The 576,716-nt window shown below is 34.1% G+C and overlaps 10 protein-coding genes and 1 long non-coding RNA gene across 43 annotated transcripts in view; 8 read left to right on the top strand and 3 right to left on the bottom strand.

Moving 5' to 3' along the window:
* LOC116427605 (uncharacterized) overlaps window positions 1-32,204 on the top strand; it is a 133,812-nt gene extending 101,608 nt beyond the window's left edge. For 5 of the 6 annotated variants that reach the window (XM_031978135.2, XM_031978140.2, XM_031978136.2 and 2 more), the window contains exons 5-6: window positions 5,657-5,791; window positions 12,002-32,204. In XM_031978135.2, coding sequence (XP_031833995.1) covers window positions 5,657-5,791; window positions 12,002-12,200 — 334 coding nt within the window. In that variant the 3' untranslated portion in view covers window positions 12,201-32,204. The remainder of the gene's footprint in view (window positions 1-5,656; window positions 5,792-12,001) is intronic. The other variant, XM_076373345.1, reaches the window with a different exon arrangement.
* A 2,790-nt stretch (window positions 32,205-34,994) lies between these two features.
* Window positions 34,995-44,649, top strand: Liprin-beta (liprin-beta 1). Of its 5 annotated transcripts, none has more exons than XM_031978225.2 (12): window positions 34,995-35,386; window positions 35,923-36,061; window positions 36,680-36,837; window positions 38,980-39,152; window positions 39,985-40,219; window positions 40,567-40,728; window positions 41,178-41,309; window positions 41,511-41,592; window positions 42,276-42,574; window positions 42,678-42,854; window positions 43,190-43,561; window positions 44,084-44,649. In XM_031978225.2, the coding sequence occupies exons 2-12, from the start codon at window positions 35,932-35,934 to the stop codon at window positions 44,240-44,242; spliced, it is 2,079 nt and encodes a 692-aa protein (XP_031834085.1). In that variant the 5' UTR covers window positions 34,995-35,386; window positions 35,923-35,931; the 3' UTR covers window positions 44,243-44,649. The 5 variants fall into 5 exon arrangements, with proteins under 5 accessions (XP_031834085.1, XP_031834084.1, XP_031834088.1 ...); XM_031978224.2 differs by having other exon boundaries at window positions 41,511-41,685; XM_031978226.2 differs by lacking the exons at window positions 34,995-35,386; window positions 35,923-36,061; window positions 36,680-36,837 and adding exons at window positions 38,102-38,304; window positions 39,787-39,911 and having other exon boundaries at window positions 41,511-41,685.
* On the bottom strand, window positions 40,722-42,359 carry LOC116427645 (uncharacterized). The gene is made up of 3 exons (XR_004235132.2): window positions 42,236-42,359; window positions 41,015-41,940; window positions 40,722-40,934 (listed from the first exon to the last, which is right to left on the bottom strand). It is a non-coding gene; the product is annotated as an uncharacterized LOC116427645 (long non-coding RNA).
* A 486-nt stretch (window positions 44,650-45,135) lies between the features above and the next one.
* LOC116427609 (uncharacterized) lies at window positions 45,136-52,317 on the top strand. Of its 3 annotated transcripts, none has more exons than XM_031978145.2 (8): window positions 45,136-45,686; window positions 45,848-45,865; window positions 45,964-46,196; window positions 46,304-46,535; window positions 46,628-46,896; window positions 46,972-47,307; window positions 47,637-47,863; window positions 48,072-52,317. In XM_031978145.2, the coding sequence occupies exons 3-8, from the start codon at window positions 46,021-46,023 to the stop codon at window positions 48,314-48,316; spliced, it is 1,485 nt and encodes a 494-aa protein (XP_031834005.1). In that variant the 5' UTR covers window positions 45,136-45,686; window positions 45,848-45,865; window positions 45,964-46,020; the 3' UTR covers window positions 48,317-52,317. The 3 variants fall into 3 exon arrangements, with proteins under 3 accessions (XP_031834005.1, XP_076225687.1, XP_076225680.1); XM_076369572.1 differs by having other exon boundaries at window positions 45,797-45,865; XM_076369565.1 differs by lacking the exon at window positions 45,848-45,865 and having other exon boundaries at window positions 45,139-45,686.
* Window positions 52,318-54,520: 2,203 nt separating this feature from the next.
* LOC116427655 (uncharacterized) lies at window positions 54,521-66,967 on the top strand. 7 transcript variants are annotated; one of them, XM_031978238.2, is made up of 8 exons: window positions 54,521-54,740; window positions 54,896-55,306; window positions 55,380-55,590; window positions 58,332-58,534; window positions 59,827-60,008; window positions 62,076-62,210; window positions 63,121-63,279; window positions 63,703-66,967. In XM_031978238.2, exons 4-8 carry the CDS (start codon window positions 58,525-58,527, stop codon window positions 65,527-65,529), a joined length of 2,313 nt encoding a protein of 770 aa, XP_031834098.1. In that variant the 5' UTR covers window positions 54,521-54,740; window positions 54,896-55,306; window positions 55,380-55,590; window positions 58,332-58,524; the 3' UTR covers window positions 65,530-66,967. The 7 variants fall into 7 exon arrangements, with proteins under 7 accessions (XP_031834098.1, XP_031834099.1, XP_031834102.1 ...); XM_031978239.2 differs by having other exon boundaries at window positions 54,521-54,812; XM_031978242.2 differs by lacking the exon at window positions 58,332-58,534 and having other exon boundaries at window positions 54,522-55,306.
* Window positions 66,968-69,857: 2,890 nt separating this feature from the next.
* Mapmodulin (acidic leucine-rich nuclear phosphoprotein 32 mapmodulin) lies at window positions 69,858-81,642 on the top strand. The gene is made up of 8 exons (XM_031978251.2): window positions 69,858-70,131; window positions 75,708-75,851; window positions 76,013-76,132; window positions 76,214-76,326; window positions 76,409-76,539; window positions 76,952-77,028; window positions 78,005-78,095; window positions 78,514-81,642. Exons 1-8 carry the CDS (start codon window positions 70,084-70,086, stop codon window positions 78,573-78,575), a joined length of 786 nt encoding a protein of 261 aa, XP_031834111.1. The 5' UTR covers window positions 69,858-70,083; the 3' UTR covers window positions 78,576-81,642.
* Window positions 81,643-82,196: 554 nt separating this feature from the next.
* On the top strand, window positions 82,197-150,052 carry Amph (amphiphysin). 6 transcript variants are annotated; one of them, XM_031978249.2, is made up of 10 exons: window positions 134,449-134,524; window positions 134,888-135,051; window positions 135,852-135,987; window positions 139,776-139,966; window positions 141,564-141,836; window positions 142,862-142,980; window positions 144,953-144,996; window positions 145,181-145,390; window positions 146,702-146,844; window positions 147,297-150,052. In XM_031978249.2, exons 4-10 carry the CDS (start codon window positions 139,802-139,804, stop codon window positions 147,375-147,377), a joined length of 1,035 nt encoding a protein of 344 aa, XP_031834109.2. In that variant the 5' UTR covers window positions 134,449-134,524; window positions 134,888-135,051; window positions 135,852-135,987; window positions 139,776-139,801; the 3' UTR covers window positions 147,378-150,052. The 6 variants fall into 6 exon arrangements, with proteins under 6 accessions (XP_076225716.1, XP_031834107.2, XP_031834108.1 ...); XM_031978247.2 differs by lacking the exons at window positions 134,449-134,524; window positions 134,888-135,051 and adding an exon at window positions 82,208-82,446; XM_076369601.1 differs by lacking the exons at window positions 134,449-134,524; window positions 134,888-135,051; window positions 135,852-135,987 and adding an exon at window positions 82,197-82,446.
* A 1,990-nt stretch (window positions 150,053-152,042) lies between these two features.
* Galphaq (G protein alpha q subunit) lies at window positions 152,043-206,911 on the top strand. 7 transcript variants are annotated; one of them, XM_031978303.2, is made up of 9 exons: window positions 154,110-156,113; window positions 190,548-190,732; window positions 193,114-193,268; window positions 194,328-194,456; window positions 197,050-197,178; window positions 198,526-198,655; window positions 198,745-198,898; window positions 201,277-201,384; window positions 202,020-202,278. In XM_031978303.2, exons 1-9 carry the CDS (start codon window positions 155,996-155,998, stop codon window positions 202,100-202,102), a joined length of 1,191 nt encoding a protein of 396 aa, XP_031834163.1. In that variant the 5' UTR covers window positions 154,110-155,995; the 3' UTR covers window positions 202,103-202,278. The 7 variants fall into 7 exon arrangements, with proteins under 7 accessions (XP_031834161.1, XP_031834163.1, XP_031834162.1 ...); XM_031978302.2 differs by lacking the exon at window positions 202,020-202,278 and adding an exon at window positions 204,314-206,911 and having other exon boundaries at window positions 154,112-156,113; XM_031978301.2 differs by lacking the exons at window positions 154,110-156,113; window positions 194,328-194,456; window positions 202,020-202,278 and adding exons at window positions 152,043-152,145; window positions 204,314-206,911.
* A 1,452-nt stretch (window positions 206,912-208,363) lies between these two features.
* LOC116427626 (uridine phosphorylase 1) lies at window positions 208,364-231,593 on the top strand. Of its 3 annotated transcripts, none has more exons than XM_031978178.2 (6): window positions 208,364-208,607; window positions 223,431-223,554; window positions 225,740-225,901; window positions 227,001-227,186; window positions 227,547-227,879; window positions 228,498-231,593. In XM_031978178.2, exons 1-6 carry the CDS (start codon window positions 208,573-208,575, stop codon window positions 228,678-228,680), a joined length of 1,023 nt encoding a protein of 340 aa, XP_031834038.1. In that variant the 5' UTR covers window positions 208,364-208,572; the 3' UTR covers window positions 228,681-231,593. The 3 variants fall into 3 exon arrangements, with proteins under 3 accessions (XP_031834038.1, XP_031834037.1, XP_031834039.1); XM_031978177.2 differs by lacking the exon at window positions 208,364-208,607 and adding an exon at window positions 216,269-216,589; XM_031978179.2 differs by lacking the exon at window positions 208,364-208,607 and adding an exon at window positions 216,625-216,739.
* Window positions 231,594-235,289: 3,696 nt separating this feature from the next.
* On the bottom strand, window positions 235,290-236,513 carry LOC116427652 (uncharacterized protein C9orf85 homolog). The gene is made up of 2 exons (XM_031978235.2): window positions 235,649-236,513; window positions 235,290-235,580 (listed from the first exon to the last, which is right to left on the bottom strand). Exons 1-2 carry the CDS (start codon window positions 236,079-236,081, stop codon window positions 235,357-235,359), a joined length of 657 nt encoding a protein of 218 aa, XP_031834095.1. The 5' UTR covers window positions 236,082-236,513; the 3' UTR covers window positions 235,290-235,356.
* Window positions 236,514-279,298: 42,785 nt separating this feature from the next.
* Window positions 279,299-529,370, bottom strand: LOC116427618 (opioid-binding protein/cell adhesion molecule homolog). Of its 3 annotated transcripts, XM_076366481.1 has the most exons (7): window positions 529,008-529,370; window positions 382,885-383,054; window positions 374,040-374,250; window positions 371,077-371,188; window positions 368,015-368,193; window positions 359,928-359,992; window positions 279,299-291,943 (listed from the first exon to the last, which is right to left on the bottom strand). In XM_076366481.1, the coding sequence occupies exons 1-7, from the start codon at window positions 529,075-529,077 to the stop codon at window positions 291,773-291,775; spliced, it is 978 nt and encodes a 325-aa protein (XP_076222596.1). In that variant the 5' UTR covers window positions 529,078-529,370; the 3' UTR covers window positions 279,299-291,772. The 3 variants fall into 3 exon arrangements, with proteins under 3 accessions (XP_076222596.1, XP_076222597.1, XP_076222600.1); XM_076366482.1 differs by lacking the exon at window positions 359,928-359,992 and having other exon boundaries at window positions 368,011-368,193; XM_076366485.1 differs by lacking the exon at window positions 359,928-359,992.
* Between the last annotated feature and the right edge of the window lie 47,346 nt (window positions 529,371-576,716).

Raw genomic sequence — 576,716 nt, 5'->3', positions numbered from 1 at the left:
AAATATTTTGCACAAGTAACTAAATAACAGTGCACCTTAAGAACGATCATATTAAGCCATTAATTTCCAATTCTAACCGGATTTTTACTTATGAAATAATAAGTGACATTATACAAACACTCAAAATATTTTGCACAAGTAACTAAATAACAGTGCACCTTAAGAACAATCATACTAAATCATTAATTTCCAATTCTAACGCGATTTGTACTTATGAAATAATGAGTGACATTATACAAACACTGAAAATTTCCAGAGTTGTCAACGTGCTAAAGAATACATCAGGGAAAAGAATCCCGATGCAAATAAGTTAATATAAACTGGCCCAAGGGACGGTAATACAATTTGCTAGTTGTAACCAGTCACTTGACGAACTGATAGAGCTTCCGTTCCCGGTACTGCATGTAAAGGTGAAATCCGTTACGAGGTAACCCGCCAGGGATTAAGCCTAAAGGGGTCGCGCGGACCCGTTAACTGCAGCGTTGCGTCTTGGGGTTTATGATACGTCAACCGCTATTGAGCTTGGAAACCAGGATTCCGGGAAGTTCGCGTGTTTCCCAAAACCGTGTGACAATAAGCCAACTTCTGAAGCTGTAATTTTGAAATTAATTCATCAGTGACTGGAAGCACCGTTTGTCCGCGTTAAGCGTAGACGCGACACGTTCCGTTACCACGAACCTAGATTTTCAAGTGCCTCGAAACATTTAGAACAAATCTTAACAGCATTTGTTTTGAAATGAAGAATATAGGGTTATCAGATTTTTATCAATGCCTTTTCGACACGTAAGTTACAAGTGAAAATGAATCGTTCCATTTTTTAAATATTTTCTAACTTTAGTGCCATAATACTTAATGTCGCCGGATTCTTAGAATGAAGAATATAGAGTATCACATTTTTATTAATATAAATTAATTCATTAATATTAGGAATATATCCAATTTTACCGAAAAATTGCGTCCAATCCATTTCTCTATTAATTTTCTCTACCTCTCATTTCACGCCGTTAATTTCTGACTCGAATATTTCCAATTTTACCCCCAAAACTGAAAAATGTCAATCCTTTTTCGCCATTAACCTTCTCTACCTTTTATTTCACGTTGTTAATCGTCGAATTGAGTATTTCCAAGTTTTACTACTAGAACTCTTAAAATGGCGCTCAACCCTTTCTCTATTAATTTTCTCTGCCTTTTATTTCACGTCGTTAATCTCTAAATTGAATAGTTCCTGTTTCACTGCCGAAACTCTTAAAACGGCCCCCGAAACCTTTCCACTTCATTAATCACATCTAGCCTTTGTTTCTCGTTGTTAATCACCCCGCCAAGTGAAACGCTGTTATGCGTCTATTGTATAACGAGAATGGCTTCTAGACTTCCGATTGAATCGGGATCGCCTCCTAATCGTCTAATTGCAGGCATTCGCCGGACGTCGAGATTCATTAATCCCCGCGGCTCGCTCGAGCGTGACTCTTATCCGGTTTGCCAGCAAGCGGGGACGATTCTTTCGCAATTAAAAGTTCTGTTAACAAGTCGGCATCGATACGGCATTAAAACCCACGAGGAGAACGCGTAGGTTTAACAAGTTTGCCGGAACTTCTCCACGCGGAAACTACGGGCAATTCGGCGAGAGAAAATGCATTAGCAACAGAGGGGAAGCCGGTTTGTCGGCTACAACTTCGACATTCTGCTGTGCCACCTCATTTTGAATAATTCATAAGTCGGCATCTCGAAATGCTCGGTTTCGCTTGGATATACAAGGGGTCTCGATGGAAGCGGTACGGGTGAATATCAAAAAATGCTAGATAGTACGCTGATCAGCGTAGGTTGGCACATTAGGGTTCACTGGTAGCAATCTACCGTTCCAAAAACGCGGTGAATGGAGTAATTTTTGCTTGTACTATGTCATAATTCCTGGGTCTGGGTGAAATATTTGAAATAGAAAATATTTTATGTACTTTTATTTACTATTTCATTTACTGTTGTATTTACTTATTAACTTTTATTTACTAATTTCATTTACTATTTCACTCTCTTCTATTTACTCATTCTATTTACTATTTTCTTTACTTTTATTCGCTAGATTTTGAAATACGCGTGTAACCTTAGCACCAAGAATACAATATATTTGTCTAATGTATTGTTTTAATAATACACAGTAAATACTACAAATTTTGTGTAACACTGCTTCAAACGGTACTGAAAATAGAAATCAATGTCTTTCAATTGCGATTATTGAAAGAAATGTTTTCAGTGGCACTCTGTGCAAGCTGTACGTTTGTTCGTTTCATTAAATAGAATTCAGATATTCAGATGCACGAGATCTGACAGAACACCCTGTATATCGATAACTATCCACCTCGCCCAAGTATTTTCCCTTCCATCGAGTCCAGACGGGAATCGCTATAGAAGTTCCTACCTGCTCTGGAGAGGGTATTGATCCGAGCCTTCCATGGTATCCTGCTCGATGCATGTGAAGCTGCTTTTTATAATTTCTATTTCACAATTTAACAATGAAACTTGACTAACACTTGATCATGTGTTTCTGTCGTGATCAATGGAATGAAAGGTGTGGTGACATACGCACAGGCTGTGCCATCTAATAATAACAATTCGCATCATTCATATCAACATTGTAAGGAAAACTGAATGAAAATAAGATTGCATAATTCCAAAACAAGATATATAATCAATCAAACGATACTCCAATGGATTAGAATTGTTATTTTTGATGATCTTCAATCCATTAAAAAATGTTATCTTTTATAAGAAGATTGTGGTATACTTTCCTTCGATACAAGTTTGTCGTAAATGATTTTAGATTGTAATCTAAATTTATGAGAAGAAGCCATTGATAATAAAATGATTAACACTAGAACTACGTAACAGTCAAAATAACTGGTTCAGATCTTTTTGTTCAGCGATCAGTAATACCTTCAAAGCATTGAATATTCGAAATAATTTTGAAAATAAATAGTATCACTTGAGTACTATAATGAACGTTTGAAGAAACTGAGAATAATCTATTGTTGCAATTTTTATAGGGATTACATACTAATCATATTAACCCTAATCGTACCACGTGTTTTTATAACGAATCGCCACGATGTGACTCTCAGTCACTTATGAGAATAAAAGGAATGATTAAAATGTTATTGTTTTTGTTTATAGGACCCAAATTTTAAAAGCCCCAAGAAACTTTTGGAAATGCAATATGAAATGATCAAAAAACTTAAGTGAAAAGTTCAAATGTGACAAAGTCACATCGTGGTTCGATTAGGGTTAAATGCTCGGTAATTCTAGTGTAAAGCTAGATTTGTAATCGATTGAATACAGAAGTAGCAAATTAATTAACACGTTGACCTTACCGCCACGGTGGTCACCGATGACCGGAGATTCCAAATTGCTAAAGAACAATTGCAATAAAAAGATTGATGTTAGATAATGATATTTAGTAACGTAAGTAGCTAGATAATAGTGTAATATAATTACTGCGATACCAAATCATTAACCAGTTAACTGTATTTGACGAGTATACACATCATCGTATACATGATACTAATTCTTTCAGCGATGAATTCTTTATTTTTTCACATAAACATGTAATTCTTCTTTGTTTCGCTTTGATCTTTCATTAAAAATATACTCTACTTGCATTCGTTCTGCGTTCGCCGAGTACACGCTCCTTTTTTTTATTTTATTAAAATAAATTCCACAGTTAACTGGTTAATAATTATTTTCAATACAATTTACCTTTGTTATTAAAGAATAAGTATTACTATACAAAACGCTAGAAATTTTCGTGGCAGTCAACGTGTTAAACCTAATAGCTTCCAAGTAAACATCTATCTTCGGCAGGTTACTGTTCGTGTTGCTAGTGAGCTGGCTCGCGCGCATCACTATCTTGGGATCACGGTAGTTCAGAAAAATGTTTAATTGTTAATTCTCGACTGGGATTCGGTTACCCTTAATTTTCATTTTAAACGGCGTGCAATACCGCGCCCTAAAACCCATTTGTAGTCGAACACCCTACAATTGAATGCTGCAAATACCTCTTGCCTATATAAAACGTATCACGTGTCAAGAAGAATGCGCTAGCGGAGCAGCAGAACTTTCTCTTCTTAAATAGAGTTTCGGTATTTACTGTATTCCGTTGTGCGCCATTTTCAATCAACCGGCAATTAACTCCTCGAGAAAAATTGTACGAAGCTGAACACGAATGGCCGTGCAAAGAATTTTACTTAATTGCTGCCGAGAAACCACTCGAATCAACGAAATGTGATGGCTGTAAAATTCAATATGGAATTCTTTCTTATCACGCCGTGACCTTTTCAGATTGCGGACTAGAACTTGGCTGTGCGCCCACTATACAGACACTTGAACCGAACAGGACATAGTTTGTGTTTTGAATAAGGGAAGTGTTCTTAAGAGACTGAAATCGAGCGTGGAGCAGATTCCATATTCAGTTCGCTATTTTCTCCTGCCTTCTATTTTCAATTTACTGCCTATTAGTATTCATGATATTTGCATTTCCAATTGTTAAATAAGAGTTATCATTTAAATAAGTATTTATAATTAATAATTTCATTTGAATAAGTATTTATAATTATTAATTTCATTTGAATAAATATTTATAATTATTAATTTCATTTAAGGAAGTATTAATTATTATTGTCATTTAAATAAGTATTTATAATTAATACTTTCATTTGAATAAGTATTTATAATTATTAATTTCATGTAGATAAGTATTTATAATTATTAATGTCATTTAAATAAGTATTTATAATTATTAATTTCATGTAAATAAGTATTTATAATTATTAATTTCATTTGAATAATTATTTTAAATTCAATAATTCTTTTGTGCTATTTCAGTTAATATTTATATTTAAGGGAAGGAATACACTGTGTTTGTTATAATCTGTATTCAGTGACGTTTCGGAAACTAAACTGTTTTGAAGATTTCTCAAGTATTCTTAGTTACCAATGTTCAATGAAAGAAATAATTACAAACAGTTGCAAATGAATGAATGGAAACATCAAAATACTCTATAAAACAAAGAATAATACGTGTCGTTTTACAAGGTACTACCAATAGAAGTTACATTTTTTTAAAACACAAACGAAGTTCCAGATGTTAACCCTTAGCACTCCAGATGGTTTTGTGATCTATCACCAACTCCAATCAATTTTCAATATCCCTAACGAAAATGAACAATGTTGTAACATTTCTTAGATCTTTTATTCCCCTTCTCTGTAGGCTTCAATATTGTATCAGTCATAGTATTAAATATTTTAATGAATCTTTCAGAAACTTTAAGATTATTAGAATCTTTTACACATCCACATTTTGTACTAAGGGTTAAAATACATTAAACAGAATTATATAATGGAGCTGTAAAATTGGACCACCAAAATACTAAACAATGTTGCAACAATTTTCCACTCAGAAACCGTTTCATCTTTCAGACATTCAAACAGCAGGTTTCAAATGTTCAATAACAATCCCACTGGGAAAACAAAACATTAAAGGTTCGCAGAATTTCGTCGTTTCAATTCAAATTAATTGTGACACTCGTGTCGCAGGGAAGTTGTTTTCCATGCTGTTCGTTTCCCGTTACATGAATTTCTATGACGTGAACAAATCGATCTGTTTCAGTAGCGGGATGGTGCAAAGCGTCGGTGCTAATTTATCTCCGGACCAAACGTTTGGATCGATTCGCTCGCTATCAGTGACGAGAGAAGTCGCCAGCTTTCCTCTATCAAGAACGCCTACGCCGCCCCCGCAACACAGGTTGGTAATTTTTCTTCATTCGTTATGGCCCCTGCACGCGTCGAGACATGTTTCGATGCACGCGTCGGCTCCTTGGTTTCATGAAACCTTCGTCAACGTCGGTTTACCAGGCAGAACGCCGATTTTTCTCAGTTCGTCGTACAACCCGAGTTGCTCCTCGTGCTGATTCGTCAATGCCACACTGCACACTCTACCGTCTACAGTTGTTTAACCCTTTGCACTCGGAAGTTTCTCAGTAGAAGTATTTTAAGACAATGTGTTAATGTAACGTTTTAGATATGTATGACACAAATCCAAACTAATATGACAAAATCGAATTCCTTATTCTTTGTCGCAAGTTACAAATTTCGGTTTGATTGATGTCTAAAAATATAAAATTATATTCATCGACACTCCCGTTTCTAGTAGCTGAAATTTAGCCGGCGTTCAATGTGTTAAGATTTTCTAACGAGATAAAGACGATATTTCGTGAAACTCGGAGAGAAATCACACGTGTATTAGGGAACAATGCTATTTTATTTCAATATTTCACAGATTGATGCGTTATACGAAGTGTAATATTAAATATCAAAGTTTAGAGTTTGTTTCAGACTTTATAGTATGAAATCTGGTGAGTGAGTTACCTCTCGAGCGCAAAGGTTTAACATTAGAAGTACCAGATGGATCAAATCGACCCGTGGTTTCTTGTTTTACTAATACTTACTATATAGTAATTATTGAAATTATGTATTAGTAATTATTGGAAAGGTGGATACTTCTTTGAGAAGTTACTAAAGAATTGTAAGTCAATTGAAGTCTCAATAAACCTACTCTTGCACTCGAAAGAATAAAACTAAACAATGCGAACTTTTCTCCGCGTGTCGCTTCTTGTACGACGAGTTTTGCAACGTTGGATATAGAATACAGCGATTTACTTTTGAAAGTACTAACCTATTTCATTTGTTTAAAAGAAAGTAGACTTCGCACTGCCTGCCGTAAGTGGAGTGCAGAATTTTATGCAAAACAAAGTATTTCTTTGATAGTTTTTTCATAGATTGCGGTTGAATCAAAGATTACCCTTTCTGATAGCGTTGACGTTGAAATGGAAAGGAAATTGAATTTAAAACTGTATCTCGTGCTTTATTTACACGTTTCACATTCGTGTTTTGCGCAGAACGGCCCTCTTAAATCTACCATGTTTAATTATTCTTTTATTCGTTCAGATATAAAAAGTTTTTTATATTTCGAAGAGGAAAGTAAACCATTAAAGTGAAAGTCATCTAAAGATCATCAAGGATTTTATTGATAATAAATGAGATCAAAATCTCGAGATCATTCCAAGAATGTACTATACCGTGACCTTCGAATGATTTTCATCTGAAAATCTCGAAATTACATATTATTAGAAAATTCAAAAGTTCCAAATTGCACGAAATGCTTACTATATAAAAAAAATGAATAAAACATCCACAGTATATCTGTAAAATTTATTAACAAGTATAACACTTATATAATAATTCTATTTTCCCAGTGCTATCTATAAAACTGGTTTGCAAGAACTATGTTCAACCATAATTCTATTTGTTTCATATCTTCGATATTTGTTAGGCAAATCTGTTATCTGGAATTCTGTTTTCCCAGTGCTGTCTATAAATTCTGTTAAAAGGAAATATTTCTATAATTCTATTATCTAATTATGATCCTACAAATTGAAGTTTGCATAAATATCAGCAGGCTATTATTTTAATGCGTGTTCCAAAATGTTGATCAACAAATAAATGAATAATGAAGGATAACCCTGTGTACATACACGAACGCAAAAAGAAAACTCGCGATGCGGCCTTAAGAATTTGTAAGTCTCCTTTAATGAATTCGCTCGAACGAAGAAAAATGTGTTGACCCGAGTCGGATAAGAGAGATGCGCCGCTTTCCCGCTGTGGTTTAATAAGGCGCTCATTTAATACTGGTCGTATATTATGTTACTGCTGGATAACGACTCTTATCTCTTCGCGGTGCTCGTCTTCTGCTTCCCTCGATTCGTTTCGCAGCAGCTGAAAAATTAATATTTTTTCCATTAATCTTTCGGAATAATTTGCGAAGTGTCCATTAACCCTTTGCACTCGGAAGTATTTCGTTAGAAATACTTAGCACTTTCTATCTAGACGGAGATGATATTTTTGAAATTAATTCAAAGAGAAATCAAGTAAATTGAGAAACAAAGCTCTTTTATTCCAATAACTCATGCACCGATGCTTTGTACACGGTTCAATATTAAATATCAAATTTTGTAATTTTACTTCATCAAGGTGGTGACTGAGAGTCACCCTCGAGTGCAAAGGGGTAATTGTTGGATAAAATTGTCTGTAAGGTAAAAGACACGGTGTAGAGGAGATTTAAATATTTGCCAGTCGAAGTATTATTTACTTTTATTTTAGCATATTCTAAGGATTGCTCGTATTTAGGTCACACTTCTGAAAAGGAACATTTGTACCTTATTTCAAACGATATGTAAAACTGAGCAAATCGTAGTTTTCTCTTAGTTTTCGAAATATATATCATAATAGATATTTTTAACTATGACGATTCACCGATGACACTTTTTATTTTCATTTTTCTTAATGTACCAGTAGTACTTATTTTCTCATGTGCATTAGTTTTTACTTTATATTACTTAACAGCCATAAGTGCACTTATTCCAAACAATTTTTGGCATTTAAACATAATTTACTATGATCAGTTAATGGTCTTATGACACAGGAAATAAAAATGAAGCTGACTATTAATGCCACGTAAAACATGATTATTTAAAACAGTCTTCTATCAACTACAATGAAATATATTATCTAACACGTATCGTATGGGTTGTTCAATATCACAATTACTTAATATTTTATAAATAGTCGAATCTAATTTTTTGGCGTAAGAACAGGTTCTCGCACTTCAAATACTCGCCATTTCCATGATAATGAAAATTTCAAAAAACACGCTACATTTTGGGTAATATATTTCTACTTATAAATCCACAAAAATTCTTGTCTTCGAATGTTTCAGTTATTTGCGATCGAGTCGAGCAACAATGGATGTTTTACGAAGCTAGCGAATAACTGCGCCATTTTGTAACACTGTGGCTTAGGAAAAATATCGCACTTATACCCAGAGGAAAAATCATAAGTTCCCACTTGATGGTTATTAATAAGAAAATTTTTGAGACGCCTCTATGTTGTCTTCCCTTAAATAATTTCTATCGAACCTTGCGATTTCTTTTACAGTGCTACTGTCGAAACCATGATGGAGTGTCTCGTTTTCGATATACCACGGCGCAGCCGTGATAATGCTGTGTAGGATAGTAATCGAATTTTCGATTCCCGGCCGAAAATCTAATAAGCGGGCCGATGTCGCTCCATAAACGTTGTTCGTCCATGTTTTATGCTGCGCGTTTATCTTGCCGCATATCGCGTCGCGCTCGAAGCATCCGCGGGACCATGAATATTGATCAAAGCGAACGCGTATCACGGAATATCGATCGAGATACGGCTTCGTTAATATTTTTCAGAATGCTCGATGCTAATGCGCCGAATGTAAAAACGGAATCTGCCTTTTGTCGCATACTAAACGAACGAGACACGGAAAAGGAAACGACGGATAGTTTATTCATTGGCCGCGTGATGGAACATGTAAATTCGCAATTACCTGCAGCTGAGTTCTTTCAGACTGACCTGTTTCTCGCTAAAATTTCACGCCCAAACGAGTATTTCAATTCGGTTCCATTGTCCGCGCGACTGATACAGGAATATTTTCGAAAAGACAATCACCTCTTTTTATATTTGTAAGAAGAATATAATATATATGATAATTATTAAGTAATAATAAAATTGTATTGGAATATTATATAATTATATTATTATATAATAATTATATATATTATAGTTTATTTTTGTTACAATAAAACATAAATATAGGTGGTTGTCTTTTCAAAAATATTCCCGTATCAGTCGCGCGGACAATGGAAACGAACTAAAATACTCGTTATATTTTAGTTAATATTTATTATATTATTATTATGTGATATAATAATATTATATACTAATAATAAACAGTAATATAATACAATGATAAAATTATTCAATAAAAATAGCGTAATTAAGAAATAATGTTGAGACTAAAGTGTCCAGTACCTTAGCAAACAGAAAACGGAAAAACTATAGTTTTATCGCGAAAAACAGTTTTATCGTAATCACACATATCTTTTTAATTAGTACCGGAGCTTTTCTATTCGCCTTCCGGCTATACCACGCGTGGTAATCAATGACAGTGTGGTAGACATGCGACGCAGTGTCAGAGTATGAGTTCGGTAATACTGTTACCGCAATTAATTTTCTTGCAACGTAATTGGTGTTGGTCTCGCTAATTTCCGGCGGTGCATGAGCATCGAGATTGAAATTAATTCTGAAAAAAGCATGCTAATCAGACTATCAGCTTCCATAAGCAACGGTTTAATTAGCAAGTACTGTTAATAACTATTTTCAATTAATTTATAATCCTGTAATCTATTTAGATAAGACATTAATAATTTAGTTCAATCATTAGAATTTATATGTATGTTAATTTACGTGTTTATGCAAGCTGTAAAGACAAATATTTAATAAATTAAAGCTATAAACAGTTAGACGAATATTCTGAAATCAAATTTCATACAAATCTCTAAAATTAATTATAAAAATGATACATTTTCCTTAAGTGTCTACTCCTAGAACTACGAGTCTAAAAATATACGTAGGAACGTCAGTGCTCTTTGTTTGTTTTGATCGTTAGCACTGATTCTTCGATGTTTAAACTCTTCGTTAGTTGAATAGTTACGTTTCCATCGCGATGAATTTCAAAATAGGACAACCGTCCTCCTTTGGGCTTCATTGTGTGCGCAGGTTTAATTATGACAGAATAGCTACCTCCCGGTTAGACCGTTTACAGAGCACATAAGCTTCAATATTTATGACAGAATTTCCCATCGATTAGCTTCATTGTTTATCCAGTCTTCCATCAATTTTGGCGGAATGCCCAATGGCATGTGACAATATACATAATTCAGCATTTTTGTGGGGCACGTCTTGTTCACTTTCACAGAAAAGTCAATGAGAAAAAATGAAGGACGCGTTGACACGTTCATTACCATCCGAATTCTAGCGTCGACGTTCACAAGTCACACGATATTGCACGACAGGCTAACTTCCTAATTTCCATGAGTCATTCGTTCAGCGGTGAACGCGTCAGAGAATTTAACGAAACGCGTCAATTGATTAACCCTTTTCGGCCGAAGATTCTTTGAAATGTGCAAAAGCTTCAGCGGATGAAGTTAAATTATATATCGATTGCTTAACTCTTTAGCTACTGGCGTATATTCACAGAGGTGTGTGTCTAAACGCAAAACAGAAAAAAAAAGTTGTACGCAGTTGTATGTAGTTTGCTACGTGAAATCCTTTGGCATTCGACGTGAACCGTTTGCACCGGAAGGCGACTCTCAGTCGCCATTTGATCTGACGCGGTAAAACTATAAAATCTGATATTTAATGTTAAATTTTCTATAATGCCTTGATACGTGTAATATTGGAATTCCTCGATATACTTGTGATTTCCCTTCGAGTTAGTTTCAAGGAATATAGTCTTCGCCTGGTCGAAAAATGTGAAACATTTCTAGTGAAAAACTTCCGAGTGCAAAAGGTTAATTTAACCCCTTGACCTGCAATATCGTGTCGAACTCGTGACGAAAATTTTCAACTGAATTCGACAAATTTGAGTGTTATTGATTCGTTTTAAATATAAAGTAAATGTTATTCTATTAGCAATCGTTAACCTTTGGAGTCGAGTTAGACATAAACATCAAAATTGATTTCCTTCTTAACCAGTTAACTGTGGAATTTAGTTGGAAAAACCTCTCGTTCTGCGCGCAATAAAATAAAAAACTGGAGCGTGTATTCATCGAACGCAGGACGAATGCGCGTAGAGTATATTTTAATGAAAGATCAAAGCGAAACAAAGAAGAATTACATGTTTATGTGAAAAACTAAAGAATTCATCGGTGAAAAAATTAGTATAATGTGAAGCTTTACGGTGACGTGTATACTCGTGAAACACAGTTAACTGGTTAATTTATTACGATGAAATATATCAAGCTTCATACGAAACAATACATATTGTAAAGGGGAGAAGGTTATAATCTGATACTCTGAATTTCAGACCCACCGCGTTAGCGAACTCGGACGACCTAGCAAACGTGGGCAGCCCATTGAGAGAAGCGTCCCCTAGACCGGAAGTGCGTGTGGTCGCGCCATCGCATCGACCTCCGTCGGCCCTGGCGGCGGGCAACGTGATGACCAACGGATCGGCGAATCGTAAATCGGTTAGCATACTGCTTCCCGAGCACTCGAGCGGATGACCCCAACAGCAGCACGGATTTGTGCACCGTTGCGACAAGGAACCCCCATCAATTTAGGATCGACGAGAAACGAGACGGCGAGAGGGAACGAGGGAAGGCATCGATTGCTTGACGAAAACGCCGAACACGAAGAATTTTTGTCGGGCAATCGGTCCTCCAGTTTCTAGGGGAATCAGTCATGGCGAGAGCTCGCCAAGAGAATACATAGCTCATAAGGAACCCGCGCACGGGTCTGGCCCGCGTTTCAGTGAACGATAACTGCATGCGATTCCGCCGACCAGACCTGGGGTCAGGTGATATCACAGCCAGTGACTGCAGGATCCAAATTAAACGGAGTAGAGAGGCCAACAGTCTGTTAACTCATTACTGACAGGGAATTCAATTATCGACTTCGCTTCGCGACACCCAAATTAGCGTGTAATCCACGATAAGGACGATTTGTTAAGTAAATTGCCTTAGGTCATCATTGGCTAGTCCACGTCGTCTTATAGAATGATTGTTAACTTTGATTTTGACCGATGATTATGTTCCTCGTCATCGAGCGAAGAAGCTGGAGGGAGAGAAAGGGAATTCTGGATGCCGCAAGGTTCACGTTCAGAATCTTGTCGGAGACATCCGCGAGGAGGGCGTATCCTTTTATGGGGAAACGTTTCACGGTGAAACTATTTGATTTACGATGTGCCGAGGTATCTGTAGTTGTTGCCCCTGTGTCGAACAATATTCTCGAATTCATTTGTCATGAGAGTTTGTAGTTTTGTAAAAATTGAGGGAGAATAAAGGCAGCACCTGTTGGACTCATACGAACGTACGCTTATAAAAGACATTTTTTTAAAGGCTTCTACGGTAACGGATTCTAAAAACCGGTGTCCACTCATGGCCACTTTTATTTTATCATGCATGGCAGATTGTTTTCACCCGCGTCCCATTGATAAAAGACGAACGACTGTATATAAATCGAGATTTTTACATTGTATTTAGCGTTTCGCGTTTAAGATTTATTTAAGATTTATTTAATATCTTCGGATTCGAGTGAAGAGTCTTATTGTTCCGCGTCTATGTGATCGGTTTATAGATTCAACTAATCATATTCGACAACTCTTAATCTTAACGTCTTGTATTTATATTGGAAATTTAAGATTCGAATCGTTCAATCTAAAATTTCAATTCCAATTGAGAGAACCGCTCTAAAAGACATGCTCCTTTCGAGTATTAAGTCGCCATGAGAGGCCACATCTCGTTTACGTGTGATTGATGTATATATGTAATAAGTGATGTATATAATTGATCAGAATTTCAAGATCACTTCTCTTAGGTTGATAGGGAAATATATAACCATTTTGAAACGTGATTGCCACGGACGAAGTATCCTTGTTTCTTCAGTTATATATTTACCACGGGAATAACTGATGGGTATCCAATGTTTTCATCATTGTAATACGTATTGTAAAATACACGAATGATTATGAACTCCGGGGAACGAGAGCATAAATTATGAATTTATGTTGGTTAGCTACTTACGTGAAAGAAATTGGTTTCGTACGTTACTAGGAGAGTGCTACAGTAGACAAAACATAAAATTCTTCCGGGTTTAGATCTTTCTCTCATCGGTAAACAGTGAATTCAGATTGTTCGATGCCATTGGCAGACACACACACACACGTACACACGCATATACTGTTCGCATGATGAAAATCCTCGTTGCGATGAATGATTTACGTTCGCCGGATGCTGAAGCTTAAATTGTTTTCGCGTCGATCAAAGATAAGCGTCTGCGAGCTTTCGAGCTGATTTCCGTGCCTCCTGTTTTAAGAAGCCGGGCCACGCTTCATCCTGGGCCGATATTAATAGCTGGCCCAGATTCGCGCGAAAATCTGTCGACGCTTGAAAAACGCGAGTCTCGAGAACAAGACTGTGAATATCGACGATTGGACTTGAATGGAGAACCGCGGCGAACCGACACGTTAATGGTGGAAACACATTTTTGTCCCGTTGACTGGTGTGTTTACCATTATACTGCGGATGCTGATATATTTGTAGAACACGCGAAGCACACGAGATAAGATGGACTACGGATTCTGTTCATTTTTAATAGCATTTTTTTTTTACTTTTGCCGATAAAAGAAGGAATCGTTCGTTCGATTCTTGCTTTTGCGGGACAATCTATTTCGTTAAATAGAGATGTACACGCGACATGCATTTTACATGTAATTTAATGTAATTTTAATTTGCATCTCTGGAGATGTTCCTTGCATGTTCATGCGAACGATATTGTTTTCATCTTAACATAATCAGGACAGCGTGGTATAGTTAGGGAGAGCTTGTTTCATTATTGTTGGAACGTTAAAAGTGAAAGAGGCATCCATTGATAGATTGTAATGTTATTTAATTACTAAACGAAAGAGGAGTTATTAATGGAGAAGAAAAGGTTTTTGTACTAATCGAATTCTGGTTTGTGATATTTTATAAAAATTCACCGTCGTTCTGGATATGTTAAGCTCCGAATTGTTCTATGCTTTTCAACGATGTATCGCTATTTTACATTGCGACGTTGTTTATTGTTTTGCAACAAATAGTACAAGCATCCCTTCCTTTGTTGTATGCGTATACTTAATTTTAATCCAGCAGGAAAGACATGTTTCTTCAGCAACGACTGAGAAGCCTACAAATGGAAGATGGTGTTAATTTTTATTACCGTTATTAAATTATTACGTAACGAGAGAAATTGTATGATTCTAATGTTTCATTGTTCATTAACAACTTCGTCTCTTCATATGGAGTATGTTCATTTTCTTTTCACTTGTTTACTAATTAAGAAAGACGGACCTATGGTAGAGTCAGTGATCGTTAAATTACTACGACTAGTGATCACGTGAAAATTTGGTTGATTCACACACCTCAGTAGTATCTTACTGTATCTTATTCTTATTTAGTAACAGGAATAATCATTTTATTCGACAACGTACGTGCATCAGACATTTTTATCGCATTATTTAGAATATATTTTGTATGCTTAGATTTGGAGTTACAGTTTCTTCAATTGTATTTTTACTTATATAATCATCTAAGAAAACATGAACAATAAAATAGATGACTTGCAGATTCATGGTGATCCATGCGTAACTTTTTGTTTCGTGTCATCTTTGAGTTGTTTAAAAGTATAACAATTTCGTTAGTAACTTCTCGTTGTAAATAACATTTTCATTGTTACCAGGCACACTGCTAAAAATTTTAACATAAATCATTGAACATTCGTTTTATACGACTTAGATAAGATAAGTTACTTGTCGCTATCGAGAAACAATACCACAAAATACCTCTACAGGGACGTTCGGGAAATAAGAAATATTACAATCATTCCTAAATTCAAGAAACTATATACGAAGCTACAATACGCGAGGAAACTCGTTACTCGAAACCAATATTTACGTATATTATAGACAGTAATACGATCCCCTATAAATAAGTATACATTTGATAAACTGTTGTTACAATTTTCACACGTTCACTAGTTCTAGTAGCAAAGTGCATCATCGAGAATCAAACTGAACAACAAACGAAAGCCGTACAAGGATGAGGTCATTCAGTTTTATAATTCACATTTACCATTAGAAACATATTCAACATTAAATAAGACAAACAATATCAACGAAATGTTAACACTTCACCTACGAAAAGCTTGTTAATATATTCCCCGTTTATATTCCATTAAAGCAAAGCCTCTTTAAAGAAGAACGTCGTCATATTGGCAAACTTTCGTGCCTAAAATCCTAATTATTTAAACAAAAAATAAATACAGTTTTCTTTCTGGTATTTAAAAATTCAATAGCTAAAAGTTCTCGTTCACAAACACTTACAAATATTCCTTTAAGTAACAAACAAAGAAAATTATTCCATTAAGTTATACAAAATTCATTGCTTCCTTTTTGTAACCGCGATTGACTCAGAAAAAAATCGATAAAGAGATTCTGATCTCTTAATCATTGGTTCTCAAAGGAACATTTAAAAAACGATCTAATAGGTAAAGTGTTAAGCAAACGATTCAATCTTCCCAGTTAATTCTCTCATTGACTCGACTATAGACGTTCACCAGACCGTCGAACACAGCGGGCAAGCGAAGCAGGTTTCTCCATTCAATTCAAGCGATTCCAAATGGTATCACCGAATTATCATGTACCGTGTACCGTCGGCGAGTACCCCGAAGCTCGTCGAATGTTCCACACCAGAATCTTAGACACGACAATCAATCCACTCCGAATAATCATTCGAACGGGTGAAAAAAGCTCCTTACTCAGCCGTGGAAGATCCGACGCGAGATTCGACGACCGATCGAAGAACGCTCGATCGATGGGGGAACAGAACGGGACGATGAAAACGAACGAACTATGCCTGTGCATTCACGAGAAAAAAAAACATCGACTGCTATTTGATTATATGTGTACATTTATAAATCTCATTCCATTGTTATCGCCCCGCGCCGATCGAGTTGCGCGGGGCGCAATCGTAAGTTTCTTAGAATAGTCTTGAACTGTGTACGGCGACGGCGAAGATACGGGATTATTTCACGCATTGAAATTGGTACAATAATGTTCTAACGTCTAAGGATCATAGTTCAATTAACGAAGACTTACGCGGAGAATCATTCTTAGGGAATATGTATATCGAAACCGCGGGGGCGGCGAACCACGCATTTCCGGCTGCCCGTTCCGCGAGCGTCGCTCCCGTACAGGGTGTTCCGAATGTGAATGTAACCGATCGGCGGGTTTTTATAAAAGTCGACGCGTCAGTTCGTTCGCTCGAACGGACTCGAATCGAACGTTTGGAAATCAATGACTGCTCTCTTTCGTCGTGATCTATTCATTTGGAACACCCTGTACGAATCACGCATTGAACACCGGACGAACTTCGAAATAGACGGAAGCATTTCTCGAGAAAACGAACGATTTTCTTCTTCTTCGTCTTCTTCTTCTTCTTTTTGTTTTGTTTCTCTTTTCGGTTTCTTCGTTCATCGTTTTAGGCAACTTAACGAATTCCAAAAACTCTCTGATTAAGACCTAGCTGACGATCTTCGCCCACGATACTTAGTACGTGGTCCGTGTTCGGGAATCAAGGGGATCGGTGATGAAAATAAAGACTCTCAGGAGATTCGTTTGTGAATCGGTGTTCCATGAAATAGTGCTCGATCGATGTACGATTACGAAGACTCGAAATTAGATCCACGCCGATTATCGTGGGCGCTAATTACACGTAGCCATTAAGGATTCTAGACGTAAGGTAAACACGTATAATGCTCAGAGTTCATTGCCTGCTCGGTGACCCGCGTAACGTTCGAGCATGTTTCTTTCCTTTTGTTTCTCTGTCTTTTTCTTTCTTTTTTTTTTGTTTTTCGTATGTAATCGAGTCGACTTAATTTATTCTCATTCGTTGATCGAACAGGTATAGTGACTTTCTAGAAACCTTTCTTCAGATGGCCTGTTAACGTAGCTAAGTTTTTCGGGTAGCGTTGTCAGTGGTGCACTTTTGTAATTGCGATTCATTTGTGTAACTCGATGACAAGCGATCTTGTAATGTATACGGGATTCCGTGGGTGAGCTCAATAATGGTTATCTTGTCGTTTAATAATTATTATCATACGATTTGATTATTATATAATTATTATATAACTATTATATAATCATTATGTAACTATTGTATAATTATTATATAATTATTATATAATCATTATATAACTATTATATGATTATTATATACTTATTACGATATAATTATAATTATCGACAAACCATGTAAACAACGTATTATCCTAGTGGTCTATCAATAGGTAGCTAACTCTAACCGATGCGCCACATTTGTTACTGCAATCCACATGCGACTCGGAATATAATTTCAATTGAAGGCATTTCATTAATAACCATGTTGAAACTGGTCAATCATCCCCTATGTTGGAACGAATAAAAATTTCTATAGACACTCTGTCATAATTAATCGTAATTTGTAAGTTCTATTATGAATTAACTCGTGAACAAGCTTAACGCTTTCTGGGAAATTCGTCGGATTCATTGAATTTTGATATTGCATTATTACGAATAATAATTTCATCATTCAACCCACGACGAAACTTAGTTGCATTCCCTGCGAATCGTTGGAGCGACTCTTCGATGATAATTAAACGAATAGGTACATTTATTGAATTATAACGAATCAGTGCATTTGAAATTGTTGGTGAGTGATTATTAATTAGATTTGAAAGCATCGATCGGGATCAATGCTGTAGACACGAGATATTTACTCGAGAACTCTCAGTTTCGCGATTGAATTTCATGAAGTCACTATATTTGTTTTATTAGGGAAAAGCGAGGAAAGTTTCCTTCGGGTAAATGTAACATACATAGCGTGTATATAATGTTTTTACTATTTAAATCGAGAAACAGTTCCTTTTAGCGAACGACTCACAGCTACGATTTTCCATTTCCCAATCGACATTCGAAATGTTCCGTTTAAATGTTTGCCTGCTGCCGATTGCATCATGCGACAACAGGTTTTCAGTGTTTCCGCGGTTGTTCCTTTAACGCGCGAGCCTTGAAGTTATTTAGCGGATAAGTTTTCTCATGATTTAAGTAAGACTCGACCATAAGAACGTATTTTTCGAAGGTAAACGAACAGGCATGCGGAATTTTAAGTAAGACTCTAGTCCTGTATATACGTAGCTAGACGAAACGTCGAACGACAAAACGATCATCGGAACTGTTATCGCGAGATAGTCTTGTGCTACCGGCGTAAAACGTTTGTGGTTCGCGATATAAAATATTCTGATTACGTTGATCTACGATAATAAGTATCATTCACATTGAAGCTGTTACATTAATTGCGTTTATTTAAGAACGTAAGGCCGACTAAGTTTTTTCTTTTTTCTAGAATTTTATAGCATTAATAAATCATCAAAATGCCTAAGCATCGATTACGAAATCGCTGTTTTTTCATTGGAGTTGGTGTTTCTTTTTTTAATTCAATTGTCGCAGTTAATTTTGCCTAGTGTAATACGCATACAAAGTAATTAGATAATCAGTAATTGAAATCAATTCAGAGGCAATAATTGATTGAACATCGTTGAATACTTTAAACATTCTGTTAATAATATTTCTTCGATTTTGTATACGGAAATTAATATGAATAGAGACAGATTGCTATTGTTAATTGTATTTATTTATCAATTGTTTCTGAACCACTATATACATATATATATATAAATTTCATTTTAATACAATATTAATTTTTATGCAGCGTGATGCTGGTAAACGTTAAATATTAAAGCATAAGCTTTCGAAGCAATTACGAAACTTTTTATAATTACTTTTTAATGGTTTTATTATAGTTGTATCCGTCAAATTTTGTTGTGCTCTGAATACTTCGATTAATCTCAGGTCCAGTGGTGATTCGTTATTTCGAATGGTTAAACATGCGACGAAAAAGAACACTGGATGCTTCGGCGTAATTTCACCCTTTGCCCTGCGTCTCCACTGCAGAGACATGCGGTTAATCCCGAATAACGAGAATCCTTTTCTTTCCTTTAAAATGAAGCAAATTGACGTACGAAATGAACCCTTTGCACTCGAGAGGCGATTCGCAGTCGCCATTTAATTTGATATAGCAAAATTAAGTGAATTCTAAATCAACAATTACATCTCCCGTTAGTCACGTATTATATTTTATTTTAGTAACGGTCTCCTCGGTTATATTTTCTTCAATACAATAAATTTAAACGAAATATTAGAAAAATGAAACTGCAACGAGTCTTTGAGTTCCTAAATATAACGTCGTATATTATAATTTCTAATAACAATATCTATAGGATTCATTTCATTTTCATCGTGCAAAATATAAGATTACAGCCGTCAAAAATACGTGATGCGTATCGTATTAATCTAGTTCAATTCAGTGTTTCCATGGTTTCAACACGCTTTCTTAGAAATACGCGTTGACGCGACATTCCGCGTAGCCAAAGGGTTAACCTCCTATAATATCGAGTCAGACTCGTGATGAATATTTCCAACCGAATTCGACGAAACTAAATATTACTCATTTTTCATATAAATGAGATGTTATTCAGCTCTTATCAATCCTTAACCTTTAGAATACATTTATATACAGAATAAACAACGAATTCTCTTTTTTCGCTAAATTATTAATGATAATGTAGATTTATTAGGCAGAGTTGCGAAATCATATGACAAAGGGTTAATATTTATGATGTAATTCTTTTTAAAAAAATGGCCTGCAGTTGAGGATTGATTCTATTCAAAAGTATTCGGAGTGCAAAGGGTTAACTACGTGGAATTCGAGAAGGGGTGAGAATTGCGTATACTTTGCAGTGTAAAGAGATTTTCAAAATGGCCTCGAGGCGGCACGTGTCGCTGAGACGTGCAATGTCATCCGATTGCTCGTCAAGAATGTCACTCGACGTTTCAGGGCGCAACAATTCTATTGAATGTTTCCTTATGTACCGTATCTTAACGGAATTAACTAAGCAGTAAAATATTCGTGTAAGTTGATTTGTACTGTATTTTATTTCGTTGTTTCGCGACCTACCGATATCTATCGATCGATCACGTACACGTTCCTTTTTAACGATCCTGCGTGCAAAAGAGCTGTGCGAGGTGAAATTCAATTTCCATCGAATCGAACGACGAAAACGTGAGACAGTAGATAGGAGAGATAATTCGGAAAACGGAATCTCGTGTCGCGACGTGATAAGATCTTTATATCTGTGAAAAGTTCAATAAATATCGTGAACACCCATGATTTTCTTTCTTCTGTTTATTTCGGCGTGTCGAGAGCATAGATTTTAAGGGAATTGTAAGGAAGTATACTGTAATATTTAATAATGCAAATAGTCGATGGTCGATCCAACAGTTATGATTCTTTTTATATAAACGAGGATTATTTATTTCGATATATCTCGATGATGGACAAAAAGGAAACACTTTGAATAGAAAATCTTACTGTCCTTTATTCTCCTTCCTTACCTTCGAAACATTCTTAGCCGCCGCCATCTTGACAACCAAATTATTATTCCGCTTAGCAACCAGGCATTTCGAAGTTACTTTACAATGGTTTTCTGTAAATACTAGAAATATAATAAACAATATTTATTTATAACTTTTCCCGTCTGTTATTTTTTATTTTGCAATTCGTTATCTAACATACATATGTATTTTTCACAATTTTACGTATCGCATAATTCATCGTTTAATCGTTGTTTTTGATTGATGGTATAAAAGAAAATCAATTTTCTGATTCTTAAAGTGCCTATTTAATTAATCGCAGTGACGTGTTGAAAATAATCGGAATAATTCACGTTCGTTCAGATTTATGGTTAATTTTCATCATCGAACGCAATATCTTAATGCTTAACGCTGGAACATTTAAATATTACATAAATCATCGATTAATGGCGTGTTAGATCGGATCGTCAACCACAAACGTATTATTTTAAACAAATACCGATTTCTGATATATCCGACAATATATTTACATTAATCGTAAACGGTCTAGTAAGCATACTTGTATGTAGTTCATTCAACAGCGATTAATCGCACCCCGTTAGAAATAAAGATCAAAAAAATTGAAAAAAAAGAGACGAATCTACGAAACGGCGCGAGAGCGTGAATGACTCCAAGGTGAAAGATCATTGGTCATCGACCTTATTATGCTTTCTCTTCATTATTCAATATCAATGATAAAGAATGAGGGAGGCTGATAACGGAGATGGTCAAAACTTTTATTCATCTGGAAGAAATTCTTTATAAAGTCAAACAATCTTTCGTTTCAAAAATTAAGAGAAAATATTAAAAACATAGTTAAGAAATTACAAGAAAAATACAATTAATTGGTTTTTCATTCGAAAGTATAGAAAACAAAGTGATTAACGTTTACATGAATTTTATTTCAAGATGATGGCTTTACCTATAAAATCGACACAATTGGAGAATTCAGTTTATTTATTATAACGTACGAATTTATTGTAAATCTTGATTTTTTGACATTGATTGTACTTATAAATATTTCTACAATCGTAATTAATAATGTTCCCAATGAATTTCTTTCGTTTTATCCGAAAAATTTTGCCCATCTCCGGTCGATAGTGTGTGCGGCAGGAGTACACACCCGTATACTCGTAAACGTGTGCCAAAAGACGTGTCGAATACTTCTTTAGTGATACGCGAAGCTCATGAAACGTTTTCGGTCTACGGTACGCTTCGAGTGGTCCGACCGTGAAGATCAAATCGAGATCGTAGCGTATTTGTCCGCTGGAAACGATGAAGCCACTGCTAACTGTTCAGAATGGGAACCGAACGTGCGTGTAAATTTTACGGATGACTGACGGCGAAGCGACCTTTTAACCCTTTGCACACGACAATTCGTTCACTAGAAATGTTCGTTATCTGATAAAATATCGACGACATGTAATCATAGCATGTTTGATCAAATATAAAAGAGAATCGCGCGTAAATTAACACTAGGACAACCAAAAGTTTAACACGATTAATATCCTTATAAAAATTGTAACAATAAATTCTCTCTGGTTTCTTTGTATATTAATTATAATATTGAAATGAAACTATTTTCCGAATCACTTCGGATATTCAACAGTTTTAAGATGTCGATGATTGCGATAGAAAAAAACTGAGACCCGCCATCTTGTCGCGGTCGTTCTAGTGTTACGGAACAGAAGGATTTTAGTACTTTAATATTAATATTAAATATTAGATTAATATTGAAGTTATTAATATTTCACGTATTAACAGATTATATTTGAAAAATGTGCTAGTACCATCAAGTAAATAAATGTTGCTTTCATTAACATTTTACGTTGAAAGTAAAAGTTGGTTTTTTTACGTATAATTGGCAGTATTTCTATTCGCAATTAAAGATCCCGAAAACATATCGAATAATACACAAACGAGTTGATTGTAATTGGTACGGGAATGAACAAAATGGCGCGTAACGTATTCATACGTTATAGGAAATTTAATGTTGAACACTGTTTAATTCCACTGTATTAAACGGAATGGCGATCTAAAGTTCATTTTCGGGTGCAAAGGGTTATCGGGGTCGATCGTTTTCCTACGTAGAAAAATGACGACTGAACCTTCGTAAATTTAAAACACGTGTGTATTTACGCAGCTAATTGTAACGCTTTGCGGTGAACTCGAAGCTTTTTAGCTCGAAGCTTTCCATCACGATGCAACAATATTCGCTTCCAGTTCATTCTTTAATTGTATCGTTTCTGGTAGCACTGAGTGTATTTGTCGACTCGAGCACTTAATCATTTTCAGTGTATATAGTTCCATTAACCCCTTGCCTTATAATGCCGTGTGTATAATCGTAGTAAAGTTTTCGAGCAGAGTTTAAAGAAGTATATATTATTCGATTCTTTTGAATAAAAATAAAGTATTATTCTTGTGTTATATAAATATAGACATACAGTCAACAACAAAAGTATTCGAACGGGACGGTAAGAAATAAACGATCGTTAACAAAATTCTGTGTATTGCCATTTATCGAGACAAAGTTGCATTTATTGTATATACACGCGATAAGTGTATGTACAATTTTAAAATATACTTAGCAATATGCAAATAAACGTTCGAACGCTTTTGTTGCTGACTGTAGGTTCTCTAAAATTTTTCTCTTTTTCTCGATGAATTATTAATGATAAAGGAGTTGATAAAGAAATCATAGTGCAAAGGGTTAATCGACTTTCTCGACTTCATCTACGATCGAACACAAAATTATTCATAATTTATCATACAGTTAGCGAGATTTCAATTCGCATGATCTCGCTGAGACCGCGATTCGAAGGGAAAAGACTTTTTTTAGCCCCTTGCCGTAGGATTGATTTCGACTCTAATGATCCTGTTTACGCAATTTAATTCTGCAATTTTTGAGGACGTAACTATTATAAACTAAACTGAAGGAATATTATTTCCACGAAATTTATTTATGAAAATGAGCAAATTATTTCGGTTACGATACAGTAGGTTGATAGAATAATTTACAAAGTCAAGACTTTGGGACTCATCATTTCGGCGATGTAATTTACGTTTTTCTCAGCTGACGGTGAAATTCTTAAAATTATTGAAATTATAAATAAAAAAAATTAATTTTATTATTATTATACATATGGCAACTTTTTCTCTTTATCAAAGCAATTTAACAAGCTATATATTTTATCATATTCGTGTCAGACTCGTGATGAAGATTTCAAACAGAATTTAATAAACTTATTCTTCTGTTATCAATTATTACTCTTCAGAGCAGACATAGACGTAAAATAAGCATCAAAATTCTGTCTTTTCCTAATAAATTATTAATAATACAGTATTCGTATCGATAGCTAAGAAATAATACCCAGAATGTTTCTCTTTCTTTCAATAAATTACAAAAAACGACGAAGCACTTAGTTCTCTCGATAATAGCGAAGAAGTAAATCGTAGTGCAAGGGGTTAAATGTGATTCTCTTCTCTTCGACAAATGCATCGTGTCCGATGCACGAACACAACGTTCACGTTTTTCAACCATTTTATCATCGCGAAATCGTCCGAGCGACTGGACACGTTCGCGACGAGCGTCACTCGCACTCGTGGCGACCACGAATCTCGTTTTTCACGTGAAAAAGGACAAGTCTTTGTCATATAAAGTTTCGAAAGTAGGAACGCTCGAGATAACTCTGAAAACATCGAAACTCTTTGTTAAGTTTGTTCCTGAAATATTTCACGATCGCGTGACACGTTAGATTAAGCAAATCGTGAATCGATGGTAGCGAACGTGTTAACATCAGCATCGTCTGCGATACAGACCGATCAAATAAATGAAAAAAAAAGAGAAACACGTGCTTGGATATATGAGCCTACGATTGATGAGTGGCCTAAGTCCAGAGTCTATAGGATGTACTTGAAAATTGATAGACAATTAATGTTGACTAATAAATAAAATCATTAATAGGAGAGAGAAATATGTATTCGCGCACGCGACTCTGTAAATTATGTAGTCCAAGAATGTTTAAATTAAACGATTAAATAAATATCCACCGTCTGAGCGTCGGTCGTGGACCTGTTACGTTTGGAGAGGAAGTGTTATCGTGAAGCGACAACCTCCACGCAATACCTGAAGCGATATGGCGAACCGGTGTAACCCATCGACCATAACTATCGATAAAAAGAATTGCGTGTACCACGAACTGTTTATGATCAAATGTAATTAGACTGCGGAACTTCGTGCATTCATAGCCCGCGAGACTTCTCGAGAAACTATACGATTTTATATGTTACTTTACCTTTTAATTTCATTGTGACCGTTTCACGAAGGAAGTCGAGTTTCTTTCGATTCAACACTAGAACTACCGAACACTGACATTGACTTTTTGAAATTTCTCTATAGAAACTCAAAGAGTGCATCTATTGGGACTTTGATTCATAATTCAGTTTGCGTATTACCAAATCAATTTCTTTGGTAACTCCCAGAAAAATATGTGCTGTGTTTTTAATAATCGCGGGAAGAAGAAATCGGTGGGTAACGCGTTCGGTTCTAGTGTTAATATTGATGGCTACTAACGTTTCCGTTAGAACGTGTATTTGTATAAATTTCCGCAGTCTAAACGTGATGTATCGCTAGGTTTCGTCGTGATCGGGAAGATCAGAATAATCGCACTAGTGGATCATTATACTATCTAACACTAGAACTATCGAATTGGACTTTTTGTAATTTTTCTATAGAAAATGGGAAATAGAAAAATGGAAATCCCGATAGTGTATCTATTGGTATCTCGGTTGATTTACAATTTAGTTTACGTGTCGGTGAATCAATTTCTCTTAATGAATTTCATTTCTCGGTGAAGCATTGCGTTGTCTATTCGATAGTTGTGAAAGCAGAAATCGGGAATGGAGCATTTTACGGTAGTTCTAGTGTTAAGCATTTCCCTAAAAGGAAAACATATAATAACACGTATAATTATCTGAAAATTTCAATGAATATCCGTGTCTCCCGGATCAATGCAAAAGGACTGAAAGTCGCTTGTCGATTAAACAGGCTCATATTTGATTTAAACGAAACGAACTTAATTACAGCCGGAGGCCCTCGAGAAATCGGTGCGTTCCTTTCTTCCGAAGTCGATGAAACAATCAAGCGTGTCCCCTTTAACCCCTTCTCCTATAATATCGTGTCAGACTTATGATCAAGATTTTCAACTGAATTCGACAAATCTAAGCGTTGTTCGTTTGTCTTCTACATAAATGAAATATTACTTTAGAGTAAACGTATTTTTTCTCTACTAAATTATTAACGATCGAAGAGTTTTATCAATTCGTGGAAGAGATCATAGGGTAAGGGGTTAAGAAAACTCAATTTTTTCCCCAGCGCGAACGTTTCCGTTCGTTTCTGCATTTTTTGTTTCTAGGAGACGAAATGAACCGTTTATTTCGAAAGTGACTTAAGTCCACTTAGAAAAGATTAAAGATCTATTAAAGAATAAAAGGATTATGTAGAATTGTAACTGTTACAACGATTAACTTGATTTTTTTTCGAAAAATGGACTTAAGCCACTTTCAAAATAAACTGCTCGAATAATTGTAATAGAAATCTGTAGGAACGTTAGTCGGGATTTAAGAGTTACGATTTAAGTAAGTTTTATCGCTTATAGATTCGAAGGGGAGGATAGATTAAAAACCGGCCGAATCATCGATCGACACCAGTTTCGAAATCCTCGTGTATCGATCCGCCATATTCTATCAGCCGCGTCCATCTTGTATCAGCACGCGAGGTTAGAGCTTCATCCGCACTACTGAAATATTCGCGGTTCGAATTTGTTCCTCAAATTGAATCAAATCGAATAAATCTGCGAATTATTATCCATTTAACATAATGATAATTTTGATAATTTTCCATTTGAGTATCTCCATTTCATTCGAATAAAATTTAATCAAATTAAAATATCCAATTCCGCTGTTTTCGTTGAACTGAATTTCATTGTTTTCCACTTTTCCGATCTCATTATTAATGTAGATTAAAGGTTCGATTTCGTTTCGTGTAAATATCGAACAAAACTGTTTTTCTAAATTTTAACACTAGAACCGTCGCAGGTTTAACATGACTGATATGTAATAAAATGATTGAAAAAATTGTAATAATAAATTTATTTCCATTTCTTTGGATACTCTTTATAGCATCCAAGTGGAACTATTTATTTCCACTACAATGATTCGTATATTATTAATTTGTCCTAAGATATCGAAATAAGAAAACGAAAATCAGTGATTTTGACTGGCAGTTTTAGTGTTGGATCATTTTTAAATAACTTCTCAATTTACAATTAACCCGTTGACCTACAATATCGTGTCAGACTCGCGATGAAAATTTCTAACTGAATTCGAGAAATCCAAGTGTTATTTATTCTCTTTAAATATAAATTGAATATCACTTGTCTATTTTCAATCGTTAACCCTCGAAGTAAACAAACATAGAAGAAGAATCGGAATTCTTTGATCTCCTAATGAATTATTAATGATAAAGCAGTTGTATCGATCATAGTCGAGAAACAGATCAACAACGAGTTAAAAAATGTTCAATCGAATCTAGAACAAAGGATGATCAAACCGTGAGGTAGTGCGAATGAAGCTGAATTAAGCGTGTCTCGTTCATACATCGGTTTTACAGCTGACGATAAAAGAAACGATTAAACGATACATTGAGGTTACGTGTACACGTAACATATGTATTCAAATGCCCATTCTAATTTACATATACACAAATAAACAAACAAACAACCAAACAAACACACACACACACACACACACACACACACACACACATATATGTATGTACATATACGTAATGTATGTATATACGTATACATAAATATAAATATGTGGTAGATGTATACTTTATATATAACGTGAATGGAAATCGTCCCCGTATTCCTCATGCAATATACACGATTATACAGGGTAAACCTGAAATAAACACTACCACTGAATTATTCCTCGAAACGCAATAGTCGAGTAGAAATTGCTTGAATATACAGAATGTTTTGCAATTAGTCACTTCAAAACGAGAAATGTGCGATTCTACATGAAATAGTAAGTCGATAAGAATAAAGTTTCCTTACTTAGAACCTCATTTTCGAAAGAAACCGAGTTTGAACGTGTTCTGCCGACACGCGCGCTCAATAAATTCTCAAGCTGGATTTTCTCGAGAATGAAGCGGAAAAGGAAATTTCTACATTTTTTACTTGCATTTCCGCGTAGAATTAGGTCTATTACTTGCATCTCCGATTACAAGACACTCTATATATTATATGATTCGAAAGTAAATCGTTTAACGCGTTGAACGCCGCACGATTTCACGTGGCGAAATGTAGAAAATGAAAACAATGTAATATCAAATTATTTCATTGAATCGTTTTATTATTATTGCACGTTTATCTTGCGTTATTTTTAATATGAAAATATTTGCAAATAATGATCGTTTAATTGACTGAAATTATAAATAATTCAAAGATGAAGAACCGATAGATTGACCATCTTAAAGACTGCTCTATTTTCTGAACTCTAATATATTTCACATGAAACTTCATAATTCTCGGTTGAACTATTTCCAATTAGTATCCATTATAGAAATTACGTACCTAAAAGTCTCTAATGACACTCGTTCCATGAAAAACATCGTCATCTTAGATATTGATTTTATACTTTCTACAACTCTCTAGTTTTCCTTTATTATGGACCGATGAATAATTCAGTGTTAGTGATCGGTACTCCACCCTGCATACTTCCGCGTCTGTTTGGATTTTTCTTATTTTTCATTGGCGGCAATATGATTTCATCTTCTAAACAGGACACGTGACAAATGTGTTACTTGATTCGAACAAATAAATTATTAAATTAAATAGTAACTCGCGTGTTATGAAAAGAAACGAAAATATCGGACATTGCTGGGACATACGTTTCCCTTGTTCGCTTTACTTGCTTCGCGTAATTCCGGTTATTAATGAATTAATCAGTTCGTGATTGTTATTGAAAAGAATCAATTTCTCGGAATTCTTCTGTATATTCTTTTGGAACAGACTGCTTCCGCTTGGATCGGAAACACGACGAAACGATCCCGATATAAATTGCCATACATTCGATCGCGATAGAAGCGTATCGATCAGTAATCGCGCGTTTAAATGTTTCTTATATTTACAGTTTTCCACCGTTCCTTTTTATAACATTTAGATCGGGTAGTACGTAATGAACGGCCTATTTTTCGATAGCACGTAGCTAGCAATTGAACTGACTATTGATGCGGGAGACTTTTCAGACTGCGAGTTTCGGTTGTGAACGCGGAATGACACTATTTTACGAGACTTAGCCGTTAGTTGGACGTTTTTCTTCGGAACAATTATTTTACCCCGAAATCAAATAGATTTGCAAATTATTTGACTTAACGATAATTTCGATAATTCCCCATTTGAATGTCTCCATTTCATTCGAATAAAATATTAGACAGTCTTTGAGAAAATGATAAAGTTACTTGCTGAAAAACCTAAAATGAAAATACGGGAAATATAAATGAAAAACTATTCGAGGAATTATTTGTAAAAGCGTTTATTCAAATATAAATTACACGATAAGATGTAAAATTCTTTTATTTGACAGACGAGTAATGAAAGAATTCGGAGAAACGTTTGTTCCTTTGAATAAGTGAATGCAAAATTCTTTGGAACGTTGTTGAACGTAGCTTTGAAAGCATAAATTTTAAACATAATTGTTTGTATAATTTTTCGAATATTTTATTCGAATAATGCCCGTGTCTTATCGTAAATAATACGAAATATCGTGTACGTTATAATTAATGACTTTCCTCCCTCAACTGATGGGAATTGAAAGAAGTCACGTGAGCCACACGCCGCCATATTGCTACAAGGGACAATTAAATAGTAGACAGCGCAACCAACCAATGATTATTCTATTGAATACAAAAGAAAATGTCAACCAAACACGTGATTGAGAAAAGTTCTCTAAATCCACACGTTTTACATTGTATTGTTTGAATTCTTTCAAGAATTCCCACTTGCCAGACCGATTGACATACAAAATGGAAGCCGTTGATGATCGACCCTTGCACGGCGATGCCTAGGTTTATTTTCATCCAGATTCTCGAATGATTTCGTTTAATTCTTCATCTTATAGCTCTTATTCAATATCCTTTAAATATATCTTTAACACTACTTGTGATATAGAAATGCTTTAATGAATGTAAATATTTTATGCAGATTTTTTACTGGTATACACAACGAATAAGTTTTTGTTACTGTACTTTCTAGTCGATCACGAAAGAATGCATACCTTACTTTCAACACTAGAACTACCAGATCTGATTTCTGCTTTCATGATTATTGAAAGAACATTTTCTTGATAAATTATTAGGCTTTTCCTATCAATTATTAACCCTCGGCGCTCGGAAGTATTTCGTTAGAAATACTTAACATTTTTCTAACTAAACAAAGACAATATTTGTTTAAATTAACTGAAAAAGTAAAGAAACAAAGCTATTTTCGCCCAACATTTCACACACCGATGCATTGTACGCAGTGTAATTAAATATCAAATTTTATAGTTTTACTGCATCAAATCAAGTGACTGAGAGTCACCGCTCGAGTGCAAAGGGTTAAAGTTAGCTAATTAGGTAACACCGAAACTAAAATATAATCCCATTGAAATCTTAACAAATCCATTCTTATACTTTATATAAAAAAATTATCAATTTAACCGCCGGGTAGTTCTAATGTTAAAATGTACATCAGATTTGAACAGAAATATTCTTAGCGAAAAGTAATGAGCTTTTTAAGAAACGGTCCTTATATCGGGCAACTTTAAGAATTTGAATGTTCCCAGGCATCGTCGTCTAAAAGAAATCATCAAAAATCTGCGAGGGTTAATGAACGAAAACTTGTCGAATCAATCGAGGTGTGCAATTAGCGTTACAGTTTAATCAACGAGATAAAGATAACGATAGGAAACGTCTTAAAAAAGTTTCTCCTCACCTCTTTACGTTTCTAACGAGTGACCTATTTTGATCGTTAACCTTACAACTGATTACCGGTTAAGTAGCATTATCAGCGTTGTTGTTATTTACATTATTTCGCTGTTCCATTATTACCGTCATTGCCGCGCGATCGAATTTAAACAAGGGAATAGTGTTGCTGTATACTTGGCATCTGTGTTGAAAATACCTACTAAAAGTATAATATTAATTGTAATCACTATATATGGCTAACACTCCAATTCCGCAAGAAATATTACCAATCCTCTCGCCCACGATGCATCGTATTTAATAAGACGACGTTCCGGTCTCAGGCAAAGTTGGGTAAAACGAGAGTAGATTACAACGTTCGACAATGGTAATCGCCGGACGATCGAATCTTTCGTTTTATGATTACAGATTTAAATTGAATCGTTTGTTGCTTCAACGTCTGATCACCTTTTATAATGAATTTACACGGTCGCTTATCCAACTTTGATCTGCAGTTGCCTGGACGTACTGTTTGATATGTATTTTCGTTTGCGTAAGGATTATTTAAGTTATCCGATACTCTATAATTTCGTATGCTTTCGAGAGTTCTCCATGATACGATAGGTTGACGAAGAATTTCATGATTTTTGTGTCCGATGAACGATATTTGTTAACTGTCCCCTCTTTCCTGCTCCTGTTTCAAATTTCAATGCAAATTAATGAGAGACGAGATTGGGAAAGATAATGAAAGGGTGAAAGCGAGAAAGAGAGAGCAAAAGAATGTGAGGGAAATAGAAATGACAGCTTTTGACCCTTGTGAGACTCATTATGTGTTACGCGCACCAATGTAAAAACAATGAAAACGATTGATGAAGCGTACTGTATTCATCCTCCACGAACACCTATTTATTTGTACATTATTTTACCGAATAAACGTGCATCTTTTGCATCCTTCAATCGTGGATTTCATTCGTTTACAGTTTGTCCCAAGGTTCTCCTAACTTTTCTATTCGTTAATTATATTTATTATTATAAATTATTTATATTTATTATATATTTATTATATATTTATTATTATAAATTACTTATATTTATTATTTACTATTAAGTCATTAATAAATATAATTATCGTGTGACGCTTCAAATTTCCTTTGAAAAACGACAAATTTTTTTAAAATTTATTGTAGAGTCAAATATAGGCATCTTAATATCATGTATACTGCGTTTATTTAATTTTATTTAATTGTAAAAGTGTGGGTCGTATACGCCTGACACGGCCTGAACGAAACCTCTTAACACGTTGTCTGCCACGAGAATTCCGAACGTTTTGTGTAACAATACATATTCTTTCATAATAAAGGCAAATGGTATTAGAAATAATTATTAATGACTTGGTATCACAGTACACTACTGTTTGTGTTACTAAGTATTTTTTATTCGACATCAGTTTTCTTATTGTAATTGTATTTAAGCAATTTTGAAGCTCCGGTCACCGGTGACCACCGTGGCAGTAAACGTGTTAACACTAGAACTACTGATCATTTAAACTGAATTTCACAAATTTCTGCGTAGAAACCAGAAACGTGCGTTTATTGAGATCTCAGTTGAGCTGCGTTTCAGTTTTGCTGTTGCTGAATTAGTTAATAATTCTTCGTTGAAGGCAGAGGTACTTCTTTAACACAGTATTCGGTTGTGCCTAATAAGTTTAATTAACACGTTGAACGTCGCACGATTTCATAGAGCAAAATACACGGAATGGAAAAAATGCAATATTAAATCATTTGACTGAATTGGATTATTATCATTGCACGTTCATCAAACTGAATGTCACCGCAATGGGTATCGTTATTTATAATATAGAAATGTTTGCGAACAATTGAATGAATTATAGTAATTCGATTTGCTTGGGGGTCACCGGTGACCCCCATGGCATTCAACGTGTTAATTAACACTAGCAGCGTTTGTTTACATTGTTATTAATCTCTTAGCTCAAGGATATCTGAGTCGATGCCTGCGGGCATTATAGTTACGCTCTCCTCAAGGAAAATTAACCTTTGTGCTGTTAAGACAATCCCACGCTTGGTAAAGGTCACCGACGTCAGTCGCGATATCTCCTTGACCTCGCCATCAGAAACAATGCCTCGTTCAACCGTTTTCGCAACGATAAGGTTGCTCCACCTCCTTGATAAATATGCAAACTTTGCTGCCTAACAGTTTGACCATTTTGCCACGGATGGCACCACAGTCACTCAACTATGGAGTTTTTATTCAATACATTTATTTACAATGTTCACTAAATTATAATCTTGAAATATTTTTATCGACCGACTTCTATGACGGCTTCTAACTGACTATTTACAAAAAGAATATCACGGATATTAGCAAAAGAACAGTCACTCCGCTGTAGAGTGTTTTTTTATTTAATATATTTATTTACATTGTTCAATAGATTATAATGTTGAAATATTTTTATGGACAAAATTCTATAACAGTTTGTTTCTAACCGTCTATTTTCAAAAATATCATGGATATTAACAGAAGAACTTTTAAAATGTATAGTTGAACAATTTCTAATAACAAATAGAAATTGACGTTACCGACACATTGGCTAAATAAACTCACACATCGGTAACATTTCACTACCAGTTTGAGCATTTTGCCACGGATGTCGCTACCAGTGAAAAACACAGATTTTCGGAAATATATAATCCTTGTCACAATATGCATTACATAGCATGCACAGAACGGCAATAATTATTTGTTGTATGGGAAAAATTAAATACTATATTGAAATGAAAAAAGTAATTTCTTGAGCTTAAAGCTAACTTAAAAGAGAGTTATTTCTATCTTAAATTATACATGGAGACATCACGTATGCCGAAGAATTTTAGTATGTATTAAATTGTTCATTTTTTTATAAAAACTAGATCATTGAAATCTGTTTATTTTTTATGTCCTGGTAATCGTTTATTTGATTTTACTACATTGTTTCCATAATTACATGTGAACGATATTGAAATTGTTCTCCTTTCTGTTCGAATGTATTTAAATTTCCGTCAATCGTTGTTCTAAGTTACTGCATTATTTTACTGCTGAAACGTCGCGTTGAGATGTTCAATTTAATGAATAAAGAATTTTTGATATCAGCAACACTGAATAACGTATCAAATCAATGTAAATCCAGAGCCTAGTATTCTTTGGACAGCTTCTGCATTACTGATACCATTTGTAATAGTGACATTCGCATCTTTGTATTTAATGTCTACGGTGTAGATTTAAATTCGTCATAGATTTAATTACCGTCGAAAAAATTTGTTAAGATATTTCTGTGATTCACTACTTGTACCTTTTATATTATTCCATTTATGCAATTTTAAAATATAACTTCCACAATTTATGCATATTAAGGAATATTATGGGAAACAATATTTTTAAGATAAACTTTTCATAGACAACGTTTAAATTATTTAATAGACTTTTAAACTGGTATGACAATATATGATTTTATGATTTTATGCATTCTCAATCATGCCAGAAAACATAATATAGATAGGAACTATAAGAAGGTTATTTTTTGCAACATTTCCTTAAAGGCAAAAGTATTTAAGAAGAGCGAAAACATCCTAGATTTTTTCTGATTTATAGAAGGAAAATATCGCATTAAAGTTTTACATTTTTAAAAACAAAACAAAACATTTTTAAAGACTCAGTTTTTGACATATCTATAGTGGTGTCATCTTTTTGAAAGGGTCACGAGGTTTTGTTGTGTTTTGCTCCAATGTTATGTTAAACAGACAATACATTCATACACTAAATGTATATTTTGTTGAATAAAGATACAGAAACACTGGTTTTACGGAGAAAAATATGGTATATAACAGATTTCAATGAATTTGTTTATCTTTCTTTAAAAAATCCTATTGTTTATGTATGGATAAAGACAAAGAAATGCACGCAGACTTATTATATTAAATAAGAATAAAAACTATCATGGCGGTAATCTATTGGGCGTTGTTCTTAACACCTGTTGCTTATTCTTGGACTGCCGTTCTATGGTTTGAATACGTATTTAACTTTAAATTTAAAGAAATTCAAAAGGAGTGATCTATAAATTTCCGTCTGAATTATGATGTTACGAGGTAAACGTATAAAAAATTATTCTATGCAAATTTTCACTTACATTTCTATTAATTGTTAAACACATTATATATGTACACTTTCAGAATAGAATAAGGTTCATTTAATCAAATATATTTAATTGTTAATTCAGAATCAAGTTAATTCTTTTTTATTTTATTATTTATTACATATAAATTTGATGGATTGATTATATACTTTCTTCTTAAAATACTTTGACATTGTATTCTGTCTTCGAATGTTTTGTTTTCTTGTTTTCGTAGTTTTATCGTACAGTTGAAAATATTAAACACTTGTGACTTTTTCTGAAAATTGTTTTTACTCTAAAATTAGATTCTAGCGTACAAAAATAGTTTTAAAAGTAAATACTTTTAGGTTATATATGTATATATATATATATATACATGTATAAATATATATGTCTCATTTTTATAAATTCATTAAGAAATTTAATCATCTAAAGTCTTGAATGATTTTATAATCTATTCAAATTCACATATTACGTGTATTGTTAAACATTAAGAACTTGTATATTCAGATTATAGCAATGGGTAAAAGTGAAGAAAGGGGTGATATTACAATACGTGCAGGGGAATCAAATTTTATTCCAAAGACATCAAGCGAGGCCAGTAAAATGTTAGAAGCTGCTTTATTACAAATGGACGATATTATTTCTGGTAAGTTCTTCTTTTTATTTTACTTTGCCATTAACAGAAATATTATATACATTAAACAATAAATGTTATCATAAATTTCCAGTTTAATAGCTTCATAGAGCATAAAAGATGTTATATACCGACATGTCTGATCTGTTTACATTCTATAATCATAATTCTATAATATTATAAAATATTTTCATCCTTTCATACTTTATTAGTAGACTATAGTTTTTGTACAAATGTTTATTTTTGTAGGTTGTTTTATAAAGACCAAAATAAGGAAAAAATTTTTACAAATTTTCAAATATTATGAATTCAGAAAGATCTACAGTTTATTTACTAGTAATTATATAGTTTTGTATGTGCAGGTTTATTCTAGAGTAAAAATATAACAAGACATAATACTTACAATTTTATCTTCCTGAGTTCATATATGCTGATACAGCATTATTTAAAGAACCTTATAGAAAAGAATGACCTTAAAAAATTTATTTCCATAAATTGTTTTATAGAAAATAATAGAATATTAAGAAATATTCACATTGCATTAAAAATATTCTGATATTTTCAAGCATTATACTAAAATTATATACAGGCACTTACACATTAAATTATTGATAACATTTCTATAAACAGGTGCTTGTATAGAAAGTAATAACGAGGGGACTGCAGAGTGGAAAGATTCTGTGAAGGAAGCTACAAGAAACCTTGTAGCTGCAATTAAGAGTACTCCAAGCCTTTCTTCTACACCTGATGCAGCGACTGTTGAAATTTTATTAAAGTGGATGCAACCGGTAATTTCTTTTAAATATTTATGTATATACTTTAGTATATATTATTTCTAAATTTGTGCAATGCTTATTTTAAGTTTACATTATTAGTGAGTCAAAAGAAGACATGCTAAATCAATAAATATGCCAGAGGTTGAGTGAATGAAGAAGACAGATTTAGTTTCAGTAATACAATTTATTACTGATTTACAATTTACATGTTCACAAGTGTTCAATGCACCTTGTAATGTGTTTGACTTACTTATTCTACTTTCTAAATTACTATTTAAAAGATTACCTACTCATTTAGTCAGTTTTATAAGTATTCTGTTTGCATAAAGTTTCTTCTTCTTCTTATTCACTGATCTAGAGTAAATAATGGAGGTATAAAGTATTTGCACAAACAACATTACAACAAGTTACACATAAATCTGAATTATAATATCACATTAAACCTCTTTTTGAAATACAGATAATGTATAAATAATGTTCTAATTTACCACCTAATTGACGATCAAGTGTATCAATATGTTACTAATTGACCGCAAGAATAACACTTTAAATCATATATATTTTTGCAAAAGTATCATATTGGAATACTGAATTTAGTATTGTGAATTCTCAAAAACTATTCTTTTCATACTAATAACTCAAAGTAACAAAAACCAACGATGACAACAATTTGTGCCTTGTTGTAGTAAATAAATAATAATAAATATGATATTCGTAATTTATAGAACAAATAATGCAAAACATTTTAGAGTTGATAAAGAATATGGAAATGATATTTATCAGCCTGATTCCATATTAAATTTCAAGTATCTAACAACAAAACACATTGGATAAACATACTAATTTTTAAATGTATATAAATATATATTTATCTTAAAATATGCAGATAATAACAAATATGATTAAGAAAAACAATTACTTACTAACATATATACTTTTGGAATAAATAAATGCAAATTTAATATTTAATGTAGAAAGTTAATGTATAATAACATATTTACATTTATTTCATTTAATTATTTTCCGAAACTCTTCATGAACGAGACGAAATTTTTTTTAATTTTCTTTGAACTTGTTTATAAAATTGTTTCCGTTCATTTTTAACGTAATCTATATTCAAAGTTATTATTTATCTCGTTTAAGTTAATTTGTTACAAAGACACCGATTAGATACGATTTAGAAGTGCAGTACGATATAGGTAACTCTCCCCTTTATGCTCTCTAAATCGCATCACGTGACTACTCTCATCTTGAGAAATTTTAAGACGGTAATTTTAGTTTCTCACAGAACCGCGTTGTGAACGTTTTATTTGAGATTCCTCACGACTGATCTTTTTCATACAAGAAAATTATTTATTTTTGAATGATTTCAAATAAACTAAATAAACATGAATTATGCCTGTGAATGAAGAAAATTTATCAACAATTTCGAAGATATAAGGTCGATCATGGAAGAAAAAGAAAAAGGACATGCAAGAGGTTCTATTAATAATTGTTTCCGTTTCTAGAAAAATCAGTTCACCAGAAATGAATTACTTTTCTTGGAATAATGCTCGAGATAAAGACTATTAGTTATAACTATATATATATCGATTTTAAAAAATAATCCTAGATCGACAATGTTTTTATAGCGCCCTTAACATTATAAAATCGCGTACACCATAAAGTGTACGGATTCTGAATATGTTAAGTTTTATTTAACATTGTTAAAAAAATTTTTATATTTTTTGTTTATTTCCTCTTTAAAAAACTAAACATAAATTACAAATTTTATACAATATTTACATAAAAATGTGTTTTTGACTTTTGTACTTTTTTGTAGATTAATTTTTACATCCATTATAATTATTAATAATAAAAAAAATATTAAATATTTTAAATATATTGTGTAGAAGACAATTTTGGCAATGAATATTACTTTTTAAATACAATTTGTCTTCATCATTTAAAAATACTAAAAATTTTTTTAATAAAATTTTTTTAACAAATATATTAAAATTAATATTTTGATATTGTCAAATACTGTAGAAAAATATCTTGCTTATGCACATTAGCATTTTTTTTATTAATAAATATTGCTATCAATTTTCCATTTGCACATGAATAATATGCTAGACATAAATTTTAAAAAATTAGTTGACAAAATTCGTTTAGGTTCAGATTCATCAGAAACTATATCAAGAACAAAACATTGGGATGATAGATGTATACCTTCAGAAGATTATGATTCTTCAGGGACATCAAATTCTGATCAAGAAGAAGATGAATTTGCAAATGTTGATTGTTTTGAACATCAAATATATGAATCTGACAGCTGTTTTTGCCAGGTAGTAACCAAAATTTTAAAAATCACAATATGGAATTACATTATTGAGATCATGAAAAAATTGAAAATTGAACTATTTGTTCAACTTTCAAAAGAAAGATGTTAAAAGCATTTTCATCATTTTATTTATTGATAAAAATCATAAAAATCACCTTATGAAAACCATTTTATTACTAAATAAAAATGTTCAGGCTTTATTTTGATTTAGTCAAATGCCTTAGTTTATTAGAGGAAGTAAGAAAAGTATTGTTATGAAGTTACATAATATGAAATATCGGATTTTTCTTATTCATAAATATTTGTGCTCCTGTTATTGTTATTTCTTTGTTTTTTATATAACCTCTTAAATAGTTTCATTATCAAAGATTTTGACAGAAGTTTATTCAATCAAATAGAACATATTTTGATTGATTAAACATCTTTTATATATTAACTCCAACTATATGTTACTCAAAATATTTATATTGAATAAATTATAAGTCTTTTTTTATGATCAACAATAAAGAATATATTTAATTTTTATACTTCTTTAAAAAATAGTTGAAATTGCAATGTATATAGTCACTACATTGAAATATGAATTGTTGATAACATTATGTGAATAATGTATAAGAGAATTAAATTTTGTTTCTTAGAATTGTCCATTAGGTTATACTAAAATGATTGGTCTTAGAGGAAGTGTGCCCAATCTCTGTTCGCCTACAAGTTTAACTCACATGGGGACTTTTTCACCTTTTTGTTCTGCAGTTTATAATATGAGGTTTTTTTATCCTTTGTTCTTTTTCTGTTCTTTTTATATTCAATATTATTGATATTCTCATATAATCGAATAGCCTATGTGCAAAGAAACATAGTTGTCAAGAAAATACTAAAGAGCACAAAGGAAATCGAAGCAATCAATCTTTCGAGCCAGGAAGCAAACGACGACTCCGAAACAGATTAGATTGCGAACAAAGAATTAGATCGCAAACAGATCTTTTTTTAAGAAGGAAAGAATCTTCTAACTGTTGTTCACTACAGTACTTTCAAATTTCTCGAAAGTGGGAGGAATGTCTAGCAAAAACTGAGGTATACACACATTCATAACGTGTCAGATTTGATAGTGTACATAACAAAAATACTTTATAAAACAGTATGATTTACTTTTAAATGTTACAATGAGAAAATGGTAATGTGACTTAAAAATATTAAATTAATATTATTATACAATTATACTAAATATTAAATATTAAAAGTATGGAATTCAGGAATATATATCTATAATGAAATTTATAATGCATAAAGTGATTAACATTATTTAATATAAATTACATTTTAAGTTTTGCATTATTTGAGGTAAACAGTTGTGACAATTAGGGTATAGTATAATACATTATTTTCATAGCATTTATTTGGTATTAATTTAAATATCATAGGAGCGTTTAAGGAAATTAGAAGATGAACGTGGAGCTTTACGCATGGAAGTATCAGTTTTATCAGAACAGGTGGAAGCACAATCCAATAAAATTCAAGAATTGGAAAGTATGCTTAGAGAAAAGAAAGATTCTCTTAGAAGAATGGAGGAGGCATTACAGAAAGTAATTCTATTCACTTATTTTTATTATTATGGTACTTTTTAAATATGAATTAGACTTGTCTTTTATAATATTAATTCTTTGATATTCTTAGTGCTGTTTGTTGCATTTTTGTTTTATCTGAAGTTTAAGTGAAGAAAATAAATTTTAGATATTCTTTTTACTCTTTCCTTCAATAAAACGAACACAACATATCTATGTACCACAGCCTGAAAAACACATTATTACATCGTCAAATGAATTAGCTTAGAAACATAAGAAACATGTATTGTTTACAAAACAAGAATACCTCGCCATTCTCGAACATTGAATTTATCTAAAGAGAACGCTGTATTGAAATTTTGGTAATTGTTTAATAATCAAAATGTTATTTATTTTTCTGTTGAATAAGCTACATTTTAATGTATTCTGTTTCCATTTTTATTTCATTTAAATCATTTTTATTTTTAAAGGAAATGCTTTCAAGAAGTGCTCTGGAGACACAAAAATTGGAATTGCTAAGTTCTATATCAGAAATGAAGCTCAGACAAGCAAGCTTAGAACACGAAAATCTTGCGCTTCGCAGTACAAGCCCTGTTTTAAATGTAAGTTCTATCAATGATTACTCAACATTTTCTTCAGCACAATGCAGTTATTTCATGCATGCAATTGTATTAAGTTGCTTCAATATTATATTTATTACTTAAAATTGAAGAAGCAATATTCCTTCATAATAATTTCTTAAAATGCTGTTCTTAATAGTCACTGTAATGAATTTGGAAAGAAACATTAATTATATATTGCAGGGAGAGAAATTTGGAAGGCATACCAGCCAATATAGTAGTCTCCCTAGGCCCATGAGTTCTTCAAAGAAAGGCGTAGTGTTCGGTAAGGTTCCCAGTTTAACTTCTGGAGCACACACAACGGTACCATTGGCCATTAGAGGAGCCTCCGCGAGATGCCTGTCTGCGCCTACTCTAGGTTGCGATTGATTTTCCTCTAGGCATGCATTATCAAATGCTTATCAAAAATGCAATTATTTATTAGTTTTTTTTTACGTGACAGGCAGTCGTGGCCAATAACTTAATACCGATTTGGCGCTAGTAATTCATCAATTGATAAAATTTATTTCATAAGCCTGTTTTATTTTTAATGCATGGAAAATTTTTACTTATTCCTTCCGTAGAAAATAATCTGTATTTTACTCACGTATTACAGTGTTAAATAATATAATCACTGAAAATGATGAGTGATATTGAAACAAACTTAGAATTGTCATTAACGTTATTTTTCTTTAATACTATACTTTGTTAACCCTCGGAAGCTGAATGATTACAACAACATCATTTTCAAACATACTACAGAATTCATTGATAACCTTATTACAAATGATCTAGAATAAATGACTAACAACTTAACTTGTGATTCAGAATTTAAAAAGATAGATGATGATTTTAAAGGTTTGGATCAAAATGGACCCAGAAACTACCATCCGAGGATTAACATTATTATGATATGAAAATGATCTTACCATAATCTTCTTCAGTTATCTCTTTTTATGTTCACTTTAGCTGAAGAAGACAAGAATGTTATTATCGAAAGCTCGAATTGTCGAGTACAAGCAATTACCCAGAAACCTTTAGCAGAACTATCAATGGAAGAAATTGGAGAGTGGCTTGCAAATTTAGGACTGGAATGTTATACAAGTGAATTAAGACGATGGGGAGCAACTGGTTTAAAATTACTCGAATGTTCCCCGCAACAAATGGACAAGGAATTGGAAATTAAAAATGTTCTTCATAAGAAGAAAATACTGTATGCAATAGAGTCAGAAAAATCTGATGGAGCTGATTTCCTTGGATCAGATAAGGTAACTATAAGTGAAACTTGATTACATGACTAACTTATTTGTTATTGTTAATTTAAGCAGTTATTATAAATTATAAACTTTACAAATATTTATTATATTATAGATGGATAATGCTGCAGTTCTGCGATGGCTTGACGATATAGGTTTACCACAACATAAGGAGGCATTTCACAATGGTAAAGTTGATGGTAGAATGTTACATAGACTGACTACTGAAGATTTATTAAATCTTGGAGTAAATGCACAATTACATGCTGCAAGCCTAAGACGCGGAATTCAGGTACTTTTTATGTTGTAATATTTAAAACGAGCGAAAATGAAACAATATGTTCCACATATGTTCTTCAGTAGATCGATAGTCCGCCATTTTGTTTCAAGATAATTTTTTTTATTACGTACCTAAAAAATATAAATTCACATTCAAACTTTGCAAAATATAAAAAATCTATCCTCACTAATCAATATATTTAAGCCAGCTTAAATTAACTCAACTATTTAAAAAAAATTGACAACTTATGGATATCCCTAATAGTAATAATAATTAATACATAACAACATATAACATTACTACTATTAAAATCTGTTAGCACCTTAATAATTTATGTATTTTCGAAGGTCCTACGGGAATTAAATTTTGATTTCGACAATCTTGAAAGAAGATCTACAAATGGGAATGGGGCAGATGGCGGTAATGTTCATCTTTGGACAAATCATCGAGTTATGGAATGGCTTAGAGTAGTTGATTTAGCAGAATATGCTCCTAATATGAGGGGATCTGGAGTACATGGAGGTTTAATGGTGTACGAAGGAAGATTTACGTCTGAATTATTGGCTACATTACTTAGTATTTCCGCGGGGAAAACTCTTCTTCGTAGACATTTGACTACACATTTCAATCAAATTCTTGGCAGAGAAGTTGTACAAAGGAAAAGAGAAATTGAAAGTACTCTGGGATTCGTACCGTTAACGCTTACTGCTCGTTTGAAGGTATAACAAGTTTTACATTCACAGTGACTATTAGATAATTGCAACATCGGGGACTTCTTCATAATGGCAACATCGTCATTCCCACCATATCCCCCCCAGATTCCTTTTAACACCCCATAGCGCTCGACAACCGACCGCCATTGAAGGCTGTAACATGATCCGACTATTGTCGAACTCGACCATTTCAACGTCTCTTTCTTTTCTATTCGCAGTTCTTTTCTATATCCGAAAGTTCACCAGAAAAACATAACAAATATAATGGTAAAAGTTGCATTCATCTAAAGTTAAAAATAAGAAAATTTGATTTTTGAATTCAGGGTCTAAAGCTCATCACATGCCTTTAATGTCAAAATCTTAATGCCATGCTAAAATCTTCATTTCATAAGATAGATTTGATTCTACCTTTTCATAATTGCAACCTTCCGGTCCCGTTGAGTATATTGCAATTATCTAATGTTTACTATAATCATTTTAATAAAACGGTTTTATAGTTAACATGATTTTTATTAATGTGTAATTCAGATACCAAAAAAATCTCAATTCACGTTAAAACGTAAAAAAAGCAAAAATGAAGTAGACTATGGAAATTTGGTCTGTCCATTGGAAGCATCGCCACCAGGTACTCCATCGACACCTGTTTCAACTCCAAGCAGCCCGAACTTGAATTCACCTATATTCTAATGAGAATCAGAAATTCATAATCTCGTAAGTTTTATTCTACTATTTGAGATCAATTCTTTTTATTATTTTACGTTCTGTTTTAATTAAGTAATTTATTAAATACCCTCTTCCACTTCATTTTCCTTGTTTTTAAAACTTATGATGAGATTATGATTATTAAAAGAAGGAAGTCAATTCGTTAAATTTTTAATTAAAGTGCAAGTGATACTTTATTTGTGCATTGTTACTATTTACACCATTATGAGTTTACAGGGGTTTTTTAGGGCAAGGACATTTTTCCTATTGGATTAAGTTCTGGTAATAATTTCTGTAAACTGCATTAATATTTCTTGTAAACCATTAATATTTATACATTTGTAATGATTTCTTACACAAGATAATGTTACAATAAACGGACTTGTCATAAATTTATTGTTAAGTTACTCATTAATCACATATTTAATTAATGTTTTATTTATTAGATAAATACGCTTATAGTAAGTAGTTTACACTTCCATTGACTGTTTAATTCATACAAATTTTTAATATTTCTTTCATTTTGAAATGATCATACTTGTCCATTTTCTAATGTAAAATGAATATTTAGTATTTTATATTTTGTCATCAACTATCTCCAATGAATAAGCAAACTTTTAAAAATATGTGACAAATTTGGATTAATATTTTTTTTTAATTTAAAGTTATTTAAATATTCATATTCCTTGTATATTTTAAATTTGATTAAAAATTACGATATTACGTGAAAATTTATATTGATCATACATAAAATTAATATTTTTGTTAATTTACTTTTATGCTTGACAAATTATGTTTTTAAAAAATCTATCGTTAAATACTTTTAAATTCACTAAAAAACAAGCATTTGTTTGCTCAAAAGACATTTATGGATGAATGTATTTCCTAAAGAGGACCGTATTTTTCTATCACAAGATATATTAAAAAAATCGACCAGCAATACCGATTTGATAAGTCGAAAATTAGCGTGAAGTCGAATATCGTAAGATCGATAATTTCGATTAATCGATCGTGCTCTAGAAGAGAGTGAAGAGCAGCGTGTAGTGGTTCACATAAGGGTATCTTACATTTTTGTGTGAAAACAAATTAAAATAATATAAAACTTGAGATGGCTTGTTTTGCATAATTTGAACAAGAAGGCAAAACAGGAACCTCTCAGCCTCCTTTTCCTTGTAGAACAATGTCGAGCATACGGTGATAAATTCAACCAAATCGGCGGAAAACTACGTCACCAGTGACGGATTCCCCTGAAACTGGGACAAAGTGCAGTGTACTCTGGCATTGCGCTTTACCGGAATTTCTCTCACTCCATGTCCTAGTGGTTTCCCCTCTTCTCTCTCTTTCTCTCTCCTGCTTTCTGTCCCCCCCTCACTCTCGTAGAATTAGCCAATCGTCTCGTCATCCTCGAGCCTTCGATCGAAACTGACAGGTAAACATCGAAATTTTTCAGGAAGTTAATAAAATTATTTATTTTACTTTTACTATTTATGGTATTTTCCTATTTTATTAATTATTTATTCTTTTATTAAATGTTAATAGCAATATTTAATTAATGTAAATTGCATATTGGATTTCTATAACTATTTTCAGTATTACACATGTATAAACGTAAGTTTATAAACAAAAATATTAACATTATAAGGAAGAAAAATTCATATAAATGAAAATAATGTTACATTTTAAAATATATTTTTACTATACTATAGGTAATTAACAACGAATGGTGCAAGGTCAATTGCATAGTGTCTGGAGGGCTCGATACCATGTCAGATGGGGTTGATGGTGGTGGCGGGGAAAATGAGGTAGATTCCCATTCCTGTTCGCATGCCGACGTTGGAGAATCCTCAACTCCAAAAGAAGAAGAAACTTTGGATCCTGACAGCGAGGCTGCTTTGAACACCAATTATGATAGCAGCGATGGTGCAGTTCCTGCTTTTAGGTCTGTCAACTTTATGTACTTAATTTTTGTATTTAGAAACATGTAATAAACGTTGAGATAATCAAAGTCTTAAATAGCGTATCAAAGGATCCATAACGTGTGGACAGGTGTGAAAGGTGTGAAAACTATGAAACTATAAATAAGACAGCATTCTGCGCTCACCAGGACCAGTGTTTGGCCAGTGCTGAAACAGGAGAAAGTGTAGAGAATATTGAAACTGTTGAAAATGATGGAGATGGAGAGGAAACTCATTCCGGAATTCGTTCTCACAGAAAAATGTTTGAATGTGATGTTTGCAATATGAAATTTTCTAATGGGGCTAATATGAGGCGGCACAAGGTATAAACTATCTTGTATTCTGAATTATAAGATTTATAAATTTGATTATTTTAAAAGTTAGGTTTAAATTATGATTGGAAATGCAATTTTAGATGAGGCATACTGGTGTAAAGCCATATGAATGTCGCGTGTGCCAGAAGAGATTTTTTCGTAAGGATCATTTGGCAGAACATTTTACAACTCACTCTAAAACCTTACCATATCATTGTCCAATTTGTAACCGAGGTTTCCAAAGACAAATTGCGATGAGGGCCCATTTTCAAAACGAACATGTTGGCCAACATGATATGGTTAAATCTTGTCCCTTATGCAACTACCGTGCAGCAACTATGAAATGCCTTAGGTTACACTTTTTTAACAGGTTAATATTAAATTTAATACAAAGAGTATCATATTATAAATGCTATAACGTATGTATTTGTATTAACTATTTTAGGCATGGAATAGATCTGGATAATCCAGGACCAAACAGTTCCAGTTCTTTAATGAATAGTTGTGCTCCAGGAGAAGCTATGCCTTCTGCTCCTCTTTCAGACAGTGGAGATAGTACTGGAAATAGATCTGCAGACAATGCAACTCCGCCAATGCATTTTCTAACACCTCACATAGAAATATCAATACCTTACCCTGAACAAGCAGCAAATCAACGAAATCCAAGTCCTGCTCCCCTTAATGGAGATAGTCCAAATAGTCCTCAGAGTGCAGACAGTAACAGTAATGCTCCAAGTAGTAGTCATCATCAATTACCTATTAACAGTAGTGGTATTCACAGGTATAGAATATTCTTATAATTAATAAATGGCCTAGTGCGCACAAACGGTTTTTCAACTACGCGACGATATGATTACAATACTTATAACCGACAAGTCATAACTAACTGAATTTGCATGAAAGAAACATTCTGTTATTTTCTAATGAAGATACTTCTTCTATTTTCATTATTAATATTTTGATAATAATGAAATGCGCGATTGCCACAATAAAACTTTGAAAATATAAATATTTTGCAGAAATATGTTATATTTAAAGTAGCAGAAAAATGTGTGCGTGCTAGGCCTTAATTTGTTTCGAATTTAATTTTAATTTATTTCATAAATAAAGGAATCTTGGGGGAAGTGAAGAGGCAATCACCCCTTCAATTTCACTTATTCCTATTAAGCAAGAACCAAACAGCAATGGAACAGAGGAAAATGGAGCAACATCTAGTAATCTTCCATTACCATCCCTGATAAAAGTTTCACCATTGAAATCTCTTCTTCGAGATGATTTACGACGTAAGCTTTCATCTGGTTCTGGAAATAATAATAACAACAATAACAACAACAATGGTAAATTTCAATACTTTTCGATACAAACTTTGATACAACATTTACAAGCAATTTGTTCTGTTAAAAGTTACACTACATGTTTTTTGTTTTAATTTTTATATACAAACAATACGATTCATGTGATTAAATTGTATTTTAAATAATTATTATTTTGTGTGAGTGATCTAGAAAAAAGTATATATACATAAAAATACTAATTTTATAATAGGTAATAATAGTACGAACTCAAATCCCCATTCAAGAGGAGAACCTCCAAGTTCGACGAGGCCCGATCAACGAAGCAGTGGACTTCAATGCGCTCACTGTAGAATTACTTTCCCTGATCAAACATTGTACTTTCTTCATAAGGGTTGTCATAGCGAAAGCAATCCTTGGAAGTGCAATATTTGTGGTGAACAGTGTTGTAACTTATATCAATTTAATTCGCATTTACTAAGCAAAAGTCATCAGTAGTTATAAAAGAGTAACATTTTTTCTTAAGGACCTAGAACCTCGATTATATGAAAATTTATTAAATAGTGTAAAAAATTGTTATTGGAGAAAATTGAAGGACAGACAAAAGGTTATGAAAGTTATAAAAAGGTATTTTTTGGATCTTCTAAATGAAGCAGCTTTTTGTTTAACAATCTAAACTGGGGTTTTTTTATTTTAGTATGTATATTAATGCATAATCTCCAATTTATATAAAAAAAAACGAGATAGTCGAGGTTTCAGGAATGATTTTGGAATCTGGGAAAAGTCGTGCCTTTATCAAGATACCTTTGCCAACACTCACTCGTCCGAATCGTACTACTTTATGGTAATACGAACGATCCGTCCATGGGGCTTTACCAAAACATATTCCAGAAATTTTGTCGGTAGTTTTAAATCTAGTTATGTATATTTAGATAGAAAAAAATATTGAGTATACCAATAAGCCCCTTTTTTTCTATCTAAATTCTTTTTACGCACTGTCGTTTTGCTTGTTTTTTTTTTTATAATCTTGTTTGTTAACCTATACAAATTCCATATATTGTCATGTGTTTCGTCTATTCCTATTGTATTAAGGATAGTCTTGTTCAGTAAAAAATGTACAGTATCATTTTTACGAAATAAGATTATAATTATAATAACTCGTGATGAATTTGATTATTCATATATTAAATTAGAATATGAATAATTATAAAAAATTTATTTAAAAATTCATTTCATTCACTGATTCATTATTACGGTGCGAAAAAGGAACCGAGTCGCGTGTATTATTGCATATATATAAAAATATACAAGTAGGAAAGAGAGACGATAGCTGAAATATTGTCAGCTCAAGAAATATTTTATATAGAGATATTTGTACAGAGAACTCTTAAAATACAAAAAATATGAAAATATGTATCTCAAAATATCATATTTCACGGATGTATGTGAAAAATTATGTAATTATTTAGACAACATTTGTTTTACTTTCCTATTCAAAGTTCAATGAAACAAATTCTTAGGAATTGAAAAATAAAATTTACATGTAATCGAAATGTAATTTAAAATGAAGTGAAATTACTATTAGATTCAGTACAAATTCAAAGAAAAATGTTGTAAAAGTAAACGAAAAAGCTGTCAATAATTTGGAGATATAAAATAATTTTAAATTATCCCAGATTCTGGTACATATTTTTATGTGTGTATTTATATATGTGTATACAGGGTGTAAAGCTAATGTGTTACTGTCAAATATCTATAACTAAATGAAATTTGAAAATTTTATTATTGTTATAACTGTTCAAATATTCGAAGGGTGCATTCATTGATCAAATTAGTTTTTTTTTTGTGAAGCTTTTAATATCACATCTGATAATTACTATGATAAATATAGAATCGATATATTCTTTTTAAAATACTATGTGCTACAGCATTTTAAAAAAAGCAATATTCAAATAATGCGTCTTACTAGGGGATAGAACCATCGCATCCTATTATAGTTGTACCAAATCTTTAAAATTTGTTCTGATCCGCTGCGTTAAATGTTATTAATTTTAAATTAAATTATTAACCACTGTCTTTTCATTAATATGGCGGCATCAAGCAAACATATTAATAATCAATGTACTTCAAAAGATGGCTACAACCATAGGTGTACAAAAACGTATGGTATTGTTTGAAATAATAAACCTGAATTATGTATAATGTTAATGACTGGTCTTAAGAAAAACTAATTTTATCAATTTATATGCACTTACATATTAAAAAAACCTCCAGTAATCAGATCTTTCGAACGTTCATATAGTTTTAAAAACATTTGACTTTAGCTCATTTAGTTTTACATTTTTCAGGGTACCCAATTTAAATATATAAACCTGCGTACTAATTTTATAATATACTTTCAAATATAGTATACACAAAAAACATATTTAAATATTAAGTAACTTTGTGACATTTAAAGTAATATATATACATATGTATAATACGTGAGGATATAGAATTAAATTGGGCACTCCACATATTCTAAAAAATTTATCTAACAAGATACGCACGAATATTATAATCTATGGTTGTAGTTATTTAAAACTCATTCCGTATACTGCGTAATATTTAGTACAGTTACTGCTATTTTATTATTAATATTATCATTATTGTATTATTTATCGGTATGTAAGTTATTTATTCTTACTTTGCATTCCAATATATGAACTCTTTAAACATGTCCAAAGCTTGACGATGCTTTTTGTTTTGAAAATGTTTTTATCTTTATATATTGTATTCATTTAGTCTAATATATTGTTATTTTTGTACATTTTAAAACTATGGGATATCTTGAAAAAAGTATTTATATATATTTATATTATTAATTAATATTTTAATTAATTAAAATCAAAATTAAAGAAAATATAAAACTTACTACTTTGAAATAAAAAGTAAATAAGTTTTAACATTGCAATATAAATTTTATTTAACAAAGAAATAGTTCTTATGGTCTGACATTACTATTGAAAATCAGATTATTTATTAAATTTACAAGAGTTATTTAAATTAGCATCGTCAACATCTATATGAGAAACCAGCGTTCATTATATTATTGCTTGTATGTTTATACATGGATACAGCAAAGCATACGTTCGTCATTAAATTTTTTTGTTTTTAAAAATGGAATGGTAAAAAGTTGTAAAACATTTATTTGGCCTTAAAGAAATTCATATTTTATTTACCATAAACTTTATTCCTATTAAAATAAGGGGGAAATAAAAATAAACACCATTGTGTCATATACACAACAAATTTTTCGTTTAATTTTTTAAAAATTAATTTTTGTTAAGAGACTATACGTATCAGGCATTTACAGAAAAAATAATTGATGGCACATTGAATTCACTTCTTATGTCAGACACGTTTGAAGTTATATTATGTGTATATGTATGCAATTTGATAGTCAAGTAGCACTAGACCAATCTCATATTTCATTTATTTTTAAATACTGCTCTAGCTTTAATAAGTTATTAATTGGCAAATAATCTAAGTTTTATGTATATAAATAATTTATTTCAAAATCGAAATCTTATCAAAATGGATTTGGTTTTTTCAACCAGTATTTTTAACACAAAATTAATTAGATAGTATACAAGTTAATTATTTAACTTCTAAAATATTACTCCAATGTTTTTCGGCTTAATTTTTTTAATATTGTTGTTGTTAAAGATAATATAAAAAATATATAAGAAAGATATATAACTTGGTATTTATATTTGATAATTTGTTTTAAAATATATAATTTTATGGTACCAAATTATAAGATAAGATAAATATATTAATAATAAAAAATATTTTACTTTATTATTTGAATATAAAATGACTTCATACATCTGAAATATTCATATAAAAATATGTAATTTATACATATTTCATAACATGTACAACATTCTTGAATGGTGATAATTTACAAGAAAACAATGGAAAAATTCATATTGATATGTGCCACATTTGATCTAATCTATAAACTATAGTCATTTTTATATTCTATTTCAAAGTTAAAAATTACTGGTGTACAAAGTGGCTATAAATAGAGAAGTGTGTTAAAGAGGAAACATGTTCATATGAATTTTTACCATTGTTTTTGTATCTAGTTAACATCCAAAGTATATTCTACTTATATCAAATTCTGAAAATCTATTTAAAAATTTTATGATGGATAGATAAAGGTATATAGGGAAATTATTTACAATAAAATAAATTTTAGTCCAAATAAAATATTTCAAAATATGATTTGAATTATTCATCACTTTAAACGAATTGCAAATTATTTTTGCTCAATTTAAGATTAATTTGTGTATACTAATTGTTTTAATTTGATTTCATCACTATGTAGCACACACATATTTATAAGTTACATTCTAATTTTCTAGTAAAACATATTTAAATTTTAACACTAATTGTAAAAGTGGGTTAATAAATACACTGGGGTACAAGATAATGTGCAACAATAAACAAAATGCGTCCTAGATGTCAGGTAACACCCCTTATAGGATCACTGAATTATTCATGCTCTATTTTAATAAAAACATTACATTGTTCAAAAAATAGTATACATCCATTTAAAAAATGATGAATAACATATATCTTTCCAAAAACAGTAGAAAACTTCTGATTCACAGATATTATGTGTGATTAAGTATAATTAAACCTTTAAAACCGCAACAATGTCTTGTTAGATGAAAGGAAATTACTGAAATTTAAAGTAAAAACTTCAAAAGACATTACGTACATATATTTTTTAGACTCTTCTATGATGATATAGTGTTTTTAGAGTATGAAGACATTTATTATTATTCTTCATAATTTTTTATTAATTTTTCATACATTATCACTGACATGAAGATTGCAAGATCTTCAGGTCAGCATCTTACTTGAGACTTCAAACAGTAAATTCTGTCATCTAAATTTCAAAACTACGCCATTATAGAATCAGATATTCATTATTCTACAAGATATTCATGATTGAAGTTTCAATACTGCTCTAAATACATTTAAGTTTGAAGTAGGTCATAAGCATTTCTATAGAGTGAAGTACCGAACCAAGGATTAGGGTTCAGCTTTCCCTCTATATTTCATAAGCCAAAATTTACAGTAAATGTTAAATAAACTTTATTATGAATATATTTTCAAATGGCAGTAAGTATACTCGGGGTAAATGTAATGATATATTAAAAAAGGAAAATTAATTTATATTGAAAATAATTTATATCTAGAAACACGTTTTTCAATATATTTTAATGTACAAGTAATACAAGTACAATTCTTATATTTATGTAAATAAATTTCAAGTTTTAATGGTAAATCAAGACATTTTCATAAAGATAAGATATGAAGAAAGTGGAAAATGAAATTTAAAGTACATAGAATGTCGAAATCTATCACTGTCGAAGTTTCGACTGAATCGATGATCTGATATATAAATTACAAATACACGCAGTATTAAATATACTTTGAAAATTCAATGGGCACTGTTATTTCTATCAAAAACTATCATGATTTACTGTCGTATTTGAAAATGTTGTAATATCCTTTATTAAAAGCATGTGCAGAAGTATGCTATCCTAGAAAAACGTCTTCGTATACGAAATTTTGTACCTAGAGGTCTGTAGAAAATGTGTTCAAAGAATCACAGCTACTAAGTTCCAAATGAAAGTAGTATTTACTGATGTTTGTCTAGTACGTAAGATAATGACATTAAATTGTACTTAATTTTCAAATTTTTTATGTAATTTTTTTCAGATGTTTTATAATGTTACATTAATTTCAATAACGATGTAAATGCCTCGAGGACGGAACAATTATATCTTATATAATAAGTATTATTCTAAATAAGATTTTTCAACCGTTTCATTAGTTTTGCACCTTTCATTGTTCACGCAGTGCTGCACAATGCATTAGACGATCCTCCGAATAATGTACGAATACAATTCATTGAAAATCAAATAAAAATTTGTACATTACCGATTGAAAATGTTATTTAATCGGGTAATGTGCATAAATTAAGAAACAATTTATGGATAGGAAACGGTTTAAAAATCTATTTGTTTAGGCAAAATGGACCAGAAGCATGAAACAGCACGCTTTAAAACTGTGATCATGTTTACACAAAATGTAGGATTAGAGTTATAATAAAACGTAAAGAAATTTTGACTATCAGAAATTAAAGCTGTTTTATCTCGTTCTTAAAAATAATAGTGATTCACTGATATGTTTAATAAAACGGTAAACAAAATGTTCAATAAAATCAATGGAACATTTTAGAAATACCCATGTCACCTTTTGATAATGTTCCAGCCTATAAAATGTTACAATATTCTAATTCTATTTATTCACTTAGATCTGCCGACATAGAAATATATTTAAAGATACATTCAATAAAATAAAAATTAAAATATATTGTTATTATACACATATGATTCTTATTATTCTATAAATCAGTGACTTCTAATCTGTACAATGCAACGTCATAAGGTATATAACATTTCAAATTTTCAAATGAAATAAAAGTTTCTCTTGTATAATCTTCCATCACATACTATCTAATTATTAAACTATAAATTATTTATCGTTCAATAATTGCTAGACAAAGACATTTTCCTATAAATGTAAACTAATTTGATCGACCTGTTAGATATTAATAAATAATTATAATGATGGCCATTAACTTTCATGTACTTTTGTCTAAAATAATTGACTGAGAGTGTCTACAATTCTTTGAACCATCATATAGTATCTCAGTAATATCAGAGTATACAAAGTGTTAATAATCATTAACTGCTACTTTAATTACTCTTCACAGAAAAGATCTAGTAGTGTAAAATCGGACGAACGTGCAAGTCATGTATCATTTTGGCGTTGGAATCAATTTGCCTTCAGTAATGTCTGTAACGTGATCATTTCATTTTTATACGTATTTTCAAACATTTCTAAATGTTGCATACCTAATATAAATGTACATAACAAGTAGTAAAAAGGAGAAACATGGTTTTAAAAACTTTATATTTTATTAATAAAAGTATCATTATATATTTACAGGGTCAACGTCGTTTTCCAAAATTTCAATAATTCTATAATAAAAATTTATTACATAATATGCTTTTTTCTTGTGTACATTCATATCAAGCACGTAAAGAATGCTCGCAGAAAAAACGAATTACTGAGACAGCTCGAAGAATCTCGACGTTGCTAGAATTGGGCATCGAATATCGTGACATAAGAATGAGTTCTTATTTTCGTTGGTGGCATGATTTTTACCGTTGCACGGCCCTGTTTGATACAAAATGGACCAATAGGCGATGTTCCACGTAACTGCGCCGTTTTTATTCAGCTACAAGTGTTGCATCAGCCCTCTAGTGGCGCGTGGAAAAAGCGTTATTTGTACATCTGAATTGTTTGAAACTATTGTGTTATTACTATATTCTAAAGTTTACACAGTTCTAGGCTAAGGTAAAATATCTATATCATAATCTAAGATGGCTAAATTCTGAATTTCGTTTACATCCTGTTTTTTGCATTTCAGTGTATTGGTAAGCAAATGTTGTGTAAAGTTGTCGACCTCACGGACCGACGCTCCCAGTGGTGTTTGATGAAATTCGATAAAAGATGTATAAGCTTGCAATATTATTATCTATCGTCAGTCATAAATGATCATATACATTTAAGCAAGGGCTTCAGTGATTTTTTTCAAACCACGCTTGACAGGGGAAGATCGATATTTTAATCATAATTCGGTATGTATTTTTTCAATATTAATAAATTAGCAATTGAAAGATTTGCTAAGTGCAAAAGTTCTGTTAATTTAGAATAATGAAATATAGTAACTGCTTTTAATATCTTTGCACGATCTTCATTCAGTTTTATATGTAATTTTATATTTAGTTTTATGTAATTTTCTATTGTTCTCTTGTATTTATATTCTTTTGACAAAAAAAGTATACGTTATTTTTGAGAAAGTATTATTTTAACTTTGATACTTCAGTGAAGTTATATCTTAACTTAAAAATAATGAAATGGACAGTGCTGAGTTTTGCATTTCATATATAATATGACTATTAAAATGAAGCTAATAGAAGTCAATAAATTAGTATAGATAATATATAATTACTTCTGTTGAAAGAGAACAAAAGTCAAATGAAAGGTGTAATAGAAATATCTTAGATATTAAATAATGTTATGTAAATACTATGATTTATACAATATTCATAACATTAACAGTTACTCAAATAAGAAAATGATTCCTTGGGATAACAAATACTAATTCAGATCTATAATTGCAGGAAAATATGTATTTGTTCTTACTATTTCATATTATTATTTGAACATAAAGGTCACCTCTGATTTTTTTAATGGAACACTAAATACGTCCCAAACTTTCTTAAAATTATTACATGCTATACAAAAACATATTATATAAAATAATTATGTTTATATAACTCTTGTTATACGTGAGACATTAACATGAGATGGATTTCATATTTTGATCAGAATGTGAGGAAATAAGAAACAAAGTGAGGAAATAAAAATGTTCACTTTAACGCTTGCAACTTCTGTTTGAAATATTCTTTATAATAGTATTACTTATTATTAACATCTAATATAATAATTTTTAATCTATTATAAAAGGTAATGTTTGTAAAATAGTCTATTTTTTCGTAGCATACATTGAAAGGATATTGTGACTATTGAATATTTTAATTTTTGTAGTTTTATGCCCATAATAGTACTACAAATAGTAACAGATGTTTATTTCAATCGTGTTAATGTGTAAAGCAATACATAAACGTTAAACTATGGCAATGGTTTATTGATACAATATATAATTTTGAAATTATTTTAAAAGTATATATGTGTGTGTATAATTTCTGGTTATTTATTTTTCCATGGTATTATTTATCACGTAAAACTTCAGGAAATTGCTTTTATGAATAAATTTTACTGAAATTTTTAAACTCTTTAATAAAGTATACAATATTAATTTTTATTTTTCCTTCTCTTCAATTTGATATGTCCATGGCAACCATATTTTTAAAAAAATTATATATGTATAAAAATTAATTCACATTCTGAACAATGTACAACACTATAGATAGAGGGAAAACAATGTTGTTTCTTTGTAAATGTTAAAATGATATTTAGATCATTTACCTATACCTTATAAACATTTTATAATTGCTTTTTTCACCACAAAGTTTCTTATATTTTGAACGTAATTTCAGTTAATTATATTGGAAGTATAAAAAATGTGATACCATAACATTTCTGAAAAAAAAACCTTTTTTAAGAATTTCTTTTTCATCTGCAACATCGATTGACTTTAAATATATATTATTACCAAATTATGTTAAAAATGATATACTATCATTTAAGCGGAATACAAGTAATTTGAAAATGACTCTGGACTTTCCATGTATGAAAACGCGAGTTATGTCGAAAAATTTGTTTCCAAAATGCATTTTTTTATATGAAAATATATCTATGAATATTTATTTAAATACTAATATATTTATAACCGTTAACGTCATTTCATATGCCATAATTAGCTGTCGCTAACATAAATTTACATCTTTCCACAAGTTATAGCTAGTTACCAATGACGTATTACGTCATTCTGTTACGCTTGTCGTAGAACAATCTAAAAAAAATATTATATAACTTAAAACTATTCAACCTTTATTTTGTGTCTTTTTTTCCATTTTCAGTGAACCATTTCAAATATGTTCAATAATAAAATTCGACCGTTACATGTTAACGAAAAATTCGTTTTAAATCGCAGTGCTTCATCAACTAAGATCAATAGCGCAGCTGAATTATAACAGCTTCGTATGCGTACAACCTGTGTTCGATTTCCGATTATGGTTAAAAATTTTTTCCTAAAATTTATAATTTTTATAGAAAAAGTAATAGTTGGCAATAATTCACTTTGCATTAAAATCTTTAATATTCTGAATTACTATTATATATTTTTCATCGCATATATTACATATATTATTAAACCAAAAGTTTTCACTAGTATTTGATTTATGAAAATTATACTATTAATTTCATTAGAGTTGTTTTTTTGTACTGTGGAGCATTATATTTCCAAGGAAAAATTAAATCACATAAAAAAGCAACCATAGCAAAAATAAAATTATTTCTCATTTACGCGGCTGTGATCATTCAACGTATTATCAGTCCAAAACATGAACTTCATTTTGAAGTGCCTCGTAAATGGACGAGTGCCTGCACTTACGTCTCTATGTGATTTAGAAACTAGCTGACCGGTAATACTTTCGACAAAAATTTCGTTAAAAGCGATGCGTAATATATCATGTGATCCACTTGTTACACTGCGACACAGTGTTTTCGACTCCGTGACTATAAGTGGGGATAGCCCAAACTGTTCAGGAGTACTGTTAGTCGTACTTAGTCGTACGTTGAACAGACAATACAGTATTCCCTCTTTAATGTCGCGTTTTGTCGCTCCCCATAGCGTCTCGTCGCTATCATCGTCATTCAATGAGCCAAACCAGCAGTGATCTCCTCTTCTTTGCCGGCAAAACAGAAGCAAGTCGCCAGCAAATGAAAACGATCGCGGTACAGCATCCATTGCTTTGTAATGTCTCGTTTTGGCATCAAGTGGCGGGGCCGAATGAGGGGCATACTATATTCTACATCTTTTCAATATGAAACTAGGTAGTGCCAATCATTTTACTAATTTCTCGTATATATCTTCCCTTACAGTATAGTTCTGTAGTTTATTCTTGAGAGTGTTTTCATCGAACTTATTTTGAAAACTGATACGAAATTACAAGTGCGATCGAAACAGAATAAATTTTCATTTTTCATCTGATTCTGTGCATAACATTTTCTATGTTCGTGAATATGAATAAGAAGAAAGAGTACTTTGTTTTTCCTACTTTGGACGATACAATATTTCTACTCGTTTCTCTGTTAACACGTTAAATGTCGCGCGATTTCATAGAGCAAAATACACAAACTGGAAAAAATGTAATATTGAATCATTCGATTGAATTGCATTATTATTATCGCACGTTAATGTAGCTGGATGTCACCGCATTAGATAGCATTATTTATAATATAGAAATGTTTTCAAATAATCATCATTTAATCGAGCGAACTATAGTAATCCGATTTGGTCGGGGATCACCGGTGACCCCCATGGCATTCAACGTGTTAATTTTACGATGAAGTAAAGATGTACAGTCGACAAACAAAAGTATTGAAAATAGTTATACTGTAACTAGTAATTAGCCCGATTCCAGGCATCACGAGATTAATTTGAAAGATGTAAGAATCGAGTTTCATTTTTCAAATAGAATATAATTATAATAATATATTTTTCATAGTTCATTTGTTAGTGCGTTTGAATAAGTTTAACAACTTATAAAACATACACTTGATTTTAAGTAGTTTTTAAGATATGGCGCGTACAAATTTACAAAAAGAAAAAGATGGAACAAAACCTGCCCGAATAGAAAATATCGATAACGATCCTTAAGCGCTTCTTTCTCATTACAGATGCTATATGAGAACTCAATCTAAGTTACCATCGATATTCGAACAAGTTTTGTTCTGGAACCAAAAAAATGTAATAAATGAATTATCGATCATTGCCGAAATTTATTGTTAATTTTGATTAACAATATTAGTATTGAAATAAAAAACGGAGAGGTTGCTAAGAATGATATCATTAAACATGGAATTCAATGAAAGTTGTTCCTACAGTAATCCTCTTTACAACTCTTTTGTTTCATTGATAAAATCGAATATCAATGTTTTAACGAAATATCAAATGATTCATTACTTTGAACGGTATCAAACGGGTATTAATACTCGTATAGATGTATTAAATTGATATCGATTATTCTTGATATTAATACGATATCATTCCGATTACTAACAGTAAGAATGAACAAAAATGTCTAACATATTTTTAATTATTGTTTTCTTTTTATTTTTAATAGGCATAATGGTGGAGAGTTTTAACCCTTGTGTCCTGCAATGGGTCGGGCATGGAGAATACGTTACACAAAAATTTAGTGAACTGTTGGCACGTCAAACACTTGTTGATGTTACGCTCGTCTGTGAAGAACAAAAGCTTCGTGTTCACAAACTGGTCTTAGCGTCAAATAGTACATACTTCGAGGTATGTTCAGTATGTTTATTTTATTAGTTTATGAACATAAATCTATGAATATAACAGTTAAAATAAAGCATAATAATATTGAAGAATATTTATATAATAACTGGCGAGTTCGTTTTTTTAAATAATATTTTTTTAAATAATTTATATTCATATTATATTTTGCATTAATATCAAACATGTCACTTGAAATATTAGTATTAAACTGGAATATTAAAAGGAAATATACATTTTTATTGTAGCGCATACATGAGAGAATATTGTTAAAAATATTAACGCTGATGTTTTCATTTTATTTAAAATCGAATTCATTGTATACACTATACTCAAGTGTAACAAAAAATGGCTTACAACATTGTATCGAATCTATTTTCTTTTTGCGATAATAACATCTTAAACTTGTGAAACCTATACTGAAAGTCACATAGTTTTATATTTTACAGGTTTATTACTGAACAGAGATAAAACAAAGATGTCTTAATATGTTTGCTTGCGCCTACTAGACTTTAACTGTTATAGAGCTTGACAAAATCAAGATGTTTATAGAAATGAGCTTAGCTCGCACGCCAACTACAGCATAACCTAAAACTGCGTATAATAAAGCAGCTTCAAATGAGCTAGTAGCCGACTTCCGTTTGAAATGTACGTAGTTTACAACAAGGTCCTTTTAAGCTATGACCTGACTGTAAACCATCATGGAAAAATACAGTACATGTCTCTTGTAATCAGCTAATCTACTACTGTTTAGAACAAAAATCTCAATCTAATACTTTATCTGTTATCTATAATACACACAGGACTCCCCTAAACGGTTGATATATCGGGGACAAGAGTCCGCTTGAATGCGTTTGTTCTGCTATTAAATTTTCTCAACCATATCCTTAACTTTAAAATGTTATTATTGCAGAATAGAAGCAAACCGAGTATGGTATGATAATGAGCTATAAGATATATATTTAGAAGATGGATTCTTCAATAGAAAATTCATGATTCATAAAGGTCACATAATTGTAATTCATTATGTTAAATAAGTCTTACTTGCTTATTTCCAATTTATTTCATACATTATTAAGTCCACTAATTTTTCATTAATGTTTGTGTAAAATATACAAATATTTAGTACTTATAAATAAAAATGAGGAATCTCGTGAGCGGTTTTTTAACTTTTAAGCTGCCGTGAGACACAAAAAATTAAATAAAATGGTTTTTATTTTGATTTATTGAATATAATAGTATGATTTAAGAGAAATCTTAGAACAATCTATATAGTGTTCGACTACACGTGATTGTCTTAAAAAGTAATTCTATATGTTCAAATAAGATGAAAATAAAAAATAATCAAATATCCTTTTGAACTTTTTTTTTAATTATTAATGATTAAACATTTCTTTGAACTATAATGATCCAATACTGGTGCGCTTGAGGTAGGTCTGTACGAACGCGGATGATGCGAAAGGCTACAGTTGCGATGTGGAATTCTATATAACATCTTTTTATCTTATACATGGATCTTTGTATGACATAAAAAATAAATTGTTAAATTAAGCTACTGCCTTAATAATTTGTAATAATTCATGATTGTTTATAATAATTTTAATCTCTTCTTGGCATGTAGAATTACCTTATAAAAGGATCATCACTTATAATTGAACACTTTGTGTATATATTTATTGTTTGTTCAACTTAAGTTTAATGTAAAACACAACGAAGTTGCGTGACTTTTTTTGTAAATATGAGCAACGCTAAGGTATTTGTGAAAGAAGGAAATACTTACAATTTATAATATTGATCACTGTTGTTTTGTTTTGTTTTTAAATAATGACTAATTTATTAAAAAAGATAAAAAATGTTTAGTTTAGATTTGTTGTAAGCAGATATGCTCTTGTCTGGGGTAAAATAAACCAATAAGAGATTACTTGTCTTACGAGGTATACCGTGATTGATATTGTGTTTTATTCTAATCTTAAATTAAACAGATAATATGTATTTGTAAAAGTATTTTTATTACATAATGCATAATAAATTTATAAATAGAAGATATCTAATACTTATGGGAAAACAATTCTACAGGTCGTACACAATTTACATACAGTAAAGAAAGCCTTAAATATTGGATTTTCGTTATTTATGTGCAAGCATTTGAAGATACCATGTTTGATGGACATTCTTTTCACAGCTTACGAAGAACATGTATGCTGTGTAAAGGTATTAGAAAAATAATTTCTATGCACTCAAAATATTAAAATAAAGACATAAAAATGTAAATACTTCTTTTGAAGTAGTATAAAATGTTATTACTTATTAAAATTATGAAAAATAATAAAAGTAATAAAAGTATTGAGAAGCATACGCATAAATAAGTACATCCAAATTCACTCCTACTTGTAACTGCTACTATTATATTATATTTGATCATACAATCATTGCTATATATTTATTTGTAAAACCATTACAAGTATTTTCTGCACATAGTAATAATTTTCCTAATATTATATATGTACACGCAATATATATACACTTGCTGAAGATAGTTTACATACACCTGGCAAAAATTTCTTAATGAACTGTTGTAATGTTACAATATATGTGTAAACATTTAACTCTTACTAATTATAATCTGTAGAAAGATATAAAATTAAATAGATCAAACAGTTTTTATACATATATAACATTTATTACTCATTAATTAAGTGATTTGATTCTTATTTTATTTTTAATAACTACTTCAATTATTAAGTCAATTATTAAATCTTATCGTTCATTCTTCAAACTAGTTTTTTTATTGCCTGTTAATCAATTAAATAGCACCTTGTTAACATGAAATTTCTCAATGGTTTCGTGCTTTTAATGCTATGTTTTCATGTTTTTAGCTTTGAAACTGGAATATGTTAGTAAATTGTAATTTATAACAAAAGGAAGTCTTACAAATTTATTACAACATTATAATAATTTTATTGAAAAATTCTAAACAGATATATGAAAACTGCTTCAACCAGAGTATATTATGCAATAAACTGTAGAAGTAGTCCTAATGAAATTAGTATTTAAGGAAATTTCTAAGTAACGATAAAATTTATCTACTATTGTTTGTCCGTTTTATTTTTGGATGCAACAGGAGATTCTACAACAAGATTTGGGTCAGGAACAAATAATATTTCTAAAAGATCTTAATTTTGAAATCCTGAAGGCCATGGTTAAATTCATGTACTGTGGAGAAACTACAATTCCTCATCAATTGTTGTCGCCGTTATTAAATGCCGCAAAAACTTTTAAGGTTGGTATTACAATTAATAAGATTTGATGTAGTTATTAAATTATTTATTTATGTATATTTAATATGTCATATGCATTACAAAAGTATTCCCATTTAATTATAGTCTGTAATTGTATTCGTTTACAGCTGCTCAGAACCATAAAATTTAATAACTGTGTACATTGATATATTTGAGAGATTATCCTCTATCTTGTCAAACAAATTAAAACCATAAATATCACTGTAACTGTAATAAATATTGTATTGTATTCAACATATTCAATATATTATCCAAAATGATAAATATTCATTTTGATTATAATAAATAAATAAAACTTTATTCCTACTTACTATTGCTAACAGTCCTTTAAATGTTTAAATATATACATTTATGCTTTTTGTATCAAAATATTAATAACAGTGTATTTGTTTATGCACATATAGGTTGAGGAATTGACATCTGTGATTGATGCAATGATGACTTCTTGTATTGAAAATATTAAAGATAATGGAAATATTGAAAAGAAAGATACGAAATCAATGTTTAAAAATAATAAATGCAATAACATAGATTGCATGCGTGTAAAGAGTGATGAACTTGTTAAAGACGAATGTTTTTCAATTTGTAATAAAAGCAATAATGATACTCACTCTAGGGAAAATAGATCCTTGGAAAATAATGCTATCGCTGATGTTTCCGGGCATGAGATAGAACATATGTTGTATGAAGATTCACAAGACCTTCATACCAATACAGAACAAACTAACACATCGTTTGCAATATCAGACTGTGTTTCCTCAATGAAAAACCAAAATTTAAGCTCCTTGATGAATTGTAAAATAAAAGAAGTATCAAAAGGGTATTCTGAAAATAGTATAATAAATAGTGATGTATTATGTTCAAGTACTACATTAAAACCTATATTATATGAACAATGCTGTGATCTCTCAGATATTGAGGAATGCGAAGAAAACTCTACGTCACTGTCGCAAACTTGCCTTCAAGAAATTGAAAAAGATTTTGCACAATATACCTTTGAAGGTAGCGATGTTCCTAATAAAATAGGAAAATGCATAAAAGTATATACTCATAAGAGACGTAAGTCTATAGATGAAATAAAAACAAAACTTTCAGATGTGAATAATGTAATACAAAATCCCCCATCTACTGACTGTATAGATTTATTAGATGAACCGTCCACTAATGATATACCAGTTACTCTTTTAACCTCATTAGACATGGAAAGTGCTGAGTATATTATAAGTTTAAGTACTGAAAATATTCAGTCTATAGTGGGAGCTAGATTAAATGAGCAGCATAAATTAAATATATGTAAAAAAAGATTTCAACATATTGTTGGATACAGTGATCGAAAAGATAATATAAATAAAAAGGAATTAAATACAGATGACTCCACGAATTCTAGTTGTATAAAACCAATCTTACGGAGAAGTTTACGATTAAACCAGCAGGACATAGACGAAACTGCGAATAATAATGAAATCCCTAAGGAACATCATGGAAGAGAAAAACATTTAAAAAAATCTAATTCTCCAAATAAGCTGGAATTATCCGCGAAACGGAAACGTAAAGTAAAAGATGCAGACTGTAAGATTTCAGAACAAGGTAATAGCAATATTATCCATTCAAATAAGAAAACATTTAACAATTCTCGTAAAAACACATCAAAATTAATTGAAAAGAAAAACCATAAGCCACAATGTGTAACGACTAATAAAGAAAAAGAGGAGCAATCAGTTAAAGTAACAAATAGATTGAAGTGTGACATAACAGAAACAACAGAAATGGATTCTATTTTCACATTGCCGAAGTCAAATACGATGGAACATATTAATCGAGCATTGTGGGGAGACATGTCAGACTTTTCGGAGAATTGTGAAAGTAGATTGGATTTAGACGAATATACACCAAATACAGAAATTCCATTTGCTGTAGGCCTGTTGCCTTTGCGTACTGCTCTTGAAAAAATGCAAGCAACGCCAGATTATCAACCTCGTAAAACTCGTTCATCAGTTGCCCCGATAAAACATGAAGCTAATTGCCTTAAACGGAAAAATTGTACATATTCGGATAAAGTTACTTCCTCTAAAAGACAGAATACCTACATTAGTGATCCGAAGGAAAATGCGAAAACAGTTTGCCATATCGAAATTAGAGCAGCTCCGTCACAGTACATACGAAATCGGAAAAAGTATTTTACAACAGATGTTGCTACGTTAGAGCCATCCGCTATTATGAATAAACAGTGACAAACGTTAAGTTTTGTACAAACAGAAATTTTTATTTAAGCTTAACACATTTACAGTCCACTGTCCCATGTGTGAGTCACGGGGACCTGATTAAAGAGTATATTTACATTTAGTCTCGAACTGTAAATGTATTAACTTAAGAGGTCAAATACTTATTGGATTTTTTTATTTTTAGAAACGCATATTTTTAATACAAAAATATTTGTACATACAGAGTAACATAAATGAGAATAGTGTAAAATGTAGTTTATGCCTACTTATAAGGGAAGTTATCGAATTTAGAAATTATAAAAATTATGAAGCTTCATGTGTAAATAGAGTAAGTCAAGTCTAATATGTTGCAATTTTTGTTCGTGCTGAATTTCACTTTGAAGGGCGAAACCATCCCTTGAAGAAAATAAAATTTTTCTAAATACCCCCACCATCAACCCGAAAAATTTTATTTTGCAATTTTATAGACGTGAAAGAATAATGTATTTTTTTTTAACTTTATTATCTCTTATCGTTCTCAACATAATCCACGGGAAAGAAAAATTTCCATTTTTTTCAAGGGGTGGTTTCAGTCCTTCAGAGTGAGATTTGGTATGAAAAAAATTGCAACGTATTAGGCTTGACTTATTCTACGTATACACAAATTTTCATAACTTTTTTAATTTCCAGATTCAATAACTTTCCATGTTAGATGAAATTATATAATTGACCTCTTGATTTTTGAATGCATTATCATATCTTTTTAACTCTGGGCATAATTTTGTTTTATGTGAAATACATTGTGTATATATTACAGAGTACAAAAAAGATGAATGTTAGTTTCTTTATTAAGGTGAAAAGTACTAATATGAAATAATTATAAAGTAAAAATAATGTTTCTTACAATTTTTATATCTAAAACTTGAAATCATTTTAATGCTTTGAAAAAGCAACAAAATAAGTTAAATACAAATCAAGTGAAACTTATTTCTGTAATATCATTATTTTTTGACAGAAGTGTTTGAAAGTTTTATACATGTATGCATAATTTATCTATACGTATTAAATTATGTACACAATGATTTATTTGTAAAGTAAGTTTATTTTTTATTTAAAGATATTGTAAATAAATATTAAAAATTGTTATTTTTGTTACACTATAGTACAAACGTAAATCAACTTTTGAAATAGTTTATGAGAAAATATATACATCTCATTTACTGAAGTATAAGTGCTCTAATATTCTATGTTGCAATTTGTTACTGGATGACATTAAGAGGTCTTATATTTGATTTATTTATCACTTTCAGTCAACTGTGTATAATACTATGTTTTAGGTATAAAAAATAATTATGAAAGAACATAAATGTAATTAAAAGTCAATGTAATAATACATACTGTAATAGCATTAATTGTGAAACTATAAGTTTCTAACTATGCATAATATAAGAAATTTGAACTTGCAAAATATTTTCTGTATATTCACTTCTAGTATTTTTTTAAAGGAAGCAGTTACTGCTCAATATAATATAAGTGGATTGTTTATTATAATAATATTAGAATATTTTCTATATATATTTATGTATACATATACATTTTAAATATACACGTATATATATTTTTCTTCCATAATAAATACCTTTAACGAACTATTTCAGTCTTATGTCTCTTACAATCTCGCATCTGTTCCTCCTTAATATAATTATCCGCAAACATTGTAGAAAAAAATAAGAAATTAATTAAAATTAAGAATATTTAAAAAAGAAGGAATGCGTAATTGTTTGAAACTATTACATTTTCTACTTTTACTAAGTGTTCCGATAATATACAATATCGCATGCACGTGCATGGCGTGAAAAGGATAGTAAAGAATTATAATCTGTGCAGACTTATATATTTTAAATGCTCTTGACACTGCGCAGAGGACAAAGACAGACTAAAGAAAGACAACCATGTTTATTTATATCTAGTAATTTGATTGGCTGTGTAATCTATACTACGATAGCTATGTGTACAATCGATATGAGCAAATTACGATTCTCATTAACGTGTTTCTACATTTCCTAATGTAGTAAAATAAATGAACACATTGACACGTTCGGCCATTACGTTTGACAATAGCGTGTGTTCATAAACGAAGCTTAATGAAATGTGTTTTAACGAGATGTTTTTTTTATTTATATAGACATTCACTGTCATACTAATATATTTTTATAATTTAATTCATAAAATTCAAAATTATTTCACTAATTCTTCAATTAATTTATAAAAAGCTTTTGCATAAAATACACAAATTATTTAATTGAAAGATATTTGTACTGTTTAAAATCTATAAACATGCATGTGCTTGAACTCCATGCAATGTAGAAATTTATAATTAAAATTATCATTATATTAAATTATTTGTCAAGCATTTAAATTTGTTCGAATATCGTTCATCGAAATAAATGAAATCGATTTACGCATCCTTGACAAGCATTACTATTGCGTGAGCCATAAGTCCCATTAAACTTATTTAGTCGCGTTCTATTGTACATAATGGTATAGGTGTACAGGTAAATCGAAATGGACCAAATCTTGCCTACTTATCACAAAACTTGGTATTGGGAGGCTGTATCGTTGAGCAGGACATTCGGTGGCTTCATATTAGGTAGGCGTGTAGAAGTCGATGAGAGGTCCTCATGGGACAAGACCAGTTAGCCAGGTGAGTCTATGCTCAGTGTTTAGCGCTTAGAGGAAGACAAACTCGATGAAGCCGACGCAGCGCACCTATAGTGCAATCAATGAACGTATATTGATCTCAACCCTTCACGAATTCTATACCTGCAGGGGCGGATCACTTAAGCACAAAACGTAGACATCACAACTTAACACAAACATTATATTTAATAATTATTATAGTAACAGTATATTTATATATTTACATCTGAGCAACTACGTTTAAATATTATATAAATATTGTAATGATAAATCTTTTGTACAGTGAAATTTAAACAAAATTATTTTTTTATATAAATCACGCATCAGATACTTGAAATAATTATTCAGAAACTTTTTGTGACATTATACCCGATAAATGTTATAATAATAAATTTGTTTGAACTTATAATCAACCGTATTATGCTTCAATACACACTATAGCTAATGTTTGTTTATAAAATATAGCTTTAAGTATTTTTCTGTGAACGTCATATTTACTTAATGATATTTTAATTCATATTTCATATAATATGAATTCTAAGAATTATATTGTAATAGATTTTTTAACGTTATTTAACAGAAATGCAGATAAGACCACAATACTTAATCGATTTGATAATTAATTTTTTATATAAAAGGGTAGTATCATATCAGTTCTTATGCATCAGAATATTAATAAAACAATATTATATCAAAAGAATTATATAAAATATATAAACATATGAATTATACATGAACTTTTCTACTTTAAGTTTTTATTTTCATTATCCAGATAAAAAATGTAAATATTTATTACATTAATAAATTTGTGTTTGTAATTAAATTAAATTAGATTAAATTAAATTAAATTTAATTTAATTATACAAAATGCACATACAATTATGCCAAGAAAATTGTACAGAAAAAAAAACTAAAATAGATATCATATTTATTTTGTCTTTCCGTTTTCTTTTATTTCAAATAAACAGGATTATAGTAACTTTATCATAGCAACTACATACGTTACTAACATCATAAAATAAAATTACATATATCGATAAAATACTAGTAACAAAATACCATATAAAACTAAACAATATAATTTTCAATCACGTTATCAGTAGAACAATCAGATACTACGTCATCGATACTTTCGTCTCGATACCTCACGTTTACAAATCGTTAATATCACCGAACATCGGGGTAAGGACCATCGCCGTACCCTCGTACGCGATCAAAGTATCCGTCTGTGAAATCACATTGAATTTTCTTCCTCGATGTTACGTAAAATAAAGTATTCACAAGAATTCTTTATCTTACACGAGCGCCGGAAGCTTGAAAATAGTTGCGGCAACGGGTGCGAACTATCAAATCCTTCCGTCGCCGGACACCGTCGGAACGAGTGCCTGAGCATCCGTTCCTCTTCGATTATCTAAAGCCGCGATTATCACGGCTGCCATTTTAACACGAGCACAGAGCATTATTAATCCAACAAAGATGTAACTTTTACGGTGTTACCGAATAGAAATGAATTTAGGCGCGCAAAAATAGTATTCGCCGGGCCGCCTCGAGATGTCCCGTCGATCGATGCCGCGAGCAAACCGGAGTACAGGATTGGTCGCTTCGAAAGTAGTTGCGGACATGTGTTTCGTTTCCCGCCTTGTGGGTTGTTGTTGTGTGGGGGCCCCGCCAGTCCGGTGAGTCGAGTGTAGAGAGCATAGGACCTAGGCCAGAATCGAACCGCCGTTGGGTTGGCTCCTCGGTACGGTGGTGGCTCTGTCCGACTGGTGACCGACCGTGGTCCGTCCGTCATATTCCCGGTTTGAAAGCAAGGTTGCGACTAGTTGTTGCGACGCAGGAAGGTGCAGTGGTCTGTGTACGGAGTTATAAACGGGTCTGCCGGCCATGGAGAAGCGGATAGAGCTGGAAAAACGGGGAAGAAACCCCGGCGAAGTAAGCCGAATAAACCCCACTTATTTTATTCAATCGCTTTCCTCTTGATACAAGAGCAAATATCCGCGGATTCTGTGTTGCGTGCTTGCTCCTTTTATCGTGTGCAGTTTTTGAGAGCTGGTGCTGGCTGAATCGTGTGTGTGTTCCCTCGCACGATACCACCGACACCACGCACTCGCTTTGCAGCACGCCACTGGCTTCTCGAGGACGCACGAAAACTCGGATTTCTTGACGGTGACCGCGTGGCTCGGGGACGATTTATCGGGCAAGACGTGTGTTCTCGATGCCGACACAAGATCCCACCGACCGCTACGAAAGTAACAGGCATGGCGTGGTTCCCTCGAGTTTTCACTGCTTTCTATCTTACGCCACTTGTGCTCACCTTGCTTCCCCCTTTTCCACGCGATTTCTGTCGTACGGATTCTTTTCGTTCTTATTTCTTTCTTTTTCGTTTTTTTCCCCTTCCTCCTTTTTTCCGTTTTTCTCGAACATTTTGGCGGAAAGTTTAAAGAAAGTGTTCGCTGCGAAACAGGGGGACAAACGGTGCCCGATTGGCTGACCGAATTCGACGAACAGCCGATTAACCAATCCGTTGATCAAGTTTTCCAAAGTTTTTCAACATACGAGTTTTCCTGCCGATTTAACGAGCCTTTCTTATCGCGCCGTTTATATGTTTGTTGCATTCCAAGAAACCGCTGTAAAAATCCACACGGTTGTCACGATTCTGTTAACCCGCGGGCCCGTTTCAATTTTTACGCCATGGAAAATGCATGGTATTACGCGATACGGATTATACGTCTCGCAGCGTAATACAAAAGCAGAATCAGCGTGGTTGGCATAGAAAGTAAAACATGTTTAATCAATGGAGACATTGCTCTCTTGCAATGGCGATTTCTTTTTTTGCTGGAGCCTAAGAAATAATGTTCGTATAAATATTAAAAATTTTCAATGGGATTTATTGAAACTTTTACGCTCGGTAATCAAATAATCAACAGACCATCGCCTGGTTCGATAATAATTTTTTCTTTTGTCGCCAGATTTATCAAAGTAATTCTTTTTCTTTCAAATAATTTTTATCGATTTCGTTCTTGTTGTATTCTCAAAAAGGTACGCTTTATTGTGCTTACTCAATAACGGAATAACGTTGCACACGCGTAACGAAGAAACTTTTCCTTCCAGCTTGTGTAACAGATATATTTTGATATTTACAGAATCATATTTATAGAAATTTTCCACGTTAATTATCGTTTGTACGCTTGGTATATTCGTCGCGAAGCAATGGGGAGCCTTGTAAATATGATTGTGCTTCTCATTTCAAATACCGTATTATACGGAAGTGTGATCAAATTATAGCATAGCATGGCGTGGCTGTGCCTACGAATCCCTCCTTTTTTCTTCTTTTTCCCCCCTTTTTTTTTAAATCGTCGTGCATCGTTCTTATTAATAAGAACAACCTGAAATAAAAAATCAATCGGAAAATTAGATTGTTTATGTTACGTTACGGTAATATTTTCCTTGTAATATTACAATGAAATGTAAAAACGTGTTGACAAGATGGTGTCCCCTACGAACGAATTTTGAAACATATGCATCCACTGACAAGTCACGGTTGCTTACATACAAAGTATTATGTCAGAGCTTAACAGTCCTTTGACCGCGATTTTCGATGCTCCAAGAACCTCAATCCATCAAGGTCAAATGGAGCCTAGAATATGATGAATGTACGAAATAATTTAATCGAAACGTCACTATTTGCATGTTTCGTTTCCATATCATCATACACGTCATATTTTTGATTTCTCGTTCATTTCTTTAATTAAAGCTATAATTGATTAATGCGTGCTATTGCCGTCTCTCGATTGAAAATAAAGTTTTATTAATCGAATTTTGCTTGAAACGTGCAAAAATTAATTATTTCTTGATGTCCAAGCTCAAAGAAATTATAACCTGCGCATTAATCAAGGATAAATATTTTTTACGTCGTTTTTAAAATATATACATACATATATATATGTATATATATATATATATGCATATGTATATACATATAAATAATTATAATACTGAATGACTACAAAATTATCGTAAAAACAGTGGTCGATTCGGAAAATTGTGTTATGTTTCGTGAATTTTGTGTGTTTTTCGTTGCATGTAATACAAGTATATGTTGTGAATTGGTAATCAGCGGGAAGAGAGCCAGTGCGTGATGTGCTACGAGATGCGTGTGGCAAGTGGACGTCGCCATTGTTTTCCAGCACACGCGAGAACAGTTTTATCGATGATTTAGATTTTTGCACAATTCTTTTGAATGTGGTGTATTTGAGAATCATTTCTATGGTTTGCAAGTTTACAAACGACGGTGATTAAGTTGTAGATAAAATCTGTTGTGAATTTCATCTACACCGTGTTTCATGGCGTGTTACTGATCACTGCGCAGCCATCTTGGACGAGTCCACTCTTTCACCAATTGACACGCGTACGTTTCGGGGTAACGAGGAACCTGAAAAAATTATTTTCCACGTGGTTGCATCGTGCAATAAACTTCGTCATCTTAATTGGCCAACACTCAACACCATTATCTTGATTTTTTTTAGTTTGTCAAGATGAAACGTAGTTGCGTGGGCGGTTGCGACGCGTTAACCACCAGCGTTGCGATGCAGTCCATCCGGCAGTGCTGTAACTATTATTTTGAAAGCCTTAGGTTGAAATGTAGCAGTTTTATTTATTAACATTTTTCAACGAAACAAAACAATGTTTAGTTGCAATGTTTATTTTTTTTATGTTAAGCAAGAAGGAAATATCGTGTTCATAAATTTTATTTGCTTTGGAAGATTTTTAAATATTCAAAAGAAATATTTTATTTTAATTGTATATAAAGTACAAATAAGATTCCAAGAAATAATTGAAAAAACTGAAAAATTCAATGTGCGAATAAACGGTTGCGTATACCATAAAATGTGGCGAAGAAAGATCGATTTCCTATTATTAAATCAAATCTGATAGTAATACACATTATGGAAAACCCAGTACAAAATTGTTAGAATATTGTGTCATAATGGTAAAAAGAAATTTTCATAGCTTAATTAATAAAAGAAAGATACTTTTCAATTATGTTATGCTACGTCACAGGCACTCATTGTTAATTACTAAATTGATTTAATAATAAATAATTATTTTCCAATATTATTATTAGATAAATTAAATTTAATCGTAGTATTTTTTTCAGTGCAATTATACAGTGCTAATACTTCTTTTTTGTGGTTCAGTTAAACTATTACTTCCGTAATAGTTACGGGATAAAAACAAGTGATTTATTATATAATATTATTAATGTAATATTGAAATTCGATGGAATTTTGCCCTTTATTCATCTTTTGGGTATCGTGCAATTATCATTTATCTGCTCCTACGAGCCATGACACTTGTACACACATTTACTATGATCAGTGCACTGCACGCTACACAATCAGTCGGCTTGTTGGAATGTCGGGTAGTGAATCTAAGGCCCTATGTCCACGAAGCGTAACTTCATAGATACGAACGGGTACTGACATCAATGATTGAACGTCGACGCCTGCATTTCTATTTATGAATTGTATGTGCAGAAGATTTCTATTAATTATAAAAATATCGAGCATCAAAGGTTCTGTGTCATTATACTTACTATAATAGAAAAAGAAAGTTACGATTGTATTTGCATACGTTAATGACAAATTGTTGTGGATACAATAATTAATTATTTAAAATTGACATTCATTGTAAGTTTTAAGCAATGTACGACGTGGATAAAAAGTTATAGTTACAAATGAAAACATACCGTTACGAATACGTATGAAAATATATATTTTAAAGAATGCATTTTTTTAAACCATTATCTTAGTTCTCTAGTAATTCGGAACAGGCGTGGTACGCACTTGTTAGCGATCAGTAACATTGTAACGTTAGGCGTTACGACAAAAGTATAAACTCTGTCTCTTCGTGGACGAGTACACATTGTATTGCACTGTCTGCTGCACATAAGCACACAGTAAACCATGTTTCGTCGAGTGCACGTCAATAAAACCATGTTGCGTGGACATAAGGTCTCAGATAAGAACACGCAAAGCTCTGCGTGAAAACAGTTCCATCATTGCTGAAGTTTGCTGCGCGACAGTTACTACATTGATCCCCCATAAATTTGCCAATAAAATAAATTAAATTATGTTTTTTTTTTCGATTATTGATTGATGTGTGTGTGTATATATATATTTTTTAGATAAGTAATGATGCAACGGTCATTCGAACGTACACGCGAAAATGTATTCCGTTAACATCAAGACTGGAGACTATCGGATTCACTTGTGTCACGTGTCTCAGTCAGTATTTATCTCTTGCCAGCTTTCTTGAGGTCACTAAACAAGACGCGTCGTCTCCCCTTTGTCCCGGTCACCCCCTCGTGCTTCTTTCCCCTGTTCTTCTGTCGCCTATCTCCATTCCCCATTCACTTTTCTCTTGCTCCGATCAATAAAATAGACCATCTCCCTCAAAAGCTTATTGCCTGTTTCAATTTCAGTGATTATTGCTAAATTTTTGCTTATACTATTGATTCGTAATTGCACAGCTGCTTCCTAAAATATTACTCGATATAAGGGTAACACATAACCTAGACCTACCGTGACTTCCCTACATAATGTTGTTCCTCGCAACTGATTAAATATGAATTTTATAAAATTTTAGACAGTCGTATGCGAACAAACTTTTTAACTAATATTTATGATATTTTTTCGTACATATATTTTTAGAAAGGTTCACTTGTCTTCAAGCAAATGTTAAGATACATGTAAATTACGATAAGGATAATAAATATATGAGAGTATAATATTATGTAAATTATTTAATTATTACGTTCTGTAGAAGAATATACGTAGAGATTTTTTGAAGTCTTAAAATATGGAAAGTAAGTGGTGCTAAAGCAATGAGCATTGAGCACTAAGTGATGTATTTATTTTATTTAATAGACTTTTATTGTAACTATACTTTCACATACTTATTATTATCATCTATAAATTACACATAACTTTTTACAATAAAATAATTAACCATGGAACATGCAATGAAGGAGAAATGAAAATAAATTAAAATTTATTTATAGTGGCATTGTAAAATTTGATAAATTCTCACAGAGTATTACTTTGTTCTATTATTTTAAGTGTATTATATAGATATTAATTTATTATACTAATGATACTGAAACTCAGAGTGAAGATATTTAAATGACTCTAGATGTTCATACTAGAGTAAGCAATGTGTAGTTGACTATGGACATTGTAAGACAATATACTTCATTACACAATACTTACGTAATAATGTATTAAACTTAAATTATTATAATTTTATATGTTATAATTAAGAAGTAGACTATATGTGACAGACAGTAATGTCCTTTTCTACTTTTGTGGAAGGAATGTTATAAATAATATCATTTATTAATTTAGAAGAGTTAATTTTTAGGTTCATAAATATGTCCAACTAATGTCCAAGTTGTGTGTTTTATGATGATAGTGTTAATTCCTTACTCTCTTTTTTTTTGTTTTCAGATCAAAGACCTTGTCCTTGACAACTGTCGAAGTACATACATTGCGGGTTTAACAGATGAATTTGTTGCTTTAGAAGCTTTAAGTCTCATCAATGTGGGTCTTACCAGTTTAAAGGGCTTTCCAAGATTGTCGAGCCTCAGAAGAGTATGTAAAAATATCAATGAGTTAGACGTTAATATAAAAAATACATTACACAGTAGAATTTATATATTTAATTGATTAATTCAATAAAGATTTATTTTTAAATAATGCTAAGAAGTGAAAAATAATTGTATGTAAATAATATTTATCTTTGTTTCATACAGCTGGAACTCAGTGACAACAGAATTTCTGGTGGTTTAAATCTTCTGCAATCAAGTCCAAAATTAACCTATCTTAATATTAGTGGCAACAAGATCAAAGATCTTGATACACTTCAACCTTTAGTGAGTACTAATGCTTATAATTTATTCTCAAGTATTTTATGTACTTTATAAGAATATTAATACTTGTTTCCTCATTTGTAGAAAGAGTTTAAGAATTTGAAGTATCTTGATCTCTTCAACAATGAAGTGACAAACTTGGATAATTATAGAGAGAAAGTCTTTAGTCTTATTCCTAGTCTTAAATACCTTGATGGGTATGTATATGTTACTATAATGGAAAAAAAGAATCTCATCGACATTTTTTTAATTATATAATGGTTTTGTTTGGTATAACAGATTTGACATACATGAATGTGAAGTTGATGACAGTGAAGAAGAGAATGATGAAGTAAATGGAAATGAAGACGGTGATGGAGATGCCAACGAAGAGGGCGATGGTGACGCCAACGAAGAAGACAGTGAAGAAGGTTAATCAAAATTAAAAATATGCAAGATGTTTGATTAAACTTTAAATACCTGAATATTCTCATAAATGTTTAAGATATAATTTGAATCGTTGTTGATATACAACTATTTAAGTATTTAATTTTGAACATACAAGGTTACTTGAAGATTACTTCAAGGTTAAACTTTCTAAAGAATAAAAGTAAATAACATATTCTTCAATGAAAAAAAATTTTGAGGACCTTGAAAACTTTAATCGAAAAGTTTGAAAATCTTTATATTTTATTCCTCTTTAACTGTTAAAATTATGTTGTAAATATTTTTCCATATTATTAAACTAAGGGAGATACTAAGGTGTACAAATTCCACCTTTTGTTTATGCAACATATAAATAGATGTTGCTTAAAATTTGTAATTATAAATGTGGAACTTCAGTTTCAGATGAAGAGGATGATGAAGATTTTGAGGAAGGTGGTGTAGCTTTAGCGGCTGTATACAACAGTACTTTGGATGTAAGTCATTCTGTGTTATATTCTTATTCATAAAACGATAACTTTTTTAAGTAAATTATCGAAATATTATGTGAAATATGATGTAATTATTATATGTGAATTATTATATTATGTGAAATATTTACTTTATCTAAAGGATGAATCTACTTTATTTGAACTGTTTGAGTACTATGGGTCATTATAATAATGCTGTCAAAAAGTTGTTTTACACTTATGAAAGTAGTTATAGTTCCAACTAGTAGATAGTATTTAATTGCTTTGAAGATTATGTAAAAGTTACAATTCAATAAACTCTTTCAAACAATAAATAGTTCATCCTTATAGGTAGATGCTGTGAAACTTCTTAATATAGAGTATCAGCAGGGCAATCACAATGTGGTAACACGCGAACAATTAACGGTTGATATTATGATATTTTGAAGTTCTTAACATTGTTTTAAATATGGACATTTATTTCGTTTTATATAAATAGAAAATTAATGGATTAATTTTTGCAAATATTACCTCAAAGGTACATAATTCTGCAATTCAAGCTTTTGTCATTATAGTTTCCATGATATACTATGGAATCCATTTTTTTACCTCAAATTTGAGGGTTTTAGCACGGCTTTAGCATGGACGATTAACGGTACTAGAATACTTGCCTAATATAAATTAAAAAAACAAGAAAAAAATTACTTATTCTATACTCTTATATACAAACTTACAAAGTTTAAAAGAAAATCGAAACTTTTGATTTACCGCAAGTCCCTTATAAATTAACTGGCCTGCTGATTATTTTTTTCCCAGTTTCATATGATCTGAATGCAATCGTTTAATATGGCTGTCGATGCGCTCTACAATTTTGCTATATTATACACAAATAGTACACACAGTTTTTTTATAATTTTTGGTTCCAAAAAATAAAAATAATAGAACGATACAGTGATTCATCCATAATTGTGATTAATATAATTATAAATTTCACGTAACGTAGGACGATAGCGATGAAGATGATTTCTTATGCGATGAAGAAGAAGAAGAGGACGACGATGATGGTGAAGATGACGAACCAGAAGAGGAAGAAGGTAAATATTTCATATATTAATTTGTTTGTAATTCAATCTGCTTGTATGGATGACAATTCATGACCTAACCATTACTATTATAGAAAAAATGAAATTTCAATAATTGAGTTCATGAACGCCTCGAAGTATTTAAATTTGCAAGTTGTTTCTTTACAACAAATGAAAACTAATATTTAAAATTGCGTTTATATACATTAACACGTACATACTGAATCAGGCTTTATTATAATGGTGGCTGTCTTATAAAAATAAATAGGTAGAAAGTATATATATATTTTTTTGAACAAACAAGAAGTTGTAAAATAATGACCTTACGTTACATTGACTTATATTGCCTGTATAATGTTCGAATTATTATATTTTTTCTGCATAAATAGCCGCGATTAGTTATTTTAATTATATGTTTCTTATTGCGTAGAATCATCTCCAGCGCGAGGCAAGAAGAGAAAACATGAAGATGGGGGAGATTCAGGGAACTAGAAGCATAAAAACAGATTTCTGATATTGTTGAATGAGTGTAAAATTCATATAAATAACAATAACTGAGATGCCGAGTGAACCACCTGGGAATCAAACTAATTGACCGACCAATGACAGACTACAGTTAGTTGTGAGAATTAATCAGTAAATCATTGACTGACAAATTGTCTGTAGAACAACAAACCATTGCAGAGGGAAGGGGTATGGATGAAAGCGAAGAAAAAATGGATAATGATGGCATAAAAAAATAGGGCTGCATTCCAGCTGGACACAGTACGTTTTAGTTATACTAACAATATTTTATATAGAGTATATAGTTAAAATATTAGTGGTGTTGCATAGTGGACGAGAAAGATCAGATATTGATGGATGTGCAGAGGCAGCAGTGGAGTTTTACACTTGAAGGAGCATATTTGTCTGTTAGCTCCAGTCGGCCAAAGGCTGGTCACGCTGGAATGCAGTCATCGTTAATCAGTAATAAGGTTACATAAGTTACATTTTAAATACATTATTATTGTACTATGAGTAAGTCTAGAGTACACGAGGAACAACTTTTGTACAGGTTTACACCATACATTGAGGTGCATTACGCCTCTGTGATTTTTGGGACAGAAAATAAAGAGATAAATATATGTTGCTCATACGTTTGAGCTTATATACCTATGAAAGATGTATTAATATAGGGAATTTACATCATAAGAACGAAGACATACAAAATTATCCGTGTACATTTCGTTTCTTAGAGTAATAGCGATGAAAATATATAATTGATATCGATTAAAAAGGATCATTTTAGCGCATAAAGAATATCGCAGTATTTTTCAGGTATATGTTGTTTTTGATATAAGTTAAAATAGTCTCTGAGGTGTCAAGATAAAATGTAATATCTTGAAAGATAATTGTCAAGTAACGTGATGACACAATTGACATTCTATTGTAGTATGATGATTTGTATTCTTTTAATTAAATTTTATGTTCCAGATGTCTATGCGAATTCGTCATGAGCCCAACGATACATGGCTGTTAACGTTATTGTTATACACTATACTCTGATATAACATAAATTCATTTAATTAGTGATGTTATTATAATATTTTCGTCTTTTCAAATTGTACACACTTAGATTATAACGATTCAGTGCTTTTATATCACTAAATCCTACAATTTTTTACAGTAACAATAGAGAATTACTCGTAGAATCATTTCGTTTGAACAGTACAAATCTAAGTGTTTGGAATGAAATATTAAGAAGGAAAAATCAAAATTTCAAGTCACTGTAAATCCAGAATTACCTTTAATTTCTGTCTCTGAAGTTACCATAGCGCTAACACATCTCGTGATGATTAAAGTGCGGAATTAATTGGTAATGATCATTAATATTATTAATTAATATTAAATTACGATTATAATTTTTAAAAAGAAAATGAATATTTACACTTGTACTTTCGCACTTTTTAATCATATTTAAAAAAAATGAAAAGTCAGAAACGCAAAATTTAGATTATAGCGAAAAGATAAAATCTCGAGAAATAGGCGCAAAAAAATAAAAAGGTGGATTAGACGATGTAGTTAATGGTGAGACTGTGACAAGTGGATTACTGGACGGACTACCAATTAACTACGTGATCGTGAGAGTGGATGGGAGTGAAATAGCGAGTGAGAGTGCAAGAGAGGATCGGTTTTATAAGAAAAAAAAATTATGGTAGAATCGAGGATCTGGCGCCTCTTTGTCGCCAGTTTGGTTATGGCCTTATCCAATTTTTCCAAAACTAAAGCAAATTTATATTAGGTACAATGAGTATATGACGTGTACAGGTCAAAATCTGTAAATTTCCAATCTGCAATTCGTAATTGCGGTTCGCGCGGATTTCATATTAAAAGTTAAATTATACATAATTAAAGAATTAAATTATAATTAAACAAATTATAAATAATTAAAAATTAAATTATAAATAATTGAACATTCTGCGCGACCCGCGACCCGCGATACACACACTTTTGTCAATTGCAATTTTGGATAGACCATTTACGTAATCTATCATCTTCTATTATCAGATATATCACATCTGTGTATTGTCTTTCTCTTCCGTTGTTAAAATGGATTTTTATCATAACGTTTGTTTATTTCGAGCAATCCTCATCACAAAATAAGAAAAAATAATTTATTAATAAAACCATCTACAAATCAAAAATTGTGTGTCTCATAACTATTATTGATTTATCTTTCCCTTCTTTATTCGTTTCTGTACTATTAATTGTTTACCAATAATTGCTAGAGTTTTCTTACTATTTCTTGAAATTTCTTTTTCCTTCGCTTGTAACCAAATTATTCTGACGCAAAGAAAAATTAGATAATGTGTACTAAGGGCTTAATCTATCTATTACAAAATATTTGTTTATAACGGATATTTTATACAATTACCAGGTAGCGTACCGACTTGAAACCTGTTTGCCGTGGCCGCAATTCTAAAGTGTCTGCAAACCAAGCAAACTCAATTGAAAAAGAAAACAACATAAATTTGAATAATCTGTGTATAAAATGTATTTAAATTTTTCCATTAAAATATTTAGAATTTGATATTGGCTGTAGGATGTAAATAGGCAAATTCATTTACAGTTCTCTATATTTATTTTGTTTTCTAATACATTTTGATGAATTCTGTGTTATTAATGAGAAAAAAAATTTTCTAAATTGTAAAGCACTCAATTCTAGCCATGAAAAGCTACAAGATATTCGATCTATTCTTATATTTCATCAGTGGCAATACGTTGCGTTATGCTCGACGTTACCGACCGTTATTTAGGATTGTTAATGAAAATAGAATATTCTGTATACTTCATTCATATTACATGCGTTTCCTATTATATGGCAGAAATGTATACATACATAATCATTTGATACAATGAAATTAGCATATACGACCTTTAAAAATAATTTACTTATAAAAAAGAATTTAAATATCATTATCACAGGACATTAACCCTTCTACAATCATTTCGTTTAAGTAATTAATTAGTATCTGTATTTTTTATTGTTATTTTAATTAATAAATGTTCGATTCTATAACATGTTTGTAATCTTAATGAACACTATCAATAATATTTTCGCCGCAGGTAACTACACAATCATATTCTTTAAAAGAAATTGGACTTTAGTACTCTGCGGCGTACTTCCTGACCCAGGTTCAAATCCCACCAAACCAAATCATTTTTTCATACATATGAAATATAATTTCCATAAATATTATTATTCCTCTAAAAACACATGATAAAAAATGCATGTATATATTTATAATCGCAATATATTTTACAATTACTCTTTTTTTATTCACAATATAACCGCCTGTGATCCCTTGAAGAGGCAGCTTATAAAATCCAACGCGGTAACTCCGACTTTTACAAAATAATAATAAAAAGGTGACGAATAAATTCGAACTATCAGCGCAACAGTCTATTCTCTACGGTGCTAAGATGAGTGGTCCTTATTCCGCGCGTCTGTTCTAATCACCATCGCACAGCTAAATAGTTCCATCCATATTCGTTGTAATGGCGCAATACTGTTAACGCTATAACTTACGTAAGCGTGGATAGTGCTGCCGCCTCGCGTTAACTGTTACAAACTCGCCAAGCCATCCTGAGAATGCGAGTTAGCGTTCAGTCTTTAGCGTTTCTTCGCGCTTCCACCCGTGTGTCTTTGCCGTGGTTCAGTGCGGAGAAAAATCGGCCGGGGTTTCAGTTGAATTAAGTGTTTTTTTCGCAGATAAGTTTCAGTGTTGTCGCTTTCTCCATCGACCCAACGAAAATGGCTGAAAGTAAGGGTGCGTTGATCGCGAAAACCGTGCAAAAACACGCAGGCAGAGCGAAGGAGAAGGTAAGCAGCAAGCATGTACATAGTACGCTCGTAACAGGTTTCCTCGAGGAGCGTGCCAGTGAATTCTATGTTTCGTACGTGGTTGCATTTTTACAATTTACCACCGTACACCAAATACATTTCTTTCTGACATTATAATATACAAATTTCTACGTAAACCTTCCCTCCAAACTTTGATCGTCTTCGTAGGCTAGGTTCGTTTGTGCTCTTTGACCGTTCTGTTTATCCGAGTGTTCGCATTTGACGTTCCGTACGTTTAAGACGTCTTTTCACTGACTTCCCGAACGTGCCGGTACCAAACGCATTCTAGTTGTATTCGCGTAAAAAACGGCTTATATAATCGGTAAATATGTACCAGTTGTGTAGCAGAGTTTCATTTTAAATGACAATTATGCAACTCTTGGGCTTGATTCAGCGTAACGATGCATATATTGCAGGTGCGCCGTCCACGCCAGAAACAAATAATGCACTACCTAAATACAATAGTTTCTGAACCGGGTGGATTGTCACGTGACTCTGGACTTTTTTCCTGCGTTGCGCCGAGTCTCTTCCGATTTCCTTGAAATAAATCGAACAATGGTTCTTTTATTCAAATCTTTTACAATTCTCGATATTATCATTGTGAAAAGATAAAATCGCTGGTATTTTACAATATTTTTTAAATCGATAAACAAATTTCCAGGATAATCATGTTAATTGTAACGTCTTATTATAAGCGTACCCGAGTATTTCCGAAAGGATATTTGAATATCGAATATTAAATCGAATGTTACATAACGCGCGCAGGTCGTAATTGAATTTTATTGATTCTATTTTTCAATGTATATTGAATCACTTTGCGCGTACCCGCGGTGACTCGAATGGGAATTGTAGTCCTTCGGATTCGTGTGTATTATGTAACCGGTATCGTATACTGACTATTCCGCTGTTATGCTTCAGTTTCCAAGAGGGAAAAGAAGGACGTACATGTATATGTACACATACATTATTAACTACGTTCCATTGAGAAACTGTGATATATTACGATCTGACTGTTGCATGTATTTTCATTTTTATTTACCCGATGTCACGTTTACAGTTCGGGTACCAGTGCAGCACATGTATCATTGTATAATGAGAATGTTTTCAAAAATGTTCATTAACATGTTGAACGCCATGGGGGTCACCGGTGACCCGCAAATCGAATTACTATAATTCACTCAATCAAACGATGATTTTCATTTAATACTATTTATATTAATATTCATATTAATATTTATATTATATATTATATTATTAATATTTATATTGTATACTATATTATTAATATTTATATTATATACTATATTATATTATTAACACGTTGAACGCCGCACGATTTCATAGAACAAAATACACAAAATAGGAAAAATACAATATTAAATCATTTGATTAAATCGCGTAATTATTATTGCGCGCTGAGCTTGCTCAATATCACCGCGTTCGGAAGCATTGTTTATAATACAGAAATGTTGTCAAATAATCGTCGTTTAATTGAAATGAACTGTAGTAATTCGATTTGGTTGAGGGTCACCGGTGACCCCCATGGCATTCAACGTGTTAATATTTATATTATATATTATATTATTAACATTTATGTTATATACTATATTATTAATGTTTATATTAAAAGTATTTTTCTCTATGAAATCCTGCGGCTTTCAATGTATTAAGCGGAATGCTTACCGTAGTATGGTGTAATGTCAACCCACACGATGACAAGCTGATGTATACAAATACAGAAACCTGCGATTATATCGCGAAACAATGTACAAATCGTACGTTTTCACTTGTGAAATATTTTAATTTTAAATTTCGCGCACCGGTTTTCCTTATTACTAATTCCTTTTACATCGTCTAGACGGATGTTTGCCTCGATTCACGAAGAACGTAGTCCTTCCTCTTTTCTTTTCATTGATACATTTACTACTAGGTAATCAACAAATTTACTGGTTAGTTTATTTACATATTACGTAGCCCAGATTTTGTCACAGTGATTTAACCCTTTGCACTCGAAAGGTGACTTCCACCACTTGGTTTGATACAGCAAAACTATGAAGTTGAATGTTTAGTACTTTGAATTAAACTTTGCATTGTTATGTGAAATATTTAAATAAAATAGCTTTGTTGTCAACGTGTTAGTCTAACATTTTTGTACGTTAGGGAACAGCTGCAGGCTAGTAGTAAACATATTAACGCATTGGCGGTTGCTGGCGTAAATCTACGTCACTTTGAAGTACACAGTTGATTACCGATGACGTAGTTTCGCGTAATTTGCGATGACTAAATTTTATTTGAATTTTAAGCAAGAAACGCAGTTTTTTTTAATCGTTTGTTTTGACTTGTTCTGGCGATGAAAAGTCGTACCCAAAATCAACTTACATGTTATCTAGACTGTTACGTCATTTTTGTTCAGTGTATTACTGATACTAATAATGTTTCCTTCTTTTTATTCACACGTTGACTGCCACCAGAATTTCTAGTGTTTTGAATAGCAATACTTATTCTTTAATAACAAAGGCAAATGATATTGAAAATAATTATTAACACTAGAACTACCGTACCAGTCGAAGTGACTGGTTTCGATTGTTTTGTTTCGCAATTATTGGTATCTTAAAAGCATTGAATATCTGAAACGATCTTGAAAACAAATAGCTTCACTTGAATACTGTAATGGATGTTTGAAGAAACCAAAAATAATTTGTTACAATTTTTATAGAGATTATATATCAATCGTTTTAAATCCGCGGTATTTCTAGTGTTAATGATTTAGTATTACAGTAGTCATATTACGCGATTATCTAGCTACTTATGTTACTAAATATTTTTATTTACAATCAAGTTTTTTATTGTAATTGTTCTTCAGCAATTTGGCCAAATATCGTCAAAACATAGACGGCTGTAGCCGTCGTTCGTGGCAATACGTTAAAGCAATATTTTTTATTTTTATTCTCATTTCAATAACGTTCTAATCGTCCCGTAGCGTTCGAGGATAGACACTTGAAAAATTTCGCGCAGCATCCGCCTAAGAATCTAAATCGTCGGCTGCTAAAGTGCTGATGAAATGTAACACTTCAACGCGATGACTACTGAATCAGCGCGCGACAAATTCTCATCCAGCCTAAACAAGTTCCTCTCTGAAACTGAAAAGTCATATTTTTGATTTTTCATGATTGAAATTTAATTGAAAACATAATTTATAATTTGAATTCCATATAGAATAATTTCATTGGAAACTCATAAAAATTTGATTCGAAATATTTAGCTTGCAATTTAAATTCATTATTTGAAATTATCAAACATTAATTATCTTTCACAATTTTTGCAAGAAAATATTTTTAAGTAACACATGGTCAAGAATATTATACGTTGCAAAGTACCGAAAACGTAAAGAAACAATATCAATATATATAAAAATGACCAAAAACTTGAATACAACTTAATGTTTTATTTGAAAAGTCAATACGATTAAAGAATTGCCATTTTTCCGTAAAAAATAGTTATTCACTTTTCTCCTAGATGTTATGTTTGTATATATACACCGTATATACGTCGCAGAATTCGAAGATTTGCATAGAATCACAAAACAGGCTTTACCGGTCCTATAAAGTTTGACCTCTTTGCATCTCATAGATCCAACGAAATTCGGCATGCCCGATGCGTCGTCAGGATATAATTAATTATTGAAATTATTCAGAAAATCGTGTCACTCGAGTCAAAGTGACACGGCAGTCAAGGTGTTAATCCGAATTGTTTATCCGTTGCTTTCAATGGCACGGAAAAAGCAATTGCCCGGTAATAGGTAACGTGTTCGCGAATGAGGACATTCGTCTTATTGCCCGTGACTGAAGTTCCATGCAACTAGTATTGAGATAATATGTGTACCACAGTTGCCGTGTCGAAATGGATCCGATTGTTCACTATTATCCGGGTATCAATTCGACAGGCCAGTCTCTGGAAGATAGATTGCGTCCCAGTAAAATTAAGATGTTTATACAATAAGAACAGAATTCTATAAAACATACAATACGCCCCAATAAAATTAGATTTGATGTACTGTAACAAATACATTAACTATCTTTTTTTATTTGCAGAAACAAGATATTTATAAAATGGGAGCAGAGTTCTATAAAACATACAGTACGTCCCAGTAAAATTAGATTTTATGTACTGTAACAAATAAATGAACTATTTTTTCTTATTTGTAAAAATAAGATATTCATAAAATAAGAACAGAATTCTATAAAACATACAATACGTTCCAGTAAAATTAGATTTGATGTACTATGACAAATAAATTAACTGCCTTTTCTTATTTGCAAAAATAAGATATTTATAAAATAGGAGCAGAATTCTATAAAACATACAATACGTCCCAGTAAAATTAGATTTGATGTACTATGACAAATAAATTAACTGCCTTTTCTTATTTGCAAAAATAAGATATTTATAAAATAGGAGCAGAATTCTATAAAACATACAATACGTCCCAGTAAAATTAGATTTGATGTACTATGACAAATAAATTAACTGCCTTTTCTTATTTGTAAAAATAAGATATTCATAATGTAAGAACAGAATTGTATAATACAATAAAATAGACGTAGTACATTTCCCTAAAAATCGCTGTTACAGAAATGTTCTATCGGAGAAATAACTTTCCAATGAGTCACTTTCGTCGCTATTAGCTCGTATTACACGCGACGTGTTGGGCAACAAATATTTAATTTTGCATGTTATGTACGTGTTTCGTATTACACGTTACGTATCACGTTTGTAATTTTCTTTTCACGTGAGCTTATGTAGTAAATAAATACATGTCTATATATTCAGAACACATGTATTATGAAAGTAAACGTAACACCGCCGCCGCGTTCTTGTCACTTACATTTTTATGTATTTTCCTTTGAACTTACCATTCCGTTACTTTTTTTACGGTCCTCAGGGTTTCGTGGAAACTTGGTCAATCTTTGTTTTTCATGCACTTTCTAAAACTGTTCTTTTGTTGCTTGATGGAACTGTTGACTGTTTCTCCTGGTCTCTTGCATTTTTCCTCATTTTCAGAATTCTCCTCGCTTTCGCCGCAGTTCCTTTGAGTATCTTGCTTCTGTTTTCAATTCCAGAATTTCTGTTCTCTCAGTTTCGTCTGATGATTCGCCTCGTGACGTGCTTCTGTTTTTACTCGCTTTTCGGTTTTTATTATGCACCGCATCTGAGATACCACACGTAATGTCCTACGACTATTTTTAGAGATTATCAAAAGATTTAATACATTATTGAATTCAGGATCTAATACTAACCCCTTCCCATAGAATTTTCCTTGCGTCTAAACCGAATTAGTTTTACTATGAATGACTCTCAAGAAACACGAAGAAATGTTTCACTTATTGTAAGTACATATGAACTTTCAAGCTAAAATACTGAAACAACAAAACAATCTTTCGCTACTACGGAATAGTTAAATTGATTTCTTGAAATTCCTCTATAGAAATTTCAAGAGTGTATCTGTGGAGACTTTAACTGATTTATAATTCAATTTGCGTGTTGCTAAATCTCTTTAATAATTACTCAGAGAAACGTCTGTTATTTTTGTAATAATTGCAAAGGAAAGACGTAAGTAGTTTTAGTGTTAAATTAATCTGGAAATCTTCGTCAAGAGTCTCACTCATTATTAGGGCAAGGGGTTAGGATAAGGATAACTACATCCTTTACATTTTACAAATTTCAATAGCTCAGAAAGCCTTTATATCTATCATTGATATCACTATCAAATACACGTGATCCTTAGTTGCTGCAACCAAAGCAATAGAATCTAAGATAAGGGTAGTCACTTCAGTTTTCTACCAAATCATCACCATAGGACACCTACTTACAGAACCTACATACTTCCTATTCATACCCTATTATCTTTAAAACTAGAACTACCAAGCACTTAAACTGACTTTCCAAAGTTTCTTTACAAAACTTATAGCTGTATTTATTAAGATTTCAATTGGATTTAATTTCAGTGTATTACTAAATCAGCTTCTTTAACGATTTCTCAGATTAGCATTTGTATCTTCTCAGTAATTGTATAAAAAGAAATCAGGAATGGGTTATTCTGATCCATCTGGTAGTTCTTGGTACAAACTACTTGAAATGGAAAAAATATAATATTAAATCATTTGATTGAATTGCATTGTTATTATTGCAGGTTCATCTAGCTGAATGTCACCACATTAGTTAGCATTATTTATAATATAGAAATGTTTTCAAATAATTATGGTTTAATTGAGCGAACTATAGTAATTCGATTTGGTTGGGGGTCATCGGTGACCCCCACGGCATTCAATGTGTCAGTTCCAGCTCACCTTGGGGGTTGCTTCATCCCTTAAGTCAGCTAAGCGATCTCAGCTGATAAAAGATTATTTTTAGCTGCCCTATGTGCCTGCGAAACTTCATCCAAATGGAAGATAGACGATTGAGTAACGTTTCCCGCCAGTTAATATGACTCGTAAGAGTCTCGCGTTCAGACACGGCGAACAGAGAAGCGAGCCGAACGTAAAGGAAGAAAAACGTAAAACGGAGAATCGCCGAGGCTGGCTTAGGTCCAGGGTAGCCGGTTAACTTGGTACGAACACGGGAATGGCGCACTTTAAATACAGAAACCGTTTTCCTTTTTTCCTATTTTCTTTTTGTTCCTCCGACCGAGTTCTTCCTGTTTCATTTTTCCGCCGCGCTGTTACCGTCTTCTTGCTGCTTGTAAATTCGGACGCGACGCTGCTGACAGCGTTCCCTTCTTGCGTCATTTACCGGGACACCGCAACGTCTCGCTCAACGATTGGCGATCGTTTGTTTCGCTTTTAGCAAAAGCTCAGTATGTTCTAGAATCGTGTGAGTTAGTTTCGTTCAGTGTACTTCCCATTAACCCCCTTCAAGAAAGCCGAAATATCTATGCGGGCTTCGTAAATACCTGGTGGGCCGATATTTCGACAGAAATTGAATCGCACGACATTTTCTTTTTTTAGTATCTTCGATGTACTACAATTTGTCCAGAATGGACGTTTGGTACATTCAACGCGGAAAATAAATTTCTTTCGGGCAGAACAGATTAGATGTATTTTACAATAAAATAGAACAGTGTGAACTCGCCTTGAATTCTTTCATGGTCAATTTCATTCGTCTGTGTATATGATGAACTTTTTACTATGATTGCCATTGCGTTTGATGTAATTATTATGAGTAATTATAAAAGTACGAAAGTAGTACTCAGAAGTTCGGTACTTATTGTAATATTCCCAGTTCGTATAAGTTCGCTGTCGTTCATTTCTGGTAGTTTTAGAGTATTGTTACTTCTATCGTATTACTTTGACCGTTCTTCGTTCCAAGAAGCACTAATTTTTGTTTATCGTTTCCTCCCTTTATTCATAGCGGCAACCTAATCACCTGACCCAGGCCTTCAGCAGTTTTATTCATGGGATCATGGGATTTTCCCATTTGAAATTGTTTCATTGACCGTGAGGGCCATAATACTAGCCTTGTTTGGTAGTTAGCGAGTCTGTATGCAAATGTAGACATTTTTATAGCGTTTTGTGAGAAGCAAATTGTCTAAAAATTTATCACTTCTGACGAGAATCCATCAACCTTGACCGATCACAGCATTCACCGACGACACTGACCGACATATACGTTCCTGGAATCGAGTTTCCTTTAATTATATAAATCTTTAATTCTAGGATGACCGATGGTCGCTTCAACCCCTAATAGAATTTTTATCGTATAGATTTCAAGGAGTTTCACATGAAATTTTGATATTTATGTTACTGTTATATACCAGGTGACTCGTAGCACTCGTTAATCTTTAATCAGTTAACTGTGTTTGTCGAGTATACACGTCATTGTAAAGCTTGACATGATACTAATTCTTTCAGCGATGAATTCTTTATTTTTTCTCATAAACATGTAATTCTTCTTTATTTCGCTTTGATCTTTCATTAAAATATACTCTACGCGCGTTCGTCCTGCGTTCGACGAGAACACGCTCCATTTTTTGATTTTATTGCGCGCAGAACGAGAGGTTTTTCCAACTAAATTCCACAGTTGGTAAGAGATTATTCATTTGCTTTCATTTTTCGAAAGCTAAGTATTCCTACAGTAATAGTAATTCTACAGTAGTCATCGAAATAACTACTTCTAGTCATTTATTATTGCAATTACCACCTTTATAATTTCTTCGCTGGGCGAATATTTTTTCTCACTATTTCAATTCAACTTTTATATGTATCGATAGTACTCGAGCAAATACTAGGCGATACAAATTTTTACTTTATTCCAGTCTATAGTTGAATAATCTATGAAAATGTGAATTTACTTAATCCTCAGTCAAATTATGATGCAACATAACGAACTTAGATTTGATACTTAACATACTGAAGCTATTAACCCTCTGCAATCGAAAGGTGATTCACTCACCATTTGATTTCATACGGTAAAACTATAAAATTTGATATTTAATATTATACTTTGCATAATGCATAAATTTGAGAAATATTGAAATAAAATAGCTTCGAGTTAGTTCCACAAAATATCGTTTTCACTCATCAGAAAATGTTCAAATATTTCTAGTGAAGAACTTCCGAGTGCAAAGGGTTAAATTAAAGGACATACTGGGCAGGGCGTGTGTTAAATCTTCAGGTTCCTTCTAAGGTTACATTATTCAATTCCGAATCTGATTACGTAGAATCCGGATTGATCGTTCGTACATAGTTACAAGGAATATTATCTTCGTCTTATACTTGACTTGTCCTATCTTCAAAATAAGTAAAATGTATACACTGAAGCAACAGCAGCAAAAACTCCATATTAACCCTTTGAACTCTGTAGGCTCCAATATTGCACTAGTTATAATATTAAATATTTTAATGAATCTTAAAGAAACTACCCTAAAATTATTCGATTTTCCACAGATCCGAATTTTATACTAACAAGGAAAATAAAAGATCGAAGAAACGTTATAGTATTTCTAATTTTCGCTAGGAATACTATAAAAATTAGTTGCAGTTGCTGATGGATTACAAAACAACCTGGAGTGCTAAGGGTTAAACGGAACGATGCAAGTGTTAAATGAAATGAGGGAAAAAGATGAAGAAAAACCAAGGACAGGTGCAATATAATAGGGTACAAGAATCTAGGTGTAACAACCTGTATAAGGACATTCTAAGTTATGGGTGGTCGTAATTCTCGGCCAAGAATGTTAGTGAAAATAGCGTGCAAGTTAATTGCGCGCGCGCGATATGGAAGTTTAGAGAGTTACAATGGTCACAACGGGTGAAAGATGGTAAAAGAACGCGTGACAGATTTGTAATTACCGCGAGGGGAGTATGAAGCATCGGCTGAAGAACTGTTGCGGAATGGACGGAGAAGATTGTGCTCCAGTAGAAGTGCCAGAAAAAAAAGGGAGAAAGGAAAAGTGGTTAAACGGTCGAGGGCTGCAGATACCGGGCTAAGGTAAAATAACGAGGAAAGATGAGCCTGAGAACTAGGCTGACGAGGGAAACGGATGTTTTCACTTTGGAAGCGTCTTCGCGTTTCCTTCGAACGATTATCTAATTAACACTAGATTTATGAATGCTTATTGTAGATTTCATTGTGTTCGTATAAATGGAAATTGGAGTTTAGAAACCAGAGAATTGGGATATGTATCAGCATAGTGGGATCAATCAAGATTAATTTGAACTTTTTCTAAATAGCGTTTAGAAAATTTCATGTCCGATAATTAGACCGGTTCTGTAAATCTAGTTAAAAACAGATTTCTGACGGACCGCTTAGGATTATCCGATTATTGTAACAAACGTAGGTTCAATCATTTGGCACTAAAAGGTGTGTCTTCGCTTTGAGAATGTTTTGATATCGACTTCGTAACCAAAATGGAAATTCCGATGAATTAGTTAGTGTAGTTATAAATTAGCAATCCGCGGATTTTTATGCGTTTGTAGTTTATATTTCTATATTCTGTAGAAAGTTTGAAATTGCACTGATTGCACAGTGCATAAAGATATGTAAAATATACAAAGTGCAGCATTGTTTAAAATTGTTTGCTGGGGAAAGTTTTCTATCTGTTCTAATTATATTTGAAGATTAAATTTGAAGATTTGCAATCTATGAATCAGAGGCACTATATAGATTTGATCGTTCAGCACGTAAACTTGTGAATGTGTGAATACAGATTTTAGAATGTTTCGAAGTGCGACACGTTCTGAAACAATTGGCCGGATGAGCCAGTGTGACTGGCCGAAACGTTCTGAATTTACACGAAAATATGCGGTCATAACTGGCATTCTGATTGAAATCTCTAGGAATAGATGCCACGCTGCCCTCACATAATTGTGCGTAATGAGAAGATGCAAAAATATTCATGCCAGCTGAACTGGCATTCCAAGTTGTCGGAAAGAACGTGCAATGCCAACACCGCTGGCATTCCGAGTACAAAGGGTTAATTAAATGTTCCGTTGGCCTGTATGTATATATATGTATTAGAACAAAGAGTTATTTGTAAATTCGAATTTAATTAAAATCCTTTATCCGAGTAATTTCGCTTGAATACAATGGTCGATGGTTCTGCAGTTTCCTCGACGGGATCGAAAATAGTGAAACTTTTACCTACTGTTTCAACTTCTAATCTTTCTTCAATCACTTCGGAATCCCCTCGCCTTTTATCCATTTGTGCCATCTGTTATAACTCAATGTTTCAATCTTATCCCATCTATGCTTCAATTGCATAATTTCCTACCTCCTCTCTATGTCCTTGCAGCCAGGCCCTTCTCTCTCTTCCTCCTTATCATCCATATCTTCACCTCTTCCCATTCATATCAATTAAGAATCATTTGTACTTGATCTCTTCGGGTAATGTTTCAGACACTTAATTTACTACACAATGATTCATTGAAAATCTTCATCTACTTATTTGTACTTATTAAAGATAAATACAATCGGCTTAACGTTCGATGTATTAAGCTTCAAGAAAAATTGATCGATCATTTCCTGCCGCACACAATTTCTTCGCAATCTTTCTCGAAAGGACAACACTTTCGCAAAGAAAGATCAGTCGCCATTTGAATTGATACATCAACATTATAAAGTTTAACACCAGAACTACCGTACCAGTCAAAATGTCTGCTTTCAGTCTTTCTGTTTCGTACTTATTGATATCTTCAAAGCATTGAATATTAGAAATGATTTTGAAGATAAATAGTTTCACTCGAATGCTATAACGAATATCTGAAGAAACCGAAAATAATCTATTACTACAATATTCATAGCGATTAGATTTCAATCGTATCAAATGCTCGGTAGTTCTAGTGTTAAAAAGATCATGAATATTTCATTATGAAACGATGAATACACCTACATAGCGAAACACTTTCGTGCAAAAGATTAATCTTCGTCCAGCTGCGTTATAATGCGATCTTAAATATATTACGACGGCCACGAAGTTTTGATGGTACAACGTAGAACAGCAGCGGTTCTTGAAGCTGGCACGAAAACAGAGCGACTAGGTAGTCCTAGCCGCTGAGTTAGGTACTCCGTGATAAATCAGTCTTCAGGTCAGGGATCGATGAAGGCGTGAACGGTAAGAGGCCACTGAGATACTCCAGCCAGAGATGTTCAATCTAGCTAGGTAGCTAGCAGCATCACTCGAGGTTGAGATGAGGCACCGTTGATAGCGAGGGATGTGACCCTTTAATCTGGCAGCCACGTAGCAGTAACCTGTTGCAGCCAGTGAACCAGTAAGAGGGATGCATTCAACCGACGACCCATGAAGGAATGATACTGTTGCCCCTGACAGATGGAGCCAATCTTTCCCAATCGGCTTTCTCTTGGTCGCTTGTCTCAAATAAAATTGAAACGATTATCGAACGGATAACCATCGAGATTCCAACACGATTTCAGATATCTGGGATTCTGGGAGAGACTTCAGGCGTGGAACTGAATTAAGGATCTTTTGGGGATGCAAACTTAGTATTATTTCTGACTTTGTTTAACGCATGTGTTCTATATTCCTTGATTTTCTGTGTTTAGAAGTTTGTGATTGTTAGTCGTATTCTTTGGGACACTCTGTAAGACGCTTTAACCCTTCGAACTCTGTAGGCTTCAATATTGCAATAGGGATAATATTAGATATTTTAATGAATCTGAAAGAAACTACCCTAAAATTATTAGATTCTCCACACATTCAAATTTTGCACTGAGAAGGAAAATAAAAGATCGAAGAAACGTTATAGTATTTCTAATTTTCGCTAGGAATACTATAAAAATTAGTTGCAGTTGCAGATAGATTACAAAATCATCTGGAGTGCTAAGGGTTAGAACTCTATGTCTGATTCTCTGTAACTTTTTAGAATTCTTTAACTCTCTGGGACTCAATGTGTCTTTGGGACTTTCTGCAAGTCTATGATTATGATTAAAATTTTCTATGACTTCTAAAGACTGCAGGGTTTCTCATATAGCAGATACAAAGCTCTTCGTTGCAAAATAGACAAACGTGCATCTTCTGCCTGAATGCGTTGCAAGCAATGATTGACATCATTTTAAAGCGATTTTTTTCAAAATGAAAGCTTGTTTTTCCTTCGTTCGACGGGAGGTATGAGTTTAGGATTTCTGATCTTTGCAACGCATAGGTCCGTGTCTGCATGAAGATATTCAGTGAAATTCAGCGGCGGGTGGATTTGGACGGATGCCCGAGTTTACTCGGACGCTTCGTCAGCGTTGCTCGACGCATTCGCTCGAAGTGGAATCAGATTGGGACTCGGGAAGCGTTATCTGCTCGAATCTGCCTGATTTTATTTGGAGCTGTATAAACGAATATTCGTTCCATCATAATGGCGTGGGAAATCGCGTCGAAGATTTCAATTGAAATCATTAACAATCGCGACATAGGAATGTATTGCCAAACAAGTAAACGCGAAACATCTGAAATAAGTATTTTATATTAATGCTATATTAATTTTATGTTAATTTCTAAATGCGATACAAAGTTTGGATATTTTTACAATATTTTTGATAGTCTTCAAATTTCAATTGTTTCGGTATTAACTCTTAAAATGCTGAGTGGGGTCCTACAGAGAGCTCAGAAATTATCCTTAATAATTTTGAAATAATTTTTTGTAATTTTTCATATTTTATGTATTTTCTTGTTTTTCATCAAGTATTGTCGATGATTTGTCTATTCTAAAAACATTACCGTTATTTTGTTTTTAGAATAGACAAATCATCCACAATACTTGATGAAAAAAGAGAAAATACATAAAATATGAAAAATTACAAAAGATTACTTACAAAATTATTAAGGAAAAATACTTTCTGGGCTCCCTATAGGACCCCACTCAGCATTTTAAGGGTTAAAAGACGACCTGTTTCGTGAAACTCTTTTGCATATTCTTTATTAACCCCTTCTCTTACAATATCGAACCAGGCTTGCGATGAGAATTTCCAACCGAATTCGATAAATCTAAATGTCGCTCATCTGTTCTTCGGATAAACGAAATATTGCTTGTCTATTATCAATCTCTAATCTTCAGAGTAAATGTAGACACAGAATAAACATCAAATTCTCTTCTTCCCACGCTAAATTATTGCCGACGAAGCATACGAGCACAATTGTGAAACGAATCACAGAGCAAGGGGTTAATATAGAAATGACCATTTCGTGGAAGCGAATCTCGATTTTCGGAAGCCATCCAAGTGACAAATACAAATGATCGTTTCGAGGAAACGAATTTCGATTTTCAGAAGCTGGCCAAGTGACGTGATCTTTCGAAGGTTCGAGTTCATTGATCATGGATCAGTGTTTACCAGTGTCTAGAAAGAAATCCGTATCTTTCTTGATTTTCACGAGTTTGTTTTTACGGGGGGAAAGACGCAAGATAATCCGAGAGACGCGTAGATATTTAGTAAGTGTGCGATAATACCTTAAATGCATTGTAGAGACTGCTTTGTTCGTCTAACCAGGAGGGCTCGGGTCTCCCACGCCAATTGCAATGAACTTACGCATCGTGATGGATGTGTGAAAATCATCAGCGCTATTTTAGCTGCATCTATAGCTCTGTGTCGTACATTTCTGAGGGAAGGAGGTTCAAAGTTCAGGAAAGCAATCCGTAGTAACCGGACAGTGTATTGAATCTCGTTAGGGACGCGGTAAATTCGAGCTGCCTTTAATGAATGATTGACAATGAAATATTTAGTTGCTCTTCGATTAAAAATGAAATGTTTGTATTAAAACGTTGGAAAGACCAAAAATACGTAAAGGTATTTGAAGTTGATGTTTCAACGATTTTATATTGTTTCTAGTTCTAGTTGGAATTGACGATTTGTTTGTTTTAAAAAGAAATTTATCTAGAATATAAATAACTTCGTCGAATATATCAGTTATTAGCGGTAGTATTTTTAAAAATTAAATTGAGTAGTAATATTTTTAACATTATCAACATATTAGCAACGACGTATAGACGATAAATTAAACGAAATTTCATGCCTGTAGTTTTATGTGTTAAAGTGTAATACAAATTTATGAGACAAGTAGAAATACTGCAAATAATGGGCGTTAAGTTTTCACCGTATCTTGTATCTTTTGTGTAAATTACACTAGAAAAGAACATTTGTACTGCAGGAAAAATCTTACTGGTCATCTTATTGACGTTCATTAGCGTTAAGTTATGCTGTGACTTTAAATATTCAGACATATGCGCGAGAAGAACAGACGTTTAGTTTTAAAATTTCGAACAAATCGTCGACTTATCGCGCGTTTGATAAATGAAACAATGTTATCAGGCGTATGGATTACTTTTTAATGCGTCACCCGTGTTTTCATACATCACATCCGAACTGTCTGGAAACTGATGGGAATATCTTCCTTAACAGTCATTACATTATTTCATAAAAAAATTGTTTTGCACACGCGAGGATTGTGTATTCTACACGAAAGATTGCAGAAAACAAATCAGTAGAGAAGTATTTAAAACAGTAAAAAGCGCGATAAATTTATATTCCATGCACCGTACACAATACCTTAATCAATAGAATAACAATTAAACCATATCTCTTCTGACAGAAACTTATTAAAATAACTTTTCCAATACTCATTACATATATTTATTCTTGTAAATCTTTTTTTTTGCTAGATATCAATATTTATGATGTAAGAGTTTTTTTTTTAAATGGGCCATCTTTCCTTCATTTACTCAAGAACAATTGTATTATCATAGATCGCAAAGTGGTCTATATTTTCAATTATTCTTAATAGTATACTGAATCTCACAGAGATCTATTTAACTACTCCTCTCACATTTCTTTTTGCTAGATATCAGTAATATTTACAATGGAATACTTCTTTTAAAGAAATAGGCCATCTCTCCTCGACTTATCCTAGAAAAATTCTATTACCATGGGGCCCAAAAAGAGGCCCCGGACAGGGGCCATCGGCCCCCGTTTTTTCGGTTGTGCGCGCGTTTGTAGGTGTGGTCAAGCGCTCAGCTGACTGGGATTTAAACTAGACTTGCGTGCAAGCCTGAGTCATTCGGGCCCATGACCCCCCACCACTAGGGCCCGCTGATTTTCTCCCACCACGATTACCAAGATGTCGGTCCTGCGAGCCCTGCGAGCCCTGGTTGGTCCTGATAACCTGCTCCGCTTGGACGGTGGAGAGGTCACTTGGCTCGTTTCGAACGTCTTGATCGTTTTCACTTGTGCACAGCCTTCGCTGCCACGTGGCTAGGCGTGGCGCTGCAAGAGTTCTACTTTATCTCTATTTTCGAATGCGATGTAAAGCCCACTTTTGTGCGTAAATTGTGCAGTTACACGTAACGCAACGATCTTTAATACTAGATCCATTGCACTTGATAAAATAACGGGTTTCAGTTTTCTTACTGCGTAGCTATTGATATCTTGAAAGTGTTACATGTTCGAATTGACTTGAGAAATAGTTTCACTTGAATACCGTAACGAATATGCGGAGGAATGGAAAAAAATTGAATGTTAGAATTTTTATAGGAAGTACATTAATCGTGTTGAATGTCTCATTTGTTCTAGTGTTAATAGTTACATTATTTATTCTAGCATTATTGTTAATAGTTATATTGTTACAATTTAATTATTAACTATTACGTAAGGAAAATTTATAATTGTAGTTCCAAATTTTTGCGCGTTCGACTAACTGATAAACCTTTAGTAGATGACATTGCATAATTGATTTTTATGAAAATATTCATTCGTACATTCATGAACCAACAAAAATATATTGACATTGTGAATTTTCTGAAACATCATTTGCTTAATATATTTAAATATTCACACTTTAACCTCTTGCCCTATAACAACGTGCCAGACAAAGAGAATTTAACAAGCATAAATATTACTCAATCCTTTTGAATTCAAATGAAACATTATTCCTCTGTTATGAATAATTACACTTTAGAGCAAACATAGACATACGATATTTTTTCACTAAATTATTATTGGCAATGTAATCGCACCGATCATAGTCGACAAGTAAATCAGAGGGCATTCAGTATTTTTTAATGTATATATTCGGTATTTTTTCATTTGTACATATGATACTTTTAAACCGATCGAAATGCAGCCTCTGTAATACGTCTGCTGAAGGAAAAATGAACTTACGTCACTTTCGTAATGAACACTTTAAACAACCGCCGACTGTTGAACAGTTGTGTATGCGACTGACAAGTGGATGTTGGATTAAGGCGACTATGAACCTTAGAAATATTAATAACCGCAAGTTCCTCGGTCTCTTCCGGTCGCATGAAAAAAGGAAAAAAAAGGAACAGAGAGACTGCCGTTGAGAGTTACGCGGAACGGTAATGTCGCGCACGGGAAGCACTAGTAAATGAAGAGCAAAGGTTATATAACCGACGGCTTCCTCCTCGCGAAGTAACTTTTCTGATAAATGCGTTGTTGCATCTTGCGGTTTGACGGGCAAAAAATCCTTCAAGGAATTGCATATTTTGTCGCAGGAGAAATTTTCTTTTGAAAATTGCTACCAGCGTTTAACGAGGAACCTTAAAAAATCCAAAGGAATTTGAGGAACATCTATCTGCTCGCTTGATCTTGAACGATTGATGCCAGCGAGATTTTTTAAAAACGAAAACAAGCATACGACGCTTCGTGTTTCTGATTTATAATTTAAACAAATTTCTTACATGTTAATTTTTGAAAATTAGAACGGAGACAAACATGAGCGTTCTATTAATAGTTGAATTGATTTCCAAATGAAATTAAAATCGTATGAAAATTCCTCGAGTGTTCTATAGTACTGAATTTTACAAAATATTCTATAATTTACGCGCTCATTTCTATACATTAATTAGCCAAATAGAATAATTTATTCGATTTATAATTTATATCAGTATTATTTACTATATCATTCTAATTTTATATCAAGATCTATATCTCCGCACATTAATTACAGCAATACAATAATTCGTTACATTTACAATTTATATTATTATCAATTTATCATTTTAATTTTATATCACGATCTACATACTTACCCATCTCTGCACATTAATTATCCAAATACAATAATTCATTACATTTACAATATATGTTGTTATTAATTCATCGTTATAATTTTATATCACGATCGACGTACTCATTTCCACGCATTAATTAATCGAATACAATAAAAAGCAGACAGAAATCGACGACAATGGAGCATGTCTCATTCCGTCACACGATGCAACTGGGTTAAGGGTAATCGCGGAGAGCAAGGCGTCCGAATATGTAACAGACGATCGAATTATTAAACATCCGGTGACCGCGGTGGTGCACTACAGAACAGCCCGGCGGCCTGAATGCAGTTAGATGACATGCAACTCGCTTCGGTTGGTAGGCTACCGGAAGAACAGGATTCTGAGGTACCGGTCCTTCGGTCCTTTTGCCTTGTTCGCCCGCGCTTTATAACGGGAGTCTCTTTGCGCTCCGCTCGGGAAAAGGATTCCCGAACGGCGTTCGTTCCATGGTGACACCCGTTGCATACAAAGCGCACACGGCCCGGCCGGAAGGCCGCGAAAAGAGAAAACTCGCGAACGGGACGGAAGGGAGGGAACAGCGAGCGCGAAAGGGGGGATTAGAAATGTGAGTTCGACACGAAACGAAAATCGAAGAAATTATTGTCGTCCGTTGTTCGACTATAACATGAATAATTTGCAATTTCTACATTGAAAATGAAGCTTTAGTATTTTTTTTTTGTAATTTTTACGTTGAAGTTGATGCTTTGGTATTGTTTTTGTAATTTTTGCGTTGAAATTGAACCTCTGATTTTCTTGTCATTTCTGGATTAAAATTAAGATTTTAGTTGTTTTTTGCAATGTTTGCGTTAAAATTGAAGCTCTGGTTTCTTTGTATGACGATACCTAATCAATTTATAACACTTTGATACGATATATTGTACTGATGATACACGCAAATGATTTTAGCTTGGACAAGAGAAAAATGAATTGTGGAATTAGAATCTTTGAGGACACTGATGTTAACAGGATTCCGTTTGTTTAAATCACGCGAAGTATCTGAATATATTATATACTTACTGGTATGTGCCTTTTTTCACTGTATTAATAGATGGTAAACACGAACATATACATTATTCAGAAACTGACTGTCAAGGATTTATATCTTAATTTAGTTTATTGGACGCTGCGATGTGTTTCTATTATGCAACGGTGTGTCTTAATTGAAGTTGACATCTAATGAAGAATTGGCGTAGCTAGATGGCAGTCAAGTTGAAATGTGAACTGATTAAAATACTGGAACAACTTTACATCTAATCTAAAACACAATCAATAATTGTGCAGTGAATTTTATGACCTAAATGATTCGCATCACCAACAGACGATTCAGAAAAACGCTACTAATTATGTAAAACAGATTAATTACTGTAGTTGGCACATCCACGCGAAACAATCTCATGTCCACAAAGGACAATAAAACAATTGTATTGGCATCCCTGCTGACAAAACGTACACACAGCACCCTTCAGTCGTTTTTACCCCTTTACAAGAGGAATTGTCTAGCTAGGATTGTACTTGGCATCCACTAATGAGCAAGTCACGTGAGCTTCCAGTTAGAAATACAATGCGAAGGTACCCCAAAGGAGATAAAATAACTCTAATATTAACGTGGAGAAAAGGGTTACAGAGATAAGAATCAAAGGATGGTTAAAATGCATTACAAATCACAGCTTCCTATTGTCTATTCTTATCTCAGTTAGCTGTTCGCAAAAGAGTTGAATTGAACAAGAACTACCGAATTTCTTTGAAATCACTTTCGATGATCAGATCTAGCGTTGTCCTCATAATTAGCTACGGAAATGAAAACAAGCGACAGGTACTGAAAATTTGTAACACCGTAATTTTATATTGAACCGATGGTAATCGATTGAGAGTTTTAAATCTGCAATCGAAGAAAATGTGTGTCTTCTCTCCAAAATTTTGCTGTAAGAAAAGTTAACAGCTAAGAAATTTATAGGTCGTTGAAAGCTTATAAATATCTAATACGCCACCGGGCAGAAAGAAGAATTTTCTCTTGTACACTGTCATTTTCAGAATTTCAAAGGAACGGTTCGCTACCCGCTTGACAATTAGCACAGAATTTCTCGTTTATAAATCAACCTGTGTTATTATCCACACCGACTTTAATTAAATACATTTTCATCGGGGAAATACATGTATCATTAGAAAGTGTAGATCTTTTATCTACTTTTTTTTCTTTTTTAACGAAATTGCAGAATCTTATGACAATCTTGTAAAAATTTGAGGGCTTGAATACTTTCACCCTGCGTATCCTTTCTCTCGCGGCGACTAAGGAATTGCGAGTTAGAAACTACGATAACTTTCGATGATCTTTCACTGAAAATTTAAAAGCCTGAAGAATTTAAAAGGAGATTGGTATCGATAGCTTTAAAGTGAATAAAATATATAACATACTGTAATTTGTTGCATCAAACTGTGGCTCAAAGAAATGTTGAAATAAATAGACTATATGAATCATTTATTTTGAAAGTGGCTTAAGTCCACTTAAAGATTATAAAACTATTAAAGAATATAAAGATTGCATAGAATTGTAACTATAATAATGGTTAAATTGATTTCTTTGAAAAAAGGACTTAAGCTTTCAAAATAAACGGCTAATTCATTACATTGAATTCCATATATAATTCACTGCATCAAACATGAAATAATTTGAATATATATAACAATGGTCAAATAATTAAAATATATACTACACAATCCATTACGTCGAACTGTGCAACCCAAAATTTTCGAAACATGTACCCTTAATGATCTAAGTCATTTCAAATATCGAAATCCCATTTTCTTCTAAGCCACACACATTACACAATCCTAACAAATTCCCATTTTCCGAGACTAAGTATTTCCTGAAATATTCCGTTACATACTATACAAAAATATTTGTTCAATCTATCCAAGCAGAGACCTTTAAATTTATCTCGAAACTAAAAATATATGACTTAGTCCAGTTTCAAAATGAGTGGCACGTATGATACATAATCTACTCTATGAAAGCGAGTGGCTCGCAGATGTTCCGGACTAAATAAAATATATAATATACAGTATTCTCGATCGAATCGAGCGACACACAGAAGTTTGCACAATACGATGGTCCATAACAGGGGGCTAAGGTAAATTGGAAAGCGGGGATATGAATGATAGCTGTTTAGAGGAGAACAAGCGGTACGTGTTTAGCGATAGAAACGTAGAAACTCGGTGCACGCACCGAGTGGTTCTTTCAACTGGGTTACGACCCAGTTCCTGCTATTCTCAGCGAAACGACCAGACACTTCATTCGTCGCCAGAAAAAAGGTGAATGTCGGCTGTGCTGTACCTGTTATTCATCGTTGAAATCGATTAACCTGTTCCGTACCTTCAATTGTGCTCTAGCGTTAATCGATCGCATCCGACATCTTTGAATTATTGGCCACGCTTCGACCTGTTAAGTGTGGTATTCAGTTGAAAAGATCTATCGTTTCGCGCGCAATGAAATCAAAAAATGAACCGTATACTCGTCGAATGCAGGCCAAATGCAGTTATAATATAATTAAACGAAAAACTAAAGCGAATCGCATGTTTGTCTAAAAAATTGAATAATCCATCTTTGAAGAAGTTAGTATTCAGAGTTTTAAGATGACGCGTATACTCGTCGAACGCAGTTAATTGGTTAATACTAGAACTACCGAGCGTTTAATGTGATTAACCCATTCACTGAGTTTGACGAGTATACACGTCGCCTTAAAACTACGCTCGCCTTTTTGTTAATGAATTTATTTGCTTTTAACTGTATTAAATACACCGTTACACGATTTAATGAGAATTCCAATGGAAGTGCAGTAGGAATTTGAAAATTTGTGTATATAGATGCGTGATATTAGACATGGAAATTACAGAAGAAAAAAAACAGTAATTTAAAACGAGTTTGTCACTGATTAAATCGAAAGATAAATTTCTGCAGCTAATATACTAATTATTTCAACGATGAATTCTTAATTTTTTCAGATGAACATGTAATTTTTCTTCATTTGGTTTGGTTTCGTTTTGTCATTTTATTGATAAAACGAGAGACTTTTTAAGTTAAATTCCACAGTTAACAGGTTAAGGGATTTCCCGTTCTCATCTTAACACCTGGCGTGTAGCAAATTCATCTGTATTAATGCATGACGTTTTTTGTTACAGGTGAGTTGGAGAAACTGCGTTTTCTGTACGCGAGAACAGCACATAAGTATTCCAACCATTCAATCCCATCTTGTCTTAATTATCCACGTAAATATTTGAGCGCCATACATTTCGGCCATTTAAAAAATCATCTAAAAACGATCAGCCTGCTCAAACATCGGATTTTACAGTTCCACTGCTAACCCAACGGTTCAAATCTTCACAAACCAAAAGCACTAAAATCCGATTACGTTTTCTCTTAATTAACACTAGAACCACCGCTCAAAATGACTCGGTTCTTAGTTAATTCATATCTTCAAAGCGTTGGGTATCCAAAATGATTTCGAAAATAAACAGGTCCATTCGAATGCTATAATGAATATACGAAGAAATGAAAACGAAAAACGATCGTTACAGTTTTTCATGAGAACCACATACTAATCGTATTAAACGCTCGGTTGTTCTAGCGTTAATCGTCGAATGAAAGAAACATTGAAAATCACAGTGCCGTAACTCGCGTAATGCATGTCCTCCAGAAAAACGAAAGTTACACGCCAGTTGCCACGGAATACTCAAACAAATCTGTGCTCTGGCTAACGTACGGCACTCAGAAACCGATTCAACTATGAAACACGAATTTCGAAAGCCTTCCAGCCGGAACACTATGATTTTGAACGGCTCATAGACTCCTAATAATGAAACGCAAACGCCATTGTACCGGCGGCGTACACCGGCTGTCCCCGTTAAACCAAATCGAACCGATTAATCGTGTGCACGGCTTATTGCGTGTATCGCTGCTCCGCGATTGGCCATGTCGCAACACGCTCCGCGGTCGCATGCTCCACCTTTACTTCTTTCCCGTTTCGGTCTAATGGCGAACCGGCCGCGATCAGGTGGCCCGTGCTTCGGAGAACGTTTCAAAATTGAGACCGGCGCACGCTGTCTCTTGTGTTTGATATTATCGTTTCGTTTGCGGTCTGCTGCGAACGTTGGGTCGTATGCAGAAAAAGTATTTGTTTCTTTTTTTTGTTAGGGATTTCGTGGTGTTTATTACGCTATTTTTGTAATGAAATTCTTGATAGCGTCAACACGTTCGCGAACGGTAAAAAGTTTTAATGAGCCGCGAAAATAAAAATACAAATACCGTACTCCGAGGGTTAACACGTTGAATGCCGCACGATTTCATGGTAGAAAATACTTGAAATGGAAAAAGTGTAATATTAAATCATTTGATTGAATCGCATTGTTATTATTGCAGGTTCATCTAGCTGAATGTCGCCACATTAGTTGGCATTATTTATAACACAGAAATGTTTTCAAATAATCATGGTTTAATTCAGTGAACTATAGTAATTCGACTTGGTTGGGGGTCACCGGTGACCCCCATGGCATTCAACGTGTTGTGCATAATAATTTCAGGAAAAGGTTATATAGAATTAAATTCGTGAGAATGCGGCTTGTAAATTTCAATGTTATAGCATTCATCTCGTTTTGTGTCACAAAATAAAAAGAAAGCCTAAAACATGTTTACTTTCAGTAATAAAATGATTCTCACAAAGTGATTTTTATGATTTCCATCAGTAAATGAAATGGTGAAAATGCTTTAACAAGTTTATTTTGAAAGTTGAGTAAATATTGGGTCATCCTACAAATAATAGTTCTGTATATTTCTTTCATTTAATTTATATTTCTATATGTGTCTTTTATTATATTTATTTAAGAGAGTGTATCATTAAGTTTCGATGATATGCTAGAAAGATGAGATCACTATGAGAGCCAGCTGAGTCACAAAGTATTGAAAAATGAGATATTCGCTAATTATGATTTTGTCAGTATCTAATTAGAATTTTTAATTATATTATACGTAAAATGTTTGCACTGTACCATCACACAAAACTTTTTCTACATTTCAAAATGACATTATAGCAATAACGTATATTATATAATAAATTACAGTAAAAAGTACCTGCCTTTAACGTTTCCAAACCGAAATTCTTTCTTAAATGCTTGCAGATTGGTCTTTGCGATGTCTTATCTATCTTATCTCATTTCGTCCAGCGTGATAGGTTCTCCGCGGGCTAAACTAGTTATAATAAACCCTTTTAAAATTGCTGTCACGACTTGGCGACAGTAATCGCCCAGCAACTGCAACGAAGGTCAACGCAATTATCCGTTTATCCGCTGGACAGATTATCTCCGCAAATATATCTGCTTCATAGTAATGAAACTGGATACCTAGCGTACCCTCTTTCTTTTCAATGATTCCAACGCACGACTAGACCGCGAGCATCGACGCAGATGAAGATTCTCGGGGATTATTTTACCTTAACGAAATTTACCGAGATTTCTATATTTTTTTAAGTATGATAGAATCCTTGCTATAGTAAGAACATCTTTGTTACATTAGAATATAGAAATTATATTTAGTAAAATAGTAGAATCATCTTTGTTACATTAAAATATAAAAATTATATTTAGTAAAATAGTAGAAACATCTTTGTTAGATTAAAATATAGAAATTATATTTAGTAAAATAGTAAAAACATCTTTGTTATATTAAAATAGAAAAATTATAATTATAGGATAAATATTTGGGATTTTCGAGCATCAATCATTTTAGATCATATCTGTATCGATGTGACAGGATCAAAATGAAAAATATTCTTTAACGTACACTGATTATTATTGTATATTATTAATGGCTATCCTATTTCCGTTTTTATTTTTCCTTCAAATATATTCATGAATGTTATTTTGCTCAAATGTATAATAAAATTTGTTATCGTGTGTTCGTGTAATCTCGATTACGTTTTGCCATGACTTCGTTTCTTAATCTCTTTATTACAGCTTATTTAATTAGCCGGAGTGATGCAATTAACCTTCGCGCAATGGAATGATTTAAATTTCGCTGAAGTACATTGGCGTTTTCATTATCGCGTTCATTTACGTGCAATGAAATATATGTCTCGGTTTAATATACTTTCTCGTACGAAGTAAAACAGAAAAATCGATTAAACTATCGTTTCCTGGTCAGTGTTGTACTCGTTAACCGTTTTTCATTGGAAGAATAGAATTCGAAATATTGAAATAATAAAATAAATCGCTGAATAACGATAAAATAATGTTAATAAAAATCCAAATAAGAAAATAAAGAATAGAATTGAAAATATTTCGTGTTACAATTTTTATAAATATACAATTTAGATTCTCTTCTACAATATTCGTTCGAGTACATACCAAAAATACCTTTTAACAAATTCAAAGCACTATTTTATCTTTGCTATATTTATTCAAATGTATATGATACTTCAGTTTCTTCAAAATACCAACAAATAAATGCTAAGAACCAATGAGTCGCTGTAACATTAAAACTACCGAGCGATCGAGTTACTTTTCCCTAATTTTCTATAGAAACAATTATTCTCTGAGGAATTACTGAAGAAATCGTTTTCATAATAGACAAACAGAATAAAATTACTCGAAATCTCAGTAGTTGCACCTTCAGAGAATAATTTATGATTTCAATATTTGAAAAAGAAGAAATCAGGAATAGGTAATTTTGATTCGTCTGATAATTCTCGTGTTAATGATAAAATCTTCAAAAATTCAAAAAGAACAGCTCATTTCAGAGAACAAAAGTATACTTCACTCAAGAAGAATGTTCTTTTCACCTATTTTACTCGGATATGTACACTAATTTTGTTTATCAATCATTCCATACAGAGTGATACATTTCAAAATGATCTGGTACGCCTATAAGACGTCATTCAGAATTTTAGAACAAAATCATATACGTACATGGCACATTTTTCCGCGTAGTATTATAATTCACCGCGTTAAAACAGCAACTTTGTCACATTTCCGTGCTCTCCGTCCCGAGAGGATAACCACCGCGGTAAACAATCGGCTTATTTTTGTAAAGGCACGAGGAAATTTACGGTCGAGTCGTAAAACCGGGTAAGCAGCAGTCTTACACGCGCAGGAACAGAAGTTGCGGGTAAAACTTTTTTGCGCAACGTAGAGGAAGACAACAGTCGTGTTTCGTGCGGGTAACAGAATAGGGGATAGCGCAATAAGCTGCAAACACATAATATTAGTGAATGACAACGCGGAGTCATTAATACTATGCGTTTGTAGTTTATTGCGCAACGGGCGTCTAGCAAGTGAAGATATTACCGTTACATCTAATATCAGGACAGATGTACCTTATGCACACGTTATACAGGGTGCAACGGTACAACCGGAAAGTGTGTTACTGTGATATCAAAACATAAGATCTTTTGTTCGTCTCAAGTTCTCTTTTGTTTCTTTTCGTTTCGAGAGAGAGCCTCCTTTTTTGAGGTAATTAGTTTAATTCATTCACGCGGAATGAGTCGAATGTATGTGTATGTTTGGATTTTATCGTGGTGTATTAACCCTTTGAACTTTGTAGATTCCAATATTGCACCAGTTATAATAACAAATATTTTAATGAATCTTAAAGAAACTACCCTAAAATTATTCGATTCCACACGTTCGAATTTTGTACTAAGAAGGACAATAAAAGATCGAAGAAATGTTATAGCATTTCTAATTTTCGCTAGGAATACTATAAAACTTAGTTGCAGTTACTGATAGATTACAAAACAATCCGGAGTGCTAAGGGTTAACCCTTTGCGGTCGAATGCTGGTGTTTGCGGTTTTTTCTTTTAGTATTCGAGACTTCGGTGCTTAATTCACGTTTTTATGTGAAGATATTTAAAGCTCGTTCGTAATGAGTTAATGGAGAATTGTCGACCGGTAAGGGTTGATAAATATTGAAATAAGAAATCTTTAGTGAATTCTCTTTAATAAATATTCAAATAATCAATCTGACGGAACTATCTAGACAGATTCTAAGTGTTTTTTGGAATATTTCGACACTGCGTCGCTTAAGAGCATGTTTTCTTATAAAATGTACGAAATGACCGTCGCGCGAATGGGTTAATGAACGTGTCCGATTCTGGAAGTTAAAATGTGAATTAAGATATGTATTCTTTTTTGATGAATGATCAAATCTACATTATCTGCGATGCGCTGCGATGCACTTCATGACTCAGGGTTTTCGGGCATTTTCTGAGAGGCTACCTTCGAACCTTGAGTCACAATGAACAGGGTTCATCTCTAAGGATTGGTCATCCTCGGCCTTTTCCTTCCATTCTTTACTATATAAGCACATTCAATTTTAAGAAACCAGGCATTTCAGTGCCGAAAATCTGTTAACTTCGCTACTTCGTCAATTTTGTACACCGTCTTCTAGTAATAGCAATCTACGTACGCAACTCTTTGCACCCGAGAATATTTTTCTCCCCGAATATTCATTATTTCCATTATTTTTATAATGCTAAAACTCTAATGAAATTATATTTCAAAATATAATTTATTTTCTATATTATATTTCAAAATATGGCAGTTATATCTTAACCTTTTGCACTCGGAGGTATTTCGTCAGTACTTCACATTTTCTAGCTAAACAAGGGCGATATTCTTTTTAAACGAACTCAAAGAAGTCACAAGTAAATTGAAAAACAAAGCTTTTCCCATTTCACATACTGATGCATTACACCCTTCGCGGACGAAGATTCTTCGAATCATACAAAACCTTCAACAGATGAAGCTAAATTATATATCAATTGCTTAAGTAATAGAAAAAAAGAAAACTACGTACTGATCTCTTGCTGTTCGACTAATTAGATTATTTAACCACGACTCAGTCTTCCAATTCTGAACATTTCATCTCACCGAAATGCCGACATCCGCCAGCAAAAGGTTAAACATCAAATTTTATAGTTTCACCGCATCGAATCAAGTGGTAATCGAGAGTCACCTCTCGAGTGCAAAGGGTCAAAATCTAATTTATTTTATATACTACATTTCCAAATATGGCGACCTTGCGCATGACCTTTGTCCATTAATCTACGACCGCTGTTTCTCTTCGTTTGTTTCCGCTTCAATGAAAAAGTGCCCGATCCTGGGTCTACGTGTACGAGTTTACGTATTGCTAGATCTTATCTGCTTAGATATTACCCCCGTTCAAAGTTACATCGAAATGGACATATAAAACGATCGTGGGTCTGCCTTATTAATACTATGCGCGCGTCGGTACGAGCACGACAGCCATAACACGACACGATTACGATTTTTACAGCTGTTGAAACACAGGATTACAGAAATCCGTGCGCTATAAATATTTATTAACGTATACACGCCTACTGTGCGAACAATTGTGAGTCACGTCGCTGTTATACCATCATTCATTACGAACTGTGACATTGCATAATATTCATTACACCATTCAATCGGAACGTAATCGACTTTTTCGTACGAGCGATCGAAAGCACGAGTTTCGTGTGATCGGACTTCTTTAATTCCTTAGATGCGAATGACGAGTATACTCGTCGCGAAGATATGACAATAGTTTTGTAAAATGAGTGTAATATTGATTTTTTAAAAAAGCCAATGTTCTTATAATTTACTTCAATTCTACAGCAGCTGCTCATATTGTACACAGTCTGTCCAAGGTCTGGTGCGACTAGTACTGAAAAAAAGTACAATTATTGGGTCCTTTTATATTTTTTTATTCAAAGTATACTCCGTCTGAATCAATACAACGCTGGAAGCGGCTTAAAAATTTTTGAACACAGTCATTATATCCCTTTTTCGGAATTTGCCTTCAAAACGGCAGTTGAAGCTCTTTGTATGTCCTGAATAGCGCCGTAACGGTTTCCTTTCAGTGCAAACTTTAGTTTTGGCAATTGCCAAAAGTCGCTCGGAGGTAAATCAGGCGAATATGGGGGATGTTCGAGCACTGCGATACCTTCTCTGGCCAAAAAATCGCGTAAAATCTCGGATTCGTGCGGTGGTTCATTATCGTGCAGAAGGGACCAAGTCCCTTGCTTTCGGTATTGAGGCCGAACTCGACGAATCCTGTTCCATAAGCGACGTAAAACATGGGCATAATGTTCTGCGTTTACCATTTGACCTTCAGGTATGAACCCCTCGTGGAAAATTCCTTGCGAATCGAAGGAAACGGTGAGCAATGTCTTGATACGGCTCTTCTGAATGCGCACTTTTTAACACTAGCTTTACGAAACGCGTCACTTTGACGCGTATAGAATTTGATAAACATTATTTACTAAATGTTTACGTCGATTTTGATCGATGCAATTACAAGAATATGTATTGCAAATGTCTATTTTAGAACCCCTAATTTCTAAGATTTAAACGAATGAATATTCATTTTGCCACGAACAACAGAATAAACTGTACAATAAACGTCCGTAAACCTAGTGTTAACCATCTGAAAACTTTGGCATGATTTATGCAATCACTACCGTACACGTCTTTCATCGTTCCGTACGTTTCGCTTGCTGTTTTGCATAACTTAACCCTTAGCACTCCGAGTTGTTTTGCAAATCAGCAACTGCAACTAATTTTTATAGCATTCCTAGCGAAAATGAGAAATGTAATAATATTTCTTCGTTCTTTTATTTTCCTTCTCAATGCAAAATTAGGATGTGTGGAGAATCGAATAATTTTGGTGTAGTTTCATTAAAATTCATTAAAATATTTAACTCTTTGCACTCGAGGGCTCCGGAGCGGAACCATTTAAAATTTGTCTTCAAACTCGAGGGCTCTGCTATGGAGACAATGCAAATAATTTTCAGTTCATAACATAAGGACGAAGACAAATCGTAAAAACTATTGTGTATAGGATATTCCGCTCTTGGTGACAAAAGACGGTCGCGGCTCGAAAAAACAATGACATACAACAATGACTTTTCTCTTTATGGGCATATCATTTACTTATATGTGAATATGATCTTTCCACTGAAATTGCTTCGATTTGCTGTTAATATGAATGAAAAAAAATCTTGACTAAAACTGGTGCAATATTGGAGCCTACAGAGTTCAAAAGGTTAAAGCGAAATTTAATGTTGGCCTTTGCTCCATATAGTTTTTTCAACGTGCGCTACGAAGCCTTGTCGAATATAACCTCAATAACAAATGACGCAGAGGTGCTATCAGATTGAAGTTGTACGTGGACTTCGTTGACATGTCAAACTTCGCAATGCATTTATTCATTACGAGATGGTGTTACAGAAAAAAAATGTAAAGGCTCTGTCGCACCAGGGTATGGACAGACTGTGTACATCCGACGAGTACAATCGTCATCGCCGTGAACATCAGTGTGTAAAACATTTAATTTCTTTCTGGTATAAATGTTTTACGAGTGTAAATGTATTTGCCTGTGCATACACACGGTGAGCCATCTAAAACAAGCCGGCCGAATAACTCGCCCGGTTTTGGCGATAGAACAAAAATGCATCAGACCAGAAAATGCATCAATCTTGCCCGGCACCAAGGGATTTTATTGCGATACTATTAATTCTTTTGTAATTGGAGACATGGAAGAAATGTTAATACCAATTTCACCCTTTTCAAACCTAGTATGCTGTTCTTTTTTATAATATTTAACTTGTACGGATTTTTAATAATTCATTTATTTATAAACAGGATACACTGTTAACATTAGGATAGTGAAAGTAATTTTCTTCGCGTAAAAATTACAATTTTATAACCTATATCGCAGCATACACGAACAAATGAATTTATTTAACAATATTTCACATAGGTATTTTTATGAGTTTAACACTAGAACTACCAGATGAGTCAAAATGACCTATTCCTAAATTCTTCTTTTACAATTATCGAGAAAACAATAGATCTCTAAGAAATTTCTAAAGAAATTGTTTTAGTAATACGCAAACTAAGTGTTGAGTGATCGAAGTCTCGATAGATGCGCTCTTGGGGTTTCTATAGGAAAATTTTGAAAAGTCAACTAACTTTTGTCAATTGTCGAATAAAATATTTGAAATAAATGATAGTGATGCGTCTGATAGTTCCAGTGTTAATAATAGCATAAACAAGCGAACAGCAGCTGATATAGCTAAGATATTTAGTTAATAGTGTTATACAGATAATGCAAATCAATATATTGATGCATCACGAGCACACCTAAACGCATCGAAGTTGCGCTTGACCACGGCGTCATTAGCTCCGGGAGCACCGATTTTATAAACGTCATTCTTTTCAGAAAATTTCTGGTACCTCACGCTGACAGCTATTAATTTAAAAATATCTATATCTTTATTCAATAGACGGTAAAATGTTTACCTAGTATTTCGTAACCAGGCAGTCAGGTTTAGTGTAGACATTCAAATAAACAATATTTTAAAAATATTGAAAATTTCAGTAGTGTCATTATATTCGATATAAATATACCATCATCAATGACCGAAGGAAATTCATGGAATCTCTGAACCATTTTGATCGATGTAACGGTAACCGTTACTGTATTTACACATTTTCAAATTTTTTAATTTATTTATGCCATGTAATTATTATATATACCGTGACTCTTAAAACTACGTACAAAATTTAATGCGTAACTTCTCCTCGGTATCTGACACAATGGAAATTCCATCACGAATTAAAATGGCCATCCGTCATCGCAGAGCAAATAGTCATAATTTAAGGTGCGCCAATGATGAACGTTTATTCACTTACAATCATTGAATATATATTTTAAATAATTTATCTTCTGATGCAAACCTGCTGGATTCCTCCTTCTGGGAATCGTGTAAAGTATTTCTTATACTTTGTATTTCGAAAGGAGAGGCATGAGGTCACTAGCTGTGACCAGTTTGCGGCGTTGCCGCGTGATCTTTATGCAATTTCCCGTTTTCGTAGGTTATTTTATGAAAATTGAAACATCGACAGAATAGAAGTAACATCAATTACAAAGTATTCAGTAGAAAAGGTTCTAACTGCAAACATCAAATTCTTTATCAAGAGGAAACTTATTAACATTACGTTGAACGTTGTTACAGTGATGTCATCAGTCAATATTATCAGTATCACGGATGACTGCTGTTATCGATGACTACTTACGAAAGGAAAATCACACTTGAATTACGTTCCATTAATATTAATTGCATCGTTAATATACAAATAGTGCATAAGAATACAATTAATATTTGAAAATAACCAAATCAGTAATTTCCTGCGTTTCGTCGAGTCTTGATCCAATCATATGCCCATTATTTCAACACCGTTACTTTTATTCAATCATCCTTAATTCAATCACGTTCCCGTTTCATTAAGGATGCTTTTTAACTTGAGAAATAACAAGGATATCATTCCCAGTGCACGTGTAACGAATTTTTTCCGTTAAAGTTTCAAGTTCCAAGGGTTAACAGTGTCAACGCGTGTAACGAAGTGAACCGACGCGTTTGCATACACGTTCTTCCAGAATTTCGATCCTAAATAAGTACATCTCGTAGAGCGATGTCGTCAATAAGGTCCCAGTGATTCCACACTACCTAATACGGAGGCTACCTAATCGTCTATCAATTAGCATACGCGTGGGTGTGTACACGTGGAGGAAACTGTGCGGGCACGCAGACGTGTATCACTACCGATGAACGCGACTTTTATGAATTCGAAATTCAGGTTCTTATGATAATTATAATACCATCGTATAAACACAAGTTGAAGCTAGATCATTCAACGTTATACCATTAACCGTTGCCCGACAGTACGGACCATTAAAGGCTAGCCGAAAATCTCATTTCTTCACGATTTCTCCATTATCTTTCATTTTAATTTCAAAATGACATGATTTGGCTAAGGTGTCATTTGTATATTAGAGAGAGACTATAATAAGTATCTCAGAATTTTTTCAAAATTTTACACAATTTAGTACTGTATAATCAAGCTTGACCATAAAATGTCCGTCACGTTAAAAATAATATTACGTTTTAGAATATTTTTAAATCAGAATTTCTTTAATTTTAATAATGATTAATTAGAGTTCTGAATAGCTTTTAGTATTTTATATATTAATAGATAATGGACTTAGTTTCTTGTACAAATTAATAGAGTGTATTTGTTAAGATTCTGATTGACTTATTTTTAGAATACACGATAATTAATTAATTTATTTTTTAAATCTCAGGAAAACGTCTACCTCTTAATAATTGCGAAAGAAGAAACTTGGAACGGGTTATTTTCATCTGTTTCTCAGTTCTAATGTTATTTATACGTAATATCCGTAAAAATCCGTGAGGAGTGCCAACTTGGAAGTTGATTGACATAATTCCGGGTGTCGTGGAAAAAGTGATCGAAATGGCACGGAATAACCTTTACGAGGCCGTCCATTATCGATTTGTTCCATTTATATTAATATCAATAGATATTGACTGTGACATGTTATTATTTCTTTTCTAAAATAATTTATCATACAATTTATCATATCATTTATGATACAACTCGAAACAAGGTGAACTTCCACGAAGAAATAAATCACGCATGTAGAATAATATTGTTTCCATATAGTCTTATTTTCAAATGAGTTACAAATAATTTGAATTAAATTTTTTTAATTCAATTCTAAAAAAATACCTTTTTTTAAATTGATTTGATTGCTCAGTAGTATCAATCTTAATGATTATCAATTATTCAAATTTTCCTATAATTTAATCCCACTCCTTTCGAAAAATAGTTTACACACTACTTCTCCGTATAGGTAAAGTAAATCTATTTAAATTACTATTATTATTATATTGTCTTTAGTTGAGTTAAAAATTGCAAGTACGTAATTACACGAAGTTGCTTAAGGCTGACATTTAAAAGTTGCTTTAAAGTCGAATGCAGGCGTCGTGGAGAAATCTTCGGTCGTTTAAATTCTGCACAGAGAGCGGTTTTCTAATCGTTGTCACCGGTTGTGTTAATGTTATTAGTGTGATTCCCTGTGATCGTATTGTTAGCGTGTTGTTGTTAACCCATTGACCGCGACGTGCTCTAATAAAAAACCATCGGTATTATGCGACGCGACATTCGTATGACGGCCATTGAAGCTGGCCGAGCGGCGTCATTATACTCATTGTCTGAAACGAGTTTGTATTGTGTTTTATCGAATCGAAAGAGGATATCTGTATCTCGCTTAAACTATCATTAGCTCGTTTTTTTTTAAATGTAACTTAAAAAAAGGGTTCATATTGTACAATTGTGTGATCGGTTATTATACACAATACATATCAATACGTAATGAATACGATTTTAAATGAAATTTTTCTTTTCAATCAAACCTACTAGATGTATGTATACTGGGTGTTTTGTAAATCTCCATGCAAATTTTGTTAATATTGTACTAGACTGCGGATCTTTATGCAAACTCAAATTTTCAAGGACGTAAGTAGAAGAGCAGAATTACAATGGAAAATGGTTTCCCCTAACAAGTGTCATAGAAAGCATTAAACTTTAGATATTTTATATAGTTTTTTGTTATATGCGTTCTGTGGAATTTTGCGCTTCTGAGTTTCCCATAAATGCTTAAGAATCCGCAGTCTAGTTAATACGTTCAACATGCGACGAAAAGTTTATTCACGATTTATTATACAGTTTATTTTTCAACATACTTTAAACGGATGAGAAGTTGAATGAGGTGTTTGAGAATCTGTATTAACACGTTAAATGCCGCACGATTTCATAGAGGAAAATTAAATCATTCGATTGAATTGCATTATTATTATTGCACGTCCATCTAGCTGAACGTCACCGTATTAGGTAGCATTATTTACAATATACAAATTTTTCCAAATAATCATAGTTTAACCACTTGCGCTGGAAAGACGTGCCACGCACGTCGAGACGTTTCTATCCCAAAATTCTCAATGATGTCTTTCACACATTGATAATCTCGTTGCATTACACCTATTAGATTACTTCGAAATGTATCACTCTATACAGAATGATTAACAAACAAAATTAGTGTACATATCAGTGTAAAATAGGTAAAAACAACATTCATCGCAGGAGACTGCCAAATTTCTGAATTCAATTCCAGCGCAAGTGGTTAACTGAGTGAACTGTAGTAATGCGACTTGGTTGGGGGCCACCGGTGACCCCCATGGCATTCAACGTGTTAATACAAACTTTATATTAACACAAGAACTGAAATTCGTCGGAATCGTGACAAAATTTCGTCCATTTAAATCCTTCAAATTTAATACAACGCAGATATCATACTTCTATAAGAAAGCAGCAAACATTTCGAGATACAAACATAAACGCTGCATTTCCAAGTTCCATATTTCCATCATAATTCCACAGCAAATCCATTGATTACCATTTCAAGCTACCATTTCTCAATGCACGGCAATTTTAGCTGTAAGACACACTGACAAAACCTATGGGACACTCCGTATGCATACACCTTTCGTCGCTAAACGGTAACTGTCTGGATATACAGGGTGTCCATATCATCATTGACCAACGCTTCTCTCATTAAAATACAAACAGAGATGTAAGAACATCGTCAAACAACTCTATATTCTACCCAAGACGATATTACAACATAAATCACATATATCTAATATTTTTCAGACTATAATTTAAAAAATCCTATATATCTTTCCTATGATACGAATTCAATAGTAGAAACGAATTCATTCATTTACGACACAGCTTCGAAGCAAAAAGGCATGGAAAATGGAGAAAACGATTCGATGATCTCGTAACAATTGCTCTTCCGTGGCTTTGGTCGCCGTGGTTGATCGGGAAACCTGTTTCGGAGTTGCGCTATCCATATGAAAGCAAATTAACGTGGAAGAGTGAAGAGAGTCATTGCATATGCAGGTCAGCTTTTAGCGTAAATGGGTTTATGCTGTGTTCCTGCTTTGCTGGAAGATATGTGAAGTGGCTAACGGGATACGCGTTGAACACCGTCACATTCTGCCCCCCCTCCTCCTCGTCTCTTTCTCCCTACCCCTGTAATGGCTAACAACGGAAGCCTAATACACGGTGTTCGGGAAAAAAGATTTCGAACTTTTTTCTTTTCTTTTTTGGTTCTGTTGCTTGACCTTAGAATCTGGAACGTTCTCTGAATACATTCGAACTGATCTTGATTCGTGATACTCGTACGTGATACTGGAGTGAAATGATGGGTGGCTGTAAGAATACGATTAATTGATAATTAATTCTACAATACAATGTCTTTGCAGTCCTATATTAGACTCGACAGTGAATTTTATTGCAGCGTTTGTTTGCTTTAACAAATTATAAAGTATGATTGAACTAAGTAACGTCGATGTAAGCGAGTAAGAAATTAAAATTCTTTGAACCCCAAAGGGTTCATTGTATTCTGATTTGAAGGTAATTAGTCGTTGTTGATACAACACAACAAAACTATGAAGTTGAATATTTAGTATTTCAAATTAAACTTTATATCGCTACGTGAAACATTCAAATAAAGTAGCTTTGTTGCTTAATTTATCTATGAATTATCGTTAAATAGGTTTCAAACAATGTCGTCTACGTCTCATCGGAAATGTTGAATGTTTCCAGTGTAGATCTTTCGAGAGCAAAGATAATAAATTATCAAGATTCCAATTTATCAAGCAATCAATTCCATAGACTTATTTTAGAAAATATCGTATCATAAAAATACCGCGAAATGAACAGGAATAATAATTAGTCGCGTTAAAATAGTGATTAATTCGGACGTCCTCGACGTTTACACGTGAACGTTTACAGAGGATTTGCGGTCGCCAAAACTTGTATCGTTTATCTTATCGCGGTCGATGCGCGCGGAAATGCGCGGAACGCCGCGAGTCCCGGTTCACGGAAGGAAAATCTGAAAAATCACTTTGCGTTTGAGTCTCCTAATGGGAATACGGACTTAACGAAAGTGAGGTCCCTCCACGTGTTGTGCGTCTGCCCACTCGACGCGAAGAGAGACGGACTGAGGAGACCGCCAGGATGGAATGTTGGCACAAGGATCGGACATCAACCTCAAGCAGACATCACGTTTTACACGAGCGGCCAATCGGTCGCCCATTTGTGGACTATAGTCCGTGATCGCGCGATTCACCAAATTTTATATCGCTGAACCCCTTGCCTCACGATTTACTTCGTCTCGAACGTTTCTGCTTGCGTTATTTCACGCTAGAACCGCTGTACCAATCAAAATCCATTGGTTCGTTTTGTAATTATTGATACCTTCCAAGCATTGAATGTTCGAAATGATTTTGCAATAGTTCTGCTTGAATACTGTAGTGAATGTCTGAGGAAATTGAAAATAATCTATTACAATTTTTATTAAATGCTTGATGGACACAACTGTTACGAGAGAAATTTGAAACATTGAAGCTTCATTTAACTTTGTTTATAAAAATAAGGAAATTGTTTTGGTTACGATACGGCAGATTTATAAAGTAATTCATAAAATTAGGACAAGGGGTTAACTCTTCGTGGACAAGTCCTGTAGTTTCTTCGATGATCGCTCTTGTTAGAGCTACTTTGTAGCAGTCTCGATAATTTACTATAAAAACAAGGAATTTTATGATTATTCTACGTCTATAATATCGATAATGTCTTGTATAACTGATATTAAGACTAAAGCGATTCGAAAAATGTGAATATTCCTCGGTTCGTATGAATTCAAGAAAAACATTATAGAGATTGAACTTGTAAGATACAATAGTATAATTTGGTTTCGTGGATTAAAAGAAAATTTTAAAAATGACTCTATAATTATAGCATCACCTTTCTCTACTTTCGTTTTGTATAATTAACCCCTTACCCTATGATTTCTTTTACAATCACGCTCGCTAGGATAACATTGACATTAAAAATTTACCGTAAAACAAAAAGATTTCAAATCATCCATATCCAACTACTTCAGAATATAACAACTAATAACAGAAAAGTAGTATTTAATTTGAATAGAAAATAATTGAGTGACATTTAATTTTTCCAAGTTCCGATTGAGAACTTCCACGCGAGTCTGACTCGATATTGTATGGCAAGGAGTTACCGATTTGCCCAATGAGCGAGTAAAGTGTTTCAAGTTCGTGCGGCGTGCTTTCTCAAAGATGGCGTCGGGCTGCCCACAGAGTCGAATAGTTTTCTAGGCGGTAACGCGGAACGATAAAGGGCGTGGAAAATATTTGGGAAACGCGAAGAATGGAGCGACCGTGCCGTCTCCTTTCCCGATGGAGTCGTTGCAGCAGAGCTCTCTCGGGCGCCTTTCGTTTCTCACTTCGGCCAGGCATCTCGGACTCGGCTGATCGGGCTAACGGAACCGTACCAAGACGTTTTGCCCATCTTTCTTTCGTCGAACCGGCCGTGGCCGATCGCCGGGGCCACAAGTATGCCGAAACAGCTGACCGACACCGGCGATCAGCCTCTTCATCCGACACGCATAACAAATATCTACAGTTGAGAGATGATTCGATATCTAGAGGATCGACACTGGGGCAAGAAATCTATAGTTTTGATTGGTTACTTGTAAGCTTACTGGTGAATAGTAGATTAGTGATGGAAAATATATATTAGGAATTAGGAAATTAAATTGGTAATTCAAATGGTTCTAACTTCATTAGCTATTAAGTGATCTAGTACTGTAGGGAGATGACTTGATGTTTAGCGGATAGCCACAAAATAGTGTCCTAATAGTATCCTAATTTAGAGTCCTATAGTTTTGATTGATTAATTGTAACCGTACTGACGAACAGTAGAATAGCGATCGAAACATTAGGAGTTAGGAAATTAAATCAATAATTCAAATAGAAACTGATTGATCAACCAAATTCCTCAATCTAGCCATCGAGTGATCTAGCAGTAGGGAGATGACTTGATGTTTAGTAGATAGACAGAGGCAAGAAGTCTGTAGTTTTGATTGGTTACTTTGACTGGTAACCGTATTAGGATTTAGGAAATTAAATTTTGTAGAACATTGGCTGAGACAAAATGGAAACTGATTGATCAACCTAGCCATCAAGTGATCTAGCAGTACTGTAGGGAGATGACTTGATATTTAGCGGATAGCCACAGGGACAGAAGTGTCCTAATTTACAGTTCTATAGTTTTCATTAGTTACTTGCAACCGTACTGACGAATAGTAGACTAGCAATAGAAAATATTAGGGATTGAAAAGTAAACTCAAAAGGTAATGGGATGCGACAAAATGGAAACTGATTGATCAACCGAACTCCTCAGCCTAGTCATCAAGTGATCTCCCTACAGTAAGTATATTTCCAGGTAGAGGGTGCTGCCCGACCGTTGAACCGGTGAAATCGTGAATTTACCCTTTGCACTCGAGAGGTGACTGAGTCAGTACTCGGTTTGATGCGGTAACACTATAATATTTGATATTTCATATTGGACCTTGTATAATGCATCGATATGTAAAATACTCGAATGAAATAGTTTTGTTCTTTAATTCACGTGTGATTTCTCTTCTAGTTAGTTTTAAGAAATATTGTTTCTGTCTCGTTAGAAAGTGTTAAATATTTCGAACGGATTACTTCCGAGTTTGTAGCGCGAGAAATTGATAGGAATTATGGTTTTCCGTTCCTTTGCTGAATAGAAGTCAATATACAAATTACTACAAATCTCATTATAATAATCTAGGATTATAAACATCAGAATTACCGAACAATTGTATGACTGATTTATTAATCATTTCTTATAAAAGGTGTTACAGTACACAATTGAATAAATACGAAAAATCGAAAAGTGAGACTCAGTGAAACAGAAAACCTAAAATGCAACATTTCGATCAGTTTGATAAATAGTTCTAGTTAGACACTTATGGAAAAGAAAATATCCTCTTCCTGAATACAATACTCTACAAAATTTCTAGCACAGAAAGATCAATCATTTAATCTAACAATGTATCGTGGCACATACAACAAAACCTCAATTCATCGTTGCGCAAAACAATTTTCATATTCATCCTACTGAACATCGAAAACTACGTTTCACGCGGAATTACCGAATTCACCAAAAGTCCACGAGTAAACGACCATCACAGCGCAACCAACTCACTTAGCAATAATTAATGTAATCACTGTAATCATTTGATCCATTCATGAATGTAAAACAGACTTGAAAATCGTCGAACGCCTCGAGAATCGTTTAAATCTTAAGGAACATATCAAAAGTCGGTTGTTTTGCAGTAAACCACCCTGTATAGCAGGCTCGCGTTATAAATAGTAAAGCCCGTGTCTCCTGCAATAAGTTGGAAAAAGAAAACACGGAAGATGATCCAATGTTTTTTTCTGTTTCCGTTCTGGCTCCGAATCAAGACGGCGACTTACGTAAACTTTTTTCCTGCCGTCCGGCCGATATTTTCCGTTCCCACTTTCCTGCCGCGATGGACCGCGGTGAAACCGTAACAATGTGGTCAGACGGTGGTAACTCTCGGCTCGAGCGAGCTTATGGTTTCCAAAATAGATGGTCTCGCTCGAATTTATTAATAGTCTAGCGGACGTCGCGAATCTTCCGTTGCAACGCTATTATTGAGCCAAGATGGCCCCATTTCGCCGTTTCGCAGTTTCCTATGTGTGTACGGGGAAAATCGTTCTCCTCGCGCAAAACGAAGATCGTTCGATCGCGCGAAAACATTTCTAGAATTTCTTCTTCTTCGTTGTTCACTCATCGCCGCATACTTTCAGTTTTAAAATCGTGCCCGAACGCGGTTCCTTTTTTTAATTGTTTGTTTTAACTTGCTCAAAAATCGTACAGAAAATCGACTTACATGTTGTCTGTTACGTCAATTACTAATATTTCTTTTTTTATTAATGAAAGTATGCAGGACAATGGGTTAATCCTTTGAGGACGGATGTTATCATACTGGTGACATCAAAGTTTCATGTGTAGAATACAACATTGCAAATGAATCATTGAATTATTTAAATAACCAAAGCTCGGTGCGTTTCCTTTTCCTCTAACGGTCACGAGGTCAATCTATTATTTAATTCCGTCCGGAAAAGGTGAAGTGTTCAATTTGTTAACTGTTTAGTCTGTTAACTAATTAATGAAGTGTATACTCGTCTAACGCAAGCCAAACGCAATTAATATATTCTAACAAAAAGCTAAAGCAAAACGAAGAAAACTTACGTGTTTATCGGAAAAATAGATAATTTATCGTTGAATGAATTACTGTCATTTTGATTTTAATATGATTTTGATATGCGTGTACTAGTCGAAGTTAACTGGTTAAGGTTTTGTTGAAAGTCCCGTTGATATCATCTTAAAATGGGAAACTAATAATACAAGATTCTTATTGTTACGAGAAATATCTGAAAAATTTTTGTAGTCGATCAATCATGTCTGAATGTCTACTCAATTCTGTTCGAAATCACCACCGCAAAGATTACACGATTTTATGCAAAGAGTTAAAACAGTTTTTTCGAACTGAAATTTGGAAGCTTGAAGAATTAAAATTTGAAGGAATGTCTCTAATGTGAATTTCACCGTTTTGAAATTTGGAAGCTTGAAGAATTAAAATTTGAAGGAATGTCTCTAATGTGAATTTCAACGTTTTGAAATTTGGAAGCTCGAAGAATTGAAAATTGAAGGAATGTCTCTAATGTGAATTTCAACGTTTTGAAATTTGGAAGCTTGAAGAATTAAAATTTGAAGGAATGTCTCTAATGTGAATTTCAACGTTTTGAAATTTGGAAGCTCGAAGAATTGAAAATTGAAGGAATGTCTCTAATGTGAATTTCAACGTTTTGAAATTTGCAAGCTTGAAGAATTAAAATTTGAAGGAATGTCTCTAATGTGAATTTCACCGTTTTGAAATTTGGAAGCTCGAAGAATTTATATTTGAAGGAATGTCTCTAATGTGAATTTCAACGTTTTGAAATTTGGAAGCTCGAAGAATTGAAAATTGAAGGAATGTCTCTAATGTGAATTTCAACGTTTTGAAATTTGGAAGCTCGAAGAATTGAAAATTGAAGGAATGTCTCTAATGTGAATTTCAACGTAATTTCGGCTGCTTGATCGCAGCGTGCCATCAGCTATGCGGCCACACCGCTTCGGTGCGTCGGTTCATTTATAAATAGTTTAACTGCCACCTATTTTCTTGAAATGATTTCGCGGCAGTCATCTGAATTCTTATCTGTCATCATATTTTTTAATTGGCCGTTTGTCATACTTTTAATTAGCACAAAGAATCGACGGAGAAAAAGAGATTTGCTTCAATGATGATTTCTTGTATTCCTCCGTGGAAGTTCAAATTTTGATGAACTTCTACCGGTGACATTTGCATATTTGAACCGAATAAATTCCTCTAGACGTTTTTTGTTCGTTTATTGCCAACAAAAATGTTCGAAGAGCTCGGTCGCCGTTAGGCAATCTTCACGGTGCCAACAATAATATTGGTATTTACATATCCGCGTAAAAAGCACGGTTAAAGTGTAATTTCACGCAATAAAGTTTCATCCAGTTTTATGTTCGACATGTCACTGCAAGGTTCGCATACGTTCAACATCTAATAATAGACGCACCTTTATGCGAAATGAAATTTTTTCGTAATTTGCTAAGACTATGTAAATGGCAGTTTCACATTCTGTGTCAATGGTTTTAATGTGTTAACACCGAAATGAAGAAGAATATTGATATTATTGATTTAACTGTTTATATTTTATTATCCTTCGAATCTCTGTTCTGCATGAATATCTGGACATCTATAGTTCCATGACTAAAATTAATTTTTCTAGTTTCTTAGTTCTAACTTAGAAGAACATAGTGCTCTTTCCGCTTACATAAAATCTGAATTTTGTAATGAGAAATTTGAAATGAGACGCCTGAAAAATTGTGAGCTTGTAGAATCATATGAACTGTTTATTTTGAATGTGGTTCAGGTTAACATTATATTATTTTGTACGGTAAAAAAATAAAGGCAGGAACTTATGGGCTAATATTTCATTTCATTTCAATATTACGACCTAATATTTCAATCAGGACATTTATTGTATAGTTTGTTCCACTGTTTTCAGAAAAATTGATATTCGTTTAGATTTCAGAAATTAGAGGTTTAAACGTAGACAATTAAGATTCATATTAGGATACCTGCATTAATCAAAATCGACACAAACATTTAGCAACTAATATTTATAAAATTGACTCCATAAATCTAGTGTTAATCCTTTGTGGACTGAAATGCTCTTGGCTTCTCACTTTGAGGTTCACATCGACATTATTTCATTCAATTACAACTTAATACGACGTTCTGATTGTTTATTCAAGAATGCTTGGGGATCACTGAAATGGCACCTTTAACCAGTAAACTGTGTTTGACGAGTATACACGTCATCTTAAAGCTTGAAACGATACTAATTCTTTCAACAATGAATTCTTTATTTTTTTCAGATAAACATGTAATTCCTCTTTGTTTTGCTTTGGTCTTTCATTAAAATATACTCCGGTTTTCAAACTAAATTCCACAGTTAACAGGTTAAATGGTATAATTGTGACGCTACAAATAAGTATAGAAGAAATTGTTAAGATAAGTAGACTTTGGAATAATAATAGGACTGCTAAGGGTTAACAAAATATTATTTCGTACGATAGAAAAATAAACGGCAGGAACTTATGGGACGACCTAACACTTATCAAATATTTCAGACGAACCCTTTCCTGAAAAGTCCATTTTTTGACCATTCAAGTACAAATAGCCACGTAACAGATAAGCGTTGGCTGGATACCTACGCGGCACCATCAAGCCGCACAATAAGGCGTAACATTACGAAAGGATGAACGCTGACGAAACAATAACCATCGACCGCCGAGAAATTTCTCAGTGTTAATGTTACACGTTTGATTTCAATCTTCCCCTCCGACGCTTACTTTCCACTGCCGCCGAAGAGGATCGCTTAAATCAGGATCTTAAAACACGCGATAAATCTCCGGCTTTTATTGTACGGGGTTCCGCAAGAATGTCGTCCAAGAAGTAGCCTGAATTTTTCTTCACGCTTTAGCGACTTCTAGGTATCACTAATCTAAATCGACTTGGCACACGATCTCGCGAGTTACTTGTTTGCCAGCCACGCATTTGTTCCTCGTAATTACGCGAGGTGTTCGGTAATTAATCGTACAAGGGAATTTCGTGAACATTTCACAGCTTTTTTCCGTGTTATTCAATTTTTATTTGTTACTTGTTGTTCGAGCTGAAGGATGCCCACCTGTTTTAATCCTTGGCAGGTAAACACATTCTTCGAATTCTTTTACTGTGCAATCGACTTCGCAGAAGTTTTAAGTATTTGAGAATTTAGGGATTTTTTTTAATATAATTGTTCATTTTATGGGAAATGTTTCGTTTAAATACTGTGTGATGTGCTTGTGAAAAAAGGGTCAACGGAAGAGAATTATTTTGTTGCATCACCGATCGAAGAAGACAAATATTGGAATTCTACTAACAACGTTTTAAAATTTATTTATTAATTTTATTATTTAATTTTTTACTATTTTTATATTTAATCATTAAATGTATTGAAATATATTTACTTATTTGTAAGTTTCTTAATATTTCCTGGATTCTTTAAAATTTATACAATTATATTTCGAATTAATTAACAATAACACTTTAATTGTAGAATCAATGATATGTGACTGACAAAATTCTCCAGATTCAGGAATTAATTTGTATGATATATTAATCTATGAGATGCGAGACAATTAAGGAAATAATTATCCCGATTAAACCGTACGCCTTTATGCATTTATGGCGCATGAAAATCCGTATAAATGTATAAAACACAAACTCGATTGCAATTTATTACAGCCACATTTCACCTACCAATCACCGAAGTTATTAATGAAGAGATCGAAATGTTTCCCTAATGTTCACGACCATAAATTCCCCTATAAAAATGCGAATTTGCATAGTTTCGCAATATAATTATGATAAATCTGATCCTTTCGGTTTCTATTCCATGAAATAAATTGCTTCGATTTTATGGGATCTTTATGGATGCTGGTTCACCAGTTAACGCGTTAAGGTTACGACCGAGCCACCAAACTATTACTTGAATCGTTCCGTTCAAAGTGTAATAACTTCGTCGATTCTTCGAATTTCTGCATCGAACTTATTTTATAACATTCTTGGAACACCTGTGTGTAAGAATATATTTTTAAAATATCGAGAAACAGTCGAATATCTTTTAACTTCGGAGAGATGAAGTGTTCACATTTGGAAGACTAAGTCGCAGAGAAATGATATAATTATTCTGAGAGCAAAAGACCAGCTCGTAGTTTCCTTTCTTCCTATTAATTAAGTAATTGATATTTAATTTAACTTCATTTATTGAAGACTTTGTATATTTCAAAGTATCTTCGTCCGCAAAGGGTTAACAATATTTCCATCAGAGATACCAAAAACTTTTTGACTTTCCATTTCCAATGACGATTATAAAATTGACTATAGAAAATATCAAAAATTCAATTGAGTAAGGATAATTAAACTGAGAAAGTAATTTTACATTCAAATTTCAAATGTGTCTTTCGACACCTTCGGTAGAGTGTTAATCATTCATGGAGTGAATAGATTTCTGATCTTATCTTTCAATGTAAAATCATTGAATATCTTATCAGATGTTTGCAATTGCCGGGGATAATTAACTTTAAGGTATTTTAGTGCATAGGAGGCCTTTGAGAAAGGTATGATTAAAGACACCTGCCTTCCAGGACCAGATTCGATCACTCTGATACGATCTTACGAACCCACGACCCATACAACTCTTTGTTCCGCGATTGGACGTCATCGGTAGACCTACTTGTCAGATCACGTGTTACACTTCGATACCTCGGCATAGAAAAATCTCACGCGGGATTATTATTCTTAATCTGATTGCTCGGTTGTATGTTTAATAGGTACGTTTACTTTCTTCGTGCTTTCCATTATTTCCTTGACTTTCATTTCCATTGTCTTTAGCTATAACTTCTGCTATCTGAATCGTCGTTAATTGCGGTGCCGTGGGTTGTAACTCGCGGGATTCTTCTTTAGTATTGAACTAATTTCAATACGAAATTCAATAAAAAAATTAGGAAAAGAATAAAAGTTGTTGTGTGGATTTTAATAGATTCTATTGGAGACTGTCATTTATTTTATTTACGCGTGTGATTGGATAATAAATGGTGAAACTGAATTGTATTATATTACAATCTTATGTTACATTCACCAATATTAAGAATTAATAACAATTAATATTATTAATAATTAACAATCTTTTCCCAGAAAAATCTTTTCCTTCTCGAGAATTCGGAAATAGTAGAACCACTATTATCCTAAACAACTGATGCATAAACAAAACTTGTAAAGAATATGAATATGCTTACAATTCGTCTCTTTTTCCAATAAATGGTTAACTTTAGTGTAACTTTGAAGTCACACATCAATAGAATGGGTTATTAGACATTAAATGATTAACCAACTTAAACTTTTATACACGCAGGCGTTGACGTTCAACGTCATTGTAACTTCAAAGTTACAAAATATATTCGTTGTAATAAAACTATTAAAACTGTTGAATACATTTTCAATTTGTGCGCATACATTGATACTTATTAATTTCATACTGCGCAAATTTTGTTATAATCACGAAACAAAATTCGGCCCATAGAGGGTTAATCGGTTAATACTAGAACCACCGAGCCCTTAAATTGACTTTTCAGAATTTCTTTACAAAAACTACAAATGTGAATTTATTAAGGTTTGAATTGGTTTAACCCTTTGCACTCGAAGTTTTTTTTCATTCGTAGTACCAGCAACTCGAAGCAATTTCAGTGGAAAAATCATATTCGCATATAAGTAAATGATATGCGCATTAAAAGAGAAGTCATTGTTGTATGTTATTCTTTTTTTAACCCTTTGCACTCGAAAGTTTTCCACTGGAAATATTCAACATTTCCCGACGAGATATAGACGACATTGTTTGAAACTGATTTAACGGTAATTCACAGATAAATTAAGCAACAAAGCTATTTTATTTAAATATTTCACACAGCAATACAAAGTTTCATTTAAAATACTAAATATTCAACTTCATAGTGTTGCTGTATCAAATCAAGTGGTGACTCTCAGTCACCTCTCGAGTGCAAAGGGTTAAATTTCGGCTTAGGTATTACTTAATCAGCTTCTTTAGTAGTTCCTCAAAAAGCTATTCGTATCGTTTCAGTCATCGCAAAAGAGAACGTCAAGAAATGGGTCATTTCGACCCATCTGGTAGTTCTAGTGTTAAGTGTTTAGTTCCTCACTTTGAGGTCCACGTCGACGTTAGTTCATTCAATTGCAGCTTAATATGACGCTCTATTTATTTATGCAAGAATATTTGGGAGTCATCGAAACGTTACCTTCAAATGGTACAATTGTGATACTACAAATAAATATAGAAAAAACTGTTAAAACAGGTAGAGGTTGCAATAAAATAGAATCTCCAGTCTGACTTGACATAGGACTACTAAGAGTTAACCCTTTACGGACGAATGTCGACATTTCGATCAGATGAAATTTTCATATTTCGAATACTAAGTTGCAAACGAATGATTTAATTACTTGAATAGCAAGTGATCAGTGTATAGTTCCCTTTTTCATTATCGTTTAAGCATTCGATGTATAATTCAGCTTCATACGTTGCATGCTTTGTGTACTTTAAAAAGTCCCCGTAAAGGGTTAATCGACAAGAAGCCGCGAAAGGTTTCTGCTTGGCCAGGCCCACTTGTTTATCACGTCCCATTGTCCCGCGGCCGGGCAGCTTCGTAAAAAGCTCTGTTGCACGAAGCTCTGCATGGGATCATAAAACCGAGGACTCTGATCCGCAAGACCGCGTTGGAAATCGCCCATACGTTGATTACGTAAGCTCCTTACCGACTCTATTTGCGGAATGGTCGTCCGTCTGAAGGTGAGAGGTGCGCCGACCTTCTCTAGGCAATGTCCCACTGTACCGTTCCTCCGCCGAAGAAGTTGATCTCTTTAACCCGGTAAGCAAAGAGGACGAGTTAACTCGTCGTTCGCACTTGACTCCGTCCCGTCCCCTGCATTCGTCCTATTTTTATCCGCAACGCGAAATATTCCGGTTACGCGTCTCCGTTGCTGTAATACAGCCGGCGGCCATATTGGAAAAACGAAGGAACGAGAGGAGAACGGAAAACGAATGCTAGGAGAGATCAGCTAACGCTAGAACTACCGAGCATTGAAACCGTCTTGTTCAAATTTCTTTACAAAAGTTGTATATGTGAATTTCTTAACACTTAGGTGAACGCTTAACCCTTTCCAGAGGCGCCCCTGGACCACCAAATGATTTCACACAGCAAAACTGTGAACTTCGATGTTTAATATGAAACTTCGTATAATGCATCAATGTACGAAATATTGAAAGAAAATAGCTCTCTTCGACACATGTGAGATTTCTTAATTCAATCTGAGAAAATGTCATCTGTATCTCATTAGAAAATATTGAATATTTCCGGTGAAAAACTTTTGGAGTGCAAAGGGTTAAAAAGAACTATAACTACACTCCGTTATCTTCGATTGGACTCATTCGATTAATTCGATTAGAAACTGTGTTTTATAGAAATAAGAACCGTATCTGACGAATTGCAAATGATCATACTGCGAGACTTACGATGTAACAAAAGAAAAGATAAACGGAATATTTTCTACTAAATTATTAACGATAAAGTACTTTCGTCGAGTACAATTCTAAAATAAACAGTAGGACAAGGGGTTAAGCGCCACGAAAATCTTGGTCGTTTTTTTGTAGAGTTATTCTTTCGTAACAAAGACACGTAGGGACAATTATTAATCATTTGGCGTTGCAATCCTTGCAGTGCACTATTATCAACTTCGTTACGTTATTAAACATCTTCATTCGACATCGGTTATCTTGCATGTTACGATTGTTTTCAAGTAACTCAGACGCGTCAGTCATCGGTGACTGACAAGGCGCTTAACGTGTTAACAGATCATTCTAACGAAACGAAGTATTTTGTTGAATATATTTGATTTAATTGCTATAACTGGGTAATTATTTAATCAATTATATCGAGAGAAATAAAGATTTTGAAATAGATAGTCGTTTTAACTTAGAGAGACGCAAACGAGATATTAAACGAAAATATGTTAGCAATTGTAAAATTGAATAACGGATGTTCTGAAGTTTGGCACGTTTTGTATGTTTCTAACACATTTGTCTTATTAGTTAATTTAATTAATTGATTGTTTGTTAAGTTATTAACACATGAAATGCTCGTTTCTTGTGCGTTTGAAATAAATGAGTTGTTTGAAGATTTACTTGTATAGAAGAAAAACGTTAAACAAATTTCTGTTATTAGTTAATTTAATTAATTGATTGTTTGTTAAGTTGTTAACACATGAAATTCTATAGAAGAATTTAATAGTTAAAAAGATATACAGTGTGATTTGAATATTTTGTCACTCTTTGATTTACAGATATAGTTACAAATGTTTGTTATATCTTCGTTATTAAAATTTCTTTGATATTTGAGGTTTGATTAAATTGAGAAAGCGGAAGTATAAACGATATTAAGAGTTAATGTTGAAATATTAACGTTGAAAGTACTCTGGTATGCTTCAGTAACCGATGCATGTTATCGGACAATTATATTTATGGTTCACAAATGGACCATCTCAGTAATTTCTGTATTTCTTGTGTTTTCACTTCTTATAACAGCTTCTCCGCTGACGTTCCAGAAAAAATTCACTAAGATAAATTACTTTAAGTGCAATCTTCGAGTAGAAAGTATTAAGTGACTTTCTCGTATTGTATCTTTCAAGAAATCCTTGTCACCCTTAAATCTTAGATTCAAGCAACTTTCGAATTTCCTTCGTGTGACGCCAACGAGCTTGCGTTACTCGAGGATTAACGTTCTAAGTTGGGTAACTCTAATATTGACTAAACGGTAAAAATGTTCAGTCGCGAGACAAACAAACCGCCAGACGGACTTAAGTTAAGTTTTCCACGACTGGACTGCGGACTTTCCTGTAAACACCAGTTTTCATGGGTTCTTTTAAAACTGATTGAAGCAAGCAAACAATCGAACCGAGTAGTAAATTTATTTGACAGAGTAAAAAATTCTGTATGGTAAAAACGAAGTAGATACGTCATTACCATTTTTTACCATGAGTATTAGATTATTCCGTCGTTTCTTGTGAATCTTTTCAATGGAAAACCACAGAACTTTTACGAAAATGGTATTACAGAAATTAAAGGATAATCAGTTAAAAATAGCATAAAATAATTGAAAATAACTGAAAGCTAATAGTGTAAAATTATTAAAAACAGCATATAAAAATTAATTATTTCCTATTTTATACAACAACAGTATATATGTCGATAATTTAAAAAAAGAAGCATTATAATTTTTTCCAGAAATTAGCATAACAGACGATGTTACTTATAGAATGTCGTAACCGTTTCGTTGCAAATGCAATAAATACAGATCTGCAGTCTGCTAGTGATAAATCTGTTGCTCTATATCTGATCGAGCTAGTTCATGCGGATGAACCGGAAAAACACGTCGTGCATTTCCTCCTATTTGCAGGATGGATCACCTTATATATTTCTGTATCCCCCGCCACTTGTCGCGCGATTTGAATGGAATGTGCACACACAGTACACGCGGTGAAAGTATAATTTGATAACTTTATCACACTGAAGGCTCTAAACACATTGAAAATCAACGGAACAACCTGCCAGCTTTCTTTCTCCACGATTGCATCGATCCTTTGTATCTAAGAAACATTTTATCATGATCATTATTCACATTGCGCCGATGCACTGTTCAAACTTCAACACTAAAACCGAGCAATTAAAACGACTTATTTCCAACTATTTCGAAAATTTTGAATAAAATTTGATATTCGATAAATAATATTAACTGAAAATGCCAGTTTATCGGTTCGTAGAATCAGGTGAAGCTCATTTATTTCTTTTCTTTCTAATTATTCATTTTTATTCTCGTTATTACTCGCTTAGAACTGGGAAAATGTGACGACTATTTAATGTTTGTTTTTGTAAAAATAGGAAAGCGTAATTCAGCTTCTGAATTGGAACGAAAGAAGCGCCATCGCGCCGCTTGGCACCTCAAACGGTTAACACACTGTTGACCGGTAATTTTACACAGAAGCTATCATAAAGTGAAACAATCTAAATATACTTTATTTATACATAATGAATTGAAATGAAACTTTAGACGTATCTTTTATATAACTTTTACTATCTTGCTTTTGCAATATTCTATATTGCTCTGCATCTAAAAAATTGAAATAGCTAATGCAAGTACAACGAGTTAACTCGTGACCGGTCAACAATATGTTAATTCTACAAATTAGGAAATCTCTCGAGACTTAATGAGTCTCCTAGTCTTGTATCTGCACAAATACAAAAATTTAATTGAAAATCTTTCGCCGAAATACCTTCATAATTTAAATACTTGCGTAACAATAATTCTGAAATGAATTAGTTTTAATTTGTTCGATAGTTTCAGTGTTAAAATCCGTTTTTATTCTGATACGAGGGAACTGCATTCCTCAGGATTTGTTAGATGCAAACGTCACTGTGGTAAATAGTAACTTTCAACTTTCTATCTCGTAAAATACAATTACTTCGGGGTTGTTAGATCTTTATGAATGTTTGATAGTCGATATACTAAAAGCAGAAGTTAAGACAAATTTCGGATTATTCGTTTATCGTCAATAAGAATCGTGTCGTTTACGTTTTATAGTGTTCTATAAGGTTTTCTATTGGCCAATTTAGAACTTGAAATTGCTGTGATTTGAAACAATTTTATCCACTTTTTGCCACGTTGAAAAGCGATGATACTTTCTGAAAAGGAATTTAATTGTCAATTTTAAACTTCCTTATACATTTGATGAACTTCATGAGTTAAACATTTTGCTCATATAACATTTTGCTTACTATAAGATTATATTATGGAAGTATTTTATAAAATTAAATAATAAAATAACTTGATATAATTTAAACTTCCTTATACATTTGAGAAGTTTCATGAGTTAAACGTTTTGCATCATTTACTATAAGATTATATTACGAAAGTATTTTATCATTCTTATAAGAATGCAAGAATTCAACTTTCGTTTAAAGTTCCAAGTAAAAAGTGTTTACTGCAGACTAGAAAGTGAAGTGTCTGAAGACAGAGAGTTGATGGTTACGCATAAGACATCGCAGAACCGTTTTACAATCCATTTTTTTCCACCAGTGATGCGAAACGTACATTAACTGTTTAGAGTTGGCACATCTCGTGACGTAACCGTAATTATATCCTCAGGTATAACGAAGCTGTCGGAGACCGCTGAATGTGTTTGCTCGTGCACGAGTCAAGAGAAAATGGCGGCTTCTTATCAATCGAGTATAAACATTGGTCGGAAGATACTGCTTCACAATACCGTTGTAGCTTCCATTGTGAATATTCATGTGCTCATTTATTTTTTTGTAATTACACTTGACTTTATTTCTATTCTTACCAAAATAGAAAATTTGATATTTGATAAATATCAATTAAACGAAATATTTAGTTTCGAAATAAATAGTTTCCATTGTGAATATTCACGTGCTCATTTGTTTGTTTTTAATTACGCTTGAATTTATTTCTATCCTTAGCAAAATAGAAAATTTGATATTTGATAAATATCATATGATAAATAATATTTATCAAATAATTTATTTATTTAATTAATTACAGTTTGATAATACAAATCAATTAAACGAAATGAACATTCTTTTTTGCTTGAGGTGATGGTAAATTTTGTTGTTTATGTTGTATGGATATCATAATGAACTTTTTCTTATCTATAGCATAGAAAACGAAGTTACGTTGAATATATTTTTCCATAAATTAATAATAAAAATTGTGAATTTGCGTAAATACCCGGATTTCAGTAATAATAGTTCAGGCAAATAAAGTGTGACATAATGTACCTAGCGTAAAGATATCTGATTCTGTGAGGCAACAATGTAGGGTACGTATTAATTATGGAACGAAAAGTGCACAGTGTAATGACTATAAATAACGGTAAATTACGGTGTCTGGATTCCGAGTAATCGATTAATTGTATATTGAAAGTTAAATACACGCAAGTGTTCAGCTTTTTTATCGGTGGCATTAGACAAGTAGACATTAGCTTAGTGCCGATTCATGTAATCAAGTGAAAATTTCGTTTCAGTTTATTGCATTAGGATGTCAACGATTTCCATTGTAAAAAGAAAATTAACACTTCTAATTATGTAGGTAGAATTTAGAGAACATGTTTCAACGAATATTTTGCTACAAATAAACAGTGTAGTGCGTATTTTCATTTTAAACGAAACTCGATAATTGAGAGGATACGTTTACTTATCGTTCATTAGTTGATTACACTGTTAACGTTGATTAAACGTCAATTAAAAGACTATGTTTAACAAGGAACATTTACAAATCAGATGTAATGAACTGTAACAAGGCCGTCGTTGATTTTTTGAAATCTGTATGCACGTCGAAATTCAAAATCACCAACTAAATTTCTACACTTTGAAAAATTAATTTGTAGTATAATAGCCCAATGAATGGTAAAATAAGTTAATAAGGCAACATTGATTCTTTTCCTAATTAATTGAAGCGATTTGGTGTAAAATAAAATCAACTAAATTATCTACACTTTAAAAAATTAATTTTACACATAACATATTCCTCTGTGAGTAGAAAATAGGTTAATGAAGCAACATTGATTATTTTCGTGATTAAGGAAAGCCACCTGATGTAAAATTCATTTTCTCGTTACAGTTTCTCCAAAATCTGGGCAAAGTAGATAGAACAGCGGACGATATATTTGACGAGCACCTGCAGAACTTTATAAGGCAACAGAATGCTGCCAACAGACTCCAGAAAGAGTTCAATAATTACATCAGGTGTGTTAGAGGTGAGTGGATCCGAGAGAAACTGAATTATAGGTTGATCGTGTTATCCAGTAAATGTCCAACGGAAATCGTGTTTCGAGAAATTCGAACATTTCCTTATTCATACTTATTTCCTGTAGAATAACAATGCTAAACGACGTAAACGAAGTTGTTCGTGGAAATTTTTCATCGTTTTAATGGAAAATATAAGATTTTTCAAATTCATTTAAACTCTTTAAAAGATAAAATACAGTAAAATGAAGATTTCAATGAAATACAATAAAACCTAACATGCAAAATGATTCTGAACACTGGAACTACCGAGAATTCAATACGATTAATATGTGATCCCTATGAAAATCGTAACAATAAATTATTTTCAGTTTCTTCAGACATTCATTGCGGTATTCAAATGGAACTATTTATTTTCAAGATCATTTCAAATATTCAATGCCTTTAAGACATCAATAATTTCGAAATAGACGAATCGAAACCAGTCATTTTGACTGGTACGGTAATTCTAGTGTTAACACGTTAAGCGCCACGAAAATCTTAAGCGCTTTCCTGTAGAGTTTTTTCTTTTGCAACAAAGAAACGCAGGAACAATTATTAATTATTTGCCGCTACAATGTTTGCATTACACTATTATCAACTTAGTTACGTTATTAAACATCTTCATTCGACATCAGTTATCTTGCATGTTACGATTGTTTTCAAGTAACTCAGAAGCGTCAGTCCCAAATGACTTAACGTGTTAACGGAAAATATCGTTCAAAAATTCATTTAAACTCCTTAAAAGATAAAATGCAGTAAAATGAAGGTTTGAAATACAATGAAACTTAGCATGCGAAATGATTCTTAACAAATTGAATGCCGCATGATTTCATAGAGCAAAATACACGAAATGGAAAAATATAATATTAAATCATTTGACTGAATTGGATTATTATCTTTGCACATTCATAAAACTGAATGTCACTGCAATGGGTAGCATCATTTATAATACAGAAATTTTTGGGAGTAATCATCGTTTAATTGAGTGAATTATAGTACTTCGATTTGATATTATTTTTGATATGGCATTCAACGTGTTAATCGTCTTTCTTGTGTTTAAAATTTTGAATTTACGTAAACACTCGCGGTTCGTTATTTTGAATGCGGCAAGTTTGTTTGTTCCGTTGGTTAGTGTTTTGTTCTTGTGTCAATGTTTTGTGCAATCAACAATGCACAACTGGTCTATAATATTACGCTGTGTCTCGTTCTTCGTTGTTCACCAGCGAGTTTACTATCCCTATTGATTACATTCAGCCTGCTCGATTGCCGCGAGTAATTTCACTCATATCCTTTTTTCGTATCATGATATCTGCCTTATGCAATAACCATATACAGGGTGGGACACAAAATTCCCTGGCGATGAAAACTTTCCGAATGTATTCGTAATATTACGAAATATCTGTAAGCACAATCGAAATTCTTTGAATAACCAACATTTTCAACTGCGTTTTTTCTTTGGTCTTTTTTAAGAAAATTGTTTTAAAAATCTCGACAGAGTTTAACCTTCGCATTTGGAAGCTTTCCGTTAGAAACATCCGACAGTTTCTGGTAAGACAAAGACGACATTGTTTGAAACTAATTTAACTCTAATTTATCAACAACTGCAACTAGTTTTTATAGTATCCATAGCGAAAATGATAAATGCTATAACATTTGTTAGATCTTTTATTTTCCTTAGTGCAAAATTTGGATGTGTGAAAAATCTTATAATTGTAGGGTAGTTTCTGTAAGATTCATTAAAATATCTAATATTATTCCTGGTGCAATATTGGAGCCTACAGAGTTCAAAGGGTTAACTCTCTGTGGACGAAGATTTTTTGAAACGTACAAAACCTTCAGCAGATCAAGCTAAGTTATATATCAATTCGTTAATTAATAGAGACAAAAGGAAACTACACGCTGATCTCTTGCTGTTTGAGTAATTAAATCATTCGTTCGCAGCTTAGTCTTCCAAACACAGACGTTTCATACGTAAATTAAGTAACAAAGCTATTTTATGGAAATATTTCACATAACGATGCATTATACAAAACTTAATATTATATACAACACTTTGTAATTTTGTTATATCGCAAAGGGTTAATAGTTTGTTAAATGAATATATATATGTTCTTTAGTGTAGAAGCTGTATTACTTGATTGTGGAACTTGAAATATTTCAATTCTATTATTTATTTAACTTCGAACGCTACCTTTCAAGAAGTAGCAAGTTGTTCTTCGAATGTATACATATCGATTTATTGTCGTTAATCGTACCATGTCTAGCTTGTTATGTAAGTTTAACATTGACTATCAAGATATGTTTTTACTCCTGCTTCGGTGTACTTTAGCGGCAACACGTGTGATTGATCGGTGATCTTGACTTCGGTTAGTCCTGTGTTATAAATCATTGAATGCTTTTTGAGTACTGTAAATATTAAGATTCGCCATACAAATTTTAAATACATTATTCTTGTTTAATATTTCTTCATCGGCAACTGGTCGTTATAAACTGTACAACATAAATATATTTTCAGTTTTTCAGACAATTAATAAATTAAATAATCATTATCAAATAATCAAATGAATTACACATTAAAGAAATATTGTACACTTTACTAGTTATCAACAAAATTTAGCAAATAATTGAAAAGACTATTTTAATAGACAATCGCAGTATTCACAACTTTATTCAAAGGCAGAATCATGGTTTAGAAAATTCTAGAAACATATACACATCTATAAATATCTTTCCTTTAGAAAGCTCTTTCTTTTAGACAATGGTCAATAAAAAGTTACTCAATAGAGTAGTCATTGGACTCACCTGCGTGAATAATTAATTAGAAATACCTATTGAATTTTATGAGAGAAGCTTTTATGGGATTACAAACTTAGAAACTGGCATAGAACTTAGAAGCTTATATGAAATGAATCACGCCGGAGAATGGTAAATGTAAATGGCAGCATTACAATTTAAAATCACCGCAGGAATAACAAGATAGAAAAAGCGTGTGTCGCACAGGTGCTCTTTGCACCAAGAACATTATTGTTTATTGAACGCTCGTAATATATGCACGTACATGCAATATACGATTGTACCAGTAAGATTGTATCTCAGTTAAACTGAACGTAACACTAGAACTATCGGATGGGTCAAAATGACCCATTCCTATCCTACATTAGGATAGCGAAAGTAATTTTCTCCGCGTGTTTTGTAAAAATGACAATTTTATAACTTATATTGCAGCCTACATACGAACAAATGAATTTATTTAACAATATTTCACAAAAGTATTTTTATGGGTTAACGCTAAAATTACCAGATGGGTCAGAATGACCCATTCATAAATTCTTCTTTTACAATTATAAGAAATTTCTAAAGAACTTGTTTTAGTAATGCGCAAACTAAGTTTTAAGTGATCGAAGTCTCGATAGATGCGCTCTTGGGGTTTCTATAGAAAAATTTTGAAAAGTGAACTTGACTGCTTTGTAGTTCTAGTGTTAATTTAAAGATACTACTGATCTCAAAAGCAAACTGAAGGATAAACATTAAATAACAATGAAATATTAACAAATTAAATGCAGACAATTGAATGGATTAATTAATACAATACAGTTTTCACGTTAGCTAAGTATCAACTTTAAATCATTGAATCATCTGAGATTTTAATTCAAATATGTATGTTTGATTCCATTATACACAGCAGTAACTGTATTAATCATATGAATTAATCATTTAATTCTGGTAATTACTTATAACACGACATTCTTTGTTACAGCGGTACAAGCAGCTTCAAAGACCCTGATGGATTCGCTAAACGAGATCTACGAAAGTCAGTGGACTGGCCATGATCTGTTGTACGTGCAAGCTCAGAATCTGGACATGCTGTGGCAAGACTTTACTCATAAGCTTGCGGATCAAGTTCTCGTGCCTCTCAACACATATCAAAGTCAATTCCCCGAAATGAGGGTACAACACGCATTACATTCGTATAAGAATTATTGTTTAATTACTTGCCCTATCATTTCTTTCTGAACTGTGAACGATCTGGCTACTTTGTTCTTAATAATTTACTGAAAATAAGAGAAAATTCTAGTCTTGTTCTATGGCAGTGTGTGCTCTAAGGTATAATCGTTGATAACAGAGAAATGGAATGTAATTTGCATTCAAACAAGTTGAATAATATTTATGTTTGTTAAATTCTATTTGAAACCTTCATCTTAATTACTTGGATATTTCTCATAAAGAAATGTTGAGTACATGATAATTTATTTCAAGTTTTTCTTCGTCGTTCGATGAATTCGAACGTTTCGAATAAATAAGAATAATCATTTTCATATCGTTATTGAAAACTTCAGGCTTGGAATAAAATTAAATGTACAGTCGATGTTGTCCATGTTTTAACGTATTGTAAATCTAAGAGTATGTGATAAGCAGAGTTCATTTACCAGTAGTAGTAATAATTATTATTATGTCGAACAATAAATTGAACAATAATAAATATTATAGGATCTCGTTAAAATAGTGTTTTATCGTTTTATATTAAAATATTGCGTTATGTATGCGATCAACGCATTCGATGATTATTATCATTAGAAAGTAACGTATTACTGAATCCAGTAACATGCAATTAGAAGAATGATATTTTACATGTGAACTTTCCAAACTTTTAATTCACCACTGTTTTTAAAATTTCGGCAACTGGTTATTTCGCAATAAATGATAAAAGTGAAAAATAGCAAATATCGCGCAACCGTCACGTCGAAAGTCAGTATCGACACTCTTGTGCTACTGAGTTTGAACTGCTGAGTATGAATGTTATTGGACCGTCAAGAATATCTATTGACCTAACATCTAGAGATTTCGATGAAAGTTTTGAAAGAATTTTTACAGAGATATTTGATACATATTTTTTTAATTACATTGGTCATTAGGCATATTGAAGGGATGGGAATAACCTTGAAAGTTAGGGGTGAGTAACACATTTGGTCGAATATCTTAAAAATTAGTAGACCTATAAGCAAGGACCAATTCTTGAGGAGTATAGTACTGTGACTACTTCAAGTAGAATGTTCAATAAAATAATAAAATATAACTTCAATAAATAAATGATCAATATCTGATCAGATAAATTAACAAAAAAGGTATTCTTTAATGTATCATTTAATCAAATGAAGTTTTCTAGAATTTGTCCACACTAAATCACTTATTAAAAAAATGCTCAATTTTCCTATTTACATATAAGATTGCTCTAGTTTCAGTAGCTTCCAAGATATTCGACAAAATACATTTATCACCTCAACTTTGAAAACTGTTATCATTCCATTGACATGACTGCAAGTAAATTAAAAAATTAGAATGTACGTAATACATTTAAAAAAAAACAAATTTCTATTCAATTTTCTACAAAATAAACGGTTACCACTTTGATACATTTCCTTGTAAGTGTAACATCCTTTATAATTTGAATTCAGTTTTGAAACAGTCCCACATTTCATCTAATAACATAGTATTATAATTCATAATTAAATGATGAAGCCATTAATTATAGTGTCAATACTTTCAGAAAAAGATCGACAAGCGTGGACGGAAGCTCGTAGACTACGACAGCCAGAGACATAATTTTCAATCGTTGCAATGTAATCCAAGGAAGCGAGACGAACTTAAAGTTACACGAGGAAAGGAATTACTGGAGGAAGCTAAGCGTACATACGAGCAACTGAACTCAGAACTTCATGACGAGCTGCCCGCCTTATACGACTCTCGCGTTCTTTTCCTCGTTACCAATTTGCAGACCTTATTCGCTGCCGAGCAAGTCTTTCATACTGAGAGTGCCAAGGTACACGCCAAGGTCTCTTTTAATTTAATTAATTTCAAGAAAATTGACAGCTGTAATATTTGTTCCACTTATTATGTTAACGTAATTTATGTTAATAAGATATTAAAGTAATGCATTGAAGTACTGTAATATAAAATATTAAAGTGCTGTATTAAAGTACTATAATATCAAATATTAAAGTACTATATTAAAGTGCTGCAATATAAGATATTAAAGTGCTATATTAAAGTACTGTAATATCAAATATTAAAGAAGCTTAATCGACAATGGAATGGCCTGACGAATCAAAATAAAATATTCCAGTTCTTTCATTTTGCAATTACCAAAACTATACCAGCATGTATTGCAAATTGTAATCCTTTTTAGTATGTAATTAGAAATTCAGGTTGTACTAAGCAATACTAAATATCAAGAATGTGATAAGATCAACTTAATTCACAACAAAGAATTTTTATTTCTGGTTGTATACTAAGCTAGAATCGTTGTTAAAAATATATATTATATTTGTATATTATGTATGTAATATTTTTTATATCTTAAGAGTATTTAATGCATAAAATTGTTATATTTATCGAAGAAAAACGATTCGTGCAATGACTCCACGTGGTTCGTTCATTTGCGACGAATACAGTTGAATCGAAATGACCCTGCATCCGCTGGGCGAGGGTTAATATGCTCGACAGGGACTAGTAACCAGATCTCGTTGTGCCAAACCATTCACTGTGATTACTCTGATTCAATACCCTCGTTCTCAAATTTTCAAAGTATCACATACCAACAATTATAATAGACAAATATTCTTATTAATATTTTAACATACCAATGTATGTAGTAATTGTATATAAGTTAATAAGAAAAATATATACTTTTTTAATAAGAAGTCATATTAAAATATGCACAAAACCACTCGACGTATTTCCTTATACAAAAATAATTTTATTAATACCTGGATCATAATGTTTTTTCCCTACATCTATAAGGCACTAGAATATTCCTTTCTTTAAATAAATATTTTTATATTTCAGGTATATTCTGAATTGGAGGCAATCGTCGATAAATTGGCCAACGAAAGTCAGAGGGGATCATACACATTGAAGAAAAATACAGAGCCACAGTCACCAAAATCACCTAATGCTAATTCTTCGTAAGTAATTAATTCACGTAAGGGTTTTCGATAGTGGCGATAATTTAGAAATACTGTGAATATTGCTCATGAAAAGAATGCCACGAATTCTTGGAAATGTTAATACTCGAATAGAAACATTATTGACCTATCAACTTCAGATTAGAGCAAAACATAATAATAAAGTCACATGACTTTTTTAGGAACGTAACACGAGGCTATAGAGTACACTGGGATAAAGGGGGCCCTAAAAAATTTGTAATCATGATTGTTTTTTATTTAAGAAAGGATAAACAACGGGTATGTAGCACGTTCGCTTATAAAAATGGAAATTACTAAAGGAGTTTTCTGGTCTAGAGTGTAAAAATATACCAATGTTTTCAATGTCTATATTATGAGGAATATGCTATCAGCACGATTTTATATAATTTTAAAAATTGTAAAAGCTATGGAAGTTTAGAGGATTTAGATGCACTTACATAACATTTTGATCTAATAATTATTATAATGTAGCTCTATTTATGAGTATATCTATTAACAGTTAATTGTATTTCATTATTTGTGATCTGAAATTTATGTATTTGCATTTTGAAAATTGTTACTCAAGTATATATACAAAGCTGTTAGATATAAAATATTTTTACATTTTACAAAAAAGTCACGTAACGGCTGAGAAGTGTTTATGTACGCAAGAAAGGTTACAAAACAAAGTTTCAAGGATAATCTGTATACGATAGAAGCCGGTACTATAGCTACAGAGAAGGAAAACCACCGCTAAATAATAAAATGCTAAAAATCTTTAAACCAATTCATGAACCTGATGAATTGTTGAAACTATGGCTTGGCACATTCATACAAAATAATAATGAATTCTTAAACTCATTGATATGGATCCTTTCATGAAAACATTCACATTATGGAAGAGAACCAGTTAATATTGCAAAACATTCAATAGTGATATTCAATGCGGGATTTATTTTAATAATGAGAACAATACAAATGATGGAAATAAAGAATGTTACTAATAAAACTGCAAAAATGTAAAAAAAAAGATTTGTGCTCTTAATGTGAAAAGTTAGGATAAATAACATCAAAATCTGAATATTTGTTTTAAAATTGTTTAAAAAATTGTAAACAGATTTTCTCCAAAACAGAGTTTTTCAATTTACTCCTATACTTTCCTCAGAAACTACTGCCATGATTGGGTCATTCTTCTGAATACATATTTTATGCATTTATTACATATTTATTTTGTTGAATTATCACTACATTTTTAACGACAAGAAACTCCATAGCTATTACAATTATTTGTGTGATATTGAAAACACATAAAAACGTAGAGTTTATTAAATTCTATTAAAAGAATCCCAAATATTATTCGAAAAATTGCGTTTAGACCAGAAGATCGCTTCAAGGATTTTTATTCAGGCTTTTTACATTTCATTGAATTGTTTATATAAGACTTTTTAATCAAAATAGACCAATAAGAGAAGCATCATGTGATTAAGTGTGCCACCTTTGTTATTGTGTTTTGCTTTAATTTTCAGTTGAACTTTCTCATAGATCATTCCACACTAAATTGATAGTATTGTACATGGTTAATGTGAGAGCTTCTGTTTAGATTGAAATGTGTTCTAGTCCATGTGAAAATGAAACGTATTTTACAGTTTGCTAATCACAAAATCTTTTAGAGCAGATTCTAGAAGGTAAATGTGATGTACTTCTTACACAAAGTGTTCTGCTGTCTCTTGTGGCACTACTTATTACAAATTCTTTCAAAATGAGTGATCAACCATGACATAACAAAATATATTCAAATTCTTACGTCATTTTACACTAAGAAACTCACATACCATTTATAGATTTGCTTAAAAACAAGATAAAGAATCAATTCCATATTCATTTTTATGTTTGTAAAATGTTAAGAATGGGAAGCTCTTTAATCAAGTTTGGAGCTAGTAACTATACTTTAAATGGCATTTCTCTATTGCAGTTTAATAATCAACACGCAGCCAGCTCAAAACAATATTTCTCCAGGTAAATATATTCATCACACATACATCCTTTCTATGTTGTCTTGAATTTGAATTGTTTGAATCATATGTGTATTGATATGTTGTTTTGCATGCGTGTAACGTAGCCCAGCCACATAAAAAGTCATTGAACACATAATCATGTGGCTAAATGTTTAGTTTTGAGTGAGCTTTCTTGCGTGTTACAGCTGTGGACGACTCAGCTCCGGCAGCAAGAAACACCTCACCAACTACTCAATTAAATGGCAATGCTAACAGCAATGCTAACAGCAATGCTAACAGCAATGCAAACAGCAATGCTAATAGCAATGATAATTCCCTGAATAATCAGGATGCATCTCCGCAAAGTACAGCCACTATCTCCAAACGAGTCAAAGTATTGTACGATATACCATTTGGTAAGTATCGTGTAGCGATAATGACGTTATACAGTTGCCAGTGTTTTTCAAATTATAATCCTTCAAAAGGAGTAACAAACACACTGTATTATGAAACAGACAAAAGCAAAATAATGTAAGTTTGCTTATAGTATGCAATACAGAATTATTATATTTTGTTACATTAATTTTTAGAAGATTTGCAACACTATATGTATGTTTTACTTTTATTTTTGTGGATTTTTAAAACGTAAAGAAATTGCCGTAAAAAAGGTTGCCATTTTACATAAAGAATAATAATTTAACTCCGCTTTAATAGTTCGTGAAAAATTTATCTTTCATGGACGGTCTGCTTAATGTTGAAAATCGTGAAACATTGGATGATGTCATTGATATCTTTAGAAGGCATACATCAATAATATTATGATTCAAGACTCTTTTGTTGAAATATTTTTATATGTTTCGTCATATGTGTATTTGATGTATTTACATGTGAAGTTTGACATTGAACTAATTGTTACTAAATCTAAGCAGTGATGAGATTAATTTGGAGACTAGTTTTATTTGTGTGATCCATATAGAATACACATTTCATATATTAAATAGTAATTTTAATGAAATTTTTACTTATGTAACAAGAAACTAAAGATGAAGATAAAGTAATAATAAATGAGTGACAAATACACAAAAATCAATAAATAAAATACTGTTTTATTTTACTGAAAAGGAAACTAGTTCTCGAATTATATCTTAAACTGTATTAATAATAAATAGTTTTGATATAAAGGCATAAAAGTTTGAAGTCTGCTGATAGTAAAACATATATGTTCCAAGTCAGTTGGGATGAACTCTCGTTCATTACACAATTTGGAATATACTATTTAATCTTACAGTTTCTTGAAACTAATATGTTAAATCAATTTTCAACTTTTTGGTAGGGTCTGTTTTTGATATGAATCTTCTATTGTTATGTTACATTATCATCCAAAAATATTTAATAATAATATTATGTATTATTTTTTCTTCTTTAAGCTATGAATATCATAATTGATTAAATATTTTGGAGTGCAATGTATATCTGGTAAAAATATGTGAATGTTGCCTGCCCATTTATGCATGGTCTTGTTGAAACAATGGATAAAGAAATTTAATAATTCTGACTTTCTATTATATATCAGAATCATCAAAGTAAACAAAATTTATTGATCTATTTTGGACAATAATTATTGAAAGTCAGAGTTTAAACAAAATGACATCACAGGTCCATGACTAATGAGGCGGATTCAATTATTTTAGAGGTGGAATATGAAAATGGTACCAATTTCTCTGTAGGGGCAACGACTGACAACTTACCGCCTGGCGTTTTGTATAGAGTCAAGGCTACTTACAAGTATAGACGCGATGATGCGGACGAATTGTCGTTCGATGTTGGTGATATCATTCGTGTGGTAGAGTATGATGATCCAGAAGAACAGGTTCGTATTTTCTTACTTAAACTATTTTTAGACATGCAGTGGTACCAAAGAAAGTTTAATATAGTTGTGTATATTTATTTCCTAAACATTAAGTAAAAGAAGCTCAATATGGACGTGTTCATGAGTTCTTTCTTTAACTTGAATATTAACAAATTTTATTGATCAACAATTTTCATACATTATTTATATTATTTTTATATTTTGAAAGCATCAAAATATAAGTTCAAATGTAAAATATGATAGAATTAGTGTCTTTATAAATCTAATAATTTGTCTAGACATAAATATTAAATATAGCTGCAAATATGCAATAAATATGCATCTTTATTTAACTTTTATTATTTAACTATATTCACAGTGAAAATATTTATGAAATCCATGTTTTTATGATCATAGTAATGATGATAATAATTTCAAACCAAAAAAACTAAAAAAATATTTTGTTGCTTTAGGAACAAGGTTGGTTAATGGGTATCAAGGAAGGTACGGACGAGAAGGGTATGTTCCCAGCAAATTTCACGAAACCGCTGTGAGAGCTTTACCATATCCAGCTATTACACTCCAATGCTCACTGAAACAGCGTATTCTATTTTAAGAATAGTTTCAACATTAAAAGTGAGAGTCACACAGTCATCTGAGGTATTATATATAGAAATGAAAAGAAATAACACAATGGGGGACTCTGGGAAGGAAAGAGGGTGTGATAAGATAGTTATGCTGGAGGGTACAGTGGAGAATTGAACACCCCGAAATGCCTTAACCCAGCCACTGTCTGTGCCAACATTCATTGTCTGTAATATGAAATTTATTCTCTCATATCTGATGTACGAATACACATCATTAATAATTGAATGGAATATTTAAGTAATTAAATAATATATTGTAATACGTCATGCAATATTATAATATAAAAATCTATATATTAAATTAATATTATTTTATGAAATTGTACATAGAATTATACAATTTAAGAATATTTTATGGAATAACTTTGTGGCCACTGAAATTATTGTTAAGAATTAATATAATGATTAAGAATCCTCTGCAATACCTTTTTTCTACAGAGGATTATTATGAAATTTTGAACATTCAATTGCCAATCTGCATTCATGTATTAAGAAGTTATGATCCTTGCACATATTATGAAAAAAAAATTAGGACTAGGTTCCATTAAGGATGGATATTAATGTAGATAATATGACAAATTTTTTACCCAATTGAATAACTTGAATACATTCATATATCAAGCTGAACGTAACATAATAAAAATCTTGTCTCATGAATTTTTATATAAACCAATTGATACGAACTGTTATGTTTTATGAATAATATACATTAGAAAGTTTGTTCTCGAAGTCTTATAATACATTTTTTGTTAAGAAGATCTGAATTTTGCATATGTATAATATACGAATAAAATAATTAGCGACGAAGCGTTTTAAACGACATAATGGCGATGATTAATGAAATTTGTATTAGTGCCATTGTATCTACTTGTGTGACAAAAGAAATGTTATTAAATGCCAATGGTCCAAAAATGAGTAATGTGATTCAATACATGTTACACAGATTGGTTGGAACAAAATCTTACACCAGACCTTCCGTAACAATCACAGTGTTACAAGTAATGTACTATTATAAAGTAGTGCAAAGAGTCTACCAATTTCAGCTTCCACTGAGTGTGTCCTTTTATTTTATGTAATTGATCTGAGACATGCAGAATGTAGGAAAGTTGGATTGTTTATTTTATAAATGAAAAATTTTATGGTTGAAAGATTGATCCATTGTGACACTAATAATTAACCCCATGTACGAATCGAAACTATAGACGAATAATATGCTTGTTTATGAAGTATTACAGGTGCATGATATATATATGAAAACATGATGTTGATTAATATTTTACTATTATATAGTTACGATATTTATAATGATGATAAACGGACGTATATTTATATTTTATAAAGTGGACCAACAAAAAGTAAGAGAAAACTGAAAAAAAATGTATTTAATTAATAGTGTTGAACATAAAAGTATCAATGCACTGTTTTTTTTTTTAAGCGTAAAGATGAGTTACGTATAATGTTAAATTCTGTGTACAAAAAATTTACAGTTTAAGTGAACATTATTGTAATGCAACACAGCATGTTTCGCTTCAACAGCATGAGCATAGCTTATGTATAATTCAAGTAAGTACACATTCCATTAATTTTCAAATAAATACACGTTCCCGAAATGATCCTGAATGATTGAAACATGATTTTTCTTTAATACTGCTGTTTATTGAATCTCACTTTTTTTTATTTCATGATATTGTTCATTATTACAGAAATAAGAAGCGAGGCATGCAAGTTGTTTGCTTATTTGAAATTGGTATTATTATTCTAATATATTTATTTATGTGCTTAATAATACAGTTTCGAAAATTTTTAACAAGTATCAAAAGTGCGAATGTGCCAATATGATGCAGTATTCTTTACTGATAATGTGACGTTGTTAATGACGCTACCACGTAAAAGGTGTCTTAAATGAGCAATAATGCAAGTAATATGAATTACTGGGAAATAGATCTGTTAACGGTACTAATATAATCTATTGAATTCGTTGGAGTAATGAGCAAATGCATTTAATTAACTTAAAGAAGATAAGCAGTAAACAACCGTATCATTCTTTCTGATTTCTGAGAAAACACAGAAAGTTATGTAAAATAGAAGTAGTAATATAAATATAATCAAAATGTCATATCATAAGGTAATCTATACATAATTATACCTATTTTACTACATTTTTAAAAACTAATAGGAAAAACATCAAAGGATATGATAAGTACATTTTTTTTTAAAACTTAATATCTGTGACCATATTAAATAGAGAAATATATTTTACGAAATGATCACTACTTGTCTTCTTTACTTTGTATTTATTTATTAATGTAACGTACAAGCAATAACTGTCTATATTTATTAGAATTTCTAATGCACCCATGTAATAATAGTGAGGTCTGAAATTTAGTGTAGCAGTGGAGCAATCAATTGTTATATTCTTTGTCATTTTTATGTCTTGTTGTTTTATTTTACTGAACAGAAACAGTCATATCTTCATAACCTTAATATAAACTATAATGCGTATATACTTTACCGCTTTAATTGTTCTTTTCGATTGAAAACGACTATAATAAACAATTACTGGTTTGTAGTATAAGCCTTTATGATTCAAATGTGTTTTTTTTTTACTAGAAAATCCAGAAAAACGCCTTTCCTATGCTAATCCATGTTATTATCTGCTGTAAAGTTATGTTGTAGTCATTTCACAATAAAGAATTGCAAATTTCGAAATGAATATTTCATTGTCACAATTTTAGTACTGTATCTGGACATGTATACCACAACTATTTATATAAGAAACGCAAATTATACAAAATTTACTACTTAATTAAGTCCTAATAATTTAATTATATTATATTGTAATAATTAAATTAATTAAAATAATTAAATTATACATTTTCATTCTTTACATATTTCCTATTCTAACTTTCCATTTTATTTTCTTCTACTATTCATATTTACTAATGTCTAATAGCAACAATTGTCTATAATCAATTCCTTCTATGTTTTTAAATTTATTAAAAATGTTAAACAAATTGCATTTTTAACAAATAATACAGGTATGCGAAAAAGAAATGCAGTATATATACATATATATGTATATATATATATTATGGACTTCATGAAGCCTTATACTTTGATCCTAAATCCTGTTACAAAACGATGTCAAGGTTTGACCGTGGCACTGAAATATGAATCATAAGAATCTAAATATTGCTGATTATTCTCCATTACAATAATATTCTTTTTTTTGATTTTTTTTAAATAATCTCATTAATTTTTTAACCCATCTCCCAGAAGTTATTTTTCAATTCATTTAAATTTTTCATGTCGTAAAAAGTACAATAAAATATTTATACGTTAGTTTAAAAACTCTTATTAATTTCTTTACTACAAGTTTATAAAATACCTTAAATACTTTATTTATTTTTTATGACAAAAAAATATATTTTTTTCGGATGACCAGTATATTATGGTAAGAAAAAAATTCTTCCCGAGAGTGTATTTTTAATGATTTCGAGGTTATCGATATTTGTTTTAATGAAACTATAAATATTTTTATCATCATGGCATAACTGGGGTCAAGACCAATTTAATGACCTACGATACATGAATTTACGCGTTACTAAGTACAAAAGCTTTAATAATGCATAAGTGTATATATAAATAATGAAATAACTAAAGGAAAGAGATTTGGAAAAATCTCAAAATAATTTCTATTAACTTTAATACATTTTTATAGATAATAAATGAATGATTCTTTGCTCTTACATATGTTTCCAAAATTGTGGAATTGAATCGGACTGATGTTAGTAAACACGTTTCGCGTAATCTCAATACTATGCTATGTCATAAGTAGTAAACACTGGTATTTATACAAATTTCTTATTTTATCTCCTACAATCAATTCAACTGAGAAATTTATTATGTTCAATTAAATTTAATAATTCCGACAGACTGCATTATTTTTTAATGACAGTAGTATTGTAACAGAAAATATTTATGCTAACTATTTATGATGACTTAACTCCCTTCAAACCAACTGTTTTCTTTGTACTGCTATTTTGAATTTTTATATGTTAATTTCCTAAACATTTAACCCTCTGTAGGCCCATGTAACTTTGAAGTCACATATCAGTATATTGTCAGCTTGTTGATTTATATCATTTTTCACTCAAAGTGGTGAATAAAATTAAGTAATCAGTTAATTTAAACTTTTATATGCTCAGATGTGAAAGTTTAACGTTATTGTAATTTGAAAGTTACAAAATATATTTCTTTAATGAAATTATTGAAACTATTGAATACATTGTTAATTCGTATTCATATGTGGATATTCATTAATTTTGCACTGCATAGATTTTGTTATAATCATGAACAAAACTTCGGCCCATAGAGGGTTAAGATGTATTAAACAATATGATAAAATGAGCAGCGTTAAACCTATGGTACGTACTTTCCTTCATTTAAGAAATAAACACTCATTTCTCTTTCTACGCTTCACTACGTCTTCTCGTAACGAAGTTCTAGCAACGACTGACTCAAGTCACGGATTGACCTTTTTGAGTACCCTAGCCAAGCAGTTTTTATAAGCCGCGCGTTAAACGCTATGGTTCAACGGTCTGTGCAGTACATCTTCGGCTGCAATCGGTCGTTTTCGTCTCAGCGCGAATTTGACTATCTTCGCGATATATAGGTAAGTACATAACAACTACTAGCTGTCTATTCTTCTATTCTGGCGAAGTTATTGATACAAAATCAGTAAAAAGAAAGACTGAAACAATTTACTAAAAAAGATATAGAAATTGCTGCAGTTGCAAATGGCTGCGACATGCAATATTCACAAAGGTGAAATTTCTATCGAAGCATTCGACGTTCATATCTCCAAATTGTGTAACCATGATACACAACTGCGAATCAATGTACTATTTTTTACGAACGATATACCTACCATTTTATATGGGACACTAAATAATAAGGGAAAGAGATGCTTTATATGAAGAATCAACAATATTCGTCGCATGCGCACTTGATGTAGGAGAATTTTAGTGCTACGCTAATGGAATACAACTGCAGCACGCATGCGTGCTCTATATAGCGAAATTTTGCAGCTGTGTTCATGAGACACAATTTCCACAGCGTATACACACTCTGTTTTATGAAATTCTGGAGCTACTTTCATAGAGCATATTTCCGTACGCATGCGCAATAGGAATTAGTTTTTGAAAGATGTTAAACTGTCTTCTCTGTGGAAAGTTCTGAGCATTTATAACAAATAATCCTGATAAAAGTTGTTGAAAAATTACGAGCTACTGCGACACTTTTAAAATAAGTGTATGACGGACACATTGATGTCATGTTTTGAATTTATCTTTATTCGTTCATCTTGGGGTTATTATTTAATTATTTATATCTATGCTAAATTGTAGTATTATAAATTATGAACTTGGTCTTGACCTCAATTCAATAATTCAAAAATTCTTCTAAACTTTCTCACATCGATAAATAGGAAATTATATTGTAAGGCATAAGTAACATTAGAAAATAATATAAAAAATTGATTATAGTACCATAATCCATATTATTAGGCAAACAAAAAATAAAAATAAATCATAAGGGTGCCAAAAAATTGTTGAAATCTTAATATGGCAATCATACAGTAAGACGAAAAATTTTTGCAAAATTAAAAATATTGTAATAAAATAGCATATAAAACAATAGTGTCCAGTAAGCTGAGTTTCCTTTCCAACCATTCCGTCTACGTAGCACACCTATTTACGTTGTCAGAGAAACGAGTGACGTTAAAGAGGCAAACCTTGATATCTCCATTATCAAGGAAGCTCGACACATGGTTTACCAATTTATGGCACGCGTTTCAAACGTCAAGTAAGAAGCGAGAGAGAAATCATTCACAAGAAATGACTCGTAAACATTAACTCATTGTTGGGGGCACGAGTCACTAACACATGCGTCCTATGTTGTGCTTCCTCGATGCTAAGACGCTAATCTGTCATAATCTACTCTTCAGCGTCTTGCGGTTTTCCTAATTATAACAAACCAAAATGGAAGAATTGCGGAAGGCTTGCAAACACGAAAATATAAAATAGTAAATAAAACACAAAAACAATAGCAACAGGACTAAAAAATTATAATTTACGGAAGAAGAAGAATCTTGTATAAAAAACAGCCATTATTATCTTCGAATCAAAGGTACCGTGCTATAGCCAGAATACTCGATATTCCTCAAGTACGAGATACTCCTTATCATCGTCACTGTCAAAAAACCATAACCTAAATAAATAAAAAACTTACCTCTTCTACACTATCGAGTTAGCAAAAACTGTACAAATTCATAAAAAAATTGAACAAAAAGTACCATTTCCAATAACCTGATACCGCTGATTTTATTCCACAGCTTCGTCGGCATGTCTGTTTCCTCGTTCATGACTCTTATTCATCAACAGTAACTCCTCATGGAGAACTAAACGGGAAGACTTTTCGGTGAGCTTAATATTTCCACGGGAAAATTGAAAAGTAATTATTATGTACCGCTCCTGTAACTCATAAGAGTACACCTATAGCAGCGAAGCAATCCCTCCCCATGAAGACACCTTCGCCCGTGCTCCGAGCTGTAGGCTAGAGCGGCCGTGATCTCGTGTAGCGAACAGCGGCGGCAGCCGTGTCGCTGCGAGCTGTCAGAATCGGTCGGTCGTACAGAGAGGCTCATAGCGCGTATAACCTATATCCTCGCCGCGGCGCTGTTACGTTCTCCGTGCCTCCTCCCGGCGGGTGGCGGCCGCACCTCCTCCTTCTCGACGATTTTAATCTCGTTAGCGGACACGTGCGCGCCCCCGCGCCTACAGGCCGCCTATACGACGACCTACCGTGTTGGGGCTTCGCCAATCTGGTTTGGTCTAACAGGATCTCGAACGACCGAGGGTTGATAAAAGGCTGCGTACCGAGCGGGCGCGGCGCGAATCGCAGGAGGAGTTGCTCCGTTCGAGGTGTGGGCGCTCGTGCAGCAGCAGCAGCAGCAGCAGCAGCAGCAGCAATAACAAGCAGACGACCTCGTCATTGTCTTCTATCCTCTCGTTCCCGGTTCGTTCGTTCTTTTCTACGTAGTCGTCCACAGCCTCTGCCGATTCTACCGTACGTTTGTTGCGTACACGTTGCGTGTGTGCGCGCCGCATATATATATTCAGTGTGAGAATCCCTATCTCGTCTCGCGTGTGCGATACAAGAAAGAGTACGACAGATTGAGCGAGCCAGAGGACAGAGAGAGAGAGAGAGAGAGAGAGAGAGTGAGAGAGTGAGTGAGAGAGAGTAAGAGAGACAGGGCTAGAGAGCGAATCGAAGGAAAAAAGAGAGAGGGGAGAGAACGAGAAAGAGAGAAAGAGAGAGAGATAGAGAGTGAGAGAGAGTGAGACTGACAAGGAGTCGAGAAACCAAGGAGGGGGCGAGAGTGAGAGAGAAAGAAAAGTGCGAGTGAGAGGGGGGTAACGGCGAGAAAGAGAGGGAGGTAGAAAGAGAGAGACAGAGCGCCGGGTGGGTTACCACACCCTACGCGCCGGGAACCGAGTGAACGAGTGAACGAGCCGTACGAGAGCTCTCTCGCGAGTGGTACGCGGGTACAGCGAGGGACCCAGGGACCGACGATCGAGATTCGACGGAGTACGCACAGGACTCTCTAGATCTCGATCCAACGGACCTTGCTCTCGCGACATTTCTCTCTAACCGGATAGACGATCGCCGAAATCGCGCGGCGCGAGCAAAGAAGGCTGGAGAGGAGACGTGTGTGTGCGCGTGTCCCTCCCGCGAGTGCGATCTTTTTTTTTCACACGTTTACGTTGTAATACGTGCGCGCGTGAATCCCCTTGAGTCGTGGTAAAGCTGAAAAAGACGAAGGATAAAGGATAAGGGGATAGAGGAACGTTAAACGGGTGTACACAGTAAAGAGAATAGAGCAGAGGACAAGCCACCGGCCGAGGTTCGTGCTTGTGCGTACATGTGTTGATGTGTCGCTGGCGTCGTCGAGCCCTGCCAGGAGTGCTCCGTCGCCGCGTGTGCCGACGTCGTTGAGAATACGGGGACCACATCCACGTTTACGTCGCCGTCGCCGTCGCCGTCGTTGCGGTTGCCATCGCCATCGTCGTCGCCGTCGTCGTCGTCGTCGTGGACAAGTGGTTGTGAAGCGTGCTAGTGACTGTAGTGCTGGTGCAGCGGGTCGGGAAGAGTTCCGTTCGCCTCTGGCAGGACGAGAGGGAAGGAAGAAGAGAAACCACGAGGACGGCGACGAGGCATCGTCGCTTGTTCGCGGTGGCAAGGTAATACCGACGATACCACCCGTGCCCATCGAGCCCGCTGCTGTCCACGACAAACCTCGTCGCTCAGCAATCACTCGCCACCACCGTAAATCGTTCGTTCCCTCTCTCCCTTCCTCCCTCCCTCTCCCTTCTCCTTTTCCTTCTCCTCCTCCTCCTCTTCCTCTTCCTTCTCATTTTTCTTCTCTCTCCCACCTTCATCCGAGGATCCTGCCGTCCTGAGCCATGGCGTGCTGCCTGTCGGAAGAGGCAAAGGAGCAGAAACGTATCAATCAAGAGATTGAGCGGCAACTACGAAAGGATAAAAAGGATGCCAGGCGGGAACTCAAGTTGCTATTATTGGGTAAGTCGTATCTTAATCGGTGACCTATACGTAACGTTTTCTTAGAACGTTGATATCATTTTTTTTTTTCGATAACGTCACTTTAATATGTACATACATATGTACACGTATACACGCATACATGTACATACATATGTATATGTGTATATGTATTTATATATTTATACACATATGCATATATGTAGTGCTATCTGTCTCGGTCCCTATCAAAACATCGGGCGTGCCGTCGGTTTCTTTCCATTGTATCGGTGATAGATTTTGCGCTAACGGCCCGTTTAGCTTCATTCACGCAGCTTACGAATCTCGTGCCTCTCGGCGAGATCGCCGTTTGTGTGCTATGCCTAAGACCGTTCGGAGAGTGTGGTTGCGCCAGTCTATATAGCCGGCGTGCGCTTGACAGCTCTCGACCATACTGTTACACGATACTAGAACTTCCTACCGGCCCCTATACACGTCGCTGCGTTTATCGAAACCTCGCAGTTTTTCGTCTCTCTTCAACTTGAATGACCACAGTCTTTCTGCCCGCTGCGTGTAAGAAAATCATGCGTGGCTTTCGAAGCTGGCGAGCCCTCTATAGGTTATCTCGCGTTCCTCGCGCGTCGAGCGAATTTTCCGAAATGCTATATCCGGTGTCTGTTCTAACCAAACCGCGGATATTTATGCAATTACGTGTATTTCGGCATTGAATATATGCATGACTATAGATGTACGTCTATAATATATGTGTACTTTTTGATTCCATTACATTTTATGTATATTTTGCATAATTAGATAGGTTATAATTACGTAAACAGTTGTTATCTAGTTAGAACCGTACGACTATTTTACCGTCGAGTTCTGTGTGGTTAATAACCAGTGACGCGACTATTTTTTACTGAAGTTGGCTCGCGAATCATTTAAATCACAATGTAGTTAAAGAAAAGTTCATCTGTTCACCATTCCACGAGGTTAGAAAGGAAACTGAAATTTTATTAACGTACACGTCATCCGAAGTTTTAGGAAACTGTCCATACTTCCAAAACCAACTGAAAAATGAATTTATAATACATAATTAAGGTACATACAAAGCGATTGTAGCCACAAAAAAGTAATTTAGTTTGTAATTTAATCTCTTTTTCTAATGTATTCCCTCTTCAGTAATGAACTGGACAATGTTTTATAGGTTATTAGTATTTCTGGCATGGCCTTATCACATTTTTTTTATTGCATCTACATATTTGTGTATGCTTTAAATGCTCAAACCTAATAATCATCTCTGCGAATAATAAACTTGTTGATGTTTTTTCTAAGTAGAAAATCGTTGAATGATACCATTGATTATAAATTTTTGAGTTTATATACAGGTCTGTCGATTATACTTGCATTATCGTTAATACGTGATGGTATCTGTAAGGATCTGTACCAGCAAAAGCTGTTACCTGTTACTTCATCACAATCGGTCCACACAGTTCAAGATAAGTAAAAACTGTGACACATGTTGGAACGTGGATATTATAAGATTCACAGTTTATGGCTGGTCATAATTAAGTTTCACCGTTTGAATTTGTTTTTCCTTTGTTAATTACGACGAAATCGCATTGCGCGAATTATATTTGTCACTTTCTTATTAATTCCAATGGGACAGCACACCGCGGCCCGTACTGCCTGTAATGCATTCAGTAATTGCAACCAGACGGCCATTGGCGGATAATATTGTGTATGCAGGCGTTTATTAATTACGGTAACATGATCATCGGCGTGTAACGCGGCTCGCTAACTTTTTCGTTATCCGCGATTGGTGAATCGTACCGTCCATTCCGCTTTTTCCTAATTGCGATTCGGGTGCCCCACGTTGTTTGTCCGTGCTCCTGTCAGTTATAACAGAATGGACACCAACGTGTTAACACTTTAACTGCCACGGCGGTCGCCGATGACCGGAGCTTCCAAATTACAAGAAAATAATTAAGACTTGGAAGATAATTGATTCCGAATACAAATTTTCCGTAACGTAAATGACTAGATAATATGGTAATATAAAAATTTTCATGTCAAAGAATTAATAATTCTTGCTTTGTATCTTTGCTATAGAAAGGATTAGTGATACGTAAAACGCTGATGTTTTTCGTGGCAGTCAACGTGTCAACCCTTTACGCACCAAGTTCCCTTTACATTTTCTTCTCGATAATTTTATATTATTTTAAGTAATTTATTTAAAATATATTTTGAAGTATAGTTGACAAGGAACAGTGTAAACAGTTCTTTTTACTAATACTATTGAAAATGGTACAATAAGATAATACAATTTAAAAATGTCTCAACAGGGAAGCAGACGTTTAAATAAATCCAAGTTTACATTCTACATAGGAGTGTAAAGGGTTAATTCTATTAACACGTCCAGTGCCACGTGTACCATATATGGTACAATTTCTATAAGAAAATATTTTGAACATTTTACAAAGCAGCGAGGACATAAAGGAATATCAAAATATATAAAAATTCCCAAAAACTTGAATATAACTCAATATTTTAGTTAAAAAAGCAATACAGTTCATAAGTAAAATATCAGCGAAATTTCTGTGGCACGGAACATGTCAACTGTATTATAAAATAACCTATACAAATTTTATTACAACATTTATAATAAAATTAACAATGAACAAGAAAATAATTTTATTATAAAATTTATAAGAAATTTTCTTTCTTGTTAGTTGTTGCACGTATGCCTGATAACCAACGCCGACGTCTAAGGACGTTATTTGACAATGGCAATGGCCCACCAGGGGTTCTCAATGTTCTCAACGTGTTACCATTGCATTACTTGTCCCACGATCACGCATAGATTTCTCGGGCTTGGTGGCGTGTAAAAATCCGAGGCGAGCGTTTTTAGAAAACTGTTAAGATATTAAAAGCCGCTTTATTATTATCGCTCGCCGTTGCTTTGTGGACCGCCGATTGAACGGATCGATTTTCCCATACGAGAAATTATCGCGGTACGATTTTATAACGTCTAATAGCGTCTCGCTTGACATTATGGTAATTTCTGCAAAGTTATATTGGATAGGAAAAAATAATATAACATTTCAGGGAATTTTCATTTATTTATTTATTTATTTATTTACTACTTTTTTTATATAATGAAACTCTGCTCGGAGCTACGTGTCATCGGTAATCCATATCAGTAAATGAATGATTTACGATCGGGAGAGTCTGTTCTAAAATTAGTGCGGTTATCGAGGGGCTTAGATTGATCTTACGTGCACTCACTTCTCTATCTTATATTCATCTACGTGCCGTGGATTTTCATTACTGGGATATAGTAATATTTACTTCTAACGGGCCAATAGGTCTACTGCAATTTTGCAAAAAAAAAAATGGCTTACAACGAACAAGATGATTTATAAAATATTTAAACATTTTCTCAAGCAGCAACAACGATTTAATATTTATTTACAATATAAAGAAGAATTATATATAATAAATGAAAACGTTGTTATATCAGGTACAATGAAGTTGCATTTTAATAAAAATTATACTACAGTTAATTAACGTCATTTTTATAGTAGTCTTTAATGAAAACCGTGTTATACAATTTTTAACGCGGTCCTAAGTCATCGTAGAGTTCGCAAAGTTCGTGGGAATATCTGACGAAAATGTGTTAAGATAAACCGTGACTCATCTACGGTTTATGTGACTCGGAATGTGCATGGAATCATTTCCAAGCAATTGTTGTAAATGTTTGATCAAATAAACGTAAACATAGACACTCGTGTCAATCAGTGGACATTCTAGAAATATATTTTATCGACGGAATATATTATACCATTTTCTTCGGGCATGCACTCGTCTTCAATTAAACGTGTTACACTTAGGGTCCATCAAATATCCTGCACCCAGGGAAGGTAGCCATTTTATAATTATTAGTTTCCTCAAGAGAGAGCACCGCACGCTTCTCTCGTTCTCTCGTACAGGTCTCGATGGTTCAAAGCGTGTCGAAACGCATCCAAAGGCGACCTCGTGCCGATTGCTTTTTAATTATACATAACGGAATGCCCGTTTCGTAAGAATGTAATGAAAAATAAGAAAATTTCTCTCTCTCTCTCTCTCTCTCTCTCTCTCTCTCTCTCTCTCTCTCTCTCTCTCTCTCCCTCTCTCTGTTTGACTAATGGCCGACACGGCACCATGCACTGATGTTTTGAAGTGCAAGCCTCCCGATGAACCTTACGCTTGCACTTAGTAACAAACATAGACAAATCTATGCACTTGTTCTTCTTTCCAAGAACACTTCTTCCGAAATAAGCAGAAAATAATTACATGTTTGAATATTCAATGAAAAGATTGAATTTTTAGTTTATACTTGATCTTTTCTGAGATGCTTCCAAATTGTTAAATATAATGACCTTGTATTGAAATTTAATTTAAGAATTTGACTTTTTATGAAGTATAAGTCGATGAAACTAATTTTGAATTTTGTTGTCATATTAGAACTGCTGCCATCAATCTAGAGCAAGCGATGATAGTGCACAAATGTCTCTCTCTTTCGTGATATGATTCTAAAGTAAATCTTCATTATTTTGTTGAATTTTGTAAAAATAAAAGATATACTTCAAGTAGGAATTAAGTAGAATTAAATTAAATGAAATTAAAACGGGGAAATATAGTAGAAATGTAGTTAATTGAACGTTTAGTTTGAAATATTGTTACATGTTGGACGTTCAGTGCAGTTAACATTGATTTTCTCCTACATGAACATTTCAGTCCGTTTTTAACCCCTTAACTGCTGAGACCGTTTATAGACCTCAGAATGATCTCAGTCGTTTTCACGCTTGTCTGACTGTGAAAGATAGAGACATTTGCTCGTTCAGCATTTTCTAAGCTAGTCGCGATTGAGAATCGGACAATAATATAAGAACCCAGAACGAGTAACGCGTCAATGCAAATTTTGCTTTTACATTCGTTGTAATAATAAAATTGTTGCCAATAGACTATTAAAGTTCTTCAAATGAAAATTGATTCGAACACCGTTTTATGCTTGTACACAAAGAATTAATGGTTGTTTATAGAACGTCATGTCTGAACTAATTTTCACACGGAACCATAAAAAATCTCTCATTATGACTTTTATAAAACTACAATGGAAAATAAGAATTCATTTATTTCGAACTAGTAATTGAATTTCCTTTGCAAAGTACCAAACAGTACAATTTCCCAATTCACAAAAACAGGGTAATTGTAGTAATTCTTCGAAGTAATTCGAAGTAATTCTATTCCACTAATTTCGTGTTTCTTGTAATTTACTTGAAAATCTTCGGTTTGTGACAATACATTTTTCTTTCTCGATGAGAAATTATTTTTACACTGCAAGGATTATAGACAAATATATGTTGTGTAATTAAAGTATCGAAAAACTGCGTGACAAAAATCGGAAAATACAGTCACTGGTGTAGCTATCAGTAATAACAGAGTACCTAGCTGTTAATTGGCGCCGTGCGACCCGGCGCAGGTATCCGAGCTACCCTAACCTGACCTAAGTATCGCATAAAAGGGGTATTACTTGAATACCGTCTATAAATGCAATTAGCGAGTCCCAAAGGTGTTTTAATTGTATCATTCGAATATTTTTTAGCTTGAAAAATTTAGTCAAAAGCAGTTGTAATATTTGCTAGTGGAATAATAACAATACGATTGAAACGATTTTGAGACTTGTTATGCACTCGAATGACTTCAAGTTCATAACATTTAAGTCTACAAAGCAGTCTTCATAACTATTTTGATCATTAGTGTCTCAGATGTGTCCTATCGAAATGCAATCTACATTTTCTATCTACTTAATTCAAGTAACGATGGTTTTATACGATAAACTTTATAATTGCTTCCTGTAGCTAGGTAACAATCAATATCTTTAGATTCTCTTATTAATTATAGAAAAAATATCATAATCAAGTAGCTTGTAGAAGGAACTTCAAGGAATCTAGCTGTAGTGTTAAGATTTACTTCATTAAGTTATTCGATGCTAAAATTATAATGAAACATTCGAGTGATCGCTGATCACTATTTCCGCTTGTCCCTTAGTGATTGGCTGAGTATATAAACATTAATTTACCTGACTGAACACACAAGCGTTCACCATTCAAATTTCAAGATGCACATGACAGTTGTTCATTTTTTGAGGATATTTTACACGTAGGAAATAGTTCTGATTAAAAATTTTACGATTAGAGTTTCGTTTCATTCTGTAAGTCGAAATGATTTCAGTTCAATTTTATTTTAGATTAATATTACAGTTGATTAACATATTACTACACAAATTATAATATGTACAACAAAAGTTCGTTGGGGATAATTCGTTTCTTTTGGGGTTAAAATATACGGGAAAATTTGGTGGTATTAGCTTGGAATTATACTGCATAGTACATAATACCCAAATTACTACCACCAAACTCTGTATACAGTAATGCCTTTATTAGTAGACGAATATCGTCGCGTGTCTACTTTCCGACAAAGATGGGAAGCAAGATACACAGGGAGAGAACGAGCGAGATGTGATACTAGTGATAGCTTTGTTTGACGCTTCCAGAACTTCAAAGCGGTGCTAAATAACGTATCCCTATGACAGCTTCAAATGCACCAAAAAATTTCATTATCTTTCATTACACTTTTACCAATTTTTCAGCCATAAATCAGCAAAACTTTCTTTGAAAATGAGAAATCCAATTGAGTACATCCTTAACGGAATATTACATTACGATCACGTTGTTTAACTTTTTGCAGTAAAACAGTTTCTATGGTATACAGAAATCGATCCTTTATTCAATATTATTAATTAGAGACTTACAAATGTCGAATCACTGGTTGTTATCTTAAAAAGACTTTTTTTAATTACTCCCTTTATATTTACAAATTTTGAATCTCGTTGATAACTAATATGATAATGATTTTTCTTGTTGGATAATTACGGTTTTAGTATTGAAATTACAAAACTGAGAATATTTGCGACAGTTAGGATTGCGATGGATTTTCCAATGTTGCTGGTGTAAATACCATGCGTATTTGCCAGGTGACTATGATACCATCACGCCCGACGTTATCGATAGTCCACGAATTTTCGGGATTGTTAGTAAGAATAAAGTATTCATATGTTTTCTTCGTACTACGAGTGTCATGACACAAGTTGTCAAAATCATCGTTTAAGCAATGCAATTATATACACTGCCGGTCAAAAGTTTGGGACCATTTGGTGTGTAATGTCACAAATGAAAAGTTCTGTGTCTCATAAATATATAAAATAAAATAACACGAATTATATATCTTTATATTTCACTAATACATATACGAGTATGTTCATGTTCTTTTATCATACGCAGACATTCTCCAATGAAAGTTGTTTCCAAAGAATGGTACTTTCTCTTTTAACCGATGTATCGGTCCCAAACTTTTAACCGACAATATCCATTAATATGTGTTTTATTGAAACGGTAATCTTGAAATTATTAGTATCCATACTTTGATGTTAGGCTTGCGAAAGATCGATTTAGAAGTGGACCATTTCTGAGTGGGTTTTAATATTTCTTTTATTGCCAACTTGGATCTTCCGATGCGCCTATCATTTGTCAAAGCTATTACAGAAAATGAGGAAGAAAATGAGAGCGAACGAGATAATAGACTAATGATCCTTGGACTATCCTGAGACTTTAAAAAGTAGAATGAAATAACGTACCAACGTGTTATCCATCAGCTGATTTTTATTATATTTTTATGAAACCTTTCTAAACAATTGCATTCACATTCAGATCTGTTTTTACCGATTTTACCCACTGGCCATCCAACAGTATTTATTTTAAAATCAAAAGATATATGTATAACATACGTCTTTATCGTTGAAAGTAGCGAATTATTTAAATAATCATTTTAGACACCTTATTTTGCAATTCTGTTATATGAAACAATCGAAATCCAGATAACCAACACTCCAGAGTTTGAATCCCGATTGATCGAGGTTCCACTGAAATATATTATCGCGTGTTTTTTCATTAATTATTCTCGTGTATTAACTAACCTAATTAAGACAGGAGTAACAACAGTAATAATCATGTGCAAATGCATTATGAGATATAAATAATGAATTCGTCGATTCAAGGCAGTTCAGCAAGAAAAAGTAATGTTCCTGATAGAATATTAAGAAATGCACAGTCCTCGTTTGTAACTGTGTTATTATTTCCAACAAAATGGTTAGCGATTGGGCGTACTACCTATTGGACTTTCTACTAATTACGCCAGGACGATCGCTGGCGGTCATTAATGTCTCTCATTAATTAGAATGGAATGGCTGCCGAAGAAGCATCTTGACCCCAAGGCCTTTTGTCATAATAAAATGGCTATTAATCTATCGTCACGTCTATAACGTCAGTAATTCAATATTCGATATAGATATGTAGATTTCATTATTGTATGTAGAATGATTTAATGGTAGGCCTGCATTACTTAAGATTACGCGAAATTTATTGAAGTTCGCAGCGTTTCGAACCAGCAAATGTTATCGTTTACGATGATGTCAAAAATATACAAATTGTAAGCTGAGCTTTGTATTCTCCGGTGACAAATACGATTTAAAATTGAAGTAAGATACACGAAACGTTCTTTCGCAGGAAATTACATTACGCAGATATGAATATCGTTCGTATTTTCGTCAGGATTAATTTCCAAGAATACAAAACATCGTACGAATGATAGTTCAGTAGTAAAAAATAAGTTCAAACGCATACAATAAGATTTCCTCGTTTGAGACCTTCGTTGTTGGGTGAAAATCGAGTTCAAACTTGTATCGATAAATAGTAAAATAGCAACAAACTTTTGAATGAGATTTCCCGGAAAATTAATTACCAAACGAAACAATTGCATTTCACATTTTTCGCTCATTTTTCGCGTAGAATAATTACAATTAGCTTATACCCTGCAACTTTTCGTATTACCTCCATCAGAATTTTAATATGCTACACGTTTAACTTACTTTTCCACGTAAAGTTACTTCTCCTACACCACGAATTACACAACATCCTATATACCGATTACAATATTTACCTTAACAAGCAACCAAATACTGCTCGACTCCTTTCGTTAATCACTCCGCATATAAACGTGAAATACCGCGTACGCGAATACCGATATCCAAAATTCCAGTTAGCAGCGTAAACAATGCAATATTAAGAAACAGAAACAAAGCCATTGATGAAAGAGTAACTTTCTTCGATAGACGAAGCGATTAACGAATTGTCGTCGAAGTTCCCGGTGTTAAGCCATTAAATGCTCGACGAGCGCGTGTTATTGATGACCGCGTGAAAATTAGCCGCGTGTCAAAACTTTCCTTTCCCTAGTGTTTAATATAACGCGTAATAGAATCGGTAACACGATCCATGGTGGCCGCAGGCCGGTTTCAAATCCCTTTGATGCAATACCTCTTACTGTGAAACTCGGTTCGCTGAGAAGTCGCTGCTCGTTACACGCATTGTATCCCCGGGACTTTCACGTCTTTGTGATCTCATGATTCACGCGGGGCTAGTGTGCATATTTACCTACCTGTTCCGTGAAATGAAACCCAAGCTAAGCATGCTTGATGCGGTTTTATCGGTCGACAGTGCGCCGCAAACCCGACCTGGCTTCGCGGCAGTTGGAAACTCCAAACACGCGGATTAGACGCTTTCCTCATTTTTCATTTCATCTTTGCAGGGATCGAGAGTCGTTGAAACGTGGACACCGCGAATATAATGGTTTTCCTTAACCCGTTGCCCTATGATTTCTTTCACAACTGCGCTTGATCGAATCGATTCAACCCGTTCACTTATAATATCAGACTCTCGACGAGAATTTTAAACTGAATTTGGGAAATCTAAGTTACTTATTTTGTTTTTAATTTAAATTATATGTTACGGAATGAACAGGAACATTTGTTCTTTTATTAATAGATCAGTAACGATAGAAGTAGTTGTATTGATATAGTTAAGAAACAAATCGTAGAGCAAAGGGTTGATAATTTAATAGAAAGAATTTGATACTTATTCTGTGTCTACGTTTACTCTGGAGATTAAAGATTGATAATAGACAAGTAATTTCATTTATATGAAGAATAAACAAACACTTAGATTTATTAGTTCAATATTTTTAGCATGAATCTGACTCGATATTATAGAAGGAGTTAAAAATTGAATAGAAATTGATATTTAATTTTCATCTAGTGGTATTTGTAAAGTGTCATTTCATTATTCTGTAAATTAATAAAAATAGTTGAAACTGTGCACCTTATTATGTCATGGATAAAATGTCACCAATGATAACATCGTACGTACGACATCGATAATGATGACGAGATATCTTGTCCACAGCATCGTTTCTTCGACATCATGGAACCAAGATATCTCGTCCATTGTAGTGAAAGGTTAATGGTGTACATCAAATAAGCAATCACGTCACGTTTTTCCCTTTCTGTTTCCACATTTCTGTCTTCCGACACTTCCGCCCCGGAAGAGAGTATGCGTCTGGGCGTGATTTCCCCGCTAGCTAGGTATAGGTATGCATTGTTATGTAGCGGCATCGCCGCGCGGCTGCAGAAAGCACGCGCGGACAAAACCCTCTCGTAACACGTTGATTACTGGCTGACTTTCGTCTGTCATGCCCACGACGTTGAAGATAAAGTTGAAATATCGCACGAAAATTCTGCAGCTAATTAGCGCGTTGCATTGAGTCGTACCCATTAAAATAAAATACATACTTGTTAACATACGTGTTGACCCTTTGCACTCGAAAGTTTTCCACTGGAAATATTCTGCGTTTTCCTATGAGTTATAGACATTTGAACTGACTTCTTAGATATTGTTCCCTGTGCAATTTTGAAAATTTTTGTATTTTAAATAATGTAAATGCACATTGTTTCACGGAAAAATCGGCAGAACGTGTTCGATTGCTCGACCGAATGGTAGACTATTGCGGAAGAAACGGGATTTACAGTTATACAACGGATGAGCAATTCTTTACGACTTATTAACGTGAGGAGCGATCTCTCGCATTGCTTAATGGAGACTTTTTCGTAATTACGATAACGGGGAACTACCGAAATTGCGGGTTTCCTTGTGGAGATGGGGGGGGGGGGGGGGGCTTTTAACAAGACTCGGTTGTGACACACGGATTGCGATAGTTACTGAAATATTTAATTTAATGAATATCTGCGGTTTCTCGTGAGTGCATTTGGACATTTTAATATACTTGTTCGATTGCAGAAACGGGGCTGCTTTATATAAGATCCACATCGGTGAACACGTGTGATTGTAATTTAGCTTGATGTTGAATTTAAAAAATTAAAGATCAAATTAAAAGATTTTATACATTAATGTACTACATATATTTGACTATTCGATTGAATAATTGTATATTTTTATAAGTTGACAAATTTTGGATTAAATTGAATGATGACACTCTCACGAAATCCAATTCTTAACAAAAAAAAAAAATTAAAAAATGCGGAATTTCCAAACTGTAAAAAGCGAAACACCGTAGAGATCTTATCAGACGGAACCGGTTGATCTGCTAGGGTACGGTCACTCATTGCTTCTCCTGTATAAATAAACCGTTATCATCATAATAAAATAATTTACAAATGAATCATATAACGCATTTTCATCATCGGCGATCGTGCCCAGATGACGCACTGTTGGTTATGTGGCCAGTAAAATCTTCTGCAAAGACGGAATGCGTCTTATCGTGATAAGATAATCACGCTATCTCTTCGAACTTTTCAGAAGTAGTGATATAATGCTTTACCAATTGATCGAGTGTTATATTCTGATTTCTTTGTTAATCTCAACTCGAAATGCTACTACTGTATTATCGTTAACAGTTAATTAAAAAGAAAGAAAAATAATATCTAATTTCCATTTAAGGTAACAGAAGAACACTAGGAATTATATTACAGTATTATTAAAAATTACACTAATAATAATAATAAAATAATAACGAAAATTTATACTATAATGTAAAAATGAGTCTTGAGCTCTGAATCTTGAAAGCTGTAGCTACTATTCAAGCCTTAAAAGTTCTAGCCCTCAGAACTCAAGTTTGAATCCTGCAGCTTCGAAGACTCGAATTTCATGGAACTCTGAGCCTTTGAGACTCAGTCTTTAAAGCTGCGCTTCTTCAACCTTCGAGGACTCGATTTTTCTCGACAATAATTCAACTGATTTCACTGTTAATCTCATTATCAGATTTAATGTTACAATTGTTTCTTTTAGAGGAGAAACAAAGGCACTTTATCAGCATGTCTTTAATGTTTAGAGGTATTTCGCAAAGTATGCATTTAGTTGGAGGCTGCTTTGTTTCATCTCTGTCTTGTTCTGCATTTCATTTCTGTTCGTGCCGAATGTGGTCGACTTTTTTCCCTAAAAATTAGTCAGTTCGAATGAAACGGCGATTAATGCTGGAACAGGACAGCGCTGATGTCCGCGAGAGCCACCGGTCCTTCGCGCGGCGGCGAGCGTGTAATGTGGACGCCAAGAATCCTGCTATGACGACACTATTATGGTAATACTGCTTCGCGGAAAGGTTAAGAACTTAATCGGTGCACAATGAATAGAATTATGAGAGGGAAAATTATTCCACGCTTCCTACGCTACTCACGTCCTCGTCGCCGGAAGGAACGGAGTCCGACTTAATGTTACGAACTTGCCGCTGCACTCGTTCGAATCACCGCGGTTGGAAATAAAAATTGCCCTAACGGAAAGGGGTTCTATATTGTACGACTTCGATTTCAATTGATTTTCACGAAACGACAGCAAACAGATTTCTGACGATAGATGAATCGTCCGTAGATCAAAGTGTCATTTTTGACAATTTTAAATTTCAGCGTTGAAAGGTTTCATTGGATTTTGAAGTTCATAAACTATAACAAATATTATAAATTATGAAAAAAATGTAAGTTAGAATGGTGCGATAAAATTTATTACATTATCCGAACTTACATTTTGAGTTAATGGTTTTGATAAATGAATTTGGTAAAATACCACATGCGAATACTTTAGAATAATGAGTCGTTTAAAATATGTATATATTCGGTACGCACGAATAAATATCATAAATAAACGCACTGGGAAATGGTAAATAGTTGTCGAACAAAATAGATAGCGTATAATTGAATAAAGTTGAAGATACAAGTAAACTTACATACCATTAAGATAGACTGTGAATGTAAATTCAAATGATTGAAGTTGCCTTGGCAAAACGCGATGGTTGCGTAACTCGTAAAATGCCAGTCCAGATTTCCGGTTCACCGAAATATTTTTCTTTATTTCGCAACTTTATCGCATAATAGTTGCTAACATAAAGATCAAACTTACATATTGAATACCAACGATTTCGGCGACAGAAATATTTGTACGTATAAAATATATATAAATACACTCAATCCTCATTTTACGCGGATAAAAGCTGGCAATATGTTTTAGAAATACATATTTATTTCGCATAGTTCAAACAAACGAAGTAACAATAAAGACATCTGAGAAAATAAAAAACTCCCATAAATAGTGTTCTAATTTACCGCGTAAAAATGTGCCGTTTAAATTGACGACTAAGTGTACACGAGATATTTCCTTTATTTTGAAAGAAAACAATGTGCACGGTTATCGAAAATGTTCACGATAATTTATTTCGGTAAACGGAGGTCGCATGCAAAATGCATGAACTTTCATCCAAAAAATCTGTCGGCGGACTCGCGTGCGCAGCTCGACGGCGCGAGCCTCGTCTCGGCGAACATTCTTGGGACTCCGGCGCGAAGAGTCGTAAAAATCGACCATTTTCGAGGGTCTCGAGTGCCGTTTTCGGCGCGTGTTCGTCTTGTGTAGGCGGCACTTGGCCGTGCACGCTGTTGTACGTGTTAAATGCACGTGCAGTGCACTGTGTAAAAGTTTGCAGGCAATCATACGACGGGGCTTGTTTTACACTTAAGTAAATCTGTGTTAAAGAGTTACGTACACTTGGGGACGATAAACGCAAGAAACTGAGAATACTTTTTCGCCCGCAAAATTGTATTCCACTGAGTAATTGTAATTAACGTCCGACGATCTATTGTTTTAACAGTCATTTCTCAGAATTTTATTCAGGGGAAGAAACGATGGAGATGCGGTGATTTCTGTGAGACAGGTTTTTTTAAATACTGCGATGCCGGAAATATTTTTGTAAATTTTTATCTGATTCGGAGGAGCGGAACGTCTCTTTGAAACGAATACATGAAATTATTACTTATTATGATGAATTTTAGATATAGCACGTTGATTTCAAGTGATGGTAATTTATTAGGAAATGAAATTTTTTTATAAAGGTGATGTGTTTTTATTTTTGAAGGAATATTGAGGGTAATTCTATGGAAGTTACTTGGTCAAACGTCTTTTTAATACGTATGGTACCAATTTTGAAAATACTGTTCCAAGAAAACATGTATGAAACTTCAAGGTGTGAATTAATACTTAAATGCGATGATTCTTATATTTATATAAGATTCTCATTTTAATAAGGTTTTTAATATAATTGTTAGGAAGAACTGTTTAACAGTATTTTATTTATAGACATATGCTTTTGAAAATTTGATTTCTTAATGTGTGTAGACGTATACGATCCTTCAATTAAACAAGTATGATTTATATCTGCAATATTCCACAGTCTATCAGAAGCATAATTTATATACACGTGGAAAATCCATGTTTCCCGCTGCTTACTAGAAAGCGTGTTTAACCTAAGAACTTCTGGCTTCTCATTGCATGTAGCCGAAGTCACTTAAACCATCTTAGGTACAAATACTAGCCGGATACGTTTCTAATATTTCATTTCTGTTTTAACTTTCTACAAACATCCTTCTGCGATTTCTCTTACAGTTCCTTTAAATTACTATCAGCCTCCAACCGTTTCATTAAAAACTTGCAAATGAATAGAAAATAATAAAATTGTTCATTGTTCTATTGAAATTCTTCTAGGTAAAATGATCGAGTAAACATTTTTAGCTCTTGATTACTTATGTTTAACAAGAAAAAACACGTTTTTATGTCTCCGTGCACCATATACAAATGTCTTCGATTTTCCAATTCACAATTTGCATTAACATCGTTTCATTCAATTATAACCCTTTAATCATTTATTTAGAAACATTTGGGAAGCACTAACATTGTGCATACGATATAGTTACGATATTACAAATGAATATAACGAAAATGAATGAAACACACAGCAATTGGAATAAAATCGAATTTCGAGTCTGCTCCGGCACAGGATTGCAAAGGGTTAAATACGTCTTTACGATTAAGGATAAAATGTTTATGAGTTCGTCATACCTTGTCTATCAACCGTGCCTCTCTACGACCTTATTAAAACAGGTATCAGATTGATTTTTTTTTCCTTAAAAAGTGTGCCTTCCGTTAGTATTAGTCACTGATTTAATTCCGGCTTAATGGAATGCAGTGTTTCAGGATAAGGGATTCGTAGACGATCTAAAAATAAGAATGTGTCTCCCGAATAATTCATTTCTGCTAAAAATAAAACTCGGCGTGTGCTGTTTGATTATAGCAGTCTAGAAAATTTCGTACGCCCCGCACGTTGGAGGTTTCATATTTAAAACGTTCACATTTCTGAGAAACTTTTGGCCAATAATCTGCTGAGAAACTGTATTCTGCTGGTGGCAAGTTCAAAGCGATTTCATACTTTGTGTCAGTCATTCTATGTTAAATCTTATCTTCGGTTTTCTACAATAGGTTCTGAAGTTAAGAATAACCTATAATTTAACACTGTATACAGGGTGTTTCTAAAATTGCAGTACAATTAGGAACAGAATCTATATATCTAAAAATATAAAAATATTAAAATTAATTGAATCCTAAAATTTATTCAGCATACCTGTTTTGGTACAAAAAGTAGAAATGGCGAGTCATGAACAGACATGTCAGCCTATTGAATAGTACCAACAAATCTTGAATAAAAAATATGATATAAAAAAATGTTCTATATTTTCTACGAAGTTTTTCATATAGAATAATTCTATTCTTGGTAGAACCACGATTTTTTAGGTTCCATATAAGGCGTTATATCTCTTGATCGAATGAATTTGCACATAATGTATATCAAATTTTGATTCAGTTAAGCACTAGTATCATTTAGAAGTGTAGTCAATCAAAATTCCAGTTCGATCTTTTTATAACAAAAGAGTGGCAATTTTCTAAATGTTAAGGAATCCTTAGCGACTTGCACTCTGGACAAAAGTGCAACGAATTTCTCGATGGTGTTCACGATTCCAAAGAGTCTTTGATCAACTTAAGGAGGGTTAAGTTGTAATTATTCACGGTTACCTGGGTCCTTCGTCCGAAACGGCCGAAGAGGAGAATGAATAGGATTACCAAGATTGAGCGGTGTACAGCATTATGTGCCCGTAGGTCGGTTCCTGATGTCTCGAACTGATATTGAATAACAAGTCCGCATAACAAGTACACACCAATTCGATCTAAAGATCTCCTTATTCTTCATTAGACTTGAATGAAATATTTCATACGTATTTTATTCTGTAATCGTCTATTTTTAAAGTTGCAGCAACTCCCACAATTAGCGAATGAAAATGAATTCTTTAGTCATTTGTTTAAAGTTTCTTTAAATCTCTCGTGAACTAAAGATTACACGCGATTAATTCCTTTAACACTTCGATTGACACTAAATTCGGGTAACATCATATTTTATCTAAACTTAAAGCAATCAATATGAAGAATCTTCACTTTATAGTTTCCGCTTTAGTAAGAAAATTGTTTCGATTGTATAGGAGTTTTGATGAGTGTTTACTTGGCAGTCGAAATGTTGAGTTGTATATTTCTGAGTAATAAATTTAGTCAAATGAATAGTTAAAATAGAAAATTGGAAACATCCGATCATTGTCATACAGAAAGTTACGAACAATATCCAGAATTCAATGATCATCTGCAAACCATCAACTGATTGAGAACAGAAAAAAGCAAGGAAGATGTGAAAATTTTTCGTTCAGAAGTTTTCTGCAATCATCAGATGTGTAGAAACTTTTTCATCAGCCAATATAATCTTTTTTAAAACACTGCGTGATACTATTATATAAAATTGAAGTGTTTCGTGGGTTTTACAGTTAGGAAGTAGCATAGTGCTGCTCCTTTTCGTAGCCTAGCCTAGTCTCTTGAACACCAGAACACCTCAGACAAGCTGATGCGGGTAGAAGGTTGAATCGTGGCGCGGATAACAAAGTCTGCGGGCTTACGACCAATAGGCCAATAAGAGGCATTCACTTTCCCGTCGTAAAAATTATTTCGGCGGATTTTATCTATGAAAAGTATGTCGCATAAGTGTAGCGTTAAACGATATGAAGCAATTTCCCCGTGAAAAGGTATTTCATTCCAAACTATTCAGTTTACTTCGATTTATAAACATTATTTTATTAAATACCTTTGTTCCAAATTTTACTGAGTTACGCTTTACAATCGCTGATTTAAGTATTGTACATAAATTCTACTGAGAAAAGACTTCACTAACAATTTGAACAATTCCACTGCGACCAGTGAGATTAAATATAGTGTTTACTATAATTAAAGCTAACGATTTTAGAATATAAACACCTCAATTTCTCTTCGTAGAAAATAAACCATTATATAGACCAACACAGAAACTTATTTATAAAAATTCTATTATAAGTTTCGGTTCTATTTTCGAACAAAAGATGCATTTACATTTTTTCCATGCTGCAAGAACCAGCTTCCGCTGGGATTATTTACAGAGTTAATGTGCAAGGGTTTAGGAAATCAATTCCTGAACCATTACAATTTCATCTTACCATCTTTTTTCTCTGTCTAGTGATTTTCTTCGAGGATATAAGGTAGTCCCTGCTGGGACACCGAGTATGTCGCATAGAGTTAAGATAGTATGCCTTGGTTCGGTAAAACTGTGTATACAGAATCCCTGCGCCGTGTTGCTGGCCGAAGGTGGCAACGTCCTCGCAGAATTCGATTGCCTCCGTCGAGGGCATTCGATAAAGGTATAGTGATCTCGCGAGTACGGTTTCCTATGCCAGCGGAGAGGTAACACGTTCACCTTTCTTCTGAAAGGAAATTGGCTGCCTTATGCGCGCCTTATGACACGCCTGAAAATCAAAACTAAAGTACGTAATAGAAAAGAAAAGCGACACTGTGAAAACTAAGAAAGTGGAAATCCAATGAAGCGAAAGGGTCTAGAAAAATTCAACGAGCAATCTCCATCTTTGAAACCTTCGGAACATTTTATATCGCCAGATTTCGGAGTGATACTTGTTTTATGTTGTCAAGTGTGTTGGAGTTTGTTAAGTTCTAACTTCAAATTGTTAGACTTGTGAGCTCGGAGAGGTTTTATTTAAAATTGATAGTTCACAAGGTATATTTATCTAACGGTTCGTTGAACTCGGAGATAACATGCAGTTTCTATAATTTTCAAGTGAAATATTTCCTAAAGTATTCTGTAAACTTCGAATTCGCAGAATTTATTTAATCATCGACGTGTATATAAGAATACACATGCGTAGTTCGTTGGTTTGCAATTCGTTTCTTCAAAACGGAATAGAAAGTTTGGAGCTCCGTTTAAGAGGAACGTATAAAACATTTTTCGTTTGTTTTTTACTTTTTCATGTCAAGGACTTGAAGTGGTCTTTGTTCTTTTATGCTTTTCGATCGTTGTGGAGATGTAAAATGTGAAATATTTATTCTCTAGGATTGTTTGGAATTAGTTTTTTTTTCTTTTTCGAAGATGAATTTTAATCTAACTGAATAAAGTTTCTTACTTGTATTTATATAAATTTTATTATATTAAATCTTACAATCTTTCATGCATGATATCACAATAATATTAAAATGTAATGTAGATAAAATGAAATTTAGACAAGTTAATTGTTTTAATGGAATACTGCACATTTTTATTCGTAACATGATAACATCTGTTAAGGCGAGTACAGTAATACGTTACATAAGGTTATTCAGATAGGAGAAGCTCATAAACAAGCTCGTGAATTGCAGGTCATCGACTAGCTGAACCTACACGTTGTACCACGAACCTGCAATTCATGTGAACTTAACCCTTTCGAATCCCACTAATCTACAACCTTCTGTACCATTGAATGACCCTGTATGACACACATTCTGTTCATATTAAATTAACTTTGAAACTTTCTCTATAGTGTAATGTCCAAAACAATCTATTTACTTGACACGATAAGTGATCGTTAAAAAGGAGTCGATTTGTCATTATGCAATTTAATTAACACTAGAACTACCAAACAAACACTAGAAATACATCTAAAATAAAAAGCAAAACAATTTTGTTTAAGAATTCTTGTGTTTAATATAATTGTGGAACAAAAGTATCTTTAATCCAACTGATATTGGAATTGTGTTGCAGAATTTAAATAGTGCATTCAATGTTTCCAATACTGCTTTAATAAATATGTTTCAATTTTATAAATGATGTAGAAGTAGCAGAATTTCAACTGCGTGTTTTACAAACGAACATTCATGGGAACGCGACTCGAGGCGAATTAAATCGATATAGTGAACATCGTGCAATGATACATTTCGATATTGAATTGATTTATCCGAAAATTTATTTCGTTCTGAACACGGTGACGAAGAAGTTCTGAGGAATAAAATTAAATTTGAATGTCGAGTTAACTGATTCTCAGCTAAAGGGTTTATATCGTTCGAAGTGTAAAGGACATTCGACTTTCCAGGCGATCGACCGGACGGCGCGCCCACTTGAATCGTCGCAGCCTTCGTTCGTCTGCCCTGTTCACGATTTTAGTCACTGCCAATTTGAGAAGCGGAAGCATAGGCAATGGATATACTATTTACAAATTTCAAAATATTCGACGTACGTCGAATATCTTTCTAGATTAGGTTGTAACGTAAATACATTCGGTTGTATGTGAATCTAAGAATTTTAATATAATCAAAGTATTTGTAATCAATTCAAATTCAATTTTGTTACGTGAAACTAACCACGAAAAGCATTAAATATTACTTCTCCAATCCTTTTCTACTGAAATAAAGTTCACCAATCACTACGAACAGATTTCTTTTAAAAGAGAACAGAATACGTTACGTAAACAGAAAAACGTTTTGCAGAGGTTCGACGTTCAGATAAAGAAATGTAAATTTTCTTTACACGTATTAATGAACTTTAAACGAGATATTAATTAATATGTTCTAAATACATTGGAACAGAAAATTAAAACGCGATTTTTAGACATCCGTGAGTTTATTGTAAAAGTTTCGGAAAAAATGAGTCACAAATTAGTTAGAATTAATGGTTTTACTGCTTTTCAAAATAGTCTCCTTCAACATTAATATATTTTACATTGTGTTGTGTCAGCAGCTTCCAAACTTCAAAATGCGAAGCTTTACGAAAATAATAAACAACTGAACAGCGGAATCCCGAAACTTTTGCAATGATCTACGTAATAATTCCAAGTGGCAAAGAAAAGAGTTCGAAGCCGGAGAAAAATATTTCGATCCGACTGAATAACCGAATCGGTATCGAACGACCTAATTGTTTATAACAGCTTACAGACACGCTTGATCAGTATTTGGAACACCTGTACAAAGCGTTGCTGAAATCGTTTCAGCTGTGTCGAAATAAGCGCGAAAGAGTTTTGATGAATATGACGGATTAATGCTTGTCAATGGATTATCTTCCCCCCTTCCCGATTCGGTCGACCATTTTGTCAGCCAATTATATAGCTTCTGGGAAACCTGTTCCAACAATGGACCGTAAGTTGTCCTCGTGGTTTTCTTTCGCACATACCGCCATTATTGTTTTACATTTGGCAAATTAATCGTACGCCGAATGGACAATTATCACACGAATAAGCATATGTAGCTTATTAATATATCAAAAATTTAGTTGAACATATATATTCATTTATTTAAATTTATTAAATTGATTTAAAATCAATTTACTTATTCAATATTTATTCATTTCTTATTAAATGATTTATTAACGCGGATATACTTATTGATCTCGTTTAATTTTTATATTACTTTAAGTAATATAATACTTATCTTTTAATTGATTTATAGAAAAAGTCTTTATTTAAATAAAGAAGATAGATTTCTTTATATGATTTCATCACTGTATATAGATTAATATAGCTTCTTTTGGATTAAGTGAGATGCGATGGTTAATTATTTGGTATGCAGGCAGTTTTCATATAGCTTTATGTGTTTAAATGAATTGGATTTTCAATGCTCTTTTTTATTACAATAGTTCGTGTTTTATATAGATGTATAATATATTGTATTAATGTAATTATTGTTATACTCTTAGATTTAGTACTTAAGCGTTTAAAATTTTACGACTCTACTTAAATTTTCATTTAACACTTTGCTGGTGAGATTGTATATTGGGAAGCCAAGTTATTAAGAAATTCTGGTTTATTAGTCATCGGGTTTTTCATTGATCCATTCGATATAATCGTGATCTCGAATGTTTCAGTCCAGGATCGAAAATTCTAAATAGAGTTTGAAAGTAAAAAGAAATTCATTCAGGTATGAAAGATAGTTAAATGTGTATACTACCTGTCAAGTACAATCGTCACTGTCACAAAGACGCATTGTATTATATGATTTGCTTTGAGTTATGAATGTCTATTATGTTATTCACTTGCCAAATTAACTCGGTACGATTCAACTTGTCAGTGCGACAGTTGAATAGGCGCTTATGAATAACGGTAGAATAATTTGAAATTTTGTTTCATTGTTTCGCACTATGCTCCGTGGAAATTTCGAAAGAACGATCTCATGGAAACACCTATTTTTCTAAAGTATCGCACAATTTTCTTAATGGCGAAATCAGAATTTTCGTAGCGATTAACTGAATTAAGCAGCTACGTTGACGCTAAATAAAAGCAGCAAAGAAAACAAAAGTTAAAAAGAAATCTTTGCTTGACTACCAATTCGAATGAAACTTTATCAGGATCGTGCCACTGTCGCGATTAATTGATTCTCATAGTTGGTCCAGTAACAAGATCCACGATTTTAACAAAGATCATAATTCTAAATAAAGTAAATCAATCTGAATAAAATATTAACAAGCAAGTATATTATTATTCGAGCGAAATTGACTAAGATAAACTAGCAATGAAACTAGTAAATAAACCGAAATCTTTACTTGACTATTAACTTAAACAACATTTTATTAGGGTAGTGGCATTCTCGCGATTAACTAACTCTCATAGTTGGTCCGGTGTCAAGATTCACGGTGTCTTTACGTGTGGAAGGTTTTTCAGGGCGGTGAAGACTCTGCCGTCTTTACCGGCACCGGCACCAGCACCAGGAATGGGTCGATAGTTGCCGACGTGGAAGGCATAAGCGCTTTCACCATCCCAGCCGCAGCACCACCGCCCCATAGTACCTCGAACACGCAGAAAATCGTTGCGAGGGATCGAAAAACCAATCAGGGCTCTAGCTGCCAAAATTCTTTTATATTCTAATTCACACTATTTTATTCGATATGACTTCCTCGCGCTAATTTGTTAAAATACTCGCGTCAACCCCTTGTCTTAGAATTTATTTCGTAACTAGACTCGCAAGTGTTAAGATATTAACCCTTTGCATTTGATTTGTACAGTCAAATTTTACGATAGCTCTGAGATGTGTGTCTTATGTTAGTCTCACGTCTGCATACGTGATTTTTGTGTATTAAGTTTGGTTTTAAGCGCATCATTGTATTTCATTCGTTTGTTAATGGTTTTGCTGTCAGAGAAGGAAATAATATATTTATTTATAGTGAAAGAGTTTAATATTTGTAATGATAAAGTAGTATTTAGTTTGGTTGTGCAATGGGAGGTATTTGTTCTCTTGAATTCAGTTTCAAGTCTTTGCCAGATATTTTGGTGGTATTGTACGAAATTAGGGGATTAGAGGTGTAAGAACGTTAAGAAAATAGAAATATATAGCTTATGTTGAAATTATGATGTTTATATATGGTACTGATAATCGTACCAATAAAAATCAGTGTGGTAATAATATATCGACGCGATAACAATGGATAGTGATGATTCCATTTAGGCCGACGAAAATTGTGATTTTTTATTGTTTCTGGTTTAGATAATTCTTTTCAATTTTTCAAGATTCTTGCTTATACACTTGTTGACATTGACACATTTTTATTATCGTCTTATTGCACCTGACAAAGAATTGATTTCATATATATATAATACATTGTCCTTCAAATGATCTAGAATGAAAATAGAAAACTGAAAAATTGAACGATTTTCATCCTAGGCTATTTGAAGATCAACGTATAGCTCGGGTCTGATATTTATTCTTTATCAGTGTGTAGTGCAATAACATGGTAATAAAAATGTGTCATTTCTATTAAAAAAACGCCGATGACCTTGAAAACTTAAAAATCTACGTAGTAATGCCAGTAAAAATGAATTCACCCTGCCACAATTCTTCATTCCCTTTTTTTCACTACATTGCTAACGTTTTATTGTATCACAACATTAATATCAAGGAAAATTACATTTCCACTGTATTCATGGCAGTAAAATCTAAATTGAACAGATTACAAATGTTCTTTTTCATTAAGAAACAAGATCTTTCTTTCAGAAATAAAAGAAATTGAGGGAATTTCTACTGTCAGTCCGAACTTTTATCATGAATGATTAGTAAATCAAAATTCATATACTTATAGACGTTACAGAAGTGCTAATTAAAGTCACCCCTTTAATCAGACCAATCGTAAGCAAATCACGAATTAAACGAAAAATTCAAACTAGTCGTCAAAGGTTGTGTTACAAATGATTTATAAATTCTAATCTATAACCTTTCGAAACGCAGTGCTCGTAAAACTCACTCCCTTCGACGGGCGAATCGTAATTAAATTACAATTTGTATCCCACCAATTGTCCTTCGCGATTAATCTTAATGAACGATATTAATTGAGTGTTAGACGCAATGACCGTGCTCGGCGACTGTTAATCTGTATGAATTCTGGCCCCCGACACTGCTCTTGTCCGCGTCGTTATTGCGTTCTGATTGTAATTCCGCGGCGAATGATTCCGTCGTCGATCGAACGGTCGTACATACATATGTATATGTACATGTACGCACGCCTATGAATTACTACATCGAATGTTATTGCTCCCCCGGACACGGTGCATTCTAATCAACGGAAGATACAGTCGTAGAAATTCAGCACCCCGGATACGCCGCCGCGATACGGGTAATTTGGGTGTCCATCTAATTAAAATCCTGATCATGCTTAATGCGGGTATAATATATTACTGCACGGCCGAGCGTAAAATTCTGGCTAAACGTTCCGCTCTAATCTCTGCGCAGTCATGGTTTCCAGCGAAATACAAATAAAATGTGTTCAGCACATTTGGAGTATTTAACAGGAAATTCTTTGAAGTATTTAGAATTCTATTTTTCCTTTATAACTGTAATTATAATTTTAAAACTGAACCGAGTATTTTGATTATTTCTTTTGTTTGTTCTAATACGACTCCATTCGTGTATTATTTACTAATTGATTTAGGTATGAGTATTCGCTTCATATAACTTTATTCTGCACTTTATTTTTATAATCAGAAAGAAAATGATGCTTCATTATAAAGTGACTTAGGTAGAATAAAATTTTCAACTGGGGAATTACTTGTTAACTGTGGAATTTACTTTCGAAAATCTCGTATTGTAATAAAATCAAATAATGAAGTGTATGTTCTTCAGATGCAGGACAAACGCACTTATATTCTGATGAAAAACTAGAGCAGAACGAAGAAGAGTTAGATGTTTATCTGGAAAAATTAATAATTGATTGTTGAAAGAGTTAGATTGTATACTCTCCGAGCGCAGTTAACTGGTTAAGAGTTTACACTTTAATTTGCAAAATTGTGATTACGTGTAAAAATAGATAAATTGGTTATTCTTATCTTTTCCGTAATTCGCTTTTGATTCTAATTGCATACCCGTTGACAAACGATTACGGTAACTGTGGTTAGATTGTTTTAACAATAATTACATCGAGTGCATGGATGTGTAATTCATTGCAATGTACTTGTCATTATCTTATTAGAATGATCCATCATATGACATTTATCTTGCGATGATACAATGCTCGTTAGAATTTCCCTAAACATGAATCATAGAACGAGAATAGCTGTCGCAGTTCCTTTAGTCGAGCGTAAAAAGAATGGAACAAAACTGTCGAGAACCTTATGCTTTTCAAAATTACAGAAATACCATTATGCAATTGCAGTTTCTGTTCAAATGGAGTTATATATTTTTTCTCAGACATTCTTAAACATTCGTCAATCCTTCCCAATATCATCGATTAAGAAATTCATTGCAAACATTTTGCGAATGAAAGATTCTTTGTGGTGTGATCTAAAATATACAATGTATAAGGTGCACATACAATAAACTTAATGAAATTTTATTGAAAAGAATGAATATACAATTTTAAGAACAAAACTTGTTGTTCCGTATTTGCAAGGAAAGTCCTTTGTTATTTACTCAGCGGTGATTGAGAAGTTTCAAGTTATATAATAGGTGTTATGGAAAGTTCACGATGAATCTTACATTTTCACTTATGCGAGTGTATTATTTAAGATGTCGATAATTGATGGTTTACGCGGCTGGTAATGTAATTATACATAAGTCGTGCAATCTGGTAATGTTTTTCTTGTTTTCACACTGTTAGAGGTGATCCAGTTTTTGTTCCTCTTTATTATTGCCGGAAAAGTATATCTGTAGGGTGGTCACGCAACTCGTACAAGAAACAACTCGTTTCTGAATGGAATTACACATACAGAATGTTGGAAAAATAAGACAAATTGTTTGGAAGATATTACTTTCATAGAGTTATATATTTTTTGCAAGTGCAACGATATATTTATTTCTTCATTAGAAGTTCCAAGATCAAGTATAGTCCTTAAAATGTAAAACTGATTGAACCATTCATTCTTTTCCTGTAATAAATTTTTCGAATTATTTCAATAATAGAGGAAAGAGCTGTAATTCGTAACAATCATAGAATTCTGAATCATCTTGAATAATATTTCAATAAAATCTCATTTTCATTTTCTTACATTTCATGAGCTGTTAAAGAGTTGAATTAACCATTTTGCACAACTTGATCCACATCGGTGCTTTCTAATTTCGAGAATCCGGTTTGAAAATTTATTAAAGGCTTAGAAGGTCGGCCAAACTTCCTTTCGCGTATCCTAGCGTGATTCAATCGATGCACTCTCGTTTCTTTCTCTTATCTCCCCATGATGTGTCCATTATTTTTAAGCCAAGCTCGAGTTCCGTGCAACTCCGTTCTTTTTAATAATTTGCTTCATCATATCAATTTTTATTCTTCCGCGGTTTTAATTACCTTGAAACATCCTACATGACAACTCTATTTTCAGGGAAAAAACTAAGACCACGAGTAATTTCAACAAAGGTTCATTTAGCGTGAACCTTTTATTTATAAGTAGCGAACAATTTACGGTTTGTATTTTAAAATGTCTAATGTATTTCAATATTTTATTGGAAATATTTAAAATGTCTAAAATATTAGATGTCAAACAACTGTCATGTTTACAGTTACTTCATTTTTTCTTTCGTTTATGAAATGCTTCAATATTTCCAATTAAACAGAACACACTGTAAATGCATGTGATTCTTTCATTTTACTTGTCACGAACAATAAATAAAACAAGTAATTTTCAAAAATCGTTTGCGAGTAAAAAGTTGTAATGGATTAAATTGTTTGTACTGGGAATCTAAGTTTGGTGCATATATAATTGCACATATCACATTTGTTGAACTTGTCGACCTTATTTGTTGACATTCTTGATAATGTCAACGAGGAAATATCAGTCTGTCTTTCGCGTTTATGCGGACTGGAATAAAATCCAATCGCGAACGATTTCAGTGAATACACTGATGTATTCAGTGAATACCTGGCGTCAGGTGAACGTCAACGGAATTTTCGGTGGAAAAAGAGAAACGAACGAATGCACTGAGACTCAAATGTTGTATGCGTTGAATCTAAATAGGAGTATTCACCACTCCAAGAGTTAACGATTGTATCATTAAAATAATTTCAAAACAAAAACATCGCCCACATCTGATCGTAAAATATTGAATATCTCTAACGAACAACTGCTGAGTACAAAGGTTACGTTCCGTGCCACCATAAATTTCAGTTATATTCTGCTTATAAAACCTACTGATTCTTTAAATAAAATATTAAATTATATTTAAGTTTCTACTGACTTTTTTATATTTCGATAGTATTTCTTTACGTTCCCGCTGCTTTATAACGTAATTTTTATTCCATCGTTTAATTGCTAGTCCTACATTAATTACATTTTAGATATGTATAACACAAATCCATAGTAAAATTACAAAATCGAATTCCTTATTCTCTTTCGTAAGTTACAAACTTTGGTTCGATTGATGTTAACCCTCTGCACTCGAACATTGTTTCGCTAGATGTATTCTTCATTTTCTACTGAAATGGTAGGTTTTATAACTAACATTAATATAAACAATATAGAAATCAAGGGACAAAACTATACTATTTTAACGTTTCACGAATAATTCCGTGAAATGAACTTTAACCCTTTGCACTCGGAGCAATTTCAGTGGAAAGATCATATTCACATATAAGTAAAAGATATGCGCATTAAAAGAAAAGTCATTGTTGTATGTTATTGTTTTTTGAATTGATTATGGATACAAATGTTATAATATATAAAAAAACAAAAAATTATAAAATTATTACATTTTGTAATCGTGCAAGGTGTCCAAAATTATTTGAATTGTCTCCATAGCGGAGCACTCGAGTTTGAAGACAAATTTTAAATGGCTCCGTTCCAGACCCCCCAAGTGCAAAGGGTTAACACTGTACATCAAACTTCGTAATTTTCCCGTATCAAACCAAACGGCGAGTCGCTTCTTGAGCGCAAAGGGTTAAAAATGTATCAATACAATCACCAACGCTCGCATTCCTAGTAGCTGAAATTTATCCGGCGTACAATGCGTTCAGAATATTTTCTTAGAAAAATTAACGTGTACCATACGTGGTACACGCGGCATTGAACGTGTTAATCGTCGACCGGCTGAACGTTTCGTCCGACTACGCGTTTCGGGGGTTGAAGCGGTTGTCGCTCGTAGGAACGTGTCGGGCAGGAGTAGCGCATGACTCGTCTTTTCTCGGTGTGCCGCACAAAAGGCACGCTAGGCGCACACGGGTCGCACAAAAGAGCACGCGGCCGGGGTACCGTGGCTGAATTCTCGCGTGCATTCGAAAGGATGACGAAAGAGAAAATCCATACGCGGCGGCAGGCGGCGGCGGCGGCGGCGGCGGCGGCGGTGGCGGCTGTAAGTTGTGATGCTGGCCGCTCGCCCGTTTTCATTCATGATTTCGTGAGGGCGACGCCGACGAGCCTCGCTCTCCCCTCTCCAACCTCGACTCACCACCCCGGCCGCGGCCGCCGCCTCAGTGTGCCACCTGCGCGTCCTCCTTTGTCGGCAACGCAACGCCACCTTTTGCCCCGGTACCGTTGCCAATCTTGCACCCCCACTACTAACTCTTCAGGGATACTCTTCAGCTACCGTACGATGACTTGATGTCTACCGGAACAGCACATGAGCAAGAGTCTGTTGAAACGTAACACGGTTAACCCTTTCGCTACTACGGGTGACTGTAGCTACCCTTCATAAAACGACACCCGTGCACGACGGGTGACTATGGTCACCGGCCACAAAAGTGCCAAAGTTGAGACGCTATAAACAGTAACAAAAATACGTTCATGGAAAAATGATAAACACATTGCTATGAATACAAATCATTTTCCTTCTAAAAACAGTGTTACAATGGCGTTTTTGAGACAAAAGACGAATGCTGAAGGCAGTAAAATTGATTATTCTGTATTTCTTTATGAAACACATAAAAATACATTTATTGAGCGTTCAGTTTCCTTATATTCCAGTTTGTATGTATTTAAATCAATTCATCGAATAGTTTCCCAGAAAATCGTCTGTGCTTTTTCCATAATTGCGAAAGAAATGACACGAAATGGGTCATTTTGACTCATCCAGTGGTTCTAGCGTTAATGTTCTCACTTTTGGCATGGCGCTCTACACGAGGGACTTCGCGACGAGGATGTAGTGAAAGGGTTAAAACGAAGGATTCTCACGACTGTTCGTGACGATAGTACATAGTATATGCCTCTCGCGTTAGCTCCATCAGCCTTAGATTTAAAAGTGCACAGGGGCAAGAGGACTGTTCCACTCACAACGCTCGAGCCTCGGCGCGCGCCAATAATGACCATCCGTCGAAAGTCGAGCGTCGTGAGTGGAAGAGTTCCCTTGCCCCTGTGGGCTTTTAAACCTGAGGACGATGGAGCTAACGTGAGAGATAGACTATAGAGTCATAAAGACTCTCATATTCCGAAAGGAATGCGAGTCGCATTGGTTAGGTTCCATCTTTTCTCATCTCATTTTCGATACTAATTTGTTATTCGTCAATACGGTTATACATAACCCAGGTTAAATCATAAACAAAATCCTTAACAAGAGACCCCTTTTACCACTAGGACTACCGAACAGTCAAATTGATTTTTTGACAGTTTTCTATGGACACCAACAGTACTACTATTCTGATTCCTATTGATTTACAATTCAGTTTACCTATTGTTAAATCAATTTCTGTAATTTCTCCGAGAATTATCTGTTATCTTTTTAATAACTGTTAAAGAAACAATCAGGAATGGGTCATTTTGATTTCTCTGGTAGTTCTAGTGTTAAGTATCTCTGTACCGACCCGGGGTTCTTCTCGTGAACAACACGGAGTACACGTTGGAACTTCCGGTGATATAAGCGTCGCTACAAGTGATGGATTTGAGTTTCTTGAGGTTTCATGATACGTGTTGCGTTCAAGCAGAACGTGAAGAAGGCTGAAACCATTGCTTGTAGTAATGTCTGCTTCGTTGCATGTTTCAATGTTTATGGGGGCCGTAAGTCTCGTTAAAGACGCGCTTCTTCAAGTGCTGCGCGTTGTTCGAGAGACGAGCCCCGAGTGAGTCATGAATCTGTTGTTTATCGTTTTCATTGGTTATACGTAATCGCATTGGCGAAAAGCTAATTAGCATTATAAGAAAGATGAGAACTGAGTAATTAGATTCATGTTTCCCAGGCTAGCCATCAAGCGGTCTCCCTGCAGTAGGTTGCTTACGAGATGATCTCCCGGACAAGGACTAGAGGCAGAATCAAACTTCTGCTGTGTTTTGTTTATAGATATTGATCGCGTATCACGAATGCTGGTTTATATTGTCAGTTTTCATTTTTTCTCGACTTGTTTTCGGAAAAGTGATCAGTTAGACTCACATTTGGACTACTGGGCATTCGATTTTATCCCAGCTATGTGTTTTATTGTTTTTCGTTGGAATTTTCGTCGTTAATGAAGTAACGTTGAGAGAAACGCTAGAATGGAAAACTAAAAGCACTTTGAGTCGCAAAGGATTCACAAGAGTTCTACGTCTTCTACTTCGAGAAGACGACATTGTTAAATAGGGAGGATTTATGTATTTTCTTTATTGCGTGTACATTGAAAACAATAATGAAACCTAATTTTTTAAACGTAATGAACATATTCACATTTTATTTTGAAAGTTATTACAATTTCCTGCATAGATGTGTGTGGATATTCAATAATCTTTTCATTGGTTATGATTAAACTGTGAATCTTCGTGCGTTTATGTTTTCTGCAGACCTTCGAATTAGAATACAATAGAAGTTTAAATAAAGTTTCATACTTCTTCGTGGCATCCTTCACCTATTAATTCGTGGGGAAAGAGTTTCTTTTACTGTGAATTCTCGTTACCCAACTAAAAAAAAAAAAATATAAATTTGCATAAACAACTATGTACGTACAGTCTATACATTACGATTCATTAGTGACCTATTGCAGTGCAACCCACCGGTCGTTCATTGATTATAATAAGGTGGCCATTCATGACGAATACCACCTACAAAGATTATAATTATGCAATTCACACATTTATTATTCTCTGTGCTTAACTCCAATCATTCTTGTACAAGCGGTACAAAATTTTCAATAAAGTTATTCAATTTTGTCTTTCAGATGCATCAGAATTTGTCGATCGTTATTAATATACGAAGAAACCGGAAAAAATCTATTGCTATAATTTTTATAAGGATTACACATGAATCATGTAAAATAAATTCACCCACGGAATTTATTTTGTTATATTCATTATATTAATAACAAATTTATGAAGAAAAAAGTTGATCCTAAGTTTTAACTATCAGTTTTTCGCTGTGAACCCTTTGCACTCGAGAGGCGACTCTCAGTAGTATCTCAACATAAAATGTTGAATAAGGTATTAAACATAGAAATAAAACAACTCCGTCCCATAATTTATGCACGATGTTTCGGTATATAAGTTACAAACAATGTTAATATTTCGTCAGAAAATAATGAATGTTTATAATGAAAAATATTGTCGAGTCCAGAAGGTTAAATCTGAACTGGTCTGATTCGCTTCGGTCTACCCTATTGATCTCTTACTGTTTGATTAACTAAATCATTTGTTTGCGACTTCTAGCGTTTCGAATATGAAAGTTTGATCTCGCCAAAATGTCGACATTTGTCAACAAAACAAAGTTAACAATAAGCTTGCGATACAAGAGATGGAATACAGCGATACGTATTTACCTGGCCGGTGACATCCTTTCGTCGCCGGCGTTCCGGAAAAGCGCGAGGCACGCGTGCGTCGGGCCGGTGCACGGAAATTGTCGAACGTCGAGAGGTCGTCGGAGGTCGGCCAACTCGGTTGGATAAGTTCCGACGTCCGACGATCAGCTTTCCCAATCCGCGTACACCGGCAAGACCGACGAAACCGTTTAAGCGGTGCTCCCAGTCCACGTGTCCGCGCGAAACTCGCCGATTCGTTACGAGGAACAACGCAGATTGTGCAAATGGAAATATTAATATGCGACCCGGCGGACAACTTGCGCAACACTTAATAACTCGTTCAGTTTGTACACTCCACGACAAAAGTGTCCGGACGACGTTTTTTTTTCAAAATTCCGTCTCAGTTCCGGGTGATCTCGTTATCGTCCCTACTTCGTCGTTTCATCGTTTATTCACTTGTATTACGAGATCATTAAAATTACATTTTTATGATTGAAGATTATATACCATTACTTTTTGTATTTTGCGCTGATCGTCATTCATTTTTCATAATAGTTCATAAAACTCTATCGATGATCTATAAAATTTCTAAGGCAACATTTTTTGGGAATCTTTATACCGTCATGATTATCTCTACAACTGCGCTGATTAGAATGATTTCGTCGTTGTTAACACTAGAACTACTTAGGTCTAAATGACCCCTTCCTAAATTCTTCTTTTACAATTATTCAAAAGAATAGATCCTTCTCTAAGAAATTTCTGAAGAAATCGTTTTAATAACACGCAAACTAAGTTTTGAGTGATCGAAGTCTCGATAAATGCACTCTTGGGGTTTCTATAGAAAAAGTTTGAAAAGTCAAGACTGCTTGGTAGTTCTAGTGTTAATTTCGCTAAATAAAGAATTCCACGTTCGTTCTAAAGATTAATAATTCATAGCAGAAGTATTTATTTTTTTTAATTCAACCCAATCAAATGGTGCTTTAGACGAAATTGGTGTTAAATAATTTTTCGAATAAAGTGTCTCGAGGACAGAATTATAAGTATCACGAAAATTCTGAATTACTCGAACTGTACCGGCAGTCTTCAGTGCTAGAGGATTAAAACGCGTGGTTAACGTGTGACGACATTAGACCGCGAGCGATTAAAGTAATCGAGTCTATTAACATATTACCAACAACGAAACGATTTCCATGGATTCCCGTGTTCGACGGAGGATAGAAGAATAATTCGATAAGACGGGAGGACGCGTGCTGCCATTCTAGTATATTATCGATTCCCGGGGAAGATGGCCACCGCTAGGTCACGCTTTCTATAAGACTTGCAGCAGGGTGACCCACCGATAAGTTACGATATCGACAAAGCCTGTTTAATTATGGCAAGGTGGCCACCGGTGGATTATGGAATCCTCTGGGCTTTTAATCAATTATCGTAGGGTGACCACTTGTGGATCGTGTTGTCTGCAGCTCTTTTTATTAATCAACCAACATGGTCGCAGGTGCGTCACGGTGTTCACGTATCGATGGCTAATCATACCATAGTTAATAAAAGCCTGACAGACCACCGTGACCCAATGGTGGTTCATCCTGCTATAACTGCCGCAGGACATCACCCAATCGATACGCTTGTATATTTTTATGAAATTTCGCGCGGTGCTCGGGTACAAGACGATATTCGATACACCTGTAGTTGCTCGGGCTCATCTTTAACCCCTTGCCCTACAATATCGGGTCAGACTCGTGGTGAAGATTTCAAATAGAATTTAATAAATATCACTTAATTCTTCCAAGTGAATTGAATATTATTTTTCTATTATTAATTGCAATGCTTCTGAGTAAACTTTGATGTAGAATAAGCGTAGAATGTTCCTCTTCTAATGAATTATGAACAATAAGATATCTCTGCTGAGCGCAATTCGGAAAGTAATCATAGGGCAAGGGGTTGACCTGTTAACTGTGGCATTTAATTTCAGAAATCTCTGATAATGCTCGCAATGAAATAAAATGAAGTGTATACTCGTCAAACGAAGGACAAATGCGCTTATGTAGTATGTTCTAACGAAAAGCTAAAGCAAAACAAAGAATAACATGTTTATTTGAAAAAATAAATAATTTATCGTATGAAGAGTTAGTATATCAGATGCAGAAATTCAGTACCTTTCGATTTTATCAGTCACAAACTCATTTTAACCCTTTGCACTCGGAAGTATTTCGTTAGAAATACTTAACATTTTCTAACTCGACAAAGATATTTTTTTTAAATTAATTCGAAGAGAAATCATAAGTAAATTGAGGAACAAAGCTTTCTTATCCCAATATTTCGCGCACCGACACGGTTCAATATTAAATTTCAAATTTTCTAATTTTACCGCATTAAATCAAGTGATGACTGAGTTACCTCTCGAGTGCAAAGGGTTAAATTACCGTTCGGGATATTTCAAGATGTTCCAGTCTTGTATATTCTTCTGTCATTTCTCCACCTAATATCACAACAAATTTTCGATTTTCATGAAATCGTGTAACGGTGTATTTAATACAGTTAAAAATAATTCCGCGGTCACTTAATAACACGTATGAATGGTGCCCCTAAATTCATTAATAAAAAGGTAAGGAGAAAATCGTCGGCACAGGCGACCCAGAAATACTCGTTTACCTCGGTAACGCAGCTAACGAGGTGAATATCTTGTTACAGGTACTGGTGAATCCGGCAAATCCACTTTTATTAAACAGATGAGAATTATCCACGGAGCCGGCTACTCGGACGATGATAAGAGGGGGTTCATTAAACTCGTGTATCAAAACATTTTCATGGCCATGCAGTCCATGATCCGGGCCATGGACCTCCTTAAGCTCGAGTATGCTGATTCTTCGAATATAGTAAGTATTCCTTTCGACAATTATCACTTCAATCTTTCTTTTCTCTCGTTATGGTAGGCATCATTTGCCCATCTTGATTTTCATACATTTGCCGATCATACACAGAATAATAAAATAAGGAATTCATAACTTGATTACTGTATCAATTCTTTCTTGATTCTTAATTAATTTCTACTTAAAGTTTCATTTTTATTGTTTTAATTTGATATTAACTTCAGTGCATGGCAGTTTCGTAAAATATACAATGAGGGAACGATGTAATTATATGCCGAGTAACAGAAAAATTAATAAGTCGTAATGTAGATATTACTAGCCAATGAAAATAATGTTACGTTTTCTGTAACATCGTGTTCTGTTAAGCTGCTATGTTGACTGAAGTTAATTTCAAGTTAAAAGAAAAGGAACAAGCAAATTGCAAATAAAAATTGAAGTAAAATTAAGAATAAATAATATGAATATAAATGTACTTCTACTTTGTAAAGGCTTTCGTGGCGAGCCACGAGCAAGATTGAGCAATCTTCAGCAATTCATGTGTAGATCATGAACCACGTGGTGCGAAACGTTTGCCGGTCATAAACGATATAAGATTCGACTATCGCGAGCCACCTGTAGATTACAAACACTCAATTAAAATCGCCGCGACCCGTTTGGTCGTAAACCATAAAGATTAATTCCGTATTTCCACGTGCAACTCGTGAATCGAACTCATGGTTCGTAGAAAGTCTCAGGAAAACGTTCGTCGATCTTATTATACGTTGATCCGATTTCTTCAGAAATGTTTCGCTTGTATTTATTAAATAACTACCTTTTACCTAAAAAATTATGATCTTTCATTAAAAGTGAAAACTGTTCTCGAGTGTCTTTATTGCAGCGTCATAAATTTGCTATGGGATATCGCAGTAGTCGGATCTTTAATAAACTGGAATCATTGAAATATTTTGAAATACTTGTGAAAGTTTAATAATATTTACCTAAAGTACTGTTCTTTCAGGAAATTGAAAAAATTAATGTTTATCTACAATAATATTCTTAAAATAAAATAGTTCTTAGTGTTACCTAAAGTAACTGGATCAACTACAAGTTACCTAAAGTATTGTTCTTTCAGGAAATTGAAAAGATTAATGTTTATCTACAATAGTATTCTTAAAATAAAATAGTTCTTGGTGTTAGAATTACTAAATGAATTAAAATGGCTCATTTCAGGTTTCTTCTTTTATAATTGTTGAAGTACAGATGCTTTCCCGAGAAATTATTGAGTAAATTGATTAATTAATACGCAGTGTAAAATCTAAGCAAACGAAATCTCGGAAAATCCATTCGTGTAATGTGTATAAGAAAGTACAAACTAGTCTTTTGACTGTTCGATATCTTTACTGTTAAATTAGCCTCCCTTCAAAGTTCACCGTTCGAAGCGTATCGAACTTGCGCGCCTATCTCGCCGTTACAGACTCAACTCCTCAACTTTCATCGAGCCAAACTCACGTAGAAAATTCCAAATAGAAACTTACAAATGTTAACATCATCGTATCAAAAATTTCAAATGGGAACTTGCGAAAGTAAAATTGATTAAAAGCACTAAACATGATCCTGCAAACGTTAAAATCATCGCATTCACAATTTCAAAGTTTTCCGTTGTCGATGAACTTAATCTTGATCGAATACCGATTAACACTGAAACTACCGGCTCAAATTGACTCACTTGAGAATTTTTATTTTGCAAGTATTTAACCCCTTGTCATACAATATCGTGTCAGACTCGTAATGAAGGAACTGAAATTAACAAAAGTAATCGAATCTCGATTCCCTTCAATTCAAATCAAATATAATATTTCTGTTATCAATTGCTACACTTTGTATCGTAGATACAGCTAACTACGGAATTCTCTTTTGTTTATAGTAAATAATCAATGTGAAAATAATTATCGTGGGCGCAGATTTAAAAGAAGTCATAGGTTAAGAGGTTAAATCTCCTAGGGTGTACTTTAATGAAAAACCAAAGCAGAACAAAGAACAATTACACGTTTACGTGAAAAAATAAAGAATTCATCGTCGAAAGAATTAATATCATTTCAAGGTTTAACATTGAAATCTAATTGAAGGAAATCTTGAGAATCTTTCGCGAAAACGACTTCATAATTGAAATACTTGCAAAACGAGAATTCTGAACTGGGCGAATTTGACCCGTCCGGTAGTTTCACTGTTACGATGACGCGTATACTCGTCAAACGCAGTTAACTGGTTAACGAGTATCGATTTCCTTATTCTCGCGACGAATGATTAACAACGAAGTGGCGTTAATCGATACAGCTGCGAAAGAAATCATAGGGCAGCGGGTTAATCGTGCCACTGAAATATACCACGTGTTCCCATGTTTACCGCAGGAAAAAGCCGAGCTCGTGCGCGTCGTGGATTTTGAAACGGTGACAACGTTCGAGAGTCCATACGTAGAAGCAATCAAGGATTTATGGGCAGATGCTGGCATCCAAGTGTGTTACGATCGCAGGCGAGAATATCAGCTCACAGACTCCGCTAAGTAGTAAGTAGCCTGTCTATCCGATCTATCATACATTTCTTCCTTCGAGGAGAGCGTACATATCTTCTTCCTTCTATTTACCTTTTTTTTCTTCTTTCACGAATATCAATCGACGACGCTGCACGATCGTCGGCTCATCTCTGACGTGACCGATCCGTAAAATGTGTACACGGATTCGAGAACACTCTCGGAGTGTTCCGATCACCTTCGTAACGTCGCTTATGAAACTTCAGTGCAGGAATGCGTTGTACGATACGCTGAGTCATAGACGAAATCGTGCACCATGTGTTCAAGTACGGTTCACGTGTTAAAAAAGAATCCGGAATGGTATGGAAACGTATTTTTATAGATGGTGTACCATTTTGGACGTGAGTCACTGTATACAGGACGTGCAAAAACGTATGGATCGAGGCTTTGGAGCATTCGATTGTTAGGAAGACGAACAGATTTCGATCGGTATAACGAGAAGCTGATTTGTTCTCGTGATGTGAGAACGCTTTGTTATTGCTGTAAGTCAATACCTTCGACGATGTAGATTCACCTGATAGATTCTCAGTTCGATCGAAACTTGCTGGTTTCTTCTTCTTTCTAATACTTTCGTACAGAACCGAATGGTAGAATTTGCATTTCGCAATTAGGATTAAAGATAAAACGATGATTTCTTTGAACGACGCCAGCTACGAATATCTCATCAGTTTCATTGAAAAGTAACGAAAGGAGCGATTTTATTAATCGTAATCTCACGACCTATTAATGGGTCAAACAGTCTATAATGGTTTTAGTGACGGCTGTAGCCGCCCACGCGATTGTTACTTTATTGAACGCAGATGATTCGCGTCTCGGGCCGATTCAAACATTTTTGCACGCGCCGCGCGGGTTGATTCCTACGAACGTGAATTATTGGGAATCACGTCTAGCGCTCTCCTGCTTACACGTCACGCCCGCCCTTAAGTTTCTGGACGGTAATTTTCACGCGCGGACGTCTCGTTTCGCTCGGGCACGGGATCGCGCGCTCGCAGCGTCCTCTCCCGCGTATCAGGCATTGAGAAGATGATGTTTCAGTTACCTAATGCAGATAGATCGAGTCGCGGCACCAAACTACCTCCCCACAGAACAGGACATTCTTCGTGTGAGAGTGCCCACTACTGGTATAATTGAATATCCTTTTGACTTGGCAGAGATTCGATTTAGGTACGTCTGGTCGTGCAAAGGGAAAACAAAAAAGTAAAAAAAAAAAAAAGTAAAAAAAAAAAGAAAGAAAGAAACACGGGGGAAGCTGCATGTGCCTGTCGACTACTTGCGTCGGACACTTTCTGCATCGTGACTGCATCCGTTGTGACTCACCGATCTCACTTTTGTACATGGAGAATCATCACTTTTATTCTGTTTCTTCCTCGGACCCCCTTTCTTCCACCCTCTTCCTCCTCAACGCAAACGCGCGGAAGCTTCATTGATATTTTCGGGTTCACGACACGCGATATGATCTCTCCGCGAATGAAACCGGTGAAGTGTTACCTTCGGCACGGTGTAATCCAGTTTTATCTTGAATACCTAACACTGTTTTTACCGATGACATCAAATGATGCCTTTTAAACTTATCACTGAAAATTCTTTTCTTGCTTCAATCATTTCTCGTCGATTCACTATTCGACAGTTTTTGGGATAATCGTGAGATTAATTTAACGGTTTTGGAAAATCATTTTACGTTGCAGTTTTAGAGGGTGTTTTTAGACATCTTCGGTAGAAATAGTGTTAATCGTAAACGAGGATTTTTGGAAACATTGAAAATCTCTATCGTTGAAAGATGAATTATGTATTAAAGACTTGGTTGCTAGAAAAGAAGGACAGTATGTGTTGAGCTTTCGTTGGTTAAATAATTAAACTATTTACTTGAAACTTTCGATTATGGTACTTTACGGATGCTTGGAACCATTCAGATTCTTATTTATCAATTTTCCTAGATATTTTTCGAACCTTTCACTTCTACGAGACACGCTGATCTTTGTTAAATCTAATATAATCGACTAACAACTTCCGGTAGCCGCAGGAAGATGAGAAATCAAACGTTTCCGAAAATCTGAGTCATCCGACGAATAATTCTTGTACTCCATTGAATCATAATGTTCGTAATAGCATAAACAAGATAATACTAATGTGTACCATTACAAAATGTTCATATTAATCCAATTTGTTTAGAGTTGCGTCCTTGTAAATAGTAACATCTCAAAAATCACTCGGTTAACAAATGGAACTAAACCACACTAACTATATGTGAAACACTTTGATTTGGTATAGATAATACTCCTAAAAGACGTTAGAATAATAAAGACAAAATGTGATTTAAAAAGAACTCGAATCACCATGTTGAGCATTATCAATTGTTTTCATTTATTCTTCTATCCCAGTGAAGTATAAATTTTACAGAATGAGAACGAGATGTAACATGTGCGTTCTTGTTAGTCCATAAAATATTCGATTTGTCTCGATTTCTATAAAAATATAGTGTCCGCCCGTTATAATTACGTTTCGCCGACCCCTATATAATGGTATCGCCATCCCCGCCACATTATTGGGCTTTCGTTCCCACTCATTCGCTTAATAGTGCCCCTCTTTGTCTCCGTCAGAATGAAACGATCGCAAAGTCTCGTATCGACTGCTCTCTATAATCACGTTACGCGGAACCGAGCGCCGCGACTATATGGGGGGAATACTGCATGCGAGCAAGAAATTAGTGATATTAATGTATGTACGGAATACGAACGTGATTCGACGTGACACATAGATAAGGAGTATTTTATATATCGCCTTCGGGTACATTGACGAATAAAAGTGTTGCCGGAGACTAGATTTTTTCGCAACGTCCTACGTAAATCTGAAAATATATGATCATCGATATATATTTTAGTAGAATATCTCTTTTTACTAGTGTAAAATTCAAACATATCATAATTTTGTATCATAACGAAACTGAACGATAAGTATCGCAATGGAAAATATGAAGGGTTGTTTCCTGATTATTTAGATTATTTCTTGTTATTTATTTTTATTGCATTCTTATCTAATGATAATAAATTATTCATTTATATATCCGACTCGTAAATTATATTTTGCCTCTCGTAGGAAAATCAATATTATACTACTACAGGTGTAGGCATTGGTAACTCATGACTCAGTTTACTCCGAAAATTACGAGTACGAAGGTTGATTCATAAAATTCAGCAAAATGGGAGTATGACTTAACTTCAACTAATTTTGGATCACTTAATGTCCGTTCCCAATAATTTTCTTCCCTATTTATAAATTAGGTGCTAGCACTCCGGTAATTAAATTAATTTTTAGCATCGGCTTATATTATTTATAAATATTATTTCGTACAATATTCAGACAATAATAATTTGTATGTTAATCAATCTGTTGATTGAGTTTCAACTCTTAAAATTTAAGTCGATTATTTAAAGTTTGTAGAATATTACAGTATATAATAATTATAATTGTAATATTAATATACTTTGGGGAAAGAAAGAAAATCTATCAACTGTTTACCTAATTCTCTGACGGAAGATATTGTCCATGGTTTAAGTAAACTACTCCATGGCTGGCGTATCGATTCGCGTGTCGCGTAGATCAACGAAAGATAAATCAATGAACCTTCCGCTATCGAAAATTCTTCCAGGCAAAGGAGAACGCGCATGTGAGCTGTTGTCGCGATAACTCCTCTCCTCACAATCACCTTTAATACATGCATGGCATGCACTATCAGACTATGGCTTCGTTTGTTTTGCAGTTATCTTAGTGACCTAGAGCGTATCGAAAAGCCCGACTTCCTTCCTACTGAACAAGACATTCTTCGGGCTCGAGCTCCTACTACTGGCATTATAGAATATCCGTTTGATCTGGACTCCATCATATTTAGGTACTAACACACATTACTTGAAACTTGACTACTCTTACTCTACACTTTAGAAGTAATTTACATACTAACTAAGGGAGTAATGGATCTGAGTACCCGTAAATTATCCCCCGCTGAGTTCTCGATGCGAGTAAAGCTTACCGAGTTCGTTCTATTCGTATCATTATCTTATTTGTTTCTAATCGTACTTATGTGACGCTATTTGTTTCTGTCAGACTTGGGCATCGTTGAAATAAAATGTTATTGCGATTATGAATATTCAATTATTTTATGTTGAAATAACGTTCAGTTTGCATCGCGATTATTCGAATGAATAGCTTGTTTCTATATTACGATAATGTGAAAACAGAATTGAAGTGTAAAATGGCGGAGATGAATTAGTATATAAAATGTGAGATTAAAAATGGAGTTTTTAGGTCGAGGAAAAGGAGTCAAGGAAAAAAAATTAAGTATTTCAAGGAAAACAATTATGAACAGTATTTGAAATTGAGATTTGAGTAGAAATCGTTTTTATTAACATAGATTTGATAAAAATTGTGTTAACACTTATATATGTATGTGAAGAATATGCATGAATGTGAATTCACAGTTAACTATAATAAATAAGTTTTTTCTTCTATTCAAGTCCTAACATAACTTTCATCTTGTACCGTTATTCGTTTGTATAATTTGATGTCTATTATTAGTTTTTTTTTCTAAATGATTAGCATAAATGAATACCCTTCTAAAATAATGTATTTCGTTTTAATGTGGAAAAATAATATGTTTAATTGTTGTCTGGAATGATATTTTCTTTGTTTCTAACAATTTATGTCCAAATCTGATTTTGACTAACAACCCACTTGTATATTTTCTTAAGTGATGTGACCTTGTACATAATTACCTTACATAGTCACCTTAATGGTTATCAAATAACAAATTGTAGTTATGATGGTAGAAATTAGTAGAAAGTAGTCAGTACAATAGTAGATTGTAGTTGTAAGTTTGATTAAAGAAGTAAACTGTAGAAAGTACTGGTCATTGAGAGATAAAATTGTGCTACTTGCTATTATATTATGGACTTTTTCTGGTTTCTTTTTGTTTGTCTCTTTTTGTATTATTCCTTTGCTTTATACAGCTTATCATTTGCATGTTTTCCCATGCAGTTTATATTTACTAAACTAAATTTTGTAAATATGTTACTTTTTAGTCATTTAATACTGTTTTGTAAATTAATAGAATTCATTTGTAAATTGCACTTTATAATGAGAAATATAAAATTAAGGTGTAATAATTCCATTCATTAACATGTAGCAAATGCTTGGATAATTGGCAAATGTTAAGTGATAATAACACAAATCTATTTTACAGGATGGTAGATGTTGGTGGACAGAGATCGGAAAGAAGAAAGTGGATTCACTGTTTTGAAAATGTAACTTCCATTATCTTTCTAGTAGCTCTAAGTGAATATGATCAAATTCTGTTTGAATCCGAGAATGAGGTAATTATAATTACAAGATTAACAAAATACAACTTCGTATTTGTTAAAGTTATAAATTATTAGTATTAAACTGTCTGTGTTATTTTCAGAACCGAATGGAGGAAAGTAAGGCACTGTTCAAAACAATTATCACATATCCTTGGTTTCAACACTCCTCTGTCATTTTGTTCCTAAACAAAAAAGATCTGCTAGAAGAGAAGATTATGCATTCCCATCTTGTTGACTATTTTCCTCAATACACTGGTAAGTGAAAAATCAATTTCTTCTTAAAAGCAATATTAATAAAACTCATCTTGACAATCTTGTTAATAAACATAACTGAGTTTTTAACATGGCTCCAATAATAACATGTGACATAGTATGGGACAAAAATGTTCATGTAACAACATAAAACTAAGAGAACTGCAGTTAGTCTAGTAATGATTACAGTTAAATACTAGTAACCTTTTATTTTTTCAATAGTGGTCCACGGATAGGTTATGCTATTTCCACAGATTTTTATTAATTAGAAAAGATAGTTCAATAGAGGCTTAACTAATAAAATGTATATTAATTTCATTTACTCATTGAATTCAGTGGATTGTCTTAACTTTTTCAAACTTGTTAGAAAGTATACTATTACTACTTTGTAACTACATACATAAGTATACATGCAATGGTAAGGAGAAAATATAATTATTTTTAATTTCACATTTTTATTGTAAGAGTATTTTTGTCCTATGCTGTATACATGACACAGTGAAGTCATTAATTATACTTGATGGTTTCAAAATTTCGTAAAGAATTAACGTAATACATTACACCCTCCATAAACTTGCGCAATTCAATCAAAATGATATAAGATAATGGTATACTGTCCCATGACCATTTTTATTATACAACGACTCGCTTCTGTCTTGTCGACGGAGCAAGGACTTAAATTATACTTGTATACACACTTACAAAGCATAACTGATAAAATGTTTCTACATATGTTTAAACAAGAGATTGGAAAATAACGAATAAGAATAAATAATTAAAGGATTCCACCGATTATCGCTACTTTATTCTGCCCTGTAAGCCTGTTTTCTACTATCAGTTGTGCTTAATGGGATACTATAACTATCTTAAAATGAATTGAATCAAAGAAAGCGCATATATGGTCAAAAGATACGTAGAGGTACTTACCTATTGAAAAAAGTTATGGAGCAGAGTCTTTCATACATAAGTACTGTACCTACAGTTATCTATGTTACAATGGTGTGATGCACGACTAGTCTTGAATGAGCACTTTATTAGCTGGGTCGTGTTTTGGTTAAACTTTTTGGTCATTATGGTAGACCCATACTATCTTATTTGCATAAATTATGGATAATTTTATCGTTGAATGATAAAGGGTACAAAGATGAAACACTATGAAAGTTGAAAGTGTGCCATTAGAGGGTAAATTGTGTATTACGTTTAAAATTACGGTTGATGTCTGATAATATTATAAAAACGTTCTTGAGTGTGATTTTATATTTATTTTATATACTCTATAACGCAATACAAAAGTACGTAAATTCCAAATTGTTTCCCTTTATAGGATAGGTAACAAATTAAATGGAACCCAAAATGATTTTTCAATTTTGTTTTGTATACTGTTCATTTTGTTATTAGTAAATCAATAAGTTTTATGGTACAGGTCCTAAACTGGATCCTATACCAGCCAGGGAGTTCATTTTACAGGTGTATCTAAGTACGAATCCTGATCCTGACCGCATGTGCTACTCTCACTTCACGTGCGCGACAGGTCTGTTCTAGTATATCTTGGCGAAATTGTAGATTTTTGTAGAAAACTTTCGAAATCAATCTAGCAACTATCAATCATAAAATTGTAACTGTATTCTTAAAGCTTAACCCTTCCCCATAGAAAAACTGTTTTTCATATAGCAGTATAATTATTACATCGGCAATAAATAATAAAGATTTTCAGTAAGCTTTCACATGTTTATAAATATTATCAGATTTAACTTTTGTAACAAATATAACTTCACTTAGAATTGATTTCAAATATTCTTTAAAGGATTGTAAAAGACAGAACTGTTACACAATTATAGTACAATGTGTATTGTAATTTAATCAAGTGTACACCTATATAAATTCAACTTACATAAGAGATTTGTCTGGTCGGTAAAGCTTTTAAAAGGCTTCTTTTAGAGTTAATTGGACTAATTCAATAAATTGTCTTTGTGACGCTCATTGAATTTGTACAGAAATAATTCAGAATCCATATAAGTGGAAGATAATAATTTTATTTATTTTACTTCTTTCATTTATTTTAGTATTCTTAACTATCATATATAATTTTCAGATTGAATAATAGATACATTACCATAGAGTAATTAAGTTTGATTATAATTTTGTTTAACACCTTTTGTTATATTTTTATAAGTGTTCTATTAGGTAGTATATATATACATATGCGTATATTTTTATTTTATACTATCAGTACTAATTAATATTGCATTTGTTATCAGCTATATCCTAGAATAATATCCCACTTACCATTTAATTAAGAGAAAAATACAGTGATTGTATGCAGTTAGGTGAATGCGAGTAGCAGTAATGCCAATTTGTATGCTTACTTGTATATTTCACAGGTGAAAAGTACGATGCTTTAGGTGCAAGAGAGTTTATTTTAAGGATGTTTGTCGATTTGAATCCAGACTCTGAGAAAATAATTTATTCACACTTTACGTGTGCCACAGGTAGGCTGCTAGCATTTATTATGCGTTAATATATATTAAAATTTTGCTTCTTAATATTATGCCTGTTGTCCAAGATAAGTCTGCATGTTGCTTGCGTTCGAAACAAGGTATTTACATTATTGTTATAATAATATAAATTAATTAATGCATAGAAAATCAATCTATTGTAACTTGTTTTATATATAAAGCAATATTACTTTTACTATATTTTAATTATATACACATAATAATACACAATATATGTTAGTGTTTTATAAGTTGTTACAATATAATATTATTTTTATTGTAATAAGTTTATGATGACATTTAATTTGAAAATAAATATTTCTAAATCAATTGCATATACACACACAATATATTGGATATGTCTAATTCATTTCTATTTTTTCTTGCAAATCTATGTAATTTTAAGTATCTATTTATATCTTTCCATTAGAGAACAAAGTTTACTTGTCATCTGATAAGTGAGTAGCAATGTATATTTATTGCAAGCATTAGCATGATATATTTTTCAGTACATATCATGTGTATATATTTTGAAATTCAGATTGATTTTCCACATCTGAGAATAATTGTTTACACTTAATGATTTATCATTTATTATTGCATGCTGCGTTTATGGAATTATACAACAGATACTGAAAATATCAAGCTTGTATTCTGTGCTGTTAAAGATACGATTATGCAAACTGCACTTAAAGAATTTAACCTTGCCTAATGTGATTGTGAACGATTTTTTGCATTTATACATTATCATTGTATAACATTACACGTATATTATATTTCTTTTATTAACAACGTACACAGATTTTTTACAATGTTAATATCAATGTTACATTGAACATTCACAAATCAAAAAGTAAATATAAACTATTTAATTCTCTGTGCAAATTATTAGGTCTACCATTTTGTTTTCCCTAAATGTTATGAGTTACATACGCATAATCTTAACGAAAACGTTAAATTAAAACAAATAAAATACTATAAAAGGTGTTCTATTTTATGAAAGTTACAGATTCTAAAAAATAGTTTTAGTTCTCTGATTAGTGTTACACTATGTTATTAGTAAAAGTAATTTTTACTAATCTCATACGAATAAAAACAATCGTATTATAGAATGTAATACATTTTAACTATAATGTATACAAAAAATATAATATATTATAAGAATTATATTAGGATGAATATAGTCGATTCTATGATTATATCTAATTTTTATAAATTAATATCAATCTTATAAAACCGCTGAGAGTAAGATGCACTGCACAAAAGTTTAATGCATGTAATATATTTTATTTATTTGCATAATATTTAATACATAATTGCTTACAAAATTTCATAATTCGAAAAACTGAATAATTGAATATTTCCATGTTATTTTAAATGACATGAGTGAATTCACTTCTAATGAAATATTTGAATTACTACTAATCTATTAAAATTGTAACTGATTTTAGTTTAGCTTTATTTGATCAAAAGTTTGTATTATTTGTATTATCTGTTGAAAATCTACATATTTATAATGCACGTTCATATCCGAACTTATTAAATAATTTAGAAATATTAAAATGGAATCCATTAATTATATTATCAACTTATATTATTTTCTTGCACAATATAATTATAGAATTAATGTTTAAGTAATAATATTTTGTTGTTTTTCAAGCCGTTTTCAGAACTAATACAATATAATAAAAGTCAACATAACACTCAATAATAATTAACACTATTTCTAAATGGAATTACTATACAATGCATTGTACAGTATATATAGAAATATTGGTTCGAATTTCCATGATCTGGTCATTTTAACAGTAAAAAGATTCATAAATGTATATGCTTCTATTATTCGATTTAAATATCTACCTGTATAGCATAATTAAATTAATTTATTAATTAAATTTATATGAATGTATATGCAAACAATCTTTGCATGTTGCATGTATGTCATCTTGAATGTTTACTAATATTAACGGTTGGTAAGTGCATTATGTCTATTTTATTTTATGTTGGAATATAAAATATTAATACATTATAGCCTGTATCTACAAATTTGTTAAAGACAAAGTCTGTCTGATCAAATCTGTAGTATTCCAGTCGAAATTTTGTAGCGAAAGTAGTAATGCAAAGATTATTTAAAACTTGCTAAATTTGTGTAGTTTTTTAATTTCTACTCAATGAAATATACAATTTAAAAAAGTGAAATATAAGACTAAAATGTATTAATTGTTAAATGTGTCATTATAAAAACGTATCTAATATTTGAACTATGAATGTTTATGTATATATTTACATTTCCATGGATGAATTTAAATTCTATAAACTAATAATAAGTTGAGAAGAAAAAGAATCTGCCCAATTAATTTCTATTTTATTTTACATGAAAACATAAACATTGATAGTGTTTTAGTAATTATTTTTGCTTAATTAACTATTTAACACATTATTATTACTTAATATTTGTATAGAAGTTGCTAAAAATCCATCATTTACTAAATCTTTTTTATGTGAAATATAAATCAGTGAAATTTAATTTTTTTCAATTAGAAAGATGTTTAATTGAAGTTATGTAATCTTATTTATTGAAAATATGGAAACTTAAATAAAAAGAATCATATAATGCAGAGATCATTTTTTCAAGTTATTTTTTTAAACAATTCTTTGTATATTTTACACTTTTATAAAATAGTTATGAATGGAGGACTTAAATAATTTTGTGGTATAATATATAGTTTACATATTACATGCAAACAAGTGTTATCAGTATGTATTAATATGTAAATAATTGAATTTTGCTCTCATTTTCTTTAATAAATAAATAAATTTCAATTATTATAAGTACATTAAGTTATATATCTTTGTAGATATTATGATAAGTATTTTTATATTGTAGATAAATTTGAAATTCTTACTAATTTTTTACTTACAGATACAGAAAACATCAGATTCGTTTTTGCAGCAGTGAAAGACACCATTCTACAATTCAACTTAAAAGAATACAATCTGGTTTAGATGACAATATGTGAAACTCTGAATAGACTCAAGAATTTTTCTTATATCCTGACCAAGGTATCAGTGTGAACTCTGTTAAGCTATAAAAATGGAGAGAATAAGCGGAAACAAAATGAAAATAAACAATAACTTGTGGTGCCATCAGCATACTGTCGCTGTTCCATTACAAGTGTACCAACTATTAGTAAAATTAGTGGGAGGTAACAGCGATGAGCGAACATGGACCTAAATCAGAGCGTTTATACGTTCTTTCCTAAACCTTTTCACTGTCAATACCAACAAATTGATTTAGTTTCATACTCTATTTGTTGAATTTGTTACCTTTTTTATAGATTAGTTTAGTCGATCATGCCTGGCTGACTACATAATCGTCTGATTTTTATATAACAAATACCAACACGTAAATAAACGTATAAGATATAATAGTGCAGCCATGCCATACAAATGTCTGTCCAAGTGTTTATCTCGAGTCGAGAGAAATCTCTGCGAGAAACTGAAAGAGAAAAAGGGACAATTGCTTTTTAATCACGATTAGTCAGTGACACAAGTGAGAGTAATTCTAGTGCCATTTACTAGTGTGGTGTTTTCATTGCAGTCCTTTCTTAGATGCAAAAAGCCAAAGTGTTTTTTTAATCTGTGCCAGAAGCGAGTAAAGATTTTTTTCTGCATGCGACTCAAATTCATAATTCATCGTATAAATATCGTTGTATATAATATATGAAATGAAACATAGGTTAGCATCGAAAGAAAACAAGATACAAACCAACAAGAAGGAAACTTTACCCCCCTTCAATATTAACAAATTATTAGAGAACGACATCTGTTCGATGTGAGTTTAGGTAATTAGGAGGCAAGAGATTGCAGATTAATCTGTTATCTCTCTTCTCCTTAGGCTGTGTACAGAATGCGAGGGCTGAGATCTCATGCCATAAAACTATAATCATACAATTCATAAGCAACAAAAAAATTCTTAATTATAATACATGGCTTTCCTTTCATCCAGCCCTCGCTTGTTGGCACAGCATTGCGTAGCAAGGGACATGGTTCAATAACATATGCCCCTGGCATGCATTGTATCCACATTACAGTGTACGTATGTATGACCTGCTCACTGCCTGCGCTCGCTCATGCTGGCTAGCGCACTGCCCACTGCTTGTATTCTCTAATGGATCGACCGACTGCTGTTTTTACCACCTTTCAATGTTCCATTGCCAGAATACTTGTACGAAGGTGGGGGAAACTGCTTTGTGCGTATCTAGAGAGTACATGCAAAATAAACTCTACAGTGTTGATCAGACTGGTAAATTAGAGTATGGCATTGGACATGTATGGTTCAAACGTCTAACTCTGAGACTGGAAACACTGGACGCACATTGGGCAGCATATGTCATACCTACTTTGGTCGAGACACTGAATTTATATGAAAGAAAAAAATATATAAATACATTGGATAAAATATAATATTAAGAGATAATAACAAATAATATTGAATAATAATAAAATAATAATAATAACAATAAAATAATATTATTAATATTAATATTAATTGAATAGTAATAATAATAATAAAATAATAATTATTATAATATAATAATATTAATAATAATATAATAATATTAATAATAATAATAATATTAATAATACTGCTTGGTTTTCAGTGAGAGTGTGCGATTCAAGTGAATGAGTTGCACCAAGGGAGAAAATATAAATGCGTATTTCAAGTGCAAAACGATGCTAGTGAGAAAATATGGTAGCATAAATGAAAGAGAGCAAAAGAGGGAAAAAGAGTGAAAGAGAGAGAAAAAGAGAGAAAGAGTGAGAGAGAAAGACGGAAAGAAAGAGTAAGAGAGAAAGAAAGAAAGAGAGAAAGGGAGTGTATGTATGTTGTGTGTGTGGTGTGTGTGAGAAAGGGAGAATGTGTAAGAGGAAAGAAGGGCAGAGAGTGAGGATGAAAGAGTTAGGGAAAGAAAAAGAGAGAGAGAAAGAGAGTGAGGAAAAGAAAAAGAGAGAGAATGAAAGAGAATGAGAGAGAAAAACGGAGAGAGTGAGAGAGAAAAACGGAGAGAGTGAGAGAAAGAAAAAGAGAGAGAGTGAGAGAGAAAAAGGGAGAGAGTGAAAGAAAATGAGAGAGAGTAAAAGAGAAAAAGGGAGGAAGAATGAGAGAAAAAAAGAGAGAGCGCGAGAGAGAGAGAGAGAGAGAGAGAGAGTAAACTTGATATACCGTGTGAATGTGAAATTTTAACGGAAAATGAAAAATCGATAGAGACAAACAGACTTTCTATAGTCTGATTCGAGAACGAACGAGTGACGTGAAAATTTGTGGCTATAGTTCATTTGTAAATCATTTTTTGTCAAAAGTATACATTTTTCTGAAAGCATAATATGTTGGGTATTCTTTCTGTGTGTATAAAATGTAAACACCTACCAAGCCCAAAATGAAATCAATGTTTCTAACTTATTTATAATAAATAATATACATTAATGATAAAAATAAACGCAGTTTGTGACAGTAGTATTGACGCATGGTACAACATTCACCTCAAAACATAATAATCCTTACATTCAATAATAATCCTTATTCCCATTTATGTTATTTGCTAAGAATACACATTTAATTTTATTTTACAAAGAGGAAAATAATTTATATCTTGTTTTCGCTATGTAAAAATTGTTATATTTTATGGAAGAAATATATTTTCATTTAAAGATATTCGATATTTTTATTATTACCGCGTGTTGATACTTTTACAATTAATGAAATAGCACAATGTCTGTTATTTATAATATAGCATAGGTACTTTTTTATGTATTAATCTTTATAAATAAAGACGAATGATTAATTTCTTGATTATATAACGTTTTTGTTTATTTTATTATAATTATATTTATTTAAAGATTGTGTAAAGTAACTTCTTATGTAGTAGGTAGGAAATTAAATTCAAAAATTCTTTTTTAAATGTTTCTGCAATTTAAGTTCATGATATAGATAGTATAGAACAATATTTTACAGATGTTATTGCAGCAAACGGTGGACCAATTAAACATTAAATAAGGTAATGTATAAAAATAGTAATATGCTTATATATGAATTTACAAATACTGTATACAAAATGTTCAATTCATTATGATTACATATTGAAGAATTATTATATCTAAAATAAAAAAAGGAATAAAATATTACTTTTAAGAAATAAGATTTTAGCCACTGCATTAACATTGTTCTTATTTGAATAAAGTAAAATTTTTATAAATTTTAATATATTTATTTTTATTTGTAATTAGTTTAACCATTTATGTGCAGAAAAAGAATAAAAAAACTTAACTTTAAAAAGGTAAATACAACATTTTGCAGTCTCAAACATAATTTTATATTCTTAAATGGAAAATAATATACATATTTAGAATTACTGACTTGTACAAGAATAATGTTATTAATACATTTGTTCTTATATATTGTTGAACAATATAAAGAACTGTATATATTACGTATCCAATGAAAAAGGCAATAAAACAAAGTTTCTCCAACATAAAATTAGGTTGATTAGCTATAGAGGAATGACAAGAAAAAGCAAAAATCAAGTGAAATCGCTTGACATCAGAACCAGGATAAAACTATAGAGAATTATAACAAACAATTATCTCGAAACCGAGACAACAAAATCGTTTCAATTATTTCTAAAGAAAAATCGAATTTTCGTTCAAAATTATTCCACACCTCGTAATACACGTATATTGTCAAGAAATTTTACAATTCTTTCATTAATTAAGAATATCGAAAAGAAGTGTTTGCAACAGGTTATGATTCACCCTCGAATCATTGGAAGATTTAAAATAAAATTATACCGGGCGCCATTCACCTGGTACAAACCTACAGCCTTTCTAGTGGAATGTAAACGTCGAATGTGGACCAATGAAAAAGTGGGCCGCCTAGCGGCGCGTTTCCAAACGGGCACGGTGTTATATTAAGGCGAAAATGTCGTCATTGGGAAAAGGACGGTTTGTGGCGCGATGAGGAGAAACCGCGCGCGCGCTACGTGATACTTGCAACCCATCGTTTCTGGAATTGTAGTCCTACGGAGGATCATCGAAAGGACTACACCCCTACAGTAGCGAGAGTCAGGCTTTTCGTCGCTCGTCTCGTCCTCGTGCAGTAAATTAACACGCGCTAGTGTAATTATGAATCCTCTGCTGGAGGAGCAGGAAATCGATGAGTGAGTGCTCTGTCATTTCGATTTTCTATTTTCTACGTTTAAGTTTCGACCCTTTTATTCTTCTACCCTGACGCGGCCAAGGGCTTGGCTGCCCACTGGCCTCGTATTAAGGGATGACAAGAGATGTTTACAGTTCCATTTCAATTTTCAATGTTCAGTTGTTACACGCCGTTCCCATAAAACTGTTAGAACTCCACAGAAGCCACAAGTGCATGTGATTCTGACGTGCGGAACTTCTCGGAACATTGATTTAACGAATACGCGAATAATACGATAGGTATGTCCCATAAAAAGGCGTGTTTTCGTGTACGATCCTTTGTGCTCGAGACACGAAACGTACCTCGGTTTCCTTCGAGGAAATATTTGGGAATCTGATTCTACACGGTTTTAAATAATCTAGTGTAAATAATGAATTTTTTGGGTTTACAGTTTCGTAGAAGTACCGTGGTTTTCTGTGTATATTTTTTGATATAACATTCGAGAATACACATGCAGTTTTTTTTTACGACGAAATCGGCAAGGAAAAAATGTCTATATACGTGAATCGATTTATCTTCGTTTCCGAAATATGGAAGGTGTACCGATGTAAACCATTGTATAGACGAACGCGTTCGGGGAGTATTTAAGTTTTGCTTGATTATTGTTTGAAATTGTGAAATTTGATATTGATACGATACAATTTAATGTTATACCAATATTTACGCATTATTGACCGCATCTACTGCGTCTTTCTGAACGTGAATATTTTTAGTACGTGTTTTGGTTCGCATCTCAATAACGGGAGTGAACCGATATATTATTTATATTTTCATACGCTTTCTAACTGTAACCTATATGTTTTTTTTGTTAGAAATAATCCCTTGGATAATTGGTTAATTGTATTAATAATTGTATTTATTAGGAAGTTGAGAGTTTATATAAATTACGATTTTAGCATTCATTCCCACGACACTTTAGTGGTTTTAATGGCAGTGAATTCTACAAGTGCTGAAATGTTACAAATGTATATTAGTGCTTGTGTATTCTATAGAATATATAGTAAAAATAATTGTACGGAACGAGCAAAATTTCTTAGAAAAAAGTCATCAATTCTAACAGAATCAACCTTTTCAGTCTAGTCATCTGTGTGACGAATTGTTCAGCGATCGATCGGTTACAGCCTTTAATTGTGTTACCAAGCATCCTTTGTTTTGTTTCATTTCATTGTTTCCTTTTGTTTCGATTAATTAAATCTGAGGAATAAAAAGTTGCGTCCAACACTTGAAATCATTCTATCGTCTTAAATTGTAATTGATTAGTTTAAAAGGTATTTTCACCTTAACAATTTATTAAATGTCCAATTTTCACATATCTATAATTTTAATTATTTTTTTGAATTAAGTAAAAGAATACATTAGTTGCTACCTAAAAAGCATACACAACTTGTTTAAAGAAACTAAACGCGACCTTGAATTCTTTGGAACGTCTTCCCTTCCAGAATAAACAGTATCTACCTACACGATAAACCATTTAAAGCTATTTAACTTCTTTATTTAAATTTCTCTCTCTCGAGAGAGACTTGCATGTGTTTCTTATATGTTGGCGTTCATTTTCAGTTAAATTAATAACACAAAGCCATCTAGGATCGCATTGTTATGACAACGAGATGTAGAACGAATAACCGGACCTTATATTCGCTTATACGATTGCATCGTGTCGTGTTCTAGTTTACAAAGTTCAACTTAGTTAATGATTTCTTCGGACAGTGACTATTATCAGCACTCATGAATGGTGTTGCCAATTTTTTTGTTGGCAAAATTGTCCGCGAGTAGATAACAATATAAATTTTTAACCTTTTTAACATTTTACCTACTGAGACTTCATTTCTAAGCCTCTCAATGATTATACGATATTAAAATGGAGGTTAGTTATTTCTTTTTATAACAACCCTGAAAATTCTTATAATATTATTTAATTTTATAATATTTAATTCATGACATAATTGGAAAATGTAATGTTATTTTAAAAAATGAATTTAGTTTTGAAATTTTCCTGAATGTTCCATTTGCAACAACTAATTTGCACCACACTGTGTGACTTTTTATGGTAAAGTATGTATGTAAAAAATTTCGGATTAGTTCGATTTCTCACGAGAGATTTCGATTTTGCGAGATAAAGGAGACACCCTGTATAACCGAGGTCGATTAAGTACGCCCTATTAAATGCAAATAGTGCCTGTAAGATTATGCACTTTAAAGTAAATGTGTTTTTAATAATAACTTTTTAATCAACGACAACCCTGAATTAACCTTGACGACCTATTAAAAATTAAATTAAAATGGCCTTGATACAATATTAAAAAGTCATTGAAGCCGAGGGGATGCTCTTTTTGTGTAATTATTTTAAAGTCAGATTTAGAAGCGAGAAGAACTTTTGTTAAAGAAGTGGCAAATTAGAAAAAGCAGAAGAATAAAATATTTTGGAAGTTATTATATTATAAGACCTGTTGATTGTTGGGTTTTCAATAAATAATACTTTTATTAAATATACAAAACGCAAATTGTACAAACCGCAATACATGCAAAATATGAATGTAACATAATAAACAAAATACAATACGTTAACACTAGAACTACCAGATGGATCAAAATGACTTGGTTCTGATTTCTTGTTTTACAATTAATGAAAAGGTACAGATACTTCTACGAAAAGTAATTAACGAAACTAATTCAGTAATAGCAAAGTTGAAATACGACTCAATGGAAATTTCAGTAAACGCACGCTTATGGTTTTTATAAAGAAATTTGTAAAAGTCTGTTGATCGGTAGTTCTAGCATTAAATACGTCTATATATTTATATTGGATTCGTACACACTTTACCAAAATTTAACTACCAGACGAGCGAAGCTACAGGAACATACATACGAGTTAGTGTTAACATATGGATGAAGCTGGATGACTACCTTTTCAGCATTTATGTGTGAACGGGCATTACTTTCGGGATAATCCTCGTATATCGTTTACTCCATTCGGTTAAGATGCAATTGTGAATGAGCAAACTGTTGATTGTTCGTAAAATCCTCGGATCGCATTATGGTTCAAGACATCACGTGAACCATCCTTATATGAAGTTGCATTTCCACTTTTATTTCAACTTTATATATAATAATACGAAAATACCTTGTATATAACATGACAATGTAAAAGTATTACAAGGTTGAAATAAAAATTTAATTTAGAATTTGGAAAGCTGAGAAGCAAAAGCACTTCGGAATCTTTCAGTTTTTTTTTAATTCAATCATTCGATGAAGGAATAGTTGTACGATTAATTATAAAGTTAAGAAATTATCAGAATCAATTTTCTTGAAGTCTCAGACGAACAAATTTTATGTACAGTTTTTTAGTCATTTTTGTTGGCATTATTTTCATTTCGACTGTTCGTTAAATCTATTCAGTGGATAGGAAATGATTATTACATATTGAAAGTTTGAATGACTTCACAAAAAGTGTAAATTGGAAAGAAGTCAGATTGTAAAAGCGTATTTTTGTAATTGTTCAATAACTGTTCTACACGGGAAATCTAATTATTATGAAGTAAAATTATACAATTGATAAATTCGTGATAAGTAGTGACAGCATATAATGAAAATCGATAAAGTTTATCAGTGTGTAGGATTCCCGATTAAACTTTCTATCTGATAAGCGTTTATTTTCTTCTTGGAAGATTGCTGATTGCGGTGGAAACGTTTATTTTTACTTCGTTTTGTAAAATGGCAGCTTAGAGATTTAGTATCATACATGATAGAATGTTTACATTTCTTGATTAAAGAGATTCTAATTTTTAATAGGAGTATGTGGGACTAAAGCAGAAAGTATCGTCACTATTTTGTATTCACGACTTTCGCAGCGATTGCAACGGCACCATGACGAAGAATGGAGTCTGTTAAATGCAAAATCAATTTCAGTGGAGTTTGATGCCATTCTTTCTTCGCAACTTTAAATGATTTTGCCTTTGAAAAGTTTGAGCGAATTTAAATGCAGGGATTGATCTGACCAGTTTAAAACTTCTACGGTTCTGCGAAACAATGAAAGTTTAACCGTTCTTAAAACATATTTCGAATCGTTGTTACGATAACATGTTTAATTAAATACAAAAACAATTGTTTACCCTTTTTCTTTATATCACAATGAAGTTTCACAAGAAACGTTTTTGCATATGAAACTGTTTACAATTCTCTTGAGTGTAACAAGTTGATTCATTGAACCAGCAAAGTCTTTCGAATCGTAAAGTTCCCTTCACCTTAAACATATAAGTAACATTGACTTCTTATTTGCACACTCAATTCTCAGCTGTGGTCTATGTAGCCGTGTTCTTTGCACCTGCTGTAGAATATCATCTCCTGATAAAGTTAATCCTTATTCACGGATTACATCAATTTATGTCAGTCACGATTAAATCGGAGCAGCAATGTCTCATGGAAACTTTTGTCAGTTCCTGATAATTCATTTCCGTATCATTCGAAGAATAATATTCAAGTGAAGAATCTATTTTTTTCAAGAACTTCTACATACCCTATATTACTTTCGCAAGATGATTAAAGTTCAGTTTTTATCTAAGAAGCTATCTAGCTACCGATCGTTTTAAATAATTTTAATCGAATCCCAAAATTACCTGCGTTCGACACAAGGAATGAGAATTTGTGTTAAGCACATTCTCGTTCAAGATTGTAAGTTTAAAATATTAAAAAAGTAATTTGTAAGGCCCGATACAAGAATTCACTTTCCTGAGCGAAAATGAATTGTAATTAGTTGATAATTACCGCGACGCGGTCTGATTCGGATTATACGAGTCGTGCTTTCGAGCGCTACGATCTGCGAATTAACGTGAATGTAAAATTGTCAGAGCAAAAGAGATACAGCATCGTCTCGTTAGTGTCGCGTTTTGAGGACTGTAATGCCGGGTCGTTTCTTTATCTCTTCTGTGCTTAGTAGCGAACATGCTTTTGGAAAGAAAAAATGTATTCCTATTGTAATACTTTATTTTATATAAGAATATTATTGTAACATTTTGTTTTGTATGATAATAGTACTGTCATACTTTATTTTTACTGTAGAAATATATTTATACTTTTTCTTGCGTATGCTTAGTTCACAAGTCAAACTAAATGGAACACTATAACCACCCTCCGGAAGGTCTCACGCGAGCCCTTATGCGTGACTGGCTAATCAGTGTGTAATATAACTTGTCTCACTCTGTCGTTTGTTAATTCATGTTTTATTTCTCGCACGCAAATCAAGCTATACGGAATACTGTTCTGCCCTCCAGAAGGTCTTGCGTAGACAACGAAACATAGTCATGCGAACAGAGTGAGAGGAGCCATCTTGTCGTGTTCATGTTGAATTTGCTTGTTTGCCTGGTATTGTTACGCTTTATTATTAGCTGCGCGACCTAATGGGGGGAAACTCGAAATCTTTCGATCTATTTCTCAACGTAGAAATATTCTGTTTGCCTATTGTGGGGGTAATTTTGTACCATGTTATATTATACGTCATGTAACAATTTCCGTGAGAACTTGTCTTTAAAGGAATCAATGCATGTGCTGTATTGTCTCAGTCCGCGAAGCGATATATTGATCCATTAGTGAGCATTGATTAGAATGTTCTGAGAAATGTACCTGAGAAGACAAACACACTTATTTTTCTGCGAACTATATCACGTTTACGAGCACGTTCATCGAGGCTATAAATCATTTTTCTCGCAACTGACACTGACACTAGAGTACGTTATCTATAAGTAATTTAATAGTGTATTATTCTTTTTCCTCGATGTATGATTTAATCTTGTTCTGAAAAAAAGTTCTTCAAACCTTTCATAAAATTAATGAAGCGTTGACTAAAATTCCATGCAATTTCACTTTTACTCTATGTAAGCACTATAACAATTAGAGTAAGTTCAATTTCCTTCTTAATATTAATTTACTACAAACACTATAAATCCTTTTTTTAAATGAAACTTTCACTAACGCATCTGTGAGGTTTTTCTAATTAAAACAAAACAATTCAATTGATGAAAGTTTGAATTAGTAAAACTGAAAAATAGAAAAGTTTAACATTGCATTAACACGTTCGCTACCGGCGTCACATATTTGTGACGGCCGTAATTCTAGATTTTACGGAATGAAAATGAAATTAATCCTATGGATATTGTTATTAGAAATTATAAACTACGACAATATGTTTAGGAACTCAATTGCTCGTTTCAGTTTCATTTTTCTAATATTTGGTTTAGATTTATTGGATTGAAGAAAATATTCTAATTGAGGAGATCGTCACCGAAATGAACGCTGGCAGCGAGCGTGTTAATATCCCCTCATTCATCTGTTTCGATCGTTCCGAAGGTAGTATCCGGACTTCGAGTCAACACCGATTTTCAACCATCGATTTTCGGGTGCTCTTCTTTGTCATTAAGTATCACTGTGTGTAGTCTTCTTGGTAGCCATAAATTAATGTACAATTTCAATTAATATTTCACCAGTTTAACCTTTGCACTCGAGAGACGACTCCTAGTCGCCATTTGATTGAACACAGTAAAATTATAAAATTGAAAATTTAATATTAACACCAAATTTCCTGACATTTACTGTACAGTTTGTTCTATTGTTCTTAAAAAAATTGTTATCCGTTCATTTAGATCTTAGAAATTAGAGGTTTAAGATTAGACAATTAGGAAACATATTTGCATAACTGCGTTAATAAAAATCGACGAAAGTTTATAATATTCAATATGAGTCAAATTGACTCCGCAAATTTATTGTTAAATGTTTTGTAATGTATCAGTACGTGAAACATAAAAATAAAATAGTTCTGTTTCTTAATTCATGCAAAATGTTTCTTTACGTTAGTTGTAAACAATGCCATCGATATTTCATCAGGAAATAACGAATATTTATAATATCAAATATTACCAAGTGCAAAGGATAAACAAATGAAATTGCTACGAGCAGCAAGTTATGTTTACGCCATTTATCAAAGAAAATGAAACTATTTCACAGAAACATACTTCATATTTAACCCCTTGCACTCGAAAACTTTCTACTAGTAATATTCAACGTTTTCCGGTAAGATATAGACGACGTGAATGTCGTATATGAGAAAACATACATAAATCAAGAAACAAAGCCATTTTATTCCAATATTTCACGTATCGATGCATTATACAAAGCTTAATATTATATATGATCTTATAATTTTACTATATCAAATCAACTGATGACCGAGTGTCACCTCTCGAGTGCAAAGGGTTAACACTATTTCTACCGAAGGTAAGACCTATTGAAAATTCAACTTAAAATCATTTTGGCAGTTCAATTATTCTCCCTCAATTGAATCTTGGTCTATTCCTAGTTAATTTCATAATCACCATCGAAAAAGAGTCAATTCAGACTATCCCATAAACTTGGTAAATAATTTCAAATAAAAAATTCGAAAGGTGTTTCGACACCTTCGGTATACTGTTAAATCTCGATTCGAAAACTCGCTTGAACGTTTTCCAGCGCCTGGTATTATATCATACGCACAGATCACAGATTCCATAAAAATGCTCGAGTGCCCGCGTATTGTTGTGCGGCAGTGTACGTGCGTGCGTTTGCTAGGAAACGAACCGGTGGCAGCGGTGGTGGGATAACGATGCCCGATCAAAGAGGGGATCGTATACAGATCGCACTGCTATTTGCAACATTTCCCGGCGCGTTCAGTTACGCGCGCATTCATTTCAGAAGTCGCCTCGCGAACTTCCACCTCGAGGTCCCCTAAAAACGCCCCGAGTTCCTAGACACCGGAAGATCTCGTCTGCGCTTGGTAAACGGTAGAACCGAGATCTGCCCGATGACGTTGTGCACGTGCGGGAAGCGAGCTCCAGGTGAGGAGGACCACGTGTGCCAGGCGAATCCTCCTGCGGAGAACGATAAGTCCGAGGGGACCGACAAGTTCGACAACGCGGTTCGGTATGGTTCATTCATTTCGAATTATCGTTACCGTCGTGACGTTGGCAGCAGGTTTCTCTTTGTTTCTTTTGTCAATGTTCGAACAACTCGCGAGAGAAGTTAGGTGACAAGAGGCTCCGACTGACAAGTGACTAACCTACGAAGTGTTGGGTAACTCGAATTTTGACTGAAACGTTCTCATCGTGTACTTTGTAAAATGATTTATAGATAAATCTGTTAACCCTTCCGTCCCTGAATGCGTGTTCTGCTAAGGAAAACTTACGGCTGCGCGTTGATCAACCGAAACACATGTACTGACAGGTGATTAGCACTTAACACTAGAACTACTAGAGGCACAAGTGAAAATGACTGGTTTCGGTGTTCGTCGCAATTCTTATCTTAAAAGCATTGAATATTCGAAGTAATGTTGAAAATAGTTTCATTTGAATACTATGATCGATGTATGAGGAAACTGAAAATAATCTTTCATAATTTTGGTAGTTTTAGTGTTAAGCTGTCGGCCGTGTGCAAAGACTCCTGTACAATCGCTCTTTGTCTAGGCGTTTTCTAGTTTTACAGTTATTTGAAATGTTCGTGGTGCCTGTGTGTTCCATTTGGAACGAAAGGGTTAACACAGAGTAAGTTCTGTGCAGATGTTACACGCGATGGGACTTTCTGTTTGCTGTTCTGAAATACCGACACCGTCAAAAATGCCCTGCTGCGCTGCCGGGCTCTGTTTAAATAGAACGGATAGCTGCTGAACTGTAAGAGTCGGCGTGAAAACTGTTTATCTCGGGAAGTTAACGTCTGCAGCGTTGTTGATTTGCAAAAATACGAGTTGTTGCTTGCGGGAGGTTTTTGTTGAGGCTGGCAACGAAAGCGTTCAAGCGAATCGTTGAGAATTCGAATGATAGACAACGGATGCAAACGAAATAGGAATTGTCAATTGTTTCATGAAATAATTACGTGTGTATTTGTTGGCGCATTCGAAAGTACATATAATTTGATTTTATATTAGCATAGTACGTAAATGTTCAGTCAACAAAATAAGAATCGGTAAACATGAATGAAGCAATCTTTTGTTTACCATTCGTTTACCTGTATAGGACTTTTATTATAGCTGTCTAATGCGCGAGACGTAGAAATATACGCGTGTAGAAATTGGAGGCTTCCGTTTTGCTTGCATGTAATCGGAGGAACAGGAAAAGAAAATATGGATATATTTTAAATAAATATAGTATATAGAGTTCTATTTCGCTGGAAATTATTACAGTGTTTTATTTGAGCGTGACTTCTGGTCTGAACATTGTCATAGTTTCAACGAAGTAATCCGTAAATATGAAAATTGGAATGTTTCAGTGGAATGGAAAATTGTATGCATAAATACGAACTCAAAGGTTAGATACTACCCACCAGATTTTTACGTTGGAAAGTAGATACTGAAGTTAGTTTCTTTTCACTTTGAATTAGATATCATTTTCCTCTTATTACTATATTTAATGATTGAACGAACCATTTACTTAATTCAATACTACAAACAATATTTAATAATTAAATGAACCATTTGATTCAATACTACGAACACAGAATGTTTAGTTCCTCTAGTTAATTATCAAATAATTTCGATAAACAACTACAAACAAAATCAAAGATTTATACCGACGCCATTGTCAGAAATCTTAAAACAACTCGTGAGTTTCGATTTTTCACTGAATTTTACTATACACAAACATCAAGATATATCAGAATTCATATTTATCGTATTTTATATTCTCGATATCAGAGATTACGGAGATATAACATAGATCATAATAATGTCATTTGCATGAATGATGTTGAACTGCATTCTTTTATTACGTCTCCAGTTTTCTGACATCAATTGCTAATCGCGAGTGAACGTTAATAGATAATTCGATAAATAATTCACTCGTTAACGTTGATTTGCTTCAACCACTGACGTTTTTGTTCCAAATTTGCCAACGACATATTGTACACGTCGATAGCCTTATTGGATTACATATTCCAGGTTGTTTTAAAATCTACCATGTTGTACAAAATTACTAATACACAAAATTAGTGTACACATCTGTATATAATAGGTGAAGACAAAATTCTTCGTGCGAGATCCTGCCGAGTTTCTGAATTCGTTGCCACCGAAAGTGGTTAATGTCGCAAATTGGACGTGTACCACCGGTGGTACGTGCCGGCGTGAACGTGTTATACGGTGCGACAGCGCCAGCGGGAACCGGGAATTAAATCGGCGCTGAAGTTAGGACGCGATGTGCGCCGTGAGTTTCGATTTTCACCGATGAAACGGAGGATTAGTGCGTTGCGATTCGCCAGCAATTTGCAAGTTTGGGTTGCAAATAATATTCCGTTGAGTCATTCAACATCACGTAGCAGGAACATGCTTATCGTTCTTCGTCAGCTTCGAAAGTGATACAAACGTGATACTTCCGCTCGGTTAAGTTTCATTAAAATCGGTACTATTCAATTTGTAACAGTTGCAATCTTTAATCTTATCTCGTAAGAGAACGTGTTGCATCCGTGCACATTGATTTTGATAAAACTGCCACCGGAAATAGCTCTCGAAACAATATTTCACGTGTATTTTCCGTTATCGGAGACCACATCGAACAGGTGAAAATGTATTTTGTTGTTTGGACAATTTTTCAATTACGTTGTGTGTTTTTGCGGAGAATATAGTCACGTAGGAAAAATTGCATAGGACGCACTTATTTATAATACACAGTATTTAATTAACACGTCGAATGCCGCACGATTCCATAGAGTAAAATACAAGGAATGGAAAAAATATAATATTAAATTATTTGATTGAATTGCAATATTATTATTGCATATTCGTCAAGCTGAATGTCACCGCACTAGATAGTAGTATTTATAATATAGAAATGTTTAGAAATGATCATCGTTTAATTGAATGAACTGTAGTCATTCGATCTGTTTAAGGGTCATCGGTGATCCCCACGGCATTCAACGTGTTAACATTGTATATACATTATTATAATATTACAATTAAGAGGAGACGAATTTTTAACCTTCAGTTTTAGGGATATTATTATCAATATGGAGGATGATCGATGTAGAAATATATGTTAAACATTGTTTCAAAAGTTTTGAAGTGTCACAAAGGTTAAAAGCTGGTAGAAAAGAATAAATGTAATGATTGTAAAAGAAAATCACGCCATAACGAACATTTTAGTGATTCAGTTTTAGTAATTTTTTTCTTTTAACTTTTATTACTTACGTGAAGTAACAAAGCATTTATTGGCGAACTTATATTTTTTTCGTCTTCGCAGTTTGATTGTTTGTGCTCGGGACACTCTGTATAACGTAATAATAAAATGATTATATGATAGTTTTAAGGAAAAATATTACTAATTTTAAGTAGTCGGATATCTGTACGAAACATTCGCAAATATTTTGAAACATTGCGAAAAGTCACGCGTTAAATCGTGTGTAAAAGAAGCGCACGTGCGTGTAAGGAAGTTACAAAAAACCTTCAAGGATAATCGGTTTACAGCGTAAGCTGATACTATATAGCTTTACGCGTGAACAACCACCGTTGCATGACGAGGTATTGGGGATTATAAAACCAATTTGTAAGAAGCTGACATTTGATGAACTGTTCGGACGAAATTTTAATATGATTACCTGCATTTAGTTAATTAGAAGATTTTCTGTGATGAAAATGAAATAAAAGCGAAGTCAGTAGGTGTATACATTTTCTTTTATCTTTTCTATTAATATTATTTCTTCTATTATTATTATTTTCATTTTTCCTATTATCAGTATTTTTTATTACTTTTATTTTTCTATTATTTTTATTATTATTTCTATTATCAGTATTTTTTATTATTTATATTCTTCTATTATTTTTTTCTATCATCAGTTTTTTTGCTGTTTTTTTCTATTATTATTATTTTTTTATTTTTATTATTTCATTATTAATTTAACCATAAAAAGTAAATAATAGTACCATATTCAGTGTCACGTATTTTATTAATAGATTTTCATTAGTGACTATCACGAAGTGAATACATGAAGTGTAAACCAAGAATTTTCCAGCTTGAAACGTGCAACAAGAGTAACAACAACAAGTAAATTTATTTTATATAAAAGTTATTTTACTTGACACTTTCGTAATTGAATCGAAACTGCTTCGAAACCGTAATTTAAAATATTTACACACACGCACCCCGAGAACTTTAAGTCACGCGACTTTAAGTCAGCTTTGTCTAGTTGTCGCGTGGATTGCGTCCAGCAAGATACCGCGAATTGCAAAATGACTGTTATTGATGCATCATATATCCAAAGTTACGATAACGCGTTTGCCAATGCTAATGAAGCGTGCATTGATAATGTAATGATAATGTAATGATTCGAAGCCGTCATCGTTTCATCTATTTATACCTCGCCTTGTGGAACCTACTAGACAAAGGAATCTGATTGATTTAGCGTTATTTACATAGTACGCAATTTACGTCGCATTTATTTCCATTGGTATTCCTATTTCACTTGTTTAATCATCTTACTCGATTTACTGTACCCAATATCTTACATAATTTCTACTTCACTTGGTGAATTATACATTAGTTCAATCAACTCATCACCATAGGGGTTTGTAATTTTTCCGGGAGAAAATAATATCACGATTTTCACGTTGCAAGGGGTGCTTAAGATGGCATCCGCTTACGTTGAGACAAGAGTGTATCGAACTATTGTAGTTCCTTATGGCAGAAATCATTATATTATATTTAATATTAAATAATTGATATTTGTAGTGTATGCCCCTGCAACTTATTTAATCATCTCTTCGTCTATTAGGACTCAAACAATCTCTTCGTTTAAACACTTATATAAACATCTTTGTTTCATTAGGAATAAAAAGATTATAGTATGCTTTCTACAAAAAAATAGAAATGATCTAAAATGGTTGATATTTTTACGTTCAATAAGGTTAATATCAAATGACTGTATTATAAGTACCTGCGACTTATTTAAACATCTAAACATCTCTTCGTTTCATTGGGAACAAAAAAATGATAATATGCTTTATATAAAAAAAAAATAGAAATGACCTAAAAGTCGTTGATATTTTTATGTATGTTCATTAAGGTTTTTCACCGATAATCTATGTGTATAATGTAATTTGTGTCATACTATATTTACACAATTTCTATTTGTTCAACGATACAATTTTGTGTCATTGATCACGTTTCCTTATCTGATATCAATTTGTCGTAATTCATTTATAAATACTCCGAGGTTGTTCGATGGAAAATGGACTTTCTTATTGGATCGAAGGATTAAGATATACTTTCTTATCACTTTGTTAAGTGAGAAAGCATATCACATGTGGCAAACATTTTCTGTTAGTCTGTTCAGTACTGAAATAACTGTAATTATTCTCTTTCCACTTATTTTCTTTATTTCGGAGATTCTCATTTTTCTTTTAAACAATGCTCTACAATTAAATATCTATGATTCGTAGAATCGTAAACGTCGTTGAGTTCCCTTTCGAATTAACTGAAAGTTTTGGTTAAAATCACCAAATAACCGAGCTTAAATAATTTTTGATTCTCTTAAAATATTCCAGGACACGTTTAACGTTTAAATTAAATTTTATTATTCTTGCGTCATTGGAACTATAAATAAAATTAAGTTAATTAAAATTCATTAAAATTCAATTGACAACCTATGGTTTCATTACAAAACTGTTATAATAATTATCTCCAATTACCAAATAGAGTATTCTTGAATAAAAAAATCAATATTAAATTAAACAATACAATGAAATAAAATAAATACACCCAAAAGGGAATATAAAAATACTATATTAACGAATCTTTTAATTTCATTCGAAGAAAGGGACATCGTACCAAAACTCGTTCGCAAATCGTTCCTTATCGAAAGATTAATTTTAAATCATTAATTATCTGTTTGAATATCACGTCGCAAGGATACGTATATTTGCGTTCATAGAAATCTCTGTGCATTTTAATCGTTAGATGATGCATTAATATGAAATTCGATAAGCGACCTTGCCCGTTATCTCGTTGCAACGCTCGACGAACTATGGGGATCTTTGTTCCATGTCCAGAATGGCAGGGATCACGCAAGGATCGTGCAATTGCGAATTGGCAATGAATCGAGTGGCGTGAGTCATAAGAAGGGCAGGTGCTGCACAGACGAAAATAGTATCGATCTATATTAATGCATATACCATGTTGTTCTGTGACACTAGATTCTACGACAGCGACAGAGTGTGGTGCAAACATTTAATTCACAGTCGCAACAATGTATTGTTTTACCAGCATTGAAATTTAAGAGCGATCGGCCCAAAAACTGCTCAATCTGCGTGTCAAACGAAGAGTCTCGTGCATCCTAACCATTTCAATTATTTCAGTAGTTATGCATTCTCTATTCGATTTTCGAAATGATATTCTCAGAAATAAAAGAGAATCAATGCATCTGTCGATGCCATCTTTTTAAAAAACTGGAACCTCATTTTACCAGCTAAAACGTTTATTTCATTTCGAGAATTCAACGAATTAAGGGATTCTTTTGCAGAAATGGGTTTGAAGAACCGGCGTTTCGAAATTCAATGAAGACGAGCTGAATATTACACAAGTTTCTGATATTGATTGTAACTGTCTTTCAAGCGGTTATAAATAAAGCTAGCCTTGATTATCCACTTCTTTCATCGGTATTGATCGGATCACGGTCATCGATAAATAACAATGAAAACATGTTTATTTTCTTTATCGATGGGAGCCACGAGAACCAGTGAAATGTATTCTATTCTTATTAAATCGATCGCATATCTTGCAATTTCTAGCTACAGCGATGGATCGGTGCGACTTCGGAATCCAAACATCGAGCTCATGGATCAGGACATATTGTACCACCTCGCGCTTGGCAGCGAGTCCCATGATCTCGTCGCAATGTTTGGTGACGTCAAGGTAAATGACAAATCGCAGATTCTATTCGCATATCGTTTTCTGTTATACTTTTAGTAAGATAATATTTTATCATTTTCACTGGCAACACTTTCTGGTTCAAGCCCTTCGTGTAGCTTCATACAGTTATGTCTTCATAAGCTTCTTAGTTTCTTTCAAAGAATCTTGAGTACTCTGCACTAGAACTTTTCCTAGTATTTAAACGTCTGTTGCATAGTCATCGTTTCTTGTCATTTGACTAATCTTACTAGATAAAAATGCAGCACGTGCGGATTGTCAGTGATGTAAGCAGTTTACCAAGAGACCGTTACGTCAATGGTTTCGTTTAATAAACAGGGCAGAATGAACTGTTATGGAACAATAAAAATTAAAGTTATGTTCTAAGCTATGTGCGCTGGCGAACTACTCTGCAATTTGCTCTTTAACACGTTCGCGACCAGCGTTTATTTCAGTAGCAATCCTCATGGTTACAACAGTTCACTAAATGCAACAAATTGTCTTTCTAAAATGCAAGTGAAATTCAGAAAAAGAATCGCGTTAACCTGCAACACATCGTGTGTTATAATTTTAGATTCAAATATACCGTGAAAGTCATTTAATTTCACGTCACATACAAAATGTTGAATGTCACCGATTTGTGACGTAGAATGTCACAGAGTCTTACTTTCTGCACGATTAATTATTTTTCTGCTTTCTTTCCTTTATTTATTATTATCAATTAGAATACATTATATTCTATAAGATAAGATAATCTCGTTGACTTTAGTGCTGTCCACAGCACTAATTTGTGACCCTCTAATGAAGCTTCTTCCATCGATGCATCCACTTGAACTCTTTGAGGACGTAGATATGTATATCGTCTACGTGAAGCTTCTGTGGCCAGAGCCAAAAGTTGCAAGGGAATCATTTAATTATTTAAATAGTAAAAAATGTACAATTTTTTGCTTTATAATATGCAAGACTCTGAAGCAAAATTAATTAATATTAATGGATTAATTCATTATTTAATATAATTTCAAGTCAAGTATTCACCATTTTAAGTTAAATTCTTTTTAAGAGAAAGGTTCTTAATATTTTCGAAAATCCTTGTTCGCGAAGAGTTCATCGTTTGTTGAGTCTATTAACGTATATTTTCATTGTTAAAGGAATCTTTTGAAACCAGAGTCTTTTTAAACAATTTATGAACATTCGCAAAACATTTGGCCAGAAACAATGATATTCGGCTTTATTGATCCGCAGTAAACAAAGGTGTGTAAAAAAGGGGTGAGTTTCGTACGCGTCGGTAACCGCCGTCGCACAATGGTTCGGAAGCAGAGGAAACCTTGAGTCCTGAAAGTATGATCTTCACGTTCTCATGTTATGTAACAAAAAAAAGGCTCGTCAGATTTTATGTGACCATAAAAAATCTGGAACGCACAATGTTCGACTTCGTTTTATTCCCTTTCGTGAGAGTTATAAATAGATAGTTTCAACACATAATTTTTATAACTTGAACTCGTTGGAAATTTGTTTTCATTAAGCAACCAGAGGATATCCATACAGAATTGCAGTAGAAAATGCTTCGAATTTAGAAATTAATCTTTTCAAACAAATGTTCGAATGATATAAATAAAAAGAAATTGAGCAAATTGTAAGAGCAGCATTTGAAGAGTTTTTGGTTAGTTTTGGGACAAATGAATTTGAGAAAATTATATAGGATAATGAAATTGGAAATGTACACAGAATTTTAATACAGAGTATGTACGAATGTTCACAGTGCAGTTATCGCGTAGAAACGTGTAAACTATCCAAGGACGAAGCTACTCGTGCGTCTACTGAATACACATATGTTATGTAATTTTTTATAACAAATTACGCAGAAGATTTAATAAATATTCAATGAGTGCAAACTGAGATAAGCAATATCCATTGCAATTCTTGTATAATCGAGAACATAGTCAAAACGTTACTATGTTGCTGATGATGTGTCCATATTAATAAAAAGAAGAATTTTTTACTATACCCTGTATGCTGTAAATTAACTTGTAAATTAAATCAGGTACAGAATACATTTGAACTGTAACGTTAAAAGTAAATAGGGAATTTTATGGTGCACTAAATAGTTTTCGAAATTTTAATTTTCAACTTGGTCGATTTCAATTGTCGAATGCTTCAATGAGTTTAAAAACATGTGGTAATTCTGTTTCAGTTCGTCTGTATGGGTGGCACGCCGAAACGAATGGAAGAATTTGCCTACTACATAATGAAGGAAATAGGTCATAAGCTTCCACCTGGAACGACGCTTCTTGACATTAGCCAGTATTCGTATCGGTACTCTATGTACAAAGTTGGACCAGTAATTTCTGTTAGTGTAAGTATGTATCAAGGATAATGAATACCTTTTTCAGATAGGAAATATTCAATTCGCTACACTGTCTCTATTAAACCAGGAGAGGATTATATGGACTAAGCGAAAGGAGTGAAAACCATTTGACTGTAATAGGTTTCATGTTTCAAAAGTTAAATTTGGAGACATTTAACACTGGAACTACCGAGTAGGCCAAAATGACCCATTCATGAATTATTCTTTTACAATTATTGAAAAGACAGATGCTGCTTTGCGAAATTACTGAGGAAATTGACTTAGCAACACGCAAATTGAATCATAAGTCAATTGAAATCTCAATAGCTGTAGTCTTAGAGTCCCTATAGAAAAATTTGGGAACTTCAGTTTGACTAGTCGGTAGTTCTAGTGTTAAAGTTCACAACAATTGACTGTAATACCAAGCAGTTCCATTAGCGTTTACATAATCATATTGAATTTAGTAAATTCGATTCATTTTTCATTTATCGCAGAAAGTAATTATGAAAGATTAATTAATATCCTCGCGAGACTACGAGGAAGTTATACGAGGCACGAAAATTGTCTCAATGGAATGAGCACGGCGCAACTAGCACAGTGTAAACGAAGCGTTTCCTCTTAAAATCCTATAACCTGGTGCAGTGAAATTTATACTAACGTTGCAAATTTGATAACGACGCTAATGGAATTCTAGTCTGTCCTGCGAATGATCTATTAAAACTGGAAATACTGAGCTACCGTTGATTTTCAGAAGCTGTGTATTAATTCATAAGATCTTGATCTTAACTTTATCTAGATTGAATTTTAACTTAATTTTAATCAATGGACAAGCGAAGAAACGATTGAGAAATGTTAAGTAATTATTCTAACATTGGAAGTTGATAGCTAATCCATTGAGGATTTAATAAAGTTTTAAATGACATACTGTATAAATATCTGTACATGTTTATCACGAAAATTCAACTGGAATTCGCAACTGCATTGTCAAAATGTTATTTTGCCAGTGCAGATTTCTGTTTACTAACTGTATATTGGTTCATGAACGTTCGGACTTTTTCGGCAGTGCCTTAAGAAAGAGTGTATGGAAGGTGAATGCTTTTTTGTTTAGCATGGTATGGGCATCCCATCGGTTGGAATTCTCCTCCACGAGGTGATCAAGCTAATGTACCACGCAAAAGTGAAAGACCCAATATTCTTTAGGATCGGTACTTGCGGTGGAATTGGCCTTGATAGCGGTACCGTTGTAATTTCTGAATCAGCGGTCGATGGAATGTTGAGGCCTTACTTAGAACAGGTAAGATTATGAACAACTTTATAAAAAACCTGTAAAATACTTCAATAAACTGAAATCAACATTGTGTTGTTGTAATGTATATATAGAAGAACTTTCAAGCACAAAAAGTCAACAATAGGATGGGATAGGATAGAATATTCGAGTAATAACATTTTTTGTCTCTATTTAGGTTCATTTAAATGATAGAAGTTTAATATATTTTATAACTAATGAGAAATAATAATATATTATTATAACATATATAATATAGAGAATATTTTAATATTATAATATTATAATATTTAATTATAATAAGAATATATTTTAGGATCGACGAGAAATATTCAAATGGAATTACTGATAATGAATCTTATTTCACAGCCTGTATTAGGAAAATTGATGAGGAGACCTGCTAAGTTGGACCGACAGTTGGCTCGTGATCTGAAGGCACTCGCGAACCGTGACGATCCCTACGATACTGTGATCGGTAAAACGATGTGCACCGACGACTTCTACGAAGGACAGGGTCGGCTGGACGGTGCTTTTTGCGAGTTCACGGAAAACGACAAAATGGAGTATTTAACCACGCTGAAAAACGCCGGCGTCGTTAATATAGAAATGGAATGTCTGGCTTTCGCAGCTCTCACGCATCATGCTGGTATCAAGTCAGCTGTAGTTTGTGTGACACTACTAGATCGACTTAAAGGCGACCAGGTATATATCCTGTACATTGTTTCAATAAAACTTCGATGCTTTGTACCTTCACTGGCCAGGCTTAACGCCTCTTTAAGGAATATACATCCATTGAAAAATAGTAAAATTTCTTATAACATATCAAATTACTTGAACATATTGTGTTATTCTCACTAGTATCGTTGTGCCTGTTTTTAGCGGATAGCAGTATACATAAATTCAGTGAGCATCACAAAATATATTGGACACAGATTTTGGTATAAAATGTTTTCTCGAGATGGTCTATCAGATAATCTATCCTAAGTTTAACTCAATTTAACATTAGAACTACCAGGTGGGCCAAAATGACCCATTCCTTGACCTTTTCTTTTGTGATTACTGAAGAGGTATGAATATCTCTTTGAGAAATCATTAAAGAAGCTGATTAAGTAACGCCTAAGCTGAAATATAAACCAATTAGTTAAGGATACTTCTAATCCTCTTATTCCATTATGCTTTTTAGTAATCATAAATATTAACCAGTGTAGAAAATAAATGCGACATATTGTTTGCTAATAGTGTATAAGGTAAAATAGCACGCACAGGGACAAGTAAAATATGTTTTAATCATTTTTGTAAAGGTCATAATTTTTTGTGTAGGTAATGACACCGAAGGAGGTCCTGAACGAATGGCAGTTTCGACCGCAACAGTTGATTTCACGTTACATAACCAGATACCTTCAACAAAAAGGTCGCCTTTCCCTTGAAGGCCACGGATCGATGAGTGTCAAGAGCCCACGTCGATTCAAACTGGTACAACAGGAATCTAAAACCTACGATTAAATCAATAACGCGTCACAAATTATATCGATATGTCGATATATATACATATATATATACATAATGTGTTGATAAAAGTAAAACGCGATGTCAGAATTTAATGAAAACGTATGGATGCGTTGGGTTCTATCTATGATATATTTATTTACATCAAAATCATAACAAAAGATATCGCGATTACTACAAAGAAATCCATAATTGATAAGAACCGTAAAATTCGTTTAGTATTTCTTCTTTCCTAAATTTTATCATAATTGCATAAGGAAGCTCAGAGGATCGATAATCCTATTAGTTTTATCGCAATCGTGCGGTAACTCAAGTACAAAACAGACAATGTATTTATTTGAGCAATAAGTTCGTTCGACATTTGAAAATGTCTACATGTCAATAAATATTAATTTAATTAACTGATGATCCATGGACGACGTTTACTAAAACAATGTATGGATATTCGTCCCTATTGTGAAATATGCAATTCCGTTTTTAACGTGAAAGAGGGGGAATGTAAATTACGAATAATCTAACTTTGTTTTTTATTTCGTATAGTTTTTTTTTTCTTGAAATTGCAGTATTACAAATATCAGAATTTCTGTTATATTTATTAACATGTATGTACGTTTTATTTTGATAATTTTTAAGTGTTCCAAATTTCTGGATCATCAATAAGACATAAATAAATTCTTTTTTAATATGTTTCATGCCATAAAGATCAATGATAACTTGCATTACATATCGGAAGAATAAACTCGATTAATTTTACATAACCTAACAAGTTTGCTAACTTGATATTGTAAACTATATAATCGATATCTTAAACAGTTCACTACCATTACTGGTTTCTTATAGTTATAAATATTGTAATCTAAGCTTTTAATCAGTACTTAAAGTGTTAATTGAAACTTAAACTCTCTGTGAGATGGAACATATTAACAAATATTTGATAGGACATGTGTGAGTATTCAATAATATACAAGAAATTTCTCTTTTAATTCAATATGTAATTAGTAAAACTTATGCTTTAAAAGGCAATTAAACATGTAAATTTTGAAAGATGCGAATGAATTTATTACTCAGTGTAGTATTTAAAAATACAACTACCAAAGTACATGCTGTACATCTTAAATGACCACTCACGGTCACATATCTAATATTCACTGTACTTGCGGAAAATTTTATTTTAAATATTTATAACAATTAATGCAAAGCATTCATATATTTATTGACCAGATTTGTTACTTAAAGAAATAAATACTTCATGTAAAAATTTTGTGTATGTGGACATTGAAGTTTTATGATGGATCTATGAATGATTTATTGTATGCCCATGGTGTTCATAACAGTTTTAAATAAGTGAATTTATTATATTGTTGAACTAAGTTTCAGGGATGTATGAACTACTTATTCTATAATGTTACATTAAATGTGTTAGTAATTGAGTAGTAATTGAATAATACATTCCGAATCGTTTAGAAATAGTATACACTTTCTTTCAATTCTTATTTGTTTTTTGATGAAATTTATACAAATGAATATCACCTACATATTTAGGGTGTCCCATTTAAAAAAATTTTTCAACTACGTTTAAAACGACGTCGTAAAATATTTCGGCGATTATACTTGTAAACATAAAAAAAGTCAAATCCATTGTATTCTAAATCAAATTATGGTTTTTTTCTACATATTCTCCTCCCCATCGCATTCGTTTTAACAAAACGCTGTAACCTTAATATTAATATTCAAAATTATGCCTTTCGGAATGAATAGAGATTTTCTTAACATTAAAATTAAAATATGTGCTAAACTAATGGCTCCTCAGCATAAGAAGATATTTTTTTACATGGAATGAATTACATCAATAAATTTGTAAAGATGTACGATTTTATTTAAAATATAATAAAACTGCACAAAACGTTTTGCCAGTAAACTCATGAGCTATTCAGAATATTTCATTTTTATCTAAAATAGTTATTGGTATTGTCAATGTCACGAACAATTCGGAAAATAAAATTATAAATAGGACATCCTATTGTCTGCATGTATAAAAAAAGAGTAAGAACTTTGTATCTACCGTTTAAGTGAGATTGGATTGAGAATTCTTAAAATCAAGTTTGATATTTGTTATCTCTAATCATTCCAATGTACTAGAACTCTGTTTTAGTGCCAAAAATAGTTTTAAAGAATAGAGCAACCCAATAAAGTTAACAAATGTTCTCAATCCTATCTCAGGATTACCAGTTATTGAAATTGTATGATCCTAGGATATATTGGTCATATAAATCAGTTATAACTTCGTCTTCACAAAAAAAAAAATGCAAAAGTGGACGTGATACTTTGTAAGAATCTTAAATAGAGAAGTTGAAGTAGATAATGTTATTACGCAGTTTGGGGCTTTGTTCATAAGAATTCTGTATTGCATGTATATTTTTAAAGCATATGTTTTTATATATTAAAATTATTTCTTCATGAAATAATGTAATGTACCTACTCTTGTTATCAAATGAAAGTAGGATTAGTGACCGATTAAGCTGATGGTTATTAAACATTTTAGATTGATTAAGAATTATTTAAGGTTTTAAACTGGATGAAATATCTTACTTGCTTTTGAGAACAAGAGTTAGGCAAGATGAATACCATTGCGTAATTTTCATTGATTACGTAAAATATACATGTACTACGAACTTTGATTGTATGACTGAGTAGAAGAAGTATTGGATGATAATGATTTAAACAATGGAACAGCGAATATAAGGCGTTAACGTGTCATCAGTTGACAAATATAATTTATATAAACTTTTGTGTTCTTAAATACACTGTATTCTGTAAATGTGTTCAGTGATAAACACTTGTCCAACAGACAAACCTTAAATATGTCACAAGATTTAACAAATGTTCGTTTCACGCATTGCTATTAACATATTGAAGAATTATATGAATTTTTACGCAAAAACAGAATATAGAATGCTGAATGTATTAATGCTTCAATGTGTGATTATTTGTGCCAATTAATACTATCCAATTAAGTTTTAGGTGAAGTTCTATACTGTTGCTACTATCAAGGACAGATTATCTGAAGTACTAGTTGTCAGAAAATCAAACTTAAAACATAGAAGCTGATTAATTCAATAAGTCCTATAAACAATTGTAACTGAGAATACGATTCAACAAATTCTAAAATATTAGCTGTCAATAAGTATGTAATTGGAATAATTAAAAAATGGCTTCAAATTTTTGCACCTTCTTAGTGTTGTTAAAATTACAGTCTCATGTCTTTTTAATTGTTTGGCAATACTTAAAGAAGGAGGTATACTACATATCAATAATTTGAAAAAATGTTATATAATTAAAAAGATGTGCTGAAATAATACCAAAATCACAGACATATTGTGAAGAATTCTATGTAACATTACATACAAGTGAAAAAATTGATCAAACAGTTAATTCCCGTTAATTAACAAATAATAATAATAGTAATAATAATAAATCAGTCTATATGCACGATAAGTATGTCAGTTGACAGGCAATAAAACTACCGAATGTTGGTCCGCAGAATTAATTAAAAAAAATCTGATAGGGTGTGAATCCAATAAATAAAAAGCAAGTAATATCAATCTGTTCTTGAAGCTAATGGCAAGCTCTTCGTGTTTCTTTCCTTTGATCTATTAAAAACTATTGTTAATTTAATAGTCAAATCACTTTTCATTTCAATCTGATTATCAACTGGTCAATACATTCAAATGTGTTCAACTTCATTAATTCTTATATTTCAAGAAAACTTTGATTTAATTAGATCTTGTTCAGATTTCTATCCGTTCCAAGATCAATTCAACTTTCCGACGCGAGCGAGGAAAGCAATGTCATCTTATCACGAATAATTTTGACAAATACAATACAGTGAAATTGAAATGAACCGAGCAAGAGTTGCAAGCATTTTTTATTCTATTCCTGTGCCGACACCGCACACACATACACACACACACACACCTACAGATACACACATGTTGTAATTTAAAGCTTGAATATTGATGTTTGATATACTTTAACATGCGGAACGCACAATTGCCTGTTTAATGTTTATTACACGACTTCGAAATAAGAGTTCATTGTGACTGTTAACGAAAACGTTGTTAGTGTTGTAATCATAGTAATCAACCCTGAAGCGCCGAGCGACGGTTCTTCAGTAATGTTCATTATATTTTTGTGACTACCGATTCCCGTGTTGTACCGTGTTTACCATAGAGTAGCTAGTAATGTTATACAATTGTACAATACACCCTCACCAAAGTTGTTGAACGCCGAGTCAAATACCTCTGTTAAATAACATTCGCGGAGTGTGAAATCGAATCTATTTTCGAATGTACTCGTCGAATGTGTTCCTTCGTTATTCATCGATGGGCGCAATTCAATCGAACGAACAATTGGTAGTTGGAAAAAGTATTATCACAGTGGATTGTGAGCCGTAATCGAAGCTAATCAAATAGTTAATTGTAATTGCGATTCTGAGATAATGATTAACGATTCATTTTCTTTGACCTTTAGTGTGCACCGCATAAGAAACGATTTCATTAAACGGGTGTATACCATTGAAACAGAATTTACTTTATTAAAACGATACAAGTAATTACATGTTTTCTTAATGATGATTAATTTTAATTATGATTAATTAGTACACTAATCTCTTAGTTTGAGAATGTGTAACTTCTGATGAATACAATTAACCATGATATAAATTGTAACGCGAAATTCAAGCCCGTAAGAGGAACAAAGTTGATTAGCTGGAGTCGATTTCAGTACTCTCAGGATAGCCTAACAAAATAATGAATACAAATACGTAATTTAAGGATAATAACATTTTCAGAACTACAATGATCTTTACATTATTGCGAATATCAAGTAATCTGTAAGCAAGTGCATCTATGTGCGTATGCTTATCTCCTTCGCGCATACATTGCGCAATCGTTTTAAATGTAACAATCATTTTACAGCTTGTATTATGTTGTAATACAGTATACACGTCTTTTTGTTTTTTAAATTAATTTACGAAGGAACATCATACACCGACGAGCAAAATATTTGTATATTCCACTTGGCCCGTCTGAATGTTACAAGTTTAAAAAGATTGGGGTAAGTGGACAATTGTTGCGATCGTCGAAATAGGTAATTAAGAATTTCCTTATACAGATATTGTTTCTATGTGATTTTCTACATTTTCGTTCATTAACAATGATTCTCTCCTTATCAAGGTGCTAGAACTTCGAAACGCTAAAGGTTTGACACTTTTCTCATGGTGATCGATTGTTGAAATCAATTTGTTCAATGACAGAACCCAATTTCGTCATCGGAACAATAAACCGGAAGCTTGATAAGATGTAAACTTAATGAAAATAAATGTTATAAAGTATAAAATTGAAAACACGATTCCCGGGAAATTGTTGAACATACAGTTACATAATTATAAGAACAAACATTTCAAACCGTAACTATAATTATTGACAAGAATTGTTATGCTATATATGGTTAGGTCATTCTATTTTTATTTGTTAATTTAAAAAATGTTACATTCGTAAAATCTTTAAATCTATCTTTCGTGTGAGAAGCTTAGCTATTGAGTTGAAATAATTTAGGAATTCTTGAGTTAACGTTAAATTCGTTTATTATTAAATGTTCCTTTGTCTTTGATACGGTGTCGATGAAGAATTAAATATCGTTAAATGTGTTATATCGTCGCATTAATCAAAGCAATAAATGACGTTACGTGCACCAGTCTAATTGGATTGATTAAATGGCTCTAGCAGCAGAATTTGTTTATTCTTCTTATTTTAAGTTTAATGGGTGAGCGGTTTGGTGAGTAGGCGTCATTATTACATTTTTATTTTCCACAAACAACGACATATCTGTGATGCGTATTGAAAAATTATCTGAAATGTTTCAAGAAAAGTACCAAATGCTATTCTACGCGCAGTTACTCACCAAATTGAGCGTACACGAATACGAAATACTTGTTTTGTAAATTCAAACGAGTACTGAAACGATTGACGAAAATGAATAATCCATCTAAATGTATTACCAATGGAACATTATAGAACAAAATAAAAGAATGTTTACTCTCTGTCTCTGAAGTTTGTGAATGTACATTTATTGGGTTGGTGGAATAGACCTAACGATTTAAAATATTTTATTAGAATTATTATGTAATTAGAATTCCTAAAAATCTCAAATTCTCGTGAAGCTCATTTAATTATAAATTGGAAAAAATAACACAAGAATCTCAAGCGTTTTTAGTTTTTGTAAAAAACCGAAGGACTTTTGGTAATTAGGAAGTCCATGTATATACATAGAATTTAGTGTAATCGAAGAAGTTTTTGTTGTTATTCTGAAAATTAAAAGAAAACGCTGGTTCTCTCAGAGGATAGTTCAAATAGATGCTGCACCTATACCATTATACATGCATATTTATTAATTAATTTTATATATATCTAACTTGTAAACTAATGAATCCTAATCATAAAAGTTAATTGAGTCTTCTTTCATCAAGTACTATCAGTATATGTAGAAAAAGTTTTAAAAAATGTTGTCCTGAAGTAAAGTTCAATGAAATAATTCAAACCAGTATAATAATTTGTTATTGCTTTAATTATAATAAAAACATACTTAAAAATAAGAAATATACACTAATTTATTCTCATGTGAATGAATCAGAATCCCAATTGTCATCATCATCGAATTCATCATCATTATCATCTTCATTTTTGATTATCAGTGATTTTAATTTTAATAACATATCATCTTTGGACACAGGTTCAACAACAGACTGATCTTTACTTTCTTCTGTAGTCTCATTTCCTTCGTCTTCGTATTTTTTAGTTTGATTTTTACTTCTGCCTGAATTACAGTTTTTATTTGTAGCTGAAAAAAAAATATATTATAGTGAAAATATACATATGTGTAGTATAATATAATATTAATATGAATACCATTTCGATTCATATAACGTATAAATGTTCTACGTTTCCTTTCCGGTAATTCTTTCAGAAGATTTTGTAATTCAGCATCTAATTTGATAGATTCTTCTCTGCTGGGTTTCTCTTCAAAAATGTTGCTTCCACTGCCACATTTTGAACAAACCTTATTTTGCTTAGCACAAGGTGTGCATATGTTATGATATGAGTGTTTAACTGACTTTTGGTCACATTTTATGCATTTTGCAGGCGTTCTTAATGGTTTATATTTCTTATATTTAATTTTCCATTCAATTATCTGTTTACATCTTTCACATACATTGGCTATTTCAATGTTATTAATAATTTTTGTTTTGAGGGATTTATCATGCAAGTCATTTTTGAAAGCAGTTTGATTTTTGTACTTTTGTGGTCTTGATCGATTTGAGTTACCTTTCTGTGTACTCATTTTTTGTGTCCTAGTTTTCTAAATAAATTTAACAGATTCTAAATAAAAACAATATTAGACTATGCTTTCTTTTAAATTAATTTAAGTAGTTAGATACGTCAACATAACCTCTCTCTTTCATAGTTCAATGTTTCAAAACAACATGTGACAATAATGGGATGTCTAGATGTCGACGTCACGATGTTCCAGGAGATAGTACCGACGAAAGATAAGCCATTTTTGAGACTTATTTCGGGCGTTATGATTGAGTGTTTTTGGAGGCAGTAAAAAATTAAAAACTCCAAAAAAGAACTCCTTTGAGAAACCCTTCGAACCCCCGTGAGAGACCTCCGGAGTCGGTGTGAGAAATCCCTTAAACCGTCGTGAAAGACTTTCTGAATCGGTGTGAGAAACCCCTTGAACCCCCGCGAGAGACCCCCACAAGAGACCCCCTAAATCGGTGTGAGAAACCCCTTCAATCCTGGACTGGTGCGCCACCTATTCGTAGGATGCTGGAACCTCTAGCCAAACAGTTCAGTATTTCTCCGCTAGGTGATGCCACCAACGGTGGCTATGGAAAGCAAGGAAACATCATGAGAGAGATTAGGAAAGACATGACTGATTGGTTGCACCACCTAATGGAATCAATATCGTACTATTTGACTATAAGTTTCAGAGATTGCTAAATAGATGGCGCACATAGACACAACAAGGGTTTCTCACACCAATTCAGTGGGTCCCTCGCGTTGGTTCAATGGGTTTCTCTCAAGGTATGGTATAATGCACAGAAGGTTATAAAGATATTTTTTCTTGAGTATTCTTTACGTTTTATAAAGACGATATGTTCTATTTAATAAAATATTATAATCACGGCGACTGTTATTGAAAGAACTGCTGGTAGCGAATTGGTTAACCCTTTGCACTTGAGAATATTTTTCTCAATAAATATTCATTATTTTCTAATGAAATGTCAATGATATTTTGTGCAACTAACATAAAGAAATACCTCGCATAAATTAAATGATAGAACTATTTTACTTCGATGTTTCATGTGTTGATACATTACATAAAATTTAATATTGAATTTTCAATTTTACAATTTTCTTGGGTCAAATCAAATGGCGACTGAAAGGCGACTCTCGAGTGCAAAGGGTTCAAACTTGAAGTAAATACGATTCTCCTCATCGTTTTATTAAATTTTTTATTATAATTGTGCTGTGGACATTAGAATAAATTTGAATACACTGAACGCGAAAGGAATATACAAACTAAACATGTACTAAATTTACACATTAGACACAGATTTTTAATAGATACATGTTGCAATTACCAACAAGACTCTCGAGTGACAAAATTTTACATCGGTTGTCCGGTCTGTTCTGTTTCTCGTCGATTGGTAAGGTATTCGCGTATTCCTCGTATAGTATGATAGAAAACTGTGATTGTATGATATTCTATGATTGTCAATGATTTTATCAGTGAAGATATGCAGATATGGAAAGAGACTGTCTTATTGATTGGCGATAATTATTTTATCATAGGCGTGTTCGACAGATGGTACAATCATTTGAGTTTCATCGTTATTGATTAAGTTGCAATTGCTGGACATTAAAAGTGGAAATTAAATGTATGAACGTTAATTAATTGTTTGAATACATTTCTTATCGAACTGATATCTAATGGTTTTGATTTTCATAAATGTAATCGCATTGCTATTCGTTTGTGTTCTTTCAACGTGGTGCCTTCATAATGTTTAGTTTATAGATGTATAAGCTTATTACATGGTAATTTTTTTAGTTTAATTTATTTGTTATGCCCGTTTACTTATTTGTTTTAGAAAAATGACAAGAATTATTTGCTATGTGCATAAAATTATAGTCGGACCATTTCAATAATATTTATTCTTAATGAACTGAATCGATTGTTTTAAGTGTCATTACTCTACATATATTTATTCATTAAATCTATATAATATATATTACTATATAATCTGTCCTTCACTCACACTCATTCTTACATTCACTCTTCTTAACCCTTTGCACTCGAAAGTTTTCCACTGGAAATATTTAATACTTTTCAACGAGATACAGACGACACTGTTTGAAATTAATTTAACGATAATTCACAGATAAATTAAGCGACAAAGTAATTTTATTTAAATATTTCCTATAGCAACAGAAAGTTTCATTTAAAATACTAAATATTCAATTTTATAGTTTTGCAAAAGGTTAAAAATACCTTAACCCATTCGAGATTTTTTTCGAACACGGTCCCCAGGAGCGAAATTCTGTCACGGGGTTTTCCAATTAAGTTTTTTAAAATCTCCAGACGATAGTCATAAAAACTCAATTTTCTTATTGTCGGTCAGTATGTTTATTTTGTTTTTCTACACTTTACAGTACTATTAATTCAAAAAAAGTCTTATCTCGATGACTACTTTACTCAGAATAACTGATAAATCCTCATTATTATTATTGCACACACGGTGTGCAACCAGTCATATAGCCTCGGAAATCAATTACACACACGGTGTGCAACCGGTCTCGAATGGGTTAACCTACGCTAAGAATTCTAGATACAAGCGCTTTATTTCACAAAGAACGTTCCCCCGGCCAAACTTTGTAAGGTAGGTACATCATAGCGCCTTTATGGCGAAGGCTAACGAGCAATTAAATTAGTAATGTATGACTAGATACATAAATACAAATGTAAAATCGTGGCTATAGTTACGTCTTGGTTAGTTAAGAATTCTAGACACTACAATATTTCTACGCGTTCGAATTCATCGAGTTTCGGAGCGTCGCGCAAGAAGAGTCGCGTTGTTTGACGACGCAGCAACTGCGAAGAATGCGAGAGCCGTCGAAAACCGACGGAAATCGTATTTGCTTTTCGCAATTAAATGTGCCCGGCGACACAACAGGGGCGGACGACTCGGTTCTTTGTCGAGTGCAAACGGATTATTTCACGGAAGACTTTTTTCTTTTATCTCTTCGTGCCCCCACGCGAACCACTGTTAACTCACGGCGAGGCTGTCGCACGGTTTTTCAAAGTTGTTATAACAATCCATTTACCAGCGACTACGGGTCCACGGTATTTTCTTTCAACGATTTCACGTGTACCTGGCCGGGAGCATTTTTGCGTCAGACCGATCCTTTTCATCCCGCAGTTTCGTACTCCTGCGCCGCCCATTTGCGGCGGGGAAAACAATCGCGGAGTCATCTTTGAAATTGGGTGACGCGACGCTGTGAAAACAATCTTCCCGTGGAGGCGCCATGTATTTTAATGCAGTTGTTAACGCCACGGTCGACTCGATAGGATGCGCGGTCATTATTCGGAAGGTGGACACAATGATGTGCTCAATTGTTTGATTATTTATTTGGATTTGATAGGAAGCAGTGTTTATTGAAATATAAATGGTAATGAGGTTAAGAATGTTTCGTCGATGGATACAAATGTAATATTATTTTTAATTATTTTAATTAATTTATCTTATGGTATTTTACCAGATAGTTACAAATATTATTACTAGTAATTATGTAGAAATAAATATTACATAATAAAAATTATTCTTCATTTCTTTATTTTAAATTATTAATTATTCTTCTTCTTCGCTTTTTTTCAGAACGCAAATTTATAATGTGTACAATAGTATATTTTATTTTAAATCATTGGGAAGGATTTTTATAATTGTATTTTTAGTTAGGATGTGTTTGTAACGTGTACTTATGTAATATTTATTTCTACATAATTATTAGTAATAATATTTATAACTGTCTGTTAAAAGAACAGCGCGCGGCTAATTTATTCCGAAATATTACCTTGCACAGCTAGTTTTTAGGGGATTCACGAAGATAAAATGCGCTCCCTTAGTTTTATCGCCATAGAATGACCCATTCTGTATGCCATAAAAGTAACGCTTTTAAGCTAATGAGTTTCTCGATTTTTGTGATATAAGAGCGGCGCATAATTTGAATTTAATAGATGGATATGTAAAGTAGTTGTTTAAGACAACGTTGAGGATCCTTGTGTGCTTTATGGCTGCGAAATAAGGTAACGACGAGTTTCTCTTCTGGACAAAGACATTTTATCATATTATGAGGGAAACGAAAATACTTAGAGAATAATTGTTTAATGTTAATAATATGTGTTTTTTATAGTACAATGAATAGTATGGGAATACATTGAGATATTTTTGAGATATTTAGATATTTAAACGAACTTAACAATTGTTAAAGAATAATAAATTATATTCAGTATATTAGACGTACGATATTCTTCCTAAATATATCAGCCATGTACGAGCGAATCTGTCTGGTTTTCATAGCAGAATATTTTGTGATCATAAAATTTACGATGCTTTCTCCACCGAACTAGTTAGAACATTTTGAAATTTCGGTCTAGAATATTTTTTGCACAGATATTTTCAGTCTAATTAAAAAAACTTGTAGGTGGGTTATTAAAACCACTGAAGCATCAGCTGGCAGATTGTCGAGGAAGATTATAGACTGTTCAGTTATAAAATTAGAAAGGAAGATAATGTACTTTTCTGTCTAACAAGAAAATATTCATAAATAAATAATATTTTAAATTCAAACTTATTAATTAAAAAGGTAACTGGAGTTACAGTTGAAGTATTACTAATTAGAATTAACAGATCAATTCAGAGGCGTCATTTGATTTGGATCGTTTGATTTTCAGTAACATTTATTTCCAAATAATAACACAGCATTAATAAATAAATATCATAATTAATAATAACGAAGCACTTGCCATAGACTTACCACTAAACGTTATATATAGGATCATTTGATTTGGTTTATTTGATTTCCAACATTTTTCCCAAACAATAACACCTCATTAATAAATAAATATCATAATTAATAATAACGAAGCAATTACCATAGACTCATCACTGAAGTACACACGTATACACTTACATCGGTTTACATGCCCAACAGTATTTCTCGAAGACAATAAAATCTCGATTAATAAAATTTCAATCACTTTAAAATAATTTCACACAAATGTTACAACAGCAATACCGATTAAACGAAACGTTAAATTAGTCAGTAACTTATGGTTATTCTGGATTAATGATTTAAACGATCCAGAATTTTGTAATAGGCGTCACGTATTTGGGACGCGCGTAATCACTGCTCAACAAACGTCATTCATTCAAACTATTTAATTATTCGTAACTGTGAAAGTAGATGATTACCGTGATACGCGCCGGTCGGCTTAAGCATAGTAGTATTGCGGAATATTGCACCGCATGTTGCGCATTACCCGCGTAATTCGTAGCATCGGTGAATTCGACAGAGATCGTATAATGAATACAGAATCCTTTTGTCGCTTCGCTTATTCTTAAATACGAATACGATGAAATCGGTGGTGATATAAGGTCTTTTAACCCTTTGCGGACGAATGTCGACATTTCGGCGAGACGAAATGTTCATGTTTCGAAGGCTAAGTTGCGAACAAATGATTTAAGTACTCGAACAGCAAGAGAACAACGCGTAGTTTCTCTTTTTTCTATTATTACACTATTCCTACTGCGACCAATCAAATGACTGTTTTTAAAATTTCGATTAGAATCTCCTATAGACAACGTAATTGAATCGCCTTTACACTTCACGACTTTTTCTAAAATATATGTATAAAACATTTTTCAATATTCACTCCATTTTTTATTGTTTATTTTCTGAGGCAAATTTATAGTCTGTCTTACCTACCTCGACCGGTCATTTGACCGGTAGAACGATTTATATCTTTTAGTAATAGTATTCTCTCGAAGACTCAATTCCGAAACTATGAAGTCGTTACAAACGAAAGGCAATACAGTTGTAGCATGATTTTAGCCAAAAAGTGCCTTTCAGGGACTGCTTTACGGTACTTCGGCCTATCGGCCTCGGTATAATAGGTAAAATCTAAATGTCGGAGATGGCCTTTACAGGTATTTTTCTATATCCTAGATCTAGCCGGGATAAATGCATGGATTTTATATAAAGAATCCACGGGAGAAGAAATTTCGAGGCAGGAATTTTTATTTCAATTGGCAGAAGAACTTGCCATTGAATATCAAAAAGAACTAGAGGTAGGCATAGAAAATCAAGCAACACCCGTCACAAATACAAGTATAGGTTCACGCGAACGGAAACCATGCCAAATAAGATATTGCACAAACAATAAGACTAACAAAATCTGTCTAAAATGTAAAAAGTACGCGTGTGGGAAATGTACAATCGACAAACCTATTTGTAAAAAATGCGGTGAAAACGAATAAAATGTAAATGATATACTTCTAAATAAAAGAAACTACATTTGTATACTATCAAATTGGCTATCCTCTTCATTCTAAATTAAAAAATCTAAGTTGTGCTAAAGACCAGTCATTCGACTATTAAGCACTTGATATACAGGGTGAGGCACTTAAAACCGGCCACCCGAATAACTTGGCTGCTATTGGTGATAGGAAAAAATGCATCAGGCCAAAATTATTTGGTATCGAGGGACTGATCATCCGATGTTACTAGTTTCTTGGTAGGTGAAGGCGTCAAGGAGATATGAAGGTCATGTCTGTTTTTCTAAATGGAACGGTATATTTTTTACTTACATTCTGATAGAGTATTTCAAGACGAATACAAGTCTTTGTATTCCTTGCCATCACCAATAGCAGCCGTTATTCAGGTGGCCGGATTCAAGTGCCTCATCCTGTACAATTTAGTCCGCAAAGGGTTATTTCACCTTTTGCACACGAGAAGTGACTCTCACTCACGATTTGAGTCCATGATCCGGAATCCGTAATTGTTTTTTTCTTCATCACGTTCTATAGCAGCTTGTACTGGCGAAGTATTCATGATTGTTAATAAATAACAATATAACATACCTGTTAATAAATTTTCAAAAGAGAATCTTCTTGTAAACCTAATAGAATAACGTATTATTTTAAGAAACGATATCATTTCGAGTATAGAATTTTCATTTGAAATCGTGCACAGAGTGTCTTCAATAATGAATACTTTTCGAAACATTTTAAATGAACCCTGTGCTAAAAAGAGAACTGAAGGTAGAACTTGATACTTCATTACAATTTACTGGAATTAAGTGAACTTCCAAGTATTCTTTATTGATTTCTTCCTACGGAGATGAATATTTGGACAGGGAACGTTGGATTCTATTAGCAGTCGAATGTACCGGTTGATAATTGAATTTTACTTCGATATTTCAAGGATAAATTGAACAGTATACCTGCTTCAAGTTTAAATGTAAATTATACTTTGATGTATGTGCATCATTTATGTTTGAAATTACAGCATTTCAATGATTTTATTTAATGCTGAACATTCCTCGATTTGAATGGATGAATGAAGATTACTTTTGCTTAGCTTGAAATTTTATTAAGGATCCAATGATCAGATTTCTAATAGACCCATCATCTTCAATATAATCTTTCGAATCAACGAGAAACTTAAAGTGATATTATTTGGTACGTAATATTGCCTTGCTTATTATCATGGTTAATGTTAACAGTGGGTTATCAAGCATGGCTATCAAAATTAGTAATAACCGCTGCGGGGTATTGCGGCGAAACATAATTAGCATCAATGATGGAATCGGTAATATAAGCGGTGATAAGTCTGTGAATAGGATTCCAGAAGCGCAATGGTTTTCGGACATCAAAGAGGCAGTCGAACGTCATGAGTATTGCCATCTGTACTGGTCTGCGCGTATTTATGCAGGGTTCTGTCGATGTTCCGTGTGAAATAATGGAGACGGTGTATGCGGTTAATTGGGTGATTATTCGTTAATATTAAAACAGAGTAAAAATGAATAAAATAGTGTAGAATAGAATAGAATAGGACAGAATAGAGTAGAACAAAGTAAAAATAGTAAAAGTAGTAAAAGTAGTAAAAGTAGTAAAAATAGTAAAAACAGTAAAAATAGTAAAAATAGTAAAAATAGTAAAAACAGTAAAAGTAGTGAAAATAGTGAAAATAATAAAATAGTAAAATAGTAAAATAGTAAAATATAGTAAAATATAGTAAAATATAGTAAAATATAGTAAAATATATTTGTGCTCAATTTATCACTCAATAACACAATTTTCACCATTTTTTTCCAAGCTCAAACTGAATCTTGCAGCTTCTTTATCTCGATCCCCATCAAACCGAATGTAATCACGGCACGACAAGAAAGTGCAATCATTTCTTTCCATTCTATACAATTAGTACTAGTTTACTAATTCCATTTCAATCACGACCCAATTCGCGGAAAATTAAATGGCGCGGCGCACCGGGAAAATAACGGCGCGCGCCGTGGGTTAACCGGCGTGCATCAAAAATGTGTAATTAAAGTTCAATTTTATCGTGGCCCCTGTATTGTACGCGTTCCGTGAAAGTTGGATCATCTTCGTGTGCATTTGGCACGTCATTCCGAATACACTGTCGGCGAATGTCTCTCTGTGGCGTGCGTGTGCTGCAGCGGCGGGAGCAAGTTGGACCGTTATTAATTATAGACGCAACAGTGCACGCTTTTAATTAATGCTCTTTTAATTAAGGCTATAATTATGAGCCACGTACCATGGAATTCGTACTATGTTCTAGCAGCTTCGCATAAGAATCTTCAGGATCCCGTCTATCCTCGGTTTTTCCTTCTTTTACGGGCTTCCTTTCCCGCGTTCTGTGATCGCGTCGAGCGAATATCCTCTTCGTAGGTACCTACATACCAGTTACGCGCATGATCGCGAGGAGGCGACCGGGTTATGGAAATTGCAACCATTTTCGCGTCTACTGCTTGATATTACTGTTTACCGGTCGCACGAAAATTTCTCGGCTAAGGATGCATTTGTCCACTTGAGAGAAGCGGCTTTTAATTTTCAACTTATTCCATGGTACAATTGTGCCGCGTATTTTGAAAGTGGCTTAACACATTGCGTACCGGATAATTTTCAGAAAACTGAATTGTGCGGATGGCAATTTTCACTGAGGTCAACTTATATCATTATACATAGAAAAACATAGATATGTAGTAATTAGCGAAATTGCATAGCTAAGTGCCTTTATAGAAAAACGAGATTTCTTGTTACCAGTACACAACGTGTTAAGTACATTTTTTAAAGAAATTAAGTTAGTCTGTATAATAGTTATAATTTGACGTAGTCTTTTTATTAATAATAGTTCTTTAATCTTTTTTTAGCGGACTTAAGGCACTTTCGAAATAAACGGTTCAATTGTTACGATGTGTGATACACGTATGGAGATGTATCGATTGATTGTATTTTATTTTGCTAAGTGAAATTTAAGGAGAATCTTTTTGTTAGGGTTAATGAGAAGGAATGGAACTTGAAAATTTCTAGATTAGAATGCAAGTGAATGTTCATTTAAAGTGTCTTTTAAATTTTGGGTTTATTCTGTAATGTATGGTAAATGTAATAGAGATGTTTTAACTGATTGTACTTGATTTTGATAAGTGAAGTTGAAGGAGATATATTTTATCATTATCCAGAAAGCAGTTCGATTCTGTATACTAATAGAAACATTGTAGTCTAAAGATAGTTGACATGGATTCATTAATTTTTATATTCCAGCTACACGAACGTTCCACGTTCTAAGACTTCGAAAATTCGAAACTAACACTAGTTTTACCGATGGTGTCGATAGACACCTTTTAAAAGTTTAATTTAAAATTGTTTCCTCAGTTTAATCATTTTTTGTTAATTGAATTTTGGGTAGCTAATTTTATAATCGTTATTGCACAAGTTAAAGTCAGTTCAGAATGTACGAATAAACTTGGAAAATAATTTTAAGTTAAAGTTTCAAATGTCTTTTGACACCATTGACACGATTCGAATATTACGAAACGTAGTTATCCGCTGTTTTATACGTTACCGAATAATCCGGAATTCGAGTATGGGAAAACGTTCGCGGAACGTTTTCAAAGGGAGTTTTAGCAGAAAGAAGTGTTGTGTAAAGACACATTATTCACGTATCCTCATTTCACGATTCCTGCTATGAACTGAAGACAAAGAACGGAGAAGAAAAAAAAGTATTATATTCCGCATCAGTCCTGGTAGGTCGGGGAGGCTGGCAATTTAGCTTCCCTACTCACTCCGCTGTAAAGCGTAAAAAACCTAGAAATATGACGAAGGAAAGAGAAATTTTCTGTTGGCCGAGTTGAACGAAGTGAAACGCTTCGCGAAAAATTGTTGAGAATATCTGCCTCGTGTGCGACTTGCACACCGCAACGCAAAGCGAGTTGATAAGAATGTAAGAGGTGCCAGCGGGTTCAGATTTCTAAACAACACGTTCCGCGAATAAAAATAAAGAAAAGTGTTAAGTAAACTTCAATGGAGCAGTGTACTATTCGATGATTATAAATAAATTAGAAAAACGTATGGGAATCATTTTTGTAATCAAGAGTGCAGAGAGAAAGTTTCAAGACAAATATTATGGAGTCTTCTTCGTTTATATTAAATGCTCCAGTACGATACAAATATAAAAATATAAAGATATAGAATGTAATAAAAGGATCAACTGTTATTGTAATTTTTATTTTCTTTGAAGTTTCAACAAATTCTAGGAGTTATAAATGCAAGGACACCTGGAATTTATTTGTAAGAAACTTGATAAAGGACACGTACGTAGGATACGCACAGACCATTAACCTAGTGGGATTTTCTGTCCTCGATTTAAGGGTGTTTCTACGACACCAGTACATTTTCAGTGTACCGCACGACATTACCAATGATTCACGATTTTCGGGACAGTTAGCAAGAGCACAGTATCCCTATATTCGATTTATTTTAGAGACCTAGTATCGTTTTATCGAAAAAAATTCTTACATTCAAAAGTGAAGATTTAAAGCGGGAATACTCTCTTACAATTGTGAAAACATAGAAAGACTGAGGAGTGTTCGAAACTTTACACGTCGATTAACGCTTGTTTGTTATTTCGTTTATTTATTGAACTTTGGTTTAACTGCAAATTTATTCGTGGGAATTATTGAAAAAGTTAAATTAGCGTTGTTATACGTCGGATGTTTTATTGTAAAAATTTGAAATGCTAGTCCGATTTATAGCATCTGGCAAAAAATTTAAAAGATAACCCATTTTTCGGGGTAGTAAACGTCGGGAGACACTTTAATCAAACATATTCACGGATAGAGAGAACGAAGAGGAAGATTTTCCTCTTTTAAAAAAGTTCATTCCGTTAGAAAATGCAGCAGAGAAGTAGGTACGTGGGAAATTGTACCTAATTGTAAGAAATTCTATATCATGTTTATTTAATTTTATCTATCATTAATCGACATGAATTTTTTTCATTGTTTTAATATTATTAATAAGAAACCAACACATTTTTCGAAAAATGTTTTGTTATAATACATCGTGATATAATATGACTAGTATGATACAATATAATATAACATAATATAATATTGTATAATATAATATAATATAAGATAATATAATATAGTATAAGATAATATAATATAGTATAATATAATATAATATAATATAATATAATATAATATAATATAACACAGTATGACACAATATAATATAATATAAAAGAAACATGTATGTCACCTGTTCCGGCACGGTTTATTTGCTTAAGATACATATCATAAAAAAACGGCAGCTCAACGACCTAAACCCTGAGCCCACAGCCACCGGTACCTTTGCAGGTCAGAAGGGACAACGTACCCCTTACTTCCACTACTAGTAATGTGGGCGTAGGTTAAAAAACTATAACTAGCAACACCCCGAGCATTTTAGCCTTCTGATTTGTCACTAAGGACACCGCCCTATCTCAGTATTTTTATATATATAGAGAGACATTGAGAGACGAGACAGACAGACATACATCACAAGTTCATTATTAATCACGCTGTACTCACTGGACAACACACACACTTTAACTTTGTAAACACATACACGTTCCTTTCACTCAATATTCAACAAATACAGTCCACTTTCGAATGAGAAAAGGAGAAGCCTTTTTTCATCACATCTATTTCACACAAGGTTAATTCGGCGTGTGAAAGTGTTACGCCACGTCCACTAAACTGCCTGGACAGCGTGCATGAACATTACCAATATATTTTCATTATGTTTTTCATCTTACTTCTACACATATGAAACAGTAAATGTTATTCACCTCTATTCTTACTTTTAAATGAAACTGTTCCTATCATATCATAGAGTTCTTCTTTCTTTCATTTGTTAGCATTAAAAATATATAATACAGATCCAAATCAAATAAAAAACTCATCGTTTCTTCGGTATTTTCTCACTTTATTTCATTATGAATTTCCGTTATGCACCTTGCCAGTTAATTTCATTAGTTCTATTTATAGCGAGCAGAGCTCGAAACTCTAATTTAGAAACGGAGAGTTCAAAGTGTTGGGACACGAACGAGGGATACATAAACTCTACCGGAAGAACAAGTTTGTTGAATTGAATACTCCTTGCTAACTTCGCTTACTATCTTAATACTTCCGGTACAAGAATTTGCACTTATTATTAACTTATTTAAGATTTAAATACATTAGACTTGCTCGTTAAATATGCAATTCATCAAATAAGTAGATAATTATTTAACATTTAATACATTAAATTAGTTTCTTATTAATTATTTAATATAAAGCGATTTATTAAATGATTACCTTATATCTGCCACATGAAACCAGAAATTCCACCTTATTCGAATCTGTTTGTAGGAATTGGAATAAAAGCATCTTAAAGTTTCATGAAAACATATCACATAAAATCAAATCTCGAAAATTTTGCCATTGAGAAACACGAATTACAACTTGAATTTCTTGTCTTCATCTATTAATTTCTGAAATATTTTATAAAATGTCTATTCATATAATTTCTCATCCCTTCAGTATAAATAATTGCTAATAAAAAAATGAGAGTCAAAGATATTTTATAATAATTCTTGTATGATTTAAAGATAGGAAAGGTGAATATCCAAATGGTTGAGTATTCACTTTTTGAATTGGTCTGAATTCGTTTCGTAGAAGCTTTACGCCAGAAAACAGGTTGATTACAGTAAGTTAAATACTCATTTGTTATTTCCGAAGTTAAAATCTGTTAATTCAATTTGTTAGTTTTGCAACTTACTTCAATATTTCCATTCATTGCCAGTATAGTTTCAAACTCCATTTTAAGAACGGTGTGTCTGGAATTTCTTTCCGCTTCTCAATAGGGGTTCACGTGTCATAAACTCGCGCAGACTCAAGACACAGCTGCGACCGGTGCCGTTACTTTGAATTTTTTCCCCGAAACCGTAAAAACGTGTGCATCGTTCCCGCATCGCGTGCCATCATCCTGACTTCACCGAATTTAGGTCGCGCATTACCGAAATTTAGAAACCGCCCGAGATCTCCATTAACGGACCTCCCCCATTCTTCCATCAATACTCCGTGAACTCATAAATTTAACAACCATTTCCGAAAATCAAATTATATTTTATATAACGTACAATTATCCTTAAAAACAAAGAACTCAAGTAATTCTTTCACCATAAGAGACACAATAAAATGGAGCAAAGTTAAATCACCATAAACATTGAAAGGAACTTCTAAAAGCTAAGTCACCGTTCCACGAAATCAAATTATATTTCATATAACATTCAATTATCCCCAAAAACAAAGAATTGAAGTAATTCACTCACCGTAAGAGATATAATAAAATGCAGTAAAGTTTTAATACCATAAATATTAAAAGAATCTTCCAGAAGTTAAAAATCACCATTTCATAAAATACAACAATTCCCTAAATACGACACTCACACCCCAAAAACAGAATAAATCAATCTTTTAACAACACCACTAAAATGACTCGAACGTAAATCGCTCTAAATATAAAAAGAACCTTCCAATAGCCAAAAAACAATTTCCCAAAATGCAACAATCCCCTAAATACCACACTCACACCCCAAAAACAGAATAAATCAATCTTTTAACAACACCACTAAAATGACTCGAACGTAAATCGCTCTAAACATAAAAAGAACCTTCCAATAGCCAAAAAACAATTTCCCAAAATGCAACAATCCCCTAAATACCACACTCACACCCCAAAAACAGAATAAATCAATCTTTTAACAACACCACTAAAATGACTCGAACGTAAATAGCTCTAAATATAAAAAGAACCTTCCAATAGCCAAAAAACAATTTCCCAAAATGCAACAATCCCCTAAATACCACACACACACCCCAAAAACAGAATAAATCAATCTTTTAACAACACCACTAAAATGACTCGAACGTAAATAGCTCTAAACATAAAAAGAACCTTCCAATAGCCAAAAAACAATTTCCCAAAATGCAACAATCCCCTAAATACCACACTCACACCCCAAAAACAGAATAAATCAATCTTTTAACAACACCACTAAAATGACTCGAACGTAAATAGCTCTAAACATAAAAAGAACCTTCCAATAGCCAAAAAACAATTTTCCAGAATGCAACAAACCCCTAAATACCACATTCCCACCCCCAAAAACGGAAGAAAGCAATCTTTCAATAATAACACCCCAAAAGCCATGCGAACAAACAGTTAAGTTATTTCAGTTTTGCACGTCAAGGATTACGGGGCGAACGGCTTGTTATAGTTGCCGCGAAATGAATTGAATCGAATAGAGCGCAGGCGCGGCGCTGCAGGACAGATAAGAGCGACCCACGAGTCCCCTATCTTCTGTCCCGAGAAAATGATGGAGCAGAGGCTCTCACAAACACAGCCGCTTACAGTACAATGGCGTGATATACGAGCGGTACTGAATGAGCACCTTATTAACTGCGTCGGGTTTCCGCAGCGGACAACCGGCAGCGTGCTTGCTCGTGTCTTTCTTATCTAGCACAATTCTAGGTAGGTAGGTACCCACGTACTCCTCCTCTTTTGGATCAATTCAGCGCGAGGGACACGTATGGCGCGTTGGTCGAAAGAAGGCACCTGGAAGGTGTCGGGTGACCGACTTTCCACTTTGACTAACTTGTTTTCTTCGAAACAGGCTTCGGTTGCCTGCTATCAGCTTTACTTGTCTAGCACGGTTCTATGTTATCCTCTTTTGGATCAATTCAACACGGGATACGTATGGGGCCTTGATAGGAAGAAGACACTGGGAAGGTGTTGGATGAACTATTTACTTCCGTGAACTGTTTTTTGAAACTGAGCTGAACTATTCGCTGCTTCTAAGTTAGACATCCAGACGGTCGATGAGCCTAATACAGCTTGTTAGTGATTATTCACCCTTTCTTTTGAACTTTGTAAGCTTGAAAGAGAGTAGTGATGGATTTGTTGTAGGTTTAGATAACAGTCTAAAGAATAGTAGAGAGTAATTTAAAGAATAGTTCAGGGAATAATCTGGTTAATATCTAGAGGCCAATCCAGAGAATAGATTAAACGACAGTCTGGAATCTAGAGAATAATTCGAAGCAGTATGCGAGAACCAGCCTCTAAAATTCCGTTTAACCCCTTGCCTTACAATATCGTATCAGACACGAGGCGAAGATTTTGAATATGGTTTAACAAACGTAAATGTTATTGAGTTGTGTTAAGTGTAAATGAAACATTATTATGAGTAATTTGTATGGTTCACACTAAATTTAGACATAGAAAGAACATGGAATGTTTTCTTTTACTAGTGCATTATTAATATAAATAATTCTACTAAATAAACAGTTCTACCAAATGCACCTACGAAATTAAATCGTAAGGCAAGAGGTGAATCGATACTGTAAACAAGACACACAGTTCAAAACGTCAAATGCCGAACGCCAAGCAAAATGAAAAATTCCATTTCCAACGTCCCTCGCGGGGGGCGTGATGCGGCGCGAGCGCGTCGAATAACATTCCGAAATGGATTTTCGAGCAAGGCTGACCGCGAATTAAAAAATTCGTAAGTTTGCCGCGCGAAACGCACGCAATTTAAACCATTTTGCACATCTGCACTCGGCCGCGGTTCATATTGTTCGTTCTCCCCAGACACCGGCGTTATTGTGAGGGCTATGCAGAAATTGCTTTCTTGTAATTTATAGTTATGGGTATTTGTGTACGCACTGTTGATACTCTGCGGGCACAATTACACGCTAGAAACAGAGCTCGTTAGAATCGATGTTTACGGTACGGGAGCTGATTGTTTGTTGACGTCCCGAAATTTCTGTACGAGCGCGTTATAAAAATTTACAGCGCGTTACCAAATTGGACGGGCCGATGGCAACGTTTGAAAACTCGTGGAACGGCAACACGCCGCACTGTACCCGAAGTTTTCATTAATATGCCACGCGAGATACCCTCTGGAACAGTAATTTTTCGAAATACATATTCGACGACGACACTGTATCATCACAGAATTTATGTCATCAGAATATTATTACTTTCTGTGTTTATTGGAATTAAACGTTCGACCACTTTCTGTGTGTTTACGGAACAAGCTTTAATTGGATATTTAATAAGAATAATTGAATACTCTTAATAAAAATATTGTATTCCAAGTGAAATATAGAAAGTGACCTTGGAATGACCTTGACGTGTTTATAACTTTATAACCGTTTGATTATTTAATTTTCTGAAAGTGATTTGCGCCGTTGTTACATTGATACTGTTAGTTTTTTTTTTATGTATTTTCACCTGACGAATATTATTCGAATAGGTATCTAAAGAATTTTAAATCGTGCTGGCTAAACCATATGCACCGATGTTTAGTTCTCGCATTATCAGTGGCCAGCAATTGATGATAATAGCAGATTACTAACAAAGTGTATTTCACTCACTGTCACTGTTTCTCGCTCTCATCTCTGACGTCTCGACTCAGGGGCGAGTAAGCCGAAAACAGATAACAGCGGTTAATTTCTGAGACACCTGTCGGTCCCGAGACTGCGACAGTTAGTGAAGCATTGCTGAATTTCGATCGTTCTGTACCTTACTCGTCCAATCGCAATTTCGTTTGTTATCAAAGTATAAGATAAACATATATATACAGCAATAAAAATATGAGAGGGTTTCGTATTCTAAAAGATCCTCATTATTCGAATTTAATAATAATTAACAGTAAATTTGATGGCTTCAGATTAGTGTAATGAAAACACTCGAAGTCGAATATTTTGGAGAATTTACAGTATTATGTGACATTATGTATGTAAATCGTTACACAATAATATTAAATATTTAACTTTTTCTTATCTTTGCTCTTTGTTTTTGTAATTTAGAATGTGCTTATGAGTTCATCATTTGACGAACTACTTAACGCTACTTTTCCAATTAACTCTTTGCACGAAGTTTTTTACTAGAAATATTTTAAAATTTTCGGATGAGATAAATACGATGTTTTGTGGAACTAACCGACGGGAAATTATACGTATATCGAGGAACAAAGCTAATTTATTTCAATATTTCTTAAATTGATGCGTTATATAAGGTATAATATTAACCCTTTGTTTTTGACAAGTCAAAGACGATTCTTTGGAACTAACTCGAAGGGGAATCACAAGACCTTGAGGAACAGAGCTATTTTATTCCAATAATTCACGTATCGAGGCGTTATACAAAGTTCGACATTAAATATCAGATTTTATTGTTTCATTGCGTCATATCAAATGATGACTGGGAATCACCTCCCGAGTGCAAAGGGTTAAATATCAAATTTTGATATTTAACAGATGATTTATATAATTTAATAACTTATGCAGTACTCTCTGTCAAAATGCTTCTGTACAACTGAAAACGACAAATCCGCAAGACTATGAAAGGTCGATTATTACATTCGAGGAGACTCACAAGATTCGGAGTACATTAATCAGCCCTCTTCCCGCGAAAGCGTCGTTTTATTCATGACAAATGTTACAATTGTGCGATCCCTGTACGGAATTATGCTGAACGTGGTTAAACGTTATTACGGCCGCTTCATAAACTGGCTTGCTGCCAATAAAACATAGCGAGGCGGAATAAATCAAAGTTCATCGAGTCGAAGTGTGTGTGTAGATTTATTCGCAGATCAAATACCATAAAGGAATTACAACGTTCCGCCGCGTTGCGATATTTTTCGAATATTTTGAAATTCGATTCGCCCCTTTACCTTCTTTATTTTCCTTTTCATTTCGGCAAACAGATGAGACAATTTTGCCAAGAAATTTTATCAACAGTGGAGTCGAGGGCAACATTTAAATGCTCCACAACACTACCGATGTCCTAGTTTTCGCGGAGCGACACAAAGAGTATGATGTTCCTCCGTGCACTTGCCACGGAAATTTCATTTAGATTTTAATATTTAAACGTTAAATATACACGGAGACGTACTCCGAGTTCATAATTGCACGAACAAAATATCTAAATTTCGTTCTGCTCGTCTCCTTCAAGCAAAATGACGTATTGACCATGTATAAATCTCGTTTAACTAATAAATGTAAATTAACGCAGCAGGAGATGGAAAATATTTATACAGTTTTCGAAGAAGTTTTATATGAAATATTAATTAATTAATGATCTTTTTCAATGAATACGAAGTGGAAAATAAAACGGTAACTTTTATCTTAATAAATAAAATAACACAATGAAGAATCTTTGTACCTTGTGTCGTAATTAAAAAGAGTACGAAAGGAAATATGAAAAACGAGATAATTAAATCATAATCATATCTAACACCTTTAACACAAGTGAAAATGTCATGAACAATAACTAAATACTTTTAAACGACGCGTAGAGATTTTAATCTAGATAACATGGGATTATCTTCGCGCCAATCGTCGCTGGATATAATCAATTTAGATTTCGAAACACTGATACCGCGAATATAAAAATTTCTCGTGCAACCGAATCCATCAATATTCAAGTATTTATTTATATATGTACATATTTGCTTGTAGCGTATATATCCGCAGGAACACGTCACGAAATATCAGCGGAGAATTTTATTTGTTAATTGACTGCGGTAAATAAAATATTTCTTGCCAACCGGTAACTTCACCTGCTGTCAAATTGTTATTTCCAGAGGATGTAGTTTATTCAGAAAATATTGTGAAATTCGACGGAAAACACGTTCTGTTTTTCAGGAGAGTGAATAATCAACGGAAATAAAATATTCATTCTATTGTGGTATTTTTTTCTTTGCGTCGATACTTTGAGACGCAGTCACGTTCATTGTCGTAATGGACCTACATCTAAATTATTGACCGCATTTCCGGTAATATCACCCGGTTTCTTTCATAATTAACTAATTTGTGCAAACAAAAATCTACGTTTTGCTTCCTCGCTGTTTCACATTCCTTCTCCTTAACTTCGTTCTTTATTTAATAGCGTAATAAACAACGTTATTTTCATGAACTGGTTTCTCCCATTCATCAATTGACTTTACAGGTATACAGAAATAATTGAAAACAGAATTCAATGATCGTCCGAATTGATACTTTTCGTTATTCGAAATCTGCTTTTTATACAATTTCTCGAAACACTGATACGATAATCGGACCGCGGATATTCACGTGAATTTGTTTTATGTGTTTATGCATAAAATTCTTGCGTAAGGGACCGTGTCTGAAAAATATTCTGAATACCGGGTGAAATGAATGAAAGTGATTGTAAAAGGATCGTAACGTTGGTAACGAGGCGAAACGGTTGTATAAATTGCACACGGACCGATTCAAATTTTTCTGAACATTTGATTCCTTTTTATCGCGATATAAGTTAATTGTAAATTATATCAGAGAAATAGATAATAAATCTATCAGGCGTAAATTACGTACGTTCGCAGGCTGCGCAACGTTCACGATTGAACCACATGTAGGCCGATTACGATATTTCTCAGGAGGGCATTAAATTTCATTTTCGGGGGTGAGAGGCGGCGTGAGCTTTAACGTGTGTCGTAATGGTTAGCATCGTATAAATTTTATGATTTCTGCCACCGAATTCCTGGGAGTTTCATGCAATTTGACCGTGCCGATGAATGCATTAATTCAGACTATGGGATTACATCGATATTATGTTTAAGATACGTTACATGTGCACTGTTAATCATTTCTGTACGGTCTACTACAAGCAGCGTGACACGATAATTCGTTGATGTTTGAAATTAGAAAACGGAAATGAAACGTTAAGCACAGCTCTAGAGTAAAATGATTAAAGCTACGTTTCTTGAAGAAATAGAAAGACTTTGAGATTTAGGAGATACTTAATTAGTAGTCTTATAAGTAGTAATTACACAGTTATTGGAATTTTATGTACATTATCGTAGTGGATATCTCGAGGCAAAATATTATATTTTGTTTTTTAATCAAATAATTTCGAAATTAATATTTTTGAAATGTATCTTATTACTTTTATCGAACGATTGATCGGAAGATATATGACACTGATCTTAAAAATAGTGTCCATTCCGCTTTATAGGCGCATCAAACTATGTAACAAAGCGTTTGAAAGTAACCTCGTATATTTGCCATTATTGGATTTCGTTTTTCACAAATTTTTTCTATTTTTACCTGTTTTCGAGCACTAGTTTGACCTAGATCTATTGGACGTTCTCCGTATAAGAATATATTATTGACGACAAAGGACGGAAGCCTTTAAATTTATAACACGTGATGGATGATTAATAGAGAACTAGTTTTTTTATAATTGCTGTGCCTGTTAATTGCATTATAGTCTATGTCATAAAAGATCACTTAATTCTTTAGCTAAATGATAATGTTACCTCTATAATGACCTTCACTATTAGTAATTTACTATTAATAATAATATAGTGTACTATTTATTCTTTAAGTAAATTGGTTTTTTTCAGCTACTTTATAACTTACGATTGTTTCAGAATTTGATAAGCAATTAAGTAATATACATGTAATAATGTAATATTTTTTTAATGAATACAAGTTTCGTTACACTAATTGCTATCATATACAGTTAATGTTACCGTTTGCATCGTAACAAATGAATTATTTTATTATTAATATTGTTATACGTAAATAGATGTAATTATATTCAACTAGTTTCAATATTATCATATCATTAACTACTACCGAAGTTACATTGGAAACAATATATTAATCGGAATAACGATAAATTTCATGCGTCTGATTCTATGTTGTAATAATATAATAATTCATTTGTAGTTCAAAAAATTTTTGCATTAATTTCTGAGAATTTATGTGATATCATCTTCATTAAATCAGTATGCTATCAAATATACATTACAAGACATAAAATCACTGTTGTTTTAATATCCCAACAAATCAATGATTATTTTATAATTCAATCATAATTCAGTATTTAATAATAATAAAAATAGTCATTTATATAAATAAACACGATTGAAGTTCAACAAATATTCCCAAAAACAAAACAACATAAAAATACGTCATCTTTAATCCTTCGCTATCAAGAAGTAACTCTCACTTCCAATATACAAAATACTGAAACAAAATGTTTAATTTACATATCCTCCCCATTAATCAATTTCAAAAAACCGTCCCCAATATCTCGCCAAAAAACCGATTTAAATATTCCCATTAAAAGAACCCTCGACTGCAAACTTTCAATCGAACAGTAAAAACATATCGAGTTCGAGCAGCGCGAAACTTCATCCACGAGGAACCATTGAATTATTCTATTAATTACTGCACGTCGACGGTACGATCCGCGTTCTTTGACAAATTCTAAACAATCCGTCCGATATCCGGAAATATACAACCCAATTAATCCCCGCCCCCGTTTTGGGTTACACGACGCGGCCAACGTTGACATTACGTCTAATAGCGGCCCGCTACGAAGTACGTCGTTTTCAATCAATCAGGCCGCCGTTAACTGCCACGCCGCGCGCGTTGTATCATACCGACGGGCATTATCATTAAACCAGCGAAACGCGACCCATTTTTCCGTGCCACAGCAAGGCCGGATCACCTAAAGGCGCGCGGCGTGCTTCAATGAATATATTAATTGAATAATCCTTATGTTTCAGCTACTCAAAGACAGCCACTTATCCAGCCTCCCCTGTCTCCTCTCGCGCAGCCAGGGTCTCCGTTTGTGTTATATATGCAAATTCCTGGCCGAATTCGGTGTAATAGTCCCCGACCCCCTGCCTCACCCTCGCCGGCTCGCCCTTCCGCGCTGCGAGACCTCTCTCTTTCTCTCCCGGGAGGGACGAGCTAATGCGAGCGCAGTTAGGCGGCACCGACCCCAATTCACCGTGTAGCCCCCCCGCAAATTCATTAAGCAATTGTGATTTCATCCGGCCACCACTTTTACGGCTGGTCCACTTTTACGCTCCCTCGTAAAGCGCCTTCCCGATGGCCGTGTAAGCACCGCTTTCATCAGCGATACGACGACGCGGCGGGAGTCTAGCGATCACCGCTCACGATGGGCTTGATCGCCGCCATTTTCCTAACCTGTCGAACTATGTTTTCCAGCAGTCAACACGCCGCTTATCGACGATGTTGTTTGAGATATTCAATGTGTTTCGACATGTTTAATACCTTGGATGCCACGGGGGTCACCGGTGACCTCAACCAAATCGAATTACTATGATTCATTCGATTAAACGATGATTATTTGAAAACTCTCCTATATTATAAGTAATACAACTTAATGCACTGACATTCAACAATTCAAAACTGTAATAATAACAACGTAATTCGATGGCATAAGTTGATGTTACATTATTTTCATTCTTGATATTTGTCTCGGCAAAATCGTGCGGCAGTCAACGCGTTAACACTGGATTTAACCAGGAATGAGACGATTCGGTGTTTATTGAATTTTATATGAATTGTTCGGTAAACGTTCGGGTTGGTTTTCATTGTATTCTGATTATCTACTTTAAAATCTCTAATTTTTAAGATATAAATGAGCGAATAATAGTTTTTAAGAAAAATGGTGTTAACCTTTAACCCTTTATTGGCAATATGATTTTTTGCCAACGTAGCCGGCAACGTTTTGTGATTAGTATTGATCGTTCGTTGTTGAGAGTTTTGTGAGAATTTGAGAAAAGTTTAAGATACTTATTACAGACTAATTTAATATATCAATAAAATGTTAGCCAAATTTTCATGTCATTCTGTAATAAAAGTTGAAAGTCGTGGTGAAGTTACGGAGAGATAAGATTTTCGACAGTCCTTTAATGTATATTCAGAGTATATTATGTCTAAGGTATATTTTAATGAAAAACCAAAGCAAAACAAAGAAGAATTACACGTTTATTCGAAAAAATAAAGAATTCATCATTGGAAGAATTATATCATTTCAATGTTTAAGACGACGTGTATACTCGTTATACCCAGTGAACTGGTTAAAAGTTCAATTCATGTCTATATTTAAATGTTAACACGTTCACTGCTACGATGTTGCATGATCAAGTCACGTTATCTGCATTGCGCCGCGTTGCGCCTATTGCGTTACTGATTTCGAGCATCTTCTGCGAAGCTACCCTCCAAACACTGAGTCCGAATGATCATGTATTATCTCTAAAGACTGGTCATTCTCGTCTTTCCGTATTATACGTTACTATATAAGTATCTAACAATTCCTACAAACCAAGCATTCGAATTCTAATTCTAGTTTCGATAGTCTGTCGACCTCGAGACATATTCACATGTGTTTTTATTTAACAATTTACGGATGTTCATTCTGCGCTTTATTATATTGTTCCTAGGAAACTACATTCAAAACCAGAGAATTACAATGCATACTTGCATCATTGCACGAATCAAAATCAACTTAAACCGTTATTTATCAGATAATGTTTAAAAAATTCAATATCTGTCAAATTAACGGGTTCCGTAAATCTAGTGTTAATATTGTATTGCGTGATATATTATACAGGAAGCCGAGGTTTCTTTTCTTGAATATTAATTGTATGTCGCATAGACGATATGTTTTATTTAATCAAATATTGAAACAAATGCTAGCAGCGAATGGGTTAATAATATATTGATGGTAACAAAGCAATGTTTGAAAGAGTAATAATTGTGTCTAACGTTCGAAATTTATATAAGTATTCGCAGTTTAATTAAGGTTGAACCAGCAGTTGTTTAAACGAATGATTAGAATGCCAAAATATTCCTCCCTCGCTTAAATTTATATTCAACATTGCGGAAAACGTAGCTTCAAAAGTTACTGGATGCTACAACGTTAACGATGTTCATGAAAGAGTTTATGCAAAATTTTTCTTTGAAAACCATACAATTAATTCCCAGCATCCGCGGTGAACAGTTTTTTTTTCTATCTTGTTGCGTGGCCACAAAGTTACAGGAATTCGGTGTAATAACAAACTAGAGGATTCCTAGAATTTCCGGTCCCTCCTTGGGAATATTCATGATGAGACAGAATAATCCACAGAGAATCTAGAATTTCTCGTAAGCATGTAGAATACGTACTCCGGTTGTATCCTAAAGTTCCTTTTATATTAACGAGGATTATCATCAAGAACATGGGATTGTGAGCACGTAATTAGCATGTTTCCTGCATGTTTATTTGGGAGTGATCCTTTAAAGCCATGGAGATGCAGAGCATGGCTTGCGAAAGACTCATTCTTCTTTCCCGCAGACAAACCGGTTCTAATCTTGTTACAAAATAATGTAGGTACGTATGTACTTGCATATATCTGAAAGAATGTAATTGAAAAACAGCAAAATGCTAATTTTTGTGTAAGTAAATTGCTCGTTGATAAATCTCCACAAATTTGTCACTCTTATAATGCACGATTTCATTGAGAATAATTAAATGTACATGGAACGACAGTAACTATGATAAATTATATTTAACAAAATATAACATTTACCATTTTATTTGCTGTTATTTTTAGTTTTGGATACTTATATGCGTATGTAATTATTATTACTTATCCTTTTCCACTCTGTAGAATAATATGCTGTTCTTCTTCTGTATATTAGTATTATTTATTGATTACATAATTATTATTTAATAAGAATTTTCATCGGAATCTCTGGTAAACGAAGGAAATATTCGTTTAATTTATTATTATATAAATCTGCCCGACGAAAGTGCAGATTCGAGTAAGCATTTACAGTCATTAAACAAATAACAAAAGAATAATTCAGATTGTTATCTTATTTTTGATGATGAACCCGAGCGCAAAAGATCAACATGAAATACACATGAGCGACGTGTTGAATTGCACCGTAAAGCATGATTCACGTTCTCTGTAGACCGTAATGGAATCTTTAAATATTTACGAATCTAACGAATGCAGTACTAACGTGCTTGCCAGATTTCCTGGTTCCCTTAATCACATTGTTAGTTTGAATCTTCTAAAATATTTCTCGTTCTAACAACATAATTTGAATCATGCACTTGGCGTTATTACATAATGCATATTTTTAAAAAGTCTTGCATAAGTTAGCTTCACTGTAGTCGAATAAACTGGGAAAAAGAATTTTGTTGTAAAGTATACAAAAGTTACAATGAAATTGAAATATTATAATAAATTAAATTATTCTGTCATCTTGGTCTCGAATATATATTTTATTGTTTTAATAGCTTTATAATTAAGTATAATAAACAAATAAATGAAAAATTACAAAGTATGTACCTCTTAAAATATTGTATATAGTAATTTTTCCGTATTGTATGAAAAGTGAATATAATCATTAACATATCTATGTGTATGTAATGAAATAGATAAGTTGCTGGATAATTGTTTTTGTAAGAACATTTTCTTCTTTTGTCGTCTTCTTTTCATTCTGAAATCATCCAACACTCCTTATCAATGCCCCAGGATCGATGCATCCTTAATAAATCTTCCCGTTCATTATTTCTGAACGCCTTGTGCGACATGCTATTACCTGCTTTTATTGAAATTCGTCGGGCATAACTTATCTTCCAACGTGTTATTTACTAGACGAAGGTATCATACACCGATAGCACGCGCTGCATTATTTTTCTCACCAATTTTACGGAACATGAAAATTTGAAGCGCGTACTATCATTTTATCCGACACGATAAATTTATGAACTCAACAGTCCAAGAAGGGGTAGGTTTTAGCTGATTGCCACTCTGTCGACTATATCCCCGTTAACGGCACAGTGATCAATGTTGCTTAGGAAATTTACTAAGAAAATCTTTTCTTCGTGTAAAAAGAGAAGTACATATGAGTTAATAGCTAATATAATTATGTAGAAAATTGAAAGAATGTGAACGAGAAGCTTAACATACTTTATAACTACTGCAATATGAATTAATAATATGATTCAATTCTAAACTATTATCACCAGTGACAACAAAATAATGAGAGCTAATTATTATTAGTGACTGCTGGATTAATTCGTTTATTTCTATTGAAACGAAAAAGATGACCTTCGCAAATAGATTGTAAATATTTATGTATTTACGAACAAGCAAGGTTGTCATAGTGTAATTGACAATGTAATGCATAGAAAACTAAATATTGCAATAAAATTTCTAGCAAACATTTTCTGTTCCTTTGAACACATTAAATACTTTCATCGAAAGTATATGACTTTCAAACGTGTTGTTTTAAAGAAATTGAAAATTGCATAGATAGCCAGAATTTCAGAACGTGCTTTAATAAAACTGAATGTCGGTTAGATACTTCACTAGAGTGTCCTAGTTCTTGTAAGCTCTATCCCCGAGTAAATCGGTGTTCCTCTATTCTGTCTCAGTTGTCAAGGAAGCTGAAATGGTAAGCATAACGCCATCCGCTGCCATCTGCGTCGGATGAGAGAATCTCAGCTGTCTTTCACAACTGTCGTTATCCTTTGATAACAATAACACGTAGAGGGAGTCTAAATTATGACACAGTACCACCCGTGGACAGCATTGCTCCACCAGTGTTTTGAGTTAAGGATGTTGAAATCGCATCATTAAACACTAAGGAGTATTAATTCAGGTTCGTTAATGGACCATTTGTACGTAACGCTTTACTGAGTTACATTTATTCTACTAAGAATAATAAAGAATATACAAGAAATCAAGAAATTAAAAAATATTTGATAGTTTGTGCAACTTTAAAGCACGCAAATAAAACAATCCTTCCTATTCTTTTTTTCCTTCCAAATCGAATGAAATTGAAATTGAAATAAGAATTTAAATGGCACACAAAAATTAAATGAAAAGAAGAAAGACAAATTTAAGAAGGAAAGAAATGTTTCATCTATGCATCAGTGAATAACTAATATTTTCTTCATTGAGAATCAAAGTCACCCATCAATATTATTTCCATTGTTCGTCAGCGTTCGATACTGTTCGCCATTGTACGTCACTGCTCGCCATCTTTAAACCTCACAGCTCCAAAATACAGAGAGCTATGTGATCAATGGATACAGAATATTAAACATTTCTTTACCAATGAATTTATTGTACTTAACCATTTAATAATTTTTAATTTTCTTAGTTATTTTCTCATGCACATGCCTCTTAAATATAATCAACAAAGATACAAATGCGGAATAATTTTTGAAACATCAGTGTTTCAAAGAATTTTTACGTTGAATGCATTTCATTTATTAAGTCATATTAAACAATTTTTATTGTAAATGACTAGTGTTATGTAACAGACCAATAAATTTGTGAGCTTTATTAATATCAAGCACGATACCGAAACCGTGTTAATTCTAAAGACTTTTCTACGTTCATATTAAAAGTCTCATGACACGAAATACCTGTACATTTTTCGAATCTGTGACTTCACTTTGAGCAGGTGCACACACATTGATTCAGCCTTCTATTAAAACCTGTTCCACAGATTTCCCCAGTTCACAGCTTTAACAGTCGTTGCCTTTATTTGATTTATTTTAAAGATAGAGTGCTTTTATCGCACACTGAGAGTGTTTCTTTCAGCGAGCACTGCTCACGATGATGAATGCCCGTTCACGCTTCTCATCTCACGTTCGCATTTCTAAAATATAAAAGCGCGCACACATGGCGGGGACATTATAGATTCAAATGCACAACCGGTAAAAATTCGTCAGGGGCTCTTTACATTTTCTTAAATCAACCCGAAACTTTGGGTACGTTTTCATTTTGACGTATTTTCCATTGAAGCCTGATTACACGTCATTTCTTTCGTTCTTCATTCCTTTCTACGCTGCTAGATATAGCTAATTACGAAGATATTTATAATTTTTGAAATATTAATATAAACTATCGTCAAAAATAACCGACGATCTATTTCATTTAATGACGAATGGTAAGAAGATTATAATTATTTACTATTATAAAAGATTATTATTTTTCACGAGTACAATATTAGAGGTGTTTCGTTTGGAATGTCTATTTAGCACAAGTTTCCGGGTAATACTGAATCTATGTTAAAATTCAAAGCATCTCATCATGCCTGGCGCACAATGAAAGGGTTGATTAAAACAAATTTTCAATTTCCGAGTTGAATAACGTTTGTATCGAGCGATGTCTAATACAACAGCGAGAAGTGAAATTATTTCAGAAATTGCTCATTTCAAATGTGCTGCGATACAACTTTGTAATCAATTTTGATTCTCTTTGCAGGCGGAACAATTAATAAATGTGAAATGAAAATGGCAATTATTATTTTACTCTATTATTATGCTTCACGTAGTAGGTATACATTAAAATATCACAATTATGCACCTTTGCGTTAGACACATTGCGATTTCCTGAATTGTATTTCAGAAATAGACGCCAACGGGAATGTGTAAGTTTCTCTTGAACGGTCCTCGGTGATAAAACTAAAATAAAACCTAGTGGGGACTTTATTAAAAATTTTATTTCACCACTTCTTCGCATTTACGTGTTCTACATTCGTATGAAATTAATAATACAATGCAAGAAATATTTCCATTTGATTAAAGCGCTTTTTAATAAATAGTATCGTCAAGTATTTGTGTATTATTTAATTATCATACTACAAAGTGTTTTGATTCGTATCTACTTTCATTGAGAAATACTCGGGCAGAAGAACCATCGTCTAGATGACCGTGTTTTTGTGCAACGTATGAATGTTCGAAACAATCGAGCACAAATACCATTGCAATGGCACTTATAGCACGCTTCCGAATATTATATCATGACATTTATTCGCGTGGTAGAATTTCTCTGGTTATCCACGATAACCGCAGGTTAATTCAACGCATGTGAGTGTAAATACGTGGTTCGCTTAAAAGTCTCCATCATTCCACCGCTTAGATCGATATGTACGTAGCTTTAAAGTCTGTTGTTGATGTTAAATTACTTGTAAACAGATGCTTATTATGCGAAATGTTTTTTCTTAATTTCTACAATATTTACAATTCATCCAAGGACATTTGGTAAATTCTTTTCGAAGATTATTATGAATATATCACGGGATACTTTCTCATTAGAAAGTAGTATAGTATCACTGATATCGTCATTGTTATTGTTAATTGTCCTCGTTATTAATGATTTTAGAAACGATTATTAAACGAGTAAATTACGACTGAGTAAATTATCTACAAATTTTCGGATTGTTTTCATCCTTTGAACGTGTTATTTGTTATGTGTTCAGGGCTTCGAGGATTCTTTCTATAAACTTGAGTCAACAGTATTAAGCAAGAGATTATGCAACGGTGCAAGTTGTAGGTTACGCGGCGATTACATTGTTTTGACGGAAAATACGGGAAAATCTCGCGAGAACGATGTTTCTCGCGGAATTGTCGCGCGAAGTAGCTTGATGCTAATACTCTTATCATCCGTAGAGCATGCGACTGCAGGCCGTCGGAATGGGCTGTTGATTTGAGTGCATGCAGTTAATCATTAAATGCAATTTAGTCGTGATCTCGAAACAACAGCATACTTTTTAGAAAGAACAGTGTCATCTGTAAAAGAACACTATGTGAAACTCAAAAACAAGTTAATACATGGATTGCTGGAAAATTTTTGGGAAAGTATAAGAAAAATCACGAATAAGTTTGAACTAATGGTTTTATTGTTTTCAAGATATTTTCCTTCAGCATTAACAAATCTTCCGTTGTATCGTGCCAGTAATTTCTAAACTTATAAATGTCGAGTTTTACGAAAATAAATAATTGGATGGCAACCTTAGAAACTTTTGCAGCAACCTATGTATTCATTGTTTCAATTTTTTGCGATGAGATCGCTGCTTTTCGTTTTATTATTATTATTCTATGAGTTTCTGTTTCACTTGATCATACAAATTGTATGTTCCATGTGACGATGTTCATTATGGTGTATTTAATGTTAACACTAATGCACGTGTAGATGTCTGTAAATGTAGGGATACATTTAATTTTAATTCAACAGCGTATTGCATTGTACAGTAACGAGAGAGACGTATGAATGTTTGTGTCAGCAAATTTGCATGTTAAAAGCACCTAGTCTTAACATAAAAATGCTCAAGATTCCGCTATTTTTTCTGTGAACAATATTTTCTATCAGGATTTAGAATTATTCACTAATAAGCTTCATATTCGTCTCTCTTGTTTGATTTACTACAAGTAATTTTCAATGTCCTTCTATTAGGTAACCAAATTATAAATTCGCAATAACATTACTAGGAAAAAGAGTGATGTTTCCTAGTAATGTCAGTTGTGTTTAATTACTTTAAAAGTCAATCCTTGATAACCTTTAAACAACTTTTAGAATATTTGCTTTTAATTGCCCTCCATCAGTTTGTTAAGTTGAAACTTCCATTTAAATCGTCTCTAATAATATTTCAGGATAGGTAACAAGTAAATTAAGCTTGACATAGTTAATTACTAAAAACAGAATGCAACGTAGTAACGTGATATGTAAAATGTTCAAACGTTTTCTGTTTAAGTTGAAGTTTCCATTGAAATCATCTCCAATAATATTTCAGGGTAGGTAACACATAGATTAAGCTTAATGTAGTCGATTGGTAAAAGCAAAATTCAACGTAGTAACGTGAAATGTAAAATGTTTAAACATTTTGTGTCGATGGAACGAGACACCAGACCCGAGATTCCCTGTAATGGTCAATTAGTATCGTGCTCGAATATCTTCGCGTACTTAGCGTTTCTCGCCGAGTATACCATTCACATTGTATGCTAATTGGTGCGTAGCGGTAACGTTAACCGCGGTCTGAATTGTGGGGAGTGTGGGATTGAAATTAGCGTCGTGATAAAGTAGACGTTAAGTGCAGATTCAATTAAAGGAACGTTAGAATTGGGGGCATGGTTAAATTGCAATCAGATTTAAATTAACCGTTACGCTTGGACACAGGAGATTCTTTGGCCGGATAACGGTCGACGTTAGTTGTAACTACGATTTCATAAGTGTCTGCGAGCTTTCCAAATTGTGGAAATAGAATTTCCTATTCAAGGGACTGGAATTCTAATTAGCGTAACTAATGCAGAAATTCTAAACATCATTTCACGCGTTATTCCACGTGTCAATTTGTCTTTCATTCTATATATTTCATTTATATTGTACACATATTAACAAAAAAGAAACAACTATCATATTTTTTATCTCAGTAAGATCACAATCGAACAATTGAATTAATATTAGACTTAATAACGCTATTTACAAACACTTTAATCAAACGGTTCGAATAATTACAACTTTATTCCTCGATGCATACAGCATTATAATTAGAATTTCTCCAGAAATATACAGATTGTTCCCATGCAGAAAGATACACGTTGCGATAAAAATTATAATAGATGCATATCTAGCAAGCACAAATAAATTCGATTTATTTGAATTATTTCCAAGCCAGGAATCGAAGGGAAACCATTATTTTCGATACGACAGACGCGTGTCGCTGTATAATTGTAAAACAGTTACAACGACTACTTACACGGCGCCATCAGCCGGGATAGGTCAAATCGATCCTAATATCGTTACGTTAAGCCCGAGCTTATGTCAAAACTGTTCACGTGGATGCTAGTGGGGTTGTTTGGCGATACCCAGCAAGAACGGGGGAATTTGCTTAAGTGCCACTAAGTAGACGCGTAAGGTATGAGGAATGACCGTGTATTCATCGATGGTACAGGTGAATAGGCGATACGGTGATACGGTTGTGTACTGAGACGCGCTTATACAGGTACCCAGGATACTGTTTATCGACAGAGAAGTGAAGCCGGATCGTGACTCCTGGGACTAACAGGGATGCAAATGACTGTTCTATATCACATCAAGGATGCATTCATAGACAAAGGAAATGTATTTGGACATTGCTACCCTGAGAGAGATTACCGAACGATTAGCATATGTCGATGCATCGAGGTCTGCTGGCGATTCTTTTCCCCAGGGGCCTGCCGGGAAAAGCCATCTGTGAACATTCAATCTCTTTTCTTCGCAAACGTGATTTTAATCGAGCGTCGATTGTCCGAATTAACACTTCGACTGCTAAGTAAATATTGATCAGTGTTGTTTTCAACCGTTGTCTTATGAATTGTTTCTTAACTATGATCGATACAACTACAGTATCGTTAATAATTCGTTAAGAGAAGAAGAAATTTGGATGCTTTTTCTATGTCTATTACGAAGGTTAATGACTGATCAGAGAAAAGTAATATTTAATTTTATTCCAAATTCAGTTCGACATCTTTGAGTCTGGCACGATACTGTAGGCCAAGGGGTTGATAAAGCAGAAATCTTTTCTGTACAATTGGTTTTCTTTCAAGCTTTGTTGATGAATTCTACAACTTTGCTAATGACTGTTTTTAAATGTGACAGCTATATAAAACTGAAGATGACTTCTCGATAGCAATTTTCAAGACATATGAAAATGATGGGTTTTTGTGCATTTTTTTAGAGTAATAGCATGTTTTATGTATTTTACTATAAATTTATTATCTTCTTATTACGTTTAACATACAGAAACAGTACTAGTCATACATATAAACGAACCTCAGTCCTAAATTATGCAGAAATAAGCATTTACTCATTTCTCAGATTTAAGATCGCAGTAGTAGAAACATAAATTCCTGTTTATCTAATTTATGTCGGAATAATATCACAAAAAAATACACGCAACGAATCGTTAAGTGTAATTAGAAGCAGAAGGTGTTCGAAATGAAACAACAGAAACCATTACCACGAATAATCGTTATTTTTTAATTGGCTCACGGATTCCGGTACAATTGGAGTCGACGTAAATCGTACATTCGTGTCATTATTCTTATGTGTATATACGTTAATCAGCATTCTCGTAACGGCAAGATTTTCAGGTAATATCATTAAACGCGCTTTTACCGGCCGCCAACAGTAATTGATCTCATTACGGTATCGAATAAACTTACACGCTATCCAGTCGTTCGGCTTAGTTCGTGCTCGCCCTGGGAAGTTACAAATGATGGCGTCTCGCGGATGATCGTACCGAGGAAAGTGTCGTTTCATAACTTTTAACGAGAACAACGAAACCCGTTCCGTCTGTTAAAAGAAAAAGAAGGAATAATGAGCGGAAATAGGAAAACCTCCGCGGATCACTTCAGCGGCACACCTGTTCAGCTGGGAACGAGATCGCGCGCGTTTTCTCGCTGGCGAATGCTATCAGGCCGGCCTGAATAAACGAATCTTCTATTCAGAAAGCTGATCGCGTTACGTGGCCCGCTGAATGGGTCGAAAGTAACGTAGCGGAAAGCAAAAGTCGACTTTCAGTCTGAAGGAATTCAAGCTTCCGAGCACGCTGTGCCGCGTCGGTTCGACGGGGCTTTCGATTTCCATGAAATTAGCTGAACTTCGTCTTACTTTTTCTTGTACGGGGTGTCGGGGAAGTAGACGGCGAAACTTTGGTAATATTCGAGTGTGCTTCAAGGTGAAGATGTACAAGAGTGTGAGTACATAAATCTGTATGGAAATATGTAAAATTTTAGAAAAATTGTATTACGCGATTTGAAGCTTTATGGATGCTTGTGAAGGTGTATAATATTTTATAGAGTTATGTGGAATTATGTAGAACTATATAAAACTGTATAAAAATGTATAAAACTGTATAAATCTGTATAAAGCTATATAAAAGTATATAAAAGTATATAAAAGTATATAAAAGTATATAAGAGTATATCAAATTATATTAAACAATATAAAAACAATAACAAAACTATATAAAAACAATATAGGACTATATAAAACTGTAGAAAATTATATATAATTATATAAAACTATATCAAACTATATTAGATTATATAAAACTATATAAAACTATATAAAACTATATGAAACTATACAGAACTATATAAAATATATATATCGATGTTCTAAGCATACAGAACCTGATACCAAAATATGGCAATTTATTTCCCTGACACCCTGTACACATATGGTGCGCCATTTCGTGATCCGCATAGATCGCGGAAACGCATCGTGTATGGCGTGAATCGTGATCGTATTGGCAAATTTAATGTACTCGAAGTTGTGGCAAAAGGATGAAACGGAATATCGATGCTTTTCGTGTTTCTATATAGACTATTTAGAAATGTAACATTATTTTTAATATAAAATTGATTTATCTTATGAAACTTCATTCAAATTCACAATATTACGGGGCAAACTCAAGAAATTGTAATTATATAGAATTCTGTTTCTATCGTAAATGATTATAGGAAATTTAAATTAAAATAAACATCATTTAATCGAACTAAAGCTTTATTGTTTGTAATTTTGTAAACATTTCTGCACACTTAATCTCGAGAAATATTCGAGTAATAATTGTGAAACAATAGTAATACCATCAATAATAATACAATAATGAAGTTGAAACTCATTTGAATATTTGTACTTTCAAAGTATCTACATTTACCGACTTCCATTTTCAAAAATAATTACGCGACACATTCTGAATTTCTATAATCTTAAATAATTCCGTACTGTTACATTTTTTCGAGCTGCTCTTTTATAAAACATTTATACCTGCACTCAATTTCCAAATTCAGCAGATTGACGTCACGAATTCAATAATTCCAATATGTCTGCTTCTTTGATTTTCTCTTCTTTAACGGAAATATTAGATGACTCCTATAAAATAACGTAGGACGAAAATTGCGTTACTCGTAAAATGGTACCGACAGAAGATTCCTTCACGTGCGGTTTCTTGTGTAAGGAATTTATATTACATCGTTTTATTTCGGGATACGATGTTTATCTTTCTGAAGTACACGCTTACACTGTGATTCTTGTATATGCCGCGTGTAACGAGAATAAAATACAGCAAGAACGCAGGATGAATCACATGGTCCTGTGGACTTGGCGTTTCTATTTTTCACTCGGCTGCATCGACATATTGCGTTGTTCGCGTCATTAACGAACTTCATCTCATCGTAAACGACTGTGTTTTGCAGAACGTGATGGGATGTCTAATCTAAAATCATTCCACAGTGAAATTTCTTGCCCAGTTATTTAAAACAACGTTAAACACACAAATTGTACATGGTTCCACAGATTTTTAGCACAGCTCGAGGCAAATACTCTTATTGTATCAGTAAACAGAATTGATAAATAGATAATTTACCAAAATAAACTTCGAAACGTATAGCTTAAATAGTTTAAAAAATATTGATACATTATTTACGTTATTTTGACCAATTTCCTTATATCAGCTGTATCTTATTTATTTTAATTGTTTATGTTATTTACACGAACCTCTTAACGATTATTATAATTTACAGAAGAAGATTAATGCAACTGAGGTAAGCAATTAAATTAAATTATGTAAAGAAAGTATTATATAACTAAAGTTAGCCCGTCAGCTGAAGGTAGAACCCATTTGAAAAAAGTCATTATTGTGTTGTAGATGCGGTGCAATTGTTGTAAATTATTGGTTATTGCTATTTATCTGAGGATAATGGCTCAATGGATATTACAAACGCTTAAAGACTTGCTGAAGTATTAACAGAATATTCGTCGAACTCCTCTGGTAAATTAGCATAGACATAGTAGCACAGACAGTTAAGAATTCATAATTAATGTCTTACTGACGTCACTCAATAGCGTATCAATACACTAGCAATGATTTTTCCACGGTCGTGTTGTTATTTTTTAGCGTGACGATTATAACAGGCAATATTGTCCTTATAACCAAGAAATAAAACTCAAATTAAACTCAAAGTAGTATTAAATCAATAAATTGTTATTACAGTGACATCGTAATATTTCACTACACCATAAATACTTCTACAAATTGAATTATCAGAAGTCGCTCGCTAATTTTCGATGTTTATTCCCCGTTTAATGTATTGATATTTCAACCGAACAATATGCGTTACAATTTATATTTATTCTTACGCGTTTTGCCATCCTCCTATTTATTGAACAAAACTCACAGTCAATTAGCGAATTGTATTCATTCATATGCAATTCAATGTACATAAATTATTTATATCTTCGCTTCACGATTTAATCAATCGTCGTCAAATACCCGGCAATTAATTAGCTAATGGTTTAATATATAGATCTAACATGTATTCATGGTTCTCGGATTATTAAATTATACTACAATTAATTATACTTCAACTTCTCTCTATTTATTATCGAAATCTTCATTGGATATTCTTTATTGTTGTAAAAACGCTGCATTAAAACATTTATTGTTTAAAAAACTCAGGGTATCTTAAACTGATTTATCATCTTATGGAAAATGTTCTCCCTCGACGAAGGATAAGCACCTTGAATCATATTACGATATCACAATATCTATTGCGGTATCATCAAAATTGGGGCATCCAATACAAAAAATGCGAACAAAAGATTTTTGTAACATATTCTGCGGATGCAGCATAGCGTACTATGGTTGCGAATGTAAATCAGGCATGACGAGTGCTGAGGGAACACGCTGGTCGCCATGGAGGCGGTAAACTTCCGGTTTTGATCTAGAAGGCTTCATTGAACGCGACTCAACGTTCCGTGCTGTCATTCTGTCGATCTTCCCTCCGGTAGTTTTTTTTTCTTTCCCTTTAGACGCAGCAGGAAAGAAACGAAAGCAATGTACTGTTGAACTAAATGTCAACGGAAGAGGAATGAGAAGGTAAATAAAAACATGAGAATAGAAGCGAGATGCGTTTTATTGGCAGTTCGTTGACAAACAAAGATTACAGATTTCGGATATTGCTCTGGTTGCTGAGACGCGTCAATTCATGCGTTTAAAGGCAGTCGAAACCTAAAGGTTTAAAGAATATAGAGTAGAATCGAAAAATTTGAAATATTTCGAAAAAGTATTTTAAATGTCAATGTGTGCGGTGAATAATATAAAATCTTCTGAACACTGATGGAATACTATTGATCGTTTCATATTTAAATTCGTTTGTTTCTAAATCTTTTACTTGAATACATAAATGTTTACTCAAACAGATAGTTATATATTTAAACGTTGCTCGTTTGATCTTTGTTTATAAATATAACTTTCTAATAGTATAAGGTGTTTCGTAAAGTTAAAAGGTGAATCGTAAATAATATTAATTACTACATTGTACAAAATTACAATTACGAAATAATTATTACAATCACGAAACAGTATTACTGTAAGTTTTCAACCAAATTTTGTTTAAATTAATGCTTGTCAATTTTATTTAAAGGATTATTCACTTGAAATTGCACATGAGAAGTACAAAATTCTTAAACAAACGTGAGCTCTAACTGTTTTGCACACTATAATTTATAGTCTGTCTTTAATTTTAAGTATGGCAATTTTTCTTTCTAAACGAGATAACATAATAACGAAACTTTTCATTCAAACGTATAAACAATAGTCACGTGAATGTTAAATATTAAATTCTCCACGCGACAAAAATTGTAAAGAATAATTTTGCCGCAACACGAACGACAAATATTGCACCAACCTCATCACGACGCGAATAACCGTCAACGCAATTTCCTTTTCGCCAGTATGACGTCACGGCTACCGATTCCCGTCTCGAATTAGAACGATAAATTTTTATCGACGATAGTAAAAATGTTTCGGCCATGAATTCATTTACCTGTGGAAGTGCGGTGTTATGGTACGGCAGCTTTGCGACGTTGTTCGATGGAATTCGAATGAACTTTTGGCCAAAAACCCGTAAAACCAGGGTTTGTTCAATTGTGTGTATTGTAAACAACAGCTAAAAAAAACAGCTATCTCTTCTATTTTTTTTCCGTTGAAATTATTCCGTTTGATGGGACTAGGTAACGAGTCAATTTTTCTGTTTATTAAAGTTTGAAGCATTGAACGTTCGATGAAAAAAAGCAAGTGGTGGAAATCGAGAAGGAATTGATCTTTTCAGCGTTAATCTGGTGTCTATAGAATACCTCTTCAGTTTCATTGTCCTGCATAAAATACGGTAACTCTTTCAGCGCATCGATTACCGAACGGTAAACAACCTAATTCGGAAAATCGAGGCAGTTTATTGACACAGAACAGAAACTGAAAACTTCGAATTCCTCGTAGTGATAATTAAATTGTAAACATTTATCTCAAGAAACAGAAATAAAAAAAGCTAACAAAACAGAAAGTTAACTGCGAATTACAAACTGATTCAAACAAAAAGTTAAATCATCGGAAACCTTACATTACTGTAAGGTCATATAAATATAGAAACGGAATTGATTTGCATAAAACTTGTATTTTTCAAATGAAAATCATTCTGCATAGCAGGGACTACTTAGGAACATATTAGTAACATTCGAGTTTTGTTACGTGAATAGTCGAATTTTATCCTCGGAATCGTAAAAACGCGCACAACTCGCGTTTCTGTTCTCTTTGTATCGATAACTACGAAATAACATGCTTCTGAGATTTTGGGAGTCACAGAATCTGATTGCGCTGTTACTTTTAGTAAGATGAGAAATTAGCCCTATAAAACTACCCTCGTGGGGGTTGTTTCACCCTAAGAAAATGAAACTTTGCCAATTGATTCAGAATGTGATTTTAAGTAAAAAATTGTATCTTAATATAGTTTCGAAACTCAATAGTTAAAGAGTTATTGTTAACAAAAGTTTAGATCGTCGCGACGGTGAGTGAAGGACAATCTAGGAGCTTTAGAGCTCACGTTCGATAGCGCTGGTCTACATTATATAGGTGAATCGCCCGTAACTCGATCCTTTTCCATCCGCATAACCACTCTTCTCTGAGGCGTCGAGCTGTAGGTACGTTTTATTTCGAAATTCCGCGTGTTCGTTGGTATATCGGTCATTTATAGCCGACTCGATTCTTCGACTGGCTCTAAAAATTCACTTTCACGGTGATATACGTGGACCATCCGAAACATTCCCGAGAAATGTAAATAAAGAGGCAGCAAATTGAATTAACTGCTTTCTTTTCGAACATGTATCCTATTCGAGTCGAGTACTGATGACTGCGAGAGTTACACATCAATTAACCAGTTAGTTTTCGTCGAGTATACTTGTCACGAAGAAATGCCAAGGTTTCCTGTCATGACGAGTATATACGAGTTCAAAAACAGCCAACCAATTTCTAATTTCATAGATACACTTGAATGAAGTTTATTGGAAAAATTATTTGAACACGTTTATATACCAGTATAAATTACTCACTTTTCGAAGAGGACGCAACAGTTAATTAGTTAATATTACGAATAAAGCTCTACTTGTGGTTAATAATCATTTTAATAATAGAGAGTCCCATTTGTGAATAATAATGGTTTTCCAGAAACTTTTCGAAACCCTTTTGTATCGAGTGAAACGAATTTTGCCGGGATCTATAAGATCCGGATGTAGAATCTATAATATCCATTGTCATTGAAAAGATTTCATAACATCCCCGTGACGTAACAAAAATTATAACTACCATATGTCCAGCTCTATACCTTGCAGCTTTTGTCTGAAGCATTTGTTTGTATCACTCGTACCTTTTAAGTCATCGAGTTTTGTCCAGAAAACGGCCGTTTGGCCGCACTGTGCGTCGGTTTTTCTGCTGTGACAGTATTATTTCTCTTCCTCTGTTTCCATAGAGGCAGCATTATCTGTGCATGTTTTATACAAACAGAATGCACGGTGTAGAGACGAGGGGATAGAAATGGGTCACGTGTCTCATTCATGGACAGGGAAGCATAGTAACCTGAACACGCATTCAGACGCACGCGTGCGCGCACACACACGCGCGCCGCCGAGGGGAAAGACTTTATAACAATGAGCTATCGTCCTCCCACTGTAGAGCAGATTTCTAAAATGTTAAGCTGCAGGTAGTTAATGTGTGTGACAATTTGCGCGAGTCGCAGACTTCCTTCTTAGAAAGCTTCCTTTGTTGTGCCTCCTCGTTTAGACGTACGATTGTGTACGCATGCGTGTTCAAGTGGATGCGTGCTTAAAGTACGAGCTTAAGTGTGACCGAGGGATTTCGTTGAATGAAAGAACTGGTTTGATTTATATTTTTATGTTAGTAATTGGATAAGATGGGAAAATGACGTGTGTCGTGTTTGTAATTGTCTTCGTTTGTGATTGTGTGGATGAGAATAATAGTTTAACTGGTATTCCTGAGTCCTGGAGGAAAACGGTTCTGCGAAATGTTTTTTGCAGTGATTAAATGATAATGTAATTAGTAATGTTAATAATTACTGGTGATTAATATTGGTAATTATATTGTGTGGATGATATTAATAATTAATAGTAATTGATGGTATTAGTGGTATTGTACGAGTAATAGCAGTAATGAATAATAATTGACATTATTAGTAATATTGTATAAGTAATATTGGTAATGAATAATAATACGTATTATTGATAACATTGTAGTATTAGTATTCAATTACCCCAGAATAATCTCTTTATTAATCTCAGAACATTTCATGAAAACTTTCTTTTCTCGAGAACTCAGAAACAGGAGTTAGACCACTACAGTTCTGAGCTGTTCGATTATTGGGCAGAACGCGCACGGTTTCCCGAGAAATTATTAAATTAGTTGACCTGGATATATTCGAACTAAAATATAAATAAACTGAAAACCCGATTACTGTGTTCTCAAAGTCAATAGCAATGCTTAGCTCTAGTGTCAATTAAAGCAAATGAAAAAACTTACAATATAAACGGATGTCATTAAATTATATCGAATTATATAATCCGCACCGCAGTCACATTAACACATTGACCGTAAAATCTCTGATCAAAATATAATAAAACACACTAAGTTACTCAGACAATCAAAGCAATATTCCCAACAAAACGCAAACCAAGAATTCAACATTTCTCAAAACAGCTTTCTTTCTTTCACGACATAGATCCAACAAAATCCAGTTTGTCCGATGTGCCACTGAAAATGTCAATTCTCAAATCTTCGCAGAAAGTTCCATACGTCAGTCGAATTCAGGCGACGTGACGGTCAAAATATCAAACGGATAGCCGCGATTGACCTCATATTGCAGTCCTCGATCAATGAATCGCAGAGGCACGCGATGGAAAGGAAATTCGATGATTTCGTCCGGCTACTTTACACGAAATCTATGCACGAGTACTGTATTTACATGAAATAAAGCATTTCGCGCGGACGAGCGTAACTCTAATTCGTCGTCCATGATACACGAGAACGTATACACAGATAAATCAGTGTGATACGCGATTTGCTTAGCACTAACCATACCGGCACTTTTACTGCCGTAACAAACCGAACAGCTGGCTATAAAAGAAAGGTAAACAAGTTAGACGATCAACTTTTTCCTAGCAGAAACAGAAACAAGATGGAAGACAAACACTGAAACACGGATTAATCGGACTATACAGGAATTGATAGAAAGGTCACTCTTCGGTTAGTGTTGGCGTTTTAAAAATTTACTTTCGGTGTACCGTTGACGTCTATGGGCGGTCAATTCATGTTGCTCGGAATGAGGTGAAGTCGATTAATGCTATTTAGCGTTGGTAAAATGTTATTAACGCTAGAACTACCGGAAATTGAGCCATTCCAGTCTTTATTTTGCAGTTATACAAATAATGAAGGCGTGTTTGCGAAAGATTTTAATTAAATTTGTGTATTTGCACAGATACAGGACTAGGCGATCCTTCGAATCGCAAGAAACGTATTGTTCTAATTTTTATAGAATACTAGAAATTAGTAACTTTAATTGCTTGGCAGTTTTAGTGTTAATAATAACTGCAGCAAAGCTCGCCTGAATAAGACATAAGTGAATTCTAATTAAACTCTAATAATCACATCCTCCGTTAGCTGTATATTATATAAATGTGATTATTTTATATTGGTTTAATTTAGTTCAATTTAGTGTTTTGATTGTTTCAATATCTCTTCAACTATTAATATGATTGTTTTTTATTACTGGTGTAATATTTTCCATGGTAATTGACACTGGAAGCTATTTTCGGAAATATGGTGGTGTTCCATATTTGGCGCTGTTACCCCATCAAAAACTATCCATAATTTAAGGGGTTGAATGCTCGAAAGAAAACGCAGAACTTTAACTTTGTCACTTACAGTTTAAACGTTATTATAAACGCGTCGTTCGAATGTTCGTCTGTTTACGTTATTCTTTGGAAACGCGATTTGTTTCCGCGTTGTTGAGCGGATCGAACCTTCTCGAAGGATATCCGATTATCTCGTCTTCCGGCAGTGAAATTCTTGCTTCCTTTCGACGTATAATCCACTTCCTTGTGTCGAGCACGCAACGAGTCACAGTGCGCAAGCATTCCTTTCACACGCGTTCGACAACATGGTCGCTTTATTTAACGTTACAATTGCCTTTTTACAGTGAGTCGTTGCGATGGCGGTTCCCTTGTTAACAATCGTCTTTACGCCGGCAATTAGACTGCGGATGTTCTTGCAAATTTTCGTTCTGTAGATTATCTTCGGTGTTTGCGCAGTCGAGCCTCGATCGCTCGAACACTTTTGTAATTTGTTGTGAAAACCTGTACGACACGATGTAGGAAGATTTTATAATTATGTCCCTCGCGTTTAATATACATTTTACTTGTATAACTTGAATTTAGAATTTCTATAAATTGAAATTTCGATTTACATGTGAGTCGACATTTTTCAGGAACCCCTATGTTGTGAAGTTTCGTTTGTTAACTTCTTGCTGTGTGATTTATTTCTTAACTGTGATAGATAGAACTACTTGATCATTAATCATTTATTAGGAAACGAAAGAACTTTGATGTTTATTGTATGTTTATCTCTAAAGGTTGACCATTGATAATAGAAAAGTAATATTTAATTTATGTTTAAAAAAGTAAATAACACTTAGATTTAAATTCATTTTAAAATCTTTATTACCAATCTGGCATGATATTGTAGGTGAAGGGGTTAAATTTATCTTAGTAGAACATTCGATAAGATGAAGCTTGCATAAATGGAAGATTGTTTTCTCTTCTGATTCGACTTGTCGAGGCTCGACTGTGTAGAAGATAGGAGTATAGAGTAATTTATTTAGAAAGAAATGAAAGGTTTGAATATAAAACATATGAAAAATGTTTCTAATCTATGGTAAAGTTTTTATTTCACTGTATCTCGTGCGAACGTACACAAATTTCTTGTTCCATTCCGTTTGTACAAATGATTTGTGCAATGTTTGCTGTAAATGCATAAAATCCGCAATCTAGTGGTAATTAGCGATATAGTATCGTGTCGCGTGATGAGTATTGATGAGTCGTGATAATAATTAATAAACAATGTAACAGAGCTTCTTTTTCTCGCACGTGTATCGTGTAACAATTTTATTACAGCGAGGAACTTCGTTCCAAATTAACAGAAATTATTTACATTCAATAATATTTGACGTGCGGCGCAATTATCGTGTTACAGTATTAACAAATAGTACAATATTAATAACATTTCACGCGGGAGAGTTTTACTCGCTAAACGAGATAAATTCATAAACTGATGTTTGGATTGGAATGTACCTTTACATCGCAAAATAAAATATCAATTCGATCCTTTCTACCGGATTATCAATATAACGAATTTATTATGCAAGAATCATTTGGACTAACACAATTTATTGATACAGTTCTTGATCTTCTTTCGTAGGATTGATGTTGGATCGAAATTAGGCCATTCATGGAAAACGATTATTTCATTTTTATAGTGTTTCCACGCGTTATATCGAAATCAATGTTTCACAGTGAAGTTTCATGATAATGCTTCTGTAAAATCGTAAGAAAATGTTTCTACGTAAATCTACAAGTGTATATAAATTACAAATATAACCGGCATAATGCGGGGAAAGAAAGAAATCCATTTATTTCAGCACGTAACTTATACAGATCTCATGGGACAAAATGTTGTTTCATTGTACAATCATTGTACCTCAGAAATTCGTACAACGAATTTCAAAATTCATATTTGCAACAGATTCTCATTGCATAGTATTAAAAGAAATTGCGAAATAGTGATTGCTTCCAACTGCTACTTACGAGTATGTATAATATATTTACAATAATGTTATCAAACCGATACATATACATGATTGTAAGTTAGACGACGCTAGACACATGTTCTTGTTTCTGAGACACTGCACTTAATGTTCTTAAGTTTCAATTCTTAATTTGACGATCGATTCTTTTAATATAATATACTTACTTTACCAAGGAACATAATTGCGTTAGCACATATTGGAACATGTGTACTACTTTTGCAATTAGGGAGCAACGAAGTTTAATTACGCATTGTTTAAAACTAGCACAATGTCTCGATATCTTGTACAAATTGAAACTTCCATTACATGTCTCAGAAATGTCCAGTGAAAACAACTTAACGCTTAATACGCTAACAATGAATATTACAGTAATTATTAGACTGTGGATTTTATGAACTTAAAGCGCCTTTGAATATTCGAAATCGGACAACATACAGAATGCTACTAATGGTTAATAATTTCATTATCGACGTATTGAAATCAGTTAGAAAAAAAAAATCAATTTCCCTTGGTCTTGAATATTTCAAGATCAATTAATGTAACACGAAATGACCGTCGGTTCGATTGCGATCGAACGAAATATCAATTAAGGAACTGCGTCGATTCTTCAAAGGTGAAGAGTAAATAATTTGCACAGTCGTGTGAAGTATGTTCTTGTGAAATTTTCATGTAAATTACTCAAGTGTTAAGTACTTACATGTCGCAGGAAATCATTTGCGTTTGCTTTATACATACGAATGTTCGATAATCAGTCAATTAGACCTATGAGTTGTGTTTGTAATTACTGGACTGCGATTTATACAAAAACTTACGATTTGAAAGTTTAATGTTTAAAGAATCGGAATGAAATAAATCATTTAGTTCGTCTGAATGATCAAATAATAAACAGATCTTATTGTGTCAAGATATTTATTAATATAATTATTATATTCGCCATAATTGCATAAAATCTGCAGTCTAGCAATTACTTGTTTATTTGGACGTTCGCGAGTGATTGAAGTCCCACTACAGACATACTGAGAGACGTCAACACATTGAAGTAGTTTCTCCGACGCCAGTTGGACAGTGCATTCTTAATGATTCAATTCAATGACCGTTGTTGAGTAGTTAACATATCATACATTTTGAAATGATTTAATACCGTAGTAAATATTATAGAAACACTTTTAGCATTGTTTGAAATGTTCACTTTGTAAAATAATTTAAACGGCTTATAATTATACTTTATGTAAATTACTTATTAAGAATTTAAAATAATATTACAGACATTTGAGCAAACACATTTCCTGCAACACATTTTACAAAATGCAAGTGAATTTATTGCTAAAACACTGTGAAATTCGTCTAACAATATTCATTATTTTCATTAATGTTTCAGGTTAATTGTTAGGATTATAATCCAACCAAATTTAAAGAAAGAAGAAAAATATTGACCAGTTGATTATTCTGTTCCAAAATAGTCCATGAAAACTATTTTTTACAACCAAGCAATTATCATAATTTTCATCGCTTATTTAACAGCACTTATTCACAAAAGTACAAAACACTCGTCAAAGTGAAGATTTTAGTTTCTAATCAATTCGAATATTATTCAATTCCCATAAATCCAAGAAAAAACAAATGAACTCACTTATGCAATAAATACTTAATATCTTATTCTCTTACAAAAATTAGAAAAAAGTTTTCAAACAAAGAAATTAGCAACATCAGCTTTCATTCAATCAAGGAACTTTCACGATACAATTAATAAGGTGAATGATTAAATGAATCGCAGTGATTAAGTCACAGTCGAGTAATTAGTTTGGAAGCCTCGTCTTCGGAAAAATACGATCTCATTGCTGTCCAACTGCGCGCTCGGGGAACTTTAGGTGGGTAACACGTCGAACTCGTGGCTGATGGTGCATGGAACATTTATTCCTTTCGACGCGCCACCTGGGAACGCAACGTGCCTAGTCCTAGAACTTATCGAGTCTATTATACGTACACGGATATGTGGTGGCCTCGTATGTCGATCCAAAATCAACGATCCGCCTCGGTGAACCCGTTTCAAGGTAACTCCATAAATCTAGCCGTATTTTTTCCCCGTCGCGGTGTATGTTATCCGACGTTCCGACCATAGGGGATATTACGTCGTTATCCGACGTTCCGACAGGGAACACTCATTATTTATTTACTAGCGACATCTCGTGGAAAGTCTGATCCAAAATTTGTCAAGTTTCAATCATGTTTCGAAATTCTGTTCTTCTCTTTCTGATAAAACGTAATTCTTCATATATCAAGGAAACGAATCAGAGTTAGATTTGTTCTATTCCAAGTGTCTGATATAAAATTTATCAACTATTAATCGTATTTTGAAATTCTGTTCTTCTCTTTCTGATAAAACGTAATTCTTCATATATCAAGGAAACGAATCAGAGTTAGATTTGTTCTATTCCGAGTGTATGATATAAAATTTATCAACTATCAATCATATTTTGAAATTCTGTTCTTCTCTTTCTGATGAAATGTAACTTTTTATAAGACGAAGAAATAAATCAGTCAGCTTTATTCTATTCTAAGCGTCTGACATAAAATTGATCAACTTTTGATCGTGTTTTGAAATTCTCCTCTCTTTCTCTCGAAACTTAATTCTTACGAATCAAAAAAGCAAATCAAACTGAGTTTCGTTCTATTTTAAGAGTCTGATCTGAAATTTATCGACTTCCAACTTTTTTTATTATAGTCGTTCTTTTCTCAACATTTGATTTCTACAAATCAAGGAAATAACTCAAAATCGATTTGTCCGTAATTTTTCGCAAATTGAAAAGAATCGATCGAAGTCGGTCCTGTTTTATTTCACGAGCGCGTTTCAAAATGTTCACCGGTGCGTACATTTTCCCGCGGCTCATCATTTCCCCGCCGATTATTTTTGTAATATCTTTTTCTTTGCTCGAGAATAAACGCGGACTTTTATTTTCACGTTAACGCCACTCTATTTCGCAGTCATTAATGTTACGAAAATTCAGGGAATTGAGGCCACAGGAGAGCACTTCAAAAATGGCTGCGAAACGGTTAAAATTGTCGGGCGGGTTTGAAGTTCTTCCCAGATGCGTGCCGTATTATACGTGTAAATCAAATAATACACCTTTGAACGTTTGAGGTTTCCTAAAAATGCGCGCGAATTTAGGGCAACCCTCAATATTTATTTCTCCGCGGCAGCTCGTTGCAAAAAGGAAAAACACTCGCGAGCCGGTGACCTAGAAATCAAACTAACTCTTCGAATTTTATCTCGCCGGAGCGCGGTCCACGGAAAAACGAGTAACGCGGTTTGTTTATGCGCTCTCGAAGGCTGAACTTCAAGAATTTCCCCTACGGAAACTTGCTTCTGGATGTTTGTTATTTATTGGTTAAGAAAGCCGGGCGCTTCACATTACGGAAACGCTGGTTTCTCGACGATCAGCGATAGATACAAATTGAACGAACTAAATATAAACTTAAAAGATTTAACTGTTAAATTTAATGCTGGCTGGTAATTAATTTTTTTCCGTTTTTAGTATCTAGTTTGAAATCAGTAAATGAATTGTGATCTGATTTAAATGCTTGTTGGAAATATGAGTACTACTAGACCGTTTCGAGTATGAAGTTTTTCTATTTTAGGAAAAAACGTTATTTTTATATTATACACGAAATTAGGTATGATTAAAATTAATGACACCTTTTTTTATGGGAGATAGTGTAGTGGATAAAAGGTAAATTAGAATGTATGGGACTTGTTATTAAATTAAGTACTCAGGCATGTAAAATAATTCTTAATTTAATGAAAGTAACGCGAGAGCGTGATTCTAGCTGGAACTTGAACTCATTTGAGCTTGAATATTAAGCGTATACAGCTAAGAATGATTCATTTAAGAAATTATACTAATAACAGTGAAATAATGTCAACATTTTTTGACGATTAAATTTTTAATACGAAAATATTCTTTAAAACTTTCAATTTACCAACAAAGTAAAAAATAATTATATTTCTAATATCACATGGTTCTAATATCACATGGAAAAATTGTATTACGCTAAATTAAACTTCATTAAACTATTTGTCGATAAGTCTCTGTGAACTAAAATTCCCAAAAGCACAACCACAAAAACAAAATTCACATAGAAAAATATTTTTCCTAATAAATACCACAAATTCCTAAAAACCATACTTATTTTCCACATTTCATAATCACGTGCGTTTTGTACACTCTCAAATTTCCCATAAACCCAAAAAAATCCGCACTTAATAATAATTATAACACACGAGTCGAAAAGCAGAAAAATATTGTTACTTATTATTCAACCTAATAATTTCCAAACTCCAATTACCGCGGTAAGCATAAACATACAAGTTTCAAAATACATATTTCTTCACACTCTCAAATTTCCCATAAACCCAAAAAGCTCCGCGCTCGATAATAATCATAACACACGAATCGAAAAGTAATACAACAAGACTTATTCAACCTACAACAATTTTCAAATTTCCCGCGTCGCGTCGCGCCGATATCGCGGTAACTATAATCTCACGAATGAAATTCGAAATATCTATCGGTCTACCGGGTGCGCGCGTGAACGTTGCGAGGGGAGGCCGCGGAGAGACAACAGCTCGCTTCCGGCATCCGAGCGGAATTCCGGGGCGAGGTTTTGTTGTAATATTCGGGTCACGGTGGATCCGAAGCGCAGAAAATACGTTGCTTCTTATCCAAGAATCCACGAAAACCGCGAGCCGTTGTTCGCAACTTCGTGCCCGCATAAACGTTTCCAGTCGTTCGGGATTCGTGTTTACGGCTGGTAAAAGGAATACCAAGGATAAGCAGGGTAATGCTTTCGCCCGCGTTGATGGCGCTTGTAAACGAGCTGTTCGCGTATTACCGCGCGATGCCCCACGGTTCGACTCTGCTCGGCTCGGCTTCGCCCATCCACCCAGTTTCCCTATCTTTCTATTGGCACGAGTATTCCGGCGAATCGGTTAACAGGATTTTTCCAATTCCCAGTAACGAATGGAGTTTTCCAATGTTGTTCAACTTCGACAGATGTTAGTATTATAATCAAATATGTTATACATTAACACTATAACTAGATAGGTCAAAATGATGCTTTCCTTGATGTTCTCTTTTGGAATTACTGAAAACGTACGAGTTCCTCTTTGAGGAATTACTAAAGAAGCTGATTAAGTAATACCTAAGCTGAAATTTAAATTAATTCAGACTTTAATAAATCCACGTGTGTAGTTTTTTAGAGAAATTCTCGAAAGTCAGTTTAAGGGCTCGGTAGTTCGTGTTGAATTGACTTTTTGAAATTTCTTTATGGGAACTCTAAGAGTGAATCTATCGAGACTTTGAATGATTTAAAATTCAGTTAGGGTATTGCTAAGTGAGTTCCTTGAATAATTTCTCAGAGAAACATCTGTCGCCTTTTTAATCATTGTAAAATGTAGAAATTAGAGATGGGCTTTAAATTAGATGTAAATCTAATTTCTTTGCACGAAATATGAAACATTGATCGTGTTAATTACCGAGTAACCAAAAGGTATTGTTTTTCTTTTCTTGTTCAGTTATAAAATATCTACTATACAAATTAAATTAAAATAATGAAGAAGCCATCCTATTCTTTACTATTTTTCACTTATACGATCTGTTACCAATTTGTTTATTTCAAACTTTCTTCAATTTATCATCTTCACGTGACAATTTGATATAATTATTTCGGATCCATATTTCTCCAACTATTTTAAGGTAATTTTTGCTTCGAGAATAAACGATTTACTAAAAAATATCGTAGTACTAAAGTTCTGACAGAGGCAAACATCATGGTTGCTGACAGAAGAGTTGACATTCGTTGAATATGTAAAATATGTAAGTAGGTGGGCGAGTACCTCTGTGAATAACTGTATGCACCGAGCTCCATCACTCAAGAATGCCTTCTGTTCGAGTAGCATATCGATCTCGCAGTGGACGTGTTAAAAATTCTGATACCGCGAGTCGTTTCCCGTGACGAGATAAATTGAAATCGCGGAATGGACTCACGCGGCGCGAGCACGAATCGCGAGGAAATGTAATTAAGATATGTAAATAGTTCTTTTTAAACGAATCGCGGAACCTTCTAATCTCTAACAACCGCGGTTTCGTTATTGCACGTTCGTTAAGTATTTTATACGTGGCCCTCCGCGTTTTTAAGAACTTAAGCCATTGCGGCGCTTGAAATATCATCGGACTGCGAAAACGGTCCTTTTTCTTGCTGGATCAAGGAACACCGTTCTTTATTGCCGTCGGATGCTAATTGCTAGTTACTTTAATGTTTTATACCACATCGAAATGCATACGTTTGATTATTTCGCGTTCTTAACATTCAAACTATTAGATAGTACAAATTGATCCACTTACGAACTCTCATTTTGCAAGTATTTAACACTAGAACTACTTGTTTCGTAATTACTAATATTAGATGCTCAAAAGCATCTTGAAAATAAATAATTTCACTTGAAAATAATCTATTGTTATAATTTTTATAGGGATTACATATTAATCGTATTAAATGCTCGGTAGTTCTAGTGTTAAATTATGAAGGCGTTTTTGCGAAAGATTTTTAATGTAATTTGCGTATTTGAACAGATACAGGCCTAGGATCGTTCGAATTTCAAGAAACGTATTGCTCCAGTTTTATAAACAATCGGAAATAAGTCACTTTGATTGCTCGGCAGTTTTAGTGTGAAGATTTTATGCGCAGAGTCTCGTTAGAAGTGTAAGTGAGTGTTTCTTCTTTTTGGATTGAACGAGGAATATTTTTTCCTGTCGTCGAAATTATACGACAATTATTGCGTGTGTACTGAGCATTTTACCTTCGGTATTTTATTTCGAAGATTTTACGTCTCGCGCGTGTTGGGAATGCAATTAAGGTAATGCGATGCTTTATTGCTGTACGTTCATAATTGTTATATGGATTGCAGAATGTTTTAAGTGACGTTAAACTCTGGACGTTGAATGTTCTATCTGTTTAAAATTTTCTGTCGTCGCGTTTGAAATGTAATGGTATTAGTTCTTATTGACTGGGTTGCATAATTAATTCAATGATTGTTAATGATTATTGATTACTGTTTGAGTAAACAGTTCTGAAATGAATTATCTCTTGTGAATGGGTTCTCTCAAAATTATAATAGAATATGAATTATTGAAATATTAACAGAAAATTTTGAATGGTAACGTCACTTTGATGTGTAGATGTATCAGTTCTCTCATTTGTTTGTCTGAACATGCCTGACCAAGCGTTGTCTTGTTCTACTGTTTCAATCATAAAATTGACGAAATACTTCGTATTCTTTAACTCTGTTGAACAATTATTTATACTAACACTTCATTGAGTGTAATAATAACTTCAGTATAATAATATTTTGTATAAATATTCATTATATAAACTCAAGTGGATGGAGAATAAATAATTGCGTCAGAAGAAAAATAAAAGAATTAACACACCGCAGATCGAAGTGTTAAATACTGATTATATTTATTACTTCTATTCCAATCAAAATCATAATATTTGCAAATAAGTATGTAAACAATAAACTGTAAATATAATTCCTATGAATTTCAAATCTGTTTCTTTAGTTTGACGACAATTACCACACTGACATCGAAAATAATTCGTCAACCTTTCAATGAAATAAATTATATAAATTCGTCGTACTTTATATTACAATCTTCTGCATTTTAATTTTCTTCGACAAGCAGTTACTATTTATTTAAATAAATTGCTCCAAATTGGAAATTATATTGTTGTTTGCTAGACGTGTTACCTTGAATCTTCACGAACAAAGGGAAAAAAATATCAAAGCAATCTTAGTGAGAAAAGAACACTTTATAAATAATGGGCGAAATAACAATCGGAACTATCCCAGACTAAACCGGTCAATTTGAATTGTTCGAAACTGAGAATCTGTTAACTAGAATTATTGAAGTGCGTTTGCAGTTCAGGATGACGAAGGACGGGTATAAAAATTCTGCATTATACTGGCGTCTCATAAAAGCGGGTAATGGCCGCCGTAAAAAGTTTCGTTCCGAAGTATTCGCGTAACCTGTTTTTATTATATTATAAAAAACGTTCTAGCATAGAAGTTGCGAGATGACTCAGAAACGAAGGTTTAAAATTAATTTTATTTTCACCAATATCTGAAAAATATATCCCGATCGAAGTGAGCAATACATGGGCGTTATTGAAAATCGTTTCGGGGACAGTAATACTAAAAATGCTTTATACTCTCGTAACTAAACCAATGTCTAACAAAGAATCTATTTCACAGAGTTTTCATTCATAAAACGAATTATTAACTTTGTCGTATTAGCATTTTTATGCAATAATTTCGCTAGGAGAACTTATTGAATAATTCACAACAAATATTCTTTATCGCAAATGGTTACATTGATATTTCTAAATATTAGTCAATATTTTTCTCTCCTTTAATCAACGCAATGTAATACGCTTTCGAGGAATAGCTCCTTTACTACCCAGAAACGATCACAAAGTCTAGGCACTTTTTATCGAAAACAGGAATAACAGATGACATAATTATTCCATCGAAACTAACAGAAAGAAATTTATATAAAAATAGCGAGTGCCTAAAGCACAGATCAACCAACGAACATTAAAATCATCTGTTTCTACAATATTAATATTTCTCAAGCGACATTAATAAGAATATTTTGAACAAATATCATAAATCACATCGTATATATCATCGAAGTGAATAAATTTCGCAGTAATCATAAATAAAGACAGAAAGAGGCTGCCAGATCTGCGAGCAGAATGGAAACAAAACGTCATTGAGGGATAAAAGCCAGCGAATCATTAATTCTCATAATTTCAAACTTCTTCGCGTTCGTCGTATTGACTGCGATGCCGCAACTGAAATGCGTTTCGTTTTTGCCGCGGAACGCGCGGCGGCGCGATGGCGTTTACGCTGGACGAGGGATTTTCTTAAAACCTCGAAGTGAGTTTTTTTTCGGAAAAAAAGAGCTCAGTTCTATTGGGCATAAAGGTCGTCGGATCGACGAAAACAACGGCACTAAACCAGGCCCTATTAATTTCTCTGGTCCTTCCGTGGGTTGGTCGTTTGTCACTGTCAGACGATACTATTAACCCGGGTGCCGTTGTGTGCCGTTTGATCGGGAAAATTATTGCGGCTGCATGTGAAATTGTCACGGAACAGGTACCGTTCATGAAAGACTGCCTTCATCGTGATAGCATCGCAAAATGTGTGAACGAACTTTTAACCTTTATCGAAGCGGTTGCAACTAAAATTTAATTGTTTCTTTTCAAATGGGAAAGACTGAAGTTGGGGCAATCGAAATATTGTTAATTATTTCTTCGTTGATTGTATAACCGAGCAAGTCTATCGCATTATCTAAAGCATACTGGACTACATAAAACTGTAAATTTTACGTTTGCGTCGTTAATGAGCTATACGAATGGATAATTGACGAGGTTAAACGATAAAGATAAGAAAGTTACCATTTCTCCAAACAATGGCTCATGTAAACGTGAATGTATTGCTCCCTTATTATTTGTTGAAATGTTCGAAGTGAAGTACATTTATTTTATTAAATCTTATTGTTTTTTTTTTTTAGGACATGGTGGTAGTCGTCGAGTACAACATAATTCCATTTATTTCAGTAGATTCCATTTATACCAGTCTACAAGTGTATTTTCAAATGAAAGTTGTTTATACGTATGGTAGAACCTATTCTGAGCATACAACATTTTATTACTATTTTACAAGTTTAAAAACTGTTTGAGCGATACGCAAACTCATGGAAAAAAGGATAGATTTTCGATTTAGATGTAAATGCTTTATTGCTTGAAAAAATTGACTATATAGTGATTCGAAGTACATTACAATGATTTTCTGCGTTCAGACGTTAACGTTTAAAAGTTTTCCAAATAAACCTGCTGATTATCAAATATCATTGCGCTACGTATTTTTTTTATTCGATCCAATAGATTGCTAATATTTTACTTATTATTGGTTAACCGCACCATTTAAGAATCTTAAATAATACGAACGGATCGGAAAGTAATTAGAAAACGATTGTAGTGAATTCTTCCATGTATAATACATCGTTAATTAACAATAAGTGTACGACTTCATCAGTGAAACAAAATAAATCCATTGCTTACGTTTACGTAATTAATCACGCTAGCAATTAATCTTTTAAACGACCTCGTTCATCGCGACTTCTTCCGTGAGAAATGGTCCACCCTTATTAACAAATAAGAATTCTCTCAATCCCCAATATCTATCATACGAGCTTCGTTATACATTATTAAAAAGCATAACAACTGGTAAAACAAATGTCCGTCAATATTTATTCAGACTATCAGTAGAGATAATGTTATCATAACACAAACCTCTGATCTATATTACAAACGTAACAATGACACCATAAACATATTTCCTTCAACGGTACCTTTAAATGATACACTCATCTACAACTTTTCAAGTATAACAAGAATCAGTCACCGTTAGAGAACGAAACTAAAGATCAATTTAAAGTACATCTTCTCTACTACCCTCCAAACGAAACAGCCGTTTCAATGCAACGCCCATAAAGTAAGAAAATTACCAAAAACCACTGAGAAATGAAACAAAAACGAGCACAAACAACCCCTCGAGTCGAAACTATCCGAGACACACCCGATCATCTTACGAGAAAACCAACTCCGCGCTAACAAAAATGAAAAAAAAACCGCGAATGTGCTACACACCCATTGACAACGGGATCGAGTCGTGCGGATCGTTGATTACAGTTACCGAAGAACGTATCGTGGATCGCGTCGAGTCCAACTGTCTCATACTAAACAGCCATTTACATGTCGCCCCGAGAGCTTTTCGTCCCGGGGCCGCATCTGTCCCCCTCTCTCCTTCATTTTCATCGAACAACGAACCTAACAGTTTGCGAGTCCGATTGAGCGAACCGGCTCGTGGTGCCGTCTCGAACGGAGAACCGTTCCAGCCACTGTTGAACAGTCCCACTCGCGTTGCTTCGATTGACACGCGGAATATTATCTACGGATACAAACAAGAAGCCGAGAACACTGTTAGACACACTGCAGATTTTTCCTAATCCTCGCGAGTCGCGCTAGCGATCCACCAGCTAGAATCCTCGGGACGTCCCTTTTAGGGGATGCGCAACGGTCACAAGCGTCCTCGAAACGTGCGAGGATAATTCTTTGGCGAAAGGATTCCGTAATGGCCGCTGATCTGCCTGGTCGCCTGGTCGATCAGGTAAAAGAAAGATCAAAGGTGATATATAGGGGCACAAGGTGGTTACTGTTGATTGAGACGATGCTTCCTTTCTAGATTCCCTCTCGCCCTTTCCTCTCATGGTTTCTTTTTCCTTTTTCTTCTCTTCTTCTTCTTCTTCTTCTTCTTCTTTCTCTCCCTCTTCCTCTTCCTCTTCTTCTTCGATTAAATAAAGGGGGGACGACCTCTGGTTATGTTCTTATTGGATGGCTCCGTGATCGACCAGTCACCTCGCGAACGAACCGGCGTGCAGAAGCAACAGGAGCAACGCGAGCGTCCTCGTCGCCGCGCCGCTGTTGCTCGAGTTCCCATGCTGCATCGCCGCGGGATGCTCTCCTGAAACAAACAGGGGTTAGGAATTACGACGGGAAATCGATTACAGGCGGCGTGAACGTTTGAAGATTTTGACAAGTCGAATCTGTTTTATTTCTCTTTGAGATACGTTTTTGTACATTGGTTTTTCGCGGATGTTTCGGAGCGAGTTTAATAGTTTTGCGTCGTGTATGACGTTGTTTTGACGCTTTGTCTATATCTGAATGTCACGTGTACTATGGCGTTCGGAAGTTCTTGGCCAGATCGGTTTTCGAATGTTTCGGCAGGATGAGTTTAAGGGGATTTCTGTTAACACTTTGCGTAACGGTTAATTTTCGGAAAACTGAATTGTGACTGGCAATTTTCAGTGAGATCAATTCGCATCGTTATACACAGAAAAACTCAGATATATTGTTATGTAATATGTTTCAAATAGATAATCAATTCGAATCAAATTGAATATTTCTTTAAATGCTCTGGTAATTAGCAAAGTTGCATAGCTAAGTGTATTTTTTAAAAACCAGATTTCTCGTTACCAGTACGCAATGTGTTAATTATAAAAGACACCGTACTATTTCGTCTTCATAGTTGTGCATTAAGAGAACAACTAGTTTGGCGAGTTCGAAATTTTATTATCATTATTCATTACTTCTTTTTAAACAAGCATGTATGAAGAATAGTTGCTGTTGATTTCTTTACAGTATCCTCTTGCGATATGTCCTTTATATGTCATAAGAACAAAAACCCTTAAACTCTTTATTGTGCAAGAGAAACTGCAAAAACGATTTGACCGAGAACTTTTGAACGCCATTCTATATGAAATTTATGTAAAATGCTTTGATTGATTTATTTACTATGTTTCTGTAAGAAAGGTATGTTCACAGTAAAGGTACTTTGAATTTTTCGCGGTATATTAATATATCAATCGTGACATTTATGTTTGGTCTGAAATCGTAGTCACCTGTAAGGTTTAATGTTAAAAGTTCGAGAAATTATGAAGTTGAAACATTTTAATCGAAAGGATATAGAAAGCTGTGACATTCAGTAAAAATGTTTATCTTTCACAAAAAGGTGACGTAAACATTTGAACTTATAAAAATCGATTTCGTTGTAATGAAAGTTTTCGCAAAGAAGTTTGGATTCTTTGACAATTGAAATTAAATTGTCTCCAAATATTATTGTGCTCAAATGACTTCAGGGCATTTTTCTAAAGTTTAATTGTATCACATGTAATCTCAAGTAATTCTTCACATAATTGCGTTTGGTGTTATAATATCCTATCATATTTCCATGAGTATGTTTGATGGTTCATATAATTATGTATATTTAATGATGGTCATGGCGATTTAATTGCTTGTAGTTCTATGACACGAGCAATCCAGTTACAGGCACTTCTGAAGCTTGATGTCACGTGAATGGATAGCTTCGTGACTGTTACTAGTGATTGACATGGTGACGGTAACTCGTCAATGGCAAATGTGACGATGTACGATACAAAATTCAAAAACTCTACGTCATGATCTACAATTTTCCTGTACACATTCATAAACTGCATAAAATAATTCATGCAAGTTATCTAAATGTAATTTTTCAAATAGATGCATTATATGTTTTTTAATTTGAATGTATTTTTTTAATTTTAATGTATTTTTTATATTATGTCTCGTAGTTTTAGCGTTAACTCTTTGGTATTTTTTCATATAAATTTTATGAAAAGAAACCTACGGTTGCGTAATCAATCAAAACACGTGTACTGACTGCTGATTAGCACTTAACCCTTTGACTACTGTTGATGCCCAAAAGCGTTCAGACAACCTGCGCTTGTGATATTAAACATAATGCTTAAAAATATTGCTTTATTAGATTATCAGATATATCGTAAACAAAACATTAATGTCACTTTTAAATTTTTAGTACAGTAACAATTCCACGCAGAATACAAAGAAATAAATAATATTGTTTTAATGTACTGGAATTTAGTGTTTCGATTATTCGAATACACTTTCTTAGTAATGCACACCTAACGAAAAGTTCCGCCGTTCTCGGATGTAGCGACCGAATTCCTACCGTATGGTACGGCGGGTACGTCTCAAAGTCTGCCGTAGTCAAAGGGTTAAGCTACCCATAAGCGAAGATCCCTGTGTGGTACAATTTTCCTTTATATAGGCGTTTTCTAGCTTCCTGGTAAATGAACCAGTTAACTGCGTTTGACGTGTATACGCGTCAATCTTAAAAGCTTGAAATGATACTAATTCGTTGATGAATTATTTATTTTACACAGAAACATGTAATTTTTCTTTATTCTGCTCTGGTTTTTCATTAAAGTATAACCTGGGTGCATTCGTCCTACGTTTGACAGGTACACACTTCATTTTTCCACTTTATCGCGCGCAAAACGAGAGATTTTTCAAACGAAATTGTTTTCGAAAACTGCCAACGCCGCTCTCAACGACTTTTTATTTTTTACAGAGATAAACGTAATTATTAATGGAATTTTTCATATCTTCTGTTACTTTCTTTTTACTTGTACCCCAGATTATACATGATGATATAACGTTTTCTCATTTTTATTCAATTTATAAATGGCACTCGAAGGGTTAACATGTTCGTGCTTATGCGTACCATTCAGGACGAAAGGATTAGTCGAAGCAAATGTATATATTTTCAAACTTATTTTTCTATGGCTAGTTTACAATAAATATATGAATATTAAAAATTTGAAGTTAATGTGTTTGTCGAATATAAATTCTGCAAAGAATAATAAATACAATACCTCTCGAGCGTGAAATAACACTGCACCCAGGGAAAAAGAACATGCCATATTGGCGACACTGATTTCGAAAACAAATGATAACCTTCAGAACTTTGTAGGCTCCAATATTGCACCAGTTTAAATATTTTAATGAATCTCAAGGAAACCACCTTAAAATTATTCGATTTTCCGTACATCCAAATTTTCTACTCAGAAGGAAAATAAAAGATCGAAGAAATGTTATAGCATTTCTCATTGTCGCTAGGAATACTATAAAAATTAGTTGCAGTTGCCGATAGATTATAAAAGAACCTGGAGTGCTAAGGGTTAAATGTCGCCGCTGTAACGACGCCGATCGCAAAGGGTTAACCTCTAGCGTGTGATTTCATGTTTTATCGATCTCGGTATTTACCCGTCGGCTCTGCCTATAAAATACAAAAATTTACTATTCACTCTGTCGGGACCTGGTAATGAACGGGTTAAAAGCTTTGTAATAAAGTAGTCTGCGCTTGATCTGCTCTTCACTCGTTCATCGTCCCCGCGTTTATGTGTGTCCCGGGGTTCGTGCAGGGAGCGTCCCGGGGCGACGCCGCGGCATTTCTGTCACGCGTGCATTCTTGCCCGTTAAATACGCCAGGACGGCGCAGAATGCGGAGAAAATCGGCTACCAGGGATAAGCCGGCTGAATTGCACAGGGAATGACAAATATAGGAGGCCGACGCGCACGAGCGCATTATCAATTTGAGACCGGGCTGCATTCCGCTTTGCGCCGCCTCCGAAACTTTCCGCCGCGGAATACACGGTCTGCTTGAGCAGTCACCAAACTTTTTCAAAATAATGGCACACCGTGCAGATCTTTTCGCGGAAAATGCGCTAAACGAGAATCTCGGCCGTCGGAACAAATGCACCGCTTTCCATTCGTTTTCTCTGAGTAAACTTTCTATTAACGTGAATTGTCGATACGTGATTGTTTAATAGAGCGTGGAGCTTTATCCAATCTTTTGAGAATTAAATTAGAAGAATGGGATTGACACTGAATGTGGTTTTACGTAATGAATATTCTAAGGTACTATGTATTGGGTTATTTCATGCATAATGCAGTTTTTTTATGGTTATTTCGTTTTTATAGGTAAAGACAAACGGAACTGTTTTAAAAGTAATTGTAATGTATAGATGGATAATTTATAGATAATTAAGGGGAACACGTTTTAGATTGAAAATAGTTTTGTTTATCTTTGTCTTTGAAAATAGAATGTAAAAATTTGTATTGTTTATGGGACGAGCCATAATAAATGTATTACTTCGAAACATTTCGTTGTAATTTATAAACAGTTTCAAGAATTAACTGGTTTGCTGCTTCATTCAAGTAATCGATATTTTACTGTATTTTTGATTATTTTGATGATGATTATTTAATTGATGATCGTTATAGTTTTCTCAATGTTCAACGTCTAAACGCTATTCCTCAATAGAAATTTCGATTTGTATAAATAGAAAATAGTCTCGCGAGCACGACGATTGTTGCAACACTCTAATTTGTTGGTAATATACTATTGAAACAGAGCACCAACAGCGTTTCACAGAATGATTTAACAAATCATTCTCGCACAGCTGCAGAAGAACTGTGTTTCGAATGAAAAGAAAATGCATACTTCTATAAAGGAATACTCGTGAGTCATTATTATTAAAAGTGTTTCATTGTAAATTAGAAAAAAGAACTTTTACTATAATATGTAATTTCTATTATTATTAAGAAGTTTGTTTTCTTTAGAGACAGACCGTAGTAGTTTGAGAAACGCCACATATCCGCTATTGAACGGATTGAAAAGGGATGGGCGGTGGATCGAACGTCGAAACCCTGTTAGGCGAAATCGAATTTCCGGCGGTTTCGATTGAAAGTTATGCGGCTGCGTATTTCGCAAGAAAATTTGTTTCGGCCCACGAAATTTCAGCTTGCAATAGTTTTCGTCACCGCTCCACTGTTCCGAGAACTTCGTTTGGATTTGTTCTATGCGGATTAGATTCGGGTTAGATATCAAAATTTTTCACAGGAATTTCGTAATTGTAAAAATATACGAGAAGAAGATTAATGAACGAATTCGGCATAAATATATTTTAAATTGTTCTAACTATGGAAATAATACATTCTATAAAATACATAAGTAATTCATTCTGTTAATCCCTTGACCTACAATATCGTGTCAGACTCGTGATGAAAATTTTAAACTGGCTTCGGGAAAGCTAAGTGTTATTTCTTGTTTTTAAATATAAATTAAATATTACTTTTCCATTATCAATTATTAACCTTTCGAGTAAACGTAGACATGAAATGAGCATCAGAATTTTGTCCTTGTAATAAATCATTAACGATAAAGTAGTTGTATCGGTCGCGGCTAAGAAACAAATCATCAGGGTTAAATGTTACGAAGAATTGTTAAATATTAACCTGATTTTGTCGAGGATTAAAATGATTTATTTCGTTAAATATGGAAATAATATTTTTTTCATTGTGTGCAATCGAGTGTGCATTGAAAATCGATAAATAAGTTATACGACGATTTAAAGTTTCTAATTTTCGCGCCCTATATACGGCGTCGTATTGCATTGAATTACAACTGGTGGATAAGGGTGGAAATATTGCAGCGATGTTTTTGCATTATTTGTATAATCATTGTGGCCGCTTAATTTCATAATTAGCTACATTTATTGGATCGGGAATTTATTCACTGTGCAAATCGATCCGGTGTGAGTTAAGGGTTCATTAAACGCAGTTATATTTCACTTAATATATGATTCCGAAAAGTTAGAACTCGTAGCTGTTACTAGTTATGATGTATAAACGCGTATATATGCTTTATTTACTGGATTCCATGTGAATTATCGATTTCGAAGTTTAATACGTGCCACTGATTATTGGTGAATGTAATTTTGGGTATTATAATCACTGAGAATTTGAATTTCAGTGTTGCTGGAGCTTCCGTTGCTATGCAATGCTTGCATCGTAAATTAATCTGCATTTTCTATATTTCTTTGAATGATTATAATTACCAAAAATGTTTGTCTTAAAGGATGCTTAACAAGAATCTGTATATTGTACATTATACTACAATACATAGATAATTGTGTCAAGTATGTTTGATGATTACCTAAATTAATCAATTTTAATATACAAAAGAATATATGCATAGAAAAATTGTTATACTTCTGATCAAATATAAAAATGGATATCATTATATCGAACAGATGAGGGTACTATTAATGACAATGAATTTTCTATGAAAATAGAGTAAGAATTGTAATTAAGGTAGAACATAAATGAAAAAATATTACGAATGAACTCGAAACAGGATTCTCGATGTTAATGGTATAATGTGACGAATGAAATAACATTGAATAAATAATAAATAATAAACGACGACGTTAGCAGAAGTCGCTGATTTATGGAGTTGACATTTGTTGTACACTGAACAGTTTGTAGTGTCGAGTCCGTCTACTACGCGGTTTCTGTATTATTTACAGCCGTAAGTTGGACTTCGAAATTTCGACGGCATGAGTATTGAAACTAATACACCGAACGTATTGCTGCTGTGTCGAGTCGATGAAATGAAACATGAAGCCGGGATCTCGGTTCGGACGAGTTCATTAAGTGACGATCAAAGAGATAGTGGCATGTACACCGAAGTTCCCTTTTCTACAATTGAACACAGTGAAACCACTCTTTTGTCAATTATTCTTCAAAACGTGACAGGAAGAATTTATTTCCAAGCATTACGATATTGATATTCAAAAATATTATAAAGTAATAATAAACTGATGTGAACCCTATGCACTCGAGAGGCGATTCGCTCATCATTTAATTTCATGCAGTAAAACTGAAATTTAATATTTAATATTATACCTTATATAACTCGTCAATTTAAAAAGTATTGAAATAAAATAGCTTCGTTAACTCTTCGAATTAGTTTCACAGAATATCGTGTTTATCTCGTCAGAAAATGTTAAAATATTTGTGTGTGCAAAGGGTTAATAATATTGATAAATAAATTAATATCAATAAATATCCTTAAAACCTAAACAAATTTGTACACTTCCTTTAAATATTAATAGTGACAATTTCTAACATTTATCTTCAAAATGTTTATTATTACTCATCATTGGATAATAGTTATTTCCAGTACTGTACATGACCTTTCTACTCATACAATTTCTAATCAACATATTTCCATAAAACTAAGATATTTCCTTAGTCCCTTGCAGAAATATTGGATGACGATATCGAACAACCGTGGAAAGTATTGTATATTTTACACTGAAAGGAATTGATTTCAGGATTTATCTCGACCGAGCACTTTTTTACTTGTCCCAGTGAAAACTATAAGCTTTTAAACCGTTGAACCCTTTTCTTGTCGTCCCGTGGACCACTGCGGACACTTCGTTCTTCATTAGCCGAGCAGCACGTTTTACGTCTTGCTTGGGTTCACTGTCTCGTTATATAATACTACTTCTTTCTTTTATTGTCGGCAGGATTAAAGCGGAGTCCACCTACTATCAGCTAATCCAATAATTCAGTGATCATAGCGATGCAACTACTGAACGAGACTTCTGTGTTTACGAATGAAAATTTCATTCAGTTAGAGACTTTCGAGTCTAGCGTTCGATCGACGAACTGTCGCACGCGCCGTAAAAGACGACGCACTTAAATTAAATGATCATTGTATTGATTCATTGTTATTTATGTTTCATTGATTTATTTTATTTCATCGGAAACAGATAAAGCTGTATACTTGCTAAAAGAGAGAGTTCTCTTTATTTCTTCTATTATGTCGTTGATGCAACATTTATTAAGAGTTATTATAAATATACATGGTCTAGATTAGTTATTAATGAGGAACAGGTAGATCATAATGAGGTACAGAATCGATATCTCGTTTACAGTGTAATAGATGTATCTATTGTACGATAATAGGGACATAAAACGGTCGGTATGAGGCACAAATAGGTCAATCAAGGGGACATCAGGCGAAAATGTAATTTTCTCGAGAATGTTCAAATTATTCTTGAAAATGTTTTAATAGGAAAGCTAGACAGTCTGTAATTCATATATACGTATATGATAATTAATTTATGTTGAATCTTGATAGATTAATCTCTTATTGTGATCAATAAGTGATCGTTCTTTTCTTTAATGTTCAGTTCTAGTATTCAAATTTCGTTGTTATCAGATCGATGCTTCTTTCTAGCATAAAATAGCGCTAGGAATGAAGGGAATAAATTCAAACAAAAAGAAATGATTACACAAATAAATGAAACGTAATGTAGCAACTTCGAAATATCCTCCAGCCGTTTGAATATTTCACATTTCATTAATTCGCATTATTCACTGACACAGGGAAAATGATAAACTTCCCGCTAACTATACACAGCAATTCCATAGTTAATTTTCATTATTTTACATTCCAATCTAAATTATGATACACTAATTGTGGATAACCTACAATAAAGTAACATGAAATACAATCACGTTCCGCGATGAAACCGTTTGTTTCTCCTGAATATCAGATAATTGCGTTGAACCATTTGCTTCCCTTGAATATCAACTAATTGCGTTAACCTGTTTACTTTTCTTGAATACCAAATAATCGGATTATACCTTTTCCTTGTCCCGAATATTAATTAATTCGGCCTGTGTCCAATATCGGGAACGTCTCGAGAGTTGTTCTATTAAGAGGATAATAAAGTAGCCCACTCGATATATTTCAGGAAATTTTATCGTTACCGTTGGGCGAAAAGACACAGTGCCATGGAGAGCCGAGCAGAAAATTCGGATAACATGCATTTCCTTTTCCCCCGGTGCAATGGATTTCCTTCGTGAACACCTCCGCGATTTTCGGGCGGATGCATTTATTTTTTCCCACAGCAGAATTCTACAGCAGCCTGCCCTAATTTACGGTGTGTAATTCGACAAACGATCCTGCGCCGCAAGAAGCACACATTTTTCAGCGAAAACGACCACCAGCATTCTCAGAGAAAAAGTAGCTATCCGCAACTACGAAATGGCGTCGAGTTACTGCCGTTGCAAATATGTCGGCAACAGTGACCTCTAGTTTCTTCTGCGATGTTCGTCTGGAACCGTCTGACTGTCATTTATTCGTAATAACTTTTACTTGCGATTTAAACAATTTAATAAGCTTCCTTGTACATACACTATTTCATTTTTTATTTAACGCGTTCACATTGGGACTCGTTTCTATGTGTTCAATCGTAGCTCGTAATAATAACAATGTTCGAAGAAATAGAGTGCATTCTTTTGTCACGTGTCTAGCTGTTTGAGTTTAGTTGCTAATTGTCTGACAATGTTAACCCTTTAGCTACTGGTATATATTCACAAATGTGTCTAATAGAGATAAGACATAAACATAAACACTCTACGCACTTGTTTCATCGACACAATCTCTTCTCTATACATGTACCTATATGTATGATTCCTATAAACTTGTCTTATATTTTTCGAATATTAGAACTTTATATTTTTATATACATATCAGGAATTTTCTATTTAAGGTTTTAATGGAAGTGTTCATTATCACGTTGACTGTCACGTCACCAATGACCGTAGCTTCCCCATTACTTGAAAACGATAATAATTCGTAAGACAACTGGGTTTGAATGAAATTGTTTAATAACGCAAATAACTTGATCATAGTGTAACCTAATAATCGTGTACCAAATAATTGTTCCTTTTTATTTTTACCACAAAGGAATAAGTGATACATAAAACGCTGAACTTTTTCGTCCAAGTATTTTGTCACTTTCTGACACTTTGACTACCACGAAAAACTTCAGCGTTGTATCACTTATTTCTTTGCAGTAAAAATAAAAAGGAACAATTATCAACTGTATGAATTATTTCGTAACTCTTTAACAATTTAGTCATCAAAATATAACGTGCGCGTTACGTATTGCTCCATTAGGATTATTGCTGTTCCCATGCATTCGTTAATGCACGTAACCCGGTGCATACATAAGCGCGACACATTTTTTTATATTCCGCAAAAGTCGTGCTCCGCGTCCCGCGAGAATACTTTCCCGGCACTTTTGTTTCCTACATTGAACGTACGCGTTTGTTCTTTCCCTTCCCTGCTTTGCATCGCATATACATACGTTATTTGGTTGTTTCTTACTCCCTGGAGGTGTGTGTGTCTTCTTTCCCGCGAATGTTTCACACCTGCATCTTTCAATATTCGGCGTAAAATATCTCGTATAATTTATGACCGTGTGGCGTGCACCTTTAGTCAAGCTTTCTAACATTTACGCGCAGTAACTGATACGTTTTCTTAGAGATGTACTTGGATACATATAATTCAAGGGGTTAAAGTATACAATCAGTTAGATATATTAATTATTAACCGTTTGGATGCTAAACAACTTTTGTAGATATTTACCAAAATTGCAGAAGTGATTGGGTGTGTATGAAAAAAAATTAATAAGAGTAGTTATCCAATGAGATCACAAATATTGTGTTATTAGAAAAAATATCAAAAAATAACATTTATTCAAATAAATTTACTTTGATTTATTTCTTGAGAAACATAGTAAGAAAATTATAATTGATACTGATAAACAAAAGCGCCTCCGTACTCTCCGCAATTTTGGCACAACACAAGAAGAGCGCTATAGCGCTCCTCAGCCCTCAAATGGTTAAAGTTTCTGACCAGATTGTTTTCGGAATGTTTCTTTGAAGGGATGAGTTTAACACTAGAACTACGTACCAGTTAAAATGACCGTTTTCGATTCGCTTGTTTCGCAGTTATTCATATCTTAGATAATCTATTGTTATTGGTTTTATAGGTTATGTGATTATTGCGTTTACATGTTAATCGTATTAAGTGTTCTGTTAATATAATAAATAAGGACATATTTGCATGGTTAAATATTACAAAAGAAAATGTATTATTTCGTCTTCATAGTTGTGTATTGAAAGAACAACTAAATTGGCAGGTTCGAAAGTTCATTATTATTACTTATTACATATGTCTAAAAGAATATGTATAAAGAATAGTTGATGAAAGAAACATGAAAGAAACATTAAAGAAAAGAATAAATAACATTCAGTTTTGTCAAATTCACTTTAAACGTTTTAAACTTTAGCCCATTTCTTATTTAATCTTCAAGATTATTGATAACAAATATTTAATTAAACATTAGGCTGATATCGTTGTTCCTCCATCACATTTAAACTTTACAAAAGTTGAAACATTCAGTATTCCGTTCCTTAGAGGAGTTAATTTAGAGTTTATTAATTATAGAGTTGGTTAAATATATTTATATAATACACTAACCCATACACTATTCGAATACTAGAAATATGTCACGTAAAATTTCATTTTTCAAGGGAAACGTTCACTTGCGAACACAGTTTGTTTGTAAAAATAAAAATTGTTATTATCGTAAATGAAAAGTAATCAATCATTTTACATTGCTTATAGAGAAGGCTGTGGTACGTTTCGTTTTTATAACAGCATTCTAATTCCAAAACAGCACGCCATTGGTGTAAAGCGTCCATTTAATTTACTAGTGTCAGCACTTTACACTATTAAAAGTGTGCATACCTGTGTATTTTCCTGCAGCCGTCCAACACAAAGAATCTCATTAAATTTCAGCCTACCTTCCTCCCCTCCTCTAATTTCGGAATCCTCGCCTCGGGTAGCGCTAAAACCTCTTTTCAGCGAACGAAAAACGTCAACGCCGTTGCCCGCAACGAACACGATAAGGGTCGATCCACACTATTAAACCTTTGCCCTGCAAGATTGCGTCGGACCAGTGGCCAATATTTCAAATAGGATTTAACAACTACAAATGTGAATGAACGTTAATCTCGCATTATCCAATTGACAGTAAAACTCGGTCGACTCGAGGGAATTTAGAGGAAACACAGTGAGTCGATCAACTTACTCGAAAGTGTTTTATGAGGGAATGCGACACACTTGGGTAACATACATGCACAAGCAAACGGGACCTTAACGCGAATACTTTGCGGTTTGTGAGTTATTCGACGCTAGAACTACCAGAAGGGTCAAAATGATTCATTCCTGATTTCCTCTTTTTCAAATAATGAAATGATAACAAATTCGTCGAGGAATCACTGAAGAAATTATTTTTGTAATAGGCAAACGGAATTATAAATTAGTTGATATCTGAGTAGATGCACTTTTAGCGTTTCTATGGGAAAATTAGAAAAAGGAAATTCGATTGCTCAGTAGTTTTAGTGTTAAATCTTTGGTGTATTATTTACTTTCGCTACTGAGCTCGTGTAGCATTTTACTATTTGGAAGAAATGTAAGAAAATTGTCTGTTCTACGTCAAATGGAGATTTCATTTGAAGATAATACATTGATTTTGTTAAATTAATCTAGACATCTTCGTATGGCAAGGGGTTAAAGGATGACATCCCTTAGAGATGTTCTAAATATAGGCGAACTTTTTTTCTGAGTGTATAACTGTAACTTTCTGCTTTATGTTTATATTTTTTCTAAGCTGAAATGTTCAAAATGGCGCAGTTGTTCGCTTCTGAACTTCTTTTCGTAAAACATCCAGTATTTGCTGACTCGATTGCGAACTATTGAAACATCCGAAGGCAAATATTTTTATGGATTTATAAATAGAAATATATTATCGAAAATGTAGCTCGCGGGTTTTTCGAAATTTTAATTGTCATGGAAATGAGCTTCGAAATGTAAAAACTTGTTTTTACCTCAAAGATTAGCTTCAAATGTTCATAGGAAATTAAATAACTGAGATATCGAAAAATTCTCTTTGTAACTCCACAAAGATTGTTTGATTGATAAATGAAAAAATCGAGGTTTATTAATTTATATAAATTCGGCAGCATGTTTTACTTTTTCTGTTTAGAAAGAAAGTTTCCATCGCGTTGTTAACGATTGCATATTTATTTTTTAATTTTAGCACAAGAGTTAATGGCACAGACAATTTTAAAATAGTAATAACAGTAGTAATTTAAAATACGTTTAATAATACGTTAAATAATAAATAATACCTTGTGTGGTTACAATTAATCCAAATTCAAAAACCAAATCAACGTTTGAGAGAGAACCCAAAAAGTTCGTCATTACAAGTGGTGCAATTTAAAAGGAAATAAATGGAAAATTGTGGAATAAAACATCGTATGGACGTGCGTTTTTGGGAAATTGATCTCGTAACTTGAGCGAGCCTGAGTTTAAATGTTGCATAAGCGGTTAATGCGTTTGTCAATGGTCTGCTTTTCAATTTGTAATAGGAACTGATAGTACTGCGAAATGTTATTTGTTTTTATACCGATTTCAATACTCCATGGAGTATTTTATCGTATCAAATATTGAAAGAAACCAACAGTCCACCAGCCGCGATATTTATAAACATTAACTCGAATGGAAACAACCGTTGCTTGAATAGCAGGTTTTGCAAACCATATTTATACAAACGAATGTTTGACAGACGTTCAAACTTTATTGACACGGTAACAAAGCTTCATAGAAACAATTCACAGATGAAAACATGCAATGACGAGAAATTTTTAATAAAAAAAAAGAACTGTTCCAATTTTCAATTTTAACGTCAGATCGTATAAAGGTCACAATGAAATTCGAATCTTTTGTCACTATATTATATGTAAATGTGTGAATACGTTTACAAGGAGGCTGCCCCGTCAAAGAAGTCGAAGATAATTTCACAGACGATTGGACGCGTGTATGGAGCGTAACAGAAGTGGAAATTCTCCGAATTTATTGTGTATAACACATGTAAGGCACTCACTTTATGTACTTGGCTTTCAGTGCTCTCAGCTCACAGTGAAATGCAGTGAATGTTTTTCAAGCACATTTCATATTTCTACAATAATAAACTTCCACGAAATGACAGTAATCTTATCTTTTAGTTAAAAAAATAATGCTTGGCTTGTACTTTAAAATATAAAATAATGTGAAGAAACTAACCGTTAATATATTGAAAGTAACTGCTTATAGGGAATGTTTGTTTTATACATTAACTAGTTTACAGACAAAATTTCGTTTTGTAAATTTATTCCTTAGGAATTGTTTATTTTTTCGAATTTTTTAACGTCTATATGTTTTATTACTCCTCTTTTTCCTTTAAGTTAGTGTTCTTAGTACAAAATGGTAGAATTTAGAATGAAAATCCTTTAAAAAGATTAATACATTTTGTTTGAAAGTTGTTAAAAGCGAAGCTGGCAATTAGTAGTTGAGAAACTATAGACTTGAGATACTTATAAAAGAAGATTGAATATAGGTCAAATATTACTCTACGCTGTTCTACCTCGCATTTAGCGTGCCTGCTTTCCCAGCGTTAAAGTGGATAGTTCCACGTACAAGAATAATAGGACAGTGGATTGACAGTTCAATGCAGTTGCTCTTCTACAGGTGCTCCTAGGGCACGGTTTTTCAGAATACAAATTTCTCTAGAAATAAAGAAGTAAAAATTCCACAACATGCAACACGATCGACGATGGAAGTGTGTTACTAACCAAGGGAACGTGCTGAAATATCTTACATTCATAAAGAAATACCTTCGAGGTCATTTATTTAATCACAAAAATTTATAGAATCCTAAAATCACTCACTGACTAAACAAAATCCTTAAATTCCCGTTGAAACAAAAAAACGTTTCACCTACCTAACCAAAAAATGTCACAATAAATATAAAAGCTCACTAGAAACCAAAATACCCTGAACCTAAGAAATCACAACGAAATCACGAATTTAATACAAAATAATTTAAAGTAATCGAACATTTCATGAACCCCTTGCCTCACAACATTTAACAAACACAAATATTGCTCGATTCATGTGAGTTAAAGAAAATGTATTAATCCACTGTAATTAAGTATACTCAACAGCAAACACAAACACGGAACATGCCAACAATCTTTCTTTCTCCAATAAATCGTTACCAAACCAGTCCTTCGGAATCGAGAAAGAAATTACAAGGCAAGGGTTCAAACGACAAAATAACGCACATCAAACAACATCTAATTTTCCTCTAAAAGAAGGGAGAAAATAATATTTTCACATGATTGATGTTACCTCGCTCGCTAACGAAGCAATCGACACGCAGACGTCTAGATCGAAATTCGTAATAAAGCTATGGCGGGCGGCGAGGGATAGGTGCGCGCCGTAAACACTTTAAAACTCCGTGCAGTGCTAGGGCTAAACGGTGAAATACAAAGTGCACTTTCGGGGGGGCATTAATCAGGCCGGTAATCGCGAGAAAGTGCTCAGGATTTGTGGCGCGCGGGCAAAGTAACAGGAGTAACCAAAACACACGTAGCATCGGCGGCCGTGCCGAGCTGGCTCACGGTTTATGCTCCGTTTTAATGTAGCCTGCATCGATGTACATAATCTCGGTTTCCTTTTGGTGCCAAGTTCGCAGTCATGTTGCGGTTCCAGTATACTGCATGACGCTTGTGTCGCGCAGCTGCATTTACACTGCATACGTCACCTTGCGAGGCTTCTTACGCTCGACTGTCGTCAGCACGTAATGCTTCGAATATTTTCGCGTGTCGACCTGAACACGCCGCGAAATTAACCCCTTCCACGGGAATGACGTCTCTGAGACCTCATTGGTTGAGGGTGTCAAACTTGATTATGACGTTTCCGTGATGTATGATTATTTCAAGTCGTTTATTACGTGGTTTTCTTGTGTGAATTGTTTTTGTGATTTCGATTGTAGAATTGAGAGAGGTAATTGATACTTAAGTATTGTTATTGGTTTATTTCGAACTAATGTAATGGCAAGGTTATTCATCTAAAGAGTAATCTAGAAACTGATCTAAAAAGTTTACTAATCTAAGTATTGCTTTATTCGTAATTAATGTAATGGCAAGGTAAATATTAGTTTATTAATCTAGCTATTGCTTTTTTCGTGATTAATTAAAGGTAAGGTGACTATTATTTGATTCATTTAACTATTGCTTTATTCGTAATTAATGTAATGGCGAGGTGGCTATTAGTTTGTTAAGTTAACTATTATTTTATTATAAATTAATGTAGGTAATAGTAACTTAACTGTTAGTATTATTTCGTTATGAATTAACGTAGACAGTGATAACTTAACTGTTACTATTATTTCGTTATAAGTTGACGTAGACAATGATAATATCCGTGTTACTATTTCATTATAAATTAACGTAAACAGCAGGAACACAAATATTACTGTTGTTTCATTATGAATAAACCTAGGTAATAGTAAGCCAAGTATTTTGCATAAATAAAACCACACTGAACGAATACAAATCTTTTCGAAATTCCATAAGTTTTCTCCTGATTAAAATTAAATCACGAAAGAATGAATTAATAGACGATAATGAATTAACAATCGACGAGCTGCTTGTCATTTCCTAAAGTTAATCTTATCGATTGTATTTTATCGATTGTATCTTCGACTGGTTTGGTTTCCTTTTCCTTGAGATTCTCTTAAAATATAAATACGATGTCAAAAAAAAAACTTGTCACCAGAAATTTTTCTATTTTCCTTTGTGAAGTTAATAACTTCGGTACATTCGAAACATTTTGAAAATCACAAAAGAATGGTACATGATACCGATTTCCAATAATCGCTAAAACTCAATTGAAATTGTCGAAGACTGATAAGGAGTTTGAAGAAATCGATAAGTCAAAGTAGGTTGTTTGATTTGGTTTCAAAATTCACGACAGAATTTTCCTTCTTGAGAAATTTTCTATAAAACAATAGAAGTCAAACCTCTTTTCACGATTGATGTAGCTTCATTTCGAGAACTCTTTCGGAATGTTCTCCAACGCGACACTAAGACCTGATGGATCCTATCGCTCGTAAGGTGTGTTCTAAACTGCGTCATCAATTTTCAGTTGCATCGCACATGAATTTACCTCCATGTTGTGTACCAGCTACAGCTAACCGTTGGAGCGAGCGGGAATCGATAATAGGCTGTAAGGAGTTAATTTAACGCGGCGAACTTAACGACAGACACAGCTGTTCTCATAATCTTAAGTATATTGTCGCTGACATAGCATCGAATTATGGACATCCGATACAACATTAAACTTTACGCATGATCTTTTTAACGAGAACGCGTACCATAGAATTTCTACTAAAAATATCAATGTTCCTTGGAAAGCTGTAACTTTTAACCTTTTGCACCTTAGAGCCACTTCTCTGTCGTCTATTGATTTGATATATTAAAATGTAACATGTCAAATTACTGTACTTCAATGTTTCACATATTGATGCATTATACAAAGTTTAACGTTAAACAGGAAAATTGTAAAATTTGACATTTAATAGGAAAATTATCAAATTTTATATTTAATGGGAAATTTGTGAAATTTGATATTTAATATGAAAATTGTCAAATATTATATTTAATAGGAAATTTGTGAAATTTGATATTTAATAGGAAATTTGTGAAATTTGATATTCAATATGAAAATTGTCAAATATTATATTTAATAGGAAATTTGTAAAATTTGATATTTAATAGGAAAATTGTCAAATGTGTTATTTTTAATGTTAAACTTTCTATAATGCATCGATATTTGAAATATTGAAATAGAAATTTTTCTTCCTTAATGTATGTGGGATTTTCCATCAAGTCTAGAAAGACTTCTAGACTACAAAGAATTAACCCTCGCTATACTATGCCTGGGTTCGTTCAGACCCTGCACTGGTAGCTATTACATCTTTTACAACCATTGCATTGTTGAATTTCTTAATTAATATAAGAATCTTTGGAAATACAAGAAGAGCAATAAAAGAACAAAGTATAAGTTCGAAATATTTGTGTCAACAGAGTCTGACGGTAAAATCGTTAAACGAAGAAAGAATAAATAACAGTTTATTCCTGTAAAGTTTGTTGTTTTAGTGCACAAAAATTGAAAAAAGTTGGAATTTTTTAAATTCCTCTATAAAAACTGTAAGAGCGCATCTATTGAGATTGTAATTGATCTACAATGTAGTTTGCATATTGATAAATTAATTTTTTCAACAATCTCCCACAGAAACATCTGTCATCTTTTGAATAATTACAGAAAGGAGGCATCAGGAACCGGTCATTTGGATTCATTTGGTAATTTTAGTGTTAAATTCTCTTTAATGACACATATTTACAGCTGTATAGTAAAAGGACGACGGTTTCTGATTTTCGAGAAAATCCTTCAATCACTCTGGGTCTCTGTACTTCTTTCTAAAGCCTCCAGGGCACGGTTGGAAATTGAAAATGAATTCTTTAGCGTGGTTTCCCCGAATACCGAATTTCTTGTGTACAATTTTTTCGTTGTTTGCGTTACGAGATATTGGTGTAACGCAGCGAGGAAGCGGCCTGAAAATTTCACTGGTTCTACCGCGTTGCTATACGGATTTGTTGATCTTCGTAGATCCTGTGCAGCGAGTGCTGCATCATTTGATTTTCGTACACTGTGGAAATAGTCTGCTAACTCTGCAGTTTTCTTACATGTCCGGTAACATAACAATATTCAAATTCCTATTTGTCAAATTAAATAGGAAATACAATGCTTCGCGAATGTCATCTTTGGGTTTCCTAGTCGTTCATATTCTTCAAAGCAAAATCTTAAGAATGAGTGTCCTCATTCGTGAAACACGATATTAGAATCGAATTTAATTGAATTTGATTAATACTTATTAGTAGTCATTGGTTTCTCGTGTTAAACTGTACAGTAGCGTGCTCGCCATACGACTTAAGTTACAAGTAACATGTTTTTACACGTACAAAATTCATGCAGTTCCTAATTGAGAATAAATTGGTATAATAGCTAGTCGTACCTTGCCAGATTACTTTCAATGAATATTCTTTTAACCCTTTGCACTCCAGAAGTTTCTCATTAGAAATACTCAAGATTTTTTAATGAAATACGAAGGACATTCTTTCAAACTGACTTAACGAGAAATCGTACATAAATTAAAGGAATAGGCTGTTTTATTTTTATATTTCACATGTCGATGCATTGTACAAAGTTTAATATTAAATGTCAAACTCTATAATTTTGCTGTGTCAAATCAATTGGCGACTGAGAGGCACCTACGGAGTGCAAAGGGTTAATTATCAAAATGTATGAATCATAAAATGGAACACTTTATTTTAATAAAAATAAAATGCATAATTTCTCATGATTAAATCGTACCGAAAATGGTTCATTTGTAGTAGGAAATGTATTTGTTTTTGACATTTGCTAATGCCATCAGATTCCGAGGAATTAGATGGCAGCTGCGTGTTTGGACAGGTTTGCCGTGCTCTTGGAGCAGAATCCTACAAACTGACCCAGGAGAGACAACACTGCTTTCTAATCTCTTGTTAATTGGCGGAGATTTCAACTGTGAGTGTCCCCTTTGAAACAACGCAGAGGTTAACCGAAACGACAGCATTATTTAGAAACACGTAGGCCACAATAACCATTATATCAGTCACGGTGACACCTACAGACGACAAGCACCCAGCGAAACCCTGTTTTATCTTCCCGAGGAGTCTATTGTCCTGCGGGTCCTCTAAATTCGTGCGAAACTAGAGCTACAACTATCTCTGTCTTTCGACAAGGGGAAATACTGAAATCTGTACTTTCTTTACAATGTATCTCATTATTATAATATACAATACGGAGTTGAACTCGTAGAAAAGATTTCGATAGATACAGATATTAATTTAACCCTTTATGGGCCGAATTTTTGTTCATAATTACAACAAAATCTATGCAGTACAAAATTAATAAATATCCACATATGAATACGAATTACCAATGTATTCAATAGTTTCAGTAATTTCATCAAACGAAGATATTTTGTAACTTTCAAGTTACAATGACGTTGAACTTTCACGCCTGAGCGTATAAAAATTTAAGTTAATTGATTACTTAATTTTATTCAGCACTTCGAGTGCAAAATGAAATAAATCAACAAGATGCCAATATACTGATATGTGACTATAAAGTTACATGGGCCTTCAGAGGGTTAATATGAAAATACAGCTATAGAATTCAATGTGTATAACATTTAATCATGACATATGAGTAATATAAATACAGTATTTATCAAATGCGGGTATTTTTAATTAAAGTAGAAAGTTATTAAACATTATTAAATTAACAAGTATAGATGTTTCTTTTGAATAGCAGTTGAACATTATTTGTATGTTATTAATATTCAAGATTAAAGGTAAACGAGGATTTGTCAGTATTGTGACGTCTGGAAATCGCGAAATTCGACTGTGATGGAAGTCGATAAAATATGGAGCTTTTAATGAGACTTGGGAATACAAGTTCCGAACGGCAAAGGATATAACCGTATATAAGGAGGTCAAAAGTGTCCTTGAACCAAATTAAACCGGCGATGGCCCGTTCGATAGCTTACGAAGAAAAAACATTTCCTGACAACTCTCAGTCCTCTAGCTTGTAAAATACGAATTACTGAGTTTTTCTCTAATATCATTGTCTAATGACGTACAACAATTCTCAGACAAATCTGACAGACTGCGGTTACACGGAATTATTTAGTAAGAATGTTTGTTCATTCTCTAATCGAATAAATCGATTACAGAAAACAATGTTCTGTCATAATTATTATCATATAAATATCTATCCGACGTTTCATCTTTACACACGTTTCATAACACAACGTTAGATCATATTCTAATATCTGTTAATAAACAAATACGAAAATCTACTATAAATTCCATTTTGATTAAAACTTAAGCCTTTGTGGACGAAGATTCTTTGAAATATAGGAAACCGTCAACAGATGAAACGAAATTATATATCGATTGCTTAGATAATTGGAAAAGGGAAACTCCGTACTGATCTCCTGCTGTTTTAATAATTAAATCATTTGTTTGCGACTTAGTGTTGCAAATATGAACATCCGATCTCGCCAAAATGTCGTCGTTCGTCCGCGAAGGGTTAATATCCTAGTAAACATAGATATCTCTATTATTTGTGTCTACACAATACAGTATTCTTATCGTCAGCGACAATCGTCAAATTCCCATAGAAAAATCTCCGAAAACTGCAAATATCACTAGCAAAAACATTCGGAACCTTACAGAAACCGTATTCGTCGATTAAAGGAACAAAGTTCATTTCTCAAAGAGAACTTAATAAACATTTAAACGAAACTTCCTCGGAATATAAAATTTCCCTTCGTTTCACCGCGATTCTCGCGCACGGATTTTCTTTCGCGCCGCGATTTCTCGGAACGAATTTCGTTTTGCATTCTCCCGCGACTCATGTATGTGAAATAAGTTTCGCCGGTGTCGGGGCGGGAAGTCGGTCACGTCGTCGTTAAAAGAATTTCAGTTTTCGTAACCTCCGCTAATCCAAACGCCAGCAGCTCCCCCGCCCCGGCCCACTCGGGCCGCGGTGTTTAACAAACTTAATGGAACGGCAACTTGAAACTTCAAACGTACAAATAATACTACCAGGTGGCACAAGTTGGAGAGGAAGTTATTTACTGGAGGGTCACGTCCTGAATTATATTTGTCGTCGTTCTGAAAGCTAGACTTTTGGACACGTATCGTGAGTCGAGTTCAAAGAGCACAATTTTCCTGCACCTTTACCGCGTAGCCAGGGCTCGGTTCAAGTAATCCAATCAAATCAAGAGTCGTAAAGAGGGAGTTCTGCCGCGTTCACGGCGGGCGGTCCGAGTTTCCAGATGACAGATACATTCGGAAACCGGGCAACTTCGATGCCGGCTGGAACTTTGGAAAAATCATTACGCGATTCTGCGGTAGACTGGATCTCGAAACTGTTTTCGGTAATTGTTCCGAATCACCGCACCGTCGTGAAATGGATTGTACGATTTTTTTTAGTGATTATTATCCTGTTTTATTAGTCTCTTTTGTATTGATTCATTTTTAAAGTTGCATCAACCCCGCGAGCGTCATTGGCAGCTACAAGGTTTGTACATGGGTATTCATGTTGAAATTAGGCTAATTAAGTTTGTATGCTTTAGAAACTTAATTGGGTTGTCGCGCGAGTCCTTAGAACTTGTAGCGTGTTTGACGTTCCCCTGAATTTTGAATTTTTTTTGTCGATTCATTTGGCAGGATGTAATTGTGTTCTATTTAATTTACTGTTGTTAAAACTAGTGCAGAGGGTTTGTTTTGGTTTTTTATGTATGTGAGTAAGATTTGAACGTCCCATTCTCAATCTATTCATTGTTACTTGTTCTTTTCTGTTAAATATACTTTATGGGGCTTTTATCAATTATTGTTTAGCTGGCGGAAGCTTTAGAAACACAGTTATAAACAAAGAAATGTTGAGAAAGGTTTGGACTTTTGATGAATGTGGAATGATACAAGATTTTATTGTTTCGCATTAAGTTTTGTTACATTGTTATTTCCTATGGGGGCAAACTATATAAACATGAGCAACGATAAACTCTGAATGCTGTCTTTTTGCAATGTAATATTTATATTAGTATCGTTTATATGGAGCCCTGATTTGGAACAATATTATTTCGGTTCCTATTGGAAACTCAATATTAATGCGTTGCTCGTACTCAGAAGTTTGGGTATTTGTGGTTAAGTTTGATTAAAACTTCGTTAGGCTGTTAATATAATTTGACGAATTTAATTAGGATACAACGACATAGCAGATTGATTAAATAAATGCTCCAACTATTTGGATAGGCGCCACTAGGTAAAACGAATAGTCTAACGAGCAGTGAATGTAATAAATAATAGAGTTCTCGTGAAATATTTCATCCAATGTACAAGCCGCGTTTCGTCAGAAATAGAACCACGCCAATTTAAATTTGGAATTCCACGAAATGAATGTTCCATCGCGAAGCTTCATGGATGAAATTTAAATTCACTTTAACTTAGATCGGTGTAATTAACGGATCTGTTCTATCTATATAAGCACGGTTGACCGTAAATCAATATCTCCTCGGTGATAGTAATATCGCGCTTATCATTCATAACGTATTTATAGGGACGTGACTGCAAACTAAATCCCACGGTTATACAATTATTATCATTAAAGTTACACTTAACGAAACGGGCGCGGTTGTAATTAGTTTCGGGACGGAACGTCGGACGCCGATGTATAAATAATGCGTGTCATTGAATAATTTGTAACGGTCCGTTTTAAGTGATTAATTCAACGTTATCAAATGAACGAATATTTCAGCGCGTTAATTCTCACGCGTTCTTGCATTGATAGAATTAATACACGTCGCGCGAAATTAGCCTGGCAATTCCATAAATATTCATTTCAATGGAAATTGCCGCGCCCAGAAGTAACGTAACGTCGAACTGGACAAATGTAATCCACCACGCGACTCTTCGGCGCTGGTGACGTTCCCCGCGCGTCCATCGGAGAATTAAAAATCAATTATACGTAATAAGTGGGCTGAAGGTTCATATGCAAATTCGAATTTCCAAGATTATAATTCGAAAACATTGAATTACGATGGAAAATCGTTTTTCCTAACGAACCTTACAGAAAGTACCACGATTTAGGTATTTTCCATATTTTTTCGTGCTCTTTGCGCTTTCCTATAATTCCATAAAAATCTGCAAGCTAGCGATAAGACTTTAAATCGTGGTATATACGAGGACAGATGAAAATTGATTGTTTTATGGAAAGAAATAGTTTTCGTTTATATTTTGTCTTGTATTTTACTGTTTTGTGTGTTGGGTAAAGGTTTGATAATAAATTCGAAGAACAAAGAAATTGTATGTTGAAGGATTGATCATTTTCAGTTGGGTTAGATAAATATTTAAGAGACGACATGAGTCTGAGTTGTATTTTTCAGGATGTTTTGTGATCGATATTCACCTGGTAAATAACTATTTTTCTTTGGATAGCGGAAAACATCGCATATTAATCCGACTCACGAAATGTATGAGAGCACTAACATATTTTTGTTTGCTGAAAGTTTTTATCGCTGCACAGACTGTGGCGTAGCGTATTTCAGATATTAATTTCACTCTTTCATCGTCGAACAACTAATTAATTAAATAATTTACCTTTTTATATTGGCAGAACTCACTGTCAAATAAAAATTGACAAACATCTGCGATTTAATTTTATACGAAAATTTACACGTGTATAATATTTTCGTATGTAATATGGTACATTTCCCTTCATTAAGCATTTTAATAAACTATAAATAGATACTAAAAATTTCAAGTCTACAATTTTGCCAATTTGTATATTCAAAGAATTACGAAATTAGATAAAAAATTTCGTTGCCTTCAGAATAAAACGTATCTCAATTAAATAAATTCTTCCTGCAAAAAGTTCTAAGGATAATGACGAAAGTTTAATGTTAAAATCAACGTATCTACTACACAGAATATTTTATACAGAAAATTACCAATGCAAGAAATATGTAAAGAAATATTATAGAAATGACACAAGAACTATTGAAAGGAAATTGATTAAAACAATAATACAAAGAAGAACATGTTAAAGAAGAAACACATTAAAAGAACGACACAAGAAACATTAGAAAAACATATAAGAAGAACAATACAAAGAGCACCAGGAAAAAGATACATTAGGGGAATAATAGAAGGAATGTTAGGAAAAATATATTAGGGTATTTCTTTCTCGCTGTTCCTCGCAGCTAAGAATGTTTTTAATTAAAAAGTTTTTCTACGGCTCGGGGCAGTTGTAAAAAGCCTCCGGCGGAGCGCATTCTATCGAATTTGAGCGGAGATCGATGCCAGAGACACGGTAATTAACAAGTTTAAGATGAAGTTTAAAAGCTTGTCAATTCGTTTCGAGCTTGAACGCAAACTCCATTGCTCGAAATATGAAGACGGAAAGGAGGGAGGGACCTTGATACTTGTACCGGCGTCGCGCCGAAGGAATAATATTTGAATAATATTTGTAGAACAAGTGGTAGGTGGCAAATTTCCAATTTTTCAGATGACAGATGAAAGTTTCAGATGACAGATGAAAGTGAATATAGTGTATTATGTTTTATTTTTAAAGTTATAAACAAGTCCATTTTTCCAATATATCTCATTGAAATTACCACTAACTCATTATATGATATAATGAGTTAATTATATATATATTGGCAGTCCTCATAAATTAATCAAAAGAAATTCACCTGTAAAATGTTATGGCGAATATTTTTCCTTTGAAAGTGGCATAAGTTTATCTGTAGCTGAGAAATCGTTTATCTTCTTCAACGATTTTATTAATTATTATTGCATAATAAGATTTAACAAGTTTATGGTTTTATGAACCATATCTCAATGCAAGAAAGAAATGTTATAAAAGAACTCGTGAACTTACAATTACACGGTTGTGTTGTGTCATAATGATGTCATGTTTTAGTATTGTCAGTGTTATTGACAACTACTTGAAAAGAGAAAAATTGCACTTGCATTGTATACTATAGGATGATCAAATAGAATAGATAAAAGAATAGTAAAAGAGTAGAATAACAGATAACAAACAATAGATAATGAAATATTCAAATTTTCGAGTGCTGTCACTTACATTATTTTCTATGAAAATTCTCCATTTCGACTTCCTCCCTTTTGCTGCGCAAATAAAACAGCACGGGGCATTATCGCGTTTGTTTTAAATTCTTCAGCGAAAGACGGAACGAAGCATGGAAGATAAATAAGCTGTACGAGACCGCATATTACATGTTTCATTACATTCTTCCGCAGGCGCGATAAGAATAATTGCTCTGGTTCTGTCCTTCAATTGGAATGTCGGTTTTTCTGTCATATGCCATTCTTGTTTTGTTAATATTATGTTTCCAATAACTTCGTGACGTCCGTTACCAGCGAATACGTTCCGATAAAACTCGCGTGGGTGTAATTGGGGCTCGCCTCATAATTAAATGCGGAAAGCCAATGGTAAATATGAAACAACGATTTAATAAATGGAACGTTCGTTGAATGTCACTGGTAGATGTACTTAACTATAGAAGAAGAATATTTGTAGATTATAAATAAACCGAGTTTTACAGTTATATAAACGCAAAGATCGTTGATAATTTTCAAAATTGTACAAGTGTTTAATGTATACAATAAAACTCTGAGATAAGCTTCATTCTCGCGAAAATCGAAATTTTTCAGTTATACGAATCTGAAACAATCTGTGCAAAATTCACCGTTTTATTTCGTAGGAAAAATTAATATTAGACATACTGAGTAATTACTTATTCAATAGTACTAATAATGCGTTCCAGTTTACTTTTTTGAAACGATTCAGCGGTATCGGTTATTAATAACGAGCATGGTAGTCAACATGTTGCTAAATTAAGTCTGTTTCGCATAAAAGAAACGACGTTTTATATCACCTTATATTATCACGTTTGTAATCACCAAGCAGATGTATCAGCCGGAATCGCTTTGAAGCTTCAGGAATTAATTAACCGATGTATAATTAATGGTCTCCTTGTCTCTGTCTCGTTCGTTCTCCACGTGTCGAATCAATGTTCTCCACGCAGCGCGGATTTTCAATTAAATCCTCTTGGCGTTGTAAGGGCCAAGATTGACTAGTCGTGAAACGCATTTGTTCGGACCATCATTCGGCGAATTAATTTTGACTGACTGGTTCGAATCGAGAGCAACTGATGTTTGACGATTAGTGTAACACGATTCACGTCACGAATGTTTGACGCAAGCAAACCGTACTTTACACGAATGTTTGCCGAGAATTACACGATGTTTGCGACATTTATGCTGCGATGTTTGTCGACAATTGCGCTTCCCCATCGATAAACAATGGAAGATGCCATTGGTTTCATTCAGACGCGAAACAACAACACTCGGCCGACTTGAACGAAGTTTCATCAGATCTTCAAAGCAATACTCCATTTCGTTCAGTGCTGGACCATACATTTTTATAAATTCTGCAGTAATTAATATTCAGGAACTGGAATACAACAGAAATTTGTATATTTAATGAATCAACAATTTTGTTAACCCTTGTGCGGACGAATATTCTTTAAGGTATACAAAACCTTCAGTAGATGAAGCCAAATATATCGGGTCGCTAAACAATAGAGAAAAAAGAAACTATATACTGATCTTTTGCTATCTCAGTAATTAAATCATTTATTCGTAACATAGTATTCCAAATATGAAAGTTTGATCTCGTCAAAATGTCGACGTTCGTTCTCAAAGGGTTAGTTTTTATATAACATGAAAAAACTCGGTCAAAGTGACGATATTTTTAGCTACGGTGTATTTTCGAAAATCATATATGCTATAAATGTATGTAATTGACAGTCCAGTGAATATTTAAAGCATCAAAGGTAAAAATGTAATGTAAAAATGGATAAATTCTTAAAAATTGCGTAGCGAATCTTTCATAAAGGCTGGCTAACTGAAATTTATCCCCTTTATAGGATGTTCGGCATATTAATCACCGATGTAACGGAAATTTTAATCGATGAACTCGATTGAAAAATTCCACCCTAAACACCTGTGGCTACAAATTAGTATTCAATTAGTGCGCGGGAGCACGGTAAAGCGACTATAAAATCTACTCGGCATCAAACAAGTGCGGGACGTCGAAACAAAATCAGGGACGAGAAAAACAGAGGAACACTTTATGAAACTTAATAATAGTGTTACATTGTATGTGTAATATTGTATAACAGTTAGATGATCCGCAGTTAATAATAGATTATGCTTGAATCTATCACAAACTGAATTCTCCGAAATATTTGTTTATTTCTCAAAAGGCCAAGTGACCAAAGAAAATTGTAAAATTTATATCTGTTCGAAAGTCTTTTACCAGTTATTAAAACTGACATTTATTGGTATATATAAAGTATTAAACAAACAGTAAAATAAACTAACGAATTAGATTTGTTTCATTGGATTTTATTATATTACGTTACTTTCTTTTGCAGTCTTGTAAAGGTTAAAATAAATTTACGATTTATGTATAATTACAATAACGAGTATACGTTTGTTAATGTATTTTACTAATTAAAATTGTTGCGTACCTCCGTTAACGAGAATAAATAATGTTATTTGAGAGAATAAATTCATAATTATTAATATAAATACGATTGTGTCAGGTGGGAATGAATATTATTAAAGAAACCGTAATTAAGTGCAAATTTAATTTGCAATGTATTGAATGGTACACTGACTAATGCTGCTTGTGTATCAACGACTGTTGGATATTTAACTACAGGAATTAACGTTCACATTGACAATGCAGCTTACGTCATGACGCCATTGCCTTCGAAATCATTTATGCCAATACACTTTTATTTCGATTTGAAGAAATGGATTTTATGAATAGAAAGAAGAGTTATTAGAAATATTTGTCTAATGCTTTTGCTTTTAAATAGAATACTAGTAATTATATTTTACAGCTTTGTGCGTTAAATATAAATCATAAGATGTTTGGGTCTGTTAATTGAATTCCATTTTCGTAGAGTTATTGTATACTCTGTAATTTAAAGTTTTAAATCAATTCTTGTTTTCCGTGTTACATTCATCTCTTCTTTAGTTCAGTAAGTAGAAAAGTTATATTATTGTTCGATATAATTGGTGTATTTTGAACGATTTTACAAATTATGCGGTTTTCTTGTTCGAGTTGGTTTTACTACATTCTAAGGGCCTTAATACTTCATCTTTCTATTAGGTAATTGGCTTTCTACAGTAATACCCTCATTAAGAAGAAGGGAAGCTGTTTCCAAAGAAGCATAAAAGTAGTCGGAAACGAGAACTTCAACAATTAGAATCTTATCACTTTCTTATAGTCGTATGTTTTTAAATAAAATATTATCTACGTGTGTCGAACTTCTACTTTTCCTACTAAACATTTAGCAACTCTTTCTACAGATAAACATGTTAAATATTTTACATCCCAATTTTCGTGGAGAGATGGCGTCACGTTTCTAAATATTCATAGATTTACTATAGTATTAATCGGAAAAGTAATTTAATCAAATTAAATTACTTTTCGAAATGAAAAATGTTAATGAATAATTATATTTTAATTAGCATTTTAAATCCTTTGTGATTTTTGGTGATTTCAGCTGCAGTCACACTTCTCATAAACTCGGATTTCCCCAGTAATTTATCAACCCTGCTTCCAGTTTCTCATTTATCCCTCAAACTATTTACAATTATAATTATGATTTTAAATTAGAAATTATTTTTAATTATAATTATGATTTTAAATTAGAAATTGTTTTTAATTATAATTATATCTTTAAATTAAAATTATTTTTCATTACTATTATCTTTTCAATCTGAAATGAACTTCAATTATTCCTGCAAAAATGCTTCCTGTTTGAAATCACTTGTATTCCATTTTAAGAAATAATTCACTGCTCTAGCGTATTATTTCAGCGATTAGTTGAACTATTGCTATTTAACTCCCTTATCCAATGGGCTTAAAACTTTTCACTTTATCAACAAATGCTTTCAAAGCTGGCTGATTGATAGATGCTTTACGTTCTGCTGGCGGCGCTTTAAATGGACTTTGTTCGTCGCATGATGATGTAACTGGACTGGCTCTGGGGGTTGATCCATCTAAAGCAGGACTTAAAACAAGGGTAGGATCATCTGGGTTGCTTTCACTGTCAGTAAGTGAGGCTAAACTGTTGATTTTAACAGTGGCCCCAAAAATCGAAACGGTTACTGCGCTGCTGTAGTCTTGATTATTTAAATTTAGAATTTATTGCGATACCTTTTTCTACTATTTATATACCTATTATTATTATTTATATACATCCAACCTACAGAGAATTATCACGAGTAAATTATTTTCACCTGAATACGGGAAGAAATAATTATATATTATTTGGATGATAAACAATTACTGGAAGTTTTGATATATATCACACAACTCTAAAGTTAAATGTGTTTAAAGCTTCAATTAGTTACTCGTTTACATTTATGAACCAGTTAACTTATTCTCAATACTCACTCAATAATATATGCCAAACAATAAACACTGTTGGTGAGAAATAAGTTTTGTAAGAATGTGTTTAATGCATTGCCAGTGTAATTTCTTTTTACGAAATATTATAAAAAGAATTGTACTTTTTAATATATAATTGAAAGGTTACTTGATTACTTCAGCCTCAATAAATTAATTCAGGAACACAGAAATGAGAAATTCCAGAACCATTTCCTTGTGGGCGACGCTTCGTTAACTTGTAGAAATGCCCGAGATTTCCGAGTTCTGGAAAAATACTGAGAGGTACTTTCTTAAATATATATTGTCCGTTAGACTCTTATTCATGGTGCAAACGTAATGCTCGATTTCACAAGGTGAATAACGAATTATAAAATTTGTCCGGTATAAAACGGTATGGAGTAGGGTAACATTGCTTTATTATATTTTTTTCAGACGTTAACGAGGCCTGAGGAATCTAAAATTGGAAAAAGTTGATTTTACCATAAAAAATGTAACACTTGTTTAAATATTTATAATTTTCATCAGAAATGAGTAAAACCTGGCAGAAATTTTCTAAATTTAAAACACTTTCGTATGTTTTCCTGATGATTATTATAAGTGCTATACTCTGTACCAGTAGTGACAAAAATTAATCTAATAATGAAAAATAAATAAAAAAATCGTTTTCTACTTTTCCAATGTACCTTTGGCTCTGTAAAACAATAAACCTTCGTTATTAACAATTTTCCAAAGAAACAAACTACTGAAAAATGAATCGATTTCATCAGTATAACAGGAGATTCTCCCCTTAACACTAGAGCAACCGAGCGTTCAACATGATGAATATGTAATCCTTATAAAAATTGTAACAACAGATTTCTCTTGGCTTTTTCATACATTAATTACAGTATCGAAGTGGACCTATTTATTTCTCAAACCATTTTGAATATTTAACATTTTTAAAACATCAATAATCGCGAAATAAGAAAAACTGTTGGTGTTAACCTTTAAATATGGACGTGCGGTTTCACAAATCTCTATATAAAATATCGTAAATCTTTCAAACCAGTGAAATTTTCGTGATATACTTGATGCTATTCCTCTAAAGAGATATTTAAATCAGTAAAAAGGAATAAATTATTAGTAGTATATATAAAAATACATAAGTTATTCTCTTTTAGTTGCTACGAACGAGAACCTCTAACATTAATCGGTAAGTTTCAGGCTTCTACGCCTAAAGCTTAGTAAAGTAGAGTAAAAAAACGTTGCGATCGGTTGCCAGCAAACCATGCGACGGCATCTTGCACCGTCATTTCGCTGAAAAAGCAAAACGTACGTGGAACGTAGCGAAATTCTATCATTTGCATAGTAAGTAACAGCGAGACAGTGTGCGCGCGTATTCTCTAGGTCTCTTTGACAGAGCAGACGTTTGTAATAATCGATCGAAATGAGGAACCCATCTGCGGTTCTAATCAAGTTTCCCATAAGATTCAATCATATTTGATTAATCGCGGGATTGCCAATTTATCTGGCCTATTCGTGGCATTAGCGGTTTTATATGACTGTGTACTCGGGGCTTCCGAAAGCCAGCCTCAAATGTATGGAAGCAATTAGCAAATCAGCTGTCGCCAATGTTTGTCCATGACTGATGAAGGCAGATTTTGGCGATCGCGCGCAAATCTCTCTCATAATTGAACGCGGCGCTGCCAAATCGGCGAAACACATCCGTTAATTCAGTAATCCACTGATTTCGACTTCGAAAATTCCCTTCGTATACTGGGTATTGTTTTTCAATTTAACCCTTAACGGTTGATCACTTTTCAGTGAATATCTTCGTCTATAAAACGGAATATCGGTTAAATCTAGAGGAAACATCGGTGTGTGCGTGGGACATTTGATATAATAAAATGAACGATATGAACTATGATATTGAACTGTGACAAGTATAAGTAGAAATGATAAGAGCATTTTTGAAATTTCTGAATAGTGCAATCTCTTGACTGTTGAGGATTAATCTGAGATCTGAGTGAAAGATTTCGCGATTGGAGAATATTTCGTGTCAGGATATAATGAAACGATTAACTGGCCATTAGTGATAATGTGTAGTTAGTGAAGAGTAGAAGCAAAGGGTATTAAAAACAAATGGATTCGAGATCATTGTTTATTGTGCAAATTTAATTTAATTTCTAAATTCATCTAATTTATCGATGATTGTTTATTAAGTAACTAAAGAAATTAAAAATTCACATAGTTGATTATTTTCAAATCTTGTTACCATATTAAGCGATACTATTAAGGAAAAGTAAACGATCAGCAGAAAACTATATAAACTGGAGACTTAGTAAACGACAAATAAAAATGATTGAAAGAATACTCTTATCAGTGACACATCTGTTCTTATCGATATCTCGCACAAGAAACCTTTACGATTGACGATTAATAGGAAACTTTGTATCTATCACGTTCGTAGCTTTTTACTTCTTAAGTTCTTTAGGATCTGTTCGAAGTTGTTGTTTTGGCTTCCCAAAGAGCCGTTCGGACTACTGTTTACGGCACGTCGAATACGCAACTCGACTGGCTTATTCAGCAGAAGTGAACGGATACTGAGATCGATTGGAGCACAAGACATGCAGGGAAAATAAATGTTCCCATGTTATTCTATAAACTTTACCAAAGTATTTTGAACGTGTTGCCAATAGAATAATAATATTATTCCAATTGTTTCGAGTGAACATTTAAGCCTCTGCACTCGAAAGTTTTTCACTAGAAATATTCAACATTCTCCGATGAGATACAAACGATGTCCTTTGGAAATAATTAATGAATATTTCAATATTCCATATATTGATGCATCATACAAAGCTTAATATTATATATAAGACTTTATAATTTTGCAAATAAAATCAAATGGTGATTGAGAGTCACCTCTCGAGTGCAAAGGGTTAATAAACATTCATTTGAATAGAAATAAACAAATAATAGGAATAAATTTATATAAGGTAATTAGTCGAATAAGTACTTTTCAGATGGGTATTCTACCATTCGTTATTTACAGTAATTTATTTGTTCGAAAGGTTCCTTTTTAATTGATTAATAATGAAATAAAGAAAAGTAATTACGATGGAAAATAAATATTATAACATGATTGAGAATATTCAGATGTATTTATAAAAAGTATTTAATAATACATGCATATAAACTGATAATAAATACGTTGAAATTCAATTGTATAATGTATCATTGTTTTATTTTATCTGTACGTGTCAGAATAAAAGAATATATAATTACTTTTCTCGATTTTTCTATAAGTTTCGAAACCAGTATGCGTATTTGCTTATTTAATTGTTACTAAGAATAAAGATTAAACGTTTCTCTATTCTTTGACAAGATACGAAAATAATTTCCCGAAATTTAATAAAGCTTTGCGTGTACGGCGAACAGTCGATTTAAAATTCGTTCATACAGCGTTATAAAATGTTCACTGTCCTGCGGATTGGCAGCGGCTAACATAAAAATTTTAACTAACCGATAACTAAGATCTACGTACGAAAAGAAACGTGGGAAAAAGTTATTTCTAATTGAATTTATAAACGCCGTTATTTTGTGACATTTTCTATAGAAGCCGTGGCAGGAAAATTAACGAGCTATGAAAAGAAAATGCTTAATGTACTCATCGAACAGAATATCATTAATAAATAACTTTTAAAGAAATTCCCAAACTTTTCATGAGATCTTCAAAACAACACTATCAAATACTTCCATTCCCAATATTTCACAAAAACGTACCATCTCTTCAAATTCTCAGTAACAATCCATTAATAATTTGCTTCGCGATCATCAAAACCATAAAAACGACTTCACAAGAAACCTACCGAATACCTTCATTCACAACTATCGGAACATCAAAGACCACATCATCACAGTTCCACTTTTCCCAAGAAATGAATACGAAATCGGTCTATCTCCGTCATAAACATCCGAATCCAAATCAATTCACAATATCTTCCAAACGTCACGAACGATAAATAATTCCATTGAATAATTCATAACGACTGCGGAGATAATGAATCAATCCATTAGTTAATTACGTTTAACCGGCGACGATTCGGTCGGGCGGGTCTCGCATCTGTTCCTTTTCTCCAGGGTGACTGTTTTCACGAAAATTTTCGATGATATAGCTAGCCGCTCGTCGCGTAATCCCATTAAAGCGGTCTGATTTGCAGGCGACTCGTACCGAAAACGGATGAGAAGGGGGCGTGCACTGGCAGCCAGCGAGAATTATTGCGGGGTTTTTTTTTACGAGACATCAGTAGGCGGGCATCCGGGTCGCCGAATAGGCGGCTGCTAATACAATGTACCCCAGGTACGGTCGTGAATGAGGCAAAGCCGGCCCCCCCGCCACCGCCAACGCCGAGTATTCATCTCGGGAAGAGGAAGGATGAGGATCCAGGAAAGAGGAAAACCCGGTCGGGTTACATAGCCAAGTTCATCCTACGAAATGGAGAATGCTAACCCATACGTAGTAGACCGCGTATGCTGCGCTGCCTACTGCTCGATGCAACCGTACAGCGACTACCAGTCGGCTTGCGGTTTCGTAACAAGGTGTCCTACTTCAATCCGACCGATTAGGAGAAGCTGAATCCTCTGTGTGATCGTGAAACCGACCGCACCTTGACGGTTACTTTGTTGATGATAATATTTAAGGCGATACATTGTGTGTGCACGGAACGTTAACCCTTTGCACTCGGTCGCCATTTTATTCGAGGCAGCGAAATTATAAAATGACGGATTCAAGATGAAATGTGGAGAAAAGTATTGGCACGCGAAATATAAAAATAAAACAATTCCGTAATTTATGGAAGATGTTCCTTTATGTAAGTTGCAAATAATATTACATTATATTGTAAGTAATAGTATGGGTTAACCCTTTGCAGTCAAACGTTTCTCATTAGAAATGTTTAACGGTTTTTGACGAGGCGAAGACTATATTCTTTGAGACTGATTCGAAGGGAAATCACAAGTACATTGAGGAAGAAAACTATTTTATTCCAATATCTCACGTATCGAGGCGTTATACGAAGTTCGACATTAAATACCAGATTTTATAGTTTTCATGTGTCTGAGAGTCACCTCCCGAGTGCAGAGGGTTAACTTCTTATGTGATGTCGAGTTAGACTCGTGATGGAAATTTTCAATTGAATTCGATAGATTCGAACGTTATTTATTTAGTTTTTGTGTAAATGGAATGTTACCTATATAATGTTGCTCTTTAACTTTTGGAGGAAATGTAGGTAATAATATTGATGTTTTTTAGATATTATTAAACAGTATTTAAGACGATATATTATATGAACGAAATATGAATTTTTTTTCTGTTATGTTGCAGTGAAAATTTTCAATGGAGTTCGACAAATCAAATTCTCTTTTCCTAGTAAATTATCGACGATAAAGTAATTCTATCAATCACAGAATTTGTTTGCCTTCGTGTAATGATATAACAGTAGAACATTAGATAAAAATAAAACAATACAGTAACAAATGTAAAATCTATATGACAAGTAAAAATGTAAATATCGTAAGCCATTTATAAACTGAAAACTTTTTCTTTGTCTATTTAGTCTATACGATTGACTACATCATTGAATCTGAAACGCTATGCACATATGTATGCTTGATTAATATATAATTTTACCGGTGTATTCAATAATTTTCAATTATTTCATGTTGCCTGTGATCTTATGTAATTTTAAAAAAACATAAAATGTTCGGTTTCATTTTTGCTCGCGTAATGGTGTACACATAATTGACACTAAGCTTTACTCTTGAGAGGAGAAAGGCGTCGTCACTCTCGCAAGCTCAGACACATGAATAGACATTGGTTATGCAGGTTCACGTGACTCGCATAACGTCGTCACATATTTTAATCTTAGTAAGAGATTATCTTCAACGTTGTTAGCTGTTCAAACAAATGTTTCAGAATGAAATTATCCTGTTTCGGGGCCAATATGGCGCAATGAGGATGTCGTTACCATAATTATCGTACTTTCGTAGCGAACGAAAAGTTTCTTCTTCCCTTAAAAGCACCTTTCATAGATTGTTTTAAACGATGTAAACGTTTCTGAACTATCTATACATTTCAATTTCTCTGAGTATTCGATTTCGTCAAATTCACAGAGAAAACAGTTATATTTCGCCATTCCTTTTTAAGCTTGGACAAGGAATCGTGTAATTCATAACTGACTGACGTAATGATCAGATTATCGATTCTAAAACCATTTTAATAGAATATTGTATAATTACTTAACGAGAAAATTGGATCATGGAATAACAGAACTTTATTATAGAGTTACCGAATACGAAGATTTGGTTAAAAAATAAAAGAATTCTATTATAGAATTACCAGATACGAAAATTCGGTTGTAAAGTAAAAGAATTTTACCACAGAATTACCGAATGAGAAAATTCGGTTATAAAATGTAGGAATTCCGTGTAATGCATGTTCCAAGCGAACAAAAGTTCGAAAAACGTACGAGCAAACGGAACGTCTTCAACCAGATGTTTGCCGGTAGGCATTGAAATAAATATGTAAACGATGGCCTGGTTCTCTTTTCAATACTAAATTTCAGCCAGAAAACATTGACATTTCAGCCAGAAAACATTCTCCCAAATGCAATCGAATCTAGAATGCATAACGTGCATCGTATCTTTTCGCCGCGATGCGTGAGTCCGCGGATATTTCAGCTCGAGGGAATACCGTGCAGGTTCGTGCCTCGCACTAATTTTCTTTTTTACCGTAAACTCGCGGCCACGACAAACGTCAGAGTGCAGGCACGTAGTTGTGAAATTTCAAATTTCGTGTCGCGTGTTCGATTGACACGGTATCACGGCGCAAGGCCTGTTGAATTTCCAATCAACGAAATAATAATAGGAAGCAGGGACGCTTTGTTAAACCGTGTCCACTGATAATACGGGGAATGTCCATGCAAATGAGAACATCTAAATATCTCCGTTATTTATAGCCGAATATGAACATTTTTCAGGATGAACGTGCTCTATTTTGTGGGACAGGTATTGTGAAGATAATTGTTTTCCGGGTCGCTCTTACGAGATTTCTATGTTTTTGATTTATTTTTTAAATAGTACAGGATAATTCAATATATTTAACACTAAAACTACCGTGCAATTGAATCGAATTTTTAGAAAGAGTGCATCGAATAGTGTATTGATCTAAGAAATTAGGAATGGGTGATTTTCAGCTGTCTGGCGGTGTTAATGGTAATGACGCTAAGATATGCAGCAATTTGAATGTTTTAGATTTGCGATCAGATGATAGAAGTTAGAGAGAAGATATTAAGATATTAAGTAATTAACGGCACATTAATAAGATCGAATAAATTTATTTGATATAATTACTATAAAGTCAAGTGAAATGATTATGGGATTCCACCTGAAAATTGGTAATCTTGTCATTTTACGAAAAGATGATTATGAGACATTTGTCTATTAGTATTTTAACAATAGAATGAAACTTCGGAAATCTATTGTAACTAATTAAAAGAAGAAATGTAAGTATATTTACCATGTTACTTGTACACGTGCTTAAATTTCCCATTTTCCATGGAGGAATGTTAGTTTTGAAAATGGCCAGTCCGGTGTTCTTGATATTGTGTTCAACATTCCGCAGTGTATCAGAATAAAGTTGGTAACTGTACGCGAATGTAACTGAATATTTCCTCCCCCTTTGTAAACACGTTCGCGATTTTTACTAAGGTACACATTTCTCCTTGGAATAACCTGAATCTGCACGGTTTTCAATTTTCTATATATTTACACGAATGCACACGAGTTCTAAAATATTCCACTGAACTTTAAGAACTTTTCGCCCTCGTAAACATAAAGAATAAATGCTCTGAAAGTATACGTTCCGAAGTCACTCCCTGCGGAGATGCAACCCATTTTATTCCTGAAATATGTCTCACTGTCCGCGGAAAAAATGGCGCCCGCGCTGCGGTTATTATTCCCGCGAATTTATGCAAATAACGGGCTTCTTAAAATATGTTTATTATTTTAACCGTGCTTAGCTGCTTCCGCACGAAACGTAAAAGACGCAGTCGAAATTTACATCGGACCCATGTCCGGTTTACTCCATCAATTTACTACGACAGTGAGACTGAATAAATTTCCAAAAAATTTCTGTCATCAGTTTCCACGTTTGTTTAGTAATATTCAATAAAAATTCAGGTGGAATGAAATTTTACGTTACCTTTTTATAAAGTAATTAAATATTCCCTTGGTACCGTATATGTATGAATGATGTCGATTTATTAAAAAATTGAGTAAAAACTGTGTGGTGAAGACTTGAGAATTTTTTTTCTCGAAATAATCATTGAATCATTAAAAAATGATGATCGAAGTATCCTTATTTCTAAGATCGTCGATAAATAATGAAAACCTGATTGTAACTCGAGTGCAATACAGTAATTATTACACTGACCAGAAAGTCCCAACCTTTCACTTTCCAATTTAGTCTCTACATCACAAGATACTAATAAATATCCCGAGCAGGTCAACTAAAAAGCGACAGAAAGTTTTCAAATAAAATGGGCACGTTTCAATAAAACAATTTATCCTAGTGACGTTTTTCTATATCTCTTGACCTACAATATCGTGTCAGACTCGTGACGAGAATTTCAAATTGAATTCAACCAAACCTAAGAGTTATTTATGTCTTGTCAATATAAATGAATTGTTACTTTCCTGCTATCAATCGTTAACCTTTGGAGTAAACACAGGCATAGAGTATCAAATTTTCTTTCTCCGCTAAATTATTCACGATAAAGAATTTTTTAAATAAATCATAAGTCAAGCGTTTCAACTTTCATAAATACCACGTGACATTCCCGTCCAATCCGACACAAGAACTCATTCCTGGCATAAGCACCGATGGCAGGAAACGCAACAATGTAATACCAAAGATCGCGTGTTATCGTGATCGAGAACAGGCAAGCATTATCGCTCCACTTACATTAGAAAAACCACTTCCGTTCCCCCCGAACCGTTTCTGTTTTTATATCGGCTCGCCGTTTCCGCAACGGCGTGCGGAATGAAAACGGTTGCGCTGTTGCGCACTGGATAGTGTCTTGTCCGGCATGCGAGCCACGCAGTCACGTACCTTTCAGCCAGAAAGCACGATCGATTGTTCGATTAGGGGCGGTAATAGACGTGTACGTTCGCGTTAGGACCAGAGTTTCCCATATCGTGCGAAAGAGCGTTACTTTCCTGATTATCGGCGAGCCGGTTACAACGAAGAATTCTTGGAAGTCTGCGGGGTGCAATTAGCGTAACCCCTCGGCAGGGCCGTTGCACGTGAAATATCGTGCCGTTCTCTTCCCTTCCTCGACGTTTCCCGTAATTTCGGTCCTTTTTAACTCGTCGATCCCCTTGCCGGCTTACTTAACAGCCGGGGCTCCCTTATTTCGCGAATCGAAACTGAGACGTTACACGCTTCGCTCGGCCACCGCGGCAGCGTTGCGCCGAATGCGATATACCGATCGCTTACCGGGGGAATAATGTTATTACCGGTAACGAGATGGTTCCCGATTCTAGCGATTTTCGTTTCATTTTGCTGTTGGGTTTACGTGCTGAACATTGACTGTTTTTTTTTGGGGGGGGGGGGAGGGGATGTTCGCGGTTTAGTTTGGAAGAGAGGCTTTCTGAGTGGAGCAATTTTGATTTTTTGACTTTGTTGGCTTTAAGCGCTGCAGATTTATTGCTTTTTTTTTTAATATTTGGGATTTAATTTGAAGAAAAGGTTTCTGAGTGGAGCAATTTTGATTATATTGTGCTGTTGGGTTTACGTACTGAAGATTGATTGTTTTTTTTGGAATCTTTGGGACTTAGTTTAGAAGGAAGGGTTTCCAAGTGGAGCAATTTTGACTTTTCGGTTTTATTGGGTTTAACTGCTGCAGATTTATTGTTTTTTTTGAATATCTGGGATTTAGATTAAAGAAAAGGTTTCTGAGTGAAACAATTTTGATTCTTTGATTTTAATGGGTTTGACAGTTGATGATTTACTGCTTATATTCTTCTCTCGTTTTGTTTCTCTTTTGTCTAAATCAATTTCATATTACACGAACAAATTATGCTCAATGCAGATAATTTTTGTATTTTAAATGTAGTACATGTAGCTTGTTTGAAAGTTCTATTATCTACTTTGTGTCTCTTAATTCGATTAAAATTTACGTTCCCTTTATAATTATCCCTTTTCGAATTTAATAAATAATATAAATTTCCTACTTAAATACATATTAATAAAATAACGTATTTCCTCAATTATAATTTGAGAAACCGTATCATGTCATTCAATAACGCTGTTCATTGTGTATTCTATTGTAACACGATATGAACAAATATTCAATAATATTTCGCGTGTGTAACTCCTCGTTTCGTTTCACGTAAAGGTAGAACGCGAGATTTCATTAAAGGACAAGTATTTTCGCGATTTCAATACATGTTCGTCGAATTACGGAACTTTCAATACCTCCGAAATAATTGAAATTATTCCACGCGTCATCAGTTCGAATTTAAGTAACAATAACGCGAATTCTTCGGTAATAATATCACCAAGTTACCAAGTTTTCGCCCATTGAAATTCTACCGGGAACACAATTGAATGTGGTCAGTTGACTGTTGTCTCCCACTCGACAAAACACAAGCACTTTGATGCCCGTGCTTTCTATGGATACTCGGAATGCACGTCAAACTTGCTGGAATTCGATTAACGTAGTCCGAGGTTGTTCGAAATTCGCGAAAAAGAGGAAGCGCTAAGAATTTTTCGAATATTGGCTAACAGTAGAATGCAAATTCAATATCCGGACGATGTAACACTCTTAATTACATTTCAACTTGCAGTAGAGTTAATAAAAGAATAAAGCAAAATAAAGCAATAGTATGTGTAATGTATATATTCAACAAATTCTGCTTAGTGAAAAAAGTTCAATAGACATATTTAAAATTTTTTATCACTGAAACTTTTCATTTCTAATGTTCGTCATTTATACACAAGACAATATAAAGAATAATATATTTCTTTTATGAAAACTACTTTTTATAGTACAATTACATTATAACATTCAACCGAAGAAATTATGATTATATAATACGTCAATTTATATTTTTCTTTATGTTTCAACACTGATAACTAAATAGTTTTTTAACAATTTTAATTCCACATTCGTTTGTTAACCCCTTGCCCTGCAATGTCGTGTCAGCCTCGTGGCAAAGATTCCAAATAGAATTTAGCAGATGTAAGTCAATTACATTTCAACATTGTTTCAATCACTTAATCCTTTCAAGATTCTGATTGAAATGTTATGTGTCTATTATTAAGTTGTTTCCTTCTAATGAATTATGAACAACAAAATAGTTCTGTCGAGGAGAAGTCATAATGCAACGGGTTAAAAGCCATAAAACTCATATAAAATTGATTATACTCAAATGTTCCAATTATGTTAGGAATGTATTTGTCAATTTCACAATATATTAAAATTTCACCAGTGATAAACTGAGTTAAAGGTTAACCTGCATAATGTTCATAAAGTACACCGATACTAACAGTGCGATGGTAAGTTTATATCACTGTCATGGACAATTCGAAGGCAGCGAAAGGAAACGAGGAAACGCAGAAAAGAAAGATGTAGGGGGGATTGCAGAGACTGGGGGACAGGAATTGGAAACTCCGCGGCGAAAAGTGAGGAAAGCAATGCGATACTGCGTCGGCGAGTTCGCGATTCAACTAGAGGATCCAATAACTAAACCAATTATCCGCGATGCCAATGAGAAAGTTTTAATCCGTCCGTCCGCGTTGCTCGTACGCCGGACTTCTCGCGTGGAAATTATTCCTTTGCATATCGCACGGATACATATTCTGTATCACTCCGGTTCCAATCGTCTTTTTATTATCTAATGCCATCTATTTTCACTGAATTGCGTCTGCGCGACGATGAAACAGTGGCTTGTATGTATAACAACAAGGTGTACAAGCCTTTACTAAGGATTTTGTAAATGTTAGTTACCAGAAAAGGTTCGTATGGGTATTTTGCAAGAAAATTTAAGTACAGGCACATCTGAAGTATTCAGATATGCATAATAATATGAAGATTAATGTAGGTATTAGAATAATATTTTAGTTACACCCTTACATGGCATATAGAAATTATAAAGGAGTAATTATAATATTATTCCAAGACTTACATTAATTTATAATTTAATATATAATATATAATTTGTAATATATAATTTTAAGTCAATTCTAAGAGTATCTATTCGTAACACTAGAACTACCAGGTGGGTCAAAATGATTAATGCCTAATTTCTTCTTTTAGAATGACTGCAAACGTACAGATACTTTAAGAAATGATTAAAGAAGCTGATTTAGTAATACCTAAACTGAAGTATAAACCAATTGAGATGTTAAGAAATTCACTTTATAAAGACACGTTCAAAAGACGGTTTAAGTGCTCGATAGTTCTAGTGTTAAAGTAATCAATCGATTAATTACGAAATAAAAGTGAACAAGTTGGACGATCAATTTTTCTTAATGGAAACAAGCAAGGAAATGAAAGAAAGAACGTTTTAAATTAGATTTTAAAAATTAGAATATGTAAGGTGATTGCTGTCGATTGAAAATATTTAACGTAAATAATTTAATAATGGTAAATAATTAATAATTGTTGCTGTTTACCTTTGCTACGAAGGGACAAATCATTGTTCTTTGCTAAGGAACCGTGCTAATTTGTTCAACGATTAATTATTTAGTTTTAGAATAAAGATTATTAAAGTATATTATTGTTAATATCGATCTTTCTGATTTGGATATTCGTTGGTCTTGATTTGACGTAGTTTGACAAGGATGCTTGAAAATCACGTGGAACACGGGATTTAATTAAACGGACAGATGCAATATTGTATATTTCAATTTTGACAACGTTCAATTGGGAATTTTTGTTTCAATCCTCTTAGGCTTGTAAAGCCAAGATTAACTGTTCTGATAGCTTCAACTAGAACAATCACGTGCCAAACTGATACGAATGAATATGTATGATATGAAACCGATTATTTTTGATTGGAAAAAGCGTGCCTACCGTTAATATCGATTCGTTGCTGTTTCGAGTGATACTGATTTAAATTTTAAATTTGCCCAAGCTTGAAATTGATTATTTGTTATTGCTGCACATTTCGACTACTCATCGATGACGTTGCTTACCTATGAACAATGATTACGTGTAAACAAGGAAATTCAACAAGCAAAAATACGTAAATAACACGAAATAATAAATAACAGAGCAACGATTAAACTTCACGGTTAAACTATACTTGGAATAAAACTATTTATCTAGATACAAATTAGCAACGAACTGAAAATAGCTAAACATTTCTGTCTGAAAACAGTCTGTAACTGTGAAATGTTTCACGGTTTTAAAGAATAATTAGAAAACCACGATAATTATTCTTTAAAACCGTGAAACATTTCACAGTTACAGACTGTTTTCAGACAGAAATGTTTAGATATTTTCAGTTCATTGTTAATTTATATCTAGATAAATAGTTCTATTTTCAATTTTTTAAACAAGATTAAATTATTTAGGTATATTATAAGTTCATACAAAAATTTCGAATGTTCTATCATAAAAACGAATGTTCTCTACGTGTGAGATGTTTCAAGATTTCGAAGCAGAATTTCCAACAATTATTTTCCAAACGGTGCATCGGAATTGAATGCACACCAGAACAGTTAAACCAGAACTTACCCATTGCGAACGACAATTACATTGGAAAGACGATTCACGCAGTTTAATTCTCGACGATACAATGCTCCTTTTGTCTTTCCTGTTGTACAAGTAAGTAAAGAAACGATTTATATATAATAGCATCGATTTCCTAGGAGGATAATGGAATATCGTTGACAGATTACCTTCCAAATGGGAAAACGATTACAAGCGAGCACCGAGCTGATCTCTTGCGCCAACTGAACAGAAATATTCTTACAAAAGAAGCTAATGTACCGAAGAAAAAAAAGATAATTTATATTCCGTTTATTCTTACTATTGGAAATATTTCCTAACAGAGAAAATTCTTATAAAATGAAGAAGTTAACGCATTACCAATAAATGACGACATCGTGTTTCTCGTGTAATGTAAATGCATAAAGATTTGTAAATAATTTGCAATTGAAAAGGAATATAATTTTCAAATATTCCTTGTAATTAAGTATTTAAGACAACAAAGATCTTTTGATGCAAACAAAACTGTATAAGTAACTTAAAGGTTTTTGACGCAATAGATAAATACTTAATGGATAGACTGCAGATTTTATGATAAAGTACAAAATTGCAGGAAATGCACATAATACGATAAAATATACAAAATATCTAAAGTATAGTGCTATTTATAATATCTTCTTAGGAAAAACTATTTTCCATCATTAAGTATATCTTTCTAATTATGTTCTTAAAAATGTAAATCTGTATAAAGATTCACAATCTATTGCTAAGAATAGAGAACAACAAAGTATTTGGTTTTTAATGTGTTAGGGAAGACATGACTTTGAGGCATTGTTGATTTAACTGAATCGTTGTTTAAGGGGATTACATTGAGAAATAATTTGAAAGCGATTTAAGCTGCTTTACCTCTTCATTCGGAGAAATGTCTGAAATGAGCCGTGATTTTTAAACGAAACAGTCTAAAGCCTCTTATATGCTTCACAAATTTTTAATCTGACTTACTGTTTGCCTACTTATTTGTCAAGTGCCTCGCAACAATCAAATCGAATCACAAAATCGAGAAAGGATTTATGTAGATTTTAGAAAGACGTTCATATAATTCGATCCAACGGTTAGACTTTCGTTGGTCGATCCAACAGAATATTTTAATGAATTGATTTTAATTGGACAAGTGGTCGACGGACTTTTATACATTTTTAGCTTATAAGGATGATCGAAGAGAGTGATACAGAAGTCAACATTGAATTTGATTCTTCTTCGTATTATTCGCAATTTAATGGAACCATTAACTTCAGATTATTTAATTTTGTAACTATCAAAATTGATCAAGTTTAAATTTCCTGTAGCATAGTTATTGATTTCATAAACGAACCTTTTCATCATTAAATAATTATTACATAAATTAATGTAGGTATTATAATAATATTTTAATTGCACCCTTATCTGGCGCATAGAAATTATAAGTGTGCGATTAAAATATTATTCTACTAACTACATTAATTTATGTAATAATTATTTAATGACAAGAAGATTTCGTTAGTAATGAAATCAGTAACTGTACTACAATAAATTTAAACTTGATCAATTTTATGCTCCGATAGTTACAAAATTAAATAATCTGAAGTATTTAGATATGCATAATAATATGAAGATTAATGTAGTAATTAGAATACTAGTTACGCATTTATATAGCATATAGAAATTATAAAGGAGCAATTATAATATTATTCTAATACGTACATTAATTTATTATTTAATATATAATATATAATTTGTAATATATAATTTTAAGTCAATTCTAAAATTGTTATCTTGATCGCTCAATAGTGTAATCTCTTATCGTTAACAATCGTTAAGAATTATTAAGTAGAACTATTTAACTCAATTAGTAATTTCTATGTTCACGTTTCTACTAAAGATTAACGATTGATAATCACAAGTCTGTCACAATGTTATAACACAAGGGATTAAACATTAAGCTTTCAGATGCATCAAACCATTATTTGCAATCTGCAAATATTTTTAATTATCCGCGCGCTGGATTCCTGCTTCCAGATTCATTTGTTGTCCGCGTAGTAAAAAGAAGACTTCGTTTCCGCGCGAAATCCCGCATTTATAATTACTTTCCAAGGAATCACGTGAAAGTTTGGTTTCGGTATTGACGAAAGGGCGCGTGACGCGGTATGGCTTTGGCGGCGGGCCGAGTCAGTTTTAATTTCATAAAATTGCCTCCGCGGGCGAAGTTGCGCATTAATCTAATGCTCGGGGAATAATAACGTCAAACCAAGCGGAACGTCGGTAGAGGGAGCACCGCAAATTCGAAATATTGACGATCGGACGGCGGCGTTAGCAGTGTCGCCTTGGAATGCAAAGGTCATTCCACATTGAGAGACAATTAACATTAAAACTGCCGGACGGGTCAAAATCACTCATTCCTGATTTCTTATTTCTTATAATTATTAATACTAGATTTTTGGACATTTACCGTACAGTTTGTTCTATCGTTCTTAGAAAAATTGATCTTCGTTCACTGAAATCTTAGGAATTAGAGGTTTAGCAGTAGACAATTAGGATACATATTTGTGTAACAATCAAAATCAACTCAAATATTTATTAACCCCTTATTATTAATAATTTATTAAGAAAAAGAACAGATATAGAAGCATATTCTATATGAATCTTTGCTCCAAAGTATAATAATTAATAATACAAGAATAATATTAACCCTTAGCACTCCAGGTTGTTTTGTGATCTGTCAGCAACTGCAACTAATTTTTATAGTATTCCCAGCGAAAATTAGAAATGCTATAACATTTCTTCAATCTTTTATTTTCCTTGTTAGCACAAAATTTGGATATGTGAAAAATCGAGTAATTTTAGGGTAGTTTCTTTAAGATTCATTGAAATATTTAATATTATAGCTGGCGCAATATTGGAGCCTACAGACTTCAAAGGGTTAAATTTGAATTCAAAGGGATCGAGTAATATTCAAGCTAGTTCGATTCTGTTTAAAATCTACACTACGTGTCTGACACGTTATTGTAAGGCAAGGGGTTGAATGATGTTTATTCAAATTCGATATGAGTCAAATGTACTCGTTTCGTAAATCTAGTGTTAAACAGATATTTCTCTGAGAAGTTATTAAAGAGTTTGATTTAGCAATACGCGAACTGAATTGTACATCAATTAAAGTCTCAATGGATGCATTATTGGAGTTTCTAAAAGGAATATCAAAAAGTCAATTTAATTGCTTAGTAATTTAAAGTTTTCTTGTGCTAAGAATATTAACACTAAGTTCACGGATACTTATTCTACAGTTTATTCTATTGTTGCTACAGCAAATTCGTTTATTTAAATCTCAAAACTAAAGAGTTCAAAAATAGACAATCAGGATACTTATTCGTAATTGCATTAACAAGAATCAACGTTAATATTTAATAAATCATATTTATGCAATTCAACATGCTTTGAATTGACACGTTCCATAAACCTAGTGCTAATCCTTTGATTACCTAAGAGTTAATAACGACCCAATTAAGATGCTGAAATCGTGTACCATCCTGTGTAGAATGTCTACATTGAATGGAGAGTCTACAAATGCAGTCCGTCAGTTTAGACTAGCCTCAACGTTCAATTGCGACTCCTAATGGTTATCGCAGATCGTTCGCGCATTCGAAACGCGCATTTTCGTTTTTCTTCGATCCCTTTTAATTTCATTAGCGGCGCGTTAAATAGTCCATGAGAGACTAACTCTGCCGCAGCATTAAAGGATTGCAGGAGATACGCGTTCTTGTTGAACATCGTTCTATAGGATTCACCCGGCTGGAGTGCACTATTGCACATTCAGAGTCGCAATTGGACAAGTTACTCGGTCGTTTCAATGAAAACTTCTCAGCTTGCTTCTCCATGATGGTCAAACGATGATTTAGTGCCAGATGGTTTGCCCTGTGAAGCGTGCTTTTGGGGTGAAGTTGCTATTTCTGCGTTGTGTTACACACCTGACGCGTAGAATGTGCTACACGATTAATTACCCCGCAAAGAAATTCTTTTCGTAATTATTTTCTGAATGTTTCTTCCTGCATTCCATTTGTAATTGCTTTCAAAGGAATAATTTGATGTTTTACTCATCTTTGGATGGGAAAATAAATTTTATTTTTATCGTGGATGCATATGTGTGAAGTGAATCGAGTAATGCTCATATTTATAGGAACCCGTTTGAGATTTTGTGAGGCAAGAAATTGTATTCGAATTTCTTTCAACCAGGAAATTCTTCGAAAGGAATTCCAACGATTTTGGTTCATATTTCCTCCTTGAATATTATATGTAATAAATATTTACGAGGCAAGAAATGGGATTGTGTGAAATTGTGTGATTTGTGATAGAGTCTTTTAATTATTGAAAGTGGAAAGCATTGATTTATAAGATTTTTGGGACAGTAATTGAATTTATAATATTATATGCTGTTTAATATGTTTCTAGAAGTAAATTCAGAGAGTGCAATGAAATACTATTCAAGGAAATACAGAGAATGAATATTTTTCAACTTTTATTAAACGTTGGGAGTATTCAGGCAGTTTAATCTCAAGTTTCGCGAATATTAATTTCTGCGAAAGCTCGTTGAAAGTACCCAGATAATCAGGCTGCGAGCTTTTGCACAAATTTACATTTTTATAGTGAAAAATCATGAAACTAGAGTAAAGTAGTATTCTACTTCCCGCATTGTTCTTAATAAAACAAAGATCATTTGAAAAAGAATAAAATTTCTCGAAGGTTTCTATCTTTTCTAAACCTTTGTCACCAATAAATGCTTAAAAACCTTCAACTTATTAAATTCCCAAATTACTATTAATTCTGTAATCAATTCCCAAGGAAATGACTAATTCACAGCAAGCAAATTAAGTAGAAGTAACCCAAAGTTCATCGATCAATATTTTAACATTCACAATTTTACTTATGAATTGCGTATAACAATAACATCCACCAGATTATAATTCAAACAATTTATTATGTGCATATATCATACGTTATTCGCATCATTTCAGCAAGTACCACATTATTCCCTACTGACAACAATAACTTCGTTCATACTTCGTCGATTATTTTTTTTACAACTGTCTTTAATTCTAGAAGATAGAATAAATGATAATTAACGTTTCGTAATTGGGATTCGAATAATCAGATATTCAATGCCAACGTTCGTCAACCGGAAAGAGTTTGAACTAGTGCTTATTGTGCGAATTAATGTTGTATAAATTATATTATTGTTCACACATTGGTTGCTCGTATTATAAGTCCTTTATAGGTATCAAATATTTTGAAATTATTCCCTTCCCTAATTAATCAAAGTAATATGTCACCAGTATTCGCAACGTGTTTTCATTCCAGCAAGCCAAATGTCGAATCAGACTCGTAATGAAAATTTCCAACCCAATCCGACAAATCTAAATGATATTCATTTATTTTTCGTATAAATGAAATATTACCTGACAGTTATCAATCTTAAATATTTAGAATATATGTGGACACAGAATGAGCATCAAATTCTTTTCTTTTTCTATTAAATCATTAACGATCAAATATATGTACTTTTATCAAGCATAACTATGAAAAGAATCGTCTGGCAAAAGTTTAACACTAGATTTACGTACGTTTACAGTTTATTCTGTCGTTCTCAGAAAAATTGGTATTCGTTCATTTAGATCTTAAAAATAAAGTGTTACCGCTAACTGTACTGGCCACAGGTCACAAATGACAATTTAAAATTCTGCGTTTTCTTCAGTTCATTAAATTTAATATCATTTCCTATATTGTCCGATTGGTTTTTCAATTTTCATCCTTCCATTCGTTTCCACTAAGAAACATTTATCATCTAATTTCTTTATCTCTATTTTGTAACCAGTTGCTTGACTAGTTAATGGTTATTTAATTTACATCCTTCCTTTTGTTTCCACTAAGAAACATTTATCATCTAATTTGTTTATCTCCATTTTGCAGCCAGTTATTTGGCTAGTTACGTCAAGAAAAGTGCCGGTATGGTTAGTGTTAAGTAACAAAGGAAGAATATAGTGTACTTAGAAGGGTATCGAAGTCGACACCCTTTGCTGTTGCCGGCCCTGAAGGGTTAACAGAATCGATGTTAGCAAAAGGTGGCACGTGTATCAGATACCGGCCAGAAGAAGCCTGCTCGTTTTCTTTTCTCACCAGTGAGGAGGGTGCGCGCCGCGCTGACAGCGGCCATTTCTCCCGGGCGAAATACGAGGACCGATTCCACATTATCGCGGCGTGTCGGTGTCATTCCGCAGCCTTAATTATGCAGCCGGCGTATCTGCCGGCAGCCGCGGAAGTTTGCCATTTATTGCTTTCGCCGCGTTAGAAATGTCCGCTGCTCTGCGCACGCCCTCCCCGCGGTGAACATTTTGACCCGTATATTGGCAATCACCACAAAACTATTAATTTCTCTTATTCTCGTGAAGATTCTTAAAAATTGCTTAGGATTTTCATGTGTTTTTAAATATTTTTAACACTAAACTACCGAGCAGTTAAATTGACTTTTCGAAGTTGTTTTATAGAAACTCCAAGAGTGCATCTGTTCAAGCTTTAATTGGTTTATAACTCACTTTGCATATTGGTAAATACATTTCTTGAATAATTTCGTAGAGAAATATTTGTTATCTTTTGAATCATTGCAAAATGAAGGAATCAACGATGGGACTGAAAGTCGAATTGTTTTGAAATTCAGAAATTAAGCAAACATGTTTTAGTGTTGAAAGGAGAAATTCGAAGTTTGCGCATCTACCCTTTTTTAAACTTTGATCGCCATTTACAAGCATTTAATGATACGCAATATTCAAAATTCTTATAGCTACATATTCGAGCATCTCCCCTCTATTTTTTACGACTAATTTGAACTGCCTCTCGTTTTTAGGTTTAACGTAACACTTGTTTCTTTAAAAAATTCTTTATAGAATCACCTAGTGGCTATTATAAAAGAAAAATCTTGTTGAACAGTGTTACGAAGTGAGAAATATGATTACTCAGGTTATAAGCGAATTTTTATAACATTTACTAGGAAAAATCATTTTTTATCTTGATTATATTTTTATGATGATATTCATAAGGATTTGAATCTGCATGCAGGTCTACGGTCTAATTATGAAGTGTTCACAACTTTACGAAATGCAATGCACTTTCTAAAACTTTTATTGCACATACTGCAGTGCAAATAAGGAACATACTTTCTCGAAAGTAGAAATATACTCTAATTAAGCAGGGACATGTCGCTCTGAAAACAGTCGCGCAAAACAGATTTTCTGTTTGTAAATTTAAATGTTTCGTAGATATTGGAAGAAAAGAAAATATTTAAAAACTTGATGTAAAAGCTTGTTTAAATAACATGAAATTGTGATTAAGTTTCGTGAGGTATTACTTTAATGATAACTTTATGTGTCATAGAGACGAGAAGCATTTTGAAGAATCAAAGTGATCATTTAAAAACTTTCTCTTATTTCATTCACTGACTTAATTTCGCTTCTCGTTTTATTTTGATTGAAAATAAATCGCTTTTCTGCGATTAGAGCATTAAGTATAGCATCCTAATCTGTTAATTCGTCGTACAGTACGAGCGAAAATCGCGACTCGTACAAACGAGCTGATGTCACGAGTAACTGCATGGCGAAACAATAAATTCACAATGCTGAAGAGAACATTTGTTTAATGGAATCCAATAATTGTGTCGGATAAATCGATACTGTAGTTTTGTCTAGAATTACTGATACAGTTGTCAATGACATGTATTTCGATCCATGGTATCAATTTATACTCTCCAAACTGACCCTGAAAATGTTAATATATGCAGTGTTAGACGAAAAACTGTGACCGGGATTCATGATTAACGAAGAAGTGTCGTATTATTTTACAATAAAACTTGTGGAATTAAATGCCATTCAAAATTTTACTTCGGTACATTAACTTATTTAGTTCAATGTTTATGGAACAGTATGTTTCAGCTTCGTTCACGAAAAGATCAGTTCTAACACTTGCGACCGTATTCCGAGCAATTTTGGTAAATGAAGCATCAATCCATAAATTTGTATAGAAACGTAACGATATAACTGGCAAAAATTCAAAGATTTATTAAGAAGACGTGATCTAGAAAGAAATAACAATTACATGATACTAACAATAGTAATTAAGAATTAATAATTAACTCTGACTGTATCGGGAACCGATCAAAGTTCTTTCGTTCATTTAACTTCATATCAATTCCTATATTGTCCGATTAATGAATTTTACAATTTTTCCTCTTCTTTTGTTTCTATTTTATTAATTATTTAACTCATTTACCTTTATTTCCCAGCCAGTTGGTACATCAGTTACAGTATAATTTGGCGCATATTGAATTTTATAAATACTATTCGGTAAATGTTTACGTTGACTTCGATCGATGGGATTACACCAGTATGCATCTTAATTATCTATTCTCAAACCTTCAACTCTCAAAATCCGAATGAACGAACATGAATTTTTCTAGAATTAGACGAATCAACCGTACAACAGATGTCCGTAAATCTAGTGTTAAGAAAGTTCTCTTAATAAAATAAAGATTGCAATTTCGATAGAATATAATCGAGTTTAGAATCACGTCTAATCTACGAAAGCTACGAAGAACTTTGATTCCTTTGTTGATTTTAATTATTTAAAAATGTGAGTCCGCATAAACATACGTAATCGAAAGATGATGTTACGTAATACGAACGGAATGGAACTTCTCGCGAAGCATTGAGCAGCCAAGCAAACGTGACATACGGTCCCAGTAAAATTACTACCAAGTTTCCGAGGGGTTTCTATGAGAGTGATTGGTTTGACTGATCGACTAATTGTCAATCAATGAATCGATTTACGACGCCGGCTCGAAGCTCGATAATGAATGTTATTCACCCGTTTCCTCTGGAAACGAAAGCCGGCTCACACTGTTCGAATTCGAGCTCCAAGACAAACGTAAATGCATCAATGATGCAATCAACGTTTTTCTGATTACCTACAGTTAGCGAGCTGCTAACTCCTGTCGACCGTGATGCAATTTACTAAGCGGTGATATCAAAGGTTCTGATACCCCGTTCCGAGGAATTAACGGACGGTCTTCGCGAACGCCTGGGGAACTTGATAAGCAAGTTAAAACAGTTCAAGTTGTTTAATTGCGCTCGCGATCGTTCCGATTTTCTGCATGCAGGTAGGCATTGAGGCCGTTCTTTACGTTGGATTCGAACTTCTTTGCTCGATTTAAGTATATTCAATCGAAATACTGTGTTACCGTTGTGAAATTATAGTGGAATAATGTGGTAGTTAGTTTACGGGCGATTTTATTTTACATTATGTCTGTGATACATTGTAATATACTACAGTTGCGATGCATATTTTTATGCGTTATAGTTGTAATAAGTATAGCATAGTTATATAGTTGTGTAGTTATGTAGTTGTGTAGTTGTATAGTTGTATAGTTGTATAGTTGTATAGTTGTATAGCTGTATAGTTGTATAGTTGTATAGTTGTATAGTTGCATAGTTGTATAGTTGTATAGTCGTATAGTCGTATAGTTATATAGTCGTATAGTCGTATAGTTGTATAGTTGTATAGTTGTATAGTTGTATAGTTGTATAGTTGTATAGTTGCATAGTTGTATAGTTGTATAGTTGTATAGTTGTATAGTTGTATAGTTATAATAGTTGTAATAGTATGTGGTGCTGCTTTGATTACAATTCCATAATCATTTCTTTTACCTGGCTGCTTAGGTACATTCATCTTCGATCGCTTATTCATATCAGTGTTTGTTTTACGTATGATAATTTAAATATTAGTTATTTATGAATTAACAATAATTTTGTTAATATACTACAGTATTGTATAACGTAATGTGACTAATGTTATAGTAATATGATAACAACACATACAGAGCAGTACTGCTATAGTGTTATTACAATAATATAATATAAAAATGTGAAATCGAAATAAAAATAAGTAAAACAATTACAAACGTACATTTTCTATCACGTTTCATAACTAACTGTAGGTATTTACGATTTCAAGAATTTACAATATACATAAATTCAAAGTCCAATCTCCGAAGACCTTTTCTAAAAAAAAAGAAGGAACAAACAACTAAACCACATACGTATGAATTTTAGGGATCGTACGAAATAGGTATATACATAACACGCTTCGCATGAAACGAATTAAAAAAGTAATTAAGTCGAGATTGGCGAAAATTGAAATTACTCTCCCAGCGCTGAATGATTTGCATGCAAATAACGATTCCGCTTACGCAGAACGAAAGGAACAACGGAAGTGTGGGATTGTTGTTTTTATCCATTGACCAACGAACGCGAAATCGCGATATTTGAAAATTTAAATGACACTCTTACCGTCTGGTGTGTTTGCTCACTGTTATTTGAACAAGCAAGAACTCGAACGAGGACCTAACAAGCACTTTGTTGAAATCACTTTTAAGTATTTAATGCGATTAATGCGTGATTCTTATAAAAATGATAAAAGTACATTTCTTTTCAATTCTGCTCTAAGGAAAATTGTTAGTTTCCAAAATAATTTAAGATATTTAACATATGTACAATACGTAGTTGCAAAATAAGAAAATTTCAGTTTTGATTGGTACAGCAGTTCTAGCGTTAAACAAGTATAAAGACTAATTTTCGTAATTAAATTAGATAGGTATCATTACATCGTCTTATTTATCCACTTTGTTCAATTTTGTCAAGGATACTTTAAAATCTAAAGATGTAATTAAAAAATAATTTCAAACAGCATAAGGCAATGATTTTCCGTAACAAACATTCTAAGAACTACTACACTCTGGTTATTTTATACATTTGTTCGTATTGTATTATCTTATACAAATCTCCACTTTCTTCTCATAAATTCATAAATATCTGTAATTTAACGATTAGACTGCACACTCTTACTTTTCCAATAACATGCTGAATCTATAGAAAATCGAAGATCGTAGCAAAGTTAACTCTTTGCACTCGAGAGTGTAACCCACAGTCGCCATTCGATTGACCGCAACATTATGCAATGAAAAATCCAATATAAAATACTGAATAAGGTATTAACACGTGGAACATAAGACAATTCTGCCCCATAATTTATACAAGATGTTTCTTTATGCAAGCTGCAAAAAATATCGTTAATATTTCATCAGAAAATAATGAATGTTTGTAATGAAAAATATTTTTGAGTGCAAAGGGTTAAAATCCCCTCAGGAAGAATCGGTTTCGTTGCTCCAGCAGACAGCGCAGAAGAGGATGTGCGAGGATTAGACTTTCTAAATATATTAGTTTCTAAATGTAGATGTTTTTTATGCAAGCTGCAAATAATGTTAATATTTGGTCCAAAAATAATGAATGTTTGAAATGAAAAATATTGTCGAGTGTAGGGTTAACCCTTTGCACTCGATAGGCGACTCCCAGTTGCCAGATGATTTTATACAGTAAAATTATAAACTTTTGTATTTACCATTAATCTTTGTATACTGCGTAAATACGTGAAATATTGAAAGAAAATAGCTTTGTTCCCTAATTTATGTGTGATTTTTTGATAAATTAATCTTAAAGGATTTTGTCTACATCTAATTGGAAAGTATTGAATATTTCAAGTGAAAAACTTTCGAGTGCAGAGTTAAAATCCCCTCAGAAAGAATCGGTTTCGTTGCTCCAGCAGACAGTTCAGAAGAGGATGTGCGAGGATTAGACTTTCTAAATGTATTAGTTTCAGGAGTAGTCTCCGCCTTTATTAAATTACACTTCGCTTCCCCACACGGGCGTCATATCGTAAATACGCCGGCAATCTTTTCGCTCGTTCATTCCGGTTCCGCACGTTCGCCTATCACCTAACCTGTTCTCGGCCCGATTATCTCTCACGCAAATCGGGCATAGACCCCACCTTAGCCGTAATTCGTTGTCCGCGTTCCTTTCCGTGTCCCAAAATGGGGAGTCGAGTAATTGCCGGTGGCTCTTCCGCGCCAGCACCAGAAAAATGTGTCGAATCCCGTGTCAATTGAACAGGAATCCTTTTTTTCTATTCAGAAATCCCATGCAGGTTTATTGCAGCAATATATATTAATAAATTTTAATAACATATTTAACAATATATGTTTTTTTTTTGTATTATTAGTTTTATATGTATACGATACCTGAAAATAATATAAAAAAATAATAATGGGAATTTTAATATGATTATATGTTAAATATGTTATTAAAACTGATTATTTCTATATATAGATATTAATATATAGATATTCTACAATATATATAAATATTTCTATATATAGATATTAAACATAAAATTTAGTAAAAGATTATATATATGATAATTGAATAACTTCGTTATATTATTTCAATGTAATTATGCAAAATAGTTTCTTTTCTCATATGTTTGAATTGCAACTTCTTAACACCTTGTTATACAATGACGAGTGAGACTCGTGATGAAGGTTTATAGATTAATTTAACAAAAATCAATGTTGTTCATCGCTCATGGATCAAAGTAAAACACTGTTTTGCTATTATCAATGTATTATCTTCAAATGAAATTTCTGCTTAAAGTAGAATGGGAAATTTAGCTGTTTTTCTTTGAAATTACTGATAGTAAAATGTTACACGAGCTTAGTAGAGAAAGTAAATAATACGTGAAGGTGGTAAAATAGACAAAAATATGGAGGCTTTGATATTAGATTCAGCTGATCATTGCCGCATTTGATGATTACAGGAAGAAAAGGATTTGGATTAAAGGAAAATGTTTACGACGAATGAAATCTCATTAGACTATTCGTTGCCCATTTTCTCCGAGAATGTTCTATCGTCTTATTGTTCAGGTATTTGCGGTAATTATTAGTACGTTGCAGTATAAACGCTACATTAGCAAATAAAATAAGCCGTTCTGGCTAACCTAATATTATTCCAGAATATCTTAAAGCAATGAACACCTGAACCGAGCAACAGGTTTCTTGGCCCAATCAATTTTCACAGTTTGCAGAACAACAGGACTGCAAAATTAAACAGAAACTCGTACGCAATGGAACTCGCTGCGTTTTATTTCGATCTTCGCTTGATCGCGTGCAGCCGGCACAGTAACGAAGAAATCTATATCGATTACTGTTTCCTTCTTATTTGTCTTCGGTCGAGATAAACTTCTGCTAGCTTTCCACCCGAGTTCCCCTTGTTCAGGATCCTATGTTTCACCCCCGTGAAAAGTGGCCACGCGTAACAAGCACAATTTCCACAGTGATTTGTGCTTAATTGTCGAGCATTTTATAGGGCCGCTGTTTAACCTCCTTCATCTGTAATCCATTTTACACGAACTTCCGCGCGCCGATTAACCCCGCACGTTTATTGACGCTTAATAAGCCCGTACAAGCAAGGCTTAAACTGCTGTGTTTGTAATCGTATTATTCGGGACGCCGGGGTCACGTGGTGGACCATAATCTCTCTTCGTTGGAAGTTAAGTAAACCATGTAGAATTTTTGGAAAGTTCGTGGGTACGTGTATTACAGTGTTTCCAAACCTTTTTTGTGCCATGCACCATCTAAGACCTTCTAAAGTTCTTATACTACCCTATGTAACATATATATATAATTTTTTATAATATTTTTATAATATTTGTATAATACTTATTATAATATATGTATAATATTTATCATAATATTTTTGCTATTTTGTTTACGTGCGTAAATATTGTGAAATATTGCATATCAAGTGATATTTCGAATTTCACTTGTGGTTGAAGGTTCCCTGCTTGAAATGTAGGATTTTTCTAGCTCATAAATGTTTGTAGTCCTGTTATTGTTACTCCTTTGTTTTCCACGTAACCTCTTAAACAGTTTCATTGACGATTATCAGAGTAATTTTTTGTTAAAAAGTTTTTCGAGTTGTGCACGACTATTGAGTCATTCCATAAATAGTGCTGTTTTTTTATTATTTGTATTTTAAAGAATTAAGATAAATTCGATATTTTAAATCTAAAATATGTCCTCCTTCATTATCTATAGATTATCTATCTGTACATTATGATCAGATCAAAGATGGCTTCGTAAACGAAAATATCATTTTAAATCTATTCGATTAAACCAATAAAGAATAATATATAAAGGGCGAATTCTAAACGTGCAAAGTGAATCATCTAGATTTTAAACGAAAATATTTTTGGTGGTTTTAGGGGAGTCGAAACTTTCTTCGTGCACGTCGTTTTCTGCACACTGGCGATTGACTGACTCGCACCTCTCGGCCCATTATACTATCTCACGCAGCCATGCAATCTTCTACCACCCTCTTCTTCATCCCTTTCTTATTCCTCGTGTATTCTTATGCAGTGTTCATATGGCCCTCGTTTTCATTGTGAAATTCTGCTGCATGAATTTCCTTACTCCTCTTAGATAGGCTTTTAGGCTAGGTGGTTTTCCAAATTGGATTTGATTATATGAAGGTTTCTCCACAATACTTAAAGGGGTATTTAGAAGAAGAGCCTATTTTATTATCATCAATATCATTCTTTAAAACTATAAATTCGAAACAACTCCTTTCTTTCTTTTTCCTAACAGGCAATACATTTTTGTATAGGATCAGTCAATTATTTTCTGACATCATCAATATAATTTTTTAAAACTATAAAATCAAAACGACTCCTTTTTTTTCTTAACAGGCAATACATTTTTGTATAGGATCAGTCAATTATTTTCTGACATATCTGTACTTCAATTTATTATATAGATCATTTTTCCCTATGTATATACATTAATGTTTACTTTTCTTGTATTAATAGTTAAGAAACCTTCACGCCGCATTCTAAGCCTTTTAATTTTTTGATCTTTCAGAAAATTTGCAACAAAGGTCTTTCTTTTGGACACCCTACAGGAACGGTAGTAATTCTGAAGCTTTATAATAATAATAAAGAAGCCGAGAAACAATGATTAAGATAATTTGAGTCGAACTCCATCAAATTCGAGTGTCACTTGGACGTTTCTCGAGCAGTTCCCAATTAATGGTACGTTTAAGTTCTGCAGTATCAGGAAGGGTGGCTTAATTAATGCAAAGCGCGCCGACAGTAATGTCGTACGTACTGTCCTTCTTTTGCTGTCCTTTCAGAGAACGTCATTGTTCGTTCGAATCGGTACGATAATTGCTGGATTTGTTTGTTGAATTGTTCGAGAATTACTTATTGACTTTTCTCCTCTCAGTCGCGAAGGAAATGGAAGTTCGTTAGCGAACGTTATTTTAAGCAAAAGAATCGTTCAGCTGTACTGCTGTTTCGATTAATCCCTTGTCGTGTGATTTTTTTTGCAATTATTTTTATTCAGACTAGCTCTGTCTTTGGCCATTGTTGGATTGGTAATAATATAGTTGAATAAAATAGTATAGTTGAATTGATAATAATAAAGCAGCACGTTATTTCGACTTAAAGAAAATGAACAGTGTTTGTACTTATTAATATTGTTAATAGTATATTGTATAATTAATACGATATTTTACTGACAACTAATGAATAAACACGAAATTCACAGGAGAATGGTCCAATAGATTCATTTAACTGATTGAATTTAGTATTTTTCTATCAATTTAATGTTACACTAATAGTGCAAAACAGAAGATGCACTTTGCGAGGGAATATTGCAGGAATAATAAAAATGAACAGCTCCAGAAACACCTGCCAACAGTTAAAAGTTTTACCTGATAATATCTCTGTCTCCTGAGCATAAGACTACGCTGAACTCAGCTAACTTCTGAAGAACTTGGTACATAAATATAACTTATATTTAGCGCGTGAAGAGTGGTATTACAAGAATAAATCGGAAGGACAACCAAACTCTTTCATGAGTGAATTATTCTTTGGCATCACAGCAACCACATCTATCAAAATGTCTCCTCTTCGATAGTAAAACCATTCTGAAAAGCAACTGTTTACAATTCAAGATTTTCAGATCAAAAACAAAACTTGTATAATTTTGTATAACTTCTATCGAAAGTTAGCATAATCCCATCACAAACCTTTCTATTTATTACATTCTAATGATTACCATAAGCTCCACACTGCACGCCAACAATTGAGCCACTCGTACTCCACAAAACAAACACTAAAGAAAACTGACGCAATAGTTACATATCGATTTCTAAAATTCCCATTTAAATGCAACATTAAATCATAGAATATATTTTACTTAATTCACACAAATACACCTTCAATCTGACAAAAATAAGACACAAAATAGTATATTCTTCAAATAACTTCGATTATAATTACAAGTTTTCCATAACCAAGAAACTTTATATCATATCAGCAAACTCAGTCACGATGAAGTGTACATTAAATATAAAAACTGAAGAGCCAACAAAGCGTTTCAATGACAAAACCTTAAAAAATGCAGCAATTGGAATGAATCAACATTTAGAATTAAGCAACAGCGATAAATATACCAGAAACAAGAAGCTGAATGAACAAATTTTCTTTCCTGTTCCGCAAATATATTCTCGTGCAAAACAATGAACATTCACAGTCAATAATAAACTTCGAAGAAAATAAAAGAATATTCGGATCTAATTGATTTCTCTGTTACAGCAGGAAGTTCCCCCCGTAACGTCTCGCGCCCGGGTCTCGAGCGTAATCTTTTTTCCGTAGGCATTGCCGGGACCGGAGGCGCGGGCAAAAGAACGAGTCCGGGAACTCCTCCGCTGTTTTCCAGCCCCTCGTTTCCTGCTGGACGGAAGACGATAAATCTGGGCGTGCAGTTACGGGCATGGAAGACCGTTAACTTTTGATAATGGTTTCGTATTAGCTTCGTCTCGGTTAGTCGTGAAAGTTTTCTTCTAACTCGTGTATTAAGAGGTCACGTTCGCTGATACGATACCCGTGGATCCGCCATTCCCCTTTCCCTATCTTGATGCTTCCGAACTCGCGGCGTACAATTTCCGGTGTGTATAAAATTGTAGTTTATGAGGTATGTATGGGGGACCCTGATAAACGTGATTCATGTTTTGCCGGCGAGTATGTAAATTAATTCTGACCCCGCCAGCAACGCGGAAACGAAGTTATCGGCGGTCGGCGGGGACGTAAATCAAGTATTGGCGAAGTAAGGAGTTTTCTTTAACCCTTTCAGATCCAATTTTTCCGCTGTCCGTATACTCGGCAGTGTTGGCCCGAGGTTATGTAGAACGATAAGGGACGATTAATAAATTCGATTTGACCGTTCGTCTTTGCTTGCGAGATTTTTTCTGATACTTCTGTGAACCTGTTCACTGTGGAATTTAGTTCTAACGATTTCTCGTTTGGCATGCAGCGAAATGAAGGAATGAAACGGGCACTCGTCGAACGCAGGTCGAGTGCAGTTTGGGTATATTTTAATGAGAACAGCAAAGTGGGATTACATGTTCATCTGAGAAAATAAAGAATTCATCGTTGAAAGGATTAGTAGCATTTCAAGCTTTAATATGACGTGTCTGCTCATCGAACGCACTTAATTGGTTAATCAACCCCTTGCTCTATGATTTTTTTCTCAACTCTGATCGATACTACTTTGTCACTAATAATTTATTGGAAAAAGAGAAAAATTGCAGGCATATTCTATGTCTACGCTCGCTTTTAAGTATAATAATTAATTACAGAAGAATATTCCTTTTGAATTCGAATGAATCAAGTAATATTTATCTTTGTTAAATCATGTTGAAAATATTCAGCAGGAGTCTGATACGTTGTTATAAGGCAAGGAGTCAATAATCTCATATGATCATTAACGACAGAGGGTTAATTCTTCCATTTTTGATCGTTTGGTACAGAATTCGACCGACGACCTTATTTTAGTGTGATGTTTGACACAGTAATGATTAATTCAATCTATATTATACTATCTATGTAAATAATTATTATACTTTCATTGTATCGCAAATTCATTAACTCGTCGCGGACGAAGATCCTTTGAAATGAAAACCTTTAGACGAAGCTAAATTCTATACCAATTGCTTAATGAATAGAAAAAAAGAAAGCCGCGAGCTGATCTCGTGCTGTTTGAGTACTTAAATCATTTGTTCGCGGCTTAGTCTTCCAAACATGAAAATCTCATCAGAAATGTCGACATCCCGAAAGGATTAATATTCAAATATCTGCTCCGCAAAAAGTTGGTTCATCAGTCTTCCAATATGAACACACAGAGTCACTCGAAGCATGGGAAAATTAACTGTATCTAATGAAAAGTGAAATCATCAATGCTTCATTGTAATACAGGTCCTTTAAACAATCTATTCACTTTCAAGCAATAAGATCACACTTCGAACAGAATATAGTTTTATCAAATCCTTAACACTAAACCTACCAGATGGGTCAAAATGACTCATTTCTGATTGTTTCTTTTTACAATTATTAAAAAGACGACAGAAATTAGAGAAATGATTAAAGAAATGGATCTAGTAATACGCAAGTTGAATTATAAATCAATGAAAGTCTCGATAGATGTACTCTTGAAGTTGCTATAGAGGAATTTCGAAAAGTTAATCGAACCGCTCGGTATATTGTTAACCCTTTGCACTCGAGAATTGTTTCGATAGATATATTCCTAATTTTCTAATGAAATATCAATGATATGTTTTGTAATTAATATTAATATAGATAATATAGAAATTAAGGGATAGAACTATTCTATTTTAACGTATCATGGATAATTACGTTACATGGATTTTAATATTGAATATCAGACTTTCGAATTTTACTGTATCAAACCAAATGGCGACTGTGGGTCGCCTCTCGAGCGCAAAAGGTTAATATTGCTTCAAACACATCCTCGTAATCACAAAAAGAATCATCACTGACAAACGTGTACATCAAACCATTTATTCTCAATAAACAATGAATATTCATAGTGAAACTTTATAGGCACTATAGTTTCAATCCCAGTTTCACTTCTAGTTTCAAAATAATGAAGTCCACGACAAGAAAAACGAATTCCCGTTTCAGAGAACGGTGTATGGGAATTTCGAGGTGATTCGACATTGACGAATAATATCCTGCAACACTCAAAACGCGATAATAATAACTGCCGCACCCCATGGAAAATATTACGCCTCGAAGGCTTGCATTACTCGAGCTGATAGTCCGTGTAACGCAGATCCACGTCGTAGATGACAAATGCGCAAATTTTCTCGTTACCAGCCAGTAATCCCAGTCTTTTGTACCGGCGCTGTAGATAGGTTGAAAACGGTTAATACTTTTAACGTGTTCCAGGACACGTAGCTGATAATTGATATCCACACGGAACGGGAGACACGAGTAATTTATAGCGGTTCACCTCCCGGTTCCTGCAAAAATTTGGCACCGTTTCAAATCGTTGTAAAGTTGACCGAGCCCGCGCAGATGTATCGACATTTACTGGCCGGCTGCGATTCCGTTGATAAATTGCGCATTATTATTTTCATGTCGGCATGTATGTTTATACAATAATAAATGTACGTCGGCGTACGGACGTTGCCTCCGATTTACACGTAAAATCTGACAAACTAAACAAATTTGAGTCCGCGAATTCGACGGGGGAAATTGTTGCAACGGCTGGTTCGAGCTTATTGATTTTCGAAATGCTTTTCTCATCCTCTACGGGAGAATGTCTTGTAAAGTCTATGATTTTGAATGTTAATTCAAATGCTACGCTGAACTTCGAATGTTGGTTTTTGAAACTTTGTCTATATTCAGGGCGTTTCTCGTAAATCATTCCCTTAATTGCTTTCGTCGATTGTAATAAGATGATTTCGTGAGAATACACATTGTAAGTATAATCTTATTTTTGAAAATAATTAGATTGTTCGAGAGAGTTATATTAAAATAGATATGTTAACTATAATTATTAACTATAAGCTGTATTAACCAAGAGTTAATAACTAAGTTTTATTGCTTATAGTTAATAATTAGTTCATAATTATCTAACATATAAATTCAAAATTAAAGGAACGTGGAAGTTATTGTTTCGGATGGTAGTGATTTTTATATAACTGTTTATTAATTCTTTTTGTTAACTAAAACTTGATTCTTTAATTAACTATAAGCTATAAAATTTAGTTATTAACTTTTAGTTAATACAGCTTACAGTTAATAATTATAGTTAGTATAGAGCTAACAAAAAGAATTAACAAAGAATTCTATAAAAGTCATTCGAAACAATAATTTCCACATTCCTTCAATTTTGAATTTATACATCAGATACATATTGAACACAAAAAATATTCATAAGGCGTTACAAATATTTATAGGCATAACGTAACATCACGATGCACAAGAGTAAATCTAAATACATACTATTTATAAAACGTTGTTTATAAGAATATACTGACTTTAACACGTTAAATGCTACGTCACTGAAGACTGATTCTGAATTACTTAAAAACAATCGTAACATGCAAGATAATCAATATCGAGTCAAAATGTTTAATCACGTGACTAAGTTGATAATAGTTTAGAATAATCATTGCTAGTTTTTTTTGCTAAAAAGGATAACCGTACAGAAAAATGGTCAAGATTCTCGTTGTGCTTAACGCGTTAAAAGAAAAACTCAGCTAAAGTAATTTTACGGTTTATTGGGGTGCGACACAGCCGTCGGTGCGAGTAGATTTATGGAATAAACAATTATGCTCGCTCATGTCTAACATAACATAAGTAAATTTTGGAGGCGTTTCATTGCTAGCTGCATTTTACCATCCGGTGTTATAACTGACCAGCAGTTGACATCATAAAAAACGGCAGCTCAACCACTTAACCCATTCGAGATCGATTGCACACCGTGTGTGCAATAATAATAATGAGCATTTATGAGTTATTCTGAGTAAAGTAGTCGTCGAGATAAGACTTGTTTTGAATGAATAGTATCTTTAAAGTATAGAAAAACAAAATAAACATACTCCCCAACAATAAGAAAATTGAGTTTTTACGACTATCGTCTAGAGGTTTTAAAAAACTTAATTGGAGAGCCCCGTGACAAAATTTCGCTCCTGTGGACCGTGTTCGAAAAAAATCGCCGTCTCGAATTGGTTAAACCCCGAGCGCGCAGCTACCGGTACCCTTGGAGGTCAGAAGGGACGACCTACCCCCTACCTCCACGACAAGTAACGTGGGCGTAGGCTAAAAGACTGTCATCGGCAATACCCCGATCGTTCGGCTTTCCGATTTGACACTAAGGACACCGTCCTGCAGCACTATTTTTATATATATAGAATTACAGACTCGCGATAAAGCAGACAGACATGTAGTCAGCATAAGTTAATTACAAATCACGCTGTACTCACTGGCCAAACACACGCATCAACTTTGTACACATATACGCACTCCTTTCACTCATTATCAATCAACAAATACAGTCCACTTCCAACCGAGAAAAGAAGGAGGCCTTTTTTCATCCCAACTATTTCACACAAAGTTAATTCGGCGTGTGAAAGTGTTACGCAACGTCCAATAATATTGCCTGGACAGCGTGCACGAACAGATTCAATTCCCAGCCGAATGAAGCAAACACAAGAGACCTGTGTATAAATGATAAGTACATATCAATCTTGAACCTCGGACTCAGGGAATTTCGAATTCCCGGGAATAAACGGAGATAATTGCGGATTCGTGCGTATTCCGCGATCGCTTTTTTCCCCAGCGAACCCGGATAAATTGTTGACACAATAATTCCATTACGCGTGCCGCGGGCCGTTCGCTCGATTCGTAGAATCTTCGGAGTATCCCGGCTGATCCGTTACAACGGCGCATCGCGGCGTGCATTATTGTTGCTTCAATTACCCGGCCGGGAATTTTTATTTAATAGCCGCTGATCATCCGCGCCGTTCGGTCGGACGTTGTATTCGATTTTATCGGCCCCGATAAAATACAGTTTGCGCTAAATTAAACAGCGTTATCGTCGATGTGATCCTTCACAGCGTCCTCGTTTCAAAATTGCCGGCTTTTATCATCGGCGACGAGGAACTCCGTCATCCACGATACACACCGGTACAAAAAATAAAACGATGCCCCGGCGATCGACGAAAATTCGGACTATATCTTTCGTTAATAGAAAAGCTGCAGCTTTCATTAACCCATTTGCATCGCGTGGCGCGCGGAATATTCCGTTATCGACGTATACCTGTTTTTTTTTGCCGTTGTATCTAAACGATTTAGATGGAAATAATGGTACGGTGGAAACTGGGAATATAGTAAATATAGTAGAAAGAAATTTTGGAGCTTATAGTAGAAGTGTATGGTACTGTTCAGATGTTAAGTATTTCTTATAAAATCTGTGTTGTTATTGATAACACGTAGGCAAGAAAAATAGTGAGAATTCCTTTTCAAAGTTTATTATGGTTCCTCTCTGTGCAGATTAAAAAATCAATGTACTTGGTGATGTATTAAACAAATCAAGTGTTGTTGGATCTGTAAGATACATGGAAGTTAGAACGATAGCTGTGATAAATCTCGATTTTCCAGTTTTTATTTGCTTCAAGCAGAGCTGCTTAACACTAGAGTTACCGAATGGGTCAAAATTACCTATTCATGATTTTTTTTCCAGTTATTGAGAAAGTAAAGGATGCTCCTTTGAGAAATTATTAGAGACATTGATTTAGCAATGCACAAACTACATTGCAAATCGATTGAAGTCTCAATAGTCGCACTATTTAGTTTCCATAGAGCAATTTGAAAAAGACAATTTGACTGCTCGGTGGTTCTAGTGTTCATCGAATTACTGTGGTTCACTCGATTAAACGATTATTTGAAAATATGTCGATATTATAAATAATGCTACCTAATGGGGTGACATTCAGCTAGGTGTACGTGCAATATGAATCATTCAATTCAATCGAATGATTAAATATTTTATCTTTTACATTTCATGTGCTCTATGAAATCGTGCGGCATTCGACACGTTAACAGATGACGGTAGTTTCTGATGATTTTAGTGTTAGTTTGTGATCACTTCTTCGTTTCGCAGGTTCCGTGCATGCTTATGTCAAAATTCAAGCTGTTTAGCGGTGAACGCTGTTGTGTTTTTATAACGAATCATACCACGATGAGACTCTCAGTCAATTAAGAGAATAAAAGGAATAATTAAAATGTTATTGTTTTTGTTTATAGGGCCGAAATTTTAAAAGCCCCAAAGAACTTTTGAAATGCAATATGAAATAATAAAAAAATTTCAGTAAAAAGTTCAAATTTCACTAAAAGTCACATCGTGGTCCGATTAGGGTTAATAGATCGCGAAAGGTTAAATGATCTTTTCTGTACGGAGAAAACCGATGTAATCGCAAAACAGGGATCGCTTCGGATTTATTATAGGACGGTTGGATGGAGAAAAGTTTCGGAACAAAAAATGTAAAACACAATGGCCGCGGTACGAATTTTCACGATGGTCGAACAAATCGAAAAATACACAATGGATGTTTTACATTGTTTCGTTTGCATTGTGCGAATATTATATTTAAATAAAATCTACTGTAAAGCTGTTCCGTTGGCACGAACAATGAAGTAATCCTTGAATGTAAAATCAAATCGAGTGTCTTAATAAAAACATTCAATTTTCAGGACTCGCGATTGTTTGTTGGCAAGAGGTTATTTTAAAAGGGACACTGCGCAGCTCGAAACGACCGTTTCAAATGAAAATACATTAATAATTGTAATCTCGTTGTATTTCCGTGGATGTGTGTATTGGCTCCTATGATTTCTGTCACAATTGTGCTGAATAAAACTACCACAGTGGACAATTTAGTAGAAAAAGAAAAGAATTCTATGCTTATTCTGTGGTTCAAAGGTTAAAGATTGATAACAGATAAATAACGTTTCATTTATATGATAAATAAATAAATAATTACGAGTCTGACTCGATATTATAAACGGAATTCATTTCGAATACACAAAATCTCATTCGACTAATTTTTCGTTGAAAAATCCACGTTTTATCAAGGTCAACCCCAAACTTTGAACTTCAATGGAGTCTAAATTCATAAGTTCATAATTAAAGTTCAATATAGCTTTCGCAAGTCTTCAGTTCAATACGAAAAGTTTGCGAAAAATAATGTAACAGTGACAACAACAACATTAATAACAATAAAAACATATAATATTAACAAATAACAGGTATCTACCAATTAATAAGTAACAATAACAGTAACAACAGTAACAACCCGAGTAACGACAACAATAATAACAATAACAACAATAATAACACTAAGACATAATAAAAATAATATCAATAACAGTAACAACAATTAATTTGCTAATAAAAGAGGACTTGCGTAGACGTCAGACACCTAATTGCAATCTAAACCAGCAGTTTCGTCAAGCAGCTAATGAAATAGCATACGTACGAACTAATTACGCATACAGAAACGCGTGGGAATATCGGAAAACTTCAAACTACAATACAATCCCAACTCGCGAGCCATGGTGATCGTGCTGTCTGCACACTATCGCGCGTTTTAATCCTTTCCCCGACATTATCCCGGGTATTATACCGATAGGAAATCTTCCCGAGCAGAGTCGAAGTTGAAATGCAAAGAGAGATATTATGTTCTTACCACGGGCGCCATTGTGTACCTACATCCATTCCCGCCTTCGTCTAGCGCAGCACTCTGGGGTCTACCTACAAGCCGAGTTTCCTGTAATTTACACGATCTAGCTCGCGGCCGTTACACGCGCCGCGCGGATACAATGTCGTCTGAACCATCTACCATTCAACGTTTACATAACGCGATCCCGTGATTATATTCGGGAACGGCGAGTTCTATTCGGACGAGGTTGAATCGATAAATAACTTCCACCCGAATGTAAATAGAGAAAAAACGGATTAAAATCATTATGGTGTTTTCTGAGTGTTTTTCTTTAGCGCGCTTGATAGAATCACTTTATCGTTAGTAATTTCTTAGGAGAGAATTTGATATTGATTTTTTTTTGTCTGCCGTTGCTCTGAAGTTTGAATCTTGTAGATTTGTAGAGAGATTGGCGATAGATAATAGAAAAGTAATGTTTAGTTTATATTAATTCCATGGAGAAAATTTATTTCTCAACTATGATCGATACGTTGGAAAATAGACAAAATTCTAGATTATTTTACGTCTAGGTTTGCTTTAAAGTATAATAATTGATAACAGAAGAATAATATTTCATTTGGATTCACAAGGATTGAGTAATATTTATGTTTGATAAATTAGGAAAATAGAGAAAAATTGTAGACATATTTAAGTTAGCATTAAAATCTTTACTAGTCTGACACATAAAAGTAAAGAAATAATATCCAGACTTGTTGAATTTAGTTTGACATTCTCGCCACGAGTTTGATACGATATTATAGAACCAGAGTAAATGCGATCGATGTAAATTGATAATCGGCTGTTTGTGTACTTTCCAAAATTATTACACTATGTTCCTATTTAAAAAAGAAACGAACACTAGTGAAAGGAACCTGTTTACCAATGTAAACTGACGGTTAGGTATGATTATCGCTTTCAAAATAGCCACCGAGCATTGTAAGCGCTTCCGATTAATTTACAAATTCGTCTCAATTTGATTCGCAGCCATTTTGAATGGTAATATTGTATTAATCAAACTGAGGATTTTAGGTGGAACAAAATTTCGTATCGTTTCATGCTAATTAAAGTGACACGTGGTTTAATCTTGTCGAATCAATGCGAAGGATACTTCTCAACGTTTTATCGCGTTAACCTGCGCATATCTCTTTTTTTTAATGTCTCGTATTAAAGCGCAGCGTAAACGATTTGTTAACTTATCGCGAGTAATTGACCCACAAAAAATCTTGATTATTAGCACGCAACTGACCTGACCAGTTACCTGCTCGTACTACTGCAACCAGGAACTAGATATTTCAACGCTCGAAAAATTCGAAGTTGACATATTGACTGCCATGAGAATTTCGAGCGTTTTGTATCGTAATATGAAATATTTTTATTTGACATCGATTTTCTTATTGTTATTGTTGTCGAACAATTTGGAAGCTTCGGTCACCAGTGACCACCGTGGCAGTCAACATGATAAAGAGTTGTCAGTTACATTGAATTGTTATCACAATTCCAATTCGATTGGATCGCATTTAATCATTCTAAACAAATAAACAAATAATTTCTTACAAATCAAACCTGTATAAATAAACAAAGAAATAATTGGGTATAAATAATGCAATATTTTCTATATCCCTTTAATCTCTAAACATAAAAGCAAACGAAACTTTAACCAAATTACACCGTATACGTAAATAATCTATAAATAACAAAGATAATACTTATCGCAATTATTAACGATCAAATGATATATTCAAAGTTAAAGCAACAATTCGTTCGTTTCAATTTTTCACAAATAAATCCAACAATAATTTAAAAAACACATTTCACAGTAAGTTCAAAAAAATAAACATATCTTTAACACTAAAACTACCAGACGGGTAAGAACGAACCATTCCTGATTTCCTCTTTTTGCAATTATTAAAAGGATAACAGATGTTTCTCCGAGGAATTATTATAAAAATTCATTTAACGATACGCAAACTGAATTGCAATTCAATTGAAGTCTCAATAAATGCACTCTTGGAATTTCTATCAAGGAATTTCGAAAAGTCGATTTAACTGCTCGGTGGTTAGTGTCAAAAGTGAATTTAACTCGTTGACTGCCGTGGAGGTCACCAGTGACCCCCAACCGAATTACTATAGTTCACTCAGTTAAACTATGATTATTTGAAAAGATTTCTATATTATAAATAATGCTGCCTAATACGTTGACATTCAGCTAGATGAACATGCAATAATAATAATGCAAATCAATCACATGATTTAATATTATATTTTCTCGATTTGAGTACTTTGCTCTATGAAATCGTGCGGCATTCAACGTGTAAACCCTTTGAACTCTGTAGGCTCCAATATTGCACCAGTTATAATATGAAATATTTTAATGAATCTTAAAGAAATTACCCTAAAATTATTCGATTTTCCGCACATCCAAATTTTGTACTAAGAAGGAAAATAAAAAGCGAAGAGATGTTATAGCATTTCTCATTTTCGCTGGGAATACTATAAAAATTAGTTGCAGCTGCTGATAGATTACTAAACAACCTGGAGTGCTAAGGGTTAATATTATTCTTGTATTATTAATTATTATACTTTGGAGCAAAAATTCATAAAGAATATGTTTCTAAATCTGTTCTTTTTCTTAATAAATTATTAATAATAAAGTAGTTGTATCGATCATATTTGAGAATTAAATCGTAAGGGGTTAATAAATATTTGGGTTGATTTCGATTGTTACACAAATATGTATCCTAATTGTCTACTAATTCCCAAGATTGCAGTGAACGAACATCAATTTTTCTAAGAACGATGGAATAAACTGTACGGTAAATGTCCGAAAATTTAGTATTAATAATTATGAAAAATAAGAAATCAGGAATGGGTAATTTTAACCCGTCCGGCAGTTTTAATGTTAATTGTTTCTCAATGTGGAATGACCTTTGCATTCCGAGGCGACACTGCTAACGCCGCCGTCCGATCGTCAATATTTCGATTCACCGGGATGACCCAGTAGGATCACCCGGTATACACAGTGGGAATCATCTGAAGAAACGGCGCGTGATTTGTGTACTATTTAATGCCATTAATCGCATCGCTGCGGTATAAGGAGGTCGAAAGCGAAACTGAAAAGCTGGGAAAGATATTATACCTTTGCACTGTCACACGCAATCCTTCCGGAATGGCGGTGGCTGATGCTCGTATCTCATACGTTCGCGTGTTTCAACGTTCATTCTTCAGGTTGCCGCACCACTACGCGAAACAACTGCGCGCGTACTTCTATACATATGCAACTATAGGCTCTTCCAGGAGCACCTGGAGGAATTTGCATGAGGTAATATCTTGACTGATATATTCCGGCTTTTGACAGGCCGTATAACGAAACAAATGCAACCGGCGAACTTATTTCATCGTCCCTGTTCTTTTTTTTTTATTCTCTTGTTTACGCCCGTAAATTGTGACGCGTGCGCTCGCGAATTCTTAACCCTTTCAACTCTGTAAGCTCCAATATTGCACCAGGAATAATATTAGATATTTTAATGAATCTTAAAGAAACTACTCTACAATTATTAGATTTCTCACACATCCAAATTTTGCGCTAGGAAGGAAAATAAAAGATCGAAGAAATGTTACAGCATTTTTCATTTTCGCTAGGGATACTATAAAAATTAGTTGTAGTTGCTGATAGATTACAAAACCATCTGAACTGCTAAGGAATAACGCGTTCCGTGCCACGGAAGTTTCCGTTATATTCTACTTCTGAACTGTATTGATTTTTTTAACCCTCTGTAGGCCTATGTGACATCGAAGTCACGTATCAGTATATTGGCATCTTTTTGATTTATTTCATTTTGCACTCGAAGTGGTGAATAGAATTCAGTAATTAGTTAACTTCAACTTTTATATGCTTAGGCGTGAATGTTTAACCGTTTGAGTGCTGAGGAGCGCTATAGCGCTCTTCTTGTATTGTGCCAAAATTGCGGAGAGCGCGGAGGCGCTTCTGTTTATAAGTATCAATTATAATTTTCTTACTATGTTTCTCAAGAAATAAATCAAAGTAAATTTATTTGAATAAATGTTATTTTTTGATATTTTTTTGTAATAACACAATATTTGGGATCTGATTAGATAAGTACTCTTATCAATTTTTTTGCATACACATCTAATCACTTCCGCATTTTTGGTAAATGTCTAAAAAAGTTGTTTAGCGTCCAAACGGTTAACGACATTGTAACTTGAAAGTTACAAAATATATTTGTTTGATGAAATTATTGAAACTACTGAATACATTGTTAATTCGTATTCATATGTGGATATTTATTAATTTTGTATTGCATAGATTTTGTTACAATCATGAACAAAAATTCGGCCCATAGAGGGTTAATAAAGTATTAACCCTTTGCACTCGAACAGTTTCGCTAGATATATTCTTCATTTTCTAATGAAACATCAGTGGTAGGTTTTATAACTAACAGTAATATAAATAATATAGAAATCAAGGGATAGATTCTATTTTAAGATTTCATGGATAATTATGTTAAATGAACTTTAACCTTTTCAACTCGAGCGCTCTGGAGCAGAGCCATTTAAAATTTCCCGTTACGAACTGTACAACTTTGTCTTTAAATATATTATAAGATTTATATCTATAATCTATGAAAAACAATAAAATACGTCTATGACTTTTCATTTCACGTGCATAACATTTATTTATATGTTAATATGCTTTTTCTATTAAAATTCGTTCGAATTGCTGATAATATTAGTGAGAGAAAGCTTCGAGTGCAAAGGATTAATGTTATACATCACACTTTGTCAATTTCCTGGATCGACCAAAACGACTGTGAGTCGCCTTTCGAGTGCAAAGTATTAACTTATATTCAAGTTTTTGGTCATTTTTATATATTTTGATATTGTTCTTTTATGTTCCTTGTAACGCATATCAATCTTCGTGACTCATAAAAATATTTTCTTAGAGAAATTGGCGTGTACCATATATTTTAAATAGATTTTAAATTTAACGAATATAAATGTTAATTCTTTCGAATGGAAATGAAATATTATTGTTCTGTTATCAGTTATACTTTGGAGCAAACGCGAGATGGAATTTGCATCGAATTGTTTTCTGTTTCAATAAATTATTAATGACATGGTTGTATCGATTACAGTTGAGAAATAAATCATAAGGCATTGGGTTAACTGTGGTACACTCGCAACACAGAACTATGGATGAAACACTTAACAGATTGAATGTAAAATTTAACAAATCGGATTGCTATAGTTTACTTGATTAAACGACGATTATTTGAAAACATTTCTATATTATAAATAATGCTACCCAATGAGGTGATATTTAGCTAGACGAACGTGGAGTAATAATAATATAATTCAATCGAATAATTTAATATGATATTTTTTTCGTTTTGTGCTTTTTATATTTTTGCTCGATATATTATCTCTGTAAAATTACTTTCTTCTCGATTGCAGTAGCAACTTATAGATGCATAGAAGCACCGTGAATCTATAAACCGTAATACCGTGCGTTGCAAGCAACATTAATTTTGTAAGACAATATAGCATTGTTATCTGGTACATCGTGCACGCTCCTATATTCTAGGTTACCGTAATGAAAAAGCTAGTTACAAAAGGTTTTGATATGTTGCGAATAATGAGTGTCTGATACAAAAGTATCAGTAAATAACAATTTAATAAAGCTAGAAACTGAGATTCGTTTTTCAGATACTTGACGTAGCTGTAATATATAATAGTTGATAACGAATCTAATAGTTATTAATAAATCTATAAAATATATAAAAGATAAACTAAGGGTCGTGTGATTTATTGATAAACTTGATTTCTGTTTGCTCGTCCAATTTGTACTAACTTGTCAACGTAAGAACAAATTAACCGTTCTTCAGTGTCCAAGGTCAACTTTCTGTAACTCTCTCTTTTTATATATATTACTGATTCATTCGTTTTCATTCAATCGTGATATTTGTATTATTGTAAATTCCGTTGTTTCGATGTTCAACGATGTGGAACATTAATTGTATTTACCTTGGATTATGTTTGCGTAAGTGTTTATGTTCTGAATATCATCCAATTAACGGTTTAATCAAATTAACGCGTTGTTCATGTAAACGCTCCATATAATACTGAATATTTTCTGCTTGATTTGCGTCAACGGTACGATTAATGCTGCGAAATTCAGTTGAGCTTTATTTTAATCGTTATTTCCGTATCACCATTGTTACTCTTTTCTACTTTTCATCATTTATGCAGTAACATGTGAAACATAATGCATCGTATAGCATTGTTTCCAAAACAAATTTGCGCACGTATTATATGGGATAGAATCGTGAGATAGAGACGTGCACAGAGATTCATTTCGCATGTTTATTTTCGTTATTTATGTGAAAAATAACAACGGCCAGCACAAGCAACCCTCTAATAACGCGGTACCTACTTGGGTTACGCGGGATCTTGAGGAACATTATTAAACATTGTGTTGCTTGATGTCTTGATAGTTTTTAACAATTCTGAATGGTAGTATTTATTGTTGTTGATTAAAGTCATATAGAATTAGGATGATGGGTATCTGTACATCTTGAATTCAATTGAAGATTGGAAGATTGGAAATCAATTGAAAATTGAGAGATTCGAATGGAATTGAAAATTTAGAGATTCGTATTCAATTTCGAACTGAAAGAATCGAATGAAATTGAAAATTGTGAGATCTGTATGAAATTGGAAATTGAAGGATATGAACGAAAGCGAAAATTGAGACACCCGGATGAAATAGAAAATTGAAACATTAGAGCTGAACTGTAAATAGAAAAATGTCAATTTTGCGTTCAACTGAAGATTGAATATTTAAGGATTTGAATTCAATCGAAAATTGAAGGATTCCAACGGGAACAATCTCTCGCGAAATTTTCGAGGCGAGGAGTAATCCTTCTCTCCGAGCTTCCTCATTTCAGCCAATATACCGGCAATGGTATTGTGTTTATTGCGTCCTGTGCAGCGCGCATGACGCCAGAAGCTGATGACACCGATGCCTGCATTCTGCTTCCCCTTTTATGACCTTCACCGTTTAGTTTATCTACACCCCGACCTACCACGCTTGTCATTCCCTGGATTTACGGCGTTCGTAAAGCTCCGTCGTCGCGCTCTGCTAGTCTTCGCTTCGCAGCTTCCCCTCGAAATAGTTTCGGTAACACCCGAATTTACCGAATTCCTCGGAAAAGCTTCCGGTGTCTTTAATATTAAGTATATTAAGACATTTCGTCAGTTTTAAGGTCTACGTCGTAACTGCTGATCGAATGTTTTAAACGTTCCAGTAATGCATTCGAAATGTTCTGTCGTAAATTCAAGTCGATAATTTATCAACACTCCTAAAGACAATAAACGTAGGTGATGATGGAATATTAAAGAAATTTGTTTGACAGTTAATCGTTAATTATTGTTATATCCTTTTAAAAGTCTGCATAGAAAAGCTGGAATAGAATTATCGAAGAGCTGTTTTCATGAGAATCGAAGTCTTTCAAATCTCACGTACCTTTTTTTAGTTATAGATTCAATTTTTACATTCTTTATTATAAATAAAGTATTTAAAAAGAAAAGCTGTTAGTCATATAACCTATTCTAATGGATTTTGTATATAAGTACCTGTATTATTTCATTGTTTTAAATAAAAAGTTTTTTAAGGTTTATATATACTCTAATATTCAAGAGATTAAATCATACGACATGCTTATTTTTGTTAAAAGATTGCCTTGCGTTGATTTATACTTCATACTTTATACTTTATCTCATGTCTGTTAGATATATTATTGAAAATACTCATGTTAAGGAAAAACAGATTAGTTTCAATCGTCTAGCACTACAATTACCAAGTGGATAAATTGGCTGTATTGTATGTTAATACGCTGACAAATAAGCACATTTTTTATATGATTTCTCATTTGTTGGTTCAAATACTAACGTAGCAGTAGGCGAATCAGTAGACTTTAAGATCTATCCTGTAAACGTCGGAACGCGTGCAGAGAAATGTTTCCTTCTTCAAACTTTTATTATTCTAACTCACCCACCATTGAGTACGTGGACTAGGACACTGGCTTTCTCGGCCGCAGACGGGGCACATGTGTAATTTCCAGAATCAGCAGGTAACGCTCTGGAGATCAAGAGGCGTGATGTTCGCGTTTGCTTTTCAGTAACTACGCTGATCCCTCCTCTTTGACTGTAATTTATCACGTGGTCACCTTTGTACCTGGAAGTGATCACTCTCTGTTAGTGAGAACCTTGCGCAGAAATTAAACAACGTTTTAATGAAGAACATTCAGCAATCTTTATTATGTCATGGAATCGAACGATTCTTATCATTTTTTTTTTTTAAAGAAACTTTACTCATGTAGATGCAATGTAAAATAGTTGTTGCTGTTAACAACTATGTCACATCAATTTTATACAATTTCACGTTGCTTTTATCAACATCAACGGAGATAACATGGTCAGATAAATTCACATCTTCTCATTTTACAAACTCCAGACATTGTTGTATGAAAAATAATATACTACCATGCATCAAACATAATTCAATCTCAAACATGGCGTGCTCGTCAACTTGACGCGAAATAGGATTCCATTTGCATGATAAATTTGTTGAAAACAATGGAGTGCACGTAAAGTTGAAGCATCTTTTTTAAGATTGCTTTTACGTGACACTCTTTATGAGGAAATATACGCCATATTATTTTTGCCGTGCGAAGGTAAATTTATTGCTTTAATGCTACAGGGCATGGCACCTCACTTGGCGACCATATATTGCCCGTAAATTATTTACTGCATAAAAAAACGTCCTCCGACAAAAATTTGTGTGGTGCCGTAGGGACAGGTAAATCAATAAATAATTCGTCTCTAACGAAAATTCAATAATATAGTTGGCATTCCTTGTCACGTGTCTTGACTCTTAAAGAATTATAAATGAATGTAACATAAAGGACCAGTAGTGTCCCTGATTGAACAATTAGAGCTAATCATAATGTTTAACATTTTCTCCAGTAATTATAATAATCGAAATCCAAAAGAAAATTTGATAACAATTCTTTCATGGTAATGTTAAGACCAAGAGAGGAAGAAAAGACATTCACAGCTGATCTCTTCAAAGTTGGCATAAATTGAGTTGTACATTAAAAGCATTTAAAAAGAAAAATGTTTACGTACTTTATCTTTTTCTTTCGCTTGATTAATTAATTTACCTCAGGCGTATATTAATACATAATATTGTTTTGTTTTGGCAATCGGTGGAAACATTTTGGAAAGATGTAAACGCGAAACAGTTCCAGTGGGCCCTTCTAGTTTCTTGGATGATAAATTTTTATCAAGATACGACGAAATGCATTCTGCAGTGTAAAATAAGGTACAAGAAGAGCCGTAGTGGCTACGTAAATTGCAGACCGCAAAAGTTATAATAACTTGTCGTATTGTGAATGAGAATTGTCGTCGGAATTGAGTAACCGGGAACATTATTCTTTTCGCGTAACAAAAAATGTAATTTTATACAATTCTTTTGCCGGCGGTCTCTGTTTCTGTTGCATGGAGACGTGCATGTGGAACGAGAGCGGAATTTAAATGTCTCCTGTAAAATTCTGCGGTCAAAAAAGGGAAACTTCCACGGACGAGCACCCGTAGTAAAATTTAAAAAAGCGTGTTAGCAATGTCTCAAAGGTGCAAAATGAGAACGGAGTGCCATTATTTCCAGTTTACAGAGTACTTGACGCTTCATGTATAAAATGGTGTCAAGTATCGTTACGAAGCTAAACTTTAAGAGTAAATCTTCGTTTTTCAACATATCCAGAAGGTCTACACGATAAGGATTAAAACAGAATGATAATTAGTTGATATAACAAATTTTTATAAAAACTTCGAACCGACAAATCTGAGTACACAAAAACACTGAAGTCGATGGAATTGAATAAACAATTGAAATTAACACGTCAAATGCCGTCATCGGTGATCGACGCTTCTGAATTGCTGGAAAAAAATTACAATACGCTAGATGACCGCTGTCGACTGAAAATATTTAATAACATAAATAAGCTAACAATGCTAATGGCGCCTAACGTGTTGAAGACAAAGATGTTAATTCGTTTAGATTACATTCTCTCCCAGGAACGTTGAGTCAAATTGCGTTTAACTTTTCCACGCTCCGAAGCAATGATAAACTACCTTAACCCTTCGCAGATGACCTCGAAAGATGACTCACCATTTAATTTGTTATAACAAAATTATAAAATTTTATATGTAATGCTAACCCTTTGCTCTGATTTATTTCTCAACTACGACCAATCAAACTACTTTGTCGTTAATAATTTATTGAAAAAAGGGACAAATTTTAGGCATATCCTATGCCCACGTCTGCTCCAAAGGGGTGATAATTGATAACAGAAAAATAATATTTAATGTGAATTCACCAGAACTGAGTAATATTTACTTTTGTTAAATTATATTTGAAATCTTCACAAATATCACAGGTTATTACAAGGTAAAGGGTTAAATTCTGTATAATGCAGCAATATGTGAAATATTAAAACAAAATAGCTTTCTCATTAACTTACGCGCGTTTTCTTATTACTCAGCTTCAAAGAATATCGTCTAATATCTCATCAGAGAATGCTGAATATATCTATGGAAAAACTTTCGACTGCAAAGGGTTAATTTCCTCGATACAGCTGAAACGAACGCATTAACTGGACTGTTAAGAGCGCGCGTATCGAAAAGAACGCGCGAAAACTGCGGAATTCGCTGATTGCGCCGCCGCGACCGTTTCTAATCAGGTTCAGCCGGGAATTTCCTAGGGAATTACGAACTATTTGCAGTTTGATCATCGGAGCGTTCGATTAGCGGAACGCGGGGCTGCTGGGAGGACGCGCGCCGGGGAAAGAAAAGCAATTCCGATTTTCCATCCGCCTATCAACATCGTGTTACGCGTTCACTTCGGCCTGTGTAATCGAGACCTATGGAGCATCGTCTCGATGATTCATGGAGAACTTCATTGGCAAAGTTCTCCGGCCGTGTCGCGGCCGGCGAGCGTGCGAATTCGGCATTTATGTCTGAAGGCAAATTGAATTCGGCAAAGTCCAATTAAACTCACCAGTAAATGAAGGACGGCGGCTCAGGTGTCTGCAGTACGACGCAGGTTAGATTGATGTCGCTTCCGCTTTTGATGTGCAGCTCCGAATTGCCGTTGATCTTTGCCTTCGACACTGCAAACATAATGGACACCCACCCCCCGGCGCTTTAGATCAATACATTTCTCGAATGAACATGCTCCGGAGTACTCTACATTGTGATCGACCGTAATGATATAATGTGTCCGACGGCCCAATGAGCCACGGAACGAAACAAGTCCGCGGATCATGTTGATTCACCGACGAAGAAGCATGGGCAACTTATAGCTACCGTAGTGTGTCCGAGCGTATATGCGTTGTTTGTATGAATGTGTGCGGTGTGGAACTGCGTGCCTGCTTAACCACTTGTCCAACGAGTGAGACGCGTGAAGATTTTCAACATGATTCAACAAATATATATAAACTTTTCCACGCTGCGATGCAATGATAAACTACCTTAACCCTTCGCAGATGACTTCGAAAGATGACTCACCATTTAATTTGTTATAACAAAATTATACAATTTTATATGTAATACTAGCCCTTTACTCTGATTTATTTCTCAGCTACGACCAATCCAACTACTTTGTCATTAATAATTTATTGAAAAAAGGGACAAATTTTAGGCGTATTCTATGCCCACGTCTGCTCCAAAGGGGTAATAATTGATAACAGAAAAATAATATTTAATTTGATTCACCAGAACTGAGTAATATTTACTTTTGTTAAATTCTATTTTAAATCTATATGTATGTATATTACTCAGTTCATTCGAATTCAAAGTAAATATTATTCCTCTATAATCAACTGTTATACTTCAAAGGAAATATAGGCATAATATACGCTTAGAATTTTTCTCTTTTTCCAATAAGTTATTCATGACAAAGTAGCCGTGTCGATCAGAGTGGAAAAAGAAGTCACAGGCCAAGGGGTTAAGTGTTTGGGACGATGCGTCGGACGATGTTTGAGTTTTAGAAATCGGGCGAAGAGTGCGTGTGTTTCTTTCGAGAAAAGTGTGTGTATGAGAGAGAGTTTAGACAAGATAAAGGGCGAGAGCCTTTTAAGTAACACGTAGTACGGTGAAACCTACTATATACATATTTTACATTAAATACCTTATAGGTTTAACCCTTTGCGAACGGAGATGCTTTGAAATATATAAAACCTTCAACAGACGAAGCTAAATTATATACCAATTGCTTAAGTCATCGAAAAAACAGAAACTACGCGCTGATCTCTCGTTGTTTGAGTAATTACATCATTTGTTGGCGACTTAGTCTTCGAAACATCATTTCATCTCTCCGAAGTGTCGACATCCGTTCGCAGGGGGTTAATAAGTTCGTCACAATAAACTATCCCTACTCACAATACCCAAATCCTTCACTACATTACCGTCCGTTGTTTGAAAAAAGATACGATGGAGTTAGTGTGTGTGATCGTTTCGACCGATCGCACACTGGAGCCGAGAACACACTAGGTTCTGATTACTTAGATCAGCATTCCTTTCAGAAATCTTCTTTCAAACATCGGTGTTATTTGCTAGCAACATTGACGGCTTCGTTTCATCTCAGTTTCGTTATTGGACGAGTCGCGTAAACGATGAACGCAAATGAAACAGAATAAGATAGAGAATGAATATGTAGAATTTCGCAGAGAAATTTGAGAAAGTCGATATTGGAAAAAAGTCGAAATTGAAAGAGATCGTTCACGATGTTTTGGAAGTAATTATTTGTGATGCTTTTTAATTTGAAATTTCTGACGGAATATAGGTTTAATAGTTTATCTTTTAATGCTACCGGTCGGTTGCCTTCGTTGAAATATCTTCAAAGCGGACAGTGCGAATGTTACCTTGGAAAATCTGATGGAGAATATTTTAACAGCGGTTTAATGGCTGACCGACAGTCCGGTTTAATGTCTATTAAGAATTCAACAGTCGTACGTAGAGGCGCAATGTACCGAAGTGACGCGAAAAATTCGGTTTGAAAATGTTCTTATAATGTGTTGTAATCATTGAAATATAACGATGTTTCTATTGAATCTTATGTTACATTTTGTAAAGTGACAAAGTGGTGGAAATGTATTATAGGCAAGAAAGAATGAATAATTTCAAATCTGTAGTTTTCAATGACTATTAAACACTTTCAGCTTTTATGATTTTAAATAAAAAGAAATATACCTTCAATGTGAGGAATGTGTTTCCAACTTGAAACATGGTTTTAACCTAGTTTTCTTAAATGTTTCAAGGCCTAGTGATATGAATGAACATTATTTAGTTTTAATCTAAGTTCAACTTATTCTTATTTCAATTTTTAGTCAATGATAGACATAAACTGAATTCTGAAATTTCTCTACGCTTCGAACGAAACATGATAATTAAAATGCAGCTTTTCATACATTTATAGTTTCTAAAGACTGTCAAACAAAAACAGCTTTAAATAAAAGCTTTTATGGGACATTTATATATTTTTGCATATTATTTTTAACTTGTACCTGTTAATAGAGAAAACACTATTAAGATTTCAGTCTACTTCCACGATCTTTCACTATAAACACGTACAGTCGCATAAAAAATTCATAGTCCAATTTATACAAAATTAGTTTTACTTTCAATACGTACGAAGTGCATAATTCAGGCTCCAATGGGGTCGTAAAATTCGGAGAGTGGACAGATTAGATTTACTATGGACGTGGAATAGCTCCTTAATGCTACCCTTCAAAAATATCTCGCACATTAATCAACGATAAAACAGTAAACGTTAAATAAAATGTATCACAAAGAAACACATAATTTCGGGGGAAAAGAGATTTATGCGTGGCATCAATTTAAATTGTTGTAAATTGTGATTTCACGTTCCTTTTCTTATGGTCGTGTGATTATGGGCTGTTTGAATGTCCAAGAGAAATTTAATTAACGCGCATATAAAGTACGCGTTCCGTGTTTACTGACCTACAACGCTCAAGTTAAAAGCCTGGCTGATCTTCGGTTCGGTTGAGACTTGACACTCGTATATCCCGCTGTCTCGAACCTGAGGTGAAGAAATCTTCAAGGTCCATTCATCGGTTCCGTCACTGTGCAACGACTGGAAACGCTCGTCATTCGTGTACGTTAGGATTCCTACTGTGAGGATGTGTAAATCTCGTTGTCTGATCCATGAGACCTGTGAACAGATCAGGATTCACATTCGTTTAATAGAATAGGAACTCCATTGCAGGATTAATTACGAATAACGATTGATTTTCTACTAGATCTTGAATAACAAAATATTAAGTGGGAAACTTTTTTCGCTAGATATATTCATCAGTTTCTAATGAATTAACCCTTTGCACTCGGAAGGTGACTCTCAGTCACCACTTGATTTGACACAGTAAAACTATAAAATCTGATGTTTAATATCAAACTTTGTATAATACCCCGATACGTGAAATATTGGAATAAAATACCTTTTTTTCCTCAATGTACCTGTGATTCCCCTTCGAGTTAGTTCCAAAGAATATCGTCTTTGTCGCGTAAAAAAATGTTAAATATTTCTAGTGAGAAACTTCCGAGTGCAAAGGGTTAATGCTTCTTCTCGCGACTGATATGAATATATAATATGCGAGCAAAGAGAATTATTCTATTTCATCGTTTCATTTGTAATTGCATCGTACGAATGTTGCTATTGAATATTGCTATTGCAATACTTTGCACTCGGAAGTATTCCGCTAGAAATATTCAACATCTTCTAACTAGACAAAGACGATGTTTTTTGAAATGAACTCAAAGAGAAGTCACAAGTAAATTGAGAAAAAGATTTTTTATCCTAATATTTCACACATCGATGAATTATACAGTGTAATATTAGATATCAAATTTTATAGTTTTCTGCACCAAATCAGGTGATGACCTCTCGAGTGCAAAAAGTTAATTTACACGGTTCATTTACTTAAGTAGATTCCGCGGAAAATAAATATTTTATATTCAATTGATCAGTTACTTGCTTTCGGAATTTGATTATTTTCAGCGAATGAAATGGAATCAAATGTATCTTTATCAAATCATATATTCTGAACTACAAAAACATGATGATTAAAGTACTATTATCTTACTTATAATGAAATCAAGCTGAACACTTCCGAGACACGTGACAAATTTATTTCGACATCCGTACAGAATCGGATACGACCGTTTAAACACAAAATTTCATCCCACTCAGTAAGTTAATTGCGAACCGAATCCTGGCAGCGTCAGAATTACATTCGAAAATCCGGCGCAATATTCGACACGATCCATACACCGCGTCAAAATGATGAAAAACAAAAAGGAAAACTCCGAGTTCCAAAAAAAAATCAGAACCACGCTTGGCGCGCACGTGAACGAGAATAAATCCTCGGCTCGTAACGTTCGAATAATTTGATTAATAACAAAGAAAAGTATTTATTGGATAATACCGAGCAGGAATTCCGGCGAAATTTATGTTTCTGCGCTTTGGTAAATCCCCCGTTCGATCCGCTTTGCCGACGAAATTCCCCATTACATTGAATCGTGAGAAAATCGTATTTCGGCGAAACAAAAAAAAAAAGAAAAAAAGAAATATACTTTCCACGAAGCTCTTGACGTGAAAACATTTATCCGATCCGCAATAATCTTCGTGCGCCGCCGCACGCTGACCGCTATCGAGCTCAATTATCCCCGAATGTTAAGCCCGTGGATTTTTTTTTGTTCTCGTAGAAAAAACTTCACGGTTCAATTTAACTTTCGGCCGGATATAATTAGAACAGCAGCACACGGGGAACATTGGCAAACGGATGGCTTATCGGCGGAACGTTTATTCTCTCTGGTTGAGCGATGTTTAGAACAGAGAATTGATGCCCCGAAACGTCTCCGCGGGAAATTAATTGTGGCAAGAAGCGTTCGTTTGCTAAGTATCAATTAGGGACGCCGCACCGGATATTGTCTACCGTTGCAACACACCAGTTTTACATTACCGATCCGATTCGCTGGTGAAGTATGTGACCTCTATTATGCGCCGGTGAACCGTTATACGATTGTGTGATTATTAGTGGCACTCTGAGGAATCGATTATTCGGAATGCGAGGGAGTTTGTAATTTGAATCGTTCATTAGGCGAATCGGTTAATTCGACTTTGCGAGTTTTTCGAGATTTTATTGACAAAAAGGGAATGGAAATTGATCATGTTGACCTTGGTTTTAGTGTTAAAATTAGTGTAATTGAGTTGCGAATTTTGATGAGAAAGGAATGTGAAAGTTGCTTTGTTTATTGTAATTAGTATATAGAGTTGTATATAAATTGAAAAATTCGGGAAGTTGAAGGAATTGGGAGACATCGTTGAAACAGTGAATAATTCGTTTGAAAATATCATTGTACAGTACTTTACACGAAGCATGGGTAATCTTCAAATAATATAGAATACAAATACAGGCGATGTAGAACGATAATCTGTTTGTGGCATCGAATTCTATCCATTCGAACAATAGAAACTGTCTCTCGGAATTTTTTTACATTCAAACGAGGGACATTGAATTGCTCTGTTTATCGCGATGCAACATGTGCAGTCGTCGTCCAGTGCATCTGTACAGAAACACGCGACCACTGAAGTATAAATAAAGCATAATGAACCGCCATCTATGTAAATTAATCGAAGTTTCACGTGATCACCTATTGTGGTATCTGCGCGATTTATAGAGGGCCATTTTATTATGCGGTAAAAGGACCGCGTTTGTGGTAGTACCGCCGCCACTGACATTGGACCTATATTTCAGTTTTATACAGTGACCCACGACACTTCAATTCCTAAGCGAACAAAGCGAACAGAATTCTAAACAATGTGGAAACAGTAAGTTCTTGAAATTCGAAATTCATATTTTTCACCGGTGATTTCGTGTTTCCAACGTGTATAACGTGAAAATAATTCATTATTTTCAGCCAGAGTAAAGGTTCGGCGTGGCTTTAGTTGAAAATCGAATGGAACCTCGAATTATCATTATAAAATATGGAATTTATGATTTAAATATGCAGATTCTGCGGGAACACTGAGTAACGAAAGTATTCATATGACAACGTTCTGTATTTCTTTATGTGTCCATGAAAAATATTCCATAAGTAATGTTTTTTCTCCATGATCAAACATTATGACTACTAAGTATTTCAAAATCGACGAATTTCTTAAACAGTCACTTATTTAAACGATTTCACGCGCGCTTTTATGGAAAGTGGCGTGAGTTTAAAAGAAATAGAATTATGAAACTTTTTCCAATCAGATAGCCATTGTTTTTACTCCGATTCTCAACTGGTTCACGAGAACACGTGGCGTGCCTCAACGTCAACCGATGACATTTAAAAAATGAAGGAACCAACTGGCAGAGAAAAAAACGTTTCATGGTCTGACAGATTCGCAGTGGAACTGATTTGTACGTCGGTCCTCGATTTATCCGCAAATTTGAAATATCATTGGGAAAGTATTAGCGCACAGTCGAATAATAGTTTCTAGTACTATTTCAAAATTTGAAAGTATCCTCGACAAATTGAAAACGCGATGAAACGAAGAAAAGGAAACGAACGGAAAAGTACTAACAATTGGCGTTGTTTCATTCAATTACAGCTTAATATAGCAATCTAATTATTTATTCAAGAATAATCAGGAATCACTGAAACGGTACCATTAAATGGTACAATTGTGACACCACAAATGAATGTAGAAAAAATTGTTAAAATAAGTAGACGTTGCAAAAACCAAAATTCAATGTATCGATAAAAACGTCACACGACCGCTTCTTTTTATTGCGAAATAAACATTGACATCAAGCTGTGACAACAGAAATAATGAATAATGAGCAGTGTGCAGAAGTACTATTTTTGATGACAGTAACTTTGCTAAGCAGAATGACGTTATTGTAAAAAATTTGTCGTTTATTTGCGAAGAAGTGCAATGTCCGAAATGAGAATCTCGAGGCGAAATGGGTTAATTGTGAAGACGGTCGTGACCTCGTTAAGCTATTGAACACTCTTATCGTTGACAACAAGACAAATTGAATGGTGCACAATAGAGTGATGTTCGGCTGACTTTGAACCATAAACCATAAACTTTGTATTAGTTCGCCAAGTAAACTCCGAGTTCATAGAAGTTTTCGAGAATTAGGGGGGATACGAAGATATCCAACGAGGGGCTTGGATTATTAATCAGCTAATTATGCTCTGTTGATGTTTACGAGCGTGCAATTACTGCAAGATTGTTACCCTTGACCGAAATCTGATGCAAACATGGGTAAGTGCGTAACTTAGACGTACATTCTAAGTACATTCCTCTTACTTACAGTTTCTCACGTTTATTTATTATGTTAACCTTTTTATTACGTTAAATTTTAATGTGATATACGTTACTACGTTAACTTACTATATTACGTTAATCTTTATTGCAACACACGAGATAAAACGGATACCTTGCGAACTACAGTTTGCTAATAATTTGCTTTCAACAAACTAACAGACGAACAATTGTTTTTTGAATTGAAATGAAGTAATATACGGATAGGCCAAATTAAACAGGAGTATAAATAAATGAAATTTAGTGAACAATGTGGATAGACTAAAATCAATGAAAACATAGGTAAATTAAATTAAGTAAACACGCAGGTAGATTAAATACAATGAAACTATAGGCAAATTCCAATTAGTCAGTAGCGTCGTTTTAAATCGTGAAATTATGTCTCTCTGCAATGACCTACCTCGAGCGTCTAGCTATTGGCTTATCACTGTGGTTCAGCCTTAAAAATTCTTACGCGCGACCCATTTTATGAAACTGAATATTGAAATATCGCGTCGCTGATTTTTCATGAGTGGCCGAGAATAATCAATAAAAGATTAGGCAGGTTTCTTAACTTCGGCGTTCTTCGACCCGAATTCGCCGGCATTAGAATGCAGGTAAACAAGATGCAAGATTGACGCTCACGTTTCCCGGTTTTCGATAAAATCCAGAATATGGATTTATAATTCATCAATTGCATATTGAATACTCTGGACCGTGGGAAGAAGATAGAACTCACGTCTGCATCGAAGAATTAGCTGAAATTTATCTTTAACACTAGAATTACCGAACAGTCAAATTGACGTTTTGAAATTTTTCTGTGGAAACTCTAATAGTGCTGCTATTGAGACTTCTATTGATTTAAAATTCAGTTTGCCTATTGTTGAATCAATTTCTGTAATTTCTCAGACAGTTATCTGTTATGTTATTAATCACTGTTAAAGAAGCAATCAGGTAATGGTCATTTTGACGTCTTTGGTAGTTCTAGTTAAAATGACTCAAATTGTATATTGCTTCTCTTTCAGTTTGCCTATTGTTGAATCAATTTCTGTAATTTCTCAGACAGTTATCTGTTATGTTATTAATCACTGTTAAAGAAGCAATCAGGTAATGGTCATTTTGACGTCTTTGGTAGTTCTAGTTAAAATGACTCAAATTGTATATTGCTTCTCTTTCAGTTTGTCTATTGTTGAATCAATTTCTGTAATTTCTCAGAGAATTATCTGTTATGTTTTTAATCATTGTTAAAGAAGCAATCAGGAAATGGTCATTTTGACGTCTTTGGTAGTTCTAGTTAAAGTAATTGAAATTGTATATTGCTTCTCTTTCCCATTTATCCTCATTAATTCTATTAAAATGACTGCTTGTACGAGGCTACACAATTTGATTTTATATAAAAGTAAAAAATCTTCCTGTATCGGGCTATACCATTTTTTAATGTAACTTCCACGTGTCCCTATGAACACTAATGGGTTTATCTCGTATAATTAATGCGTTTAGTCCGATCAACCATATATAGGTCACGACTGGCCTGACTCAGAGGTCTATATATCACAGGTGTTCGAATACAACGAATAGTGTCCGCATGAATAATCAAACAGTTTTGTTAGAAATCGTTAAACCCAACGAAATCAAAATTTAAACAGAACAATATACGAAAGCATACACTTTTAAAGATCGGAAAAGTGATTCTCCATGACACTTTGACTTCATTTTCAAGAATCAGGGAAACTACTCTCAACAGTTTCGTCTCAATTTTAAAAGACCAGACTAATTACTCTCAACAATTTTGCCTTAACCTTTAAACATGGACGTGCAGTCTCAAAAACCTCTTTATAAAATCATCGATTTCGAAATCAATGAAATTTTCGTTATATAATTCATACTATCGCAACGCAGAGGTATTTAAATAAGTAAAAACAACCGAGCAAAAATAAATAAACACAATACATTCTTTTATTCCCACAAACGAGAGTGTTTAACATTAATCAGTAATTGTCACACTTCCATACTTAAAGGTCGAATTCCGTACTTAATTCTTTGCGCTCGAATATTTTCGGCTAGATATATCCAACATTTTCCGGTAATACACAAACGACACTCTTTAAAATTATTTAAGAAGAAAGCATACATAAACTAATAACAAAGCAACTTTCTCTCAATATTTCTCGTATCGATGCATCATAAATAATTTAACTAGTTATTAATATTTAATATTATACTTCATATAATGCATCAATTTAAGAAATATTGACATAAAATAGCTTTGTCTGTCAATATACGCGCAATTTGTCAAGTTAGTTTCACAAAATTCCGAGTGCAAAGGTTTAATATCTATAAAATTTGATAATCTAGTTGCATAAAGTCAAGTTATCAACAACAATCACCTCTCCAGCAAGGTGTTAATCCCCGAGGACCAAAAGAAAACACTGTAAACAGTTCCCTGTTCGTTTTGATTAGAAACAATTTAAATACTAATCACAAGCGTGACGCTCGCTGGACCGGCCCGTGGAAACATGAATTTCCATAACGTATAGTAGCTTAGACGGTCATCGTGTCGCGAACCGTGGCTCGGGGGCTAAAACAGTGAATAATGTATTAATGAACGGGGAGGCAAACGAGCCTTTGAGGCCGGTATTTTTTGTGATCTCGCCGCCGCTTTGAAACAACGAACGGCATGAAGCTGTCGCACGCAACGACAATGTACCGAGTGTTGCCACATTGATTTTACACCACGAATATAAACGCCTGGGCCGGCGCAGATAGAGAGCCGTGCACGCGCGGCGCGGCGCGTACAGCCCGGAGCGGGTACGGGCTGGAGAGAAATTTGATTTATCGTCGATTACGATCGGTGATTGGATTCCAACGGGTTCCTGTGTGTCACGCGGTGATGCATGACTAACGCCGATAACGAGTAACGTCACTATTTCACAGCGATCGGTACTTATCCGGCAAAGTACTTTTCATTAAGATGCTCGCGCAACGCCGATCAACGTTTTCTGCGAATGATACAGAATGATTCGAGCTACGTGAAATTGTATTTTCCGTGGTATAGGACGTGATAATCTTTTGATCTATGATTTCTTTCGCTACTGTGCTCGATAAAAGTGCTTTATCGTTAACCCGTGAACTGCAAGAGAGTTTTTAAAGCTTTTGGGGTGAAAAGGAAGTTTTTGGAGTATTTACGTTAGAATAGGTGAATGTTGATAAGGAATCAGTGATTGTGTAGCTTCTTCATTTATTTTTACTGTAGTTTGATTATTCTTGTGGCTTGTAGGAGCTCCCGTAGTAGTTAATGGGATAATAATTACTTATTGAATGTCTAGGTTTAATTGAAAGGTTAACACGCTGCCACGGTGGTCACCGGTGACCGAAGCTTCTAAATTGCTTGGAAACAATTATAATAAGAAAATTGATGTTGAATCAAAATGTTTAGTAACATGAGAAGCTAGATAATAATGTAGTATGAGTACTGTAATACCAAGACATTAATAATTATTTCTAATACTATTTTCTTCTATTATAAAGGAATAAATTTTACTATAACAAAGCGCTCGAAATTCTCGTGGCAGTCAACGTGTTAACGATTAGTAATAAAAGAGGAATATTTCGTTTGTGTTAAGAAAAAGTCAATGACAGTTTGTCAAATAATCATCGTATACAAACGAGTCGATAAAATACGAAATTAATATTTATCACGGAATATTCAAAACGAGTTCCAAAGAGAAGATCAATAGAATACCGTATGCAAAGTCAAAAATACACAATTCGCGAACATAATGCAAAACTGGAACGCACTAATTAGAAACCCGATAAGAATATCTGAAAATCTTAATACAAGACAAGAGCACAATGTTCCAACTCAACTGCTCCGCAAAACACAATCAACAGTTATGGAACGCTAAACACAGCGAATTTAACGTTTAATCGTTAATAATAATACCGCCGCATTAAACATTGATCAATTCCTAATCACCCGAACCTATTAATTAATTCCCACAGCCGCTGCACGATAACTGCGTATAAAGGGCCGTTAACAGAATCCGTAAACTGTCCCGCACAATTCCGCACGGACATTAAACTAAGAGAATCCATTCCCCTTTGAAATTCACTAGCGAGGGATCGGGAAAGGAGCCGGGGCTGTTTAAGAAATCACGAGGGCGATCCGAGATTCACTTTGCGCGACGTGTCAAAAATTAAGCGGCGTCTTATCCGCTTTCACTTTCCCCGGCGCGCGCGAGGAGCGCTACTTTCCGCTGTCAGGAGGGTTAGAATCGGGTCCAGGAATCGCGGCAGAAATTGCTAGAAAATCCGTCGGTCGACGGGACGAGCGGGAAAATCTGCGGTGAAAGGCGTACCACAGGGTCAGGACCCGGCTGGGACCGTTTCATCAGGCGGCTACTCATCCGTGAAACGCGACGTCCCCGTGCGCGCTCGCGTCGACGTTCTTATTACACGGGGGTCAGGGCAATAAGCTGGCTCGAAACTTACAGAACGATCGCCGAGATTGCGCACCCTGCAGTGCAGGTAAACAGTCTGACCGACGGTCGTCGTGGTCTCCCTCTTCGTCGTGTTGTCGAAGTACGGCTGGCTAAAGGGTTGCTCCCAGTACGAAGACTGATGGTGCTCCACCACCGCTCCGCCGCTCTTCACCGCGCACTCTGTCGAAAGTAATGAATATTGTTATGATCCAATATGTATGTATTGATTTTTTTATTTATATATTTGTTTATTTATTCATTTGACGGACAGATGTGTAGTATAGGAAAAGAAGGGCATGTAAATCAAGTGTAAGGAGTTTACGAAGTAACCTCCACCGCTCTTCACCGCGCATTCTGTCGAAAGTAATGAATATTGTTACGATTCAATATGTATGTATTTATTTGTTTATCTATTTGTTTATTTATTCATTTCACTGGCAGATGTGTAGTATAGAAAAGAAAGCGATGTAAATGAAGTGTAAGGAGTTTACGAAGTAAGAGCGTTATAATAAATAGATTATTATAATTCCAATTGAGTGTTACTGTAATTATTAACGAGATGTGTTTTTATATGTGCTATGTTTGAATAAGGCTCGGTGAATGATAATAGAAAATAAAGTACTTAAATAATATTGAGACTTTTGCGACGGGCAATAGCAGGACGAAACGTTTAGCTGATTATAGACATAATTTTTAAAAGTTTGTGGTTGAGTGAGATGCGGATGGGAAGAATATTTCTTTTCATGAAATGTAATTGGTTAAAGAATTTCAAATGACGTAGGATCACATTGTTGTTAGTAATTTATTAGAAAGGGAAGGGAACTTGAAAGTTAATGTACGTTTGCTAGGTTTATAATGAATAATAGGAAAGTAATATTTAATTTATATTTAAAAAAGTGAATATCATGTAGGTTTTTCGAATTCGGTTTGAAATTCTCACCGCCAGTCTGACACGATATTATAGAACAAGGGGTGAAAGTAACCTTCCGTTACTATCGGAATATTTTTTCGGTACTGCGATCGATTCCTAGATAACCTTCGCTGACAATTTATAAAGGTTATATACACCTTGCCAAAAATGTGTTCCGTAGAAGAATTCATTTAAGGGACATTAAAAGTAATCTGTTAATATATTCTGCTTTTTTATTTTTCCGACATTCACTGAACTTTTTGGGCATACTATATATGGCTATCTGTTTGAGAACGAAGCGATTTTCTTTCGTACATGTCAAAAATGCAAAGCATATAATTTTATGTACATATGTATTTGTTAAAGCCAATGTTGTAACATTGTAACTCGGTACAAATGTGTTTTGCGAAAATTATACTGATAAACGATGCATCGTTCAAACTGTTTCTTTGTTTCTAATGACTTCCATAACGACACAATTACAATTTATTATAATGACTTCTAAACTATTCATTTTTCTGATAGAAATTGAAATGTTCCTAAAGTAACTCGTTCCCATAACCTAGAAACGAATGTGTGCTTACTCAGATCTACATGAAAAATTGAATTGAAACGGAACACAATTCTTTCCTGGAAGACTTCATTTCTCAGATAATCGACTTTGAAACTTCGTGAGACACGCAGTAGTATTAGCATGAAGTGGAGAAGTTGATTTACCAACGGACACGACAACTAATTCCCATTCAACAGCACGTTCTCAAACGCAATCGTGTGAAAATCGCATGAAACCAATTTGATGGACGCTTTCAACTTGTGCTTTAATACAGGATTCTTTTTGATTATACTTTGATTTAAAAAATACTCCATTCCATTTGATATTTCTTTCGACTTCTCGATGAACGTCGAACACGCAAAATATGGTTTTCATTTGTTTTGCCTTATACGTCGTGTGCGCCGGTTTATTGTTACTTCGAGACCGAAATATTACGCGAGATATGAGTAGAAATGCAATACGGAGTTCCCATCTCGGCCGTGTCCTGTATTCAAACATGTAGATTTAATAAAATATTCCTTTACGTCATGCAGGTATGCAGCAAAGAGTCTCCTGCACACAGATTTGGGAAAACTGGTATTCCGTGTTCCCCGCCGCCACAGTTGCTGTCGCGAATCGTTTCATCGATATTTATAAACGCATTATGTTCGCAACATGCATTATGTTCAATCAAGGGATTCCAACAGGTTTGCCCTGAATTTTCATGATGTAACTCACGGGGAATAAAAGAGGAACGAAATGCAAATGATAATAGGATTTTAATTGTTTTCTGTTATTAATTACAACTTTCTGGAACTATTCATTATCGAGACGATAATAATTAAGGAATACTTTTAAACGCAACTTTACAGGAAATAATTCTATCAGATTTTATACTACACGCAACGGTCCAACGGAAATGAAGGATCATTAGTACTTTTTAACGAATCTCATTACCGTGTAATTGTAATAATATAAATTTTATAATTTCGCGAAGGGAACTATGGACAAGATTTAGCACGTAACACGTTTATGTTCATTTGTTGGAACTTATTATAACACTCTTAATAACCCATAAGTTTCTACACATGAAAATTCCGAGTAACGACGACAATCAGAATTAATTTATTTCTTCGTCCATTCCGATTACGAATGTGACCCATTTCGCACGCAGAAAGTTACGTTTCCATGAAAATCGCGAGATAAAACTAATATCGCTTGTTCAACGCGTAACAGCTCGGTGATTCGAGGAAAATATAAAATGGGATGATTTTATTATACGTCTGGAACTCCCGGAATAATGAAACGTTAAATCCGCAGACAATTTTTATATTCAACAAGCACTATTGTAACAATTTTTGACAGACAAACGGCCGCGAATGGAAGCGCCGGGAAATCGGGCGGGCAGACAATAGCCCTGGCAGTCGCAAATGTTTACATGAAAACATCAGTGTAATCTGCAATCCGTTCAATTCTATAGTCCGATTCGATATTATGCGAATGTGTGTGTGTGTACGCGCGAGTGCGTTCACTTTACAACACGCGATTGGTACGCATTTTATCAAATAAAGATTCTTCGGTATTTTTATGTCGAGGAAAATAATATTTTTAACTGATTTATGAAAATAGTAAATTTTAGAAGATCTGTGGAATATAAATAAAATCAGGAATAGATAAGTTATACTATTATTTAAACAGGGAAGTCATAATTTCCTCTTACATTAAATAAACATTGCAATAATAAATAAAAATTGTAATAGTAAATTTTAGAAGATCTGTGAAATATAAATGAAATCAGGAATGAACATGAATGGAGTATATTATAGATAAATTATACTATTACTTGAACAGGGAAGTCATAATTTTCTCTCACATCAAATAAACATTGCAATAATATTTTGATAACAAGCTGAAGAACAGAGAAAGATGATTATATAGAAAATCGTAGGTACGTGTAGTATAAAAAATTTATTTTTCATAATCACACGGTTATTATAACAATGAATAAGATGCGATGCAGCATAATTTCAATTATATTAAAAGTTTGACAGTTGAATCTTTCGGATACTCCTGAAACGATTCAAATTCTTAGCAAATTTTCAAAGAAATAATTGACACTATCTCTACCGTTGGTGTCATTACACCTTCTGAAAGTTTAACTTAAAATTATTTTCCCAGTTTAATTATTTTTTCTTGGTTGAATGTTCCTATAGTTAATTTTATAACTGAAGAAGTCGAAAAGTTAATTCAGAAGATACGATTAAACTTAGAAAATAATTTTAAGTTGAACATTCGAAAGATCTTCGACAGTTTCGGTAGAAATAGTGAAATCCACTATTCTCTCTTATTAATACTCAAAACAAACTAGCAATGCTTCTAATCTAACGGGATTCAATAAATTATCGCGGAACGCAATTCAATATCGATCATCCCCATAATGTACACTTATATTTTTCGTTTGGTTTCGTTCGAAACGTTTGTTTATATTTTCGGAAGCATTAAGAACTATTGAATTCGCAACTGAACAGTTAACGAAGTTCGTTATCGCGATTCAATTAAAAGATAACCATCCGCCCGGAGTGTACAGTCTTTTCGATACGTTTCCGTGTTCTTATCGATTAACTTTGTACGCTACCAGCTCTCCCGGTTCAATTAGAATTTCCTTTTAAAACTTTATCATCCACATTTATCCGGCATATTTCACTATTAGCGGAGCATGTTTCCACTCGTCTCGTGTATTGAATTCAGCCTCTATCCATCCTCCTTCGTTTCATAATCTCCCGTTGATTTCGAATTAGCGTCGCATTATAAAAGAGTCCTTTCGGAAGAGAATCGCAAAACAAAACGTACGTACAGTCGTCTGTGTTTCTGTCTACAGCGTGCTGCCTAGTGTCTTCAATAGCAGTTTTCCATCTGTTTAACAGGATCGTGAGAGAAAAAGGAACAGGCTCTGAAACTCTTAGTTCACCTCGCGGAGAATGATAAAGGAACTGTAAGAAAGTTGCATACAAATTATTTCATTAAATGCAACATCAGAATGGGAACCGAGGATTTTAAAATGGTAAATTTCAAGCGAAACTTACATATCGGATTCAATGAAATTCAGGTTAACTTTAAATTCGAACTTTTCTAACGGAACGATAAATATTATATAGATGTTATCGTTACATTTCACGATTTACATTATTAGTATTATCCTAAATTCTCAAACAAACTAAAAAAGTAATATACTTTCCTGCAATACACTTTTTCTCTAAATTTTCCTTTCCTTCCTATATTTCTCAATAATTACACTTACACTATTATTATTATTATTGTAGGATTTTCAATGTGTGTACTGTGTAGGAGTGGTGTAATAAGCAATACTCTCTGGGTTTTAATACACTTTTAATACTTCTTGACTCTTTCAACGCTTGTCTCAGACTGCCCCCTTTTAGCTGCCTTCACGCATCTTATTTCATTCCCAATCTCTCAAGCTCTGTCACTCGGTCCTAAACATTCTTCTCAGTCACTCGATCCCTATCGCTCAGTCATAAACACTTTTCAGTTGCACCCTAATTTCTCGAATACCCTACACTTCTATCGCTTGGTTATAAACATTCTTCATTCACACCTTAATCTCTCGCATACCCTACATTATTATTAATTATTTCATGTTTTTCAGTCAAAATACAACTACTGTATATTCAGATTGCCAATTCTTAATTCCGCCACCATTACCGGAATAAGCCATTAATTCTTGTGAATCTGAAGTGACGCGAACACGTCACGATGAATCGGGAAGAAATAATCGATGCTTCGCAGCGAATGGATCTGCGTTGAAAAAATCGTTTAAGTTTCCCATCTTCCTTACGTGTGAATGGTTATATCAGGCCAAAGTGGTTCCGGATGCAGGGGACCAAGCGAAATACGTAGTACGAACGCATTCAACCGCGCGTGGGACGTGCATCGATTAAATAGAACGATACGTCGGTTAAATACAACGACTAAAATCGAAACGGATAATTAATCATACACGCGTCAATAGTTATGACGGAATCGCGTGGCTGAGTTCGAGGGTTTTCTAATGGCCAGGATTTGCAGCTGCCATTCACTTCGTTTGTCGCATTGCTCTTATCGCTGGCTTTTTGCGGGGCCGCTGCCATTATAGCAGACGTCGGATCGGTAGACGTTCGAGTGCAAACCGATTGACAGATTCGTGTTAAAAGTATCGCAATCGACGTTTCATTTTAAAGTGGAACCGTGACGTAACACACGCGACACGAAAGAGTTCGCAGCCACGAATCGATATTTTTATTCAGATATATCAAGCGTACGCGTATAATGCATGCTCTTACGCGCATTCCGAGCCGCGTCACGTCTCCATTTCACTGTTTCCTGTGTAGGTAGTTTTCTACAATTTCATATGAACGTGTTTTGCCTTGCTTAACCCCTTGACCTACAATATCGTGTCAGACTCGTGGTAAAAATGTTCAACTGAATTTGAGAAATCCAAGTGTTACTTGTTCTCTTTAAATATAAATTAAATATCACTTTTCTATTATCAATTGTTAACCTTTGGAGTATGAACACAGAGCAAGAATCAAAATTCTCTTCCTAATGATTTATTAATGATAAAATAACGTGTCAGACTCGCGGTGAAAATTTTAAACAATATTTAATAAACATAAATATTACCGAATTTTTGTACGTTCAAATTAAATATTATTCTTTTGTTATCAATTATTATACTTTAGACCACACATAGACATAGAATATGTGTAGAATCTTTTTTATTTTCAATGAATTATTAATGATAAAGTAGTTGTATCGATTGCAATACGAAATACTAGAAATGATTTATTCTGTAGAAATGATTTATTTTCAGTTAATTTATTTCGCGTATTAGTTCAACACTGGAACTACCGAGCGTTTAATACGATTTATATGTAACCCCTATAAAAGTTGTAACAATAGATTATTCTCAGTTTCTTCAGACATTCTTTACAGTATTCAAGTGAAACTATTTATTTTCAAGATGTTCTTTAATATTCAATGCTTCCAAGATATCCACAACTGCGAAACAGAAAGACCGAGTCATTTCGACTGGTAGTTCTATTGTTAATAATGAAAAAATAATAACTATTCTAAGAAGAATATAAATCTGCAAACTGCTGTTGAACAGTGCAAAACGGACGTGTTCATACATCAAGAAACTCGATTATTTAGCTCGTCTTTCAGAAAATTTCACGTTCTATCAAACACAATATCGCATTCAATGACAAGTCCCTAATTGATGTCCAACTATTAATATTGCTTTATTACTAATCAAGTCTTTCCCATCACAACGAACACGTCAAGCTAATTATTCCTCGAAGTATCATGGTCCATATTACTATCTCCCCAAATTAGTAATCTTTCCTATATTCATTATCATTCGTCCAACAGTTCGCGAGCAATTCGCGCAGAGCCCAGCACGCATCCTCTTTCCTTGAAATCTGAAGAAGAAGTCTTGGTTTGCTTGCTGACGGCTGTCATTGAGCTTCCCCGTAACTTGTAGCCCCGGTTCAAAGCGGTCATTAAAACGGAGAGAGGTAGCGATCACTTAGAAGCAGTTTCCGCCGTGATGTCACGACAATTGCTCTTTACCTTTCCGCCCTTTGTTCCGCGTCCTTCCCCTTCATTAGAAACTTATAAACAATGTTTTCATTTGCGCTAATTCTCTGGCCCACCATTCAAACGAGGACGACATGGACGGCCTGCAAACGTATACGTGGAAAGCAGTTAAGCAAAACCATTAGGCATTTCTTTCAAAAACACGCATAAAGAAAACTGCAGCCACGACTCATAGGTACAAAGAGAAATATTCAACGGCGCCCGGCGCAAACGATACTTTCTGCGTTTGCCAACCGGCTCCTCGAGTTACCATGACTTAAACAACTTTATCCCCATCTAACAATGTTGCCACTGAATCGCGAGTAGTTTTATTAAAGTTAAATCTGAAGTCCCCGCGGTCCTTTTAGTCAATTTTTAGACGTGCACGGATGGGACTCGGAGGTGCAGCAATGCGAGTCACGTTTCCGTTTCAAACGTTTAAAGAGAGTTTCTGTTATGCAAACTTTTGGTTAGTAGCACAATTATGTTACCACCTTCGTAAGTACTTGAGACTTAATTCCGCTGGTAGTGTTATAGTTGCTTTTTAATTCGAGGCTTTCACGATGAAGACACTCTTACACCGTGCGATGAGTTGACTTCTGAGCTGTCTGTGCAATAGAAAATAAGAAAGTTTTAAAGGGTGGTTTTGTTATTCTAAATGTCGGTTTGTTATGCGTTTGTATTGTTAATTATAGTTACACGGCAATGAACATTGTAGTTAATGAAGTAATTGAGTAACGAATTGATTAATATTGAATTAAACTTCGTAAATTGTTTTTGCTACATTTATCATTTTGAAACCTTGTTCCTGAGAATGTTTAAAAGTTATGAAAGTGTATTTAGCGTGATGTATTATTATTATATGCATACTATTATTATTGTATACAGGAAATTATAATTTACTTAATATAATGCTTGGAAGAGCGAGAGAATCTTCGCACACTTTGTACGTTAAAGTTGGAAATTTCATGTATCTTCCGGCTTAACGAACCTGATAATGTTCAAGTTGATTCCTTGTAAACAGTTTAATTCGAACGAGGTATCCGGAGTAATTTGTAATCTATGAAACCGTAGAAGTTTCGCGTTGCATGTCGAAAATGGCGTGATGTTTTGTGACGACTTTCAGGAATGCGATTGGAAATTTAGCTACGGAAACGATTTTATTGAAGTTTACTCTAAATAGCGATATACGTAAGAACTAAGTAATTGGAAAATGTGAAGATGCACCGGGAGAAAATGATGTTTACTATGATTTGATCTAAATTGTATCCAATTTTCTGTCACCTACTTCTATGTCACTTTAGCTAACCTTAAATTACATTTACCGTTTCAAATTATATCATATGAGAAAATCTAGGCGAAGTGTTGAGTTCTATTAAAGTGTTTACAAAATTTTGCATAATAATTAGTTTCTCGTTGCTCTAATAGAAGAGGAAGATAACCATAAACGTCTGTTAATGAGCATAAATCAGGTAAAGTGTCTATTCATGACTCGTTCTTCCTTTTTCAATTATTTATAATATTAATAATTAAGAATGAATTATTTTTCAAAAATTTCAAAAATATTTTATTTTTCAAAAGAATTATATTTCAATGTATTATGTTTCATCTTAAGTGTACAAGAGAAAATAAGATGAAACACGAGGTAATGTTTTTGAAAAATAATTCGTCGTTAATTATTAAAGGTATAAATAACTGAAAAAAACTGTACAAGAGAAAATGTTTTCTAATTTACTGTTCCACTATTCGGGAATACTATGTGTTCGCATTTCTACAATTGAAAGTAGGCCACGACGTTCCCGAGATATCGCTAGTCGAAGTTTCGGACACTTCCACGATCGAAATTGATAATTAATACATTCTAGGAGCCAATCAACTATTTAACTCAACTAAGTTTAACGTAACTAAACTTTTTGCAGGTAAAAGTATTCATGGTTGCTTCGCGCGCGCTGCAGAGTCTAAGTGAATGGAGCTTAAAAAGTGGAATGTATTTGAAGTCCGGCAGTTTGAACGGCTGAATTCGTTAACCTCGTTTGTCGTAGTTGAACTGTAAACCGGTTTTCGCAGAGTGGTTCGCGAAAAAACGTTTGCAACCTAAACTATACGTTTGTTAACAATCAATATCCGGCCACCAAGAGACATCCGTGAAAATGAAAATCCTCGTGAAAAATTCGAAATGGAAGAATTTTTGAAAATTCGTTGCCTGTAGTAGAATTACGATCATGTAATTTTAAATTTCATTAATATATAAGAATCGACTACACAAATGATTATAATAATTTCATTTCTGGAATTCTCAAAATAATAATTGTACATATTACATAATAAACAACACGAATAAAAGCATTTCAAAACTCCCTAATAATTACGTGCATACAAAAATTTTTAGTAATTTTTTATTCTTTGTACAAGACTTTATTCATACAAAAAGAGATGACTCGAAAGTTAAACGAGATATAGTACACATAACGAAAACAGACCTGTGTGTACTTAAATACCTATAATAGAGTAAATATATAGATATATACTGAATAAATAAACGTCCCATTATGCATATTATGCGTGCAAAAATGAAGGAGTAGTCCAATAATGAAGCAATTAATTTTTAACTTGTCCCCGAGTTGCAGCGAGGAAAACTCTTCTGTTGGAAATGAGGGTGGATGATTGTTTTAGTGACCCAATTAATCGATCGATTTCTTCTATTACGTAATACTATAGGGGAATCGTTCATAGAGAAACTGCAGTGAGCTAGGTCTAAAAACATCGTCGAAGTATCTCCCAGCACTCTTGGTAAGTGAGAACGAAATGCGAAACCTCTTGCTGAAATCCGAGTGGTTCATGTCCTCGACATCTCAGCTTGTTCGCTCCGAAAGTTAGCACATACTGCAAGTAGTGCACTCCACGTTTTCTTCGACATCCCTTTCTCACATATATGCGTCCCAGACTCTGACACTAATATAATTTACTGTAGACATGTTAGAACTGATTTCTTGTTAAATTTATTTCGGGATTATAGACACTGTCCGATGGAATATCTTTATCGTGAAAATTAATCGTGTTCATTGGTCAGTCTGTAAGGATTCAAGGAAAACAGAGAAATAGAAGCAGATTAATATTAACTAAGGACAAAACGATTATGCTTTTAAAAACTGTAATGCAAAGTAGAGATGACTGTAATTACTTTTGGCGTAACGAAACTTTTTACAAAGAAAATCAACTTTCATTTTCACGTGGCACTCTAGAAATCTCTTAATAAAACTTTAATATTGTATAAGTATCATTCGAAGTTACAAATATAAACATGTAATAAATAATGAATTACCAATTTTATATGCTGCTGTGAGTCTACCCCAACTCAACGCAGTTCCGAATTGACAGTTTGTTTTCGACTGTTTTAGGAGTTCGCAAACAACGAAGAATTCCCTTTTACGAATTCCAATATAAATTCCACGCAGATCAAAGAACTGGAAACCATTAATTACTCAAATGCCACGCAAGGGTTGAAAAATATCAATTAAATTTCACTTCAACAATTCGCAACTCCGAGCCACGATTCAATGATTAAATTCCACATAGGCAAACTATACGCGAACTCCGGCTGTACCAGTCACAAAATCGTTCCTCCGGATCTCACTCAACAATGAAGGCCCCTGGCGAATGATCAATGTAGGTCGATGTTGATCAAGACCAAACACGGAGCCGATTCTTCGATAAAACGAAGTGGGTTACGTTGTTTATATCTCGATGTACACTTGGAACATTCGACCCTTAAAGCGGCAGCAAATTGAGAGGTCCAGTGAAAAAGGGAGCTAAGTCACGATAGAAACGTCCTGAGATATTAAGGCTTTCAGGAAAAGTTCTGTTTCAATAGAAACTCTATCATGCAGACTGCTATCTTCCAATTTAAATTTATCAATATTAGGATATAGTATCAAGGAAAGCTTCTTATTTCTTATATCATTCCCTATATATCGAACATAACCTAAAAATCGTATTAAAAGAGAAACGTTACAACAGTTCACATTAACAAATATTTTATTCAACAGTATTTTTCTTGAAAAATCACACATTTATTTTTCATTTACATTGCAACGTACAGAGAAATGTTGAAGGCCCAATAAACAGAATTTGGTAAATTTCATTTTCACGTATGTTCTTCGTTAAAACAATCATTGCATACAGAAAAGCACAGAAATGTTACCATGTAATTAAAACATGTATGTCTTGTCCCCGTATCCCGTTACTATTCCGTAACGTCTAAGTTTAACACTGGATTCACAGAACTATTTGGTAAATGTTGACGTTTACTTTGATTAATGCAATTACAGCAGTACACAATCGAATTGTCTATTGTTAGACCTCTAACTTCCAAGATCCGAATGAAGGAGCATGGATTCCTCTAGAAACACTATAACAAACTCTAGAATAAATGTACGTAGACCTAGTATCAAAGAAACGAATAAATAAATTCAAGGATAATAATAGCTACCAAGGGATATCAAAATGAATATCTCGTTTTTCACCGTTTCGTGGTTTAGCTCCCTCCCGAATGGGACCCTCAATTGATCCTGCCGTTTCTCCGGGCGCGGTCGCAGCTGTAACTCGGAACTTCCCGACGATCTCCTTCCGGGTGGCGTTATAGAACGATAACATTTACGGGAACACGTTGAAACTCCGGGTAACGTAAGTTTCCATTACCCTTAAATTAAAACTTAACGTGTTGACTGGCTAAACACGTAGCCCCGGTAACGGGGAGTTCCCGTTTTCACATGAAAAACTTGCAGCCACCCTAAAAGAGAAACCGCGCAGGGGTTCGTTCAATTTTCCCGCGGTAAATGGAACTCGCCCGCGATTAACGAGCGTGTTTATGCAAACACACTTCGCTTTCTTTAATACTAGAACTACCGTACCAGCGAGAATCACTGATTCTGGGTTCCCTTCATTTGCAATTATGGATATCTTCAATGCACTGGATGTTCGAAATGATTTTGAAAATAGTCTCTTTTGAGTATAACTGCAACGAATGTCTGCAGAAACTGAAAATAATCTATTGTTATAATTTTACCGGTGAGAATGACTGATTCTGGGTTTCCTTCGTTCGCAGTTATTGATATCTTTAATGCATTGAATATTCGATATGATTTTGAAAATAGTCTCACTTGAGTATAACTATAATGGATATCTGATGAAACTGAAAATAATCTGTTGTTATAATTTTTATAGAGATGGCTTATCGATCGTATGAAATGCTCGGTAGTTCTATTGTTAAACTGTCGCTTGGTAAATCGATTGGATTAGCACAAAGGTGTCCTATAATTGTGAAATATTCCGCTCCATCTTGTTTTATGGGAGCGTAACCGCGTGAAATTACATTGTTTTCATTACCGCACCTCCCGCGAACGTACCACGCGAACGGCGGAGAATTTTAATTGTTTTCGTTTTCTTCAACACGAATACCGTACGAAACACGGGAATAGAAGTGTGGCAGTTTTGTTGGATCTTTTGGCACAGCAACCGTAATTCGCGTTATGCGCGCCTCGTGTGAACGCTGTTCTCGCCGGATACACGTTTTGATAAGTTTCTGCAGGAATAATTTGCTGCTCCTGGGAGATTCGGGATTACGTTTGTTCTGTAAAGGAGGTGATTCGGTTCCTTCCATCTTGATCCGTCTTGGAACAGAAATGGAACGTTGACGAGCGTGACGTTCGTATTCTTGGGAAATGTGGAATTTTATCGTGGTGTTCTATATTTATACTTGACTATTTTCTTTCGGATCGCTTGCAATTGTTTGTATGATATAAACGTAAGTTAATTAAAATATACTCCTGATAGAATTTAAAATCGAAGGAAAGATCATAACTCCTTACCTTATAACGTGTAAGATTCGTGATGAAGGTTTTAAAGGGAATCTAACAAGAATATAAATATTAATAAATATTACTCAATTCTTTAGAATTCAAATGAAATATTATTCTTCTGTTATTAATAATTATATTTTGGAGAAAGAATACACGTAGAACGCATCTGAAATTTTCTTTTTGTTTTTTCAATAAATTATTAATGGCAAAGTAGTTGTACCGATCAAAGCTAAGACGTAAATCAGAAAAAGGGATTAAAGATCGAGAAAAACACTGTTTTATATTTATCAAATACAAAAGGGATTTCTAACTTATCGACACGTAATCGAATTCAGAGAATTATACTCGTTTGATATTTATAAATATTTATTTCTGTTTATAAATATAATATATTAGATTACATCACATTAGCTATTATCCCTTATTACTTTGAGTTTCGCGAGATTTTGCAATTTGCCGCGCAACTAAGTAAATAATAACGGATTTGTTATAAAGCTTATTATAAATCTGTGTGCGTCACCAGCATTCGGTATTTTCCAACACGCGTATCGTGATTACGTATGCATCAAACGTTCCCAATTTTATTGCACGTCCTTTCCAAATCCGAGTGGATTATGCCTCCAATATCTGCACACGCTATCTTACGGAAGTGGCGCTCAAAGAAAAATATGGAATGGATTTTCGGCTTCAGATGGAATATTACAAATACCCTACTTCATCAGTTCTTTGTCCTCCGATTTATTAAGGGAACAATAGCGATTCCTTAAAATACTTTTACACCCTGTTTTACCTTCTGAATTTTTATCCCTGTTCACTTTAGCATTAACCTACTATTTCTGTGGGAGAAATAAATCGATACTAAGTTATTCTTCCAGTAAAAATCATGTTCATACAAAATTTGTTAGAAACTTTACAAACACTAATATCATATTATACCATACAAATAAGTGTCCCAAACAAAATTTATACCATTCGTACACCTTCAGAATTTTTACATTAACACGTTGACTGCCACGGTGACCTAATTGACATCCAAGAAAAATGTTCAATAGCCTAAATAAGTAGATAATAATCTAACTCAAGAATTCTAGTAGCAAATAATTGATAATCATTTCTTTTCATCTTCGTTATAAAAGTCAAAATGACACATAAAACGCTGAAGTTTATCGTGGCAGTCATCGTGTTAACATTAATCAGTTTGAAATGTTCAGATCAACGGATATTTCTCGATTACAATGTTCTAAATAATGTCAACCAATGAAGGAAATCTGACAGATGTATTGGAATCGTCACATTCGATCGAAGCGAAGGTGTCGGGTTTAAACGACTTCCGATATTTTCCATTTCCCCTTTTTCGATACGTATAATCATTGGGATTTTCTCTTCCCGATATGCCCGCGAATAATACCTGAACGATTTCGGTCGAAAACGTTTTCGACCGAAGCCAGCAGCATGCTAAATTGTTTGCCGAAAATTTGGTGAGGCGATTACTGCGATACGGAGAAAAATACACAATGGCGTCGCTGTACGTTATTGTTATGGAATCACTGGCTCCCCGGTGAGCCGATGCCAGCAGCCCGAGGCTTGAACTAGATTTCCTTGAATACAAAAGTCCCCGGGACAAAAATACTGTTCGAAATTTGAGGTCCACTTTCCCCGTTATATTATACGTTAGAATAGGAATACGTTGATCGTAATTCCGCGGGGAATCGGTGTTCCCAGTCGATTTCTATCTCTTAAGGTGCCGTTTCGATAACACTGAGACTGACGGATACGTGACTCGCTCGCGGTTCGAAGTTGCGCGTTCGTTTCGCGTTTCGTTTAATATTCAAGCGGTCGCCTGTGCCGATGCATAGAATCCCGATCAGTTATTTTACTGAAATGTATCATTGCGCTGGCAATAAATTAATATCGCAACAGCCGCACAAAGCGCGGCGCATTTCGACGATGCGCTACACGCAAATCATTATGATGCCGTGGACGTACCATATTAACGGAATGATAAATAAATATGTTTCGCGCATGTTCTATGGATTCCTGTGTTTCCGATATTTTTAGCATCGTGATTTACATAATTCTTGATATTTCAGTTCGTGGTGCGTTTCGTTGTTTACTTGGATAATGTTTTGGTCATGTTGGTGTTTAGACTTTATTTAGGGGTTTACTGCTAGTCGGTTTCTGACAGGTAAATTGCTGTAGTAAATACAACCGTTAGAAATTGTAAACCTGAACGCGCAAACAGGTATAGAACAATGTAATTTTAGTTTATTGCAGTATTTTCTAACCCTTTGCGGACGAAGATTCTGCGAAATATACAAAATCTTCAATAAACTTATCTAAACTATCTATCAATTGCTTAAATAATATAAAGGGTACAGAAATTACGTGTCGATCTTTTGCTGTTATAATAATTAAATCGTTTCTTCGCGACTTATTCTTCGAAACATAAGAAATCCATCCCATCGAAGTATGGACACTCGTCCGAAAAGGGTTAAAACAGCACCGAAAACAGGATTTTTTGGAATTCCCGGATGTTTCGGATGAGGCGTGTGTTTCATCTAACGACCGCCTCCTTGCCGATCACAGAAAACAGAATCAACCAATTATGAATCATCACTTCGCCAAGCGCAGCTTTAAAGGGAGTTGTCTTGGGCCGAAACTCCAGATTCAAAGTCGTACAGACGAACGACGGAGATTTCTCCAGGTGACTCCTGTAATATTGACGAGAGGACTCTTGTATATTACGTGGTCACCTGTATACCTGTATTCTGGTCGAGAAACTTTCATTGTACTGCTGTTAAGTTTGTTATACTTACAATTATATTGATTCGTTGCACAGTGCACCACGGATTATTTATTTAACATTTAGCCGGATCTTAACCGTTTGGATGCTAAACAATTTTTGCGGATATTTACCAAAAATGCGGAAGTGATTGGGTGTGTATGCAAAAAGTTAATAAGAGTAGTTATCTAATGAGATCACAAATATTGTGTTATTACAAAAAAAATATCAAAAAATAACATTTATTCAAATAAATTTACTTTGATTTATTTCTTGAAAAACATAGTAAGAAAATTATATTTGGCTCAACATAAGAAGAGTGCTATATCGCTCCTCAGCACTGAAATGGTTAAGAAACTAAACACAGCGTACTTTCGATTCATTGTAACGAGTCGCACAGTTCTCCACCAGTTGGTTTTCGTATTATTTTGTATATATTGAAATAGTAATGTCTTTTGTAACTGATTCTTTAGTAATGAATAATGTAGTATCGTAGTTTTATTCTGAAACACGGGTAGAGGGCCATAAAAGAGAAAGGTACTGATGGAGACCAGGCCCAAAGGTTGGCGAGTTTTCTTGAGTGATGCGTAAACGAGGATGATGGGTGCGTGGTAGTGAGAGTAGGGTGTGGTTGAGAATTTGTTGGAAATATGAGTGAGAAGAATGCTTGTGGGGAGAGAATGATTTTTAAGTGATGGCGAGAGTTTTTGGAGAGAGTTGCGTTGGCTTCGGAAGAGAGAAGACCTGTATATTGCGAGCTATATCTCTATATATTTCTATTTATTTTGTTTTATTCGATTACTTATTCCTATGTTTTTTAAAAATAAAACATAATTATTTTCCATTAATACCACGATAGTTTTATTGATAACGCTTGTAATTTGACAAGTTAATAAAAATTGTCGAAATGAAGGAACAGTGTTAGGTAAAGAAAATTTTGATTTTAAAGTATCTAGAAGAGACACCGCGATAGAATTGAAACGTTTCATAAATATTTTCATCGCGTTTATTTATGTTTCAGCAGCTGTATAGATTTCGTAATGAAAAGGAGTGTTTTTATAGTAGCATTCGTTAGGGGATCGGGAAATTTGTTTTCTTTTTTTAGTCTACGCTTGGTTGTATGATTTAGACTGTGGATTACTTTTCAAGCAAGCTGAATTAACGGTAAAGTATACAGCATTTGAGAGGAGAGCGCATTAACTCCTCGCGGCGCGAGCCCCTAACAAAAATACAGAGTTCGTGTTTCTGCGAGGTCGTTAAATCGGAATCAGCCACGGTACCTGAGACAACTGCCTCGCGTAATGCGAAAACTTTTTCTCGAATCCAAGTAGCTTATGTGCTCGACCTCTCAACTTGTCTCCTGTTTCCTAGCGAAATACTCGTAGAAGCATCCGTAGAAAGCTCAAGAAATACCAGCCGGGTATAAGAAGCGAGGACTGCTGCCGATGCATTAGGAGCATACCTGGCCATTATTCTTTTCATTCAGTTCCCCTCTATGTTCCTGTCGTCTCATCATTCATTTGTGGCACTTTTGAATTATGTGGACACTTTGTGAAATCGTTGGGTTAGTTTTGTAAAATTATTTTGGGATACCATTCAGTCAGGTTTGCGAAGTCAGTTTGTAAAAGCGGATTGTGAAGTCACTCTGTAAAATCATTTTGAAAAATCGTTGAGCCAGGTTTGTAAAGTCTGCAAATCTTGCATTTTTTTAAATACCTGTTCCTATTCATATTCTAATAAGTAATACTTTCTATAAAATCTAAATAAGTAACTAAATAAATCAATCAAACAATCAAATAATCAAATATTGATAATAAAATTCATAATAAATTTACATTAAAGAATTACGTTGAAACATTAATGTATATAAATAATATATCAGATACTGATTTCAGGATAATTTATTAATCACGAATGGAATTATTGTATTAACGTTGACCGCGTAAAATGAATAAAAATTAAATCATACGTTTCGAATAATATATTTGCAACTAGATTAGACAATTTATCTTCTTGACGTAACACTTGTTCTCGCAGTAAGTAGAAAAGGTAGCTAACGATCAGGCGCATTATCAGAGTCCCCCAAGAATTGCGTACAAATGCAACGAATATTTAAATTCGATTCCCCTCCAAGAATACAGCAACAAACAATAACGAATGAATATTATGCTAATTTCATTTGTTGTTTCTAAAATAAGATCTCCCGTGTATTTACATTCCTGACAATTTTGCAGCTGTATCTTGTGTAAATATATCAAGAATTTTTATCCTTTTATTTAGGAAGCCATATTTATTTAAGTTTCACTTAGGAGTTAATATGATTAAAGGACTTACATTCGCTGAGAATATTCTCCGTAAGTTCTCGGTAACATTTCTTGGTAGAGATCATGAATTTTAAAGTGGTACAAATATGAATATTCACGTAGCGCGTGCCTCTCATTAGCTTAATGAAGTGATCTCCATGAAATTATAGAAACAAATGAAGGTTAACAATTTCGCCTTCGTTTTCTTTGTTAAAATATCAAGGATACCACAGATGAACGGGGTAACACGGTAATAATGGTAATTAACTGTGTACCTCTTCAATAACTTTAAAATAATAAGTAATTTGATTACATCTTTCATATATGCACAAATTAACCTCGTCTATAGATTTATTTCTCAAAAAATTCCTTTCGCCATGACATTTCACAAAAATATCCCTTCAAACTATATTTCTATTTTAAATACCTTCGAAAAGTACTTTAACCCTTTAAAATACTTAAAATATCCCAATCTCCAGCAAACTATAATTCCTATTTCCCGAGAATTTGAAATTCTCCTAACGTCTCCAATTCGATTTATGAATTTCAATTGTATTCCTTATCATCCGATTAAGAAGCTCGCTTAATTCCATATTAAAACATCATTACCAAATCGCGGATCTTCATGAAAATTCAAATTTCCCGAAACCTACTTAGAAGAATAGAATTACGATGAAAAATAGATTTCCCCCAGAAATATTATAGAAAGCACTGCGTTTGAAATATTTCGTACATCTCTTCGTACGTGCAATTCCGTGCAACGTCTCCTAAGTTTCCCAGAAACGCTTAAAAATCCGCAGTCCAATTAATTATCATACTTGCCAGGCATTCCGTTTGTCAAAGTTAATCCGCCCGCAGATTTTATTGCAGGTATCCTCGTGAATTCACGGATGAGAAATTCGCAGAACGATATTTCAGGCTGTCAATGAAGCCTGACAGTCTCATTCGGTGTCACGTATTCAAACATCGCTCGCGGCTGCGGAGTTGGCGAGCGAATCTCACACACAACCCTCCGCGGAGTTCTTAAAGAATTATCCGGCAGCATCGGTGTAAAATGATAAAGTAGAAAGAAGCCGGGGAAAAAATATACAACGAACTCTTCTTTCCTTTCTGGAAAATAATCCGGGTGTCCTAGATTCAATCTGAAGGTACCAGACGAATTCCCACGAGCGTCCAAATATAGGACGCTGAACTCCGACATTAAACTTTTACACTCCAAAGTTTTCCCGTAATAAATGTTCGTTGTTTTCTGATAAAGTATCGATGACATTTTTTTATGCGAGCGACGTGGAGAGAAATCGTAATGCAAGCCCGGATAATTCGAAGTACATTAATTGAAATTACTGGAAGTATTAAAATTAATGTTATAAATTAATTACAGTCTTGTATCAATTGTTGCTATATACGAGCGACTAAGATTTATAGTAATGATAGTGAACTCCTTATTTCTGTTTTCGGAGGATTAACTAAATTTTAATGATACGATTACTGATATGAATTATTAATGGTATTCGATACCGTAATATTTTGATATTAGTATTGAATTAATTGAAGAACAGTTTACAAAAGATTTTTTCATCGAGATTTCGGGAGTTGGACCATTATTATTTCGAGATATTCACATTAGTGTATTGATTCATATGTTTCGTTTAAATGAGATACACGGTTTTATTGCGTTTAACTTTATTTTAAAATATTAATATTTGCCAGTTTCTTCTCGACGGTAGGTTAATACCAGGTTCACAATAGGTATATTAAAAATTAAAACTATTTTCTTACAATATGTTATGCATTGAGAAGTTGTACAGAATTTAATATTGAATATTAAACTATATAATCCTGCTGTATAATACCAAGTGGTGACCGAGATTCGCCTCTCGAGTGTAAACCGTTAAAATAGAAGTTATTCGGGTTGGTTGCCATTTTCCTTGGCCAACAGAACGAATTTACGGATGTACGTTTTTTCGGAATATTCTAATTACAGTTTTTGTCCGTTCGACGCTGCTTTTTCTCTTCCAGCGTGCCAGAAATTTGTGTAAAGGTTAGAATAAAAGTGTGCTGAAATTTTTGTGCTGCGAACTCTTTAGAGCGATCGCTGTGTAGCATTCATATGTTCTTACGTCAAATTAACTTTTAATATTTGAGCGGCTACTAAATGTGAATATTTAAGTTGTATATATTTTTTGTATATCTTCCCTCGCTTCTCTAGTTTTAATTACGGTTTCTATGAATGAGTTTATTTGTAATAGACTATATTTGGGAGACGCGAGCAAATTATTCTGAATAGTTTGTAAAAATGAAGTTTTCGAATTCCTTACTAATTAAATTTGAGTTACCGGGTCAATATTATTCAATATTATTCATCTACAACAATTACAATCAGAGGAATTAATTTTTCATTATCAATTGCAAAAGAACAAACTTCCATTAACTTCTTCCAACCTTCCATTCACGTCGGCGTAGAGAACAACCTAATCAAACAAAACAAAGAACAACCAAACCACACAGAACAAAGAACAACCCAACAATACAAAACAAAAGAATACTCCGTCAACATCCAAACAACCCTCCACTCCCACGATCCGGCGTTAAAATCGATTTCCATCAAACCGAACTAAAAAATCCCCGCCACCCTCTCACAAAAACTCCCGCGCTAATCCACGATAAAAGTCCCCATAAAGAATCCCGCGCCCTCCGCGGAACGTCACGAAACAAACTTCGAAACGCGAAATCGCGTTTTATAGGACGTACGGGGATCTCCCGGACTCTTTAAATTCCGCCGCTCGTTCCGTGCATTTGACACTCAATAGTAACGCTTCTCCATTCCGTGTTCCGAAAGGCGAGAAATCCAAGTATCGCACTTAGGGGATCCGATAAAGAACGGTTTCGCGATCCATTGAGGATCGGACCGACCTCCAGTCAATCGGTGGCTTTAAATACGGGTATTAACGCGGCTGAGCGAATGGCGGGGGACCAATCGGACGCCGAGAAACTCGATTACATCGAACGAACAATTTTGACGAACAACTGGATCGCAGGCTGGCGGCAAAGCCGGCCGAAAAGACCGGTTCCGATGTGGGTTACGATTTTCGCCGCTCTTTCGGTGCCCGATTCTAATTGCGCTTCCGTTCCCGCGGAATCAACGCTGCCGCCAGACTCAATTTACGCGAAACTTTGGCCATCGAACTGCGGATATAACGGGAGTATCGGCTGCAAATAAGGCGGTTTTTTTAAAGTAATCGCTGGTATATACGCGAACCCCCCAGTGTTCGTTGAATAGGGGCGAGACCCGGCTCTCGGTCTTTCTGTCAAACTTTTTCAATTTCTTACGACAAAGGGAATACCCGATAAATACGAGCATTTTACCGTAATTAAAAGTATGCGAGGAAGTAGGAGGGGATAAGGCGGGGACAGACGGACCGAGAAGTTTAAAAGAAATGCGCCACGGAACGAAGGACTTCGAAGGATTCAATTACGCGGTTAAAGAAAACTCTTATGTTCTACGGGGCGCTCGGTGGAGCCCTGGAATCGCCGACCTTAATTCTATGATTAAGAATTGTGCGGGAGAAAGGGACGGTTTGAAACGTTGATCTTGGTCTTGTTTTGGTTGCGACGGTTTTAGGGGTGTTCGGATTGGTGGGTGCTTGCGTGTGTTTGTTATGTGAAATACTTGGTGGTATATGTGGTGTCCTTGTTGGCGTTAGAACTGAAAATGAAGTAACTTATACTTATTGCAATTGGATTTATTAATTTCTTTGAGACATGTTTCATTGTTAAATATTTCTTTCGTTCATCTTTCTGTGTCTTTATTGGTGTTAGAACTGAAAACGAAGTGACTTATACTTATTGTAAGCAGATTTACTAATTTATTTGAGACACGTTTCATAGTTATATATTTCTTTCGTTGATCTTTCTGTCTTTATTGGCGTTAGAACTGAGAATGAAATTATTTATACTGTTTGTAATCAGATTTATTCATTCATTTCTTTGAGACACGTTTAATTGTTAAATATTGCTTTCGTTGATCTTTCTGTGTCTTTATTAGTGTTAGAACTGAAAATGAAGTTACGTACACTGATTGTAATCAGATTTTTACATTCATTTCTTTGAGACATGTTTAATTGTTAAACATTTCTTTCTACGTATACTTATTGTAATCGGATTTATTCATCAATTTCTTTGAGACATGTTTGATTGTTAAATATTTCTTTCATTAATCTCTTTGGAAATTGCTTTCGATTTCCGCTTGTTTGAACAGTTTTACGATTGTTGCTTTGCAAATGGAGAATTTGTTAATTAACTTTCACGAACATTCAACTCGAAATAAATGAATATGGTAAACATTTTATAGTGATCCGCTTAGTATTGAAGAATATTAAAGAAATTATTTATGAAATCAACACGAAAACAAGGGTGTTGAGAGGTGATTTTGAACTTGAATATTGAGTTAACTCGTCACTCACAGTTAAGAGTGTAAAATGTTCCCGGTAATTAACGCGTTAATAAAGAGAGAACTTCAGAAATATTCTTCCTGCTTGTGGAAACATTAGCGTTAAAATTTCACACGAGATACACGCTCAAGATTGAGATATTTCCGCGTTTGATTATTTTCCTGATTGAGTAAAGTATCAGCGAGCAATAACTACGGTTACCGAACGTGATGAAATTTCAAGCCGTTAGCGAACAATTCCAATATCCCGATAAATTGGCTCTTGTGATTGTACGTGAATTAAATTCACGTAACACACTCGTCCGGGAAGTGTTGCATAAACACGTTCCCTCTCAAAAAACGTGTAATTGCCGAGCTGAACAACAATGCGTTCTGCTGCGAGCATACTAAACTTGGAATAAAATTGGGCTTCATTTAAGTGCAGTCGTTAGCTTAATTTCGTAATTTTATGGTCACCGTTATTCCTTGTGTGCCAAGTGGGTTATAAAGTTTCAGTAAATTTATATCGTTCCCGAACGATAATAATGAAACATTCTCAATCAATCTGTCGATGTAAATTATGCATGTAACGTATCATTTATAATGGATACTGCAGACTCCGGGCTGAATTATAAATTTCGATAACGTCGTTAATATACTCGTTGCGTAATTTTATGTTTTCTAGTAATATATACAATGAACATTATTTCTTATCATTAATTATATTTAACTCTGCGAAGTATTATAAACTTTCTTAAAGTTTTCAAACTACACGAGATACTCGAATACTAAATATTAAAACTGTTTCGCAAATTTCTTTTGGAACTTATTTTCAAGAACTGTATATTGTTCTGAAAATTCACATTTTATTCAACTTCGCGTATAAAACTTTATTAAACCGATCAACGGAAATATAAGCGTCATAAAAAACTCTACCGAATATTCAGGAAAGTTTATCGATGCATTATATTTATGTTATATATAAATTTCCGTGAACGTAAACGAATGCAATTAAAAGGAGTCTATCGATACTAACATACGAACACTCGTCTCTTTTTATTTATAAAAGTATACAAATCTGAAATCTTAAATAAACCCCTATCAATTATTTTTCTTACTTTTCACAACAGAAACAATCTCGATATCCTATATATATATATATATATATATATATATATATATATATATACAGGATGTTCACACTATTACTAGTCAGTGTTTTTCTTGTTAACAGTAAAAATTAGAAAAAGAATGAAAGAGGAAGAAGTAGTACTGTTTTTTATACGCAACACAATGGCGTATGTAATCTTCTTGTGTTTATACTGTTTTGTTAGATATGAAGGTGACCTTCATTTTTTTTTTAATGGAATGCTGTATATTTTTTTATATCACATATAAAAGCATGTGTCTAGACAAACTCATCCGTATACTGCACAGTGACCTTCAAGATCACGCAAGGTCAGAAATGGAAGAAACACTCTAACGAGTTTGCACATAACTATACTAGTTAACACGTTGACTGCCACGAGAATTTCGAGCCTTTTGTTATAATAATTAAATTATTCTCTCGTAGTAAAGGCAAATGGTATTAGAAGTAATTAGTAATGATTTCATATTAGTCTTCATATTATGCTATTATCTAACTGTTTATGTCACTAAAGATTTTTAGTCGATCTCAATCTTCTTATTGTAATTGTTTTCAAGTAATTTCGAAGCTCCGGTCATCAGTGACCACCGTGGTAGTCAACGTATTAACCGTTCCGAAATTCTTCCGTTAGAAATGAATATATATCTTTATCATTTCACTGTCGTTCGTCTCTTACGATCACACGTAAATGAAAATGATTACGAAAGAAACCACTGGCCAGCCATTGTCCACGGGACAAATTTACAATTTAATATTTATGATGGCTTCGCGGAACCATGGATCCACGTGAACCTGTAGCGGAGTTTTATTGAAAGCTGTTTGTAATCGGCACATGCCGTTAATAATAGTAGTAACCCGGGAATTTATTGGATTTTTTAGTCGGACGACAGTGCCACCGGGGCGAATATAACGTCCCCTTTCTCGTCGTATTACCATATGAGCGCATATGAATGAAGCACGTGCATACAAGCGTCGTGAGGCGGGACTAATGTCAAAAATATTGCTTCCAATAATAGGGAGAGGAATGGAAATCCGTCCTGCGGATCACAAGGACTTTTAATAAACATGCTGATCCTTTATGTAGGTTCTTTGGAATGGAACCCAAGAAACGAATTTTATTGCTTGACAGCTTCCGCAATTCGAAGTAATTGTTCATATAAAATGTTTATACTCTTTATACTCCGTTTATTCTTTCTATTGTTCGCGTAATATTAAACGATTTTATATATTTATGAAAATTTATTTCAAACTTATAAGAATGAGAATAATAGACAAACAAATAAATCGATTGATGATAAATTAATGTAATTAATTAATGGAACCCAAGAAACGAGTTTTATTGATTGACAGCTTCCGCAATTCGAAGTAATTGTTCATATAAAATGTTTATACTCTTTATACTCCGTTTATTCGTTCTATTGTTCTCGTAATATTAAACGATTTTATATATTTATGAAAATTTATTATAAACTTTTAAGAATGAGAATAATACACAAATAAATAAATCGATTGATGATAAATTAATGTAGCATTGATTGTATAAATTCTCTAAAGATAAACATCCTTTTATTTGAACTGAACTAAATTGTAATATTAAATACAAATTTTCGTATAATGTTCCTTGAGAACACTAATAAATAAGAAAAGGAATAAAGTTATAAAATGAATATAAACATACTAATTCGCAACCATTTACTTTAACAAAATATATAACAATAAGTTATAATGTTAATATATAACACAAGTTTTTTCCGTTTCTTATTTATTAGTGTTCTCAAGAAACGTTATACGAAAATTTGTACTTAATATTATAATTTAGTTCAGTTGAAATAAAAAGATATTTATCTTCAGATAATCTATGCAATCAATGCTAAATTAATTTATCATCAATCGATTTATTTATCTGTTTCATTCATTCTCAAAGCTGACGATCAATATTTATATGAAATATAACCTTCCCCACAGCGAATAATTCGTAACATCAATGTTCCAAAAGTGATAAACCGTGTCTTTCTCAAGCTAGAAATATTTAACGAGGTAACTTATTATATAAAATGAAATTTATTTAACGAGATTTCACATATAATTAACTCACTGTAGAATTTATTAATGATCAAATGCGGCAGGAATATTTTACAATTTGACGGCCGACAATAGAGCCATTCATTTGCCAGAATAATGAAATCCACAGAATAAAATGTAAAATCTGTTTAAATCACATCTAAGTGTTTAATAATAAAATTCGAGAAACAAAAAAATGAAGTTAGTCGGTTTAACCCATGAAAACTTAGATAATGTAAATATAAAGACTGTTTAAATCACATCTAAGTGTTTAATTGTAAAATTTGAGAAACAAAAAGCGAAGTTAATCAGTTTACCCTATGCACACTTAGACAATGTAAATGTAAAATCTGTTTAAATCATATCTAAGTGTTTAATAGTAAAATTCGAGAAACAAAAAAATGAAGTTAGTCAGTTTACCCTATGAACACTTAGATAATGCATAACTTTCTACAAATGTGAAGCGTCACGTTGTATCGTTGGTATATATGTTATCTTTCGTCGATTCGAATGAAGTTATTGTTCCAGCTCGATAGCATCGCTGCACAGTAAAGCTTGATAAAATCATCGTAATGCGAAATGAACGTAAACATAAGTCAAGCTGCATTCAATTCCTCGCTCGGTCGAGTTCATCTTCCACGGTGGACTATCCTGCGACTTCTATACGCGCAGCAGGGTGTTGACCAATAGTGTACGGCAGGACTGTACCAAGATGTAGGATACAGACCACCCGACACAGTTACCGAACTCTATCCGTTATCTCAAACGCCATCGTTCCGACCGGTACGCCGGATAACAAATCAAACGATAGATAACCAACCGAAGTTCCCTGCTATTTAACACATTGCACGCCGGCTAAATTTCAGCTAGTAAAAACGCGAGCGTCGGTGATTATACTGATACATTTTTAAACGTCAATCAAGTCGAAATTTCTAACTTACGAAAAAGAATAAGGAATTCGATTTTGTAATTTTACTTTGGATTTGTGTTATACGTTTGCGTTATATTTTCGGAATGTTTCTTCGATTGAAAACTCAACTTTTGGAGATTTTGTAGACAGTTTTTGAATAAACTGTAATTCCTGTAGAGGAGTGCTTTCGAAGAAGGAACTTTCTGAAACTCGGTTTCAATTCGTTGGGTTCAAAATATTGATAGTTTGTGAAGATTTCTATTGATTAGATGGAACATTATCATGAAATACTGTTAAGAGTATCATCAGTATTATAGGATAATATTTTAAAAGTATGTTATTAATTTAGTTTCATATGAAATAGCTTCTTTTATTACAGTTATTGAGCCATAATGATAAAAGGAAATATAATTGACTATCCAGTATTGATCTGTATACATCAATCCGATGCTCTTTAAGGAGCATACTTTTTCTAGTAAAAAACTGTATTGGATGTTCAAGGAAATTCTCAGTTTTACGCAGCAGTTCCGTGGAACGTGGAATTAAGTGAAACTTTATTTCCTAGAGTAATAGCTCTTGTAAAGTGGGATCTGCCTAAAACAGTGTTAAATTCTGTTAAACCTTGTTTTCTTATGTTTCGTATATTTTTCCGAGCTGCATATGCATAAGGATCCGCAATTAAGGAATTAACCCGTGTACACGGAAGTTATCTATCGTGATAGAAAATTGTCTGACCCTGAAGCGGGGGTGGTTGAAAAGAGGACAACGAAAGCAAAAAGCGACCGAGGTAACTCGTGCGGACTAGATACCGTGGGTTCGCTTGACCAGCTTAGAGCTCGATTTATTAAATTCCTACGCGAGTCACGGGCCACGGAGTGAGGCTATACGTTGCCGCAAGCATCAAGCCGATGAGACCGCTTCTAACTACGTAACGATCATTATGTTGCTTATGGGACACCGCGACGGAATCGCCTGGTAACTGGTCCGAGCCTATCCGGACATGGGCCTGGATCATGTGTACGCAACCTTTATTTTGGCAACCAGAATGTTTGCACTTATCCAAATTTTAGTTTTACAGTATTGTTGCGTAATTTGTTTATTATCGAAGCAAAAATTGTAATACTTTTGATGAAATGAGGATTCGGAGGAATTGTGTCGCGTTTTCATGAGGATAGAATAAAATTGTAATAATTATGTCACTATATGAATTATAATTATATTATTATAAAATTGTAGTAATTATATTGCTATATAAATTGTGATTATGTTACTATAAAATTGTAGTAATTATATTACTACATAAATTATAATTATATTACTATATAAATTATGATTATGTTACTACAGACTTATATAAATTATATTACTATACAAATTATGATTGCACTACCATACAAATTATAATTATATTACTATAATAGTGCGTGTAGTATTTATAGCAATAAAATCATAATAACTTCAGTTATTAATTCGGACATTTAAATTTATAAAGTATTTTATGAAAGATTCTTCCTTCTGGAGAGTAATATGTTCTTTTTATCACAATAATGTTTCGCAATGATCATTATGGCTGAGAGTATGAATTAAATTAAGAATCTAATGAATTCTCAAATAGACTTAATTCTCTGTCATCGTGGGATTATTTTACATCTCTTTATGGAATTATTATTCCATTAGTACGAGACACGGAATTACATTTCAATGGCGCGACGCATTGTGGGCATTTTTTTACGCGCGACTTTGATTTCGCGGAATTTCATTTCGCAAAACTCGGTCGAGCTCGCGTTCATTCAACAATTAGTGAGGTGCCACTTCGCGAGTTAATGGAAGCTGGAATCAAATTTAAAATTCAATTTTGAGCAACTGCTTTGACGTAACTTTAAACCTAAATATAATCCGAGAAAAATAAAAGACAATTGTATTACTTTCAGTGCATGTTTTATTGCGACGCAAAATTCAAACTGTCTAACAATGACTTACCTAAAGAAGAACAATCCGCGGCTCTTTAATAACATTCTATTCCTAGCTCTTTGGAATAACCATTAGAAAATGTGCCACAGTTTTCATTCACATAATATTGAATACGTCAATTATCGTTCGTAACGTTCAACGAATTTTGATTCTTCAATAAAAGAATTTTTCTCGCAAAACTGTCGATTGTCTTATCCGACAGTGAAGCAGCCGAAATTTTAATACTACCATATTTAACTTCTTTACTTTACAACTGAAACATCGTCATACAGCTAAATTATTCTCCTTACCAAATCTATCAGTTAATAAAGGATTATTATTGATTCTCAATCATTAATCACTACAGAAACAGTGAAATACGTAACGTATGCTGAATTTGAGAAACTGAATATTTACTATAAAGAATGTTACTACATTCTACTACTATGAAACTATATTATACTGTTAAGAACTGCTTGAAACGGGAATCTTTCAACGCCGAAAGCTGTTCAAACGCTCGCAATCGAGCAGAAACGAGGAATAAGCGTTGAAGTTGAAATGATACTGGACCGATCCATCTTGATCGGTTTCCGAAAGAATTTAATATTCAATGTGCCAGAAACTAACCGGGCTAGCGGGTTAAAATTGTAATTGCTAATGCGCCGGGTTTGAATAGAATCGATGACAATGGCGTTAAACGCGCCGCGTTATGACAGGGAATGTCGCATAAGTTTCTCCATTTCTTTGAAACGCGTTGAAAGATTATAGTTATAAGCTGCCTAGTTCGAGGAACTCGTAAATCTTCTATCCGCCCATAAATTTCAATTCCTATACCAAAATGATCTGCCACTCTCGGTAACAATAAGTTGACGAGCCACGCTGTCGAATGTTACAAAACGTGGCATGTCAAACCTCTTTATTTGCACTGGTCACGAGAGGTTCTCATTACGTGTGCAGCTTTAATCGATAAGCTTATAAATACACAGACACGCAAAGAAGCCTGTCCATTGCAGCCATTCCACAAAAAAGCCGAACTAACGAGAGATTTGTGATTCGGATACAGCTAACCCCTTAAAGGATCTTCCCAGTGTGATTGGTCGAAAAGTCGAAATTTATTTTTCAGTTTTTCTCGATTGTTTAGCATTGTAAAAATATGGTTCTAGAAGGATTTCATGGAAATTGTTATTCTTTATACTTTAACTTGTTAACAATGTGGTTCTAAAAGGATTTAATGTGAATTTTTAATATTTATAGTTTGACATACTGATAATATAATAAGGATTTAATGTAAATCCTTAATTTATATAGTTTAACGTTTTGAAAATGTAATTCTAAGAGGATTTTGTCGAATTTCAGAGATCAATGAAATTGTAAGGTTACATAGTGGTATTTAATGCTGTGCGCAGTAAAAATGTTTAATTGTGTGTTTTCTCGAGTATATTTTCAACTGGTGCACACCAGAATTGGTAGATATGTTTATTAGATATCCTGTTTTCGTTTCTATCGGAAGTATTAAAATCTCTGGAATATTAAAGTCTCGAGACTTGAACAAACGAACGTTATTTCCTTGAAAAAAGGAAGTATTCCTCGAATCTTGTTATTTAGTCTGATGTAATTAACTGAGAACCCAAGTTTAGCAGGTGAGAAGTTAAATGAAGTTTTTAAAAATTTGGGTTAAGATCTGGGCACCGTCGTCCAATGGTTAATATGAGTAAATAAGTGACTATAAAATGAGTTAATTGCAACAGAGTAACGTCAGGAAAGTTCACTACTTGCTTGATTATATGAATTTCAGAATAACTTAAGGTTCCTTCGCAGAAAATTGAAAGAAGGTTCGATGATGATGAGAGTACTTTCTTTTAACCTGATTAAAAAAAATTAAGAACATTCCATTTCATTTGTATTTTGTGCTTAGATTAAAGTGTTCGTACATGGATGCAAAAGAAAGTGGATTGACGTTTGAAAATAATTTATGTATCAATAAATAATGAACAAGTGTCAATAATAAAAAATGGTAATTTCAAATTAATAAGATCAGGAACAATAAAAGTATTTGTCTTCTTCAATCAAAATGTTAGTAGAACCAATGAATAATACTTCCTTCCTATTATTGCCAAATCTGTAGAAAGATTTATAAATTAATTAAAACAATTTCTTTCAACCAAGATCATATTAATTCAATTATGATTATGGTAATACTGATTTTATGCTCTGCACTATATGAGAATACTCAAGAAATAAAAAATCTTAAGTTCCAATAACATAAATAACACATAATTTTGTCGTTAATTTATTGAAATCGTTCTCGAGAAAGCCAGAAGTTTATTTCGTGTCAGTTTTTTCAAATTAGATTACAAAGTTTTAACTTTGCATTTCTGTCTGACAGCAATACTTCCATCAGGTACTTCTATTTTTGACTAAATACAGTGAAAAATGTAAAGAAAGAAATGATTTACGTGAACATAAGCTAGAACCAACATACAAATGGTAAGAGTACTCCGGTACGCCATTATAAACCTAACCTAGAATCGATAGTATCTATGTAAAACGCTATGTTCGTAACTCGTCCGCTTCATACTTCTCTAGGGCCGTTCTATCATCTTACTCGCGCTCGCGAAAATTGGATTCGGAACTTCGAGATTCAGCCGCTTACGCGAGTTGAAATGCAGACCTTACTTTAGGAAATGTATTCCCGAGAATGACGGTTTATTTCTTCAAGAATTACTTCCCGTTCGAAACGACCGAGCTAACGGTACCAGGCAAACTTAATAAAGCACCGACGTTCCTTAGTTGCCATATTAATGCTACTGACGTTTAATTCTTACTATAACGCGAGTACATAATTGCCCTATCAAAAGCTAATTGATGTCGGCAAGTGATACGACACTTTATTATCGAAAAAGTTGAGCAGAATTTCTAAAGTTTCTCCCCTGTTCCAAATATTTTCCATCAATGAAACGAGAATTTCCGATTCTTTACAAATTTTAAAGTCGAACAATCGCATTTATGTATTAAAAATCAAGAACAACCATCTGCAAAACTATTAATATCAAATAGAACGCGAATGTTTTATGAAAATCGAGAAGTACCTTCAAACATTCATCTTACACTCGATTCATTTCTTCGCTTAAGAATCCTTGCAAAACTACAAACAATCACAACGACTAACAAGATACTTGAAAAAAGTGACTCGACAACAAAATCGTATATAACACATTAACTGATCCTAACACGAAAGTTCCCAAGCATCACAAAGTTACCAGAGAACTCGAAGGAGGAGATAAATCGAAACGAATCGCGCACGATTCACCAACAGAACATAAAGCATAAAATACAGCGCATCCGTAACGCATTAATAAAACGAAAGAGATTCCCCGGCGACCTAATACATTTCCACGGATGCTTTTATCATTTCGAATCAACCCCTGTAACGTCTCGCGAACGCTGCAGCGCCGTATAATACATCTAGTTTGCCGGAAGCGATGCAATAAAGTATAAAATCGATGTTCGTAAATCCAGTATCGGCGTTGTCGTGAGTTTGACCTTTGGTACGATTACACCGTGAACGGTCCGAGACGGTAACATAAAATGAATCGTTTCATCCGGCGCGCGCGGCAGTCATCTACTCTCCCCGACGTTGAAGGGGACCGAGTGAAAACTCGGCCATCCGGATGGGCTGACTGTACGAAAGCCTCGCCGGCGATCGTTTCGTCGAACTTCTTCGGTGAAGGGAGGCGGCTGAACGTAAACGCGATTTTATCTACGGGAAAGTCGAAACGATACTAAAAGAAACGGACCTATATACTAGAGACAGGACCTATTCAATAGGTCGGGCCGTCGGTGTCTTCTTCCGTGCACAATCCGACTGTTCTTCGGGCTTCTCTTCCTTTTTCCAATCTTAATCCGACTTTTTCTTTACCTGTTCGTTGCCGAACGACGGAGGACCGGGGTAGCTTGAGAAATACAAGGGAGAGAACGTATAGATTGCTATCAGCGTTTTCACGGGTCCGGCGTTCCTCTTTGATCGTCTCGAGTATCGTCCAACGATAGTCCTCAAGCGCTGTGTTCGTTATTTCGATCTGATGGATTGCTTCCCCGAGGTCTTTGTTCGGCTGGGAGAATTCACCGGTCAATCGTTTCCAATTAATTTTTCCCGACCGCTCGAGTTTTCACGGTGAACGCAGCACGCGACGTGACGCTTTCGATGAATTCAAGGGTCGCACGGGTTTCAGGGGGATCATATAATTGCGGAGGAGACTGCAGGGGTAAATTCGAACTGATCAATGTCAATTTCAAGTTGATCGTTCTTTATTTGTTTCTTCCCGGTTAGACGATTAATGTTGAACTTGTGTCTTTCTTGAATTTTAGGGTTACGAGGTTGTAAGAATAAGTCGGACTGTTCTCTTTCTATTTGGACGCGATTGTTTTTAAGTCGTTTTCTCTGATCGCATTAACCTTTTGCGATTTCTTTCTTAAAATTTTATCGTTATTAATTTATTAGGATTGAAAGGGAATAGTATGCTTGTACTGTGATTATATTTTGTCCGAAGATCAAGGATTTGTAACAGGAACGATTGAATTGAATGACATGGTATTGTAAGATAAGGGTTAAACTTGTGACGCTTTGCTTAATGAACTTAAGAGTCCCACGGGTTTGATGGAAATTATGTTAACCGTGGAATTGAATTTCAAATCAAATAATGGAGTGTACACTCGCCTAACGTAGACTAAACGCACCTACAATATATTCTAACGAAAAGCTAAAGCAAAACAAAGAAGAATGTTTAGACATACTTGTCTGAAAAAACGAATAATTTATCGTTGAAAGAATTAGTGTTATTTTGATTTTAAACAGTGTATACTCATTAAACGCAATTAGCCCTTTGCACTCGATATTTCTCATTAAAGTATTCATTATTTCCTGATAAAGAATTGCTAATATATTTTGCAACCAACGCGAAGGACAATCTTGCATAAATTAAGGGACAGAACTGTTTCATTTAAACGTCGCGTGCATTGATATAATATACAAAATGCAATAGGAAATTCTCAATTTTATAATCTTTCTGCATTGAATCAAATGGTAACTGTCATCTATCGAGTGCAAAGGGTCAACTGGTTAACCCTCTGTGGGCCCATGTAACTTTGAAGTCGGATATCAGTATATTGGCATCTTGTTGATTTATTTCGTTTTGAAATCAGAGTGGTGAATAAAATGGGGTAATCAGTCAACTTTTATACGCTTAGGCGTGAAATGTCACGCTCATGTCACCGGTTGTTATTTCGTAATTAAATATGACAGTGGAACAATCCAAATAAACTTATACTTTATTTACACACAATGAATGGAGGTATAATTTTGAATATTTTGCTTTTGCAATGTTCTATATTGCCCTGTGTTTCAAAAATTGAAATAGCTAATGCAAACACGGGTTAACTCGTGACCGGTCAACAATGTGTTAATTCGTATTCATATGTGGATATTTATTAATTTTGTATTGCATAGATTTTGTTATGAACAAAAATTCGGCCCATAGAGGGTTAAAGTGTCAGTGATTTTGCGATGTAACATTGTCCTTCGATTTTTATTATATACAATGTCTCACGATTCGCCCATCAATGCACTCACTTCTTTGTCACTGTTAGACGTAACAACCACCAGGAACACTTAGGGCTGAACCAACCATGTGTTCCTGGCTGGGCAATTTCGTTATTTGCTCCTGGCCGAATCAGATGCCAGGCCTACGATTAAATCGTAAACCAGCTAATGCCGTCGTAGTTAGCATTCGCCGGTAATTCAACGATTCGAGCCCGACGTTCCGCCGCTGTGCGATATTCGTTCTTGGCAGGTGGCCAACGAACGTCGTACCCGAACCGAATGGCCACCACGAAGGCAAGTTCACGTGCCATTCTGGACAGATGTCAGGATCTACGTAATCATGAGCGGAATATATGGTATGTTCCAAGGAATCCGATTGTATTGATAACGTTTCGTGTAACTCGTTTCCTCCGGTTCCGTGAAACCACTGTTCGTGAAACTTGTTAACGAACAGCATGGCTTCACACGGTTACACGGGCACCGAGTACCTTTATTTCGTCGTCGGCTCTGCGATCTTGATCGTTCAACCCACTACGATTGATAACTTTTTAATAATACGAGTTTTAAGTATTGAACAAGGAAATATTAGCTGAATGTAGTGGATAGTATGTGAATGTAGGTAGAATGAACTTAACTATGTGATGTAGCAGAAAAATTTAGTATTATAAAATGGAAAATTTATGTCACATTGTAGTAGAAAGATTAAATAGGAATGGAAAGGGAAATTGTTTATATTTTTGCATTGTAGAGCTTTCTGGGTGTTAAGGGTTAATTATTTGAATACCTATACGCTGCATTGAGATAGTTGTTACCAGTAGTGGTAGATATCTTTAGGAAATGATTAATTTCTTTAACGAAAAATGAGATAAGATCGTCGTTACCATTTACTCGGAGATTGTTAAACTTAATTATTAATTAAAGTCTGTATAATATTGAATGCAACGTTAAATATATTTGAATGGTCTATAATACTTCACTATTAATCAGTAATAGTAATGTTAACTAATAATTAATTGTATTGATCATATACCATAATACTTCGTAGCCCTTTTTACACATCGAAATTGATTATAAGATTAGAAGATACTTTAAAAAATTTATTTTTAATTGCTTTATCGTATAATGATCCGCTCAACTACAAATAACCGAAACAGTACTGCAATAATTTCTTTGAATTAATTAGATGTTTCAATGATCAATCAGGCAATTAATTATAATAAAAATGCCTATAAAAACGCTATTTTCTTGACATGAGATACGTAATCAAAGAAACACTTCATATAAGATGCACTTTCATCGAAATTCTAATAACCGCAGCGCAAAAAGAGATGTCAAGTGACCTTTTTCTAACCCCCACGACACAATTCTCGCATAAATAGTTTCCATGCGTCATAGGTTATGCCGGACAGAAATTTTTTGATTGCAGTAAAGTTCACAGCAAAAACTCCTCTCTCTATCAAACTTTTATACGAGTCATTCCATCGCAAACGGATCACTTTTTTCGTTAGCCTGCCAGGGATTTTAATGAAATTGAAATATGATGTTGCTTCCGAGAATTGCAGGGATTGGTTTCTAGTTATCATTTTAACCGTATCGATTCTTCTTTAGCCCTCGCTGTATAAGAATCGAACGTACCATGGAAACTCGGAATTGCATTTAACTAACACACTCATTATCTCCTTTTACTCTTTATCTATTTTCGTTAATTATTATTTCAACTAATAACACTGAAATCATTAACGATAAGCAATTATTATGATAGAACGATACAGTGTATAAACATTAACTGAATTAAACAATATAGTATATAAAAATTAACTGATCCACGAAATTTCCATGAGAACAAAGTAACAAACGTGACATTTTACGAACTCTAATTTAATTATATTATAAAGAATGTGTTATTGGCAGCGGGACAGCACTGTTACATTTCAATGTGAAAAAGGCATAATTGAAATGAGTTTTAGACCTGCTAATTTCATTTATAGACTTCATTCAGATACCGTTTTTATGCGATACGGTCGGCCAACCGTACGACCCTACCAGATGGCCCAGATAACTGCACAGGGTCGCACGGCGGCAATTAACAGCTCAGTACTCTATTAATAATTACGGAACTACCTTTAACGTGAAGTATTTTGCAGAGGAAATTTCAAGGAATCCGGCTTTATTTTTCCATGAACAATTTTATCAAAGCCCCCCGATACGAAAGTGATAAACTGGAAAATTTGCCTGTAGCGTTCTTCGATGTGAAATTCATTTTCCAGCTAAAACGCTAAATTTTAATAAGTTGATTAAAAAAGACGTGAACAGTGTGATAATAACAGATTTAGCTTATCTCAGTTCGATAGACATATAGAATATTAAAGGAATTCGATTCTTCCGTTTATTGGTATTACGAGAGTATTCGAACTATGTTACTTGATATTGATATTCCATACTCATACCGCACAAAGTGACGCTGCACTATATAAGTAGCATAATAATATCGTAAATATCGACGGAATAACAGAACAATGGAATTTTTCGGATACTTTGCGGATATTGAACACGAATATTGTTGAATAGCGTCGTGAATATTGTATACTTCGTTATTTGTGTTTTAATCTGCACGCCTTGCGACATTGCGTACATTCGACATAAAATACACAGATTTGAATATTTGTAGAAACACTATTGAATGTGTCTTTGGAAGAAGTATTACTAGCGACAAGTGTTAACACGTTCGCTACTAGCGTTACATATTTCTGACGGTAATCCTATATTTTATATAATGAAAATGAAATTAATCTTACGGATATTGCTATTAGAAACGATAAACTACGACATTATATTTAGGAACTCAATGACTCGTTTCAGTTTAATTTTTTCAATATCTTGTTTAGATTCATTGGATTGAAGAAAATATAATTGAGGAGACCGTCATCGACATAAAAGTTTGTCATTGTAACTTGAAAGTTACAAAGTATATTCGTTTGATGAAATTATTGAAGCTATTGAATTGTTAACTCGTATTCACATGTGGGTATTTATTAATTTCGTACTGCATAGATTTTGTTATGATCACATAGAGGGTTAATTGTTTGGCATCGTAAGTCTTATAGTTTGTTTGTTTCTAATAGTTTTGTAATCTGTTTCTAACAGTTTATTTGGAAGATTTATTGGATTGAAGAAAATATAATTAAGGAGCCTGTCACCGAAATAAGCGCTGGAACGTGTTAATAATATATTTTAATACGAACCCTGCATTCTTCCCTACTTCTTGCCTTCTACTTTTTAAACAATAGCGATATATCAAATATATTTATATAAATATTAAAGTCATTAATTATAAACTAACGAAATAGTGTAAAAACTGATACAGCGAACACAAATATTCGAACAAAAGTTAAAAAATCAAACGAGAACAAGCGGTACACGATAATCAAATCTATTCGATGGTTTCACGTTTCGACGTCTGACAGGTTATTCTGATTTGACGCAAATACACTTGTGGAATATACAATTGACTAATATTTGACACCAGTGTCAGCTGATAACAGCGAACACAGTTTTCTTTATGCTCTTTAGCAAGTGTATGCTTTATTTATACCCGCTGCCTCGAACCAACGAATATTACTGACTTCAATTTCCATAGTACAAACAGTGGGAAGAATGATTACGTCAAAAAGTATTACAAGAATACAACGGTATTCATCGTTAAGTAAATAAAAATAACAGGGTCATCGCAAAAAACATTACCACCGAAAAATGAGATGTTATTCTAAGGCTATTGTTACAATAACGATTAATATCAATATGTACTTTTTTAACACGTTGAATACCATGGGGGTCACCGACCTAATCGAATTACTATAATTCACTCGATTAAACGATGATTATATGAAACATTTCTATATTATAAATAACGCTACCTAATACGGTGACATTCAGCCAGATGAACGTGGAACAGTAATGCAATTCGATTAAATGATTTAATATTATAATTTTTCCATTCTGTGGATTCCTTCATGAAATCGTGCGGCGTTCAACGTGTTAACCCTTGGCACTCGGTAGTTTCTCACTAGAAATATTTAACACTTTTCGACGAGACAAAAACGATATCCATTGAAACTAACTCGAAGGGAAATTAGAAGTATCGAGGGACAAAGCTATTCCAATATTTCACGTATCGAGACATTATACAAAGTTCAACATTGAATATCATGTTTTATAATTTTACTGCGTTGGAGAGTTTTTCCCTGGAAATATTTCACATTTTCTAACGAGACAGGAACGATATTATAGAAACTTACTTAAAGAGAAATTACAAATGAATCAAAAAACAAAGCTGTTTCATTTCCATATTCCACATATTTATGAATTATAGAAAGATTAATGTTAAATATCAAACTTTACAAGTTTGTATCGAATCAAGGATTAACCGTTTGCACTCGAGAGTTTTTCACTGGAAATATTCCACAATTTCTAATGAGACAGGAACGACATTTTGGAAACTTACTTAAAGAGAAATTACAAATGAATCAAAGAACAAAGCTGTTTCATTTCAATATTCCACATATTGATGTATTATAGAAAGATTAATGTTACATATCATTATAACTTTACAATTTTGTATCGAATCAAGTGGTGACTGAGAGTCACCAGCCGAGTGCAAAGGGTTAATAAGCTGTGTTGGTGGTGCACGTAACGATTCTCTCGCAGTGCACCGAACTAACATATTCAACAGTGAAGAGTATCGTCTGAAATTTGTAACCGGAGTGTATACACACACCCCTTTCGCAATAGCAGTAAAGTCTACAGATGCAGATTAATGCGCTCATAAGCACAAATAGGTTAGAAAGAGTAAAAGGAGATGTAATATAGGCCTTCCTCACCCCTTGACAGATATAAATAGCTTACAAAGTGAGGCTCGGCTGTAACGTTGTTTAACTCGGTCATAGTCGTCATCCATTAGCACGTGCACGAAATTCACGTTACCTACCTCCCAGACACCCTTCAGCCTCATTATTCATTTTTCTCTTCAATGGTAACGCGTGTTCTTTTCGTAGCATACAAACGAAAGAAACTTCTGCGTCATTCGTAGAATTGATAATCAAAGTATTTGCATGTAGCCGGTTTCGTATAAATTTCGCCTGAGATATGTATTTGAATATTTTTTTTTATTTGTTTAATACTTTATACGCGTCGTTTTATTTTGCTTTATTATTTTATGCTTTATAAGAGAAATTTAATAATAACAATTATTATAATGTAATAATTATAATAATATTATAATAGAATAATTTATATTTCAATTATGGTTTTCTGGTAGAGTTGAATTTTGAATGAAGTTAAATAATATTGAATGTATTGATGAAAATCGTGTTGAAGATTGGAATAAATTAAATAAATAGTTTCTAACCTGAAATCAAGTAATAGGATTTAATATTAGATTTATTATAATTAATAGATAATACTGATCGCTAATTAATTTCAGGACTACACGAAGCTAATAACAATTTGATGCGTGTTATGATTGAACAATTTTGAAATTTGGCACGGGCAATTTTGAAGTGTTTACAATAAGTTATCGATCCAAATCGATTCATTATAATTCATTATAATAATTATTGGATTGTACGCAAGATAATCTAATAATGCTAATCATTAGTCGCATCTAACCATGATGATGATTTTAACGGCACGAACGAATTGATACGTCACGAAATGAAAAACCAGAGCGGAAAGTACATGCATTAAAATACAAGTGAAGTGTATTTTAACGAAATATATTAAAATTGGTCTGCTTGCTGGGCCGTTCGATGAACATTGGTTCGTTAAAACCCTGACAAACTACGGCCGTTCTGTATTTTAAATTCGACTGGCTGCGTCCAATCTCATTTGCAAAGATTTCCATGAAACAGAGGGGATGGGGGAACAAGCTCAATGATTTTAAAACCACGCTGTTCGAAATGAATTTAGCCGTTCTGTTTCGCTGAAAACAAGTACAGAGAAAACACGATGGAAGAATAAACACGTAGCGGATGAAGATTAATATGCAACGCAGATGTTTGCGTTTGTATGCAGAAAAAATGATCTGCCCCGTGGCACTCTTACGACTCACCCTTCATTAGTTAATTAATAATTCAATTCCACTCTCGTCGTTATATCGACATCGATTTCATTGTCTTCTAAATATCAATATATAGCTTTTGATCAAATTATTCGGACGATTCGTTAGCATTTACTTCGTAGCAGTACTAGCGGCACAGTTTCATTGTTTGGTATACATTACTTAGTACCTATATTAGTAATGTAAATAAATAACCACCATGTTGTATTTGAAATTTTGATAGTTTCTCTTTCTAACTCGTTTAACTGTATTTGGATCAAATTTTTCCACCATATAAATCCTATTTGGTCGTTCGTGCACGCTGTCCAGGCAGTATTAGTGGACGTGGCGTAACACTTTCACACGCCGAATTAACCTTGTGTGAAATGGATGTGATGAAAAAAGGCTTCTCCTTTTCTCGTTTGAAAGTGGACTGTATTTGTTGAATATTGAGTGAAAGGAATGTGTATGTGTTTACAAAGTTACAGTGTGTGTGTGTGTGTTGTCCAGTGAGTACAGCTTGATTAATAATGAACTTGTGATGTATGTCTGTCTGTCTCGTCTCTCAATGTCTCTCTATATATATAAAAATACTGAGATAGGGCGGTGTCGTCAGGGACAAATCAGAAGGCTAAAATGCTCGGGGTGTTGCTAGTTATAGTTTTTTAATCTACGCCCACATTACTAGTAGTGGAGGTAGGGGGTACGTTGTCCCTTCTGACCTGCAAAGGTACCGGTGGCTGTGCGCTCAGGGTTTAGGTCGTTGAGCTGCCGTTTTTTTATGATCTTAACCAAATAAACCGTGCCGGAATAATGGTCTTATATAAGTCATATAATCGAATAAAAGTGTTTACTGCTTGATTTTACATGATGTTTTAAAAATTTTATGGTCCTGCTAACTAGCTACTCCATTACCAAGGCACTTAAATAGATTCCACTAACACTTGGTGCTTAAACATGATGCCAATGAGTTAAGTTATACTTTACAATAAGATGACTCATTAACCCCTTGCCATATAATGATATTTCACATTGCCATTGAGAACATGATATAATTGCCATTTATTCATCAGTGTTGTTCATTCCCCACGGATCAAAGTAAAAAACTATTTTGCTACTATCAATGTATTATCTTCAAATGAAATTTCCACTGAAAGTAGAACAGAATGTTTTGTTACATTTCGTCCAAATTATCGATAGTAAAATGCTATACGAGGTCAGTAAAGAGAGTAAATAATAAGGCAAAGGGTTAATGGAACGAATTATACTCTTCATCACGTAATTACATTAAGTGCATCAACCGGTGGATTACTACGTATCATTATTTCTTATTTAATTATCCGTTTAATTAATCAGTACATTATTCCTAACTTTTGCGACACCTATATCTTTCCAATTAAGACCAAGCCTGAAACTCTCGTTAAATAACGAACCACCGTTAGCACGTATCTGACGTTATTTACTACATCAACTGAAATTATTATACGATAAACAAATGTTTTGTTTGATCAATAACTGATTGAATCGTCGCGTATTTATCCGGTAGCTTGTACGCAAAGTGAGAAGCCAACAATAATTTCGTTCGAAATAAATTAACAGCGACGCCGATGAAATTGAATGAGAGGCCGGCACACGCATATTTACATCCAGACACATCAGATGTATCGGTGAGCAATTACACTTTGCCCTCAGCGCGGCCGGAATTTTCCGACAACCGCCGTTTCTCCGTTGACTGCTTTTAATTAGTTTTAAAAGTGCAATTGAACGCTGGTACCACCTTTAGCCCCGGTCTTGCGCGACTTCCCAATTAGCGAGGAAATACAGGGTGTCTCGAGCAATTAGACGGTGCAATATCTTCGAAACTGTTACTGACGGAAAAGAATGTCAGCTAACAGAAGTAAATACCATTTCGTCCAACTTCTTACTAACACGTACTGCACGCGTAATAAAGTATACCGTCTTCACAATCTCATTGTGCAGAACGTGATTGTACGACGCGGCCGCGGCGAAACTTTCGGGAATGTAGAAGAAAAGTCGCAAATAAGTTTGAACTGACGGTTTCATTGTTTCTCAAAATATTTTCCTTCAGCAATACATTCTCCACTGTACCGTGCCAGCAGTTTCTGAACTTAAAAATATGGAGCTTTACGAAAATAATGAACTGAATGGCAACGTAAGAAATGGTCCGGAAGCTTCTGAGGTGACGTATGTAAAAGGGAAACTAAATAAATCGGAAGTAATAAAGGAAAAGTATTAATGAACTTGAATGTAAAATTAGATAGAATAACGAAACATATTACAGAACTTCTTTTCGTTCTGAATTATTTTAAACTGTCATCAATTATCGTTGTTGATGTATTAATTATACACTGGATTCCTGGCTATTTTAAGAAATCAGTTTGCACTGATAATTAGCCGGAGTTCCGCATTCCTTTCCTGCTACTTTCATTTCTCCCGTAATCGAGTAATCTTCAAACAGTTGCGATTTATAACGAAACGTCTCATTCAGCCAAGAGCTGCTTAATTAGGTTACCTCGTACTCGATAGAAGGGACGCGTAGATCTGTACAGCACTTCAGTCATGCGGCAATGCCGCGAGTTAGTAGTGCGTTAATGAGTAAACCCCGATGGAATCAAATTAGAAGCCGGGATAATATATTCCATGGCGCTAATTGATCAAGTTCATACTTGTTCCGAAACTTCTTTAACCCTTTCATCCATGAATATGTATTCTTTCCAAACGAATTTTCTGAAAAAGAACTTATGTCGCGTCATTTACGAAATTTAGGTACAAGTAAAATTGATTTCTATCAGTATTAGCGTCAAAAATCGATTGTGATACACATAAATCTTCATTTTACTTAGATTTTTATGAATTTGTATACTTTATTTTCTCTAAGTTCTAATCTTCAGGTTTATGTGTTACAGTAAAACATATTTTCCTTAATAAAATTTACCCTGCTATATTTTTTTATAAATTTGATCATTTAGTTAACCATTTTCATATATCGATGCAAATTGTAAAGTCCACATAAAAGGACTCATAAGTCTTCCAACTAATCAACTAAAACACATGTATCGACAGCTGATTAACACTTAACACTAACTATAATACTTAATACCAACTATAGTTGACATAATGAAAATGAAACTAACCCTATAGATATCGTTATTAAAAATGATAAACTACGACATTATATTTAGGAACTCAATGACTCGTTTCAGTTTCATTTTTCTAATATTTTGTTTAGATTTATTGGATTGAAGAAAATATAATTCAGGAGACCGTCACCGAAATAAATGCTGTAGCGAACGTGTTAATAATATATTTTACATAATGAAAATAAAATTAACCCTTTAGATATCGTTATTAGGCATTATTAACTATGACATTATATTTAGGAACTCAATAACTCGTTTCAGTTTCATTTTTATAATTTTTTCTTTGGAAGATTTATTGGATTGAAGAAAATATAATTCAGGAGACCGTCACCGAAATAAATGCTGTAGCGAACGTTTAAGTTGTCAACCATAACCAAGGGTTTTGTTTTCTAGCTTTCCGGTAATTTCAAATGTTCGTGGTATTCAGCTATGTGTAGCATTTGGGGCGAAAAGGATGAAAGATCGATAACATCGCTTGAACAACGGTGATTTCCCTGGAAAGTGGCGGAGCCCTTTAATAACTCGTATTTTATCCATTAATATCCGAAAATTGTTAATTAATTTTTCCGCAAAACTCGAGGGTGAACGCTCAATTCGTTATATCACTTTCCAGAGGACGCCACCGTTCAGCGAATAATTAAACGATGGATTTTTAAACGATTTATTCGTTAATTGGATTTCAATGGCTGCCCGTCGTTAATCGACTCTGTCGTGTATGTATTAAATAATTTTGCATCGAAACTTCTCACCAATGACACTTTTATCGCAGAAATTTTCATCGCTTATGGAAATTTACCACGAATTCCTCGGTGCGGAGCACTAGCAAATTTCGTGGTCGGATTTTATTGTGAGATGGTTTTTCAGTGATTTTCATGACGCTCACCGAGAAGAATTTTCACCGATACGTGCACTCGTTGCTCTTGTAAGTTCTAATGCACGCGATTCTCATTACGTTATCGATACAGTGATTACAGAAAATGTTATTTGGTATCTGAAAGAAATGTCGTGTCATCTAGAAAATTCAGGTAAAACTAAAATTTATTTACATTATCGTTACAAGCCAAAAATCATCCATGAAATACAAAAACTATCATTCAACTTAGATTTCTCAGAGTTTCTATATTTTATTGACAATTTTTAATTTCTCCGGGTTTTAATCATCAAGATTACTTATTATTTAAACAGTATATTTTCCTTAATAAAATTCAAATGTTAATAATTTTCATGTATCGATGCAAACTGCAAAACCCACAGAAAAGGATCCATAATTCTCCCGGCTAATAGATAATAGTTCAGATACGTGTGATTAATTTTCAAACAAAGACAAAATTAGTGAATATTTATTATCATCACGTTATAAACTGTGATACACAAAAGCGTGATTAATACACTGTATCCTGGAAATGAACCAGGAACTTATGCTGACTGCAGTTATTAATGATCGTGTCAGTCGAACGAATAATGTGTGCCTTACCCGTTTCACGCTTCTCGCATGTTATTTCGTCGTGGTCCAATTTCTAATTGGTATGAATAATTCGCGATTTACATGGCATGCTATACTGTTCCAGAGTATATTTTCCCACCGCAATGCCGCGTGTACCGAAAGTTTCACGAGTTACAAAGTAAAGAGTCAGCCGGGCTCCTTATTACTGTGCACATTCCTTAAAATCTTCATAAATCATAACCTGAAGTGTAGAGTAAAAATGACTGTTAACAGAGCATGCGGTGTAACTACTGAATTTCACGTGATTGGCGACAAGAAGGCGAGGCACGTGATACATTCATCTATATTCTTGTAACGCAATAAAGAAATTTCAAAGGGAGCTGCACAGAAACATGTAATGAAAGAAATGGAATTATAACTATAATTAGAATAAATTGCGTTTTATCAGTCAAGTAAATAGTATACCTAATCGCTACTTTAGACAGCAATTTAGTAGTGATTCATTTCTCTCGTGAAACATTCGAGAACCGTTTCTTGTGAATTTAAAGCTTAAAATGTCATATTTCCCACATTTGAATATTTGATTGCGTAAATAGGTTGAGATAGAGCCTTTAATTGCGGTAAGTGTTTTGAGATCAGATCTTAATCACAGGTTTATATTGACACGTAGGTGTAAACAATTGTGATAAATGAATTATGGTGTTCTGGTAAGCATCGTTAAGTTAATTAACGCGTTGATGTGATACTATACGAATCTGTCATCGTTCGCTAAGCTTCCAGAAACATTCGTAATATGCATTGTCGTCGTGAGTTTCGCTTCTTTTGTCACGTTTGCTTCTGTCTGAAGGGATGATGTTAATCTCCATTCCCGTGATTGTTACTTCGCGTGCGAACAGTGCGACACACACCACATGTGGTTCCTCTTATTTGCATTAATTACGGCATTGTCACTTTTAATTAAAAAAATTATAAAATTCATAGTTCTGCTAACCTAAAGGAAGAAACCACTTCTTTTCCTACGAAAGACTTCATTCTGTTCGAAATAACACGTACGCGGTACTAAACTTTATTAAAATCTTAATTTCTGCTTTTTATAGTCGGGAAGACTGCACAACTTTTTGCATCTACGGTGCGTCTAAAAGTTTTTCGCGAACCATGTTTCAGGTTGCTGAAATTCAAGCACCGTTGAAAACCCTTGCAACTATGCGGCGTGTTTCATGTGTACGTACACTGTCGTCAGATTTTTTCGACAGAAAACAGGTAAAGAAATCCGACGCGAAACAAAATGGTTTTATTAAAACACGTGCGCGTTGGTACACATTAAAACGCATCGCAAATTTAAAATACAGAAATTTGCAACGTAGTGCTTTCAAGCAAACCTTTATGCGCCCAGATTTAACTTTGGGAGCCTGACACTCATTTATTATAATAAATTATCATTATAATATTATAACATTTATTGTAATAATTATTTTTATGCGTTATATATATTTATTTATTATTTTCTATCATCTAATATTGTAAATTGTCATTATAATATTATAAAATTTATTGTAATAGTTATTTTTATGCGTTATATATATTTATTTATTATTTTCTATCATCTAATATTGTAAATTGTCATTATAATATTATAAAATTTATTGTAATAGTTATTTTTATGCGTTATATATATTTATTTATTTATTATTTTCTATTATTTGTGAATAACGAGTACATCAATTATTCGCAACCAACAATCAAATAGAATTTATTGGTCAGCCTTTGTTCATTACTTCGAATAAATTGTGCCGAACACTGTCTGAAAGTTTAAACGTTATTTTCATTCGCTCGATCAACAGAACACGCCACTGATTTACATTATACGTAACGCATCGGATTATTTGATCCCAATGCGCCGGATTCCTATGAACCGCGTAATCTAGGTAATTCTGCGATTCTATAGGAAGTCATACTTCGGTCAGCACGTGCGGATTAACCGCGTTAAGTGATCAATGAGAGATATCGAGGACCGAGCACGCCGATTTATTCGCGTTCGAGTGCCGCAGATAAACCTGTTAGACTGGCACAAGAATACTTACAAACATAATATTGTTCTTTATATCATTCTAATATAATCGAAAAACATTTATTCATTTATTCATAGAGAAAGATGCTTATTGGAATGTTTTTCAAATCATTCCTACATCACGATTTTTCGTGAATTCTAAATCGATACGTCTCTTTCGAATTGGAATAATTGATCAAATGATTTCTATACCATGATTTTCTATGAATATATTTAATCAATTAATATATTTATATTTAATGATTACATGCAGAATCAGTTAATTTGTGGACTGTTAGAAATATTCGAAACACGTAAAATGCAAAACACTTGTGTCGGTGACATTGCTTTTATTTATTCATCCTGTGAGTCTTATTCAAATTGGAATTAGTTCTGATTTAAAATATTTTCTCTTCGTGCACAGTTCATTCGTCTATTACCATCCAGTTAAAACCGCTGTTTCCAATTTGAAAGGCGCGGACTATTGCCGGGAGAGGTGCCAAAATTTTTAATAAAAAATTAACGTAACGTAACAGTAAAAATTCAGCGAAGTAACACTAGTTTTAATAAAGTTATTATTATTTAACGTCTAACAATTTTTTTTCTTCTCCAAACCGCACGTCCAACAAATAATCGATAAAAATAACCTCCTTCGCTCAGTTCTCGAATAAACAATTCTTCCTACATGTTTTTAAGGTGTAAACCTGAATGATCCAGGTGTACCATTTGTAACGTGACCTCACGCTCACGCGAAACCCAGAGTGCAGCCATATTGGAGCTTCCATTGCTAACGAAAGATAAACTCTGCTTTCGCATTGGAACATTCTTAGCGAGATATACGTATTCTATAGAACCGATGATATGGCGTTTATTGTCACAGGAAACATTTTAATGAGTTCTATCAGGTAAAGTTTGTTCTTGTAATTCATTAATACTCTGCGTAGTTTGCGAGGATCAGTATTTGCTGATCCTGACAGTTTGAATATCATTAAAATCAGCATTACTTTCCCACTAATTCGAGAACTGCAAGATGTATTTCATTGCGTATACATACAGGAAGAACTGTCATTTAGAGAACAATCCAAATTTTTAAGGTAAACAATAGAACTGTATCAATATCAATTATTATATCTCTAATTTAATACAATATAATTTAATGTAATTTAATATAAATTCCTAAATTGCCCAATTAATCAGTTTTTCAATCTTTGAGTTTCCTTTCGTCTCTATTTCCACGAAAGAGATTTAAACCTTTTTGGTAGCTAGTTATTTGACTGGTTACTGAAAAAGTACCGTCACGGTTAGTGTTAATATCATTGGAGTTTCACTTTTTATTACTGGAATCTTAAGGGTTAAGATTCATTCGATGGACTTACACAATTAGTTGTGTTGGGAGATTTACACTGTCGCTGGTGTCGCGCAGAGGTGAAACAGATTCATAGACTGTCACGCTCACTTGATGAAAGTTGGAAAGTTTGATCTCACCTTATTTAAGGCTGCTTCTGTTAACCAAGCAACTTATTTCATTCTGTCTCCGTTACCGTGGTACGTAACCTCTAGAGTTTAGAATCTAGACTCTACACGCTTGCCCTTGGTTTATACACTTCACAGCGGTGCAACTGTAAGACAAGACTAAACTACATGACGGATACCATTTGCGGATGAAACTTACTTCAAGGTATTCAGCATCTATGCCAAAATCAGACCCAAAGTTTTCGGGGAAAAAGCATGCGTGCTCTGTTGAATTTAACACTAAGACTACCAGAGAGGTCAAAATGACTCATTCCCGATTACTTCTTTTTACAATTATTATAAAGATAACGGATAATTCTCGGAGAAATTATTGTAGAAATTGATTGAACGATAGACAAACTGAATTGTAAATCAATAGAAATTTCAATAGTACGATTGACGGAGTTTCTATAGAAAAATTTCGAAAAGTCAATTTGACTGTTTGGCAGCTCTAGTGTTGATATTCTAAAATTTTTGAGAATATTATCGTTAAATATACTGTTCTGTATATACTATCCATTAAAATTTAAGGTATATGAACAGGAAAATCTCTATTCAATAATATTTTCGTATGATAAATGTAGATAACATATTGGCGTTTTAAATGAATCGATATTCTTTATAGAATTCTTTCATTCTCTCGAATATTCATGTCGGATTACAAAAATATTCCATAGAGCTATAAGAATATATAGGCAGTGTCGATTCAAGATTTTCCATAATAAAAAAGTGTTTTATTTTTGTTCACACGGAGCTATTTAATAAAAAAAGGAACGTATATAGAGACGATGTTGAATCATCATTGGATATAATAATAATAACGTTATGACATTCAATTTAATGAAAAGTGACAAATTTTTACAAAGATGTTAATCAGTTTAACATGAATATACATTTTGTTTTATTATTTCGTTATTTGAAACAAAGACGAAGGTAATCGAAGTCAGTATTTTGGATGATCTAATTAACGCTAAAACCACCGAGCAATTAGAGTAACTTATTTCCAATTTTTAATCAAAATTAGAACAATGCGTTTCCTGAGATTCGAAGGCCCTAGTCTTGTATCTATGCAAACACATTAATAGAAAATCTTTTGCAAACACGCCTACATAATTAAACCCTTTAGCTACTGCTTAATATTCACAAATGTGTCTGTCTAACCACAAAACAAAAAAAGAAAATTTGTACAAGTAGTGATACATTCATTTCTTATCTATATGTGACGCAATCTTGATAAAATAAATAAAAGTCAAGCGACCCCTGTTTTTAACATAATTCATCAAATCGTTTATCGATGTCAGTAGTACCTCAGGAATCTTTCGTACCGCCTATTGACGACAGTTGTAGTTAAAGGCTTAAATACTTGCAAAACAAAGATTCCGGAATGGGCCAATTTCACCTGTCCTGTAGTTTTAGTGTTAATTTCTGTCGCGACTATTTTTACAAACGGAACACGGACACTTGGCAGAACCGTTCTACACAACGAACGGAGGACCAGCGTGGGCGACGTTATAAATCGTGCCGTTGCTTCAGATAACTATTTTTCTGAGCACTTCGCCCGGTAAATTGGAGCAAATGACGTTTCGATCATACGAAAACCCATTACAGAAACTCGATGAACTATCTAACGCAATTCGCCTAAAATTTCGTCTGAACAAATTTCGGTTGAACTGCTTATCGGGACACAAATTCATGATAACGGGATATTAACGATTAAAATGCAAATTCCCATGGATGTACGCGATTCCCGGCGAAATTAGAACGAGAACGCGTGTTCATTATGAACGTGACAAAAATTGCATTTTCACGTTTACAATCGCGTTTCCTTTTCCAGCCCCGCCCCCTCCCCTCGCTGCTCGTTCGCCGCGTGCAATCGGAGTTTCGTTTTCGCGTGAGTGGGTACGCTCGCGATCGATATCATTTTTCAATGCAGCGGAACAGTATCACGTGCTCGCTGTTTGCGGGTGTACGTTTACCGCGATTTCGATCGTAAGAATTTGATTCGGCAGACGGAACGTGTTTTAACACATTGCTAATTTCAGAAAACTGAATTGTGCGGATGGCAATTTTCACTGAGGCCAACTTATATCACTATACATAGAAAAACTCAGATATCATATTGGCGTGTAATATAATTTAAGTAGACAATAAATTCGAATTAAATTTTATATTTTTTCAATACTGTGGTAATTAGCGAAGTTGCATAGCTAAGTGTCTTTATATAAAAACGAGATTTCTCGTTACCGGTCCGTAACGTGTTTTTTGACAGAATTATGTCCATTTATGTGCTTGACAATAAAGGTCATTGATTTATTTGAATAGATTAGAGATGAGATTAACACTAATTGTACCGGCACTTTTCCTGTTGTAATCAGGGAAAATAATTGTAAAATAAAGATAAACAAGTTAGATGATAAATGTTTCGCAGTGAAAACAGAAACAGAAGGACAGGTGAGAATTAGAAAACCGAGTAATCGGACAATATAGAAATCAACCGTTTGCACTTGAGAAGTGTCTTTCAGTTGCCATTTGATTTGACCGAACAAAATGATAAAATTTTAAATTCAGTGTTAAATTTTATGTAATGTAACACATCGAACATCGAAATAACATAGTTCTGTCACTTAATTTATGCAAGGCAATTCTTTATGTTAGTTGTGAAACATATCATCAGAAAATAATGAATACTTATTGAGAAAAATATTCTCCAGTGCAAAGGGTTAATGTTACACATACGGAAAGAGACCTAGAATTTTAAATCCGGTTGTTTGATCGGTTTCTGATGTGGTTAACGTTGAAGCAAAGGTTTGATAGTTGCGAGTATAATATTTTCATCGGATATTGAGATGATAAAACAAAGTACGTCATTACATGCGTTAGGTATGAAAGGGTGAAAAAAGTTTGTTCCTATTTCTATTTATTACATATTAGGGATATTTTCTGTTTTGTTATATTGGAGATTCTTGAAGTGTTTCTTCTATATTGAACCAATATCCAGTTGTTTTATAAACGAGTGTTATTGAAAAATGATTGACAGTTGAGGATTAAATTCGATTAAGTTCAATTAAACAGAATTATCTGTACTTGGAGGACACAAAGGGATACTTAGATCGTTGAACAGAAATAATTAACTCATTAGGTGTTGAATGCGAGGTGTGCGAAGGCTCGAGTAAATATGTGGGAATAATTATAGACACATGTCCATGTTCGCTGGTAACTATAGAATGAACGCACGTGACAGGTTACCAATTGAGCCATTGTTACCAATTGAGTCGTAGAGGGTAAATATTGCACTAAATGTATTGTTTGATGCGAGCAAATACCTGCGACGATTATCGGACATGGTTAACTTTTAATTGAACTAAAAATTGTTGATCGAAACATTGTTATTCCTTGTGGAAATACATATTTATAGATACTGACTAGTTTCGGGGAAAATGAATGAGATATTGTAAAAATAATGAGGCATACACGAGATAATAGAAACGACGAACAGAGAATATGAAATGTTGTAGAAATTAATGGGAACGTGTACAATGTTTTAAAAATGAATGGAAATATTACACAGCTACATAAAACTAATAATAATGATAATAATAGATGAAATATATTGAATATTACTAGAAATATACAAACTATTACTAAAATTATATAAGATTCAATTATTTATAATACACTTCCGAAATATGTAGAACATGAACAAAATGTTCAAGTTTTGGTATAGTAGAGTAAATAATAGAGTTTAGAAAGGTATATACTTTGTTTATCGTGGAGCTGAAAGATGCCTCAGCGTATGACACAAGAAATTGAGAGATATATTAAACAAGGCAACGTATATACGGCGAGACACGTGAACTTTGTCAGTGATGGAAAATTGTGGAGGTTTTTACTATATTAGTTTCAGGTGTTAACGTAATGAAGAACGTGCATATACTTCCAAGCAAGGTGTTATGTAATAAATAGTAAGATTAAGATCATTCCACGTAAAAAAACTGTACCGAGTTATTTACTGTTGGTTTTCATGCAAAATTATAAGTAAATAATGCTATCAAAATAATGTGGCGCGCCAAATAACTCCGGAGAAGTAGAATATTACAATTTATCTTTCGAAAATATGTATATTTTTATGCAAATATGTGTTTAAGCAACGAAAATGTACGTAGAAAAATAATTAGGAAACGTCAACTGAACATTTTCGTCCGTGAATCCTCTTTACCGAGGATATCAAATTGAAATGTTTGCCTACGCTTGTGCAATTAAGAATTATTTCATTTCTGGGCATATCCATTTGCGGTTACTCTACTTTGTAACTTCAATTTACAGCAGAATAACGAAATTATTTCAACCGTGAAATTCCTCCAGGCTTCGTTTGAAAATAAATGAAATTTTTTAACATTATCGACAACACGGAATTATTCGTTTGTCACACTAATTTGATGTAACCCGATAATTAGCGATTAGCAAGATTAATAGTGGACATATAATACCGTGTCATCATTAATGTTCATCGAAAGTTTTAATAGCGAGACACTGACATGTTAGCTAATCTCATTAAATCTCGCGGAAAGTTCTTGCGTCGTTCGATAAGCCGTCGTCAAGTCATTTTTTAGATCGATTAATTCTAATTATAACAGTAATCCATGTTAAATACAATTAACAGCTTTCCAACGTTGACTCGGGATTAACGTTCAATTTCCCTTCTTTCCAAAGGAATATCATCGACAAATGTTCATTTCGAAACAGTCGAAAATCATGTGGCTACAACACTGATATTACAAATTCTGTCATTTAAACAAAAGACTGTTACACCACGAACTATTTATTTATTTCTACAGTAACATATAACATTAAAGCACGTCGACAGGAATTTTTCTCAACTCATGGTAATAAGAATTAATGCTAACATTATCTATACCGAGATTTTAAGTTGCAGAATATGCGAAATGAAATAGATACAATATTAAATTGTTTAATTAAATTGCGTTGTTATTATCGTAAGTGTCTTGCTAAATTTCACAACAATAGATAGCATTATTTACAATATAGAGGTATTTTCAAATCATTGTTTATTTAAGGAAATTACAGGAATTGAATTTGGGGGTCACTGATGACAATGGCATTCAACCTCTTGCCCTACAACGAGTGAGATTCGTGGTGAAGATGTTCAACATGATTCAACAAGTATATATATATATTACTCAGTTCATTCGAACTCAAAGTAAATATTATTCCTCTGTAATCAACTATTATACTTCAAAGGAAATATGGGCATAACATACGCTTAGAATTTTTCTCCTTTTCCAATAAATCATTAATGACAAAGTAGCCGCAACGATCAGAGTTGAGAAAGAAACCACAAGGCGAAGGGTTAAACGTCGAGATACTGGCAATCGTTTTATCATCATTATCATCGTTTTAGTTATTGCATTGAAGTATACTCCACTGCGCAAATAATCAAGTATGTCAATAATGAAAATAATTTCAACGATAGAAACCACTTCAAAGAAACTACCAAATTGTAAAGACTACAAATGCCTCAAGACATTTTATTTTTCCAATAAATCATTAACGACAAAGTAGCCGTATCGATCAGACTTGAGAAAGAAATCATAAGCCAAGGGGTTAATCAGTTTTTCAATCTACATCTTCCTTTCTATTCCCAAAAAATCAATGCATCATCTGATTCGTTTACTTTTATTTTGTTACCAATTATTTAACCCTTAGCACTCCAGATGGTTTTATAATTTATCAGCAACTGCAACTAATTTTTATGGTATCTTTAGTGAAAATGAAAAATGCTATAACATTCATCCGATCTTTTATTTTCCTTCTCAGTAGAAAATCTGGATGTGTGGGAAATCTAATAATTTTATGGTAGTTTCTTTGATTGATTAAAATATTTAATATTATAACTTTGAGTTTAAAGGGTTAACTCGTCACGCTAGAAGTTCCAGTACGGTGAGCGTTAAAAACTACTCAATCCCCGAAACCTGAACTCCGCAAGACGGATTGATTGAGATCGCGGGGTTTCCCCAGAAAATCACGAGGTCGCCGGAATAGATCGGCCGTGGTACGTGCGAAGGAAGCGATCCAGACAATTTCGTGATCCCGAACTTTCGGGATCGATCCCCGGTAGATTGAGCAACTGTGACAAAGATAGTCGTGTGTGTATGGTCTATTGACCTAGTAACTCGTTCCCACGGCCGGCAGGACAGTTGGTCAATACCCTTAGTTTCTGAAACTTGTTGTCGCCGAGATTAGATCCTGAAGTAAATTTCCGTCGGGGGATTTTCCGTTTCAATCGGTCGCGTTACAAGATGACACCCCTTTTTCTGGCCGCGCCGGCCCGCCCTGGGAGAGATAACGGAGGAAAGTAGCAGGTTAGGAAGCGGGAAATTTAGCCCGATCGAGAAAATGGACTTCGTCCGAGAGTGGATGTGACACGGGATTGGGTTTAGTAAACGGAGCACGAGACGTGGGACACGTTTCGCGTTTCTTCTATCCTCTGGCGGCATTTATTAATTAAACCGGGTCGAAATGTGAAATTCAGTTGATCCTTTCTTTTCCGTGATTTTCCCCGCGATTGTGTTTATCTTAAGTGTGAAATAACAATGATAGTGGGATAGTAAAGAAATTGTAACTTGTGTATTATATGGAGCATGTTATTTAACTGAAGATTATTCTGTTGTTTATTGCAGTTATTTTATTGTATTATGATATATTATTTGTTATGTATAATATTTCACTTTTTTTATATTACAGGTCTTATATTTTATTATACATTTATTACAATTATTATATATAATAAGTGATATAATATTAGATACAATAAAATAATTGTAATAAATATATAATAAAACATGTTGTATTACACGAATCAGCTTTGCTTTAAGAAATAAAATATATAAGAGATAATACATCACAATATTAAATATAATAAAATAGTTAGAATAAATATATAAATATAAATATATAATTCTTATAACATAAGAAATGAAGTATTATATATAACAAGTAATATATCATTAAATTCAATACAATATTGTATTTCTCATGTTGTATGTCTCATATTTCATTATATATTTATTCTAATTATTTTATTACATTTAATATTGTGATATATTATTTCTTATATATTTTATTTCTTAGAGCAAAGCTGATTCGTGTAATACGTAAGCACCGAAATGGAATTTTAAGCTTAGTCAACGTTTACGCTTTACTTCAACCTTTCGCGGACGAGGATATTTTAAACTTCAGAAACCTCTTTTCAGAAGAATCTGAATTATGCATCGAAGTCTTAGATACTAGAAAAAAAGGAAACCATCTGGAGCTCCCGTCATTGGAATAATTAAATTATTCACTGGTGGCTTTCGAGTTTAGGTGTCAGAACTCGAATACTCGAGGTCTTCTAGGAGGTCGAAACTTGTGCGACGCTAGATAATAATTGATAATAATATTTTATTCAAATCCGGGAGAATCGAAGAATATTTTTATTCATTAAATTTCATTCGGAATCTCCACCGCGAATTTATATACTTGAGTCGGGCGGTAATTGGAAGCGAAACGGAAGGCAAAGCGTGTACAGAAACAGTATATATCATGCAATATCTGTTTCTGTTATGAAACGATGCTTAATTAGGGACTGCGCCAGTATTATGTAATAATCGCAGCTTTCAAAGGACCGGTTAACGTAGAAAATATTTCCAATGTGTTTCACGTTACTGTTTCGTTCCTTTTTCATTTCAGTGATTTTCAATTATTAAAAGCTGCGCTCACCGAAACAAGAAAATTTTCATTTACCTCCGAAAGTGTCTGTAATGAATGTGATTTTTAAACTCAGCTTGCACGATAGTTGCAAGCTTGTCAGGAAGTTTCAGAAGTTTTTAAGTATACCACGGCTTACCAAAATGTATGAACAAATTAAGGACAGTAATTATGACAGTCACATGTTAATATAGAAGTAGCAGATCATTCTTACTTGCGTTCGAGCTTTAAGAAACACGTTACTAATGGTTTATAATATTTATAAATAAAAAATTCCAAAATGAATACACATTGTTCGATATGTTCGTGTCCGATCAAATACAGAACATAGAACGAAATTGTGTAGTTCGATGTTTTCCTGTAAGCTCTCTGGTCAAAACGGAGGGTGATTGAAGTGTAGCAGAACGTATTTTTTTCTCGGCAACCTATCGATTGCTCCATAGTCGGTTGAATTTAGTTCAAGGGCACTTTTGACCCTTTTATATGGCCAGAACCTTTATGCTCTACACGTGGAATTTAGATAAGTCCGAGTACACCGACGCTCAAAGTAAGACGAACTAATTTCGCTGACGGTTCATTGTAAAATGTGAAAGTATTCGCGAAAGGAAACGAACAAAAATTATATCCGACAGATTAACGCCACATTCGTGGAAAATCCGTGTGGTAATGGGAAGTCCGAAGAAAACTTCGTCCGATGGAAACGAAGTTTCACCCCTTACCGACGTTAATTAGATTCCCAGTGACGTACTAGAGCCGAGCCAGTGCACCCGTAATTGATCTTCTTTGTACGGTTACAGATTTCTTTTTCGCGAACCGGATTTTTCAAATGCCACCAGTAACAATTACGGATTTCAACTAAGATCTCTCGTTATTCGTAAATTCCTGCGATTAATACGTCTCATTAAAGCTTATACGATCGTTAGCGAATGCGATTTACAGATGTAATTAAAAATTAGTGAACACAATGTCCCTTAGCACTAGATTTACTGACATTTAGTACAGTCTGTTTTGTTGTTAAAAAAATTCTTATCCGTTCGTTTAGATCTTAGAAATTAGACGTTTAAGAATAGACAATTAGGATACATATTCGCGTAACTGCGTTAATAAAAATTGAAACATTTATCAAATAACGTTTATAAAATTCAACGAGAGTAAAGTTCACTCGTTCCGTAAATCTAATATTAATCCTTTGCAATAAATATATCTATAACTACGAAGTTGCAAAATCTATTTTCATTCTTGAAACTACAATATTATACTTATCCAACAATTTCATCTAATTGACATCGAATATATTTCATTCTAATAAAACTCTGTCGGATCTCAATGAAATACAAGCTTCTCGAACAAAGTCTAAAGATGTCTGAATATTTATGTGCTCCGGCGAAATACAAGATATACCTATAAACGTCTGTTATCGTTGGGAAATAATATATAGGGCAACACGTGGGAATGAATAACGTTTAATATCTACAGTGTGTGCCGCGCAGATGGACGGCCGAATATCGCAAGAGAGAGCTCTGGGAACGAAAATTTTTCGTAATTTCATTCAGAAGAATATCGCGTTCAGTTGCACGACTTTTGCATTCGTAATCGTCAAACGGCCTAGATGTTCCCCCGAAAAAGATTATGGAACAAAGAGTTCCCAGCGTTTCTTCGTTTTACTTCATCCCTGGCCCGGTGGAAATATAGGTCTGGAATATTGCCAGGGGAAGATCTTCCACGAAGGCAGCAAAATTTAATGAGCACGCCGGTAAGAGTATATGCAGGAATGTGTCGAGGTAGCGTCCTTCCGGATCCTTTCATAAGATTAACAATTAACTGTCCGCGTATGCATATGAAACAACCGATTTATTTTCTGAATCCTCTTAGTGCAACGAACTGGTCGCGTTCAGTGAAATTAGCTCGAACAGTCACATCTGTCCAGCGATATGGACATCAATTTTACCGGGTTATCCCATAACTAATACGGTTTCTTATATTTTTTTTATTTTTAACACTAATCCTACCGAAGGTGTCGATAGAATTTGAAAGCTTAACTTAACACGTTCACACGTTAACTTAACACATTTACACTGTTCTGTAAATTACTATCTGGCGGCTGAATTTCCAAAATTGATGAAAATTTTGAAATTATCGATAAATAAATTAATTTTCAAATACATGGTAATGTTTTCTAATTGCCAAACAATTTGGCGAACCACATATTTGATGGTACACGCCGTCTAATGTGACATGAAAATGTGAGACATCAATAGTACACACCGTCTAATACGACATCTTACTGTGAGCCATTGGTGGTACACGCCGGTGTGAACGTGTTACAATGATTTTCTCAGTTCAACCGTTTTAGCCCCAAGCGGCGCAATCGCGCTTCTCCGTTACACTGCCTAAAACTGGCAGTCTATCGGTTCGTAGAATCTGATGAAGCTTCTTTATTTGCTTTCCTTCTAAATATTCATTCTTATTTTTGTTATTGCACGCTTGGAACTGGAAAAATGTAACGATCGTGCCATTTAAAATGTGTTTTTGTAAAAATAGTAAAGTGTTAGTCTGTTTCTGAATTGAAACGAAAGAAGAGCGATCGCGCCGCTTGGTATTTTTCAAGCGGGCTTTCGCAAAAATCCGTGGGACTCAAACAGTTAATCATTTGCCTCAATTGAATTTTGGACATTTCCTATAGTTGATTTTATAATTGCTACTGAATAAGTCGGAAAGTCAATTCAGAATATACGACAAAACTCGGAAAATAATTTTAAGCTCAAAATTCGAAAGGTGACTTTTGACAGTTTCGGTAGAAATAGTTAATATATATAATAAATAAGATAAACGAATCTGTTAATCCAGAATATATTCTCCTTCGTTATCTATAAATTGTCTATCTGTACATTATAATCACTTTGGATAGTAAGTTTTGTTTATTTTTATTTTTAAAGACACAAGAAATATAAAAGAATGCATTATTTATGGGATGACACAGTATATCCAACGGTTCAGCGTTGCGCGAAACGTTTATGCTAATATACTGCATACGCGCATGTGCAGAAAAAAATATTTCACGAACGCAGGTGGTTACAGATTTTACTGCGTCATTAAAATTCAATTATTGCTTCCGATTGATTTGTAATTAGCGATACGGAAGGCAATCACAGTGATCATACGTGAAACATTAAACTTTAGTGGTTAGACGTGGTTTACAGTTTGCTGTCTACGAATACACTTTGAAAATAGAATGGGATTTTATTCTTTTTCTGTTGCGTTGGACTTATCGACACACAGGATTTCTGTGTCTGAAATACAGATAGGCGTAAAAAGTTTTGTTTCGATGACAATTTCTCAGATCGGAGGTGACCGAGGAATGAAGTTCTATTAGCATTATTTTCAGCTCTGTAATTTGAAATCTTAATAAACAACTGGAGACAAGGATGAAATGCAAATTTCGTGATGAATTTATTGTAAATGTTCAGAAAGTAAAGAACATTAGCAAAATGAACCTTCGTTTTACGTCAATTTCTTTAGACGCGTCCGTAAAAATGTAAATTTGCATACGCTTTTGCAGTTCAATTATTGCACGAAGCGAATCACGCCATTGTGCCAGGCAATACGTCGTGTTTGATTAAAGACAGAAAAAGCTTATAAAGGCAAATGTTTAATAAAATGGGAAGGTTTATTTTCGTGTGATCCTATTTGCTGTAAACGCGCAACGATGCGCAGGAAACATGCGAACGCTTTTTTCCTGAAATGAAACAGGGTTATCATCATCTTTCCTCGGAATATATCTCTTTCTCTGAATATTTTAACTTAAGAATTGAAATTATTTAGTCTCTTCATGCGTAATTCTGCTGGACACGTTACATGTTATAAATCAATTTGCTTTTCAAATTAATTGCATTCGGTCAAAACGTCAAATTGGATTGATGGAAACGTAATTTCAGTTTTTAATGGCGGTCAAATAAAATAAACTGCCAGGTAGTAATGGATCGAGAAAACAATATATTTCATACGATCCATGAAACAATAGCAATACAATAAATTCATTTACTTCGACAAACTCAACATTACTTTTCCATGAAATTATTGCGAATATTCCATACATAAATCCACAAATGCAAATATCACATCGCTTTAACAGATTGACAGCCACCACTGCGTGAGAAATATTAACCCTGCTAACTCATTTTTCGCTATTCATTCACATAATTTCATTACAAACATACATTATACGATGCACTTTATACAAATTATATATTTCGAGTACTTTTGCTAAATATTCTTCCGTCATTCAAGTTCTCCGAAGAAAATATTTAAACAGTTAGGCCATATCTTTCATATATGTATCACTGAAGATTTCAAACGGAACGCAACAAACATACATATATAATAAAATAGTATATTATACGAGAATAGACTAGAATAGAATATATAAAATAATAGAATATACATGTTCCTTGTTTTCCAATAAATCACAGAATAAACGAACAAAATAATCAGATTAATCGTAATTGACAAACAACTCACGGAAATTTCGATCATATTTTGTTTATGAACTGTATTGATTTTTCAAATAAAATATTAAGTTACATTCAAATTTTTTTAAAATTTTATATATTTTGATATCGTTTCTTGATGTTTTCGGTGCTTTGTAACGTATACAGCTATTCTTGCTCATGTGTCCCTTAAAAATATTTTGTTACAAAAATTAAAGTGTACCAAATGTGGTAACCGAATGAAAAACATCTATTCCTAACATTTCCTCGAATCCGCACATTTTCTAATATCCCCATAACGTAAACGAACCACACGCAACCATTATATTGAGCTCTACACCTCGCAACTCTCGTCTGAAGCATTCGTTTGTATCACTCATACGTTTCAAGTAATCGAGTTCCGTCGAAAAAAAAACTCCCGTTCGCCGGTCCAAGCAGCTATACACGAACCGGGGCAATAATCGCGAAGGAAATACGGAACGTTCATTATTCGGTAGGAGATCAAACGGTTGGACGGCCGAGTACCGATAAAGCAACGCCGCGCTTCCGTTCCATCTCGGTCGTCTTCTGCGCCGGTTGCAGCTCCTCGCGGCCTGCCCGGCGAAATTAAATCACTGCTTTATCTTAACACTCGATAAATTACGCAATTAATTAGCCGAGCAATTAACCCCGGAATCAGATGGTGTACGAATTTAGGAGGGTGTAATTCTTAGTCGTGCGTGAGCGGGAACCATAAGGCGGTTCGAGGCGCCTCGAAAAAAAGGCAATTACCTTTCCCGGAACGACGAACAGGGCCACGGGTGAAGGGGGAGGAGGGAGGGGGGTGGTGGGGGAAGGACGGTTTTGCGCTTCGTGCAAGAACGGGTTTATGATCAAGAGGTGTTTTATGGATTGGCCGACCGCCCCAACCCTTTCAACGAATACATGGCCATCCGGGGATAAGATTCGAGTACATCGACGAAGATTAACGATCGGAAGCACTATTAGAGTGATTAAAGTGAATGGTCCTGACTTTCGACGTCGACTTTCGATTTTCACCGGCTTATTAAGATTGAAGCGGCGTCTTGGGAACCTGGCGACAGTGATGGGGAATTAATGACTGTTAATGACGGCCGGCCGATCGATTTATGATCTTTTAAGGTTTCACGTGTGAACATGATCGGATATTGGATTGATACGGTTATGGAAGGTCTCGAGTTAATGGGTTAATGGGTTTTCGATTGGATGAGATTTGATTATGTAACTAGCCGACGACTTGAATGTATCAGTTGGGATTCTGTGAATATTTCTGTGAAACTAGGTTTACAGAACGAGTCAACTTTACTCGTGTTGAATTTTATAAACATTATTTGATAAATGTTTCGATTTTTATTAATGCAGTTACATGAATATATATATCCTAATTGTCTACTCTTAAACCTCTAATTTCTAAAATCTGAATGAACGGATAAGAATTTTTCCGAGAACAATAGAACGAACTGTACAGTAAGTGTCAGTAAATCTAGTGTTAATTAATCGTGGCTTAGGTTGTTCGTTTGTATGTGATTGGGATTTGGATGAATTGATGTTATTGTTTTAGGTTTCAAGTGTGAGTTTGTTTGAACGGTATTTCGATTGGATGAGATTTGATTTTGTAGTTGTGTAGGTGAATTGGAACCTTAGTTAAAATTACTTGTGAAACTTAGTTGAGCGAAGCTTAGATTTCATGGGTGTAGTAATGAATGTAGTAATAAATTCGATTAAATTGTGGTGGAATTGACTTGATTTGAAACGATATACATATGTATACTTAGTATCAAATTGAACTATATTGTTAATATTGATTTGTCACTTCATTGTTTTATTATATTAGTTTCTTTGGTATTTTTACTTTAAGACAGTGTATATGTTTCGCACACTCATTTATTATTCAAGTTACAGTTGGTATTTTTATTTTATTATTATGCATTAGACTTCTTGTTTATGGCGGAAATTATTTATACTGGAATCCCATGTATCTAGTCAGCTGTCTGTTACGTCTCAAGAGCAGCAAATACACTCGTAAATATTACTTAACTTGTCCTGGTATATTCTCTTTATGGACCCCAAAGATTATGCGCCCCCTTAATAATAGCAATTGTGGCGGGATTTATGATACAGACGTGACTCTTCTTCCCGTACTTTTTTATATTTCTTTTATGTAAGTTTATAGTGGCACCATGTCTTCGGCAACCCATACAGTAGAGATTAATAGATCTAGAGAAGTTATTCTTGTAGCAAGGATCATTCAGAGCTTTGTGCAAAGCTCTTTTAACAGCTTTACGTCAGAACACAAGCCTTAAATCATTATCGGATAATGGAGGTTTTTGTATTTATAGCACTTTCCAATCTCCGAAATTTACTAAAATAATTATGCTACAAATAATTCTGTTCATTAATACATCACTTTATTAGAGTGATTATCTTTTTACTTAGTGTTATTTCACCTGACGACGTATCGACATAAAAATGAATTTCGAAGTCTGTAAAGAATTATGCTGTATATACGTAAATGTAAAAATTAGTGGTTGGTAATTACTTTATAAAATAACTGCGTGCATTTCCCAAAATATTTTGGAGATTATTAAACATTTCTAAGAAAAGATTGAGAAAACATTATGTTCTAAATAGATGTCGTTCTATTTTCGATTTTATTTACGACGATCGGATAAGATTAGTAACAACAATTTTTAATTCAACATTTCACAAAACGAGGTTGCTTCCGTTTAATTTTATTCTACAGGTCACACTCGTTTTTCTTCGATTAGACGATTAATTATGTCACACCTTGTATATAGGTCAAGCAAACACACCAGAGAGAATGAACGTCCACAATATCAAGCGTCCGGCAGACGTCGATAATAAGGAAACCTCAATAGTTACGGAAATTCAGTTCACCAACCGAAGTTCAGAATTTATCAGTTTATTTTACATAGTTCTCACGTTACTGCACCGAGTGCTATATATACGTGTTAAATCATTCAATGTTGTTCCAGAAACTCGATTCAGATTCTATATTCATATTCCGACGGCCGCGATGATTCGATTGTTGATTGTAATGCTTAATTTACAATATACGAACTGCCTTGCAACTGGTATCACATCTGAAAAGAACAACTTTATAAAAGACAATTTATTGTTTATTCATTTCCTTCATCAACAATCTATTTTTAATTTATTTCTGATATTAACAATTTATTTTTGATTCATTTCTTTTATCGGCAGTTTATTTTTTATTTACTTCCTTTATCAACAGTTTATTTCTGATTCGTTTCTTTTATCAACAATTGATTTCTGATTTATTTCTTTTACCAACAATTTATTTCTGATTTATTTCTTTTATAAACAACTTATTTTTTAATCATTTCTTTTATTAATAATTTATTTATTATCTTCTTTATGTTCCTTATTAACAACTTTTTTATTTTTCATGCGTTTTAATTTGAGAAAACGAAGATTCACATTTTTAGGAATACACATGGAATCGACTGACACCACTGAATACGAGGAAGTTATTCTACGCGAAGAAATAAGTGAAAAATACAGAACAATAATTTTTCTCGTTCGAAACCTCGTTCCCATGGTAATTCAATTTGAAAATGTGTCGGGCACACCTGAATTCGACTAACTACGGACGGAACACCTTCTAACTCGATTTTCACGGCAACGAGACCACGAACGAAAAATTCTGTTCTACATTTTTCCCTTATTTTTTAAAGTAGACTTCCATTCTTCTCGATTAAACCATCGGCCACAGAGGATAATAAATAATTTTAACGATTAACGAGACCCAGCAGTGAACAATGATATTAAACTTTGAAACTTTATCATCTGGCAAAGAATTATGGGGATGTATTTCTTGCGTTTTTTCAAGACGGTTTTTGCATATTTTATATTCAGAGATACTAGATCCTTGGAATCAGGGCCATTGTAAATGGAACAATAGATCCATTGTAAAGTAACCTCAGACCATTTCTGCGAATAGTTTCTGCAAGCGCATACTTTACAGCTTCCCCATTCGCGGTCGGTTCATGTTAGATTCTCATTGAAGTCGCGATCGATTGTTAATAGGTGTATTTCTATTCTCCATCGAAATTCTTCAATGGGTTGTAAATGTTTAGTTACTAGCTGTAAAAGTCTGACCTAATTCCAAAAGTATGAACTACAGTTTTTAATGTATAAATACAATCAATCTAACCGATTCATTAAATACGTAGTATAGTAAATGTTACATTCATTTTAACGTCTGATTATATGATAATCAGTACAAATGATTTTTCTTGACACACGAAATTAACGAATATGAGTATCATTAATTTCTTTGACGCGGAATGAGACATTATTTGTCTATGATTGATATTTAATTTCTCAAGTAAATTTAAACTTGCAACAAACATAGATTTCCATTTTTATTCAACAAATTGCCAATAAAATTAGGAGAAATAATCTTAATTCGCATAGTTTCGAGAGGAACTGTAATACAAATAATTAATCTATATTACTCTTATTAAATTCATGAATTCTATTAGTAAAGACTTCTTCAATTCGGTCGATAAATCTAATCTCTATTCGAACTTCAATCCGCAATCCAAGTTTTATAGCACGTTAGAAAGGTTTAAGTGTTCTTTTATTCACGTTGAATAATCTTTGTTAACTCGATATTTTTCACTTCTCCATTGTAGTCAACGAGAATCGATTCCGATTTGAGTAGTATTTAGATTAGTTCGGCCTGAAAAGCTTAAATGTCCTTCCCACAACGGATTGTTCACCGAATATAGATCATTTTATAGTGAAATATAAAGAAATAAGATGATTGTTAATCATATTAACTCCCTAAAGTAAGTTTTACAATCTATTATAAATGTCTGAACTTTAGCTTTTCCTTGTTGAATGGTGGGATATTCTACACTAACTCGATATTCTGAACAGCAGCCATTGTAACCGGCGAAAATCAATTTCGATTCGGGTAGCATTTAGATTACCTTGATCTAAAAAGCTTAAGCCCTCTTCCCACGACGTGCTGTTCACCGAATATGGGTCATTTGCCGGTGAAATGTAGTACACGTCAAAGGAAAGCGAGCTTCGCCACGGCCCAACGAGTACATGTTCGGGAACCAAGCGGTTTGATGACCCTACATGTTCGCCGAACCACGCATAGTGGGATCGACCATCGATTTTCATCGACCGTCAAAAAATTGACGAGCCTACACGATTGGGCGAACAACACGGGAGGGGAGCTTCATATTAGACGCTTGAACAGGAACATTTATCTTGACACGTTGACACCAAAGTTACTCATACCGAACGGTCGAATCGCCTTGTAATTTCTTCATGGAAACGTTTGAAATTCATATACTAAGATTTCGAGCAGTCAAATTGCCATCTAATTTCTCCATGGAAACGTTTGAAATTCATCTACTAAAATTTCGAGCAGTCGAATTGCTAATTTTTCCACGGAAACACCAAAAGTGAATCCACTAAGACTTCAACTGACTTATAGTGCAGTTCGCGTATTAAGAAAACAATTTCTCCAATAATTACTCGGTAAATAATTTGTTATCATTTCAATATTTGAAATAGAAGAAATCAGGAACGGGTCATCTGGACCCGTCTGGTAATTTTAGTGTTAAATACCTGTTATCGATTATTTTAGACACCGGTATTTCAACTCTAATATTATATAAATATTTATAAGGAATTTTGAAAACAGAATTGTATAGGACAGATCTATTGAACAACGAATAACGCTCAACACGAATACAATTTGATCATAATAAAGTTTTATTCCAAAGAATAGTAATATGGACTTTCGATCAAAAAATGCAAATGGAGTTTTCATTTGAACGCAGAAAAGCTCATCGTGCTCGAGTATTCTACTGTCACTTTCGTCCAATTCACAAGCAAATTCACAGTATTCGAAAATACCTTCCATAGAAAATTCAAAACGCAAACACTAGAGAAAACGCTTTATTATTAAGTTCTTCGTTAACCACACAATTGACGGCCACAGAGTCATGTTACAATTAAATTTTGTCACAGCGCACTTCCCGCTAACACGACAACCCCGTGAATCAGTCTCATGTGGTGTCCGGAGTGTAATTTCAATCGAACCCACAACGAAATCGAACTATTTCAGCGTGATTCTCTAATGACGATCGGATGTCGATATTCTTTGGGATTTTCCTCTATTTTATTCGACATCCCAGTATCCTGAAAATGTACTTGTAGGACTGTTGTCATTAGGTAACTCGTAACTGATAACTTTAGTAGTCATCGATTATGATTATTCTTATGTATCTTCAAATTTAAATACAATTCAAATACAAGCCCAAATTAACTTAAATTTTACCTGTACTCCAAAGAAATACATAACATTAAACGAAATAGCGTTCTAAATATTGTTGAAAATATTCATGAATAATTAAAAAACTATAAAAGGCGTTCAATTAAGTCTTCAGAAAAAGTCATTGGCAATCGTGTTCTTAACAGGTTCGCGACCAGCGTCACAGCTCGATATTTTTTATCTTGCGTAAAGAGTATTGAATCACTTTCACGTGTGCTTGTATGTAAAACCGCAATGCATGGTGTGAACTGCATGAAGCCAACACGATTTTCTTCTTTAACCTTTAGGGGCACGCAATGTTAACCTCTTGCCTTAAAATAACCCGTGAGACTCGTGGTGAAAATTTCAAGTTTGAATGCAAATTATATATTATAATTTATATACATAGAATAAGTTTGGAATTTCCTCTTATTTCCAATAAATTATTAACAACAAAGTAGTCAGGTCACAGTTCAGAACGAAATCATAGGGCAAAGTGTTTAACACGTTGACTGCCACGAAAAATATCAACGTTTTATGTATCGCTTATTCTTTCTGTAGCAAAAATTAAACAGTAGAATTATTAATTATTTGGCATCACAATTTTTAATTATTTTCTTCTTCACAAGTTACAATTATTTTCTTGTAATTTGGATGCCCCTGTCATCGGTGACTCCCGTGGCAGTCAACGTGTTAAAGAAACAAAAAACTCGACATGCTCGGAATAGTATAACAGTACAAGTAATTTCCATTAAGTTAAATTTAATTAATATTAAAAAATATCCCACTATTCATTAATTGTCATAAAAGAAGTAGGACAATTTGAAACCCACCTAGTCACAAAGGGTTAAATTTTATTTCCATTCTGAAAAGACGATTTGCTGCATTTTAGAAAATATGTAACTATAGAGATTGTTGTTGAAATAAAAACTGGTCGTAAACATGTGAACAACAGAACTTTATACGAAACTACATAGAGTTTTTTCAGAGTCTGTTTCCTTATTTTTACCCTTCACATCCTATGTCCCGATTTTTACTTGCGTCCCTTCGGTTTGGCACGACGTTATACGTTTCCATTGCGCGCGACGCTAATATCGGTTTAAAACGTTCCAAGGGAATCCCAATCGTTCTGGACAATCGATTCCGCGAAGTTATGGCGTGCGATCGAACGCAGACGCTGCTTGTTTTTGGCGCTGCGCGCGGAAAAACAACGACGTTTCCGCGGAAGATATCGCAACGATGGTTCTTAGTGTTTGACTTCGAGTTTTCGATATATACAGTGACTCGTGTTTTCTCGCATAGTTTACGTATAAGAAATATATCTAACAACTGGTCATGAGGCAAATATTGTTTATTTTTCTTCACATCCCTCGGTGCTGCATTTTTCCTTAATTCGTTTCATAAATTTTCAGTTTTATATATAAACAGAAGAAATTTCTGCGAGGAAAATAGATTTTTAAGAGAAATGTTTTAAAAGTGCTTATTGTCTACTTATTCAGTGACATTAGATTCAGTCAAGATTACCCTTTTGTTCTATTATTTAAATTCACCTGTCAATTTACATTTCTGGAATGCACAGCAACATATATAACTTTTCTACTGTTTAAATATTATTACTATTATTCTCAAATCTGCATTGTTTATATTACTGATATAATGTTATTTATATAACATTATTTATATAATAATCCAAGCAAGTATTGAAGCAAGTATTGAAAGAGATCCTAATTTCTTTATTCACAAATTTCAAATTCTCTATATTATTTTTCAAAATGTTTGCTAGTTTCCTGACGCAATGTAAGCGCGTAGATTAAAAAATTTATCGCGTCGAGGTCGCTGCTACTAAAATTGCGTTTAAGATAATTGATTCTGACATAGGATCGAGCGTGGCAGCGGTACGTGTTTATGAGAGTGTCGTCGGCCAATACCGAGGCTAGAACCACTTTTATTCGAGATATATTACAAATTGGATCGTAGATGTCTCTTCCTTCCGACCGCTATAAGTCAATGACGTTATCTCAAGGGAATTTATATTTATGTGCGTCAACCACATATTTCCTTCATCTGATTCTTTGTTGTCCTGCGAAAGTTCATTTCTTTACTGACAATTTATTAAATTAGATTATGAATAATTATTATTTCCAATATAAAGTGATTTAACTGCATTTTGCCTTGTGTGTTCTGCATTATTCCTAATACAGAAAATTTAAACATCGAATTTGTTAACCACATACCTCCTATTTATGTTTGATTCTTCGTTGTTCTGTGAAAGTTGATTTTCTTATCGATTATTAATTAAATCAAGTCATGAACAATTTTTATTCTCAATCAGAAGTGATTTAATTGCATTTTGTCCTGTGTGTTCTGTATTACTCCTAATACATAAAATTTAAATATCGAATTTGTTACCCACATACCTCCTATTTATGTTTGATTCTTTGTTGTTCCGTGAAAGTTGATTTCCTTATCGATTATTAATTAAACCAAGTCATGAATAATTTTTATTCTCAATCAGAAGTGATTTAATTGCATTTTCCCTTATTCTTTTTGTATTATTCTTAACACTTACAATCCCGATATATTAAAGATTCCGAATTCTATTGTAATTAGACCACTAGAATTTAATATACAGGGGAAACGCCATTTATGCGGATCTCCGAAACGCTTTTGACGCAAACTGATCGCTCGGTTACGGACTCAAAGCTTTCAGCAATTGGATGTAATGGAAGCTTGCTGCTCTGGATTAAAAGCTACGTAACTAATCGCTTTCAAGTGGTACGCTTAAGACATTTTCTTAATTAATTACAGTATCGCCGAGTGTTTCGCGAGGTGCTCATCCCGGCCCATTGATTCTCAATATTTGCATTCAATGCTCTGAAGAATACTTATAGTACTAGAAATTCTTCATTATACTCTGCCAAATGTAAAATCTACAGAAGAATAAATTTTAATATCGATTACATCCCGTGGACCTATGAAAATGTAATAAACAGTGAAGAAATAATTAAACGACTTAGCACATTTTTTTAATATCAATGATAAATCTATTAAAAAATTGATAAATCTATAAAAAAAATTGATCAATCGAGTTGTCAAATTGTTCACATATTCGAACATTCGAAAAGTATAAATGTTTCTAAATAAATTTGCTTGAATATTTTTAATGTTCAGCTGATTATGATATAACAATTCTAAGAGATTAAATGAGAAGTTACAAAATAGAGAACGTTATAAAATGAGATTTAACTTCTCAAACGTAATTTCGTTTATATCTAACTTTATCTCGCGTAATATCTATCGAAATTCAAATTCACCCAAATATTTATTCACGTCGTAATCAAGTATACGACTTCAGTTCATAATGCCTCGTGAATTACAAAGAATTCTCGTTTCGTGCGGCACAGCCGGATCTTTTGTTTAACGATAGAAATACCGAGAAGGGATCTGTCAAAATGAAGAAAGAGCGGAAAGAGTCCGTTATGTCGTTTACCTATTTATTAAAATGTTTTTCGCGTTTCCCGGTTTTAATTAAAGCATGATCAAAGCGCAAAGACCGCGGGGAATTACAAAACTGTTTAATTCCGAAACGCGAAGTTCCCAAGAAATCCGGGGGAATGAAAACAATGACGTTTCAGTAATTAATTGGCTTCCGGGGCGTTTCATATAATAACGTAATACATTCATTGCACAAATGAACCTTTGCGTCGAATTAAAGTGTCATTGATCGTTTAACTTTTAAACAGTCTACGTATGCGATTAATTGCTTCACCGCATGAATTCGCAAACAAATTGTTTACATCACTTTCGTTTCATCCTTGATGCTAAGTATTGCACTATACAGGCTGCTCTGACGGTGTACTCAGCAAATTTGCTTCTCTTCAATTTCCCTTATTGAAATACATCATACCAAATAAACATATTAAATAAAGCATATTTCATATAACAATAATATCAATCATAATTGATTAACAATATTTATTCTAAATTTGTCTTCTACATTCGCAATGCATTCTTTTAAATAACTGAGATAAAACGAATCGATCTAGTTCGCGTCAAATTAAGAGAATTCACGGAGTAAATGCTCGCGATAAATTTTGAGTAAATTATTGACAACAGCGTTCATCGTTTTTACGTTCGCTACCAGCTTCGTAATTATAATACTTTATTCAATCCAACAAATCTTACACAGAATATTGAACAAGTGAATCTAAAACGAGTTATTGTGTTCCTAAATATAACACCGCAGCTTATCGCTTTAAATAATAATATCTATAGGATTAATTTCATGTTATTTATGTAAAATATAAATTTTAACACTGCCAGCGAACGTTAATTTCGAAATGATAGAAAAATGAGTATTCTTATATTGTTAATCAAATGAATCGCAGGTGTATTTATTTATGTCGTTCTCAAGCTGTCGTAAATAAAACGAAGAACGATTTTTTTTACTTAAGTTACCCGTGCACATTGTTTCCCGAATGACACATACAAGCGCGATACACGTGCTGCATCTGGTCCATTTCTCATGCGTCAAAACTGTTTATGGTTGACGCGTGCACCTCTCGTCGACAGTTTTCCAATGGATCCGTGATGGATGCACATTTCCGGCCTCTTTTTTTCGCTCACCCTAACCCCGTGCCGCGGGATCGTCAAGTAAATTGAACAATGATCGATTACACGATATGAAAAATGAAGGATCGATCGACTAATTATCAATACGTAGAAACGAAGTTCCAGCCAATAACGTATGTTACACGCGACCTCGTGGGTCGAAGGTAGTATCGACACACTCGCTGCCGCCGCCGCGGGGAAAAAAATGGGAAAATAATTGTTTACTTCGGAGGAAATCGCGTTAACCCGGGAAAAGGGGTGCGTTAATAAATCTGCCAGCGAAGCTGAAAAATTCGTTTTCATAATACTGTTATCAGCGAGCACCAGTACGCTGGCGTCCCGAACCGCACGCGAAGGACGCTTCAGCCTCTGGCCCTATGATTTCTCAACTATGATCGATACAACTATTACTTGGCGATCTCATAAGTACCGTCGTTCCTTACTTCATTTTGTAAGATATTTTCTTATGCTGCCTCACATTCTCGAAGTGGAATTAAAAGATTCCTTATTTTCTAAGACGTTACGTTTCGTTATTTTCGAAGTGACATTGAAACATTAATCGAATGATGGAAAAAGGCAGAGAAATGGTCAGTATGTTGATGTTTGAAAAATACGTGAAAGATTCCTTATTTTCTGAGATGTTTGTTACGTTTTTCTATATTTTTGAAGTGGCATTGAAACATTAATCGAATGATGGCAAAAGGTAGAGAAATGGTCAGTATGTTGACGATTGAAAAATACGTGAAAGATTCCTTATTTCTAAGATATTTGTTACGGTTTGTTATATTTTTGAAGTGGCATTGTAGCATTAATCGAATGATGGCGAAAGATAGAGAATGGTCAGTATGTTGACGATTGAAAAATACGTGAGTATTAATTTATTATACTAGATGTTAGCGTAAGAAGGATTGACATTACTTATTGGATGACCAAAAGTCTGCCATTAGCTAGAAAAAAATTCTGAAAGCAGTTTGCAGGCCAAAAGAGTGTTGTTGCTTATTTTATTTGTGATTAATGTGAATATTGACGAGAAATCAGTAATTTTGTACTATCTGCGTCATAATTCATAAGACAAAAGGTTAAACAATAATGAGCAGAGTGTGGATTTTTATATATTTACGGGAAATTTGAGAGCGCAAGGTAAAATTGATGGTGTAGTATTTCATTACAATATTTATTAAGAAAAATTCTTTCCCATAATACTATTTTCCTGATTATTATCTAAAAAGTTTGACTTTTAATAAGCATTCAAAGTTTAATGGTGTGCTCAATTTGTAGAAACATGCTGCAGTCATCGCATTCGTTTAAGTTTGTTGCTAGTCAAGAACTAGACTTCTGCATATTTCACTTGAATTTATTTCGCGGCAAGTATTACTTTGTTGGTAATAACTTCTTAAAGGAACAAGGGAATATATTTTTATCGCAGGCGCACGCGAAACGGTATTTTCATTTAATCGATGTGAACTAAAGATTATTCTTATATATTAAGGTTAATTTGACATATTTACGACTTATCCGAATTAGCGTTACAACACATAAACTTTTATAATAGGTATACTTCATTAATATTTTTCTGTAGGCTACTTGATATTAATTTCAATTATAGTGAACTTTATTATTATTATTATTATTATTATTGTTGTTGTTGTTGTTGTTGTTGTTGTTGTTGTTGTTGTTGTTGTTGTTGTTGTTGTTGTTGTTGTTGTTGTTGTTTTAATCAGACTTCAACGCCAATGAATATTGCTTGTAAATGGCTTTGTAACGAATAAAAATGTTGATCTTTATATTTTTATCACTTTTTCTCGCAACGTTTTCATCGAAGTGTTGCCAATGAAATTGTTCGAGTTTCCCCAGTAAAAATGAGCCGAATGGCAACGGTGTTCCGTTCATTTTTAATTACAGGGAATTCGAGTTATCTCGAAACGATCGTGCATTACGTACCGTCAAAATCGCCCGAATAATGCCGCGTTTCAATTCATTTTCACCGGCAAAGGCGAACAAATCGAGCGATAAAATTCTTGTGAAGCTGAAACGAAAAATAAGACAATTTTTATTCCACGTTCGTTACTCGTATGCACAACGATAGCGTGGCATTCGTTTGAAATGTCGGAATTATTAACTTTATACCACTTACACGCAAATGGCCTCTTTTATACGTAATTACCATATTATTTAAACTGAAATTTAAAGAGTACTATTATCACTTCGACATTTACGTCTATTCGAAAGTTGTCCATTCGTCACGAAAATTGTTGTTTATCAATATGCACAGAAAAATGAAAATATAATCAACCTCTTCTCTCATAACTGTGCTCAGCGAAACTACTTCATCGTTAATAATTTATTAGAAAGAAAAGAATGCGAGAATTATCGTCTAGGTTTGCTCCAAAGGTTAACGATTAACAATAGAAAAATTTAAAAAGAGTTAAAATTTTCATCACGAGTCTGATGAAAAGTCGAGTAACACATTTTCTTCTCCATTTTTCTATTAACATCGATAAAGCAGCTTTATTAAGCAGTCGCGAAAGAAACCATAAGACAAGGAGTTAACCCTTAGCACTCCTGGTTGTTTTGTAATCTATCAGCAACTGCAACTAATTTTTATAGTATTCCTAGCGAAAATAATAAGTGCTATAACATTTCTTCGATCTTTTATTTTCCTTCTTAGTACAAAATTTGGATGTGCGGAAAATTGAATAGTTTTATGATAGTTTCTTTAAGATTCATTAAAATATGTAATATTATAACTGGTGCAATATTGGAGCCTACAGAGTTCAAAGGGTAATATTGAATTTTTAATTATATAATTTCATATGTGTTATACAGAATAACGAACAAGACAGCATAAATTAAATCCCATTCTCATTTTCCAATAACGAATAATTAATATATTCCTCGTTCGCGAGTAATAAATATATTCAATTTACTCGCCATTCTCTATTCATTGTTTTCAATAATTTCTTCTACACCTGAATATACAATGAAACAAAAACCGTAAATAAAATATCCACGCTTTCAACCAAATTTGTCATTGCGAATCAGAAGTAATAAATACCAAATAATAGATGAAGGTTCTTTAAACGAATAACTCGAATAAGGAATTATTTGAATAACAATAACGAATCAAAATAAATTATTCGGTTAATTTTATTCGTACGTCTATTCTTTAAACCTTGCAATATTATTTGTACTAGTATATTATTATACTATAAGAAATAATTATAGAATATATTATTTATATATTTATATTTATATAGAATTATACAATAATAAACGTTATGGAATAAGTATTATTAAGTAATAAGTAGTATATCCAAATGTTATTGGTCACTAATGGCTTCACCGTTAATGCGACCACCTGAAAATAAGTTGAAATAAAAAAAAGAATTGCCTGTGACGATGGACTCACTGATTATTCTGAACGGCCAAACATTCACTAAACCTGGCCCCGCTTTCTTGCGATTCAGGAAGCACAAAAACTGGTTCGTTTCCGCACAGATTACTTTTTATTTGTTCACCGGGAAATGTCCATGCAAATTCACTGTTTTTAAAGAGCAACCGGCGAAGTTCGGCATCAGATAAGGATTTACTACATCAATGAACGTTTCTGCTGAATACACCAGCAATCCCTTCCCATACGATTGCCTTCCAGCTTGAAAATAGTTGGTTTATCATTAATAATTTTCGAGCGAAAAAAGATATTATGTATTCATCACGGGATAAATCCACCGCAGAAGCGAAATATCCGGGCAATGAATCGTTCATTTATCGATCAAGGTTAAACCCTGGAAAAATGGCGGCGCTTTATGAACCGGTTTACGAGGAGATATAAATATATCGAAATCATAACCTCACGGAAATTTACAAAAGGTTTACGTAGATATGTTAACGGTGGAGAACACTTGTTACTGTAGTAATTGTGACGTCAAATCTTGCGCTCTTTAACACTATTTCTACCGAAGATGTCAATAGACATCTTTTGAAAGTTTAACTTAAATTGCTTTTCTGAGTTTCATCGTTTGTTTCAATTGAATTTTGGACATTTCCTATAGTTAATTTTATAATTGTTACTGAAGAAGTCGGAAAGTCAATTCGGAATGCACGACTAAACTCGGAAAATAATTTTGAGTTCAAAATTCGGAAGATGTCCCTTGATAATTTTGGTAGTGTTGAAATTGTCTAATGACTGTATCGGAGATTTCGTAATTTCGTATGTTCGGTTTAGTTTATTAACATTGCTCACTTTAGCTAACGAAGGAACCATTTCTGTAAAATATGTTTGACAATTTGGGGTGTAGATATTAGCTCACTCCATAAGTGATTTTCGTTTCTATCTTAGTTTGTAAGATATCTTTTAATCTACTATTTAAATATTTATCATTGACCATTTATTTGTCAAATCTATGTTGAAAATGGCATTAAGAAATTAACTGGGGAGAGGTCGTGCGCGATGATGATCGGTACGACGATAATGAAAAAAGAACTTGAGCGTTAATTTTTTATACTAGAAGTTAGTGTAAAAGAATGACATTACTTATGGGATGACCTAATATTTGATATTTGATGGGTGTACGTAAACTTTCGCGATCGCACTTTCTGCCGTGGAAAAAATTCAAAATGGGTGATGAGAGGCTTGCGGGTGAACCGTAACCACTAGCGAGACCGCAGAAAAAAACGAAGCGAGAGGAAATTTCGAAAGTTGCGAAACTTTAACTCGATCTCCATTTTTACTGGTGCTCACATTGTTGGATTATTAACTATTTCTGTCTATTTAAAACCTAACGAGGAAAAAGTATTCGCAAATGAAGACGTAAATTCAACTGCGGTGGTTCCCTTTATAAAAATATAAAAAAGCAAATAATATTAATAGAACATGTTGCGAAAGTAATAAAATATAAATATACAAATAAGAATTTCTGGAAACAATTTGTTTGCACAGATTCTTTAATTAAATGATTAAAATAAAATCTTATTGGGATAAACTCTCGTTGCATAGATTTTCAGAATCTTTATTTCGCAACGTATTATTTGATTTATGATTTATTTCCTTAAGAAAAATTTTATTCGGTACATTTATCTCGTATCAGTGAAATTAAATTTTGTATTTAGAATACTTTGAAAAATACTTCGCTGTACGCATACATACCTACAGCTTCAATGAATGAACCAACAGAAAGGGCGTAACTTTATCAAATTAAAATCTGGAAATTTTTCTCCTGGTAAATTCAATCAAACATGAATATTCGGAAATGTGCGTTACAGAGCGATATGCAGTGCGGGCGTTTCAATTATTTCAACCGTTCACTCATTGCATTAAAATATACGGTTCTCAATAATATTCGATCATAAAAAGCGGAAACGGTGAATTCCAGCGTTAGATATTGTAAGGGATCGGTGCCAAATATTAACATTCAAATAACCGTCGAATAAAATTTAAAGGATGTAATTTAAATTAATATTTTTCCACCGTCGTATTCAGCCCAGCGGAAAAAATATCGCTGTTATAGATTTTTGCATTCGTAATCGCGCGTGAATTTCAGAATCATTCAGGATCATGAATGATTTTTTTCATCGATGATTTCATACGCGCCATTAAAAATAAAACTGCACATGAAAAGAAAATATTAAATGTCAGAATAAATGTTTATAGAATAAATCGTTGTTAATATAAGATAAATATAAAATTATTATTAACGATGTATGATATTGAATATTATAAATCTTTAATAAAATATTTATATTTCCATAATAATTTCATTAGCAAAGTTTTATAATATAAAAATTTAAGATAATAAATTATATTACAATTCAGATAGATAAGACTAAATCACATACAAATTGTATTCCTACAATCGAGAAAGAAAATTATATTTGCATAAGTAATTTCATAATCGAGTAATAAGAGTACTCGATATTATCTGTTTAATGTTTGACTAATTACGATACAAGTAGGGATTTTGTTTGTCATTTTGCTTTAACTGTCTAGCTATTAGAATGTTTCGAAAAATGAACGGTTCGTTTATTACAAACAATTTAATCTCTTCACAACGAATTGTATATCGCGGACATTTTGAAGAAATTAATGCTAATTAAACGTCCCACAGGCGATGCTGCATTATTTCTAGCTGAAAGTTCTTGAAAAACGGAATTACTGTTGACCTGCGCATACAGCTTTTAAATGTATCGCGTAACGCACTTACTGTGCCACGAAACCACTTAATTAATAAAATAACATCATTAACCTAGATATGCCCAACATTTTTGGGACAGTATGTCGCCAAGAATCTGGAATTAGCCATTAGCCAAATTTAACCGTGCATTTAGCGTTTTATGCTTTGTGAATGAAACTAGTTAAATTTAGTTAATTACTATGTTGTGTAAATTATATATTAATATTCACCTCTATAATTTTTACTTTGCACACTTTGCGTTCTTTAAATGAACACGCGTTCAACGATCATTTATACTCGAGCAGTTTTAAAAACGGTTTTCTCGATCTTTCGAATTTCCTGATTTTTCCATTTCTCGGCTATCTTGATGTCTAGTTTCTCAATTTTCTCGATTTTTACAATTCCTCGACTCCATCGATTTTCCTCATTTGTCGATTTACTTAACTTTGCCAATTGCTCAACTTCCTCGAGTCACTTTCGCAGAATCACGATTGTACCACGATTTAGGATAGTGATATAAAGAAATGTTCAAAATGTTTCTTCCATTTCTGATCTTGCATGACCTTAAATGTCACTCTGCAGTATAGGAATGAATTCGTCTAGACACACGCTTATGTGTGATATAAAAAAAGTATACGGCATTCCATTTAAAAAAATGAAGAGCACCTTCAGATCTAACAAAACAGTATAAACCCAAAAAGATTACATACGCCATTGTGTTGCGTATAAAAAGCAGTAGTACTTTTTCTTCTTTCATTTTTTCCTAATACTTTGTTTCGTCCTATACGAACGTAATTAGAAATTCTCGAAGTTTAGCTTATGACGTGAACGGAATAGACAGTTTATTTCAGTGTTTATCCTTCGTCAATATTTTAGAGTTTTATTTTCTACAATCAGCATCTGTCCGTCGCGGTAGTAAAGTATACCTTAGTTTTTTAGAATTTCATACAGTGGCTTTAGATTTTCATTTCATCAGTCTTAATAACCGAGCAGGTGATAAACTCGGTTTTTCCGAAGGGTCGGCTAAAACATGTGCACGACGACACTGCCAGACAAGAGTCGACCCGAAGGAAATTTCCGCGACTCATCGAAACTTCGAGAATTCTTCCATGCTCGTACTTTGCCCCCACCCCCGCTCGGAAAGGGGCTGGTTAAAGGGGGTTAACTAGTTTTAAGAAATGGTGAAGATGCGTTTATTGGAGAAATAAAAAAGAAGATTCAGCATACTCGATACGAGCTGTCGCGGTCGGGGACGAGGAGACAGTTCATCGCTTTTTCACTAACCAGTCAGGCAGTCAGCTGTCACCACTTAGTGTGATAGTCATCTAAAATACAGTCCACTTAACACATTGCGCCCATTTTGTTAATTTCAACATATTACATTCAATTCATTTACTTATTATTCAACATATTCTCTACAGTTCCCATTGCAAATAGAAATACCAACCATACACAAAAGGAATTGATAATCTATCTACTTTCATAAAAAATGTTAATGAAGTTACACAAGTGTTTATTTAGTACTTTAGTACTACGGTACATGAAGATAGTACTTTTACGTTTCCCACATACAATGTGTCAACCCTTTGCACTTGGGAGGCGACTCCCAATTGCCAGATGATTTGATACAGAAAAAGTACAAACTTTCCTATTTACCATTAGCCTTTGTATACTGCATCGATATGTGGAATATTTGAAAGAAAATCGCTTTGTTGCTTAATTTACGTGTGATTTCTGGTTAAATTCATTATAAAGAATCTTGTTTACATCTAATGATAAACTATAGAATATTTCCAGTGAAAAACTATCGCGTGCAAAGGGTTAATACACGTACGACAATACTTCATCCAACGCAATTCCTCCGCGTCGTTTGATCGTCGCTAAAATAATTGTCGACGCTGCTACGCACATACATATATTTACAAAAAAAGAACGCTGGCTAGTAATAGTGCGAACACCTTGTATAATACAAGCTGTGTAAGCCATTCAAAGGAGAATGATCCTCGTTCTGATTTTTGTCTATCGCGGGTCAACCCTTCCCAGGGAGACACGCAAAGCAATACCTGGCCTATATTCTGAAGGTAAACGGAACTTTGGCAACGACCCGGAGTTTGTTCCGGGTCCTGAATCCTCTGTCCAGGCGTATCGGTTTCCAAGAACCGTTAAACTAATTTATATCTTACCCCACGGGAACTCTCGGGTTTATGACACGCCTGCTTGCCATTGAAGTCCAGTCGAAGCGAAAATTCGAAATTCTGGGCAATAAACCATAACTTCTCCTGTTAAGACGGTACCCGCTTTTACTTCGCGGACGTTGACTGTAAACTAAAGCCGCCAAACGCGATGATAATACATTATCGATGGTCGCGCCATCTTTCAAACCCCTTGACTTACAATATCGAGTCGGACGATCGGCGAGAAGTTTAAATTGAATTTAATGGGAATGTGGATATTTCTTGCTTCACGTTGATAAAAGGTGGCTAACATATAATGGCCCTCGCGAGACTTTATAGGAAGAAGATTTATAGTGAACATCTACACCTAGTTCTCGGTTTACACAATTCGAATTGCACGATCTCGGCTCAAATCTAAAACCACCGAGTTAAATTGACTTTTTGGAATTCCTTTGCAAACTTCAGTGCATCTGTCGAGATTTAAACACTGAAACTGCTAAACCACGAAACTTGTTATTTTATGCAATATTTTTCTATTAGAATTAAGTAGTTGAAACGACGTTGTTCGAAATATGTGAGCTGTAACAGTTTCTCCGTTTCGATAAAGAAATGGAAACAATACTGTCAACGTGTTATTACTAATGAAACGAAATTTGATCATCTTAATTTTCGTAATCATTCTATAAAACTTGCCTCATAACGGTGAACTAAACTTATAACAAAAGTTTCTTTTAATATAAATACCCCTTTGATTCTTCATTGTTTAAAAATTTAAACATATTTCATTGTCATTAAAATTGAATCTGTAAAATAAGAATATAGTTATGAGGAGTAAAGAAATTCTTTCCTCCCAGGAAATTCATAATAGAAGAGTAGTTTTTGTAACAGCAGTTGCCATTATATCACTATTGCATTCACTGAACTCTCACTCAGAAATCAGATTTTACTTTTTCCTACTTCTGCACGTTCAATAGAAATCATGACCACGAACGCACGCAACCGAATGAAATCGTACGAGCACAGGGCAAAGAAGCAGTCTAGCGTGTAGCAAAAGTATAAATTGTAATTGTACTCGCCGTCACAATTAATCTGCCTCGACTGACCACTCGATGCTCTTTGAACTATGGACAAAGTAGAATCGCTTTGACTGACGAGCCATGGACGTAGAAACAGTCCTCTAACAAATGCCAGCATATAAATCGACAAATCTAACTGTGCTCTGTGTAATTATAATATTTCCAAATTTCTCACTAGCAATATATTTCTTTGTCATTCCTCTTACAGTGAAAATTAAGGAAACGATTCGAAATCGAAACGATATAAAAATAACTACAGTCGCAATAACCTAGAGGATTTTATTCTACAGTACTCCTCTCATTTTTCGAATTGTTCATCTCGAGAGTGAAAATGTTTCAAACATTCATTTGTATTCATGAAAACTAGGTTGCAACTACAAGAACGTAGAACTTTTCATTCGGTTTTATGGTATTCTCTTAAGTGTTCGACTTTTAAAAGCTGTTTTTTTAAAAAGTTTAGCGATCCAACATTTGAGAGTTGCAATTACTGTAATTTTGTTCGTACAATTTGTTTTGAATCGCCAGTTAATACCGGCATACCACAATTTCTATGGGAACGTATATATTTCCATCGTTTCTCAGCGGTGCAATTGTAGCTATCGTGACGAATTTTTCACCCGCTATCGAGTTTTTTCTTCTAGAGTGAATCGAAAACGTGACTCGGAGGACGTAGAAATCTGTCACGAGGGTGCAGATATATCCAGCAATTTTTTCCGGGATATAAACGGCTCCACGCGATAACTATCCTCAATTGTCGCGGCAAAGAATTAACTTTTTCCAGGTGTTTGTGACGCTGCAACAAATTTCCCCGTGATGTATTTTATTCCCGAACGCTTGCGCGCTGTTCAGAATTTCAATCGTAAGATAAGCTTTTTATACGCCAGCGCGTGGAACATTGTGGACCGTGTAAAAACAAGTAATACATCTAGTAAACATAATTACGAAAAGTAATGAAATGAAAGCTAACGAATGAATGAAAACTAATGAAATTTTTCATACATTTCCAACTGAATGAGACTCACAATGAACGAACCAAATTTTCTTTTCATTCTTCCATTCGCATATGAATATTTAAATGCATGAATTCGTTTAATCGTATAAAATCTAGATTAAAATTGAAATTGAAAAGTAGAGAGATGTAGACTGAAATCGTAGAAACTGAAAATTTTCAAATGAAAATATATTTTTGGAACACCTCCGATTCAATGATCAACGTAATAAGCGTCAACATTTCCAATTATTCGATTAATACTGGAAACTTGCGAAATAACAAGTGAAAATGAATTTTACTAAAATTATCAAGCAATTAGAGTGACTTAAAATTTTGTATAAAAATTACACGTTTCTTGAGATTCGAAGGGTTTCCTAGTCTTGTATCTCTACAAAGGCGCAAATCGAATTAAAAATTTTTCGCAAAATCGCCATCATAATTGAAATAATTGCGAAATAAAAATTCTGAAGTGAGTTGATACGACCCGTCTGGTAGTTTCAGTGTTAAATAGCAAAGCGTTTGAAACGATAATTGAGAGGGCCAAAGCTGCGAAGGAATCACACGGTGAAAGCTCTGTGTCTTTCTCGTCGCGGATGAAAAGCTGCCGGCGCAGTTTGTTCTATCGATATTCCCGAATCTTTTGATATCACGTCAAGTACTTATTCTTCTACTGCGGGGATTCAGACGAACTTGGCTGCATTTCTATCCGCGGTAACAGGTGAAAGGGATCCATTATCTGGAAGACCCCTATGAATCCCTGGAAATGTCGTTTTGGCTAGAAAACGCTAGTTTGGAAAAGTTTCGCCCGACAAAAAGACGCTGAGCTTTCCTACTATTTCTATTCAGCCGCGCATACGTAAAATGGATGCTCATGGTTTCTGGGTTTGAAGAATGCTCCGCGGTATTGGAAAAACATTTTATGACGAGAATATCATACAGATGCCGGATATTTATGGAAATTCACGTTTCGTGGGATTAATTTGTATGTACGGGAAATTCCACGCGAATGTATGTACCGGTTCCCTTTACAAAGACGCGCTGAAAATAAGAGACATCTGCGGATTCGAGGCGATATTTTTACTTCACTGTTTTTCAATGATATTCATTGTTGAGTTTCAGATAATAGTGATTTACGAAGTAATTGGCAGAAAATAAATGACAGGATATATGTGCAATACGAGAGGACTGCTGTAATCCAATTAAAACAGAAAGCTTCCCGACATTCGTGGGATATTTGAATTCAGTCAATAATTATTTATACCCAGTACTATATAATAATTAACGACGTTCATGTATTAAATAAACATCAATACCTTTCTTCATTGGTTGGAAACATTCGAGTGAATGAATTCAACAAAATATTCAATAAAATTACAATATAATATACACAAACAAGCCAGCTAACAGTAAGAAACAGAAATTTCAAACATTTAGCACCTTTCATTAATAAACGATCAAAACTCTCATTATATGGAATATCTTTTTCGAATGAAATCTCTTGCACGTTGAATACCATGATATCCATGGTAATTCGTTATAAAGGTATATCACCGTTAAAAACAAGCACAAACAATGTTTAAATATTTAATACATTCTGCTTACAATTCAAGTATTCCTGTTTGCATCATACATTGGGAATATCCTCATTTAATGAACACTCCGCGCCGGAGAGCTCTGTGATCCGAGGTATAACGACGTTAGATATCGGTTTCAGCGAGCGGGCGGAGAATGAAAGAAGGGAGAAAGAAAAGAAGAAAGTCGAGGATGATGTAGTAAACAGTCCTTTATGGGTAGGTTCGTCGGAACGATCGAATGTTTTTCAGGAGCGACTCGATCGTCGGCCGCCAGACGGATCAAAAGAATCAGAATTTCTCGAATAGGATTCGCCACGTAAATGAGTCAGCGTCGGAACGAAAGGTTCGCTCTCACGGGATAAAATCCCGCTTCTCGATGAGGGAACGCGAGACGAGCTTGTTAACCAAACGATACACCGGCCTCTGTTCCGCGCGAAACAAAGTCTTGCCATGTAAATTCACCCGACGCGTCTGTCGGGTATCTCGGATATAAAGGGCGGACGCGTCAGTGGCGGAAGTAATTTTCATGAAACATTCTCGAATGAGCGAGGAAAGGGGTAACACTTGGACTATCTGTAGCACACCCTGCCTGACGTGCACTTCACTCCCGTTCGATTTTCCTTCGTTCCTGCGCATTGCCGCTAATGATTACGTGAAATGTTTCGTCGTTATTAAGTCGGCTCTGTTCCGCGAATACTGGGAGAAGTCGGAGTAATTGGCAACCAGCGAATTTCTTTGTGATCTCGAAAACCACTGTGTTCTTGTGTGGTAATCATCGTGTGTACGGATTATAAGATTTGATTTCCTTTGGTGGACCAAGGAATTGGAGATCGGTGAATTTGTATGAGAACTCGCGTCTTTCTGTAGTAATCGTCGCGCGAAGAAATAAAGAAACAAATTGGTTTGTCTGATGAAAAAGGGTTTAGTGGCTAGAGTATTTTTGTATGAATTTGTGGTTTTGTATGACTATTGTATGTCAGAATGAAATGATTTGCCTTGTTCCATTAAACAAGGTAATTGGTGACCAGTGAATTTTTTTGTAAGTTATTTCTGAAGACAGACTGTAAAATCTTAATGTTTTGAGTGTTTATACTATATAAATGTTATTTACGTGATGTCTTTGTTATTAAAAGAGAATTTATCTAAATGTGTATAACATTTCTACCCATGTACTTATATGTAAGTATGTATTTTGTTAAGTTCCTAACTAAGGGAAATTTCCTTTGGTTATATTCGCGTGCTGGTATAGAGTTTATTTATTGGGAAGGTGGAATTACTTCGGAGTTACGAACAGCGCTTTGACTCCTGTAAATGAGGGCGCAGCAGTTTTCGTCGCACGATCGTGTAGCTGAAATTGCAACAAATTTAATAATCAAGTATGTTTGAAACTTGTTCTGCTTATCAAAAGAATAAACTACAAAATTAAAAATGTACAAACTTTTAGTATTATTCTTTACATTTTCCAAGAAAAATATGAAACATTCAAATAAATCTTCATATCTTCCTTAGATTAACTCATATTAATTAATCCTTCCAAAGAATGTAAAATCCTAAAAAATAATTCTTAATCCAATAAAATACATTATGCTAACGAAATTATTTAGTTCGACAAATTATATTTTAAATTACCATTCTCATTTATTTCTTATTTTATATCATTTTATATATTTAGGAACTCTCTAAATAATTATTTTAACAATCTAAGTACAAATACTAGCATTACTTTGAACTGTTCAAACTAAAACTCGATTCTGCTATGTCTTATGAACGAATTTATTTTTCTTGGGACCATTCCCACTTCTCGATATTCTGTAAACCCTATTTTAACCCCTTGCATTACAATAACGTGAGAGACTCGTGACGAAGATTTCAAACAGAATTTAACAAACGCAAATATTACTCAGTCCGTGTGAATTCAAATTAGATATTCTTCTTCTATTATTAATTATTATACTTCGAAGCGAATGTGGACATAGGATATGCCCAGAATTTCCCTTTCTTCAATACTTTATTCACGATAAAGTAATCGTGTCATAGTCGAGAAAGAAATCATAGAGCAAAGGATTAATTCCTCGAAGTTTGAAACGAAAAATGAACTTATCCCATGAAAGTATGAAAATAAATATAAAAGTTACATTCCTTACAATGTAACAAAGTAGTTGGATCGGTCATAGTTTATCTTTGCAACCAAACTCAATCCAATAACTCTAAACCCATTAGAAAACAATTCCCCAGTATAAAGAAAATAATTCCCACCTTAAACCATCGAGTGCTGGAAGCAACAAACTAACCAGATCTCACGAAGCAATTCACAATATAAATAAGATCAATCCGTCTCACCCTGAGAGAACCATCTATCGCAAAATTACCTTAAACAAACTGCAAACCCAAGGAAACCGAATCCCACGAATCATAACGGAATCTAGTCACCGGAAAGACGATCGAATCAAACTCCCGCGATCCTCTTCCTTTTTAAAGAACCCGTTCACCCGGCTCCAGATGGAATTTCATTAGTCGGTCGCGCGGCTCGCTTTCAGCGCTTTGTTAAGCCGGTCAATTAAATCGTTCGTGTACCGATAGATCCTGAAAGGCGGCGCTGCGCGGCGGTGTATCTCGATGGCGGACAACAAAGCAATAAGTTCATTAATATCGATTCCTCCGGGTAGAGGGAAGAGCACGGCGGAAGCGGGGGCGCGATGTTTGTCCGGCAACGGGGATGAATTCGGCGGAACGGCGCGCAGCTCGCCAGATGTTCCGCATGAAACGTTAACGAATTCGAAGTTGCCGGCGCGCGGTGGTTTGAAGTCGGCCCCGAATGAAATCGCGTCGCGGAATAATCTATCCGCCGCAGCAATTCGAAACTTGGATGTCCCGGGATCTCAAGTTCCCCCGTGCGCGAACTTCGGATTACACTTCGGCCGGAAGTGTAGTCGACTTGAATTTCACGGCACGGTGCCCCTGCGCCCGGGACGCTCAGCGACCGGATTGGCTTTCTTGCCACTTCAAAGGGCCGTTTGTTCTTTAAGAAGCTCCTGTCGTTCCGTCGTGCCGAACTTGCGAAACTTTGCCCGGCCAATGGAATCGTAATGAAAAAAGGGGAAAGGGGATTGTCCCTTTTGTCGATGTAAATACACCGCGCCTACCACCCTGCTCGGTTTGATTCCAGTTGGACTAAGGATCTTCTGCTTTCACGGTGGACGGAAAGAGTGTTTGTACACTCGGCTCTCCTGTAGCTTTGTTCTATGTATAATCGTTCTATGGGGAACGGGAGATTGATGTAACGTGCAACTCCCTTTTGCACTCGAGGAGAAGTAGGGTGTTTTATTATGTTAACTTGTCGCGGAGTGAGATCGTTTTTCGTTTGTGTTTGTTATAAAATGGTTATCGATTATATGTAATCATCGTGTTGATTGTTGGTGTATGATATTGTTGTGTAGAATTGTTATATTGACTGTTGATGTGTATGGTTCTTAACTGTTTGTAATTGTATTGATTATAAATGTTACTATCGTAGTTCTGAATTCTGAAGTGGAATAAAAATTGTTCAGTTACGAGGCTGGAATGGAATTTGTTGTCTGAATAAGATTATTTTGATTATCATTGTTATTATAAGAATGTCAACCGGTAGGTGTAACGAGCTTGTTCAAGCAAGGCCCGATCGTTGACGAAATGATTGAGAATTAGAAGGAAGTAGTATTAAACGAAATGACGCTTTCGTTCTTCCTTATTATCACTCGACGGGGAAGTCATATTTCTGCTGCGTCAGGGACCTATACTCTCTTAAAGCGCAGTTACCGCTGCATCTGAGGTAAGATGAAGCACTCTCGTCGACTCACAACCCCTCGTTCACTCAAGCATGCTCCACCAAAAGGATTCCGAAAGGAAGATTCAGCCTTTCACGTAATGTCGACATTCAATTATTATTAATTAATCCCCCTTGAATAAGACTTTCTGCGCGAAATGGTTCTCCAGTGCTCGGAAGTCTTCTCTTCAGCAAAGAGCATCGTGCAGTTTTTAAAGAAGACGCTGATGCGAATACTTGTTAACGGCAACAGCGACAATTTACTCAACCATTGTGCATTGAATAGGTTAATCTGACAATGAGCGTAATTGGTTAGTTTGTTTCTAGTATTTCTTTGTTCCAGGAATGTCTTCGACTAAAACAATATAATTTTTTAAACGTTTCGACAGGGGTATTTGTTTATATGTTTTGTTTCAGTTCTTTGTTCGTTGATTTTATGGTTTGATTATTTAGCATAGTTGTTCGCTGATTAACGCGTTTGTCAATTTATTCGTGAATTATTGTGTATTCTAGAATGCTAAGTTCCTATCGATGATCAATTTTTGGGTCTTTCGCCTGAGACACTTGTTTTTCTTCAATCCAACGGTTCAGGAAATTTTTAATTGACCACTCGAGTACGCGAATACTCGTGAATAGTGAGCTGGGTGTATTTAGCCTGACTAAATTCAGATTTAATTGCTAAGTGCTCTATATCATCTTAGTCTATCATCTTATTATTAATAGACTGAACAACTTTATGTATTTATAAAAACTTCAATAACACGTAGAATATCTAATTTGATTTTTAATTTAATAGAAGTATCAACGAAGAAAACATAAAGTTTTATTCTGGTTTCTATAAATTGATTTACAAGGATATGGCACGTTCTAATCATTATGAAATTATATTTTTATACCGTTTATTTTATCACAGTAGGCGACAAATATTTTGTTAGTGAATAGTAGGTGTCTACTGCTTTTAAAGAATATTCCATCGTTTCCGAATCTTCTTTGAATGCAATTCTGTAGAACGAAATTTTTGTCTTGAATTATATTTCGTGAATTATGATCATTCGAATGTACGTCACTAATTACACGTCAGGCTGAATACTCACGTTTCCCGTGTTGACAAATTATCCCGTCCGGAATCTTATTGTTTAATCTAGCGTCGTGCATGCGGAATCTCCGGCAATCCTAATGGAGAGCTTAAAGGGACTAGCCAACTATATATCCCTTTATAAACGCAGAATACTGGTCATTTCGTGCTTGTATCCTATTACTCAATATATTCCTTCATTACCATTGTCAAGAACACAAGTTCCTTGCAGGTATGCTGTTACAATTAGCCTGTAAATGCTTACGCGGATATGAATTATTAATAATCAATAATCACAAAGACCAGGATTCAACATTAAAATTATATACTGCGTCTAGAATTTTAATATTAAATAAATTAGAACATTTCTTAGTACTTCCTTGAACTTATTAAACTTTCTTCATTGAACTTTATTCAACTTGTTGCCATACAATCTTCAAGAAGCTGTCTATTTACAGTAGCAGCCAGTAAAATGACATCCTTGTATATTTACATTAATACAAAAAGAAAACATTAAAAGTATTTCGAAATTGAATTATCAAGTTGCTGTCGTATAAAAGTTTGCTATAAAAGCTTAAGTGTTTGCTGTAATAATGATGTATTTAATTTGATTAATTGTTTGATTATGCAGTATCTTTATATCTATAGAATTTCCTTTACATAATAAATATTCTTAATAAAACCTTGAATATAAATATTGTAGATATATACAGAAAATAGAAATTTTCTATCTGCTGGACTGACTCGCTCTGAATTCCAAAAATTTCTCATCTTCCATTCTGACTCCGCGATCATAACACACGTCGAAAATTGTTTGATTGTGTAGTATTTTTATATCCATGGAATTTCCTTTAAGCAATATATATTCTTAATAAAACTTTGATTATAAACTTGACTTTTGTTTCTTATATAGAACAATCACCGGTAGAAAGTTACTAAAGAATCAGAGATCTCGGTCTACCAAAGTTACTCGTCAGTTTCGGTCCCGGCAAGCGGGGTGTCTGCTCAATTGCTCAATCTTAACATGCAAACTCCAGTTTGAGGTTATTACTGTAGTAAGTAACAAGTGTAGGTTTCAGTTGCGCCATACCCTATCGACGTTCGCATGAGAAGAACACGTCAAAGGGTGAACTTTATTGCACGACATTCCTAGCGAACTGCTTGAGAGTTCTACAGAACTCGGTACGATTAACACTGCTCCACACGCTAACGTTATTAAGTTGTTATGCCCTATGATTTCTGTCTTAGACACACTAAAGTCCGCTCTCAACTATATTAAGTGCAATAAAAAGTTCATTCCGACGAACTTCAGTTGACTACATGAATTCACTTCATCAGAGCCATCAGATTTCTATTGCAATGGTAATCGCAGTTTCCAACAACACTGGCAGAATGTGAATGATAGTAGCAATCGTGTACTTTGATGATTAAGCATTTGTACATTGTTGGAAATTAGACCTTGGTTTCACTGAAATATCATGGAGAATTTTTATACAATTTTGTATAATAATTTTTCTGTAATAATATAAGTTTCATATAATAATTCTTTAATTATAATAATGTTAAGACATGGTATTAAATAATATTACTATTTAATAATACGTTTATATGATCATATTTTATATGGTCTAGATATTAAAACATGTATTGAAACAATAGAATACGAATATTTTATCCATAATTAATAGACTGCAGGTATTCAAATATCTCTATGCAAATTTGACAAAGTAAAAAGTATAATTAATGTAAATAGTATTTATGAAACATGAAGAACCTAAATATATATTATACTCTATTGAACTCAGAATTTGATCTTCTGTGCATCTTTCTGAAATATAAATGCTTAAAACTGAAAACTTGTAACCTTAAAGAACATTTGATACACAAATCTATACTGAAATTACATGTGTTAAATAAGGACCCCTAAATTTTCATTTCGGAACATTGAACTACTATCGTTGTATACACGAGAAGTTATAAAATTCTCGTTTATGAGAGTCTCGGGTTAATTTCCGTGTCATTTTAGAAGAAATGAATAATACGCTGCAAACGGTGCGAAACTATTTTCCGGTTTATTCTACGGCAACTATTCGAAAAGCTGCGGTCGAGTTACGGTAACGGGTAAGTTCAAACTTTAATTAAGGTTTTCTGAAGGTCTGTTGTTTCCGCTCCACTGCAATTGACGCATTGTACTCTCATTCGCAACTCGAACAGATGAACGGTTCAAAAGCAGCCGTAACTGCTTCAGTATCAACGGGTTGGCTCCTTTGGAATAAAATCCTTTATTGCGATCCTGCCGCGCACACCTGAGCTCCCAAAGACGCCAACCCTAGCCTGCAGTGTTGTGGGAATGTGGGAGTGCAAGGGCTTATTACCATTAGAAACCTATTAAACTATTCTATTACTCGACCCACCGTTATATTTACATCAATGCTTAGACAATTCATTTTGCTGTTAACCCCTTGCCTTATAATAACGTGTCAAACTCGTGGCAAAGAGTTTAAACAGAATTTAACAACCATGAATATTATTCAATTCTTGTGAATTTAAACAAAATATTATTCGTTCGTTATCAATTATTATACTTTAGAAGAAACGTAGACATAGAATGTACCTAGAATTTTACTTTCTTTTTAATAAATTGTTAATGGCAACATAGTTGTATACATCATGGTTGAGAAATAAATTGTAAGGCAAGGAGTTAACAGCACAACCATCGAGCAGTTCAATTGACTGAAATGTCTCTGTAGAAACTCCAAGAGTGAATCTATTGAAACTTCAACCTTTGACAATCCAATTGATTTTGTAATCAAACAGTGACTTCACGCCATTTGGTACCTCTGGCGAAAATGAGAAAATACTATGTTATAAAATTCCTTAGATTTATTTCCTTTTCTGGACAACATTAGCATTCACAGCAAATAACCTTAGATTAATTTTCTTCGAATTTATTCACTAAAATATTTGATACTATAAACGGTGCCGTAGTGGAGTTTACAGGGTGCAAAGGGTTAATTGATTCGCAATTCAGTTTGCCTATAGCTAAATCTTTTTCAATAGTTTCTCAGAGAAACAGTTCTTATCTTTTTAATAATTGCAAAGAAATGACACTAGGAATAAGTCATTTTGATCCATTTTATAGTTTTAATGTCAATCAATATAAAATCAGAGATAATGCAATGGTACAAAAGCACTTGTTGGTGATTATATAGATTTGAGGAAATACACGATTAAAGAGAAAGAAGGGGAAAAGAATTTCTAAGGACTTTAGATAACAATTAGTGAATTTATATTTATCGTATCAATAAAATATACGTATACGTTCTTTTGTGTTTCTGAAAAAAAAACGTTGATTAAGTTATGTACGTATATAGCTACTAATCTTAATAATTTAACGAAGCATATCAACATGCTTTCAGTGACTTAATTATCGGTTCCCGTGTGCTGGTTTCCTTCGTGCTTCTAAATTGAACCGAAAATATTTTTGTTGGCAGCTCAGCATTTTTCGTAAATGACAGATGACAGAACAGAGATATGTTCAATGGTTCTACGCTATCCACATTTAGATTCTCGCGAATATAAATTTATAGAACTGCAAACGATGTACGTAGACAGAATTTGAACGTGGAATTGACATCTGTCACGTAATACATACATATTAGGAAGCCATTACATCTTCAACGTTAAAGTAGGAGTAAACTAGATTGAATTCAGTAAACCACTTATTATAATCGGAGCACGTCAAACCAGTGACAAAATCGACAATCCACCACAAGGGAGTACGACATCGACATGAAACCTATTTACGTAAGTACTTGCTTTATTAATTATTTACGAAGTTAGTATTTAAGTTACCGGAAAGACCACTTTAACCTGCGAAACGTCGAGACATAGTAACGATAGATACAGAAAAAGACAATTCCTTAACCCTTTGCACTCGGTTTTTCACTAGAAATATTTGAACGTTTTCTGATGAGATGAAGACGACATTTTGTGGAACTCGTCGAGAAATCACACATACGTCGAGGAAGAAAGCTATTTTACTTCAATATTTCCAAATTGGTGCATTATACGAAGTATAATATTAAATATCAAATTTTATAGTTTTACTGTATGAAATCAAGTGGTGAGTGAGACAAGTTTTGACAAGTTTTTGAAAGTCAGTGAAGCATTAATCATTATCATTTTCAATTTCTGCACAACAAAGAGATATATAATATAATACCTTTTAAATGAATATATTACACTTTCACTTTCACGGTTATTTTATCTTTTTCGTCAGCTTTTCGTTGACAATTTCGTAGATTCCCTTTTTCACGTTCCTTTGATCAGGATCAATATATATTTTTGTATAGCTCCCGCGGATTACGGATTTAGCGCGTCATCGAGCTTTTATTTTTTTAAAATACCTACCACGTGTATATATTCTAGTTTCACAATAATTTACTAATCTGAACGTAATGCGATTAACATGCATTTGTTGGACAAGAAATTGAAACGTTTCGAGGTTCGTGTGATTTAATCCTGTTTTACAGAAGGATTCGATATATGCATTTTGTAATCATCGAAAATATGGTCTGCGGCGTGCAGAGAATCGCGTGCAGTTCCACACCTGCGTTATACAACGTCCGTGCCATCGTGCAATTGATATAAAACCATTTACAACTCACTGATCTTATTATTTGTCCTATAAAAACAATCGTATTTCTATTCTTAACAGTATCGAAGGAAATTTATTATAAATGAAATGAATTTTCCCGTGGCACTGAATTTTATGAGGAATTAATCTCGACTCATTGAATATTTATATTCTGTATGCAACAAGCTGAATTAATGTATCTTTGCATAAAGCATAGAGCAATTCAATTATGTTAGAGTGTCTATTATACGGTTAGACAATATGTCTGCAATTTATCATCAAATTTCCTTCTAAGGTAGACTCCTGTCCCGCTGCAAGAAATTCCATTAAGCCAAATCTTGCAGCGACAATAGATTCCATAATACACGATCTTACTAAAACAAGGGGACACGTTGAAGCGACACGATTCGCAGATTTTGATGGGACATTGGTAGTGGTTTCTACAAAAATATTCCAGACATAGTGTTTTGTTGACTATTATTAATCTTAGAGCATTGAAAGCAGTTTTTTATCAATCTTAGTGAGTGATAAAAAAATATATATTATATAAAATATTATATAAAAATATGTATATGTATATATATGTATATATATATGTATATTAAAACATTCTTTTTACGAAATATAAAACATTATTTATAGTAGAATTCTGTTATCACAAAAAACAATTTCGTTACTTAAATCATTAGAATGATACATATCAAACGACTACCAACTTTTCTAATAAATTACTTTAATAATACTCATGCTAAAATATAAATCGATCAAGATCCCAATAAAGAAACAATTTGCATGATGAAATACAAGTAAGCAACTTGTTATTTCCACTGTTAAGCATTATCTCCTATCATTCCCCGTAGCTGAATTGCTTCTTTCAGAAGACAAATTCATAATGTTCCATAATCACCATTTTATACCTTGTTCCTCCCTTTCTTCCATTTTTTCTTACATCTACATCCCTTAACACGTTCACTGTCACGAAAAACAGCGTTTTATGTATCACTTATTCTTTCTGTAGCGAAGATAAAGAGAAAGAATTATTAATTAGTTAATATCACAATTCTTACATAACATTATTATCTAATTATTTACGCAACTGAACTCTTGTACTCATATGAATTACTTTACTAGTTACAATTATTTTCTTGTAATTTGAAAGCTTCGAACATCAGTAACTGGCATAACAGTCAACGTGTTAATGAAATGTCATTCTCATTCTCAGTGGCATTCTAGTAGTCACTCGCCCCCTTAAAGTTGAAATGAATAAATAATCATCGAACCCAAGTGAACGACAAATGGCCGGCGCAACAATGGCGCGCAATGCGCCCCCGTTCGCGTCCCGAATTTTCGTGAATCCGCGCGAGCATCGACTTACCGAACAAATTGCTTCCGAATGAAAACTTCCGTGTCGCGGCGCAATCTACTCGGCGTTGTATTTGAAGTGCGGGGTTACCATTGCGCGGAGGCATCGCGGTTAACATCGTGCCAGAAAAAGGAAATGTCTCCTAATGGATGAACGATCCCGCGGAACGATAACGACAGCGAACTTCTAGGCATTGTGCGAGTCAGCGACATGCAATCCAGGCTATCCTTTTCCCGTTGCTTGTAAAATTCACCGGCTCCCACCACCAACCGGAGAATTCGATCTCTGAATTTATGCGTTCACCATACACGAGTTTAATTCGAGGCAGGGGTGATAAACGATAGCGATTTCTTTGCGAGTGGAAACCTTGAATGTTAGATTCTATTGCAATACAGTATCCCTAATCGCCATCATCATCAACATCCTCTTGTTCTTCTTATAATTATTACTGCCATTATCGTACTCCAAATAACTTTAAATTATTTATTAACCCTTTGAACTCTGTAGGCTCCAATATTGTACCAGATATATTAAATGTTTGAATGAATCTTAAAAAGGCTACCCCAAGATTATCAAATTTTCTACACAGTGAAATGTTGTACTGAGAAGGAAAATAAAAGGTACAAGAAATGTTATAACATTGTTCATTTTCATCACGAGTAATATAAAATTAGTTAGAGTTGCTGACAGAGTATAAAACCATTCGGAGTGCTAAGGGTTAGTAAGTACAGTGGGCTGTATTAGCTGGTGTTTGGAGTTAGACTATATGGCGATCTTAGTTGTTAAAATTAACACTAATACTACCAAACAGGTCAAAATGACCCATTCCTGATTTCTTCATTCTGCAATTATTAACAAGGTAACGGATGATTCTCTGAGAAACTATTAAAAAAATTGATTTCGCGATACGTAAACTGAATAGAAGTCAATTAAAGTCTCAGTAGAAGCACTCTTGGAGTTTCTATTATTAGAATATTTCTTTCAATTATAATTGTTGTTCCTTTAATTATTATTATCACATAATAACATTACGAGCAATTTCCAAGCAGCAGTGCAATTTAATTTACTCATACTGTTTAATCTTCCATTCAATCCTCTCGAAGATAAATACACAAAGTACAAACAAAATTTCAACTCCGCTTTCCAAACGGAGAACCATATTTGTTATTGAATCACTCATCGCAACTTGTCATTTCCTATGAAAGCGAATAGATTGCTTTGATTCATTGCGCGCGAGCACAGGCAAAAACGAGATACAAAGGCATTGTTGAACAATACAAGCTGATGCACCAACTGTAATCGCTTGCCGTGAATATTATCCTCGAAACGAAACATTGGAGGATGAACGTTTACATGTTCAGACTCACGAAAGTATTCAGCGGTTCGTACATTTTTATTTTATTTACTCGCGCATAATTGTTCTTTTTTTTAAATGGAAATCATTCTGTATAGCAGGGACCAGTTAGCAACACATTGGTAACCTTCAATCCTCATTATCCGAATAGTCGAATTTTCGGGTTTTGTCCGCAGGCCGCACTGTGCATCGCGTCGAAACGCTGCGCCTCCGAAATGGCGGCATTAATCCCGTTATCGTTCGCGGGGATCGTTTTTCTGTTAAGGGACATTCCGTTCCGGCTAAAGTAATCGGGCTGACCTCGGTTTTTGCCGGTACGTAGACCGCGTCTCCATCCATTTGCCGGTCCCGGGCTTCTCGACGCAATAGGATTTCGCGACCTCAGCAACTTTTATTGGAAAACTATTAACCCCGCACGCTCAAAGAAAGTTTACGTTAGAGGTATCGACTTGTGCCGGCGGTATTGGAAACGTGAGGTGTTTCGTACCAGACCGTGGATCTTATTAAGCAAACGCTATCACCTCTGTCGTTCCGCTCGCTGCGACAGGACCTCCCGTATACGAGCTAATCGGGAAACATAAGCTTACGGATCAAGGAATCTATCGACTCCGGAAGAATCGTGTTTCTCTTACTGAACGTCTCCTACAATTCATTTAAATGAAGATTGAGACTGTTTTTATAGGCTATCAGATTCGTTAGTTGCACAATTTCAATCAGGTTTGAATGTAGGTGATTTAGTTGACGTCATTTGGAAGATTTCTGTGCTTAGTATTGAATGACAAGTATCTTTAATGATGGTTTCGAGTAGAAAGATGTGATTAAAAGTGGGATATATATATTTTTAATGATTTAATAGTTAGATTTGGTAGAACTAAGTACTTAGAAATAGGAGAGAAATATCTTCAATAACTTAATAGTTGTAAGTTAGAAAAAAGGTGTGTTTAGAAGTGAGAAAACGTATATTCTCAATGATTCAATAGTTAGATTTGGTAGAAGGGAGTACTTAGAAATAGGAGAGAAATATCTTCAATAACTTAATAGTTGTAAGTTAGAAGAAAGGCGTGCTTAGAAGTGAGAAAGCGTATATTTTCTTAATTCAATAATTTTTCATTTGTTAGAGAAACGTGTTTGAAAGGATGCTTATTTTGTATTATAATTGTATTGATAGACGCAGCAATAAATTTAACGTTCGAAGATATAACGTGCAGCAGAATGTCACTACTGTTGGATAAATACACTAAACGTTCAGAACATTATTAGCTATTCTCAGCATAAACCGGAATGTAGGTTAGCTTATTATTTTTTAATGAATAAGCAGCATGTCTATCAACGTGGCTTCATCTGTCGATGCGGAACGCTTTTCATTTATAATCATGAGTGACAGCCGTACGTTTTATTTTTTAAATGCAATGCTTAATCTTTTTAATATGGAATTACAAGATCCATTGACAATCCGCTAATTGTAACTTCCATTAACATCTGACACTCTTCGAGTTCATTCAGAATTCAAGCAGCTCGATGAAATACACATCAGACAAATCGAAGAGTTACTATTATTAAACGACTTACCCACTTATGAAAACTGGATTTTAAATATGAATTCTAAGAAAATATATCCTAGCTGCACTCATCTTGTGTTTGACGAGTGCACACTTTCTTTTCGATTTTACCGCGTGCAAAACGAGAGAATTTTCAATCTAAATTCCACAGTTGACAAGTTACAGTTTCTTTCGTGTCAAGCGAGTTTCAGCGAGCGTATCAGGTCCAGTGACTCTTCGACGTCCCTAGGGATGCGCGTCCCTTCTCGTCAAAGCGCCGCGCCGATCCGATTCGCTGGTTGCTGCACTCAGCAGCTCACGTCTTTAAGGTTATTCCGTTAGACGTTATCGGACAGCTATTAAACCGCGCAGGAATATTCGCGGACGCTCGTTGGCTGGAGGCGAACCCCTCGGTACGACGGACGACGTTGGTACAACGGAAATTTCAGCGAAAGAACGAATATCTATAAAGTGCAGCGAACTGTTTATGGGAGGTGCCGATGCGAATGTAATTGGATCGCACGCGATTAAACGTCCCATCCCGGTCGAAAAGTGGATATCGCGGCCCGAGTTAGGAGTCGGGCTAGTTCGAATATTCTTCGATTCGGTTTTACGTCGTCCGCTTTATTATTTCACTTTTATCGATATAATTTCGCGCCGGCGCGGCACGGCAGTTTCGGCGGTCGAGCTTTCATTAGCGAATTGATCGTTAACGCTCGGTATTTTTCGAAAATCCCATTGAGCTTTATATGTTCCTTAAACGCCGTGGAAGAGCATTCGAGTGATATCATCAGGCGAAAGATTGATCGAGTCGTTATTGATTTGTATCGATTATATTACTGTCTACTTAGAAAAGTTTGGTAAAAGGTATTACGAGATCAAATGTTCGATCTATTACCTCCAATAAATACTAACGACGCCGTTATCGCTTCGAATGGAAAGTATTACGAGGTTTATTTGATTTTATTGCTGTGACATATTTTTGATTCGACGGGACGCGATAAATATAATTATTTGAATTTATCGCTCGTTCGCGTGACACCGGTGCGTGACATCAATTGTAGGAATATTGACATAGTATTATGTCTGTTTATATTTGAAGAGTTACTTTAGTTTGTTTACGTTTCTCGTTTTTTTTTGCTGTAGTTTAAATGATGTTCGTACTAAGTCCAGAGTATTTATTGACAATTTTAATCTGTGATTCGTGAATAATGAGGAGAGTGATAATGCGAAGGTATAATAACGGTGATTATATGTCAGAAATCTTTGATGAGTATTTATGAACCGGATTTAGTGCAGAATATTTTTTCTCTGTGATTATTGAATGTTCGAAGAATATATTAATATATAAACAATTATTTTAATGTCAAATATGAATCGCTTTTAGTTATAATGGAAAGAATTTCTGTTTTGATGTTGGAGCTGAACAATAGATCAATGATTTTCATAATGCTTAATAAAAACCAGGAATTATATTTGAGGAAAGGAATACTGATTCGAAATTATGGGAGAAGTATCTTATAAATATATCCCGTCCTTTGGTAGAATAATTTAACCATTTGCGTCGGAATTTAGATTTAATTGTCTTCTTATCATGATATATTCGTAGACATTCTCGCGTCTTGCAAGCATTCCTTCGCGTATCGACACGATTTACTTCCGAGATTTATGGATCCAGCGGTCTTGGAAGGATTCAAGATACAGACATTTACGGTCTTGTTGCGTCCCTCAGCAATATACATGCTAACGCCCCTGAAATTGGATACACAGTCACCGAGAATTGATCGTAGTTAAATAAACGTACGCGAAGAAATAGTTCCTCCTTTCCTTTATTTCCCTACATTGCACAGTTCATTCATTCGAAATATCATTGAAACCATCAGGACACGTGAGTGCATACATTAACAATAATTTCGTTCGCAGTATTCTAAAATTCCGGAGTATCGAAAGTAAAAGCGTTTTTGAATCGACGAAGATAGAAAGAACATAACAAATTAATAAAAAGGGAATGAATACCTGATCGCAAAAAGTTTCTCTTCGATTCACCGACGCCATATTTAAAGTACCTCGAATAAACAACGACGAACTATAAAATAATAGATTTGTATATCCTGAACATCGCTTTCGAGCGAGTAACATTTCAGTAAGAAGATTACAATTTTAACGAGTTTCCGCCATTTTATTGTACTCCCATAAAATTCTGTCTCACGGAGAAGCTTATAAAATCCTGTCTTAGAAACCCAGAATTCCAGAAGGAAATCAAGTTGCGAGGTTAAACGTAATAAATAGGACTAACGGTCGCTAATGACAGGACGTTAGACGTGGAACTGTAAAAATGGAGGAATCCTAGTGCCCATTTGCCGACCCCAATAGGGTAGCATCGATTCAAAGTATAGGCGACGCGCGTCCACACACCTGCGCTGGCCGTATACACGTCGTACGGGGGCCCAATTGACAATATCCTGGTGCAAATAGAGATTCGCCGAGAGCAGCGGGGCCGTTGTCGACAACGGAAGCTAGTAGTATAAAACTTGAAAATACGATCACAGATTCCCAGGGAGTTCCAACTTCTTAAGTGGCGATGGACTGCGAGCAAGTCCCATCGCAGTGACTTGAACACTCACGTTGCTCGCGAACAAGCAGTTTCTTGCTTACATCGATACTCGCTCGTTTACGAGTCACTGGAAATTGATTGTTCCAAGGGAAATCGTGATTTCGATAGAGATGTCATTCTTTTAACGCATTGACTGCCACGGTGGACACCGATGACCGGAGCTTCCAAATGACTGGAAAACAATTATACCTCCTAAGATAACCGACATTCGATAAAAATGTTCAACAGCGTGAATAAATAGATAGTAATGTAACTTAAGAATCGTAGTACCAAATAATTCACAACCATTTCTTTTTACCTTCGCTACAAAAGAAAAAATGACACAAAACGCCGAAGCTTTTCGTGGCAGTCAACGTGTTAACGAATTTTTACATGGCTGTGGTAGATGTGATTTTCAATATAAACGGAAAACTAATTAGAATATACTTTAAATTAATCAAGAAATATGAATTATGAACTGAAAATTATTTTCCGTATATTCTGAATTGACTTTCCCACTTCTTTTGTAACAATTATAAAATTAATTATAGGAAATGTCCAAAGTTCAATGGAGGAAAGATGATTAAACTGAGAAAAGCATTTTAAGTTAAACTTTCAAAAAGTGTCTACTGACACCTTCGGTAGAAATAGAGTTAAGGTTAAAATTGAGTAATCGTTCAGATTAATAATTGTGCAAAATATCGATTGATAATTTCTCTTTAAATAGATTTTTGACTTGGAATAATATACAGTGCGTTACTGACATGAACCAGGCCGGCCTGTGGCTTAAAAGTGGAGAGTGGCAATATATATAATACAGATAACTAAAATAACAGATAAAAACAATGTGTTTTACAATGAATTCTACAGAATCACATCAGGGTTTTCGAACTTTCTCGTACCCATTAAGATATATTTAATCAGCTCCTCGGTTGAAGACGTTAGATCGTTATATCTGTCGAAGCAGCTTTAATCGTCTTGACCAGCAGCATTAACGTAGCATTTGCCAGTCACTTCATTATTCTTGAATAAGCCTAAAGTACCTTCTACCAGCTTCGCGGATCTGTCAAGGAAGCTTTAAATAGGTTCTTGCCAGTGACATTCAAGTAGCTTTAATCGCTTCCAACTAAATGGATCTTTGAAACCGTTAGAAGAACCATATAAACTGCGGTTTCAAAGATAATACCTTTCCAATTACACTCTAAAGAAACTGATCAAACGCATACCGATATTTTTTTCAAATAAGAACACTTTATTCGAAGATACAGGTAACATTGTGTTAGAAAATTGCGAAATTATTTACAAACTTCAAAAGTTGGTATAAAACACCCATTACTACTAAGCCAAATTGCGAACAGCTGGAATATCCACAGACAGAAATTTTTGTAGATTTATCAATATAAATGAATCTACAAGCATACGAAAAGATGTATAAAATGCCCACAGTGTAGTGCTTTTTATATTATTTCTTAGGTAAAACTACATTTCATAGTAATTCTATTTTTCTAATGATATTATTAACACGTTCACTACCAGCGTCACATATTTTTAACGGCCGTAATCCTATGTTTTACATAATGAAAATGACACTAATCCTATAGATATTATTATTAAAAATATTGCGACATTATATTTAGGAATTCAGTGACTCGTGTCAGTTTAATTTTTCTAATATTTTGTTTAGATTTATTGGATTGAAGAAAATATAATTGAGGAGATCGTGATCGAAATAAGCACTGATAACGAACGCGTTAAAAATCTAAATTCGCGTAAAGATCTGCTGCTTGATTAATAATATTATATTAACGAGCAGAAAATCATGTCTAAGACCCTGCAAGATGCATGGATACTGCAAGTTTCGAATTCGTTAGAAATTACTGAAAGAGGCCAACTATAAAACTTCCATTCCTGGGTCCAGAAAGACCCGACGACGATCGTGCGAGTGTAAAACACAGCGGGGGAGTAGTCGCCGCCGGTTTTCGAAGTCGTCGATTCGATTCCGGGACAATCGTTATCCGGTTAACGCTAATTCAGTGCGGAACAAGTCACGATTCACGGCGCAAACACAATTACGCCGACGTACCCTGATTCCCCCGGAACGTACAAAAGGTCTTACGTGCCTGCGGAGCGGCGCGCTTTAAGGTATATCGAAACTCGTGTCACCGGCGCTGACAAGAATCTCATTGCGAATTCATTGCCGGCTAATGATTCGCGTGAACGCAACGGAACGCCTGTTACAGGCGGCACGTGACAGTTGACGCTTTATGAAATGCGGATTGAATGAACGCTGTGTCACGCAACTGGGGCGGATCACGTCTCGAAGAATGGCGGAGCTCCGGCTGTTGCGAGCTTTCATTCAACTCCCATTTTTTTCATTGATCGGTTCTACCGATGTCGCGATATATAGTGAACACTGGATAATTCCAACATCGGGGACCTCTTTATACCTCGGGCACCTCTGGAGAAACTCTTCGTTAGCGATTTGTAATGGAATACTTGAAAGTGATTTATTTAATTACAAATTTTATAATATAGATTTAATGTATGATTGTAGTGTTGTTAGAGATGTTTATGCAAATGGTAGATACGATTTTCAATGAAAGATTTCAGTTGATCGTTGATTGCTTTCATTATATTTTTATGATGCGTAAGAATCACGTGAAAGTCACATATCATTATATTTATTTAATGCTTTTTATATACAGTGATCGGTGATCGTGTTTAACGTGTTAAATTGTATTTGTATATTTATTTTATTGTATTCCTCTGCAGGCTCCAGTATCATAAATACACGCAGCCAATAAAAATTGTCATTCAAAATGGAAATTCTGTATAATATACGACTACTCTGTACAGTGCCCTCTACACATGAATAAATTCATAAGCCATTAATGCTTTATACGTAGAATTTATGTGGTTCGTATGGTATTATAAATTAACTAACATTACATGTAGAATGTTTTGTATATATGGGAAAATATTATAGATAATGTTCGAGGAAAAAACGAACATTCCGCGGAATGTTCGTCCTGGAAATGTTTGCTGGAATAATTTCAAACGCGCGACATCGAAAAGTTTAAGTGAACGCTGAAGCCGCGGTATCATTTCGAGGAAGGTAGCTGAACTTTGCACTTGTGCCCATAGATGTGGGCAATAAAAAAGAAACAAGGTAATGGGAAGCCATACCAGATGACGGTATTCAAGTTTCCCTTGAACATTTTTTTTTATTTTCAACCAAAAAAAGATATACTCTCCCAGTTGCGTGACTTATGGCGCAGAGCTGGGTGAAACCTGCATAATCATCAGAAACTATGCACTTATTTTAATGCTGAAGCTAGGAGTGAAGCTCAACTTCCATCGAAAACTGAACAAATTTGAAATAAGGTGAACGGTAAATTAAATTACCAGAGGCGTCATTATTATCCGCCACGAGTGAAAGGTTATTCTGTAAAACATATTACAAAAATGTTTACTCGTGCGTTATCATTACACTACGAATTTTATGCGTTTTTTACAGGCGCTATTGATAAAAATATGAAATATACAAAAATGGAAAGAATAAAGAAGAATGTAAATGGGAAAAATGTAATACTACTTTAGCAGCAATTACAGGAAATCATTAAATGAGTATTATTAAAATATTAATGAAAATAGGAATAATGTGAACGGAAACATTGAAATATTAATAGAAATATTATGTATTTACAGGATATAATAAAATGGCGCCACTTGGTAAATAAAATGTTGACGTTACAAGTTTTTCTTGTTGTTGGTGGTAGGGAAACAGTGAATTTCTAATGTTGTAGTTGTTTCTAGATTCAAACGTCGAAGGGGAGTTTTCCTTCGACAATTTCAAAGAACAAAGTCAGTTACTCGCATCGAGTTGTGTTTAAAATGGCGTCTCCGGAGACTTGAGAAACATGATTTCGAGAAAAGTGTGTTTCAAGTCTTTAAAAGTTCAAGTTTTTTCAGCATGTAATTTGCACCTACAACTGAGAAAATGTGTTTTACTCGTGCCATGAGCGTCCCACGCGTTTGGGAAATATTTACTTGACCTTCCCTTTACTTCTTATCTACTTGAATTCCTCTAGCGTCTTCGTTCTAGATTTAGCAATAAGTCACAACACATTTGCACACATTTAAACATTTCCAAAATTACCATTTAAAAGTTAATAACATCGAGTATATTTAGAATTACAATAACTTTCATTCTAAAAATACAATTGTTTCCAAATACAACAAATTCACTGCACGATTTATAAAAACAACGTTCATCGAGGAATGTAAACTTTGATTCTTTTATTACGCGTTGAAATATTCACAGGAAAATTGCATGTAGAATTCATTAGAATATTAGTAAATTTAGAAACTGACATTTTTCGAAGTTAATATATTTAAATAAAACTGTCAAGTTGAATAATTTCCAATTTATGCATTACCTGAATGTTGCTGTTCAGCTTTATTATCCTTTAACGTTACAGTAACGATTGATGACGTGTTTACGGTCAATATTGATAAAGGATTTGATATATTCGAAATGAAAAAATTATTTCAAGCAACGCGAGCTCCATAGAATCGCCAAACATTATATTAAAATGAAAAATAAAGCGAAAAGATTATCCAGTAAAATTCGAGTATTGATAACCGATTCATTTGCGTACGAACGTGCATTATTGCTCGTAACCTGGAAGAGAAATATTTTGTTGGTTTCGATTACGCTACAACTGCACGGCAAAGCTTTTTTAACCGCCCACAGTTATAAAATTTGAAGTCATGAAGCTCCCTTTGACGTATCACACGGATTTATTATTTTTTTCCTTCCATTAGTTCAAAGAACTGCGTTTACGTTTGCACAGTAAACAGTTTGTATTTTCGTGTACTGTAATTTCATTTAATTGATTGATTTTTATAATAAGAGAGATAGAGTAACAGGATGTTTTACATCAAATTTTATCTTCTGTTATCAAATACAAGAAATCCCCATTCAATGTTTCTAGAATTGAGGTTTTCTCCTTAATCGACATAATGATCTCAAACTTCTGATTGACAGTGTACGCGAGGCGTGTCGGTGAACGTGTCAACACTAAAATTACCAAAATGATCCATTCCTGATTTCTTGTGTTTGCAATTATTACAAAGGTAACAGATGTTCCTCTGAGAAAATAATTAAAGAAATTGATTTGACTCATGATACAAATTGAACAACACCACAGAAAATACAATGCACCGTGATTATATTTTTACAAATAATATTGATTAATATTATGAATTGTAAATTGTTGTAATTAATAATATTATAAATTATATTCTACTAATAATGCAATTCACACAGCAGAAAAATACATTCTTAAATGCACAGGTCATGTTCCTCTTCCTTTATCTTCAACCTCTTCAGGGCCGAATTCTTGAGGACAAACACAGATGATTCTAGTTTCCGTTTGGTCACAGTTTATTAAAACTGGTACGAATTGAACAAGACTAAAACAGACGGATTTATAAAGAACATACGAAGAAAGTGTTCGTTCTTGTCAGACTACAATCAAATGCACGCATATGTGCCATTATCATTGAAGAGGTTAACGCGTTTTCTAGGTTTCCGGTAATTTAAAATGTTCGTGGCACCTATGTGTACCATTCGGGACGGAAGGGTTAAAGAATCCCGTCGAGGGCATAAATAAAAAGCATTTCGTGGAAGTCCGGCGGCAGTTCAGCCATCCAGTCGATGGCTGGGAGGAATCAAAGGTGTGAAAGAAGGTTTTTAGGCCGCGTAACAAAAGGTCGTTAATGTACGTGTAAGCGAAAGGGGGAAACGGACGAAGTTCGAGGCAGTTTCGCGCGTACTGGAATACTTACGGCGAAAGAACCGGGGGATAAAGGATCGGGCCTGCCAAAAGCAATTACGGGAACTTTGTCCCGAATGACCGCGTCATTTCCAGTCTGACAACCCTTCCGCCAGAAACGGTTTAAGTTCGCTGATCCTCGATCGAAGAAGAATTCAATGCTAGACGTCTGTCGATGATGCACGAATAATAGAACGAAATTGTGAATATGTCCCACGGAGAGTCGGTGCTGGTGTAACTGCGACAATTCGGATTCTAGACAAAATTTGAATCGTACCGTACGAGAGCCTTCCAGTTGAATTTGAGCTCCTGGAGTGAGTTTCGCGGTAGATCGTGGAACTTTGTGCAAATTCGAATTTATAAGAGTGTTATAAGAGTAATAGAAATATGGTAATATTAAGAATAGATTCTTGGCAAATATTGTGAACTGAAGCTTGTTTTGAAATTTTTTGTAAATGCATGAGACTTCAGTTTTTGACATAACTTTGATAGATTTCTTTTTGACGTTCGTTTATATGGAATATAATTGAATTTTTGGTAGTGCACTCGAGCGCAAGAAAGCAGTTTGTAGAAAAAATGTGATTTATAGATTGGATAGTAAAATATAGTGTTTTTTGATTGAGGTCCCTTGAGTGGTTAGTTTAAAAGTAAAGAAGGTTAAGAATTTTTGAGTTTTAATTCTTTTAACTGTAATATTTTTTTTAACCATCTTTCCTTAAAATTTGTACGCGAACATAGAAACACAGTGTTTAGTAGTGAGTGATGTTTAGTAATAAACATTGATTTTCTTGTTTCAATCATAAAAGTTTGATTGATCGGTATTGTTTTCTCTATGTTTTTAAAAACGACACAATACGTTCAGTTATTGCAGCGTGATGTTACAAATAAAACACTGTTTTCCACGTGTTCTCCGTACGTTTCAATTCGTTTGCATCAGTCAGTCATGCATTACGACATGTTAAACGAGGTACGTTGCATAAAAAGTACGCTCAAATTTCATATGCGTGCAGTTATCCAACTTTTATGACAGCGAAATTTTAACTGGAATACAATTCACTGAATATTAATGCCAGTGTATAGACAAAGATATGTATAAACATATATTCCCCGAAAATATTATTCACAAATTCAAATGAGACAAATCGTGCGACTCAATTTCTTGCGATATCCGAATGCCAGCAATTTTAAATAAATATATGTACTTATCATAAATATTAATAATCTCACAGTACATTCAGTATTAAATATTCGAACTTTCAAAAGCAGGATTGAAGTAATTGAAAACTAAAATCAGATAGGCAACACTGATTTCTTTGACATCCTTTTACAATAACATTCAAGCATTTATATCATGATTATTTTTGTAAGCTTGGAGGGGTTTAGAAATAAAATGAAAACTTATGTATTACACATTCCTCATTGGAGTACATGTTTCTAGCAGCTGAAATATTTATAAACAAAACAGTATTTCCCATACTGTTCCTTTATCAAAATCAATATAAAATGTTCGCCACGAGCTTACGTAGGCAAAGCATTAAAATGATTACAGAAAACTCAACTGATTATTTCTGAAACAGGAATTCATAAGTTTGTATCTGATTTCAGTAAATATTCAGAAATATGCAATTGACTTTTCATGAACCTCGTCGCTAAACAGAGAAAATGACTTGTATTCGCTCGTGTGTTTCATTCAGTCGGTCGCGGTGAGTGTAATTATTCCGCTGACGTGAGAATACGTAACGTAAATACCAGTTCTACAGAAAACTGGCGCTCGTCTTCGTGAACACGAGCGTTCACAAGCCCGACGAACCGAAGCAGCCGGTAAACTCATCCCATTAAAAAAAAAAAAAAAAAAAAAAAACAACAGAGAGTCTAGGCTGCAGATTTTTTAATTGTATCAAAAGTTAATACAGAAACCAGTTCGGCGCACGTTCGAGGAAACACGATATCGACTAATTGCTAATAAGTGCAAAACAAATATTGTTTCAATCACGGTTCCTCGATAACGTCATTAAACCCAGCGACTGCTGATTGCGAGAGAGCAGACCGTGAACAGAGCGTATGACGAACGAATTAAATTGCCAAAAATAACAAGATAAAAGGATTATTCGTTGCAATCGAACCGCCACCGCGCCATGCTTCTATTGATGACAATGGTTTTCTAACTGGAGAACAGAGCGAATCGATGGCCGATAATTACTCGATTGAAATCGAATTTGTTTACTTACTCCACTAAACATCTGAGTCTTTCCTTCGCGTTACCGCATTGATACCTTCCCGACAGTCTGTTTCGTTACGGTATACTTCCTTAAGTGTTTAATTAAATGTTTCGTTGCAACTTAACCCTTTGCACTCGAGAGGTGACTCTCAGTCACCACTTGGTTTGACACAGCAAAACATGTTCAATGTTTCGAATTTTGATTTAACCTTTGTATTGCTATGTGAAGTATTTAAATAAAATAGCTTTAATAATTTATCTGTGAATTATCGTTAAATTAGTTTCAAACAATGTCATCTATATCTCGTCGGAAAATGTTGAAAAACTTTCGAGTACAAAGTGTTTTCTAATTTATTTATATTTCTTTTTGAGCATGACTAACAGTGTTGACACTCCGTATACCTTTTAGTTACACTATAATGTTCAATTATTGAAGTTATGGGTAGTTTATGGATTTACGTTGATTTGTAATTCATCTTGAATACCCTTAGAAGAATTGTACTTAGGAAACTGACAAATAATTCCGAACTTGAGGAATATGTCAGTTTCAATTTCTAGTTTTCAGTGGTAATCATATTTACGATGTTCTAGGAATGTGTAAATAATGTATAATAAAATATATTCTACGCTTTAGTATCAGTATGAAGAATTTGCTTACAGATATAGCCCATAAACAAGTATATGGTAGTAATATTAAAGAAAATGCTTGAATTATAAAAGGCAATATTATTACACGTAATCTCACGTAGGAAATAAAAAAGTTAAGGCAACCATTTCATTATCATTGTTACTGAGATTATATGGCATATAGAAGGTATTCACGCAGTTACTAGCCAGCGTTTTCCTCGTAAACGGGGAGTATACGAGACCAAATGAAACGGAAAAATAGTTTCAGCATTTTTTTACAGCCAACATAGTAGGGAATGTAAATTTTTTATGATCGCAATATTTTCGGAGAAACAAAACTGACCTTTAATTTTTTTAACAGAATACTGCGTGCTCTTTTATTCGTACTAGCGCGGCTTCTATATTCAGAAATGCATTTTGCAACCTCGCGAATTTCATTTTCATCGCGCTATTATCAAATCTTCATTTATCAGAGCAAGTCAATCAGAAAATACAATGAACTGTGATTATATTTTTATAAATTATATTGATTGATATTATGAATTGCAAATTATTGTAATTAATAATGTTATAAATTATATTCTACTAATAATGCAATTCATGCAGCAGAAAAGTACATTTTTAAATGCATAAGTATTGTTCAATATTCTTTGCATGCTTATCGACAAGAAATGAGTAAATTAGTAAACAAAACGGATATTCAAATCATTTTTCACATATAAAAAGATCATTAAATTGCATATGTTTCCTACAGTACGATAAATACATAAGCACCATACTATTTAACACATTAAAAATATTTTAAAAATAAGAACTTAGATTTACCGTTGCTTTGAGAAAATTCAACAAAAACGGCAAGCGAAAGCAAGATCTCTCCAGTGAATCTTTGTATAATATTATTAACACACGAAACGTTGTCATACAATAATTCCATTCTCCAATTTATGTAAAATTTTTCTTTGTGCCAGGCTTCCAAAAGCATCGTCACCATTTCATTAGAAAACGACGCTTTCATAACATTTATAGTCAAATTTGTCGAGTGCAAAGAGTGAACTTTAGCATCAACGAAAGAGGATAATAGATTTACAATGGCCGCGGATGAAGAACCACTAAAGTGTAAGTCTATGTAACCGTAGTTGCGTTTCGGGAAGTAAAGAATTCCGAGTAATCATCGTGCTACGTCCAATCCTTTCTCTCTCCTACATTTCCCGGCCAATTTCTTTTCCGCTGGTTTCCCTCTATCTCCATACCTTTCCCCCTTTTTCTGTTCCCGTGAAATCTCGGGGATATGGATGCGGTGAGCGTTTGAAACCCTGTACAAACCGATTCGCACAATGCCGACGAAAAGAAATAGATTTTCCACCTAACGAGACGGAAACCAACAAATAGCGATGTGAGGTCGTGCGTGCAGGTGGCCCACTGCCAACAACACATGATAAAACACAAGCAGCGCTCCGGTTTTTGTGCGGGCGGCGCGCAGCGGCTGCACAGAACAAAACGCTTTTCGTCCGCGTCTCGTCATTTCCATTCCACGTTCGACCGAGAGGAAGTAATTGCAGATTTTCACGAGGGCGACGAGGAGCTAGTCGTCTGTCGTTCGCGGGCTGTTGCCCCCGGATCCTTCGCTAATCGAGATTTCAAGAACGTTTCAGAAAATTAGCCATTGCTAATATTAACCGCTATTCGGATGAAACTTTATTTAGATAACGACAGTTGATGACGATTAAAAGAGGATTTTGATCATTTCAGGATTTTATTCAGTGAAATAACTAGGATGAACTTCGATCTAGAACAGTTTTACTTTAGTGATAAGAGCTATGCTTTTACCGGAAGCGAGGCCTTTATTGGCGATGCAAGAAGATGAACGCAGTTATTTGTTCTACTGTTTACGCGTAGATGACGCTGAGCATGCGCGCTGAATTTAAACAGGAGAAACTAAGATGAAAGAAATAAACGAGATACGTTTGTCAGGAATAATGAATAAATGATTGATTCTTATTTGGTTACTTGTTATTCGAGTTCTTTACTATTAACGAATAACACTTCATTTACTACTAACCAACAAATACTTTACGAATAACAACTTACTCGTTGTTCATTATTCGTTTACATTTCTCATGACATTGTATGCGTGCTGGGAAAACATTATTTAAAATGACAAAGAAATTTAATTTATTTATTAACTGCGAATGCCGAGTATATTAAGTATTTGTTATTTAATACAGTAGGTAGCAAATAAACTGTTCACACTTCTGCCGCATAAGTCTCGTCGACGCGGTTCCGTCTGCTAAACCAATTTCAAAGTTTTTATTCTGGTACTTGAGAAAGTTGGAAGTTGATTAATGTCATCTATAACTTTGTTCCATAAAATTATCATAAGGCACCAGGGAAATGTACATGAAATACCGCGAAACGCGTTTACAAGATTTTGCATTAATACATAATGTAAAAACAAGGACATCGATCTGAGAAAAAGGAAGACTGGACCGGCGACTTTAATACCACCGCGACGAAACTGGGGGGAGTAAAAGAAATATAAAATTTTTATAACACCTATACCGGGGGGCATTCCTATTGTAAAACAGGAATTTAAGTAATTCTTCACGGCATTTCGTTCTTCTTATCAAGCGGAATTGACGGAATGTATGCGCCTGCGTATTATTCTTTCCAAAATTAGCAGCCTATATTATTCCATTTAAAGAAACTGGGATAAATGCAGTTTCATTTCCTAGGTTAATGATGTTATTTAGAATAAAACAAGAACATTGTCAACAAATTGTCCCCTGAATAACAGGTATTCTCCACTTGTCTGTCAAATAGATATATAATAAACGGATATTCCCTAACTGTGTATAAATACAAAACATAAATCATGCATCTATATTTGTCATTTATTTGTAACAACATTTGAATCATTTAATTAAACTGATTCAATCTACGAGACAAAAGTTGAACGAATGACTAGAATTGTATTTACTATTAGAACATCAATTAAACGCTTTGGCGCACAAACTCAGAACAATCAGAAAGATAGAATGAATCATTCTATGAACAATTTGCTATTCCAATAATTTCATAGCAGGCTTCCAACGATTATAAATAAATTTGCTGCATTGATAACATCTACGAATTTTCAGAAAGGACCACTAAAACGCGAATCAATTTACAACGGAAACTCAATTTCATTTGCTACTAATCTATCCATTCCATTTATGGAGACAGCTACAATCACCAAAGTGTCTGAATTCAAAGCACAAAAGAATTCTAAAAAAGAAATCTATGTATAAGATTCAATTCCATTTAGTAACGTCTTCAGCCCATTCCACGAAAGCAATTCCAATAAGTTCATCTAATGATGATTACAAGAGGGTTTTGATCGTTTCAGGATTTCATACAGAGAAATAACTAGGATGAACTTCGATGTAGAACACTTTTACTTTAAAGTGTTGAGAGCTGTGCTCTTGCCGAAAGCGAGGTATTTATTGGTGATGCAGGAAGATGCAGTTATTTGTTGTTGAATTCTATTGTACATTGTATTATTGAATTCTAAAACAGAAATCTACGTATAAGATTCAATTTCATTCGGTACCAACGTCTTCAGCCCATCCCAAACAACCCCAATAAGTTCACGGCGTGCAGAAATTTCCAGCGAATAATCGGCGCGGCAAAACCGTTCGTAAAGCAGAATTTAATTGCATTTTATGCCGGTGTCTTCGCCCGGCGGAACCGTGTATTTCCATAAATCTCTGCAGTCTATTAATGACTCGGTACCAGGCCTCCGCGCCGCGGTTGCACGGTATCGATTGTCTGAGGGTTAAACACGCGCGAAATTCTGCGATCGCAGGCGCGCGGATTTCCCGAACAGTTTCCATACATATCTTCGCGGAGGCATGGCAGAAGTCGGGCGGATTCAGTCCTAGGGAACTTCGAAATAATATCAAAACTTATTCCAGTGGCACACAATCGAATGAAATTCTGGGGGCCGGCCGCGCGCGGATGGACCGCATTGTCTGCACGTGATTCAGCCGGTTCCGCGCAAGTTTCGCTGGCTGGGACGATAAAGCATAAAAGTTGTATGCATTCCTGGCCCGCTCGTACCACCGTCGCGTAAGTGTCAACAAGTTATTTGAAAAATGCGGCCGCGCCTGATTCGGCAGAGACAGATTCGGCCGCGGCTGGAACTTCCGCCTCGCATAAACTGGACTACGAAGGAGGCGCACGAAGTTATTCGCGGTTCTCGAATTACTTCCGCGAACTCTACTTCGAATCTTTCGAACAGAACGAATCGGACGTACCGTTACCGGATGTATGACTTGTTGGAGAGAGAGTTTCCGGGGAAAGTTTGAACCCTTAGTGTATTTCTCGCGTATATGAAGGTTGTAGGTGTATTTTAGTACATATGTTAATATGTAAAGATAAGTAAAATCTCCAAGTGTAACAGGTTTTATTTATGTGGAAAAATTTGAATGTAATGTGTTTTGTGTTATGCGATGTGTTGTGGAGTTAAGCTGTTATAGATTGTTCTACGATTTTAATATTATTAGTGTGTATGTGGAAACCATAAGTTTTCTAGAAAGGTGAAAAAGTGGTATTCAATAACTGAATAAGTAAAAATATAATAGTAAGTAACTAAATAACTAAAAGAAATAGTGCTAAAAATAACTAAGAGGAAAGAACACTTATTGCTTTCAGTACTCGGAGTTATCGATGGATGGTTACCAATCCAACGTTTTATGTTTGGTTAGTTGACCAATAACACATGTCACATAATCAAAAACATTGGTAACCGGGCATCCGTAACACCGAGTACAGAAAGCAACAGATAAATGTTCGTCTTTTCTCTTAGTTATTTTTAGTACTATTTCTTTTCGTTATTTAGTTACTTAGTATTATATTTTTCGTAACTCCGAGCAAGGTATGCTTAAATAGCGAGCATTGACTCTGCTTATCGAATATCAGTGAGTCCTCAAACTCCCTGATGATGCCAGCTGCAATATCAACAAAACGTCGAGAGATATACTCCCAAAGAAAATGATAGGACACATGTGCTATCTTTAATTTCTCGCGTTATAATTATGGTATAGGGAAGGTGCAAATGATACATAAAGACTATCGTCTACTAATATGCAAACAAAACTTTTATTGACCTTTCTTCAACGAGTTTTCTTAGTAAAAATACCATTACCCAAATGAATGCAGACGAAATGATAACACGTTTGAAAAATATTCCTTATTATATAAATTTAAAATAATATAACTGTACCTGCTATCGTTTTCTTTGGAAGTGCACTTTCTAATGGACACGGCTGACACTCGGAGACTTCGCACACTTCTCTTATATTTACATATCCTAAAGTACAACTTGCAGAACACAGTGACAACAGCAATTACTTATATCTCAGAATCTACGAAAGGCGTTACGGACTGTTTCTGTTTACATCAGACAGTTATTACACGACGATCCTAAGAGTGAAGTCCGTAAGACGCTCCCATTTATTTTCACGCGTACATTCACCAGTTAAAGTATTGTACCCAAGTACCTATAAACACGTATTTCCGAATCACCCCGTATATTATCTCGGAGTCTTTATACCGTATTATCTGTCGGCCGAAAACTCTTCCGCAGTGTTTAGCTGAGCATCGATTTCTAATATCCGTATTAAACGCGCTTCCTATCGGATTTCAAATGTGCTTCCGTTCGCGAACACCTCGCGCTACGGGGGTATATCGAGGTGTACATTCCTTTTTCCAGTAAATGTACATCGTTATTTACGCTCGATCCGGTATAATCCTTTCCTTTCAGGGCTAGCGAGCCGCGGCGCGGCACGCCCACACGGTGCACACATAAAAATCGATTTACCAGGCGTTGATCTGCTCGAATAATCGAGCAAGAAATCGACGTCGCACAATGGAAATATTTATGGGCCGCGCGAAAGGGGTGGGAAAAAAGAAGGAGGGTGGCCGGGGTTGGATAGTACGAAAGCATTACCGCAACTACGCTAGCAATTTTCCCGCGGCGTATCGAATTACTGGAAAATAAGAGGTATAGTCGCTGGAAAAGGGAACTCCGCGAACAAAGAAACTTTATATATACGGTCGGCGCGGCGGCCAATGCGGCCGTGTCTTCTTCGTGCATGCCTCTGTATGTATGTATGTATTTTATGTATGTATGTAGCCGAGAGTCTCGCGAAAATCCTGCTGAATTACAGATATATACGAAGCAGGTCACCGGATTTAAAAAGATGTCGCTTTCTTGCTTGTTTACTGGCCGAACAATGTACGCGAATGATTTATGTGAGCATGTGTGTGTACCTAGAGGTAGCCTATATTTGGGACAGCAACTTTTTGGACTGGGTAATTGTGGGTAGAGGTGCGGTGAATTTTATTAGAAGTGACGTTTTATTAAAAGTGAAAATACTATATTTTGTGGATTTGAAAAATAGAGATGAGGGAGGATGTGTTTAGTTTTTTAAGGGTGATCGCAAGGATGGGGGATGGAATTATAGTGATTTTTGTTCACGTTTGTTGAATGTTTGTACTGATATGCGATAACTATAAGGAGCATAGGTACGTTCGAGAGGTATAGAGATGTAGAGATATAGAGGTATAGAGATATAGAGATATAGAGATATAGAGATATAGAGATATAGAGATATAGAGATATAGAGATATAGAGATATAGAGATATAGAGATATAGAGATATAGAGATATAGAGATATAGAAATATTTATACCATCTTATAATGATTGATATATGATACACATATTAAGTCTAAATGCATTTTATGGAATTTATCTAAATGGAACAGAATCTAAACACATCTAGGTTGCATAAAATGATATTTCAAAGTACTCTGAAGATATGAAGAGTAAAATATATCCTGGACATTTCAACCTATATAATATACCATTTGATACTTGTTACGATATCTATGTCGTTAACTAACTTCTGCTCGAGCACTTTTCGTTTAGTAACAATAGTACACGCTGACTTAAATTAAAGTGTTAACGACAACCGTCTCGCCATCTTTTCGTGAGAATTCGCTGAAGTTTTTGAGTACACTTTAAGAAGGATAAGTTTCGTCGCACGTAAAGAGGACAGTACAGTTGTAAATGCAGTGAAAACCTGCGCACTGTTGGTACAAGTGGGCGTAAAAATATAGATAGTCGCATAAACCGTATTTCAAAAATGTCGGTGTCTGCGACCATTCCGGGAATCGTTTTCGAATATTCCAGAAGATCGTGACGCGACGACGCCATATCCTTCATCGCGTTTCATTGGTCAATCAAGAAGTTGTGTAGTTTGATTTTTATTGAAGAGAAATTTCGATGGCCATTGAAATTATTAGGCGAGAAGTGCGGATTGTATTACTTGTAATTGGTTGGTAAATATTTTAGTGAATTTTGCTGGTTGAAAGTTTCCAACTGTCGTGTACCTTGTTTTCCACCGACTATGTTCGGTAGTTAAACTAGTACTTCGCACGCCGAATTAACTTTGTGCGAATTTTTAGGTTTGTGAAGTGGACTGTATTTACTTGTGAAAATCAGTGTAGTGACTCGAAATATGTTCGATGTTCTCTATTTGCTTGGTTGACTATTTGTTTTCAACTATGATTCTCGACTCGCTATTCTCGACTCGCTATTCTCGACTCACTATTCTCGACTCCCTAATCTCGACTCACTAATCTCGACTCGCTATTCTCGACTCGCTATTCTCGACTGCTATTCTCGACTCACTATTCTCGACTCGCTATTCTCGACTCACTGGGCCTCCCAGAATCGTCTTCGACGACACCTCCGCAATGTCGTCTTCACGGGGGTGAAGACGTTCTGGTTGGCCCTTTTCGATCTGAAAATGGTTGTGGAAGGGAGACACAATCCCTTCCCTTCTAGTCTTCCTAGTTGCTAAAGTTAATAACTAATTCGTCCCGTTTGCAATCGCCGACCGTGGCAGGTAAAAAGCAAGAAACGCTTGGCCTTAGAAACACATGCTAACGGACGGGCAAGAGAGTTAAAAATACTGGTGACTGGACACGAGATGTAAACAATAGGCAAAGAAAATCTACAGCAATAATCGCGGGCCTTATGGGTTCAGGGATTTATGGCTGCCACGGTCCCTTCTCGTAATACCGTAAAGACGATTGCAAGTTGTGAACGGGACGAAGGCTCCTATTATTTCGAAAAAACTACCAAATGTACAATAAGCCGTAGCAAACATAAAGGGTGTATACAAACTAAAAGGTACGATGGTTCTAAGGGGTCGGAGGAAACGTTAAGGCTGTAAGTGGCCTTAACATACCGCCCCCCTTGAACGGTTCCGTTCAACAAGTCTAAACTAATACATTAAACTGCGAAGTCTGGAGAGTGCATAATCATAAAAAACTAACTTATATCTATACACAAAGGCCTATACGTATATACAATGAACTATAGATGCTACGCTCAGTCTATCGGTAGTGGCGCAAGTCCTTTTACACTCCGTTTGTACCCTCCTAGCGGTGTCTTCACAGTCACCACACGGATAATCTTGTCGTCCCCTGGATGTACCTCCAAGATTCGGCCCAATTCTCACTGCAACGGTGGAAGGTTGTCCTCTCGTATGAGTACCAGTGTCCCTTCCTGAATACCTGCACCTTTGAGTATGTTGCCACAATGACAGCCTTTTGATATGCACATCTGTCCACTCATATTCCGGTAGGGTTCGTAACGAATCACCAATTAGGAAGTGTGCAGGTGTTAGTGCGATATAGTCTTTAGGATTAGAGGATAGGGGTGTTAGTGGTCGGGATTTTAAGATAGCCTCGATCTCGATTACTATGCTGTTCAATTGTTCGTACGTGACCAGTGCGTCTCCGATCGTAGCTTTTAAGTGGTTTTTAAAAACCTTCACCGTGGTAAGGTTTGTGACTAATTCTAAATGAGTTGCCTTTGTGGCAAAGCATACAAACACTACAACGTATCCCTTGATTCTATTTTCACTTCTGTGTTTCCGTTCCCTTAAAAAGAATGGTCCGCAATAATCGGCTCCCTTTATTACCGCGTGGTGCGGCAGGTAGAAACCCTCGGTGAGCTCGTCTCCGCTGACCTGTGTCATGTGCCCTAACCGTTCGTAATCCTTTAAAAATTCCCGATATCCTGTTAACAGTTCCTGATTGGAATGTAATTTCCGTTCTAAAGCATAAAATCCCTTTAGCGCTATCTCTCGCGAACTCCCTAACCGTTGTTTATTTTTTATGTTGAACGGTAATCTTACGCAATATCGTCCGTCTGCATCTCGTATTGTATCCTGTTTAAATGAAGTTTCCGCGGCCTTTTCTTCTTCTGATAAATACGATTTCTCCGCGACTTCTTCTATCTCCCGGAATTTGTTTAACGTTTTATCTAAACTCGACGTAACAAGGAACGATTTTACTGATGGGTTCTTATATGCGGGTTGCAAATCTGTTTTGCCGGTAACTATCCATCCTAACCTAGTTTTCTGCAATATGATACTGTTGTTATTTAATTTAATTTGTCCAATGCTTAATAGGCTGAAGAACAATGTATTGCCTAATAACGCGTCTATCTTCCCTGGCTTATGGAATTCCGGATCTGCTAACGCGATGTTTTGCGGTACTTGAATCGCGGTTCTGTTTACTTGTCGGGATGGTAGTAATCCGGTAATCGAGGGTACAGCAATCATCGATATCGGAGTGGAAAAATTATTATTCCGCGCCTTGACTATTGTTTTTACACTATATTGTGCCCTGGTCGCCTGCTGACCTAAACCTGATAGCGTTAAATTTACGTTATGCTTACATAATTGCAAATTTTCTGCTAATTCACTGGTTATAAAATGCGTCTGAGATCCCCCGTCTAATAAAACGCGGCACTCGTGTTCCTTGTTGAATTTGTCTAATATTTTTATCCGCGCTGTACCAAGCAATATTTCTGAATCGCATGTGACTGTTAACGCAGTTGCATTGGCTCCCGTGTTTGTTATTTGAGCTTCTACTTGGGTGTTACTAGTGTTCATATTGACCCGGTGTTCGTTATTAAAATGTAATAATGTATTGTGCCTTTGATTGCATTTCCTGCACCCGTTTGCTTGACACGTGGCGACTAAATGTCCAGTTCGGAAGCAATTAAGACATAATTTATTCCGTTTTATCACCTCTAATCTATCCCGAATTGAAGCTTGCAAAAAATGTTTACAATAGTAAATTTCGTGGTTCTCGTTACACATGACGCACTTAGTATTTGTCGTCGCTACGTGAATGTACCCCCTTGCATTAACTTTGTTTCGTAGCGGACGATCTTGATACGGAACCCGTTTCATTGTGTTAGAAAATTCCGCTTCAATCTCCTCGCCACGCGCTTGTTTGCTTACAAAACTAACTAATTGTTCGAATGTCGGCATCTCATCATTTTCTAAAGTGCGTTCCCATCCGCGTCGAGTATTTATGTCTAGCTTTTTTCCTATCAAATAAACTAATATCGCGTCCCATTGTTCTACGGGCTGACCTAGAGTGGCGAGTGCATTTACATGCATTTGAGCCTGTTCCGCCAATGATCTGAGGCTCGAGGGTGCATCGCGAGTTACTTCTGGTAATTCAAATAACGTTTTCAAATGCGACTGTACGATTTGTCGCGGTCTGTTGCATCGCCTTTGTAACAAGTCCCAAGCGACCCGGTAGTTCGGTTCTGACGCGTTTAATGAGGTAATTATCGACGCAATTTCTCCGCGAAGTGCATTTTTCAATAGATGGAATTTTTGTACCGCAGGTAAGTCTAAATTGTCGTGGACCAATGTTTTAAAGGTATCATGGAAACTGTGCCATTCAATGGGATTACCGTCGTATGGTTTTATCTCTATTTTTGGTAGAAGGGTACTTTCTTGCCTTACCGTTACGGTATTTGGCGAGTCTGTGGATCTACCTGTGCTTGCTAAATTACTAGGGGTTTGTAATCTCTCAATTCGGCGGTTTAGGAGGCTACTTATCTTAAAATAGTTTCGTTCGAACTGTTGTCTTTCCGAATCGTGATCGGAAACCTCGTCCTCTAACTCTATGCTTGACTGAACGTTTTCAAAGCTTCTATTTAACTCTATCACCTTTTCCTTGCGAATTTGTAATTCATGAATGTCAAACTGATCGTCCTCACCCAGATATGTTTCTATCCGCGTAAGTTGCCCTTTAATTGTGGCTCGTTGTCTCTTAAGACCCTTTAATTGAGCTGTCTCAGGTACGTTCGTCATATTGCGATAATTGAACAACTAATGGAATCGAGATCGCGACTGGTCAATAAGGAACAATGTGTGAAGGAGTGGTGATTTCTAGACTCACCCTACAGGCGTCTGAGCTTCTAAATAATGCTACGGCTGCAAATCCTTGAGACTGCTGCGATGCCTTGATGTTGCTGCGAATCCTTGATGCTGCTGCGATGCCTTGATGCTGCTGCGATGCCTTGATGCTGCTGCGATGCCTTGATGCTGCTGCGATGCCTTGATGTTGCTGCGATGCCTTGATGCTGCTGCGATGCCTTGATGTTGCTGCGATGCCTTGATGTTGCTGCGATGCCTTGATGCTGCTGCGATGCCTTGATGTATCCGCTGTCCGACGGCTGCTTCCCCGGTTGAGGCGTCCAAATCTGGCTGCTTCCTCAGTTGAGGTGTCCGATACGGCTGCTTACGAATAACTCAGCTTCACCGGCGACGTATTATCCTACGGTGATGCTGTTGATCTGCCCTCTCCAAAGTGAGGCTAAGATCCCAATATATGAACTGCTTTTCTGCTGCACTACAAGCTCTATACTTGCTAACAATTGTCAATGATGTCCAAGGAGGATGTACTAATTACAATTGAGTCACTCCTCGGTAGTCACTACACTGCTCTATGTTTCTATATTTGCCGAAAGATCCGGCTCGAAGGACCAAATGTCGTGTACCTTGTTTTCCACCGACTATGATCGGTAGTTAAACTAGTACTTCGCACGCCGAATTAACTTTGTGCGAATTTTTAGGTTTGTGAAGTGGACTGTATTTACTTGTGAAAATCAGTGTAGTGACTCGAAATATGTTCGATGTTCTCTATTTGCTTGGTTGACTATTTGTTTTCAACTATGATTCTCGACTCGCTATTCTCGACTCGCTATTCTCGACTCACTATTCTCGACTCCCTAATCTCGACTCACTAATCTCGACTCGCTATTCTCGACTCGCTATTCTCGACTGCTATTCTCGACTCACTATTCTCGACTCGCTATTCTCGACTCACTGGGCCTCCCAGAATCGTCTTCGACGACACCTCCGCAATGTCGTCTTCACGGGGGTGAAGACGTTCTGGTTGGCCCTTTTCGATCTGAAAATGGTTGTGGAAGGGAGACACAATCCCTTCCCTTCTAGTCTTCCTAGTTGCTAAAGTTAATAACTAATTCGTCCCGTTTGCAATCGCCGACCGTGGCAGGTAAAAAGCAAGAAACGCTTGGCCTTAGAAACACATGCTAACGGACGGGCAAGAGAGTTAAAAATACTGGTGACTGGACACGAGATGTAAACAATAGGCAAAGAAAATCTACAGCAATAATCGCGGGCCTTATGGGTTCAGGGATTTATGGCTGCCACGGTCCCTTCTCGTAATACCGTAAAGACGATTGCAAGTTGTGAACGGGACGAAGGCTCCTATTATTTCGAAAAAACTACCAAATGTACAATAAGCCGTAGCAAACATAAAGGGTGTATACAAACTAAAAGGTACGATGGTTCTAAGGGGTCGGAGGAAACGTTAAGGCTGTAAGTGGCCTTAACACCAACCACTTAAGAACTTTTAACGATTTATGAATTAAGGGAAATGAAGCAATGAATTTCAAGAGTTTCTAATATTAAATTGCTAAATTGCAAGTTTTATAGAATAAAATAAAATAACATGAAATGGAAAATTCATTGAAGGCTTTACAAGGTAAACGTTCATAGATCAACAGCATTCTCGTAATTATCTCAAATTTTAACGTTGAAACGTGTAATTCCCACTTGAATTACTTCAGTAACTGAATAACTCAAATGTCAATGAAAAGTGTGAGAACGACTAGTCAAGTAATTCGTCGAAGTCTTTGTGAAGTTATTTCCGCGTCACCCGGTATGTTAATCGCTTACTGTTAAGTTCAGATTTTTCCACGAGAAATGGCGTCGTAATTTCAAACTTGAATTTTCTTCTGATGATCCCACGTTACACGGGATTTTCACGCAGGAAGCTTATCAATTTAAAAGAAATTTATTTTTCGATTATACGAGACGGCGAGAGATGTCGATTACTGTAAAACTTCATGTACTTCTAAAAGAAGGAAAATTACGAGACACGTGACTTTTTCTATCGACAACGACTCGAGTTCAGGGGCCGAAGTTACTTCCAAAGTTTTATCCCTCTGATACTATCTAGGTATTATTGGAAATACAATAAAACGTTCCAGACGAAAGTTTTATAGTTACTTGATTCACAGTGGTTGGGTTGTATGCTATCCTAGGGAGAATAATAAAATATTTAATAATTCCTCCAAGAAGAGTACTTTGGAAGGTAACGAGACAAAGCAAAATCGATTGGAATGGAATTTTCTTTAGTCTTGTAATTGTTTCTCTATACAGATATTTACTTGTTAGAAACACATTGTGTAAATATTTCAGACATTTTTCCTTTTCATTCATTTACACGATATGTTCGAAACTATGAGAAAAGGCAGATTTTGTGTGCTGTAAATAGCACACTTCAATATTTCTTTATGAAACAGCTAAATTCGATATTATTTATTGTTTCTTATTTTCTAATTTAATTATAGCGACCAACCGAATTTTATATGGCGAAACGAAGGAGTTCCTTTTGTGTGAAATATTGAAATAAGTGAAGCAACTTATTCGAAATTTGGAACTGTAAATTGAAGTATTATAAATTAATTGTGCGCTGGCTGTATATAGATAGTTATTCTTAAGAAAAATTAGTGTTCTTGGTGCTTTAGTATTGCCTGTTTTAGCAATATGTCGACGATTACCTACAAATTTCGTCTGTTTCACGCAATAAATTTCATTTTTAGATGTCCTCGAAAGAAAGTAATCGAGCGGCAAGTCCGGAGAGTAAGCCGACCATTTTGTCCTCTATGTCCAATCCATTCTTCAGAGAATTACCTTTGTAATACCTGACATGTTTGTTGCGCGCAATGCTGGGAGAAATACTATTGTACCATAAACAGTAAATGGCGACTAGTCGATTTCATTATAAACCGCGTGTACAAATTTTTAAACATGATACTTTATTTGTTGCCATACATCTTCAAAATTATATTTTATTAATCAACATCCATATAATCATATAACATCCATCTAATCAAATGAAAGTACTTTGTTCGGTAAGATTTTATTTGGTACTTTTCTGTTTTATTTAAAATATTATTTCATTCGAACTGTGACATTTAACATTTTCAACAACATTCGAAATATGTGCCTCGAAGTTTTGTTATAAAACAGATTTCGTATAAAATTGATTCTAATAAAAATCTTGTAAAAATACAATAAAATAGATACAGTTTTCTTGTTAATTCTCCGTTCGTAAACAGTTTAATAATATTAATAAAATACCATCTAAACGATATCAAGCATAAATAATTGCAAAATATTCAGGTCGATAGTAGGTATTTCTCAGAGTAACTCGCGAACATTTCCGAATGACGCTACACTGATCAGCAAGACACTTCAGAAGAATGTATTATTCCGTTCCAAGCCAGCAGAACGAGGTTTCCCAAGCATCTTCTTGAAAATTCTTGGCGCGAAGGAATGGTGACAAAAATGAAACTTCTGCAGCGGAGAAGAATTTATACAATACTCGCTTGACTAATTTCCGAACCTCGGAGTATTTGCCGCGTGCCGATACGTAGCAAAAACACCGAGAATATTCTCCGTATTTCTTGCAGTTTTCCGTCGATTGAGTTTCGCGTCGAAGCTGCCAGCTCCTCCCCGAGTTTTATTAAGTTTTTGAGACGTGCGATGCGCAATGGTTGATTCCAATCAGGATATTTCTCTGATAGAAACGTCTTGCTCGTATGGAGTTCTTCTAGTATGACCCATAAACGAGAAGCTCATCTCGCTTCATCGCCATTACTTCATTACACAGGAATGTCAGGTGTTCTGTTTATGCATTTCAGTTTATGCAACAATAACTTTGGAATTTTCTCATTTGTAAACGTTTGCGCTTGACAGTGTTTAACCAAGCATTTCATCTGAATTCTAATTAACTTTCATTTCAAATACTTTCAGAAAATTCATATCTTTCCATTACTCGCAGTAAGAAAATGCGGGAATAAAGAATAAACTGCAAAACATCGTTAAACGAATTATAACAAAGGAGTGAATCGAGTTGTTTCGAGGAACAGTTAAACAATCGCTTAACTAAGTAATAATAAACACATTAAGTGCCACGAAAATCTTGAACGTTTTACGTAACACTTATTCTAATGTAGTAAAGATAAATAGTAGTACTCATTAATTATTTACCATCACAGTCCTTGCATTACACTATTATCAACTTACTAACGCTACTAAACATTGTCGTTCAATATCAGTCACGAATATTACAATTGTCTTCAAGCAATTTCGAAGCGTCGGTCATCAGAGTAATACTTCACTACACCTATTACTATTCTTCTAAACATCTAAAAAGTCTCAACCAATAGCAATCAACACGAATGACCTCTAACCACCAAACGACTCCTCACGCAACAATACGCAAATCAACTTCACCCACGACCAAAGAGTAACTAGCACCAAATTCAAATGAAAAAATCAATTAAACCTCCACGAAGAGCTCCGCCAGCCTTCACCCAAACTACCCGCAACTGCGGCCCAAACATTGTAATTCTATTACAGTTGTTTTGAAACAAGGTAAGAACACTCATTACATATATCCCAGAATCGACATGGGGGTTCTCGGCCGGCGGAGGCCAGCGTCACAGCGACAGTTTCGCAAGTCTCCCCCGGAAATCCCGTACGTCCCGGCGCCAAGCCCGAGCGCTGCAAGAAAGAGAAGCAATTTACCGTTCCATCGAATTACTAGAAAACGCGAAGACGTGTGGAAGCAGAAAGTTCCACGACAGATGGCACTTGAATGGTGTGCACACGGAAATACACGCTCCGCGCACGCTAAGTAAAAGGTGCTCCAGCAGGGGAGAACAGAAACAGCCGGGCTCGTGTAGTGGTTGGATGCAGCGTTTGTGGATAGGGGTCCGGGGGGAGGGTGTCTGCGGGAAGGGGGAAGCTGCGGAGGGGGTGGCGCGACGAAGACCCTCTTGAAAGAGGTCAGAGAATCCACGGATGTTTCGGGATTGCAGCTATTCTTCAACCACAATAAGAGACACGAGGGGTTCAGGACGCGCGGATGTATTCGCCGCGGATGCACTATTGATCCCGAAAGTGGTGAAAATGCAGTTTCATCTGCGAATGGTATCTGCGATACGCCGTTCGCGGCCGCGCCGCGCGCGGCAGAGAGGAACAGAGGAAAAACCCGGGGACGAGGGAGGAGAGAAATTTGTGTGTTACCCCAGATGTATTGTTCTATATAGATTTATGTGCGCCAGACTCTTTCTCTCTCGCCGGCAGTTGCTTTTTTTCAGGCGAAGATCTGCTTCTTTTTTGCCGGCCGGCCACCGTTGCAACGCGGCCGGAGCAATGGACACACGGAATTATTCGAATGGAAATGTTTGTCGGCGAGCGAGCGACGAGAAAATTTTATTGAAACGAATACTGGACCAGGAATAAACGTTTCTTTTTTCTTCTCCTCTTTCCCTTTTATTGTTGCGTTAATAGTATGGGGTTTCGGTTCGCGACTGGAGTGGTCATTCCTCGCGGTCTTTAATTGGATTCGCGAGCGGTGGGTTTTTTTCGGCAGCCGCTTCCCTTCGAGTATTGTTCCGCGGCCGAGATGCATTGATGCGATTCAGTTGCGAGACACTTTGCACGCGTTTATGAATGTATCAGCTGCCGGCGACACAAGCGATTTTTATTATGGTAACGCGACGCTTTATTGATTACCGCGGGTTCCAGTGATGTTTATTATGATACGGTTTTTCGGATTTCACAATTTTTCGGGGGATTATTCGCGTGCTCTTGTGACTTGGATTTTAGCTTTCGACGCAGTTGGGGTTGGTTTTCGGGGTGAGCGGTTGCACTGATACGCGAGCGTCATTGGTATTCTCTTTGAAGTAGTATCGTTCGAATATGAATGTCCGACTGTACGTATATAGATTTGTTTTACTTCAATTTATTGTAGTTCCTGTTTCGTTTCTTTTCTCTTTTGTTTTTTGGTGTATCGAGGTAAAATATTTTTGGGATATCTGTTTTGATCATGAGTAATATTTTGAAGAAATTCTTTTGATTAATGATGTTTGGTTATGAAATAAGCAGAGATGAATAAGATAAGAATGTTTTATCTCGGTTTGCAAATTTTCATTTGAATAGCGAAGATTATGAGCAACAATAATTGTCTTTCATTAACGCTTGGTCTGTTCTTCGTTGAAATATACTTATGAAATGCTGTTTATCATGGAATTTTCCGGGAAAATGACGGAACACTACTAACCTGTCAGCAGTTCGATTTAATTCTACGCGTCCTCTAATGAAGTGATGTGTACTAATTGCTCACAGGGTGTTCCAACGTGTACTGTTGCAATTACCGGGAATTTCGCAGGGTTCATGCCCTACTTACGCATACTCGCAAGACGCAGGAATAGGAAATAAATTATGTCGCATCGATGCCGCAACCCGGATTCTTGTGAACAGGTAATAAATTGTTCTGGAATAGTTGCCGAACAATTTGCTTAATTGGAAGCTGGAGATTGCAGGTGAAGTTTTTCACAGGAATCCAATAGTTAAACACTGCTGTTATACGTGTCGTCGACGAGTTAATATAAATTACGATAACGTTGCTTTTAATATTTCCTACGAGGTAATCCAACAATTTATTCTTAATATAGGCCAATACTTTAACAGAAAACAATATTTTGCTCCTGGCTTAAGCATTGATTTTGCGACATACATAAAATTATCTCTTCCGCATGTTTAAACTAGACATCGAAAGTTTACGTAGTGTTTTATTCAGTAATTTCCAGTAACTTTAAATCGAAGAGAAATTTTTATTTCTGTTGAAAAATCGTTTTCTATTGTGCTCCAGGTAAAACAGGAAGCACATTAATATTTTGAATATGGTAACTTTAAATAAATGCATTAAATTCAAAGAAAGTATTGCAAATATATAAAATTCACATGATCATTTAAACTTTCATACATGTAATATGTATTCTGTGTTAAATTTGGGTGGGTTCGTTAAAAATAAGGATTCCAGCAAAACAACTTAGCTATTCGTAGTAATGCTGACTTTTGGTCATTTGTACCTTGTCTACTGAATCATCTAGGTGTCAGATACACTAAACAGGACTGAATTATCCCACACATCAACCCTTATTTATGGTTCGAACTGCGGACGTCAGCAGCTCAGTCGAAATCAAACAGCATTCACGATACGTTAAATATTCTTTCTCAAGTACCGATGATAAATTTTCCGCCGTGTGTTGCTTTATTCGTTACAATAAATTATTATCGAACCTAGACCCCTGCTGTTACTTATTTGAAACTTAAACGTTTAAAAATGTAACATTTACATTTTATTTCAAACCTGATAACATCACTAAAAGAACTAATAAATCGTTGTTTATTTGATTTTTAGTCGCTGTTCCCTCTAATCATTATATAATAATTTACAAACGAATGTAATTCAGTTCTTATTTTCTGAGGATGTCCGAGGAAAATAATTCTACTGCTTAATTATTTAATTTCCGAACCATATACTACAGACTTCAATAAGATTTCCGAACATGGAGTGTATTGAAAAATGTAGCTTCATTTTCCGAATGGTATCTGCAGTAAATCCACGAGGAACAGGAGAATGTGAAATGGAATTTATGTGTTCTCAGATGTATTGTTCCTTATGGATTTATAGACTGTGATTTTTCACAGGGGCTGTCTCGGGGGCGATACAGCATTCGAAGGTTCTAGTACCAATGAGATGAAGAATATCAATTTTAACTATGATGTGTGCTCACATCTCTGAAAATGGAAGCTGTAAACGTGAAATCTGTAGACTTGTATCTCTCATTGTCAGAATAATTCCAGAGGACTTAATTAGTTGATTTATTCAACTCTGCCAAACTTGTTTATTTCTTATTTATTTACATACAATTTAACAGATACAATAGTGGTGTAATTTCAGTAGTGTGTATTATACTATACAGTAAATAAATTCAGTTTCGAATGTAAATGTGTTTTAATCTTAACTGTAATTAGTCGAACAACTGTAACGAACAAAAACCGAAATTATTTACCATTAATTTCCATAGTCAATTATACGATTGTTGAAAATTCATTGTTATTCCAGAACTGCCCAGCTCACGTGGTTGTTCATTACTAATTATTTTCACTGATGTTCATGTAACACACATTTTCAGCGCAATGTCACTAGCTGTTAATTATGATAATATGAGTGATAATAATCGGGACAATACAAAGAGTACATATTGAAATGGACAAAAGATATCTTCAATATGCCTCATAAACGCAATCATGAAAATAAATCTTTAAATTTCATATGAAAACAGGATTTATATTCATTGAATCTTTTTCATTACATGCTCCTAAAATTCGTCGAAATGGTAACAAAATTTGTATTACTTTTTCTCAACAGTAGCCATATTCACTGTCTTCTGAGAAATTAACTCCTTCAGACCTGTATTCTATCTACAACTTCAAAAATATTCGAATAATTAGTTTCGCCAGCTACAATTTGCATGTTACGTCTACAAATGTACCAATCAAGAAATAACACCGAAATGATTTATCACTCTCTACCAAAAGCTTCATTTAACCATAAGTGGAAGAAAAAATATATATTTCACAGGATTGAATAGAATCGAGACGTGAAGAGGTTTAGTTTCGGAGAAATAAAAATTTGGAATATACGTTCGTGATTTGTAACGTATAGCGACCAAATTTTCCGTGACGACTTGACTTCACCATTCCCAAAGATAAATGGCCACCACCGAATATATTCTTCCGGCACTTCTAAAACCCTGGGAAACCCATTTTCTGCGAGCTTTGCATTGGCACTGGGAACTGGGTCAGAGAGTCCAGGAGAATGTTTCATGAATTGTAGCTATTTTTCAATTGCGATAGAATACCGTGGAACATCTCTGTTCATCCTGACGTACATCTCCGACGATTGTCCACTGACCAGTGCAATCGTTTCAATAAAGAATATCATAATCTCTCACGGCGACCAATTCGAAACGTTCCGAGTTACTTTTCTGAATATTTCCTCTCGACGGTCCAGGCAAAATCGTTCAAATTTTCTATAAAATATAACGTCGTTATATCACGTTTTTATTCTAATAATTGTAACGCGTTTGTTATGTTTCTTAAAAGCAACGCGTATGTATAAAACATTGTGCAATTATCAAAAATCTAATAATATCCGTCAATAATATTCAAAATTTGAATCTATAGGTATCTCAAAAATAATCATCTCGTTTCGGGTGAAATAATTATTTCCTTATGTTATTAGCACCTCAATTAAAACGATTTCTTCCCACCAATGATATAGACGATCTATCAACAAAATCGTTCATTATTTCTATAAATTGAAACGTTCATCAGTAATCTACATTATTCGCTAGGAATCGATAAAAGTATACTTATTTTTACATTCTCCTTGAATAAAAATTAGAAATCGATTTCCCACCATTATCAGCATTATCGAAAATAATCAAATTTACTTTCAATTTACCGTTTCGAACACTACATCTGATCTTTTCTGCTAGACTAAAGTGAACGCACACTACAAACCTGGATTTGCATAAACTTCGCGAATTCTATTCAACACTTTTCCAAGACGAGATCTATCCTTTTCATAGTTGACAAATGGTCACGGCATAATTCACACTATAGGACAGCGCACAAAGGCCAGACTGCAGGCCCATAAACTTCTGGAACAAGACTATCTCAGAAACTGAATTTTCTAATCAGATCCTTCACGCTCCTTTAATTATACGTAACGTTGAAGCGCGAGCTTTTCTGCACATATTAAATTCAACCTTTGCGAGACCGTTCCACGTAATTCGCCGGCACCGGCGAATATATCTATACCGTCGGCGTTTTGAAGTATCCATCGAAAGCAGGTCAAGAGTTCGACTTGTTAGGGCTTTGAATACGGCTCAGTTTACGTCTCCATAGAAGGGATCGAGATCATATCGTTTTCGAAGCTCGAAAACGATAATACACGCAGGCAAACCACACCCACAATCACATTGTAGGATTTTACGAAAACAGCGAGCATATGATTTGTCTTTTAAAAAAATGCCTCCTAACATTCACTATACATCCTTTTCTTTGTTATTGGATTAGACGAGAAATTCTGTAATCCACTTTGAGAAAGTTTGAAAGAACATTGGATTTTATCGAATTGAAGCTTATCAAATTATACGTTATTGATTTTGTTTAATAGCTTCTCGTATAGTTTCAGAACGCTTTATTACTTATTTATAGTATCTTCTTGTTTGCGTTAATGCCATGTTAGAAATAGTGTCGGACAATCGTTTAGTTAATTTAAATTCATTCTTAAAAGCCAGAATTGTCAATTTCTGATCGTTTCTTTTGACAAATTTGTAGTTATCAGTTTTGATCTGATATTTTATCGAATTCGTGGACACAATGATTGGCAAATTTAAGTTCTTCTTTTATTTAAGTTCTTCTTTCTCGCCCCGATTTAAGTTCAACCACTTGGTTCATTCACGACATTTTCCCTTTTATAATTTCATACTAATTTCACTTGGCACAGAAATATAGTTCGGCTCGAATATTAGAATCACCTTTATATAGATGAACAATGGCGTACAAACGTCTTGTTGGCAATGAATAGCCTTTGAATCTGAAGAAAGATGGATGATACTCATAAAAAGAAGATTAAATCAAGCAGGAATTATTTATCAAGCCATAAATAAAGCTAACCACCAAACAACCTATTAATCGTGGAATATAATTTCAAAAATCTCTGATAATGATCGGAATCGAATGAAATAATGATGTGTATACTGATCAAACACAGGACAAATTCACCTGTAATATATTCTAACGAAAAGCTAAAGCAAAACGAAGAAGAATTACGTGTTTATCTGGAAAACTAAATAATTGATCGTTGAAAGAATCAGTCAATTTGAAGCATTTGTAAAGGTTGTTTGATAAACATTTTACGTTGATGTTGATGGCTGGAGTTACACAAACATGTACAATAATTATTTATTTTTAAACTCTAATTTCCAGGATCGAAATGAACGAACATCAATTCTTTCAGGAACGATAGAATAAACTGTACACAAAATTTGTAGAATAAACCTAGCGTTAAATAAATACTTGCTATTCGAACTACGTTTTATATTCCTTTGGAGTTCAATCTCTTTACGCGCGAAGGAACGAGTTCAACAACAGGTTTCCTGTTTGAGCACGTTATTAACAGTCGTGAAAACAAAAGTGCAGTTGCGTGAGTTCCGAATTGTCAGCGATTTTCTCAGACCGAGTGGAAACAAGTCATCAAAAGAAGATCTTATATTTCAATCGTATAATGCTATATAGTTTCGAACTCAGAAAAGAAAATAATACTGTTTTACAGATGATTCAACGAACGCAGACACGATTTTTCTTCGTCGATATGTTCCCATCTTCTTCGAGTTCTTTCAGGATTCTTCATAACATATGTGATCGTTTTCATGTTCGAAAGTTATACGTACAACTATCAAAAATATATTTCCTTTTTATTACTGTTTCCTGAATGTACTAGCGAAATTTTGTCATTTTCTTCTTGCTGTTAGCAGTAATCGCTGATATTATATTTTATGTTATTTCATATAATTTCAAACAGTAAATTTTTGAAATTATTATTAAGAAAATATAATGTTGAAATTTTATAACCTTTCTTATATTACTATATTATTATCATATTCTAGTGATTAATCGTGGGATACAGCACCTTTTATTATTAAATTAGTCAAAAATCTATAGTACTGAAGATACGAAAATTTTGAATTTCCCCTAACTATATTTGATTTATATAATTAAGATTTGGGGAAGATTAAATTCCTTTTCGTTGTATGTTAACAATGGAATTATTCGTTGCAATTCAAATGGGGAAATAACATTGTTCCACTCTATGAAGTACATAACTCTTTCGTAGTAATAACATTTTCTACTATTAAAAACGTGTTCTTTGCCAGAACAACGTCAAGCTGGAAATTCCAAATATTCCTAACGAATACGGCAAAGAATATATGAACTTCATTCCGACATTTCCCGTTTTCCCCTAGTGCGCCGTGTCGTTATTAAAATTTGCGTAATTGAAGTGATTAACTTGCAGTAGAAATAGCGAAAAGATTGCATTTCTATTTTAATACAACGTGGACAGCTCACCTCATGCATAAACTGCTTCCATTTCGCGCAGGAACTGCAATGCACGCCCGATTTTATCATTTCCCGTGGTTTTGTTTTAGTTTCGACGCTCGTGCAACAGTAAGTAAATGATAATGGGAAATCTATTAATGAAATTATGAATAATGACTTTTGCACGTAATGCATCACATTTACGAGTGATTGTTCATTCAAGCGACATACATTCATTAAGTCACTATGCGAGATTAATTTACACAGTGCTCCATTTAAAAGTGAACTTGTTCAAAAATTTTCAACGACAGATACGTAATTATATTTTCGTTGAATCGTTCTATATAAATCACTAACGTTAAAATATTTGCAAACTCTTTGAATACATACAGTGTAACAATAATGAAAATAATATTATACAAATTATATAAGTATAAATATAATATTATATAAATACAATATTATAGATATAATATTTACAAACATTTTTTTAATAATTCTCACTCCCATCGATAATGAAAATATAATCATATTCTCTTATCAATAAATTTCCATAACATGATTCAGATATTAATCCGATAAATTACTTCTGAAGAGATGTAACGATTTCGCGTTAAACAAATCTGTTGTTATAGTGCATCAACAAAGGAAGCAATGATATATTTTGGTATTAAAAAATTTATATAAAAATCTCATCGACTAGAGCTCCGAAGTTAATTTTCTATATTAATAATACCATAAGTCATCGTGAACAGGGTATACGAACTTTCGGAGACGGTAATAAAGGGTGTCTAAGATTTTCTCGGTGTTGCTGGGGGTGGAGTGAATCGAAACATCTAAGCGATTCCGATCGCGCGCGCTCCTCGTAACGAGAAAGACCAAGTTAATAACCTTGGACGTGCCTTGGAAACCGTTATACCGATTTCAGGTCCATTGCTCTTTTGGATGATCGTGTAATTCTTTTTCCACGGCGGAAACTGATTTAGCCGTGAACCCGCTATACGAGTTATCTGCAAACAAAATGGGACGCAATTTGTCGGTTATTTCTTTCTCCGGATAAACCATTACTTTTTCCTATTGTATTTGGTACGTTCACGGCTTGCACAATATTCCGTATTTTGTGGATTTCCAAGATTTATTAATTATTTGTTAGATACCAATGGCAACGGTTTTCACGTTATCACATGGACATTTCATTGTGAAAACAGGGTAAGCCTATTTCTTGAAAAAATACAGAATACGAATAATTTGAGTGTAATTTAGTGTGAACCTTTTTATTTATAAAGAACTCACTGTTTAGATTTGAATAGAAGTTAGTAAATAAAATTATATAGTTATTGGTTGTATAATTAGTTTAAAAGTAGGAAAAATACAGAATACGAATGAGTTACTTGTAATTTAGTGTGAACTTATTTATTTATAAAGAACTCACTGTTTAGATTTCAATAGAAATGATTAAATAAGATTATATGGGAATTGGTTGTGTAATTAGTTTAAAAGTAGAAGTGAATATTTTAAGATTGTTAAGAGTACTAAGAATGGTTTTTATGTCTGCTAGAATGTTCGTAACAAAAGCAGTGTATATGGAGAATAGATCCCTTCCTTGTTACAACTGGGTGAAAACATTTCACTCCAATTTCAGAGTGAGACGTTCTTAGGGGCGTTTTGGTTCTAGCAAACAGACGAATGAAACTCCATTGTCTTTCTTTTGTGTGTAGTTCTTCCATTCTTATCCTCCATCTCTCTTGTAGCACATTTCCGTTCTCTTATGTAAGAGCGTCCACGTGAGAAACCATCGAATTCAGTGACTTGTACGGGAATAAAATTACGTAACAAATCAGAAAGTAATAAGTGAATTGACTCGAAACGTGCATTTCCTTATATACAATCGAAATATTATCTTAATAATGAAATAATTAATTTCCTATTCCATTCGGGATGCAAATGACGCAACGTTTCGTTATCTACTACTTAATACGAAATTCATAATTAACTGTCGTAACGCTGAACAAATAATTAACCATTAACTCTGTTTACATAATACACCATTAAATCGAACGCTACTTTGTTTGCTTACGCATTCCCTATAGTATACATTACAAGTTAACGAAACGTGACAATTTGTATCTGCGATATACAAAACGGAGTTCAGTAGGATACTACCCATAAAATTTATCGATAAAACATTTGATTATTTCTATAAGAAAAGAATTCGAAAAAGTCACTTTCATTTTCTATTCATATAACAATTCACCTTCTACATTACAAATTACTTTAACCAATCCCGATTTCTTTCAAAAGTACCCAAAACGCGCTGCAAAACTTAAGTTAGCTTAGTTAAAAATTAGTTAGTTAAAAATTGTATTGAATATTTTCAAAATCTTCTATGGTACGGTCAAATTTGAAATTCAAGTGCGTACATATACATAAAATATCCGTTTATAACGAAAACAATTGCGCAAACTTGGAAATAACGACTTTTCGCTTCGCATCCTTAATACAATTGACATAGTTCATATTACATAATTACCGTTATGGATCCGATTTCACACGATCACGGAGCCGCGTTATTCGCGTCCTTTCGCGCTGATGTTATTAGCTCCTCGGCACAAAAGCTTTCTAATAATTTTCGGAGTAAGTTCCGTTACGCTCTAGTCTGCCGATGCCCGAAGGGTACAATAATTTTACGGATCATTTGCATAATACTATTGACCATTCGCGTGAATCACTTTGACAAGCCCAACCGATAGTTTACGTTTCATCCCTTTGTCTATTTCATTGTTCTCGCGGCCGTGGCTGCCATTCGCTAGTCGAACCAGCTGAAAAATTTTCGCTTAACCCTGTTGCACTCTTCAGGTTCTCCTGATCCAATCATTTTCTCATTTCATATAGTACCATTTTGTTTGTGTAATATTTAACCCGTTAACCTGTGATTTCTTCCATAACTGCGCCCGCAATAATCACTTTGATATTAATCATTTACTAGAAACAAAGGAGAATTCCGCATTCATCTATATCTACGGTTACTTTAAAGTATAACAGTTAATAACAGAAATATAGTATTCAATTCGAACTAACGAAAATTGAGATTCAATTATTCTCGTTAATTTCGATATTGCATGGCAAGGGCACACGTGGATCCGTGTTTTTCACGCTAACTTAATGTTTTGCAAAATACCGTACTAGTAAGAATATTATTTTTATATATAATTATAATTATTTTAAGGTTTATATCATTTCATAAAAAATGCCCGTAACTGGAGAGAGATAGGCATGAAACCACTCGTCCGTCAAGTGTTAAAGTTTGTTAAATTAACCGCGGCCTGATTTCATCCGGAAATTTGAATTTGAATTTGGATTTGAATTTCAGTCTACTGCAAAATGCTAACTAATTTAAATGGCATAATGCTAACTACATTTTTTTAAATGGCATTTTTAATGTATGGATAAATGAAGGAGTGCACCAGGTTTAAAAAACTGTTCGACGTTTCAGTAATTATGATGCAGTAATTATGAAGGTTAATTACAAAGTTGACGACCGTCGTGATACCGTAATAGCGAATGGAATTGATTAAAACCGTGGTATACTTCAAAGCATCGTATTTAATTACATAATTGACTGAATCTCATTAAATAATCTTTCCATTGGAATCCTTGTAGCTGAAGTTCTATAGAGTGCGTATAATAGATTCTTTGTTACGTCTAGACTCTGCACCTTTTCACGCTTTTAGGTACGTTAATTATAAATTAATACACGTTACGGGGGCAGTTAGCTTAACTGTTCCTTTCAATGGCATTTTCATTGCTTCCTGACATTTATTGAAGTTATGAGGTACATCATTAACGTAATCGTTATATAATCGGTTTGGCGATCAATTAGGATATCGTTTGAAGATTTGAAGGAAGCGTAATGTAATCGCATTATGAGGATCTTAGATAAAACTACTATTAGATTGATGCAACAATTTCGACGTTTCGTGTACGTGGTTAATAAAAAAATTGTTTTCATTGAATCGAATAACATTTGTGTTCAAACTATTACTCTTACTCTTCTTATTTCTTATAAAAAAAAACGTTAACACTTTTGAATCAACCGAACAGTTCCTTGTTAAATATAAATATTTTAGTTAGTTATTAAAAAGTCACTAAAGAAACGTACTTATTCCATTTTTCTATAAGTTAATCCACAGAAGTTTTTGTCTTCGTAAATATCCACGATCTATTTATCATACTAGCGAAATTACATCGCAATTCGTTAACATTACGTTAAATTCACGTTTTATCGTATATTAATTTCTTAATAACGAAAACAGAATGAGAAGTAATTAGATAAGTAGGTCGGAACGATATAGCTTTTGATAAGACGAATCGAATGGGACCTGTCCTTGAACGAACAAAATGAATAGGGTCTGCACTCGACCTGGAGAGTAGAACGAGATCTGTTCTTGATCAAACGGGTGAAATACAGTGAATTACTGCCCACACCAGCAAAGTGACGCTGCCTTCCTTCCTGGCTTCTGAAATGATTTTAACAAGGCCGGAAAAAATATTCCAAATAGATTTGTCTCATATCAACAATCCTAAAATTGTCCACGGTTTTAAAAATAATTTGTATTAAATGCAACAATAATAATGTTTACTTGTAAGAATAAAAATATATTCTACTTTATATTTAACAGTATATTAGTATTCATTTATAGTACTAATTATATAAGTACATAATATTAAATAATTAACAGCTATCTTTTTACATCGGAAGTTTTGTGATAGTCAATCGTACCTATACAAGTGTCAGCTGTCTATTGTTATCGTTGAATAAATAGGGTAACACGCCCGATTTCATTTAAATTGTCAAATTTCTGTATTTCTGGTTGTTTATAACCGTACACTGAATAAAACACAGAAGTCTATTTGACTATTCTCTTAATATGCATTTGCTTTTATAAATGTATTTCCTTCTGTTATTTATCAAAGCACATTAAGCGAATAATCGAAGAGGATTCTATACATTTAGTGTAACGCTATAAACAATTGGAAATATAGAAATTTGACAGTCTAAACGAAATCAGGCTTATTACCCTATTCATTCAACGACCAGTTGACCAAATAACTGTGCTTGACGAGTATACACATAATCTTAAAGCTTAAAATGATACTAATTCTTTCAACGCTGAATTCTTTGTTCTTCCTCTTCTTTGTTTTGCTTCGGTTTTCCATTCAAATATACCCTACATGCATTCGTCCTGCGTTTGACAGATGCGCAATTCATTTTTTCATCTTATTGCGCGCGAAACGAGAGACTTTTCAAAGTAAATTCCACAGTGCGCATCTTAATGCGATAGATCGTTTACAAAAGCCATCTCTTCCCAACTTATCCTAATCATACAGGTAATTTTCCTGTTTCGCATATTTAGTTCTATAATGCAGCGTCTACGTACAGTGCAGCGCATGTTAAGACGCGTCTGATCGTGAGCCTGGCGCATTTGTATTCAGAAATACTGCGCGGCCGAAGTACTCGCGACAGCGCAAATACGCGCAAGGCAGGACGGAATTACTTAATAAGCCACTTGTTGCGATAATCGAATGGAAATAAAGCCGCGGGAGTTGCAGCCGGTACACGGGGATTTAATAACGCACCAATGATTCCGGGTTTAATTTTGACATTCTCCGATGGAGTTGAAACGAGGTATGCTCTAAATCCACAATATCCAGCCCCGGTTGGTACCCCGAACACGGCATAATATCAGCTGCTACAACTTCGATAGAACGCCGCAACGTCCTTGCGGTGCACTCCCCATTCCTAACGACGAACTTGAGTTTGGCAAATTGGGTTCTCGTCTAACAATCAACCACATTCCGCAAACGTGTAACATGTCCGCCTGTGTACACAATTCCAGGACAACTTCCTTCGACGTATCAAGATCGAAGTGGTATCGCGTTTAGAACTGTGGCCTGCCATCGGTTTAATCGTTTCTTCGCTTCCGTTTTACGAGGAATTCGCGTGACACCGAGTACACACGTGGGATTCGGTACTTTTACTTTGTGGCATGTGAACTGTGACGAGTAATGTGTAAATTTGCTTGAGGTCAGTTTTCGCGCGAAGATTAGTAGAAGCTGTATATTAACTACTACTATAATATTCAGTTCGATTTGTGATAAAAATTTTCAAGGGTATACGAGAGATCTGAACGTTAGTTAGTTTTCATGTACATGAAGTATTATTTGCTTCTTATCAATCTTTAATCTGTAGAGCAAACGTAGACACAGGATAAGTGTAATTCCTTTTTTTCTACTAAATTATTAAAGATAAAGTAGTTCTGTCGGGCACAGTTGTGAAGACAAGGTGTTACTGTCGGATGAATGTTTATTTGATAAAGTTGAATCTGAAGTTTGTCAAATGTAAAGAAGTTGCTGATTAAATAAAAATTGACAATGCACGGTTTAATGCTTGCAGGTAACTTAATGTATAAGGATCATGATTATTTGTTCAGTTTTTCAGCTATTTCATACATCATTGTTGACGCTCGGTGTCCCAAATTGAAACACCGTTACGTCAACGTTCCTCTAAATCTTTCAAGGGATCGTAGCTCAAATAACTTTATGAAGCCATCGTTTTTTACCTGCTACGGTCGAGGCACGCGGAATTTCCATGACGTCACGCGAAGGTACTCTCGATACCTGCAGGTGACCGATGGACTTGGAGGTGGTCAACTTTCCGGTGACTGTCACCAATCAGGAAAAACGGCCTCCTCCCTGTCCAAAACGTAGAACTCTAGGAAACAACCAATCCGCGTGTCTCATCCCCCGACGCTACCCTTACAGCCACCTATTTAAGAGTAGATCTTAACACATATCAGCGAATTTCTAACTAAGAGTTCCACGGAGTCTCTAACGAAGAGTTCCACCACAGCACATATTGACGGAATTTCTCATCAAGAGTTCCACAATAACACACATCGACGGAATCTCTAACCGAAGAGTTCCACAAACAATATGAATCAACGGAATCTCTAACGAAGAATTCCACAACTTAACGTATCGACATCGATCCAATTATAACTCATCGAAAATCTCATTATTTCTCATATTTCATTCAGGCTCAGCATCACTAATCTGAAACTGAGCCAGAGCATCGCCGTAACTAACTGCGAAGCTCAACAATCATCTTATTCATTCCTGCATGAAAAATTGTCTATGTACTACTAGTTTTTCGTCAACAGCGGTAACCAAACTATTTGAAAGATTTAAAATGTCCATAAAAGTTACAAAATAAAAACACCGCTGCGCGGAGATTAAGAATGGTTGCCCGAAAAATATTTCGTTCGTGACATATGGTCCCTCTAAAACTTGTTCCCTTCGCGTTGCACAGGATATATTGATATAAAAAATTGGACCATCAATTTCGGGATCAAAATTACTTTTAGTCAGGTTTAAAAAAAAATGTCCATCAATCTGGCCTGAGCTGCGGGGCACCCATAGCCATTACGCCCGCTGACTCCGCGCGAATTCAGCAATACGATGACTCTTACGTCAACGATCTATAAAATATTTGCCCGCTACGTATTGCTTGCTGTTCATTAACAATGGTTTACGTTAATGTGAAAGCTAACACTGTGAAACAACAAATCGCAATATACAGCGGCAATTATTTAAAGAGACTGGAAAATTCTTTGAATTCGTTTTGTTAACACTGGAACTACGAGTCAAAATGGTTTCGGGTTTTTCGTTTTGCAATTATTGACATCGTAAAAGCATTGAGTACTCGAAATGATCTTAAAAATCAATAGTCTCACTTGAATTCTGTAATAAATGTCTGAGGAAACTGAAAATAATTGTTACAGTTTTTATACGGATTACATATCAATCATATTACGCGTATTATAGATTATATAAATATATTTGGCCTATTTTCATTTCCACCCGGTGCCATAGGAAGCTGGCTTAACCCTTTGCCTTATAATATCGTGTCAGACTCGTTGCGAAGATTTCAAAGATAATATAACTCAATTTTTTTTAATTCAACGGAAATATTACTTTCCTCTTATCAATTATTATAGTTTAGAGCAAGTAGACCGAGAATTTTTCTCGTTTTTCCAATAAATTATTAACGACAAAGTAGTCTCATCAGTTATAGTTGAGGAAAGAATCATAGGACAACGGGTTAAAAACAATCATGGTACGCAATGCGTTAAGAGCCTACACATTTTATAAAATACAGAGGAACGCAAACCATGTTGCTCTCGCTAAAGCCTTTACAATCATACTCGCTAGTAATCCACATAAAATAGTGGTTCTACTACAAATTATCTTAGTTTCAGAGACGAAGAAAATGTAAAGCCGAAGAGGAACGAAACTGTTAGCAGGGAATGAAACACTGAATCTGACGTTTATACGGCATTTAGTCACCAGGAACAAAGTAACGAGTGGACAACTGCAAGAAAAGTCGGGATCCTCGAGTCGAAGATGGCTCCACGGGCGAAGCTAATTAGTGGTAAATGAGCTTGCGCTTAAAAATGCAATTTTCAGCGATGCTCCCAGTAAAAGTTTGCCCCGATGGAATTTCCAGACACCTCATCTTCTGTGATCCAGGCCGCGCCGACCCGGTGGCTTGTACCGAAGCTGATGGGCGAAAACCTCGAGAACTCGAGGGGCCGGATCGGCGCGGGGATGAGAAAAATTTGTTCTGCTAATTCTGGCGACGTTTATTCTCCCTAAGCTAACAGCTCCACGAGAAGCAGAATAACGTGTTAATTAGGAAGCCCGGATAATTGAGTTTCGAGTTTTTTTCAGCGCGCCACGGTTTCGTACTATCGCGATATTACCGGCGAAACGATGTTGCCGCGCGTGTGAAACGAGTCGCGATCGATGGAAGATAAACGGAGCCTGTGACATATGGGATTTCAACATAATCAGGCTTTCTAAGCGATACGTTATTATATATTCGTATACTTCACGGATGTTCTGGATAACTGGCGAACTTCCGAAATTGGTCATCAGTAATTTCACTCCTTGACTTTGAAGTCGCGTCAGATTCGTGAAAATTTTGAACTGAATTGGAGAAATTTAAGTGTTATTCATCTGTTTTAAATATAAGTTAAATAATATGTTTCTATTGTTGATGTTAACGTTTGGAGTAAACGTAGATATAGAATAAGCCTGAAAATTTATTTTCCTAACAAGTTATTGACATTAAAGTAGTTGTGTCATAATTGAGCATAACTAATTGCTGAAATACGAAGTGTGTGTTATTAGTTGGAAAATTTCATTTTATTTAGATTTTCGAACTGCTTTCACTGCCAACGAATTCAGAGAGTCGACGGGATCTCGCGCGAAGAATTTTGTCTTCGCCCATTATATACAAATATCTACAATAATTTAATTTATCAAGAACTTTGTACAAACTGATAGATTTCGAAACAATCTGGAATATCTTGGAATAAAAACATCACGGCGTGCGTGCCACGTCTTCCCAGCGCAAGAGAATAGTCTAAACAATGAATTTTTCGTGGAACAAGGGGAAAAATGTAGATTAACCTATTTTATAATTTTCGTTCGTCGATCTTGAAAATTTCGTATGCTTCACAATAACGAACTATCGATTAAATCAGACAATTTTGAACTTCTCGAAGCTTTTACCAAAAGAAATAATGATCCATTCAATTAAAATTATTCTTCTGATTAATTAATATAGAAAAATATGTTCACGGAAACGTCTGCAGTGTATTTACAATTGGAACATGTATACAAAGACGAAGATTCCAGCTTGAAATCACGATTCAAGGAAACGGTTGCTTTATACATGACGTAACACTGATGAAAGAACTACTCAGGAGCAATCGATAGATGGAAAACGGTTCCATCTGCGTTTTAAGGTCGTCGAACCATTTGTTATCGCGCGATCTTTTTTCTCGTTATTCCGTGCACCGCAATTTCTCGCAAACACCGATAAGCATTTTCAATCTGCCCAGTTATTGACGCGCCCGATAGAATCGTCGCCTGTAGATTGATGTTTAAAGCCCTCTTGATCGTTGTCACCTCGCGTGTACCAACGACACCGGCATCGTCAGAATTATAAATTCTTACGAATGTCGATAACGGTATTCCGGCGTGTGTCGGAATTATTGGCAGCGCGCCTTTCCTCGGCATCTTGAAAAGGATCGCGCGCCCCGGCTTTTTCATTTACAAGTGGGCTCCGAGATCGATTAACTTTCATTCGGCCAGGCCCTCGATGTCTCCTTTCATTTCACAAATGAGTCGTTCATTGGCCAAATCGGTTCACTCCACTTGCCGAGTTTTTTTTTGAAATTTTATCGTCAACGCGCTCGATTGATTCCTAACTTTTCCTAGTTGAAATTCATTTCTCTATTGTTAGGTTCAGTACCCTGGAATAACTGAAGTTCCTTTAGCTGTGGCAAATTGCAATAATGATACAGATTATTTGAAGGATATACTGTTTTATGCATTCCACATGATTGTTAAATTCAAACTGCAACTATAATAATGTCCATTTTATTTGCCATTTGAATAGAAGTTTGAAAAACCAATGTATACTATTGTATCAGTTTTCTTTAACTTTTTGGTTTGTGGAGTTCATCGATTTAGTCGATGAGCGGCTTAAATATTACATTGGAATTACATTTCAATTTTAGTATGAAAATATTTCGTTGAATCTCTGATGATACAATTTTATTAATTTCTTTGATTGTTGTTTCGTGGACTTGAACACTTTAGTAAATTAATGTTTTGTCTAACATACCGTATCGTTTGAATGAAATTGGTGTTTCAGAATATTATTGATAATGATTGTAATCAGTGTTTAGTTGTAGGGTATTGTTAATAATACAAATAACTGTGTTGCTTGTTTATAATATTGAATTATTGGCGAACCGTTTCAGTATTGTGAGTATAACCATTGTATACACATTAAGGCAATTGTTAATTTGATCAAAACAGTAAATCAAATTCAACAATATCTACAATGTTTACGTAAAAGAATTATTTACTTGATTTCTTTGATTGATAAATAAGCGAATATACTATAAGGTTTATAAGTTTATCACAGTAAAGAATAATAAATCTTTTCTTCCTACAATTAATCAAAAATTTTGTATAAGTAAAAAATATATTTAAAAATAGTTGCTTGAGTTTAATCAGGTTCATCGTGCATTTAATATATGTTTATGAAGCTTCCTTCAAAATGAAGCTTCGTAAAATAAATTGTGTGGAGTTACCCCTTTTAATTAGAATCGAGGAAGAAATTTAATTTGTAACCTAATCCGGGCCTAACATTGATCTCTCTATCAATTATCAAGAAACTTAATTACTTTCGAATTACTCCAGCACCTTGAAGTCATTACACCATTTTATATCATGCTGATATTGCGTTCATTAAAATTTACCGTCAGCATGCGCAAAATGTATGCATACGATTAAAAAAACAATATTAACGCGATGTTAAAAATTAACGGATAAGAAATACGTCGGATAACACTGTGTCATGCTGTTTCACGTAATAATTCATAAGAAGCTTATGTACGTCGCGATATCCAGCTATGCGAAACTGTTCTACAAGCGGTTTGTGTGGGACATTCCAATTCCGGGAAGTTTTAGGTAACACAACGTACACCGAGGAGAATACGTCAAGCATCAACGCAAAATTGGTTTCATTCAATTTTCACCTGTGAAAACAAAACTGCAACGGGCAGGCGAAACTTTCCCTGTACAATTGAAAATATCACGTTTCGTATGCTTTTCTATTAACATAAGAATAAGAATAACAGGAAATTCGCGTGGTTCAAGGAATAAATAATGTGAATCAAGAAGTATTGTAAAACAATTATTAAACGAGAACTGTAAGTCATGAATAGTATTAAAGTAGTATCGATTTACTTTATTAAAATATTGTTTGTTTCAAGTTGAGTAGAATTGGTATGTAATTATTGTTTAGAATTTTATTACGTAATATATTGCTGCAATTGAAACATCCTGCCCCAAGAAAATCGAGAACAATACTGAAACATTAATTTATTCCAATGAAATATTTATTTTTTTTCTCTCACTCGCGTTCACTATTGAATTTGTTAATTCCTTATTTTATAATAAATGTAAATATTAGTTTATACTTTTACAAGCAAAATAAAGTGAATCATTGTCGTTTATAATAAATTTACTATTATGATAAATATATAACTTTCTGTTCGCTGAGAAGTCATTAATGATCGAAAACTGTTACAGATACAATCATGACAAAGTGAAGCGAACTGACTGTATAAACAGTATTATTATTAACGAATATAATTTGGACAGTTTTTCTGTTAGCAATTAATTGAGGGCCGATTTCAATCAGTATCTCACCAATTTAATTAATGAAATTTGCGTTAACAACAAGTTACGTTTATGCCATTGCTATAAAATAAAATCATTTTACAAACACGTTCTCTGTGTTTAAATTTTGATTTAAAAATCAGTACAAACTTTTTCCGGTATCTAATATCAATCCTCTATAAACCCGTTTGACTTTGTAGTCATATATCAATATATTGACATTTGATTGATTTATTTCATTGTACATAGCAAAGTGACGAATAAAATTAATTAATTAACTTAAACCTTTATACGCTCAGACGTGGAAGTTCGTCATTGTAATTTACAAATTACAAGATATAGTCGTTTTCATAGAATTATTAAAACGAGTATTTTCTTAATGCATCGTTAATTTGTTAATTTCTTAATTTTATACTACACAGACTTTTTTTACAGTCACGGAAAAAATTGGCCCTCTAGAGGGTTAACAGTTTAGCTGTCGTTGCTGTATTACACATGTTTCCTAATGCATATTCTATTTATTGCTACCGCGATTTCACTTCAGCTCACTTCAATCATCGGCATTATAAATTCTTCCATACATCGATAGCGGTTTCGTTCCGTCGGAATTGTTGGCAGGTTGCCTTCAATAGAGATCTCTGGCGATCTCCTTTATTCATGAATCCATTCATTGTATGGAAATCAACTAGAACGCGATAGCGATTAAACACTTTCAAGAACGCCTTGCTGGAATGCCTGGCTTTCCATAATTGCGAAAGCACTCGGAGTTTCTTATCTGTCAGTGTTCCGCGATGCTGTGAACTCTTGTGATAAATTTGCCACGTCAAGGACCCAGACGAAAAATTCGTCGAGATCACGGAACGCCGTGAAAATGAAACGTTCAAGTGTAAATATGGAGCAGGAGTTGATGAAGGAATTCTAATTACATCATTCTACAGTAGAAGACGGTTTATTCAATCTCTACAAGAGAATAGTGAATTTTATAGAAGTGGATTGTGTAAAAGTTTAAACAAAGTTTAAGGTATGAATATATTACTCCCGTTTGTAAAGGAACTAGCATCTTAAACATGAATCTTTTTGAATTTAAAGCAATCATAGTTTAAGGCATGAATATACTATTTCCCTTTCTAAAGCCACTATCATCTTCAACATGAATCTTTTTGAATTTAAAGCAATCATAGTTTAAGGCATGAATATACTACTTCCCGTTGTAAAGCCACTATTATCTTCAATATGAATGTTTTTGAATTTAAAGCAAATTATAGACCATTGTTAAAATTTTCCCTTGATTTTCCCTGGTTTCTGAAATCAACTGTTTTCATTGAAGTTCTGTAGTATATTTCATTAACAGAGATACTATTAAAATCCACTTTCCAACTAACCCTTCATTCTTCATACTCTTACGAATTTCATAATCAATATTTAAACACTCCTAAATTGCAGCCAATTAATTTAACGCCAAAACATTAGTTACAAACTTTCCAGAACTCCCCGAAATATTCACATTCCACCAAAATTGTAAAGTGCATTTAAATCAAGGAACACCTGCATCACATGATTCAGCAGATTCCGAATCCTGTTTATTTCACCTAAATTCTAATCGATCGCAGTGTTCACAAAAAAAAACATACCAGAAAAACTTCCTACATGACGACCGATTTCCTCAATCGACATTACCCACGTCATCCGAATGAAAGAGACTGCAAACTCACCGGTTTGGCGCGAAAGAAACGTGATCAACGACAGCACGACATGCAGCCACCTTCCCGGATGCTCCCTCATGCTGTCACGCTCTTCGTCCCCTTGGATTCCTCTGGTATCTGTTCTTCCTCTCCCAGGAGCGTCAACGAGCGTTGCGCGCCTCGTGCCCCCGCCGCCGCGCCAGTTACTCACAGAGATCGAAGGAAAACTGTGACACGAGGATCCAAATACACCCACATCACTGTCATGCTGCGTTGCCGAGATTTACCTTTCCGATTCGTACGCGAGCCACGGCCGAAAACTATAACTGATCGAGCCTTTGCAATTCAATTCGGCGCGCGTCGCTCCCGTTTTCCCACTTCTCATGCAACCAGACCAGTGGGTCAACACCCACCGTTTCACTGATCTTCGACGAGTTCCAATATGTTCCTCGAAGGCCTGTAAATTTTCGTCCCGATCGATTCGTCACTGGAAAATCGTCGCTCGTCGGGTTCCCCGCTGAATCACCGAAGCACAATCCGCGATACCAGTCGCGACACGAAATCTGTCTAAAGTTTTAGTGGCAACGTAGATTTCACGCACCCGCCAGTACACTAGTAGCAAAGTCTGCGATCGCGCCGGGTCGTCTGCCGATAAGGATTCTACGATTCTATCCGGAGCTTTTCCCCGGGCGACCGGGGAGAGGGCGAGGATCCAAACGCGACCAGAGGAATTGTATTATTCATCAGACACGCGGCTCGCTTCGGGGCCAGGATTTACAATTGTGCATTATCGATTCGTCGAATCCATTTGTACGGTTTTACCGGCGGCGTCCGTAATTTCGATCCCCTAGAGTTTTAATATCGTCGGAGAATCGGCCCCGCGGTTCTCGGACTCCGGGGTTCTTCGGATGCGCGTGCCACTCGGTTGGTTTCACTGGATTCAGATACCTGGATCCGCTTTAGTCATCATTCCTGATCGATCGGGATCGTTGACTAGCCTCGATTATCACGAAGACACCTTTTTTGGTTAATTTAAATGTATCTTGTTGTGGAACGTTGCGCGGGAAATCGGTTTCTTGTTCCGCTGGACACGACAAGATGGCGGACGCCTTTAACGGAACTGTCGCACGAAGTTTGATTTATAGATGCTTGATGACACTGTCCCGGAAAAATATGTTGCCACTTTACGCCGGTTGTTGATTTTTTTTTATTGCCCCTCTCTTCGTTTCTCTTTCGCAAGCGGTGAATTGCGAGTTTAACACTTACACACCGTTACGAATTAAAACGAACAAATGGACTCTTCCTGGCTGTCCATTTAAATTAAGCTCTGCGGGAAATCGTGCAGTTGTTCGCGTGCATCACGGGCCGGCTCGATCACGGGCTATTAAGCAGGCGTCATAGAACACATTAATCGATCGTTAATTCGCCTGTCCGGTCTTCGTATTCCATTAGTTTTTACGGTATCGGGGATTGGTGGCGACTGTTGAGCGTTTCCAAGATGGCGGCGTGCTCTCGAGACCTGGAACGGAAAAGAAAGTGGTCTTAGTTAACAATTAGTTGAAACAGTAACTTCGATTGATCGGTAATTCTAGCGTTAACGAGTCGTATCATTTACTTCAAAGAGCCAGTAAACTGGAAGTTTATAGGTGATTGAAGCGGATTATACGGAATAAATATTTTAATTACTACACAGTGGATTTGATGCTCTTATACAATTAGTAGGTTTCTAAATCTCAGTACTCGGTAAAATATTATGAAAGGTTTCGTGAGATTACATTTATATTTTAAATGAACACTTCATTAAAAAGTTATCCATTGTTTAAGATTAATCTCGAAAGAACCAACGAGAAATCCAGGTAATTTTGATTTTATAAATGTAGAAACGTGACGAGTAGAATTTACTTCACTTTATCGCTTTTTTGTTTATTTTCTGTGGCAAAAAAACGGAATTGACAGTTCTTTGTGCTAATCTTACGCCATTTATCACTTTCCTGTATCGCGCGAAAGATTTTCGATAACTGGGCCACTGGTGAACTATGCCCGTCAATTCTCCTTTTATCGATTACTGGGTCAGTTTTATTTGAAATTTGTTCAGCAAATCATGAACATTATTCTGACAAAGATTAATAGTCGTTGAAAATGTATTTTGAAATTTATGCTTATTTGTACTTATTTCTTCAGTCTGAATATTAATTATGAATATGTGATATTACATTTTCTTAATAATAATAAGATAAGCATCTTTATTGAAACATTTACATTAAAACCTATATAGATTTTTTGTGAATAATATCAAGCAGTTTCGTCATAAAATCGTATTGTATAAAATGAAGTTTTATCTACAATCTGATTGTAAAATAAAAATGTAATTTCGAAATTTTCAACAATGAATATAATAAATACTGCAATAGCATTATTCATTAAATATGTTAACAATGAAAATACTGTTTTCATTGCACAGGACGAAGCAAACCAAATGAACTCCCATATCAGGGAGGAAAGAGAATGAAACTATTATAAATGTAAAGGTGGCACACAAACGAAATGAAAATAACAGTAAAATAAAATGTTCGGCCACAGACAACAAAGTAAAATGAATAACAAACGCTATTGTTAAATACAAATCAAACTTTTATATGGTATCAAACCGGTATTAACCTCCTTTATTAAAATATTATTTATTTCAAGTTAACTGAAACACAATCGTATACGTGTTGCCATTAAAATAAGTATTCACACGAGTATCCGCATCACAATGTCCATAATAAAATATGAAAAGAAGAGAATTTCGCCAAAAGTAAAGAAGATTCCAAACCGAAAATATTCAATATTAATCACACAATCGCAAATGATAAAAAGACATTTCTCCGCGGAGTCAATATTTCTGAACTGTTAACCTTTAACACGTTCGCTATCAACGCTTATTTCAATGACGGTCTCCTTAATTATATTTTCTTCAATCTAATAAATCTTCTAAACAAAATATTAGAAAAATGAAACTGAAACGAGTCGTCGAGTTTCTAAGTATAATGTCGTAGTTTATAATTTCTAATAACAATATCTATAGGACTAATTTCATTTTCATTATGTAAAACAGGATTACGGCCGTCACAAATATGTGACGCTATTAGCGAACATGTTAAAGAGTTTTAACACATTGCGCGCCGGCCTCGTGATAATGCGGGATTTTTAGTGTATCGTGTAACTGCTAATCCTACGTTCATGTATCATTTTAGATATGTATAACACAAATCCAAAGTAACATCACAAGATCGAATTCCTTATTCTTTTTCGCAAGTTAGAAATTTCGGCTTGATTGATGTTTAAAAATCTATTAGTATAATCACCGACGCTCGCGTTTGTACTGGCTGAAATTTAGCAGGCGTACAATGTGTTAAGATGACGTTTATACTTGTCGAACGCAGTGAACTGATTAATCATAATCTCGTGACGTTTGTAAGCTTATGGTCTTCTATTGGGCCGCATTCAAAACCTTGGGCCGCATGCGGTCTGCGGGCCGCGGGTTGGACAAGCCTGGTCTACACCATTCCACATAGTTCCCCAGTCCCTAGCCGTCAGCCGAGAATTGCTCTGTCTGGGAGTAATGGAATTCGGCATGTCTCATTGCCGGCGAATTTCTATCTGCAGGATGATATCATAGTTGCTGGATGTATAACAGGGAACCGTCGGTGATTGAGACAGACCGGACAGAGTCCTTAAACGAATCTCGACAGTTAGAGGACGCCGGTACAAATCCTGGAATAGTTAAGGCGTCTTAAGCGGATTGTGTACGTATTCGTACAATTCTCCAGGAACGAGGTGTAATTAGGTCTTTCTATCCTTGTCGGCCACGCGATGCCGAGTTTGAAATTCCAGAGATATAGCTTCGCGGCGCGGTGCGGCTCGGCGCCTGGCAGGTGCGCGAGTGAGTCCAAGGGACTATGGTGCGCGGATAGTCGTGCGTACAACTTTACAGTTTAAGATTGACCTAAGAAGCGATTACTGTCTATCCCCGTGGAACCGGTGTGAGCAGGATTTAGACGGCTGACCCGTCGATCCTCTCAATGTTAGACGAGAAAGAAAAGAAATCGTGTAATCCTTTTATGATTTATTTTGTTAACGCGATTTGGGGGATGTTTCTTTGCAGGAGAATCAAATCTTCGGAGGTGTATAAGTTTGATTTCAACGGAATCGCTGAATGAAATATATTTCGAATGGATTTATATAATATTATTGTATTATTATTATTTATTGTTATTACTGTTATTATTATCGTCAAGTCTTTTCGTTAAAAGTTTTCGTGTGTCTGTATATCATTATAATAATATATTGTTTAACATTTAATGATGCCAAGCGAACGTTTTCCTTGAATACCTCTTGGTGGTTGAAACTCAGGAAGTTGACAGTAAAGTCAGAACAATGTAATGAATTGTTTACTAAATATCAGAATAGTGGAATACATGTTGTAATAACAAATATATGTTTGTAAGAAGAGATGATAAAACTTTCGAATAGATTGCTATTATTGTATCATAGCATGCCCAACGAATCTTTAAATTTCAATTGAAAAATTATTATAATTAGATTTTCAGATTAAATAACAACTGTTGGAGATTTAATATCACTCATCCCACCGTACCCTTTATTTCGAGAATACTATTGTGTTATACGCTATACGGATATACGATAGGTAACATATACAATACATAGATACATATATTACAATTACAGGTGCACGGAAAATAAACCAAATCTATTATAACGAAGCTATTGAGTAATAGAGAATACATCGTTTCGTATATGTTACACGAACATATCATCTATCGTCGGTGACCACCTTTGTCAGGTAGATTTTAACAATTCCCTACAATTTCGAACAGTTTCCAATTTATACATTAAACTGTAATATTTACTTGTTATAGAGGTCGATAGGCGAAAGGTTGAACAGTTGAATGTAAATTATTCGAACGGAATTAACTAAACTGAATTTATTTTACGCGATATTCGATACACTTTACCACAAGTCTATTATATTATTATGGAATCAGTTCAGAATTATTTTCCTAAAATAAAACAGCAACAAAACAGTACTTATTGCACGAATAATGATCTTACAGAAAAATTCTTTTAGGAATAAATATTATAACACCATCTCATTTTCTTTTATTTGATTTCTATAGAAAATTATTGCTTCAAGATTAAAACTTTATAAGCGGGAAATGTTGAAACTTGCAAGAATTCTTTCCATGAGAAACTGAATTATGCATAGAAGCCTTAAATGCAAGAAAAGAAAGAAACCATGTAATAATATTTCCTTATTTGAAACATTCAATTATTCATGCAGAACATTCAATTTCAAATTTCGAAGCTCGAAGTCTGTGAAGGATTAATCTCTTAATTCGGAACAACGAGTTAACTCGCGCAAATGCGTATTAGCACAAACTGTACAATATTAAATCAATATCATTACACAGCGTTTATAACATTAATCCGTCTCAAATTGCGCTTTCACGAACGCTCATGTTTGAACAACACGCAGTTAAAAGTTTAACCTCTTGCACTATAATTTCCTTCACAAGTGCACTCGACAGAACTATTCCGTTGTTCATAATTCGTCTGAAAAAGGAAAGCCTTTCACGCTCACTCAATGTTCACGTTTACTCTAAAGCACTATAACTGACAACAGAAAAATAATATTCAATTTAGACTTGAAAGAATTAAGTAACATTCATATATGTTACATTTTAACACGATATTATAGGATCTTATTTTTAATTCCCGGTGTCATCGCCTTGAAGCTTATAAACTTATATATAATAAAATATGAACCACCAGTTTAACATCAAGTTAGAATAACAGTTCTCAAATATGTCATTTAAAAATGATAAGTGAACGTATATTGCGAAAGTAAATGTACTTTCCCTAAAAGTTTCCGATCAGGAAAGGGTTAATACACCGTGTCAATCATCATCCTATCAACGGAATCAGCACAATCACCAAAGAGAACGATCTGATGAACAACCAGAAAGGGTCTTCAAGGAATTCATCAGCTTCCGTTCACCACAGGATCAGCTATCCTATCATCGGTGGCTAAACAACGAAAGCTTCTTATCTCATCCCACAACGTGACACCGGGGAGCGCAAGGAAACAATATTTGCGGGGCGTCAACATCATCGATAACACTCAGCGAAAAAAGCTACAGTTCCATTAACTGTTGCGGGGATTTTGCCGGCGGCGAAGCGGCGGTGAAGTCTGCTCGAAGGGGAAATTGCTGGCGCTTCGATCACGGGGGAAATGGTCTTTCATCGGCGCGTTAATTCGACGGTTACGTGGCAGCTTCCCGCCGACTAAGCAATCGTACCTCCGAGGTCGAAGTTCCTGGGCACGCGTGCCGCACACATATACACGGCTCCTAAGAACAACGCCAGATGTTTGCATAACATGTGACGAGGACAGGCGCAGAGACGCCTCTCCTCTAAAGCTGTTGCGATTGCAACCTCCGGTAACCCGGCCGTTACACCGGGAACGCCGTCGCTTTGACGATACAACCGGCGCTGACGTGCGCCGCGTAATATGTGGAAAATTGGAAAACTCTTTTACCGCTCGCAATTTTGCTTCGAGATAAAACAGCCGGCTTGATTAGATTGAAAACTACGAGTGGAAACAATTTAAGGGATGCAAGGACTGCCAGGGGATCGCGACGGTTCTGTTGATTTCATGAAGATCATTGTTTGATCGTGGTGTTGGGTGATATTGATTATAATCTTGGGGGTGAGTCATGAATTTGTCAGTTTTTGTATCTGGAGTGATTTTAAGAGATTGTTTATTGTTGATTGAATGTTTGATTAGTTCTGAAAGTAGCGGGAATATTGATATTTGTTGTTTTTATTGTCAGTTTTTTGTTTGCGAATTAGTTTCTGCAATCAGATTGCAAAATTCATTTGCAGGGGTTTTTGTTTCTGAATGAATTAATAGTTTCATGTGAAAGAAGTTTCGTGTGGTATATATGCATTGAATTGTATAAATATTCACAATCTAGATAGAAACTAACAGAATTATGATAAACTTTGAAGAAGTTTTAGATGATTAATGACAAACCGTGTAAATAAAATATCAATCCTTTGTCGAAAGTTTCACATTAGTTTTGCGACTTCAATGGCGAGCGCTGTTTATAATCCTGTGTTGAATCATATACATCGTTTCGAATGTTTTGCCATCGTTTTAAAAAAGTATTGACTAAGCACATTTCACCCTCGACCTGCTTGAACATTTGATGGCAAAGTGGTGACTAATCAGAAAATTAATTTCGATGAATAACCGATAATGTCCCGAAGTCGGAGCAGTGACTTGTCGAAAAAATTAATTTTTATACTCAAGCGATTCGTGTCAACATACAATACATTTTATATAAGGTTGCTACCTATCTGTGCTGATAACAATTACAATTAAATACCTGTATCAATATTTTTCAATAAATGGGAACGTGATTTTAAACATAATTCTACTAAAACTCATATTGATATTGAAATGGCGTTCATGAAAGGAAATTATTTTTATTCACAATGATTTTAATAATAAATTAGTCTGACTTTTCTCCTTGTTTTAAAACCTTTGAAGCATGTAGTAGAATTTTTAGTCCTCAAAGTATAATTTATAAATAATTAGTGTTACTTATGGAAATAACAGCAAGATTGTACTAGAAGAATAATAAAGTCAATGGGGTTAAGTTATTCTTGTTAACAATCGTAAAACACATTTTCCTCTGAACCTCTGTGAAATTAAACGTAATTGTTTCTCCGTAGCCTCTGACCCTTTCCTCAAAACTGACAAGATTTCATTACTTAACTCTAGGATAACGAAGGTTAGATATCTCTTTTGAGATTCATGATGTAAATCTTTTCTGAATGCAATCGCGATTGGCTTATTTTCTATAAATGTAGTCCGTGATCTCTCATCTTCTATTGGAGAGTATTATTTATCAGGGTAAACAATTAGTTTTGAAAACTAATAAAGAGAATGTTTAGCTGAGTTTCCAAATATTTAACAAAAACTGATCAACATATGAGACTATAAAAAGTGCTCTGAATCAATAAAAATGTGAAAATGTATAAAGTAATAAATTAAGAGTTAATTTATCTTTTATTATTCTTAACATTTTAAATTCCACTTGAAAAATGAATTTTTAGAGAGAAATATAACTAAACACGCGGGCTAAAGCCTCCAGTATTTCAAGAATAGTAGACTTCAACGCCAAATGCAAACAATAACAGTGAACTCGTAGTAAAAAGCGCTGTAAACGCAGCAGTGGTAAGTACCTTAAACGTGTAACAGTTAAAGCAGGGAATGGTATGAATGCAAGTGAGAAATAAATGTACTATTTAAAAACACATGAACAGATTTCTCCTACACATATGTCTATAAAGAATCTTGAGTTAATTATTTCGAAATATCACTCGAAAATTTGAAAATTGAACATTTAAAGATTTTAAAATTCGTAGAATTAAAGATTCGAAGATTTAGGGATCTGAAGATTTAAGAGTTAGAAAGTTTGAAACTCCGAACATTATAAACTTAGGAAACTTGAAAACTTGAACATTTGGAAATGTGAAATTCTGAACATTTAAAAATTAGGAAAATAGAGGATTTCAAAGCTTTAGAATTTCAAAGCTCGAAGATTTGAAAATTTAGATTGAAAAATACGGAAATTTGAAGATCCAGATATAAAATTACGGAAATTCGAAAATCTGGATTTGAAAACACGAAAATGTGGAGTATTATCTGGAGGCGCCAAGATCTGGGTTTAAGGACGAGATCTTCAATATTACTGAGCGCCAGGAAGCGACGTAAAAGGCTTCATAGACGGGAGCAGAAAGAATCCGCGGGATTCATCGTGACACCGTAACTCCTATCACTTTATCGTCACACTTAATTAAATCCAGATACCGAGGACGCGTCACACTTCACACTTAATCGAACAAACGATACGTCGCACAAAATTATCAGAACACGTGTGGGGTTGGAAGGGTGGGAGGGTGTTTGTAACCGACGCAATGGACGGAGAACGGACCGTTCACCGTGAAAGGTACGTCAACGGCGCACTGCGCATTACACGATCTCATCTAATCTGACAAGCTCAAAAAGGGAATGACGTTACAGAAGATTGGTCCGCCGCGTGTTGTAACTGCTCCATTTTGCGAACAGCTTCTCAAATACTCTGAGAGAATATTCTTTTCGGACATTTCCTTGGTAGGATTGAATATTCACGTGTAAACAGTAGTCGCTCAATCGTATTTAAGTTTCACGGTTCATCAGCTGTTGACATTGGTTATTGACATCACATGCCTGCCAGTGTTTATGTGTTTATGTGTTTATATTATTTCCCATTTTCTTTGACAGTTTTCGTAGACATTAATACGTTCACTGTCGATAACCTATTTTTAAGTCATATTAAAATAATGTAGAGTAGAATCGGTTTCTGAATACCTCGTGTTTTCATGTGTTCTATATAGAATGAAGAAGTTGGTAGTTGTTTATTTTGTATCGTCGATTGATCAGCGTTTTGTGAGAATGTTGTATAATATTAATTAGAGCTTTATAGCTCATTGACTCGTGATAGTGTCAATATTTCCTTGATTACTGTTTGTGTACTTGTGACCCTGTTTTGTGAATATTGTGATCTTTTTTCTCTTCGACCGCAGTTTTTCACATTGTTTTTTATCTTTTGTTTTTATTGTTACTATTGTTGTTATTGTTCTTTAATGTATTGTTATACTTTTAATTTCTAAGTAATACTTTTTGAATATTCTTTCATACATTCAGGCTTCTTTCTCTTCCTTTGACACTGCTTAGTGTATACTTTTTGTTCAATAGTGTTTTATTTTATCGCCAATATTCAGGCGTGTTTTTTATTATTGTATAAATGATTTTAATTTTATCTTCAAAGGTTTGCATGAAAGTGCAGAAGGAAACAGCATTCTGATTGTGCAATCAAGTTAAGTTTCCGAAACTTCTTTTTGTCTAGTTCTGACAAATCTATTATATAACAATTTTATTTAATTATTAGAGTTAATTGCGATGTTGTGAGTGTCTGTAACGACAAATAAGCTGCACGTCAAGCTGTTAGTACAAATTTTATCATCAGATTTCATTACATTGAAATGTATAATTAATCTGTTGGTATAATTAAACTGTTTCGTAATCAATTATGTATTGTGCTGTTTCAAAGTTAATTGTCAAATATTAAAGTGTTTGTAAAATTTCAAACAGTTTCATGCAATGAACTTATTCAAATTCAAGTTGTAACAAATTGTTTTTAAACTACGGTTAATTAATAAACGTATTTCCGTTTGCATGAATAATTGCAATGGCTAATTATATTTAACGCAAATGCAGTAATGTGTGTTTCTCACAGTTACTTCCCGAGAAAGCAAAACCTCATTTAATTCATGTTTAACTCGGACAAATCATTTAATTAACTGTGCATTTTAACAATTTACAACATATTTAAAAGGAACAAATACAACCATATTTTAAAATATTTTATGCTCTTTGTGAATTTCATTTACACATTAATATTGAATAACGAAGAAAATATTAATTAATAATAATATTGAAGAAGATCATGAATGTTTATGGAAATATTTAAAATTTAAACGGATTACGGAATTAACACGGACAATATTGTTGGAGCGAATCATGCAAAAAGTTCAAATTTCAAAGAAAAGCAGTTCTATCGTTCGATCCATTGCACTCACATCACAGAATTTATTTGAACTTTTGTCAAACAGTTTTTCCTCTCCTACAGAATATCAACGTTTACGTTGCGGCTTATGAAAGCTGATACAAAACAAAACAGTAGCTCACATATTTACAAAGTGACATAGAATAAATGTCAATTTTACAATGGAATAATCTCCATTGAAGCATTTAGTTTGTGTTAAGTTATTTCTTCTCAACTATGAATTTAGTAAGTAAAACACCTGTATGGTGTCTAATGGTGCCATAATTACGGCTTCAAAAAGCAAATCTTAATTTTTCATTATTTACTTTTGAACATCGAAATCTATGTGACTATTTCTGCGATTATATTATTCATATCTTCATAATAATGATAACTTTGATCATTTAGACAATATTTTCGTTGAAAAATCTAGCCATTCAGTGTCTTAAGATGCATAATGAAGATTTACAACAAAAGGAACAGAAAATCTATTATTAAATCCGTTTATCCTATCAACTATCATTTCCTATTCTCTCGAACACCCGTCGCAGCATCCTCCACTTGAATCCATAGGAGACCGTCCAAGATCTCAATCGAAAACAACGTCGCTGACACAGCCACAAACCACCACAAAACCCCATCCAACAAATTTCTCTTCACGGATATCAATCCCGAGCACTTAAACACTTCTTTATCCAGCTCGTCTCAAAACTCACCCCCACCGTTCCAGGTCAGTCCAAATCAAGCTCCGAGCAACTCGTATCTTAAAACCTTCCACCACTTCACACTAAACTACACCTAAATCCAGTCTCATCTCAAACTAAAGCCCTCCAAACTTCAAGAAAAGAGAGAATCGTAATAGAAACCGCGCGACGAGGTCGCGAAGAAGCTCCGCGTCGCAAGCAGACGCGGGCGTCCTTTGGCCGGCTGATACGGATACGCACCTCTTGTCACGTGTAAGCCGCTCGTGCCACGATCAGCGAGCAACGGTACAAATCCGATCCGCGATCCTCACTATCCACCCGACAGTTTTAATCCGCCACGTGGTAGTGACCGCGTACCGAGACGAGCAACTGGAAACGCGTTTACTCTCACAAGACTGTCCAATGTCCGTCACTGAAGTGACCACGGTTCAACGAATTAGCTCCTGATATGGCCTAGCCGCGATCAAGTTCACGAGCGGATTTCTTCTGCCGCGATAACGCATCCGATGGTATCCTCGCGTGGCGGCTTGTCCGCGACTGAGAGAGCTCGCGGGGCCACCCCGTCCATGCTTCCCGGCGCTGCCGCTCACAGCGCTGCCGCCCTCGCTAGGAAACCACCCCCTCAACCCTCTCGTTCCAGGCTCTCCCACTTAGGCTGGCTACCAGCCGCCTTCCTCTCTCTGCCCTCTACATCTCCCACGATCCGTCAGCACGCTGCCTCCGCGGTAAAAACAACCCTCCCTTTAGCAGCCGTGTCGCTGGCCTCTTAGGAACTGCACTCTTGACCCGTGACCATTCCGAACCCCGTGTCGCGATAGGTGCAGAACCACCTGACGCGGGTACATGAATCTCCGCGGACGGTGTCGAGTCTTACACGACGTCCTCGAGCAAGCTTCGAGAGCACCGCGGTACGAAAGGTCTATGTTCTTGGGCTACTCTATGGCTACGTTCCGTGTGGCGGACGAGCGGAAATACTTTTGTATGGTTTGACGGTAGGGGTATCTTTTTCTGATCAGGTTTTCGCGGAGATTTAGTGAGGGTGTATTTTCGTTCGATTGCGTAATAACGTTTCGATCAACGGTTGTGATAGGTTGCTAGTAGGTGGAGCTTTAAACGGAATAGCGCTGAGTGAAGTCATTTTGGCACATCGTAAATGGGGATAAGGGGATTTTAATTATACGCTGATAAAGGACGTTTGGTTGAAGTTTAGGTTACTTTTGTATTAATTGATGACCACCGATGACCACCAACCAAATCGAATTACTATAATTCGCTCAGTTAAACGATTATTCGAAAACATTTATATATTATAAATAATGGTATATAATACGGTGACATTCAGTCGTGTTAATAACTAGTTTTCGGTGGTAAGAAGTCAGAAGTGTTTTAAGATTTAGAAACAAACTGCGTTACGTCGAATCAGCGTCAACTAGAGTAACGTTCGACGAGGTATTATTCTATAGTTTGATACAATGAGTTTACTCTTACTATTGAGTTTTCAACTATTTTATCGCATTACTTTCTCTGGATAGTTTGAACGTGCTAGTGTACGAGCGACAAAGCTTTTTTCATCGAATAAGTGTAGTTGTTGCTCTTTGCAAAATTGCTTTCTGTGAGTTTTTCTAACTGAATTTGGAAGAAGCTTATAGCCGATTTCAGTCGTATAGAGTATATCAAAACTTATAAGAAGAGAATCTCACCCTAAAGAAAAGAGAACAAGCCTCTAGACTACCTCTTTAAAAATTCAACATGATTCCCACTTATATTCCGCAGGGATTGCTGCAAATTCGGGTTAAATTTCCTCCTATCTCTTCCAGTGGAAAACCATGCCTAACGTACAATAAGGCAAACGTACAAACATAAGGACGCCATCTTTGTTGAAAACTACTTATTGAAACACGGTAATAAATACAATCAAGAATACAAAATTCTGGCGAAAGACAATATTTCGAAAAAGATGCACTTCATCTTCCAAAACTTATATTAACTCTTTAGGATCAACATCAGTGCGGAGTCCTGACTCTAATACCATTCTCAGTGTCATCATTCATTTTTCATTATTTAATTATCATGTATTCTATTTCATAAACTTAAAACTAGCTACCAAAAGATATTGAAGAATCCAAATTATTGATCAATTATGGAAACATTTGTAACAAAGAAGGAAGGATTTGAAAGATTCAAAGGAACCTGGAATTAAGTACCGTTCTTAAAAGGTTAATTGCATATAGCTGCTAATTATAAATAGTTTGAACAAATTATAGATAGATTACTAACCATAGCGGTTTCCTCGTGCAAGTTGAAAACTTTCATTATACAGCAGTAACAGAACACGTTTTGCTTAATTGAAGAACACGAAACACCTTCTACAGCGCGGCAGCGGCCATTTTGGTCTACTGGTCACGCCACGCAACGGCGGAAGAACTAACGTTCAAGCGCGCTTTGAAAACAGTTCAAGGTGCGTCTCAATCTCACTTGATCATTGGACCAAAGTGGCCGCGGTCGCAGTGTGTAAGTGTTTTGTTTCTTTAATTAAGCAAAACGTTCGGTTACTGACGTCTGACAGAAGTTTCGAACTCGTTTCGGGGAACCACCGTCAACTGGATAACCTGTATACAATTGACACAGGAAATTTGAGACAGCTGGAGGTTTGTTTACCCCTGTTGTTACCGAAGGTGATTATAGTCACCTAGCATTGCACGCGTTGTATATATCTGGGATGTTATTATAGTCACCAATTTAACTTTCAGTTAGCATACATATGTGATACGATTCAAGATTAATGTTTGATTATTCTGACAATTAATTTAAAAAGTACGATAGACTGATTCTAGCACGCATAAATGAATGCAAAAATAGAACAATCTAGGTAAGAAAGAGGGCTGTTTTCATGAGGTACGAACTTAGTACCTATCAAACATAGTCAAATTTTTAGGTTAGTTTGATGTATAAAGGTGTATGGCTGAATTATTGTTTCGAAGAAGCATTATTACATTTATTTAATAGTAGGTCGAAAAGGTGACGAATTTAACATAAATAAAGAGGAAATAAGTATATAGATAATATGACATAAAACAGTATGTTAATAATAATTGGAATATAGTAAACTAATAACATCCCTAACACTGCCATGCAAGAACACGTACATAAGTTCTAATGGTAATAAAATGTTGTTAAGTTCTTGTTTGGTCATTTATAAGAATTATTTAACAACAATAACGACAAAACGAAAAGGGTTAAAAATCAGGTAAACTTTTTTGTATTATACCAACACAACATAAAGTAAAATTCAAACATGATGATTTTTAATATCTCCAAAGCTCCCCTTACAAAATATTTTATAAATCGAACAAAATTTCATTTGCAACTCCTCAGAATAAAATCCGTCTGGTAGAATCGATTATAGATGAATGTGGTCCATTTAACCCTTTGCACTCAGAAGTTTCTCACTAGATATATTTAGCAATATTTTACAAGACAAAGACGATATTCTTCATAATTAACTTGAAGGGAAATCACAAGTACATACATCGAGGAATAAAGCTATTTTATTCCAATATTTCACGTATTGAGGCATTATACAAAGTTCAACATTAAATATCAGATTTTATAGTTTTACTGGGTCAAATCAAGTAGTGACTGAGAGTCACCTGTCGAGCGCAAAGGGTTAAATATTCTACATCCAGTTCCTTTGCTACTATACTACTCCTCGGTGAAAAGGTAGCAGTGGTAGCCAGTCAATCAACTAGTGGTAGGACTAGCTAACTGTTCGCTTCGCTTGTGCGGCTTTCGCCGGAGAACTCCGTCACCCCTGATGCACATAATTTGTTTACACACAGAAGAGTCGTAAGACACGATTGTACGTTGTTAAGTAAATGCGAGAACCAGGGTAACTAAGACCCTAATTGATCGAGACCACGAGGATAATCGTGACTTGGTTAATCAAGGCTTTGCTGTACCTGTTTATTCACAGCAACTTTAGATGAATTAATCACGTAAATCTGGGATAGCGATACTTGGATTTGTTACGACATTGTTGTAACGTCCATTGACGATTAACCCCTTGCCCTACGATTTATTTCTCAACTATGATCGATACAACTACTTTGACGTTCATAATTATTAAGAGATAGAATAAAATGATAAGCATATTGTATATTAATCATTTACTATAAAGTATAATTATCGATAACAGAAGAATCGAGTGACGTTCGTGCCGTTCGATTTTGTTTAAAATCTTCGCCGAATCTGGCACGTTATTTTAAGGCAAGGGGTTAACTTCAGTTGTTCGCTGTTTAGTAGGCCTAAATAATGAGATAAAGATACATATTTAAATAATTATAAATTACACATATTACATAAGAAAACCTCGGCAGCGTTCGTGTAAAACGTTAACACCTGACTGGCTTAATCAGGGCGCTATCCGGAATCACGAGGTGCATTTGTTTTAAAGCAAGCGACGAAAAAGACGCGAATATAAACTTCTATAGTTGATTGTAGTGGACTTAGTTCGTTTGAAAACATATCTAGAAGAATAATAAATAAAAAACGGAAACCGTACTGGGGGTTAAAAATAAATGTAATATTTAATAAGAAGATTGCAGGTGTTTATTTATGTATTTCATATTTTATTACGGAAAACATATTTAAATACGTATATTAATAAACTTGATTAAATTCGTCATTTTATTTCGATTCCACTGAAAATCTTCATTCAATAAAGGAATTTCCCTTGGATATCTGTTATTGGAAATTCGCCAATGAAAACTAGAAGTTGCATTAACATCTGGAGCTTATTAATAAACTGCCAATACAGGAAACTTCCAAGATGAATTATTCCAACAATGAATTTCTATATAAGAAATTAAATTTCTCGCATAACTTTAAAATGCTTTGTCTACGTTTCATTATTCTATTTAATTATGATATATTTTTGTATTTGTATTTATTTTATTTAATATTCCTTATGTTTAGAAATATACATAATTATATTTATAATATTATAATGTACGTTATTTCAATTCCACACGATTTAAGTAACAACCCTCGCGTGAGCACGAAACGCGGAACAGCGTTTGCAAAACGTTTTGCATGGGACACGAATGGTGGAGAGAGATTCTTTTCTATTTGCGAAAATTACATTCGCAAAGCAATCGTTAGCAACTTGCTAGGCAGAGTATTTAGTCGTATGTATTCGAGGGGATGAGCTTAACGTTAAACGCGTTGTTATATTACGCCTCCCGTTTCCCGACGATGAAACGAAAACGTGCACGGCATTTCGCTGTGTTCATTTTTTAGAGAGAACGGGAACGGTGAACTTGACGATAATTAGATTGTTGCGTTATTATCTGCGTATTCTGGAGAATCGGTTCGGGGAAACAAAAGGAAGTGATTTTAACCTTCCTTCCATTATGAATCCTGCATGACAACGGGATCTTTAATTGTCTTCTTTCATTATTTGAAATGCCGCATTCTTTTATTTATTTTATTCGATACTCCACAACACCAAATTCTTTTATTTATTTTATTCGATACTCCACAACATCAAATTCTTTTATTTATTTTATTCTATATTCCACATCAACGAATTCTTTTATTTGTCTCATAGAATTTGTAAATAGGATTGTTAATTGAATTAAGTAAACTAGAAAAAAGACAAATATAGACTAATGAGGAATGGCACCAAGTGGAGAATAGTACACAAATTGTTTATATATTTTTTCTTTGAAAATCGGTAAAGAGGTAAAAACAACCTTCATAGTTGATGGTGGAAAAAGGTTAATCTGAAATGTAAAGGAATGGATTAAATTATGTCGTAAGTAGTTTTGAGTAATTGAAAGATTTTTGTTCAAATGAATATAGAAGCATAGTACTTAAAGAAAATCTTCGAAAAGACTATCGAAGCTTTCGCCATCATAATTATGTTACAAACGCCTCGATCTTCTTAATAAAATGATCCTGACACTAGCGATTACTATCAATTACGATTATAAAACAGTATCACGTTCTACAGAAAAATCGAGTACCTCTTAATTTCTGCAGCCCGCCGAGTCTTATGCAATCTTCCCGATATTCGAAGCGCTAACAAGGAACAGATTAAAGTAAAGCACACACTTTTACTTTTTGATCGCACGGTTTACGATAGTCGAAGTGACTTTAAATATAATTCAGATCGTTGTTTAAAGTTAAGGGAATTATGGCCACCGCGTGACCTGAATTTTCAGGTTTACACTCTGTACCGATTACTATCAACTAATCGTCACTTTACTGAACGAGCACGTGTTCTACAGACTTTCTATACAACTCGGGCTACGTGTACAAGTCTATAGAGAGGACTAGGAAATCTAACCTACTTCTGAGCGAGATCGAACGCAGATAGTTTCGAATCCATCGGTGTTTCTTTTCTGAAAGACACCCCCGAACCAGATGGATTCAGAGATAAGCATTCGGTGACGTGGTCGCGGAACCAGTGACCGCATCGAAATAAATAGGAAACGATCGGTGATCTCGCGAAAAGCGATAAGATGTCGTTTCATTTGCTAAATGATCCGATGATGGTGGGTCGCGAATTGAAAATAGAGAATTCCAAAGGAAAACAGAATATTAGAAATTCTGTAGAATGTTAGGAAAGATAATTTCTTGCGTTTGTAAAGCATAAAAAGGAGGTAGAGAAAGCTACGTTTACCTCGAAGGGTAGTACATTATTTATAATACTTGTTTTCGCTATGGCTCAGTGAATCAAGAGAAACAGGTCACTCCGAAGTAATTATTATTAATTAAAATGAACAACCTACCTTTGTCTCTTATTTTATCGTATCTCTTTTGAATTTCTCCTAAATAGAAATAATGGTGAATTCACGAAAAGTATAAATTTCGTTTACATACAGTTTTTAATGTATTACATATTAAAAGATTTTCCTAAATGGAAATAATCGTGGAATAAGAGCAAAATAAAGTAAAGTAAAATATTTGCAGGCAAAGAATTGCCTTTCACGGGGAAATTATGATTTCGAATTATCGTGCAGTGCGCTTTATTATTAGTCTGGATAATCACGGTTCTGTAGTATTAACGTTCTTCGGAAAAATAATATTCCCCTCTGCGGACTAAATTTGAATATAGAATAACGATGCCGGCTTTATTATGCGTGATGCCGCTTCGAGCAGATAGAACGCACCGGACGGAGAACAACCTTAAAAAGACGAAGTTCCTCTTCGCAGAATATTTTTTTCAATATCGAACCCCGGCACCGAATGCATAATGCATTAGCTGAAAATATTTCATGATCTGAGTTGTTACCAATACGTCTCGGCGCCTCTTAAGTGGTCGACCGCTATTCAAATAAGAAAAGTTATATTCTGAAACTGATGCTGCACACGTTAGAACTTAAATGTTGCGCGGAAATCGTTCTTCGTAAACTTCTTCCCTTCTTATGGTAACGTGGCATGCACTGTTTACTATTTACTACTAACTTCCTTGCGTTTGCAATACTTCACACGTATCCGTCAATATTCTCACAAGAGAAAAGTCTATCTAGTATATAATAGTACTGATATATCTTCCTATATATGTACAGATTTATTTAACTTCGAAGAATGTACCAATTAATTCGGAATTATTTAATTATAAATAAATTACGAATTACATGATTATAAATTCGATATAGTGTCTGTCATTTTCCTTTTTCTTGTTGTATTTGTTTATGACCGAAAATAGATTCAGTCCAGGCAAAACATTATTCTGTACACAGAAGCAGATTGAAAGTGGGGAATTAATTTTTTGGTGTAGATTTTTGGTTTCATTGTAATTTGAAAATTGTCGATACTTGGTATTTGCAAATAGTAAAAATGGTGAATCAAGTATAGGCACATTAATTACATATTTACGAGTACTGGTACGGATTTGGCGAATCTCCAACTGCGATTTCTTGAAGACGAATAGTCAGGAGAAAAGAATTTGTTCATTACTTGAATTTATTTTCCCATGAAAAATAACTCTCCTCGTTAATGTTACACGTGGAATATCTTGTATGCAAAAGTAGAATATTTTATTTGTAAACTCTGTAAACAGTGGATAAAGAGAAATTGTTTCCTCTCTGCAAATGTATTTCCCTTTTCTTCCAAGTGTTATATGTTCCTATAATTAAAAGAGTCCTGTTAGTGGTGTAATATCGTACATCGCGGTAGAAAAACTAGTTCTAAAGTACATATTACGAGAATTTTAGGATGGGTCGTAAATGACTCAAAAAGACCTCCTGCGCCGCTGCTAGATGGTCGGCCATTCGACGGTTAATATCTTACTGAAACGATGAAGTTTATAGTTCCAGGCTAGAATGTGTGTTATCCACATAGGATGATGTGGCGCTCAATCTGTTTAAGATGAGATTATAAGGAAACTTTTTGATAATGGCACTTCTTCAAATCTTAAATGGCACAATTATTGTATAATTATTCTAAAAAGATATTTCAAACATAAGATGTAAAACTGTTAGATACCATGCTTTGCCATTGAAAGAGGGAATGTAAAAAATTTCATCAAATCTACTTTACAGTGGACATATCAAAATATCTCACACCACAATTATTTCAACCCTGAAATCAATATTCTATGATTCTTTGATTAAAGTTTATTTACTCATTGAAATGAATTCCCATATGTTTTCAATTTTTAATCTACAAAAGATTTAGCGAATCAGATAGTTGTTCAGGAAATAAGATTCTGAAATTCATTCTCAGTCCTCGATTTTTATTTTTGATTAATATCCTCATTTAAAGTATTTATTTTCACCACTTTGATTAAGAATTTTTCAGATTGGCGTGCGAGTAATTGATAACGGTTAATGTTTCATTTATAAATCGACATTGATTTTAAAGTATACATTATACAGAATCTATTTTCATTCATTCTTCCTTGTCTTTTTCTTGGGTTCTTTCACCTTTTCACGCTGCCTTTCCACTAACTGTTTTCGTTCGCTCCTTTCTTCCGATCTCCTTTTTCATTATGACCCTTCTATTTTCTTCGTAACTAGAACTTTCCATTCTTCCATTTTCTGGCTCCTAGTTCGCGTTCTTCCCTTTTTCTTCGCTCATCCCCATTCTCCACTCCAACTCGCGAGCCTTATCCTTCTTTCTTTGGCGCTACTAATCAGGTCTTGTTATTTTTTCCCACTTCTTTTACTTGCTTTCATTTCCCCCCTTTCCATTTCAGTCTTCTAATTCCTCCGCTATAGTGCTGCAGTTCCTTTTCCCTCGAAGTCCCTTTTCAACTCTTCTACTCTCTTCTTTTTCCTCCACAATGTAATCTCTGTTTCCATATAGTGTACGCTATTTTACATTGTTTTCTTTCTCAGGAAACTTGATCCTGCGTATTCGACGATTATATTATTGAAGCTCGTACGTTAGCAAATGTGAAACATTGTATTCAATGTATTGTACTAAACGGAATCTTGTCGTGAAAGTTTAGTACTAAAATAATAATTTTTATACTTAGATTTAATTAGATTAAGACACTTGGATAATTATTTCTCTAATAGTAATAACAACAGATGTATTTCACGTGCACTTTAAATGGTTGCAAATTATTAAGTGATTATGGTATTAATAAGTAATAGTAATTTTATTATAATAACAAATAAAAATTTGAGTATTTCCATTAATTTATTACATAAGTGAAAAATTAAGGCAATATTATTTTCGTCATACAACAAAGACTTCTTAAGTCAAATTTTCATTTGTTTATATATATATATATCTTCAAGGAAAGAGCATATAATAAGTAGTTCATTTCATTGTTCGTGGTGTAGACACGAAATGGGAATATGGCAGAAAGTAAAGACTCAGACGTGTCGCAGCGCATGATCGATAGTATCATTTGTCAAATTCAATTTATTTATAGATGCGTGCATATGAGAATTTAGGTTCTTCGATAATACAAGTATTGTTCTACATTACTATTAACTTTTTTTCTGAATTTAAAATTCTCACATCTCAGATACTGTGAACCTCATAAATAAGGTTCGACTTTTGATCAATAAATCAGCTATTTATTCAAAAACAATAACGAATGTGCTTTATTATTAAGAAAACATAACACTGAATATAAAATAATCAAAGAAAATATTGGTCAGATCATAAGATCCTTTCTTTCATTTATCAATTTTGTCTATTACTGAAGATTATTCTTCTAGGAGTCATTTTCCTTTCTATTTTGTTATTTGCAGTGGTTCCTAACAAACATAAACTGCACAATGAACCGTCAAACTTGCTATTTCCTGTTACCAACATAAATTTCAATCGAAACAATGAACTATAGTGAGATCCAATAACGAGACACAATGAGATTTTCTCGAAAACAAAGCGTCATATGAACAATTTTCATTGTATACTTTCGACCTATTTTTCACATAGAATCAGCCCCTATCCGGTTGTACCAGCTACACGACACCCTGTATATTTGATGAGCGATGAGTTGTTGACGATTAGTGAATACTGATTGACTATCTCGTTAGTTCCCGCAGTGGCAGAAATATTCCCCGGATTTTTTGGGTAATAGGGGTAGGGAAAATTTCACCGTTCCGAATCGAACGCGGAAAATTAATCGAAAACAGTGGTAAAAGTTCGATTTGGGCTCGCCCAGTTTGCGAGTGATTCCCAGAAGGCAAGGTTTTATGACTACATTGTTTCGCGAATTCGCGGTAGAACTTGTAGAATTTGACAAATATGTTCGAGCGCATTTATCCATTACCGACGAATATTCCGCGGATAGTTCGACAATTTTCTAATCCATGTAAAGTGAAAAAACACGGGTTTGCATATAGAGTAAACATTTCACTAAAAGAATCCAATTTTCGGATACATTGCTCGCGCTGATTGTTCAACTTCATAACCGCTCTCCTCGACTCTATCGAACTGCAATTATTTTTAACGCGAATCACTTATGCTTCGGGTCTGTTTAACCGTGTAAAAACGTTTCGCCTTTGATGCAAAAGAAACGAGCGCACAGAGGTTGCTTGCTCTTCGTAGTCTCTACCGGAAATGATAATAACATGAAGGAGACTTGAGAATTTCTATTATAATCGTTCGTTGTTCTGTAATAGGAATTTTTTAATCGATTAATAGAGGATCAGTAATTTCAATAATTTCAGCAATGCAAATATTGTTGTCTGTAATATCAGCAAGAATAAAATACTTTACTGTCGCATTTCAAATATGTGCTTCGATTATTTAACTTATTTATTACAATACATACAATGTATAATATATGTGATAAATAAATTCATTTAGAATAAATTAATTTTGTCATATATTTTTATATTGCATTCTGAATGTATTGCAATGTATTATATTTAATGCAATTAATATTACATTATGCTTTATAATAATAATATATAACACAGCAACCAGTTTCAGTTTTTTTAAGTTCATTATCATCGTTTAAAATTTTCTGCATTATAAATTTACTTTACAGATACTTTATTTTAAAAATATACTCTGCTAACTTCCGTAACGTTCAATGGAAATACTACTGTTGAGTACCCTTTTGAAAACTTATCAGTTAATATTATAATATACTGTTTATTGTTTGGAATAACATTTCATCCAGCATTAAATGCAACTCAGCCGAAAGCCTTCCTAGTTTATGCATATATGCATGTATAGCTGCGTAGATATGGAAACCGCGAATCAAATGAATCCAGTGTGCAACTTATAAACAGCCAATTTATGTTTTGATTTCGAATGCAATCTAATATTTGAAGAGAGCACGTTTGGCGTTGAAGTTGCACACATAGTTCAATAATTCCTCAACTTGAAGTATGCTCAATCCGTTCCAAGGACGTAATATTTTAATTTTAGGTTTATTGCGTCGAAAAGTTCTTAACACGATTTCGTTGGTGCTTCCGCTCTTCAAATAGTAAACTCAGTTAATTAACATTAGCTTTAGTGGTCTGTATTTTATAGAATGACTGATATCAAGTGCAAGAATATAAGAAACATAATTTTCCAAAGTGGTGTCGATCTCCGTATGTATGTTTGTTCAATTTATTAAACAATTTGTACTTGTTCCAGGGTTATATATGATACAACTTTTAACAATTCAATCATGTTTTGTCAAATTTAACGAAACGTAAGAAATTTAATAAAAATCTTTCAGAATTTTCTAAAATTTTACAAAATTTCAGAAATTCTGTAAAATAATATTTAATAAAATAAATGGTCAAAGATTACGTTCAAAATTTTGAGGTTGACTAAATGGTGTTGAATATCTGATCGTTGCCAGTACATATTAATATTTCAATCAACCACTCTTCCAGTCTCTAGTAAGACCTTAAAACACTTTTTCTGTAAGGTAATTCAGGTCAATTAGCAAGGGTTAATTTTACAGTCCAGCCGGCTCAATTAGTCCCTCGGCAATTTCTCTAATTATCTAGCCTTCATTTCTACACTTCCATTTTTTAGAAGGTTAGTGCTACTTGAAAATTGATGGAAACAAAGTGACATGCTCTAACGATGTTTCGAAAATCAACTTTTATTTACAAATCATCTAATATCTTGCTTCAATCAACCTATAATCTAAAATTAATTTTTTCTTTGAAAGCTGAATTTTGCCGCATTCAGGTCGCATTTCAATTACGATATTCTTCTAGATCAGAGATTAATGAACTTTCCCGCTGACACGAAATGTAATAAAAATAAATGAAACGCGAGATGTCGGAAAAATCTCTCGCATAAATACAAGTCGTTGGTTTCGAATGAATTTTTTCATAGGAGCTTCGAATATCGTACTCAAAGAGAATAAAAAATTTTTGTTCGTTAATGGCACAGTAATATATATTATCTTTTACAATTGTTGATCGTACCTTCTACGAATCGTACAACATTTTCATTAAATCGGCGCATATGAAGTGTCGAATTTTGCGGAAAAAAGTAATCGTTATTTGATATTTTAAAAGACCATGTTTTAAAAGACGATGTTTATCCAATCAAAGTATTCTCAATTCCATTCGCTACACCTCTTCCGACGTATTTTAATGAATACGTCCCTTTGTTGAAAAATTTTGAATGCTCGAAATGAATAAATTCTAAAAACCGTTACAAGCTACTGTTTGGGGTTTATCAGACAGCTCATTTTGCAAAGAAACATCATCGAAACGGAATTTTGCAAATCAACGCTGTACTGTTCTTTCATTCACAGTATTGTTCCCAAATGTTTTATCTATATTTTGAACAGTTTTTGCAGTATTGTTTCCCGGTTCGAATTCATACGAGAAAATTACTCGAATGCTAGTGTTATACATGTTCCCAAAAGAACTATTCAAAAGGTAGTTATTTTGTACAATTCGGAAATGTTTCTTTGTAAAACGTTATTTTGATAATAGACAATGTGAAACTGTTTGAGAGGTTATACAAAAAAAACAAAGGAATAACAACAACAAAGGTACAAACGTTTACGAGTAAAAAATACTAGCTTTAACATTTTCAGCGATGGACCATTTTTTGTGCCAAATGTAATCCCTCTTCGTTTCGCTTTAATTTTTCGTGAGAATATGTTATAAGTGACCTGCGTTTGATGAGTATACGGTTCATTATTTGATTTTATTGCGTTCACAATAAGAGTTTCTCCAAACTAAATTCCACTCTTAACAGGTTAACTCCTTTTTTATCCGAACCTCGTAAAGCCATTGATATTAGTGTTTTAAATACCTAAGAAATCCCGGTGATTGCAGCCAGTTTCTCAAGTACCAGTAAATAATTTTCCTCCGAGAAAACAAATAGTTAGCATAGCCGAGAGTCTAGAGCCACAACTATTGGAGTATATATTAGGTAGCGCGTTTGCTGGCCAAGCGGAGGCTAATTTCCTTTCGTCGGTTTCAGTAACGAGAAAATGCCATCTGAAGGCTAATTGCGGCGATTTCGTGCCGGGATTATCCGAAATGTGCTCTTTGACTGTCGTTAACTGAGAGAGGAGTGTAATTAATTGCGTCAAAGACACTTAGAGGGCCCGGCCTGCGCAAAATTTTCTCCCTTTCGCCGAGATGATTGCAATTGAACTTTTTAATGGAATGTGCCTTGGATGTTGACGACAGCTGAGCGTTTCGACATCGACTCTCTTTTTCCTGCGACAGTGAAACCCTTCGGTGTACTGCGAGTATCGGGCTTTAAAATAATTGCTTACGTTCGCGACACTGAGAAATCTCATTTAGGAACAACGATCATCGTGGCTGCTCGAATTTCATTTGAAATTACAACAGTTCAGGGGAACTGGTTCTTCTAACAAATTTTAAAAGATGTTAGAATTTAAGATGTTATTCTATGTTAGATGTAAGAGTATGATTATTTTCGTATAGATTCAGTTTTCTGAGGTATGTAATAGTAATTATCGATATTGTTTGTTCGTGGTGAAGATTTTAAAAAGAATTTAACAAAGATCAATACTGTTGAATTCTTTCGATTTCAAATTAAATGTTATTCTTCTGTTAGGCAGAACGTGCTTAGAATTTTTCTGTTCTTTTCAATAAATTATTAATGATAAAGTAACTGCGGAAGTCATAGTTGAGAAATAATTCATAGGGCAAGGGGCTATTTCCTCGAAGTTTGAAAGGAAGAATGAACTTTCTTGATGAAAGTATGAAAATAAACATTAACGTTAGATTTGGTATCTTTCTAATTGACCTACTTGTGCTGATTCATTGTATAGAATAAATGGCTTCGAAAAAGTATATTTAGCCATTGATAAGTGTAGTCATTAATAAGTAAAAAAAATGGAAATATTTTAATCTTGAACTCATCTAACCACAATAAAAATATTCTTGCCGTAATGCCGTTGCACGTTAAGAAACATAAAAATATACAAATATAGCGAAGTGCTGCGGGAAAAATGGGTTAGGAAGGAAAGCAAACGCAGCTGAGTTGACTCGTTCCTGGGTCACGGCTGCAAGGACCCTTTGTAGAGAAATATCTAGCTTTCTCGTGCTTTCATTAAGAAAAGGAGAGTTCGACTAGTCAGCGAGCAAAGACTTGGTAACCCGATTTTTCCTTAATAGAAAATACTCTGACCCGAAACCACTTCTCTTTCTTCTCGAAAGAATATCCGTGACTTCATCATGTACCCTGGTTGTGAGATTGTCTTTTGTAATCCGTTCAACTTAATAAATGTAATTCTTCATGAAAAGATTTAACCCTTTGCATTGGAGAATATTTTTCTCAACAAATATTCATTACATTCTGATGAAATGTCAATAATACTATTGTAATTAATATATATAGAAGTTCTTCGTATACATCAAGGAACAGAATTCTTTTATTTCGATGTTCAGTGTATCGATATATTATATAGAATTTAATATTGAATTTTGAGTCTTATAATTTTGTTGGATCAAATCGAAGTGTTAATACGATAAATCTGAATCTTGAATATACGTAACAATTTATTGATGAGAATCGAGAGAAATTTCATATTCTCGGTACAATTCGATTGATTCGCGTTAATTCGTTTCTGTCGTATTTATTTTAAGAGTTTTAGGGTCCCACATTTCTATAATAAAATCATGTTAATTTGTTTTGTACAGCATGAATGGCTCTAATTTCATTTGCGATTAATTTTAATAATGCAGTGATTTACCATCGGACATGACCATTCCATTTCACAATTTGATTTCGTTATTTAATGAAATTATATTTATCTCGTAGGAAACACATTTATTTGACGTTTACATTGATGTATGCATGACACATTGTCGATTTCAATCTAAATGCATTTTAATCGTGCAAGAAGGAATGGAGGATTACGAATGTCCATTGTGTTTCAGATTTAGTAATACTCTTCCAAAGGGTACTATACAATTGATGTACGTGGATTTTAATTAAGCTTTGCATATAGGCGGAGCATATAGTAACGTTTGACACATGTTCTTTCATGTGCTTAAACATACGTTTATTAGAAAAGAAATGATACCGTGCGTAACTCTTAATGAAAAATTCTCGGGAAAAGATATTAACCAGTTACATAAAATTTATAAAACTAGAACTACATAAGCATCATCCACAATGATGTAATTTTATCAATACCAATTTCAGAGTTTTTAATAAGAAATATTGCAAATGAACGGAATTATCTTCTTATAATCTAATTCGCTTTTCAATATGACTAAATTCCTAATTATTCGATTAATATTTATATATTCTTCTATAACTACAAACAATTTCTTTCGGTAAAGATGTTATAACTATTAATTTTAGAATCGTATTCTCTACAGTTGAATTGTAATTATTACGTCTACAATCATTACGTTTTACATATTCGAGTTTGTAATGAACATATACAATATGTCAGTCTAAAGAAAATAAAGAAGAAACGGATAGAAATATTATTCATAGTAATGAACGATTTCAATTATTTTCAATTAAATGGAATTAGGGCTCCCTAATTACTTCTAATAAAGACATAAATTAAAATGAGTTCACGCGGTATCGTTGGAAAACGGTGAAAGGCTGTAAAGTATATTCTCATTGAACGAAGTACGTGTTTCACGTCCGGCACAGAAATTAACTTCGTAACGACATGTATTTTTCAAGCAACTAATTCCAATATAATCTCGCGTGGCGTGGCCTCGATCTGCTGCCATGTAGAATACTTTCACTTTGATAAGGGTAATTTCAACTCCGCGTAATTCCAACTTCGCGGTGCTCGTTAGATCTTTGTAGATGAGATGTGTATCGCATTCACGCGTGCTGGAAACGTTTCTAGATACCATTCTTAACAGGATCGCGACTACTATGATTCGCGTAGCACACTGCTCCATTATTGTGAAAACATTCTCACATTGCACAAATCTGTGTACACCTATCGAACATCAAACATTGAGAAATGAATAGAAATAGTTCCTACCATTTCGTGGACATGAATTTATTTACTAATTAAGATGAAATATATTCTAAAACCATGACATCAGTTATTACCAGACAGAACAATTTATTTATTTAATTCATTAGTTGCTTTTTTAGAGGTTAATAATAAGTTAGATAATTTAAATTACACGATTCGCGTATTTCTGTCTGTTATTATTAGAGTATCGATATTTGCGAGTGAATGGTCGTAAGGAACCGCAGAAGTGATTAATATTAAAATTGATAGTCGAGGAAATAGATTGGTTTCTGTCGTTATGTCTACTGCATTCGGTGAATGAATATTTTCCATACAGAAATAAATTTCCGTTGAATGGAGGATATTTCAAACTTAATATTCTATCAAGTCTTACGTCCTAACAGCCACGGCTAATTAAATTAGTAGTTCCTTCCATATCAGTTAGCCATCGAAAGCCCCAACCAAAAGACACTCACCCTCACTATCGAACTAGTCTCCGCAAATAACTCACACAACTCGCTCAATATTAATCGCATCAGACGGAATCCACGTGACGCAACGCGTGTCGAGCATCGTTATCGAAATAGGCTGCGAATCGTCGCGGCTGGGTAAGACTTTCCACACGAATTCCTCGTCATGCGATAATATAATTATCATTAAGAGGGTATTCCCATTCGGGGTTATCGATTTTCGACTATTTGTAATATGCAAGATGGTTATGTAGTTCATAGCTCGGGTTGTAAATAATTTCACGACTTTCTACATTTCTTAGCTCACATTTCAAAATGACGCATTGCAGTTTCTGTCTCTGAATAGTTATATAAATCCAAATGGTCCAATTTCTATTTTTACAATTATTGTACAGAACCAAATGCTCCCTTGACAAGTTACTAAAGAAATTGATTCAGTACAGGCCAGATCGAGTTACAAATCACTCGGAATCTTAATAGACAAACTCTTAGAGCTTCTATAAGAAAGTTAGGTAAAGCCAATTCAACTGCGCAGTTAATTCTACTGTTAACGATAAGACTATCGGATGATCAAAACTTCTCATTCCTGACTTCTTCTTTTACAATTATTGAAAGACAACGATGATCATTAGAGGAATTGATTCAATCATACGTAAACTGAATTGTACATTAATTAAAATCTCACTAGCAGCACTTCGCGAGTTTCTATAGAAAAGTTTAAACAAATCAATTTGTCTATTCGGTAGTTCTAGTCTCAACACTTACAACCATTTACATGTACTATGTTTCTCCTAATTCCTTTACGTTTTGGAAATGCATTCATCCTCTGCTACTTGCTTAAATCCACAACAATCTGTATATAATAATAAACATTGTTCGTAGTCAATTTGCCAAGTTGGTAGTTCCAGTCTCAACACTTACAACCATTTACATACACCATGTTTCCCCTAATTCCTTTACGGTTTGGAAATGCATTCATCATCTGCTACTTGCTTAAATCCACAACAATCCATATCTAATAATGAACATTGTTCGTAGTCAATTTGCCTAATCGGTAGTTCTGTGTCAAGACTTACAAGCGTTTACTTTTTCCACGCATGCAACCAAATGGTTCACGATAGTCTCCGGTGGAACGTGCCGGGCCGCGCAAGAACGAAAACGATAATCTCGAGAACCAGTCGTGCTCGTCTTCACCGCTGTCGCCGGCTGTCTTCTTTTACTTCTTCTTCTTCTCCTTCTCCTTCGCGCGTCGCGGAAACTGCGGCCTTAAATCATAACTACGTGTACCGGTTAGAACCGCGCAAGAAATGAAGACAAATGCTAGTGGGAGCGAGTGTTGTGAAGAGGAAACGCGATAGCCTGCTGTCTCCGGGCCTCGCGGGCGCAGACACACCAGAACTTCCGGAAAGTTTCCGCGATAGTTTCTTTCCTCGCCCCTCCACAATGGGACGGTGTTGATGAAAATTTGAACGAAACTTGGATCCGTGAAGGATTTTATGAAAAGTCTGCGAACGTTTAAAGACGAAAACTTCCGCACGGTTGATGAGGCCTGGGCTATGCTTATCGCTCGCTAGTACAGTATCTCTCCGCAAGCCCTCCCACCCCCCTCTCCTGCTGTCGGCGAAGCTTCCGCTAATGGCGGAGTTTCTTAATATATCTGTTCGAGCACGTGGGTTTTATGTCCGAACGAAATTCGGAATATTGTATACACTTGAAATGCGAGGGGACTCGTTACGGCTGCGAAAAGTTTCGAGGGCCTGCCGGGGGAGAGTTTTAAACGGCACCAACACTGGTCCCCTGTGAATTATGCTCGCTGCTTTTTGTTTTATCGGATGCTGGCGTGAATGAGTCTTATCAGTGGCCGTCGTTTCCGGTACTTACCAACGCTTTCAGGACTAATGTTGGCAATGCGGTAGTGTTAACTTTTTCTGTTGATAGTTGAGAGTTTGAATGAAAGAGATTGATTATTTGAATGGCAGAGAATAGTATATGGTTTTCTTGAATTCTTAGTGTATGAGGTTTAATGTACAATTCAGTTTTCTGTGGGAAAAGAATTTAATGCTGTTGGGAATTTTTTAAGATTTTAAAAAACTCTAATTGTTTGAGAACATTCATTTTGAAGGCGTGGGCGATGTTCATATTGTAGGTAGGGATTTTTACATTTTCATGGGCTTAATATTATAAAATTGATTTAAATTAAATTAATTCATCGAGTTGATTTTCTATAGAAGAAATAATGAATTGTGCTACTACTTAATAATGAATGTATAAGTAGTTAGACAATGTTAATAGAGTTTTAATGGATTACAAAAGGCATATATATTTCGACGAAAGATTACTTTCATATGTCTACTTCACAGTAGGAATTTATAAAATGAATAAAATGTGAATCTATTGATTAATAACTTCTTAACTAGAATTCGGATAACAACAACCAGGTGACTTAATATATGTGGTGGCTTAAGAAGTGTAGCGTAACTACAGCGAAAGCATAATTGTTTGCCAAAGTATATAAACCGGTTGAAACCTAATCGTTCCACTGTGTCCTAATTGGCTCTAAGCTTCAACAAGTTGACTGACCAGGAAAGTTTGTATTTCATGTTGTACGTCGGAGTAAAAGCTTCATTACTACCCACCTATAATAACAGTACAATGTGTAACAGGATTATGTCCACATTCTTATCACAGTGCTTATAAAACAACTAACTTTTTACAGAATTTCCATGAAACGGTTACCAAAAATGTAACATTTTCTAAAGACTGCTTTAATAAGCTTTTATTTATGTTACTACTAAAAATGAATGCATAACTCATTAAAAACGAACCAAACATTGATTAACAAGAAGCCACTAGTAAAATAAATGTGAAAAATATAGAATACAATTAAATTATTTATGTTACAATCCAATAATAACGAAATCACATTGCATTTCAAAATCCAATGTATTCCCAGCGAAACCAGTGACTTCCAATTAAATCAAAATTAATAGCCAATTAACCAAAATCTGACTTTAAATAATTTTACAATTTTTGAGGCAGTATCTAAATACATACGTCCTGTTCACGATTCCTATGCAATGGGAGTGATCCATTAGTATATTATAATCCAATTATCGTTCATAATAACATTACAATTCAATAATGATAAACAATAAAATCACAATATATTCAAATAATTAGCATCTCTTAAAATTAGTGACTCTCATCTAATTTAAACCTAACGTCAAACGATCTTACAACTTTTGAAGCACTATCTACTGATTCTGATCTGAAGATATTATTGATTCATTGCTACGTTACAATTCAATAATAATATATAGTAAACTCAGATTACACTCAAATAATCAAATCCTTTGAAATCAGTGACTCCCATCTAATCTAAGTCTGACTTCAAACAACTTTTCAACTTCTGAGACACTGTGTAATATGATTCTCAGCGCGATGCGGGCGCTCCGTTGTGTCTGTATTCCGTTTCCCGTGGAATGGTAGTTGCGGTATCCACCGATATCTGCTGGCGGAGGGAGTTTGGCAACGCAGCGGAATTTCCTTCAAGCTTCCACCCCCCCGCGCTTGATTTCCCGAGAACTGCGAAAGCTTAATCTACGTTGCCCTTCGGAAAGTTCGCGTTCACAGGGCGTCCCGGAATTATCCGAGCTCAACATGTGTTAACAGGAAAAACTGGCAATTATTTTGAAGCGACCGCTGCCTGGCATCCCGCTTTCACGCCAACCGTTCGAAACTGTTTAAGTTTCGAAAGTAATGCACATGACATTAACACGTAAACAGTTTGCGGATCCATATGTGGGTCAGTGAGCTGACTGTTCGCGAGTCTCGTGACCTAAATATGGGATCGGGAGTATTTGGGACTCGAAAACGTAGAGTTTTGACTGAAAGAGCAGTTCACGCTTGAACATTTATGTGACGATTATGTGTAACAGCAATGTAACTAGACCGGGAATATTTACGGAAATTCAAAATTTTATTAATAGAGTTAGGAGAATGTGATTTTTATCGAAAATAGTTCTCCACGACAAATATCGTGAAGTACTAGACATCGGATCTTTTGTTTTTTCCTTATTCTATGCATTTTATGCAAATTTGACAACAAGTCGATTGAGAGTTGGCACAGTTTATAACAGAATGAAATAAAGAGGATATTTTCATTTGTTTAGTAATGCGAGAAATATGAGAAGATAATGGTTAAACTGTTAACGATTTTAAGTAATTTAATAGGCTGTAATTAATGGAGCATAATTGGAAACAACGATAGGAGCAATGATATTTTTTAAATAATATTGAGTATTATGAACAGATACTATTGCATTCAACAAGTGATCATTGCAATTAGTTTAATTAGATCTAATAAGAAGCATGGACATATTATTAATAATTTGCCAATGCACACAGATATAATATATAATTTTTGTACGCACTGTTCCTCAAAATAGTTAACACATAGCGATCTGCTGTACACTTAATATGTGGTCTTTATTCACAGTCTCATTAATTCCAAATTGCCAATTAAGTTCTCAATTTCAGAGATCCCCACCATATGCAGCACAATATTTTCTAACGACACTGTTACGAGGTTGTTGTGCAATTTCCGATACGGGATATGTCGTTACAATGTGGAGACTACAAGAATTATTCTCTGAATAATGATACTTCTTGTTTCGAATATACTTTCGTTCTCTGCTACTTGTTTAAGTCTATAATAGTCTATAATAATCCATAATAATAAATATTACTCGTATGAACGTATCAATTAATTAATTTTATATGAGTATCGATGAATATAAATTGTTTCTCTGAAAATAGTCTGTATATTCCCTATAAATATATAAATTCGGGGGAAATGTTAAATAACAAGTCGGTATTACGAAAGTTTCTATTTACATTTGCCACGAAACCGTTGGAAAATTACGTTTCTGCGGGTCAGTGTAACGAAAATGCAGCATAAAAACGATCGAAAGCCAATGCGCAGGGCAGATTTAATCGCACGCAACAATCTTCGGTCGCCGAACGTATGCAATTTTAAATCTCGGAAATTTTCATTAGCGTGGAATTTCGTTCGGTCGGTATTAAACCGTACAAGTGTAGATGCACAATCGGTCAATCCATGTGGTTAACGAAGTTAAATGCTGAACGAAACAGTATTAGCATGATGCATTGGACGTAGATAATAGATTGCATCGAAAAGCGTTTCAGCGTGTAACTCACAATCAGCAAGAAATACACTGTGAACGGTCAATTCTACGATCCGAATCTACCGATTCATGAAACCGTGTCATTAGTATCACTTTTGTATTGAAATACATCAAATTTTCGAAAGAAAATGACTTTTATTTAATTATTACTGGTGGTGGAAGATTACGTTGTAATTGTAATTGAAACATTTCGTAGCCCCTTAATTATCACTTTGTATGATCACTTGTAATGTAATTAAAACCATTCTAGTTTATACACGATTTTCGATAAATGATGCTGTACTCAAGGTAAGCCGTAATGATAAAATAAGCTTCTGTCGCGTGATTCATTATTTTCTAGAAAAATGAGTTTGCAAATCAGTCAAGTACACATGGCTGCTCGTATACTCGACGTCAATCTATCGCATCATGTCACTTGTTTGATAGAAAGTGCTAGTTAATGGCTGAAGTACGTGCGGCAATCCTACTGGTAAACAAACTGTAGCGTTGTATCATGTCGTAGGCGCAGAGAACAGTAACAATTTATACTGAAATCTGTTTTGACAGGTGTCATTCAAGTACAGTTGTACTCGATCAAATTTTTAATTCATTATCCTGGAAAGTGGCGCTTCAAACGACGAAAAGTTGTTTTGTCTTGTATATTTTATTTAGGTTACAGATTTTAGTTTGCTCCAATTTCACGTTGAACTGTCCAGTTTGTAAATAAAAAATAATCGGAATGAAATTTCTTCCCATTAAACTTCTTTTCCGAGTAAATCAGTTTTAACATCAACATATTTCACGTTGAAATGTTTACAAACATTGCCAGTGGTATAATATTGTTTACTGTCCACGATAATTTAACAAAAATGATGTGTCACCATATTGCAAGGAAGATAAAATCAGTAACGATTCGTGGTATGATCGTTGCCAGTAGAAACACTGAGTAATAGTCAGACACAGCCAGAATTGTAAGTTTCTAAACGATTTCTTATCAACTACTGAACGAGGTAATGGTAACATTATTATTGTTAATAATAATATAAACATATTTTGATAGAAACGTAATAACGAGTTATCAACAGAACTAACTCTCTTTTAAAAGACAATATAAGTCAGAGAATAATTTATTTAGATAGACCATTAATCGTATCAACTTAGTTTAAATTAAATAAATGTACTACTATTCAAATGAAAATTCGTAAGAACATTCACAGTTTTTTATAATTGTACAAATATTTATTCAAGTATATATCATCGTCTGAATTTTTATTCGCTCTGTCTCTCGTTGCTACATGAATTGCCTGCCTAGATCGTGTTTGACAGATCAGAGGTCAACAAATTTATGAACCATAACACATTATACAGGTGACGAATAACGGCGTGCAGGAAGTCTGTAGGTCTATATAAAGTGAAAGCAAATAAACGTAAATCGCTGGTGCTTGTGGCTGATGTATAGGCCAACGTTGTGACGCGCTGCGCTGTGTACAGAATCTTCCACAGAATTACGGATTTAACGTTCTGTTTCCTCGTTAACATGCCATGTCGTAATCCTGGCAGAATGCAAGTGTTCGCTGTAATGACGATGATCGAACACGGGGGTTGTTTAGTTTTCGGATACCGAAGACATCAAACAAACAGGCTTCCTGCCATATATGGACATTCCAGGTGCATTTTGGTAAAGCGCACGTTGTGTCGGTAGTATTGAAAAATTTGAAGTACCGAGTACTTTATTATTACTAATTATTTTTCGTACTCCAACTCTTAAGGGTCGATAATTCGTTAGTAACACTAACTTCACAAGTAAAACAGTAAACTATTGGATAAATGTGGAGAAAAATATTGATAGGACATTTAACCCTTTCCACTCCAAAAATTTGTCACTAGAAATATTCAATTTATTTTTATAAGATATAGATAAAATTTTTTTAAACTAACTTAACGAGGAATCTATTCACAAAATAAGGGGAACAATGGTATTTTATTTCCACATTTCACGTATTGACAGATTACTCAAGACTTAATGTTAAATACGAAATTTTACAATTTTGATGCACCAATAGAGTGTTGACTGAGAGGCACCTTTGGAGTGCAAAGGGTTAATATGATAAAATATGAGAATGTAATTCAAATGACAGTAAGTGTAATAAATAGAAACGAAAATAGTTGTTTGATGAAAAACAATAACAGAGTGTTATGAGTGAAACTGATTGATTGAATGAAATTAATATATGTGATTAATGATTTTCATTTCTACAGTTAGTTTCTGTTTATATTAGTGACACATTAGCAGTGTCCCTTTGTGTGCTAATTTAGTAAGCAAGAAATCTTTAAGTACAAGATATAAGATACACAAAATATTGTACAAAAAATATATTGATATGCAAATGGTTATATTTTCTCAATTATTCAATTGTATTTGAACGGTTGTAAGCACAGGTAGAGTTACAATTTAAAAACTCGATAAATCGAATGTAATTAAAAAATCTACTTCCTAATCCGATCACCTACGGTTAGTCAAATATATAATATTAACGTAATTATTTACTCAGCGCTTTCAACGCCAGTGTTTTCCATAGTTAACGATAGAAACCACTAAATAACAAAAAATCAATAAATGAATGTAATAGACGTAATATTCTACAGTCCAGGAAAATGAGTGGTTAAATTGTACACAGTTGAAATTAAAATTAAAAATTACTGACATATACGTTAAATTGCGTGTTAACCAACAATGTTCATTAGAAATCGTTCAAACGAAGAAATTAAATTGAAAAATGGGTGGTCAAGTTGTAATTAAAATGAAAAATCAACAATATGTATGTTGCAACGCATACTAATCAAGAATGTTCATTAAAAATCGTTCAGACGAAGGAGTCGAATTAAATATTTGAATGTAACGAGACGTAGAAAACCGCTTTAGAGTATCAGCCAATGATTTACCTTAGCCACGAATAAACTTGGGTCCAGGGTATAGTAAAAGCGTTGCCTCAGTGAAAGAATGTTCAATTTTCACGGAGCACGTTCACCCCGCTGTAAAAGTGAACTAAATATCTTGCCTGGGAAACAATTGCCTTCCAATGTATCTGAACGTAAAAGAGTTCGCGAACGATCGCGGCAGTGGTTGTTTGCTTTTAGCGGCTACTATGTTGATAGCACCGACCGGGGAGATTTTCTCCAATGGGAGTTGAATGTTTTCTTGGGAAAAGGGGAAGAAGTAGCTAGAAATGTCAGGACGTGAATTTTTGCGCGAAACAGTAGAAAGCCAACACGGAACTCCTTCTTCGGGCGTTAAAACGACAACGGCGGCGGCCGTTCGAAAATGAAACGTCAACAGTTTTTAAGTTTCGTTTCTTTCTCTATTCAAAGAACTTTTCCATTCGCCTGTTGTGCAGCGGGACACATGTTTCCCTAGAACTTCGTCGTGGGTCAACGTTAATGTACTAATAGTGTAGGAAATAATAATAGTTCACGCAAAATAACACACACACACACATACTAAATTAAATTTTAACACTTTGACTGCCAAGTAAACACTCATCAAAACTTCCACGGAATCGAAACAGTTTTCTTAATAAACCAGAAACTGAAGAGTCAAGATTCTTCGTAACGATTACTCTACTATCTTCCTTATTTCTCATACATCCAATGACACTTAGTTCGTTCGATACGTCACCAAAAAAAATGAATGTTCAAGATTACGTTAAAATTGGTGTCACCTGTATTCGGGTGACGTGGTCAAAATGTTAAAAGGAAATGGTATACACACGATTTTTTTAGAAGTTTGATTATAATTAGTCGTCGTCACGCTCGCACAACAACTCGACTTCAATATTTTAAAGCAGGACTCGTCAAAATACACAATGCTCCGAAATTCAAGCGCACCCCCCATTTATACACTCGCATACTTCCATTTCACTTGCACACCTTCCAGAATATTCTTCCGTTACCATGCATTAACTTCGTGTATATTTGGAATATTCTAAATTCATTAAAATGAATATCATCATCCATTCGTACATTCATTCCCACAATAGTTTTCCTTATATCCACTTTCATATTTCCACGATAACCGTAACTTTCTCATTTCGAGAAGTCTATTACAAATTTTGCGAAAATTGTATTGTTGAGCCGTCACGTCTTAACAGAGACGACACATGCAGAGACTTAAGCTCTTTACAGCACGGGGCAAAAAACGGCTCTTATTGTTTAGTATTTTAACGGCACATCGCGGCAATATTCATTGGCCTTTTGAAATCAAATTCTAAAACTTTCCTTTCACCCGCATGTGGCAGCCAGCGACGGGTTGTAAATGCATATTTCTGAAGGGCGACCAAATGGTATCCTAAGGACACTCGGTACCTGGGGTTTGCCTGGAAGAAATTTGTATCCAAGCTAAACACATAGTCCCTGCATGTCTTAGGTAGCACCCCACCCTCGTTAGACTAGGCGCGCCAAGCTCGCAGCGACGGTGGGGACAATTCGTTTCGAAAGCCCCTGATTGGGACTTGTCAATTTTGGCGATAACCAATCAGGGTGTTTTCTTAAATGTCGGAGCTGACGATCTGACTCGCAGATCGCCAGCGAAAGAGACAACTCACAACTTTCGAACGATACACATCATACAAGCGCGTCTTAGTGTTCAGACATAATTGTACACACAAAAAATACAGTCCACTCACGAAGAAGCAAGCGGTTTCATTTAATCAGCTCCAAGTAAGGACGCTGCTGTGAACTCCCAACATGTATATATCTGTAATTCATCTTCTTTTTTATCGAATAGTATTTATATACATTCTTCCATTTAAATATGAATTTAAACCCTCCCATCATCGTCGTGCATAATTGAATATCAGTAATATTCTATTGCTTCAAAAATTTCCAATAAGTGGTTCCAACTTTGATATAAAAGTTATCTTTACAGTTAGCTTATTATTTATAAAATTCTATTTAAAATCAGGTTAAATTGTTTTATTCTAAGATCATTTCCCTTCCGATCGCTCTACGGGTTTCAATGCACTTTTAGTAAGTACAGTGTCCAATTATTCTTTTATTATCCTTTTATTATCCTTTTATTGTGCTTTTATTATGCTTTTACCTCGTGCAAAGGCACGCCGATAGAAGTGCGCGAATTTGCAACATTTGTAGTATCGTTCATATTTAATAGAACGCGAAGAACATAACGGCGTTTCAACTGAGGCCGCAGGATTCCCTTGAATTCGAACCGCTTTCATTATTTAGAGAGCTTACACGCGGCCGCCCGCGCGTTTCTTCTTAGCGAACTTACGTGTAAATCGCGGCAAACAATTGGCATTGCGCGTGTCGCTGTTCCACGGTCTGTCTCCATTTAACGTGAAAAGTAAGCCATTTCCGCTCTCCTATTCGACAGTTAATGCATCCTCGAACCCCGAAACGTCGGGAAATTCGAATACCTCAAGCATTTTTTTCCCTTATATTTCCCTGTACGTAGCGCGCCGCTGTTGACACACATGCCGCGTGAAAAATATTGCGCGCACCACAGGACTAAGCAGTTAAGGAAACCGCTCGAGTAACTCCTTTCTCTTTAGAGGTGCGATAAATGTTTTGTTTCTTTCTTCGTTGGGCACGGTGACGTTTATGGTACAAAGATAACGATAGTTCTTTTAAGGAAGTTGCTTGATTTAAATCTCTAATGAATAGGTTCACTAAAATCAGTCTGACGTAATTGTTAGCGAAATTGTTTATTTGAAATTTTATGCTTTATATATTATAGTGGTGAATATGTAGAATGTCTATATTCTAAATGAGAAAGTGAACCGGGGGTAGTAAATAGAATGAAATTATACGAGTTCATTTGAAATAGATCTTAGTGGAAATTGTATTCTGTATGTTCTAAGACGAATATCGAGGAAAGTGATATTTTGTTTATGATATATAGATTATTGAATATTTTCTACATTCAATTTCATATGGTACAATGATGTTCGTGAAGAATTAATGAAATATCTGTGACATATGATTATCTTTTGGTTTCCTTTTGTTAAGTAATCAATGTATAGTTAATTCTAATTTACTATGAATTCGTCGAAAATTAATTATACAGGTACAGGAATTCTTTGGAATCGGAGGTTGTGATAGTCACAAATCCTTCTGTGTTCATCTGCTCGTACAACCTTACTGGAAAAGACATTTCTCGTGTTTCGCAGCAAACGTTAACTTTATCAGGAAAACGAAATTTTCGCCAACCCCTGAACACTCCCCAGGTACATCAGTGTCTAAGACTAGTTAAAAGCTAATTCTTGTCTTGTCTTCCTGGAACTCGTGGGATTATGGCACGTCTACTTGTTATTGAAAGCCAGAGAAACGAAATTCTGAAGTTTGAATAACGAACTTTAATTTCGTCATGAGAACATCAAAATGTTCTCTGGACGCATTAAACAATACAGCAGAGAAAATTAGTGAACTAGTTGCGATTATGTATGTATAAAGTCCTTTATGGTTTAAGTTAACAGAAACTATAATCACGTAGAAGTTGCATTATTAATTATACAGATTCTTACTTTTATAATTTGTTTTATGTTCTACAATTAAAGGAAAAATTTCTTTCGTCTACTATATGATTCTTCGCGCTGGATAACATAAAAACAGCATTAATATCTGAAACTATAGAAATATGAAAATAGAATATAGAAATTTGAGAAATACTTATTCATATTTTCACACTCTGTTCTAGAGTTAAATACAAAATAATTTTCGAAACCTTCTACCAAAATTTGTAATAAAAGTTTTAATTAAAATCCAGACTCTTTATTTAAACACTTTAACGAAAAACAATAACGTGAAACTTATTAAGCCTAAAGTCTCTCACATTTCCCATGACTTCTGCCGGCATATATTCGCCAACTGCAATTAAAGATTTCTGCAATTTGTCGTATCCGTACAGCATCAAAGCCGACCGAACGCAGGTCAGTAGTTAAAAAGTAGCTACAGAAATTCAATCGACAAACATTTAAACTCCAGTTATGAAGTCACTTGAAATTTCTCTGGAGCAAACATCTCATTTAATATCTGCTGTACACAGTTTTTAACAGAACAAGAACTTGCTAGCATGGCAATTTGAACATTACACGTATTAGCAAACATACCGTTAAAATTTTGGCATAAATTTTCAATTATACACATTTTAATTTTACTACATATGTTACAATGTTCAACTAACAGTGTAGAAATCGTCTCGAGCTTTATTTTGAAACTTTCAGTGATATCCATTAAATTTTCTCTGCGAATGATTCAAAACTAATTCGTTTTCATACGAATTTCTTCGCGACTGTATGAATAATTCGCTAAAAAGAAATATTTTATTCATTGTTAACTGCATATTCACTTTGAAGGTGTAACATTAACAATAATGAAATAATGTTTCACTTGGTTCTACGTGTAACGAAATATTCATTTCTATTCAACTGAACTAGAAATCCTCATCACGTGTCTCACACGTCATTACACGGCAAAGGGTTAATGATACAATTTGCAGATAATGGAAATAGTCTTGAATCTCAAGAAAAATGAATGAAATTGAAACGAAGTAGAGAAGAAGGAACAAACACGAAATTTATATGTATGCGTTGAATAAATATTCTGGAAGAAAAAGGAAAAACGGTTAAATGTTTTTCACCGACCGCGCATGTAAAAAATCTAAGCCGGTGTTATTGAAGAGGAGGTATAAAAAATATCACGTTTCAGTTTTAGAGATCGTTGAATATCAAGCGCGTCAGGGACCAACCATGGGTTAAAGAATTCTGCCATATGTCTCACAAAAGATTGCGTGGAACACGAGCGGTCGCCATTTCATTCACAATAGAGAAACTACTTCTTCCGTAAATATTCTAGGAAATATGAAACAATAGGTTTTAAAAATAAATCGTTAGAAAAGCTTGACGATAAAGGAAGAATGAGAACATTGGACACAAAGGGACGTGAGAATTTGAAATCACTGACAGTATTATTTTCTTAAATGACACGGGAGTAAGGTATTAAAATTGTTCCCATTATTTCGCAAGAGGAAACAGTTTTCTCTAATTGGGAACTAATAATCACGTATTAAACACACATTCCCCCGTAACTGGATATGAAGGGTGTTAAGATAATTAGAAGCAAACTTTGTGTTCAATGGCTCGTATTCGCACATACAACTATTACATTCGTCCCGTGTGACAACTTATGGTAAACTAATCAACGCGTTTCTGCTGCTGGGATTAATGGAAACTTTTCTACAACGGGAGCATATCGAATATTCAATTTTTATCGCACGTACGTGTACGTATAGACGTACATTTCCATTGACATTAAAAATAAAGAAACGCAATGTAGGGAAATTAAAATAAATTTTTAAATTCCTTTCAAACTTCATTGACTTCCGCTTTTATAAAATGTATGGATATATACCTGTACCATAAATACGATGTCCGAAATTGAAGTTTTTGTTGCAACGATTTTTATATAACGTGCAACTTAGTGACTAATGACGAAACAATGATATAGTATATTATTGTTATTATTATTATAGTATATTATATATATTATTCATAGTACAGATTTGTTGAAAGTGACTAAATTATTTTATTTATTCTATATTAAAGAGATTTATTAAGAGTATCAAATCTAAAGACAAATATTAGTTAACACAATAAGAATGTACAAGAGAATAATGGCTGTGTAGTCATTACTGGATTATATGTCGAAATACTTATGCACTTTGTACCAACATGCAAAGCCGCTTCACGTTGTAAAAATAAGCTGTGGCACACGTTTAATATCCGACATTCCATTTCTCATAAGTCCCGTTGAGAAGTTGTCTGCTGAAATACATCTGACATCGACCGACTGATGCAGACTTACTCCGCAACTGTGGTCTCCATACATCGTGGATCACTGCATACGTGTATCATGGGTGAACAATTCCAGAGAGCGCAATTATTTACGTCTGAGGATTACGTCTCCTCATATACGTTTGTTACTTATGAACGGATTGCGGATTTTTATGTGAATTCTTAGCTCCATTGGTTATCTTGTAGCGTTCAAAAGGGTGGAAAATTTTGTCTGGCTAACTGGAAGATTCGTTTTAACACTAGAACTACCAATCAGTCAAGTTTACTTTTCAAAATTGCTCTAAAGAAATCCCAAGAGTGCATCTACCGAGACTTCCGTCGCTGAAAATTTAGTTTGCGTATTGCTAAAACAATTTCTTTCGGAATTCCTTAGAGAAGGATCTGTTATTTTCGAATAACCGTAAAAGAAGAATTTAGGAATCAGTCATTTTGATCCATCTGGTAGTTGTAGCATTAATGAAAATATGAAATCAATTATTTTCATTCTTCGTTTCTTTTGTATTTTACATGTTATAAATTCATAGATTTCGTACGTGCGTTTGTAAAATAACAATGTGCTAGCTAGAAACAGACGAACTAAGCTTTATTACAGATTATGCAGGATTTGATGATTTTTTCATTTTTTCATTTCTCAGTTTTAGTCCAATTGTAATTCTATACGGGTTGTTCTCTTTTATTGAGATTACTTTCAGTGAAGTTCTTTCGATTTTTGTTTTAATTATAAAAGTGAAAGACGGTCATGAATTAGACTTACTTTAGTACTTGTTACTTTTTGTTTCAACTTTTATTATTTTCTCTTTCTATAATTTTATCATTTTATTTTTAACTTTTCAATCGTTTCGTGTCTTACGATTGACTTTCTTATGCTTTGCAATCTTATAATAACTTGCTTCTATTCATTTTGATAAGTGTTCCTAAATTCGGGGTCCCTATCGACTCTTTTTTCACATTTACTTATGGAGCATATCTAACATATGATTGCGAGATCTAGCAGAGTTTGAAGATTTCTCTGGAGATCCCACACAAACTTTAGCAGATCCTTATGTGCAGCTATATCTGAATAATTCTCCTACCTTGCCCCATTTCAATAGTATGCTTCCTTGACGTGCACGTGTTTAACAAGTTAAAAACTATAAAATTGAATCCGGATGATTTCAATTTAAACATCCTCGATGTATAATCGAATAATCTCAAAGCAATCGTTTCCAATCGAAACGTTGGAATTTTGATATTAATAAACGGATAAAAATTTCAAACTGTCTTTGAGGAAGAGGAGATCTAGAGTCGATCAGCCATAAACCACAATCATCATTTCTGACAATTAATCAACGTTCACAGCGCAAACGAAAGCTATTAATCTTAAAATATTATTACTTTTTACATAAAATATTCCAAACGCAATTAAAAACCGAATTCGTCCAAAATCTGGAATTCGAAGTCTTTATTATTATCTAATGTAATTTCTGTCAAGTTCCAATCGAGAACATGTGATTTAATAATTAAATAATTGAATCTCAAACTATTATTATCACTTTTTACATAAAATATTTCAAAAGTAATTCAAAAAGGAATTCATCTTAACTTTATCTAAATTAAAGATTGAAGAACTGATTAATCCGATCACACATGAAGTTAAATGAACGAAGGAGAACAGCGAAGAACGGAACAAAACTTTCAATCTTTTGAAACCGATCATTCGACCGATTCTGATGCGTTCAGTATTAAACCTAGAATCCTCAATCTAAATTTAAAATCTGAAAATTAACGATCACCGCTTTTCAGTCAAGTTCCCATTGCGAGCAAGCGATCTAACAATCAAACCGTGATTGCAGAAAACAAGTCGAAACTTATCAAACTCAAAATACTGTCCCTTCTTACATAAAACATACCAAACAAAATTAAGGAAGCAATTCATTTTAACGCTCACCGTGCCGACACTTCGTATATATCAATCCTAACGTAATCAGTCAAATAACTCATTAAATCAAGGTAAACAAGTTGGATTCGCTACATGTCTCTTATTAGAAGCAGAAATCAAGACACAAACAGAGAAACCGATTAGTCTGGTACCACGTGAAGTTAAACGAAGCAGAATTTGAATTCTTTTAAAACCGGCCATTGGACCGGTCGTGACACGTTCAGTATTAAACCTAGAATCCTCAGTCTAAATTTAAAATCTGAAAAGTAACGATCACCGCCTTTCAGTCAAGTTCCCATCGCAAACAGGGCGAAGCGGCGATGAAACCGCGACAGCAGACGAACAAATGGGAAGTTATTAATCTCGGTGGCATGAAAGCGCGGAAGTAATGGCTCTTGCTTTGCGGGCCACTAATGCGGGCCGGGCGCAAGGAGAAATTGGCGGTGAAGACCGAAATAGAGGAAAGAAATCAGCGGGAGAGCCAAAGCTCGCATGGAAAATTCATACATTTCATGGCTGCGTAGCTGAGCACTTCACTACCGCCGCCGCGGCTCTTCCACCCTATTCCTTGCCCTCTTTTCCCTCCTTCTAGCTCCTCGCGATCGATAAGGGCTTCAGTTTACCGGGACACTTTTATCCAACAGCTGCATGCATGACATCAAGTCGTAAATAATGGCCCCCTCGCGGAAAGTGAAAAAAAAATATGGAAATAAAACTGTCGGGAAGAACGAAGAAGAAGGATCGCGTCGATATAACTGGCGAATAGGAGATTGATAATTAAAACCAGCGACGCCTCTATTACTCGTCGCCGCTTAAAAGCATCGCGCGGATATCAGCCGGCCGATATTTAACTCGTGGCCCCGGTCACGCCGCTATAAATTACATTCACTCGACTTGGTAATCAACTGCGCGCGATCGCGAGAACCGACGAAAGCTTGATTTATACGGGAACCGTGTGTTTTGATTCGTTCTTAAATCAACGGAAATTTCGCTCTTTAAATGCGGACGGGTTAGATAACGATATGGGGAATTACGATTTCCGCTTTCACGTTCGGCGCGCGCGAGTTGCGTCCGATGAAAGGTGCATTGCGGAGCAGTAATCTGTCATTTGAATCTTTAAATGTAGCTCGTTGGGGCGTTTTAAATTATTCAACGACGAGACGAGGTTGCGCGGCCTTTGGTAGGTTTTGAGAATGATAGACACTTGTGTTAGAAACATTTATAATGTAGGTTTGTTTGTGTATTGAGGAAAGTAGTAAAGTAGTATTCTTTAAATATTAAACGCGCCGCGGCCGGACAAACGACTGGTTTTAAAATTCGATTGAAAATTCTGCGTTTTTCTTCGTCCATTTAACTTTATATCAGTTCCTATATTGTATGTAGTATTTTTATTTTGAAATAGCACGCGCATTTTTCCTCGTTGCCTGGTATTTAAGTAAAACTTGAGTGATTGAGTATGTTGAACTAGTTTGAGTAGGAATGTATTATCCGTTTGTAACTGAAAATTGAGTAATTGACATATATTGTGTTAGAATAGTTAGAAATATTTAGTGTAACTTGAAGTTTAAATATTTTAAATATTGATTAATGAAGGTTCGAATAATTTACTCATAATTTACGAACTGCATTGTATGAAATTAATTTATTCAATTATTATTGAAGTAGTCAAACATTAATCACTTTACCTGAAATGAAAAGCAGTTTAGCAAAGCAGTTCTTTAGTAAATTGAATATCAAAGACCGCGATCTAATACATCGATTTCATAATTGAACGCAAATGCATGAAACAATTATCTGATTACGGTGATTATAGTAATTCCGCGAGGTCAAGTTATTTAGAAGATTTATCGGGACTTCGGAAACATTGATACTTGAAGCATTTTGTTGATTTACTCCTCGCCTGCGCGAAAGAAAGTAATTTACTACAGACAAGCAGAAAAGTTAACCAGCTTCAAGCGATTTTGCAGCGGTATCATTAATGCTGGATACAAGTTCGTTAAGTTCATTTAAAAGTTTCGTGCATATTCCCTGAAGAAATATTGCTCAGTCGCTCGGATTTCAGATGAGTGAAATAAATTTCACGCGGATGGAATACGTATCGATATTTGCATCACGCGATGAATACAAATAAATAAAATTTATATTCTTTAAACTGAATAACGGTGTCGCGTTGTATACAAACACATGAGCGCGTTTTGTTCGAGCTGATATAATTTTCTAATTATTTCGACGAATATTTCAAACAATTTGATCATTCGTAGTACCGTTTCGCGTACGAGCATAATATCATACTATAATAACATATTCCAAACCTTTATCGCATAAATATTAATGTTATAGCATTTTATTGCATTAATTGGAAATTACGTGTTCTATAGGTTGCCGTATCATAATATTGTCTATAGCGATGCATGCTAAAATTCCGATAGAAATATTCATATTGTAATATTTTCTTACGTTATTTATACATTTACTGTTGTATCAGGTGATAGAAAATTACAGATATAACTTGGAAAAAGCTGGACATACAAAAACAATCAGCCAAGAATGTAAAATAATTTATTTGAAATAGAAACTTTAATATCTCAACAGATTTGTGATGGTAGCTAGTAGTTAATACCCATGTATTCGCGTTAACAATAAGTACAAAATATAAACGATGTATAGACATTTCACCACGTTCACCATTTACCAAATTTTATTTCATGGTATCTGACTGAGTGAGATTCAACCTCAATTTTTGTCGAAAACGAAGCGAACGGCGACAAAATTTTATTCCACATTTTTCACTTATTTTTTCATGCAGATTTACCCTTTTTCAGGTTTTACTACCAGTCGGTTAATCCCATCTGTAATATGTTATTCTATAAAACTAATATTTACATCGAACCTTTAACTTTTTCCTCCGCGGATTTTATAGTTTACTTTAAATTTAGACTAGTCTTTATATTTCAGAGTAATTTTGTAATTCATTCTTGTAATTGAAGACATTTAAAATATAATTCCTGATATTTT

The sequence above is a fragment of the Nomia melanderi genome, chromosome 1 (genome assembly GCF_051020985.1).
Source record: "Nomia melanderi isolate GNS246 chromosome 1, iyNomMela1, whole genome shotgun sequence".
NCBI lineage: Eukaryota > Metazoa > Arthropoda > Insecta > Hymenoptera > Halictidae > Nomia > Nomia melanderi.
This window is presented reverse-complemented; position numbering and strand designations above follow the sequence as displayed.

Excerpts from the sequence above, each read along its gene's own strand:
- LOC116427655 (XM_031978238.2), top strand. Across the intron at positions 62,211-63,120 it reads AACATGTATGCTGTGTAAAG|GAGATTCTACAACAAGATTT; the intron begins GTATTAGAAAAA and ends TGGATGCAACAG. Across the intron at positions 63,280-63,702 it reads ATGCCGCAAAAACTTTTAAG|GTTGAGGAATTGACATCTGT; the intron begins GTTGGTATTACA and ends ATGCACATATAG.
- Galphaq (XM_031978302.2), top strand. The coding sequence starts at position 155,996 with ATGGCGTGCTGCCTGTCGGAAGAGGCAAAGGAGCAGAAACGTATCAAT. Across the intron at positions 197,179-198,525 it reads CTGGACTCCATCATATTTAG|GATGGTAGATGTTGGTGGAC; the intron begins GTACTAACACAC and ends TCTATTTTACAG. Across the intron at positions 198,899-201,276 it reads CTATTTTCCTCAATACACTG|GTGAAAAGTACGATGCTTTA; the intron begins GTAAGTGAAAAA and ends TATATTTCACAG.
- Liprin-beta (XM_031978224.2), top strand. The coding sequence starts at position 35,932 with ATGGGTAAAAGTGAAGAAAGGGGTGATATTACAATACGTGCAGGGGAA. Across the intron at positions 36,838-38,979 it reads TATTAAAGTGGATGCAACCG|GTTCAGATTCATCAGAAACT; the intron begins GTAATTTCTTTT and ends AAATTCGTTTAG. Across the intron at positions 40,729-41,177 it reads TGGAGGAGGCATTACAGAAA|GAAATGCTTTCAAGAAGTGC; the intron begins GTAATTCTATTC and ends TTATTTTTAAAG.
- LOC116427626 (XM_031978177.2), top strand. The coding sequence starts at position 216,471 with ATGACGTTGTGCACGTGCGGGAAGCGAGCTCCAGGTGAGGAGGACCAC. Across the intron at positions 227,187-227,546 it reads TGAGGCCTTACTTAGAACAG|CCTGTATTAGGAAAATTGAT; the intron begins GTAAGATTATGA and ends CTTATTTCACAG. Across the intron at positions 227,880-228,497 it reads ATCGACTTAAAGGCGACCAG|GTAATGACACCGAAGGAGGT; the intron begins GTATATATCCTG and ends TTTTTTGTGTAG.
- LOC116427652 (XM_031978235.2), bottom strand. The coding sequence starts at position 236,081 with ATGAGTACACAGAAAGGTAACTCAAATCGATCAAGACCACAAAAGTAC. Across the intron at positions 235,581-235,648 it reads ACGTTATATGAATCGAAATG|CTACAAATAAAAACTGTAAT; the intron begins GTATTCATATTA and ends TTTTTTTTTCAG.
- LOC116427609 (XM_031978145.2), top strand. The coding sequence starts at position 46,021 with ATGTCAGATGGGGTTGATGGTGGTGGCGGGGAAAATGAGGTAGATTCC. Across the intron at positions 46,197-46,303 it reads GGTGCAGTTCCTGCTTTTAG|GTGTGAAAGGTGTGAAAACT; the intron begins GTCTGTCAACTT and ends ACGTGTGGACAG. Across the intron at positions 46,536-46,627 it reads CTAATATGAGGCGGCACAAG|ATGAGGCATACTGGTGTAAA; the intron begins GTATAAACTATC and ends ATGCAATTTTAG.
- Amph (XM_031978247.2), top strand. The coding sequence starts at position 82,378 with ATGGCTGAAAGTAAGGGTGCGTTGATCGCGAAAACCGTGCAAAAACAC. Across the intron at positions 82,447-135,851 it reads CAGGCAGAGCGAAGGAGAAG|TTTCTCCAAAATCTGGGCAA; the intron begins GTAAGCAGCAAG and ends TTCTCGTTACAG. Across the intron at positions 142,981-144,952 it reads TCACCTAATGCTAATTCTTC|TTTAATAATCAACACGCAGC; the intron begins GTAAGTAATTAA and ends TCTCTATTGCAG.
- Mapmodulin (XM_031978251.2), top strand. The coding sequence starts at position 70,084 with ATGGAGAAGCGGATAGAGCTGGAAAAACGGGGAAGAAACCCCGGCGAA. Across the intron at positions 70,132-75,707 it reads GGGGAAGAAACCCCGGCGAA|ATCAAAGACCTTGTCCTTGA; the intron begins GTAAGCCGAATA and ends TTTTGTTTTCAG. Across the intron at positions 76,327-76,408 it reads AGTCTTAAATACCTTGATGG|ATTTGACATACATGAATGTG; the intron begins GTATGTATATGT and ends TTGGTATAACAG.
- LOC116427618 (XM_076366481.1), bottom strand. The coding sequence starts at position 529,077 with ATGAGGGAGCATCCGGGAAGGTGGCTGCATGTCGTGCTGTCGTTGATC. Across the intron at positions 383,055-529,007 it reads GTTTCTTTCGCGCCAAACCG|AGTGCGCGGTGAAGAGCGGC; the intron begins GTGAGTTTGCAG and ends TACTTTCGACAG. Across the intron at positions 291,944-359,927 it reads GGTACACAATGGCGCCCGTG|GAGAGCATCCCGCGGCGATG; the intron begins GTAAGAACATAA and ends TGTTTGTTTCAG.